This window comes from Eulemur rufifrons, chromosome 7 (genome assembly GCF_041146395.1).
Source record: "Eulemur rufifrons isolate Redbay chromosome 7, OSU_ERuf_1, whole genome shotgun sequence".
NCBI classification, from domain to species: Eukaryota; Metazoa; Chordata; class Mammalia; order Primates; family Lemuridae; genus Eulemur; species Eulemur rufifrons.
In genome coordinates this window covers 167,623,373-168,200,088 of record NC_090989.1, presented here as the reverse complement: position 1 = coordinate 168,200,088, position 576,716 = coordinate 167,623,373, and the positions used below count along the sequence as shown (strand labels likewise).

General features: G+C 40.4%; 1 protein-coding gene and 1 pseudogene across 9 annotated transcripts; one reads left to right on the top strand and one right to left on the bottom strand.

Annotated features, from left to right (window-relative positions):
- The first annotated feature begins 120,182 nt into the window (after positions 1–120,182).
- CADPS (calcium dependent secretion activator) lies at positions 120,183–574,948 on the top strand. Of its 9 annotated transcripts, XM_069473768.1 has the most exons (32): positions 120,573–120,712; positions 120,818–121,013; positions 226,370–226,483; positions 237,625–237,957; positions 328,773–328,853; positions 340,202–340,435; positions 345,312–345,433; positions 393,530–393,641; positions 400,140–400,279; positions 410,921–410,987; positions 421,280–421,388; positions 428,034–428,246; positions 441,600–441,736; positions 445,099–445,286; positions 459,614–459,715; positions 461,267–461,330; positions 461,764–461,887; positions 462,142–462,153; positions 465,612–465,626; positions 478,508–478,605; positions 479,632–479,640; positions 485,118–485,274; positions 486,107–486,248; positions 494,348–494,482; positions 497,819–497,974; positions 501,881–502,028; positions 509,985–510,059; positions 510,951–511,034; positions 531,390–531,422; positions 537,387–537,494; positions 570,419–570,523; positions 573,715–574,121. In XM_069473768.1, exons 1-32 carry the CDS (start codon positions 120,573–120,575, stop codon positions 573,892–573,894), a joined length of 3,933 nt encoding a protein of 1,310 aa, XP_069329869.1. In that variant the 3' UTR covers positions 573,895–574,121. The 9 variants fall into 9 exon arrangements, with proteins under 9 accessions (XP_069329865.1, XP_069329866.1, XP_069329868.1 ...); XM_069473764.1 differs by lacking the exons at positions 462,142–462,153; positions 465,612–465,626; positions 479,632–479,640 and adding exons at positions 465,181–465,198; positions 483,897–483,917 and having other exon boundaries at positions 120,183–121,013; positions 478,499–478,605; positions 494,336–494,482; positions 573,715–574,948; XM_069473771.1 differs by lacking the exons at positions 479,632–479,640; positions 494,348–494,482.
- Positions 180,192–180,284, bottom strand: LOC138388886 (U6 spliceosomal RNA; annotated as a pseudogene).
- Positions 574,949–576,716: the final 1,768 nt, after the last annotated feature.

The following is a 576,716-nucleotide window of genomic DNA, read 5'->3' as shown; positions in this document are numbered from 1 at the left end:
TCCCAAGAATGGAAAAATAAGCACCACGTGTACTCACCATCAAACTGATTTTAACTGATCAACACTGAAGTGCACATATAGGAATAACATTCATCGGGTGTCAGGCAGATGGGTGGGGGAGGAGAGGATGGGTATATACATACATAATGAATGCAATGTGCACCATCTGGGGGATGGACACACTTGAAGCTCTGACTCGGGGAGGTGGGGCAAGGGCAATATATGTAACCTAAACATTTGTACCTCCATAATATGCTGAAATAAAAAAAATAAATAAATACAATTTATATTACCATAAAAAAAAAAAAGAAAATGAAAGAGTGATCACAGGGGGTTGGCATCTTCAGATAAGTAATTGTAAGCCCAGAAACCAACTCTGGTTATCTTGAGCACAAAACAGATTTTGTTGGAAGTACAAGCATACCTCATTTTATTGCACTTGGCTTTATTATACTTTATAGGTATTGCATTTTTTACAAATTGAAGGTTTCTGGTAACCCTGCAGCAAGTAAGTCTGTCAGCACCATTTTTCCAACAGTATGTGCTCACTTCATGTCTCTGTATCCCTTTCTGGTAGTTCTCGCAATATTTCAAACTTTTTTATTATAATTATATCTATTGTGGTGATCTGTGATTGGTAATCTTGGATATTACTATTATAATGGTTTGGGGGTACCACAAACTGCGCTTGTGTAAGATGTCAAACTTAGTGGATAAATGTTGTGTGTGTTCTGACTGCTCCACTGACCAGCTGCTCCTCCATCCCTCTCCCTCTCCTGGGGCCTCCCTATTCCCTAAGACAAAGCAATATTAAAATTAGGCTAATTGATAACCCTACAATGGCCTCTAAGTGTTTAAGTGAAAGGAAATGTCACAGGTCTTTCGCTTTACATCAAAAGCCAGAAACGATGAAGTTTAGTAAGGAAGACGTGTTGAAAGCTGAGATAGGTTGAAAGCTTGGCCTCTTACGTCAAACAGTTAGCTGAGTTTTGAAAAGTTCTTGAAGAAAATTGAAAGTGCTACTCCAAGGAACCCACAAATGATGAGAAAGTGAAACAGCCTTAATCCTGATATGGAGAAAGTTTTAGTGGTCTAGATAGAAGATCGAACCAGCCACAATACTCCCTTAAGCCAAAATCTAGTCCAGAGTGATACCCTAACTCTCTTTAAGTCTATGAAAGCTGACAGAGGTGAGGAAGCTGCAGAAGAACAGTTTAAAGCTAACAGAGTTTGATTCATGAGGTTGAAGTGAAGAAGCCATCTCCATAACACAAAAGTGCATGGGGAAGCAGCAAATGCTGGCAGAGAAGCTGCAGCAAGTTATCAAGATCTAGCTAAGATCATTGATGAAAGTGGCTACACTAAACAACAGATTTTCAATGGACACAAGAAAGCCAAAGCAGTAGGAAGAAGATGTCATGTACGACTTTCAAGGCTGGAGAGAAGTCAATGCCTGGCTTCAGATCTTCAAATGACAGGCTGACTCTCTTATTAGGAGCTAATGCAGCTGGTGACTTTAAGTTGAAGCCAATGCTCGTGTACATTTTAAAAGTCCTAGGGCCCTTAAGCACTATGCTAAATCTACTCTGCTTGTGCCCTGTAAATGGAACAACAAAACCTGGATGACAGCACATCTGTTTAAAGCATGGTTTCAGGAATACTTTAAGCCCACTGTTGAGAACCTATTGCTCAGAAAAAAAGATTCCTTTCAAAATATTACTGGTCATTGTCAGTGCCCCTCAATACCCAGGAACTGTGCTGGAGAAGGACAAGGAGATGAATGTTGTTTTCATACCTGCTAACACAGCATCCATTCTGCAAACCACAGATCAAGGAATAATTTAGACTTTCAAGTCTTAGTATTTAAGGAATACATTCCATAAGGATATAGCTGCTGTGGGTAGTGATTCCTCCGACGGATCTAGGCAAAGTAAATTGAAAACTTTCCAGATAATATTCACCATTGTAGGTGCCATTAAGTGCATTTGTGACTCATGGCTAGGGTCGAAATATCAACATGAACAGGAATTTGGAAGAAGTTGATTCCAACCCTCATGGATGACTTTGAGAAGTTCAAAACTTTAGTGGAGGAAAGAACTATAGCTGTGGTGGAAATAGTAAGAAAACTAGAATCAGAAATAGAGTCTTGCCTTTGACCATACCGCCCTGAACACGCCCCATCTCGTCTGATCTCAGAAGTGGAGTCTGAAGATGTGACTGAATTGCTGCGACCTCATGATAAAACTTGAACAGATGAGGAGTTGCTTGTTGTGGATAAGAAAAGAAAGTGGTGTCGTAAGATGGAATCTATGCCTCGTGAAGATGCTGTGAACATTGTGGAAATGACAACAGAGGATTTAGAATATTATATAAACTTAGTTGATAAAGCAGCAGCAGGTTTGGAGAGGATTGACTCCAATTTGAAAGGACATACCGTGGATAAAATGCTGCCAAACAGCATCGCATGACACAGAGAAATCTTTTGTGAAAGGAAGAGTCCACCGATGCAGCAAATTTCACTGTTGTCTTATTTTAAGAAATTGCCACAGCCCCCAGCTTTCAGCAACCACCACTCTGACCAGTCAGCAGTGGTGACTGGTCCACTTCCATCAACATGGAAGCAAGATCCTCTACCAGCAAGAAGATTGTGACTAGCTAAAAGATCAGATGATTGTTGGTACTTTTATTTTTAGCGATAAAGTATTTTTATTTTATTTTATTTTATTTTATTTTATTTTACTTAGAGAGAGGTTCTCGCTCTGTCACCTAGGCTGGAGTGCAGTGGCCTGATCATAGCCCACTGCAACCTCCCACCTGAGCCTCCCAACTAATTGGAACTATAAGCACACACCACTGTGCATAGCTAATTTATTTTATTTTATTTTATTTTTAAAGAAAGAATCTTGCTATGTTGCCACAAGCTGGTCTTAAACTCCCAGCCTCAAGCGATCCCCCCGACCCTGCCTCAGCCTCCTCAAGTGCTGGGATTATAGGCATGAGCTACCACCTGCCATAAAGCAATGTAGGTGGCTGAAATAAAGTATTTTTTAATTAAGCTATGAAAATTGTTATTTTAGACATAATAGACTACAGTATATTGTAAACATAACTTTTATATGCACTGAGAAACCAAAAAAAATTAGTGTGATTCACTTTATTGTGGTGTTAGTTTTATCGCAGTGGTCTGGAAACAAACTCACAGTATCTCCAAGGTATGCATGCACACATGAAGGCTGAAGAAACAAGCTGTGAATATGAGCAGAGATGAAAGATCATAGGCAGCAGGAACCAGCCACGATCGTGCTTAAAAATGGTACAGGTGCCAGCAACATAGGTTGAAGTTGCATTCTCCATGTTCCCACCTCCCCAAGAATATGTGCCCACTGTCCTTGGGTGTCCACATCTTTCCCTTAAGATCTGGAGCCCTTGACAGGTTCATCTGAATGGCTAGCCTAGTCACAGGCTTATACCCGTACCTTGGCTGCCAGGAAACAGGGAGAGGGATTCTGTGCTTCCCTTGGGTTTTGCAGCAGGAGGCTGGGGGTTCTGCTTTCCAACATGATCCAGACTGAGAAACATTCACCGGAAGGAGAAGTCATGTTCAAACTGAGTATTTCAAAAAATGGTCAATAACCCCTCCATGGATGTTTGCTCTTCAGGATCAGGAAAGTGACCAAAACATTATCACTCTTGGGACTGTCTATAATTTACTAACAAACAAAGATCAGAACAATTAAATAGATATTCTTAATAAAGATAAACTTCACCACTAATATCCAAAAATTCCACCTGTTTCCATAAAGAAAGAAGAAGATAAGACTTGTAGGTCCATGTATTAAAAAGGCGGGGGAATTTTAGTGGCCAGCAAGCATAATCTGAGTCAATAGTAAACTGTGGCTGACAAAACAGCATAGATCCCCATGGAAACACAACCAAAGGGGATTAGGAAGACTGAGAAGGGAAAACACACCTGAGGCTCTCTGCCTGGCTCACGGTAAACCCAGGTATTTTTCCAGAGTTTATTTTTACGGATGACATATATGATTATAATGTTCTGACCGTCACTGAGCCCCCACCCTTTCTAAGATTATAAAGCTGTCTTGTTGCCATGAGGCTAAAGAGCGAAGTTGCAACCTTTTCAAGGAAGTTGAAGTCTCTATAGTCAGACACACCTGGATTGAGCAAGTGATTCCACCTAAGTCTCAGGTTGAAGTAAAATGATAATAGAACCAAATGGATAGAATTAGTGTAAGAATTAAATGAGATAATACATGGAAATTGATACCTACTGCCTAGCATGTGGGAAATGTTCAATAAATGTCAGCTATTGCTTTGCAAAGAATGTTTCACAGCTTCTAAGAGTAGGAAGTTGTATCTCAGAATTGGACACAAATTGGCCAATTAATAGATACTCATTGGGTTGAAATATCTGCTTAGAATTTCCTACAAAAAGACTTTGTAAAACAAACACAAACAGGAAATAACCTGAATGACCCAATGTAATTCATTTCTTATCTCAATATAGAAGAATCTCTTTGAATTAACAGGGTACTACTCAAAAGCTGTTTCCATGATTCTACTGAAATTGAATGAAGCTCCATAAACATTCAAACTGGATGTTAGCCACAATCCATGTGGATGTTGGCCAGCTGCATTGACCATGGCTCTGGTCACACCCCATCTATTTCCACCCAGTCACCTCATGACAATAGAAATCTAGCTCCAAATAATCACATATAAAATCCCCAATCTTCCCTTGTGTGTTCTGCTGAAACCTCATTTTATGAGAATATTAGAAAAACTGGAAAGGTGGTTGTTAAAATTTTATGCAACAAGAAATACTTTATAGAGGAGAAATGCACCCCTGTTACATCCAAACCAGAATATTGATGGCATAATTTATCATATTTATTTACTGTCATGTGTATGGTTTATATATTCTGCTTGATACTTTATAAAAATGTGTCACACAAATTCTCAACTTTGTAAGAGTTGGGCAACACTTATCTTATTCATCTTACATTTTAATTTTTCATAAAAGAGAAAAATTAATCAGTAAACCAACTGGAGACGAAGGCAGTAGACAAGCTTTTTGAGCTTGTGAACAGCAGGCATTCATGGAGGAGATAAAAACAACATGCATTAAATTCTAGGCCATAGCTCCAGAAAGTATATATATTTTCCTGGGGAAAAAAAAAAGATTTTTAATAAGCCACAAGTGAGGGCATGCTTGACTTTGCTATATTTTCTGTGGACTATCAAGTAAACCATCTTTAATATCAAGCTTATTTTTATCTCCTACATTCAGCCAGGGCTTATACTCTTCTCGGCAGGGCACTTTGATGGAGCCAATAAATTGAATTTTCAGCCTTAGGAGGGGGAATCAGAAATCATATCCAAGACAGACTCTATTCCTATTCAGCTCTAAGTCAGAGATCCAGCAGGAGGTGGGTTAGTTTTGCTCTGGCTGGTTGTCTTAATGTGGTTTCTAGTGGATAGTAAGGCAGTTTACCTGAGTTCAGCTTATTTTTCCCTCAACTACAACTTTCCTCCATGTTATTTTGGCCACTGGTCTTTTAATGATGACCTTTTTGTCCAAAATAGAATGATTTATTTCTTCACTCAGGCATTTACTCATTCATTCATTCAATACATATTTGAGGATAAGATTATGATAGAAGCTATGGGGTATACTGGATAGGTACAGACCCTGCCCTCCAGGAGTTCCTAAAAAGTGAATTTTCAAAAAATTAAAAACTGTGGCCATGATTTTATCTTCATGACCTGACCTACTGAAAATTATTCTCATTGCTTTATCCTGGAGTTAAATTCTAGGGGCATAGAGGGAGCACTTAGAATGGAACCAAGTGGGAATGTGGAGTAGGAATCTAAGCCGTGTTTTGAGTGCCAGCTCTGATACCACCTTCCTCTAGACCTTAGACGAATAAGTGAGTCTATCTTGGCTTCGACATATTTATCCATAAAATAAGTAGGTGGGATGAGGTATTCTCTAAATTCTCTTATACCCTCAAATTTCAAATCAGTTTGTGTCTCTGACGCAAGTCACTTCTCTTACAGATGAGGACTTGTCCAAGTTCTCCCCAGCTAGTAAGTGGAAAGTAGATTGAAATCTAAGCCTCCTGCCATTCTTTGCCAAGCTAGGAGCAATATCCTGATAGGGAACTGATTAAGTACAGCCCACAGACATGAGTTTTTGGTGAGGAAGTTGTTTTGTTTGTTTGTTTGTTCATATTGTTGAATTAGTTAGCAGTATGTAAACATTGGGAGATTTCATAAAGTCGTGTGCACTCATGACTCCCCTTATAAAATAAGAGGATCTAACAATACTGTGTTATGCTCCCCTGTGTCAACAATTGGCTGGAAATAATTAGAGGCTACCCTTTCCAGTGACCTACTTACTCATGTTTGCTGCAGTCCTCACTACTCCCTATTGTTTTATACAGAGCTTTCTTTCCTTCTTTGTATTACTTGCCTTGTCCTTTAAGGCAATGAGTTTGCGAACCATACACTAAAACATAAATTCATATATGAGTTTGTGTGTGTGCATGAGTGTGTGGGAGTGGAGAGGAAGAGAATACATTTTCATGTAAAATTTACAACTATATCTAACATAAGAAAAGAACCAGGCAAAAATCACTGATATGTTTTAGTCCCAATTAATAAGTAATTAAAGTTTTGGACTTAATCTTTACTTACTTCATTGAATGGGCAAAAAGAAATGGAAATGCCATTCAGGACTTAGTTATTTAAATTACTCATCAACATTAGCTTTGCAGATATCTTTCCTTTGTCCTGTGCAATCTAATAACCACAATATATATAAAGACTTTCAGATAAAACACACACTGCAAGGGAAGAAAGCTTGATCATGAGAAATGATAGATTGTTTTCTTTAAAGCCTGCTTGTGTAAAAAGGATCACACAGCTAAACTGGATCATTTTCAATCTTCTTAAAAACTTTGAATTCAGCTTATCTGCTACCAACTCAGATTAGTTAATTAAAGAAGAACAAAAAGAAAATGTTTTCATCTTGTTTTCATTCTATAATTCTTTTTTTTTTTTTTAAGTGCAAGCCATTTTCTCTATAGTTTTATTCAGTATTTTATTCCTGGATGATTTCACCATGATTTAGTATTTATTTTCCCTCATTTTTCTGTTTTTCCTTTGTTTAGTGGAAGATAAAATGGTTAATTACATGTTTACATTAGAGATTTAGAATGTGTTTAATAGAACACATTTTCTTCTTGCTTCAATTCAGTCCACTCTACACATTTTTCTTCATTTTTCAAATGAAAAATTGCCTTCATAATTATACCTTATAATTCCTTACATATATATTTTTTGCCTGTTCCAAGGAAAACCAATTTCACCACTCCAAGTTTCCCAATAGTGATCAGTCTTTCCTGTCCTTGAGTTGACTAGAGCAGTTAAGACTTTTAAAAAATTAGAATATTATCAGTTTATCAGACTTTTTTTTAACAAGCTGTCTGAAGAAAAGAGCCTAGAAAAGGCATAATATGAGTGCAGTTACTTTCTATCCAAGAAAGTTTTTCCTTTAAGGCAAAGATACTCCTCTCTCTTTGTGAAGGTCAGTCATTTGAATTCAGTGAAACCTTTCTCAGATTGTGATTTCTACTCTGGTGCTGAGAATTTCTACGAATGTTATGCAAGGTCTTAAAATGTCCCTTGTCTTTCCTCTGACAGCTTGTTGTTCTGCATCATTTACTGCTTTCAAACAATGTTTTTAAAAGAGGTGGCAGTTTTGCTGAGAAAAAGTGACAGTACATATGAGACTTTTTCCCCCCTCATCTATAGATAGGAAAGGTGTAATTTTGAGATTCAGTTTATTTCCTCTAGCATCTGGAGGATGAGTTGCCCACAATATGCAATTATGTGGCTCAAGACAAATAATTTCACAGATATAGCAGTTACAAGCTCACTGGAGAAGAGACATGGGTGACATTTCATGCAAAGGTGCATGATGCATAATTCAAGAAATATAAAGACACTGGGAAGAATTTTAGAAAGTATGACTATTTCTATTCAACCTTAGTCAAACAATCTTTCTGTCCCTATATATCTGTTTGTTTGCTCTTCCCTTCATCATCATAAAGACTTTCTGGAGCAGATCAAGATCCACTGGTAATGGGGAAAAAATATCCTTTCAAGTTTCTGGGCAGTATCCATTACTGTTCATTCTGGTATTTTCATTCAGGGAATATTTCTTTTCAAGGTAGAAGTAAAAAGAAAAGGAAATCTATTACCAAGAAAAAGAGTTTCATCAAGATAATAATAGTTACAAGTACAATGCTTAGCAAAAATAAACAAATAAATAAACAAAATCAATGTGATTTTCAGGATACGAGGACTCTAGAGTATTATTTGCTCTACAGAACCTATGTTCATTCCTTTTGTAAACATAATTTTAATTTTTAAAAATAATTTTAATATGGTGTTACTTCTAATTATTTAATGGTGTTAGCTTTTTCCTGTATTACTCAAACAAGTTAGATTAGATGTGTGAATATTTATTAAAACTATGGTTTTATCCCTATTAACTCTTTTTTTTTCTTTTGAGACAAGGTCTTACTTTGTCACCCAGGCTAGAGTGCAGTGGCATCATCATAGCTCAAACTTCCAGGCTCGAACAATCCTCCTGCCTCAGCCTCCCGAGTAACTGGGACTACAGGTGTGAGCCACCATGCCTCATGGCTAATTTTTGTCCCTTCCTTTCTTTCTTTTCTTTCTTTCTTTCTTTCTTTCTTTCTTTCTTTCTTTTTTTGTACAGAAAGGGTCTTACTGTGTTGCTCAGGCTGGTCTCAAACTCCTGGCCCTAAGTAATCCTCCTGCCTCTGCCTCCCAAACATCCCTATTGATTCTGTTTTTAAAGCCATCAAATGTTTATGATTGTAATGAGTATATATTTTATTTAGATTTTTGTTGTCCAGAAATGAGCCCTTGGAAACAATCTTTGAATTTTGATTAATGAAGACATCAATCCATATAACTGAGAACCTGCTTTGGTCTGGCTGGCTGTATGGATCAGATATGCTGACTAAGAGGCACACCTTCAGCTCACATGGTACCAATTTTCCTGATTTTATGGTTCCTTTGAGTCATACTATCTCCATCTGCCTTCTTTCCTTCCTTCCTTTTTTTTTTTTTTTTAAACAGAGTCTTGCTGTGTTGCCCTGGGTAGAGTGCAGTGGCATCTTAGTAGCTCACCACAACCTTGAACTTCTGGGCTCAAGTGATTCTCCCAACTCAGCCTCCCAAGTGACTGAGACTACAGGCGCAGGGCACCATGCTCAGCTGATTTTTCTATTTTTAGTAGAGATTGGGTCTCGTTCTTGCTCAGGCTGGTCTTCAACTCCTGCTCTCAAGCAATCCTCCTACCTCAGCCTCCCAGACTGCTAGGATTACAGGCGTGAGCCACTGCACCCGGCCCCTTCCTTCCTTTTAGCCAATATTTATTGAGTACCTACTATGGGCCAGGATGTGAATAAAACAAAATCATCATATCCAAGGAGCTTACAGTCTAAGAGAAGGAGATATCAAAAAATAAATACTTATGTGATGCTATGTGAAAAGTGTGACTTTAATAAAAAGCTGAGTTTGGTAATAAAAAATGATGAGACAATAAGTCAAATCACTTAAGAAAGATGTCAGGTTGTCCATGAAAAAAAGAAAAGAAAAACAAGCATTGATGTCAGGAAATTAAAAAAAAAAAAAAAAGATAAAGGGAAAAAACTTTTTGTTAATTATTTTTTTTATTTCAGCCTATTATGGGGGTACAAAAGTTTAGGCTACGTATATTGCCCTTGCCTCCCCCTCCCCGCCCCCGAGGCAGAGTTTCAAGCGTGTTAATTATTTTTAAAGGTCAAGATGAATGAGGATATCATATTGTAAACAGTATAAAAAAGCACCTCAAAGCATCTTTTTCATAATTATAGATCCAGGCAAAATTATGAGTAGTATGTGCTCAGCAATTCACCCAACAAGCATTATTGAGAGCCTGCTTTGTGTCAGACACAGATCAAGGCCTTGGAAGCACAGCAGTAAACAAAGCCAAGCCCTTGGCTTGAGCGCAGGGTTACTGCATATGGCTGCCAGGCTGTGCTCGGCACAGTAATTCTCAGGAGCACGTTCACAGAGACTACAACGCGCACCCCCTGGGGTCGTGCAACACAGCAACACAGCGGCTCTGCTCTAAATGCAGCACACATTCTAGCAAGGGGAAACCAGATCATAAACAAACAAATAAGGCTATCTAATGGAAGTGCTTTGGGAAAAAACATAAAACAGGGTAAGTGAGGGAAGAGTTAGGAGAGCTATTTCGGATTTTGTAGTCAGAGCAAGTGTTCCTGATAGAGTGATATTGTGTGATCTGACTCATCTTCTATCAGAACCATTGTAGCTTCTGTTTTAACAATAGACTGCAGAAAGCCGAGGCAGAAACAAGGAGACCATGACAATAGGAGACAGTTGTAATAATTCCAGTGAGAGATGACCCTGGCTTGGGCCAGGTGACAGCAAAAGAGATGGTAATATATTTAGAAGGCACAGTGGGATTTGCTAATGGATTAGAGACAGAACATGAAGAAAGGGAGGTGTCAAGAATGACTCTAAGGTTTTTGTCCTGAGCAACTGAGAGAATGGAACACTATTTACTGGGACGGGGGAGGAGCAGTTCTGATTTAGACGTGTACAGTTTGAGATGCCAATTAAAAATCCAAGTGGAGATGTCAAATAAGCAGATGGAGAGGTGAATATGGAATTCGGGGGAGATATGGGAACTGGAGATATAATTTGGGAGTTGTTGCTATATAGTTAATAAAAAGCCTTGAGAACAGACAAAAATCACCTAGAGTAATAGTTCTCAACCCTGCCTCTGCATTGTAATCCCCTGGGGAGCTTTCAGAAAGGACTGAGTCTTACACCAGACTAATTAAATCAAAACCTCTGGGGGTGACACCAAGGCAGCAGTATTTTTCAAAAGTTTCCCAAGCGATTCCTAAGAGCGGCTGGGGTTGAGAACTATCGACTTAAGGAGTCAATGAACTAAGGCCTGGAAGACGCTGGGGTTCATAAATCAGGAAGATGAGGCAGAGTCGGCAAAGGAGAGAGTGACTGAGGTAAGTGGGACGTAGAGCAGTAGTCAGAAACCTTTACTTATAAACAGACAGATAGTAAACATTTTGGCTTTGTGGGCCATGTGGACTCTGTCGCCACAACTGAACTATGCTGTTGTGGCATGAAGGCAGCCATTGCCGGTACATAACGGAATGCAGCTATGTTTCAATAAAACTTTATTTACAAAAACAGGTGGTGGGCCAGATTTGACCCATGGACTGTAGTTTGCATCCAGTAGAGCATCACAGGAATGGTCTTGGTGGCCTCCAAGCCATATTAGATGGTGAGCCACTGAAGTAGGAATGAACAAGGAGCCCATGAGCAGTGTGGGTTCTCTCTTCGGTGACAGTCATGAAGATATCATGGAGGATCACTAGAGCACGTGAGCAGTCCTTACTCATTTAAATGTCTCAGAACTTTCTGATTATCGTGCCTCATATAATGTGTGCAGACGGGGATTCAACAACAATGAGGGATTTTTATAATTTAAAAAAAGCCTTGCACCCTATGGGTCCGCAGCGGCTAGGCTGTGGTATATGTATACCATGGAGTATTACTCAGCTATAAGAAATAATGGTGGGTGATATGGCATCTCTTTTGTTCTCTTGGAAAGAGTTGGAACCCATTCTATTAAGTGAAGTATCCCAAGAATGGAAAAACAGCACCACATGTACTCACCAGCAAATTGGTTTCCCTGATCATCACCTAAATGCACATTTGGGAATGACGCCAATTGGGTATCAGACTGAGGTGGGGGGTGGGGGGAGGGGATGGGTGTATGCCTACATGATGAGTGCATTGCACACCATCTGGGGAATGGTCACTTTTGAATGTTCTGACTCAGGGGGATGGGGGCTGGGGGGAGGGGATGGGGGTATAACCACATGATGAGTGCAATGCGCACTGTCTGGGGAATGGACACGCTTGAAGCTCTGACTCAGGGGGATGAGTGGTACATGGGAAATATATATAACCTGAACTTTTGTACCCCCATAATAAGCTGAAATAAAAAAAAGTAAAAAAAAATATTGCTGCTAAACACACACACACACACACACACACACACAAACAAAGCCTTTTTCAAATAGCATGCAACAAAGTGAGATGCAATTAATGCAATTTAAAATGAATCCATGAACAAATCTGTTAATGTTTTCCCTTTAATGTTGAATATACTGATGCTTTCAGCAGGGGGTCACAGGGGTACACTAGTCTCTCGAGATGTCCTATTTGGGGTTTCCCTGAAGAATTTCATTATTTTTTTCACTACACTTGTAAAAATGAGGCAGAATATATTTTATCTTATATTATCCCAGTCACATAGGGGAAAAAGGATATTACTAATGTTGAAACAAGAAGTTTCTGGAAAATTGTGAGGGACCCATTAAAAATGCAACTTCTCATGCAAGGAAAAAAAAAATCACAAAAAAGCACAATTTTTTGGAGACCCAAACTATTGCCTTCACTTGGTTAGCAGCTCAATCATAATGATAATCATGGCAATTTACAATGTCATAGGACTTCTAACTCAAACACCTCAAAGATGTTTTTGAAAATCCAAACAGATCATATTATTCCTTGGTAGATACGAAGCATGCAGATGACAAAGATTTGAAGGAAACAACAGCAGATTAAAAGAAGTGATTGTTTTAAGTGATTGAGAAAGGTAAAAGCAAATTCTGGGAGTAGAATTACAGAAACCTGGCCAACCCCAGACACAACTGAGGTGCTATGCCTATTTGGGGGCTAGAATTCAATAAGTAGCCTAGAGAATTCTGCTCAAGGTTATGAGAAGAATCATTATATTGCAGGGCTTCAATAGGAATTGGCAAATTGAAAGTATGGAAAGCAGATGTCTCAATCCATTTTGCATTGCTATGAAGGAATACCTGAGCCTGGGAAATGTATAAAGAAAATAGGTTTATCTGGCTCACAATTTTTCAGACTGTACAGGAAGCATGGTGCCAGCACCTGCTTCTGGCAAGGAACTCAGGAAGTTTCCACTCATGACAGAAGGGGAAGAGAAGCAGTCATCACACGGCAAGAAGAAAAATGTGAGAGAGAGAAGGAAAGTGCCAGACTCCTTTTTTGTTTTGTTTTGTTTTTTGAGATGGGGGCTTGCTATATTGCTAGGCTGATCTTGAACTCGTGGACACAAGCAATACTCTCACCTCACCTCTCGAGTAGCTGGAACTACAGGCATGTGCCACCATGCTTGGCTAGTATTTTTTTTTTTTTAAGAGTCAGGTTCTCACTATGTTGCCCACAATGGTCACAAACTCCTGACCTCAAGTGATTCTCCTGCCTCAGCCTCACCAGGCTCTTTTTAGTAAACAGTTCTCATAAGAACTAACAGAGTAAGAACTCATTTCCACAAGATCAGCACCAAGCCATCCAAGAGCAATCTTCCTCCATGACCCAAACACCTCCTACAAAGTCCTGCTTCCAACATTGGGGATCAAATTTCAACTTGAGATTTGCAAGGGACAAATATACAAACTATATCAGCAAATAACCAAGTCACAACTCTTCAACACTGTGCAGGAGAATCTCATCAAGCAAGACTTACAGCCCAGATCAACAAGCATTTATTGAGCACCTGTTATGTGCCCACCCTCAGTTGTGTTATACTAAATATTAAATGCTGGTATGAAAATAGAATGGAGCACAAGACTTCTGGTTCTGGAGAAGATGGAATAGTCCCACTCTAACCAGGTCCTCCCTTTTACAATTAAAAATCCCTAGATGTACCATAATAAATAGCATAGCAATATTCTGAAAAGTAGGAAACAGAAGAAAGACAGCCGAGGAACACTGGGAATTGAGGAATGACATGGCAGTGAGTTCTCTGGACTCCCTTATTGTCTTCAGTATTTCCAGGACGGAGTGCCAAAGAAGCCTTCGGTTCTGAACCACCAACCAGTATAGACAAGAAACCCAAGAGAAGCCTGCTTTCCCCAAAAAAAGGACCAGAAAAAGGGTGAACTAATAACAGAAAACCTTTTTGATAATGCCCACCCTATACCAGCCAAACACCAGCAGAGCAACTGCCCCCCTCCCCAGGCTAACCCCACCCCATCCCCAGGGTCTAGTGGGATCAAGCGGGGAGCTGATCTTGCACTCCAAGCAAACAAGCCATGCTTTCATTCCCCCACCCAGTGGTGTCAGTGGAGCTACGTGGGAAGTTGGTTTTTTATCCCTCAACAGGCCTGATGGAAGCAGGCAATGCTCAAATGTCCTTCCACTGTATTGTATTGTATTACAGTTCTTGTAGAATCTTTGTATGGACATAACTGATTTTGATTTGATCATGTAGGCAATATTCCAGCTATATACCCATCTCTTGGGTATATCCATCTTCTCTGGCCATCTCCTCTAATTAAATTAACCAGATAATTGTTACATTTTATCTCACTTCAGGCTGTTGAAAATCAGCCTCAATAACAAGAAAAAGAATGGGAGAATTGTGTGGTATGAACCCAGTGTGTTACAAGATATTTCAGTTCAAACTAATAGTATAAAATAGAGATTTATATTTCATTTATTCAACCCACTTATTGAATCTAACTAAGTAGCAACACTTAAGATGAATGGAGTGTCATCTTTGCTACTGATGTACTCTCTAGCCAAATTGCTAGATAGTACAAAAATTAAACCATTTAATTTGGGGGCATTTTGGGAAGAGGGGGCATCTTATAGAATTTTCAGTCTCTGAGTATTATCTTTGTGTGACCCTTTTCCGAAGTTGGAAGTGATGAAATTTCATGTTGAGCAAGGCAATTGATAAGCTTTAAGATCAACAAACCAAAGGAAATGATAAGAATTTAAGTGGTCTCCATTCCTGGGAAAGGACAAGGTGATGGTATGTAATGTACAGAATGCCAATTCATCTTCAATTATGGAAGATACCTCTGCCTCATCCCTAAGGATCCACGAAGCTTCCAGTGTCACTAATGTACTAGGTTCAGAGTTTACCTGGCATTTCTCTGAAAGGCTCAGCAAACATCCCATCTGTGGTAGTGAGCAAGCTCTTGCAAAAGAGATGAAGGGCCTCCTGTCAGACGCTGCTAAGTACTCATCAGTTTTATTGAGAGAGACATGGTTCAGAGTCCCACATAAAGAAGCCTGAAAACAATGGGAAGCATTTCTAAAGCCTTTAGACTGATTAGCCTGATTCTCAAGAGAATGCTAACAGAAGAACTTAAATTATCTTGTTTCTGAGAAACTCTGGGGACTCAAGTCCTCATTTGCTTTATTCCAGCCTTCACAATATGCTTTTCTATTGATATTATGAATCTCTGTGTTGTAAGTTCACTTGAGCTACAATAAAGCCTTGATCAACTAAATTAAAAATCGAGGTTGCTTCCCTCTCATGCATTCTGCAAATGGCCTTTTGTCCATTATCTTTCCCTTTCAATTTGTATGACTCTGCAGTTTTCAGGATCTCTTGGAGTCCTCTCTGCATCCTCTTTCTATATTCTAGTTTTGGTCTATCACCTTCACCTTGTTTTTTGTTTATTTGTTTGATATGAAAGATAACTCTGCAATTGTCACAGTGAAAAGATTATCCCATGTCCAACAAGAATATGTATGTCATTTACCTCCTGTGTGCAACCATTAAGTACCACTCGGCCACAACATCTTGGAACCATACAATTCTTTTTAATCATTTAACTTGATGATTGAAGAATGGGCTCCTGTGTTGGTCACAGATGCTATAACTGATTCTCCCTTTGAATCCTCATATTACAATGTTTCCAACTACTAAAGGAAGGACATCCCTTAAGCTTCTTTTCTAAGCCAAACAGAGTTTAAAGTTCACTAACTTGACCTTTATCTCCAAATGCCAAAGCCAGTTGCAATCATTCCAGCTTGGAAGAATCTCCCACTTACCTGTAACATCTAACAATCCTGAATAGGCTGGTACAAACTTTAAACTAAATTTGGAATTCAGAGGTCCCCACAAGATTGCTGTCTTACTTTGCCTAAAGCTTAGCTTGAGCCCAGAACCTGCATGGCTATAGAAGCCTACCCTACCTCATCACAAAGTGCTTGGCTCCAGGGAGCAGGCCTGAATAGGTAACTAGTTTTGCTGTACCCACTGTTTCCCCAGATAGAAATTCATTCTTTCATTTTAGTTCTACCATGTAATTAACAAAATAAACAGGATGCTTACCCAAACAGAGCTTCCATTCTGGTGGAAGAAGACTATAATCAGATAAAAAAAATCAATAATATACTTCTGGATTATGATAAGTGCTATAAGGAAAATAAACAGGATGACATAATAGAAGATAATGGCAGGGTCCCTACCATAGATACAGTAGTCAGAGAAGATCATGAGTTGTTTCAAGGGGAAAAAATGAGGTCCGAAGATGACAAATAGGAGATGTTTTATTGTTATTTTATTGTCATGGCTGGATCCTGGGGCATATATGAAACAGAGTTACTAGGAAACAGATGACACACTTAGGTGAGGGTATCAGGGAGGGTTTAACAAGGGACTACAAAGTTGTGGGTAGGATTAAAGGGGACCAAAAAGGGTTAGTGATGATTCCTCTCCCACATATAGGCATGAAGGCACAAGAAAGGGAGAAGTTTCTGGAACATGGACAGGGTCACTATAGGTGTAAGAGGTATGCTCAACAGGAGCTGTGGCTTTTAAAAGAAACCATACATAGATCATGTTCTAGCAAGGTGAGAGCCAGGAGAATGAAGACCTCAAACTCACCCTCCTCCTGCAAAGGGTAGAGATGTGTATAGAGGGCTAATGGAGAATAATCACCATCAAATAGAGTAAGCCAGGTTCTGACAATGCTAGATTGTGACCACCATTGCTGAAACATCAATTAATACAAATATTCTGGTTTTTTTTTTTTCAAGATGGCTGACGAGAAGCATTTCAAGCATACCTCTTCCACTTAGTGGAACCAAAATAGTGTATAGACAATCACACTTTGAATACATTATCCAAGAGGGAACAGGGGAGTTCAACAAAAAAGCAATAGGAAATGCCAAAAAACTAGGAAGGAGAAGGAAAACAGGCAGACTGCTTGGCCGGGACCAACAGAGAACCAGGAATGACTCCCCGATATGGGAGAGGGTGAGTGAATGTCTTTCTGTGGTCTATTGTCCCATAGAGAACTGTTCAGTCCAGGCCATGGGAGAGCACCTTAACCCTCCCAAGCCCTGGATCTGACTCCGGGAGACTGTGGGAAGGTAGTGCTCCAGAGAGAGGGAACTCACCCTATATCACACCATTTCTGAAACCTAAGAAGTTATAGCAAGATGCCATTTTTAATCCTAGTTTTAACAGACTGTGTGCTGTGTTGAGACCCAGCAGAGCCAGTCCTAGGTGTTAGGGAATTCTGGTTATTGCTTGCAGAACTAGGGTGTGACTGGGGTGTGGGCTTCCCCAACCAGGACTGAGAAATGAGTGTGGTATTGAATACAGCCACTGGCACTGGGAAGGGGAAGACACCACTGGGATTGGAGCAGGATGAGAGTTGCTGCGGATGCTTGGTTTTGAGCTGGGTGGGAGCTCCTAGGGTCCAGAGCTGAGTTGTGGACTAATGTGAACTGTTGACTCTGACAGGTCAGCTGGGTTGGCTGCAACAGCTGGGACTGAGGAGCAAGCCCCACCAGAACTGGGGGGCTGAGAGAGACATGTGTCCCCACCTGCTGGCCAAGGCTGTAGCTGTTGGGATCACCTCTACCCTTCCCATGGCAGGACCTCAGTATGGCAGCTGCCACCCCTCACTCAAGCATTCCTCCAGGGGTTTGAAGATTACCCTGCCCTTGCCCATCATAGCTGTTGCATTCATTCACCTTTGGGGGCCCTGAGAACAAGCCCACTCAGTCTGGCTCCACCCAACTTCACCCCCTGCCCTGAGAGAGTATTAATATCAGAGTCCTGGGGATTGCAGACCCAATCCAACACCTGGGACACCCAAGAACTCCTCCCAGGGGACAGAGGTTGGGCACAAACACCCTACCACTACCACCTTGGCTGGCTCCTACCTGCAAGTGCCACCTGATGGCCTAGAGGCCAGCCCACACAGCCCATTGCAACTACTGCCAATACAAGTGCACAGTGCTTGGCACCAGAAGAGGAGGTCTCATTACTGCTACCATCATCACCCAGGCCACACTGGCTACCCAGGAGCTTGAGAGTGTGCTCACCTATCTAGTATACCATTACTATAACCAGCATCTAAGAAGCCACTCAGAAGCCCAAGAATTGGCCCACCTGGAACCTCCAACACAGATGCAAGTATATACCACCTTGGAGCACAAAGACATATTTATCTCACCAATGCTACCACTGAAACCTGAAGACAGGCCCATCTGGCATTCCAATCCTCAACACAACTTCACCAAAGCTTCTGCTAATAACTATACCCTAACACACCAAAAACCCTCACAGTCACTGCGTATAGCCAAAGAAATACAGAGACTTCAATACTGCACATGCTCAGAAGCAAAGCCAAAGGGCCCTGCCCAAATAACATCATAGACACATCTTCAGGAAAAAGTTCCCTGCCCCCACAAACAAAAGTAAGTTCAAAAATATGAAGTGATTGTTTTACCAGATGCACAAAAATCAATGTAAAAACACAGGGAACATGAAAAGGCAAGGTAATATTATACCTCCAAAGGAACACAATAATTCTGCAGCAATAGATCTTAACGAAAAACATATTTTTGGGATACCAAATAAATAATTCAAAATATTGATTTTAAATAAGCTCAGTGAGATGCAAGAGAAATCTGAAAACCAGTCAAAGAATTCAGAAAAATAATTCAGGATGTGAATGAGAAATTTTCCAAGAATATAGATATTTTTTTAAAAAAAATAAACAAAAATTCTGGCACTGAAGAATTCTTCAAAGGAAATAGAAAATATATTTGAAAGCTTCAAAAATAATCTAGACAAAGCAGAAGAAAGAATTTCACAACTTGAAGACAGGTCTTTTGAAATAATCTACTCAGATAAAAATAAAGAAAAAAGAATAAACAAAGTTTTCAGGATGTCTAGGATACCATAAATTGACCAAATTTATGAATTATTGGTATCCTCAAGGGTGAAGAGAGATCAAAAGGTTTAGAAAACCTATTTAGCGAAATAATAAATAAAAACTTCCTAAGTCTAGCAAAAGATTTAGAGCAGATACGGGAGGCTCAAAGATCCACAAACAAATACAATGCAAAGAGGACTTTGGCACAGCACATTTTAATAAGACTATCCAAAATCAAAGTGAAAGAACAAATTCTAAAAACAAGAGAAAATCATATAGTCACCTATAAAGGAAACCCTACCAGACTAACAGTAGATTTCTCAGCAGGACCCTTACAGGCCAGAAGAGAATGGAATAATATATTCAAAGTACTGAAAGAAAAAACTACCACCCAAGAATTCTATATGCAGAAAGATTAATCTTCTTAAATGAAAGAGAAATAAAGTCTTTCCCAGACAAGCAAATACTGAGAAAATTCATCACCACCAGATAGGCCCTACAAGAAATGCTCAAGCAATTCCTAAACTTGGTAGTGAAAGGTCAACATTTACAATCATGAAAACACAAGACAGTATAAAATTCACTGGTAAAACAATCACACAGAGGAGGAAAAGAAAGCAATTAGATGGGACCACTACAGAATTCCACCAAACCACAATGGCAAACAGAGGGAAAAAAAGAAACAAAGAATTTATAAAATGAGAAAACAATTAAAAATGTGAGAGGAATAATACCTCACATATCAATAATAAACTTGAAAGTAAAGGATTAAATGCTCCACTCAGAAAATATAGATTGGATGAATGGATTAAAGAAACATGATCCAACTATATGCTGCTTACAAGAAACTCAACTTATCTGTAAAGACACATACAGACAGAAAGTAAAGGAATAAAGGAAGATATTCCATGCAAGTGTAAACCAAAAGCAAGCAAGAGTAACCATACTTACATAAAACAGATCTTAAGTGAAAAACAGTAAAAAAAAAAAAAAAAAGACAAATAAGGTCATTATATAATGGAAAGCGATCAATTCATCAGGAAGACATAATAATTCTAAATATATATGTACCCAACACTAGAGACCTCAGGTTCATAAAACAAATGTTACTAGATCTAAAGAGAGAGGTAGACAGCAATACAATAATAGTGGGGGACTTCAATGCCCTACTCACAGCATTGGACAGATCATCTAGACAGAAAACCAACAAAGAAAGTTGGACTTACATTAAACTTTAGATTAAATGGACTTAACAGACATTTAGAGATTCCACTTAACAACCATAGAATATACATTCCTTTCATCAGCACATGAAACATTCTCCAAGATAGACCATATACTAGGCCATAAAACAAGTCTCAAGAAATGTCAAAATATCTAAATCATATAAAGTATCTTCTCAGACCACCGTGGAATAAAACTAGAAATCAATACCAAGGGAAACGTTCAAAACTATGCAAATACATGGAAAGCAAACAACAGGCTCCTTAGTAACCATTAGGTCAATGAAGAAATTAAGACAGAGAGAAAAATATTTGAAACAAATGAAAACAGAAACACAGCATATCAAAACCTGTGAGACACTGCTAAAGCAGTGCTAAGAGGGAAGTTTATTGCATTAAATGCCTACACCATAAAAGTAGAAAGATCACAAATTAACAATCTAAAGACACATTTCAAGAAACTAGAAAAGCATGAATGAATCAAAGCCAAAATTAGCAGAAGAAAAGAAGTAGCAAACATCAGAGCAGAAATAAATGAGACCAAAAGGAACAATACAAAGGATCAATGAAACAAAAATTTGTTCTTCAAAAAGATAACAAAATTGATAAACTACTAGCTAGATTAACCAAAAAAAAAAAAGAAGAAGAAGAGAGAAAACCTAAATAAACAAAATCAGAAATGAAAAGGAGACATTACAACTGACATCAGAGAAATATAAAAGATCATCAGAGACTATTTTGAATGACTATACTCTCACAAACTGAAAAACTTAGAGCAAATGGATGAATTTCTGGAAATATACAACTCCCAAGACTGAACTAGGAAGAAACAAAAAACCTGAACAGGCCAATAATGAGTAATGAGATTGAATCAGTAATAAAAAAAAATCTCTCAACAACAACAAGCCTAGGATGAGACACAGCCACATTCTTACAAACTTACAAAAAAGAACTAATAACAATCCTTCTGAAACCATTCCAAAAAATCAAGGAGGAGAGAATTCTCTCCAACTCATTCTACAAGGTCATTATTACCCTTATACCAAAATCAGAAAAAGACATGACAAAAAAGGAAAACTACAGGCCAATATCTCTGATGAACATAGACACAAAAATCCACAACAAATTACTAGCAAACCGAATCCAACAGCACATCAAAACATAATACACCATAATCAAATGGGTTTTATACCAGGGATGCAAGAATGGGTCAACACATACAAATCAATATATGTGATAAAACACATAAACAGAATCAAGCACAAAACCACATGACCATCTCAAATGGCACAGAAAAAGCATAAATTTAGCCTCCCTTCATGATAAAAACCTTCAACAAACTTGGTATAGAAGGAATGTACTTCAAAATAATAAAGACCATATATGACAAACTCACAGCCAACATCGTATTGAATGGGGAAAAGTTGAAAGCATTTCCTCTAGGAACTGGAACAAGACAAGGATGCTCACTTTCACCACTCTTATTCAACATAGGATTGGAAGTCCTAGCCAGAGCAATCAGGCAAGAGTAACAAATAAAAGGCATCCAAATTGGAAAAGAAGTCAAATTATCCCTGCTTGTTGATGGTATAATCTTATATCTAGAAAAACCTAAAAACTCCACCAAAAAACTCTTACATTTGATGAATGAATTCAGTAAATTGCAGAATATAAAATCAACACACAAGAATCAAAAGTGTTTCTATACACCAGTATCTATCTAGCTGAGAAAGAAATCAAGAAGGCAATCTCATTTATGACAGCTACAAAAAAATACCTGGGAATAAATTTAACTAAAGAGGTAAAATATCTCTGTAAGGAAAACTACAAACACTGAGAAAAGAAATTATAGATGACACAAAAAATGGAAAAACATCCCATGTTCATGAATTGGAATAACTAATATTGTTAAAATGACCATACCACCCAAAGCAATCTGCAGATTCAATATAATCCCTATCAAAATACCAATGTCATTTTTCATAGAATTAGAAAAATTCTAATTGGTTCCCTAAAATTCATATGGAGAAAAAAAAAAGCCCAAATTTTCAAACCAAATCTGAGCAAAAAAAAAAAAGTCAGAGGCATCCACATTACCTGACTTCAAAATATATTACAAGACTATATATACAATATATTACTATATTATACTGTAGTATGTTCCTGGTATAAAAATAGACACATAGACCAATGGAACAGAACAGAGAACCCAGAAATAAAGCCACATATTTATAGCCAACTGATTTTTGACAAAGCCCACAAGAACATATATTGGGGAAAGGACACCCTCTTTAGAAAATGGTGCTGGAAAACTGGGATTGCCATGAAACTGGATGCCTATCTCTCACCGTATATAAAAATCAACTCAAGATGAATTAAAAACTTAAACATAAGACCCCAAACTATAAAAATACTTGGAAAAAAGCTAGGAAAAACTCTTCTGCACATTGGTCTAGCTGAAAAACTTATGACTAGGACCTCAAAAGCACAGGCAACAATAACAAAAATAAACAAATGAGATTTAACCTAAAAAGCTCTGCACAGCAAAAGAAATAATCAACAGAATGAACAAACAATTTGTTGAATAGAAATTACTTGCAGACTATTCATCTGACAGGAGACTAATATTCAGAATATAAAAAGAACTCAACAATAACAACAACAAAAAATAATCCCATTAAACAGTGGCAAGAGACATGAATAGACATTTTTCAAAATAAGACATACAAATGGCCAACAGGTACATGAAAAAATGCTCAGCATCACTAATCATCAGAGAATTGCAGATCAAAAACACAATGAGATATCATCTTACTCGAGTCAAAATGGCCATTATTAAAAGGCAAAAAATAATAGATATTGGTGAGGATACAGAGAAAAGGGAACTCATACGCTGTTGGTAGGAATCTATATTAGTATACCCTCTATGGAAATCAGTATGGAGATTTCTCAAAGAACTAAAAATAAAACTACCATTCAGTCCAGCAATCCCACCACTGGATATCTACCCAAAGGACAAGAAATCAATATATCAAAAAGATACCTGCAGCCATATGCTTATCACAGAAGTAGTCACAATAGCAAAGATAAGGAATCGACCTAAGTGTCCATCAAGGGATTAATGGATAAAGAAACTGTGGTATATACACACAATGGGATACTATTTAGCTATAAAAAAGAATGAAACCATGTCATTTGTAGCAACATGGATGTAACTGGAGGTTATTAGCTTAAGTGAATCAAGCCAGACACAGAAAAAAAATATTGCACGTTCTCACTTATAAGTAGATGCTAAAAATGTGTATTCATGGATGTAGAGAGCAGAAAGATAGACAATGGAGACTCAGCAGGGTGAGGGGTTGGAGGAGAGGATGATGAGAAATGAGAAGTGATGAGAAATGAGTTAATGGGTAAACTGTACATTATTCAGGTGTTAGATAACCTAAAAGCCCCAACCTGGCCACTATGCAATCTATGCATGTAACAAAATTGCACATGTACCCCATAAATTTGTGCAAAAAAACACAAATATTCAACTGAATCATGAAGGAAATCAATACACAACTAATGCCTCACCATCAAGCTGTCTTGGGCAGGCTGGCAGTTCACGGGGTAGGACCACCAAAACTATATGCCTTACAAGAAGATACAGTCATCTTTGTAACTAAGTAACCAAAGTCTTTCACATGAAGTGTCATTCTACAGCAAACCCTGTAATAATGAGATTGTACTGTGCAATATTTTAGAAAATTCAAGACAGCCCAACAATTGTAACAAACATGCTAAACAAGAGTGTACCAACCATTTGAGTGACTGCTTAAGACATTCAAGATGACAGGCTTTGGTGGCTTAAGCTCTGGTTTATCCTGGATAAAACGAAAATTGCCTTCTGGCTGGTCTTGCATAAATTTGAATTGCAGGTAATAAGTGACAAGCTGGATTTTCCTTTCCAATCAAGTCGCTTGTCACCCTTCAGTCCACCTTCAATTACTTGTGCTATCTTTAGCATTCAGGATACATTTCTATATATATACCAAATTATAGGAAACTATTTAAGGGACAGAAAGAATTTTCTGTTTCTGATTTTTTTTGTATCTCCTCAATTTCAAAGTCATACATCCATGGTTTATTTTAATTCAAATCAACTTTGCAACTTAGAAAACATGAACTACTCCTAACTTACCCAATGTGTACCTTTCTATGCATGTGACTTTTGTGTTTATAGCCCGGTATCAGTTTATCTATTTCTTTCCTAATCAGTATTACTCTATGATTCACAATTAATATTAGAATGTCTTTCCTTGAGGATATTGATATGGCGTCACCACCTATTTACCTGGCCACTTGATCAATGTGAAACACCTTAGAGTCTTCCCCACATTCTATCCATAAGTTTATGCCAAATGCACTGACTGTCACAGTAGTCTTACTTGCATCCACTGACCATTCAAGGTAGAGAATGTAACAGTAGCATTGCAAGCTACACGACTGAGATTCTGGAAGTTAGATTTGCCTAGGTTATGACTGCACTGTGCTGTGTCATGCACCATGAAGGCACAAAGATGAGGCATGTACAGTTTCTGCACTCAAGGAGATCTCAATCATATGTGGGAGGGAGATGGTAGGGAATTACCAATGCACAGGGAGGAAGATAGTGAGTGTCCTAAGCATAGCAGAGGAAGGTCTTAAATCTGATGACCATCAGAAGGGCTAAGAAAGGAAGAGGCATTTGAACAAGACTTGAAAAGATAGGTAGCATTTCAAGGGACATAAATGGAGAGAAATGAGAGCCCAAATAGAGTGAACATAAGCAAACTCAGAGTCATGGAAGAGCAGAGGTATCCATGGAATGAGGAAATGCTCAAAGTCACAGCTGCTAGGGTGATGAGATGAGGGATGTTACAGTGGCAAGAGTAACGCGAATAGGACAACACAAATCTAGATGTGAATGCCAACCCTCCTCCTGTGTGACCTTGGACATGTCATTCAACATTGCTGTGACCCAATAACTTCATCTCTGGAATAGAGAAACAGCCTTATCTCATAGGATAGTTGTGAGGATTAAGTGAGCTAAGGTATTTATTAAATGTAAATACCCTTCTCCCACATCTTATTTGTACCTGAAATCATTGTACCTCCAAAGGAATCAAAAGGAGGATTTGAATACTGATGTTTTAAAATGTGTAATAACAGTTAATGTCTATTGAATGTTCAATACATACCAGGCACACTGGGATAAGTATTCCATATGCATCCTCTCTACAAATCATGTTCTATTATAATACCCATTTTGCAGATGAGGAAACTGGGGCTTACAAAGGTGAAGTAAATGTCCCAGAATGATTAAATGGTAGAGCAGGATTTTGAGACAGGCAGTCTGGCTCCATGGCCTAGGTTTTTAAACACTATGCTAAATTATGCCCTCGATAAATGGATAAAATTCACACATTTATTCAACACAAATCCATGGAACACACTGTATGTGTCAGGCACTGTGAGTAAACCAAAGAGACAGAGATCTTTGGCCCCATGAACCTTACATTCTGTATAGGAAGAAGGCCAATAAACAAACAAACAAGTTGTATAATATTTTGAAAGGTGACGAGTAGAGAGTATAGGAGGGGGTTATGATGTTTAACCATGGTGGTCAGGGAAGGTTGCATAGCAGAGGTTACATGAGCGAAGACTTAGAGGAAGTGAAGGAGAGACCCTAAGGATGTTTTCAAGGAGAGCTTTCTAGAGGGAGGGGCTGCAAATGAGGGGACCCCGAAGTGGGAGCAAGTTGGGTCTGTTGTAAAAGCAACAGGGGGGTCAGTGTACCTGGAGCAGAGTGGCTGAGGAGGTGAGGGGCAGGGGATGAGGCCAGGGGAGTAACGAATGGCTACACCTTGCACCTGGTAGGCCCTGGAAGCAATTTGGCTTTTTAAAGAGTGAGCTGGGAGCCGTAGGTGGACTTCGAGGAAAGGAATGACATGACCGTATAACATCATCACTCTGCCTGTGCTTTTGAGGAAGGCAGACCAGTTTGCAGGCTACGGCAGCACCCAAGTCATGGTGAAGGTAGCTTAGATGGCAGTCACACTCTGGATATATGTTGAAGTGGAGCCAGTAGGGTTTGCTGAAAGGGGTATGAGAGAAAAGTAGAGCTGATGATGAAACCAATGGTTTTTTTGTAACCTTCATAACAAGATTGCTCCGTGGCACTGGATTCCTTATGTTTTCTCCCCCACTCACCAGCTTACTACACAGAGAAAGGGAAACCTGTTCTCCAGGGACTCTCACATTTGGTGTAACAACCTAGGGACACTGAAAACACGGAGCAGAGGAGCACAGCCGCGCCAGTGTAGAGTGCCAACAGTGACAGGAGGGAATTTCTGCTGCTGTATTGGCCCAAATAGAACAATAGGCTTTTTTCAGGCTCCCAGACACATGCAAAGCTGCTCAGTCTGAGAGGGAAGTGGGAGCCGCTGACAGAATGCGGAATATCTATCTTGGGAGTTTCTCTACCAGTTTGGCTTTAATTACTCTGCATTTTTTAAGCCGCAGAAAATATAAAGGCTTACCCACTCAGCCCAGTTTTTCCTCCGTGTCTGGGAAAAAGCCATCTCCTCCCTCCTAATCTCCCCCCTCCCTCTCTCCCAAAAATGCATGCATTTTCTCCTTGAGGAGAATCTTGGGTTTCTGTGTACATGAGCAAGTGGCCACATATCCAAGTGGATCCTCAGTACCCACCACAAATCAAGGGAAAAGTGATCTATTTTAGACCAGGTGCTTTCTCATTGATCATTAAATGAGGGTGTATATATGCAAACTAGCTCTCCCAAGTACCTACTGTGTGACCTAGGCCAACTTACTGAACCTCAAAAATCTCCTTTCCTTATCTGTATCACGGGGGACATTGATCACACCAATCTCTTAGGGTTTTATGAAAAGTGAAATAAAGCAAGTAAATCCTTTGGCTCAGGGCCTGGCACACAGCAAGTGCTCAATAAATACTGTTTGCCAATTTATTATGATTGTGGTTAGCTTTGCAATTAACCTTATTAGTAAACTTAATTACGCACATGGAATAAAGTAGAAACCCAATAAATGTTAATCTGTTGCCCTCCTTGCTCAGCAAAATTGGGTTCAGAATCTTTCACAACTGGAGAAAATTATAATTGCGTTTGGGAGGGAAGTGCGTGGTGGAATCAGAGAGCATGAGAAGTTTCAAGTGATGAAGATGACTGGGCTGAGTGGCAGTGATGATGAGGAGAAGGGGATGAATTAGAGAGATTTCCAGGATGAGTAAGACCTGGTGATTGATTAGAAATGAAAAATGAGCACACACGTTTCCTACTCTTCCTGCCAAGCAAAGCTTTTCTGCACATTGCATCAGTTATCTATTGCTATTAATATAATAATGCAGCATAACAAACAGCCATAAAACCTCAGTGGCATATGATAAACATTAATTTTTGCTCGTGATTGTACTGGTCAAGAAGCTAGTATTTCTGATCTGGCCAGGCTCAGCTAACCTCAGCTGGGCTCACGTAGGCATCTCCAGTCAGTTGGCAGTTCTTCTGGGACCCCACCTGGTGGATGATGACTGCATGCTGCTTGGACCAATGCAGTGACTGGACCCCCATCTCTCTCATCACTCAGCAGAGTCACTGGGCGTGTTTACACAGAGTCAGCAAAGTTCCAAGGGACAAAGAAGCAGCAGATGGGCCACTGGGATCTTAGACTTAGAGCTGGCACACGTTCCCTTCTACCACATTCTAGTGGCCAAAGCAAGTCATTGATTGACAACTACTGGTCATGTGATGGGCGTGGCTATGAGGGAGAGGGGAAGGGAGGAATGGGGACACTTTTGCAATCAATCAGCACACATCGACTCAAGTCTCGCTTACATGGGGAGGAGAGTGCAATCTCCTCTTGCACTCAGTTGAGTCGCTCTGCTACATTTACTACAGACTGACTGTCCATCATAAGAGTCATTTGTATCCTCTCTAATGGCCCAAAAATTGAATTTTGAGCTTCCTGAATGCAGGGTCCCTGTCTAACTTTCACGGCCATATCAGAGAGCTGTACTTTGCAGAGGCAGTCTGGAAAAATTGTGTATGCAAATCACATTGTTGTGAACTGATCCTATTTCCCCAGAGAACCGTTATTTTTGTTCTCATCATTTCTGATTGATCTTGGCAGGCTCTGTGGGTCCAATATCCTCTAACCCTTACCTCTCAAATTTCTCTGATCCCAGCCTCTCTGATAAGCTAATTTGTAATGATTTGTAAACAAATACTTCTATTTATTGGAGGTGTTTATTTATAAGGCAATTATGTGACAAATCCTTGCTTAAGTCTCCTGTCTACCTTGGAAAATAAGATTTTTCTTTAAAAATATAGGCACCCTTGGACATATTTACTGGTGGACATGGAAATAATGATAACAGCCTGAGCAGTGTTCCCACTGAGGTTTTTAGCTAGAATAATCAAAAATGTCATCCTTAAACCAACAAACTGCTGCTCAGTGATTAAGCAACTGATTGAATGGTTCCTTAAGTAAGTGTGCAGGAACCATCCTCCAAGCAGACTAACTAGGCAGTCTCCTTACAAGCTGTAATTTGAAGGCTGTGGAAAATACATCCATCCATCTGCTCAGTGATAGCTGAAATTGATGGCATACAAAGTCTCTTATTACACAATTAAAATTAAGGCTTGAATGGCAAATATTTCTGTTGGCTCTAACACAGGGACTTGTATTCATATGAACAATATAATATGATTAGATAGGAAGATAACAGATAGGAAGATAGATATATAAATAACCTAATATTTGATCATTTATTTATTTCTCTTTTTGCCAAGTATATTCTGAGCACCTACTATATCCTCGGTTCCTTTCTTTCCTCTACTTTTTTTTCCCTTTCCAAAATTTTCCTTTCTTTCTTATTCCTTTTCTTCCTTTCTTCTTTGGTCTTTACTTTTAATCTGGAGTAACATTATGATGTTAGCTCCAAATCTCAATGCAGAACTCTTATCACTTGGAAAGGACCAAACAAAGGTGTCATCCCCTGAGCTAGTTTGGCCTAATGTATTCAGTAATTTTTTTTATTCTGATGCCTTGACATCTTGGGACATTTCTGATACTGGAAGGGACTAGCTAATTCCTAGAGGTAGCAGACCACTGGCCCCCGGTAGTATACCTTTCATATGCAAACCAATCAGTCCAAAGCTCACACTTCCCAACCACTTTCTTTATGGAGCTCTTACATTCTGGACCAATATCCACCAGCCCTAATCACCGCAGGGCCAGGTACCAGACAACTAGGGACAGCTCCTATACCCCAGAACCCACTGAAAATATTCAAACTAGCCAAAGGTAAGCCTGTTTACCCTGGCTGGTACATTTCTTCCTGAAGAAACAGCCATAATGGCGCCTGCCACGTTTCCTTCCCCTTCCTCTGCCTCCTTGCTGACCCTGAGTCTCCCACGTGCCCCTGCATGGGCCACTGTGCTTCCTGTCTCTGGGTGTCTGTGACTACATAAGCACATGAGCTTCTTCCTTCACGACAGTTCTTTGTCTGCATGTCTTACCACACTTGATCGAAACAAATCCCAGCTATATTTTACAAATATTTACCTAAATACCTGGAATCGAACAGGAGGTGAGAAGTGTCAGTTTGTCCAGATCCCTTTTCCACATTGAGTCAAATCTGACCACTACGATATGAAGAAAACTGAATCCAAGGGATCCCTGCCAGTGGCAAGGAAAACAGCCAATGAGATGGGTCAAAAGGTTCCCAGTGGCCAACCCCTGAGCTGCCCAAGCCACCTGCCCTGAGAGAGGAGGGAGAGCCTGCACCTCCGTGCAAGGCAGCAGGAAGCGGGACGTGCTAAGCGTCAGATCACATTCTGTCTTCAGTAAAAGGTTTGGAGATAGAAAGTTGAACAAAACGTGTCCCCGCCCTGAAGGGGATTACTGAGGGCAAGAGGGAGAGACAGCACATGCGATAACCCCTGTGAACCTCTCCGCTGTGTCTCGGGGAAGTCTCCGGGTGCAGGTGGCATTGGCATGGGATCTTGAAGGATGAGCGGAAGTATATAAAGAAGGTCAGGTTGGAGATTGTCAGTAGAGGTACATTATTCCTTTGCATGAATAAAAGGTGTGTGAAAGGGTACGTAGAGCGTGTTTTTTGGAAACCTGATAGTGTTTCCGTGGTTTTGAATTTTTCCTGAGTTTGTATTTTGTCCACCAGCCACTCTACCTAGTCAGCAAATTCCAAGAGTAGAGCAAAATTGCAGAGTTGCACTCTGTCAGTCTCAGGAGATAAATCATCCCTGGGGATTGCTAGGTTGCAGACAGCGGGGCAGATCCCCCCTTTTCTTCAGAACTCAGACTGTGTCTCAAGGGTCTGGGGGCAGACAAGAAAGAGAAAGCACTGCAATTTGCGTGGGTTTGGCCCTTTAAGAGCCATTCGAAATAATACCAGGGAGAAAAAAAAAATGAGCTGATGAGTTGAATTTTTAGTAGCAGATTTATATACTACAATCACTGCACTTCATTCCTCAGCAAACTGTTATGTGCCCAACTCAAAACATGGAAAATAAGGGTGGGAGTGCAGGGGGTACCATTCTCAAGATGCCAGCTATTAAGCTTGACAATCTTATTTTTACATTAGCCCACATCTTTGACAGTCGATGCTCATCAGTTCTCAAACTCCAAAGGTTTGCAAAATGTAGTTCTTTTAAAAAAACTTAAGGCACTCCATTAATTTCAAATTGCTCCACGCTGCCCAGACCCAAACTGTACTCATTTCCAAAGGAAACGACTCTTGAGAATCTGAAGAGCCTCAATTATTCTAAATCACTCTGCAAGGCAAGCACAAAATTAATCGGGGCTCCAGTGTGTGCATGTTTGGCATCAGGCGGGAATGTGGCAGAGAATGCCATAAATAAAAACACCACGTCGGGCTGTTGGCCAAAACCTCTGAGAAGTCTGTTTTCAATTGGATAAAATAAAACTGCACCAACCTGTTTAATGCATTCTATTGTGTGGGAAGGAAACACTGGAAAATGTCTCAAATAAATAAATAAAGCCATGATTAGCAAGGAGGTGCTTCTTCAACATTAATCCATTAGCAGAGACATTTGCTAATTTTCTTAAAATGTTAAAATAATTGTCCTTACTGCTTGGTAATGGGTCAGTAGTGTTTCCAGCTAGACAACATTCAGGATTTAGGACCTTTTCATACACATGACCACTGTAGGAGCTAAAAGGCCTATAATCCTTTCCTAATTTGCTTATGCTTGTTTGATATTCTAGAATCCAAGGATGATATAAATGGAAGAGATCTTAGAGGTCTCCTTTGCAGAGGAGATAAATGTAAAACAAAACATTCTGAAGGTAAATCATCATCATCATCATCCTAGCATTTACCAAGCATTCAGTATGTGTGAGACATTATGATCAAAGTTTCATACGGGCAGGCGGGGTGCAGTGGATTACAACTGCAATCACAGAATAAGACCTCATCTTTCCAAAAAAAAAAATAAAATTTAAAAAGTTAGCTGTGTGTGGTGGCGTGTGCCTGTGGTCCCAGCTACTCAGGAGGCTGAGGCAGGAGAATCCCTTGAGCCCAGGAGTTTGAGGTTGCAGTGAGCTATGATGACGCCACTGCACTCTAGCCTGGGTGACAGAGTGAGACCCCATATCAAACTTGAAAAAAGAATTTAAAAGTTTCCTATTACATCTTTCGAATTCTCACAACAACTCTTTGAGAGAAGGCCCTTTTTTAGCCCCATTTTATATATGGGTACCCTAGAGAGGCTAAATAAGTTGTCCAGGATGACACTGCTGAGAAGAAGAGGAGCAGGGATTCAAGCCAAGTTCTACTGGACTGCAGACCCTGCCCTCCAGCAGTGGGGCTAGACCACAGTGGGTGGTGAGGCCAGAATGCGGACCCAGTCCTTTAAATTCCCTGTAGTTACCCTCATACACGTGTCAGCTGAAAAAGTCATGGAGAAAGAATATAAATACCTTTTGGCTCACTCCAGGATTATGAGCTTCTTGGGGAAGACACTGTTTCTTCCAACTGTATACCCAGCACCAACTACAGTCAGGCCTTTGGTTATTTATCAATTAATGTTCACTGGATAAGGGAGTAAATGAATTTACCTAGAGGTCATGTTCCCTTTGACAGTTTTCAAGTTTCAAGTAAACAACACAATGCTACCAATCTCTAGAGATATCAAAAGTCTCGGATACAATTTGGGTTCCAAAAATATCCATGCACTCACTTAAAAGGAAGAGTCATTCCCAGTTATTCATGTTCCACCCACCCCAACAAGTACATCAGGCAGCAAATGGACAAAAGGAGCTCAGGGTAATTATAGGGTTGTCCTGGACATGATACTTGAACTTAACTGAGATTCAAGTCCCCTAATGACAGATTCCTGGCCTTTGTTTTAGACATAATTCAGTTGAGGGATAAAGGGGTGAGCATCAGCTGAAAATACTTGCTAAAATAACAGAGAATGTATTCAAAGAAATTTCTTATTTCCTGAGAAAAACAACACGTGAAAAATACTTAATATGTAACATTGATTATTCAATATATAGCTTTCAAAAATAATTCCATATGTGTTGCCGCCCAACTGGGTCTTATTGCCCACTGCACAGAAAAGAGCCAATGCACTGAGACAGTCAGGGTTGCAATGGAGAAAGGGTTTATTCCACAGAGCGCTAAGTAGGGAGACGGGAAAAATTTCTGAAATCTGCCTCCTTGAGAATTTGGGAGACAGGGTTTTTAAGGATAGTTTGGCAGCAAAGGATTAGGCAATTAGATTTGCTAATTGGCTAGGTTCGGGGCAAAATTATAGGGGTATAGAAATCATCTTGTGTTGCTTCAGTTCCTGGACTCACAATTCCAGTTGAGTCGGTTTCTTTGTATGGGCCACTGGTCTGAGTGGGTCAGCCAATCCACTGGAATGCGGACCCGGAAGATATCTCAGAAACTACCTTTAGGTTTCAAAAAGGTGATGTTATCTACGGATAAAGTTAAGAATCTTTATGACCACCAGCTATGTGGCTCTGGAGTGGCAATTGTAGAGAAGCAAAGAAACAGACAGTGACTAATGATCATTATTTTTAGCTAGGCCCTTACCATAGTTTTGGCCTTGTACCCCATTATTGATTTGTGTAAAGGGTGGTTTCATATGTAAGCATTCTCACTCATTTCATCTATTCAGTCCATTCTGTTTATTTTCAAAATCATAGCCCCTCAGTTCTCAAATACACATTATATCAGAATAATTAGGTATCATTTCTCTTACCACCAAGATTTGTGGATACATATAGTCGTGTGTAGCATAAAGACATTTTGGACAATGATGGACCACCTATACAACGGTGGTCTTATAAGATTACAATGGAACTGAAAAATTCCTATCACCTGCTGAAGTCATGACCTTCACAACATCATAGCACAACTCACTTGCGGTGATGTTGGTGTAAACAAATCTGCTACACTGCCAGTCATATAAAAATGTACAGTAACGTCCTAGGCCTTCACAGTCACTCACTAACCCACTCAGAGCAACTTTCAGTACCACAAATTCTATTGATGGTAAGTGCCTTATACAGGTGTACCATTTTTTTACCTTTTATATCATATTTTTATTGTACCTTTCTGTTTAGACATGTTTAGATGCACAAATACTTACCATTGTGCTACAGTTGCCTACAGAATTCGGGATAGTCACATGCTGTTCAGGTGTGTAGCCCAGGAGCAGTAGGCTGGGCGAGGAACCTGCCGCCTTGGGGCCACACGTGCCCTTCTGGACACTTGAGTGCAGCCTTCTGACTGCATCCAAATTTTACAGAACAAATCCTTTTTATAAGGGGATTTGTTCTGTGAAGTTTGGACTTGGTCAAGGGTTCACACTTGGGGATCTGAAGGGCCACATGTGGCCTTGAGGCCGCTACCCTACAGCCTCAATGGTATGCTATACCATCTAGGTTTGTGTAAGTACACTACGGTGTTTGCATCATGATGAAACTGGCTAACGACACATTTCTCAGAATATGTCCCCATCGTTCAACAACACATGACTGTACTACATTTTGTTTATCTGCCAGCTATTGATGGACACCTGGGTTGCTTGGACCTTTTGGCTACTGTGAGTAAATACTGCTGTGAACACAGATATTATAAGTACCTGTTTGCTTGGAATCCTTGCTTTGAATTCTTTCGGGTATTTACCTAAGAGTAGAACTGCTGGATCATATGGTAATTCTATGTTTAATGTTTTGAGCAAACAGCATACTGTTTTCCATAATAGATTGCCTAGGTGTATAGTAGCCTATACCATCCAGGATGTTCACACAATAAAATTACCTGATGACACACTTCCCAGAATGCATCCCTGCCATTGACTGTATTTATGTAGGGCTATTTTCTGGAAGAAAGTGGTGGAGGTGGGGGCATTGAGAACACGGCATCTGAAATCAGACTGCCTGAGTCTACATCTTTGCCTTGCCAGTCACCAACTGTGGGACTTGGGCAAATTATTTAATACCTTTGTGCCTCGTTTTCCTTAATTATAAAATGGGAATGAATATAAGAAGGCCAAAGTGCCCAATATCGTAGGGACACGCTAGGATTGGATGAAACAGGACATATAGAGCTTATGTTATAAAACAGTGCCAGGCTCATGGTAAATACTTAGGACAGGTTAAATATCATCATTAATTTTCATTGCCAACTTATCTGTCTTTAGATCTCATTTGGAATAATGTGCGTTTGGAGGGTTTACCATTCAAAGCATAGTTTTGGTAATAGAGCTGTCACCTTGTTCACCAATTTGATCTCTTAAAGATGCAAGTTCCATTTCCATAGCCTAGATAAGATGCTATCACTATACTCTCAATATAAATATACCCAAATCGTTTGGGACAAAATGGAAAAAAACCCAATAAAATTACCTAAATATAGAAATAATCTAAAGCGATCAGTTATGATTGACCTACTACTTACTGGAACGCTATATAATTTCTAATTTTCACCATCTTAAAAGGTAGACATTATTATCCTAGTTCATAAATGTGAACCAAAGGCTCTGGAGATTAAGTAATCTGCACCAGGTCACACCGGCAGAAAGTGATTGACCAAAGCTCACATTATATTATATATTACTCCTTCCTTCAGCAGTGGTTGTCAGCCCTGACAGAACATGAGAATCACATGGGATGCCTTTAAAAATATTAATACTCGGGACCCATCTAAAACAACTGAATCAGAACCTCGGGGGGTGGAGGGAAATTCAGGCCGCTATAATTTGAAGAGCATTCCAGCCAGGGCTGAGAACCACTCATCTAGACCCTGCTCTCTCTCTGAAATGTGTAAAATAAAGATTAACTTAAAGGCTCATTTATCTTTCACATTATCTATTCCATTAATTAGTTTAAAGTAACTTAAATGAAGACTCATTTGCATCATTTACTCAATAAACTGATTCTCCCTTCTTCGGATGCCATCCATTCAAATTCTAAAGCAGGATCTCATATTTCTTAGTTTGTTTCTAGATTATGATCTATAAAACTTTTTCTAGTGATTTCTTTCTCATGCAAAAAGTATTTTTGAGAGCCTCTCTTTGTGTTCTTCTTGTTAGTTATGAAAGACATAAAGAAAATGAACCCTGTTCTTCTCAAGAAGCTTGTACTTCTTATTGCGACACATAGCTATTGAGCATTTTATTAATGTTGGGCATTGTATAAGCCATTGGGTGTATAGTGGCAGACAATGAACATGTAACTCTTGTCCTCCTGGAACTTAGAATCAAATAAGGAGACAGGTGATCCACATGTAAATCAATAAATTAATATATAATTACAAATTATAGTAAATGTTATGAAAAAAATTAATAGAAAGGGTTTCCTTTAGATTGGGGTGGTCAAGGGCAGTTTTCATGAAACAGCTTCAAAATCATGAGACTATTTGATAGTTGTCTGATTTAGTCCTAAAAACTAATTTCATAACAATGAATATACTCAGTATATACTTTTTTGTGTCTGGCTTTTCTCTAAGCATAACATTCTTGGGCTACATCTATGTTGTCTATATTAATAGTTCATTCCGTATTATTGCTAAGTAGAATTTCATTGTATGAATATACCTTTAGCAATTTTTATGCACGTGAAGGTTTAAGAATCAGTGAATTAGATTGTTGGTTTCTTAAGAGCACAGACAATACCCAATACATTTATTGTACTTTCCAAAACTCAGTCCAAGTTTTAAGTTATATTGCATATAGTAGGTATTCAATACCAGTCACCTTTACCTGATTGGATGAATTCTGATGTTCACAGATGATACCTATTCTCTCTCTAATGTCCCTACCCACAATATTCATGTGATTTTTTGAAAATTTAAAGTAGGCATTAATTTAAGCCAACAGAAGATAGGAGTGAGTGAGTGAGTGATTGAGTATTTACACATAAAGCAAATAATTCATTTGGGGTGCAGTCCTGGAATCACATCAACAGCATTGAACCTGTTTATTCTCAGGACCCTTTAAGACCAAATGTGTCTAATGTATGCAGATACTTCCCTATTTGTAAACACGTCCACAGTTGGATCTTACTCTTTAGCAATGATGTTAATTAACTACCCAAAACTCAGATGCATGAAGAGGTGAGGATTCTACTACTATTAATAGAACTTCCTAGGAAAAGCTGGCTTAGCTTTATTTATCTCTGTCTCTACTACAGCCGAGGTCACAGCACTTAGAAGCTAGTAGGTGCTCAATAAATGTTTCTGGAACTGAACTAAATGTAGACAAATTGCCTTAATACCAAATACGAATGTTTACATGTGCTTATCCATAATAATTAGGTTGGGAACTGTTAAGAGAAACCCTTATCCCGCCTGCATTTTTATGCAGGGCACATTTCCGAGCTGAGATTGATGTTCTCCTTAATGTCTCCCGTGAAACCAGACCAACATTTAAAACAGTTAGTATGCCAGAAGCAGTCTGAGAAATGTCAGTGTGGTTCGTGATTATGAGCCGGTCTAAGTTGAAAAAAACAAGCTCCCCTTAATAAACGGAGCTTTGTACAGGCAGCAAAAACCTATTAAAAAAATGAAGGGAGACTGACTTGACTAAAAGGCTTAGGCATATTATTGCCTATTAAAATGTATTCATTAATTATGGGATAAAGCCATCAAGAGTGATTTCATTTTGATGGGAGGCAGCTAGAAGATACGGAGCTTTCAGGCTCTGGAGTCGGATAAAATTAGGTCTGCCATTTCCTACCTGAGACCTTTGGCAAACCACCTGGCCTCTCTGAGCCTTAGCTTCCTAGCTGTAAATAGATGATAATACCAATGACCTCATGTATGCACTCTGACTAAATTATATATTAGCTACTGTCTTGCCAGGCAAACTGTGGATCGGAAGTCCTGCACATCAGCACCATTTGAGGCTTGTTAGAAATACAGCATTTTAAGCCCTACACCAGACCTACTGAACCATGAACTCCATTTGGGCAAGATCCCCAGGTGCCTTGCATGCATCTTACAGTTTGAGAAATGCAGATCTCAGGCATGTTATACATGTGAGACATATGATAAATACTTGATAACTATTAGCTATTATTATTCCATGAAAAAAATATTAAAAATATAATTACAGTACTTTCATTCTCTCCCAAGGGAGAGTTAGATGCATTTCTTAACCATATTATATACATCTTTCATCTTCTTAGAATTCCTTCCCCATTGCAAAGATCAATGTTCCTTTAATATACAGCACAATATGAACACTGGCTTTCTTAGTTTTGATGATCATTTACAAAACTGGAGTACAATAGCAGACATTCATCACTTAAAATGCAGGCTAGATTTCTCTGTGAACTACAAACTTACAGCTTTATCGAAATTGGCCGATTGGTGTTAAAATGAAATTATTAATTGACATTTCTCTCTCCCCACAGCCATGAACAGTGTATATTGGCTTTAAATGGATTGTTCACACTCTGCCAGCTTGGTCACTGTTTTCCACACCCAAAATTGACAGCTAAAAATGAAACATAAAAGAATAAAGGGTAAAAATTTAAAAAGCTATCATTTCTAGTTCCCTTGAGCCTATTTTAACAAAGTTTGGAGACAGAGTGTGTTAGGTGGAGGAAGACAATGCTTTCCTCATGAATTTTCCTCCCTTTGCATCAAACAGTTGTGTGTGTTGTCTGAAAACCTCTAAGAGAAATAAGTAGTTCAGCATTTGGCTTTGAGATTCTCCATCTCCCTTGAGTGGGAAGCTGGGAGAAGGGCAAAGGCAATGCATTCCTTATGAGCTTCAAATGGAAAGTTCAAACCATCAAAATTTTTCAGAGCAGCATGCTGGCCCCAGAACAAACAGACTGAAGATGGGTGTCAGGTTGTAAAAAGTTAATTTACTGGAGTCTCCTCTAAGAACAGTCGAGTCATTTTAAATTCTAATGCAATGCTTCTGTCCTTCCAAGACCATAGCTGAACTGAACAGAAGAAATCAGAGGCATTTACAACGGCAGGTTTAAAAAGGCAGAATCAGAAATTGGTCCTTCTGTTTGTGTACTGACCTGAGTCGTTATTTCTCTCCACCTTCATTGATAATGCTAAGTTTCCTAAGAATTGCACCAACCTGCTGCATGGAGATCAATTCTTCCTGCCCTTTAGTGCATCATTTGCATGATGTTATCTGACATACGATTAAAAAAGTACAACTTATCTTCAGTGACCCCTCCACACCTACACGCACAGACACACACACACTTCCTTCTTGGGTCCTTTAGCCCCATGTTTAACAAATTTACCTTCATGGGGCCCTCAAGGTGCCCTGAGCCCCTTTGATCATAGATCATCAATCCAATAAACCAATGCACATTTCAATATCAGCATCTGATAGCACTTCTCTAGTTTTTTCACTTATGATGAAAGGTTGAAGGCATATACAAAAGGCACAGAGAATAAAACTTTCCTACACAATACCCTCAAAAGACTTCCTATCTCACAGAGAATAAAACCCCACTTCCTGCCAGTGGTCTTGCAGCCCCATGTGTGTCACCTCCCCTACCTCCCAGCCACTCTCCGCTCTCACTCCACCAGCCACTCCGGTCCCCTGCAGACCCCCTGCAGCACTGGCACCCATTGTTCCCTTCGCCCTCGATACTCTGCTCCTAAATATCTGTTTGGCTCCGTTCTCCCCATTTCTTTGGGTCTCTCTGATATGTCTTCTTATCGGAAAGGCCTTTCCTGACCACCCTACGGGAATAGCTCTCTCCTCCCCACTCGGTCTCGGCATGTCACGTGCCCTTACCCGGCTTTGTTTACCTCCACGGCACTGATCACAATTTTTAGAGTGTATATTTAGTTCTGCATTCATTTATTAGCTGGCTGCCCTGGCTAAAATGCTAGTTACGTGGAGTCAGGGATTTTCCTCTGTTTGTTCCCTCCTAGAGCCCCAGAAACTAGAAGAGACCTTAGACGTGGTAAGAGCTCAACAAATAACTACCATGAATGGATGATTTCAACTTTATCTGTGCTCACCATCCAGTTTAAGAAAAGTATAAAAATACATTTAATAAATAAAATTGTGTGTGTGTGTTGAAGTCACCCATGTGTCCTTCCTGGATTCTGCCTCCTCCCTCTCTCCCAGAAGTAATCACCATCCTGAACCTGGTGCTCTTCATTGCATATATTTCTTCTCTTACATCCATATGTATTCTCAAGCAATAGGTAACGCTGGGATGGCTGTACACTGTATTGTAGCATAGCATAGCATAAAAGAGCACAGCATAGGATAGCATAGCATTATAGTATAGTAAAGTATCATACAATGCAATATAATCATATAGTAAAGGACAGCAGTTCTCAAACCGTGATGCGTATCAGGATCATCAGAGCAGCTTTAAAAAGTCCCAATGTCCGGGCCCCACATGAATTTCATTTGAAAGTCTCCAGGGGTCGAACTGCAACATTGTTTCTTTAAAGCTCCCAAGTGCTTCCAATGGGCAACCAGGTTTGAGGACCAGTGATGTAGCCCATAATAGGGGGAAGTTAGTGGTGGGGAGTCAGGCTCAGGCGCCAGCCTACCGGGGTCTGAATCCTCTAGGATCTCCAGTGTTCCCCAGATACCACGCGCAGCCACCCCAGATGAGCAGCGCACAGACCCTCTTCTCAGAGATACTAGTCAGAACCCAACGCTACCCCTTCAACTAACCTATCCTGAGCACTTTTTCTGAAATGTCCAACTCTCAGTCATTTTAATACTGCCTTCCCTCTAAGTCTTTGATGATCTTTAAAAAAAATGATCAATTCCTTGCTTCATTAATTTTTCTAAATTTGTAAACCGTTTTTGAAGTGCAACATGTATTCACAAGGATGCACAAATCATAATTGTACAGCTGGATGAATTTTCAGAAACTGAACATACCCACGTAACAAGCACCTAGATCAAGAAACAGAACATCACCAGCCCCCAGGACGCTCTCTCAGTCTCCTACAGTCTCTCCTGTAGGGAAACTACTCACTCGACATCTAGTCGAATAGATCAATGATGCCTGTTTTTGAACTTCACATAAAAACTAACATTATAGAATGTATGCTCTTTCATCTGGTTGTTTCATTTGGCACAATATAGAGCACGTTACTTTTATTATATTTTAAATTTTTTAAAAAGTATAACAATGCAGAAAAGAAACGAAAAGGCACTAATTATAAATAATGTATTTGATTCACTAGATGGGCAAATCAGAGAATGTAAAGGGTTCTATAATTTATTTTTTAAAAGACAGTCACCCATTTTTCTTCAAAGAATAGAGAAACTTTTAGATTGCCTATTTTTCTAACTCATTTATAGACCTGTCAGTGTGCTTTTACATAATGTATATTACTTAGAAAACAATGTGAATATAGATTATGTGGAAAGACATTGCTGGAAAAGCAGGTGAGGCCAGTTCTGTGTGTCTTATTAGTGGATTACAATCGTCCATAATCTAAAATTCATTTTTATTTCATCTGGGGGTGTATGGTTTAGGGCTAAGTGTGAACTCACAGTTATAATTTTAAGCTAATAATAATATTATAACAATATTAATAACATTAATAAAAATATTAATAATGATATTAATGAAAAACAATATCATTAAATTAAGTTAATCAAATACAATATTAAGTAATAACAATATCAATAACAATATTAATAATAATAAATATCACTTATGCAACAAATTTTCAGAGTCGGGAATATAATGTTGAGCAAAACCAAACTTAGTCTCTGCTCTAATAGAGCTGACGGTCTGGTGAGAGATAGACATTAATCAAAGAATCACGCAAATAAATTTAAGCATAATGCTAAGGGCTGACTGGAGTCACAACAGCCCCATTGAGAGCCTATCAACGGTGAGGGGACTGACTTGATTGGGAGAGTCAGAGAGAGTCTCCTCTAAAAAGTGATGAGGGGGCCCATGATTAAAAGCAGAATAACAAATGAATGCTGGTGAGATTTAAACAAAAAAAAGCCTGAAACATTACAAACTACATACACAGAAACTGAGTGCAACACTGCAGTGTTCCATTTGTCTAGACTATTCTCCACCGTCTCCACTATTATTCACCACACACACACACACACACACACTGCTGTGCGGTTGTTATGCAAGCTTCAGGTGTCAGCTGACTGTCTCTCACTTAGGGAAGACGTCCCTGATTTGCTCCATGCATCCAAAGTAGGTCAAGGCCCCCAGTTTTATACCATTGTATTATTCCTCACATCTTCTTCATTGCATTTGTAGATGTTTCCCCTTTTTGTAAAGAATAACATGAGATTATAGATACCACGGGCTTCACACAATGCCCTGTACATTCTAAGTTTGTAATAACCATTAGCTCTTCATGCATGGAATATGTATAATTATTTTCACTTGTTTTATATTAGCCTTTACAAAAACACTCTTTGCTCTATTAAAGCAGAAACCACACGTCACGTTTTCCCAGTAACCCTGCAATTGACAGGGTGCTCAGTCCTGGTAGACCAACCCAGCACACTGTTAAGTGGGAAGGCGCTGGAGTTGGACTGTCTGGGTTTGGAGCCAGCACTACTGGTATGACTTTGGGCAAGTCATTTAAGCTCTCTTGTCTACCTGTCTCATCAGAGAGTATACATGGCGACAAAACTTACCTCAGCGTCGTGCCAAATGAGTTAATGCTTTCAAACTAAAAAGAACAGCACTTAGCTCTTAGTAAGGGATTTATACATTACTGTTATTATTATTAGGGATTCAGGAACTACTACTATTCTACTCTGCCTCCTTTAATAATACACTGACATCTTAGTGCTGTGAGGCCTTTTATATAAAATGCAGGAAAATCAGAACTGAATTCTACAACATGGTTCACCCAGGGCCACTTCACGCATCTTGGGCCCTTCTCAACTGAGCTAACTGAGGCTTGGCATAGGCCCATGAACTTCAGCAGGACTCATTTGGAAATGGTCTAAATTGAGAGACCAGTGAAGTCAGGGAAGAACACAGTCTCAGTAGAAACAAAAAGATGTGCTATCGAAGTGAATTATTTTACAAAAATACTAATATCCTGGACTTCCGAAGCAGAGAGCAAAATTTATTAGATTAAAGAGAAGCCACAATTTCCTCTGGGGTTAAGGAAAATGATGGGTCACCTCTCACCTTTTGAATCAAAAGCATGTTTAATTAATTAGAAATTTTATGTTCTGATCATTCCAGTGTAAAACATGGGACAGGGATGGGTGTCTGGAAACATAGATATTACTCATAGAGCATTTAACTTACCACACAGCCATCCAAAAACTTAGAGCATTCCTTCTCTAATGAATTTATTCAGTCACTCTTTTTTCACATTCAGTAAACATTTACTAAGAAGCTATCATGTGTTAAATACTTTACACATTTTATATCATGGAAGTTGTTACAATAATCCTATGAGGGATATGCTGTTATTATTTCCAATTTACAGATGAGGAAACTGAGGCTGTCTTTCTCTAGATCTGAGGCTGCACTATGCAGATATATACAAAGCACTTAGGTAAGAAAAAAGCACAGCACAGTGCATTGGAGGAATCCAAAGAAATCAGATATTCCCAGAGGGAAGGTATATATGGACATGTGGCAGACACTGAAAACAAAAAGTAGAAAGGTCACGTCTTAAGCCAAGTAAAAAGTTTAAATTTATCCCAAGAAAAATGTTAAGTCACTTAGAGGACTTTTAAGCAGGAGACTGACATGATGTTATTGCTGTTTTTATAGTATATCAATTAAGATCACTTAAAAAAAATACAGAAAACCAAATTCAAATGGAAAGAGGAAAGAATATGTATTGGCTTATATAATCAAAAGCCCCAGCAGGCTGCAGGTAAGCCTTGATATAGGTTACCAGGGCTCAGTTTTTCTTTCTATTTCTTAAATTTAATTCCTCGTTGCTGTATCTGTTTTCAGCAGGCTCTTTCCTCATACTTCAAGATAAATGTCAACTGTTTTGAAAATACATGTTTCTCTTTGTTTATGTCCAATGGAAATGAGAGAGCCTGCTTTGCTGGGAGCTTATAAGAAATACCTTTAGTTGAACCTGTGATCTGATTTGGTAATATATTCACTTTTGAACTTATCCTATAAGCAAGGGACATAGAATCTTTAGATTGGCTTAGGCCTGAGTCACAAGATCGACACCTGAAGTCAACCATATCCAGAAGCACTCAGCTGAGATTGGAGGAGGAGGCCCAAAGAAAATTCAGGATCCTGGCTGAATGAGCCATTTTTGCTCTTAAGAAATTCTAAAGAGGTTGGCCACTCTATACACCCTGACCACACCAGGTAAGGGCGTATCTTTGCCTCCAGATGCCTGATGCCATGGTCAAAGCTTTAAGTTAAAATGTGACTTTAAAAGGACACTTTTCAGAAGCAGTGGATGTCCTGCATGACACTGTGGTTTGTGAGTAGAGGGTTGAATAAAAGGCAGAGAGAGAGTGCAAGTGGTAGAAAATAAAGGGAGAATTAGGCTGAATGCAATTGGTCATTTATACCAGTCAGAAGAAGAAATCCATTAATCTCCTCTCAAAATTGTAGCCATGGCCAAAGGAGACATTCTATCATTTTCCATCACCATAATTGGTTGGCCCTTTTCTATAGTGACAGTAAAAATCTCTGTGCTAGGAACTTGGAACAAAATGAACTGCCATCCTCAGCCCTTATAAGAAGCAATAAATTTTAACAAGAAAAAAAAGATTATTTCTATAAAACAAAATCAGTAAACCTACCCAATTAGGGAAGTTCACTCTAAAAAAAAAGCACAGAAATTAAAGTTTGAGTTTCAGGCCAGGAGTTACATGTTTTATTTTCTATGATTGATTTTTGCTAATTAGAATGAGTCCATAAGAAATCAAACACTTCTCCCGAGGGATACTGTAAGTTTTTACTGTATTTTTTTTATCTTAACAAATAAATTATATTTCCTGGTGATATGGTTTTTACTTTTGCTTCCTAACATTTTTGAGAGCATATGCTTATAGAAACCAGTAGTTAATAAAACAGATTGAAATGAAATAATGAAAGAGCAGTTTCTACCATGATCTGAGTTTCATTGACATGAGAGGTTTAAAAGAAAAAAAAAAAAGAAAAGAAAAGAAAATGAAGCTTAAAAATGCACCTTTTCCTATATAGGAAAACTATAAAGTTTTGACTTCATAGTTCAGTCTCTGCCCTCATGCAAAGTAAAATGGAGGAATCCAGACATAAGGATAAAATATACACACTACACAACACTTTATTGCACTTTGATGTTAAGAATATCTGCTTGATTAGGCTATATAATTCATACTTAAATCTCACTAGACTAGAACATTAGCTTGACAAGGGCAGGGATGATTCTGCTTATTTCCACTGTATCCATGTCTTGCTCATAGCAAGAGCTCAAGACATTTGTTGAAGCAATAAATTCAGGATGAGAAAAACTGATATTCTAAGGGTCAATTGAGAATTCTAGTCTTAGAACTATAAGGGGATCAAAATTACAGCATAGGTCTGACTTACCTTAACCCAATGTTCTATTATTTAATTAAAATGAGAGTAATAAAAGATAACATCCCTAGACATATTGCTTCCATTCCCAGCATCATTTCCCCTCTGCCATCTCATTAGCTCTAAGGTTTCATTGGAGATCCATCGAATCTTAAAAAATTTGACACCATTTCCAACTGCAGGAGCATATGAGCTGTTATGCCAATAAGCGCATTGAACATTCTGGCTGCAATGATTGGCTCAGGGTAGGCACGTGACCTAAGCCAACACTGCTGAATTAACTCTCAAAACCTCCTCAAGAACTGTTCTGGTATACACTTCTTTGTCTGAATAGAATGGAGTATGGGTGAGAGGCTGAACACCTGCAGGATGTGCAGATAAGGCCTGGGGAAGATGCAGCCCTTTTTGTCATCATGTGGGAAGCCAGTCAGATGAAAATGCAGATTCACCTGGGAGGACACAACTGAGAGAATAAGGGAACTAGAGCCAGAGTCTACCGTAAACCTCTAAATCAAACTACCCCTAAGAGTTTGACTTACCTTAAAATGTTCTGCCAACTGAAACACCATATTCCTTTTATTGTCTAAGTGGATTTTTTTGGTGAAAAAGAGTTATGACCAAGCCAGTGACATGTGTAGAGTTCCTACTATGTGCAACTGTGGTGATAAGCACCATCACACACAATATTTATTTGACCTTTACCACACCCACATGAGGCAGGAATTATATTGTCCCATCTACAGGTGGAGAAAGCAAGGCTCTGAAAGGTTAGATGATGTGCCCAAGGACACAGAACTATAAAGTGATAGATTCTGCCACGAGAGCCCACTCAACTAACCATTTACTATGATCTCTAAGAACACATTGTCATCTTTCAGACCCTCTAACACAACAGGTGATTTCCCACTCAAAGCTTTTTGATTTGTATTTTCCTCTGCCTGAAAAAGTTCTTTGTGTCATTCATGTCTCAGGTCAGTTAGCACCTATTAAGTGGCCTCCTCCGGCCACCATATTTAAAGTAGGACACTAACAGGAACTCTTTATCCCATCACCCTGTTTGTTTCATACATGATATTCTTCTCATTCTGCAGAATGCAAACTGCGTGAGAACAGAAACCTTGAACTTTGTTTACTCCTATATTCTCAGTACCTAACCTAAGCTTGACATGGGGAGGCACTCAATAAACATTTGATATTTTTTGAATGAATGAATCCCTCAATTAGTTAGAAATTATTTTGATTATTCAAATTGTAATCTCACTCTCACTCATGTGCATTAATGAAAGAAAGTAGGGATGAAGAGAAACAGAGAAAAAGAGATACTCTAGAGCTCTCAGAGGCCATGATCACTAGTAAGCTTGTTTTGCTGTGGCACCTAAGCAATCTGATGAGTCAGTAGGCCTGCATTCCTCTGTGAATAGCCCAGTTATCATTTCAAATGTCCTCTGTATCCAGTCACATGCATGGCTACCCAGACAGCTATTTAAGGGAACAGGGAAAGAAGTTGACTCCAGGTTCCGTGTGATTCATGGGCACGAGGAGACCAAGTAGAGAGGAAATGGAATGAAAATAAGTGCTAAATAAGATCAGCCCTTGGCCAGGACTGTATCTACACAGGGAGCCTCCACAGGATGCGCCTTCACCAAGCGCACTTCAGGTGGAGCACTCTTGGCAGAACTGGGCTGTGCCCTGCCACACATCCCCTGAGCCTGCCTAATTTCAGAACCACAGAGATGGATAGTTCTACGTATGTTGCCAAGGAGCAAGCCTGGGGAAGTCTACCCACTTTTCTGCCTCAGAAGGCAACTTGGCCCTAAAATGTGGGCTAAGTGGTGTCCCCGGGCCAACCTCAACCAGTGGAGGATAGACAGTCATTGCCGCTGTCTCCCATTCTTTGATTGACAATTTCTCCAAATTTTCCTCAGAGGATCCCCAGTGGGATGAAGCTCTAGTTGCCTACAGTGGGAATCAGCCTAACAATGCAACCTTGATTAGCTCTGTTCCCCTCCATGTCTCACTCTCTTCTTCACTGTGCTTTTGGATGTCTCCTCCCAAATAAACAACCTGTACCCGGGTCCCTGTCTCAAGATTTGCTTTCAGGGGAGCCTTTGAGCAAATCACCAAAAGATTCTCCCAGATATATGAATGCAAAGAAAGCCCTCTCTGGTAAGAACGTTACAAAAAGGAAAAAGGTACCTCTTCCTTCGGGCTGCCATAGGCCCCCATCAACAAACATAACTTGTAGTTCAACTCACCTCTCCTGCCCCCGGGGCCCGATGATTTTGTGTACCCAAAAAGTGTACAACTCGACATAGTCTTCCTGCCTTAGCCTTTTTCTGCATCTCCTCAGATACAATAAAAACATTTCTAAGGCTTATCAATCACATCAAATTACAAAGTAACCTATCCCCCAAAACTCCATTTCCTTCTCAAAGTAGCAGGAGTATCTATGTAAATGCGTATATGTAAACCTCTTCTTATACCCAACCACAACCATACATTACCTCAAAAGTTCCTCACGTGTGGATACTATTCCCATCGTACACATGAGGAAATTTAGACTAGGAGAGGATGACTAACTTGCCCAAAGCAAAACTAGCTATTAAGCTAGAATATGATTAACCCAATATTTAAATGTAGGTCTTGTGATTCCAAACCTTAAAACCTTTTCACCAGCCCAAACAGCCTCAGTAAGCAGCCCTTGAAACAGACATTTTTTGGAACCTGAATATCCTTTCTCTTACTCTATTGAGTTCTATAAATTTCCTGCTGATTTGCAAAGTAATTTAGAGGAACAAGTGCATGGCATATATTTTCACTGAATGGGTGAATAACTGAAAGGTTGAGTAAGGAAGAAATGGAATTACTTCTCTATAGATTCCCTAATATTGCTAATTAAAACCCAAATGACCAACTTAGGACAACAAATGCCGTTATACCAAAGAGACTCAAATATGTAAAAAAATGATGGGTTTGAAGTCAGACCAGGGCTGTAATCTTGCCACTTTCTAACTTTGAGACTTTGAGCAACCCACCTCACAGGGTTGTTTAGAAGATCAAATGAAATAACATTTTTCCAGTGCCTTTCATAATTTCAGGAATATAGGTTTTCAATACAGACTTGTTTTGTTAATAATTTAACTAACATATACAGATGTTCCTCAGCTTACAATGGGACTACATCCCAAGAGACCCATTGTAAACTGAAAATATCAATCATAAGTGGAAAAGGCATTTCCTACCAAACATCGTAGCTTAGCCTACGTAGCTTAGCCTCCTTAGATGTGCTCATAACACCTACATTATCCTACAGGTGGGCAAAATCCTCTAACACAAAACCTATTTTAATATAAAGCGTTGAATATCTGATGTAATTTATTGAATACTGTACTGAAAGTGAAAAATAGAACAGTTGCATGGGTACTCAAAGTACAATTTCTACTGAATGAGTATTGCTTTTGTACCATCCTAAAGTCAAAAAATTGTAAGTTGAGCCACCGTAAGTTGGGACCATCTATATTAAGTACGTGCTCTATGTCAGTCACTGTACCAGCCACAGGGGATCCACTAAAACATAACACCTGCCCTCAAAGAGCCCACAGCCTATGGGGAGACAGGTTTATAAATCAGAAAGTAGATGTGAAATGCTCTTGATTCTGACGTCCGCTGTCCATGCTTTACAGTAAATGTGCGCCTCATTGCCTCATTGCCTGCGAGTTCTGGGAAAATCACTCAGCCACAGCCTTGTTTAGGGTTATGTGTGAATCATGATCTGTGCTGGGTTTCTCTGTCCCTTTCTCATTTTGGATTGGTCTGCATTTATCAAAGCCAAGTGACTCAGGAAAGTGCCGGAACAGAGAATCAAATGGGCAGAAAATTCCCCACACTTCTAAGCTGTGGACTCTCCGAAGAGAAGTGTGGGCTAAGTGGACAGAGCCAGAAATCTCGAGTTTTAACTAGTTCCTGTCCTGTGGCGAAGGCAGCAAGTATGACTCTCAGTTCATGAGCTTAGGTGGCAAAAGAAAAAAAACAAACAAACAAAAAAAAAACACCATATTTCCTTATCTTCTTTAAAGCCACTTGGTTCCAACTCAGAGTCTACACTTCCTGGCTGACTTGTGAGGGGCTGGGCTATTTGGAATTCTTCTTGTCTGAGATGACCAACACCCTGGAGGCTGTGGAGCAGCACGGCCTCAGGGAAGCGTCTCTGATCATTGACTTTAACCTGCCCTGGTTGCCACCAAGAGTCCACAGTGCCCCCAGTCCACAGAGACCACCCAGTTTTCTGGTGGCACTGCTGCTTCAGGGCCATGCTTGGGGCCTGGGACCTTTGGAAAGGCTGAGTCCTCTCGTGTCTCCCGGGACCCCAAGCACTTGTTCCCCTTGGAGGTCTGGACCTCTCCCCAGTGCACTTTCAGGAAGGACAGAATGAATCTCTGCTGCTTAGGGCCCATACAGACACACACGCACGCATGCACACACCTCTATCTTGCCTCAGTTTTCAAAAATCCCTTTTAAGTTTAAAATAATTTTTTTCTCTCTTTCTACTCTTGTTTATCTTAGAGCCCCCACATTCTCTTCTCTCCCAGCCAAAAGTGATGATCTACTCAATGGAGTTAAATCTTGTAAATCAAAAGCCCAAAAGGGAACTCTCCCCTCTGCTTTGTAGTTTGCTGCTAACCTTCTCTGAGGCAAGAGAGAAAGCCTTGCTACCTGCTTGAGTGAGGGAAGGGAAAAGAAAAATACATGGGAAAAATATGCAAATTTGTGTGTCTGGGAGTGATTCTGCCACAGTTTCAATGCAGCAAGCTGGATAGTCAAGTAGGGCTTTGACTAGCTAAATGTCTGCTATTATATATCAAAAGATGAAAACCATTTCATAAATGAGTGTGTTTATAGATAATTAGAAGTTAGACATACAGGGAAATTGCTGTTGCAATGTTTGTATTTGAGCAGAATTGATTATGATGAGGTGTGAGAAAGACAAGGCTCTGAGAGAGTGTCACAAGCCATCCAAGCCTTTCCCCAGAGAGTCTGAACTGGCAACAAACAGCACAGGAGAGCTAAAGAAATTGAATAGCTACCTTTCATCTGGCATTGACTATATGCCAGTAACTATCATGTTATCATATTTAAATTTCACAAAAAGGAGACGTGTGAACTCCACAAGAGAAGAGATTTTGTTTCTTCCACTGCTGCATTTCAACACCATGAACAGCACCTGCCACATTGTCGATGCTCTAAACATATTTGTTAAAAGAAGGAACAGAGGTGGGGAAGCTGGAGGAAATCATAGTGGCAAAGGAACATGGGAAATGTAGTTTTTAGCTTCCTTAATATGCTAATGTGTGCTATCAATCTCCAAGAATTGAGTATAGCCATCCCTGGTATCAGTGGGAGATTGGTTTCCAGACCCACGCCTACCTTCCAAAGATACCAAAATCAGAAGATGCTCAAATCCCTGATATAAAATGGGGCAGTATTTGCATATAACCTTTGTCCATCCTCCCCTTTGCTTTAAATCATCTCTAGACTGTGTATCTTATCCAATACAATGTAAATGCTATATAAATAATTGGTATCAATGTAACTAACAAAACAATATTTTTTATTTGTATTAGTTTTTACTGTTGGGTTATTTTTTATTTTTTTTATTTTTCAAATATTTTCAATCCATATTTGGTGGAATACACCAATGCAAACCCCACAGATATAGACAGCCAATGGTATAGGGCACAGCAGCTTCTGAACTTAATTGATCATTGGCTCCTGTTTTCAGGGAGCATCTTAAAGAACTAGAACTAGAGCTCTGGTTCCCAATTTCTAGCTCAGTAGCCCACGCTTTATCTCTGCAGAAGAAAATAATGTTGTTTTATAATCAGGCTTTTACCATAGCTATCCTACTAGAATATTGTCATTCTCATGAATGATATTTGATACTGAGTTGCATTAAAAGATAACTTTTGCTTTTAAGTTAACTTATGGTTTAAAGATGAATGATGATGTGTGCATTTTTAAATGAAGGGATAAAAAAAGTTGTCAGAATAAAATGTCTTTGGAAATACAAAAAGAAATGATTCAATTAAATTATCTCATTTTCCAGACTAAAAACTAAGGTTTGGGAAGGCAATTACCTAGTAAAAGAGACAGGATTTGGACCAAAATTAGTTTCGTGACAAAGGTTCTACTTTTTTGAACATAAATCCTGGGAACTGGCAAAAAAAATTTTCAAAAGAGAGAAGACTTAAATTATGAAAATCAGGACTGAAAGAGGAGGCATCTCTACTCATCTTACAGAAATAACAAAGAGTGTAAAAGAAAGCTATAAAAAACTTTCCACCAACAAATTATATAACTTAGATGAAATTGACAAATTTCTAGAAAGCCACAAACTAGTAGAACTGACTCAGTTAAAAAGAAATGAAAAATGTGCACAGATCTATAACAAAGAGATTGAGTTAGTAATTTTAAAACTTCCCACAAAAAGAAGCCCAGCCCAAGATGGCTTCACTGGAGAATTCTAAATATTTAAAGAGAAATTAATAATAATTCTTCACAAACTCTCCCAAAGAATAGAAGATGAGGGAACATTTTCCAAATCATTCTATGAGGTCAGTACTACACTCAGACTAAATCCAGACAAAGACATCAAAAGAAAAAAATTATAAGCCAATATTCTTATGAATATAGACACAAAAATTCTCAACAAAATACTAGCAAGTTGAATGTAGTCACATTTAAAAAAAAAAAAAGATGATTCACCATGATCAAGTAAGATTTATCCCAAAAATGCAAGGTTAACTTAATATCCAAATATCAATGTAATATTGTATATCAACAGAATAAAAAACAAAAACCACATGATTATCTCAATAAATACAGAAAAATTAGTTTATAAAATCCAACACCTCTTTATAATAAAAATACACAACAAACTAGGAATGGAAAGAAACTTCCCCAACCTGGTAAAGTATCTCTATGAAAAATCAATAGTGAACATTATAATTAACAATGGAAGCTGAATGCTTCCCCCTACAATCAGGAATGAGACAAAGATATCCATTCTCAACACTTTTATTCAACATTATATTGGAAGTTCTAGCCAAGCCAATTAATAAAAAAAAAAAAAGAAAGAAAGAAAAAGATGAAATAAAATGTATACAGGTTGGAAAGGAATAGTTAGAACTATCTCTGTTTGCAGATGGTTTGCAAATGGCATGATCTTGTAGATAGATAATCCTAAGAAATCCACTAAAAAACTATAAGAAAAAGTAAATTTATGAGGTTGCAGTATACAAAAATCAATTGTATTTCTATTCACTAGTGTTATGGACTAAATATTTGTGTCCCCCTCAAAATTCACATATGGAAGCCCTAACCTCCAATGTGATAGTGGTTGGAGGTGGAACTTTTGAGAGAGAATCAGGTTCAGATGAGATCCTGAGGGCAGCATACTCATGAAGCAATTAGTGCTCTTACAAAAGGCCAGAGAGCATTCTCTCTCTCTCTCTCTCTCTCTCTCTCGGCTACAGCAAGAAGGCAGCCATCTGCAAGCCAGGAAGGTGGGCCCTCACTGGAATCCCACCATGTTCACACCCTGATCTCAGACTTCCCAGCCTCTGGAACTGTGGGAAATAAATGTTTTGTTGTTTAAGCCTACAGTCTGCAGTATTTTGTAATACTAAGCTAAGAGAACAATGAATAATCAAAAATGAAATTAAGAAAACAACTTATTTTAAAATAGCATCCAAATGCATCAAATACTTAGCAATAAATTTAACAGAAGCAGGGCAAAACATATGCTCTGAAAATTACAAAACATTGTTGAAAAAAATTAAAGCAGATCCAAATAAATGGACAGACATCACATCGTCATGAATCAAGAGACACTACTGTTAAGATGGCAATATTCCCCAAATTGATTTACAAATTCCACACAATCCCAATTAAAATATCAACTGTCCTTTTTGAAGAATTGATGAGCTGATTCTAGAATTTATATGAAAATTTAAGGAATCCAAAATAGCCAAAGCAGTCTTTAAAAAGAACAAAGTTAGAAGACTCATGCTTCCCAGTTTTAAACTCAGTGCAAATCTACAGTAATAAAATTGTATGGTACTAGCATAGGATAGATATACAGATGGAATAGAATTGAAAGTCCACAAATAAACCCTTACATTTATAGTTAATTGATTTTTGATACGAATGTTGAGACAGTTCAATAGCAAAAAAGAATTGTCTTGTCAACAAATAATGCTGGAGAACTGGGTACGCACATACAGAAGAATAAAGTTGAATCTCTTTCTCATGCCATCTGCAATACTTAAATATGTGGGTAAACTATAAGACTCTTAAAAGAAAACATAGGAGTAAATCTTTGTGACACTGGAGACAAAGCTTTCTTGGATAGGATGCTAAATACTGGGAACTCTCCATGATTGCATGTGGTAAATTGAGACTATGCAAGCATTTCCCTTATGCAAGCATGGTCTGTGTTGATGTGTTTCAGCCTCCATTTCATATGGTGCTGCTCAAGGTTTAGCCCCACATCTTCTTGGGACCCTTGCTTTTCTTCTGAGAGGCTAAGTGCCCTACACCAAACACACACACACACACACACACACACACACACACACACGATGGCCATTCCTGTATGCTGTATGCCTCATACCATAAAATCGAAACTAGTCATTCACATAGCCTCCATGCTGGTTTAAGCTCCAGAAAAATGGAAACTGAGGTGAGATTTTTATAATCTGGATTACAGAAGATGTGGTGTCTAAACACAAACCACTCACTCAGACACCTCATGGTGTTCCCAGAGGGTGTAACTAAGACCGTGGAAATCTTGAGTGTCAGGACTTGGATGACGAGTGTGGAGGGTTTTAGGTGTCTGTCTGCCCCATTTCTATCACAGGTGGTGCTAAGAGATGATATATAATAAATTGAGTCTCCAACAGAGCCACAGTGGAATTCTACAACACCAAATATTGGTGAAGGCAGAGCAGGTTCCAGAAGAACGAAAATGCCATGAAAATAAAAGGCTGTGAAATGTGAGAATCACATCCAAATTTAGATCATGCAACCCTGGTGATCCAGGGCAGAGAATCTTAGCAGGCTATGATAGGGGCAAAGTACTGGGTGAGGAGGGAAAACTGAGACCATTCACCGTGGTGGTGTACTTCCTGGATCTCCCTTTATTGAAGGACTCATTGCCCAAGGGGTTAGGAGTGCTGTCAGCAGCAAGCCTCCAGCTGCAGTCTGTTGGAGGATGGCCTCAGCTAGAGGGATCACCCTACCTTCCTGGGCAACCTATATCCAATGGCCAAAAGTATAAAGACCTGGCCATCTAAGCCCTACTTGGGACAGCTAAGTAGGGCATTTCTAGCTTCAGAGCTCTTTGTAGAGTTGGCTAAACCTGTCGTTGGGTCTGCATTGCAGCTCAATTTCTCTATCTTCTCAATCTTGCTTCATTTCTCTCCCTTCCACAAGTGTTGATCCCAGGCATACTCCTTAGATAACCCTTGCATGATACACTCTATCTTAGCAACTACATCTCAGAGAACTCAACACGTGACACTCAGACATTCAAATTCTTGTTTTTGAAACACAAACCCTGGTCACTTTTGCATCATTTCTTACAACATTATCTCTAATGACTAATATAACCTCCAGTATGGCATTTTATTAATACCTAGGGAAAAATATATACTTGACTTGGAGAAGTGTGAGGAATTAAAACTTCAATTTATTTGTTTCATTAGCTTGTCAGCTTCTTCCTCTTCTATCTAGAGCATCAGTGTAATTTATTCTTTCTCTTCAAAATCTCTATATAATGAAGCATTCTCTGCCATTCATTTTCCCACAAATGATTGAATTTACTTAAGCAGTTTCAGCTGTGACATACACTCTCTCTCACACACACACACACACACACACACCCCTCTCAATTTGCTTGACATGTTTAGATGCATCCCGAATAGGACAATCAACACTTAGTAAGCACCTAGTGTATACAGACTTCAGGCACGGGAAGTAGAAACAGCTACGCCATCCAGAGGTTCTCAGTGCCTGTGTGTTCCCCTCGGGCATCACCTCTGCAGTGCCCTCTGGCTTCTTCTAAAGGGCAGTCGCTGTTTCTCCTTAGTCAGAAATGCCAGAAAATTAACACGCACCCCAGCAGGGGCCATTAACCAAAGAATGAGCGATGGGAATTGGTATATAAAACCTCTTGTACCCTCAGCCCACAGTGAGATAATTCCAAGGTATGTTTTCTACACCATTCCCCGGAGTTCCACAGCAGGATTAAACTCCAGGGGCACTCTAGGGCTAGCTAGATGCTACCTACCTAGGGATAACACACCTGAAATTCGCTGCCTCCCCTTCCCTGTCTTGTTTTTCTACTGCCCTACTGATTACCTCACCTCCCAGATAAACTACTTGTACTTGAACCTTTGCTTCAAGAGCTGCTTCTTAGGAATCAAAGTTAATGGCTATGTTATTCCTGCTGATGAAGAATTTATAAATAAATGATTAAAATCAATACAGACACAAAAGACATAAAATGTGTGCAGACTTCCAGTGACCCAAAGAGAATTTTCTATTTTTTTCAGTCTTTCTTTGAAATTGAGTAAATAATGAATTTGGAATTCTCCTCAGCTTTTTCAGCATAACGGCTATGCGTGGTTCCCCTAGGGAGCTGTTAGTTAATCCCATCAAAAGCTGTGTCCCTCCCTGAGAGAGTAAGGCACTCCCCTGTCCCCTGCACACTTCCTCACCAGGGGCCATGTCGCCATTAGCACCTTCCTGATGGCAGATTAACAAACCAAAAAACACAGAAAGCCACGTTGTGGGAACCAAGAACACTGTTCTGCTTTGGTCTCAGAATCAAAGAGAGGTTTCCATGTCACAAATAAATAAATATTTATTTCCAATGATTAAATGAATAAGTCTTTAATGTAAAGGTGAAGGAAAAGTCACTTTCAGCTCTAGTTCTTTCTGAATAACCAGGAAGGAAATGCACACACGCGCTCACACACACACAGAATGAACAAGCGTAAGAAAGTTGTTTGTTGTCCAAAAATCTGGAGAGTAAGAAAAATAATACAATAACATATAACCTTTCTTGAGTATTTACCAGGTACCTAGTCCTCTGCTCACAATAACCTGTTAAATTAAGCTTAGCCTAAAGCTGTCTCCTTACATATCTGAAGTTCAGCCTAAAGGTTTCTCCACACATAGTAAACTGTAACCTAACTGGATGTTTAAACAGACTACATCCTACTCTTATAACAAGTAGCCAAGTCTCAGCCAGTCACAGTAGCCATAACTCAACCACTCACAGGTGGGTAGCTGTTCAAACCGAGTTCATATAAGGTAAATGCTGAGTTGTAACCGATCCAGCTATTTCTGCACCTCACTTCCATTGTCTTCACCCCATTTTCCTTTTTCTGTCCATCAATATCTAAACCTATTTTGATTCTGGAGGTGGTCCAATTTGCAAACCGTTCTTTGCTCAATTAAACTCTGTTAAATTTAATTTAAGTTTTTTTCCTAATAAACTCTAAGCATTAGGTATTTTATCCCTGTTTTAGAGATGAGTAAACTGAGGCTTAGAGAATGTCATAATTTCCTCAATTATTGAGTGAGAGAAGAAGCATAAGCTCCATGAGAGCAGGGATTGTATCTCGTTCACAATTGTATCCTCTTAGCACAATGTTCAGTGCACAGTAAGTGTTAAATATATGTTTATTGAGTGTTGCACGAATGTTGAAAATCTGTCTTGAGTAGCAAGTATTCAACATCAAAGGAATCATCTAGGGCAATGGGAGCAAATGTTTTCTGTAAAGGGCCAGATAGAAAATGTTTTAGGTTTTGCAGGAAAAAGGTCTCTGTCACAACTATGGCTCTGCCATTGCAGTAGAAAGCAGCCATAGGCAATATACAAGTGAATGGACATGGCTCTTGTTCCAATAAAACTTTATTTACAAAACTGGCAAAGAATAGGTTTTAGCCTACTGGCCAGAGTTTGTAGACCTGCAATCTAGGACCTTGCTACTCAGATTGGAATCTGTGGGCCAGCAGCATCAATACCACCTGGGACAGAAATGCAGCATGTCAGCCTCCTCCCTGGCCTATTAAATTAGAATCTGCATTTTAATTAGGGCCCCAAGGATTTATAAGCCCAATAATATTTGAGAAACACTGCTCTAGGAGACTTGAATAATGTTGGCTGTCAGTTAGGATCATTATATGGGTTTTATGTATTTATTTATTCATTCATTCATTCCTTTATTTTGGAGACAAGGTCTCACTCTATTGCCTGGACTAGAGTGCAATGGTGTCATCATAGCTCACTGTAACCTCACACTCCTGGGTTGTAGTGATCCTCCTGCCTCAGCCACCCAAATGGCTGGGACTATAGGCGTGCACCACCACACCCGGTTAATTTTTCTATTTTTTGTAGAGACAGGGTCTCCCTGTTGCTCAGGCTAGGCTCAAACTCCTGACCTCAAGTGATCCTCCCACCTCGGCCTCCCAAAGTGCTAGGATTACAGGTGTGAGCCACCACGCCAAACCATATGGGTTTTATGTATTTCCATTGAACATTTCATGAGTATGATGATATCCAAATATGCTGGATTTTATGTGATTATTTAGGTCCACACTGGTCACTCTTCCTTGCTGGTAAAGAGAGGAATGGGATAAGCTGAGGAGGATCAGTTTAAAGCCTACAAAACTAGGAACAGACCACCAAATTCAGTCAGTCCAATTTGGTACAACCCACAAGTAATCACACCCTGCCAGAGAACCAAGATGCCCCTGTGCCTGCCATTCCTCTCTTCCCACAAAGTAGAAATAGCTTCTACTGAACCGAACCGTCAGTCCTGAATCTGATTGCTCAGATGTGTGTACGAATAATTTAGGTGTCTTTGCCATCACAGGTCATTAAATGCCCACAAAGTACACAGTTATTTCCATAAAGGCCAAGCTCAGAGCCTTGAAAAAAATGAATGCCTCTCTCCAAGGGCTGAAATGTCCGATGGTTAAACTCACCAATTGTTTGTGTTTCATCAAAGATGAGTCCACAGAGAAAAGGACCAAGAAGGGAGAGTATGGATGGGGTTGAGAGTGCTGCTGCAGAATGAGAAAACAATTGCCAACCTGCTCTGCCTCCTATTAACCACAGCAGTACCTATAAAAATTTTACTGGCTTATAATCTTTGACCCTTGGTTATACTTCTAGGAATATGTTTTCTAAAATTTTCACATACTTATGCAAAGTATATTCATCCAGTGTTATTTTAATAGTAAATTTGGAAGCAACCTAAATGTTCAACAATATGAGAATGGTTAAATACATTGTGGGACAGCTATGTTATAATATGCAGCAGTTTAAAAAGAGGTGGAACTATTTACACTGAAGTGAAAATATATCTGTGTTGTGCTGTTAAATGGAAAAAAGATGCAAACAATGCCATATGTCATTGATTTCAAGATGTTTTTCACATTGTTACATTATTATGAGTCTTATAATAGATAGTGTCTTATAATGGCTATTGGCCAGACAATAGTCTTGATGCTGTACATAAAATAATGGCATATTGTACCATCAGTGGAATCTCAGATTTAATACTTTATGCAATAAGAACCACAAACATATGTGAATAGATGTGTTCATATATGTTTCTTTTACACTGTGGATATCTATACCTACAAACACACACATATATGTGTACATAGGAGAGCATTAAAAAATATCTAGAAATATGCATCCCAAATAAACAGTAATCAGTTCAAAGGAGAAGAATTAAATAAATAGGGCTGGGGAATGAGATGGGAGGAGTAGTTTTGCTTTGTAGGGTTTGTACTTTTTATGCTTTTTGCATAGTACTGACAGCAAATATGTTTTACTTTTAAATTAAAAAAGGAATTAATGGTATCTTCATTCTTGTCTCTCGAGATTGAGGTGAAAAAATGTTATCACACACACGTAAGTGCTGCAGAGCTGGATGGCGATTCTTCCTTTTCTCGGCTATGGAGACTATGCAGAAAAGACAGAAATTGGAGACATTTAGGGCTGCCACCTTTTTTATTTTGCCTCGAGTGCAACAATTATTCTGGGAGAAAATGAGACAGGATGGCCCATGGCAACAAGAGAAGCCAGTCTTTGGCTCATTGGGATATTACTTCCGACCACGGAAGTGTCATGAGGCGTTCATTCATGAGGCAAATCAGCAAGGAAATGTCAAAACATCGGCAAATTGTGAGTAAATAGACTCAGATGCTTTGGTGCAAACTTGCTGAGAACAGAGGCTGTGGTTTCCATATGCCCCAACAAACTCCACTGGGTAGAAGCCCTCATGAATATTAACTAATCATCCAGTTCAGGGTGGATGACGGTGGCACAACCAAGCATACCAGCCTCCCTCCTGGAGAAGAGCCTGGCCCTGGGGCTGGTGAGGGGAGGACTGAAGGGAGGAGAGCCCTGTTGGTCACCTCAAAGGCTTTCTCTGGGAGCCAGAAAAACAATGCCCTGAGCAAAACAGTTTTCTCAGACAGTGGCATTCCATCGTATCTGATGAAACGTATGACTGGGGCTTGCAGACTATATAGCACCTCATTCGTTCTTATTTATTTTGTGGGTGTGCCTGTACATTTCATGGCAATGTCTACATTTTTAGCTCCTGGAACTCAGTTTCCTCGATTAACTTTGCACTTTACTGTAAACAGGGCTCAACCCACTATCATAGGCACCAGGCGCGTGCTTCTCAGACCAAATTAACACAGCATCCCAGCCTCCTTGGAAGTACTGGAACATTCCATGTTTACCCCTGAGAATCTGCAGGGTGACTTGGGTTTATAGACAGGGAGGTCCACATGGAAAATTGGAGCAAGCAGACGTGAGCAAAAAGTGGATGGGGTTAGTAAAGAAACAGGGTTGACATATGATGATAATTGTTAAAGCTGAGTGATAGGTAAATAGAGGTTTGTAATGACTTTCACTCTACTTGTGCACAAGTTTGAATTTTCCATAATAAGAAGTTAACTAAGGGAAAAATAACTGGGAGACTTTTGAAGAGGAGTGCTGAATTTCTATATAAGCAGGGAGGGGCTAATATGCTGGCAAAATTGCTGTTATTACATTCTTAGTTTTCTTACTTTAAAAAAATGTGGATAATACCAAATCACTGATTGTAACAATTGAAGGAGGAAATGAATGCGAAATTCCCAGCACTGTGCCCAAAAGTATGCTACTATTACTAAAATAAGATAAAAATACTTTTTAAAATGCCAACATATTAATAATGATTGTATTTTAATGGTAGAACTATTTGTACTTATTTTCTTTTCCCTCTGTTTCTTATTTTCTACATTGAACATTTGTATCATTTATATTTAGGAATAAATAAAATAATCTTTATTTGAAATTAATGTTGGCTCATTTTTATCCATAGATGGAGGAGTCTAAAAAACTTGGACTATAAAAAGATTCAAAAACATTCCTAATATTATAACTTCAATTCCTTCCTATCTGAAGTTTAATGGCTTTTGGAACAATAGGTTTGGTTTGATGTTCCCTTCAAGAGCAATTTAAAAAAAAAAAAAAAAACAACAAATTACAACATACCAATCTCTTCTACCTGTTGGTTCCAATAGTGTTTAAATTAGCTGCTGGCTATTCCTGTGTAAAATTAGTTTGTGATTTTACTTGACAAGTGATGGGTTACAGTAATTCACCCTGCAGTTCCCCCAGGGATAAGCATGAAATATTCTACTACTGTCAAACAAGCTAGATTGTTACTGGGTTTTGTTTTGTGTGTTTTTTTTTTTTTTTTTTACCTAAAAAGCGTGTATCATGTGCTTGTTGCCTTTGCTTTTATTAGGAACATAAAATAAACAGAAGCCATGGCTCCCAAGAGTTTTGGATGCTGATGCTGCTATGAAATGGTCGTATCTACTGTATCAGTGATTAGCTGCCACAAGGATGCAATGTAAAGTAACTAAGCAAAATTGACACAGCAACATAGCTTCCTTGAGAACGGAGAATATTTCATGTTTTTCCCTGGGGTAACTACAAGGTCAGTTACTATAACCCTCAAACTACCCGTAGGTGGAGGAAATCCTCATGGAAAGCTCAGCAGCCTACAATAATAAGCATTGATTTCACTCACGAGTCTGCAGGGTGCAGCCGATGAGGCTGGGCTTGGATGGTTGGACTCGCTTTTGCTCACAAGTCAGGGGTGATGCTGGCTAGACTGGAGGGGCCAGGGGCCCTGCTTGGCTCTGCTTTACATGTTTTCATCCTCCCGCAGACTATCCTAGACATATTTTCCTGATGGCAGAAGAGCAACCGCAAGCAAAAACGCCCAAGTGCTTTTTTGATTCCTCATCATTTTGTTCAAAATGTGTCTTAAATTTTCCTCTTACTTCTTTTCCAAGTGCCTTTTTAAGTTTTTGTGTCTTATCTGCCAACATCTCACTGACCAAAGCAAGTAACTAAGGCAGCCCAGATTCAGGGTGAGGAAGGAGACTCTGCCTCTTCAGTGAAAGGATTTGCAAAGTCGCAAAGCAAAAAGTGGAGATACAGGACAGAACAAAGAAGAGAGGTCATTAATGCAAACAGTAGGCCATATACACTTAAATAATAAGCACTAATATTCCTCTGTGATGTTGTGTAGTTTGCAAAGCATTGTAATATATCTTCATATATCTAAATACATCCCTCAGGATGGAAAAGATTTAATTCTTTCACTAGGGCAGCTATAAGTTGTTATGTCAGTGTTAAAATTCATTCTCACTTCTAGCATCTTGTCCTCTAATTTGGACATATATACTCTCATAGCTTGAAGTTAAATTTCAGAGATCAGTGAATAAAATCGAATAAAATCCATCTTTCAAACGCCATCTCTCATGTCACCTTTTCCAGGAAGCCTCTTTGGTCTCTCCAGATAAAAACAATCGTGCGCTCCTCTGGTCTACCTCTGTGCCTTGTACATTATTCTGCTGTCATCCTTCTCTGTTTGTTTAAGCTAAGATCTGCCTCTTTAGAGTCTGAACCCACTGAGAGGAGTAAAGAGCACAGGTTCTGAGATCAGGCCCGGGGTTCAAATCCCAGGTCTGCTGTTTCCTACATATGGGACTTGCAACAAGTTATTCGTCTTAGACTCTACGTGTTTCTGTTTTCTCATTTGTGTAAAGGGAATAATAATAATTGTGATTTCTTAAAAGGCATATTAAGAGCATTAAATGAGCATAAGACATTTCTAAAATACTTGACATCGGGTACTCAAAATTAGCTATTCTTAATTATTGTCTTCTTATCCTTAATATTATTAATTGACTTTATACCACCTTGAAGTAAATTTATAACACAGGGTCTAGACTGCGAGAAAACACACAGATCCTTACATCCTAACAAGGTCCTTTCAAGTCCATTGCTTAGATCCCAGTTATTAATGATTTTGCAACCAGGACTTGAAGGAGCAAAAAATGCAAAGCAGGCAGTGCAACAAGTCTCCAAAGACCACCTCATTCTGACCTTGATACATAATTACAGGAGGATAAAGAAAATACAGGAGGATCAAAATGTACTCAATTAATACCCATCTTTATAGACCTCATTTCTAGGTATTATACTGCTGCTCCTCTGAGCAGAAGGCTCACTTAAATCATTTCAATAAGTTCTGTCCACCAAAAACCAAATAATAAGATGATGTGGGGATGAAGGGAAATAAAATGAAAAGGCACAGCCGTCCCTGAGGCAAGAGGCAATGAAATAGAATTACATAAGCCACCTCTAAGTCCTCAATTTGAATGATGCATTTACTTTGAGACTTCTCATCTTCAAAATGGGTGAGCTGAGGATTAGAGGCATTGAACAGATGGCACCTTGATAAATTGCATTAATACTCTGAAAGTGAGGGAGGAGACACATTGTGTATGCAATTCAGAAAGTAGATCAAGTAGAATAAAGCATATGCTGTATTTTGGAGCATCTGAAAATTAACGTAAATGTTTGTGTCATCATTATTTCAGCACCTTTTGGGGGAAAAGAATCTTAGCAAATGGAAAGATATCCTTTAGCATTTGTGTGCTACCAAATATTAAACTCAAAAGATGAACTTGCTGTGTGAATAACATGTTATTCCTTGTTAAAGAAGTTGTTTTTTTGTATTAATACAAACATACAATTGGTTTTTTAATAAATAGATAAAATATATACTTAATAAAAATTAATACTCAAATAGTACAAACGGATAGATAGTAAAAACTGAACCTCCCTCCCAATTCTACATCCTCATTCCTGAAGGCAAACACTATTACCAGCTTCTTATATATCCTTGCTTTTCTCACATATGCTTATATATTCTAATAATTGTTTTACAGCTTGAGAGAACTAAAAATATTTTTTAGATTTATACCCTTATTCTGCATATATCTTTTGAAAAACTAAAACACTGCAGTGTAGAGAGTTTACATGATTTGGGCCAAGTTGTTCAGTGAATCAATTAGGGTTAATTTAATGTTACATATATGTATCGGCTCATGGGAAAATATCCAGGGAATAGATCTGACAGCTCCAAATGCAGCTTGGGGTCACAGAATGACAAAACAGTGGTCAGCAGTTCCAGCCCCCCATTCCTCCTAGCTTCAAATCCAGTGAAATGAAAAAGAGCTCTTTTCTTCTCCAACTGTTCAACAAAAGTCTGAAGCTGAATTCTTACTGTTCCAAATTATCTCATACTCATCCCCAAACCAATCGCTGTGCCAAGAGCACCCACCCCCAAAGCACTTGGTCTAGTAGTGAGGGAAGTTTTATCCCCCAGAGGAAAATTGGGGCACCATCATCAGAAGAAGGATGAATTGGTAGGCAGATGGAAATCACAGAAGTTCACTGTACTCATCCAATTAGGAGAAAGATGGGAGTCATTATGTCTTGCTGTGCAGTAGAAACTAGTCATACCTAAGACTGGGGAAACTATATCCTCCTCTTACAACACATAGTTGTTTGTTTTCGAATCTTATTTCTTATTACGAGATAAACCTCAATCAGACAAGGTGTTTAAGTTATCTGTCTAAAAGCCAGTTCGATGTTCCTGTTTTCTACAATACTGACTTGAATTCAATAGTACAATAATTTAGATTTTGGTCTCTTTCCAATTGCTTTTCAAAGTCATTCCCAGCAAACACATGGTGATAGCTTTATAGTTTTCACTTTTTCAGGAAACTCATTACTAGAATGCTATTAGCCACTAAAACTAGCAGTGAAATTTTCCCATCACCCAAATAATATGAACATATACAGTAGAGAGTATCTTAAGTAGAAATGTTAAAATAATATTCAGATGACTTCTATCAAATTAGGGAAATAACAGGAAAGGCTCAAATAGAAGAAGTAAACCAATAGGTATTATAAGACAAAATATCTCTTTGTTAGGATGCACATTTCCAGTGGCATTATATATTCACCACCATTATATATTCATTTATTCACTAACTATATTGACTACCATTGAAATATATATATTCTATTTATATGTATGTACAAGATATATATATATATATATATATATATATATAAAATATATAAATTTCACTTTTTAGAGACACGATCTAGCTCTGTCACCCAGGCTGGAGTACAGTGGCTATTCACATGTGCGATCATAGCTCACTGAAGCCTCTAACTCCTGGTCTCAAGCAATCCTCCCACCTCAGCCTCCTGAGTCATTGAGATTACAGGCCCAAGCCACCACGCCTGCCTTTAATGTCAAGATTGTAGTAGATTCAGTCTGGAATAGAGATCGCCTCGTCTAGTGATGTGAATGTGTGATGGACCAGACTGTTGGGAAGAGAATCAAATTAGGTGCCGGTTTAACATGAAAATTGTTGGCATGACCTTCATCTCATGAGCTAATCACCTGCAGGTGGGATCTGAGAACCTGTATATGAATTAGCTCGGTTGGTAATGCTTTTGCAGCGTAAACTTGATAAATATGAATGGCTCAACCCTTTTACTTTATAAACAGGGCTATTGCAGCACACAAAGAGGAAATGATTTGCTAATAAATGGCAGAGTTGGGGCTAAATCACGTTTAAAACCATACTGATTGCTAGACTCTTACCTTTTCTCTTGCTTTCAACCTTTCTTCATGCTCATTTCTGTAGGGTCACTGAGAAAGAATCTGACTGACCAGATAGTCAAAGCTAGTGTGAAATTCTGTTAGAAAGATGTCTGCTCAGCAAATTATCATATCAATGGGCTTTAAGCATTCCTTAGAGCAGGGGTCCCCAACCAATGGTGAGTTGTATAATTATTTCATTATATATTACAATGTAATAATAGTGGAAATAAAATACACAATAAATGTAATGCGCTTGATTCATCCTGAATCCATCCCCCCTGCCCCGCCCCCAGTCCATGGAAAAATTGTCTTCCAGGAAAGCGGTCCTTGATGCCAAAAAGATTGGGGACCACTGCCTTACAGAATTCATTTTTCGGGCCATACAAAGCACCTGTCTGGTTTAATGCTTAGTTGGTTCTTAAACAAAAGTGTTCCAGATAAGGAATAGTGTTTACCTTAGTGAAAGAGCCATATTCAGAAGATCAAAATCAACCCATGAGAAGTTCAGGATACACCGTACCTGAAATAGGTCGACCTCATTGCACATTTGATTCCTATAGCATTCTCTACAATAAACGTGACAAGAGACGGGGGAGATTGTTATACAGAAACCTTCTAGATTCTATTTTTCTGGGTACCTTAGGTCTTATTTCACCATGCATAAAATCGTACCTGGATAATTTATTTGAAATGATGTTTTAAATTGCAATTATGCAGCCTCTACAACCTTCCACTTTCCAGTGGGTAAGATTTCCTCCTCCTTATTTCTACTATGACTGATTCAACTTTGTATCTTCTGCATATACCATGGAAGTTAAGACAAAAGGGCACTGGTATACTCGTAAGTGTTTAACAACTGACTCTTCAGGGGAAAAAATGTCCTGATTGTACTATGCGCCAAGTTCCATGGTGAAATAGTCAACAAGGCAAATTTCAAATTACCAACGTGATGTCACTGAACGCAGAGTTGTAAAGAGCTATGCCGTGGCATTATATAGCAATTCTGCCATTGAGATTCAGTAGACAGAAATAACTTCAAGATACGCACAAAGTAGAATGTAGTAAAATAACTAGTGATGCTTTTAAGCATTTGTTACAAATGTGATTTGTTTAATCAAAATTTTATATAGTTTAATTTTAATAATGGCTGTACCTAACAACCAGCACTCAAAATTCCTGAACATCTAACAATTAATTCTTGTGAGAGCCAGTATGATCTGACTTCAGTTCCCACTAGGAAGGGCTACAGGGTCAAAAAAATTTGGTTTTGAGTCACATCTCTTCCATCTACTAGCTCTGAGACTGAGCAAATCTACTTTACAACCTTGTGCCCCACTTTCCTTGTCTATATAAGAAATAATAGTAAGAAATGTCTCACAGGTTAAGTAAAGAATAAATGAGAGAGTACATGTAAGATGGGTGAAACTTTTTTAGAGCTCAACAAATGTTAGCTTTTAGTGATAATAATACTCAATAAATGTCAACTTAGTAATAGATGGAGAGTGAATAGATATAGGAGACATGGATGGATGAACAAACAGATGGATATTTGCAAGTAGGAGGGAAAAAAAGCCTTTTTGATTACAAAAAAAAAAGGCAAATTAAAATGGGCAGTGTTAATCCACAAAAATGTCTGAGGAAGACAAGAAATCCTCCACTCTAAAATGCTGGGTGGATTTAACCAAACCCTCTGCTTTCTGTGGAGTTACAGGCTTGGCATTATATACTGAAAGACACAGCATGACTTGCTATTAGTGCCGTCAGCAGACACTGAAAAAGCAGGGCAAGACGTGCCTGTTACTCACTCCTAAATACGCTAGCCTTCCCCTGGGAGCACGAGTGTTAAATCTTCTCTCTCAGACGTTATTTTTGTGTGTTCATGGCCTCTTCTCTTTGGAAAAGAGCTGAGTCTGTCTTTTGCAGAATCACACCTCAGCTAATGTCAAGTGTCATTGTGTTCCTTCCAGCCGCTGCCTTTTCTCCTAAGATCCCTGAAAAAAAAAAAAAATCCTCTCTTTCCTGCTCACAATAGATTGTTCTCTGTGTTGTCTCCTCACCCAGACAGAAAGTCTGATGTATTGGGAACTTGGCTTCCTCCCAGACGGAGTGGAGCCCTCTCCTCTGGAATTACCTCTTTTTCCTGATTCCAGCTAAGGCATTGTTAGCTCATTTTCATATGCCAGGAGAGAGGAGGGAAAAAAGTCTCCTGACAACTGTGGGTGCTGGATCTTCCTGTGCACTGATGTCTTTGAGAAAAACCAGCTTTCTGAATCATTCCAAGAAGTCCCCAAATGGTGATGCAGTGGAAATAAAAAGAGGTGACTTGCAAAGAGGCCTTTGACAAGAGTCTGCCTCAGTGAGTCAGGATGAGAATATTGGTCTCCATTATTCAATTCAATATTCAGAGTAAGTCTAGACTTTTTTTCCATTAAATCCTGCTGCCCTCCCCGGCCAGGGGATAGGGAAGTTCTTAATATATAAACAATGTACCTGTTTTTGTTTCGCTCAAAAGCTGAACACTCAGAGTATCTATGTGTTTGAGGGCACAAATCTACCTATTTCTTCCATCCTAAATACTTTAAAATGAAGACATGGTATCTTTAAAATATCTCTAACAGCACTGGTGAACAAAGAAACAGTTCCATCAAAGGACAATAATAGAAAATGAACAGAGACTTGGAATAGAAGGAACATCTTTAACGCGGTAAGGGTTTTGTTACCTACCAAAAGCCTAGAGAAAGCCCCAAACTTAACGGTGAAGCATTCCTCTTAAAATAAAATAAAAAAAAACCACTAAGTTATCCACCCTCGTTTCTTCTGTTATCCTGGAGGTATCAGTGATTGCAGTAAGACGAGAAAAGGAAATCAAAAGTATAAAAATTGGACAGGAAGGAATGAAACTGTCACTCACCAATGATAAAAACACAGGAGAGACCAGAGTGTTCTCTCTCTCTCTCTCTCTCTGGGCCACTTGAGAACACAGCAAGAAGCAGCCATCTGCAAACCAGGAAGAGAGCCCTCACTACCAGAACCCAACCATGCTGGCACCTTGATCTCAGACTCCATCCAGATTCCAGAACTATGAGAAAATCCATTTCTGTTGTTTAAGCTGCACAGTCTACGTAGTATTTTATTACAGCAGCCCAAGTTGACTTAAGATACTAGTTGAGTAATTTTAAAATAATAATAACAAATATAGAGGTTATCACACCCTTGCTTAAAATCCTCCAGTGACTTTTGATTGGATTTAGAATAACATCTAAGCTTCTTAATATATCCTACAAAGCCCCACGTGGCCTGGTCCTCAGCTGCCTCTCTGGCTTCTCCTGCTATCCCCCGAGGCCACACAGAACTACCCCAGACTCTCCACATCACAGTTCTACATGCATCCGAGACTAATGTCACATCTCCATTTGTGCTCTCATCTTCATGTTACCCAAAACTCGGCACTTGTCCACGAGGCTGGAGAAGAATGAAGACAAGCGGTTTGAGGAAGGAAAAAGTTTACTTTGCCTGAAAAGAAGGAAAAATGGTAGACCTTATCATCTCAAAATCCAAGATTTTCCTGCACATTCACAGAAATAGAGGGCTTTTAAACGATGGGTTCTCAGCTTCAGGCAATTACTGTTCAACTACAGTTGTTAATTCTGATCATCCCGTCTCTGCTGAAGACAACCTTGTGACCTCCGCCCAGGATCTCTCTTTCCCAGGTCAGGCTGGGCCATCTCCTGTTGCACAAATAAACAAAAGACTTACCCCGCCCCTCCCGGCCTGCAAGGATGCAGGCGTTAGAGACAGAAAATATTTTTGCCACTTTTTTCCAGGCCATTCCCTCTATTACATTTGCACTAAACATCAAAGTTTTGGCAGAAGTATCTCATAGGACAAAGTTATATACCTTTAATCTGGTAATTGTTTTTTTAAGATTTATTTATTACTTTATATATTATCCAAGTGACACATGGATTCTTATTTTTAAAAATCAAGCAATATGTAAATATACAGAATAGAACTTGAAAGTCTCTTTTCATATCCCTTTTTAATCTAACTTCCCTCCTAGGCAGTAGCAACTGTAACATAAATAGATCTTCATCCCTTCACCTACATACTTATATAAACACATACACAGGGTTTTAAAAAACTAGTAGAATGATATTATTCCCATTACCCATTACCATGTAACTTAATTTTCCCCTTCTCTGATGTTTTTAGGACTTACCATGTTGGTATAAATGGATGTATCTTATTTTTTAATATTTTGTGGTATGAATATACCAGCTTTTGTGCTATATACCAAAATGTATTTATTGTTTCAAATATTGGTGGAATTCAATTAATTACTATTTTTACAATAGCAAATAATGCTTTAATGAACATCTGTGTGCACACAACTATGCATGCACAAGAGCATCTGCTATGGAAATAGTGTTACATATACAGCAATACTTAAGTCAAGTCCAGTCAGAGAAGTTAAATTGGCAGAATCCTGCAATATGGTCCAGAAGATTCATGATGTGAGACTTGATCACAAGATTTCTTCTGAAGATCCTCTAAACACTCGGAGCAAATATTTGTCAAATAATCACATTTTTGTGATAATTTTGCCCTTTTGTTTTCACCTTTTATTAAAATCATTTGCTTTTTAAAAAAAAGGTCTATATCAGGAAGCAGAACAGAAAATAGCAAGAGGGCAGTAAAGTGGTAAGGAGAATGAGCTTTGGAGTCAAAAGAAACCTGCTGTGTGTCCTGGGGCCAGTTACTTGAACTCTCTGAGTCTCTGTTTCCTTGTTTGTAAGCTGGGGAAAACAGTAACTACTTATAGCTTTGAGTGGAGTGGGGGAGGGGATTAAATCATAAATGTAGAGTATTAATACTGGTCTAGTGCCTAGTCTCTAGTGAGCACTTATAAATAATTGATATACTATTCATAATATTTTATGTATTACCAATAATATAATTATCATGAATTGACTCTCGTTTAGCACCAATCATTCCATGCATATAGTTTTATTTAATTCATCCAAAGGCCATGCAAGGGCTTGTCATGTAACAGGCAAAGAAGCTTTCATTATGTGCATGCAGGAAAGAGAGGGCACATTCAAATTTGAGGAAAGATTAATAGAGATACCACTTACGAAGGTGAGGGTAAGCCCAAAGCAGCAGCAAGAGGAAGGGATCCATCAGCAGAACCTGGAGAGAACTGCACAGAGAGAGCCAACCGAGAGCAGCTCTGGCCTTCCTCAGAGGCAACCAGAAGGCAGGGGGCTACAGAAGTACATACTCTGACCTCATGCTCCTCTGGCCCTCGGGTCTGCTGGAGCTCCCGTTGGCAAAGCAGAATTCAGAGGCCGAGGGAACCCGTTGAGGTTATCCACATTGGGCAGCCTTCCAGGCACAGAACAGGTAGAAAAGGGTGAAGGGAGGATCTGAGAAGCGGCTGTGTCTTGCACACCTTGACTAATGACATAATCTTTGCCTCAGTCCTGAGGGATGTGCACTACTATTATCCCATTTTCAGGGAAGGAAACTGAAGCCTCGAGAGTTTAGGCTGCTTGCAGACAGCTGGCATGAGGAGGAAATGGGGTTTCAGTGCAGACAGTCTCAGACACGAGCCGTGGAGTTCTCTACTAATGTGGAGATCACGGCTGCCTCGCAAGTAAAGAGGCTGGGTCTTAGGTCAGGTGCAAAGCTGAACCAACGTCTAGCGTTTCCCAGTTCTGCCATGTGGGCGCCCATGGCACAGTGCCTCCCAAGAGGCAAACACTTGGGATTTTTTCTTATCATAACAAAGTGTAGAAGTGAAAACATCAATAGAAGTCCTCATGGTTGTCACCTGAGGTAGGGGAACAGACATCTTTAGAAATTATTGACAGTTGTCATAGTGACATGACAAATAGCAAGGAGTAGACCAATATTTGCCAACCTGCATTTTGTAAACCCCCAGGGGTGTCTACAGATATTCTGAGGGTTTAAGTTGTTAGAGATGTGGAGATTGTGCTTTCATCTGGATTTTTTAAGAGTATAAGGTAAAATAATTAGGTAAAGTTGTTTTCTATTAAAAAGAAATAAAAGAACCGTTTGAAGCCTTGCATGCACCTCTTATCATGGGTAACATTAAGGTATGTACTTATTTCACTCAGCTAATTGTTGTTGGCCAATACAGGGGCTTTACAGTTACACAATTTTGTTTGCTTTAATTTATTGTTTATTTACATTTTGCTTTGCTTAATTTATGCTTTTGCTAAATAGGATAGCAATAGGGAGCATGAGAAAAGCAAGAAATTAATGACCATGAAAATGATAATAAGTCTATAATTTCCCCTCAAATTGATATCTTCTAGATGCATACATTGATCTATTGGACCAGAATTTTTAAAACACACATTGGGTTGTCTGTATTACTTCAACTTCCATTGCTCAGGAAAGGAAATTCAGTGACAATTTAGTTAATTTGGCCTTTGATTTATTGGAAATAATAAGAACTATCGATATGATGGCTTATTTGCAGAGAAATGTTGCAAATAGAAGCCCTGAAATTTTTCATTGACTTGTCATTTGGAAACAAAACACAAAACATTAAAAATAAACCCGTTGGCTTTATTTAAAGCGAAAAATCTAAGCGTTCCAAACAATGGAGTCATGGAGTCATTTTTAAAGATCTATTTTTGATGCTGTAACACCTGTTAAATCCCAATCTCTATTTTAATAACCATTCAAACCTCAAAGTAAATAAGATCCAATGTCCTTTTAGTGTATTTTGTTACAGAATTAGTTCAAAGTAACTAGTGTCTGGCTTTTTTAAAGGAGAAAAATAATTTCTTTTTACACATAAAGTGGTTACTATTGATGATTATTTTGAGATTTATTTTATTATACAATATAGATCTAAATATTTTTTAAAATAAAATCACCTTTTATGATATCCCAAGAAAGAAATAATGACGTTATGTATTAACCTGACAAGAGATTCACGAAGCATTGCTGTGTATAGTAGACATTTGTTACCTTTGTCCATTCAGTATTATTTCCTTTCCTTCTGGCAACACTGGCTGGAGTCTCCATTGGATGCTCCCCTCTCCCAATCACAGCCCCATGTGGTTTAAGTGAAGCTGGCCTGACTCCCTGCCTTGTTAAAGGGCACCTTGACCGAGACCAAGAAAATCAGAATGGGGAGCACCCATGGCCCCAGTACTTGGTTCAAAACTAGACCATGACCCAAACTAGGCTAATAACTTTTACTGGAACCAGTAGAATCAAGAAGCTCACTTTCGGCTGGAGCCACCAAGATGGAAAGATGTAAGACTGGAATTAGCTTAGCACTACATCACAACAGCCTGCCTGAAAACAAAGCCACACGGAGAACGCCAGAGGCAAGTGACAGACAGGTAGAGATTGCTGATGACGTGTCTGAGCACCGGGATCAGCCGTTACCGAACTCTTCGGGATTTCACTGCTAGACTTTTCAGTTACATCAAACAATAACTTGATGGATGACTTTGAGTAAATTATTTTCTCTGGATTTCCATGCCCTTGTCAACCTAAATAACAAATGGAGAGAGGCTCTCTAAAAGAAAAAGATGTTGATTTGGGAATAGAGCATTGCAATGGAATACTCCTGCCACAGTAAACAGCATATTCAGGAGAAGACAAAGGTTTTTAAAGGAAAAGATGAGGGGGATTACATAATTGTTTTGAAATGATTATCCTTAGCTACAAAGATCAATAACAAGGATGACACCAGTCTGAAGTCGGACGGGCAGTTGTTGGGCGATGTCCTTGCAGCAATATTTTTTGCACAAGATTGCAATGGCCTTTGTGCAAGGTTATGGTTTTTGTAGAGTCTTTTTTGTTATCAGGCATACAAGCATGAGAACCCTCTCTTTATGGCCTTCTGGCTCTATTTGTCAGAGTATTTCTTAACATCAGCAACTCAGTCTTGATTCTGACAACGTTCACACCCTCATCTATAAAATAGAGGCATGAAACAAGATGACTGCCTAAGACCTCTTTCAAATTTCACATTTTTTGATATTGAGATTGATCATTCATTAGAGGCTCCTTAGATAGAATTCTTAAAGGGATCTGATTTCAGTTGACAAAATAAATGGCTCTGATCATCTGTGCTCTCTTTATAGATAAAAGGTGAATCCTACTGTAGTCATAATTTGTAATTGATATTTAATGTTGATATTGATAATTAATCCTCCTCCTGAGTCCCTCACCCTAAATGAAAAATATACAAAGATTCTTTTATACATGGCATCATCATTTTGTTGGAGCTCAAGGGCAAATGTCCATGTTAACTTAATCAAAGATGTCATTGGCAACCTATATCACGATCCTAAGTATTCTTGCCCTTATTTAATAAACCCTGGCTGTTATCTACTTTAGTTTCACATGTATTTGACAAAATTATACTTGTACAATTTAGCAAATTCAGTGAACAGGTTCTTTTATGTAATACTTCCCAGTTTAATAATTCTTTGATAGACAGCATCCGTATCCCCAGCTAATTATTTTCCCCATAAGGCACGGTATTATATTTCCCACAAGATGTTTTACAGGTAGGAAAGCTTTCAAAAATATATAATATTTTGACCTTTAAAAAATAAATGATCTGTTGTGAAACTAGTCCTTTTTATTACTAGGGTGTCATTCAAAATAAAATAATACGTTTAGACACGTTACAGCAATTTACTTGCTATTACTCAAATCTTACCCTCTAATTATAAGGAGAAATATGAAGCCTCATCAGTGCATAATTTAACAAACTCAATGTCAGGAAATTACCATATTTTATTCTTGCCTAGCACCAAAATTTGTGGGCATGGAGGGAAAATATTCACTTCTAATATGCAAGATATGACTTATAACAAAAGAGTACTTGAGAGGTGAGAGTATAGGTTCAGGCTAATCAAAGCTTTTGGACAAGTTCCAAAAAGCAGATTTCAAAATGTAACTCAAATTCCAAATCCCATCTGCTTTGGGATGCAGTGGAAAAAGAAATGAAGTCATTTGGGGAGAGAGAAAACTGTGAAAAGCAGGACTTTTTAAAATGCTGACGAAAATTATTATGGAGCAGTAGGAATTTCAGGAAGAATTTTCAAGAGAAAAAGAATTTCAGCTCCAGGTTGAGAAACACATACCCATGAAAGTGGCAGTGATCTCCTTAAATTGGAATCTAAGTTTACTTTGCTCTGTCATCTCTCTATCCACCATTGACTTTTGTAGCTTATTAGTTTTGGTTAGAGGCATTAACAGGTAACCCTAAAATTATAGTGGTGTAAAAAAAATCAAGGTTATTTCTCATTCCCATCACAGTCTGAGGAGGGTGTTTCTGGTCAGGCAGCTTATTCTACCTGGTCATTCTGTCTTTTGGATCCAGCTTGGGGTGGGGAACCTGTAGCCTTGGGGCCACATGTGGCCTTCAGGATCATTGAGTGCAGCCTTTTGACTGACTCCAAATTTTACAGAACAAATCCTTTCATTAAAAGGGGCGCAACAGAGAAAGAGGAAGCTTTTCTTGCCTCCTTTGATGCTTAAAAAAGAACAATCTTGAAATCAGAAGGCCGCAGGTTCCCCACCCCTGGGGGTATCCTCTCTAATCAGCTGGGCAGTTGGAAGCCTAAGACTTAAAGGCACACCCACAACTTAACTACTTTGTCCTAGAAATGACACAAATCCACTTCTCCTCACATTCCACTGGGCAGAACTCAATCATATGCCTACATCCAGGTGCAAAGGAGGCAGGGAAATGTAGTCTGTGTTCCAGGGGGTATTTGTGGGTATAGTGTTAGGGTATTAGTGAACGCAGCATAGACCCTGCCACACTGCCTCTCTCTCTGTTTCTCTCCCTCTATCATCCTTGCAGAAGCAATATCGCAGAATAGTTAAGATGCTCTGCAGTCAGACTGCCAGGATTGAAATGCAGGATCTGCTCTTAGTAACTATGGGATCCCAGGTAATTATGTGAGCTTTCTGTGTTTACCCCGTAAAATGGGAATAATGAAAGTCCCTTCTCATAGCATTGTCGTGAACAGTCAACAAATTAATGCTCACAAAAAAACTTAGAATATGTCTGGAACCTAGTTACTTCTCAGTATCTGTATCAGTCAGACCTCCGGGTTGCAGCAGAAACAGTCTTGTTGACTTAAGCAAAAGAGAATTTATGAGTGGGACCCGAAGGGCTGCAGAAACAGGCTTAAAAACAAGCAAAAAGCAAGCAGCTTCAGAGGGGCAAGCATCAGGAACCAGAGCAGTTCCCCCAGCAGACCAGATCCCTCTCTGGAGCCATGAGTCACTTCTGCTGCTGCATTCCTCCAAATGCCACCACACCCTCAACACTTATTCAAATTCCAAGTACCACAAGAGACCGTCTCTTTAGCTAAGCTGAGGTAAATTGCCTGCCCCTGAACTTGCCAGAGTGGAGAGAAAGAATTTGGCTTCCCAGTTCTCAAGGACACACATAATGCCACATTTCTAAGAGGAGAAAAAGTTTTAATAATCATGGTACCTCGCCAAAATTGGATGATGGATAACCAAAAAAAAAAAAAAAAGAAAAGAAAGAAAGAAAAGAAAAGAAAAGAAAAGAAAAAAAAAAAAAAAAACTGTCCATTATATGATCCATCTCCCCAGCCAGCCACCCCACCCATCCATCCATTCATCCATTCACACAGACACAGATACACACATATTTGCCAATAAACACACATCACCAGATTTCAATCATGTTCTTTATATTCAAGTGCCCATAAAAAATGAATCTTTCAGAGGCAGCTTTTATGGACCTAATTCTCCCCAAGGCTTATGTCTCCGTGAGCAGTAGATAAAAAATATTGCAGCCTGGAAAGAATTGACTTGAAAGAATTAGGGCCCCTGCCTAAATGCCTAACATAGTACAAAAGAGTGACTCTAGCCCCAGGGTGAATTGAACCTTATGTTTCATAAGGCAAGATATTTGTTATGGTGGCAGGACAAAATGGCCTTGGTAAAACATCTTAAATCCAGGATGCATCCAAAGCAAGAATGTGACTTGCAAATCCAAATAAAAATTTTACGTTAAAGGCAAAGAGTGTGTACAAATTCTGTTTAAAATTCTCTTCATAGAACCAGATTAGAGTTGCCATTGATATCAAGCTTCTGTTCTACCTGAGATATATTTAACACTTTGAGCAAAGTTTAAATCTTTCTTCTGGAACTAATAGCCTCATTTAATTTACAATTTCTATGTTAGAATTGACATGCTCAAACTTAAAAAAAATTATATTATTCTTCAGTAAGATTCTAAATTAGCCATTGGGATCTCCAACTATGATATGCCCCACAAAAGAGTCTTTGTTTTAAGGGAGTTAATAGTTTTGGCATTTTAATGCCATGGTTTTTAGCAATTAAAATTCAGTCACCACAATGTGCTATAATGCAGTTGTAATAGACACCTTTTTGTGTCTGCCTCCCACCCTTTAATGGTTGTGTGCAAGACACCATATTAGGATATTTATAAAAGTCAGTTCATTTAGTCTTCATAACAACCAATGACATAGGCTTTATTTTTTCCATTTTATATATGGGGAAATTGAGATTTGTAACATCAAGTTGCTTACCTAACTTCACATGGATACAAATGATGAAACTGGAAATCAGACTCAGTAGTCCTATTCTAGAACTTGTGCTCAATAGCTATATAGCCTTGCGGCTCCATTTTCTGTCTCTGTCTTTGACAGGGTTGGCTCCCTGGCAGCTATGCTTGGTATATGTTCTTCACCCTACTATCTTGATTGATATTATCAGTGTTGGATGCCTCATCCAAGAAGGACCAACTGGGGTAGTTCTTCTGGAAATCTGGAATTAAAATTAACAGGTTGGCATTTAGTCTGTGTTTGCTTCAAAAAATGGAAGAGAGAAACTCTGGGTAGTATTTGGGTGGACATATTCTCTACATGATATGAGGTTGAGGAGCAGGAAAATCTGGATGGCAGAGAGAAAGAGAATTAACAGGATTAACAGGACATAACAACAGAAGCTTTGCATATTTCTGAAACCATTTTTGAATTTGTTTAATTAGCATTTGATGAAACAAGGATTTAATGGAACCCTCAATAGTAATAGCAATATTGGAGACATCCCTTCCCAGATTTTTATAAATATAATTATTTCAGTACTCAAGAAAATCTGTAGAATCTAGTAAGTTAGACAATACTACAGGAACATGTACCTGTTATTTGCTTCACTATTATGCTTGTAATTGACATTTTTGCTGCCTTACTCAACTCACATCAGCAGCCCACAAGGTATCCTATTTATAAGTTATTATTCTGAATAAAGTACTTGTAATTAATTTATTACTTTCTTTTAAGGTCATCTTTTAAAGTAAGGTACCTTTTTCGATATTATAAAACTTTATAAATGGCTTCCAAATTTTTATAAATTATGGTTAAATATTATAAACATTAAGTCAACTAAATACCACCCATGTTCTTGTTGACTTTTCAGCAGTTCAAATCCCTCATAAGTCCCATTGCATCCTTTCCTTTGACTTCTGACATTTGTTTCAATTGTCTATACAATGTATTTCTCAATGTGTTTAAGATAACTGGAATTGCTTTCTATTGTTTGCAACTCAAAATGTTCTAATCCTATAAGAAAGTGAGGAGGGACCCACATGCTAACTACCTGCCAGGAGATGTATATAATAAGTTTAATAATTTAATTCTCAGGACAGTCCTCTCTGGGAGTATCAAGTTCAAAGTATTTAAGTGATTTGGAGAAGTCAGGATTTCAGCTCTGGCCTGCTATTTCTCCCACCTCAGAATCAAGAGAAAGAAAGAAAAAACTAAGAAGCTCAGAAATATTTCCCAAAAGCTAAACTCTGACATCTGTAAATTATGAGGGTACAAATAAAATATGATGATGGTTTCTTGCTTCTAAATATGTCACTTCCCCCTCTAAACTGTTGAATAATAAGTGCCTATTTCTTTATGATCCTGTGTACCCAGAGATTATAAAAGCCTACACAGTTAGTCATAATTTGCACAAAGCAGAACAAAGAACAAGGCCCATCCTTTTCAAAAATGTAGGCAATGAACAAGAATGAACAAAGAACAAGAATGAAGAAAAGAAGACAGTACATGCAAAACTACAGTTATATTTGGTGTTTGCTTTACTTTAGCTCTTCAGCCACAAGGAAGAAGCTCAGACTAAGTTAAGAAAGGAAAGTTTATGGTCATTCAGGGAAACAGGGATCTCAGAACAGAAAGAAACCCAAGTATGAATGGGCCTGGAGGAGGCAAGAGTAGAAGCCAAAACAACTCAAGAGACCTTGGCAGTGGACTTGGTAGATCTTCCCACCAATGCTCCACCCAAAAGGTGACCTGGATGCTCTTTGTCCCCTTCCTTGTATATTTTCTCTTCTCCTCTCCCAGCCAACTTACCTTTTGTGCCCTCTACTGTGTGTTTTCCTTTATTTCAGAGCTTGTTACTCATGGCTGCTGCTTCCGCACAACCTCTGCACAGAGTACTCATAGCTTCTCCTTGTGACCCCAGCTTCTCCTAATAGCACTTTTCATCTCCACCTGGGAGCACTGGCAAACCGGTTGTCTTCATGCTTCCCAATTCAAAGTCCTGGAGCTAGAATCTGACTGCCTGAGCTCATCTTCACCTGGGCAGAAGCTTGATTTTTCATTTATTTATGGGTTTATTTGCCAGGCATTCTCATCCAGAGCTGCCCACACCATGGATTGGCTGCCCCTGGTCAGTTGCTCCTCCCTGATCCAAACAACTCTGCGTACTGTGTGTGTGTGTGTTTGGGGAAGAAGAAAGGGCAGGAAAGGCAGAGCCAGGACACACAGTATGGAGCTCACCATGGCCTCGGGTGCTTCCCTCAGCAGGGGCAGTGTGGGGACGGCTTGCCTTAGGAAAAGCCGTGGCAGCCACCAGGATGCACATGCTTAGTTCACGCTTTGCTTGAAGTCTCTGCATATTAATCTAACAATAGCTATTATGTATCAGCACCCTATAATGTGCATGATACTCTTCTAAATGCTTTCTGCACATGATCCTGTATGCTGCCCATAATAACTTTACCAAATAGACCTCCATTTTGAAGTATTATTCCCATTTTAGAGATGAAGAAACTGAGGCACAGAGAACCTGCACTCTTAACCACTACATACATTAGAAGTTATTAGGAGTTACCAGTCTGAACAATATAGTGAGATCTTGTCTCTAAAAAAAAAAAAAAATTAGCTGGGCATCGTGGCATACCTGTGGTCCTAAATACTGGGGAGGCTGAGGCAGGAGGATCGCTTGAGCCCAAGAGTTTGAGGTTGCAGTGAGTTATGATGAGTTGTGATGACACTCTCCAAAGATGCAGGGTGTTCCCCAGTGAAACTGAAGTGGCTGCACGATATTCAAGATTCAAATAAAGTTCCTGGCCGTGGGGATATTCCAGAGAAGGATCTTCTTTCCAAATTGGAGGTTGGGAAAATAGACTCTCTCAGCAAAGCAATGAAGCAGTAGATTGACAAAGACAATTGGGTCTCTCTCTTCCAACTGGATCCTTGATTGTCAAAGAGGAACAGTGAAGGCCAGTACAGATTCCACCTGACCTTAAGCTGTGAGAAGTTTCTCTCCTCCAAGATTTCCCTGATTATTCCAGGATCTCTCCCACCTTGGAATTCTCATTGTGTTTATTTTTTTATTTTTGCTCTGTCACCCAGGCTGGAGTGCAGTGGCACAATCTATTTCACTACAGCCTCCAACTCCTGGGCTCAAGCAATCCTCCTGCCTCAGCCTCTGGAGTAGCTGGAACCACAGGTGTACTCCACTATGCTCAGCTATTTTATTTTTTTTTTCTTGCTATATTGCTCAAGCTGATCTCAACCTCCTGTGCTCAAGAGGTTCTCCCACCTCAGGCTCCCAAAGTGATGGGATTACAGGCAGGAGCCACTGTGCCCAGCCTCGTTGTGTTTATTTCGTAACTAAAACCAGAATACTGTCCAGGAAAAAAAAAAAAAAAGGAAAAAGAAAAGAAAAGAACAAAAGAAAAGAAAAAGAATAATTAATTGTGGTCCACTTTTTTGCAGCTTCAATTGTGCAAGCAGCAGAAGCAACAGCAGCTGCCAAAATATTAGCATTAGCAATTCGGGCAGATGCTAAAATCCAAAGGCAGACATGCATCTAGGGCTTTTTAAAATCCTTGCTGCGGCGGCTGCTGTGCTCTCTTCCTTCTGGTGCTCCAATCTCTTTTGTCTTTGGAGGGCCTGGTCCGAGGTTCTGAGGAGGCCGAGTATCATTATGTCTGGGTGAGTCCACTGAGCAATCAGAGGGAAGGGAGGGCAAACACAGCCAGGAAACAGGCTGCCAAATGAACTCAAACAAAAGAGAATGGCATAAAGAGACCTCTGTGGTCACTGTGCATTTGGGTATTGGCACCTAATACAAACTGAAGAGTTGAAGGGGACTGTCTCCCTCTCACGCATGAGCAAAGGCCTCCTGTGGCGAATGGTGCGGTCTCCCACTCTCTGCCTTGATAAGAAGAAATGTGCAATTATGTTCCAAATCCATCCCCCATCCTCCTGTCTCTCCCTGCCAGCAAATAGTCACCACGCTATTTCTATCGACTGCAATTCTTCTATAAGGGAAATGCGTAAGAGGCTTTTTTCCCTTTCTCTCTCAGACTCCAGAGCATATATTTTTTATATTTGTGTGCATGCGTTTTCAAGGAACAAATTCCCTGCAGAAGCAGGGGTCACACACCTTATCACATCCACACTGAGTACTCCTCTATCAGTGGTAGAATCAGAAAATGTAGACATAAATGTTGAGCCACTGTGTGTGTGTGTTTTATTAAAACTACACATTCTTTCTTAGCCAGAGTATGTCTGCCTTTTAGAAAAGAATGACTAAAATCCAGTAAGTTTTGAGGGATTTTTTTGTTTGTTTGTTTGTTTGTTTGTTTGTTTAATAGCATAGTGGTTATCTCTTTGGGGAAAAATTGTTTTTTTGTGGCTTCAAAAAAATACACACATACATATATCTTTTCTTCACGTAGCCCAGGGTTTCTCTGCCTTGGCACTATTGACATTTTCAGTTGGATAATTCTTTGTTGTGAGCGACCATCTTGTGCATTGCAGGATATTTAACAGCATTTGGGACTCTACCCACCAAATGTCAATTCCTCCCCTACCCTGACTTGTAACAACCAGAAAGTATCTCCAAATATTGCCAGATGTCCCCAAGGGGGCTAAAGCACCCCCAGTTTAGAGGTAGAGAAAAGGCACAAGGCTGTCACAGTGGGCACGCAGTATGTGGGTTTACGTGAACACACAAAAATGTTTCCCACTGCTCTTGAGGAGATGGCCCTGCAGCTAAACTTGGCATTTACAGCCAGTATGGCCTGGACATAGCTTACAGTCAGTTTGGATCTCAATCCATGCGTCCCCCACTCTCTTCACTCCCGCCACACTGGTGGCAGCCACGGGGTTTAGCGGAAGCTGGTGCCTCTCCTTGGAGTGACCCTCTTGTACCCTCATTGCAGACTGGCTCCTGCTTATCTGACACAGCTCACTCAAGTGACACTCCCTCAGGTTAATGACAGTGAGGTCTTCTCTTAGTGGGTTTCACCCCATTACAGCCACTCTCCATACCTTGTATCTCTCCTTAGCCCTGGTTTTGGTTGAAAGTTTCCATTTGCCTGTGGATTTTTGATAAATGTCCCTGCTTCCTACTGGGCTGGACGTACCATGAGGGCAGAAACCAGAACCAGGTTGGTTTTGCTCTTTGATGGTCATTTTTTCACCATTGTTGCCCAGCGTCCAGCACAGTTCCTGGGTCATCTTGAATACAAGTACTTGAATAAATGAATATATGAATAAATAACTCAAAGGACTGTTTCCTAACAGACTATTTCAAATAGCCTACTCCCTTGTTCCAGCAGGTAAAGAGATTTGAATTCAAATAGCTGCTACAACCAAAAAGATGGCTTTTATTTTAAAAACTTTATTTAGCTTTGTGCATTCAATTGACCCCTCAAAGATGTGGAAATAGTAGTCATTTAGATGTGATAATTTGGGTTAGAATCAGCTACATCAGAACACCCCAGAGCAGTGGTTCTCAAACTTTAATGCACTGGAATCACCTTGAGGGCCTGCAGAAGCACAGGTCGAATTGCTGAGGCCACCTCCAGAGTTTCTATAAGTAGGCCTGGGGTGAGACTGGAGAATTTGCATTTCTATTAAGTTTCCAGGTGATGCTGATAATTCTGGTTGGGGTACCCCACATCTTGAGAACCTCTGTCCTAGAATGTGCAGAACCATGGAAAGCCTGTGGGAGCCTGAGCATCTCTTAGTAGTGGCTCTTTTGGCAAAAAAAAAAAAAAAAAAAAAAAAAAAAAGCTATTTTAATAACAATTTTACTGAAATTGAGGTTCAGAGGGCGAACCAGAATGGAGGAGTCATGACCATACAGCTAGCTAGTAAGCTGTAGGGTCAAGAAACAGATCTAGCCTTTTGTGCAAGGCCTGTGCTCTTTAGCCACTCTGCCCACAGCTCTCTAACTTGCCAAATGGCAAGAATTGCTGAAGGCATTTGTTAAACGTCCAGGTGAGTCACCTGATGAAGCAGGTTTGAAAAGCACCTCACCGGCCTTGCTGCCTGCCTCCCACTCAGAGACGCGGATTGGGACTGGGACTGGCTCTGGCCCCAGCTGCTTCCTGAGCCACCTCTGTGCTGTTTCATCACTGAACTATGACACACACCAACCCACTTGGCACTTCTTCAGTTGGGGTCTCTCTAGAGGTAAGCAAGAGTGCGTTGGAATTCCGCAAAGCTGCAGAGTAAAAGGGCCCTCTTTAAATTCTTTTTGAGCATCAGGTTTTATTCCTTGGTGAGCAATTTAAGACTTTTTAATTAAAAACAAAGCTATTATACACTGTAAGAGTAAGTGTGATGTGTGTGTGTGCGTGCGTGTGTGTGTCTAAGGAAAAATAGAGACGTCAGGTGAGCCTCATGTTTGAAATGAGCAAACCATTCCCCACCTTCATTATCTTCTTTTCTGCTGTTAGGATAATTTGATGACAAGTTTAAATACTTTCTGGCTCAGTACATGAAAGGATTCTGTTATCAGCCAGGGAAATAGTGAGGATATCCAAGGAGAATCTACTCTCTATCCTCTATTGGGGGTTTGAAGGGCACTTTTATTCCTGAAAGGCAGATAAAAACGAAAGTCAGACATAATACCTAACTTCATGAATTACAATTCATTGGCGCCAGGCTGCCAGATAAACTACAGAATGCCCAGTTCAATCTGAATGTCAGATAGGAATATCCCAGGCACTACTTGGGATCATGCTTATACTAAAAAAGTTATTTATGTTTATCCTGACATGCAAAGTAACTAGATGTCCTGCTCCCCCACCCCACCCCCCAAATCTAGCAGTCCTGAATGGGACAAGTAAGCAAGTATCTGTGTACGCCCAATGCAATTCCAGCGCTGGCTGGGCAATGTGAATTACTTCAAAGGAACAACAAAGGAAGTGATTTCAGAGAAGGCAGAAGTCACATCTGGTTGGGAAACTAAAGGAAGATGATGCAGGAGGTGGAATTGGAGTTGAGTCTTGAAGGATGAGCAAAATTTGGAAGAAGCAAGATATGGGAGAGTGTTCCAAGCAGAAGGCAAAGGTAGGGAGACAGAAAGATATAGAGAAGATTCAGTTCACCAGAGTATAGATTTTATGTCAAGGACATAAAGTTGGAAAAGGGGCCAGCTCCGGTGGCTTATGCTTGTAATCCCAGTACTTCGGGAGGCTGAGGAGCATTACTTGAGGTCAGGAGTTTGAGAGAAGCCTGGGAAACATAGCAAGACCCCATTTCTACAAAAAAATTTTAAAAATTAGCCGGGCATGGTGGCGCATGCCTGTAGTCCCAGCTACTCGGGAGGCTGAGGCAGGAGGATCGCTTGAGCCCAGGAGTTGGAGGTTTGCAGTACTAGTCTTGCACCACTACACTCCAGTCTAGGCAACAAAGCAAGACTCTGTCTCTAAAAAAATAAATTTTTAAAAAATGCTGGAAAGGGGTGATGAAGCCAGGCTGCAGAGGCCACAGTGAGCTGAGGCACTGAGGCATTTAGGACTAATCAGTTCCATAGGTACTGGGGAAATGCTGTTGATGTCATGGGGACTGGGCTTCAAGGTAAATCAATCTGGCAGAAGTTTATAGAATGGACTAGAAGGAGAAGATCAATTAGAATCCTATTCCAATGGTCTATATCTGTCTTTTTCCAGTTACGGGTCACAGCTTATTTAGGAGGCTGTGAAGTCAATGTGATAGGTCATGACCAGCACTTTTTAAAAACAAGACAGAATAAAACATTAAGAAATATCATTCTATATCAGCAACCATCACATTTAAGTGTTGCTTTAATAAACACTTATTTGTTTCATGTGTAGGGGGTAAGTGATAGACCATGATATAAAATACGCTTTTTACAGAGTCACAGTTCAAAATATTTGGAGGCCATTGGTCTATGCCGTGGACGGGTCAGTTGGTTTCTTTGCCTTGTCCACCCCACCTTCTCAAAGGATCAGTTCTCTCCCACTGACTCTGACAGTGGCAGCTCAAGGTACCATGTGATCCCCAGCTCAGCCATAGCCACCTAGTCTAGGGTGAACATCTGACCCAAGAGAAAGCAATATAGAGACTGGAAATGAGCCAATCATCCCCTCCTGAGGAGAGGTCCCAGTGACATCACCTATAGTTATACAGAATTGTGGGTTGCAGCTATGAGGACAGGAGAGGGACCACCTAGTCCCCAAGAGATGGGGAAAGGCAAGACCCAGTAAAGGCATTTATGAGCAAAGAGAGTAATTTTGCATTTCAGTTTTCCAGTTCCTGGTCTTATGTGGCCTGGCTTGGATATGTGTGAGATTGCTTATTGCATCTGTGTGTTTTTATCTGCAATAAATGCCCCCTTAAGCGAGCTGGAGCAGATCCAGTTCCTTGTTACCACCTGCTCTCTCACTAAAGCAGACTATGTGGGCAGTGATTATGTCAACAAGTAAATATTCGTTGTGGAAATATATAATGCTAACTATTTGTTTGGTGCCTCTGTGTGCCCAGAAACAGTAGGGTAGACAATCCACCGGTCATGGCCACTGTAGATGTAGGTCCTTACCAACACCCTTACAGATTCTATATTTTACAAATGCAAACACTAAGTCTCTGAGAGATTGAGAAATAAGCCTGGGTCACCTCGCTATTAATTGACAACACAGACTTGCCCAGGCTCATCATCTTCCACTTTCAGTGCATTTTTCACCACATTGCTTGATGTGGCCAGTGAAGAACAAAGATAAGGCCAAGGTGACAAGATCCCCAGCCCTGGCGACTATGAACCTCGTCTAAACTCAAGCTCTTTTCCTTTTAACTTCTCTCTTCAACTTACATTCAAGCAGCCAATCGATCTTGCAGCATGAGACTGTTTCTGTACAGCCCCAAATGAAGTGGAAATGACCATTACGTAGTTAATTTGATCAACAGTCAAGCCACACGAATCAGGTTTACAAAAAAAGTCTTCTTTAGAAATGATTTGTCTTCCCTGATTGCTGGTTTCAGTCCTGCGCTGGCTCCACGTGTAAGATCAACACGGCCCTGGCGAGGCCGTGAATGGGCGCATGGCCGCCCAGCCCTTGAGCCCACACCTGGTCCCTCGGTCCAGTTAGAGCTGCACCCACCCCTTGAACACCCTCTAATGTCAAACGAAGAGGACTCAGGGCTGCCGCGTACTGTCTTCCTGCTCCAAACTTTTATGGTTCTATTTCCTTCACGATATAATCCACATTCTTATGTTGATATTCAGTTCCTTCCAGAGCCTGGAACTGACCTGAAATGTAAAATCTCCCAACTTACATTGTCCAGCTCATTCTTACATTCCTGCTTGCATGCATTCATGATGTGTTTGTGCCAAGAGTATTTACGGTCCTACCATGTGCCAAACCTGTTCTAGCTAGTGGGCATTCAAAAATTAGTAACAACAACAATAACTAACATTTATCAAGTGCCTAACACAGGCCAGATTCTAAGCAATTTTATGTTCATCATAAGTGTGGAGATGGGTGCCACTCTCATCCATTTTACAGGTGAGGAAACCAAGGCACAAAGAGGGTGTTTTCCTTCCTTGAGGCCACACAGCTAATACATGATAGAGCCAAGATTCAGCCGCACTTTCCGACCCGGAATCTAAATGCTGAGCTGTTGTTTCCACTGCATGTCTAGAACGAGACCTACACAGTTCCTGTCTACAAGCAGCTCACTGTCTAGAAGGATAAATAGGATGTGTCAGTACAATGACACGCAAATACAGGGTCTTACAAGGAAAGTATGGAACAGCTGTCAATCTCACGGAATCTGTTCACTTGTTATCCCCAGTGCTCCAGCAGCAAATTTCTCCTCTCTGCCTTTGCTCACTGCATTTCCCTTTATAGGGTCCCTCTCAGCTTCTCTCAGTTTGTCCCTCCACACTGCTGCTTCAAGGCATAAGTGCCTCTGCAGGTCCCCTCCCTGCCACGGCAGATGGAGCTCATCAAACACGATGCTCTTTCCTGCCTGGCCCGGCCTCACCTCAGCATCCTTCTCCACACTGCCTCCAAGGCAGCTGCTTTCCTCAGTCTCAGCTACCCATGGTCACCCAGGGTCAGAAAATATTACACGGAAAATTCCAGAAGTAAACAATGCATAAGTTTTAAATTTTGCGTCTTTCTGAGTAGCATGATACAATCTCGCGCCATTCTGCCCTGTCTTGCCCAGAACATGAATCACCCCTTTGTCCAGCATCCCCACGCTGTCCACGCTACGTGCCCATAAGTCACCCGATAGTTAACAGCTATCAGATAGACTGTCACGGTATCAAAGTAGGTGTGCTCAAGGAATCCTTATTTTACTTTTATCACGGTATATCATTATTCTATTTTATTACTAGTTATTACTAATTATTGCTGTTAATATCTTACTGTGCCTATTTTATAAATTAAACTTTATCATAAGTGTGTATGTATAGGAAAAAACATAGCACACACAGGGTTCGGCACTATCTGCGGTTTCAGGTATTCACTGGGGATCTTGGAATACATCGCCCAAGTATAAGGGGGAACGACTGTAATCAGAATTGGCACATAAGATGATTTTGTCTCTCAGAGCTCATGTACCTTGAATCATTTTGTAAACGAGGAAGTGGAGGCTTTGCAATCTTGAATAACCAGCCTGAGGTCACAGAGTGAATCAGAGACAGACCTAGGTCTAGAAACCCGGCCTCCTCCCTCCCGTTCCAGGGCTGTGTCTCCGGCCCCACACTCTCCCCATTCTCAGCCTGCCCATATCATCTCTTCCCAATCATGAGAAATGACGATAAGTGAAATCCAAGTAAGCAGAGACGGAGAAGGGAAGTAAAATGCCAATTACCAGTCCCGACAGACCGGGTGCCCGCTTGCAAGCTGCAGAGGGGTACACCTACAGAAATGTCTTTAATTAGAGATAGAGTCTCATGAAAGGTTGGCAGTGTCTCTGAAATCCTTGTTTGCATTTAAGTGCATGGAACACTATGCATTTATATCATTTCCATGCCATATTTGAGTCGAGGAATATTAAATATTTATTCTTCATCAGTTACCGAGTAACTCGCTGCTCAGCTTTCCTATTTACTAACACCACTGATTTATTTAGTCTGTGGCTGCATTTCCAGCTGGATATTTGAAATATTACTTTAAGTAGATTCTTAGGTGTTTAAAGAAAATTGAAATTTACAAACAAAGGCTTAGGAAGTACACACCTACAAGATAAAGTACTGGGCTTCTCGTGGTCATTACATCTCACGGTGTAGTGGACAGGACCTTTAGAACCAAGAAGGTTGGGGTTTGCATCAAAATTCTGTTCTTGCTGTGTGGGCTTGGCCAAGTTAATCAACCTCTCTGAGCCTGGTTTCTCCACTCTCTCAGAGATACAAGATTGGTATGAGACAAGAGGAACTGTATTGTGTCTGATTCTGAAAATGGCATCTGTTGTTATTCTTTATCCCACCCTGCACACCTTTGTTTATGCTGTGCTGTGCTTGGAAAGCCATGCTGGGTGCTTAAATTCTCCACATGCAACAGACGCACGACAAATCCCTCCTGTAAAGCTTGCCCTGACCAGTCCCACCCGCAGCGATCATTCTCTCCTCTGAATTCCCAGATTGCTTATAATTCCCCAGATTGCTTGTACTTGGTGTACGCTGCCTAAGATTATTACTTAACCTTTGATGTTTATTTCCGTTTTCTTGCTAAAAATATTTCTGTCTACTTTATGCTGAGGTAATAACAGCCAATAGTTAGTAAGCACTTACCACACACACTCCAGGCCTCCTCTTGTGGTCACTGTGCGTGTGTTAGCTTGGGTTCCTCACTGCATGGTGGTGGGGTCCCACAGGTGAGCACCAGGCACTGTGGCCTCACCTGGAAGTCCCACGGCATCACCTCCACGACTTGCTATTGGTTGTAGCAGTCACAAGCCCAACCAGGTACAAGAGGAGGACAAATAGACTCCACTCTGGACGAGGGAGTGACAAGGTTCTGGAAGAACACATGTGTCCAGAAATATTATTATAACTATTTGAGGGAAACACAGAATATAAGTGCTATGAGGGCAAGAAATTACGTCTGTTTTGTTCAGTTCTCTTGTCTAGGATAGACCTGATCTCCCCTGCCCCCGTACTACACGGTCCACTGGGGGGGTGGTATTGTCTTTTTTTTTTTAATAGTTTATTTTAACTGACAAATAATAATTTTATGTGTTTATGGAGTAGAGAGTGAGATTTTGATACATGTATACAATATGTAATGATCAAATCAGGGTAATTAGCATATCCATCACCTCAAACATTTATCATTTCTTTGTGTTGGGAACATTCAAAATCTTCTCTTTTAGCTATTTGAAAATATACAATGAATTATTGTTACACAGTTCATTTTTGTTAGATGAATAAAAGAATGCCAGTTTGTGAGACCTGTGACTTGTCAAATGCCTTGCTCTGTGGAAGGGGAACCTGAGACCCACGGAAGACAATAGATCCGTCCAAAGGCAGAGCTGAGGCTAACGTGGGACTCTGCTTCCAGTCTCATGTTCCTTCCACGCTCAGAATTTTGAGTCTCTTGGATGAAGTTAACGGGGAAAATCCAAGAGTAAAAACCACGTTTTGATTCAAAGTCTGGTGATAATGACCAATTTCGGAGCTCTCAGAGAGCTTCTAGAAGTAACAACTTTTCTCACAACAAAGTATCAGTACTATAAATTGCTGTTTGTTAAGAAACTTGTAGGACTGCACCATATTCATAGGAATAGTAGAAACCTAGAGAACGATTATTGCAGAATTGATCACCTGTGACTCAACCCAATGAGATTTGGATTGTCTTACGTTATGAGGTGGCAATGAACCAAATGCTGTGATATTTTGGAAGGACCGTTGATTGCCTTCTGAGCAAGAAATCCTGCATGGGACTCCTGATGGAATTTTATGTAGGTCCCATGCAATATATGTTTAGAAAATAACTGCTAGGCTAGTTGCAATGTTGTAGCGTTCTGGTTTCAGAAGACTACACAGTGTTTATGTCACCCAATTAAACCAACTTATTAGCAGGTTAGTATTAGATGATACTGTTAAATTTAATTTCGAGCTGAAAGAGAATAAATCAAAGGTCAGAGCAAAGCCTGCAACATTTCCCAGTTAGAATACTGAGAAGTCGAGAAATGAGACAAAGACTTGGGAGCAACCACAGAGCAGACCTGCAGACACATCAGTTTTGCTGCCAGCTTCCCTGGACTCAAACAGCCCCTCCATCACCTCTGAGCTTGGCAGGAAGCATGGGCCATTCTGCCTGTCTCTGAGAGAGGAGAAGGCTCATTACTCCTGCTCCCATTCCTTGTCGTGTCTGGGTTGATGATCTCCTCTGTGTTTGCCCCATAATCTTCATCTAGACAGACAGGGGCTCACTTTCCCTGCCTTCTTTGCCAAATCCTCCTTTCTATAATATCAGGTAGCTGTAGAGAGTGCAAATCTCTTGTCTCTTCCCTCGGGATCATTTCCAAAGTGAGGAGAGAGTGACATCAAGCCTTGGCATTGTCTGAGCAGAAACCTGAGTCGACAGATTCATGTTACTTTACAGAAACTGTTATTGAGCTCTCTGACCTGCTAAGTGCTCCACCAAATCCTCATAGCAACCCTATGAAGTAGGCACTATTACTGCACCCATTTCACAGATGAGAAAACAGTGGCTCAGAGAAGTTAAGTAACTTGCCCAGAGTAACGTAGGAAAAACAGAGCTGAGCTTCAGGCTAAGATCTGCCTGGCTGCAAAGCCCCTGCTATCAAGATCTGCACAAAACTGTGTCTAGAATCTGGAATCCTTAAGCAGCCTACAGGGCCCTGAGTGCTCTGGCCTCAGTTTCCTCTCTGACCCTTTCTCTCTCCCTCCCTCATGCCATTTCAACTAATGTTCCTGGAAGGTGCCAGGCATGGCCTTACCTTAGGCCATTTCTCTAGATGTTCCCCCAACTTGGAACATTTTTGCCTCAAATATCCCTTGATTCACTTTCTGACTTCAAGTCTTTGTGTCTTCTTTTTTCAACGAGACTCATTCTGACCTGTTCAGTTCTTCAAACTGCCTCTACCCTCCACTCACCCTAATCCTTTTAACCGGCTTGACTTTCTTCTTTTTTCCATAACACTTAGAACTTTTTTGCACACTATATAATTTACTTATTTTCAGGTTTATTATTTAGCTGTCTCTCCCACTGAAATGTATGCCCAATGAGAGAAGGGTAATTGGTTTAGTTCACTGATATGTCCCAAGCACCTATAGCAGGACCGGAAAAGTGCCAGCTGCTCAATAAATAGTTGTCAAGTGGGATGACCCACCCATCCCTAGAGGTACATTTGCTGTTCTTCAACCTTTCTTTCTTCCCTCTTCTTACGCTTAGAGATTTTCACAAGCCTGAGTCATGTTTCACAAAAATCTTTCTAATACCTCTGAGTATTTATTTGGAATTTGGGTATGTTCTATTTACATTTATATACAGCATCTTTCTTCACAATCTTTCTGATTTCCTTCCTTCCTTCTAAGATTTGACAAGCCACCTACCATATGCCTGGCACTCTCCCAGTTTCTGGGGATGAAATGATGAAAAATTCACCATCTTCAACCTCTCAGAAATCACTTACTGTCTTAAATTAGACTCGCCAGAAGCTGATCCCCAGACCAGAATTCACTTGCTGGTGATGTATTCAGTGCTCCTAGGAGAAACCAGTGAAGAATTAGGGGACGTGCGTGGGACAGGGGCTGGGGTTAAAGCCAATTAAAGGTGTTATTTCAGGCAAAATTTCAGCCTGATCTTGCAAGGGAGGTCTGGAGTCTAAATTACCCCTCAGGGTTTGTCCACCTAATGGCCAGGGAGCTGGGCTTTCAAGCCACCACCCCAATCAGTCTTGGACTAAGCACTGCCCCAGGGGTGAAATAACCACCCCAGGCACTCCCCTCTCTCTACCTGAAATAGCTCCAGGCCAAAGGAGCTGCAGGGGCTGCTGTGAGAGGCAACAGCACACAGAAGACAGGGGAGGGGGCCCAGGTACAGGGAATTCTAGGGGACCTGTATGGAGCATAGACAGTGTCCCCTCCACTTATTTGTCTTTAACATTCAGTCTGGAACTTGATTGCTTTCTATTTTTTGCTATCTTTCTCCCACCTCCACCCCTGTGCTTTGCAGATTTCTTCCTTCCTCCCTATGGCTGCATATGTTGAGCATCTATAATGGACCAAACACTACACTAGGGGCTGAACATCAGGCCCATGTTCTCCTGGAGTCCACGGCCTGCTGCTGCTTCCTGAAACACGCCACGTGTCTTTACCATGTGGACAGCTGTATCCTGAATCACCCCCATTCAGCATTTTCTTCTATTGAATACTTTAACCAACTGGAGGACTTTCCATGACCTTCCTTGAACATGGATTTGATTTCCTCTTCTCAGGGACTCAGCATCTATGAGGGTGTCTAGAATCCCTCCCCAGTTTTGTGTAACCGAGGAATTTAGTCGGTAACAAATCATTGACAGAATCATACTAAAGACATATGTCTATACATGAGTTTCTAGATTGGCACAGGTACAACTAACCAGTACTTCTGGAAATATGTGCTTAATCAGCCCTCACTGGCTTTACTATTGTCTTGTCTGGCCTATTTTTTTGTTTGTTTGTTTTTGGTATTTCATGGCAGATTTTGTCACATTCAATTAATACAATCTGGTCATGCTGTATCTGTGGTATTCTCCTGAATTTCATAGAGCTTCATGGAAGGAAAGCCTTTGAGTCAGAAAAGCTTGGTTCAAATCCTGAATCTATCACATCTCACATGTTACCTGGGGCAAAACACTCTGAATCTCAGGTTCTTTGCTTATAAAATAAGGAAAATAAGACTATCCTATAAGGATATTATGAGTACCTGTTAGGGACCCAAGAAAAAGTGATCAATAAATGATAACCATTTCTTAGATTTATCTCATTTTTAAAAAAGGGGAAAAATTATAGTTTTGCATCTTTGTCCATAAAGAACAATACTCTCTATCCGTTATCTGTTACCATAATAATGCCGAATACCTAGTAACCCCCAAAATTTTATTGGCACACAACAATTAACATTTATTTGTGCTCATAAGTCTATGGGTCAACTGGGTGATTCTGTTGATCTGGACTGGGCTCAGCTGATCTAATGTGGGTTGCCCGGTATGTCTGAGGTCAGCTGGTGAGTTAGCTGGGAGCTGGCTGGTCTAGGATGGCCTCCACTGAGCCAGCTGCTCTCTCCTCTATGTGATCTCTCATCATTCAGCAGGCTACCCTGAGCTTGTTCTCATGGCATGTCAGGAGTCCAAGAGAGACAACAGAAGCATGTAAACTGTCTTGAGAAGCCCAGACTCAGCAATGGCATACCATCACCTCTGCCATTTACTATTGGTCAGAGCAAGCTACAGGACTGCCCATATTCAAGGGGACAGGCAGACTTGACTCCGTATCTTGATAGGAGACGCTAGATAGTCACATTGCAAAGGCAGTGGGTATATGGAGGCCATTAATGGGGGTCAATATGCAACTACCTGACCACAAATACATTCATTTTTCCTTCCTTGTACATGTCCTCTTCCTGGCAGGCAAGGCCTTTCCCTCCCCAACATGAGCCTCTGCCCTGGCTAGCTCAGGCTTTGGCCTTTGCCTTTGTGGCCTCCCCATCTCAGCTCCCAGGAGCAGTGCAGTCTTCCTCCCTCTCACCCATTCAAGCCCTAGTCATCCTTACCTCCTCCCTGTAGCGATCCCAGACTTCTCTTGAGTCCTTCTTTCCTGAGCACTTACTAACACTGGTTAACAAATGCAAGATATTCAGGTCAAGTATGTTTCTAAATCTAGGGATTAAGTAAAAGTTAGAAGATATTGGGAATTTCTTAAACTCCACTGGCCAAGCCTAGGAGAAGGAAGACCGCAGAGGGAAGTAGTATAGAATACTTAGGCAAAGTCCCAGTAGTCAGACCAGCCCAGGTTTGAATCCCCGCTCACCCACTCACAAGCTGTGTGGCTTTGGACATGTTACTAAAATTCGCTGAATCTAAAATTTAGCATCTGTTAAATAAAATACTATCTGCTACAGTTTTCTTGAGGATTAAATACGATAACATACATAAAGTACTCAATACAGTGTCTGGCACATAGTACTCAGTAAATGTTAGCTACAGCCACTATAAATTGAATTCCCTGATGATAGTAATTTATCCTTTTTTCTATCCTCTCCCCAGTGCCTTTGGCTGAATAAGGCAAGTTAAATTCACAAACCCATTCTTTGGCCTTCTTATTTTGACTGTCCTGGTGAATTACACTAGAGAGAACTCTTTGCTTATATGATTAAAATGTTATTCAAAATTTCAAGATATACAAGTTGGAAATGGAGAAATCAAATGTGTTTTTGTGATGGGTATTATATTTAGTCATCTTGGTTTACTTACTAACATTTAATTGGGCTCTATCTACCAATCTAACCCTAGCTATTTGGCGATTTTAGCCATGATGATTGATTGGTTCTTGAGACTTGAGTCATCCACTTAGCTCCTAACTTGAGCAGCATTTTCCTGAGATAATCTGTTTCTCTCCAAAATATTGCCACCTTCAGATGATTAGATGTACAACAGTGTTCTGAACCAAAGATGTCTGTTAAAAACGTTACAATGCATGTTGGGATTAGCTTAAACCCAGAAAATTACAAAATGGTACACAAAATTTCTCATCCACTAGAACTGAAAGAACTGGATTGGATTGTACGCTCCAAAGGGGCAAGAGCCATGATCATGTTATTAGCAAATATATACGTGACAGTAACAGTGTCTGGCACACGGTGGACCATCGATAAATATGTGTAGAATGAATGAATGGATGAATGAACTCAGTCACAATAAATTTCAGATTTTCTAATGAGACAATATTTCAGGTCTTAAGCCACTCTGAATTCTTGAAGGATCAAGGCAGGATATTAATTAATTTACTCAAATCCCCAGTTTACCAGTCTAGTGGCTCTCTCAAGAAAAGGAAATCAGATTAGATTACAAATAATTACCTTAACAATCTTCCTCTGGGGATTTTTTCCCCCTCTAATCTATACTGCAAATTGCCTCCAAATAAATCTTCTTGGAATTTAATCTTACGTTAATTTATTCCTAACATCACCTATCATATCTTTCTCTGTCCTACTTCTTTTATCAAATATTTCAATTAGACAATTATAACATTCTTTTAGAGTATAATATTTTCATTTCAATGGAAGTAGGTAACTTGTGCTTTCTATGCCCAAGGTAGAAATGTTTTTAAAATGTGCGGTTTGACCAGAAAGACAAACTGCCCTTTCAAACTATATATCTTTCACTCTCTTTTTATTACAAGCTATTTAAACAATCAGGAGGAGAATGGGGATCCCGGGAGCAAATAGCACCATGCAGCGTGTCGAGGTCCTTCTGTGGCACGTGGCAGGGAAACGGAGGTATGTGCCGCTATTTTGAAAATAGAACATTTAAACGAAGGTAACTATCACAGAGAGAGAAACTTACCATGGAGAGCTAAACTTTTACACAACCCTCTTAGAGTAGCTTGTTCTACTCTTAAGACCTCATAAAATTAGTAACTATTTCCCAGAACATGTTTATAATAATGATAATACGCCTGATATTTATATATTACTTATTTGCATGTCAGCCAATATGCTTAAAGGTCTACATCGATTGGTTTATTTAATCTCACCTCTCTGTGAAGTAGTTACCATTATAATCTCAATTTCATACGTGAGGAACCCGAAACTCAGAAATGTTGAATAACTTGCCCAAGGTCACCCACATAGCAAGAACCAGAATGAGATTCCAAAAGAGTTGTCTGGCTTTACTGCCTGCTCTTTTAACCCCTGGTTATATTGACCCCGTATACTTTCTCTAAATGGCAAAGTGATAGAAAGAGAAATGTTTTTTTCTATTTGCTTAACATGAGTATTTCAACATTTCTTCTCTGATTCATTCTATAAATATTGCAAGCCTCCACACTGGACACTGTTAAATTAACTACTCTGATTGCTAGATCAATGCGTGTTGGCAAAAAGGAGGAGAATGAATGCAACATTTTTTTAAAGCATTGAACATGTATCAAGCACTGTAGCAGGTGGTTATAATTATTGTTTCTTTGAATCAACGCACCAGCACTGCCCCTAACACAGTGCTTGCCACAGAGTAAATATCCACTAAATAAATATTTGTTGAACCAAACAGTTAAATTAATACTTCAAAGTAGGGAGCATCAGGTGATAGATTTGGGGGGTACTCAAAGAGCTCACTCTTTGTTACTTTCCACAAAATCTGTGATGACTCAACTTCCCGATCAGGAGAGCTATGAAAATGGATTCATGAACATGCATTGTTAGACAGAAAGACCATAATGTAAAAATATGAATATATTTTTCAGACTGTATACATAGCTTAAGGTTACTTCTATAAACCATGAGAAATAATGGCTAAAAACATGTTAGTTAAAAAATTAAGTATGAGTGGGATCTGAGACAAGGTCCAGAGTTAAATTTTAGGGATTATTTATCAAGTCAGGGGTCCCAGGGTACAGAGAAGATGGCTGCAGTGGTCCCAGGACACGAAGAGATGGAAAGGAGAGAATCTAAACACAGAGACCAGACTTCTCACCATCAGTACCCAATGGCAATGGACACAAACTCGGAGTAGGTCTGCTGACCATTTTCTGGATTAACTGCAGAATGCCACCGCATCTATTGACCAGCACAGCGGCCCTAACGCCTTTCCAGATATCCACAGGAAGCCATCCTTTGCAAACACTTGGCTAACAGTCATGCATCCCTCTTACCCCTGGCATTTTTGAGGGTAGTGGGAGGAGAAAGAGAACTAAAAGCAGCTATCTCTATTTTTAGATTGCTTCATCCCTGGCTAGCCCTGGGGTAATAACAAATAGCTACAAAGAGAAAAACTCAGAAAATATTAAGGGCTTTGAAAATCAAATCCAAGAGAGAAGCTGTCTCTTCCATTTCACATCTGAGGAGATGGAGGCTGGGAGAAGATAAGTGACTTGCCCGAGGTGGTTCACATGGTGGGTGGCAGAGCTGGAGCTGGAGCTCAGATCTCTCTGCCTCCAAAGTGTGTGCGCGTACTCAGTGTGAAGACGATAACATGGAAAGCTTTCCAAAATAAATATTCAATTTAGAATTCACAACCAATCGTATGCAGACGTGGTAACAAAAATCAAGCAGCAAGATTGACTATGGACATTCTGCTTCAGCAAGGGCTTGGGTACTTAAACAGCAGGGAACAAAAACAACAGATTGGGGTATGGAGCTGGTGGCCGGGCCCTGAACAGATTGTTTAAAGAACTGTGTGAAAGGAAACTACTATCTATTTGTAGAGCACTGAAGGTGGAGAAGGGGATAAAACTAGTTTACACGATATGAATACTTTGGAAATTGGAGCTTTAAATTATTCGTAAAAATAACTCAACAAGAACTGAGATGATACATCTGGCAGAAGGAAAATGTTACTGGCCAGAAATATTCCTTTCTTAGTGATCGTGACCTCTTGGAATCAAAGAATTAATATAAAGAGGACAAAAAACAGAAACATTATTTGTCAAGTTGTGAGTCCTAAGAAATATCTTGTCCCCTTAAGAGCCACCAAAAAATACAAAAGAAGGCCATCATGCAACAACTTAAGCCCTGTTCAGAGGAGTAAACCTTGATAAAATTCTGTGTAGATGAAAAAAAAACTCTTTCTAAAACAAAGGAAGAATGAGAAACTGCCATGGGGTCCAGAAGACTTGGGAACATAACTAGAGACTCATGAGGCATAATAATTAAATACAACATAGTTCCCTAAATTGGAGCCTAGAAAAGAAAGAGGACATTAATGGAAAAACTGGTAAAATCCCAATAAAGTCTGGAACTTCATTATTAGTAGTGTACTAATGTCAGTTTCTTAGTTTTGACAAATGTACCACTGTAACGTATAATGGGAGAAACTGGGTGAGGGGTATACAGGAACTCTCTGCACTATCTTTGCAACTTTTCTGTAAATCTAAAATGATTACAAAAAATAAAAAGTTAATTTAAAATATCCTTTATGGCCCACTACAATATTTTTGCAATGTTCATCCAATTCAGTATTCTTTTCCTCATCACCATAGTAACCTGCATACTGTGACAAGTGGTGGGGTTACAAGAAAAGAAGAAGAGGCAAATGTGACTTTGGTTCCCAAGCAAAGGACTTTGTCCATAAAAAGCTCTCCTAATAAATTTGTCTGTGCATTGTCAGCACTTGTTATGCCCGGATATACAACACATGGGAAATATTCAATGAGTGTTTCTCATTGTCTTGGCATTTAAGGATGTTGCTTAGTCCCTAAGTGTTGTGTCTGGTTTCATGAATCTCAAATCATAAAAATATTCATAATACATGATTATACACACCCCATAGGGAGAAAGAAGGCCAAACTTTCTAAGAAAATGACAATATGGAAAATCCCTTAATGATAGATGTGGAGATCTCAGAAGTTAGAAAACTATCATGGCACTTAACTTAGAGATCAAAGAGAAAAAAAATTACTGGCCAAATTCTAATTCTCTTCAAGAAAGAGGAGGAAAGACACTAAAGCTCTCACAACATTGGATATTGACTTCTAAGAATTCTATTATTTAGCAACAACTAGTTACTTCTTAAATCCCCACTATGAGCTAATCAGATTCGTGTGTATACATGATTCCTTTCACTTAAAGAATGATTAACACTTTTTTGAAAAAGTACCTATAATGAACTGCCCAACAGAGGCAGTTCGGGGAATCATACATACAGAAATGTATGGGATTCCCCAAATTGTGAAATGAAACCAAAAAAACTGTGATGCAAGCTGAATTCAGCATAAACTAAGGGAAGTATGTGATCTCTAGCATATAATAGACATCCAAATGGACTTTTTATTTTAAAGGTAGTGGGATACAGAATATTCTGTGGCTGCTATTATAATAAATCCGGGATAGAGAGGGTGCATACTCTCCATCATTATGTATACACACACGTATACATATATGCATATATCACTACAAATCAATTAAGAAAATAATTTAAAAGACTAAATTGCCCAATTCTCCACCTGCAAGCAAGAGAGTTAAGTCAATTGATTTAATATTGTCTAATCAGGAATATTAAGTAAAGAAAATAATTTTCTTTAAAAGAAAGAATGAAGGAAAACAAGAAGCAGAGAGACAGAAACAGAAAGAAGGAGAGAAGGAGGAAAGTGGCAAGGGAGGAAGAGAGGAAGGGAGGGACAGAAGGAGAGAGGGAAGAACAGATCTGTTAAAAACAGATATTATCACAGTCTTGATTTAATGCACTCCAGCATTTCTTCTCCCACTCAAAATGCTTAAAACAGTGCTCCTTTTCCAGAAATACTGAGTTTGGGAAACACTCCCACGGTTGTGTGATGCTTTCTAAGACAAAAGGAAAATAATGGATTTGTTTATTTGTTTCTTGTTAGATAGTAACCATTCTACTGGTAACTTATTGGAAATGTTATCCTAACAGAGAACTTTAGCAGGCAACATCTCATCCCCTCCCTTTTCTTGGGGTTATTATTTTAAGTCATAAGATGTTGATTCTTAAGATCAGCAGAGTCTCCGCAGGGCCGTGATAGCCTAGCACATTATTCTAGCTGGGAGCAACACAGAGGCACAGGCTTTGCCTTAAAGCCCTCACTCCACCCCCACCTTTATCACTGACTTTATTTTGAAGGGATTTTTTCTTAAGTATAAATATAATATGTACTTACCACAATGAGTCAAACAAAAGTTAATAGCATTGCCTTCCCTCCAAGCATCCCTGCCTGCGTCCTGCAGGTAGTCGATCCGATGTTGTGGATAATGTTCCACATGGTTACCTGCGCTCACTCAAGCATATACAAACATAAATTCTCATAAATAGCTTTTGACACAGTGTTTTACAAAAATGGGATCATATCCATCACTCTACTCTGAAACTTGTTTTTTCATTTGACAATTATATCATAAAGATCTCTCCAGGCCAATACATACAGATCTAACTTATTCATTTTTTTGCTCACAACTCTGCAATTTATCATGATATAAATGTGTCACAATGTAATCAACCATATCCTCTATTGGTGGGCTTTGTTTCAACTTTTGTTTTCCACTATAACAATGTTACAGTAAATATTTATATCCATCTATACATATTTATATACTAGAAGTCTACATTTTTATATGACTAGATATGCACAGATGCTTTATTTCTAGGACAGATACCCCGAAATGAGATTATTGGCTCAAGGAAGCAACCCACTTTGCAATCCAGATGTAGAGGCAATTACAGCTATGAACATCCATCTTTTCTTCTTTTAATATTTGGGACGCCTTGAGACTCATATAGTAACATAAAAAGAAAATGATCGTATCTGAAGTGAATTTATTGGCACAAAACACCCTTCACATCACAGGACCAAAGTCCCCAGCTAAACTTGATGGAAAGAGCTTTTCACAGGATTTCAAAACCAAAGTGTGATGGTAACTTCACTAGGCGCTTCCCATCCTGGCCCACCTTCATCACCATGACAACTTCTTAGTAAAAGGGGAGTAGGAAAAAAGGTTTCTAATAGTCTCTTAACCAGGGTGCATGTCTCCTCCTTTGAAATGCTAAGATTTACCCATCACTGATCCTTCTCATCTGGAAGAATCAAGGTACCTAAATGTTTAAAAAAAAGAAAGTGAAGCTTGTCCTTTGCTTTTTGGGGGGTGGGGACAGCTCTTAGGAGGCAATACAAATAATAGAAGGAAAGCCATCATTTGTCTGTACAACTGTGTAGCACTCTGACCTCAAGAAGCCTTGCTAGGGAAAGGGGAGGAGGTCATTCTCTTAAACTGGAACCCGACTGAGAGATTCCTGTTGATTCCTGTATGATTATATACGTCGACAGAAGCCATGGCACAGAGATGGCTATGAAAACAAATCAGCCTCCTGAGGGCTTTCCACGTGCCCAGCACAGAGGATAATTTTTATTATGACAGCCCTAGTTGGAATCCCAGTTCAGCCACTTGCTGCTCAATGTCATGGAAGCCACTTTGGACTAGAACTCAGGAGACCTAGGTAACATTGAGCAAGTGCTATAAACCCTCTGAGCTCTTATTTCCTTGTCTGCAAAATAGGGCAAATACTGACCCCTGCTACTTTTGCCTCTTGATAGCCAATGAAATAACATGCTCTGAAGAATTGAAGCCAACCTAAGGGTAGAGGCTGAGATAATAGACTCTGAGTTGAATCAGCCTCAGACTGTGTGTTTACTGGTTACTACCTGGAAAACCTGGATAATGTTGATCACATTACTTACGCTCTGAACTTCAGCTTCCAAAAATGAGATAATATACAGTAGTGCCTCCCACCCCCAATCTCGGTTTTGCTTTCTGCATTTTCAGTTATCCATGGTCAACCAAGATCCAAAAATATTAAATAAAAAAATTCCAGAAATAAACAATTCATAAATTTTAAATTGCATGCTGTTCTGAATGGTGGGATAAAATCTCTTACCATCCTTCTCAATCCCACCCAGGACATGCGTTGTCCCTTTGTCCAGTGGATCCATGCTGTGTCCCCTACCCACAGACGAGTCACTTAGGAGCCAGTGCAGTCATCAGATAGACTGATGGGATTGCAGTACCTTCAATACCCCTTATTTTGCTTAACAATGGTCCCAACGCATAAGGGTAGTGATGCTGGCATATTGTTATGATTGTTCCATTTTATTATTAGTTATTGTTAATATCTTACTGTGCCTAATTTATCAATTAAATTTATCATATATATGTATGTATAAGAAAAAAACACAACATATGTAGGATTTGGTACTGTCTAAGGTTTCAGGCACCGACTGAAGGCCTTGGAATGTATCTCCTCCAAATAAACAGGGACTACTGTACCTACTTTTGCGACTGATTTAAGAATGAGATGGGATCATGCCTTCAAATGTGCTAGCACAATGCCTGGCACATAGTGAGACCTCAATAAATAAGAGCTATTATTTGTAAAGTACCACTTGAATGTGATAATTCCTGCAGGAAGCTCAAGTTGTTTCTCACTAAAAGGTCACTTAAGCTTTTTCTTCCGTTCAGTAGCTGCATTTTGTCCTCTCCTGAGCCTTCTGTTCTTGCTAAGGCCCATTTGTTCTGTCTCTGAGAGACAAATGGGGGCCTCTGCGCTAGGATCAGGCTGTGAAAAAGGGTTGAGAACATGAGATCCCACTCACAGTTTGATTGGAAGCCAAGTTCTGAGAAGCCCAGGGCCACAGTGTGAATAATACATTAACTCCCGATCGCTGTGCATCCCAGGACAAACCAAGAGATCAAAGAGAAGCAAATAGGGCTGGATACAGGTAGAGAAATTTCCTTCAGTCCACCTTGAGACAAAGTATGTGGGTTTGGGGAGGTTAAGGAATCAGTAGACTATATTCCCTTGCCTTGGTTTTCCATCAGCTGCCACGTCATCTTACTTTCTACCTAAGGCCAGGAAGTAGGTATTATTTGTCCAAATCAGTCATCCCAACACAAGAATGGGGCCAGATTGTATTTGGATGAATTGGGGAAGGATTATTCTACACTAGCTAGGGGGTAAGGGACAGCTCTGGCCTTAGACCATGCCTAAGGAGATCATGGTCACCATCGTTCTTATATAAGGGAGGCCAGATGGCCCACGTAATGTGGTGATAGGCCAGAGGGCTGGGAGACCCCTCCAGGGATACACCACGTACGGATTCTACAAATAGTAATAGTTATTATCCAATATTAAATTTTCCTTTTCTGCTTTGTAATCCCTTTCTCTAAACTCCAAGCCTCCAGTTAAGCCTGTTACATACCACAACCTTGTTGCCATTGTGTTTTGAAAGGCCAAGAGAAGGGTTTGTGGTCATGCTTGAAGTGAAAAAAACATTACACGTGAATAGATATTACAAGATGACAAAATTGACCCATGTTGCTCTGAATATGTAGTTCAGAGCAAAGTGAGATTTTGGGGGTTCCATGAAGTCTCCAAAAGAGATCTTAGTGTGTCCCAGAAATCACCTAGGGAGGAGACCACGGTCTGCCGAGAGTTGGCTCAGGATATCATCTAGAGGGTTTTAAACAGAAGGGTGGCCCCCAAAGGCTAGAGAACTACAGGCCATCCAGGTTATGTAATAATTGTCATAATAGAGACCTGAGCTGCTCACCTGAGGTCCTATCATTAGTACGTGGTTATCTGGGATTCAGACCCTGGGTCTGTAGGATATCAAACCCAGAGTTCTGTATCCAGCCCCTCTGTTGCCAGGGTTTCCTGTCAATCAAGCATCCAGATTTCCTGCCTTAAAACTTCAAGTAAGACTTGGAGAGGGGGGGTGGCAGTTATGAGCTCTTGATTACTTCCTGGTGTGACTGCAGAGGTGCCCGGAGCAGACAGTGTGTAAAGGCAAGGGTGGTGAGAGGGCACAGGCTGCTCATCGTCCTGATAGCATAGAGTGCATGTGGCAAGGGAAGCCAGGGCAAGGGGAGTTTGGCTGGGGATGCTCCATAGAAAACAGTAATTCCCACTCCCCATATCAAGATTGGAAATGACATTTAGAATTCATCTACCACTGCCATCCAATGGAAATTTTCTCCAAGAAGGGACTTGTTCTATATCTGCATAGCCACATGTGGCTATTGAGCACTTGAAATACGAGTTTAAATAACCACATGTGGCCAATAACACATCGGCCAGTCCAGGTAGAGGCCATCCTTCTGCTGCCCAGTATGGCTTTGCCAAAACTGTGAGTCAGGGAGCTAGATCCCTACTCCCATGACTGCATTCATGAGAATTAGCATACTCTCTAGGACAGACTCCAAAGTCATACTGCCTGGGCTTGAATCCTCCTCTTCTACTTATTATCCATGTAAACTCTCTGTGCCTCAGTTTCCTCATCTGTAAAATGGAGATTAAAAACTGTAAAAACTACTTCCTTGGGTTGTTGTGAGGGTGAAATGAATTAGGGACTGAAAAGTACTTTACAGAGTGTCCAGAGTATAGTAAAAACTGAATAGATGTTAGGCATGCATTAATTCAGTCAACATTTAAGTCTCTACTACTGGGCAGACCCTGTGCTTAGTTAAATGATAAGGAACAGAAATGAACAAGACTTATTTCATTCCCTTAAGAAGCTTTTTAATCACTGCTTCACCTTTAGGATTTTTATTTATTCCACTTCCTCTGGTCCCACTCAGTCTAAATAGTAGGCATCGACCAGCAATATCTGGCAGTGGGGAAGAGGCAACACCTGGCACATTCTAGGCACTCACTACGTAGTTGAAATTTTTCTCTTGTTGAACAAGATTACATGATTTGCAAAGCTAGAATGGACCAAACTTTTGCTGCATTCTTGGGCTCCTGCATGCTGGGTGCTTGGAGGACGAGCAGATGCTACCATGATAGAGTTTGCTGTTCTGCTTCTCTTCCTCTGGCCATATTTCAGAAGCTGCATGAGATTTGAGGATGTGAGGGCACTAGGGGTAGTGGCTACTCCCCCAATTCAGAAGTCCAACAAGGCACTCACAATCATCATTTGTCTTACCTGACCACATAATACACTATAGTTTTTTGTCTTTCCCTAACATCCATTGATCTTTCTTGGGAAGACCAAACCCATATTTTCCTTGAGGAACCATTTCTTCCTCATCCCAGTTCATGTTCTTGAGATGAGTGATTGTGACTCTAAGATTCGCATGTGATTTTGCATCAACTAATCAGAGCATTGCACGCCCTTGGCCAAAGTGAATGAGCAAAAGTGACATTTGGCCCAAATAAGTCCAAAAATGCTTGAACGAAAACTTTAGGGGGACTCTTGGGAAGAAATAATATTTCTTTCCAAAGGATTTAAACTGAAAGACTGTTGTCTGGAGTTGCCCGGGGATGTTACGAGAAAAGTCCTGCCCTGGAGTAAGAACAACAAACACAAAGCAAAGCAGAACTGAAAAAGGATGACTGGAGGACTTGGTTTGATCCCTGGGCCTGCCTGTGCCCAAAGCACTATTGCTGTACTTGTTATATGAACCAAAATATTGCCTTACTTGTTTCAGCCAGTTTGAGTTGTGGTTCTGTTTCTTGTAACCAATGCAGGACATTCCCTCGTCCATTTCCTCAATGCTACCAGGGCTGCACCCAGCCACTCTCTGTAAGGAGCAGAGGGACCAGATGACCTGCACTCTCCTTCTCACAGTAGCAGCCTCTGGAGCCCTAATCGCAAAAGACCAAATGGCAAAGCTGATCACATGCTCATGGCAGCAATTTTAAGGATGTCCTGTGTGGGACTGACCCTAAGAAGGGATTCTAAAAAGAGCCTTGCTTATGTAATTTAAATGCTTAAAATAACTACAGATTGAGTCTGAGAATCCCACTGGAGCTCATGACTGCCTAACCTGGGATGGAGAGGTCAGAGATTCTCAGTGAATGAAAAATAGGCTAAGAACAAAATCATCTCTTATCCTCCGGCAGAGGATAAGAGCGGGTCACGACTCCAAACAGCAAATTAGGGACTGCATTTATTTAACGACTTCTCAAAAATACCTTTAGCAGCACAGGAGGAGAGCTGACCCATTTTTTAAGTATGGAATCAATAGACTAATAAAAGTAATTCTTAAAAATAGCTTTCTCTTCTTAAAATACATTTCCTATTGAACAGCAACCAGAAGGAAGTTTTTATTCAGGCCCTGACTCATTTTTCTATGGATGGAAACGGTAAGACTGAAGGCTTGGTTGTTCGCAGGGATGCTGTGCCCAGGGGGTCCTGTTCCTGGGCGAATACTCCAGCCCAGGTTTCCCAGCTCCCCTTGGCAAACTGCTCCTCCTCCCGCAGGTGGGGAAAGGGGGCAAGGCCGGAGAGCCTCCCAGACCATCACTTTGCCCACAGAGATGCAGCTAGTGCTCACATCCTGTTTCCATCAAACTGAAACTGGAAACTGAGAGCAAAAAGCAGGGTCAGGAGTGCTGAGAATGACAACTTAGAACAGGGATGGGAAGTCCCCTGGGAGGAGTAGCTGCATAGATTATTCTGGAGATGAGCAGAGGAGAGAGAGAGAGAGAGAGAGAGAGAGAGAGAGAGGAAACTGATCTTCAAAAAAAGACAAACCTTTCAGGATTGGATGTGATTGAACCTGCGTGGACAGTCATTTTCTTGGGTTTGGATGTTTCCTCATTCTAACTCTTTAAGAATGACACTGTCATTAAGATCCCATTTTGGTCCCCCACCCTCTACCCCTAGGATTTTTTCCCCCTACGTGTGTACAAGAAAATATCCTTCTTTCTTCTAGGTTCTGTCCAGCACTTTCTACACCAGTAATAATTTGGGGTTGATGTCCCATACCCTCCATCCAGTGACATGGGAATAAAACTTCCCTAAGGAACATCTCTTACAGTGGGGACACAGGTCATAGGCACCAATTTCCCCTAAAGCACCAGATAAAAATGCACATTCCACAAACCTATTACATCAAAATCTCAGGGCATGGAGCCCAGAAATTTCCATGTTTAAAATTGCTCTCAAGCATCTCTTACGCACATTAAAATTTGAAAACCATAATCCAATGGTTACAGATAATGTTTTGAGTTGCCATGGGCAGATGACAAAGTAGAGAGTCCTATCACCGTGTGTCTCTGATGTCCAGAGGAAGGCCCCATATGAAGGTGTGCTGTTCAAACTTGATTCCATGGAGAAATGAAGAAGAAAGGACAGAAACATGGAATCCTGCATTTTCCCTCCCATTTCATTGTCCAAGCAACAGGTACTGTTTTCCCCTAGTTCATGAACAGAGACTCACCTTGAAAGTCTCAGAAACTCCAAGCTCTTTTGTAAATTCAACTCAGTCATTTTTATGAAACTTGTGATTGATGGTGTTTTATGGGCTTAGGAGTTTGGGCTGTCCTTCATGTCACCAGAGATGGTAGCGCATTGGGAAAATTATTTTCTCATGGACACAAATCTGCATTTTTGGTACTGGGACAGTGCAGCCATGCCTTTTAAGCTCTGAGATTAAGTAATGCTCATAGGAGAAACAACATGAAAATGAAAAACTTGTTTCAATATTTCTTTAATTGGAATTTGGAAAGATGGAAAATGAAGAGTGGAAGTTGTCAATGGGATATTGAGTCAGATATGATTAACGATGCAAATTGAACCAAAGGGGCTTCTGGGGGGCAGACAAGTGAAAGTGAAAGTTATCCATGATGATTTTTGGATGGTACTGGAAGCAAAGATAGTAATAACGATGATAAAACCCATGAGATCAAACGACTTTCCTCAAGAGCCCTCCCTCCAAGTGAGAAAATTGAAAAACAAAACTAAAGAGGGAGTCCTGGCGATGCCCTTATTGGTAGTAGCTGTGTGTATTAGGAGTATTAAGAAAACTGGGTGATGATTATGATGATGAACTGTAGCATTTATATTCCCTGAGCTTACTACTGAATGTTTCGAATGATTCTATGAAGTTAAGTACTGTAGCAAAGGAAACTCAGGTTCTGAAACATTAAGTAACTTGTCCAAGATACATGTATTGAACAGGTAGTATGGCCAGAATCTGAAACCAGCTTCCTGTGGCAAAGAATTTGACTCTCAAGTTTTTAAAAATGACCTTTATAATGGCCAGAATTCAAACTATAAGCTAGAAGAAATCTTAAAATCTAATTTGTCTTGTCCTATAGTATACTGAAGTGTCTAAGCGCACAAGTCCAAATCAAGATTATAAGCTGAGCCAGGCACATTGGTGAGTGCCTGTAGTCCCAGCTATTCAGGAGGCTGAGGTGGGAGGATCACTGGAGCCCAGGAGTTTGAGGCCAGCCTGGGCAACATAGCAGGACCTTGTCTCTCATAAAATCAAGACCATGAGAAATATGAGAGAAAACATAAAGCACTGTATTAGAGTCTCCAGAGAAACAGAACCAATAGGAGATTATAGCTATAACTATCTATATCTATTTACATCTATACAGAAAGAAAGAGAGAGAGAGAGAGATTCATTATAAGGAGTTATGGAGACTGAGAAGTCCCAAGACCTGCAGTCAGCAAGCTGGAGCCCTGGTAGAACCAATGGTATGACTTCCAGTCCCAGGGCAGTAGAAGACCAATGTCTCAGCTTAAGCAGTCAGGCAGGAGAAGTTCCCTCCTACCCAACCTTTTTGTTCTGTTTAGGTCTTCAATTGATCGAATGGAGTCTATGCGCGTTAGAGAGGGCAATCTGCTTTCCTCAGTCTATCAATTCAAATGTTAATCTCATCCAAAAACACTCTCATAGACACACCCAGAATAATGTTTGATCAAGTATCTGGGCACCTTGTGGCCTAGTCAAGTTCAAACATAAAATTAACCACCGCAAGCACTTAGGGTCTATGTAGATTAAGCCAACGCTCCATAAATGAACACTGTGCATATCATAGTCTTTTTAATTATCATCAACAACATTGACCATTATTACATTACCCATATTCTCCAAATAATGGCAAACCTTAAAGGTTACTTAGAGTTTGCTAAAGCTAACAATAAAAATCCAAATTAAAAATGGAATGATAGCAAAGCAGGTTGTGAGTAGATCCACCAGCTCTGGGAAATTTCTACATGATTAATGTTGGCCAGAGTGGTTGGGATTTGAACTCAGGCATATGGGACTCAGCATCTGGGCATAGCCTTGAGCCTCTGCTCCCATAGATCTTCATGTCTAGGAAACCCCTTCTCTTCTTCTCTTTAGGAAAGATATTACCTTAAAATGTTTCTGGCACTATTATAGAGACATATTTCAACATGGACAGAGATTCTTCCCGGATCACCCTCTTTGGTACAGTTTCCGTCTTTCAGACGTTAGACTATAGCTAGCCCACGTTCAACTCCCCTTCCCTATTTCCTCGTGCTGCTTCACATAGCAACTCTCACTAGTCCTAGGTGATCCCTAACCCCCAGGCATAGCTCTGTCCTTGGACATTCCAGAAGTTATTGTCATTTTTCCTTTAATTGCCTCTATTCCCAACTAGACTGTGAGCTCCTTGGAAGCAGAAAACTTGGCCCATTTCACTTTGTATTCTCAGGATCTCACACAGAAGCTGGTACATAAGAGGGGCTAAATGTGTGTATTAAACCAATGGGAAAAAATAATAGAATTCTAAAGTCAAGAGTCACTTAACAAGTCTCCATATACTTGCCATGAATGATAAGGCTTATCAGAGCTCCTGCTCACAAAATCTAACTGGAAGGACAAGTGACGCTACTTCCCATTGTTAAAAACACATCCATGTTTCAATTAGTTGAATCAAGATGTCTTTGGGGTCCTGGAATGCACTTTCAGGGTGCATACACCAGAACGCTTGGCTCACTGTACGGTTTCACATATAATTCTCGTCACTTAGCATACTCAGGCTTAAAAATTGGCACATGCTGAAAGGAATCTCTGGGGTAGGAGAAAATCCTGATTCCCTGATATGTTCCAACAGGGACAGAAGGATTGCAGCTTCATTTCCTGCCAATTTTTAAATTATGAATATTTTGGTATGATTATAAGTAAGCAAGGCAAGCCTACCAGGGAATCAAATAATCCCAGAACATGAAAACATAGATTATTGTTTTCCTTCCCTCTTCCTCTCAAGTTGATTTGTTTTGCCTTTGCGAAAGAAAATAAGGTCAGGTGGCAGGAAAATTACATTGAGAAATTTAAATCTACAAAATCATAGCAAGAGGAAACTTGTTCTCTTTTACGCAATCAAATCATTCAAATGTATAACTCTCCTCTTTTTTTTTTTTTTTTTTTGAATTATGAACACATTGTTTGACTAATTGAAGCCCTCCTTCATGTTAAAAAAAAAAAAAAATCACCCTGCTTGACCTTCCAAATACCTCTCCAGGTTGGGTAATCTCTTTAGGAACTACCTCTTTGAAATATTCCTGGTAAACTACAGACAGTTTAAAAAGAATTCTTAATTGGGAACAATAATAGAGGTGAGCCCAGACTTCCTTTCAAGTTTCTGGAGTGAAATAAAAAAGCTTAGATTTTATGGCATATTTCGTAGGAATCAGAAGCACGGTTTTTGTTATGTTAATGAAACACACACTACTATTTGAGGACTCACTATATTTTCGTTTCATAATAAAGCACTTTCAGAATCCAGACAGATTAGGTTAGGGTAAGACTACCTTTCCCATCACCATTTTATAAGCAAATCTTCCAGCATCCAGCATATGTTAGTTAGTGAATTAATGAGAGCAATAAACAAAGAAACCAAGATTAGGGATGAACATACTCAATGGAAAACTTCATCTTACTCCAAAATTGTCTCTCTTTTTTTGTCATTTGAATGTCATTGCTAAATATAAGATGAGAGTGCTTTCTTGTATACTTCCCTTTATGTTTCAGTCTCGTTCGCAGACTTTCTGACTCACCCCTATTCATGATCAAACACAAATTTCACAAAAGGTTTAATTGCATCTAGGCTTTAATAAATATTCTACTTGGGATCTGCAAATAAGACTATAGGAAGGTGGGGGAATCTTTTTGTTATGCAAATACAAGCGAGGGGAAGCTCTTTCTGAAAGCTATTTAGCTGAGCCCTCAAAAAGCGATGTTTGAATGGCCTTTTCTTTCTTTTTTTCTTCCAGGAATGTCAACCTCATTACAAGTCTGGTTATAACATCTTATTTTGTGGTCATTTGGCAAATAAATTCTTCCTGAGATGAATTTTGATAAAATATATAATGACAACTTCAGGTATTTTTATAAGCTATCTCAAATGAAGCTCTTTGTTCAAGGATGGAAGGTTAAGTTCTTGATAACAAAGTAGAATTTTTCCAGAAGCTTTTCCAACAGGAACTGACCTCTCTGCAGAAAGCAAAGCTGGACATATCTTTTCTTATAGTTCTCCCACTGATGGAACACAAGTTCATGCATAATGTTGATAAGAGCCTCCATTTCCTGAACATGTGCCAGATTTTGTGCTAAGCATTTATTTATTTTTTCTTTTTTTCTAGTGTGCAAAGAACTTAAATGTGCTAAGAATTTTAGATGCATTAACATGACTTATCTTCACAAAAACCCTATATATTGTTGGTATTTTATTGCCAATTTCAAGGTTGAAGTACTGAGGATCAGAGATTCAACCATATTTTCCCAAGATCACACAGCTGGTAAAGCCAGGATTTGAACCCAAGTCTGCCTGATTCCCAAGGGACAATTTATACCCTTTATGCAATGTTGGTTGTTTTAGATTCTTCATTCAAGTGTCCTTTTTCTTTCTAGAAATGACTAACTGAATAAAACAAGAGGTACCTGGACATGGTTTACTCTGCGAACTTTGTCTATAAAAATTAAAAATCAGTATACAAAGCATGGCAATAACGAGGGTGATTATGGTTTCTTGAAAAGACCAGTATTTGATCTTGGGACCATATTGATAATTGTGGAATATAATGATGATCATGGGAATGTCAGAAGTTTGCTTTAATCACCTAGATGCCATTCAACCTGGGCAAATTTGGGGGGAAAAAAACAGACCCTTAATAGGCTACAATTTCTTTTATATTTTTGAACTAGTTATTCCTATGGGAGAGTAATTTTAAAGTCACATATTTTGTATTGTGAATTTGGATACAATTTGAACATTCATGACTTTTCATCTCCCAACTAGTAAAACATCAACAAGGAACTGAAGACTTAGTAGCCTTCAATAACACTGAATATATAATTGAGCCACAGAATGCAGTTACTCCATGATGAAGTCATTTCCACTGCCCCTGCAGTCACCAGAGGGTATGCATCTGTATGGGTGGAAAAAAACAATTGCTCCCTTTTGTGGTTACTCAACCTATTGCCTGAAGGCATCATCACACCCACAAGGTTTTCCCATTTCCACACATTTTCCGAATTAATCAAATGAGTTGTGGCTACTGCATGGTAAATGTGCTGCTTCAATACCTGGCAATACAAATGACTTGGTGACTCATAAGGCTCTCATGTTCTTGGGCAGTACAAATAGTAGTGAAAGGAAATATAAGGCTTTATGGTTTAGGTCTAACTGTCTGTAGCCTCTCCACTATGAGTTGACTTTGAGTGCAGAATATTCTTTAAATATTTATTGCTTTTCCTATGAGTTGGTTGAAATGGAGACTGATTTTCACTAGTCCAAGGAAAGCGTGTATATTGCTCTTTTTATGGCATGAAGTAATGCCCTGCAAGGAAAAGGTGGGAACGTATCCCCATGGCAGTTACTGTGCCCACTCAAACACGCCATGTGTTTCCTTTAGAGTCCTGTTCGATTCTTCCAACCTAAATACCTGTCACTGTTCTTCACTTAACTCTCTTCCTTATGCTGGTAATTTCTAAAAATACAAAAGTAGATTAGGGTATCAGAGAGGGCGAAGAAGGAGAGGTGTTAAATCTATACTGAAAGAACACAACACCTACACCCTCCAAGACCTGTGTTGTTGCCTTGTACCTTACCTTACTGTAGGTCGCAGGTCTAAGTGGCCTTTCTCTGAAGGGACAAAAGATTTCTCACTGGCTTTAGTAAACTATGTCCCTCCCCCTTCTGAGAAAATAGGGCTAAGTCTTGTTATCTGGAATAAAAGATAGTTATCAACAGTATCACAGTATCACCATCTCCACTGGCATTTATCAGAAGTTTACTATGGACTATACTTTGTTCTAAACACACGTATGTACTAGCTTATTATCTTTTTCAAAGATATTGTGGAAAATAGTGCCAAAATTCCAAATAAATACAACTGACAGAGAGAAACCTGCCCTTGAGGAACAAGTACAGGGGGTTGTCCAGGTTCTTGGTTACAGAACAATCAGGAGTTCAAGAGGCTGAGCCAGTTGGTGAAAAGTGGTAGCTTAGGTCATGATCATGCAGGGAGAATGATAGAGTTTGGATGTTTGCCCCCTCCAAATCTCATGTTGAAATTTGATCCCCAGTGTTGGAGGGGGACCCTAGTGGGAGATGTTTGTGTCATAGGGGCAGATCCCTCATGAATGGCTTGGTGCCATTCTGTTGAAAAGCGCTTTGCACCTTCCTCTCCTCTCTCTCTTGCTCCATTCCTCTCACTACCTGATGCCTACTCCCCCTTTGCCTGCCACCATGAATAAAAGCTTCCTGAGGCTTTCACCAGGAGCAGATGCTGGTACCATGCTTCTCATACAGTCTGCAGAACCATGAGCCAAGTATACCTCTTTTCTCTATAAATTGCCCAGTCTCAGATATTCCTTTATAAGAAAGCAAATGGACTAAGACAGAGAATGGTGATAAAGTTCAGAACACATTATCCCAAAATATAGTACCTTGGCATCTGAGAAAACAATGGAAGCAGGAAGGTCACTGTCACCTTCCCATACCCTTCTTCTCTAAAGCAAGCCATAAAACCTAGAAGGAATTCTCTGAACTTCCTCTAAAGCAAGTCACAAAGACCCTCATGTGAGGGGTCCTCCTATACCAGAGGAAAGGAATGTCTTTATCTTTGAAGACATGGGGACACAGAGAAGAATCTGAACAAGCTTTCCTAAGTTCTTCCCAGTTTACTACCATTAGATCATACCCACTTTGTCCAATTATACTTTCCATGACTGTTCACTCTTGACCAAACCTAAGAATAAAAATTCACAAGTTTCCCTTTTTCTTTGTGTCTTAATTTCTGGGGGCTCCCATATCATGTAAAATTTATATTAAAGAAATATGTATGCTTTTCTCTTGTTAATCTGTCTTTGATTATAGGGCTTCAGCCATAAACTTAGTGATAGAAAAGGGAAAAAGAAATCTTTTCCTCCCCAGTGAAGATAAACTCCTGGCTTTCTGCCAACCAAGTTTTAACCTTCTTCAGTCCCCTCCCCAAGAAGAGGGAATATTTGCCTGTTGTGGCGGCATGCACATCTAGTGCCAGCTACTTGGGAGGCTGACGCAGGAGGATTACTTGACCCCAGGAGTTTGAGTCCACCCTAGGCAACATAATAAGACCCCTATCTCTAATAAATATATAAGAAGGAATATTAACCAGATTTATCAGGTAAAGTATGCCCGTTGAGATATGTTTACTAGTGGGTAGGACTCTGTGCATTAAGGAAGTATATCACCCATGTATATCTCTCTTCTGTTGTCTTCTTCCGTGTGACAGGTGAATTGATTCAAGACTTATAAGGGGCAGGCTCTTCTATCTTTTTGCAGGCATGCCTAATTGTACTAATTGTTGTTTCAGTTTCCTGTACCTTGTAACTGACCAGAGGGTGGTAACATATCAAGATGTGAATTCTGGCCTATGGGGATAGATAATCTGTTTAGATATAAAGCCAAAAATACATGGCTCACTCTAGCATCATCAGAGTTCTGTGTTGGGGGACTATTGAGTCCTGTCCCAGCTATCATCATAATGGCATTATGATTTGTATATTCAATTATTCTTTATATATCTCTCTCTCAAGACTCACATGTGATAAAGAACAATGAAAGAATAGAATTTGTACATCCACAAGGGCCTGGTTGGAATATACCAAGCTCCATCTTAATGCAACACCAGGTTCTTATAGAAGTTCCTTGTTTCTCATGGTAAATCATTAGGTACATGTTATGAGTAAAAAATAACAGCATGTCAGCATCTCCTTAAATATTATTTTGGAATCAGACTGGGGCAGAAAGTTCTTATTGATGAAAGAAACAAGAGAAGAGTGATGCAGTTCTTATGGATAATGGGCTGGAATAGTGGACTCTAATATAGAAGAAGAGTCAGTGTCAACCTAAGAAGAAGAGGAAGAAGAAAAACTCTCCTATGAGCAGAGCCCAGGCCTTGATCTACAAACTTCCCTTTTATTAGTTTGATTGGGCATGGAGGGGACCAGAGTTGGTTTAGAGCATTTCCCCAAAATGTGTTTACCCCTATTAACCCCTAACCCAGATGACGGTATCTATTCTTTGATCAGAACCCATCCTTACATTTTTGCTTACTTTCTTTTATTCATTAAGTCTCTCTCAATCTCCTTTTCCTACTCACTTTCTTCCTCTGAAAGACTGGGTGAGACTCATATGTTTTAGGGCAGCCTAAATTAAGGAACCCTCCACATTCAGTTATTTAACACTGAAAACACCTTAGTTAATATGAAAATACCCTGATTTCAGACATTTCTATTTACAATTTGCAGAAAGCCTTCCAGTTGAAAGCCACTAGAGTTTGTGAAAATAATTAACTCTAACCCAGACAATCAACTCAGAGAATTCTTTTGAGAAGGTGAAGATGTAATGTTAGCAGCATTTATCAAGGAAAATCTAATTGGAGAATTGGGCTAATTAGATAAATCATCTACCTAATATCTTATCATGTGAAAATAGCTATTTGGGTACTTTTTCCCCTTCTATTTGCTGGCATGTAAATTTATTCTAGAGTCAATGCAAAACGACAAAACCCTCCATCTCGTCCATGTACCAACATAAAGTGTATTTCAATCCATACCACACCTAGCTCCCACTTCTGTTAAAAGAAATTGTGCATGCAAGAAACATGATTACCCTTGTGAATAGTTGGTTTTCAGCATTCAAGTTAAACATTTATTGTGAAATGCGTTGTTCCATTTTTCTTTTTCATCTTCTTAAGTAATGAGGGTGGCTTTCCAAGACCAATTCTTGCAAGTAATATTCTTTATCGTTCCAAAACATGTTTTGTTGCCTGGAGTGAAAGAAGATGTTTTTGCATGGCTTGATTTTTATTATTTTTAGATTTATGACTATCTTTTAATTTCATCCTAACCCACTTCATTTTGCTTTAGCAAGAATCATTAAGTGATGAAGAGCAATGATGAAAAGTAGTTTTCTCAAACAAAAAAGACCATTTTCTAAGACCCTGACAATACTGTGCAAAACAAAACAGGGATCAATTACATAAAAAAGCAAATCTTCTATTATTCAAGTCTATTTCTGATTTTTTAAATGTTTTCCTTTCAATTATTTGTGTCCAATTTCTAGTCCTATATTACAAGTCCCTCTCTTCACTTGAAAAAAATTAAAAATTACTTTTAATATATCATCTAAATTTTTTCTCATTCTAAGGGAAATGAGTATCACTATCCCCGATTTTACAGATGGGGACAGTGAGTCATTAAATAATTTGCTCAGGATAGCTCTGCTATTAAGTGACAGAGGCAGAACTGGCTGGGTTGAGAGCCCAGGCATTTAACTTGACCTAAGGCACACCATAAGTTTCAAATTAATCCATTTTTGGAGCTTGTGAGCTATTCTTATAATTTAAAAAAATTAATTATTGATTGGATAAGAAGATTACAACTAGATATACAACTAATATAAAATATATTGAGATTTTATAAAATATTTAAGTTGGCTAAACTATCTTCTAGTAATGTACCCACAAAAACATCAACATGGGCGTTAAATTCAGTTATATTTGAATGAAATGTTTTATGAGTGACATAAAAAAGTGATTGTTTTTCACTAGTGTGTCTATTAACTGCTAATGAGTCAGATATTTCCTGATGCTTGTGGCCTTTGACACAATCACAGAAAACACTTCAGAGGAGAATAGAGACCATCTAGGTTAAGATTAGAAAACCCCGGTTTGGTGTCTCAGTCATTTCTGGTTTTCTCTAGACTTTGCTTTTTGTGGGTGGGTTTACAAAACTCAATGTTATAGCTTCTACTTTCATGGTACAGTCTCCAGATGGCTGACTAAAATTTATTCTGTCACCTTGAGGTTATCCAAGTTCCCTACAACGCAAAAGTAGATGTGGCACAAACATGCAAACACCAAAAACAGCTTGTTTGAGCATATAAATCCTTAGTTATATTGTAATGTATGGTGGAATTGTATTTTTTTAAAATAAAAACACAGATATCAAGAGGTAGAGAAAAGTTAATAGCTTCTGGATGTATTCTGTGGTTTTTTTCCTTTACTGTTCATCAAAATGTACATTTAGGGAAGCCACAACTCCTAGTTCAAATGCCTAAAGTTCTCATTGGCCTATTTTATCTTCAACACTACAAATAGTTGTAATATCTCCAAGGGCATTGAATTGACTTTCAGCTCAGGTAGGCAATGTCTTTGAAAGGGTCAGTTATAGAATGAACTCTTTGTTCTACTGCTTTCCCCTCTTCTCACTACTGTATTTGACTAGTCAAAAAAAAAAAAAAAAAAAAAAGGTGTATATTTAAAAAGACAGCAATAAACACCATTTGAAAAAAATTATAGAAGTATTTTCGATAAAATCTGTTTAAGCCTTTTTGACTGAATATTCTTGAGGGGGAATTGAGAAGATTGTTAGATTTTTCTAAGCAATGTTATATTTAATATCCAAATCATAGGTTTATATGATGAACAAAAGGTAGATATTTTCTATATTAATGACTATGATTGTACAAAAAAAAAAACCCTAAATGAATTTGTAAAAATTAAAAACCAAACAAAACTTTATTATAGTAATTGAGAAATTCCAAATGGTTCTGCAGAGGGAATTCATGGTCATTCTGCCACCAACATCTGATGTGATGATATTTAAATGCCTAAAGTTGCATAAGAGGCTGGGCACAGTGGCTCATGCCTGTAATCCTAGCAGTCTGGGAGTCCGAGGGAGGAGGATGGCTTGAGTTCAGGAGTTCGAGCCAGCCTGAGTAAGAACGAGACCCCATCTCTACTAAAAAATAGAAAAAAATTAGCAGGGCATGGTGGCACACACCTGTAGTCCCAGCTACTTGGGAGGCTGAGGCAGGAGTATCGCTTGAGCCCAGGAGATTGAGGTTGCTGTGAGCTAGGCTGACCCCATGACACTCTAGCCCCGGCAACAGAGCAAGACTCTGTTTCACTCACTCATTCATTCATTTATAAATAAATAACTTAAGGGAGAAATATTTAATTAGTAAGTGTCCTTTGTCTGGCCTTCAACACCACCACCTTCCCAAATCGCCACATATTTCCTAGCTAACTTAATTCATTTCTTTGTGTCCTAAACAGAGTCCCTTCATTTAGCCAAATGGATTATAATTCCAGCTTGCTCTTTTCTCCTCCCCTCACCCTTACCTACCCAAACCCTATCTCCATAACAGTCTTTAACTTTACTTGACCCCTTGCCCTATCACTATGGCTTTGCAAACCACTTTTTCCACTTTCAGTAGCTTCCCTTTTCACCACCCATTTATATGGTTTCTTTCTTTAAAATTTAACTCTCTTCTTTGGGAAGTATATGATTCTCTTCACTCCAAGTTGCTTCATTCACGCAAGCTTTTTGCACTTTACTAACCTGGATTTGTTGATATATTGCCTTAAATAAGTACTGTCAATCTTTTTCACATGTTTATGTTCTATCTCCCAAAGGAGATTATAGACTCTTTAAAAGAATGCCTCCTAAAAATTCCTTCTACGTGAAGAACCTAGAACAGCGTTCACTTCATAAAAAGGTGCTGGATAAAGGCTGTTGATTGATTGGACCATGGCATTTTCTGTTCCATGAAAACTAGCACAACATGATTTGCACATCTTTTACTTCTTTAGAAAAATTAAAAAGTGAGGATTTCCAACTTGTAGCAATTCTCATATCATTCAGTTTTTTACTTTAAATTTATACAGAATGTGTGATAGCCACACAAGTAGTGTTTTTGAGACGAGTATGGTGGCAAAGTCAAATATAAGCCATCCAAGTACTTAACTCAAAAAATCAAGCAGAATTGTTGGAGTTAATGTGAAACTAGATGTTGTTCTGAGTTCATCTGCAAGTCTCAAACAGGCTATCCAGAAAGCTTCAATTTACTATTCAAGCCTACTGTAAAACTCACGGCAAACTGAAAAATACATAAAGGCAAACGTGATGTAAACTTTAAACTCACGCTACACTATTAGAATCACTCCCACAAGTATCTACGGATAATTAGAGAATTAGAAAATACATAAATATAGGAGATGGGGTGGGGAGCGGGGGGAGGTAGAGAAGTCTCTAGATAGTCTGAGGACCGAAGGTGGCCTGTGCCGGTTTGTTTTCAATCCATCTGCGGGTCGCTGATTAGATTCAGCACGCTGGCCAGCTCCCCTGTCCGTCGGGTTTATTGGCCTAAGGAGCAGGGGGAAGCAAGGCACCATCTGCTGCTTTGTATTAATAGTTTACCCGAGAGGCAGGGGTGAAGACAGTGCGACAGGGTCTATGCATTAGATGTCGACGCCGCTGAGTTCTTGGGGTGTCTTTGTCTGATCTCGGGGTTCTCACTCCTCCACCCAGATCCTTCAGCGAGTCACAATGGAGCGGGAGCGGAGCAACCAGAAACCCTTCCATTGCTCTAGGCTCGCCACAGCAGAAAGTAATCCCAGTTCTTGGGAACTGAAGGAGATTCATCATAGCTTTTGGGGGGTAGGCAAGGGAGGGGCTTCAACTTAAATGGTTGAGCCGCATGGTCGAGACACCAATTCACTCAAAGTCTGATTCACATTTATTTTAATTAGAGTAGGAGCAGGTGGAGTAAGTTGCAGGAATCAGAGTTTACACAGGTGGGACGAACACGCTGCCCAGCCCCCACCGCCCCCACGTCCCAGGTGTAAAGAAGCCTGAGGATCCGATATGGACCCTTTCTTTTCCGTATGGGATCTCGCGGACTTCCTCTTAAGTGAGACTGTTTGATTTAGCGTTTCCAAACAGACAGCCCGCTCTTGGCTGGCAGGAAGTCATCGCTGGTTTACTTCTCCCTCCCCCAAGAACTTTTTGTCCGCGAGAGGGGAAGAGGAGAATAGACAACGAGAGCTGGGGCTCCAGGAGGAAATTATCCACAAAGGGGAGGGGGCGAGAAGGGTAGCAAGGCAGTAGGGTCAGAAGTACTGAGGCTCTGAGGCTTTGCGGACGCTTGGCGCTCTCCCCCCTCCAGCCCTCTGCAGCAGCCCTTTACGCCGCGGACACGGGAGAGTTAAGCCAATAAACACGTAAGCGCCGCTCCCTCCCCAATCGGCAAGATGCCTCTTCGGCTCTTGGCTGCATCGACAGCTTGCAACACTCGGCATCTTTTCTGGAGGCGCCTCCTTCAGCGGCTGCAGATGGCATCCGGCTGCGGGCTCGGGGCTCGCAATTGATTCTCCCCCTTGCCCACCTCGGGTCCACGGACGCACCTCTCCCTTCCCCTCCTCCCCTTGCGCTCCTGGGTCTGAGCCCAGCTCGCTACCGCCGGGCAGAGGAAGCAGTCGCAGCGGCCGAGGCTGAGCAGCAGCGCGCTCGCTCCCTGACTCGGAGAGAAGCGCCCACCCGGGAGAACTGACCCTCGGCTGCCTCCAGCGCCCCCCACCTTTTGCACCCAAGCCGGGGGCTCCAGAGACCCCCACCCACCCCAGGCTCCACCATGCTGGACCCTTCGTCCAGCGAAGAAGAATCGGATGAGATCGTGGAAGAGGAGAGCGGCAAGGAGGTGCTCGGCTCGGCCGCGTCCGGCGCGCGCCTGTCTCCCAGCCGCACCAGCGAGGGCTCGGCCGGCGGCGCCGGGCTGGGGGGCGGCGGCGCCGGCGCCGGGGCCGGGGTGGGCGCCGGCATCGGCGGCGGCAGCGGCGCGAGCAGCGGCGTTGGGGCCGGGGGTCTGCAGCCCAGCAGCCGCGCCGGCGGCGGCAGGCCCTCCAGCCCCAGCCCGTCGGTGGTGAGCGAGAAGGAGAAGGAAGAGTTGGAGCGGCTGCAGAAAGAGGAGGAGGAGAGGAAGAAGAGGCTGCAGCTCTATGTGTTCGTGATGCGCTGCATCGCCTACCCCTTCAACGCCAAGCAGCCCACCGACATGGCTCGCCGGCAGCAGAAGGTAGGTGCGCCTGGGAGGCCCAGGGAGCAGCGCCGGGATGTCGCCAGGCGGGCGGGGCGAACAATGGGAGCTGGCGGCGCAGCTGGAGAGGAGGAGCAGAAGAAGGTGGAGACCGCGCCCTGGGGAAAGGGCTACGAGGCGCCCTCCCAGCGGCCGGGCTCGGCCCGGCCCGGCCCGGCCCAGCCCAGCCCAACCCAGTCCGGAGCGCACCAGGAGCTCTGTGCGAGCGCCGAGGGGCCTGGAGCGCAGCGCAGCGCAGCGTACCCGAGACTCCCAGTCCCGGAGCGAGGCAGGCAGGTCCTGCTTTGTCGCCTGGGAGGCTGGGGAGTGACTTGCAGCCCGCAGCGCCCAGAGAGGCCTTGCTCGCTCTCTGGGCTCCCAGCGCTCTCCAGCGGCGGGCGGCTGCGCTCAGCTCCGGGCCCGCCCTCCTGGGCGTGCGCTCGGCGGGCGGGGGCACCCGGCAGGTGGGGGCGCCGATGTGGAGGGAGAAGAGCGTCTTGGAGCAGCGCTCCGCTAGCTGGGGCAGAGAGCAACCGCAGGGGCAGGCGGGAGAGAACAAGCCCGGAAAGCAAAGCTTCCCGTGACTCTGCGAAGGGCACACTCCTCTCCCTCCCCGGGCCAGCTGATCACCCACTAGGGTCACCTAAGGGCCCCAGGCACAGCTTCCCTCCGGCTGGGGTTCTCTCCACGGCCCCTGACCCTTCCTCACTAACCCCAGAGCAGGAGAACGCCCCCTGGTCCTTCCACCCGGGTCAGCCTCTCCACCTTCCTCTCTTTGACCCTCTTCTCCTCTTCCCAAGGTGACTTCGCCGCCACCTTCTGGCTCGCCTAGGCCCTCCAAGCCCTACCGCTCCCGACTTGATAAAGTACAGCTGCAAAAAGCCTCGCAATTATAGGCATCAAAAGCTTTTTGTGTCTGAGGCTAGGGAGAGGCTGGGGCGGCTCTGGGCTGCCTTTGATGTTAAAGAAAAAAAAAAAGTGCCCATTTCTATCAGCTGTTCTCTAGCTAGAGAAACAGGGGTGGGGGTTACTGCTGGACGAGGGGCAGTGTAGTGGCGGGGGTGGGGGGACAAGAAAAGAAGTCAGGAACCCAGTTGAAGTGAGTTAGTGAAGAACATTCCATTCTGTCTCTTAAATGAAATCTGCCGCACTTGAGCTAACAGAAAAGCCAGTCAAGCCCCCAGAGGGGCGATGTGAGAAGCCAGCCCCAACCCCATCAAGACTGTGAGACTAGTTTCTTAAAATAGTGAATTTCTCCGTTGCTGCCGTTTAAGACTGAATTATATGTTGCTGTAGTAGAGTGTTAGGTTTTCCGTATTTATCCACTCTTATCTTGAGTTAGCACAGATTTCTGTTTGTTTTGCTGATATATGTACACACACCACCCAGCACTGATGATTTATTTCAGCTATCACAAGCTGGGATATTAGTTTTATTTAAAGATAAAACTCATTTCCTGGGCAAGAGACAGCAGGTGGGCTACACCCCCGGCCCCCCTCCCCATCCCTATCTGTTTCCCCTTGCTTTTTCAGTCTGTATTTTGGACTACAGTAGAGCAGAAGTATCCTTGGGGCAGTAAAAGTTTTTTGGATAATGTTTTAAGGTTGGGTATTAGGTCCCTGGGACCTGATATTTCACATTTCAGCTTGGAATTATTGTAGTAATTGTCTCTTTATAGCTTGGGAAATTCCACCTCCAAAGTCTACTCTGTTAATAGCACCAACCAAAGATGTCCTATTCCTTTGGCAATGAAAACTGTTGTGACTTAAAGAGAAAAGAAAAAAAAAAAAAAAAGCTTCCACTTATCAGCCAAAGGCTCTAGAGCTCTGTCCTTTAGGCTTCAGTCCAGCACTAGTATAGAGAAAGAAATCCCACAGAGACCCAGTTCTTCTAAAGAGAACATTCAGCCACCTGAGAGAGATGATCATGAAACCAAGTTGTTCTGATCTGATTCTATGTTTTACCTGAATCCATTCAAAGCTGAGGTTTTGAGGGGCAAGCTGGTTCTGTTTTTACACATGACCTTAACATCAGAGAGACTCTGAGCCAGATTGATAACACTGGCATTTGGCCAAACTATTTTTAGTTATTGCAGCAAACTATTGCTAAATACATATCCCAACAAAGCTACCCCAGGGCTGTTTGCTATACTGGGAAGCTGAATATATAGCTCCTTATTACAAAAAATAATAATAGCTTTTCCATTGTCATATCTTTAAGTTTTTCATGCCTTTCTAGAAAAGAGTGTTTTGCTCTTCTCCAAGTAGAAACCTTGGAACTCTGATTTTTTAATGAGCAATCATTGAAAGTAATTAAGAAGTTTAATGCGTAATCATTGTGGCAAAATGTAAAGCCAACACAAAGGGTTGATGAAACTAAGATTAGCCTAGGAGAAAGATAAATCAGTTGTAAACAAAACATGAGTTTGTAGTAGAATAGAAATAGATGAAGTAGAAAAAAAAGGAAGAATGATGTAGAGAAAGGGATAGGGTGACATGGAGGAGAGGGGACTGTCTGTGAAAAGGAATTGCTGGGTTGGGGAAAAGAAGAGATCATATTATAAAGAGTGTAATATACTTTGTGAAACCAAATAGTCTATATCATAATACTGGCTACCATTTCTCAAGTGCCTACTATGTGCAAGGCACTTAGTTATTTTTTTAAAAAAAAAGGTTTGATTTTTTAAAAAATAGTTTTGATTTTTTTAGAACAGTTTTAGAATCACTGAAAAATTGAGTAAATAGCACAGACAGTTCCCATATACCCCACACTCAGTCTCCCCTATTATTATCTCGCAGTGTTATGATGCATTTGTTACAATTAAAGAACCAGTATTGATATGTTATTATTAACTGAAGTCTGTAGTTTATTCAGCTCTCCTTAGTTTTTACTGAAATTCCTTTTTCTGTTCTTAGGTCCTTTTTAATTCTCCTTATAACTCTGATAATGTGCAAATTGCCATCCTCATTTTTGGAAGAGAAAACTGAGGCTCAGAGAGGTTTTGTAATTTGCCTAAAGCACTATGTAGATACGTAAAAGAGTGGGAATTGGGGCGTGGAACATTCTGATTCCAAACCCTATCTTTTTAATATGCGATACTGGCCAGAAATATTCCAGTATGAAAAAGGAACCATAATATCCTGGCAACACTTTACCCAAGTGTTGTGTTCTGGGTGCTTCTTTATCCACAATTATTACTATTTGAGTTGAGAGAGGCCCCCCACTCTTGCTCTGGACACCTGTCAAATATAGCCACCAGGGGCACCTAGGTAGTAACCTGCTAAATAAGATGAAGGAGAGGGATGGGCTGGGAGCAGGGAATCTGAACACCAGACTGAGTCAGCCTTTCTCTGTGTTCGGACTGAAAGAAAAAAATATGTATATTTTAGCTCAGAAGAACAATTGGGAAGGAGCATGGGGAGAAGGCACCATTGCTCGAATAATTTTGATAGTTAATTACTGAGGTTTCACTTTTACTGATAAAAAGAGTACATTTCAATACCTTTCCAATTAAAAGAGGAGACTTTAAACAGACTACTTGAAAAGAAAACGTTTTATCATTTAGAAGCATATTTTGCTTGCATTACTGTGAATCTAAATATAACATGGTGGTAATGATAATTTATGACCAAAACAGAAATCTCCCCACCAGACTGTAACAATGTATGTTTCAGCAGCTCATAAGTGACAATTTGGAAAACAGTTCTTTGCTTTTTTTTCTTTTGTCAGAATGGTACAGTGAATACCTAGAAGTTGGCATGACAAAGCTACACCATATGTTTCTAAATTATGTAGTAACGGTGCTGGGTGGCTACCTCATGTGAACTAGCTACTTATAGAGCTAGTTCACTTAGGGGATGTAAAAGCAGGCACTGTAAACAATTCTGTGTAATATTTAGATTGACATGACCAATTCATTTTAGTTGGATAGGAATTATTCATAGTGTCTGGATTACAAATAGTCTAAAATGAGTATTATATGTACATATATAGGTGTGTATACATGTGTGTCTGTATGTATATGATGAAGGAAAGGGGCAATCCTAAAACTGTGTCTGCTCTGTGGCAACTCCTATTTCATTCAAGAGGACTTTATGACCGCATCAAATGTGTTATAAATTCAAGCTACTCACTTCCGTGTGATTCAGCTTGTATCTTTCCATGAAATTATGGCTAATGTTGAGTCACTGTTATCCATGGAAATTCCATCTTTATTCATTTACTTCTTTGCTCTTGTTTAGGAAAGACTCAAAAACCATACCATTCATAAAATTTAAGACGCAGTGCTCATTGACTACACACCCGTGTCTGTGTGTGTGTGCATGTGTGTGAGAGAATTTGAAATCAATAATAGTGATTCATCTATTCAGATATGCTTGGAGGCAATTGGTTTGCTCCACTATGCAAAATTCTTAAGGCTTGCTTTGTTAATGCAACATACGATTTGTATTCTAAAAAAAATAAAATATTCTAACCTTTTGAGAGAATTAAGTGACTGTTTAAACTAGGTTTTCTTTAAACAGAATTATATGTTTCTCTCTCCATCAAGGGAAGAACTGAATTATTTAAATATCCCTTTTGGCATTTCTCCCCCAATTTCCTTGGTGCAATGAGAAGGAACTGTTATGCACTGATACTAGCAGAGATTTTCAGAAGATGTAGCATACCAACACAGTAATGAGAGGTTCTTGCCTCATTACACACTTGGAATAACCTTATGCTTCCCTAAGACTGGACTGAAGGACAAAGGAAATCTTCCATTCCTGAAGAATTATACTGTGTAAGATGATAAAAGTCAAATGAGTTAGAGACCTTTCCCCTGCAAAAGCAAATTTAATACACAGGCCATTGAAGTATTACCAGTATTTGTGATTTGGGACCAGGTGTCTATAAAACTTAAGCTGAAATGATGAGGACACTTCTAACTTAGAACTAGGTTCTAAATAAGTGAACTGTTACTCATTGCACCAAGCTGTCTCCTAGCCTTTGTAGGAGAATCAAAAGGTACCTGTGAGATATGGTTACTGAATTGGAGAAGCTTATATTCTAGTTTGGAAGATAACATACAAATAAGTTCAATAAGAAAGTTTTAATTATAAGATGCAGATTACAGGTACTACAGTAGGGAAGGGACAGAGAAAGTACACATGCCATACGGGATTGGATTTAATAGTAGAGAAAATCTTCATAGAAATTTGGGGGGGATGGAGGTGGGGGGAGGGGATGGATGCACACCTACATGATGAGTGCGATGTGCACTGTCTGGGGAATGGATACGCTTGAAGCTCAGACTCAGGGGGATGGGGGCATGGGCAATATATATAACCTGAACTTTTGTACCCCCATAATGAGCTGAAATAAAAAAAAATCAAAATATTCATATGCAAAAAAAATAGACTAGAGTTAGATCTTTAAAATTAGTATGATTTGGGTAAATATAGGAAAAATAGGTATTCCAGTCTGGAGAAGAGCATGAGGTAGCTAAAATATGGAAAAGAGTCCTTGTTTGACGCAATCAGTCAGACTCTTTTGGTTGCCAGTAACAGAAACCCTACTGGAGGGCTAAATCAAAAAAGAGAGTGTGAGACTTATTGGTATATGTAATTGAAAATTCTTGTGCAGATGTGACTGCAGGCATGGCTGGATCTAGGAGCTCAAATAACTTCCACAACAAAATGATAAAAGCTAACTGATAAGGAAAAGAACAGACAGGTTGAGTATCCCTAATATGAAAATCCAAAATCTGAAATGCTCTAAAATCTGAAACTTTTTAATTATGACATGATACTCAAAGGAAATGCTCATTGAAGCATTTTGGATTTTTGCATTAGAGATGCTCAACAGGTAAGTGTAATGCAGATATTCTGAAATCCAAAAAACCCAAAATTCAAAAAACTCCTAGTCCCAAGCATTTTGAATAACAGAAACTTAACCTGTGTTTTTGAGCTCTAACACTATCACTAATGAACTACTGATTGTAGGCAAGTCATTCTCTATCTCTGGGGTAATTTCTGAATCTGTCATGTGGAGAGGAGGATGAAGAAGCTTCAGATAATTTCTAATGTCCCCTCCAGATATAATAGTTGATAGCTCTTTCTAGGCAATTAAGTTATTCATTAGGAAGACTTATAAGTTCATTCAAACTTGTATTCAGTATGTTTTTACATTACAAAATAAGGCAGTGTCTTCAGAGAATCTAAGATGGTTAGAGATGAAGTTAGGGTTCATTAGTCTAACTACCTAAATTTTCAGATGAGGAGGTGAAATCTCAAAAGGTTATAAGACTACAGACTACCTGGGATATTGTAAACTCTGGCCTAAGGGCTGAAACTGATCCACAAATGTATTTTGTCTACAAAGCATTTTTTAAATTGTGAATTAGTTCTCAACATTTAAAACTATCAAAATATTTCACCTAAAAATCTGGATTTCTGGCTTCTCTTACAATTGAAGATGTGGAAACATTGGGCCTGAGTTTTCATGAATTTGCAAAAAGTAATAGAAATAAGACTACCAGCCATCACGTAAATTATGGGATGTTAATCACTTTGAACTAAATTATACTTGTTCCAAGAGGGGCACTATATACATCTGCATGGTAGGACACCAGCTATCTGGCTCTTGACAACACCATCTCCTCTTACCATTGCTTGACAACTATCAATTATCTAACCCTGGTCCCTGAAATTTGGAACTCTATGTTCCCTGTCTCTGGCAACTGTAATAGTTTCCTTCTGAGGATTAGATTTATGGTTTCTGCAGAATTGGAGAGCTGATGATCAAAATTATTATTTTTTCATTTTTCAGTCTAATAATGTGAAATAATTACTTTTCTGTTCTCAACAGGTAAATAAAAGGCGATGAATTCAGCCAATGGTTTGAGTCTGGTTGTTGCTATTGATATCTTGAAGGACACTGAAGGACAGTGGTTAAGAGTATAGACTGTGAAATTAGAATGCCTGTGTTTTCTTCCTGGCTTTACCCCTAACTGGCTCTGTGATCTGGGCCAATTTGCTTAACTTCTCTGAGGCTCACCTTACTCACCAGTGAAATGGGAATAATAGTGGTACCTCAATCATTGGATTCTTGTGAAAATTAATTGAGATAAAACAGTAAAGATCTTGGAACAATGTATGGCATGTGGTACATGCAATAGAAATGTTAGCTTTTGTTATTGCTAAGTTGGTATGTGCAGTGTTGTGTCATTTTTATCTGTGAAAGGATTGAGAAAGTTAATAAGCATGAAGTACTGGCTATTGCAAGCCTTATATTCATGATTACTGTTACCATCATCATCAACATCAAAAGCAGACCTAGAAGGCAGGTGGTTATGCTTAGAGTATTATCTATAAACTAGATGGAGTTGAGGGTACACTACATCCCTCATCCTTGTTCTCCTCTTTTGTTGAGACATTTCACTAGTATTTCTTTAGGCAAGGAACAGGGGCCCTTTTCCCTGGCTTCAAAGGCCCACTGTGAACAAAAGCAGCATAGATGAGTTTCCCAGGAGATTTTAAAAATGGCTAATGTCAAGCACACATATGTGGGAAGATTTGTGACAAACTTATCAGAAGATTCCAATAAAGGGTGTTAGGCCACTCAACTAGTAAATTCTGAGGCCCTCAGAGTCCCTTGTTTTACACATACCCATTCTTTCCTCCGTGATGCTTGCTGTCATTGAATAGGTCACCCACCTTTTTCAAGTCTTCATGTTTTAGTCTTGATCCATATAGCTCTTTTAAAAATATTGATTGACATTAATGATATTGACTACTATCATTACACATGAACTCACAAAATATGTTTTTGTGTTTGTGTAAAGAGCAAATTCTAAACATATATATGTCCAAAACTTCATATATGTAGTAAAAAGACTCACATAAGTAGATAATATGCAATAACACATAGCTACTAAAACTTCCAACTGCGTAGGCTATTGGTCCCTGGTTCAAATCTCTGGTCAGCTTTGTGACCTGTTGGCTGTGAGACCTTAGGCACATTATCCTTCTCTTCACTTCTTTGTTTCCTCATCTGTAAAATTGGGAAAAAAACAATATAAAGGATTACAAGAGAAAAAGCATGTTAATTACATATTATATCCTTAATATGGGGTAAATGTTGAGCAAATGTTACCAGTAACAAGTATTCTTGCATTTTTATTCACCAAACGCCTCCCTACTTTCATGCTACAATATCTTTGCTTATGCTGTTCCTTATTCCAAATCATGTTTGTCACTTTTCTTCAACCAATACATTCTTATTCATCCTTTCATTAACTCAACAGTTATCTCCTTCAGAAAACCTTATCCAAACCTTCATGTTGGGCTAAGTGCTGCCGTAACTTCCTAGTCAATCTCCTTTTTACCTCATATATATTATTCTTAATTACCGTTTGTCCTGTGCCTCTCTCTCAATGGACTATAAGAACCCCAAAGACATCATTTTATTCCTCTTTGATTCCCCATCCTCCAAAACAGTGCCTGGCTCACAGTATGTTTTCTGTAAGTATTCAACTGTTGACACATCACAGTGATGCTTTGTTTTCTAGGGAGTTTTCTAAAGAGAGGAAGTGAAAGAGTCTTAAATACAGTCTGCTTCTCTTATAGAGACACAATGTTTTTACTTTTATAAAAGCTTCTCAGTGGAAAATGTGAAGGGAGAACCAATTACCAAATGGCTTCAAAATAATTTATGCTGCAAGAACATATTATCGATTATCTCCCAACATGGCTTGTTTATAATTGACAAATTTATAGATCCATTATAGAGAAAAGTCATCTTTTAAAGGCCATAAACAATTTTGAATTTCTTGTAATGGCTGAATCCCAGTTGAACTTGAATCAGCATAGTATGTGTTTAAGTGGCCAAGCAATAAAATCAGAGCCAAAGTAAGCACTAATTTTTCATATTATGGGTATATGTTCTTTAGTAAGTTTCATTTGATTTAGCTTTTTGTTGGGGGGAAAAAAATGGAAGTGACAGTCAACAGCTAATTGTACCAAAAATTAACCTGTTTAAAAAATTATCAGTCACAATGTTGCGAATGTTATGTCATGGAATCTTTAAGTTGTATGTATATTAGACGTAAATATGCTTATCTTCTCTACTTTTATTCTCTTACGATATTTTGGCATTATTTTCCCTATTCTTTTACTGTAAGCTGCCTGAAGTCCTTTCTGGGTGTAGTTAAGATAGAAATAAATAATAACTATAGAGCTATTGCATATTGGATGTGGTAATAGAATATGATAGGTATGAAATATTGATTAAAAAACCATGGCTCTTAGGTATGGACTTTTCTGATAGCATTCACAAGTCAAAGGGAAAATTACCTTTGCTGTGTTACTCCTTTTATTTTAACAAGTGGGGAAAAGGTTTAAAAATAAATTGAATTATCAAGCCCTCAAGTATTCCAGTCTGTCGGCTACTATTCTAAAATTGAGAGAGATGGAGTAAATTGATAATGTATTCATGTCCTTTCAGCAGCCTATAGGAGGAAAATATCAATTTACCATGTAGCATTTCTAAGAACCACTTCTATGCAGTAGGAAAATTCTGAGATATTTTGAAGTTAACTTTTTTTTTTAACCCTTAAGTGTTCCAGGAGTGCATGCTAAGTTTTGAACCTTCCAGAGGCTATAGTGCTTTCAAAAAGACAATAGGATTTTGGCAGACACAGAGTGGTCCAGAGAATCTGCTGTGCCGCTTAGGAAAGCAAAGGGAAAACATTGAAAATTCTTGCAAATAATTATGCCTTCTGTTGCCCATGTAGAAAAACAGCTTTTTGGTGTGGATGGTAGGCATAGAGTTGTTTAAGCAAATGAGTTGAAATATATCTTGAACATCTACATTGGCGATTTTTCTGACAAGTATAGCAACTGTTGTCTATAAGGCAGTGTGTCATAACATACTGTGTTCAAAACATTTCTTGGGGGTTCTTCCATATTCAATTTTTGTTTGTTATACATCATCAGACAACATTGTTTTGAGCCACTTCTACATACAAGAAACTCACTAACTCCTGTAGGAAAAATATGCAAAGACATTTTAAACAGCCTTCTTGACCTCTAGGAACCTAGCAGCCTGGTTGAGAAGTTGAGATGCACCTTCTTAGAATAGTGTGAGGCAGGATATAGTGACCATCAGAATCTTAAATATTGGTGTTTTCTAGGTTTCCATCCTTGGCCCTTGTATGAATTGTTATGTCCCCCCTCAAATTTACATGTTGAAGTACTAACCCCCCGTACCTCAGAATGTGACCTTATTTTGAGGTAGGGTCTTTGCAGATAAAGATGAGGTCATTAGGGTGGGGCCCAATCCATTGTGACTGGTGTCCTTATAAAAGGGGAAAATTTGAATACCAGATGTACACAGGTGAATACTACCTGAAGAGGAACACAGAGGTTGGGGTGATGCTTCTATAAGCAAGGAACACCAGAGATTGCTAACAAATTGCCAGAAGCTAGGGGAGAGGCATGGAACAGAATCTTACAGCCCTCAGAAGGAACCAGCTCTGCTGACACCTAGGTCACCTTCTAGCCTCTGATAATAAATTTCTGTTGTGTAAGCCGCTCAGTTTGTGGCAGCCCTAGCAAAGTAATACAGCCCTCTTCTCACGTCTATACCACCTCTCTTGGCAACTTCATCACTACCAATGGCTGTAGCTACTAACATCTCTACACTTGAAATTCTCAAATCTTTGTCTCCAGCACAGGCCTCTTGCCAGACTGCCAAACCCATAGTCTGCTAAAGGTGTGGCTGCAGACAGGTACAGGGTAGTGAACGTTTTGGAAGGAACTTGGACTAGAATACAAGTCATCTTGCTACTTTCTTCTGAAAAAAAGTCTTGCTATAATAAAAATAAAACAGCTGAATTGAACAGTATGCATAGTGATGAAGTTGATGTCATTTCTGGTACATGCACTTTATCTCGGTGAGGGCCAGTAATAGACAGCTCATGGACAGCACAGGTCTACAGCCCACACTTGGAAGAGCATTGACCTCCTTGGCATCTCCCCTAGATGTCCTCAGAACACTCAACAATAAAATGTATCTGCTCACCCATCTATTTTCTAACTCAGTGAGTGGCCCAACTGTGCCACTTAGTTACATAGTAATGTAACTAAGCTGTCCAAGGCAGAAAATGTGCAACTCAATTTTAAGTCTTTACTGTTGCTCATGCTCATTACTAAACGATGCATACAACCTGTCAATGCTCATCCTGAGAAAGGTTCATCTCTTTCCCTTCCTCTTCATCTCCATCACCAATGTCCTGCTTTGGGACCTCATGATTGCTTACAAAGCCTTTTGCAATAACCCAACTGTTCTCTGTGCCCCCTCTCTTGCCCATATTCCACCTACTACCAGAGTGATCTTTTTGAGACACAAATCCAATTCATGGCTCAGACTCTTCTATAGCTTTCTGTTGCCTACACAGGATAGAATCTGTGTGCCTTCCCTGCCTATCCAGCCTCAACTCCTGTAGTTTTTCTGCACTTACCCTTGGCTTCAGCCCATTAAACCACTTAACATCCCTGTGCTGTTCTACACTGTTTCATGCCTCAGTGTCATTGCACTCCTGCTTGAATGGTCCTCCCCAGTTTATCTCCCATTGCTCTCTTAGGTAGAAGATGGCACGAGTTATTACAGAGAACAAGAATAAACAGTGAGCATTATTGGATCTTTACTCTGAAGTCGCAATTCTAGACATTTACAAGCCTTATCTCATGTAATCTTTACAGTAACCCTGTAAGATAGGTACTAATCATCGCAACCCTACAGATGAGGAAACCAAGAGGCAAAGCAGCTAAGAAACTTGTCTTAGGTCAAACATCCAGTAAGCAGTAGAGCTGAATTGGAGCCCAGGTGGTTTGACTGTAGCCTGCATGATTACCCATGTACTGTATAAACTACATTGGAGCACTCAGCACACCTCCCTTCCATGTACACCTGTTTCTTCCTCTTGATTCTGCAGAGATCATTCATTTAGTCTCCTCCGGTGTCTAATAGATTGTGTGTGCAAGTAGGTGCTCAATAAATAGGTAATGGATAATTCGTGATTCATGTTGGTTCATGATTATTCAGAGAATAGCATATACATTATAGCATATCCACTAAGGTGATCTCATGACTTCTTATAAAACAACCTTTTAAGTAGGTTTGGGACATGTTTTATAAGTCCCTGTTTCGTAACGAGCAAAGTGAGGTCCAGAGAAGTCCTACTGGTTGAGCTACAGAGCACCAACCTGGGCCTCTTAACTGCACCTAGGACACCCCTCATTGCACCGTCCATCTCAGATTGGCTGTAAGAATGACCTGGGCCATTGCAGACTTTTTAAAAAAATTTGTATTTTCTTTATATATTTATTTGTTTATTTTAATTTTTATTTATTCCATTGCAGTTTTTTTTTTTTATTTCAGCTTATTATGGGAGGTACACAAGTTCAGGTTACATACATTGCCCATGTACCACCTATCCCCCCAAGTCAGAGCTCCAGGCGTGTCCATTCCCCAGACAGTGCACATTGCACTCATCATGTAGGTATATACCCATCCCCTCCTCGCACTCCCCCCTCCCTGAGTCAGCACCTTCAAGCGTGACCATTCCCCAGACGGTGCGCAATGCACTCATCATGTAGGCATACACCCATCCCCTCCCCCCACCCCCCACCTCAGTCTGATATCCGATTGGTATCTCAGATGTGAATTTAGGTGATGATCAGGGAAACCAATTTTTTGGTGAGTACATGTGATGCTTGTTTTTCTATTCTTAGGATACTTCACTTAATATAATGAGTTCCAACTCTGTCCAGGAGAACCAAAGAGATGTCGTATCACTGTTATTTCTTATAGCTGAGCAATACTCCATGGTATACATATACCATAATTTACTAATCCAATCATGAATTGATGGGCATTTGGGTTGTTTCCACATCTTTGCGATTGTGAATTGTGCTGCTATAAACATTTGGGTACAGGTGTCTTTGTCATAGAATGACTTATGTTCTTTTGGGTAGATGCCCAATAATGGGATTGCTGGATTGAATGGTAGGTCTATTTGAATCCCATCGCAGTTTTTTGAAGGCCATAGTAATTCACACTTTTTGAGTGTCCACCCCACTTCACAGCAAATATAATGTACTTCACATTAATTTAACTTTTTTTCCCAGCTATTTTTTATTTGTATACATTCATGGAGCAAAGGTGCAATTTTGCTACACTGATATATTGCATTGTGGTGAAGTCAGGCCCTTTGGTGTGTACATCATTGAAGCAACACACATTGTACCCACCAAGCAACCTTTTCCCTCTATTTGAAAACCTTCAACCCAACTGGAACTCACACGGTTCTTCTTGAGTATATACTGGTACTGCCACTTTGGAAGAGGAAAGCTAAACATATGATATCCTATGATCCAAAAAGTCTACTCTCTTATAAATATTTACCAAAAGGCATGTTCTGGAATATTTATAGTAATCCTCTTAGTTCCAAACTAGAAGATACCAAAATGTCCATTAATATTAAAATTGATAAATACATCATCCAAGGTGTTGGTGATATTCTATTTGTTTTATTTCAAAATATTAAGAGAGTACAAATGTTTTTGTTACATGAATAGCTTTTATATGCTTTATTCAGGGCTATAAGTATGCCCATCTCCTGAATAGTGTTCATTGAACTTGTTAGGTAAATTTTTACCCCTCCCATTCAACTCCTGCTCCCTTCTTGATTCCCAATGATTTTCACTTCTCTCTGTGCCCATCAATTAGTTCCAAATTATTAGGGAGTACATGTGGTGTTTGTTTTTCTATTCTTGAGATACTTCACTTAGGATAATGATCTCTAGTTCCATCCAAATTGCTGCAAAAGACATTAATTCATTTCTTTTTATGGTAGAGTAGTACTCTATGATATGTATATACCATATTTAGAAAGGAACACTTGTATACTCTTGGTGGAACTGAAAATTAGTACACCCTCTGTGGAAAACAGTATGGAGACTTCTCAAAGAACTAAGAGTAGACTTAACATTCGATCCAGCAATCTGACTACTGGATATCTATTCAAAGGAAATGAAGTTAGTTTATCAAAAATACCTGCACTTGAATGTTTATTATAGCATAGTTCACAATGACAAAGATGTGGAATCAACCCATCAATTCATGAGTGGATTAACAATGAGTGTATACACACACACACACACCATAGAGTGCTATTCAGCCATAACTTTTTATTGTTAAAGAAACTGGAGTACATGTTTTTCAATCTTGCTTTTAAAACTATTTGTCCATATAATTCAGTTAATAAATGACTGACTTCTCATGAATCATGGTGCATTCACAGGAATCCTTGCAAATTGAAAAAACATCCTCACCTATTGTTTCAATGGTAGCAATATTCTAAGCAGACTGAATTTAACAATTAATGGAGTTGATGTGTTTGGAAGTCATTTAATGAAACATATTAATTTAGATTTTTCATTTCTATTTGTACATTTTAAGGACACTACACTTTATTTAGGAACTCAGACTTTTTTAAGGCCCCTGGAAAGTTCCAAGTCACCCTGCTTCTGTTGCCTAATAGATGAAATAGCTTTTGGGCGGGCTTGGTGGAAGAAGTGGCATTTGAATTAAGCCTCAAACGGACTGAGAAGATCAACTGATAGCAGAGTGATCTATTTTGGGGGAAAGGAAAGATACTTTCAACTCTTCAGAGAAGAGATAATGCAAATCGGGTTTGAGGACCTATGAACAGACAAATGCTATTGTGTAAGATTCCAATATTGAAGAGAAGAGAAATAAGAACAAAGGTTGATTCATTCTTGTAGATGCACTTCAACAGCAGGGTAAAGGGATTGAAGGGGAGGGGCCTTTATTCTGCAGGCAAGTGAAGAATTCTGAGCCAGGTAGTAACATGACCAATGTAGTGTTTTAAGAAGATGAATCTAATCTTCTTTAAATGTGTGGAAGTTATGGAGAAGGGAAAGTAGGAATATAAATGTCTTTACATTGTGAAAAAAGGTCATGAATTAGGCTGGAATGTTTTATCCAGCACAGATCATCTTTATAGTTTTGTGGGGAAATTTGTAGAAAATCTTAGAAAATTAATACCTGTATGTAGAAATATCTTGAATCAATAGTTCAAAGGCATTTCCTTAAAGCAGTTGTTGATCCTTGTCTTTATTTTATTAGAAAAACTTTTATGTATTTTTCATAATGTGTGGAGTATGAATGTTCATTTTTCTTACAAATCTTAAAAATATGAAGCCAAGTGCCTGCCCTATAGGTTATATTTAATTTCAGTGGCCAAAATTCTGATACTTCCTGTGTAAGTGCAAAAACACTCCTGCATAGCATTGTGGAGAACATGACATTTGGACAAAGCTATAGAGTCGTACCTGGCCAATTTCAGAAAATGTACCTGTGATTTCATTTGGCATCCAGCTGACCTAAGAGGATTCAGATGGAGCTTAATCCAGCCCAAAGAGGGCATGAGCCTCACAATAAGCTCAGGTTTATATCAAGCCCATAGAAGTGTAAAGGAAGAGGCCTGACTTCTGGTGTAGGTATAAGATCTGGAGAGAGAACTTCTAAGTGTGCCCAACCATGCTAAAAGAGAATCTTGGATTTGTCCCCTGCCACCACGTAATTTTATTCCCCAAACTGACCGCAGTTTGCATAGGAACCTGAACCATAGGGTATATTCCATCTCCCTGTCCTTTCTCACTCCTCTGCAGGTGGAAAAATTCTTATATTAGTGGTAAGATACCAGAAAAGTTATTAGATCACAGATATTAGTGGTCAGTCACTTGCATTAAAAGAATCTGCTTATATACTTTTTGCCCCCCAACCAAGCACATATTGAAAACGGTAATCTCAGGATGTGAAACCTGTGTGTACAGAAGACCAATTTTTCATATACACAGTTTCCACAGGACTGACTGTGGGACTTGAGTATACGTGGATTTTGATATACGTGGGGGTCTTGGAATCAGTCCCCCCAGATACCAAAGGACAACTGTATTTTCCGTTCTTCATTGTTATCTGTGTGTATAGCTCTCCTAAGAGGATAGGAGGTTTTGGTTTAAGGTAAGATTCAGAAATTCCTGGGTCACCAGGTCATTACACCATCTTAAAGGCTTCAAGACACCACATTGTTTACAAAGGGTCACAGCTGGCTTCCTGAAGGAGGTTTCATTTGCAGCTGAGGAACAGGTAAGATTTGAACATGCGGAGGCAGGAGAAATAGGTATTCTAGGGACAGCATGAGTAAAACCACAGAAGCCAAGCAAAACTAGAGTAAGGAGCACATAAAATTCACATGATCTGAAAGTAGGGTGGGACCAGACAGTGGTAAACACTGGATGCTACTAGACTTTGTCAGTTGTCCTTTATTTGGTAGGCAGTAGGGAACCTTGAAAATGATCTGTACCCCTGAGTGGCTCCAATGGAAATAACACTGAACCAAGGCAGTGGGCCTATCAAAGATAATGCAGACATCTGGATGATGGCCAGACAGAGTGATTGGCCTTGACCTTGGCTTGAAGTGATGCATTTTCCCATAAGGCACTTTGAGCCTTTACCTTTCCTAAAGAATATTGTCTACACAAACGTAATGTCTTATTGGCAAAGGACATGATTTGCTCCGGCATTTTTGCATGGCCGGATTAGAAACAACTTTCTATGAGTTTTGACAAAAGTCCCCACTTAATTTACCAGCCTTCCTGTTCACCAGGCAACGGAGGAAAAAAAAGGATTTCTTTCTACTATGTACTTTCCACAGGCAGCCTGTGTACTGCTATATGTTATGATTCAGCATTATAGACCTTCGACGTGAGCACACACTGGTTAAGATTTGTACTGGTTTTAATTAATCAGAAGCATGTCTCCCCCCCACCCCCCCGAAGCAGCAGTTCTGAACAATTGCAGCTCTGCCATTTAGTCCAAAGAGCTTTTCGTGGTTTTCCCTCTACTTTTGTGTGGAGAGCCCAAAGCTATCTTTCAGTCAATATTCAATTAGGCTTTGAGTCGGAAGGTCGTGTTGAGCTCTCACAGAGGAGCATAAGATAGTCACTTGCTCCTGCCTCCATTTGTTTGTGTGTGGAAAACAATTCATTCCTTTGCACTAAAGAAAAATACAGATTTGCTGCAGCATAATTTAAATATTATGCCAAATTATTAATAATAGTGTCTATTTACCTCCTTGTGACCTGGTAATAAATAAATGCCAGTGTTGGAATTGTTGGAAACGAAAACCAAATTCAATACTATGCATACTTTATATGCCCAGATTTAGGGAGATTTATGATCCAGAACATTTCTCTCTTCTCCACTCCCAGCAAGGACTCTGTGAATTTCTATTTTGTGTACTCATCCAAATGCTTTTATAGAAGGCTTTCTCCCATCACTATCCTTTGGCATAGTCTTTTGTTTCCAGCACAATCTATTACTCAATATCTTTGTCATTGAACTATGGTTTCAGAACAATAACAATTCTCTCCTAGGATTCTTTTAAAAATTCTAACAAAGATTTCCTATAAATATAGCAACAAAGGTACCTAGAAATACAGCAATGTCTTTTGATTTTATTTACACCACATTAACCTCCCTACCATAAGCCAGATCTTTGAGAAGAATAGAAATACGAGACATTTATGTTAAGTTGGATGAGAACTTACACTTGTTCCATCACCTCAAACTTATATAAGCAACACATATCATTAAATTGATGTGAATAATCTGCAGATGTACTCAGTGAATTTAGTCAATATGAACAGCCAATTGAGATTCAAATGAAACTTTTGGTTGTACTTTGTAAATATAATAACATCTATCTATCCTATTTTAGTGGACACAATTGGTTACCCACTTGTTATTCATTCCCCAGTTCCAAACAATTATAATTTTTTCAGGTATCTATCAATCTCCAACTTCAGAAATGGATGCAGATTAGTTCAAAACCATCAGCACATAGCACTATACTGGAAATAAAATTGGTTCATGGGTGACCAGGTGACCTAAGTTGGCCCGATCAGACTGAAGGGGAGGATTTGTATTCCACGCTTAGGAGGGAGGTTTTGCTCTCCTCTCCTGAGGGACACATGGCATGTGCTGCCATAATTGCCACCAACAGCCATCTGAGAACCATGAGGACACTCAGTTTAGGCTGAAGACAGGGAAGTTGTTGAGATGTGGAAATAACTTGAATTCCTGATGACAATAATGGGCCACAACTTCAAGCCAGGTCTGGAACCCACCTTTCATCTGGACTTCCAATAACGTAGTAAGTTCCCGTGTTGTATAAGTCAGAGTTGCATTTTCCTAATTTACAGCTTAAAGTAGTCTAACTCACGCTCTATTTCTCCTTAAAACAGGAATTTTGCGATTTGAATTATCAGGCCTTAAGTCTCTATTTTGAGTATTTAGATTCAGACAAAGGTAGAAATATAATCCTACTACTGTGCAGGAAGCAAATTAGAATTATTTCTTTCTAACTCTACATATAATTTGAAAAAAAAAACTTCATTGATTAGATGTAAATCATGTTTTGGCACAAAATTAACTTTTATTATAACTAAAAAGATAAATAAAATCATTGAAATATTCCTTGCTGTGACTAAATTTTATTTTTCTGTAAACAAAAATAGAACATGTTTATTACACAAAAATAACGAAAATATATAAAATAGAAATTTAAAATAATCACCTAATCCTGTATCACCCCAAGACATCCACTATACACATAAAATATATTTATATATCTACATGAATGTATAGAGAAATCAATATTATATATACTCATATAAAAGTAATCTATACATATTGTTTTACAATGTCCTTTGCTTTTCTTTTTTCCTTTGAGACATAGCCTCACTCTATTGCCCTGGGTAGAGTGCAGTGGTGTCATCGTAGCTCACTGCAACCTCCAACTCCTCGGCTCAAGTGATCCTCTTGCCTCAACCTCCCAAGTAGCTGTGATAACAGGTGTGTACCACCACAATATCTGGCTAATTTTTCTATTTTTAGTAGAGATGTGGTCTTGCTCTTGCTCAGGCTGGTCTCAAACTCCTGAGCTCAAGCAATCCTCCCACCTTGGCCTCCCAGAGTGCTAGGATTACAGGTCTGAGCCACCTCGCCCAGCCACAATGTGCTTTTTCGCACTTTATATATAGGAAATCTTTCCATGTCCATAAATATAAAACTATGTCATCCTTCTAAATGACTTCGTAGCAATCCATTTTATGGATGTACTATAATTTATTTAAACTTTTGGATTGATTTCTGTTTTTTACTATTAATAGTATGTACATTCTGCAGTGAGCATCTTTGTGTACTTATCTTTCTACACTTCTCCAAATATATATGTTCTTAATATAAAGAGTACATACATTTAAAATTTGGTTACAAATTTCCAAAGCATCTGTAGAAATTTACATTCCCACTAATGGGGCATGAGTGAGTCTCATTTCCCATGGTAAAACTAGATATTATTTTCAGTTTTGCCAACTTCATGGGTTATTTTAAAATTCTGTATTTGCATTTCCTTTTTACATATTTATTGCCTCTTTATATTTCTTCTTTCACAAATTGCCTGTTACATCCATTTTTATATTTATTATGTTTAAGAGCTATTTCTGTTTTAGTGGTATTAACTCTGTCATGTGCAATTTAAGTTTTGTCATTTGTTTGTTGGACCTTTTTAATGTTATGTTGTTGGACCTACTTGTGTCTAGTTGCCCAGGATTTTTTAATGTAGTAAGATCTATCCACATTTCCTCTTTGTGGTTTCTGGGTTTCATGAAATGAAAAAACCTTCTCTGTCCAGAGATTATAAAATTGCTCATACATATTTTCTTTTACTGTTTTTTATTTGTACAAATCTACAGGGTACATGTGAAATTTTGTTACATGTATATAATGTGTAGTGATCAAGTGAGGGTATTTAGAGTGTCTATCACCTGAGTACGATACATTTTTGTTAAGTATAGTCACCTGTCTCTGTTATGAAACATTGAACTTATTTCTTCTATCATACTGTATGTATATACACTTTAACCCACTTCTCTTCATCCTCCCCCCTCACCTTTCACTCTCCCTTCCCAGTCTCTGCTATCTATCTTTCCATGCTCTACCTCCATGTGATCCAATTTTTTAGCTCCTATATGTGAGAACATGCAATATTTGTCTTTTTGTGTCAAGCTTATTTCACTTAAGATACTGACCTCCAATTCCATCCATATTGCTGCAAATGACATGATTTCATTCTTTTTGATGGCTGAATAGTAGGCCGTTGTGTATATGTACCACATTTTCTTTAACCATGCAGCTATTGATGGACACTTAGGTTGACTGCATATCTTTACTATTGTGACTAGTGCTGCAATAAGCATGTGAGTGCAGATATTCCTTTGATAGATTGATTTATATTCCTTTGAGTAGATACTCAGGAGTAGGATTACTGGATTGAATGGTATTTCTATTTTCAGTTCTTTGAGAAATCTCTGTACCGTTTTCCATAGTGGCTGTACTAGTTTACATTCCCACCAACAGTGTATAAGAGTTTCCTTTCCTTCACATCCTTGCCAGCATCCATTATTTTTAGTCTTTTTTAATGGTAGCCATTCAGACTGGGGTAAGATGATATCTCCATGTGGTTTTGATTTGCATTTCTGTGATGATTAGTGATGTTGAGCATCTTTTTCATATACCTGTCGAGCATTTGTTTGTCATCTTTTGAGAAATGTCTATTTATGTCCTTTGCCAACTTTTATTTTTTTTGAGACAGGCTTTCACTCTGTTGCCTGGGTTATAGAGTGCAGTGAGTGGCGTGATCATAGCTCACTACAAACTCAAACTCCTGGGCTCAAGCTATCCTCCTGCTTCAGCCTCCCAAGTAGATGGGACTACAAGCCCATGCCATGGCCCAGATAATTTTTCGATTTTTAGTAGAGACAGAGTCTCACTCTGTTGTTTAGGCTGGTCTCAAACTCCTAGCCTCAAGTAACCCTCCTGCCTGGGCCTCACAGAGTGCTAGGACTACAGGTGGGAGCAACCACACCTGGGCTTTGCCCACTTTTTGGTGTTTGGGTTCCTTGAATATTCAAGATATTAGTTTCCTGTTGAGTGAATAGTTTGCAAATATTTTCTCCCATTCAACAGGTTAGCTCTTCACTCTGTTGATTATTTCTTTTTCTGTGCAGAAGCTTTTTAGTTTAATTAAGTCCCATTTGTCTATTTTTGTTTTTGTTTCCTGTGCTTTTGAGGTCTTAGATCACAAATTATTTGCCTAGACAATGTCCAGAAGAGTTTTCTGCTAGGTTTTCTTTTAGTACTTTTGTAGTTTTGGGTCTTAAATGTAAGTCTTTAATCCATTTTGAGTTGATTTTTGTATAGGTGAGAGACAGACGTCCAGTTTCATTGTTCTGTACATGGCTATCTAATTTTCTCTGCACCATTTACTGAAGAGGGTGTCCTTTCCCCAATGTAAGTTTCTCTCAGCTTTGTCAAAGATCTGTTGGCTGTAAATAGGTGGCTTTATTTCTGGATTTTCTATTCTATTCTATTGGTCTATGTGTCTGTTTTTATACTAATGTCATGCTGCTTTGGTTACTATAGCCTTGTAATATATTTTGAAGTCAGGCAAAGTGATCCCTCCAGCTTTGTTCTTTTTTCTCAGGATTGCTTTAGCTTTTCAGGCTCTCTCTTGGTTCCATATGAATTTTAAGATTGTTTTTTCTAATTATGTGACGAATAATGTTAGTTATTTTGATAGGGATTGTATTGAATCTGTAGATAGCTTTGAATGATATGGCAATTTTAACAATATTCTTTCCATTCATGAGCATGGGACATTTTTTGATTTGTTTGTGTCATCTTCAATTTCTTTCATCAGTGTTTTGTAGTTTTGCCTATAGAGATCTTTCACCTCTTTCATCCAATTTATTCCTAGGTATTTTATTTTATATTTTTGTGGCTATTGTAAATGGGATTTCCTTCTTTTTTTTTTTTTTTTTTTTGATATGGAGCCTCACTCTGTTGCCCAGGGTGAGTGCCGTGGCATCAGCCTAGCTCACAGCAACCTCAAAGTCCTGGGCTCAAGTAGTCCTCCTGCCTCAGCCTCCCGAGTAGCTGGGACTACAGGTGTGGGCCACCATGCCTGGCTAATTTTTTGTTTCTATTTTTAGTTGTCCAGCTAATTTTTTTCTATTTTTAGTAGAGATGGGGTCTCGCTCTTGCTCAGGCTGGTCTCAAACTCCTGAGCTCAAGCAATCCACCTGCCTTGGTCTCCCAGAGTGCTAGGATTATAGGCTTGAGCTACCATGCCCAGTTTAGGGTTACCTTCTGTATTTCTTTTTCGGCTAGATCATTTTTTATGTATATAAATGCTACTGATTTTTGTACATTGATTAGGTATCCTGCAACTTTATTGAACTTGTTTATCAAATCTAAGAGTTTTTTAGGTTTTCTAGATTCAAGATCATATTATCAGCAAAAAGGGACAATTTGACATCCCACTTTCCAATTTGGATGCCTGTTATTTCTTTCTCTTGCCTGATTTCTCTGGATAGGACTTGCAGTACTGTGTTGAATAGGAATGGTGAAAGTGGGCATTCTTGTTTTATTCTAGTTCTTAGAGGAAAGGCTTCCAACTTTTCCCCATTCAGTATGGTATTAGCTGTGTGTACTTCTATTGTTTCATTTTTCACTCATTTGAAATTTATATTGGTGTAATAAATGATGTATGAAACCAACTTAGCTTTCTTTTCAAGTGACTAGCCAATTATCTCAACATCATAGACTAAATAACCTATTTTTCCCCAGTTATGTTAAATACTTCTTTTATTAAATACACTAAATTCTCATTAGTATTCAAGCTTATTTTTGAGCTCTGGGGAGAAAGCCATTGATTTAACTTTCCCTTTCTGTACCACAACCATGATGATTTCATTATTGTACCTTTATGGATAGGTTTTAGGATATATTAATAGAGAAGTTCCTTTTATTACATTTCTCCAGAATATCCCTGGCTCTTCTTGCACTTTTTATTCTTTGGGAAAATGATTTTTAAGTATCTGTCAGTTTTAAAATAAAGATCATTTGGATTTTGATCCAAATTCCATTGCTTCTATAGGTTAATATAAAGAAAGCTGACATCTTTATGACATGAGTGCTCCTATCCAAGAACTAGAAATATCTCTACATTAATTAAAAAATTTTTTACATACTGTGATTTATTTTTGTAGTTTTCAACATGTATGGCCTAAATATTTACTGTTAAATTCCTAAGTAAACCATAACATTTATTAGTTGGTCTTCCTTCGCTGACTCTCTGCATTAACCAAAACTCTCTAGTCACTCTGCAAAATACAGGTGCTCAGTGCTAATGGGCTTCTCTCTAATATACCTGAGCACTCTGCCCCTATCAGGTAAGCTACGTGCTCATCAAGAGTAATTGTGTGCTTAAACCTGTTTAAGCTAGTTTCAGTTGTTATTATAATTCCCTAATTCAATTAATTATTGTATAACTTAATGACATACAATTGTGAAAACAAGGAATAGTCTTTGTGTATATTAAGCAAGTTGATTGCTTTGGGAACATTCAATTACATCTAATAAATGTCATTAAATTGCAGTTGGGTGAAAGTACAGTAAAATTTTGTGGGAAAAGTCATTAAAATATAAAGGATTCTTTGAACGCATTGCCTCACAATTTCTGTAATTTTTTTTCTTTTTTTAAAAGAGAAAAAACTGGAAATCGTGGATCATATATTACGGGTGTTAAGGAGGATGTGGAACTTGAATCAGTGAACCCATCCACAAAGGCAAAGTTGGAATCCTATCTCAAAAAATTGGCAAATAAATAATTATAATTTTTAAGCAAAATTAGATATTTGTTACCTTATATTTTGTGATTCTCTACATCAACTAAAATTTTTTTAAGTTCATAAATACCATCCTGATTGCATTGGTTAAGAAGAATCCTATAGTATTTTATGTTTTTGCTGGCACATACAAAAGCATAAATTCTTAAAATATTTATTACTTGTCCTTCCAAATAGCTTAAGCTATATTTGGTGTTTCCTGATAATAATGTATCACAAATGAGAACAATAATTTTGCTTCTTTTCCAATAGGTTTACCTTTTCTTCTAATTCTATTGGCTAACAGTGAGTTCTCTTACGTCAAGATGACATGGTGCATAAAGTTTGAGAAATTTAAAATCAGGACAATTGATTTTATTATAATTATAAGTCTTTTTAGTAACTGGAACTTATATAGAAAATTAAGGATTCCCAAGGGAGAGGAGTCCAGTTTTCATGCTGAGGTCTATGTTTTGTTTTAAGTAAGGCTCATTCTAAAGACCTCATTCTAGACTAAAAGATTTAAAATGTATTCAATAAATATTTCCATGTTTGAAGATTTGAAATAAAAATATATGAAATATAAGTGACAGCCAACTTTTTTAGAGAATTTTAAAAAACTAGTATTTTGTCTCCATTTTAATTTTACCATTTGCCCTTGAAATAAAGAATTTATCATGCATAGAGGGCAAACCTTTTTTAGGCTCAGTATAGGGGCTTTATATTGGGAGGAAGCTCAGGAAAATGGAACTTCATATTACTTATGACTGCCCAATCCCATGCAATCAAAAGATAGATGCAATCTTTTGCAACCTGGACTTTTCTCAACCTGGTGATACTTCTCGCCCATCCCACATAGGAAAGCAATGTGTCAAGCCCCCTAAAATAGCCACTAATACTCTTACTATTGGTCTCCATATCCCTTGACAGCAGAAAATATCCACTCCTCGAGGCATTTCCCAGCATCACCTTTGTCTTATATTAGAAGAGTGTCCTCCTTCAGAGAGGTGTGATTTGAAGCTTAAACTTATATTCTTTTTATTAGAAACTCGAGAGTAAAATTCACTGCACCAAAAAAGATGAATGTTCCTGCCACCGGACACACTGATTGCTTGCTATGACCTTCACAGGGCAAAACTGTGAAAGGAACGTATGGAGGGAAACTTATCATTTTAATAGGGAGATTTGTAATTTTATTCTATCCGTTCCAACCATACAGATTCTCTCTCTCAATTTATATAATTTAGGAAGGGGTGAACTTGTGGGTTGGCGTTGTTGATAAGCAAATCACTTTTTAAACTTTCTGAGGTGACGTTTCTGCATTTTAGTTCATTCCAAACAAACATTTTCTTTTAAATGACCTTGAAAATGCTCAGATGCATGGCAGTAGAGCTGCAGTAGGTTGAGCATGAAATGACACCAAAAGTACTCAGTCTTTCTTTTTACTTATTTTGTTATGTGTATTTTAGATGCTTTCTCACAACATATCATTATATTTTTGACTATAGGCTATAAATACTGGGGGAAAAATGTGAATGAGTATAATAGAATCCAGTCTGACTTGACCTGGTAGAATTATGTTCTATTTTCTGGAGGTTCTTTCTTTTTCTTTTATTCTGCCGCCACAAAGATGTGATAAAAGTGTTTGTGATCACAGTGATGTTTTCCCGTTTGTCCTGCTGTTCATTTAGGAATTCAGTGCATTTCCTTTGTGCAAAATTAATATGTCAAGTGCAAGATAAAGCATTTGAACCACTGCTGAGGCTTCCTCGGGCTTGCAGCTCATTTACATCTCACTGGAGAACTGGGAAAGGGGAGCCAGAAGATGTTATCAGTCTGGTATCTTTTAAACATTTTTTTAAATAAAAGAATAATTGAATACTGGAAATATCAGTAACATAGCTCTGGTCTGAGTTATTTTAAGTTTTTGGTTATGTATTCATTCAATGCTATGCAGACATGAATAAATAACTCAGGTATGAAGTGAGTGAAAAATGCCAGAAGGAAAAGGCAAGCAGAGGTGATGCATGGCTTGTGGAAACTCCTAGAAGGAGAGGTAGCTTTTGAACTAGGCCCTGAAATCTTACTGGAATTTCAGAAAGCAGAAATTATGGATCAGCTTCACCAAAGTCATGGAGGTGGAGAGGTAACTTAGGAAATTCAAAGTAAAATGGGAGCCAACTGGGGCCAGATTCCAGCGAACCCCAAAATCACATTTGTGAATTGGGAATTACTTTTTATATAGGGAGACGTGAGTTAGTAATGATTTTTCAATCAGAGAAAACTATGCTTACATGAGTTTGTTTGGGAAAGTCTCTCTAGTGTGGGTGAGGAGAAAAGATTTTAAAAAGGAGATCAAGTGAAGGAAGAAATGTGAAGAAATCTTAATCTCATGATGGGACCATTATGAATTGAACTTGACTCCTGGTAAAGGAAGAAGAAGGATGAGGTGGATAGATGGATGCAAAAGTCATCTCAGAGGAAAGGCTAATGGGATTTTTGTAACTGGAGGTGATGGGGCAGGAACTTTTTGTCACATGGAAAAGCAGGCCAGGCACGGTGGCTTATGCCTGTAATCCTAGCGCTTTGGGGTCCTGAAACAGGAGAATCACTTGAGCCCAGGAGTTCAAGGCTACAGAGAGGTATGATTGCACCACTGCACTCCAGCATGGGCGACAGAGACTCTGTCTCTTAAAAAAAAAAAAAAAAAAAAGGCAAAGATGTTGTCAACAAAGTTACCAAAAGACTACTAGGATCATGTCAAAAGGACTCAGGAGCCTATTAGAATAGGCTCTGACTGGCCAAAGAGGGGATAGTTTGAGCATTAGTAAGGTAGTAGAGATAATAACTGAAATAGTTTAAAACCCATCAAATTTATTCAAATCCATAAGTTTATAATAGTACTAAGAAAAAAGGGTCTATCTCATTGGTCACTTTTGGAGAATGCTAGAAAACCAACATATTTTGGAAATTAATAAATCAAGAGAAAGAATCAAACATTTGTCCTATCTTTCCTCATGACTGTTCCTCATGACTGTGCTTCAGGCAAATCAGATAAGAAGTTCTTCCTTAGGGAGCACTTCAAGTAATATATAAGGGTGCAATGACAGAATTGGAATATCACCATTTTGCAACCCCTAATGAATTAATTGGTCCGGGCAATGATCATGAGCACTGACGTCATAAAAAGAGAAATAAGCAGACATGCTACATCTCCTGATGGGAGCACAACACGTCGCCTACGGAGCAGTTTTCCCAGAAAATTGCATTGGAATCTGATCCCTCATCTAGATATAACTGTCAAAGCACAGGAGATATGGGGAGAGAGGAGCATGCCACGTGCCAAATGGGGATGAAATCAGGAAAATTCGGGTTATCAGAAACTCTTCAAAAATAAAACACCAGGTCTTCTCAACAACAACAACAGCAACAATGTAATTACAAGAAGAGGTGAGAGTGAGAGAGGGAGGCAGGAGGGAAAGAGGAAGAGAAATGGATAGATTAGAGATATTTGAGGGACACACAGACTAGTCACATGGCAAATACTTTGGGGCAATAGGGAATAAATGGAGTTTAGAATTTAATCCAAATTCTCAAAATCCTCTTTATAATTATGATAATGATAACAGTGACGCTAAGCATCACATCCGTGTTGATGGAATCAAGCACTTATCCTGTCTTGCCTCACAATTATGCTTTAGACCAATATATTGAACGCTTGCTCTGGACCTCGTAACTTACATTTACTTGTATAATCTCATTTCATCCCAAAATGACCCCATGAGGTATGTATTAATTATCCCCTTTGTGGAGGTAATGGAACGGAGACACAGTAAAAGTAACTTGCTCAGGATCACACATCTGGTAAGTTTAGATTCTCTGTGAAGGGCTCCATTTTGAGCTGCTCGACATCTGGGTACTTCTATTTGGGAGAATCGTAATGGTGTGAGTCTTGGGATATGTAGCTCAGTGTTCTGTTCCAGAAGCTTAAGAGGCCAAGTACTTGTTCTCTCAGATCCTGAAAATCTGACCTAACGTTGGCCAACCTGATGGATGTTTCCTTCGGAGATGAAAAGTGGGAAACAGTTGAAACAAAGGAACAGGAATCATTTAGCATTTATTTCACACACAGGGATAGCACCCTGCGTCCAATGGGGCTAAAGGCAGCAGAGCTAAAAGCACCACTCTGTGATGGCGAGTGTCCGTGACTGCTTCTGATGATAATATGGCTCTTTTCTCAGCAACCTCGCTTTGGTTCCTGCCTGTTTTCCAAAACTTTCTGCCTTCCTGAAGACCCTGGGGCTGAACCAATATTTTTTCAATAAGTTTCCGTTCCTGTTAAGTTAACCAGAATTAGTTTCTCTTATTTGCAACTAAGAACCCTGATTAGCTTGGCCAGAATTTGACCACAAGTTTGTCTGAAACTGAGCCTGTCACTTTGCCACATCATTAAGTCAGACTAACAGAGTAATCACTGCTTTCTCTGGTTTATAAATTATAGTAAGAATCTGTTTTCTCATTTGCATTAGTATGTTGAATAATCTACCCCATTGAGATCTTCAGTCTCTAGATTTAGTCTTCAAATAGTTCAGAGATCATGATAACTATGGAACCTCATGACCTCCTTAAATTTATATTCATGCTTAGATTATATGTTGTTCCTCACCACACGTGGATGCTGTGTGTCCTTGGCTTTGACAGGCATTTATGGGGAGTGGGGGAAGCTTGTTCCTCAGCAAAGGAAAGGAAGAAAGAACAGGGGAATCTACACATGAACATGAAAAAATTCTGAACTTACCCACAGGAACAGGAAATGACCTCAAACAGATCTTCCTTTGGTTGCACATTCCAGCCTCAATTCTTATTCTCAACCAGATAGTTTTACAGTTTTGTTTTCCTGTTCTTTACAGTTTAGTCTAAGACTTCCTTTGTTGGCCCAGTGTTTTAAACCTGAGAAACCAAAGCGTGTGCTAATGGATGGCACTCACGCTTGTGAATGTTACCAGAGAGGTCTAACCTGGATACTGTGGTTTGGAGCTGTGCCTTCCTCCTCCTTTCCTAGACAATGGTGGTAAACACTCGGTGAAAGACCATTTTGAAAGAGCATAACAATAATGTTCACTCTTATTTACAAAGTGGCTATCTTTAGCTTCAGATTATGCAGTTTGAATTAAGATTTTAGATTTTATATAGTTGCCAAGGACATAGATTTTGGAGTAAGGACACCTGCAAAGCCTTAGGGTAATGTCTTATTTAAAGGAAAAGATTATTGATCTTTTTATATTCTTAAGCCCTGGTAAAGACTTTTCATTGCCTTCTAATAATCCATTTTCTTCTTTTTTCTAATAATAGGGTCTGATTTTTTTTTTCTTTTAGCTGGAAACAAAGATAAAACTCCCCAGCCCCTGTCCTGTAGTTAGATGTTGCATTGGGCTAAGTTCTCATCAATAAGAGGAAAGCACAAGTGTCCAAGTGACTTCCAGGAAGTGTCCCGTTGCTTTTTCCTCGTTCCAGCTGGCTAGAAAGCAGACTTGATTGGCTGGAGCTTGAGCAGCTATCTTGGACCCTACGGCAGAAGTTTAGTTCTGAAAATGATGGAGCAAAAAAATGGAAATAACTTAGGGCCTGGATGAGGTTGAGTCCAGCTCTGTACTGCTTTTGTTTGCATGCGTGTACACACACCCTGCTGTCTTGATCACATGACTATTATTTTGGGGTATTTTATAATTCAGTTCTATTTCTGTTAGAAATACAAATATGAGATACTGCCTTTAACATAGAAATCTCAGCTATTTCTGCTTTATGGCCAAGTGTCTTCACTATTTAGTAACTTCACTAATAATGTAGAAATACCTGTGGTTTTAGTTACAAACAAAGAATGAGGAAATAGTGCGGAATATTGTTTTCAGTTTAATAGTGATTATTAACAATCACTGAAAGGGTTGAGTATTTGCTTATATTATTTGGAAGATTAATGAAAGATTAATTCACTTTAACTTTAAACTGCACCATTTGTCTCATGGGGAAGATCGTTCTTGATATAATCACCTGTTAATGTTTTCGCAGTTCAGGAAAAATATTGGAAATTAATTATCCAGTGAAACATAGATGAAAAAACATTTCATTATACCAGAGCTTGATAGTGTCACTAAACTTGGTGATGATTCATTATTTTTATTTTAAACACATTTGTCACATGCTTTACAAAATAACCATACTTCCCAGAGACTAGGAGGAAAGTGAACTCTCAATCATTTTCATTCAGGTTTAGGTCTAGGAACCTTCAAAGCAAACCTTGGTTAAACAGCACAGATGTGTTTGCATAGATATGGTTATGTGAATCACGAAAGTAAGTATAAAACTTTTAAATTATCATAATTCTAAGCATAATTCTATATGTCTCTAGAGTGAGATAGAGGCAATGTATCCTAATCAGATGGCAGGGGCCATGGCTCTCCATCTCCTTGTATGTGACTTTAGGAAAGTCTTCTTCTAAAACCTTCTCCTAAAACCTTCTCTGAGCCTCAGTTTTCTCACCTATAAAACAAAGCAACTTCTACCTTGATAGCATTTTTTTAAGGATTCAATTAAGTGAAATGATCTAGGCAATGTGCCTATTATAGTGCAAGGCACATCATTAACATACAATAAAAAAACACTTATGATTATTGTTAATATCATGATTAACACATTGGCTGCCACACTAGAAAAAAACTTTTTTTCCTTAGGGCCATGGTGTTTTATTAGGAAAATAGAGTAAAAACTTCAAAAACAAAACAATCCTTTCTAATTTAATGAAAAATTTAATGAAAAATGAAATTTATTTGTCTTCATTTAATCCACGTTTTTAGAATTTGTCAATGTTAATTGCAACACTAAGAATATCAACAAGTAAGATTTTCAGGAACCGACTGCAGGGTTTTGCCCAGGTTTTGCTTCATGAAGCCCTGGGCTCAAGATTAGCATTAGTTAAAAACAGCTCACATGGCAGGTAATGTGTTAAATGGATAACTGAGGTGACATGCAGAAAATTAAACACATAGTCTTGCTGTGAAATTAAAAACAGGATTATCTTAGTTGGCTATACATTGGTCAGATTTACTGAAAAAAAAAATCCTTATTCCATAGTGGTCAGGAATACAGACTCTAGAATTTGACTAACTGGGTTCCAATCCCATCCCTACCACCTACCAGCTGGGTGACTTTTGGAGAGTTATTAACCTCTCTATACCTCAGTTTCCTTATCTGAAAAACAAAGATGATAGTAACTACCCCATTGGGTACTTATAAAAATTAGGTGAGATAATACATGTAAAGCTCTTAGAACAATGCATTCCTCGGCACTGGTCATTGCTGTATTAGTGTTCTTGTTATTGCTATGTGGATATGTGGCCACTATACCCTTTTGACCCGTGATGAATGAGGTCCATGTAGATTTTGTCTTCTGTATAAACTGTTCCAAATATCTTAGTTTATTTCAAAGAGAGTTACTGGTTTCTCAGATGTGGCTTAATAATATCTTCATCTTTAATTTAATCTGAGGTTGTACATTGTCTAAATCTACACTTGTGCCTGAAGTATGAATAGGAGAACTGTCATGGAAACATTTTCAGTATGTGAATAATAGCTTTCACTTAATCATGTTTTTCTCAACCCTCATTTGTAAAGGAAGAGGATTGTAAAGCAGACGGAAATAATATATTGACATATTTGGGAAAGAAAATTATAGTTGGCAGACATAGTTTCAAAGTGCTTTCTTAGGGAAGTACTAGCATCATTAATACAAGGGGATGCCATGTGACCACTGGATTTCCTATCTTATTCCCTTTTGATATGAATTATCAAATGGACATCTAAGAGATAAGGATTTCTCCCTCTCCAAGAGGATAGTAGTGAGAAATGGCCATACAGTGTGTGAAGGTGCCACATGTCTTCTGCACATGTCACTGTGAGCAACATACAATGTGAATCTGGGTTAGTAGACTTCCTTTTGTTTGGGACTAAACAGTTTTCTTCTCTTACTCACTTAATAGTCAATAGTTTTCCTCCCAACATTTCTAGTGCTGGTTGGTGCCTAACAAGGGATTTAGATGAGACTCAGAGGAGATATTTGTCGGCAATAAGGACTGTTAAAGAATAGAATGTGTTACGGGGAGAAATCTAGGAATCTCTGCCTGGAGTTGGGGAATGGAATAAACGAGGTCCCATTTGCTCTAAAATGAATGGACTTCTCGATGAATGAATACAGAGGCTGTCTGATTCGTGGAGGCACCAAGATTATTAGTACTGTAAAACAGGATTTCAGCTAACCGATTCTATTGTGATTTCCTGACTTGATCAATATAGCACAAGGGATTGGCAGTAATTCAGAAAATCCGATATGCAAACAAGAGTCTGCATCATTTGGGACCCAAATGGGCTTCTTCAAATACCTTGAATTGTTGTCAGTCCTTAACTTTGACTTTTGATTTTTTTTTCCTATGAGCCAGCTCTGCTGGCCAGGATATCAAATTTGACAACACAACAAAGTGACTGTAATCAACAATAAGTTAGGCTATACTAGAGAGTTGGAACCCATTCTATTAAATGAAGTATCCCAAGAATGGAAAAATAAGCACCACATGTACTCACCAGCAAACTGGTTTCCCTGAGTGCACATTTGGGAATAACACCAATTGGATATCGGACAGAGGTCGGGGCTGGGTGGAAGGGAGGGGTGTATACCTACATGATGAGTGCGATGTGCACTGCCTGGGGAATGGTCACGCTTGAAGTTCTGACTGGGGGGGATGGGGTGGGTAGAGAGGATGGGTGCACACCTACATGATGAGTGCGATGTGCACTGTCTAGGGAATGGACACAATTGAAGCTCAGACTTGGGGGGATGGGGGGGCATGGGCAATGTATATAGCCTGAACTTTTGTATCCCCATAATGAGCTGAAAAACAAAAAAATAAAATAAAATATATCAAAAAAAAAAAAAAAGATAACTAAAAGGGTAGAAATTGGAATGTTCCTAACACGAAGAAATGATAAATGACTGAGGTGATGGATACCCCAATTACCCTGATTTGATTAATACACATTATATACCTGTGTCAGAATATCACATGTACACTATAAAGATATACAAATATTATGTATCCATAATCATTAAACATTTTTAAAAATGTAAAGTAAAAACAAAATGTGAAAAAGTGTGAAAACTTTCTACATAGAAAGTATTACTACCTTAGCTTTGGTTTACCAACCAGCTCCAGGGACTCAGGCTTTTAACTATATCGCTTATTTCCCATCCGTACATGTAAAGGGGTACATATTTCTAGGCACAAACATAACCTTTATATGCACATATAAAAGCATACACAATATTTTGTCTTCTGGGAAAGAGTCCTCAAAAATAGGCATATGACAGCTAGAAAAACTAAGTTTTCATTTATATGATTAAAAATATCATGGTGATCTGGTTCTCATGTTAAGCCATGCATTTCTGAGCTATAATTGTCATTTTGTCATTAAGCATTGTGGAAATCTTTGTTGTAAACTGTCTCATCTGTTTGAATTTAATGCCATTTAATAATATTATGTTGGATTTATGTGTCTTTCCAACAAAGAACTTGATGTTTCATAGACAACTTAATTTTACACCCAAACATCCTTATGAATTAGAGATGGGGGGGTGGTTATTATCTCCATTGAAGTGGATGGAAAATTTAAGGCTGAGCGAGGTTAAATAAGAACTTGTAAGGCCCATACTGTAAGCTAATGGCAATAATAATGAGGATTAGATTTTTGTAGTTTATGAAGCAGTCCATGTGCCTTATCTGATTTAATCTTTTTTAGAGACCTATTCTGGATTCACTCAATATGTCCTACTCAATTCAGTCCAACTCAGTACATCCCATACTGAGATCCTCATCCCCCAAACATGTGCTTCAGCTGCTCCTGCCACTCCTAATTTCAGGTTGGTAGAGTCACCATGCACCTAGTCACCCAAGCTAGAAACGTCAGCAGTTACATTTGAGTCTGTCTCCCTCTCATCTCATGTGTAATCAATCACCAGGCCATTCCATGTTTATCTCCTCAATGTTCCACACATCTGTCTTCCTTGTCTTCCCCTGAGCCGTGAATCCAGTTCATGCTTTGGCCTTAGTTCCGGCCATCTTCCTTTCTCTCTTTGTCTACTTCAAAGATCTCATTGAATTAGTCTCCTTCCCTCTACCCCTGGTCTTCTCCCACCTGTTCTTCACATGCACTGATAGATTCACCCCTCTGTGGAAACCCTGCAGATGAGTCTTAGCTCCTCCCCAAGGCATCCAGGCTCTTCCTGTTCTAACCACACCCTGCTGCTTGCTTCCCACCTCTCCTCGTCTCATATTCTGGACTCCAGTAACACGGACCCGCCATGGCCCTTCACACTTGCAGAAGTGCTTCTCATCTCTTGGTTTTTGCATGTACTTTCTGCCTCAAAGATCCTAACCAGTCGCTCCCCTGAAAATACCACCTCTTTAAGCAAAGATGTCCTGGACAAATGCTGAAGGTCATCTGTCCCTATCACTGAATAAGCATCTCTCATCTGTGACCCCATAAGTCCTCTGAATATATTTGTGTCATCAGACTTACCAGTTAATTATAATTATTTATGTTTATTTTATACTTACTGCCTATCCCACACCATGAGTTTCAATAAGGAAAGGGGCATTCTTTTATTCACCTGTATACTTAAAGGGCCTGCTCAGTTCCTGGAGCATAGCAGGTGTTCAAATGTATTTGAGCCAGGAGGTATTCGTTTTATATGTTGGATATCTGATGCCCAGATCCCTCAACAGTCTTGCTTGTTAGTTTTAGGGCAAAGTTTGTCCAGGACCCAGATATAGAGGGTCCAAGAAGTTTCTTCTATATCCAAAGTTGGTATTATTAATGAACAATGACTATGTCACAGGTACTTTTCTAAATGCCTTATAAATATTAACTCATGTACTTATTATAACCATGGTATGGGATACATTTTATTATTCTTGCAAGAGAGATCACACAACTTTCCTAACAATCACACAGTTAGAAATTAGCACAGCCAGGATTTGAATCTAGAGGCTGTCTCTTAACCCTTTCAAGAACCTGAAGAATTTAGACTTTCTGCTCCCAGGACACAAATACCCACACACTCTTTTGCACACAGTGTTAGGGGTTTCACAGATTCCTGAAAAAACATATAAGAATCCCTTGTTCAAGAACTTCAGCTGAACAACCCCAATGCTGGATTTTCTTTTCTCTATCTCAAAGTTCTATTTCCTTCAGAGTGTTATATGGCTTAGACTCATTCCCTCCTGACTTTGACTTTTTAAGTTACTATAAACCAAGTGTTGTCTCTCCAGAACATTTTGTGTTGCCCACCTCTGTCAAATCAGAAGACCCCCACACATTTCTGAGACAACTACAAGCCTCATGATTTCATTACCCATTTGTTAGTGGGGTCAGTAATACACATACCAAATAAACCAGCCCCTGGGCTGATCTCGGGGGTGCCCCACGAGTAGCCACACCTTCCTGCTATGACAGGTGCAGGGATCTAGAAGCTGCTCCTCCTGACATACTTACAGAGCATGTGGATTTCTTGCCCATACCAGCGAGTGACAGCATCTGTTTTCCTAAAAGCAAGCCCATTCATGTAACGCCCATCCTCTCTGTCAGCATGTGCATCTTGGAGGCTGTTTCACTAATGCTTAATTAATCCATCTTTAATCTAATGAAGGAAATTCTACATTTGTTGAGGGCTCACTGGGGGGCGGGACTTGGACTTTCATGCCTTATGTCTAATAGTCACAATTTTCCTGTACTTTACAGATGAAGAAACTTAGAAAGGGTAAATCTTTTACCCCAAATCAACTTAGCTAATAAGTAGTGAAACAGAGGCTTAAATCTGTATTTGACTGAAAGTTCATACTCTTTGCTCTATGATGGTTTGCTCTGTGACCTTCTCATGTTAATAAATATCTATTACTTGGCAATATCCTCCTACCCTGGCACAGAGTCACCAGATAATTCATTGTGAAACATGATAGAGGGCCTCTCACAAGATAGAAGGAAACAACTGTATAAAGAGGGAGGAACATTGAGTAGCCCAAGCCATGAATCGGGGGCCATTCTCCATGGCTTCTGGAGGATGTGCTCAGCACATAAAGCTACCTTGAAAATAAGCTCTGGTTGGTACATGTGCCTAGACCCTAATTAGCATTCATGAGGCTCTGTCAGTGTAGCTGGAAGAAACTGGCTGTGCTTCCTCGTCTTTCTTCTTGGACTGACTTTCACAGGGCTATTATAGCGCCCGGCACGTTGTTGACACTGTAGTTCTCTGAGTTTACCCTCTGCTGTGAGGCCCGGGGAGCAAAGGTGCTCTCAAGGCAAGCTGGGGACCTGAGCAGCGTAAGGTGAAAGGACCCTAATTCTGCGGTCAGATATGAGCTTTCATCCCAGCTCTGTCGCATACAAGCTGTGTGATCTTGGACAAGTTATATCACTTCAGTTTCCTCGTGTGTAAAATGGGGAAAAAATACCACCCTGACAAAGGTGAGGATAAGGATTAAATGTATGTCCATTCCCTGGCACATAGCATGTAATAGAAGTTATCAATGTTAATATAATTATCACTGTATTACCTGGAAGAGGAACTTTAGTGTCTTCTAGATACTAAGAAGTAGTGTGAGGTTTCTCCCTTCGTTGTGAGGAATTACCTAGAAGAATGTTTAATAAATTCAGGGTGAGCACCAGGGCATCCACAGTGACTTAAAGACAGCTGAGGGAGGGAGCTTCCAGGAAAATCGGTTACTATAGACATCCTGGGATGAAGAAATGTGTCCCTGATTCTTTCTTTTATCCAAAGAAGGTTCCAGTCACATTTCATGATGACAATGGGGGAAAAAAAGGAGAGAGTTCCCAAATGGTCTCAAAACCTAAAACTTGTTTAAAATTCTCCAGAAGCTTCTCCATAGCCTTCAGGATGAAGCTCCAACTCCTAGGCATGGTACAGGATACTTTTCTTATGACCTAAATCTAGTTTCTCCGGCTGAGCTCCCAAAGGCACCCTCCACACCAGCCCCATTGATTAACGCCTGGCTCCAAAGATGCACATTGTCCCACCTTTAGGCTTTTGCACGTGCTGTTCCCTCTGACTAGAATGCCCTTGATATTACATATACACACATACGTGTACACATACACAGAGATATGTATGCTCCACATGCACACATACATAAACATGGGCCAACTCCTACTCAATCTTGAAAATTCTGGTCACACATTTTCAAGGAGACTTTTAACTTGCATCCTGGCTGGCCAAGGGGCCTTCCTTTTGGGATCCCTTTAAATCCAGTGCTTTTACCTTTCCCTTCATCTCATGTTTATTGCCTGTGCCTCCCACAGATCACGTACTCTTGGAAGGCAGAGACACTGTCTTTGTTGCCTCAGTTCCTGGACTGTAATAGAATGAAATAAAAGGAGAAAGAAATGGTTCCAGGAACATTTTATCTTAGCTTTTTGTTATTCTGATTTGCATTAGCTTGTTAATTTAGTACATTCCTTGAGAACAGGGGAAATGCCTGATTTATCTTTGAATTTCCTGTGTTTGGACCAGTGATCCTCCACCTTGGCTGCACATTGGATTCTCCCAGGAGCACTAAAAGATCCTCAAGGCCAGGCATCAGTACAGTTTAAGATCTTCCCAGCTGATTCCAATGTGCATCTAATGTTGGGAAATGCTGGATTAATCAGGAGGTGCTCAACAAATGTGTAGTGACTGAATCATTCACTCAATAAATCTCACCTGGGCAAGGGCCTACATCCATGCAGCTGTGGATAAATAAGGGCAGGAGAAGAGCAAAGTGGGGGAGAAAGGCGGGAGAGAGACAAGGGCTGCATTCGTTTTTAATGAAGTCACCTAATGAGTTTGACCCCCCCCCCAATAATGCAAAGTGTTTTTCAAAAATAATTTAATAGAAACAGTTTCAGTTTCTGCTTTCTCTTTCATTTTTAAGTCTGTTGGGCATTGCCTAGTCCAGGTTCAGTACAGGGAAGCTGTGTTTCCCTGAAATGTTGTGAGTGTATCTCCAGAAACATCACAATAAACGGGAAAGTCGACACTTCCTCCTGGCAATACTACACAGCTCAGTGTCCCTCCTGTGACTTGCTGTGTACCCTTTATGAGGTTCACACAGCTGCTCTCTCTCACAATAGGACAGCCAGGACTGGCCTGCATAATTCATGATTACAAGGTGTAAACACATGATGAAAAAGGGAACTGATGTTTAATTTACGTGGTCTCATATTTTCTCATAAAGAGCCAAGCACACCAAATCACAGACTCAATTATGAAAAATAACAAGGAGCTTGTGTCTGGGTGTCATTTTATAGACATGATGCAAGAGAATTGAATTTGACGGTTATATGAATACCTGGATGAAAATAGGTTTTTCAAAAATTCATCTGAACTGTGGCATTTTACATGGATCTTTCTAGATTTGACCCACCAATCTCCATACTATCTCCTGATTATTTTAATTTGCTGTAGGGTAGCCTGCAATATCAGTTCTTTCTATTTTTATTTCAAGATAGTACTCAATGGGGAAAGATAATTTACCCTCTTATATATCTTCATTTATTTGCATGAAACCAAAAAAAGAAGTGCTCTAATTTACATTTCTCCAATTCAAATGCTCCCACTAGGGCATTGTTTCTTTATAAAACAGATTTATGTTTTGCAAAGATTTAGAGAACTTTTGATTTAAATTGTATCTTAAAGTCTCTGTTTTATTATACTTTATATTCCAAACAATGAACCTTGCTTCCATATCTGAACTCTGATAACAGGACAGATTATAATACTACTCACTGTTACCACTGTGTATTTGTGTAGGAGAATTGTGATTGGGTGAACAGTATAGCCTCTTGCCTTAGTTTTCCCAAATGCCAAGTAAGCCCCTTACCTACACCATTAGATAACCCTCTATTACTTGACCTAGAATTAAATACAATTTTGATGCTTCCAGGAAAAGAAGACATAGGAGAAGCAAAGGAAATTTGATCATAATACTAGTGAATACTTGGTGAGCCCAGATAAGGCCCAGCTTCATGTTAGCTGACGTACATACGATTATTGGATCTAAGCCTTATTATTGGCTTATTAGATCTAGTAATCTCATATATGTCAGATGTAACACTGTACAATAATATTTGACCCTGATGCTTCAGATAAGGAAGGTGAGGCATAGACAGAGTAGGTGACTTGTCCATGGTTATAGCTGATTAGGGGTATAGCAAAGGCTCTGACAAATGTCTGACCCCAAAGTTGGTGTTCTTGCCTCGGTTTATCATCAAAAAAGGGCTAGCACCTACTTGATTTAGAAGAACTGAGACCAAGGATCTAGTTCTAATTTCCCATAACCAGTGTGTGGTAGGCCTCAGCAATGACTTCCTCTCTCTGCCTCCTTGTCTACAAAACAAGAGCATCTGCTCAAGTGTGTTAGACCATCCTTTAAGTCTGAACTGCCTATTGCTGGATATCCCATCATCTCCATCCAGTGGGAAATGATTCTTGATCATTCTAGGGATGGTGAGTGGGGCCAATTGAAAGCCAAGAGCTTGTCCCATTTATGGATGGATAAGCTTTGAGATGCCCCAAAGCAGGTGTTTCCAGACCAGAAGTAGGGTATTATTCCCAACCGACACGTCTAGAAGAGCACCTCCTCCTGTTGTATGGGGGCCAACAGCACCACACCTTCACCTTGCCTACAAGTCCTCACAGGTCCAAATCTGTTGAAAACATGCCTTTTTCTTTTACCTACACTTGTGATATTTTTTCTTCCTATAAAAACCTATGACAGAGAACTGAGAAAATACAAATAAGCAAAACAGAAAAAATATAAATCATTACCAAGCACATCAGTAAGAGATAATTTGGTGCATGTGTTTCTAATACCCTTTTTTCTGTGTATTGTAAATGCATATATGTACCTATTTTGAAAAATGAGAGTATACTATATCCATAGTTCATGATGTGATTTTCCCCCAATTAGTATTTTTTAGTAATGGAAATAGTTTTCTCAAAAAGCGATCTCATATAGAACTCCAATAAGTAAAGAGATAAAAAGGGAGATGCTCTCTTTGGGGGGAAAGGGTGTGGAGGGAGAGCGGTGAGCTCAGGCTCAGCAACTTCTCTTTGTCTCTCTTGTGCCCCCTATGGGGGATTCTGAAGCACTACAATGCGCTGCATGGCCCAGTTTGAAAACACTTATTCTTTAATATCAATTAAGATTCCATTTTATCACCAGAAAATTGGTTTCCCTGAACATCACCTAAATACAAATCTGGGAACGACACCAATTGGACATCAGACTGAGGTGGGGGGTGGGGGAGGGGATGGGGGTATGCCTACACAATGAGTGCATTGCGCACCGTTTGGGGAGTGCTAACACTTGAAGGTGCTGACTCGGGAAGGGGGGGGTGGGGAAAAAAATATGAAACTGTTGTTTTTAACTTGCACTGTTCACTTAATAATTTATCATGAATATTTCCCATATTATTTCATATCATTGTACAAGAAATAATGTATACATTATAAGGACATACTGTATCTAACAAGATATACTGTTAGACTCTTTGATCCTGTAAAATTAAATTGTTATTAATGATAAAAAAATAATAAAAAAAGAGAAAAAAAAAGAAAAATATATTGCAAATAAAAAAAAAAAAAAAAGATTCCATTTTATATTATACTAGTGCAAAGCCCAGAACTTTGATAATGAATATCTTCTCCAGGATAGAAATAGTATTAAAAGGTACCAGTGGCTATAATAGTTGAAACTGTCATTTGTTAAAAATGTACGAATAGTTGAAAATTCTGTGCTATGTCTTCTCCTAGTCAAGAAAAGTGGCCCGGACTCTCCCTAAACCTAGACGTTAAAAAAGAATTGGAGCCAAAAAGAAGGCACCTTATGGCTTTCTAACTCTTTCCTACTTTTAGACATACAAGTATGTTTAAAACACTCTGTACCTAGATGAAGCAATCCCTCCAAAAATGAACAAGAAGAAGTTGTTGGTTGTTGTTGTTTTCCTAAGGAAGTGGAGGGCTTCTTCATTGCATCCAAGAAGAGATGAATCCGTAGCCAGCACGAAGCAGATGGCCCCCTTCTTCTCTGCCTTTTAGTTTTATGACTGCGAGACTGGGAGATTTTTCAGCAGTTGCAATAGTTGGCTTCATCCATCACACGAGGCAATGCCTCAGCGGCAGCAGCTTGTCTTCCTACATTTGGGATCTATAGATATGGACTGAGCAGAGCCTCGTGTTTTCACATCTGAGGCTGATGATGAGCGATGTGAGGAGAGGCACAGTTAAATAGATTCTTCCTCACGCTCCGTTTCTTAGTCCTACTGGTAACAAGTACGCATCGAGCTGAAATTTATGATGCTAGGCGCAAACTCTGCTCCAAAGGTGAAATTTATTTCTCTACAACATCCTCTGGTGGCATCAAACTACCTTCCTGGTCACATTTTACACTGTCTATTGTAGTGGCAGTGTCTTTATCTCACAAACGTTCCCTACGATCTAGGCACAGGGTTTCTGGATTCTGTTCTCACTTTGACGTTATTATCCTCTGTGGTCTTGGGCAAGTCCTTTAAGTTTTCTGCTCCTCTGAGATCATGATGCCACTTCACTTATGCCTTAAAGCTTAACATAAACACTTCTTGAAGAAGTTGGCATGGATTGGTGACTCTCAACCTTAGCTGCACAATAGGATTACCTGGGGTTATTTTTTAAACTAATAGAACCAAGCCTCAGTGATTCTAAAATGTAGCCAGGATTTAGAAACACTAGCACTGGAAAACCTATGCAGAATGATTCTTACCCTCATGTGTTGGTTCTGTTTTTGTTTTATAACTCTGAATCAATTTGTTACTTCTGTACACACTTACCTATCAACAATGAGACAATGAAACGTAAGCTTCTTTACTAAAGAGGCGGATGCTTTGTCTTCTTGCCATCTAGAGGGTAAACTGGGTTCAAAAATTAGCTTTGATACTTATTGGCCATGAGATATTGGGCAGGACAACTAACTCTTCCATAGCTCTGTTTTCTCACCTGTTCCAAATGAATGAGAATAAAAATACCTACACTGCAGGGTGGTACTAAGGTTTAATGAAATTATTTAAGTTAGGCTTATAGCACCCAGTAAGCAGTAAACTCAGATTAGCTATGTAATAAAGGTTTGCTGGATTTAATGCATTTCATGTAGTGATTTTTCCTTTGGTGGATCAATCATTTACCTGACAAATATTTTTTAGCACTTCCAAGTTCAGTTCTTGGTCTTTAGGATACTGTAGAGAATATACTTATGGAGTTTGCACTCTAAAAGGTCATATTTGTGGCCTTGGTTTTTACAAACACCTGTGTTTCCTTATGTGTGACTCAACTGAGATTGTGAAGGTTAAAAGAGATTAAGTGATTTACTTAAGACCTCACAGTAATTCGGTAATTGAGCCATGCCTGCAATCCAGGTTTCAATGCTCATTCCAAAGAACCAAACCAACATCTTGATTCTCTATTCAGTGACTATGATAATGGAGCTATTGTCACAGAAGCAGCCTCATGTAGGGGATAAGAGTGTGGTTTCTGAAGTTGGACTGCCTAGGTGTGACAGTGCCTCTGCCACTTGTTAGCTGTGTGACTTTGGAAAAGTTACTTCACCTCTCTGTGCTTTATGTTCCTCTTCTGGAAAATGAAGATAACATTTACTTCAAAGAGTTTTCATGAGAGTTAAGTATATGTAAAGTGCTGCACAGCATCTAGCACATAACACACAATAGATGTTAGCTATTATGCTTATTATTATATCTATGGTTAAAAGTGAGTAGTCTTTATTTTAAAACTGCCCAGGAATTTAGGGAGGTCCATGCACTGCTGTCCTTAAAATAGTGGGCCTTGTTATGAAGCAAATTTGCTGGGCATAATCTTTGAAATGTACACACTTGCCTATAATGCCACGTCTAGGAAATGCAATAATTTTGACATTTGTGCATATGAAAAAATAAACTGGAAAACTGGAATTGTTCCATGGCTGACAGTTGGTAAAGTCCACAATTTGCATGAGGATATGTGAGGATGTTGTACATACATTTATAAAAAGACTGACTGGATAATAGAAATATTCTATGGCATGTGTAGCCTGGACTTGGACAGAATATCTCGTGAGAGAGAGTGTGTGTGTGTGGTGTGTGTGTGCGCGCGCGGGCACGGAAGCGCGCACACTTTCCTAAGGTAGGAATAACCTAATCAGGCTTCTGCAAACCATGTGGAATCTTAGGAGAGAAATAGCTTGGTCCAGCACACCCCATCAGTCAGTGTGATAACTTTAACATCACTGAAAAGACCACGTATTGAAAGATTTCTTAAATCACGTCTGGGCACCTATGTAGCACCGATTTCCCATAAGAAGACTTTGTTTATAACTGAGCGGGGTTGTGGAGTTCCTAATTCATTTAGCTTTTTGCACTCTTAGCCAATTTCCCTTCACCTTGCTTTTACTGTATTTACTCTCCTAGGGAAGGATGGGAGCGGAGATCAAAGACAACAGCACGTGGTACACCAATTTGGCTGATACGCATATCCAAGGGGGTGGAAAAGATTGTTAGCAGATAATTGCTATTAAAGTGGACTAGGGAAAAGCTTTTAACTCAGTTGGGGGTAAATGTTCTCTCTTACATGAAAGAAAATCCTGATTTGTAAAAATGTCAAAACCTAGAAAAGCAACTTGGACAACTTGCTTTGCTGTGGGCTAGAGGACAGAGAGAATTATTTCAAAGATGAGCACTATTTGGATCAACAGATCTCAAAGATGAGGACCTACTAGGTGCCAGACTTCCATCTGCATCATGATATTGTGTGAATATGCCTGTGGTCTCCTGTCATGGAACAATTTCAATATAATGTGATAGGTGCCTTACTAGAGCTAAGCACAGGGTGATATAGGAGCAGAGAGAGGGGAAACCTACCCACCTGGTGGTGGTGGACAGAAGAGAGGGAAGAAATCTCGGCAGAGAAGATGCTCCTATTTATTGACAATGGGTTGGCTGTTGGGCAGCAATGTTACAGTCAAGTGGGAGGTTGAAACTCAGCATCTCCTCTGACTTCTCTTGTCTCCACATTGCATTCTTCTCAATATGAGCTATTTTTTTGGTCCTGCATCAAAGAGATGCCTGTCAGAAATGAGTAAAGTATTCGTTAGCTTTGAATATAAAGCTAGAGAGCTGATAATAGTTCCATGAAGGCTTGACTTGTTGATGATTCTTGCCCCAGAACCCAGAAGGGTGTCTGGTAAATGGTAGGCGCTTGATGGGTAGGGTGGATCCTGCACTCAGGTGCTGTACCCAGAAGGCTGTGCAGTGAATGGTATGGTCCACGAGTGGGTAGATGCTGCATGTTCAGCTTCATCAAGGTGTCTTCACATTTATCTCTTCACTCAGTCTTCAATGAGTGAAATGATAATGTAATCATCTCTAGGTATTCATAGGAAATTGGTTCCAGAAGCTCTCACAGATACCAAAATTCACAGATACTCATCCCTTAAATAAATGGCATAGTATTTGCATAAAACATACATGCATCCTCCCATATACAGTAAATCAAGTCTAGATTACTTATACCTAATACAATATAAATCCTATGTAAATAGTTGTTATGCTGTATTTTTAAAATTTGTGGTTTTTATTGTATTGCTATCTTTAATTGTTTTTTAAAAAATATTTTTGGTCCACAGTTAGTTGAATCTGCAGATTTAGAACCCACCAATGTGAAGGGCCAACTATCCTAGCCTCATTTTTTTTGCTGGGAAACCAAGGTCTCAGTTAAGGGAAAAGCTGGCACACTTTTAAACCATTAGCCCAAAGGGCCCCTAAAATCTTGATATGTCAGCATTTTCATTAATCCTCAAGACTTTTTTTTCTCGAATAATCAGCCCTAGAATAAGCATCTCTGTATGGCCATCCAATTCAATACAGGAAGAGAGAAAAGATTAAGGTAGACTGAACGTAAAACCGTTGGAAGTGGTGGAGGCTGTGAGGAAATGAAATATGCTTATGTCAACTGAAGGAAATCAAAATCACATCCGTTAAAAAGAAAACATAGGCCAAAGCAAGCATTCCTGTTTATTGATAGGACTGGGTCCAAAAGCAGCCAATTTGCAATTTCAACAAAAAAAATGGAAATGTAAGTCCTAAGCAGAATAAGTAGAAGGGAATTTTTAAAAATCGGTTGGTATGTATTTATGTGTTATTAAAAGCATACTTCAATAGAAATCTAATTTGGTTCCACAAGTGTAAACATATAATTAGAATATTGAAAGGTTACTGGTATGCAAGATAAACCTAGGCCTCACCCTTGGGATATATAAGGCTTTTCTGTATCTGTTTGCCCTTTGGTGCAGACTCTGGTAACTTGTGTTTGTTTTGTTTTGTTTTATAGAAAAAACTGTTATGGCAAAAGCTATGATCTCAATGACCAATGGGTCATTTGTTCAGTTCCTTGTGAATAATCTCACCTGTTTGCCTGGTTACTTTAAGATATTCTCGCTGATGACTGACACAATGGGAACAGTTTTATAGAGACCACCCAACCCTGTTTGTCTACTGCATGCATTTATGGCTTAAAATAGTGCTGTGGTAGAAAGAGTGCTGGAATTCCATCTGGAGGCCTGGCTCCATGAATTACAAGAAGTGTGACACCTAACCCTTCCCTGCACAGGATACCAATGGATCTCCATGGGGAGTGGGGAGTTCAGCTCCCCTAGGGCACATTTGAAAATGTTGAATGAGCTGGTGGTTGTGACAATGACTAGGCAGAGCTCTTGGCCCTTAGCAGGGGAGCATAGGATTGCTATAGGTTCTGCAACACACAAGACAGCGCCACGCCGGGAAGCAGTGTCCTAGCCAAAGCGCAGGAGTTCTCTCTTTGAAAAACAGTGCTCTAGGCAATTTATTTACCCTCTGTGAACCTCATTTTCCTTATTTGTGAAATGTTCTACTGACTTTATGGGATTACTATGAAGATCAAACGAGATAATATATGTGAAAGTGCTTTGTAAGCCCTAAAGCACTGTATGCATGGGAGGTATTATAATGATGACTCTAAGTGGCAGAGGCAAAGCTCTTTACAATGAATTCTGAACTGTACAGATCTATAATCGCTCTCTCTCTTTTTTTTTTTTTTTTAAACATGGCTTAATCTGGGCCATCTGGGCCAAGATAGTTGTTTTGATCTATAAGGACTGTTGGTTCTCTCAACTCATAGGAACCCCCTCAGTGTATCTGATTTGATTTCAAAGCTCGTCAAAAGAACGGTTTTCTGATTATTCATAGGTCTTATGAAAATCTAGGCTTGAAAGAGTCTACAGGACATACACAGCACAATTGCTAGGAGTATGAGTTTAGAGACCGAAGGCATTTAGTTTGGGGCCTGACTCCATCACTTCCTCACTGGCTGTGGGGCCTTGGGAAAATTATTTCACTTTTCTAATCCTCAATTATCTATAAAATAGGCATTAAAGCACTTACCTCATGAGTGTGTGAGGGTTGAAAGATAGTCTTTAGCACAGTGAGTGTTCCCAATAAGCCTATTCTTTCATTTTGTCCAGCCTCTAACATTTGCTTAAAAAGTAGCCACCGTGACTTGTTCTTCACACCTCACAACCACCAGAAGCATTCATCCCATTTTCAGCCTTCTGGGAAGGATGTGGCTAGGGACTATATTGTATTTCCAGTTACAAGATAGATTTCTTTACATGACTGGGGGCAGGGATCAAGAAATAGCCCCCACCCCTCTGCAGTGTATTGTCTGATATTGTCGGCAATCGAATTATCTACTGGGATGTGATATGTCACATCAAGCCTCCCATCAAAACCGTTAACAGGCAGTCTGTTGATGTGAAAGTCTTGCCTCCCAGCAGAAGCTTAGGTGTATTTTTAAATATTCTGTCTGGCAGCTCAGGGAGGAAAAAAAAAAAAAAGGAACTGAATAGACAGCAACCAGCACATTTCGTTCCAACAAAGATCCCTTCCCCACAACCTGTCCACCCCTTTCAAGGAAGGAATAGGTTGAGAGATGCTGTACTGAAATAGAAGAGGGGCCATGTTACCTAGCAACCCAAGGATGGGTGCTAGACGTGCCCACTAATTAATTACCAGAGCAAGGAGAACCCTCCATCAGAACGTCACTTAAACTGTGAGCATCTATGTTCTGTAGATGTCTGCAGAAGGTTAAGAGCGAAGTGACAGCCCCCCTCTGTTCTGAGTTCCCTTTCATCTACTCAGGAGCTATGGAGACTTGAAGGCCCAGCAAGGGATGACATGTAAAGATATGAACTAGCATGACTCCAGGTTACTTTTCCCAGACCATTTTCTGACTTTCTTGCCATGGTGCCAACTTTTTTAATCTTCCTATTTTGAAATAATTATAAAATCTAAACATAGTCATAAGAAATATGACAGAGAGATCCCATGTTCCTTTTACCCATTTTCCCCCAATGGTAACATCTTGCATAGTTATTATGCAATATCATAACCAGGAAACTGACATTGATACAATCCCTCAATCTAATTCAAATTGCACCAGTTTTACATGCACCATGATATCAATTTTCATGAAAACATAAACCTGCTCTCCTAGTGAAACAAGCCCTTCTCCTAACTTCCAAGAGCATCTCCTCTTTCTTAATAATTCTGATCAATGGAATACATGGCCAGAGCAAAAGTCCTTATGTCTCAGCAGTTTCTCAATAGTTCCATCAGAATCTGTCTGACTCTCTCTTCTACCTCCACTATCTCTTCTATCATCTGACTCAGAATTCTTGGGATAAGGCAAAGAGCTATTTCCCAAGGAGACATGAGAATTTAGGATTAGGCACGGTACCCCATTTTTCAATAAGTCCATGGCCTGTGTGTAGTCAGACTGCTAAAGTCTAAATTGTTTGAGGTCGAGATCTTGTTGTCACCCTGGTCTACTACTCTGATGTCTTCACTGCTGCTAAAACCTCCCAGCTCAAGTGTACAGTTCTGTATGTCTGTCAGAATGAGGGCCTTGGGTAGGGAAGGTTTGACTTGCAAGTGTAGGCATACAAAGGACCATTGCACCTCTATGCATGGGAAGATGCTTCACTTCTGGGCAAGGACAAGCAGAGCTGTTTCCAAAGTTTAAAGCCAACAGTGACTGTTAAAGACTGAATGGAAAAGGTTTAAGGTTAGAAGCCTGAACAACTAGGGTTTAAATCCCAGCCTCATTATTGCGCATCTATGTGACAAATGGCCTTACCATTCTGAGCCTCACTTTCCTCATCTGTAAAAGGTTGGTGATGGAGATGACAATTCACACTTTGTAAGGCATCCATGAGGTTTAAATGATAAAAGGCCGTGGTTCTCAAACTTGAGCATGCATCAGAACCACCTGGAGGGCTTGCTGGACCACCTGCAGCCCCTCACCCCATCCCCAGAGTTTTGGATTCAGTAGGCCTGGAGTGAGGCTGGATAATTTGCATTTCTAACATGGTCCCAGGTGCTGCTGCTGCCACCAGTTTGGGGTGTCACCCTTTGGAAGCCCCTAATATAAGGACATTAATTGCCTAATAATATACCTGACTTTGGGTATTCACCCAAGGGAAACGGGTTTCCCTCCAAGCTAGTAAGAAATGAGGAGTTCCTCTATCCAAAAAATAAACTGAGTTCTCTGACCTTCCGGAAACTGACCTCCTGGTTGACAGAAAACCATGTCCAAACAAGCAATGTAAAACAAAAGGCTGTGAAATTATCAAGCATATTTGACAAGTGTACACAGCCCATTTTGTTATTTCCCAGTGTAAAAGTGAGTTTCTTTTACAAAAGAAAGCAAATTTAGAGTTAGGGGCTTCATGCTGGATATACAAGTATGCGTGTGTGTGCACGCACACAAAGCCAGCTACACCTCCAACGCATATTTTAACCAGGCAGGCCTACCTTACACACTGTTTTTACCATGTGTACGTGGGAGAGAATGTGGGGGAAGGAAGCTTGCGAAAACAAGTGTTCTTAGAAGAACTGCAAAGAACCTCTCATTAGAGAGGGGAATTAAAATATTTCAGTCCCTGGGCTATTCTCTTTAAATACACCAAATTACATCAGTTCTTGATAGAAGAATCAACTATAGGCTTTATAGGATTATCTTTTTTTAAAAAAATAGTACTGATGTATTTCACTTGTGCTGTGAGCAATAGAAAGAAAATCACTTGAAGTGTTTTATTTGCCACTGTGGATGTTTTTTTGTAAGACAGGGAACCCCAGGTGTAAACCTGTGGGATTATTTTAATGATCTTTGGTGCCCTGGACTTCCTGATGTGGCATGCAACCTTGGGTTTCTTTTTATTAGCTCACCGTCCAGTCTTCTTATATTCTCTGACTTCCAACATTGGAGAGAACAGTCTTGGAGCATGTGATAAAACTCAGATTTATTGCCAGAGCCTCAAACTTGGCTTCCAGATTCAAGGTGCTATTGAATCTGTTGCTGCCGCAAACTGTATAATTGACTCCATTTTTAGCAGATAATAACTGTTGAATATTCATGCATTATACAAACATCAGTAGCTTTACTTTTCTATCAAATATCTGGCTGGGCTTTGAAATGTATCTATGAAGGTACATTCTTTTTTTTTTTTTTTTGTTATAGCAGCAGGTACCAAAACCCAAGGTGAAAAGTATTTCAAAATCAGTTGAATGACAATGCCAGTCTCAGCCTTGGGTATCAGTTTGGATTTGGTTCTTTGTCCGAATCCTCCTAATCTGAGATTATGTCAGACCATTTTTCCCCCTTGTACATTATATAATATCTGCAAAGAGGAGGAGTGAGATGGAGAATCAGAGAAGAGCCTTGGCAGGAAAACATAGGCAGTATTACCTTAGGCTGTCTTGCAGCTTGTAAACCTGCAGCCCCCTAAGGTCCAGCAAGATGCAACTCCCAGGGCTCCCAATCCCCCAATCAGTTCATTCCTAGGAAGGGCAACCAGCAGGAATTGAAATAGTAATTGCTTTCCTTTACTCAAAGAAATCATGGATGAGACGATTAAACAGATTAAGGCTTACCTCCTTCAGTGCATCAGAATAAATGTATTCTGCTTTTCCGATAGGGCTATAACTGTCAATCAAAGGATTAGGCCCTTTGGGGGAAATGGGGAGAGGAGGAGGCCTTAAAACGTATTTGACTGTGTAAACTACAGCTGTCTATTTTAATCCTGGAGAACACATTGATCTTGCCCCCTATTTGAAGTCTGTTTTATTAGCTACCGGCTCTCTGGCCCTAACCACTTTTCCTACATTTTTCTAAAAAGGTTATTTTAAAAATTCATTTAAAAATCATATTTCATTGAGTCACCCAAAGGGGAAATATAATTAAAGGTAACTGTTTGTATTACCCTCAATGAGGAAAAACTGTGGAAGTGTTTGGAATATACAAGTCTGATTATTTCATCAGAAATGCAGTATTATAAAAATGTTTCTTTCCAACAGGTTCAGGGTTTTTTACTGACAAGGAGGCTGTTTATCCATTTAGCAATACAGTTGAGGGCTGAGTGGAGAGGCGTTTTTGTTTTTGTTTTTGTTTTTGTTTGAGATAGGGTCTCACTCTATTGCCCCAGCTGAAGTACAGTGGTGTCATCGTAGCTCACTGCAACCTTGAACTCCTGGGCTCGAGTTTTCCTCCTGCCTCACCCTCTGGAGTAGCTGGGTCTTCAGACACATACCACTGTGTACAGCTAATTTTTCTATTTTTCTTTTTTTTTTTTTTTTTTTAGTTAGAGATGGGGCCTCGCTCTTGCTCAGGCTGGTCTCAAATGCTTGACCTCAAGCGATCCTCCCGCCTTGCCCCCCCCCCCCCCAGAATGCTAAGATTACAGGTGTGAGCCACCGAGCCCAGCCTAAATGGAGGTTTTTAATTCCAGCAGCACACGTATGCCTGTTCATGTCTTATCAGCTGAGTCAGTGCAGCCACAAAACACACATTCTGTTTTCTCATTAGCTGTCACACAATTGTCTGTACATATTAACTTTTTGGAAAGATAATAGATATCCCTAGAAAAACCATGACAAACTGGCAGAATAAATGGCAAGCCATTTCTCATGTGATGACAGAACTTAAGCATCTGCAAGTTTCTGACTGTCGTCAGTCAAGATTTGGGTTCATTACCTCAATCTTGACATCTGGGTTTCTAATCTGCAAACTCAATTTCTTTCCACCATTTTCCTGCCCGAAAACAAAAGTCCAATCAGCCAAGACCATGACTCTTAATGTTTCTGTATCTAATGAGCAAGCTAATGGGTCAGTTGCAATATTAAACTAGGAGAAATCCATCCATTTTTCCATCCATCCATCCTCTGATTCATTCACTTGGGTGCCTACTCTGTCTCATGGTTGGTGCTCAAGGTACCAGCTGTGAATATCAAGTATTTATTCCCTACCTTTGTGGAGCTTACAATCTAGCACAGAAGACAGTGTTGAGTAAGTAATTAGATGTTTGAAGAAAGCTGCAAAAGAGACCAGCAAGGATGATGTGATGGACAGAACTACAAGAATGACCCCAGTGACCTTTGTGCTTATATAATCTGCTCTGCTTTGTGTGTGGGTAGAACCCACGAATATTGTAAGACCTCACTCCCTTGATTATGTTAAGTTATATGGCAAAAGAGCAATTATTTCAGTGATCCTAACCTAATGAGTCCTTTAGAAGCTGAGAATTTTCCCCAGCTGATAGCCACCAGAGGCAAAGTCAGAGAGAGTCTAAGCATGAGAAGGATTTGATGCACCATCACTGGCTTGAGGATGGAGGGGCCATGTGATAGAGAACATTGGTGGCCTCTAGAAGCTGAGCGTAGCACCCTGCTGACAGCCAGCAAGGAGACAGAGACTTCCATTTCTAGAACCACAAAGAAGTAAACTCTGCGAGCAAATTGAATGAACTTGGAAGTGAGTTCTTCACCACAGCTTCCAGAAAGAGTCCATCCCGAAGACACCGTAAGTTCAGCTTTGTGAAACTGTTATGGATTGAATCATATCATCAAAAAAAGATATGTTGAAGTCCTAATGCCTCGTACCTATGCAAGTGTCATTGTTTGGAGACAGGGCCTTTGCAGATGTAATCGAGTTAAGATGAGGTCATAATGGTAGTTCTTAATCTAGCATGACAGAGGGAAGGCAGCCTCGTGAAGGTGGAGGCGGAGATCGGAGTCAGGCTGTCACAAGCCCAGGAATTCTTGGGGCGACCATAAGCTGAGAGAGGGCAGGGAAGTTTTTCCCTAGAGTCTTCAGAGGAAGCTTGGCCCTGCCAACACCTTGGGTTTGGACTTCTAGCCTCCATAATGTAAAAGAATAAATTTTTCTTAAATCACCCAGTTTGTGGTACTTTGGTATAGCAGCCTAGAAAACTAATACAGACTGTCTGAAGCAGACAACCCAGTTGATCCTGCCCAGACCTTTGGCCTCCAGAACTAGAATATATATATATATATAGGTATGGTTTTCAGCAATTACTAAAGTTTGAAGTAATTTATGTAGCAATAGAGAACTAATACAAAAGAGCAAGAAAAGAGTGCCAAAGTCTACCTAATCTGATGGTGGTTGTCTGAGGGGAACGTTTAGGGTGACAAAAAAAGAACAAGTAGAAATTATCAAGCGAAGGGGAGGAAGGGAAGATTGTTCCAAACAGAGGTAATGGCATTTGTAAAGGTCCTGAGACAGAAAAGAGCCGGCTGCATTCGAGGAACTCAACTATTCCGGCTTTCACCCTTCCAATGTTGTTGCTGTCAATACCAGATCTGAACTAGGTGCTGGAGATAAAATAAGGACGTGCAGACATCTTCCTTGTCCTTGCAGAGCTCATATTTTAGTAAGAGAGAGGAAAAACACATAATCAAACTAAGAAATGATAACCATATTTTATTAGGTGGACTCTGAAGGAAAAGACATGGGATTGAGATAGCAAAACTACAGGATATTGATAGAATATTGAAAATGAGAAGGAGAGTGATACTTCGTGAATCTGGAGAGGTAGACAAGGTCAGATCAAGGAAGATGCTGAGATTGTCTGTTTCTGTACTTGTGGAATATCTCAGGAAAGTGCTGGTCTCCCTTATCAAAATGCACAGTAACTCCACTGCTATAACAATCTTAGCAGCCTGTATGGTAGCCACCTGTACCTTTTCAGACTGAGGCCAGCATAGAAAATTCCATTCCCCTAACCTAACACAGGATTATACTCCTGGGGCTATAATTATAGCCTGGCCAGGAGCATTGGGCTTTTATTTGGCTATCACCAAAACTCTTTTCTCCCATTTGCACTATTGACCTTTATTGTTACTCCCACCCCTGCTGCCCCATTGGTAATTTATTAGAAAAACACAGATTAAAAATACAGGTTCATACCAACATACACTTGTACAAATGGTAATTAATATATTTTGAATGAGATAGAAAACAACTATTTTTTTTCAGCATGAAAAAGGAATTTCAGGGTCACGTTGTACATTGCATCTTTATTCACCATCAGTTGATCAGTTGAGTTGGTCTGTGAACTCTGCCTGTGGCTAACTCAGTGATACTCAGTAACACAGTGATAAGTGTCACTATATATGCAGACTTGGGGCCTGTTGGAGGGGGAAGATTGTTTCTTTCATTCCAGCTTATTTGTATCCTGGTGGGTGTGTATGCGTCTGTGTGAGATCCCCAAGACCACCTTCAGTTCAATGATCCCCTAGAAGGACTCACAGAAATGAGAAAAGCTGTTGTAGTCATGGTGACAGTTTATTACAGAAAAGATACACATTAAAATCAGCCAAGGAAAATGTGCATAGGGCAGAGTCCAAGGGACACCAGGTGCACTTTCAGTTGTCTCTCCCAGTGGAGTGACAGTGCTTACTTCTCCTAGCAACAATGTTTGACAACATGTAGGGAATATTGCCAACCAGGGAAGTTTGCTCAAGCTTTTTTGTCATCCGGGGTTTTATTGGGAATTGGTTACACAGGGATGGAGTGCTCATTTGAATGACCTTAGTCACCCAGTCTCCAGCCCAAGGACCCCACAGTTAATCATGCAGTTAGCATAAACTATCTGGCATGGCCCAAGGCCCGCCCCCCGTAAACAAAGACACCCTTATCAGGCAGGATATTTCAAGAGTTTAGAGGGTGACTCCCAGGAGCTGATGAAGGGGGCCTGTGCCTTTCTTTGGAGTATGCAGAGTTTAAACTCACAGACCTGCTGAACCAACCCTTTACCGTACCACACACACACACACACACACACACGCACACACACACATTGTCGTGTGTGTCAGCTCCAAACCTTGCTTCTCCAACATGTGGAGAGCATATCATCATCATCAAAATCTTGGGATTGTAGCAAAAAAAATAAAATAAAAATCATTTTGCAATGCTTTTCTTATATATTCTTTGATGTAGTGGTTTTCAAATATAGATTCACATTTTAAACATGTAAGTATGCTTGGGAACTTTTTTCAATTTAATTTTATTGAGGGATAATTTACATCCATTCAGATGAACAGATAATCAGTGTATGGCTCACTGAGTTTTGACAAATGCACATGTGCACATAACCCCTGCTTCTTTCAAAACATAGACCATTCCCATCACTCTAGAAAGTTCCCTCATGCCTCTTCACAATTAATCCCTGCCCGCCCACTCCTGCAGCCAATCACTGTTCTTATCTCTTCCACTAAAGATTAGTTTTGCCTGTTCTAAAACTTCATATAAATGGAAACATACATCGTGGGGGTTTTTTTGTGTTTGGGTTTTTTCCCCCACTCATAATAATGCTCTTGAGGTTCAACTATGTTGTGTGTATGAGTAGTTTGTTCTTTGTAATGTCTGAATACTTTTCCATTGTATGGCTGCAACACAATCCGTCTCTCTATTATCCTTTGATGGACATTTGGATTGTTTCCAGTTTTTAGCTTTTAGATGTAAAATTGCTGTGCGCATTCCAATATAAGCTTTTCTGTGGACACATGTTTTCCTGTCTCTTGGGTAAATGGCTGCGAGTGGAGCTCCTATCTTGCAGGGTAGGTATGTTTTTTTTCATCTGCCAAACTATTATGCAAAGTGAGGTGGTTGTACCATTTTCCTATCCACCAGAAACGTGTGACAGTTATGGTTGCTCCATATCCTTTCCAAAACTGTTTGTCTGTCTTTGTAATTTTGGCTATTTAAATAGGTATGTAGTGGCATCTCATGGTAGTTTCACGTGGAATACTTTTTTTTATGTTCTTATTAGCCATTCATGAATCTTCCTTTGTGAAGTGTCTGTTCAAGATTTTTGCTTATTTCATAAATCGGACTGTTTGGCTTTTTATTATTGAGTTTGGGGAATGCTGTCCCTGGCTTAGTATCCCTTGAGATTTTGATACAATAGGTTTAGTAGGGTCCCTCCAGGACTCTGATGTACAGACAAGTTTAAGGACCACTGTCTTAATGGGTCTGATGGCAGTTTGCTAAGACTTCAGCTGTACTTGGCAGTCATAACTTGAAATTTTCCCATCCAAAGTCTTGCCTGGTGATTAAATTGTCAAGGAAAACATTGGAAAAGCTATTCCCAGTGGGAGGATTCCTTCTCACTCTGGACTTGGCACTGAATTTTAATGTCAAGCTTCAACTAGAAAATTCCTAGGGTTGGACTCAGTCACTTAAACCAAGTGTGTGTGGGTTGCACACAAGGTATTGCTATAGTTATTAATGGGCCCTTGAGTTGATTTGTAGCAGTATCCTAAACCACATCCCATTTCTCCTCCCTCAGAGGGAAATGTGGTAATGGAACATTTGAACTTGGAAGCTCACATGCAATTTGCATTCTTTTTCTAAGTAAAATTCATTTGGAAACTACTTGAACCTTGTGTTGATGTTCACGTTATACCAATTTATCTAGCAGACAACCTTCCTGACCCAAAATGTTGGCTTCCACTAGATAATTCCTTGAACTTTTGTACTGATTTACAGAGTATACTGAATAAGCTACCTACTTTAGGATCTCTATCTATCCTATTTATCCTTGAAAGAAGAGATGAAACAAAGAATTCCATTGAATGATTTAATAAACTCTGGATATTTTCTCTTGTTGTTTTGACCCATGGTTCGTGGTTCTAGGGGGTTAAAGGGCTAAAAAATCAGCATATTCAAAGAACCAAAAAGTTTCTATAAACTTAGACAACCAAAAATGTGCAGAAAGATTATTTCTCTTTCCCAGGGAGCCCTGCTGCCTTAATAAGGCAATTCAAAGATGGCATGTCGATTGCATGTCATATGAAAATGCAGTTTGGTGTGGCTTCCTGAAGGGTCATGCAGAGACCCTTCCCTGTTCCTTAGGAGAATGTGCTGCGGTTGATTTATGATGGCCAGCATCCCCCAGCAAGAATGTACCTTTCTTAATACTGTGTATTTGACCTTTCAAGATATTAGGTTCGGAAGTTAGCCAGAGAGCAAACTCAAACAAATGGTGCAGTGCCTATCAAATATTCTATTATCCCAATGTTTAGAAAGGAAAGGTTCATCAGTCAACATTTGATTCTCCACGTAACGGAGAGGAGTTGTTTTAAAATCTAGGGAAGGAAGGTGTTCAAATCCTTAGAGACTCCACATGACATTTGATCTAGGGACATTACTTGACTTTGCTTGTACTTCCTGGCCTTGGACCATTTTATGTTATTACCTCTAGGCTGAGGTTGAGAAAAGTTAAGAAAAGTTCCAACGAGATTCTTCACTTCATTCGCAACTCTGGGTGGAACATTTTGATAAGGTGGAGGAATACCTGGGTTTCCACTCGGCTTCTGGGTCACTAGTAGATTTCTGTTACCTTTGACACTTCGGACCGTGGAGATTTGAGAACTGGGGGATTAGCACAAGATGCTGAAATGTGAAAAGAGTGATGACTATGTGTCAGCTCTGTTTGGTTTACTCCAGGAGAAACTGCATTTTTAAAACTCTCCTGTGAAAAATGTGAGGCTTTCTAAATCCATAACATATAATTCTGCATTAAGGTAGGTTTCTGCAAAGGCCATGAGGTCATCTTTAGCTGTGCTGGGAAGGTTTCAAGTAGCCATGCTGGTTTTTACATTTTAATTTTTTTTTTAAGTCATCATCAAAGGGAAATTTCTTCCATTTTCTCACCCTGGAGTAATATGTTTGCTCTAAATGGTTGTCCCAAGCTGCAAAAGGATTTTTTTTAAGTCCTCTCCTATAATTGCCGTATGATGCTTTGAAATGAAATCATTTTAACACAAGTTACCTTACTGAAAGGCAGAGACTAATAACATACTCACCTTTGTAAACAAATGTATTTGAGGATCAGTAGCAGTGGAAAGCGGGAGATAAGTTCTAAGCCCAGAAAGTCATCTGTTCCTTGGGGACAGCATCCAAAGCCTGCAGTTAGCTTAACCTTTTCCTAAAGAGGCACTGGTCCAGGGATATTTAAATGGAAAAGGATTTTTTTTCCCCATCACATATAGGCTTTGGTATACATAACACATTTTCTTCCTTTTGGGCACACCTATATTTCTTATAAATATGCTAAGTATTCATAGCAAGAGAAGGTCAGAGAATCTATCATGCAATTGTTAGTTTAAAGCTTTATAAAAATATATCCATCCCCCACAGTCACTCCCCAAGGGAGAAAAATCGATCTCTCTTCCAGCTCAAACTGAGAAATGAAATGAGCAATTGACAATAAATATTTTAACTATTCAACTTCCTCATATCATCATGAAAAGAAAAGATTAATTTGAAGGTTTCAGAGATACTCCATAGCTGTTCTAATTCAATCAGAAAAATTTAATTATGGCTAGTCTTTACCTTTTTGGTGTTTTTTGTTTTGTTTTGTTTTGGTGAATTTGCTCATTTGAAGAAGAGAGGGCTTGGACCTGGGGGTGGAGGGAGAAGGGAGGTGGGAGGAGGGAGGTGGGAGAAGAGAAGGAGAAAGAAAGAAAGACACAGACTTAGAGAAAAACATGCCTTTTACTTTAAAGCCCTATTCGTTGTTTTATCTCAGTTTAGTTAGAAATTCAAAAAGAAACAGGAAGCAGCATAACGTGACCAATCTTTAAAAGAAACACATAAGGCAAGAGTGTTTGATACCAAGCTTCAAAATTTCTCATGTATTCAGTTATTTTTATGTAAATGGTATTGTAGTACTAAGGACATACATGTAGAAACTGTACGAATTCTATGTGTGCACGCCTGTGTAATCTACACCCAGATCAAGGAACAGGATGTTACCTGCACACCAGGAGATCCCTCCTGTCCCCTCAGTCACTTCCCCTCATCAAGGGTCACCATGCTGCCTTAACACCATAGATTAGTTCTGCCTGTTTTGAACGTTACATAAATGACATAGTGTGATGTCTCTGTGTCTGGCCTCTTCTCTCACTAATTTGTGAGTTTCATCCATTTTGTTGTATGTAGCAGTAGTTGATTTTCCTTCTGTGTAAAATGTCATTGACTGTAACAGAATTTTTCACCTTTCTTTTTGCTGATGGACCTTTCAGTTGTTTCCGGCACAAGGCTATTACAATTTGCGTAGCAGCCATGATCAATCATGTTCATATCTGCTTGTGAATATCTACCTACATATTTTATCTCCACTTAAGAACTGTAGTCTCACAAAATAAACAGAAATTTGTTTTTTAAAAAAGATTTATCCGTTTAAAGAGAAGGATAGAGTAATTTCAAAAGGGTTGACCAACTCTGCTAAGAGAGGAGACAAAAAGAAGACAGAAGTCAAGCAAAACTCTTGTGAAGTTTGTGTCTCTGCAGAACCCTCAAAGTTGAGTTAACTTTTAAAACATTAAGATTTGCTTAGTGATTCACATCACTGACTAATTGCTTTGATCTTTAAAGTAATGAAAACAGTCAAAAAAGGAAGAGAGTGGGTATGCCCTGTGCTCAACAATTAAGTTTCATGGAGATAATTTCTAATGATGGCACAGCACAGACGGTGTAGCCCAGCTGCATTTGAAATATGCTCTTGCAGTTACAAGTTCATGTTGCATTTTCAGAACAGGGCTTGCCAGTTTTAAAGGACTTGGTTTAAGTACCACAATAATTCAGGTTCTCTCACAGTGTAATGTCTTCCTGAGATTTGATTAGACATTTGGAAAGTTATAAACGCATGCTGAGATGTGCTATGCAAGTGATGCACACAGATTTAGAAGAATGGTATACAGAAAAGTTAAAATATCACATGAATAACTTTTGAACATCTTTTAAAATATGGAGTGTTTCACAAATTTGTGTGTCATTCTTGCACAGGGACCATGCTAATTCCAATTTTAGTATCTGTGCTGCTGAAATGAACACTTACATGATTATATTTTGCTGAAATGAGCACTTACATGATTATATTTTTAAATGGTAATATTGTGGATCTTTTGGGTTAAATATATTATTAAAATTAATTTCATTTATTTCTTTTTACTTTATTAAGGCAGCTATAAAAAATGTGAAATTATATATTATGTTTTTAGATCTTCACATCACCTTTCAGAGACTGGTGGTTTGGCCCAGAAAACGATGAGTTTGACAGGACGGGGGAAATAAGTTTTTCCGATGACATACTATAAGTGCTTACTTTCCAAATCTACCCACAGATTTGAGGGCATAGGTAGGTTTAGTGCTGTTGCAACTCTGTTTTGCTTTGTTTCAAAGCTTTGATCATAAGATTAACACCTTGACTGCCACACTAGGAAAAAAAAAAACTTTTTCCTTGGGGCCACAGTGTTTTATTATAAAAATAGAATAAAAACTTCAAAAACAAAATGATCCTTTCCAATTTAACGAAAAATTTGTTATTGTTTTCTGTGAATGACTTACATGGAACTTGAAAAATAGTTCTTGTGGCTCCCAAGGTGAAGAGACGTGTGAGTTGCATATGCTTCATGTGCCTCCGGGCTCAAAACTAGCGTGAGTTAAATACAACTCACATGGCAGTTAATGTGTTAATAGAGCAAGTACCAATTGTGTGCAGAGATAAAAGACATGTTATGTGGTCATTGAAGAGAAAGGCCCCACATGTTTCATTCATTTGTTCATTAATTCAATAAAAATTTATTAAGCTTCTACGATGTGCTTGTGTGCTTCAATAAGGCAAGCATGCAAGATTTGGTGGTAAACAAAGCACAGCCTCTGCTAGAAAGGAGCTTAGAGTCAAATGGTAGAAAGAGAAAGGAAAAGAAAGTGGGTATGTGGCAAGTGGGGACCCTGGGGGGAAGCAGGTGGCATCATGGAGTGTGACCAACTTCAGGCACTTTTCACAAGCACCCTTCGATGCCTGTGCTTCCCCTCACTCCCAGAAATGAGCCCATTGAGTTTCTACTGGGAATCAGAGGATGAAGAGGGTCACTAACTAGAAGCGACTTACACACACATACGTGAATCAGTTCCCTGCAGAGCCACGCCCCTGGTCTAATGCTCTCTGAAATGGAGCCATGGAGGATCCACTCACCCTCCTGCAGTTTAGAAAGGGGGCCGACATCTTCCTAAAAGAGCTTGTGTATGGTCTTTCAGATGATGGAGAAGGTGCATTCTGAGCCACTGAATTGCTCCTGTGAGTGACTTGCACAACACCTATGGCGCCATCTAGACAGCACGTGTGGCCTGAAACACCACATGCCAGTTTTCTCTGCTGCCTCTAAAATGAGATTGCACGCACATGTAAAGAAAGCTACATGACTCTAAGACGGCTTTTTTGTTAACTCATTTTCTAGCAGGAAGGATTAGTTTCTAAACAGTGACAGTTTCTAGGTTCAAACTTCAGCTCTGGTTCTCACTAGCTGATTAACCTTGGGCATGCTAGCCAGACAATTTGAACAACATCCTCTCACAGTTGAAGGCCAACTTATGTATAAAGGCAAAAGGGCTTTTAAAAAGTGACATTTGCCTGATTACACAGTAAAATTATGCTCATTGTATAAAATGTATGTATGCAGAAAAGCATATAAAAAGAAGTTTAAAATCATTTCTATTTCCACCACCCAAAATAAATACTATATGTTAATATTGTTTATATTTCCTTCCAATTGTTTTTGGATATTTTTCATGGTTGAGGTCATACCATATATGATTATGTATCTTGCCTTTTTCACTTGACATTACTATGTAAATATTTTGCCTACGAATGAAAATCTTTTTAACATAAATTTGATTTTACATATACTATTGTGATTTTATATATACTATTACACAGGATGAACATATATTTAATCTTTAGAAGGAAGTATAGGTAGATATGTATTTAAGATACTTAAGCCATTGGAGAACATTTAGGTAGATGAAAAGTTTTAAAACTTTGAAGAAAAATAAATGTTAGCATATGTAAAGTTTAATTCAAATTCCAACATAATGTCCTTTTAGATTTTTTAAGGTTATAAATTAATTTGCTTAAATTACAACATTCAGAGATAATTCATGTCCTCATTTTGGGAAGAAAGATACTTCCAACAAAAATCAACTGAAGAGCATTTAGTAAACACCAGCCTTTGGCATGTTTGAAAGAATCATGAATTGCCAATTACAATATTGATGCTATTGTTCACTTGCCAGGGCAAAACATTAGGTGGCAGCCTGTCAGAGAAGGAAGAGACGTGGCCACTGGAGAATGCTGTAGGAAGAGTTGGGTGGGCCTTAAGCTGGGCTTTGAAGGATGGGGTAGGATTGACATAAGCCTTTGTAATTCAGGGCTTTTGACAGTCACGTGCCACATCCCTTAATCTACAAATGTTGGTTTTTGTGATTATTTTAAAACAACAGATGTAAATCCATAGCGCCAAATGCACTCATTTTCTCTCTAGTGTGGACGGTGTGTACTTCTGAGAGATGGAAATGCCAAGCAGATTACCCTAGCGGTGATTATGCAATGCTCAGCGAGGACGGAGTGCAGGAGAGTGTTGGTTTACAGATTTTTTATGAGATTGACTGGTGGGAGGAATGGGTGGGATGTGCAGAAGAGGAGAGAGCAATAATTAGGTAAGACTGTTAGGCCGCTCGAACTGATCGAACTAATATTGAATATGAGTTAAATATTAACAAGATTGCGGGGCATTTGGTTTGATTTATTCAAATGCGCTCTACATCCAACCCTTTATGCAATTTACATCACTGACTCAGCTTTTGTTGGTGCATCAACCTCCATGAAAATTTGATGACAGCTGAAACCTGCTCCCTGTCTCTCCCCACCCACCCAAAAGAAGTTGCATGTATTTGTATCTAAACCATTTTACTACAATTTCATGGGTCCCAGGTTAGGAAGGGCTGATTTATAAACAGAGTCTGGTTACATAAAGTACTATTCCCCAATTTGGGGTTTGTTCCCCCACGGTCACCAGCAATTTCTTTGATTTGGATGGGAAGGGGAGAAGGAAGCTCGGCTGCACTAAGCCCCTCTCTGCACAGTTCCGTGCTAGGCACCAACACACAAAGGAGCCCTGAGTCCCCACGGCCGCCCCACTGAGCAGCATTTCCACTTAAGAACGGGGAGTAGAGAATCTAAGAACTGGCAGTGCAACATTCAGAACAGGAAGCTCACAGGGAACAAAGACCCTCAGGAGTGAGGCTGTGGTTTCAGGGTACAGTTATTCAACTTTCTGTCACTTAGTATACACAGACTATTTCTGCTCCAGATCTGTAATTTAACTGAATAATGGCAGTCATCATTTTGTTCTCTCCTTGATTATCAGAAAGTCAAGCTCTGGGAAAGAACAAGCAACAGACCATTGGTAAGAACCAATTATAGTAATAAAGAAGTTAATCAGATACTGATCAGAAATTTCCCCAAAGATTTAATATATAGTAGACATGTATTTGAGAAGCTGCTTCCTAGTAACTGAATCTCATGAATGATGATGATGGTATTAATGATATCAGTAGTAATAATAATAATATGACCACTACCACTAACTGGTAGTTAGTTATATTGGGTGCTTATGTGTGAATAAAAGCACTCAGTTATTTGACTGTAGATAGTATTTTCATCCTCATTTTTTAGAGGAGAAACTGATGCCCAGAGAGGTCAAGAAACTTGTCCGTGGTCTCCTAGACAGAAAATGGTATAAGTTCAGACCCATCTGGCCCCCAAACGCACGCTTTTGACTACAACTCTTCACTGTCTGTTTAAAACTGGAAGGGATCTTAGAGGAGATCATTTCACAGATTAGAAAACAGAAGCCCCTGGAGGTTAGTGGCCTGGCCAGTATCACACAGCTCCTTAGCAACAGAGTTAGAAATTGCACTCAGGTGTGTGGTTGCAATTAGATTCATAAAATACACAAGCCAATAAGGACCACCTGAAAATAATTCTAGCGTTCAAAGATTATTTGTGGCTGATATGGCTATAGTGTGGCAACTGTAGCAAAATTATAAAGTAATGTTTCATGCTAAGGTATAATTAATTGTGTGTGTTCAGAAAGATGGGGGTGAAGGTCTATTAAAGAAACACCCATAATGTCTTTATATTCTGATGTGTGTGTGGCATTATCACCCACTCACTCATTTCATGGATACTATGCGTCATCTCCTAGATGGCAGACACTGTGCCAGGTGATGGGAATACAGCAGTAGGCAAGACAGGCCTTATCTCTCCTCTCATGACCTGATGATGTTCAAGTGGGATAAGACAGAAGACAGTTCAAGTAATTAACAAGAAAGATATGAGAGAGTGGTAAGTTCTCTGCACAATATTAAAGCTGGGTGATGGGATAGACAGTTCCTGGGGGCTTCTTTAGATGGGACAGTTGAGGGTGGTGACATTAAAGCTGAAACCTGAACGATAAAAGGAGACAGTTGCATGGAGCTAAGAGGAATTGAGTATTCCAGGCATAAGAAATGGTTAGTGCAGTGAAAAACTCTCAGATAGGACAAACTCTGCGATAGGCTTGTTTGAAGAAAAGAAAGAAGGTTTGTGTTGCTGAAACATGAAAGAGGGCAAGAGTAATAACATCACTGAGACAGTCAGGGGGTTGATCTCGTGGGTATTTTTGAGCCAGAGGGAGCAGTTTGAATGTTGTTCTAAGTGATGGGAAGTGATGGGAAATTTTAGATAGGAGGAGCAACATGATTTGATTTTTCTTTTTTTTTAAAGATCACTGACATGTGGGAAGTATGAGAAGCAAGTGTGGGAGCTGGGATATCAACAGGGGAACAAGGCAGTAGATTTGCAAGAGGAGAAGGGGGCAAGGACTCACGTGGCAGTGGGACAGATGGGAAGACGTAGATGCATCCAATCTGTATTTGCTGATAGACTCAACAGAGTTTGACAATGGATTAAATGAGGGAGAAAGAAAAGAAAAGAGAAATCAACATTTTTTTGGTTTGTGCAATCGAGCACATAGTGGTATGGTTATCAAGATGGGGGGAGGAAGAGGTTTGGGATGGGAAAGTCCAGAATGTTGTTCGGGCTGTGTTAGGTTTGAGATGCATGTTGCACACCACCATCCAGGTAGAGGTGTGCATTGGCATTGGATCTTTGAGTCTAGAGCTTAGTGGAAGGTTGAGGGTAGAGACAAAGTTTTGTCATTTGCATAGGAGGTGGCACTGAAAGGCACTGGATTGGATGCTAACACCTATGGAGAGAAAGGAGATTGACAAAAGGAGAACCAGGACACAGCCCTGGCCCTCTACCCCCAGCATTTGACATTAAACAGAAGAGGAGGAATAAACAATGGATGCTGGGAAGGAAGACCAGGAGTTAGGAGAAAACCAGGAGAGTGTGGTGCTTTGGAATCTAAGAGAAGTTATACCAAATAAGGCATGACTGTGTGCTGCTAAGTAAAATGAAGAATGATGTTGCCAATAGCAGTCATCCCAGGCCTGAAGCAGGACTTTTTGACCCCACTTCTGACCCTGCAGACTTTGAGAATTGGTAACCAGGAGCTCTTCAGGCTCTCTCTCCCTTTCTCTGCTTTTACTCTTTCTCTTCTGTCTTTGCCTCTTCACTTCTACAACTCTCACTTATTTTGACAATCTGACTCTCAAAAAACTTTCCCCCCAATGTTTTCATGCGGCTCTCAATATTTTATCTCATGTATGATTTTTATTCTACTTAGAAATATATTCAGATATATTCAGCATGGAATGAAAGTGAGGATACCTAAAACTGCACATGGTAAAAGTTGATATTGCCTAAAAATTGATGGGAAATAACATTTCTTGACCAAGTTTAGATATGCAACAGTTGACCCAGGAAAATGAGCCTTAGTGGAAATAATGGCCAATGAGAAAATTTACCATGGCAAAAAGTCTTTGACATCATCATGAATAAAAACTGATAGATGAAGCAAATATTTATTAAAGTTTTTCAAAAGAAATGAGCTCCCCCCATGAAAATAATTTTGATAAAATAGAAATGAAAATGGAAAAGTTGGAAGTGATTCAATTGTGCTGGATAGAAATTTGATTAAATAATTAAATTGGCTTAATGACATTTGCCCTAGAAACAACTGCCTTGATGAAGATTCTTCAGTGTTGATTTAAGTCTGAGCAATGTTTGTAATCAAAACATTTGTTGCATCGAGAGGGCAGGGTCCAACCCTAGAGTCAAAAGGTCTTATTGCCTGGTCAACCCATTTTATGCAATAATATTACATGAACATGAACTGTCTCTAAAATGAAAGAATTAATTGCTATTCCAGAAATAAAGGCCTATTGAAGAAATCCTTACTTTCAAAGCCCTTGGTATTTGAAAAAGTGATCGCTTTTGGACTGCAGCCTTCACTGTCTCAATCAAGGCTGTAAATGTTAGAGAAGAAATAATTACTTCAGCATCTTATTCAGGAAAAGTTGCAGATTCCTTGCCTGAGCAAGGACAATTTCTGAATTAATGTCATCTGAATTAGTGCCTTTTCAACTGGAAACAATTCTCTCTAAAATACTTGTTTGTTCTTATGCTTTTCTTTTTTTAAATCACATTTGGTTGCAATTGAAGTCAACTCCACTTTGATCACTAAATTCAGTAACAGGCTCTGACAGTTACTAGCTATATGTCTTTAAACAAGTTACCTAATCTATTTCGTCAACCATAAATGAGACCATTAACACACACCTCAGAGGGTTATTGTCAGGATTAAGTGAGAGGAAAACTTAAAATGCACTGGTGTAAAGTAGATGCTCAAGGATTACTATCAAGGAATAATAAAGATTGTAGTCTTTACTATTGCTACTATTAATACTATTCGTATAGTGTACATTTTCTGTACACACAATGTAATTGGCTAGCTGTTTGGTCTTTAATGATTCGTTCCACCAATTAGGTTGAAAATTTTCCAAGGCAAGAGTTAGGCTCTAATCCTTTATTAATTTCATTCTTCTTATTAATCATAGCAGAAAACAGCTGGCAGAAAACAGCTGGCTCACCCAGACCGGGTAATTGAGGGGTGTGTGATGAAGGAATTATTTAAAGAATTCTGGGCAGAGTAAGAGAAACCCATAAGAGACAGAGAAGCACCTTGGGCTGGCAACACAAGGGAGCCCATAGTGCTCTTAGCATGCAGAGGCCGGGAAGGAGGTTACTAGTGAGAGCCTGGAGCCCAAAGAGAAGCCACCCAATGAGGGCTGTGGATTTAGAGAAAATGCTTAACTGCTATCTGGCAGGAAGGGAGCCAGTAGAATAAATACTCCAACCTGTCTCTCTTCGCACCCTCTGATCTCCTGCTGGTGCCTCTCCTTGGCTGAGCTCAAAAGAAAAGCAGCTGGCAAGGAAGCTGGTTAAGAGATTGTATGGAAATCGACATTCCTGAACACAGAGCAGGGAGGAGAAGAGTGGATCTGGGGAAGTAAACAGAGTGTAGACAGCAGAGCTTCTCCAGCCCAGTCAATTAATACAGCTGCTTTGCATGTATAATTGGTGCTGGTAAATGTTTGCAAAAGGAAAAGAAAACTGATTGAGGGCAGTTCATAAGCTATAGAAGACTCATCATTAAATGTCAATTTAGAAAAATTCTACCTAACAGCATAGTAGTTTAGACGTAAGGTTTGAAATCAGACCAACCCCAGAGTGAACCATGCCTTTACCTCTGCCTAATGGGGTGATCGAAGGCAGTTACTAAATGACTCAGCCTCAGTCTCTTCCTCAGAGAAAGGGAGATAAAGACCTACTTCATAGCTTGCTTTTGAGGAGCAACTGAGAGGACGTATATAGTACACCTGGCACAAAAGGAAATGCTAAAGAAATGTTAGCAAATGTATCGTCAATACCAGTGATTCTCAACGAGGGGCAATGTTGACCCTCATCCCTGCCCCACTCCAGGGAACATTCTGCAGTATCAGGAGGTATTTCTGGTTGTAACAGAGTTCTACTGGCATTTAGTGGGTAGAAGCCACGATTCCTACTAAACAGCCTAAAATGCTAGGATAGCTCCCCACAACAAAAAATCATCTGATCCAAAATGTCAATGGTGCCAAGGCTGAGAAACCCTCCTCGGTACTGACTTCATCTCTGTATTTCCATCCTGGGGCCTCTGCGTTTCTTGATACTAGTTCTTAAGACCCATGATTACTTGTCCTTTGTTCACTCTCAGTGAATTTGAGATTTTTGTCCTTCTCCTCCCATAAAAAGGGGAGGACATATCATGTATATAGCACATCAACACTGTGTGACTTTGCCCTTTCACTATTTAAAGGAAATATGTAAATAAATAAGGAAAAAATAGAAATCACTCTGACATGTTGTGATCTGAGCTATAGCTACCCAATATTAAAGCACTTCTGTGAAATACATGTTATAATTTGCAAGGCAACAATACGGAGCTGTTTCTAGGGGCATTTCAAATCACCAGCAGAGCAATGTATGGGAACACATTGTTATTTCTGCTGCTGTAATCTCTGGTGAGACTCTTTCCAAGAGAAACAAAAGCCACAAACAAACTTGTAAATCTAGTGAGGCTAACGTAGGTCAGTGGAATTAAACATTAATTTCAATGAAGGCTGCTCTTCAACATAGTTTGAATGTGTTTTTCCTTTCGTAGTCACTCTTCTCTATGCCCAACTTAGTCCCATTCTACCCTAGAGTTGTTGCGCCTTGAGAGCTGTTTTCCTTAAGAAAGTTGAAGTTATTAAAGCAGAATGCCCTTGACCTCAGGACGGCTCTGGGTCCTCACCATCTGTTCCGTTTTCTCCTACCACAAAAGAAGAGTGGCTTTCCCAGCTCTCCAGTTCATTCATTCATTTGTCAAGTAGTTATTGCTGTCCTAGGCTTAGGTAGTACAGACATAATGGTGACTGTCCTCGTGGAGCATACAATCAACTGGGGAATGGGGACATTCATCAAGTAAGCAAACAAATCACTAAGTCCTGATTGTGACCAGGGTGGTACAAGAACCAGAGAGCCATGACAGAACATAAAATCAGAGTCCTACTTAGGCAATGTGGTCAGGCAAAGTCTCTTGGAGGCAGTGACATTTCTGGTGAGGCTAGAATAAAGAGAAGGGGCTTTCCAAGTGAAAGGTGGGGGACAGGCCCTCTGGGGAGAAGGACCAGCATGTGCAAAGTCCCCAAGGCAGGACAGAATTGGTTATGTTCAGGGACTAGAAATTGGTGAATGAGGTGAGAGAGTATAGGACCAGATTATCAGGAGAAGAGCTTGAAGTTTATTTTGAAAGCAGTGGGGAAATGGGAGGATTTTTAAGCTAGACTGTGACTTAATAATATTTGTTAACATTTAGTTGCCTTTTCTATGGGGTAAGAGCCCTTGACATATAGTAACTCATCAAACACTCACATCTACCTTGTGAGATAAGAACTGTTATTATACTCACTTTTGCAGATGAGAAAAGGGAGGCACGTGGAGGTTAAGAGACCCAAGGTCACAGAGCTATATATCAGGGTTTTTCAATCTTACCACTATTTACATGTGGAACTTCCGCTGTTGTGTTCATTGTGAATTGTTTAGCAGCAACACGGCCCTCTACCCACTAGATGCCAGGAGCAGCCTCCCCCCAGCTGTGACAACTAAAAAAATGTCCAGACTTTGCCAAATAGCCCTTGGGGACAGGCGAGCAAAATCATCCCTGGTTGAGAACCTCTGCTATATATAGAAATTAAAAAAAAAAGAAAGCAAGCATCTCAAATCCCATCATCTAGTAATGCCCGGACATTGATGCCTTATCGGCCCTTGTCTAAGCCTTCTCTGTGTTCACAAGGGTCAGCCACCTCAGAGCAATGGTTCCCTCCATCCCCAGCTAGTGGATACTGGACCCTGTGGGCCTGGCCACTCAGTAAATCACCCAGCAACAGTAGTGATGTGGAGTTGTGCGGCTCAGCATTCCTAAGCATTAAAACAGATCTTGAAGGCTGAAGAAGGGAGGTGTGCTAAGAGGAGACAAAACGTAGATGAGGCCAGTGCTCCATACCTCATAGCCCCTCCATTCCTGAGCATCCTTCTTGCTCATCTCAGAAGCTCACTCAGCATTACCAGGCGACCCTCAGGCAGTGCTACCTCTGAGTCTGAGAATCAGTGCCTCTGAGCAGTGCAGGGGTATTGCTGGTGATGACGTAGTTTGGAGACACAGAGGAGTGCCTGCTTTCCTTGGGTCAGCACTCTGGACCAGACCAGAGAATGCAGGAGCAAGAAGGGTGGCTGTGACTTGCTTAGAGACCCTTGGAAAAGATGATGCACCATAGGGAACTAGCTTCAGATTCTTGGTTTGAAAAAGTGTGAAGGTGTCTAGCATTATGGCGTCCACTTAATAAGTGTCCCGTCAGTGTGTGTTTATACACTCAGTTCATTCAACACCTGGGATGCCATTCCTTTCCATTTCAAAACAACTTCCTTCACCCAGGGTCTCTGAATCCACCCCCATCAAAGTCCATCAGCCAAAGATTCACTGACGCATTCAATGAAAATGTATTGAGTGTCTGTCACTTTGAAGAGGAAGACTCGTCAGGGTCTGACCTAGTCTTGGAGTGGGGTGAACGTGAAGGCTGGTCAGACATTTAAAGAATGAGTAGAAGTGAATTAGGTAAAGAAAATGGGGACAAGGAAAGCATTCCAGGCAGGAAGTACAGCGTGTGCAAACGGCCAGCAGACAAGCTGGCTTTGTAAATACAGAGTTTTCAAACAATATCTCAAGCCCAAGAGAACGTGTTTTACAGATACATAGGTTTGTGTGTGTATGTACATGTGGCATGTGTGTTTTCATTTGGCATCCCTGGGTGCTGTCCACACTGCATACTATTAGGTTATAGTCAAAATTTGGCTTGAGCTTATGTGTCCTGTGGTTTAATCATGTTTGATTTCCACTAATACGTATTACTTGCTTACACAGAACAGACTTTTGCTGTGTAGGTCAGCTTTGGAAGGCAAATTTGCTAATCTGAATCTTTGACTTCACAACGACCTCACGGGATAGAATCCATAAAACAATGTTTTAACTGGAGAAAAGTGAGATGGAAGAGTGATGTCTGCAGGATTGTGTCCAATATAATAAATAATTATAAAGAGGAAAAACCAGAATTCTGGGAAATCTAAACAGACTCAATGATTAAAACTTTGGAAGTCTGGGGCATGGACATGCTTGAAGCTCTGACTTGGGTGGGGCAACGGCAATATATATAACCTAAACATTTGTACACCCGTAATATGCTGAAATTTAAAAAATTAAAATTAAAAAATTACAAAAATTAAGGGGGAAAAAAAAAAAAATCTTTGGAAGTGACCTGTGGAAAGAACAAAAATTTTCAGGTCAGGACTACCCAGAGTCAAATCTCAGCTTTGCCTCATGTGTTACGCTGAATAAATATGCTTCATTTTTCTAAGCCTGTTTTCTTATCTGTAAAATGGTGTGATGACAGCAACTTCATAGGATCAAGGTGAAGAGTAGAGATGATTTATGAACAATACATGGCACATTATTGGTGATAAATAATTGGTAGCTACCATTATTATGATTAACATTATGAAATTGGAACTGCTAGATTTTAAACATTGAGTCACAGATTATATTTAGAGCTTCCTGGTGGCCAGAGCAAAACAGGAAAGTTATATGATTGATATTGCTCATGTACAAAAGCACAGAAATGCCTCAAGGCAAGATAAGATCATCTGGGAACTTAGGCATGAAAGAAGTATTTTGTTCAGGTCTTCATTGAGGTCTCACTGAGAAATAAAGGAGACAATATCTTTAACATTATCCCTGTGGCAAATACATATAAATTCTATGTGCTTATTTCTTTTTTAATCTTTCAGAGTAAGCCAAAGTCACAAAGCCAAAGGGCAGTTGTGGGGCAGGAACTTTTTCTCTAATTCAGCCTTGCATCTGCCAAAAATTCATGCATCAATAGCATTTACTGAGTAGATCATTTGTTCTTTCTTATTTTATAGACACACATTTAACTACTGTCTTTTAATTAAACCTCAGTAACCCTTTGAAGTTTGTGATATAATTCCCATTTTACAGAGGAGGAAATTGAGGCTCAAGTTAGTCACAGAGCTAGTAGGTGATGAAACCAGGACTTAAACCAAGATCCATTTAACTCTCTTGACTCCACCCTTACTGCCTACCCTAGCCTGCCACCTTAACAAATGTAGCTGGGCTGTGTATTCCCTGAAGGAAAAAAAAGGGGGCTTTGCATAAAAATAAAAAAGAAAGTAAAGTAAATTGGGGGCTCTAGGTGTAAAATCATTTTATTACTAACACATCAAGGAAGAATGTTTTGTAAATGAGTTTTCTCGGAGAGATGTTTTAATCTTTTTGTTGTCATTTTGGTTTATTCCAAACCATTTAACTAAAATGACATAGATAAAAAGCCTATTAAGAAACACATTTAACAAAATCATGACAGTACAGTATATATATATACTAAATTGCACGGGTGGCTCTAATTTTGAATTCTGTGCATTCAAAACCAGCGGAAATGAACGTGTTTATATTAAGAAGAACAATTCAAATCTGTAATTTATAACAAATGTAATTCTATATTTAATCAATTACATTAATTCATATCCAGTAAACATATCCAAAGTTAACTGACATTTAAAATACCTTCCCAGTCAATTTAATTTTCATTTTTCCTGCATGATTCTAAGAGTACAATAGATTAGTCATACTCCATGTATTAAAGTCAAATAATTAGTATCTTCAAAGGGAATGGTACCTCTGAATTATACAAGAAGTTTCACTTACAATAAAGACCTTAATATTTGCTTTCAACATTTTCTTCACCCAAAAGAATGATGATGATGATGATGATGACTATCAAAAACTATGAAGGGTCCAAGATTTTACTGTACTTGCAAGCTAACAAGTTAGTTTTCCAGAGCTTCCTAGATGCTGGTAGAAAACACAAAACTCCTATGAAAGTGACAAAGGACTCACAGCACAGCTGAGGGCACAAATTTCCTATTTGCAACCATTTCCCATGCTCCCCAAGTCCCATGGGGGTGCCATGCTACATGTGCAGTGGGTCTGTGTCACACCGTAGGAGCCCTGAGCCCAGGAATGCCCACTCTTATGACATGCTGCTAGCAAAGCTGCCCAATCTTTGTCCTGGAAGGAGCTATTATCTTTGTTATCCTGATCAGGAAACAAATCTTCCCTCTGCCTTGCAGAGAAACCCTACTTGTATCTTCCAAGACTGCTTGACATATAAACATCTTTGAAAGGATAGTCAAGAATAAAAGCTGTCACAGGAAATGTAGAAACATCATGGAGAATCACTTTCCAACAATGGTGGTGGTGGTGGCGGTGGCTAACATTTCTTAAGCTCCTATTTTGCAGAAATTGGCCAAGCCCTTTACATAATTATCTCATTCAACCCCATTACAACCCCAGAAGTATACAGTATTACATATATTTATACATAAACATAGTTGAGACTTGGTAAGCAACTTCCCCAGGGTCACATACACAGAAAGTGGAAAACACTTGAGTGTGGGTCTATTTGACTCTAGACTCTGTAACCTTCATCCTAATGTTACCTTGCTACTTTACAAAATATATTTAGACCTGAATGTGTTCCATAGAGGAAATAAGTTGTTATTTAAAAATAGAAATTTAGAATGGATCACTGAAGGTTTAATTTGTCTTACCAAGATATCAACGGAGAATGTTTCATAAGTGAATTTGTTGGGAGAGCCAGATGACAGATCCCAGATTTGAATCCAGGAAATCTGCCTCCAGAGCTAGAACACTGCACCACCAGGCTGTGTGGCCAGCTCTGGGGAAATGACCCCTCAGTTACAAAAGCCAGATTCTAGAGTCAGCTCTGGACAACTAGCCCCCTTATTTGGTTCTTTCCCCTCTGTTTAAGAAATGCACAGCTCCTCGGAACACCCACATCTGCAAGTGCTGCTCTTCTCCTGGAGAACATGGGCAGCTTAGACACACTGACCCACATATTCTGTCCAGAGGAGGCCCATCACGACGGGGTGCTGGAAAATGACCATCAGTTCAAGCTCGGATAAGCAGTTCTATAGGGTAACACCAGGAGTGGCTGATGAAATTAATGCCAAAATATCTGCTGATGTCTAGAGAGAGACTCATGGCAGTGGGTTCTCCATCAGCACCTGCAGGTTTCTGATATTTTATGAGCCAGTGCAGGTTATTCATTCATTCATTCAACAAATTCCCAATGACTGTCTACTGTGTATGATATCCTTGTGCATAATCTGGTGTAAATACTGACAAGCAGGCCTGTTTGTTACTAGGATACAAAGTGGTACATCCTGTAAGGAAGCTACATAGAAAGATTAATAAGAGGAGGCAGGAAAAAATACCTAACACATCCTAGGGACATAGGGGGAAGCTTCCCATAGATAACACTTGGGCCAAACTTTAAAGATGAGTATAAATTTGGTCTCACTATTTATGTATGTTGCTGCATTTATCTCAATCTGCAATGTTTAATTTATTTAAATGCTTGCTTGTATATTGTCTATTTCCCATGTCTTTCATACCCATTTTTATATTCACAGTCCCAGGTATAGTGCCTAGAACACAGTAGATGGTATTCATTGAATGACTGAATGTTAAATGTTAAGTTTTGCTTTTATTCTTCATGATGATCATTTTAAAATATATGTGCTACATTTTTCAATTCAAATAGTTTACTTTCAAGGAAACCTTTTAAATTTGCCTTTATGGCAATATCTATCTTCTATACGAACAGGAGACAAAGTAAACTGAGAGTTGATGGGCTAATTTATTCGTTATTCGTTAGCTATTTTCTAAGCATCCACTACATACAAAGTGCTAGATGTTGAGCAGTCCCACACAAGCCAAGGACTTGATCCCCACCTGTGAAGAAATCAAACATAGTCATGAGACACCATTTGTGGGCCCACTGTATAAGAAAGAGCAAAACAAAGAGACATCACTGCCACCATGCAACAAAAAAAGGATGGAGTTAAAGGGATATTTTCTGGACATTTCCTGGGAAAACTTACACAGTAATGCAAACTGTGATTTTCTGGGAGGAAAACTTTGCAGTTGAATAATACAGATTAACTCTGTGCACTGATTAATTTCCCCAGACTGTCTCCAGACCATCTCACTTCTCTTTTGCTCTTAAAAGAAAAATTATGCAGTTAGTGAAATTGTATAATATAGTCATGCTTACAGTTTTAAGAAAAATGATGAATTAAGCTTAGAAATATCCTAGGATTTATTTAATTAGGTGATTACCAAATATTAAATTAATGGGAACTAGTGTTTTCATAGCAATGGTTTGTTTACCCAAGGAATTTCTGTCACACATTTTTTGATTCCAACATTCCCTATATTTATTCAAATTTTATATTTTTCTCTGCGGCACTAAAACACACAAGTTTATTAAGTAGTCTAGCTTATCTGCAAATATGCTGATCCCGAATGGTTCTGAAGTATTTATGCAGGTCATTTAAGTTGAATCAGAAATGGTTTCCAGTCAGAGTGAAATCATCTCTTAGTTTAAGTAAATGATGCCAGTATTTTAAAAAGCCATAATTATGCCCATGCCTAGACTCTCTCTGCTATAAGCCTTCTCCAGAAAGTTTTTTGTCTTTTTAATACATCATTTGTCGTCTTATGTAACTCCTTCATTATCCCTTTTTTTTTTTTTTTAACTTGACCAAGTGCAAATTGCTGCCCTTCAGGAGCTTGAGAAAAGGAAGCTATAAGTGTGCTTCTTAAAAATTCAAATAAGCCAGGAACAGTAGCACATGACTGTAGTCCCAGCTACTCAGAAGGCCGAGGTAGGAAGATTACTTGAACCCAGGAGTTTGAGGCTGCAGTGAGCTCTGATTGCACATGTGAGTAGCCACTGTACTCCAGCCTGGCCCATGCAGTGAGACCCTATCTCCAAAAAAAAAAAAAAAAAATCCAAATAACTTAATACCTTCCCTGAAGATGTCATTCTCTTGAATAACATCTTCAATAGCTCTCCTTGCTGATAGAATCAAGTTTAGGCTTTTCAATACATGATTCAAGACTATCCATGATCTGGCCCATGCTGTCTCTTCCTCACACTTAACCACCTGATATTTACCCACTTAGAGTTTCCCCACCATCATGATTTCTGTACGCCTGCTGGTGTCATTCCCACCACCTGGAATACCTGTCCCAACTTCCTTCACTTGGTTATCTCCTGTTCATCCTTCAGAAATCAGTTCCTCCTTCAGGTCCTGCAGGAAGCTTTCTCCTACTACCCAGGTTTGGCTAAGGTCCCTCTGTGTTCCGCAACACCGGTGGCAGACAGAACACTGCACCATCCATAGTTGAAGTCATCTACCCCTATCTGCCTTGTCCATTAGACTAAAAGTACCACAAGGACCAGAATGTGTTTAATTCCCCTTTGTGTGCCAATGTCTGGCACTTTGTGGGCACTCAGTAAATATCTGTTGAATGGATGAACGCATGAATGAATGAGGGCCTATGAGGAAGAACCTGAAACAGAAAGTCAATGAAGTAGGACACACCTTAAAAATACAAGTCTAGGGAAACAGGAAGAAAAGTTGAGGAATACAGCTAATGTAAGGAGGAGCACATTTAAATATGTGTTGATTTAATGTTTACTGAACATCATATGGTAAGATGGGGGTACAGTGCTGAACAAGACAAACAAGGGCCCTACCTCATGCCCTGTGCACCTAGGGCATATGCTAACAAGATTAAAAAAAAAAAAAAAAGTTGACCAGGTGCAGTGGCTCACACCTGTAATCCTAGCACCTTGGGAGGCTAAGGCGGGAGGATCACTTGAGCTCAGTAGTTTGAGAGCAGCCTGAGCAAGAGCAAGACCCTGTCTCTACAAAAAATAAAAAAAATTAGCCAGGCGTGGTGGTGCCTGGAGTCCCAGCTACTCAGGAGGCTGAGGCAGGAGGATCACTTAAAGCCCAGGAGTTTGAGGCTGCAGTGAGCTATGATGACACCACTGCACTCTACCCAGGGCTGCAGAATGAGACGCTGTCTCAAAAAAAAAACCAAACAAACAAACAAAAAAAAAAACCTAAGAGCTATGAGGAAGTAGACAAGGTGAAGATGATAAAAGGGTTATAGGGAAAGAGATTTTTAACTCATGGATGGTCAGAGCAGGACTCTTGGAGAAGGTGATTTTGAAGATGATACCAGAAGGGTGACAGGGAGCTAGCCTTGCCAAGAGCTGGTGGGAGAGCACTCTAGTATGTGCAAAGGCCCTGAGGCAGGACAAAGTTCAAGATTTTGAGAAAGAGGTCTATTAGTTTATAGAAATCTTCAATTATATGGCCATCTTCTCTCAAGAAAGATGGAAAACACGAGTTCAGAGGGAAGATAATCGGTAAGCACCAGGTGGCTTGTAGGTGGCTCTAAGAAGGACTGAAGTGCAGAGAAAGACCCCTGAGAACCCATGAGGCTCCAGCAAAGAGACACTGAGCCCAAGGAGAGTCTCCCAGAGGATAATCACTGGCTTCTACATTCTGTAAACTGATGTGCAAGAGAAGGGAGAAATTAGGTTTTGGAAAATCCTTTACTTAAAATACTGAGGCCAGAATATTCATCAGGGAAGCCTCTGGCATTCTTTACTACTTTGCTCCTGTCTTGTAAACATGAACCAACACAGATTTTCTAGCCCACAAAATGCATCAGGAGGGCTCTCCCTTCCCTAGAGAAGGACAGGAGATGGAATGAGGGACATTAGCAATGGTTTTTGCTGTATTTTCCATTAATGTTCACCATAAGCACAATAACAATAATAATTAACATCAATGGTCACTCACTAAATGCCAGTGACTGCACCAACCATCTCATGGCAGAAGGGTTAAGACATGGGCTCTGGAGTCAGGCCTCCTGAGTTTCAATACTACCTCCTACACTTACCCGCTCTGTGGTTCTCCTACAAGTCACTAGACATGAGTGCCTTTACTCCCTCATCTGTATGACGCAGGTGAAGGGGAAATAACAGTATCCTGGGACCATTATGAGAAGTGATTAGGTAATGTACAAAAGTGCTTAAAATAGCACTTCATACCTACTGATGCGAATGCAAGCTTCTGTCACTGACTTATTTAATTATCACAACAGCCATATCTGGTTGGTACAACTGTCATCCCTATTCTACATATGAGAAAACTATGGAAGGTTTGTGTAGCTTGCCAAGGTCTCATGGTCAGTGGGGCATCGAGGAACTGAAGCTAGACTGATTGCAGAGCTCAAGGTGTTAATCATCGCTCTAGCATACTTTTTATTTAAATTAGAATTATCACCTGAGTTGGAAACTAGCCCATTTATTCACGTGTTTATCTTGGCAGATTTTGATTGTGTATTTCTCTTGTTTGCTTGCTTGTTGGAGAGGGTCTAAGAGAAAAGGGGCACAACTGAGATGAAAGCCAAGGGTCTGCAGTGTTGCCAGGCGTCTGGTCTCTAGCACAGCCCGGCGAGTTCCACAGGCCCAACAAATTGGATGGTATTTGGAGCTCTTGCTCTTCAAGGGTTTTTCCACAGTGTTATCTGCAATTTATAATAACAATTTCGAGGAACGAAGTCATCAAACACACATGTACCCACACATCCCACGCTCAGGGTGGTTTCAGTTTTTTAAAAATTTTCTCTGAAAATTGAAAGTCCATAGACATAGCTATTGAAATTCTCTAAAAACCAGATGAATTATGCCCTGAAAATAACCCCATCCCTAATCAATGTGAGGGAACTAAGTTTTCTATAGCTGGGGTCAGAGTGAGTAGGGGGAAAGGACCCCTGGTTTTTGGTGCCATCATGTTCCAGCAATGGTTTATGTCAAAATGTTCATGTTCTGGGTGAACAGTGATGCTTAAAAATGAGAAAGGATGTTTAATGGAATGGTCTGCACATATTAGCCCAAGTGCTGAATTTATTCCTCCAACCTCTTCCACAATTTTTAAGTCAATTCATGGGTAAATTTGGTCAACAGCAACACTGAGACTGATTCTGTGTAATTCAGGTCTGTGCTGGATTCCTTCCAAGAAGACTCAGTTACAGAGAATATGAAAGGGACCCTGCTTCAAATAAATGGTGTTGGCATATTCTACACATTATTAAATTGTGTGCATTATGTTTCACAAGCATGATAAATGCTTGTTGTCACTTGGCATTTACAAGTTCTTGCAACATTTGGTCTGAAAGCTGAGCAAAGTTGGGGCAGAACTAATTTGTGAAGAAAAGTATTATACTTTTAAACACTTCTTAGGCTGATAAGCTTTAGGCAGTTTTTTAATTCAATCAGCTACTGAGGGTTTTTTTTTTTTTTTTTTTGGTACATGTATGTTTTTATTTTATTTACCTGTGGTGTCTTTTTAGCTTATATTTATTGAACTGCCTGACACTCTACTGATTTTTCTTTTTTTCTCTTTCCTTCCTTCCTGCCTTTCTCCTTTCCTTCCTTCCTCCCTTCCTTTCCCTTCCCTCCCCTTCCCTTCCCTTCTCTTTTCTATTCTTTTCTTTTCTTTTCTTTCTTCAGCTTATGTAACTTTACACAGTCCTGTAGGTTGATGTTACTATTATTCCCATTTTACAGATGAAGAGACTAAGGTACAGGAAAATTAAAAAAAAATTGCTAGTAGGTGGTAGAGCTGGGCTTCCAATCCAGGTAGTCTAGCTCCAGAATCTGTGTTTAAACCTCCATACTATCCTGCCCCCCAAAACTATGTTATCAATAAATACTTGTTAAATAGATGAATTATCATGTGAGCTTTAATTAGAAGAACATACACAGCTCCTATGTTAGGGGACTTGACATTTAAAAATTAAACAAATATACTCATGAGTCACATGAATTGATGACCTTATGATATTTAATGAAGAATGTATCCATGTACTGAGGATCTTTCTCTTTTGACGTGCAGACATTCCCTGGGAATGCAGCCATATGAGAGTCAGTGTCCTTTCAGCATGGGCTGTAGTTTATAATCTCACCTTCTACAAGAGTCCAGCTGCACACCTGGCTTAAGAGTGTGACTCTCCTGCAGCTTCACTGTAAGAGCTTTGATAGTGAAACGGCAGCAGCAATGACTGTTTATTGGGTGCTGCTGTATGCCAGGCACCCGCTAAGCAGTTAATGTGCATTATCTCATTTAATCTTCACAAATTGTTTCTATTTAGAAGATGGGGAAACAGAGAGGTAAATTAGCTTGCTTAAGGTAACACATTTAGGCAGAAGCATTGCCAGGACAGTTTGATCCTGAGCTCATTGTCTTATCCACCATGCTTTACCGCCCAGTGCCAATCTTCTATCTTTTCTGTGTTCCTGCTGTGCCTCATCCAGGGTCTGGTGCCATGGGCACATACTGGTCCCTGCTGACTTATGGGAAGATCAGTCGGTTGCTTGTTTGATCCAATGAAATGGAAAGTTGAACAGTTGTCCCTACAGTGGTACTTCTCGTACATTAGTTTTCATATGAATCACCTGGAGATCTTGTTAAAATTCAGATTCTGGTTCAGTAGGTTCCAATAGAGAATGAGATTCTGCATCACAAACAACTTTGCAATTCTAATAATTCCCAGACAGTGCTAATGACGCAGGTCCATGAGCCACACTTTGTATAGCAGGGCTGTCACCTGAGCTGTCCCACATGGTAGCCACTAGCCACATGTGGCTGTTTAGATTTAAATTAATTAAAATTAAATTAACATTCAGTTCTTATGCACTAGTCCCATTTCAAGTGCTAACTAGCCACATGTGGCTATTGTCTACCATGTTGGACAGTGCAGATATAGAGCACTTCTATCATCTCCAAAGTCCTGTTAGACTACACTGCTGTAGAATATTCAGTTAGTATAGAAAAATAATCTGCTTTAAAATTCCCCAATATATTTATGCCTCATTTCATTGACCTGGAATTTTGTCTGCCCTCTCGTGTTGTCCTATCCATACATAGGACTCCTGAATCTTTGATGGGAAATGCAATAATGCACAAAAAATATTAATAAATATATTTTTTTACTTAGGAGCTAACACATGTGCTTGAGGGAAAAAAAAAAGCCACTGTTTTAAAAATAACACACAACAGGATTGTCAGGACTGTGACAAAAGCATCAAAACTTTGTTGAAAATGTTCTAATTAGACTCAGAAAACATATGAAGGTGCATCTGCAAACCCAGCACTCTCTGGTCCCTTTGAATCAACAAGTGTGACTTATCTCCATACAGAGCTTTGTTAAGGACTGGGCTTCCATGAATGCCTAGGAGCCTAGAGGCCATAGTCATTGTCATCAGGGCAAGGAAAAATCATTTTTTTATTTCAAAATATTAAGGGTAAACAAATGTTTTTGTTACATGGATAGCTTTTATAATTGTTAAGTCAGGGCTATTAGTGTGCCCATCACCCCAATAGCGTTTATTGAACCTGTTAAGTTTTTACCCCTCCCCCTTTCCTATTCCCCCTCCCCATTCCCCCTTCCCCTCCCTACTTCTTGATTGCAATGACTTTTACTTCTCTCTGTGCCCATGTATGCCCACTGATTAGTTCCAAATTATTAGAGAGTACATGTGGTGTTTGTTTTTCCATTCTTGAGATACTTCACTTCAGATAATCGTCTCCAGTTCCATTCAAATTGCTGCAAAAGACATTAATTCAGGAAAATCATTTTTGCTCATCGACAATATCCTTAAAAATCATTTTTTCTAATACTCTCATTTTACAGAATGGTAAACTAAGGCTCAAAGAGGCGATGTAATTTGCAGTTCCTAGTCGTTAGGGCTGGTCTTAGGTACACAGTGATATTTGCTGAACTGATAAGAATCTAGTTCTTCGCTTCCCCACTGGACTTTCTACCTCTGAATGACACGGTGATCACTGAAATATAACACTTTTGACCTGCATTTCTTTGCACTGTTTTAAAGATATACATGGAGACATAAGATTCAGAACAAATTGTCTGGAATAGAAAACGAATAGAGCTACAACATTTATAAAGCAATTTCTTTTTGTATCAGTGGCACATATTTATTGTAGGAATTTAGAAAATACAAATAAAACATAAAATTTAAATCACTCACAATCGAGTTATTCAGAGATTCTACTATAAATTTGGTGATTATGTAGCCTTCTTAATTTTTTCTGTCTTTAATTTATAAAAATATATGTCACATACTGTTTTGCAATACCATGAACATTTTCCTGGATCATTTCACAAAATTCTGTATTATTTCTAGTGACTGAAGTAATATTCCATTGTATAATAATACCAAAAATTTATTTATTCAAATCACAATTGTTCAAGATTTAAATTATTACCTATTTTTATTTATTACAAGCAGCCCTATGGTGAGCTCTTTGTAGGAAAAATTGACATAACTTTGTTTTCTAGGATAATTTCCTAAAGTAGGACTGCTCAGTCAAATGCTTTAAAAGAGTTTAAGCCTTCTGGTGCAAATTTTCAAATTTTCCTCCAAAAAGCTTGTACCAAAAGATAATATACAAAAGTGAACTCTCTGATGACATAGATTATGACTATTTTATTCAAGATTCTATTCACAAAGATACCTAGAACAGTATCTAACACACAGGAAGCCCTCAATAAAAATTTATTGTAAAAAGGAGGGAGGGAAAGAGGGAAGAAGGGACTATGTTAAGTACTTAGTCCAGAGCCTGGCACGTAATGAGGCTTGCTAAATGTTAATCACAATTATTACTTTCTTTGAAGTTATCATTCACGTTCTTACTGCACTGTAGCATTTTGATAGGTTTGTTTGGAATTATGTGTAAGAATAAACATAGATCTTCTGAAAGACTCCAGCCTACTGCCCTTCGCATTCTCACACGGGTCACTTCTGTGTTGAATATCTCTGGAACATGTTCAGTGTGGAGCTGGTTTCTCCACCACCCCTTTTTTTTGCCAGCAGATTTGTAAAACTTCTTCCTTGCTGTCAATTGATGTCCGCTCAGTCTTAAAGAATAGATCCCACTGGGGCAAATTAGCTTGAGCAAAATACTATTAAATTTATGGCAAACAAGGAAAATGATAACAAGCCTGCCATCTCCAATATAAGTGCTTTTAAGTTGGACTCACACACTCCTACTCCCTTTTTGGGGTGAATATAATAGGATTATTGAAAGCATTGGCCTCAGGTTGGAACTTGGAGTCTGCCATTTTGGCTGTATGACTTTGGACACATTACTCAGTCTCCCTAACTCTTGGTTTCCTCACTTTTGATAGCAGAGCCTGTTCTTCAGATGGTCAAAAGCACCCCTAAGACAGTGCACAAAAGCTCTCGGCACCAAGTCTAGCTCAGATAATGACCATGGCTGCTAGAATTTCATTAACACCAGTGATTGAGAACTGAATATATGCACAGTTCTATATTCTCATGTTTATATTAATATTTTACAGACTTGACATTTGCTTCCAAATTCTAAGAGATTATTGTATTTGGTTTTGCTGGGCTCACCACTTGGGGAAATCTTTCAGCAGGTTTTACTGAGCCCATTTTCTACTTGGAGAAAAATGGGACCCAATGCTGTGCAGCAAATGTTTCTGGTGTGCTAGAGATCCAGAAAAATATCACAACTGGAACTTTAACCAAGGCATCTCCACTTCAAAGTGTCTGACTACTTCGTGATAATCATGCAAATGGTGCTGGTGATAATGTCATGATGCTGACAGAAGTTTGCATAAAATGAATGCTTTCCTTTGGCCAGGCAGTATGCCTTAATACACATTATCTCATTTAATTCTCAAAACTATCAAGTACATAGGTGCTATTATTCTCAAAAGTTGAGTTTATTTGTCCAGGATCACATAACTGCAGAGATGTGACCAGAAATTAGTTCCATCTGTGGCCAAAAACTGTACTTTTAACCACTACAATCTGCCCAATAAAAATCAGTTGTTCAGAAACTAGTCCCTGCTCTCAGCAGAAATCAGGGAGAATATTTTTTTGTGATAAATAAACGAATGTGAAATCACCAGCATAGTATATGTAGCCAGATCAATACTGGAACCTCAACTCTGTTTCCTACTTGCAGTCCTATTTAAGTTCGGTGAGACATTCCCTGCATCCCTAGCCTTTCAAATTTGAAGTTCAGTGTTTATTTTTAAGGTCCTCTTAGAAAAATATCTGGGTGAAATCCCCTTTTCCTTTGTAAGGAGAGATTTATTTTGACTGTATTCATGAGCTCTCTGGTTGAGTACACAAAAAGGAACAAGCCAGCAGATTATTCAAATAAACGAGTCATCTAATTGAAAGTACACTAATAACCCAGTTATTTAGGAAAGACCCTGTCTGCAGGAAATCTCTAGCAACAAGTAATATCATTAAATCAGAAGCTAAAACAGGAACTAAAGTACATAGGCAATGGCTTTGCAAAGTTTAAAAATACAGCTGTGTGATCTCCCAGGTCATTCTGGTAGGTCTTTAAAACACACGGATTGAAGGCATGGATCTTATTTAAGTGGACACTGTGAAGTAAGTAACTTTCCGTGAGTCATTGACTTCCTAAGTTTCCCCACAGTAAAGTGCATGCTTATTTCAACCTCTTAACTCACTTTGTTCTCATTTAAGGAAACCTAGGGATTTAGCCACACAAGGAGAACCTAAAGGAAAGGATACTTCTGGTGAAAAGTACTTGATACTCTGCCCTGTCTGATTTCTTCCAAGAGCCTCTTATTTTTTTATTTGTGCACTTAAAACAATTAAGGGAGGTAACTAATAAGAAAAGGTGTTGCACTCTCTGGCCTTCAGTTCTTTCAGACCTGACTGTGTGTGGTAGGTACATACCATGTCATTCAAGTGAACCTTGAGGGACATCCAACCTAGCCGAGCTACATCCAACCTAGCCTATAATAAAACTGCCAAAATAGCTTGGTATTTCTTACACAACTATGAGTGTCTCTTCAAGACACATTGAAGATTACTTGAATTTTATTATTTAGAGCATAAATGGATGGTGGCGACCAGACAGCTTGATTGATCATGATGATGATGATGATGATGATGACAATGACAATGATGATAATTATGATGACAGTACCTAACATTTCACTATACTTACCATGTGCCAAGGACGGAGCTACAACTTCACACATTGTCTCATTTAGTGTTTAGAATAATCATAATGAAGATACTATTAATATATCTATTTTACAGACAGACTGAGTCTTAGAGAAGCCAACCCATGGGCCCAAGGCCACCATAGATCCAGAATTCAAACTCAAGCAGTCTGAGTCCTAAATGAAGGCCTTTAATCACTATATCCATAGTCTCCAAACTTTTTTGAACACATACACATGAGTAAAATATTTTGAAGACATTTCTTTTTTATACTTATTAATAACTAGTACTATACTAATATAGTTAGTATGTAAAAATATATAAAAGTATAAATTTAAAAGGATGAGCCAAGGTTGAAATGTTTTGAATTTTGTTAATCAATGATATGAAAGTGTTTTTACTCTCATTAAAAGAAAATGATAATTAATATTTTAATTTAAGAATATGCTGTAGTATTTTTGGAAATTGTTGTTTAATGCTTTGTGGATTAGTAACTTGAAGGCCCAGTTCTCAGTTTTTAAAATGCTTGATCGTAACTGGGAAGGATGCTTCTGAAGTATCCTTAGATCCAAATGGAAGATGGGCATCCCTGACTGTGCTTTTGAAATCAAGATATTCATGTTTCAATTCAACCCACCAATTATGCAAAGATTTTTTTTAAATCTGCTAGTAAATTGCTGTCTCTTCCAGTGTCAATCTGTTGTTGTTGTTCAACAAATGTTCCATCTTTATATTTTTAAAAAGTCTTCAAAACTTACTAAAACTCTTATTTCAAAACCTCTGAAAACTAATTAGGTTTATAAGATCACTTACAATATTTTAAGGAGATTTTTATAGGCACATCAAATATATAGGCACACCCTTATATCACACAATGAAAGAATCATTTCCAAAAGCAGTTTCTACTTTCAAATTGCTCTGCATAACATCAGTTTTTTTGAAGGGAGTTTGTCTTTGTGTCCTAGATGCTTGATTTTTTATGTCTTTCTAATTATGATGGCTTCAAGCCATCATTAGCTAATGTCTCAAGACATAGTATGCACAGGGCGTGGTTCACTGTTAATGATGATGATTCATATATCAAATATTTTTTCTCATAATTTTGCATTGGGAAGATATGGCTTCTTGAGAGATTTGAAGAACTCATCTTTGTTTTTAACCTGATAATATGACTGATGAGGATTAAGAGAAGTATTGATTCTGCCCCTTTGCTACTCGTGCTTATTTTCTTATCTTCTTATCATGAACTTAACTACCTTGGACAGGGATGGGAGGAGGGAAGCTGATGGCTCCTTAATGACATCACATTGCATTCTTTCCATGAGTCTTTCCAGTTTGGAAGATAAACAGAGATTTCACCATTATGAACTGGGGGAATACTGCAGTTCTATAAGAAGGCCACTTTGGTATTAGCCAAAAAAATATAAAATAAAATTGCTGGATGGCAAAAGAAAGGCTCAAGTTGTGTGACATTCAAAAAGCAATTATTTCAGAATGTTTAAAGTACAATACAAGCAAATGAAACTCCTGGTGTTAGGAGGTTGAGACTGAGCATGATCATGGGGGGGTAGTTGAGTTGCTATACGTAGACCTGATCACTGGCATTCCCTGCCTCTGACCCAACCACTACTACCACCAGAGTTAGATCACTCACTAACTTAAAAAAAAAAAAAAAACAGTTTCTAAATTATGGAAATATCAAATGTCTGTACAAAAGTAGAGAGGTTAATGTAACCCTCATGTACCCATTATTCTGCTTCCTAATGATCATGTTATGGTCAGTCTATTCCCTTTATTGTTCCCCATGCTCTTACATTGAATTATTTTAAAGCAAATCCCAGACATAACATCATCATACTCATAAATATTTTAATATGAATCTCCAAAATATAAGGACTTGTTTTTCAAATGTAACCCATAATACCATTATTACACCTGAAATGTTAACAGTAACTTTTTACTATCATCAAAGGTCCAGTCACTTTCCAACTGCACTGAACATCTCACACATATTTTCTAGTTTGTTCATTCAAATCAGATTCCAAATAAGGTGCATACATTGTTGTTGATTGGTATGGCTCTTATGTATATTTTAATCTATAGATTTCCTCTCTCTCTATTTTTTTACTTGCAATTTTTTCTTGAAGATATCGGGTCATTTTTCTTGGAGAGCATTCCACAGTCTGGATTTTGCTGGTTACATGCCTTGGTATTATTTAACATAGTCCTCTCCATTCCTCATAAATTGGTAATAGGATCCAGTGACTATCACATTAAGATTTAATTCTTCCACAAGAATACCTCAGAGGCAGTATATGTACTTCCATCAGTAGTCACATAATGACTGGTTCTCTCTCTTTGGGGAATGTTAACAGCCATCAATGACAATTGCTAGATCCATTATTTTGTAGGCGGTTGCATCAGGGTGATAGTGTATCATTCTTTTTTCATGTATTAGCTGGAAGAAGTCTATAAAGAGGAAGTTTGTTTCATCAATTATTTACTTACTCTGAGATGCAGTTCATACAAGAAAAGCACACACATACAAAAGCTTGAGACTTTATTTATGTTTTCAAAATAATGGATTGGTTCCTTAACATCCTTGGAGGGTGATCAATTACGTTTTTTGTTCTGTTTTGGTTTGGTTTTTGAGTAATGTTATAATTTAAATGTATTTGACATCGTATCTTATGTAATCATTATTTTTATTGATTCTCAAACTATCTATGGCCGGTGGGAGCCTCCTGTAATTGGTTCCTGAGTCCTTTTAACAAGATCCCAGCAGTCTGTGATAGCTTCCTTTATTTCTGCTAAGATAAGGGTCATCACGTCCATTCTGTGCCTCATACAGGATATGGGCAATTGATTCAAGGAGCTCTGGTCAATTTTTATGTGAAATGGTATTCAGAGATCACACTATAGAAATCATGTTCATTTTAAGCTTTGGTTTGTCTTCCATTTTTAAAATATAAACAAGTGTGTATGCATGTGTGTGTGCATGCATATGTATTTCTCCTCCTCTCTTAGATAAATGGTACCGTGCTATACGTATATTTCTTCATTAGAGCCTGTCTTGTGCAAAAACTACCAAGAAGGTGAAATGTCTTTTTTACCCTCTTGCATTTCTTTTCTGCCTTCCACCTTTGGATATCCTCTTGCTCCAGCCCTTTTCAACCAGTGTTCCAGGATGACATCTTTCTCCTTCCCATCCTCAATGAAAGTCCAGATCTCTCAGCAGAACATGTATCAACAGAGTATGGGGTGGGGGGACACTAGGGAATAAGTGGCTATAAATTGATATTTAGCTTTTAAAAATGCTTCTTGGAACTAAGAAGGCTCAATCAACTTGTGAGGCATCTGCAAACCAAATACAAATGAAGAATTTCAGTGCAGTAAAGGATGTAAGGGCTGCTCTGGTCTCTTATTATGTTTTAAAAATCAAGGAGGCAATCTTCCAAAAAGTGGTCTCTGAGATGCAAAGACTTGGAACGTGCAGCCCCTGTATCACCCCTGCCAGCTTGTGGTCTGCTTGGCTTCTATGGGGCATCTCAGATCGCTCCAGCTGCCATCTACCCCACACACAATCACTGGCATGTCCTGGATCCCAGGACTGGTTTTCTCTCCAGCCCTCTGTGCCCTCCCAGCAGAAGTGAACTTGCTCTTTTCAGAAGATTTGTCCCACATTGCTCTCCTTTCTATGTCTGCTCCAGGATTCTTGGCTGTCCATGATAGATGTCAGCTATGTCCTTGTCCTTCTCTGCGGATATGTGAGAAGCCCAGGAGGCTGACTCAGTATATCTACTCTTCTCTGGGGCTCCACATCCAACTCCTTTGAAATGATTGTAGAAGTGGCTTCCGTATTTCTAAATGGGAATGTGTCAATAGAGTACACGTCCTGACATGGCCTCAATTTTCTCCTACCAGCAAATTCCCTGCTCTTAGGTTTGGCAGGAGCCAACCCAGCTACAACAAGGCTGGTGGCTTTGTCTACTGTGAGCCCTCAGGGCAACAGACACTCCTGAGAGAGATTGTGGAGTCTGCCCTGGGATAAGCCTCCTGGTTCGTTTTATGTGAATGCGGTAGTGTGTGTCCTCTCACCCCAGAAAAACAAATCTCCTGCAACACAAGATTGGTTGCTTATCTCAGTAGGTCTCGTTCATATTAGCAGCCAGAGTCAAAGATCATGAAGCAGATTGTGCCCTAATAAGCACCCATCCAATCTTTGTCTATAAAAGTAGAAACTGAGTCCTGAGAGATAGATAAGGACTAGCACTTACTGAATAGCAGGTAACTGCCAAACCCTATGGTAAGTTCTTTATATATTGTCAAAGCACATTTTTTCACAAAGTTGAAAACATGACTCTCATATAAATATATGATGAGCAGTTATCAAAGATTTATTTAACTCATTAATAAAGAAACCAGCAGTAAGAAAAAGCTGGTGCAAAGATCATTGGATGATAAGAGATTTATATAGTCAGCCAGCAAAGCAATGCTAAATAAGTTTGCTAAGCTACATTCAAAATTGGTAAAGATTTGTTTTGTAGGTAGACAGAGCTGTAACTTTTTGGGTTATCTGTTTACTACCAGATGGACATCATTTGCAACTTATCAATATTCTGCAAGTTAACTTCTAGCTTCAGAGTCTAGGCCCTAATCAATAGAAAGAAGTAAGTCATACAAGCTTAGAATTTTTCTGGAGAATGACATGACCTCTAGGCAGGCTTGTTGGACAATGCCTTTCATAACAAAAGGTGACACAGTCATCTTTTATCTTTATTTTCAAGTTTAACATAATTTTTCTATTTGGAAATTAACCCTGTACAATACAGTACCATAAATTCTGTGTGCAAGGGACTATGATAGCCACATACTCTAGTCCTCAGTTCAATGATTAATCCCTTCTAAACAAGGAAATATTCTCAATGACAAGAAACTGCATCAAATGGCAATCTAATCCATTTTTAAAGAGTTCCAAATTATAGAAAGGTCATCCTATGTTACCCCTAAATCTGGCCTATACCATCTACTTTGTCCTAGGTTAGTCTTCTGAAACTGCATTGAAAAATCCAGTCTCTGTTTCACACAAAGAAGTTGCGGAATATTGAATCCATGCTAAAGAGAATAGAATACTTCTAATCCTTTATGAAAACATACCATAGTTTAGTTCAGCAAGCATTTCTTGTAGTGACTCTCAACTTTGGCTGTGTATCAGAAATGCTGGTGAAGTTTCTGAACTTGTACATACCTGGGTATCTATCCCCAGACATTCTGAGTGAGTGGGTCTCTGGTGGGGTCACAGACTTCAATATTTTCTGCAAGCTTCGTGGAGAATGCTGATGCAAGACAGGCATTAAGATTCATGCTTTACCTCAATGTTATAGTAAATGCAAAAAGTCGGGGAATGAGGGGGTTCACACAGAGGGTATCATTCAGGGGCTGGGAGGAGCCATCAGAGAGAAGTGACCTGAAATAACATCTTGATAGACAAGTAAGGTTTCGCCGAGTGAAGAAGGCGAAGGGAGAAGACAGAAAGAAAGGCTTTTAAGTGGCTTCAATAGCCAAAAAGAACAATGCATCAGTGGAATTGTGTGGAGTTGCTGAAAAATTAAATTTGAACTATCATTAACCAACCATAGGGACAGTGTTCTAGACACAGCATAAGAAGATTATTGTTTCCCAATTGCAGACAGATATTATAAGGGGTGGGGGAAGAGCTTTCCGCAAAATGATTTCTGTAATATTCCATGAAGTACCCCTGTGTGCTTACCGATACACAAAATAAACACTGCTTGTCCGTAGACAGGACAAGTGGTGCTGCTCAACGTAGAAGGAAGTTCACCCTCTCCACTGCTTCCAAGAGGAACCAAAACCATTTCTCTGTCAGATGGAGCAAGAGCCATTAAATCACTGATGCCTTTAAATTATCAATAATACAAAATCACAGAGGGAGAATTGAGCCAAGGATAAATATCATTTTAATAAGCCAGAACACATTTGTGGGTACAAAAAGGTCTCTGAAATCTCTGCACAATCTAGCTGGCTCATATTGCCATAAGACTTTTTCCTGCTTGCGTGGCAGAATACTTTGTTCTTCCCTGGGCAGGCTTAGGCCTGTATTGTGTGTGCTGCTATATTTGGGTCCCTTCCAGAAGATCTCAGTTTGCACATTTGTGTGTATGTGTGTGTATGTTTAATAATACATTTTTAGAGGAGTTTTAGCTTTATAGAAAAATTGAGCAGAAAGTACAGAGAGTTCCCACGTATTCTCTGTCTCACCTTCCTCAAACACAGTTTCCCCTAATACTAACATCTTGCATCAATGTGATATATTTGTTACAATCGATGAGCCAATACCGATAATTGATTATTAACTAAAGTCCCTAGTTTGCATTGGGGTGTGCACTTGTGTTTTTCGTATTTCCCGGTGTCAGATCACCTTCAGACTTGGTCCCATTTCTTCTCCCTGCCATTCTGGATCCTAAATGGAAATTGTTAGAACAACCAGCTAAGGTCTCCACATTCCTCCAAATCCCCCGCAGCCTGAAGAGTGACTGCCAATCACTTGTACTTTCTCTCCCTGTTCGTGACTGACAGGACAAGGTTCTTACCTAAATTAAGTTCAGTGAAGCTCATGGTCGCAGTTTATGAGGCGTTACGTTAAAGAGCCATATATAACCTATACATAGATTGCATTCAGATGTTTTTCATCTTTTTCTCTGGAAATAATTGCTACGGAGAATTTACTATTACATTTCATAAGACCCAAGATGGTATTTAGTGATTAATGATCTCATATGTTGCTGTGCTAATCTTTTTAATCTGGGCTGCAGCCAAATAGAACTCTCTGCCATTCCATTTTCAATAGCTGTGACTTCATTTTTGAGCTGCCTGTTGTGCATGCTCATACGGAGCGTCGCCTCTAATCCTTGTCTTTTGAGTCAGCATGGTCTAGATTATAAACTGACATGAGAAATTCTTGCTGTGTCCTTTAAAGAGGCCCCACATTTTCTCAGCTCTCTTTGCTTGCTCCTTTTGTCCCCTCACCCTGGAATGCCCTCTTCATCTCTCTCTCCCTTCCCTTCCCTTCCCTTCCCTTCCCCTCCCTTCCCTTCCCTTCCCTCTCCCAGCTATTCCTGTCTCTGCAAACTGAGATTCTAGACACTGTCCAAGTCCCTCCCACCCTCAGATATCACAGCTTATGTGAAACATTCTCCTGATGCTATGCTTACCCTCAGAACTCATTTTTATTCCCAGATTGTGCACACTGTCATGTCAGTGTCCTGTACAAAACACTCCAATGGTTTCCCATCATACTTTGAATGAAATCCCAGTTTCTTCACCTCAGCATCAAGGGCCTGCTCCATGCTCTGTTCTCTGCCTACTTTATTCTCCTGCTCTGTTCTCCAAGATCCTACCCTACCTTCTCCTCCTGAATGACCACTGTGTGGCATTAATAGCGGCTCAGGTCTGTTGATTCCCTAGATCAGTGGTTCTCACTGTGCATTGCACATACCTGTGAGGGTCTGCAAGGTGAGTCTCCTAATAAAACTAACACATTATTTGCTTTTTTCCTCACCGTGTTGACATTTGCAATGATGGTGCAATAGCAGTGGTGAGTAAAACTGCTGGTATCTAAGCACAAACCAAGGCAGTGTTGCCAGACCGTGGGAGTAGTCATTGTATTCCTCATGGCCATGTATTTGCTGCTCAAAAACTGCCAATTTCATTGAATACTTTCCTTGATGAAGCAGTAGAAATTACGAATTTTGTTAGATTTTGATTCTTGAGCACACACCAATTTAATATTTACGTAATGAAATGGTAAGTACACAGAAAGCACTTAGGCTGAATAAGGAAGGATACCGGGTGCCTCATGGGAAGGGACTTGTGTGATTGAGTTGCCAGCTGAACTAGCCCTTTTTTTTTTTTTCTCAGTAGGACAGACCATTTTTACTTAAAAGAACAACTGATAGACAAATTTAGGTATTTCACAGATGTGTTCTAGAAAATGAATGGGGGAGCCTCTTCCTTTATGAAAAACAACTGACAGTCTTTTTTTGCCAATAACAAAATTGGAGATTTCAATTCACCACCATAAGCTGGATGGTTTCTTGATGATGAAAGACTTTCTCAGTGATATGAGTGGTGGTGTTAAGTGTTATGACTTTTTGTATATTGTGTAATAAAATGTGCAAACATTTGAAATATTTACATACATCAATGAACTAACATTTTTATATGACCAATATAAGATTTTTTTCAAAAAATGCAAGAGTAGAAGATTCATTCAAAGAGTAAGATAGACCAATGGATTTTAATGTAATAGAGTATAAAAAGCTCATTGATATGGTATCCAGTTTTACATTGCAGATAACTTTAAGAAAATGTTAATACCACCACTGGAGCTTTAGTATAGTATCAGAGATACACTATCCACATTTGTCTGAAAAGGCTATTAAAAATATTCCTCCCTTTTCCAAGAACACATCTGTAGGAGGCCAAATTGCCTTCATGTACTTATATACATCAACCAGAACAGCATTTCCTAACAGACTGAATGCAGAAACAGGAATGAGAATCCAACTATCCTCCACTAATTACTAAAAGAGATCTGCAATACTATAAAATGTTGCCATCATTTTTTTTTTTACTTTTGTTTCAGAAATATTATTTTCATAAAAGTGTGTTAACATATGAGTTTATTATTATTTTTAGTGAATTAACATTATAAACTTCCCAGTTTTACTATCTACTATAGTATATATCAATGTCTATAACTTAACTTGTATAAACAAAATCTCTTTAGAGTCCTCAATAATTCTGAAGAGTGTAAAGAGACTTCACACCAAACAGTCTGAGCACTGTGGCAACTAGCCAACTCTTACTGAGGGCTTCAGGTCTGAACTTCCATATTTGACCACCTGCCAGAAGAATCTAAATGAATGATGCCCCAGTGCCTCTAATTTGGAAAAATATATTCTTATTTTTTTTAAACCGTAATTGCTGGATTCAAGGGTAGAAAACACTTGTCCTACCGAAGAACAGCTTCTAAGATGTTTTGTGCATGGAAGGGTGAAAGGCGACCCCCTCCTTCTCTTCCTTCTCCTCTTCCATCCTTTTCTTCCTCTCCTCCCATCTTCAATCCAACTATCTGCCTCAGCTCCCTCCTAGATGCACTTCTCCTATTTTTTTCCTCTTCTACTAGATAACTCTTTTCTGAGAGAATCCCATCTTTATAAAGGTTAAATTCTGTCTCCACGTTCACTTTCCTGTAGGTTCTAGAACTCTTTGTTGCAGTATCATGTGGTCATCTTAGATTGCTTTATTCTTTCTCTCCCGACCACATATGTCTTTAGGAATAACGTGGCTGATTGGTCTTTCTATTATTTAATAATTTAAAAGTTGAAAGTTAATTTTTAAAAGGAATAATGAGCTTAAAGATCTTCAGCTGCTACCCTAAATGTTTTTAAATGAGCAAGAACTTTTATATATATAGTAGATTTTAAATTTTTTTCTAAACAAGCACTTCTTAAAATGTGGTAGATGTCTGCAAGATGATGGAACATATCTATTTTAACTATAGCTAGCACAGAAAGCCTCTGATTTCACAAATATTGCTTAGAACAAGTTTCAGTAAAAAAAAAAAAAAAAGGGCAATTTGAAATATATTTAAAGCAAAAATAAAAAGTAACTAGTAGTATAGTTGGTGCCTGGGGAGGGCATACTCATGAAGATATTCCTTGAGTAATTGAATTATTACTTGAATAACTGGATTATGAGAAACCATGTTCCAAAGGGAAGTCCATGGGTACAGCCTCATTGTAACTCTTCCCACCTTCAGTACGTTTTTGTTCCTTCACTTTTCATTTCAGAACTACCTGTTCATAGTTTTCATGATGAAGTCTCTCAAATTGGTTTTTTTCTTCAAGCCCAATGAATAAAACTCACTTAAAACACCTTTTTCAGAATGTTATGTAAATATATATAATCTAGAAGGTGAGAAGAATTTTATGTAAATAAGTAAATATTTGGTTAAGACGATATGATTTCTAAATTTCCTAAGAGCAAGACTCCATTTTGGGTAGAAAATATTTTAATATGGTTGTAGGAAGAGAATATTTTCTTTGTTGATAAAATTCATGGCCCAATATAAATTTTTGATACATTGGAGGAAAGGCAAGTAAGTAAACATTGCCCTAATCTCTCTAGATTAACAGATAATTTTTAAAGCGCTTGTTGATTTGATATTCTTGTCAGTGTTCTATAATAGTTTTTAAAACGCTTCTTTTTTTGCCAATAATTTCTTTTTTAAAAATAAAAAGCAAAGCTCATATTATCAGATTGCAATATACAATACTGACATTATTCTTTGAGAAGGACCTCACCTATGAGTGTAATTGGAACATCTCTGTGCACTCAAAGACAATGTTCTGCTCCCTGTTGCCTACACTTAGAATGCTACCGTTGCAGATTAATTCTTTTAGGGTAAGCATTGCTTCTCCTTCTTTTCTGACACAGCTGCTGCTCTTGACAGGAGGCATATTAACCAACAAGTACCAACAAGTATGACTTCTCTCATGACTAGAGAAAGCCACGTGTATCCATTAGGAAGGCACTTGGCTGCAAGGAAGAGAAAAGACACAGTAACTTGAGCAGTATGGATTCATTTTTTTGTCACATAATGAAAAGACCAGAGATGGGTGTTTACAAACATTTGTTCAGCTACCCAAAAATATAAGGACCAACATCTCTATGACAGCTCTAGACAATATCTGTGTATTCTCAGCAGAAGGGGCATCAGGAAAGGAAAGGGCTATACCACCAAGTGGGCCCTTTTTATGAGGTTTTCAATCATTTCCCTGGAAGACACCCAGTAGTTTTCTGCCCCTGTCATATGGTCATCCATACTTGCAAGGGAAACTGGGAAGGTACATTTGATTTTCTAGCCTCTAAAATGGGAGGGCCACGGAAGAAGGGGGTAAAGATTACCACATCAATGTATCTTCAAAAGACTGAGTAAACAAAAAAGGAACATTGAAAGAATATAAAACATTAGGCCTGGCACAGTGACTCACACCTGTAATCCTGGCACTTTGGGAGGCCAAGGCAGGATGATTGCTTGAGGCCAGGATTTTGAGATCAGCCTGGGCAACATAGTGAGACCCCATCTCTACAAAAAATAGAAAAATTAGCTGGGCGTGGTGGTGTGCACCTATAGTCCCAGCTACTCAGCAGGCTGAGGCAGGAGGATCCCTGGAGCCCAGGAGTTTGAGGTTCCAGTGAGCTACGGTGATGGGCCACTGCACACTAGCCCTGACAACAGGGCAAGAGCAAGACCCTGTCTCAAAAAAAAAAAAAAAAAAAAATTAATGAAAAGCAAAAAGAAAAAGCTGCCAATATTACTTCTTATATTGTTTTTATTACTGAGTCCTTACTCTATGCCAGATCCTACACTGTGTACCTCACATGCATTTTCTCATTTAGTCTTCACACAAAATCTAAGCACACTCCCCTCTTTACAGAGGAGAAACCCTGAGTTAACTACTCGCCCAGGGTCTCACAGCAAAGCTAGGGTTTGACATGAGCTTGCTCTGATGTCAACATTTCCTTTCCTGACACCAGCTCATAGAACATGCCATTTTCCCCTCACTGTAGATCCCATGTCATGCTTCTTCAGAATGATGCAGTAAATTACAAACTACCTGAAATGCAGTGGGAATTTTTAGGACTTGGTTAATGAGGTAGATTGAACCAAGAATGCTTGAATAGTTCTAGCAAATGCTGCTGCAGCACTTTCTTCTGTGATAATCACCTTTCATTTTTTCAGGTTTTCTGCTCTTGGAATTCATTACTGGAATTCTGAATTCTGACCTTGATGCACAAGTGGTTTCTATACATATTAAATCCTTTTAGATGGACTTCTATTTTAGGAGGGTTTTCTCTGTAAGTGGCTCATCGAAGCCCATTTGTTTATTTAGAGTTTTACTGTCTGCTACTCCGCGACAATTATTTCAGTTTGTTCATGCAAGGTCACCTTCTGGGTTCAATCCAATCTAGGTCAGTTCACTTTTACCCAGGGATAAGCTCTGTCCCACAGACTGATTCTTAGACTGGCTGTTTTTGTGAGCTTCTAAGGAAGGTTTTCATTCACTCATGCAGTTGGCAAAGGGTGCTAAGGAGTCAAATCTAAATACGTTATCTCTGACTAAACTGTGAGAAATGTGAGAGCTAAGATTGTGCCTTGGTCAGTTTATATCACCAGAGCTAATACTGTGGCTGGTGCACATTAAGCCCTCAAGAAGTTCATGTAGTCATTCAACAAATATTTGTTTGGAGCCCCTTATGTGCCAGGCACTAGAAGCATAGCAGCAAACAAGACAATGTGGTCCTTGTACTTGTGAAAGGTATGTTTTTTGTTTTGTTTTGTTTTCTTTATCTTTTTTTATTTTATTACTATTATATCAGCATATTGTGGGGTTACAAAAGTTTAGGTTATGTATGTTGCCCTTGCCCCGCCCCACCCCAGTCCGAGCTTCAAACGTGTCCATCCCCTAGACAGTGCACATCGCACTCATTATGTATGTGTACACCCATCCCCTCCCCACCCACATCTGCCCGACACCCGATTAATGTTATTCCTGAATGTGCTCTTAGGTGATGATCAGTGAAACCAACTTGATGGTGAGTACACATGGTGCTTCTTTTTCCATTCTTGGGATACTTCACTTAGTAGAATGGGTTCCAGCTCTATCCAGGAAAATACAAGAGGTGCTATGTCACCATTGTTTCTTATAGCTGAGTAATACTCCATGGTATACATATACCACATTTTATTAATCCACTCATGTATTGATGGGCACTTGGATTGTTTCCACATCTTTGCAATTGTGAATTGTGCTGCTATAAACATTCGGGTGCAGATGTCTTTTTTATAGAACGTCTTTTGTTCTTTTGGGTAGATGCCCAATAATGGGATTGCTGGATCAAATGGTAGGTCTACTTGTATCTGTTTAAGGTATCTCCATATTGCTTTCCACAGAGGTTGCACTAGTTTGCAGTCCCACCAGCAGTGTATGAGTGTTCCTGTCTCTCCGCATCCACTCCAACATTTATTGTTATGGGACTTTTTGATAAAGGCCATTCTCACTGGAGTTAAGTGATATCTCATTGTGGTTTTGATTTGCATTGCCCTGATGATTAGAGATGTTGAGCATTTTTTCATAAGTTTCTTGGCCATTCTTCTATCTTCTTTTGAAAAATTTCTGTTCATGTCCTTTGCCCACTTTTTGATAGGGTTGTTTGATTTTTTTCTTGCTGATTTTCCTGAGTTCTAAATAGATTCTAGTTATCAGAGGGTGGAAAGGAGCAAGGCCTGCTCTAGACTGTAGGTCTCAGACAGCCCCACCCACCACACAGCAGACTTTTCTGCTGAGAGGGGCCGTTCCAGCCCCTCCCTAGCAGCTTTGCCCAGAGGCAAAGAACAGACCCTTGACCCCTGCTAACAGCATTTGTGGAGCTTGAGGGCAGGCAGGAAATGTATGTTCTTGTGAAGAGATAGATAGTAAAAATAAGCACAATTTCAAAATAAAGAAAGAAGGCCCAAATATCCATCAATAGGAAAATGATAAATTGTGGTAGAGTCACACAAGGGAACCCTGCTCAGCATTGGGAATGAACAAGCTATTGCCACACCCAACCACGAGTATGAATCTCATAATATATGACTGCATTGCTATCAAAACTCCAAAAACAGCAAAACTAATCTACGATGGTGAAAGTCAGGCTGATGATCACCTTTGGAGTGGGGCAATGACCTCAGGGACATGCAGGAGCTTCTGGGGCCTGGGGTATGTTCTTCATCTTGATATGAGTGTTGGTTACAGGGGAAAGTTTGCTTTGTGACAATTCTCCACACCTGGTGCTTATGATGTATATTTTTCTGTGTGCATGGTATAGGTAAGTCAATTTATCTTCGAGAAGATAGGTGCTGACTGTCATAAGGGCTGTGAAGGAAATACCAGGGTCCAGGTCAGCATGGCTGAGATGTAGACTGAGGAGTCAGGGAAGGCCTTCCTAGGAGGTGCTGGCTCGGCTGAAGCCTGCAGTGGCCGCCTTGGGGAAAGGCAGGAGAAGAGGGTCCCCAGAGCTGGGGAGCAGCACGGGTGAAGGCTCTCAGGCAGGAAAGGTTGGGGCACACTTGGAGGCAGAAAAGAGGCCTGTGTGCTGGAGGGCAGAGTGAGCAGACAGCGAGTGAGACAAGACGAAATTAGAAGTGGACAGGGGCTGCATCTTGCAGGGCCTTGGGACCATTTCGTTTATGGTCTGCCCCTTATCATTCGACTCTTCTTTGGTGCCAGGCAGACCTTGAGGTATGTCACCACGTTTCCCTTTAATCCTTCCAGCAAACCTGGGAAGTAGGTCTTATAATCCCAATTTTTTATGTGAGGAAGCAAGGCTCAGGGAAAGTAGCTTGCCCAAGGCGATCCAGCTTGGAAGTGAATGCCACCAACCAGGATTTGGGACTGTGTCTCTCAGCTCCCAAGCCTGCATTCTCAACTCCCGCCTCTGTGCAGCAGTGTTTACATAAATTACTTCACAGTGTAATACATGCACCCTTATGATTGCGAACAAAGTGCTGAGGAAATAGCAGACTCCACCTGGGGCAGGCTGGAAAAGAGCACGTGGACTAAGATGAAAGATACGTGCGTATGAAATTTCCCCGTAGGCTGGCATTCTCAAGGGAGCAGTATGCGCAAGAACTCACAGATGAGAATTGATCGTCACAGTAGCTAACGTTTATCAAGCACTCATCCTGTGCTAGCTTCTGCACTGGGCATTTTACTTATCCTAGTTAATCCTGACAACAATCCTATAAGGTCAATATTGGCCCCATTTTACAGATGGAAAAACTGATGTATAGAGCAGTTAGTCATTTGCCCAGTGAGACACAGCTAGTGAGTTGACTAAATAAACACATGCTTGTTTAATTAGTGATGAGAAAAGTGGTGAACGTGAACTTGCAGGTGGCAAAACCCAGACTTAAACATAGTTCTGCCGCTGAAATCTCTGCCCCAACTCTCCTGCTGAGAGCTGGATGTGACGAGGGAAGTGTGGGATGTTTTGTGTGGCTTCATGATGCCTGTTCTCAGAACTTGACGGAAGGAACTTAGTGTTCCTGAAAGGCCTTTCTCTTTTGAGAGTGTTATATTCTATAATGTCTCTCTTCTGAAATCCTAAAACATAATTTTCTGTGCTCTTTTGTGTGATTTTTCCTCTCCATCTGGACTACAAGGTCCCTGAGGACAAGCCTTTATTTCTTTTGATTCCTTAGTGCCTAGGCCTGGCCTGTGAGATCATGGATTGAGTGTGTTTTGTTGACCACCGAACCCGCAGGGCCTGGTGCAGGCCTGGGCAGAGGGTGGGTGCTCCGTAAATATTTCTTGAATAAATGAGCGCTGTGCTTATTTAACAAAAGGTTAGAAAGATAATGGATTTGGCTTGAGTCAGCAATCGATCTTGATCATTCAGATGGTGTACACATAATTCTATTTCAATTATTTAAGCATTTAAGACAAAATCAAGGTTTATTATTAGTCTCCCATTCCTTTCCCACCCCATCACCCCACCCCACCCCCCAAATTTACACAAAGCCAGAATGACCCTGTCTTGGATGGAATTCTGAGCAAGAAATTCTGTGAAATGCCTTGGTTGGTCCTGTACTATAAGGATTTGCAACCTAGGCCGGTTAAGGCTGGCACGCTTAAAAGAAATTTATGTTATAGTGTCATTTTTATGAGCAAATAAACTGCCGCCCAATATTTCAGTTCAAATGGTTTCAAGCACATACAAAATAACTATTATTTTCTCTTCAACTCCACTTAAACCAATATCCCTGGGTCAGAGCAGGAACACTTAAGTGACTTAGAAGTGAGTTTGTTCCAAGCTTTAGGCCTGCGCCAGTCTAGTACCAAAGCCACCAGCCACATGTGGCCATTGAACACTTGCAATGTGGTTACTCCAGGTTGAGATATGTTGTAAGAGTAAAATACACCAAATTTCAAAGACATAGCATTAAAAAAGTAAATTATCTCATTTATAATTTGTCATTTATATACTAGTTACATGTTGAAATGATAATATTTTAGACATACTGGTGTAAATAATGTTAAAGCTCATTTCACCTGCTTTTTACTTTTTTAAATGTGGCTGCTAGAAAATTTAAAATTACACGTGTGGCTAATGTTGAACAGTAGTGCTCTAGAACATTACAAATGTGAGTCTGATAAATACCTAACCCCTTTTTATCTGCTCCCAACTCTGCTATTCCTCCATTTCTCCCAAAGTTACAAAAATTAATTAAAGCACCCAGCTGCCATCTATGTCCATTTGCAAAACTCTGGGGGTTTTTTTCTTTTTTTCAATTTCAGAATATTAAGGGGGTACAGATGTTTTTGGTTACATGGGTTGCTTTTGTAATGCTTGAGTCATGGCTATAAGTATGCTCATCACCAAAACAGTGTTCATTGTACCCATTAGGTAGGTTTTCACCCATCCCTCCTCCTCCTCCACCCTGCTTGATCTCCACTGAGTTTTACGTTCCTCTGTGCACAGGTGTGCTCATTGGTTAGCTCCAATTTCATAGCCTGTACATGTGGTGTTTGTATTTCCATTCTTTAGATATGTCACTTAGGGTAATGGTCTCCAGTTCCATCCAAATTGTTGCAAGAGGCATTAATTCATCCTTTTTTATGGCTGAGTAGTACTCCATGCTATACATATACCACATTTTGTTAATCCATTCATGAATTGATGGACACTTGGGTTGATTCACATCTTTGCATTTGTGAATTGTGCTGCAATAAACATTCAAGTGCAGGTGTCTCTTTGATAAAATGACTTCTATGACAGACCCACAGCCAACATCATACTAAATGGAGAAAAGTTGAAAACATACCACCTAAGAACTGGAACAGGACAAGGGTGCCCACCGTCACCAGTTCTGTTCCATATAGTGCTGGAAGTCCTAGCCAAAGCAGTCAGGCAAGACAAAGACATAAATGGTATCCAACTTGGGAAAGAGGAGGTCAAACTACCGCTTTTCACTGACAATATGATCTTGTATCTAGAAAACTCCAAAGACTCCAAGAGATTCCTGGAATTGATAAACAAATTCAGCAAAGTCTCTGGTTACAAAATCAGTGTGCACAAATCAGTAGCATTTCTATACACCCATAATAATTAAGCTGAGAGTCCAGTCAAAGACTCAATACCACTCACAATAGCACAAAGAAGATAAAATGCCTAGGAATATACTTAACAAAGGAGGTAAAAGATCTCTACAAGGAAAACTACGAAACACTGAAGAAAGAAATCGCAGCTGATACAAACAAATGGAAAAACATATCATGCTGATGGATTGGCAGAATCAACATTGTTAAAATGTCCACACTACCCAAAGTGATTTACAGATTCAGTGCAATCCCCGTCAAAATACCAATGTCATATTTCACAGATCTAGAAAAAATAATTCTGTGCTTTGTTTAGAACCAGAAAAGAGCCTGAATAAACAAAGCAAGCTTAAGCAAAAAGAACACATCTAGAGGCATCATATTACCAGACTTCAAACTATACTACAAGGTTATAGTAACCAAAACAGCATGGTATTGGCACAAAAATAGAGACATAGACCAATGGAAAAGAACAGAGAACCCAGATATAAAACCATCCACATACAACCAACAGATCTTTGACAAAGTAGACAACAATATCCCCTGGGTAAGAGAACCCCTATTCAATAAATGGTGCTGAGAGACCTGGATAGCCACATGCAGAAGAATGAAACAGGACTCTTATCTCTCACCATATACAAAAATTAATTCAAGATAGATAAAGGGGCCGGGCGCGGTGGCTCACGCCTGTAATCCTAGCACTCTGGGAGGCCGAGGCGGGTGGATTGCTCAAGGTCAGGAGTTCGAGACCAGCCTGAGCGAGACCCCGTCTCTACTAAAAATAGAAAGACATTATATGGACAACTAAAAATCTATATAGAAAAAATTAGCCGGGCATAGTGGCGCATGCCTGTAGTCCCAGCTACTCGGGAGGCTGAGGCAGTAGGATCGCTTAAGCCGAGGAGTCTGAGGTTGCTGTGAGCTAAGCTGACGCCACGGCACTCACTCTAGCCTGGGCAACAAAGTGAGACTCTGTCTCAACAAAAAAAAAAAAAAAAAAAAAAGATAGATAAAGGACTTAAATGTAAGGCATAAAACCATAAGAATTCTAAAAGAAAATCTAGGAAAAACTCTTCTAGATATCAGCCTAGGCAAAGAATTTATGAAGAAGACCCCAGTGGCAATTACAGCAACAACAAAAATAAATAAATCGGGCTGGATTAAATTAAAAAGTTTCTACACAGCTAAGGAAATAATCAACAGAGCAAATAGACAACATACTGTAGGGGAGAAAATATTTGCAAACTATATGTCTGTTAAAGGGCTAATATCCAGACTCTATAAAGAACTTAATAACTCAAATCAGCAAGAAAAAAAATAACTTTATTAAAAAAGTGGGCAAAAGACATGAACAAAAGCTTTTCAAAAGAAGATAGACAAATGGCCAACAAACATTTAAAAAAATGTTCAGTCACTAATCATCAGGGAAATGCAAATTAAAACCACTATGAGATGTCACCTTACCCCTGTTAGAATGGCTCTTATTAAATAGTCAAAAAACAGTAGATGCTGACGTGAATGCAGAAAGGAACACCTATACAGTGTTGGTGGAACTGCAATTTAGTACAACCTCTATGGAAAATAATATGGAGATTCCTCAAAGAACTAAAAGTAGACCTACCATTTGATCCACAGTCCCACTACGGGGTATCTACCCAAAGCAAAACTCTATTTTGTTTTTTTTTTTCCTGATTGAGACAAAACTTAGGCTGGGTTTGAGTCTCCTATAGCTTTGTTTTCTACTTATATTGACTGTAATGGGAAAATCACTTTAAGTGTATATAGAATCTCATCATTTTAAAAAAAGAGCTCATATTATGTCATTAAATAAATATAACTATCCTTAGACATTGGGTAATTAGAATTATTACCATTTCCCAACTGAGACAACTAAGGATGAGATAAAGTTTACTTATTTAAACCCAGCCCTGATGGCAAAAGGCTCTTATCAGGTCAAGTCAGAATATGAGTGGCTTTTCCAAGATGACACAGGCCGGGCATGGTGGCTCACGCCTGTAATCCTAACACTCTGGGCTGCAGACAAAGGAGGATTGCTAGAAGTCAGGAGTTAAAGACCAGCCTGAACAAGAGCGAGACCCTATTTCTACTCAAGATAGAAAAATTAGCTGGGTATGGTGCACGCATCCATAGTCCCAGCTACTTGGGTGGCTAAGGCAGGAAGATCACTTGAGCCCAAGAGTTTGACATTGCAGTGAGCTATGATGACACCACTGCACTCTACTCTGGGCAATCAAGTGAGACTCTGTCTCAAAAAAAAAAAAAAAGGGAACCAGGATGACAGGGGCCAACAGAACTAGTATTGGAATGGTGATCTTCTTACTTTTTCTACTGGAACAGTGGTTCTTAGACACAGTTTCCTGTTATCAATTAGGAAGTGTAACTTTTTACAAAAAGTTTAACTTTTAAAAATTAAACCTTTTTAATATTTATAAGTGTGAAGTTTTAGCTGTTTATGTAAATTTTAATAGAAATTAGAAGTGATTAAAGGATACGCAAAAATAATATATCTTTTATGCACTTCATTCATTCATTTAACCAGTACTTTAAGTGCCTGGCACGTGTAAGGCACTAAGCTAGGCTCCAGGGAAACATCATTGAACAAGATGGCAGGAGAAGACAGATCATCTGACACATTTTATCAGAACTCACCAGTAGTTAAATGGTGTCCTGTGGAATCACACAGCAGGAAGACCTACCCTGGGCTAGGGGTTAGGAAGGGCTTTATAAGTTGGTGCTGCTCATATTGATACTGAATAACAGGCAGATAAGAGGTGAAGGAGGGAGAAGAGTCAGGAATATTTTAGGAATGTTTTCCTAAGAGGGAAAGAAAGGTAGGATTGATAAGGCATAGAATTGCACATCCTGAAAGTGTATACTCAAACTGAACATCATCTATCATGGGGTCATAGATGTAACAACAACAAAAAAGTTTGAGAACCCCTGCGTATTGCTATACTGCACTTAGCAAGCTATTTCAGACCATGGGAGGGGCCTGTGCCGGGGTATGTTTGCTACTAAATGTTTAACAAGCATCTCTTAGGAAAAAAAACTGCGTTATAGCATTTGCCAATTTCCATGGTGTAAATATTCCTACCCTGGGACTAAGTGAAGCTGCCAAGGAGATATCACTGAATATGGAGTTGAGAGGAGATGTGTAGCACTAGAGTTTGTTCCATAGTGATCCTAATATTTTCCTCTACAGTGGCTAGTTTATTTGGAAGAGCTTCTTTTTAGCTTGATGAGAATACAGGCATTAAGAAATTATTGAATGTTTAATGTTAGCATTTGAGTAACAAAAAGAATGTGGGGTATTAACAGTCTAACTTCTGTCTTCATTAGTAATGCTTTAGAGAGTCTTAGATTCACTTTTCCAGGGAAGTCTAATCCTCTATATCATTTCCATCATGCAAATATCACAGATGTAAGTAACATCAAAGCACAGATGAAAGCAAAATGTGGTAAAATAATCAGGAGGCAATGAATTTTGAGTATTACAAATGTATCACCTTTGTTTCCATATAATTTGTTTAACTGTGATGTATATTATTTTTGAATTATGGATGCATTTAACACTAGCTCACAACAGTTTCTATAAATTCAACGATCAGCTCTCACACACCCGTTGCAAGCCAGCTCCACCATACTAATAGACCTGACATCTTCAGCATAAGGTAACCGTGATCCTTGTCGGGAACAAGTTCTCATGCTCCTCTCTTTCTCTGTTCCTTACAGATCAGCAAACAGCAGCTGCAGACAGTCAAGGACCGGTTTCAGGCTTTCCTCAATGGGGAAACCCAGATTGTGGCTGACGAAGCCTTCATGAATGCTGTCCAGAGTTACTACGAGGTAAGAATCACCACGCAGACGTTGTTCTGAGCTACTGGCCAATGGGAACAGCAGCTTTGGTATTGCACGGGATTATCCCTCCTGAGGCAGAGGGCTTGGTGGTTGGTTACACTGTTAAGGAGTAACAGCATTTTGTTTTGGGGAAAACCGTAAATATACGCTACTGTTGACCAACTGATTTTTGTAGCAGGCAATGTACTGAGTGTTTGCTGTATGATTTGTAACAGTCTTATGAGTTAGGTCCTGATGATAGTACCATTTTAGTGATGAAGAGATTGAGGGTCAGAAAGATTAAGTCAGTTAATTCAGGGTCACACAGCTATTAAAATGTCACAACCTAAGACTTTAGGGAGTCGGGAGCATTTTCCCGTCACTTACACCATTTCTGAGGCATGTTAGCACTTCCCAAGGGCAGTGGTTGCATGAACTTCCTTATTTTTTCCCTTAAAATGACACATTGGGTTTTTTTTCTGGAAGTTAGAACTCTGTCCAAAATGCAGTACTCTTCGCTAGAGAAAACTGACAAAAGAGTGAATATGTCCTGAGCATATGTCACAGATAAATTGCCACCACTAGACCTCAGAGGTTTATTTATCAGTAAAGCAGATTTGCAATTCCACAAATATTTTTAAATTGTGCAAGTATTCTTTCTGAGTGTGTACATTGGCTATTGTCTGTACATCATTAATGAAATGGATGTGCCGTACCTTCCTGTTGGCAATGCTTTCCCAACATGCATATTTTCAAAAATGATTATTGAAGGACAAAAATATCATTGAAAGACATTTTATTATACTTTTTAAATTTTTTATTTATTTACTTTTTATTTGTATAAAATGAAAAAATTTTAATGTATCAGTAATATTCATATTCAATGAAATCATAACTTTCATTTCAAATATACTTTAAAGTAACTTTGGGAACATATTTTTATGTGTACATTCAATGGTCTAAGTACAAAAATTCCTAATCTATACCTTGAAAGAAAAATGTAAATTCCCACACATACTTTTGTTCAGACTTAAGCAACTATGTTAAAATTAAAGAGGTGATAAATTCATATAAATGACTAAAAGAAAGGTAGATGCCATCATTACAATTAACTATAACAGATTCTTTTGTTCTCTTTAAACAAGTCAATAATGATTGGCCAAAATTTGTTAGAGGAAGTGGATCTAGTAGTTTTGTATTAAGAACACATAGAAAATAATTTAATAAACAATATGTGTGGTTGTTAAGGAACAAAGAAGATGAAATTACCTGAGTCTTGAGTAGGTTAGATTACATCAATATCACAGATTATTTATTAATAACTCAACATATTAATTAGAAATACAGAATGTTAAATGTATCATAGTTGGATACTTTTTTTTTGATGGATTAGTTCCAATTAATGGTGAGTACATGTGGTGTTTGTTTATCCATTCTTGTGATACTTCACTTAGAAGAATGTATTAATCTATTTTAATGTGAACCAGATAAATATTCTCTGTATTTGGAATCCTATGCCCCAAATGTCTTATCTATCCATTTTCAAGTCTAGTTTAATTAGAAACCAACTCCTAAGCACTGAAAGCTTATGGTATCCTGCCATATGCAATTCAAATAATAATCATAAACTGTAAAATAAGTATAAGAAAATCTAACAGAATCTAATTTTTCTCCATGGGATTGCTTTCCTGATTTTTTTCCTTCCTTCCTTCCTTTAATTATTATATAGAAAATTTTTCACAACAAAAATGTTGGTGCTCCTGCTTCGCTAGTGCTCTAAGCATATCCAGCCCATTGGATGATCCAGTCCACGATAGATGCTTTCACTGTGTTAATTGATTGAAGCCTTAGTAGAGAAATCCTGATTTAATAAAACTCTCCTTCCCACTTGCTAAAGTACTTTACTCCTTCCTTCATGGAAAGAATAGAACAATATTGCAATTAGATCTTGTGAAAATATTATTGACTGGTTTGCTAATTAGCATTTAATAGTAAACAGGCTTTGTGATGTTTGTTAGGTCCAACCACAGACTGATTTTACGCACCATTTCCTTAAGGAAATTTCTATTTGGATCTATCTTAGAAGTCCAGTTTATTTTTATATTTGTCTGAATGTAAATCTTTTTTGATGTTACAATTAGCATCCATTATTACCAATGAGTGTCAAACTTGGCTGCTTTATCTGATGTGGTGCAATTTCTCGGTTGAATTTTATGGGGAATAGAAATGAGATTTGGAATCACAATGATGTATGGCAGTGAATAATTTGAATACATTTAACAAAGATTTTGTTTAGAAACTGCCCAGGAATTAAATTAATTTTTTCCCTGTTTTTAAAGTTCTAAAAGCCAGTGGGAGAGTAATGGGAGACCCCTTATCAGACCAAACACTTACCAATAGTTCTCCATGTTTAAGGTCATACACCAGAGAGTAAAAATCTGTAGACTGCAAATCTTAATTAGAAAGCTCATTTGACTAATGGCATAAATTAAAAGAAAATGTCATTTCTATCTATTAATTAAATTTGAAAACTAATAGTCATCGGTGCACTAATGAGTTTCAGGAAATTACCATCATATCTATAGTGATCCTTATATTTTCCTCCATAGTGGCTAGTTTATTTGGAAGAACCTTTTTTTTTTAGCCTGATGAGAATACGGACATTGAGAAATTACTGAATATTTAATGTTAGCATTTGAGTAACATGGGAAAGAATGTGGGGTATTAACGATTTAACTGCTGTCTTCGTTAGTAATGCTTTAGAAAGTCTTAGATTCACTTTTTCAGGGAAGTCGAATCTTCTAAAGCAAAGATTCTCAGTCAAAGAATCAGAATTAGCACTTTACTTGGGTAAGCTCCAAGTTGATTTGGTCTCCCTTTCTCCCTTTGCCTTCATTCTTGGGCTGTGGAGAAACTATTATCTCTTCCTCCACCTTATTATGGGATCCAATTGCTTCTCTGTTCATGTCTATCTTAGGACTCTTTGGAGTACAAATGACAGACCCCTAGTTCAAACTGGCTTAAGCCTAAAAAGAGATTTATTTTTTCAAGTATGTTAAAAGTCTATGATAGACTTGGCTTTGGCCATGGCTGGATTCTGAGACTCCAAAGATGCCAGCAGGATGGATATCTCTCCGCTATATCTCATCTGTGCTCTTCCCTGTATTGCCTTCATTCTTGGGCAGGTTCTTTCCATGTGGAGGATCCTCCTGGTCCCAGGGCACTTCCTACCCATTTAGCAACCCCAGGAACAGAGAGAACACCTTGGTGCTGAGAGTTCCAGCAAAGGCTCAGGGTGACTTAGTTGGACAGACACGGATTCCCCCTTCTTGAGCCAAGCACAGTGGATGGGGTGAAATAGACAGGGGGATGAGGCTTAGGAAGATACCACCTCTGGAGCCTGAGTGTAGGCTGAGCCCCATTGGAACCATTTGCAATGAAAGTGCAACAGTTTCCCAATAAGAAATTAGGATGCTTTTTACCAGAAAGAAAGTATGCTCGGCAAACAAAACCAACAGATATGCTCTTCCAAATTCTCCCTCTCTCTCTCTCTCTCTTTCTCACACAACCATATCACACCTTCACATTCCAATTGACTAGCAATGACATTAAAAAATAAGTAGTGTAACTTTTTTTAAAAAAATTCTGAGAGTACTAGAAAATGTCAATTTTAGGCATTGGCTTCGTTTTGCTAAGGCAATACTGTCATCCCTTGCTATCCACGGGGCATTGGTTCCAGTACACCACCCCCTTGCCCCTCCCCCAAGATACCAAAACCCTGGAATCCTCATCTCTGATATAAAATGGTGTAGCATTTTCATATAACCCACTCGCATCCTCCTGTTTACTTAAAATCATCTCTAGATTACTTATAATACCTAATACCATGTAAATTCTAAATAAATGGTTGTTATACTGCAGTGTATTTTATTTGTATTATTTTTTATTGTTGCATTTTAATGTTTTGTGAGTATTTCAAAAATATTTTTGATCCATGGTTGGTTGTTTCACAGTTGGTTGAATACAGAACCCACGCATACAGAGGGGCAACTGTAATGATCTGTTAGCCCACTAGAGTAGCAAAGAGCAGGTTTTTAGAAGCAAAAGGAGTGAGGAGGTGATGTCCCTTTTCCATCTGTGCCCATCCTGCCCAGTCTGAACCAAGCCGACCACCGTTAATGGCAAGCTGGTGAGGACAGGACCCTGAGTGGGGCTGGGATAAAGGAGACTGGGGTTCCCCAGGGCTCTCAAGAGTGTACAGGTTTAGTTTGTTCTTTCCAGGCGGCCCCGTTTGTCAGGAATCAAGCCAGGCAGCAGATTAATCCTATAATGTCTTCAATTATGGCTTTGAGGGCTGGGGGCTGGGGTGGATGCTCTGAGATCTGCCCTGGCAACCGCATTCTGTTCTCACATCCCTGGCCCCAAGGCATGACATCAGAGAGGCCACCCGTTTCTCCACGTTTCCCACACCTTTTCTAACACTCCAGTCTTTCAAGACAAATGTCTAAAATACAAGCTTTCTCTCCTTCCATCTTCCCGCTCACCTCCTCACCTCCCTGCTTGCTTTTAGTTCCTTCACACACTGGTCCTGGCATTAGAGAAAAGAGGTGGATGAAAAAGTTTTACAAAACTCAAATCCTGCCTGGAAGGAAACATGAGGGGATTTGGAGGGAAGTGAGAGTATCAAGCGTGGTGGGAGACACGTGGAAAGTCAAGCTAGAACACTACAGCTGATGTCTGGGCTTCAGCCAGTGACGCTGCTATGATCAAGTTCTGTTTTGGGGGAGATTTTAAAGCTGATCTACTCTAACAAAGGCCTGGTTGATTTTTGTCAAAGTAGCTTTGAAGGTTGTTTGGGACAGAGCTCTTCAGTTGCTAGCAATAGAAACTGACTGTGGTCAAATTAAGCCCTAATAATGATAGTAGTCCTAACAGCAATGACAGCAGTGGCAGCAACAACAATGGTTTGCTGTTATTGCTGTTGTTGTTATAGGAAATAACTAAGCTTCAGAAAAGAACAGACCAGAGCACTTTAACCTCAGGAGTCCAGGTAGCAAGATAGAATGGAGACCCCATCATTGGCCTATTCCAACCCCGATCCATTCTTGCGCCACTCCGAATCTAAAGTCTTATTGGTCAAGCTCAGGTCACAACCCTCCACTTGGCTAAAGAAGGACAAGGTCCTGTGATTGACAGTCGCACTGTGTGCAGTGGGAAAAGGGTTCATGGAAGGAAGACTGAGATACTGTTATCAGAAAGGGAAGCACAGTTGACAAGTCAAAACTGTAGGTGTCCTTGACATAAGGTGATATATCTTATTTAGTTTTTATGGTTGAACTTTTCTGTTTAATCTAAGAAAAGTGTAAGTCGGTCATACCAGCTATTTGTCTAAAATGAAGCAATATATTTTCTAATAAGCAAAACTACCATAACTACTCCCCAGCCTTAAAACATATACATCCGAGGAGGAAGAGTAACTGCCCTTTCTAAAGGCATTTGTTCTTGTGGGGAAAGCCCAGCAAGGAGGAGGCAGAGGGCAGAGTGATTAAGAGGATGAGTTTAGTGTCCAAAAGAAATGGGGTTGAATTCTAGTCTTGGTAACCACTAGCCATGGGACCTCAGCCAAGTCTGAGCCTCAGTTTCTTCATCTGTAAGAGGACTTTCCTTGCATAATTGTTCTCAAGATTAAATGAGACTACATATACCTGGAAAATTCCATTATTAGTGTATTAAGCTTAGAGGGGGAGAATGGTGGTGTTGTGCCCATATGCTGCAGAGAAATAATAGAAGAGAGTTAAAAAGTTGATAATTGAAATCAATTCAATCCCTAGTTGAGGGGCCTGGGTGTGGGGTAAGGGAGGTACAAGGTGGAGAGGGGAAAAGGGTATAGAAAAGAGAAAGGAAACTGCTTTTGCTTCAAACCTACCAGCACCAACAACAAGGTCATGGCCCTGGATCTGCTTTTGAAATTTGCCCCAAGATCCTTTACTTTTTGTTGAAGAATATTTTTTAAGATCCAAAAACACATTTCATTTTAGATATTTTACATTTACCCTGACTCAAGGGAGGTAAAATTTGTATTTTCCCAGGTAGAAAGAGGTGCTTCAAATGATTTGAAAATAAAACATGTTAATAATGAAAATAAGCCAGCCAACGTTAGAAAAATCTCTAAATTTGAATGGTTAAAAATAAACTTGCAATCCTATCGTCCTCGATAACTGTGATTAAACCTTGGCACATATATTTCCAGGTATTTTTAATGTGTTTATACATATCGAGATAGCTATTTGACTTCCATATCAAGATGGGAAATTACTACGAAATTAATATTACTACAAAATATTAATAACCCACTTCTCTTATGTAGCACAGTTGATTTCAATCTCCTTGCACAGGAACTGTCTTGTTCCCTAAGGTGTCCTCCATCCAAGGTCACATGCCTGTCCCCAGCCCCACCTCACCCCTGCCATGGGAAGGCTCTGGTTTACCAGTAGATCATGGACATCTTTGGATGCCAATGAAAAAAATATATATCTTCTTTCAAGGCTGCATGATATTCTATTAAAAAATAACAGCTAACTTTTATTACATTCTTACCCTGTGATAGGCAACAGGCTAACCAATTGGCATGCACGATCTCATTGAATCCTTACCAAAATCCCACAAGGGAAGGTTGTTATAATCCCCATTTTAAAGGTGAGGAAACTAAAGCCAGGACGATGAAGTAACTTGCTCATGTGGCAAGGCTAGCAAGCAATGGAGCCAGGATTCGAACCCAGGAGTTCTGACTCTAGGGTGCATGCTTCTAAACACAACATCTACTCTGTCCATTACTTACATGCCATTTATTCATAGCAACCAGGTTTGTTTGTAGGTTTTGAAAACCTTATAAATTCTGACATCTAGGGTGGTTTCTTGTCTATCTTAGAATGACATGCTTTTGCAGAGCAGGAAGGGAGCTATCCGGGCTTCGCAGCCTATCAGCAAAAAAAACAGGGAGCTGGACCAACCTCCCACACAATGTGTACAGCCACTGAGTACCGGTGTGTTTGCGTGTGTCTAAAACAACCTTGAGCTTGCTTGGCTCTGGGGGTGGAGGGAAGGATTGATGGATGAGGGTGAGCTGCTGAACTGACTGCCCTCCACGATTCCATATTTATTTGTTCATCTTCCATCTCTCATTATGACTTGTCTGGAAGTTGGCAGAAAAGTAGGGAGGATTTATGGATGTGCTCAAATAGAATGGCGCCTGGGATTGAAGTCCCTTGGGACAGCCACTAAAATTTAGAAACAGAAACACAAACATACACACACACACACACACACACAATACAGACAAAGCTCCCAGCACAGATGAGTTCCGACCGTTGTTTTATAGACCCACAAGCACATTGGTACTTAGTGCCTGTGTTCATTATAGGGTGAGGCTGGCCCAGGCCCCACGTCCTTTCTGACATACTGAGAAGCCAAGACAGATGACGTGCCTGGAAAGTCAGTTTCCTACCGCCCCTGTCTCCCCACGGCTGTCTCGTCTCCCTGGGGCACTTCACCTCTCCTGCCTCCTCAATCTCCAGCCTCCTTCCTGCCCACGCTCTTGACATCCCACCCATCTCCCCTCTTTCCAGGGCCTGACAGTCATACCTTAGCATGGGACAGACACATTTCAAAGTCCTCTCAGTTTGATCCTTGTCAAAGAAGGGAGGCTGGATTAACTTCCTGGGACAGCAAAGGAGAGTGAGGTTGATGGAGTGACTTTTCCAAGGTCATCCACTAGTGGCTTAGCAAATATTTATTGAGTGGCTACTGTGTAGAAAGGAAGGGATGATGTGAAGCACATGGCATGTCCAGGATTCAGGGGTCACCCAGCCAGTGTTGGAGGCCAGCTGGAAGCAGAGTGCCAACATCCTTATTTCTTACCCCTTGTTATCAGAGTTCATGGAAAATCATGTTTGAAAGACCAACAATGTATTGTGTCTGCTCATTTTACCTTTGCCTTCTTGCCCCCACCCAGACATCGTCTTAGTAAGGTCTCTGCCAGAGAAGTCTGCTTTATTCTTGTTGTCCATTCACTCCTTCAGTAAATGTTTACTGAGCACCAGCTATCTGCCAGGCACTATCTCAGGCACTCAGAAGTAACAGGAAAAAACAGCTACAGCCCTGCCTTCCTGGAACTTAGAGTTTAGCTGGAGATTCAGATATTTACCAGTCACAAAAACAGTGACAGATGGCAGCTATGGAAGGGCTTTGGGGGAAGAGAATAGAGGGCTGGGAGCTTTTAACTGGAGTCCGCTCCACATTTGTGGGACATGCGGATGGTCAGTTGGGGAGGAGAGTATGGCTCTGTTGTCCATCAAATGTTTCCAAGTCCCCTCTGATGTTTATTAGAACTGCCAGCGAAGAATTAACTCCCTTGTGTCCCCACCGCCATCATCCCTCACCTGTACTCCTACAAGCACCTCTCGGCTGGCCTCCCTGACTATTGTCTCAGCTCCCTTCAGTCTGTTTTCTGCATTAAAGCCAGAGAGTCTGGGCGTGGTGGCTCACGCCTGTAATCCTAGCAATTTGGAAAACTGAAGCAGGAAGATCGCTTGAGGCCAGGAGTTTAAGACCAGCCTGAGCAGCATAGCAAGACTCTGTCTCTATAAAAATTAGCAAGGCATGGTGCACACACCTGTAGTCCCAGCTACTCGGGAGGCTGGGGCAGGAGGACCGCTTGAGCCCAGGAGTTTGAGGTTGCTGTGAGCTATGATGACACCACTGCACTCTAGCCCAGGAAACAGAGTGAGACTCTATATCCAAAGAAAAAAAGCCAGAGAATGTGAACTGGATTGTGCCACATCCCAGCTTAAAACCTTCAAGGGCTTCCCAGTGCCCTTAAAGTGCAGACCAACAACCTAATGCCTCCTCCCATGGCCTTGGCTGCCTGGTGCCTTCTGGCCCACCTTGCATCAGTCTCCCTGCACCCCACCAATGCCACAGCCACGCTGGCTCCTCTTTATGTCCTCGGACCCTCAGGGCCTTTACACATACTGTTCCTTCTCTCTGAAATACCTTGTAGCTCACCAGTCCGTCTTTCATGTGTCATCTCCAAGGTGTTTTCTTACAGGAAGGCTTTCTTGACCGTGTGTTGGAATAGCTTCCCGGCTACAGACACCCAGGGACCCTTGTACTTTCCCTTAATAGAGCTTGTTGCAGATTGTAATTATATTTGTATGGAATTACTAGGATCATGTCTATTGTACTTTTTGAGAGCTGAACCTGTGTTTTCCTCACTATTGTATCCCTGGCACCTGCTACAGTGTCTTCCATCTAGTGAGTACCCAAAGAAAGGATAGATGGGTACACGAGGAAGATTATAATGATTATAGCGGGAAGGATAACCCCAAAATCTTATAGTTCAGCTCCTTCAGTGTATGGATAAGAAAGTGGAGAATCAGAGAAGGGAGGTGACTTACCCAAAGTCACACAGCAAGTTAGTGGCACAGCTGGCCCGGGATCATAGTTACAGCTCCTGTCACATGCTACGTGGCCTCTCCAGAGACTTCCTCTGTTTGCCTCAAAACTGTGGTGTTCTTTGAGATCTGTACCCATAGCTGAGACTCGTGATGTTTAGGTTAGATGGAGAAACTGTCTGCATTAAGCATTTCAGGTTTTCAGGTGAACTCTTTGACTCATAAGCCCTAAGGATTCATTTGAAACTTTTCCTCTATAATTGATTTTCAAATGAACTCTAAGGTCTCAGCTGAGCATCAGTTCCCAGACACAGGAGAGCAGGCCAAAATCTTGACCATGAGGAGCAAATCTCAGCCCTCCTTTCCAGATTAGCTCATTAAAGTCAGCAGTAAATGGAGGCCACCTTGTTAACATCTCCCCACCTCCAGGAAGCTCGGTGCTGAAGTGTGAAGCATAAGTGGCCGCCCCAAGCATTGCTGTCTCTCGGACAACAAGGGCATCCCTGAAATCTGACAGGGGATGAACGTTTGCTCTGCCTCTTGAAGGATGTTTATACACCTTCTCAAGTGTGACCAGGACACAGCTCAAAAGTGTCAGATGTTTCCTCTCTGTGAATACGAAACCGCAGCTTTGCTGCCTTGTATTATACCCCAGACCATGTAGCAGGCGTAGGCTTCCGAATGGTGGGCAGTGGAGCGAAAGTAAAATGTTCTTAATGAATGGCTTGGTCCCAGGATGCAGGCGACACCAGCAAAATGACCAGGGGTTCTCCACCAGACAAGAGAGCCCCAGAGGGAAGGGAGGAACCAGGGTGAAGTATAGAGACCACATGTTTGTAGTCAGACAATTTGAGGTACCAAGAGCAAGTCCCTCCCCTCTCCGGAGTCTTGGGTTTTCATCTACAAAATAAACAGAATATAACACCAACGTTCATTGTTAATTCACTTTCAAAGTGTCAGGTGCTATACCAGGGATTGAAGATATTGTGGGGAATAAAGAGGACAGTCTTTGCCCACGTGGAGTTTCTATTTCAGGAAGAGAAGCTGATAATTACATGCATATTTACCCAATACTAGATTAATTCCAATTAATTATAAGAGTCATGAAGGGGATAAAATGAGAGACAAATAGTGGTGAATGTTTAGTACTATGTGCAGATATCCTGCCAGGTACTTTATATATGATAATAATAATAGTAACAACGACAGCAACAACTCACTTGGCATTCACATGGGCCAGGAACTATTTTCAGTGCTTTTCACACATTAGCTCATTGACTCCTCATTTTAAAATACCTATGACATAGGGACTACTGTCATCCCCATTTTGTAAATGAGAATCCTGAGGTTAATGTGCCCAAAGTCACATAGCCAAAAAGCGGCAGAGAAAGAACCGGCGCAGTCTGAGTGTAGAATCTGTACGCTATATGCTGCGTCTCATATTAGTGTCTCATTTAGTCCTTGCAGCAATCTGGTGAGTACAATTGTTAGTCTCATTTAGTAGATGTAGACACAGAAACAAAACGTGTAAGTTACTTGTCTGCATTGGCCGGGCTAGGAGGTTGTAGGGCAGGATGGGACCCCCGGTAGCGCCTCCTCTGACACACGTGTAGGGGGTTGGCCTGGTGCCCAGCCCCAGGGGACGGTCCCTCCGTGGCCAGCTCTCTCACCGTCTGTCCTGGCCCTGGTCTCGCACAGGTGTTCCTCAAGAGCGACCGTGTGGCCCGCATGGTGCAGAGCGGGGGCTGCTCCGCCAACGACTCTCGGGAGGTCTTCAAGAAGCACATCGAGAAGAGGGTGCGCAGCCTGCCTGAGATCGACGGCCTCAGCAAGGAGACGGTGCTGAGCTCCTGGATGGCCAAGTTCGATGCCATCTACCGCGGGGAAGAGGACCCCAGGAAGCAGCAGGCCCGGATGACGGCCAGCGCAGCCTCCGAGCTGATTCTGAGCAAGGAGCAACTCTACGAGATGTTCCAGAACATTCTTGGGATCAAGAAGTTTGAACATCAGCTCCTCTACAATGCCTGCCAGGTAAGGTGCCTCTCACCTGGGCCCAGAACTGTGGGTAAGCAGTGCCACATTGTAACTTCTGAGGACCACTTCTTGATTAAAAAAAAAAAAATTATATTTTATGACTGTACTGGTCAAAGGCTGAATATGATCCAGGCTAGATTATAGTCATGCTTTTATTCTGATTTTAGAAGAAATTGAAACATTTTTGTGAGCCCCTAAAAGTCTCAGGGGCCCTGGGCACTGAGCTTATTGTGTCTAATGTACGTTGGCCCTAGGAGTAAGGCCTGGTGTCCATGCATCAAAAGTGCTAAAAATCAAAATAAGGATTTTTTTTTTAAAAAGATGCCATTAAAGTAATTGGTGTTTACCAGTTGAAGGACTTGCACTTCGTCAGCTTGGAAAACAACTGGATTTAGCACCTGGACGTTGAGAGTATTCATTTAAAATGGAAAGCTTATGTGAGGCCTGAGTTTAATCAGACCCACATATTAGTCACATCACGAGTTTCCAAGCGGATCTGAGAAGGCGAGCTGAGGTTCTGCTTGGGCCCACCTCAAAAGGGGCCTCTATTTTCTCTGTGTGGAGGGCTGGGGAGTGAGGTATCCTAGATCATGATTTCCTATCTGACATTACTGTTATGTCCGTTCACTTCACAAATATTTACAATCTTTGAAAATTTTAGTGCGCGTTACTTGGGAGCATTTTTAAAATACACATTTCCAGGCCCCAGCCCCTAGAGACTTCCATTCTGCAGCCTCAGAGTAGGACTTAGGAATCTGCATTTTAAACAAGGGCCCCCCCCCCCTTTCTGGTAGTTTTGTTGCTCTTCCCCTTCTAAGAACATTAGATTCATCTTTGCTTTGTTCACTAATATTCCCCGGTGCATGAAATAATTCTTGGCAGGTAGTGAGCACTCAGTAAATGCTTATTGAGTTAATAAATGAATAATGGCAAATTATTTTAATTAGTAGGTAGGGTTCTTATCAACTGTTACATTTCACCCAGAATTTTCTGGATGTTTTAGGAAGTAGTCTATTTAGCATTTCCTAATGTAAGACATGCATATCATTCAAAGATATTCCTGATATCTGCTTTCCTCTTGGACAGCTTCAATTTAAAACACTGGTTGCCAACTTGAAGGTTAAGGGTTTCTGTGAGGGGTCCAGAATTATTTTGAAATTCTCAAATAAATCTCAACATAAAATTAAATTCAATTGTTCTTTCTATTTAAAATATTACTGCATCTCATGTGGCACTACTTTAATTTAATTAGTTAATTTATTTTTTAGAGACAGGGTCTCGCTCTGTCGCCCAGGCTTGAGTGCAGTGGTGCAATTATAGCTCACTGCAACCTCCAACTCCTGGGCTCAAGCCATCCCCCCTACCTCAGCCTCCTGAATAGCTGGGACTACAGGTGTGCACCACCACGCCTGGATAATTTTTCTTGTTGTTTTTAGAGACAGAGTGTCGCTATGTTGCCCAGGCTGGTCTCAAACTCCTGGCCTCAAGCGATTATCCCATATTGGCCTTCTGAGTCATGTATTACAGGCGTGAATCACTGCGCCTGGTTTCATGTGGCAGTTTTAGAATGGGCTAGGCAGGTGGCTCTACCACCACCACTGCCACCTCCACCAGCTTCTCCATCGCAAGAAAGGTGTCATAGCTTCAAAAAGATTGAAAAATCACCCACTTGAATTATAAGTAAGATTCAAAATTACAGAGATAGATAGTCAACTGTTTCTGAACCTGCTAGGTACAAAATTATTCTAGGGATTAATTTTTCTTCTTGTTGCAATAGCTTATCGTGCATGTTTTCTGTTCTTGCTCAAACGTCAGCATCATTGGAATGAATGCATCGCTATTGCCATTTCCTGTCTGATCTCAGTGTTTTTCAGCTTGTTGAATAGAGTTAAGTGGCAGGACCATATTTTACGCTTTTCTCCTAAAAAATGAATTCGTTCAACTCATTTTACCTTTAACATTTTCTCGATGAGTTAGGAAAAATCATCATAATATTCAAAAATAATGTCTCCCTGGAATAATGATCATTCCCTTAGCCAAAAGAGAAGTAGAAGAAAGGTAAAGGAAAGTATTTCTTGAGACAGGCATACTTAAATCATTTAGTATTATACTCTACACTCATACTTAAGTCTGATTACTGTTTCAGGGTTTTTGTATGAGTAGAAATTAGGGAAAAGAATATTACAGGTAATTCACACAGAAAAATATACTATGAATGAATCCTAAATTTATGATTTTTTGACTTGTATTTCTTTAGTAATCTAAGTTATATGAGTATACTGGCAAACAAAAGTCTTTTAAATGAAAGATAACATTTGTAATGATAATATATCACAAATGTTATAGAAATGAGTATTCTTATAACTTACTTTTGGGATAAATTATTCATGTGATATTTCTGTAATCTGTTAATTTGCAGCACAACATTTTTAGAATTGGCAAAGCTTTTGACCCAGGAGCTCCACCTTTAGGAATTTATTACAAGTAAATACTCAGAAATGTGTGCAAGAGTGTTAAGCCCAAGTATGTTCATTGCAGCCTTTTGTATGGCAGTGAAAAAGTGGAAGCAGGCTTAATTCCCAACAGTAGGGGATTCATTAATTAGATTTTTATTTGTCCATATAAGGGTATACTTTTTATCCAATAAAACACTAGTAAAAGAGTTGTTAAAGAAGAAAGCTTACCACATGGGAAAATGTTCATTAGATATTGCTAGGTGGAAAATCCAGCCATGAAACAGGATAGGCAAGCACAGACCCATTTTTATGGGGAATAAACGGACAGAAAAAGTACTGGATAGGCAAAAAGCAAAATGTTAACTATGCTTATCTTTTTTTTCTTTTCCTTTTTTTTTTTTTTTTTTTTTTGAAGAGTCAGAGTCTTGATCTGTTGCCCATGCTAGAGTGGCTAGAGTTAGTGCCATCATCATAGCTCACTGCAACCCCAAACTCCTGGGCTCAGGTGATCCTCCTGCCTCAGCCTCCTAAGTAGCTGGGATGATAGCCATGTGCCACCATGCCTGGCTAATTTTTAAAAAAATTTTTGTAGAGACAGAGTCTCTCTAAGTTACCCAGGTTGCTCTTGAACTCCTGACCTCAAGTGATCCTCCCACCTTGGCCTCCAAAAATGGTAAGATTACAGATGTGAGCCACCATGCCCAGCCTAACTATCCTTAAGTGGTATCATTATGATTGATTTTCATGATTTCATTTGTGCTTGTCTATATCTTCAAATTCTCTGCCTTAAGCATATAGTTATTTTGTAAATGAAAACAAATACCAAAAGTCTCAACAAAGAGATCATGAACACAGTGACATAAGAAGAAAATCATCTTCTGAATTGTTCTCTAGACCTCAGCCACTGACACACCGCCTTTGTGACTTTTGCCGTTTCCAACTACCACCGGGATGATTATTTCTTTCATATTTCTTATTAAACCAACTCCCAACTCACTTTTTTAAACCCATCTCTATCTTAAGAAGTGATGTATGTGCAATCACACCTTTGATGTTCTAGGTTTATTTTTTTTAAATAATATACATTAAAGTGAAAGCTAACCATTCACATAGAAACTCCTCGTTGGCTGGCCCTCTTAGGTCATCTTACACCACGAGTGATGTGTAAGGCACAGGCAGGACAGCCAGGGCCCTCATGCAGTGAGGCTGTTGGGACAGAGCTCTCTGACGCCATCCCTGAACAAGCCCCAGACTGACCACAGCCGCTCTCACACATGCAGTCTGCACAGCCAGGCGGCAAAGCAGAGATCTCATTTACCTCCCTCCTCTGCCCTTGCTGGCAGGCTGCATATGGACAGGCAGGGGAAAATACTGCACCTCTCAGGCCCTGCAATGAGGTGTCAGAAATTATAGATTCACTAATTCACCTTCTAATAGACTACATCAGCTCTGCAAAACTCAACAGCTCACAGGAGCAAGGATACGGAAATGAAATCAGATCACTTTCATGCTTGCCCTTGTTTTGTTTTGCATCTTCTAGACCTTCTTCTCCTTAGGAGACAAAGCAATTCCTAGGTGCTTCCAAAACCAGAAACGTGCATAATGTTTTCCTCTTACGCATATTCATCCTAGGGGAAGCTGTAGTAATCTGATTTCGGGCTGCTGCTTTCTGAAAATGCCTGTGCTCTCTCTTTATGAGGTTCTGCCAGTAACTGCCAGTTTTATCTCAAATGAGAGATAACATTTATCAAAGAGCGATTATATCAGTTACATATCAGTTGTCTGTTGTAACATGAACCATGTCTATCAAAACATAAAAAACAAGAAGTCTTAACCATTGTCTCTGTATTTGCACATCAATTATTTTTAAGTCTGTTTTGTTTATTTGAAAATTAATGATTCAGTCTCATAAAAGAGGTTGCTCATACTCAACATAGTAACCAATGTAAAATAATTGGCAACTCTTATTACAAAATCAGTGTTGTTTTTGTTTTTCATAGACCTTTGGGAGGAAGCAGTCAACTATGTAGCTAATTTGCGCATTGGAGTTGAGCTCTAAAGCTAACTCAAAAAAAAGTAAGGTGATCTCTTTGAGAATGGGTTGGATCATCTGAGAAATGAGACTAAGACCCACTATGAACATCTTCATGAAATGCAAAGCTGATGATGATGGTGGTGGTGGTGATGATGTGGTATTTAAAACCGGTTTTAAAATGCACCATCTCACCCCTTTCCCTTTAGTGGCCTCTAAATTTGGTGTCAATTTGATGCCCAGTTGTACCAGGTGTCTGCTACTTCCTACTCCTCTGCTTAACTTTAATGAAGTTATCCTTAATTATCTCATTCTAAAATGTGTGGACATTTCCCCTTGAAAAACACCTCAGATTTGCATTTTAGAAGGAGTCCAGCCTACATCTTCCTGTATTTTTAAATGCAAATAAACTCTTTGTAGTGAACCAACCCAGCTAATTTTGAAGGGATGTGGCTAAGTATGAGCTCAGGAAGCCACTGTTTCCTCGTATTTTGATTTTGCTCTTTGAAAATGCCATTTCTGGTTGTGCAATTACAGATCATACTTTTAGCTCCTAGAACCATCAGCAACAGGACTCTGGCCTTCACCTTAGCCATCATGTGTGCTTAAGTGGCAACAGGGATAACATGCACACTCCAGCTAATAGAAGATGACCACGTTGTTTTCACTTATCCTCTCTGAATTTCCAGAGATTTTTTTCAGATAAGTCTGGCAGACTTAAGACACATGAAATATGACTCCCCAATCTATAAACACCTTTGCATTTTCAGTATTGAATTCTCCATCGTTATTGACCTGCTAATTTTCTTAACACTTCATTTCCTTTCTTCCAATCCATTATCAACATGGCCTTTGATGATGTGGTTATCTTATTATAGTGCTATCTTCCTTAGACTTGATTAGCACTTGGCAGCTTTTCAAATAGTTTATTAGACTCTGAAGAGAAACCTCAAATTATCAGGCTTTCAGCTGTGACCCAGATTGCTGGGTTGTATCCATACCTCATTACAGAGTTTTTAATCTCCATATAACTACATAGCTTTTTCCTGGTCCAGAAGTTTCCGGTAGTTGTTTTGGCTAAAAATTTGCTTCTTGGGCCAGACTCTTTTTCTAAATCACTTTTTCTGACCCTGTAATAACACTACAGGTTTTTGCATATAATGGTCTTTCAATAAATATCTACTGAAGAAATGTTTTGTAATCTGGGACAGAGAGAGGCGATGGCAGTTTAGTATTAAACACTTTTATTTAGAAACATACTTTCATTATTCATTCATTCATTCAACAGATTTAAGCACCTACTATGCACCACGTATCACATGTTATATGCTGAGGATAAAGCCTAAACTTTCTTTGTCCTAGAACAGCACACAATGTGTCTCCAACTCTCTTCCTCCCTGCTCTCTACACACCTCTCAATGACTTTATATTTGTCCTGCTTAGAGCATTGTATTTGTTTTTGTTATATTGCTGTATAACAGATTACCACGAATTTAGCAGCTTAAAGGGATACTCCTTTATTATTGAACAATTATTTTTCTAGGTCAGAAGTCCAGGCATGACCTAGCCAAGTCCCCTGCGTAGGGTCTCACAAGGCTGCAATTAAGGTGCCAGCCAGGCTATGTTCTCATCTAGAGTCTCAGCAGGGAAGGATCCGCTTCATGTTGTTGGCATAACTCCTTTCCTTGCAACTACAGAATTTTTCAGATCTAGCAACAGAGAGTTTCTCTGGTGCTTCAACTCTCTGATTTCTAGATGTACATTTAAAAGGACTGCCTGATTAAGTCAGGCCCCTGAGAATAATCTCCCTTTTAGAGTAATTTAAAGTCAACTGATTAAGAACTTTACATCTGCAAAATCTCTTCATCCTTATCATATGCTGTTGATTAAAAGCAAGTCATAGGTCCTGCCTGTGCTCAAGGGTGGGACCACAGTAGGGCATGTCTCGCTGGGGTCATCCTGTGGTTGTCAATCACACTGTTCTTCCCCATCCCACAGTGTTTCATGTGGCTGGCTCTGTCAGGTGTCAGTTTAAAGGTAACCTTTTTAGAGAAGCTCTCCTTTACCATTCTGCCTTAAATGGGCTTCTCATCGTTTGTTTTTCCCCCTGAAACAATGCCCTGTTTATTACCATGATAACACTTAACACAACCTGAAATTACCTTGTATACTTACTTTGTTATTGTCTATCTCCTCCTTTAGATTTCTTTAAGAGAAAGAATCATGTGCATTGCATGCACCACTATATGGCCAGTACCTAACACAATGCCTGGTACAAAGTAGATGCTCAATTAAATATTGACTCAGTAAATGCAGAGGCTGAGGCATTTATGGCTTCATGGGGCTTAAATGCCCACTTTACACAAAGGTGCATTTTTTCTGGTTAGACAAAGTGCAGCCACGAAACAGGCCTATCAGTCTATGACCTGGATCCACTTGCCAGTACTCCTATTTTATAATGTAGATATCACCTGAGGGTCACAGGAATCTTCCAGGCATAAACTTTCCCTCTGGCCACACTCAACCTTGTCTCTCCCATCCCATGGTTGACTAAAAAGGGACCAAAATTAAATCTTATCTTTCCAAAGTCATGCAATGCCTCTAACAGTCATTAAATATTTGGTGGACTGCCAGTTTTAAATGACTTTGCTTTCCAGATGTACTTTAATTCCAGCATTCTTTGAATGTGAAAAGAGGTCAAGATGCACATACCCCATGAACATGTTCTACTCAGTTAGTAGGGACAAAATTAGAGGCATTAAGGATATGGGGGGTACAGGGCCAGAGAGCAATATTTAATTTCCCAGAGCAATAATTATCTGAAGATCTCATCATGATTTTTCTTATGTCTCTGTCAGTTGCTTCTAGAACACATGGCCAGAGATTTCTATGTGATTGCACCTGCTGTTACTGAGAGACTACCGCAATGGAAAGTTGAAATTGAGAGACAGTGGGTATGCCGCATCTAAAGAGCAGGGAATTGGCCATTTTCTAGGCAGCCTTCAAAACTGCTGTAGACGTTTCAGCAATCTCTGTCCTTTGTTACCAAAACTGAATCACAAATATGCTCATTTATTCAAAGTCCTTTCTTAAGCATTGAGCCAAAAAATTGTAATCACAGGTGTTAAAGAAGGGGTCCTTTTAGAAAAAGGCACACAGAAATAGTATTTTCTACTTTTTCTACCTTTTGCCAAATGATAAAACCTGTTACAAACCATCGAGCACAGCCTTGCAAATGGAGATATGTTACCAGCCTTCTGACCCATTTCAGCAGCCCAGACGCCCCGTGGTCATGGTCTGACTTGACCTTCTGCTACCATCATGGAGCCTCCTCAGAGATTCAGACCCCGAATCAGCAGAAGCTTGGGTAACGGCGTGCAGTGCACTGATTAAACTTTACTGTTAACCCTTTTTGTTTCAATCCTTTTTTGAACATATGAATCCAATACATTAGTTTGTTTTCCTTCCTGGCTAGTGAATAATTCTACATCAATCTTTTAGGGTGAACTCTTCATCAGCAGAGGACTCGTGCTCTGTGTTCTGACCTCCAGTTTGAACAGCAATGATACCTACCAAATACTAAGCATTTACTATGTGCCAGACACAAAGCCTAGTACAATATATACATATATATAATCATATTTAATCCTCAGAACAAACCTGTAGACATTTTTATCCACCTTTTAATAAGGAAGCTAAAAGGGAGAGGGAGAGGAAAGCTAAACAATTTTTCCAAAGTCAAAATCAAACAGCCAGTCAGCAGTAGAGCTGGGATTTGAACTCACGATTGCATGACCCCAAAGCAAGCTCTCAAGGAGTAAATCTTTTTTATACAGAAGATTTTTGAGATTACATAGAAATTTTATTGATATGTCTATATTCTAACAAGATAGGTATGTGTGTGTTTTACTAAATCTTTTATGAATCTCTTCTATATAGCCTGCTCCCTTTTTATCCTAAAATTTGTTGGAGGAAAAGAAAATTCAGCTGAGGACTCAATTCTGTATATTGGCTAATTATGATTTTAATGGATATGTCTGTTCAATGGAGACTGCTTAGATTTATGTTTGCTTCATTCGTTTACGTTCTACCATAGCAATACAAGTGTTTCCTGGTTGAATTTTGCAAAACATATTTACCAAAGCCCTACAGGGTTCACAGGATGGTTGAATGACAGGAAATGTTCACTGTTCTTGTCATTGCTCATGTGTAATCTGGCCAATTGGATGACCTGGAAGAGTGGCTACTTTGTAGTTTTACAACATGAGCACCTTCCCAGCTGGGCCCAGTGACCCCAGGATTAAAATAAGTTGCTCTTTGGAGGAAGAACAGCCACAAAAGCATGCATGAAAATTTAAATTACAAAGATTTTAAGTTAAAAATTAAACCAGGAGTTGCTAAATATCTTAGGCTTTTTGGGCCCTATCTATGGTCTTTACCAACTGCTTAATTCTGTCATTGTGGCAAAAGCATCCAAAGACAATAAATAAAGATATGGGCATAGCTGTGTTCTGGTAAAACTTTATTTACAAAAACAGTCAGCTGGCACATTTGACCCAAGGGCTGCAGTTTGTCAACCCCTGAATTAAATAATTATCACATCATAACACCAAGAATTATTTACTTTCCAAAAAATTACCCTATGGATATAGGATCTTACCTTTTTAATTAAAAAGTTTTTAACATAAAATTTAGCCCATCCGTTCTGTGAACAATGGAAGTTATGGGTGTTTATGATATTGGAACTGAAGACAGAGTCATTGTATAACACATGAGCTAAGAATGTGACATCAGAGGCTTAATATCCTAGACTCATTATAGGTTATACTCCTCACCACCGTAAGTCTTGAATAAGTCACTTCTCTAAGCATCAGTATCTATAAAATGGGAATAATTACAGAATGTGCCTTACTGCATTTTTTGTGAGGCTGTGATAAGGTAATAAATCACTTAGTGCCATGCTTGGTATACATGTATTTTAAAAAAAATTTTAACTGTCATTGTCAGTTATTATTGTCTCTTGAGCCAAGACTTGGTATATGATTAGGGGTTTACCATGGGTTGATCTTTATAGAATTTTACAGATAAAACCTTTAGAATAGTTATAATTTAGTCCTATATTGTACAGAAATTAAATATAGAATATCAGTAGTTAAAACATAGGAATCTACAGAGATTTAGATTTGCATTCTGGCTCTGCTACTTATCTGATCATGATTCAGTCAGTTGACCCCTCTGAGCCTCACTTTCTGCATATATAAAATGGGAATACTGATAATACACATCTAATAAGGTGGTGGTGCTAGTTAATATTAGCTACTATTAATTAACTGAATTCTCATGTCTTGAGAAAGTTCCATTCTGATGAATAATGATATGTAGGGTTCAACTGGTTCTTTGGAATCAGTTCTTGAAATGAAACAATTAATCACATTGTGCCTAGGAACAATCTGAAGAAGCACCTTCAAGAAGTATACAATGCAGTTTGAAGGAACAAACTAATATGCAAGCAAAATTTATCCACAGTATAAAGTCAATATGTGAAACAGTAGATAATTGTAATATATGGTGGTAGTGTGAATCCAAGCTCAGCTACTTATTATCTATGTAACTTTTAGCAAGTTAATTAACTTCTCTATAAAGCAGAGATATTAATAACTACCAGATAGAAATAAGGTTTATAAAGAGGCTGCCTACGAAAGCAACTCAGTAAATGATAGCCTGGATTGGTCATGGTAGTTAGTGGCATTGGGGATGGGAGAAGCGGCACGGTGGTATAACAAGTTTCAATAGCTGGAGGACTTTGGAGATCTCAGATAACAATGGGGTTTGATTGGTCAGTGGCCACTCCACAGAGAAGGTACTGGTTGAGTTGTTTGAATGAGACTGTTTAGGCTGAATGAAGAGAGAGTATCAGAGATGTCTGCTATCCTCTTTTACCCAATGATGGACCAGAGTAGAGAAGAAATTGTATCATAAATATAATGTGGTTGATTGAATAATTATTCTCAACTCTTCACTCCCCTGCATTAAAATTAAACACCCTACTGTGGCTTGTGGGGCTTTAAGTGAACTTCTCCACCTCTTGGCCTTGGGCCTAGCTATCATGCTTGCTTTGTCAACCGGAATTAAAGAGCAGAGGGCTTGAGACATGCTTGTGCACATGGTTTTGCTGCCATCACACTTTGGTGAGCTTCCAGGAGAAGAACATGCCCCAGGTAGTTATCCCCCAGCTAGCCTATGCCTCAGTATAATACACATGAAAGTAACCTAACTCAACCCACAGCCTGGAACCAAGCCCAGCCAACCTCACATTCTAAAGTAACTCATAGTCTAAAACCTACAGCCATGCCCAGTCTAGATAAGCGAACACCAACCAACTCACAGACCCATGAACATGACAATAAAATATATGTGGGTGTAAGTCACTGAGTTCAAGTGTGGTTTGTTATCCAGCATTATTGTGGCAATAGCTAACACAAACAACATTTAAAATAAGCATCATTATGAGTAGCAGCCACTAGTAAGATACAGGTATAACTGTAATAAGGTTCTAGTGTTAACTACCAACCTCTCTTTATTATGACAACTGTCCTAATTCAGAATCTCTTCCTTTGTCTCTCTCATTCTCGGTTTTCAACCTGAATTGTCCACTTTTCTGAACTATACTGGCATAATTGCTTCCTGAAATCAATACTAATATGGTAACTGTAAAAGATTTCTTCTGTGAAACTAGAAGGAAAGAAAAGAAAGATTGGCTGAGTTAAAGATTTGAGAACTCAAGCTAGATGGTTCTCCTCACTACTCAAGAGTAATAATGGAATCTGAATAGATTTGGGGACTGAACAAGAGATCAGAAGTCTGAAATCTCTATTTATAGGGAGGCCAAGGAAACTTAACAGGGATCATTTAAAAGCTGGAAAGCCCTTGCCTTTATAAGGGGTACGTTTATTTTATTGTTCTGATGCCTGTATTAGTTAGCTATTACTGTGTAACAAACTATCCTCAAACTCAATTGCTTAAAACAAGAAACATTTAGTAGTGTTCACAAGCCTAAAAATGAGCTGGGTGGTTCTTATGGTCTTAGCTGGGTTCACTTATGTATTTGTTAGCAGCTGAGGGTTTGGTAGGAAGCTTTGTTCTATTTGAGAGTCAGATGACTATAAATCTAGGATAGCATCAGCTGGGATGATTCCACATTGTACACTTCTTCACGTGGCCACTGGACAGGGTTCTAAGAGAGTGGAAAAGTGCAAGGCCTCTGGCAGTCTTAGTTCAGAACTGTCACACTGTCACTTCCACTGTAATCTATTGGCAAAGGAAGCCACAAGGCTAGCCAAGGTTCAGGAAGAGGAGAAACAGACTCCATCTCTTGGTGGGAGCAGCTGTGAATTCACATTGCAAGTGGTGTGGCTACAATCAGAGTGATGGTTTAGGCCACGTTCCAATCTACCACAGTTCCTAAGGCCATGATTATTGTTGACATCCACTAGTATTATACATAATTGTCTAGAGCCAATAGGTGCCCAACTTATTTTATCAATTTCTTTTAGTAAACAGGCAGTGTTTTATTAGAAAATAATATTTTTATTGCTAGAGTTAAAAAAAAAAAAAAACACTACATATAACATGGAATCAGGCCCTGAAGGTCATTGACCTCTCTCAATGAAAAGGGAATCAAAATTTTTTAATGTTCTTAGGAAACTATTAGCAAATGTAGAAAGATAAATTCAATAATGTTTTTAATTGGCAGTTTGGAGAGTCATCAGCTTGTTATCATTATTTCAAATGCCTTTCAGAGAAAAGAACACATTTTCTGTCTGATCCTTTTGTCATTGAGAAGCATTAACTACTTCACTGTGTCACCCTGAGATGGGCAGGCATTGCTTTTCCATCTTAAAATCCTGTCTTGATTACAATAAACCTAGCAAAGCCACATAGAAAAGTGAAGTAAGAGTGAAATTGGGTGTGTGAGACTGGATGCACCATTGATGATAAACAACATTTGATCATGCATTTATTCACAATTTATGAATTGAATGACTATCATATGCCAGACACTGTTCTAGGAACTGAGACTATAGCAGCGAATATGACAGGAAAGTTTCCTGCTCTCATGAAGCTGATGTTTAATGGGTGAGACAAGCAAAAAAAGGTAAACAAATACACCGTGTCTCATCAAGAGATAAGGGGAATAAAGAAAAACACAGCAGATTGAGGGGGCAGAGTATAATAGTGATATTTTAGATTATGCAGGACCAAGAAGTCTCTTTGGGGATAGTGACCCTTAAGCTGAGGTCTGACTGAAGTGAGGGAGTCAGCTATGAAGACCTGGGAAAGAACATACCTGGAAAAGGAAGTGGCTTTTGATGAAAGAAAATGATGAGTTTGGTTCAAGGAACAGCAAGACATAAGATCAGTATGAATAGAGCACAGATACCAACCAGAAACTGAGAGGAAGTACATTCAGAAGAATGGGCCAGGGACAGATCACACAGGACATTTGAGGCCATAGTTAGAAGGTTGAATTTATTCCAAGGATGATGAGAAGCTCTTAGGGGTTTATGAGTGAGGGACTGACAAGATTCAATTTACACTGGTAGAAGGAAAGAGGAAACCATCAGTATCTATGGAGTCTTTATATGACTGACTTTTTCACTTAGGGTTTGAAAAGTTTGATGAAACTGTAGTTCGAAGGTTGAATTGCTTGCCCTGGTTCTTAGATTTCTGCAAGTTGTCCAGGTATGCAGTGTGTAATATGAAATCTACTAGAAAGAAATAAGGAGTTCTTTTCTTACTCCAGCATTGTTTTCCCACTCTTTCTATCTAACTTAGTGTAACTTCTTATAAAAGAAAAAAAAGGGTGGCAGTTTAATTTTTCATATGAAATGATTCTCAATACTTTCCTTAGGGTTATTCTTAGTATTCGTTTCTTTCATGTGATGAGATGGAAAGTTGTAGCATTAAATGATCAGGAATGTTTATGCAGGAAATGATAAAGATGCTTATTCCATAAATTTGTCTCCAAGGAGAATTGCCTACAAACTATCCCAGATGATTAATGCAGTGTCTAAGATTTGCTCTGTGGATATTTCACCTATTAAATAGTCTTTTTTTTTTCAGTATTTTTTAAATTTCAAAAAAAGAGGTACAAATGTTTTTTTACATGGCTACCTCTTATAATGCTTAAGTTGGGGCTTTTAGTGTGCCCATCACCCGAATAGTGTTCATTTTACCCAATGGGGGTAGGTTTTTACCCCTCTGCTCCTCCTCCTCTCCACTTCCTGATTTTCAATGACCTTTGTGCCTGTGTATGCCCAATTAGCTCCTAATTATTAGAGAGTACATGTAGTGTTTGTTTTTCCATTCCTGAGACACTTCACTTAGGATAATGATCTCCAATTCCATCCAAGTTGCTGTGAAAGACATTATTTCCTTCCTTTTTAGGGCTGGATAGTACTCTATGGTATATATACCACATTTTATTAATCCACTCATGAATTGATGGGCACTTAGGTTGATTCCATGTTTTTGCAATTGTGAATTGTGCTGCTATAAACATTCAAGTTCAGGTGTCTTTTTGATAAAAAGACTTCTTTTCCCTTGGGTAAATTGCTGGGTTGAATGGTAGTTCTACAGTTATTTCTTTGAGAAATCTCCGTACTATTTTCCATACAGCTTGTGCTAATTTGAAGTCCCACCATCAATGTATTAGCATTCCTTTCTCTTTGCATCCACAACAGCATCTATTGTTTTTTGACTTTTTACTAGTAGCCCTTCTGACAGGGGTAAGGTGATATCTAGTTTAGTTTGCATTTCCCTGATGATTCCTGATGATTAGTGATGTTGAGCATTTCCTCACATGTTTGTTGGCCATTTGTCTATCTTCTTTTAAAAAGCTTCTGTTCATGTCTTTTGCCCGCTTTTCAATAGAGTTGTTTAGTTTTTTTCTTGCTGATTTGTTTGAGTTCTTTGTAGATTTTGGATATTAGCCCTTTATCAGATATATAGTTTATGAATATTGTCTTCCATTCTGTAAGTTGTCTGTTTACTCTGTTGATTTTTTCCTTTGCTGTGCAGAAGCTTTTTAATTTAATCAAGTCCCATTGATTTTCGTTGTTGCTATATTTGCCTCTGGGGTCTTAGTCATAAATTCCTTGCCTATGCCAATGTCTAGAAGAGTTTTTCCTACATTTTCTTCTGTAATTTTTATGGTTTCATACCTTACATTTAAGTCTTTTATCCATCTTGAATTAATTTTTGTATACGGTGACACATAGGGGTCCTGTTTCATTCTTCTGCATGTGTCTATCCAGTTCTGCCAACACCATTTATTGCTTTAGGGCTTCCTTTCCCCAGTTTGTTGTTATCTGCTTTGTCGAAGATTAGTTGGTTGTATAATAGGTTGATGGTTTTATATCCGGGTTCTCTATTCTGTTCCATTGGTCTATGTCTCTACTTTTATACCAGAACCATGCTATTTTAGTTACTATAACCTTGTAGTATAATTTGAAGTCTGGTAATGTGATGCCTCCAGATTTGTTCTTTTGCTTGAGCTTTCTTTGTTTATTCAGGCTTTTTTAGTTTCCAGTGAAGTGTAGAATCATTTTTTCTAGATCTGTGAAATATGACATTGATTTTTTGATAGCGATCACATGTAATCTATAAATTACTTTGGGCAGTATGGACATTTTAACAGTGTTGATTCTACCAATCCTTGAACATGAAATGTTTCTCCATTTGTTTGTGTCATCTGCAATTTCTTTCTTCAATGTTTTGTTTTCTCCTGGTAGAGATCTTTTACCTCCTTGGTTAAGTATATTTCCAACTATTTTCTTTTCTTTGTAGCTATTGTGAATGGTAGTAAGTATTTGATTGCACTCTCAGCTTGACTATTATTAATATATAGAAATGCTACTGATTTGTGTACATTGATTTTGTAACCTGAAACTTTGCTGAATGTATTTATCAATTCTAGGAGTGTCTTGGTGGAGTCTTTGGGGTTTTCGAGGTAGAAGATCATATTGTCAGTGAAAAGCAATAGTTTGACCTTCTCTTTTCCAGTTTGGATACTCTATTTCTTTCTTTTGCCTGATGGCTCTGGCTAGGACTTCCAGTACTATGTTGAATGAAAGTGGTGACTGTGGGCATCCTGTCTTGTTCAGTTTTTAGGGGGAATGCTTTAAACTTTTCCCCATTCATTATGATACTGGCTGTGTGTCTGTCATATATTTCTTTTATAATTTTGAAGTATGTTCCTTCTAGACTTCATTTGTTGAGAGATTTTGTCATAAAACAGTGCTGGATTTTATTAAATGTTTTTTATGCATCTATTGATATCATATTATCCTTGTTTTTGCTTCTGTTTATGTAGTGGATCACATTTATTGATTTGCATATGTTAAACCATCCTTGTGTCCCTGGGATGAAACCCACTTGATCATGGTGAATTATTTTTTTGATATGTTATTGAATTTGATTGGCTAGTATTTTGTTGAGGATTTTTGCATCTCTATTTATAAGGGATATTGGTCTGTAGTTTTCTTTTTGTATTGTTGTCATTGTTGTGTCCTTTCCTGGCTTTGGTATCAAGGTGCTATTGGCTTCATAGAATGAGTTAGGGAGAATTCTCTCCTTCTCACTGCTATGGAATAATTTCTGTAAGATAAGTACCAGTTCTTCTTTGTAGGTCTGGTGGAATTTGGCTGTAAATCTCTCTAGTCCTGGGTTTTTTATTTTTTGTTGTTGAGAGATTTTTTATTACTGCTTCAATATGGCTGCTCATTAGTGGTCTGTTCAGAATTTCTATTTCTTCCTGATCGAGTCTTGGGAGATTGTGTGTTTCCAGGAATTTATCCATTTCTTCTATGTCTTCTAGTTTATATGCATAGAGATTTTCGTAGTATTCACAGATTATATTTTGTATTTCTGTCTCAGTTGTAATATCTCTTTTTTCATTTCTTATTGAGCTTATTTGAGTCCTTTCTCTTCTATTTCTGGCTAATCTAGCTAGAGGTCCATTGATTTTATTTATATTTTGAAACAATCAACTTTTTGTTTTGTTGATCCTTTGTATTTTTTTGTTGTTGTTTTTGTTTCATTTAGTTCTGCTCTGAGTTTTATTATGTCTTTTCTTCTGCTGACTTTGGGTTTGGTTTGCTCTTCTTTTTCTAGTTCCTTGAGATGTGATATCAGGTTGTTAATTTGTGATTTTTCTGCCTTTTTGATGTAGGCATTTAGGGCTATGAATTTTCCCCTTAGGCCTGCTTTTTCTATATCCCATAGATTTTGATAGCTTGTGTCCCCATTGTCATTCAATTCAAGGAAACTTACAATTTCCATCGTAATTTCATTATTGACCCAGTAATTGTTCAGCAGCAGGTTAATTTCCATGACTTTTTAATAATATGTTCACACTATTAATTCTTTATGAACCTATTATGGTGAACTATTTTTTTAATTTGTTGAGAAAAAAGGTTTTGTGGAAGGGATATCATGTCATATACTGTCTTTCTCTCTCTTCATGTTACTACTCTGCTTTTATGCTTACATGGGCAGTTGGTGTCATTTTATTTGATCTTCATAGCTCCCCAATGAGGCAAGAAGGACATCTTCCTATTTCCCCTGAAAGCTGAGAGAAATGATACCTGGACAGGTGAAGGGCTGGCTCAAGGTCACACAGGTGGCAGAGTTGGAACTTGAACCTAACATGTCAGCCTCCACATTTGAATTTTTGCTGTCTTACAGTGCTTCCCATGCCACATCTCTGAAGCTGAGTCCATTTCACAATAATCAGAGAGGTTAGTTATATCAGTTAGATCCCACTAGTCTAACTGTTAGGTTAGGCATAGGCTAAGCTGCTATAACTTAAGACACCAAAAGCATTTCATTTTTCTGTGATGTAAAAGTCTAAGCTAGCAGTTACTCAATTTTGTTGCACCATCATCTCCTAAGTTATTATCTTTTATGATTATATGATTGAAGCTGTCTCGCCACCAACACATTCATATTCAGCCCACAAGAAGAGAAGGAGGAAGTGATAGGCAAGCTGCTGCTTTTTAAGGAAATAACCTAGAAGTTGTATTCACCTCTGCTCAGCTCCCATGGGCAAGAACTCAGTCATATGACCACATCTCTTTACAAAGAGGCCTGAAAAATGTAGTCTCTAGCTGGGCAGGTATGTGCTTGGCTAAAACTTTGTGGGGGTCGATGGATTGAAGCACTGAAAAAAAGAAAGTGAAAATGGATACTAGTGCATGCTTAGCAGTCTCCACTACCTTCATAGACTCTTTCTTTATTATTATGTAATATTTAAAATATGCAAAATAATACAAAGTATAATAGCACCAACACCTAAGTACCCATTACCCAGGTTAATAACTAAATGTAGCAGTGTAGTTGAACTCTTGTTCATTCACTCTGCTTCAAGCATAGAGTAGCCATTTACTACTCTTTTCTGTTTATCCCTTCTGTGCATTTCTTAATACATTCATTACTATTACAGGTACCTTTAACAGATCTATAGTACTATTGTGACTAGTTTAAATCTTCATATACGTCATATTGAAATGTAATTTTCCACCACTGCTTTTTTGACTCATCATTTTGTTAGGGAGATTCATTCACATTGATATATGTAGCTCCATTTGTTCATTTTCTGGATGAGATCTCATTTTGGATATACTATTACTTACTCAATAAAGAAATTCTAATTTTTTGCTATTATAAAAAAAATGCTCTTATAAATATTCCTATGCATATCTCCTTAAGCACATGTATAAGAATTTCTCTGGGGAATATACCTAGAAGTATAATTACTGGGACATGAGGTAATTGCATCTTAAAGTTACTAAATATTACACAAAATGCTTCGATTAGTTGTACATTTCCTTGAATAGAATTTAAGTAACTATGTACTCTTTACAAATAGCCATGGACAAAAGTAAAATTTTATTTTAATGTAGCAACTGAACCTCTTCTATATTGCTGTGGGAGGATAAGGCTCAGAAATTCCACCCATTAATACATACCCAAGAGAAATTAGTATATTTGTCCACCAAAAGATATGCACAAGAATGCTTATAGCAGTTACATTCCTAAAATTGGGAAAACCCAAATATGCATAAAGAGTAGAATGGATGAACTATGGCATATTTATACAATAGAATGCGGTTAAAAAAAAAAAAAAAAAACTACTGACATGTTCAGCCAAAAGGATGACTCTCACAGACATTATATTGAAAGGAAATATCTGAACCCAAAGAGCATATATAATAGGATTTCATTATACAAAACTCAAGATCAGGAAAAACTAATTGATGGTGATCTAAATCAGAATAGTGGGTACTTCAGCAGGGGAAGGAGGAAGGTAAAGGTACTGGGTAGATATTGATTTAAAGGAGCACCAGGGAGCTTCTGAGATGATAGAAATGTTATAAATCTGTAATGCCCAAAATAGTAGCAACCTCATTAAATAAAATTTAAAATTCAATTTTTCAATTGCACGAGCCAATTTCTAGTACTCAATAGCCACATGTGGCTTATGGCTGCCAAAATGGATAACACACAGATAGAACATTTCCATCATCACAGAAAACTCTTTGCGGCAGCATTGTTCTATATCTTGAGTTGGTTGGGGTGGGTACATATGTAAAAATTCATCAAACTGTGCCCTTTAAATTTGCACTTTACTATTGATATATGTACGCCTCATAAATAAAATATGTTTCAAAATAAATATGTTATGCCCCATAAAATAGAAGCGGAGAGCAAGAACGGAAAGAAAAAAGAGATAAAACCCAAATCTTTCAGGGTCTTTTTTAATTTAAATTTTGAATGTACTATATGACATAACCTCAGGAGAAAAATGCACAAGAGCTCTGTACAAAAGTAAAAAATTAATAAGACTTTTTAAATGGAGATTATTTCTCATTAACTGTAATTAGGCTCCTTCTAGGTTTGCAGGTTTGGCAAATTATGAAACCAAAAATAAAGACCTTAGGCTCCTCTCTCAGACAAGTTTCTTCCAATTCTCCTGTGCCCATGGATACTCTCCTGGCATCACTGCTCTTGTTACATTTCTACATCACTAATTTCTGTTGCTAACTTCATCGTGAAGCATGGTCTCAGTGATTTTCTGTTCAACACCAGCATCTTGTTTGTGTGGAGATGCATGCCCTCAAACCTGAGTGAACACGTGCAGAGTGACAAGTTAGATCAGCGTGGTCTGATTTCTGATTTATGAAAGTTAATTGGAAGTATAGCTTTAATCTTTGTCACAGAACCCTGATTAACCTATTGCCTATCTTATATTTGCAATAAAGCATGCATTTCAGCACATAGTTTTTAGATCATCAGGGAGCGTAAGAGAGAAGCAGTCGAGTCTTATAGATCAAAACAGACAGTCTTACACTGGAGATAAACACATGCCCTCCCCTGCGGGCAAGCAGAGCAGAATGAATCAGAAGAGCTGTGTGACCTTGGGCAGCTTCTTACCCTCCCAGAGCCCAGTCTCCTTACTTCCTGCCTTCCCCAATTCTGCCAGGCAGAGTTGTTATCTCCCTTTGATTTGTTTCCACCACAAGACATTGCAACCACTGGAAAAGTACACAATACAGTTGTCCTATGATTTAGTCTCATGCACGTCATCTCCCTCTACGAACATCAGGAGGCCATGAAGTACATGTTCCTTTCCTTAGGCCATTCCCTGGCCTGCAGGAAATCTCAAAAGAGATCATTAAATGAATCAATCAGTGAGCAAATGAATGAATGCTATATTATCTATTGCTGTGTAACACATTCCCTCAAAACTTAGCAGCTTGAAACAACAGATATTTTTTATCTCACAGTTTCTGAGGGTCAGGAATCTGGGCAAAGCTTAGCTGAGTCTTCTGCTTTGGGGTCATTCATAGGCCGCAAGGAAGGTGTTGGCTGGAGTCACAGCCCTCCCAGAAAGGGCTGGATCTTTATCCAAGCTCACTCAGTGGTCGTTGGAAGGATGCAGTTCCTTGTAGGCTGTTGGATTGAGGTGTTCATTTCCTTGCCATGCGGGACTTTCCAACATGACAGCTTGTACCAGCAAGAGAGAGAGTCTGCTAGTGAGGTAGAAGTCACAGAAGAAACACTCCATGGCTTTTGTTGTATTAGATTTGTTAGAAGCAGTCACTAGGTCCAGACCTCACTCAAGGGGAAGAGATTACACAAAGGCATGAATGCCAAGACAGAGGTCATTATAGGCTGTGTCAGAAGCTGCCTACCGCAAACGCCTGCTTCACAAGACTATGAGGAAGTTCAAAATGAGACAATGTCTATGCCAGGTACAATATGCTTGCTGTGTGCTCTTTCTAAATTGTTCTTGTTCCTTGAATACACTGCCCCTCCATCCTTTTCATTTTTCATGTTTCAGCTTAAATGCCACTGCCTCCAAGGGGCCTTCTCTGAATATTAGAGCATGATCCCTGAGCCATTCTTTTATCTCAGCACAATATTTCCTTTTGAGCACAAGTTATCAACCATAATTTGATTATTGCTTATGGTCAGTCTCTTGCTTTAGGAAGTAAGCTCCATGGGAGTGGGAACCAACCTGATTTGTTCCTCTCTCACCAGTGCACACATGGTAGGCCTCAAGAAATATGTGTTGAAAAATTGCACTCTTGCATTATATTGCAATTTATTTGCTTTGTAAAATGAGTGCCAGTTGAAGAGAGAGTACTCGTAATGGTTTTTCAGAGGTTTAAAATCAGAACAGAGCTGTCCTAGGGTAGGGGACTCTTTCTTGCCCTGAGATTTGAGAGTATACATCCCAGCAAAGCAAACCAACTTGGGGTACAAGTCATTAATGAACTGCAGTGACAAATTGAATTACCTAAGTTTGGAAGGTAAGATGATATTGAGGCACCATCACACAAACGATGTTGGCATTTGTGTTAGTTTTTGTTATCTCTCTTACCTGTCTTCTCTTCATACCTCTAAAGTAGCCACCAGGACCCCCAGAATCAGAAGGCCAAGCCAATTTCACCATGCTTTAGATTTACCACCCACTCACCAAACTCTCTCCCCTAGCCAACATATATTTTAAAAGACTAAAAATTTGGGAGTGAGCAGGTCTGGGTTCTGGTCATGGGTATACCACTAATCATGTTACCTTGGACACATCGTGTGTAAACCTCTACCAGGTACACTGATCACACTCTTTGAAGGAGGTCTATTAGAAATCCAATCCAGACCTTGCCCACAGATATTGGATATCAGAAATCTGGGCCATCTCATATCTGTGTCAAATTCCCCTACCCTTCCAAGCCTTTAAACTAAAATGTTTAATCATCTAGGATATGGCTTTTGTGCAATTTTGCCATAAGACATCAGGAAAGACTATAACTCAATGGCAAAAGTAGCAGCTCACAGTGGAAGAACAGAAAGAGACCCCTACAGGGGAAGGATGATTTGTTTCTCCTGCAGTGTCTGGTCTTCAGGTCTGGTGCAACCCCCAGGGTACCTTTTGCACGGGTGGCCAACAGAATACTCATGGGGGAATGCTTATTGTCCCCAACTTAGCTCTCCGTGTCCCAGGTAACCAAGCATAGTGAGAAGTGGGCATGGTCGCTGTGGTGCACCTGGCACTTTGGATATGTTCTCTGATCACAGGAAGTGGGATATGGGGAGAGTTTCAGTGGGTGAGGAGTTCGAGGGCCTGAGAGTTGTTCAGTATTGGACTAGATCACTGTTGACATTTTCAGCTGGATAATTTAGTGTTGTAGGGGCTGTCCTGTGCATTGTAGGATGTTCAGCAGCATCCCTGACCTCTACTCAGTAGATACCAGTAGCACACCCCGCTACTGTGAGTACCAAAATGCCCTCAGACATTGCCAGATGTCCCTAGGAGATGTTGAGAGGGGGAGCTGTAAATCTCCACAGTTGAGAACCACTGGACCAGGGGTAGGGATGTGATGTCACTCAGTACAGGCTAGATATATTATAGTGGCAACCCTACCATCTCAGTGGCTAAGAGCAAAAGTTTGTTTTTTGCTTGTGCTACATGAACACTGCAAGGTGACAGGAGGACTCTGCACTTCATAGTCACTGAGAGACTCAGGCTGATGGAGCAGCTAGCGTATCCGGCATTGTGAGTTGCCATGCCAGAGGGAATAGAGTGCTCTGGTGGGTCTCAAACCAGCAATTACATGCTTCCTCCCAGGAGTTGCACATCATTTGCTCTAATGCCTCACTGGCCAGAACTACACTCCCCCAACCACAAGGAGACCAGGAAGTGTAGCCTTACTGCATGCCCAGCTAAGAAGAGAACTAGAAATATTGACGAGCAGCACTAATGACCCCCACTGGGGCAAAGAAGTTCTCTCTTCCCTGTCGATGTAGAATGAGAAAGTGTTAAAGTCAGGAGATAGAAGGTTACCCAGCACTTCCAGAAAACCACAACAATAGTAACATCGAAGTGATAATGACTGCAATTTGGATTATGCTTATTATGTGTCAGATAACTTAATTCTCACACCACCACCCAATAAAGTAAATGCTTTTATCCTTTTCATTTTAAAGATTGTGAAATTGAGACACAAAATGCTTCAGTAACTTGCTTGAAATCACACGGCTAGTAAGCTGCAGACCTGAGATTTGATCCAAGGTCTCTCTGACATTAAAGACTGAGCTCTTAAACCCCACTTTATAAATCAATTTGGCTGGTGTGCAGACCACTTTCTCTCATGATGGGGCTGAATGAGCACGTTGCCTCCCTTGAAACCTGCCTGCACCTGTCTTTGTGGTTTCTGTTAGAGGCATGATTGATATGTGTTTGCAAATGCCTTCCATCCTTCTATTCCCTGACAATTTTTCTTGATGGATTCTGCCAGTCCTAGAGCATTTGGAAGAGTGCCTTTAGCCACTCCCTCATGGGGTGGTCATGCTCAGAGAAACAAATAAAATCTGTTTCCAGACATTCAGAGACAGCACTGAGCTGTCTGACATCAATCTGTGTACTAGGAAAACAGAAACTTACACTAAAACCAGGTAGTGGACTCAGCAACATGAATACTTGAGGGTGCTGTGACCACCCCACTTGAAACAGGCCCAGAGGCTAAGGCCAGGGGGTTAAATACAAAAGTATGCTATAATAAAAACGATTAACATTATGCTAGGTGTTGGTATAAACGTGTATTATCTCATGCAGATAGTATTGATACCACTATTTCAGAGATGAGAAAACTGAAACTGCAAAAAGTTAGCTAGCTGAGGCCCCACAGCAGGTTTTTGGAGGGAATTCCAGATTTCACTCCAAATTGAAAGCATTTACCCACCTTAGTGGACACAAGAAGTTGTTTAAAGTTTTAAATGTACACACACATCACTTTCTAGTTTCGCCTCTGCCCCCAAGTCAAGCTTACGATATTTATTTTTAAAAGAGAAAATAAAATACAGAGAGATTTATTTCACTTTCTTCTGCCCTTGGTCAGAGGGGTTATCTGAGAAGTGTTAAATGAATCATGTCTAAATACAAGCAGTCTCGCCTTCCCGAGCAACCTTCAGAATGAGATAACTCGGCCACTTTCAAGTTATTATCACTGAGAGAACATTTGGAAATGAAATAACGATGAGTCCAAAGTCTCCTCCAGGCTCCAACTTCAGTTTTCAGTGCTGTATGTGAAGGGGTTGCTGAAGATCTTTGGTAAGGACTATTTTTAAAGGAAAAGGTTAAAGGAATGAAGACACAGTCAGAAAAGAGAAATCTGAGATGGAGGTCGGTATCTTCTAAAATTTTTTAATGAATTTATTTAAGGAAAAAGTGTTAGATTTAAGAAAGACTTCCCTAATTAAGTTGTCAACAGATTGTTAAAGGCAATAAGTAGCATATAACATCTCCCTCCCTGCAGATGTCTGAGAAAAGTCCAATCCTTGCCAGAGGGAAACAGCCTGTCATTTATGAGCTATGTGACCTTGGGCAGTAACTTCACCTTAATAAGTTTCAATTTCTCCACCTGCAAAATAACGGTAATATGTGCTCTATTGGCCTTCTAGAGTTATTTACATAATCAAAGGATGTAATATACGTACAGCCATTTCTAATTTGATAAGAGCTATGCAAACACAAACTGAACCAAAATTGAGTTTGTGTCATTTCTTTAAAACCTGCCCTTACTCTCAAACTTAGAGAAAAAGAGCAAGACCATCATCCAGAATGTTTTCATGTTAGTTTCACTCTAGGTATAAGTGAGCTAAGTATTTGGGAGGAAACTTCATCAGGATTTCCATTTCCTGTATCCAGTTTCCACCAGATGAATCACAGACTCCCAGAATGGAAAGTTAGCTTCTGAATGACCGTTAGTCCTGTCTCTCAAGACAATGGTTAGAAGAGGCCTCCATGGTGTTTTTGTTCAATGTTGTGTTGGTATCATTGGTTGCAAAATCTTCCTCTAATGGAAAAAGTATAGGTGCAGGTGCCTCTTTAACAGGGCATTGCCCACTTTCGCAGGCAGCTGTTGAGAATGACGATGTTTCTTCGGTTGAAGAGGCTACCCATTTTAGAGTCTGTGACTATTGCTATGGAGACAACTATGAAATCAGAGAAAACCTGGGTATGGGGACTTTAAAATCAACCATGCTCCATAGATTTCTTACCAACTGAAACTGCTCTTATATGTTAGTTTAGCCTGTTTTGAACTTCATATAAATGAAATTGTAAAGTATCTACCCTCTTGTGTCTTCCTTTTTTGTTCAACTTCACATCTGAGATTTATTAATATTTATATTGTTGCAGGTAACAATAGTTCATTCTCATTCATTGCTATGCAGTATTCCAGGGTGTGAATATACCCAGAAATATTTATCCATTCTACTGTTGATGAGCATTTGTCTTGTTTCCAATGTGAAGCTACTATGAGTAAAGTGGTTCTGAACACTCCTATACATGCTATTTGATGGATGTTAGCACTCATTTCTTGTTTCTTTTGGGTGGATACATAGGAGTGGAATTCTGGAGAGAGCTATCTAGATATCTAGATATTGGTATCTGGATATTCGGCTTTAGTAGACAGTGCAAGCAGTTTTCTAAGGTAGTTTTACTAATAAACGCTGCTACTGCAATATAAGAGAGTTTGGGTGCTTTACATTTTCACCTACAAAATAGGCCTTACCTATGCTATCTTAAAGCAATGACTTTTTTTAGCTTTAACTGCTTGCAAAATAAAAAAATAAAAAAGAAAAAGAAAAAAAAATAAAAAGAAAAAAAAAAAAGAAAAGCAATGATTTTTTTTAAAGAATTGCCTGAAAAAAATCTGTGTAAGTCCACATAACTCCTAAATGCCTACCAGTGCCAGACAGACCCATGAATAGAGCAAGAACTTGACTCTCTTGTGGAAGGTTTTACTGTGCTCTTGAGAAACAAGGAGAATTTCTGTTTGAGGATTTGTTTGTTGTTTGGTAGGTAGCAGAACGGTTAATTACTTTGCAGAAGTATTGTTTTTGCTTGCTTTTGCCAGAATCCTATATTATTTATCATTAGCCGTTGATCAATACACTTAATGGGCCACTCAAAGATATTGTGCATCCTCTGCATAACTAGAAGCTGAGCAATCTTGGATTCCTATAATTAAGGGAAAGGCAAATTAGCTTTCTCAGTAGAATATATCTCATGTCCAAAGGTGATTCCATGTCTCCTCTCGTGAGGGCTGGGTCTGTGGTTCCCAACAGAAGGAGGCAAATAGTCAGTCCCCTGGTATTGGTGGCTAAGAGTCCCCTGGTATTGGTGGTCTACTGAGAAATTCAGGGTTGTTTTTGTTTAGTCCAAAGGGTATGACTGTCTTTGAGCCTGGAACCAAAGTTTATTTCAGATTTGAATATAGGAAAGTCAAGAGTTTCAGTCTGGGGAAGGAGGTACAACTGCATCACTTATTCCATGAGGAGCAATGAAGGAAATTCTTCCAACCAATTGAATTCAAAATTCCTTCCATGGAGTCAAAGTGACCATCTCTGTCACTGCCCCTGCCCAGGGTGGATCTCTACCAGGCCAGAGTCACCAACAGCAGCTGCAGACAGTGACAGCCCAGCAGATCCTCATGGCTCCATCCTGCAGTTATTCAAGGACGGAGCCTTAAAAATATCCACTCTGCTCCTCTGTCGGCCTGTGGACCTGCCCTGTCTGTTCCTCCTTCTGTGCTTTGGTCAGGGTGGCATTCGACATCACAGGGCATCAGACTCCCTTCTCAGTGGCCAGGGAGCAGGCGGTTTGGCACCATGTTAAGAGCCATCTGTTTGAATCCAGATCCTGGCAGGTTCTAACAATGTGACCTTGGGCAAACTGCTTATGCCTCTAGGCCTCAGTGACCCTGTCTGTGAAATGGGAGTGGTGTAATGCCTGCTAGTAGGGCAGTGAGTGTGAAGTGGGATCCTGTAGAATGCCTTGCTAAACGTTTGCTTCTGCCACTGCTGCTGTGACTTGGATGGTCGGTCTTTGTGAGGGTGACTCCTCTTCAGCATTGATTTAGGAGCAGGGGCTGGTGTATTTTCTTTAGCAGTTAGTCCAGGCTTAACCATGGGGCTTCCCACAAAGTACAAACTAAGTAAATAACAGTAATAGCAAACATGCCAGTGATTCCTATATACCAGGCAGCATCTAAGCATATATATTAACTCATTTAATCATCATATAACCCTACGAGGTGGGTACTATTATCATCTTTGTTTTAATGGTTGAGGAAACTGAGGCACAGAGTTAAGAAAACTGTTCAAGATCACAGAGCTAATTAGTACAAGAGTTGGGGTTCACACGCAGAGGCTCTGGGTCTGCCATACTGTACTTTCCCTTTGAACATTTATGGGATAATTTATCTGGGCTGCAGATTATTGTTAAGAATGAAACTCATAGGCCTGGCGAGGTGGCTCATGCCTATAATCCTAGCACTCTGGGAGGCCGAGACAGGTGTATCGCTCGAGGTCAGGAGTTCAAGACCAGCCTGAGCAAGAGTGAGACCCCATCTCTACTAAAAAAATAGAAAGAAATTATCTGGACAACTAAAAGTATATATAGAAAAAATTAGCCGGGCATGGTGGTGCATGCCTATAGTCCCAGCTACTCGGGAGGCTGAGGCAGGAGGATCGCTTAAGCCCAGGAGTTTGAGGTTGCTGTGAGCTAGGCTGACGCCACGGCACTCACTCTAGCCCAGGCAACAAAAGGAGACTCTGTCTCAAAAAAAAAAAAAAAGAATGAAACTCATAGAGAAAAGCCTCAACCTGCACTAATACCAGTGTAGCCACTGGTCACATATCACCCTTTAATCTAACTTTAATTAAAATTTACTAAAAATAAAAGTTCCTTGATTACACTATCCACATTTCAGGTACTCACCAGCCACCTGGGCCTGTTAACCACCGTCTTGGACAGCACAGGTGGGGACTATTTCCATCACTGCAGACAGTTCTATTAGACCTTAGATTTTGAATAAAGGAAGCAAGAGAGAGAAGTCCAGGTTAGGGTTTGAGGAGAAGATTGGGAATTCTGAGGCTGGCAGTCCACGAAGGTGGGAAGGGAGCAAAGACAGACAAACGGAAGTCTTCGGGAGGCAGAGAGGTGGGCCAGGCCACCTTGGGAGCACGGAGCCCACTGGCTAGCAGCAGTGTCTCTGCAGTCAGACATGCTGGGGTTCAAACCCAGGCTCTGTCAAGAATTAGCCGTGCAACCCAGCAAGCTATTTAGCATCTCTCTTCTTCCCCAGGTGTGTCTCACTGTATCCTGAGGGTAGAGGCTGTTGGAGGGTGTTCAGCAGTGGAGAGGTATGATCAGATTTGACTTTTAGGGAGATATCTTTTGGAGGTTTCCTAGAGAGGAAGAAATTAATTCAAGTCAGGGAAGTAAGTGAGGTTGCTGGTTCCCACATGTGGGCCCTTGGACGGGTGACAGATCTTGGCAGAGTTTTCACTGATCCATCATAAAATGAAGAAGATAAAGGCTGTGTGTGTGTGTTATGCATATCACCATGTATATAACAATTGCACCAGTTCCAATTATACCTTCTTGAGAATGCCTTAATATTTAGAGACTCCTGCTTTTCTACATTTTTTGGCATTGAAATTTCTTTTGTTTATGAAATAATGTTCATGGTATCATAGTAAATAGTAGGATTTTTTTGTCCTTCACAGACAAATTAATATCTGTGCTTCGATTTATTTTTAAGTTATTTCTTAGTCCATGAAATCCTCAAATCTGGGAGCTTTTGAGCTATACAGCATGGCAAGGGAGCCCAGGTGAAAGCTGCTGAGTTCTTAGGGGAAAAGGGAAGTAGGTTTGAGAGTGACTGAGATAAGTCCTTAGACGTGTGGATGGGGAAAAACCAAGGAGGAGGGAATAAACGGCCGTGGGTGAATGGAAGCACAGCAGGGGCAGTGTGCGTGGCCGTCCAGCCCTGCGGCAGTGTCTCCGTGTTTCTATTTCACCCCTGTTCCGTCGGGGCTCCCGAGCACCCATGCTGAGCACACGTACATCAAGGTTAAGTGCATACAGGGAGGCAGTTGGCTCCCATCTCCCAGCACCAGCAAGCCACAGGCACTGCTCCCTGGGACACTGCAGTACCCACATGAGGCCACCTGCACAGTGACACCCTCCACCCAGTGCCCTTCCTCTGCCCTGTCTTGCACACGTGGCCTCGATGCAAAGGCTCTCTGTGAATTCTGCACCTGTCTGAGACAACAGCCACCTCAGTGCCTCTCAGACAGAACCTGCAGAGGCAGGAGAGGAAGCAGCAAGGTGCCAGCATGCAGGGAGCTGCCAGGCGGAGAGAGCTGCCAGGCTGAGAGCAGCAGGCTTCCTGCATTTTAAGCAGCATATGCAAATTAAATTAGGAAGGGTTCCACTTCATCTCCTGAGCGGCTCAGCCACACTCCCTAATAATTCCCAGGCCAAACTGACCCAGTTTGAAATTAAAATCAGGTTTATTTTTAGAGGGATATATTTCCCCTTGCCTCCGTCTCGGTGGATGTTTTTTTCTGTTTGGCCTGATAAACATCCGAGTACATTATTCCCAGAGCCGCGGAGTCCTCCTGACAGCCACTTGATAGATCAAAGGCATAGCAGAGTTGAGCTCATGTATATTCAGGTGGTGCAGGGAAGCCCCCCACCCCCTCTTGCGCCAAAGGAGGGATGTTTCCTCCACCTGTCTGCCAACCTTAAGGCCAGCATCAGGGTCCCTTGAACTGGAAAACCTTCAGGTTTAAGGTGACACTCTGTTTTAGCAGAATCTACTGGCATTCTTCAGAGACCTATGACATCTTCTCTTGATAAAATTCTAGTCAATATGAATTGCATGCTTTTCATCCCAGCTGAAGGCACTGCACTTTTCCTTTGTAACACTTTCCACAAGGAATTATTCACAGAATTGTGTGCTTAACATCTGTCTCTTTTTTCTCAAAACTGTGAGGTTTCAGGTGGCCCCGGCCACCTCTGGCTTGCACCCATTACCATCCCCAAAGCCTAGCACTATAGTAAGTCCTCAACAAATGAATCAAATTAACTGCTAGATCAGTGATTCTCAGCTGGGGACGATTTTGACACCACTACATTCCTCCCCCAGACATTTGTCATTTTTTTGGTTCCACTGTGGGTAGAGGGTTTTGCTACTCGAATCTTGTAGAGGCTAAAGGCCAGGATGCTGCAAAACATCCCGCAGGGCATGGGGCAGTCCCCCACCACAAAGTATTACCCAGCCTCAAATGTCAGCAGTGCTGGGGTTGAGAACCCCTGTGCTGGGTAAATCTGCTCTTGTGTGCTATGCCTGAGCCGGGCGCTCTCGGCTATGGAAACTGCTGGGTGCTAATTGTTGGGCCAGAGTTGTTCACACCATCACCCTGACCAGAAAAGAAGCTGTTTCTCTTAGATTGTCCTCAATGTGGTGAGGGTAGGCGTTGACTTACTCAAAGGCAAATGGGCCTGTGGAAGCACAGCAACAACTCACTTTTTCTGGATCCAGCCCTCACTTACGTGAAGTGGGATCTCAGGCAGCCCCTGGATCTCCCCTAGTCACTTCTGAGGCGTTCAGCTGGACTCCTGTCCTTGTTCATGAAGCCATGTGGGGTGGTTCTTCACCCCATCACTGCTGCCACTGTTCTCCACAATGGTGCTGCCTCCCTTCCAGAACTCTCTGCAGGGACTTCCAAAGCTGCAGAAAACTCGAGGTGCCCTGCAGCTCTTGTCCCGCCCCCCAGAGATAGCCGTGCTGCCTTCCACAGAGAGGCAGGAAGATGCTCTCTCCCCAGCTCTGCGTGGAATCTTTGTTCAGCACAGGCCAGAGTGGGCATTCTAGAGCCCACGTTTAAATCCAGGTGCTGCCACTTACTAGTTCTGGGACTTCGGACAAGACATTGAACCTCTCCATGCCTCAGTTTCCTCAACCATGGAATGATAGTACCAACCCTATCGCGTGATTATGAGCAGTAAATGAGATGATCATGCATCTTTAGTAGAGTTTCTAGCACCTTCCAGCTAATACTTGTTGAGAGCTTTTTATTACTGTGTTGTTGTTGTTATTGTGTTTTGAAGCCAGACTGGGATTCACAACCCAGATCTGACAATTAGTGGCCATGTGACCTTGAGTGGTTACTTAACCTCCCCCTACCTCAGGCTCCTCATTTGCAAAATGGGGATTAAAAATAGTACCTATTTCACAAGGTTGGTATGAACATTAAATAAATAATGTGCATAAAGCCCTTAGAATAGTGCCTGGTAGATAGTAAGCACTAATAAGTATTATTGTCCTATAAAATTATTATTTAAATTATAATTAAGTAAAAATAAGTCATGTTTTGTTTGCCTTCTCTGTTGACTCTAAGTTGGAAAGTTATCTCTGTCAAACTAGATACTGACAATGTTGTAAGTCAGCAGAACAGTCTGGAAGTAAAGTGTGTTTCTGGAAGCTTCATAGCAGACCTGGAAGAGTATTTGCTGAGTCCCTTAGGATGGAGTGATGTGGTGGCCTCTGAATCTATGTGCTCACCCACCCAAAGCTTGGAGCCTACGCAACTTCAGTTTTCCAAGTTTCCTACTGTTGTTTGGGCACAAAGACAAGTTCTCCTCCAAGGCAAAGTAAATGCCTCCATAAAATCTGTTCCTGATTGAATTCTGGCTATAATATCCCAGGGTGAGCAGTGTAACAATTAGGGGTCCAAGCGGCTTTCTCACCAACAAAAACTCCTGCCGGAGAGCTGTCCCGCTATCCCAGGATCCCAGCCACTCTGACGAGCAGAAGCATTTATGCCCTCTCCCCCTACACAGAGATCTGAGTGTCTATTTTTACTGACTTTTTTAAAAAAAATCTAACACATATGATAGACAATATGGATAGCAGAGTGATTAACAACATGCAGGCTGCGAAGTAAGGCAGAATCAGGCTCCATCTCTTACAAACTGACTTTGCAGAATTAGCTTAACCTCCCCGAGCCTGATTTCTCCATCTGTAAACTGAAATTAAAAATACTGCCCCTTATGCCGTTCTTGAGAGGTTGAAATGAGATCATTCCTATCAAGCCTAGAAAACTACACCTGACACATGGTCACTTTTCAACAAATGTTTGGTATTATTATTGTCCCTTCTTGCTGTTGTTGCTTTTTGAGCAAGAAAGTTTGGATTCAGCTCTTACATCAGTCGGGATAAGCTACATTGTGCTGTGGTAATGATCCAAAATCTCAGTGGCTTAAAAGAGAAGGGTTCATTTCTTTTTTTGTGTAACGTGACCACCATAGGTTGACCAAAAAGGCTCTGTGACTTCATGATCCAGACTGATGGCACAGCCCCTATTTCAAATGATGCTCCCACTGTGCCAGAGCAAAAGAAAGCTCTCGAGAGTCTTGCACCAGAAAATAAAGGTTCTAGCTTAGAAGGGACACAGAGCACTTTTGCTCGCAACTCACTGGCCAGAAGTGGTCACATAACCTCCCCCAATCCCAAGGTTATAGGAAGTCAAATTCTACCACATTTGCAGACGGTGGATGGCTGGAAATGTCTTGCTAACAACCAAATGATGAATGACCACCACAGCCATTTAGCATAACAGTAGGATGAACTTTTTCTTTTGGCAATGGCTGCATTTTTCAGGATGTGTATTTTCCAAGAATGCATTACCCTTATTTGCAGATTACTCGGTTGCTTTTGTATAACAAAGTCTCTCTGAGGGTGGCTACTGTGCTTAGCACTAAGGATGCAATCATAACCAAACACAGGTAAATTCCTTGCACCGCCTACCACACAGACCATTGAGGGAGACCAAAGTTAATGTGATAATCACTCCAGTGAGTTTTAGTTATAAACTGAGATTAAAACCCTGAGGGAAAGAAACAGATCTCTGTGAGAGAATCTGATATAGGGTGGGGGGCCAGGGGTGGTTTCTCTGAACTGATGCTTGAGTTTGGTATGTAAAGTGTAAGTAGGAGCTGGGCACGGTGGCTTGCACCTGTAGTTGCAGCTACTCAGGAGGCTGAGGCAGGAGGATCACTTGAGCTTAGAAATTCGAGGCTGCAATGAGCTATGATTGTGTGCCACTGCACTCCAGCCTGGGTGACAGAGCGAGAGCTCATCTCAGAAAACAAGCAGACAAAAAAAGGATGAGTAGGCATTCAACATGTGAAGTAGAGAGGGAGCAAGGGACCTTTGGGACAGAGAGAACAGCCTCTGTGAAGGCTCTGGGCCCAGAGAGGGTCTAAAATTGCAAGAGGTTGAAAGAAGTTCTATGTGGCTAGAGCAGGGCCCAGGAGGGGCGTGACAGAAGATGTTGCTGGAAAGGCAGGCAGGGCCCAGGCCGGGCAGATCCCAGGTGATGTTTGGTCAGGATCTGAGTCTTCATCTCTACGATGAACTGATGCCTTTGAAGGACTCAGTGTGAGGATTGGCACATCCCACGAACCGATGGCATCCCCATGAACCGTGAACTTACGAAAGAGTCCTTGTGTTGGGAAGGCCTCCTAATTCCTATCCCTCATCAGAAATGCTCTGCAATCACAGGTCCATACCTTTACCTGCATCATTTTAAAGCAAATTCTCTGAGCCCCTCTCCAAACCTGAAGCCCAGAGGCAGCTTCTGTACGACAAATGTGTCCCTTTCTGTTTGCACTTCTCACATTCAAGGAAGCCTCCCACAGACTCCGGGAAGGAAATGTGATATCCACTCTCAGCGGTGCAACTGCCTGCAGAGAGCAAAACGCTCCTAATGCGACTGACAATATGTTGTTCCCTCCTGGGAATGTGGGTTGCACTCTGTCTTTCAGAAATGTGGGGTTAGAATGTGTCATCTCCTTAACCTCGGAGGATTGGAGTTTCTAGATCTGCTGCCAAAACAGACTTGATTCACCGAGCCCACCCCAGTCTCATGTCTACATCTTCACATGCATGAGAATAATTGAGCAACCATTTACTCAACTGAGAAACATCTAGGATTCTCCAGCTGGTATTCTAGGCATTCCACCTGGCTGTGCCAGGGGAGAGAAGGAGCCTGGATTTTGCCCTTTGGACTTGTACAGAAAAAAACAGCAAGTTCTCTGGTCATTTCTCTTTGAGTTGAAAGATAACAGTCTGGAAACCCTGTAAAGGTTATTGTCTAACCTTTGTACTCTCGGAGGAAAGCTTCTGGTTCATAGTGGGCTCTGAAACATTTAAATGGGTGGATTTTTAAGAATTGCATTCATTTGTTCATTCACCAAGCTATATTTATTAGACAGCTATAATGATTCAGGCACCATGCTGGGTGCTGGGAGTGTGAAGATGTGAACAAGATAGATGTGTTCTCAGTTCTATGGTGCTTTCATTCTGGTGAGAGAGGAAAATAAACATGTCACTAATGAAATAAGATCATTGCGGATGGTAGTAAGTGCTATGGAAAAAGTAAAGGAAGACAATGGGATAGTATGTCACAAATGGGGTGAACCAATTTCTTTAGCTAGAGTGGTCGGGAGAAAAAAAAAATCACTCTAGGATGTAACATTTGGCTCAAGAACTAAACATGGAGAAGGAGGAAGCCATGAGCTAAATGGAAGACAGGGAACAGCAGGAGTGTTCAGGCAGAGGGAACAGCAAGGAGAAAATGTGATGTGTTGTAGGAACACGTGGGACACAGAGGAAAGTGGTAAGGAATGAAATCAGAAGGTGGGCAGGATCCAGATCTTATGGGCTGTAGGAGTCCATGATGATGGGTTTGAACTTGATCCTACCTGCAACAGGAAACCATTGGTGAATTTTAAGCAGGGTAGTGATAAGATTTCACGTATGCCTTTGGAAGATCACCCTGGCTATTTTGTGGAAACTGGGCTGAAATGTCAGCAAGTGAGGATGCAGGGAGACTAGGTAGGAATCTGATGCAGTGGTCAAGTGAGAGGTGATGGTGGTTTGGAGATACTGAGAAACTGTGTGATTCAACAGATAATATGGATAGGCTATCCTATTCCGAAATTTAAAAATATAAGAATTAAAAAAAATAAAAAAAGAAATATTGATAGGGCCAATAGGAATGACTGCTGAACTGTATATGGAATGTGAGGGAAAAGAGGAAAAAAAGAATGATTCCCAGGTTTTTAAATGCCAGCAAATGGGATGGATGTAGGTATTATTTTCAAAGATGAGAAAGGAGCAGGTTTGGGGGTGGGTGGGGCCAAGATTTCTCTTTCGTGCAAGTCATCTTTGATATTTCTATTAATAGTATATACCTAAGTGGAGGGGTCTGGGAGGCCTACAAATATATATGGCACTCAGGGCCGGAGATGAGATTGGGATATTTGGTTGTATAATAAATGCCAAATACCCCAAGACTTATTTGCATGGTTTCCAGGACATTTGGCATTTCTCTCCTTTATTTCAACATATATGTGTTTAATACAACAGCATGTGGGGTTCTATCCTGAACCCTCATTGGTCTGATCTCATCTTGTGGTGATAAGTGAGTAAGGCAACTCTTCACTGGCTGCTTTATCTGTCTAGTTTTCCACGTAGTGGGTGTATTGTGTGAGAGGTGAATAAAATGGAGGTATTTGCATACAGAAGAAAAACATAAAATCAACCCATTCTAGTATGCAAATTTTCTACAGCTGTTGCTGTAAGAGAAAATTGCCCTGCTACCTAGAAATTCTGAAATAACCTAAAATTAAACGACTGACTTGGATGGTCTCATCTTTTAATTATCTCTGCCTGCCTAGAGTTGGTCTTATGAACCATTAACATTTCTAGAACCTGCGTGTGTACCCCCAGGAGATTAGAAAAATAATATCATTTGGGGTATGAGCACTAGATTTTCAAGACTTTGTAATGCTTTGACTCTCTCCAAAATATCCACTAATTCAACCAAAAAAAGTCAATCAAACTGTGTGATAGATGTTAGAGAGTCAAAGTGAGCAGATGATAGGGGAACAGTATACTCTTCAGCTAATTGGTCTGATATTCCATAAGTCTGATGTAAAAGATAAAGATCAAGTCATTGTTCTGTCCCAATTCTGTCATTTTTTTAAAGGTTTTATTTTGATACAGACAAGTGGCATAAAATCACAGTAAAGTCTTCCTGTTTGGGTGACAGTATCTAATGTAATGCCACCTTCAGAAAAGAGCGAAGTGCTTTGATCTGTCAGACCACGTAGCAACCAAATGATATGGAATGTTCTGAGTTTGCATAAAAGTCTAGCTTCACATTTTAAAACAAAACAAAAAAATATCATGTAGGTACCTGAAACCTTTCTAGATTTTTCCAGAAATTCTCCTACCATTCTCTACTGGATCTAGATTTACAATCACGTAAATTGAAATGTCATACCAAGTATTAGAATCTATTGTTTTCTTGTCTACAAATAAGAGGTAAATGTGAATTTGCATAGTCTGATAGTATTCCAAATGCTACACCTGTATTCTAGACAACTAAGTGGAATGTGTTAACATTTCACTTGAAAAAGACCTTATATATCTTCAAGTAGCATTTATGATATTGAATGTGCACACTGTGATAATGATTCCTAAAGTTCATGTAAACCGTCTTTTACTGAAATACAGTGTGGATATGGTATCTTTTGTGACTCAAACAAATATAATATAATACTCAATTCTCCAGCAAATATTTTTTAAATTCCTTCTGCCTGCCAGGCAGCATTCAATGAATGTTGAATGAATAAATAACTGAAAATGTTTGATATCCATTATTAATAATTATAATAGTAGTTAATTAGTAGTAATTACAACTTGCTGGGTTTTTATAATATCTTAAACACTGCTACATACTTTATAGGGATTATTACTTTAATATTCACAAAAGTTCTGTAAGATGTGCTTTACCACTTTCTCAATGATGAGAAAACTGAGATACAAAGAGTTAAAATAACTCATCTAACATTCGAGGTAAGGTTTCAGGTGTCAGAAATGAGACTCATAAAAGGACATTCAAAGCCTAATAAATATTGCTGACTTTGGCTAAATTGAAAAATATTAACTTAATGACATGAGTCTGTTATATATACAAAATAGTGCATATAATATAGAGAGAAAATGTAAAGACTAAATAATAAAATGAACACGTGCAACTAGCTTCAGAAACATGTTTTGCTCTTTTTATTTAACTTTTTATTGTGTAAAATCTCTCACATGTGCTAAAGAGAATAGTATTAATACCACGAGCCCCCATGTAGCTATCATTCAGCTTTTATCACATATCACCTAACGAGTCCTGGTCATTCTTGTTTCATCTTTGTCACCGCCCATTCTCCTACATCCTAGATGATTTTGAAGCAGATTTCAAGCATCATGTCATCTGTACTGATTTCAGCATGTATCTTGAACAGATAAGGACACTTAACAACACACAGTCATAGCCGCAAAACCATTATCATGCCTAAAACAAATCTGCAGACATGCCTTATTGTTTGCTATCAAATATGGTCACAGTGTTGTGTATGTGTGGAAATGTGCACACTAACTATATCTCTTGTCTCTGTTAGTCCGTAGGTAGAAACTTAATTTTTTTTAAATAGAAGTTTTACTGACCCCAGAAAAATTCAGCATCATACATGGCAGGAGATCATCAGCAAAAACTTAAAATGACAAGAATATTTTGCTCGTGCACATCTTTTCTTTAGGACTCTAGCCCACTTGTGTCTTGTTCATATCTGTGAATTTTGACAAATACTATTATTTTTTTCTATGTATTTTTTCTGCCCTTCTGAGTGGACACCTGATGTTTTGAACCACCTGGTGCTTTGCAGGCAGGTTTCTCCTTTTTCTCTTAGAAGTCTCTTGCTTTGCCCAAGATGACCTTTCTTCACCCCATTCCTCCCTTTGGCCATTGGAATCACAGCAAAACAAGGTTGAGACAAGGCAGAAATCCAGGTGGCCACAGGGATTTCAGTAGCAAGAATTAATGAAATGTCCCCTCAGGGCACAGCCCCTGAGAACCATCAGCTCTAGCAGGACTGTTTTAAGTCCCTGGCCAGTGACACTAGCCAGGGCTGGGTTCCAGTATCACTCCTTGACAAGACTCCGTAATTGACAGGTCCTACCAAGACTAAATGCAGTGAGGACGAGGCCATCTCCCTAAAGGAAAGGGAGAAAGAGGAACGGTCTGGGCAACAAAACAAATGCCCATCACATTATCTCACAGAGTTTTAATCCTTAATAAGGATTAACGAAGATAACACATAAAATTCACAGTATCTTGTATTTGGTAAAACTCAGCAAGTGGTGACCAGTATTATTTGTAATAGCATCAAGGAGAAAATGAGGAGCAACTCAGCTGTGATGCAGAGCTAACCAATCATTAGCAATTCCTTCACTGTGACAGAGTCCGGATGTTCTAACTCTAAAATTCTCAGAATTGGCCAGGTTTGATGTTGGCTCATTTGCATCCATTAACGTTATGACCTTGAGTCTTAACCTTTCTGGCCTGTGTGTCCTTGCACAAATTGGTGCCAGTAATACTGAGTTATGTCAGAGGACTGCTGCAGAGCAGGATTTATGGCCAATTGTCAAGGGCTCAGGGAAAGAGAGGGATTTTAGTGCTAAACATCCCTAGTGGAATCAAAGGGAAGAATGAAGCACGTTGCATACAACCATATTTTATGTACTTTAAAAACTGTATTTTATTTATAACTCTGCCTCATCTTCAAAAGGATTTTGGCTGCTCACATTTTGTAGAAGTAGTGATGATTCAACTCTTAACTAATCAAATTAAGGATGCAAGCTGGAGACGTGGAATTCAGAGGTGAACAACAAGGCTTCATTTTTAATTCATCATTTAAGAAACATGTCTATAACCCAAATAGGAAAATGAGCAGAGAGTATAAACATTGAATAAATAAAAATATGCAATAAGCATATGGAAAAAGTTTCAACATTGCTAATAATCAAAGAAATGCATACTTGACAACAGTGTCAGATTTTTCACCTTATTGGCAAGGATTTAAAATAAATACTACCATTACCTAGTGTTAGCCAAGGGTACAGGGGCCTTGCCCCCTCACACCTGGCTGGGGGGAATATAAATTGGCACAATCTTTCTGGAGGACAAATAATATAATATCTGTCAAAATTAAATCATGAAATACCATTGGACCCCACACTTCCACTTCTAGTAATCTGCCTCACAGAAGAATTCATGTATGTGAACAAAGAAATATATATGTGAATATGCATTATTTTTTAATAGCAAAAAAATTAGAAACAATTGACATTCTAACAACTGAGGAATTGCTTAAAATTTTGATATAATCATACAATTGAAATTCTGTGTAGTCATTAAAGAAAGAAGTGTATTTATCTTCTAAAAGAGAAAGATGCCAAAAATACATTTTAAAGTACAAATACTAAGTTGCAGAAAATTGGTAGTATGATCCCATTTTATAAATATGTATTTATAGATGTTTTAGAAGGACTGAAAAGCTATTACTCAGGAATGTGTTGGCTTTGTAAGTTGCTATTGCGTGGCCACAAGCGGTTAGTGAGGTAACAAAAGAAGACTGAATTCCTAGATCATGCATGAAGCTATTAGAATATTAGCAACACTATCAATAATGATAAACTAACTAACTGTACAAACTTGGTACAAACCAAGAGCACAATCAGGACACACCCAGCTGCTAAGAGTGTTGATGTGGGGGGAGGCCTGGGATTCGCTTTCACCTACCATCTGTGTGACCCTGGACAGTCACTTCAGCTTCCTGTCTCAGCTTCCTCATTGGGAAAATGACTGAGCTGGCCAAGCTAAGCACCCGCAATAGTTAAAGGTTTATAATCCAGAAAGTCACAATAGGAGAAGAACTTGAACCTGTCATACACAAAGGATTCAGGGAGACTTTCAGGGAGTCCATAAATTACTTTTTGGGAGGTGCATGAACTCAGTTGAAAAACAAATTGCATTTTTATCTTTACTAACCTTTACCTGAAACTTAGCATTTCATTCACCTCCGAATGTAGGCAATAAACTCTAATAATGCTAACAGATACTTTCATATCATGTTAGCAGTTCTTGCTGATACCTTGAAATACTGTTTACACTCTTCACTAGATCACATTATCATAGCTGTTAGGTTTATTGCTAGATCTTGTTATTTAATGAGTTAATAAATGAGCACCCATTATGAAAAATAGTGTTTAAAATTGTTTTGATATCTGTATGTCAATAGGATTGGTTATCTTTGTAATACTATATATCTTATTTTATGCATTTAAAAGCATTCTCCTGAGAAGAGGTCTATATACTTCACAAGACTGTGCCAAAAAGTTCTTGGCACAAAAGAAGTTAAAAACTTTGATGTTTTTTCTTATTTGCTTTCTTACTGCAGAAGAAACCAGTGACTGGCTTCTAGGGGAGGGGCACAAACCTGGGAAAGGTAGTGATCCACTGGGGATGAGGAAGGAATAGGCACAGAGGAAATCAGGAGTCAGGAATTAAAAGAAGCAATGAGCATGGGTAGGCAGCGGTGATAAGCTTAGGTTAGTCTGAGAGTTTAATTCTCTCATTGACCTGGTAATTAGCTTAATTAAGATTCATCCCACTATTTCCTACTCTCCATCATCTCATGAAGAAATTGCCCAAAGAGAAGTCACAAATGTGGTGGGAGGTGGCGGAGGTGCTAAGTCCAATGTTCTAGGATCTAAATCAGGGATTCTCCACCCTAGATGTACATTAGAATCACCCAGGGAGATTCTAAAAACATGTCAACAGGTGGGCATAGGGCTGATGTGTGTTACTGACAGGGTGAGGCCTTCTAGAGAGCTGAAAATATTTCATGTCTTGATCTGGTTTTTGGTTAAACACGTGTATCCGTAAATAATTTATTGAGCTGTATATTTAAGATTTGTGTGTTTATTCCTCACTTTAAAAAAGAAAAGCAATTCCCAGGCCCCACCCATAACGAGTCTAATTTAATTGATCTGGAGTAGGGCCCAGGAATCAGTGTTTCTTAAAAGCTCCTGCCCTCCACCCCTACCCTAGTTGATTCTAATATATATCCCGGGTTGAGAACCACCTAGAAGCTTCAGGGGAGGGAATCATTCACTCAGTCAAAAAGTCCACACATATTTGAGTGCTAAATAGTGAGGTGGGGAGAAAGATCCATCTCTGTTCTCAAGACTTTTTATTAGATGAAATAAAGCAACGATTCCCACTCCTGAGATATTAGCATATAAATCAAGGGTCCCCCAGCAACTTCAGTTCCCTTCCTTAGCATCACCTGGGGAGTATGTCTGAAAATGTGGTTCCCAGGCTCCACCCCAGGGATTCTGGTTCAATAGGTCTGGACTCAGGCCTAAGGAATCTGCTTAAGGAATAAATAATAAATAGAATAGGTCTGGCACATGCCGAGCACATAGTAGGAGAGCAGCAAATAGCTATTGAATGTGTGAGCTACTGGGCCAAGCGCTCCATATGCACTATCTAATTTAATAGTAACAAACAATCCTATGAGGGTATGTACTTAAGAAAGTTCAGTTCTACCTAGAAGGAAACTGCACGTGAAAAACATTAAACAACTTGTTCAAAGTCCAACAGCTAATAAATCAGGGAGTGGGGATTTAAGCACATATATCTCTCTAATTCCCAGTAAGCAAAGCTCTGCACTGGCACACATATTTTCTACAATTCTAAAAGTCTACATGAACTTTTTCAAAGTCTGATATGCGTGAAGAAATGTAGTTTTGTTGTGTTCCCCCCATCCCCCACACCGGCCCCCAGAAGTTCATGTTAGGGGAAGAGAAGAGGAGGGAGTGACCCAATTCGTCCACTTATCGCTTGACACGCCCCTTTCTTCAAGCGGGCGGCTGGTGATACCCTAATTGAAGCCAGTGTTAACTGTGAGATGCTGGGAAAAGGAATCTGGAAGCTCTTGTTTAGCTCTTGCAAGTACCTTCAAATGCCTTTGCAGTGAAAGAGAAGGTGTTCTGGTCTGGGAGCTCATTTTCTCACTGCGCACACAGCCTTCTCCTGGGCGGAGCCCTTGCAAAGAGAGGCTGCGGTAGCTAATTGCCCTGGGTCTGCCTGCACTTGCTTTCTGCCTGACTTCCAGTCCTGCAGGCTTCCCTGAAGTGGAGATGCGCTTACTCTGCCTCTGCCCCTTTCTTTATCCCGTTCAGCTACTGCAGATGCCACAGCTGGTCAGCTTTGTGTGTCCTCATTGATCCGGCAGTGGAGGCAATTATAGCAGAGTCACAAGTGACTTGACTGGGCTTCTCCGCTATAGCTGATTAGGCTCCAACCTAATAAAGACTGGGAAGGAGATAGAATTCTCCTCCAGGGTTCTACATTCCCCAACCCAGCCATTAGCTCCTCTCTATGCATTTACACTCTCCAAATAGACAGCTCTTGCATGGAAAGGAAGCAGCGTGTAGAGGAAACGGTTCTGGGGCTAGGACACCTGAGTTTGCATCACCATGTGTGGTAACCTTGAGCAAGTTATCTGACTTCTTGGTGCTTCACTTTCCTCATCTTTGAAATGAGGACAATAACACACATCAGATCAAAAAAGTTAAATAAGAGTTTGCATGTACAGTATGTAGCACAATGCCGGATGCATAATAAAATATACACACACACATATAATACATACATCAACAATACTATATACACACATGCCAATATACACACAGACACATAATGCACACACAAATATAATTTTTGTTATTTTCGGGCTACATTTCCCTTTCTCTCCCCACTTCAACACACTCTCTCTGCTCCAAACTCTCCTCACACCTGTACTGTCCAATACCAATATAATACAAGCCATACATGTCACTTTAAATTTCCTAGTAGCTACATTTTAAAAAGTAAAAATAACCAGGTAAGATTAATATTAATCTTATGCTTTATTTCACCCAGTATCCAAAATATCACTTCAATATATAGTCAATATAAAAATCATTAAGAAATTTTACATTGTGGGTTATTTTTTAAAGTCTGCAGTCTGGTATGTATTTTGCAGCTACACACAACTCCACTCGGACTGGCCATGCTCAGTAGGCACTTACTTCCGAGCCAGTGGTTACAAAACAGACAACTCAGCCTTCTCTCCTCACCCCCTTTGTGAAAACTTAGCAATTCAGTATTTCCCCTCTGGCCTCACTATCAGCTTTTGATTCTTCTGGAAGCATTTATTAAGTGCCTACTGTGTGTCAGGCTTTGTGTTAAGTGTTATGTATGTAATGGTGACATACTGCTTATTATGGGGTAGACTGTGTCCCTGAAAAACTCATATGCTGAAGTCCTAACCCCCAGTGAATGTAATGTTACTTGGAGGTAGAGTCGTTACAAAGGTCATCAAGTTAAAATGAGGCCATTAGGGTAGGCCCTCGTCTGTTATGACAGTGTCCTTATAAAAAGCGGAAATGGGGACACAGAGACACAGGAAAACACCATGTGAAGACCAAGGCAAAGATCAGAGAGATGCTTCTACAAGCCCAGGCACATCAAAGATTGCTGCCGGCACATCAGCAGCTAGGGAAGAGGCAGGGAATGTACTCTCCCTCAGGGCCCTCAGAAGAACCCACCCTGCCCACACTTGATCTCAGACTTCTGGCCTCCAGAAACGAGAGATGATATATTTCTGTTATTTAAGCCACTCAGTTTGCGTGAGCCTCAGCAGATTCATACAGTTCTGTTCTCCCCTGTTTCAAGGGAGGGAGGCCTCCCCTTTCACCAAGGATAAAGGATCCTACTGCAAGTCTGTAATCAAATTAAGGAGGAAAACAAAGGTAATTACAAGGTAATAGGGAAAAAAGACAATACATGTGTAAAGAAACAAATGCACTATTACAAATCAGGTTAATCAGGAGCAGTGACTGTGAATATTAGGGGAGGCAGAAAACTTACTGTGATAAGGAGGTCGTGGTAGCCTTGGTTGGGAAGTTCCATTCAAGTCTTTATCTGAGGAAGCAACAATTCGGAGAATTCCAAGCAAAAGGAATGCCTATGAAAGCCTCGCAGGTGGAAGAGTATCTGGCACAATCTAGAAACCGTCAGAAGGCCAGTGTGCTGGGGGGTGGCAGCCTGGGTGGGACAACATAAAATGAGGGGGGGTGAGAAGACACAAGCCACGCAGCAGGGCCACCAAGACCTGTGCTGACAGTGTGGGTTTTATGCCAAGTGCAGCAGGACAGCGGTTAAGCAGGTAAATGGCACAGGGCAATACATGTTTTTAAAAGACCACTCCGGCTGCTGAGAGTAGAATGGAATGGGGGACCTCCAAGGAGGCCCCTGTCATGTTTTTCTGCTGGGAAATGAGCAGCTGAGGAAAGAAGTGAGTGGAAGAGGTGATGTCTGTGGGCAAAGGAGAAGGATTCCCCAGTTTGCCTCCTGTGAAGGCTGCCTTTAGGATAACGATGTTCACTGCCTAGGAGGGGAGCGGAGAACCCCAAATGACCTCATGCCTGACACTGATAGGTTTCCTGGATTAGACCACCAGGGGACCCAAATGGTGAAGGAGTCATGCAAAGCATCTTACCAAGCAAAGGAGAAGGACGTAGTAAAGAAAACCAGTTCTACCGATTTTCTCCCAGAGCACCTCCTCCATCTTATATGCAGGAATATATTACTGTTATCACAGATTACTTTTAGTGCCAAGTTGGAATCCCACACATCATCAAAGTCCAGGTCTGGTGGGCTTGACTGACTGATGTGGGGTTTCTCTGAGATCTTGGTCCCTCCACTGTGTTGACTCCATCGGGACATTCCCCCATATTGGATAGAAGTGGTGCAACAAGTGGCAAGGGGAGCTTTCCATGCTGTGATTTGTTAATTGATTGGAATGTTGTCAGATGGTCTCCAGAACACCTAAAGATTCTATAAAAGCAGAAATTATCAAGTGCAATAGCACTTGGATCCACCTATACCTGCAAAACATAGATGGTACCTTTTTATACATTCAGGAGTGCTATGTCTGGCTGATGTTATTCACCTCGTACAAGAGAAAGAAGCCGTCCTAAATAATCTCTAGCACTTGTCAATGATGATAACTTTAATTACAGTATAGCAAATCCATCATCGTTAGCAGTAAGTCTAATGCAGAGTGGTCAGAAGAAAGGAAGCCTGACAAGTAAAAAGGAGGACCAAATAAGGGATTCTAGATAGGGGCAAAAAAATGAACAAATAAAATGATAGTAGAAATAAGTAGAATCCCAGAGAATATCAGTCATTTCCTCAGATAGCCTTAAATCATATGTGAGCAATAGGATGAATCAAACAAAAGCCAAATTTATACTCATGAGTACAGCCCAGACGAGCATCTCAATTTACCAGGAGTGATTGGTGAAAACAGATCCAGAGAGCAGGGAAGGAATATTCTCTGAAAGTAAAGAATGAAGTTACCTTTCTTCACTCAGGCCAGGAGAAATGCCCCTATACAACTAAACCACTGTATCATAGCATCCTACTTTATTTACAGCAGCACAGATGTAGTCATCTAAAATTGTCTTCTTGGTTTAATTCTCTTGTTTATTGCCTTTTCCTCCCACTAGAATGAAAGCTCCAAGTAAACAGAGGCCTGGCTTGACTCATTCATTGCCATGTCCCTAGTAGCTAAAATCTTGCTGACATGGAGTACCCAGTGCCCAAAACATGGGTGGATGTCATAGTTAAGTCCTGCAACATGATGACCTGCTGTTGCTTAGCTATAAATTTCCTGTGTTCCCAGGGATTCATTCATCACACCCTATTCCAGATGAGGGAACTTGCAGAGGAATGTGCTCTGCTATGAAGATGGGTCAACTGGATTGAACATTGTGTGTTATACACCAGCTGTCTCATTGGGAGTCTTTACTCATCTTTCAAAATTGCACCTTTTGCAACTAAGGGAGAACACAACCAGACTTTCCATCTCAGCATGATTTGCCTGCTTGTCGTCTTGAAGTAACACATTATATGACTTTTGCTGGTCTCCCGTGGCTATGTCACATGACCCTCGGAGGCGCTGGTTCCAATCTATTTTAGAGGCCCCCGTAATTCATTCTAACTTTCTCCCTAGGGTATGCCACTTTTAAGATTTCTCTCTTCAAATTGCCACTAATCCCACTGAAGAAAAAATTGGCATTAGAATTCAATTTTAGCTTCCTGATGGGACAGGCCAAATGTCAACCACATTGAAGACTAGAAAGATGTTCCCAGAAGCTTTCTCAAATCTACACAACAGAGTCCCCAGCTGTGAGCTCTAGTGCCAGTTCCTTATACTGAAAGTGAAAAAAATGCCCCGTGATTTTCCTTAGGTTAACTATAGGACCATTCTCCATTTGTATCAAGAGTTCCCTCCTTGCATTAAGTGACTTTGGTAGAAAAAGGTTTGGCGTTCCTTAAGCAGTTTAATACTTTCCCAGAACTCATTAGGTAGGGTCATTCAGTTGGTGGTGTGAACTGTCCCAAGTAGATACCTATAGATTTACCAAAGAGTTGCATCAGGATGTTCACAGGTGAATTCATTTAAAGAGCAAGCTGCCTTAATACCTTGAAATAATTCTGTCCAAATCTCACAAGCTTTTAATAGTATGTTTGTTATATAATGGTGCTTATCTCGGTAAGAAGATGTGTGTGAACAGAATTATGACATAATAATGAAGCAGTAGAGAACATGGGCTCTGGGGCCAGGACGTCTCAGCTCAGATCCCACTTACTGTCTGTGTCATGCTGGGCAAGTGACTTCACCTCTCTGTGCCTCAACTTCCTCATCCAAGAAATGGGGCCAATGGTGATACCTACTGCATAGGATCATTATGAGGATTAAATGAGATATTTCATATAAAGTACTTAACTATAGAACTCTGGTGTCCAGAATGGTAGCCCCTAGCCATAGGTAGTTGATTTAAACCTAAATTAATTAAAATTATGTCCAAGTTTAATTCTTCATTTGCACTAGTGTTCCATAGTCATGTGTGACCAGCAGCTGCCATACTGAACAATGTAGGTAAAGTATTTCCATTGCTGCAGAGAGTTCTATTGGACAGAGATCACCGAACAGACGTTAAAATTGTCCACATAACCCTAGCATTTCCTTTGCTTCCATACAGTCAGTGACCAGGTACTCTAAAGTCCATAAGTTTTATGTTTGTTCCCTTCTCTCTGTCCCCATCATCACCCATCCATTGATTCCTTGATAATACCGCTCGACTGATCTTCCCGCTCCCTCCTCTCTCCACCCTCTGGAGGTCCCCCAGGCTAAGCACTGTCATTCTTCTTCTGGCAGACTCAGCCCACAGCACTGTGCCTGGCCACTGTGGTCTCCATGCTCCTTGAAGACAGAGACCGTATTTTATTTATTTTTGTGTCTTCCATAGCCTTTGGCTTTATAATAGACAGTCAAATGTTTTCATGAATGAATGAATCTCTGGATAAATAAACAAATTATCCTCTGCCAGGGAACATGAGGCTATATCTAGTTCTTGATCATTTTGCAAGGCATGTCTCTTTGAACTGCATCTGTGTCCTGAAGCACTGCCCACAGGTGTGAGCCTGCAGGTGCCTGCTGTGAAATCAGATGGTGAGCAGGGCATCTTTTCCAAGTGTCACTTTGCCCTCAGGCTTTTTGAAGAGACTCCAGTGGTCACAAGAATCCCTGTCATAGTCCAAGAACAGTGTTTCTATCCACACTCTATCCATACCTGCACCTTTAAGTGTGCTGGCCCCAGGTCCCCGTAATGGGATCTTCTCATCCTGCGTCCCACTCCCCACAACCGCCGACACTAGCAATGATGACTATTTCCCGAAATAGCTGCTCTCTCTTGTCTTAGAAGAGTAATGTGGGAGATGGGCAGTACATGGGCAATATATGTAACCTGAACTTTTGTACCCCCACAATAAGCTGAAATAAAAAAAAAAAAAAAGAAAGAAAGAAGAGTAATGTGGGTGAGACTGCCCTTTCTGGGATCCAGCTAAGGGTTTTTTTGGAGTGGGCTGAATGTTTGTATCCCCTACCTCTAAATTCATACATTGAAATCCTTCCCCCTAAAGTGATGATATTAGGAGGTGGAGCTTTCGGGAGATAATTAGGTCATGAAGGTGGAGCCATCATAAGTGTAATTGGTGCCCTTATAAAAGAAACCCTAGAGAGCAGTGAGCGTTCTCACTCTCTTTCCACCACATGAGGATACAAGTAGACATTGGCGGTCTGAAACCCAGAAGAGTGCCCTCACCAGAACCCAACTCTGCTGGCACCCTGATCTCAGACTGCCTACTCTCTAATAATTGGGAGCTAATCAGTGGGCACACATGGGCACAAAGAGATGTAGAGATCATAGGAAATCAAGAAGGGGGAGAGGAGAGTACTATGAACAACGGGTGATGGGCACACTAAAAGCCCTGACTTAAGCATTATAAAAGGTATCCATATAATAAAAACACTTGTACCCCTTTTTTGAAATCAAAAAAATAATAAAAGCAAAAAATATGTCTACAAAGCCTCTGATAGTCTTCCCTTCAAGAGCTGGAGCCAAATTCTTCTTTCCTTGAGTAGGGGCTAGACTCGGTAATATGCTTCTAAGTGATGGTTTATGACATAGTGGTGTTTTTTTTTTTCATTTCTGAGATACTTCTCTTAGGACAATGGTCTCCAGTTCCATCCAAGTTATTGGAAAAGACATTATCTCATTCCTTTTTATGGCTGAGTAGTGTTCCATGGTGTGTGTGTGTGTGTGTGTGTGTGTGCATATATGCACACACCACATTTCCTTAATCCACTCATGAATTGATGAGCACTTAGTTTGATTCCACATCTTTGCGATTGTGAATTGTGCTGAAATAAACATTCAAGTGCAGGCATCTTTTTGATAAAATTACTTCTTTTTCTTTGGGTAGGTACCCAGTAGTGGGATTGCTGGGTTGAATGGTAAGTCTACATTTACTTCTTTGAAGAATCTCCATGCTGGTTTCCATACAGGTTGTACTAATTTGCAGTCCTACCAGCAGTGTATAAGCGTTCCTTTCTTTCTTCATCCACACCAGCATCTATTGTTTTCTAACTTTTTAATAGTAGCCATTCTGACAAGTGTAAGGTGATGTCTCATTGTGGTTTTAATTTGCATTTCTCTGATGATTAGTGATGTTGAACGTTTCTTCATATGTCTGTTGGCCATTTTGTAGACTTATTTTCAAAACCACCGCAGATGTAAGATGTATTCCTTACTATAGGTTGTGGTCGATAAAGTTTGAAAGCCACTTCTCTAGGTTGTATATATTATTCAATTTATCAGGTAGGAATTATAGATTGATTCTATGGTAGACATCAAAGACCCACAGAGTTCATATATACTTGTAGAACATGAATTGGCAAACTTTTTCTATTAATATAAAGGGTCAGTTAGTAAATATGTTGGGCTTTGCAGGCCATATGGTCTATGTCCCAACTACTCAACTCTGCTGTTATAGCACAGAAGCAGCCATAGAAAATATGTCAACAAACAGATGTGTCTATGTTCCAATAAAACTTCATTTACAAAAACAGGCCATCAGTCACATTTGACCCATGGGCTACAGTTTGTCAACCCCTGACCTGGAACAGTGTTTCTCAACTCTGGCTTTATAGTAGACTCAAAAGGATTTTTTCTTGATAACCAATGTCTAAGTCACACATCAGTTCAATTAAATTAGAATCTCTGGGGTGAAAAGCCAGATATCAGTATTTAAAAAAAAAAAAAAGAAAAGAAAAAAGAAAAAGACTCCCCAGGTGATGCCAAAGTACAGCTAGGATGTTAGAATTAAGAAGAACCGCTGATGTGGGAGGTGATGACTCTACTCAAGAAAACTGAGGCCTCATAGGGTAAAAAAAGAAGTCCTGAATCACACCACCTTGGGTGGCAGTGCCTGGGCCAGCTAATATGTACCAGGAGGAGGGGTCCCAGGAAGACACGTTTGAGCAGGTATTCACACAGCACAAACTGAGTGTGAGATGCTGCCTGTACAGGCTGTAGCTGGACAGGCCAGGGTCCTTGACCTCATAGTGGGGCTTCCAGAAGAATTGTGCCACTGATGAAAAGTGTGAAGAAACCTGAGGGAAAAGACAAGTGCAGGGCCTGGATTCGTCACTTAGTGACTTTGGGCAAGTGAATCCACCTCTCCAGGTCCCTCTTTTCTCATTCATGAAATAACAAATATTTCTGAACATTTATTGTATGAGGTGCTTTCTCTCTCTGAACCATACTTCCTGTCTCTCACCCAGGACAACAGACCTGTAAAGTGGGTGATGCCAGAGTGTCCATTTTGAAAAAGAGGAAAGTAAGGACCAAAGTATTTAAGTAACTTACTCAAGATCACATAGCTAGGAAGTGATTGAGCCAAGATATGAACGCAAGTCTTGGTGTCCCCAAAGCCTGTACACTGACTGCCTTGCTCTGTCTCTTGAGGTTCTTGTAAGGATTGAGTCAGACGATTTGTGAGTATGTGTTATAAACTCTAAAGCCCTGTACCTATGTCAGGCGCTATCATAGAAGGTCAATTTTCACATTCCAGGATGTCAGTGAGGGGTGCTCTAGGAATGTTATTGGTCAGAACATCCTCCCGTGCAAATAGTCCTATTCTGCTCAGCCAGCTCTGTGTCCCCTGATTGGTGGGAGTTCCTCTCTGGACCACTAGAAGGCCAGAGATGCAAGGTGCAGCCCCTAGTTTGAAGTGCGTTACTGATGATACAGGCCATTCTGCCTTACCGGGTCTCTGTTTTCCTTCTCTTGCCACAAAACATCTTCACTGTCATGAATAGAGATTTCACGCCCATCCCCATATTGTTTTGCATTGCCTGTCAGTTAAGTGATTTGGCTTTGTTTGTCAACACACCATCCTCTTGCTGTGTCACCTCCCCTGTGAACAGCTCTTTGAGGCTACAACAGCACCCACTGCTGTTGGCCTGTCTGCCTGGATCAGTGAGGGCCAGTTGGGAGACAGAAGCCAATCCAGCTATTTGAACAGAGAAGGTCTAACATAGCAGATTGTTAAGTATTTATATAAGGTTGTTAACTAGGTGATTACAAAGGTAAAAATAGAACTTTAGAGATCATATATGCTGCAACTATAGGAAGCAGCCACTATCCCCTAGAATTGAGGGAACAAAGGGGAATGGGTTAGAATTATTCAAACGTAGAAGCTGAAGGGAGAGTGGGGCACACAGAATGAAAACTCAGACCTCTGAGGAGGGACTCTGGGCATTGATGCTGGTGCCTCTGAGCTCAGACGCAGGGCCCTGTGACGCTGACACCCAGACCTCTGCGGAGGGGATGCTGAGGGAGGTGTGATGAGCTTGGTTCTGCAAGTGTTGAAAATGTTGCAAACTGGAGTCAGCTGCTGCTGAGGGAAGACACTGCTCTGCAGGAGGAAGATCTTGTGCTGGGGTGCAGAGGAAGCAAACAAGAAGGAACAAGTACCTTCTCCCTCTTCCACCCTACAGCTTCCCTGGAGCACCCCTTTGTGGCAGAGCCCAGCAGAAGCGTGGCTTGCAGAGCCTAGCCCCAGCATCACACAGCCAGATATAGAAGGATGGGCTTGTAACTGAGAGACAGTAACTTAATGACTGGCCCAGTTCACCTCTTTGGCTGTTAAGCAGCCAAACTTCTATGCATATTTGAATTTTGATGCAACTGTTTCCACCTCATAAGATGCAACTGTCCTTTGTATAAATGAAAACATTCTCTCCCTCACCCTAAAATGAGAGGATGCAAAATTCCAGCAATCATCATATCCATCTTGGGGTTCTGTTAATTCCTTAAAACTCATCATAGTTGCATCTGAGTTTTCTATTATCTGAAGACTAAACTGTAAGTTTAATAACCTTCAATGAAACTTGCATAAAATAATGAGGGGAAGGAAAAACTAAAGAACCAGAGGCTAGCAGAGCTCAAAATTACAGGACAGGAAGACAGCATTCTGAGTGGCTTATAGGAATAACAGTGAGAGGAGACATCCCCACTTTCACCCTTGATCCCTGGAGCCTTGAGTTCTGGTGCCAGTGAAGACAGTACCATATTATTCTCTGACTGAAAGCATCTACTCCATCCTGTAAGAGCCGCATTTTTTTAGAGTGCTATCTCCTAACCAGCAGTACAACTGAGTCTCCAGTAAACCATCCTGCATCTAGGCCAGGCCAGTTCCTTCCAGATGATGGGGTAAGACCTGTTAATTTTATAGACAGACACGCCCATCGCTGTATTCCTTTGCTGTGAAGTCAGTTTCTTGATCAGACACAATTCTGTGCAGAATGCTCTGTCAGCAGGTCGGGCATCCAATGAGTCCACAGAAGGCAGTGCTGGCAGAATCACTATAGGCCAGGAAGGCAAATCCATATCCAGACTATTACAATGAGAACTAATTTCTGTCCCCTCCTTAATGGAAGGGGTCTAGTAATCAACCAGCCACCAGGTGACCGGCTGCTGGCCCAGGACCTGGTGCTGTATTAAGGACTCAGTGTTGGTCTCTGCAGTTGCCAGATTAGGCGCTCAGCGGTGGTATTGGGCGGGCCAGCCTTGGTGAGGGGAAGTCTATGTTAAGCCCATATGTAGCTCCTCTCCCTGCCACCGTGGCCACTCTATACAAGTGCTACAGTGGCCGGGGGCGGGGAACTGACTGGCACTAACAGAACATGTCATCCATCCCCCTGATTTATGATGGCCTCTGTTACCGTGGTTTCCCTTTGGTGGGCCTTCACGTGAAACACAAGTGAAATGTGTTAGAACTGGTGAACGTAAACTTAGCAGGCATGGTGATAAATGGCAAATGAAGAAACTCAAAAATTCTATTGTTAGCTCATCCTAGTGGTAGAAATGGAAGAAAATGAAATTTAAGATGTTTCCCGTTCATTTAACCATCAAATATGTATTGGGAATCTGTTCTGTGCCCAGCACGATGCCAGGTCCTGGGGATATGATTGGTAAGTATGACAGATACTTCCCTGTCTTTGTTGTGTCTCACTGACAACCCAGGGTGAGGAACAGACAATTAAAAAGTGAACACATAGATACAAAAAATAAACGTGGCTGTCAGAAGGACCGTGAAGGAAAGGAACAGAGCACTGTGGCAGGGAGTAGTGGGTGGGAGCAATGAGCACCGCTTTAGAGAAAATGGTGAAGGGACTCCTTGCAGGAAGGGGCTTGAAGCTGAGGCCTGAAGGAGAGGCAGGAGCTAGGACAGAAGTAGGGAGGGGCTGAGCGTTCCTGGCAAGAGGGAGGAAAAAATGTAGAGGCTGTGGGATGGGGAAAAATTTGATGCCCAAGAAATAGGAAAAAGGTTTAAGGAAAAAAAACGGTCAGGGAGAGAGTGACTCAAAATGAGAGATGTTACTAGAGAGGTTAGTAAAAACCAAATCACCTACTGAGAGGCCGTGATTATTCTAGAAACAAATGACAAGAGATCTGGATGGCTTTTTTAAGTGTGGGCATGATGTGATCTTCTCTACATAATAAAGATGTCAACTCTCCCTAAATTAATCTATAAATTCAATATAATCCTAATTTAATACTTACTAGGTCAGATGAGATGAAGCTGTTCCATCATATAAGGTTTGGGGAGAGAACAGATATAAAGATAAATAAAAACTAAATAAACATCATAATAGATGATCTGGATTATCATTAGTAAGTATTAGTTTTCTCATTTGTTTGCTCTTCCCTTTGGCTTTTGATACTTTCTATATCTCTCCCCTGTATGAACAGCTGGGAGTTACTTTGCTTTCAGTATATAGTACCTGGCTTTCTTGACCCATCCCAGTAACCAATCATTTGCTGCCTTCTTTGAATCTTTTGTTTAAACATTTTTTTCTTATTAGTGTAAGCTTATTTAAGTCATTTTATGATATCATTACTTAAGTAGCTAAATAATCTTACTATTACTATTAGTATTCAGCAAACAGAATGAAAATCTCACTTCATGTATGACACCAAGTCTTTATATTTTTTAATGTGTTTCCTCCCATACAACTCCTTTATTTCTTATATATAATTTTCTTGTTCAACTTTGTGTTTGCATGATGCCCTCATAATGAATTCAAACATGTAACTACCTAAGTTAAGGTTTAATTTTAATGAAAAAAATTTTTGACAAAAATAATGCAGGGAATTAATTTATAAATCACATTGTTTTTTACCACTTCAGCACACTACGTTTTCCCTGCTAGTACTAGCGCAACATAGCGTTTTATGCTGTAATGTATAAAAAAAAAATAAATAAACTTTTTTGAAATAAAAAAAAATCCTAATTTAAAAAAAACAGATTTTATTTTATTAAAAAAAACTTATTCAGGCTATGTATGTGTATTACAAAGGACAAATATCATCAGAGCAGGGAGACTGGGTAGAATGCTATTGCAACCATCCTGGTGGGCAGCAATGATGGGTTGGACTAGAATGATGATACAGTTTAAAGGAATGGCATCCTTCTAAAATATGGCTGCCGGCTCAGATTTAGGTATGCAATAGACCAACAGGATGTGTGCTTATGGGTTCCAACCCATTTCCAAAAGGTTAGAACAATAAGTATGCCAAATATTTGCCTTCTCTGGACCAGAAGGTTCCTTTCACATCAGCAATTCTTTTCCTTTGTTGAATGTAAGAATTACCTTGGAAGTGGAGTAAAAATGTAGGGACTGGCACCCTATCCCCCTGAAATTCTAATACAAAGCTTCGGAGTGAGTTCTGAGTGGCGCTATATGTGTGTGTGTGTGTGTGTGTGTGTGTGTGTATGTATATATATATATATATATAAATAAAAATATTTTTTTTTTTAAACTCTGAGGCAATTCTGTTGTAGACCAGAGTTTGAGGAGTTAGTCTAAAATACCATCATCTATATTTTCAAAGGTTTTGTAAAGACCATGGTATTAAAAATTTCAGATGATGGATGCTAAGTGACAGACAGTGTTTACACAAGAAAATCACATGCATCTAGAGTTATAAATGCATTTCATAAGAGAAGACCACCTTACCAAATGGATCACATACTGTCTATTTATTCATTTCCTATCTTAACCCAGGGACCTCCAGGAGAGGCAGTATATTACTGACTCCTTTTGGAAGAACCTTTTTTTTAATAGACCTTGTTTTTAGAGCAATTTTAGATTCACAACAAAATTGAGCAGAAAGTACAGATATTTCCTCTATTCTCCCTTGCCCAACACATGCACAGCCTCCCCCACTGTCAATATCCCCTACCAGAGTGGTGCATTTGTTACAATTGATGAACCTACATTGACACGTCACTATCCCCCAAAGTCCATAGTTTACATTGGGGTTCACTCTTGGTGTTGTACATTCTATGGGTTTGGACAAATGTGTAATGACATGTATCATACAGGGTAGTACCCTAAAAAATTCTCTGTGCTCCACGTCTTAATCCTTCCCTCCTCGGAACCTCTGGCAACCACTGACTTTTTTATAGTCTCCATAATTTTGTCCTTTCCAGAGTATCATATAGTTGGAGTCATACAGAATGTAGCCTTTTCAGATTGGCTTTTTTCCACTCAGTCATATGCATTTAAGGTTTCTACTTGTCTTTTCAAGGCTTGATAGCTCATTTCTTTTTCATGATGCATAATATTCCATTGTGTGGATGTACCACAATTTATCCATTCACCTACTGAGGGATGTCTTGTTTGCTTCCAAATTTTGGCAATTAAAAATGAAGCTGCTATAAACATCTATGTGCAGCTTTTTGTATGGACATAAGTTTTGAATCCTTTGGGTAAATGCCACAGAGTGGAAAGTATCTGTTGAGGTGTGTTTTCCTCTGTGTGCAGGCGAAGGTAACTTTATGAGACTGTGTGACTAGGCAAGGGGCATTCTCCTCCTCACCCATCTCTCAGACTCTCATAATAATCCAGCCTAACTGTTAATTTAGGTTTCTGAGATCCAGGACTGAGCAAGGCTGGTAGGTACCAAACAGAGTTTGGTGGGCGGAAGTCTGCTTTCCACTGTGCTGCAGTGAACAGAGGGATAGCCCAGGTGCTTCTTTTTAATTTATACAGAGATAAGAATGGAACTGCTGCATTTTATTGCCAAATCAGGCATTGACTTCCCCCATGGCCTTGGAAAGTTACGTGGTGACTCACTTGCAGTCTCCCGTTCCTAAAGAAAGGAGCCTGCTGTTCACCTTGGAGGATTTTTATGAGGAAGAAAATGTAAAGTTCTACAGGACTTCCATGATGGCAGTGAGGCCATCATGGAATATACTCCTGAACCTAGTCACTCGTCCATTTAATGAGCACCTACTGGCCGGGCATAGTGGCCCATGCTTGTAATCCTAGCACTCTGGGAGGCCTAGGCAGGCGGATCGTTTGAGCTCAGGAGTTCAAGACCAGCCTGAGCAAGAGCGAGACCCTGTCTCTACTGAGAAATTAGATGGACAACTAAAAATATATATAGAAAAAATTAGCCGGGCATGGTGGCGCATGCCTGTAGTCCCAGCTGCTTGTGAGGCTGAGGGAGTAGGATTGCTTGAGCTCAGGAGTGTGAGGTTGCTGTGAGCTAGGCTGACACCACAGCACTCTAGCCTGGGCAATAGAGTGAGACTCTGTCTCAAAAAAAAAAAAAAGAAAGAAAAAAAGGAGCACCTACTGTGTGCCAGGCTCTGTTCTGAGCACTAGGACTAGAGCCACGAAGAGCAGACACTGGTCCAGCTCCCACAGAGACAATAGGAGCGTATCTCAAGGAACATTTGCACTGGGAGTTCGTGTTAATGGTGATGTTTCCAAATAACGTTCATAGTTAAATTAAGCAAATCTCCAAGTCAGTCATTCTGAACTCCAGTGTCATATCACCAGTAAAATTGATCAGTGACATCTCCCTAAATAGATACAGGCAGCACGAATACTTGGATAGCAAATAAATTGATTCCAACTAACTTAAACAGCATTTTTTAAAGAAATAGTTAAGCAATCAGACCTTGGGAAAGACAAGAACAGGGCAGCTCCAAGGGCAACAGCAACAGATAGATTCAGGCAGCATCTGCCCTCTGAATGACTCAGGTCCAGCTTAATTCTGTCCTTGCATTCCTCTACTTGGGATCGTGGTTCTCAAGAGAATGTCTGATCGGCTTCATTGGGTCTTATGCCCAGGTTTGGCCTAGGTAGAAGGGCAGGGACAGTGGGCAGAAGGTCGTGCCCTGCTTGAGATTGCCATTCCATCAGAACAAGATGGAGTTAGGGAGTGGTAGTTCATGGAAAGAAAAGCAGTGAAGCAGTGACCGTTGCCAGAAGAAAAGAACACTGCTGTACAATGTGCAAGAAAAAGCCGGTTTCCACCATAGAGGTAGGTTATACTCTGCTGAGCAGAGGTGTGAGAGTGGTTTGAGACGTTCAAATGATTGATGACAAAATGGCAGGGTGGATTTCTACAACAAAAAGCCACACACCCGTACACAGCCCCAGACAGGTTTTCTCATTTTAAAAATGTCAAGTGGGTAATGCCTGACTTGGAATGACACTGAAGACAATGAGGACTGATTCTTCTCTGCAAGCACATTCTCATAGATGACTTGGATCATTTAAAATGACTCTGATCATTTTCTTTCTATACTCACTTTTCACTTCCTATCCTCCCATAGTCAGAAACCCTGGTGATTAAGCTTTTATGTAACTTACTGAATAGATTCATTAATGTAGATTGTTTCTCAACTCTTTTCTTTTCCCCCTGAAATCTGGCATTGCCCCCGCGGAGTCCTCTAAATTCAATGGTGCACCCTCATTCCACAGCATTGGCTCTGCTGGCCACATCCTTTGGTCTCCAGCTTCCCTCCTTCCTGGCTCCCTTATGCTTTGCTATTTTGGGTTTCCTCCTTCTCTCTGCTTGTTCCTTCTCTGACTCCTTCCTGGCCTCCTCGTGGCTCCTGAATGTAGCCCATGGTTCTCACATGGACCTCCACCCTCTCTCTCTGCAGTCTCTCAGCCTCAGCAACCTTATTCTAGTATCAACTGCCTTTTCAATTCGGATGGTTCACATTGCCCTGCCCCTTGCCTCTGTCTCTCTATTATGCCCTAATCTCACATTTCCAACTAATGTGCCCAACATCCTCCGTTCAACATATCCAAAATGAACACATAACTTGCCTCAACATACTGGTTCCTTCTTCCAGTTTTCCAGTTTCTGAAGTCCTACACTCAGGAGGCCAGAATAAATCCTCAGAATCCCATCCCTCTCACTCCTACATCTGAGTCTCTCTGTCCTAATCCATTGCTACTGCTACTCGCCTGGTTCAGACCCTAGCCTGCTAATTCCAGTCTCTGTTTGAGCACCCTTCGTTCTTCATATGCTGTGGTTGCTCATGCCCAAACTGGGATGTAACTGTGATGATGTCACTCACTGTCCCAAAACTCTCTCAAAGTCTTCCCCTCTCTACAGTAAGGCTCATGATCACAAATGCTGACAGAGTTAAGAGAAATGAATGAAGCAAGCTTGATGTAAGCAAAGTCAACTTTATTTTGTAGAACCTACAGTCCAAGAACAAAAAACACAGTGCAACCATGCATCTTCCTGGAGAGTAGGATTCTCTACCATAAGAAAACCTCAACAATAAATCACATCTTCCTTTTATTCTCTTTTTGTTGGGAAGATACCAGGGAATGGTGGAGACTGTGATCAACTGGAGAGTGAATACTCCACTGAACAGGGGCAGCAAACCAGCCCCAACACCGGCACTGTGGACAGATCTTCCACAGTGTCAAGAAAAACGAAAAATCTCAATTAAAAAATACATATATTGCACAGGACAATCTAAACACGTCTTCCCTCCAAACATGGTACACGTGGTACCTGTTTGGGACTCTGGTCTAGACAAGAATCAGCACTCTTTCCAGCTAAAGTGCACACTGCTCCTTTGCGGTTTTGCCCTGTGTCCAAACCAGACTAGTCACCATCCTTCTAAACATGCTGTGGGCTCTCCTCTACCATTTTTCACTTGTGCTATTTCCTCCAGCTGGAATGCACCTCACCTCGTCTCTCATGGCCACCTTTGGAAATCTTATCCATCCTCCCATCTCAGGAGCAACTTCTTTTTAGAAACTTTTCCAGTGATTAAAAGGGAAATGTATCACCTGGGAAAGATAACTCGGGAAGCTATTAGCACATTGCAGATGAATTGATTTATCAACCAGAAGCAAAACCTAAGGCTTAGAAAGATGAGGACTGGATCTGATAAATTTTGGGTACTTGGCAGAAAGAAATTCTGTAGTATCAAGTATGCTCATGTCCAGAGTGTTTTGCAAACATGTCATCCAAATACAAATTAATTTTTTTATGCCCTACAACACTCCCCTACCCCACGGAGAATGCTGGAGAATTGACTGCATTTTATAAAGTAGTGATTCAGTTATCACTCAGGGAGCTCCAGGGCACTGGCATTCAAGGGAAGGTCTTGGCTAACACCCAGCCTGTATTTCTGGACATTGGTTTGCTTCTCGTTCCGCACTTTTACAGTAGTTGAAGGTCATTATCTCAAGATGACATTCTCTCCTCTTGGCATTCTCTCTTGATTATGTTTGCATTATGATGGTAAAGTTCATCATGTACAGTCTCTTTAGACTCACATTTCCTTTTATAGGGAAAGTGTTTATAAGCCACCTAAGGTCATAACAGAAAAAAATGTAATGGAGGAATGCATTTTTTCCAGCTCAGGTGCAACATGGAAAAATTAATTGTACTGTTTCGCCCAGAGAAAACACTTTCCTGCTTGGAGGAAATAAAACGTCAGCCATTCCTTATTCAACATGTACTCATTGTTGGAATGAAGAAAATTTTTTTCAAATAAGTATCACTAAAACTCTTGAAAGCTGTCAAATCATAGCCTAGTAACAAAGGAAGTCAAAAGAAGCATCATTGTCACGCTATTATTCTTATTCACACTCTGGAAAGATTTCTTTTTTTCTCGGACACGTCTGGAGAAAATTGCTGACAATGTCAACCCAGTTTGTCCTCTTCCTCTCTTCCAACGTCATTTCTCACTGCTACCACAGACACCCCGGGGACAGTGGGTTACTGTCTCCTGAATCCATTCTGCCACTCAGGCATTCTGAAGGCTTTGTGAGCCATCATGTGGATTGTTAGTGAGAACAGGGAGCAAGGTTACATGGACCCTCTGAGTCTGGTAATTTCTAAGAGGTCGGCCTGAGAAAAGCCTTTTCAAAACCTGAAAGCTTCCTTACAATTTGGGTGACAAGAGATGACCACAGACTAGGACAGGAAGGTGTTTACAGATGGTAAGAGCAAGAACAAAATGAGGCTCTTGGATAGCGGGTGTCAGGCTGGTGGCGGGCACCCCTCCCCTCCCTAATGAAAAACAGAAAAAGCCCAGGAGACCTGCCGAGAACAATGCCTGCAAGGCCCAGCTGAGTTAAAAGAATAACCACACCTGATGGTTACCCTGACAAGGGTCTCGGCTCCGGGAGTCCGTCAGGGTTCCTGTAGTCCACCCATACCACCACCCCCTCCTATTTTTCCACACCTGCCCTAAAACTGCAACAGAAAGTTCCTTGCTCTCCCCGCCATAAATCTTTCTGCCAAAGAAACCCCTACCCCCCAGCCCTAAAAAACATATATAAACCCACTCAGACTCTGGGTGGGGCGACTTCTCAGGTCTCTCTCTCTCTCTCTCTCTCTCTCTCCCGGGACCTGGGAACCTCGCCTGGGCCCCTCTCTCTTGGGACCCATTACCCCCACCCAGGAGTGCTCCAATAAAGCCTCTTTACTTATCCCTTTCAACTCTGCTCCTCTTTCTTTCTTTGGCACCGGCCAATCCATAAAACCTTACAGCAGGGTGGCTGTAAGAGTTGGTAGCTGGCAGAGCAGATGGAGACCTCTATGTGAGATTGAGACCCAAGTTTGAGGCCTGAGTGTGCCTCCACCTTCCTGTTTGCAATGGCACATAGTAGGTAGGCACTTTGTAAATATCGGATACCCTGAGTAAGAATGGTAATGTAATACAACAAGAGCATCTCCCACTTAACACTTCCAATCAATTCAAAAGCTATAGCAGTGCTATTAGGCAGAGACTATTATACCCATTTTAGAGATGAAAAACTGAAGCTCAAAAAATTCACTTAGCTCAGTGATTCTCAAGTGAAGCAATTTCCTTCCCCCACCCCCTAGACATTTCCCAATGTCTAGAGATATTTTTGGTTATCACAACAGGGGAAAAAGTGCTACTGGGTTGAGGCCAGGTGTGCTGCTAAACATCCTACAATGAATAGTACAGGTCCTACAACAAAGAACTGAACTGTCCATTCCAAAATGTTAGCAGTACTGAAATTGAGAAAGCTTCATGAACTGATAGAAAATTTTGATTAAATCCTGATCTCCCCACAATCTAGCATATTCTTCTAACCACACTGCTTTACCACCTGACCAATGTAATGTGATTAGGCACCTAGCAGAGCGCATGCTCAATAAATACTTGTTGAATGAATGAATGAAGTGATTAAATGAATGATTTACTATCGGAATTTTTTTTAACCTTTCTGGGACTCAATTTCCTCAGCTGTAAAATGGGTATGATTTATTTCAGTTATGCCTACTTCATAGTGTTATTGTACAGTTCAGGTGGAATAATATCTTTGAAAGTTCTTTGTAAATTGTAAAAAAAAAAAAAAAAGAAAAGAAAAGAAAGAATCTGAAAAGTAACCTAGGGAGTGGCAATAAAAACTCAATACATAATGTTGAAGTTTAAGGACAAAATTTTAAAGTACACAATTGATAATGTGAACAGAAAGATTAAAGTAGTCATGATAATCAGCCCTAGAAACTGGCAATGTTCATGCGCATTCATCCTGGCCCTGCATCCCTGGTTCCCTGAGGTCTCACAGGCCTCCCTTTCTGATGACACACGGTCTCGTCATTTAATTAAGAAAAAGAAGAAATTCTTTTAGTTGGCAGCAGTTAAGTGCTTTTTCTTAGAATTTAGTAACTGTCACCCAAGAAAATGCCCCTGGCTGTTGATAGAAGTCATTTCTACTTGAATCAAATGGCATTTTGCAGTATTTCCTGCCCCATTTGGGACCTTTTCACAAATTCCCTGAGGAGGTCAGTGTGAACTTCCAAACCTGTAAACTGATGTCATGTCGAGGACCAGAATTCTTTCCTTGTTTCGAGTGGTGAATTTTAGCCATTTTAGACTGCTCACTGACATCAGCCCTTTAGAAAAACAAGAACAGATGGAAAGGATTTGCCACCCTCCTCTCGGTCCCCCTCAACCCTAATCTAAGCAAACAAGCCGTTGATCTCTCTTCTCTGCCATAACAAATCTCCTTGTGCTGTTTTGCCTTTGGCCATAAAGGAAGCAACCCATTTTTGATGGCTGTCCCCAGGCTGTTGTGACAGATGCTGCAGCTGTTCTACTTGGTGGCAACCCACAGCTCCCACCATCATCACAATTATGTCATTAGGAACTAGCGTGAGACCAGCATCTTTTGGGCATTACTCTGTGGGGAGGAGCAAAGGGTATACGTAATTATGACAACTTCTCTAGTCCCGATGGTTTAAACTATATTCCTGCCTGACTACCCATTGCATTCTGGGAAGCTCCCTAAGGGAAAGATGCTATCAAAATGCATAATGTTAAATAAATGGTCTTTTAGAAATACTAAAATACAAATGAGTTGGGCTTTATATATTATGAGCCTCCAATACAAGATAGCCACCAATACTAGATAGGCAAGGTACGTCATGGAATATAGTCCATAAATAGGACATTCAAAAAGGCAAAACCAGAACAGAAATGATACATCTTCCAGTACATCCCCTTATGAAATCTGGGAGTTTTATTTGCCTCTGTTTATTTGTAGATTGGCCTTGTTTATTTTTTCTTGTGTCATGACTTATAATGTACATTAGCTCCAATTGCTACCCCCAGCCCCCCCAAAAAAGAGGGAAAGAAACTTAATAAAATCAAGGGAAATAACTCTCAAGTTCACAATTAAAATATAATTTTTTTTTATTTCAGCTTATCATCATGGGGGTATAAAAGTTCAGGCCACATACACTGCCCATGTCCCGCCCATCCCCCCGAGTCAGAACTTCAAATGCGACCATTCCCCAGATGGTGCGTAACACACTCATCATGTAGTTATACACCTATCTTCTCTCCCTACCCCCCACCTAAGTCCGATACCCAGTTGGTGTTATTCCCAAATGTGCACTTAGGTGATGATCAGGGAAACCAATTTGCTGGTGAGTACATGTGGTGCTTGTTTTTCCATTCTTGGGATACTTCACTTAATAGAATGGGTTCCACCTCTATCCAGGAGAACAAAAGGGACTCCATATTACCGTTATTTCTTATAGCTGAGTAATATTCCATGGTATACATATACCACAATTTACTAATCCACTCATGAATTGATGGGCATTTGGGTTGTTTCCACGCCTTTGCAATTGTGAATTGTGCTGCTATAAACATTCGAGTACAGGTGTATTTTTTATAGAATGACTTTTGTTCCTCTGGGTAGATGCCCAATAATGGGATGGGCTAAAGACACTTTCGTACCTAGTGATGTCTGCTGATCCATTAACTTCCTCCCCTACCTGACTTTCTGAAATAACTTGAATAGATGGGGTGTTTTTATTGTTTTCCCTATGTGGGTAGACATAGATATTTTATGCTTCTGAAACATTAAGTTGAGAAAATGAAAATGCTCTTCTCTCTACCAAAACATGTAGGGTTTTTTTGTTTGTTTACTGGAATACAATTAACTTATTTTCTTAGCATCATTGTTCTTCATTTGTAGTTTTCTCTTTTCTTAATTTTTTAATTGACACATAATAATTGTATGTATTTCTGTAGTGCACAGTGATGTTTCAATATATACAGTGTATAGTGATCAGATCACTATACACTGTATATATTGTATACAATATATACAGTGGTACAGATGGTAATTAGCATATCCATCATCACAAACATTTATCATTTCTTTGTGTTGGGAACATTCAATAGCCTTCTCCTAGCTATTTGAAACTATATAATATATTGTTAACTGTAGTCATCCTACAGTACTGTAGAACACTGGAACTTAATCCTCCTATTTAGCTATAATTTTATATCCTTTTCTCTTGACTGCCACTTCCTAGCTATGTGGATAAATCACTTCATAGTCTTGACTGCAATTTACTAACCTCAAAACTGAAACATTGGGAGTAGACTACTTTTAAGCTCCCCTTGTCTTCTAAACATTAATATCATTGTCACCACTTCTTCAGTTTACGTGGTATGTTTATACATCACCAAACACTTCCATATAAACTCTGTTAATTGTCTCTTTGATTATACATCACTTTAATCTTGATCACTTATGTCAGGAATGTCTATTTGTGTGTGTGTGTGTGTGTGTGTGTGTATGTGTGTTAGGCCAATTTAGGAACTCAAAATCCTCTCTTTGCTCATTTTCAGTAAGTCTCCTTGGTCTAGGTTTTTGAGTGAAATTACCGCTCCAGTTTTCAACTGCTTCTTGTCCGTTTTAGCTTTGTTTGCAGAGATTTGTTGCACTATGCCATGTTTGCTTTTCTGGAAGGAAAGTGCATATATTATAAATATTATAAAGTAAGTACATTATAAACTATATGATCTCATGTCCTGCTTTGACTATGAACTATCAAGTTCAGGGAAAGAGTCTCTGCCTTTGTTTTCCTTGCAATGTGATGCAGTCTTCTTACACTTCCGTTCACATCTAGCAGAAAGATAGAACAGCATCTCTCTCAGAAGAGTGAGAAAGCCTCCTTCCCAGAAGCTGCCTAGTAAATGTCATCTTGCATCTGATTGGTGCATGTACTTTGTACCAAAATATCATGTCCCTAATGCAATAACTGTGGCCAAGTTCCTGGAATCTGCTGAATGACTTAAGCCTGGGAAGACCCTCACCTGGAACTGAGGATGGGATCAGCTTTCCCCAAAGTCCACAGGCCCCTTGGGTAAAGAGTGGGTATGGAATGAAATTTATGGCATTCTTACAAAGGAAAATGGAGGAAAGGGTGTTTAGTTAAATCTTGGGTCTGCCCTTTACTTGGGCAAATCACTCAAACTGTCTAAGCACCAGTGTTCTCATCTGAATTGAGGATAATAATCTTTTTTCTCTAGTAACAGCACATCCAGTGCCCATATCTTGGTTTCTTACTAGAAAAGAACCAGGGCTCCTTGAACAAATGGCTGATTCTAGGGCTGTGATAGACAATATACAAGATTAGCCAGGAGCATCATCGAAAGCCAAATAATTAAAAAGTGCTCAAAAAAAATCCGTAATGATAGGCACACATCAAAGGGACATGGTAGCCAACAGAAAGAACTCCATACTAAGTTCATACTGTAATAAATAATTGATTAAATAAGTAAATTTGAGAGAAAGTAACTTTACAGCAGAGAAACCTGGAAAACATTACACTGATCAAGGTTGATATCAGTGATGAGTCATACTGATAGTATATACCCCTGGTATGATGTATTGAGATTGGCTCCTCACTTCTGTGGCCTTCACCCCCCAAGCCCATAAACCTAGTCTGTACAGGAGAAAAACATTAGAAAAACCAAAGGTGAGGGACATTCTACAAAATACCTGACCAGTACTCCTCAAAACTGTCAAAGTCATAAAAAAAAAAAAAAAAGGAGAGTCTGAGAAACATTCACAGCCCAAGGAGTCTGAGACATAATGGCATGAAATGTGGTATCCTTGGGGGACCTTGGAACAAAGAAGGGACACTGGGGAAAAACTAATGAGGTCCAAATAAATTATGCCATTTAGTGAATAAGGATGTATCAGTATTGGTTCATTAGTTTTGACAAATGTACCATGGTAATGTGAGATGTTAACAATAGGGGAAGCTGGGCATAAGATATACAGGAACGCTGTATTATCTTGGCGACTTTTCTGCAAATCTAAAACTATTCTAAAATTTTAAAAAGTTTATTTAAATATCAAAAAGTCCCTCTTTACAGAATTGTAGTCACAAACAAGTGTATGTACACTATAAAGCTCCTAGCCCATAGTAGGCACTTGATATATTTAGTTGGCTCAGCCACCATCAGCAATCGCTGAATTCACCCTTAACCTTTCCATTCCATTCTCTACATAAGGCAGAATGATGTTCATGTAATCCTCATCGGAACTTCTCATCCCTTCTCCCCACACTTGTCACCGTAACCTCTAGCTTTAAACCTTCCAGTGACTTCTTGTTGCTTCTAGGATCAAGATATAAAATAGGTGTCCCATGACTTATAAGACCCCAGGCAGTCTTTCCATGACCTCCAAGACATCACACATGGCTTGACCCTGCCTACCTCCCCATCCTTATCCCCTATGGCTCTCCTTTTTGCCTGTACTCCAACCACACTGACCTGCTTCCACATTCCGTCCTGCCACAAGCTCTTAACACATACTATTCCTGCCTGAAATACCCTTCCCCACTCTGCCTGGTTAACCTTTATGGATTGATTGATTTAGATTAATGGACTTCAAGTGGTTTTTTGTTACATGGCTGAATTGCAGAGTGGAAAAGTGTAGCCTTTTAATATACTCATCTCCTAAATAGTGTACAATGTACCAAATAGGTAATTTTTCATTCCACACCCCCTCCCACCTTCCCCCTACTGATTTTCTAATGTCTATTAAGTAACTCTGTGTGACCATGCATACCCATTGCTTAGCTCCCACTTAAAATTGACAACATGCAGTATTTGGTTTTTTTGTTCCTGGATTACTTCAATTAGAATAATGGCCTCCAGTTCCATCCAAGATGCTGCAGAAAACATCATTTCATTCTTTCTGATGGCTGAGTAGTACTCCACAGTGTGTGTGTGTATGTGTGTGTGTGTGTATGTGTGTACACCACATTTTCTCTATCCACTCCTCAGTTGATGGTCACTTAGATTTGTCTCGTATCTCTGCAATTGTGACTTTTGCTGCGATAAACATATAAGTGCAGGTGTCTTTCTTATAAAATGACTTATTTTCCTCTGGGTAGATCCCCAGTAGTGGGATTACTGGATGGAATGGTAAGTCTACTTTTATTTCTTTAAGAAATCTCCATACTATTTCCATAGAGGTCATACTAATTTACATTCCCACGAACAGTGTATAAGCATTCCCTTTTCACCACATCCACGCCTGCCTCTTTTGTTTTTTGACTTTTTGATAATGGCATTCTGACAGGGGTAATGTGGTATCTCATTGTGGTTTTAATTGGCATTTCCCTGATTATTAGTGATGTTGGGCAGTTTTTCATATGCTTATTGGCCATTTGTTTCTCTTCATTAGGACTTTGTCAGATGTATAGCTTGTGAATATTTTCTCCCATTCCATAGGTTGTCTGTTTACTCTGTTGATTATATCTTTTGCTGTGCAGAAATTTTTAGTTTAAGTCCCATTTATTTATTTTTGTTTTTGTTGTATTTTCTTTTGGGGTCTTGGTCATAAATTCTTTACGAGTCCAATGTCTAGGATAGCTTTTCCTGGGTTTTCTTCTAATATTTTTATGGTTTCAGGTCTCACATTTAAGTCTTTAATCCATCTTGAGTGATTTTTGTATACAGTGAGAGAAAGGCATCTAGTTTCATTTTTCTGTATGAGGCTATCCAGTATTACCAGTGTCATTACTGAATAGGGTGTCCTTTCCCCAGTGTATGCTTTTGTCCACTTTATCCAAGATCAGTTGGTTGTAGGTATTTGGCTTTTGGGGGAAGTTCTCTATTCTGTTTCATTGGTCTATGTGTCTACTTTTATACCAATACCATACTGTTTTGATTACTACTGCCTTGTAGTATAATTTCAAGTGGGGTAATGTAATGCTGTGGCCCCTAACTCCCAGGCTGCGGACCAGTACCGGTTGGTAGCCTGTTAGAGACTAGGCCACAGGGCTCTGACCCCGCTCCCCAAGGCTCTCCTCCACCCCCACCACCCACGTGAAAAAATTGTCTTCCATGAAACTTAGGAACAGGGTGAGGGAGATTGGTGGAGCGGGGCACACAGCAGGAGGTGAGCGGTGGGCAAGCAAGGGAAGCTTCGTCTGTATTTACAGCTGCTCCCCATGGCTTGCATCACCACCTGAGCTCCACCTCCCACCCCTCCCCCACTATGTTCCATGGAAAAATTGTCTTCCATAAAACTTGTCCCTGGTGCCAAAAAGATTGGGAACCACTGATATAATGCCTCCAGATTTGTTCTTTTTGCTTAGGATTGCTTTTGCTATTTGTGTCCTTTCTTTAAATTTCAGAATATTATGGGGTTATGCATATTTTGGTTACATGGATTGCTTTTATACTGCTTGAGACAAAGTTATAAGTGTGCCCATCACCCAGATACTGTACATTGTACCCGTTAGGTATGATTTCACCCATCCCCCCCTCCACCCTCCCACCTGCTTGATTGCAGTTGAGCTTTACTTCTATCTATGCATGAGTGCTGTTCATTTAGTTTCAATTTAATAGTGAGTACATGTGTTTGTTTTTCCATTATTGTGATACTTCACTTAGGAGAATGGTCTCCAGTTCCATCCAGACTGTTACAAAAGATATTAATTCATTTTTAATGGCTGAGTAGTACTCCATGATATACATATACCAGGTTTTATTAATCCACTTATGAATTGATGGGCCCTTGAGTTGATTCCACATCTTTGCGATTGTGAATTGTGCTGCAATAAACATTCATGTTCAGGTGTCTTCCTAACAAAATGAATTATTTTCCTTTGGGTAAATACCCAGCAGTGGGATTGCTGGATCAAATCATAGGTCTACTTTTAGTTCTTTGAGGAACCTCGATACTATTTTCCATAGAGGTTATACTAGTTGCAGTACCACCAAGAGTGTATAAGTGTTTCTCTCTGCATTCACACCATCATCTATTGTTTTTGGACATTTTAGTAAAAACCATTCTAGCTGGGATAAGGTGTTATCTCATTGTGGTTTTAATCTGCATTTCTCTGATGATTAGTGACATCGAGCATTTTTTCATATGTTTATTGGCCATTTGTCTATCTTCTTTTGAAAAGCTTCTGTTCATGTCTTTTGCCCACTTTTTAATGGGGTTGTTTGATTTTTTTTTTCTTGCTGATTTGCTTGAGTTCTTTGTATATTCTAGTTATTAGCCCTTTATCAGATGTATAACATGTGAATATTTTCTCCCATTCTATAGGTTGTCTATTTGCTCTTTTGATTGTTACTTTGGCTGTGTAGAAGCTTTTTAATTTAGTCAAGTCCCATTTATTTATTTTTGTTGTTGCTGTAATTGCCATTGGGGTCTTCTTCATAAATTCTTTGCCTAAACCAACATCTAGAAGAGTTTTTCCAACATTTTCTTCTAGAATTCTTATGGTTTCATGTCTCAGGTTTAGGTCTGTTATCCATCTTGAATTAATTTTAGTGAGTGGTGAGAGAGAGAGATCCTGTTTCAATCTTATACATGTAGCTATCCAGTTGTCCCAGCACCATTTATTGAATAGGGATTCTTTTCCCCAGTGTATATTGTTGCCCTTTTTTAGTTCCATATGAATTTTAGGGTTGTTTTTTTCTAATTCTGTGAAAAATGACATTGGTATTTTGATAGGAATTGCATTGAATCTGTAGATTACTTTGGGCAGTATGGATATTCTTCCAATCCATGAGCATGTGATGCTTTTCCATTTGCTTATGCATCTATGATCTCTTTCATCAGTATTTTGTAGTTCTCCTTGTAAGAGGTCTTTCACCTCCTTGGTTAAGTATATTCCAAAGTATTTTATTTTTTTATTTTTTGCAGCTATTGTAAATGGGATTGAGTTCTTGATTTGATTTTCAGCTTGGCTGTTACTAGTATATAGAAATGCTACTGTAGACTTATGTACATTGATTTTGTAACATGAAACTTTAGTGAATTCATTTATCAATTCTAGGAGTCTTTTGGAAGAGTTGCATTTTCTAGGTATAAGATCATATCATCAGTAAACAGGAATAGTTTGACTTCTTCTCCAATTTTAATGCTCTTTATTTCATTCTCTTGCCTGATTGCTCTGGCTAGGACTTCCAGTACTATGTTAAATAGAAGTGGTGAAAGTAGGCATCCTTGTCTTTTTCAGTCCTTAGGGGGAATGCTTTCAACTTTACTCCATTCAGTGTGATATTGACTGTAGGTTTATCATATATAGCTTTTATTACTTTGAGGTATCTTCCTTCTATGCCTAGTTTGTTAAGGGTTTTTATCCTGAAGGGGTGCTGAATTCTATCAAATGCTTTTTCTGCATCTATTGAGATGATCATAAGGTTTTTGTTTTTAATTCTGTTTATGTGTTGAATCACTTTTATTGATTTGCATACGTTGAACCATCTTTGCATCCGTGGGATGAAACCCATTTTATCATAGCAAATTTTTTTTAGATGTGCTGTTGGATCTGGTTTGCTAGTACTTTGTTGAAGATTTTTGCATCTATGTTCATAAGGAATATTGGTCTGTAGTTTTCCTTTATGTGTGTGTGTGTGTCCTTTCCTGGCTTTGGTACCAGGGTGATACTGGCTTCACAGAATGTTAGGGAGGATTCGCTCCTTCTTGATGTTATGGAACAGTTTCAGTAGGATGCAAACCAATTCTTCTTTGTAAGTGTGGTAGAATTCAGCTGTAAATCTGTCTGGTCCTGGGCTTTTTTGTGGTGGGAGATTTTTTTATTACTGATTCAATCTCACTACTCATTATGGGTCTGTTCAGGATTTCTATTTCCTCCTGATTCAAGCTTGGGAGGTCATGTGTTTCCAAAATTTTATCCATTTCCTCTAGATTTTTTAGTTTGTGTGCAGAGAGGTGTTCATAGCAATCTCGAATGATCTTTTGTATTTCTGTGGTATCAGTTGTAATATTTCCTTTTTCATTTCTGATTGAGCTTATTTGAATCTTATCTTGTCTTGGTTAATCCAGCTAGTGGTCTGTCGATTTTGGTTATCTTTTCAAGGAAACAACTTTTCGTTTCATTGATCCTTTGTATTTTTTTATTTGAATTTAACTTAGTTCTAATACAATCTTTGTTATTTCCTATCTTCTGCTAGCTTTGACTTTGGTTTGTTCTTGCCTTGTTAACCTTTACTTATCTTTAGTTCTCAGTTCAAGAGCTGCTAAATCCAGACTTCTTTCACAGAATCTTGTTCTCATTCTTTGGAGCATTTATGTCTTGGTAAGTTTACATTAATGTGCATTATTTGATTAATGTTTGTATTCTTCACTAATTATCAATTTTATGAGGAAAGACCAGTTCATTTATGCTTGTATATGCCCAGTGCCTAGTATGTTACCTGGCACAGTCTATGCTTAATAAATATTTGTGGAAGGAAGGGATATAAGAAGGAAGGAGAGAATAAACTCTCTCTGGTATAGTCCCTTTTAGAAACTGTTTTTTCCAGAGATCCAAATCTCTTAAATATAATAAGAATTTTGAAAAGTCAAACTGGTTTCCTGACCTCTCAGCTGCCAACTTTGTTGAATAGCAAAGCAAGGGAAAGTATTAAAATAGACTAGTTTGAAAATCCTGTCACTCTCTGGACACTAACAGTTTTCAGAGATGATTTTTGAAGCACTAACATTTAAAGTGGGAAGATACTGCTTCCAGAGGATATACACGAGGCAGTCATAAATAGTTAGCATCTCTAGCACTTTGGGCTTTCTTGCAAGAATTTAAGCTCCAGTCCATTCTGGCATTTTCTGGTCATTTAGTGATTCACTGGCTTCCTAGGGGGTGTGGATTTCCTATGCTAAAGTAGAATAAACAGTAGAAAAAAATAGCTCCTGCACTTATCTTTAATGTCCAAATAAAAGTAGAGTTTTCTCATTTATTCCAGAAATACTTTTATTGTGGTATCAAGACACAGCCACAAAATCTGTGGACTGTGAAATAGGATTTCAATTATTAAAGAAGGAAGCCACCACCTTTCCAAATTGTCCTCTGTCCCTTGTGCTACCAAAAATAGCTCGCTATCGTTCCTTCCGATTATTTTCTGACTGCCTTTGAATTCGTTAGTTAATAAGACAGCTTGGCCATAAATACCTTGTAATTCACCTCCAGGTGCAAACTCAGTGTGTCTCTTGATATAATTTTCCCCAAATGAGGTCCTCTGGAGAACAAAAGGCCTAAAGTATCATCCTTGCCTCTATTGTCATCCATACGCAGCACCCCTCAGGCCCCCTTACCTATTACAGAAGTCAGTCTGGAACAAAATTTAGAATAAAGCAGAGGAATCTTGGAGATGATGTAGGCACATCATAGTCATTAAGTCAATGACTAAAGAACCCAAGCTCTTCAAAACAAGCTTCTGGAGCAAGAACTCTGAGGGTACACTTTGAATAGCAATCCATGTGGATCTGTCAAACAACAAAAATTTTACTCACCATTTATTTTTGTCTTCAAGGCTCTGTTGGAGATTAAGAGACAAACTAGATATAGTTCCTGCCCTCAGAAGTTTCTAGTCTTGTAGGAGCAAGCATTAGATATGTGTGCAAATAACGATGGCACCAGAGTAGGAGAAAAGGCGCGGAGAGCTATGGGAAGGGGACATGAGGAGGATAACGGAAGGAAGATTCATTTTCTTATTTCTTTCTGCAGATATTTATTAAACCCCTAGCACAGGCCAGGGTCCGTGCCAGTCTCTAAGGTTATCATGTTGAACAAAAACCATGGAACTCATACCCTCATGGAGAAACAGATATTAATCAAGCAACCACGCCAAGGGATGTGTAATTACGAACTAACCTAGGTTCTGTGATGGAGAGGGCATGGTTTTCTGAAAGCCTTTGAGAGAAGACAGGCTGTGGTGGAAAGCCTGCCCTGGGGCAGAAGGATGGCAGAGGTTGGCTTGGAAGAGTGGGGAAGGAGCCTTCTAGGCAGGGCAACAGCACATCTGAGATGGGCCCTGGAGCTGGGAGTTCCTAGTTACACAGAGATGTGTTCTTGGCCAAGGGAATGGTGTCAGCAAAGACCAAGAAGGGAAATACACAGGGCAGGGTGGGGGAATCGCCAAAAGTTCAATTCAGCAGGATCACAGGAAGCATGGTAGGTGGGAGAGGAGGCTGAAAGGTGGGAGGAACACTGACCATGAAGAACGAGGCTGTATCCTCACTGTTTTCAAAGATTGGTTCATGATAAGCACATGTTTTTCCCAAACCCATCAGGGCTATAGCATAGGAATGGGCCTCTGGACTCTCACCACCGCCATCGACACTACTTCAAACAGAAGAACTCTTGTTTTCTTATCTTAGTATTATGGCTGTCCAGATAGTATTTCCATTTTTTAAAGTGCTGCACTGCTTTTTAAAAAATTGGAAACTATCCCTACAGGCAATGGGAAGTCGCTGAATGTTCTTCAAGAAGAGAGCAACGTGACCAGATGTGTTTTAGGTCAGTGTTGTGGCAGTGGAAGATCGAGGTGGGAGGCAAGCTGAGCAGCTGTCACAGCAGTCCAGGTGGGACGTGTCAAGGGCTGGACTAGGGAAGAAATGGAATGAGGAGAAAGACACAAATGTACGAAGAGCAGCCATACAGGGGAGGACAGGAGAGCGTTTGACAAGTGATTAGATGTGAGTGGTAATAAGAGAGGAAAGCTGGGGGGATGCTGAGGTTTCAGACATCAACACCTGGGAGAATCAAAGAGCCTTTTATAGAGACAGGTAATTCTGAGTGTGGGCCAGCTTAGGGAAGGGTGGGCCGCTGAGTCCCTTACCTGTGCAGTTTCACTGGATCCTCATGCCAGCCCAAAAATGGGCGATCCCCATTTTTCAGGAAAGGCAATGGAGGCTCATAGCAATGAAGCCACTTTTCTAAGCACAGAGTGTCTGAATGGCTGACCCAATGTGGCTCTCAACCACCATGCATTGTATCTCACCTGGACAATTTCTGCAGCTGCTCAGCTGTTTTCCCCACCCCCTCTCCATCTTCTGCTGCCTCTGGAGTGATGCAGAACACAAACCCGATTATGGTGCTCCCTTCCTCAGTAGCCTTTAGGGGTTCCCCACTGCCTACAAAGGTAGTTTCCCATTTCTTAAGGTACATAACACTTTTTAAAATGGGAATATTTGTTGAAAGACCTTGCTATGATCCATAACTAATTTATTGATGATTCTGTACCAGGTGGAGGAAAAACATGAGACAGCTTTATTTTTTCTCCAGTTTTTACCTTCAGCCTCACTGTGTTAGAACTCCCCCTGCCATCTCTTAATGACTCCTCATGCAGACCTCTTAGCTTTTCCAGTCACTCTCAAAAGCCCAGTCTGGTTTAAAATATCAACTTCATATCTAATTTAAGCTCATCGCCTCCCTGCCTCTCCTGTGACTAGTTTCTCTGGGGCCGATGCAGGGGGTCGAAAGTGTTGGGCAGTGCTGTGGGGGAAGGCAAAGGTCTTTTTTCTTAATTGGGCTGGTGACTGCAGTCTCCTCTTTGGTTATTTCACTGCCTCTCCATTGGTCCCACTGTGTGGTGGCAGCTAAATGCTGATGCTCTCATGCAAGGCATGCATGAGTTCTTTGTAGGGGGCAGTCAGTAGGGGTCTCTCTCATGGGGGAGATCTTCTTCACCTTCTTCCTGTCTTCCAACCCATCTCTGGGGCTCCATTCCAGAGCTTCTTGGTGCTGGGGTTCCCGGAACCAGCATCCACCTCTAGGATGAGGCTCCAGCAAGATGACTCTAGCTCAGCTGCCTCACTCAGTGTGCATTTGGCCCAGGACCAACCCATGCACCTTGCCACAGCAAATAGCCCTAGCAGATATAGTGCCACAGGTGCTCCACTACACCTTACTGTCCCCCTCCATCTCTCTTTGTGTTTTAGATCTGCTTAACTAGACACAGAGGGCAGGTCAACCAGTTGGCTGCAATGCAGACATCCAACAGAACAGTGAAAATGAAATGCCCACTTTCTCTCGGGAATCCCAATCTCTACAAGTTATTTTCTTCAAGGGGAAGCAGCAGGAGGTACCACAGGGAAGATAAAGAGAAGCCGCAGCAATCTCCTTTAGACTAACATCTCTGGAATGTGGACAAATTTCTTTTTCTTTCTAATCAACCCCTCTTCTCTCTTTCCCCAGTTTTCTGCTCAAAAATCCCTGGTGGGGAGGGTCATTGGAATGATGATTGGAGAGGGGAGGACCGGGAAGGACATCTCTTAGTAAGGTCTGGGGGGTGTGAATGTCCCACTAAAATTTGTGTCTCCAATTTTTGAACAGTAGGAAGAATCCCATGCAACACCCTGTTCCAGAAGTTTTCTCGGGTCAACCAGTATTTCTCCTTTGTGGTCTGTTCATGTAAAAATTATATGTTTTATGCTTAAAACATTTTTAACAAGGAAAGAATAATATAAACCTGGGGCCCAGAAATCTCAACATCCCCCTCACTGCGAGGCGTAACAGAGAAACTGGCTTAAGATGTTTTTCTGTAAAATGAATTCATCACGAGTTCTTTCTTCTATACAAGATTGGTGTGGTTTCTCATTCCAGTAAAAAAAATCTCGAGAAACACAGATGTTAGAATCAAGCATTCATTTGTTTCTTCCTTATAGAAATAGTGACATTGGCAAACCTAAAAAGTTACTAAAAATGGCATTTAGTGAGGAAAGAGGGCAGTATATTTTGCCTTGTTGGAAAAGGAGTGGGGCTTTTCTACTTTTGTCTTAAAGTGCAGTAAATGAAGGGGCAGCATGATCGCCTCCTAGATGTCCTTCTCTTTGCCCCTACTTCAACCCCCGCACCCCACCCCAACCCCAGGTTTTCTGCTCTTCTTGTTCTGATTCTGGTCTGGGCAGCATCTCAGACGTTTAAGTCCAGGAGAGGGGGTTGTGCGTTTGCATCACCCTTCCCCTGCAAGCAGCAGGTTGTGGGCCTGGTCTGTGAGTGTGTGGGGAGTAGCAAACGTCTGACAGAATGCAGAAGAGAAGGAGTGTGTCCAGTCCCTCGGCTGCAGCGTTCTCCTGGAACAATGGAGCCTGCAGCATGAACATACACGCAGCACTCTGGGACTGATACACCCAGAACTCTGCCAGCAAAGTCCGGTAGTTGAACCCCTATGCCTTACACACCTCAGTGAAATCAACTCTGAAGCAGAATTCCAAAAATACCTGTGTGAAGTATGCTTGCAAACATAGCACCTTCTTGTAAAAATTCCTTAACCACGGTAGGAACTGTCAAATGCTTATCTCTTCCCTTCCTCAAATTATTATGGATCGCAGCCTGGCTGGTAATATTGGGAAGGGTTTAACAGCAAGAGGATTAACATCATGAAGTTAAGCCTCCATGTCAGTTGAGCAACTTTCTCTTTGCCCCCATAATCAAATGTTGTCAGGGCAAACATCTTACTTCCCCGAGGTCAGCCTGTACAGCACGGTGTCTCAACCTCAGCACAGCTGACATTTCAGGCTGGATAATTCCTTGTTGTCGGGGCTGTCCTGTGCATTATGGGATGTTGAGCAGCATCCCCTGGCTTCTACCCACTAGATGCCAGCAGCACCTCTCTCCCCCGACTGTGACAGGCAAAAATGTCTCCGGACTTTGCCAAATGTCTTCTGAGGGGCAAAATTGTACCCCCCTCCTCACCTGGGTAACACCCACTGGCTTATAGAGATCATAGAATTTTGTCAGAAAAATCCCAATCTGGATGAGTGTCAAATCTAAATCTTTTTTTTTTTTAGGAGGGAGGGGAGGCAGTAGGATGGAGAGACTGCAGTTTGGGAGAGATTTGATGCTTTCATCTTATAAATTATGATGGCTAATGTCACAGCTTATGTTGAAGACTGTCTCCTGAATTTCTGCAGCCCTGCTTTTCTGATAAGAAACTGAAGGTTGCGATGAAATTAATCACTCCAGAGGGGTTTGCAGAGGGAGACATATCTTCAGTCCTTAGCTGTTCTCCAGTGTTGGCCAGTATAAATTGCCAATGTGTGTTGATTTAAAGATTAATTATTAATGATAAGGAAGCTTATGAATTTTTCAGAATTTTCTCCTCTTTGAGTGCATGTCTGACTTCCTCTCAGGAGTGTAAGATCCTTTGCAACCATCCTACATCAAAGCCAGAGGCTGTCACCCAGGGTGTTATCTTGTTCTGTGCAGCTGGCTGCGTATGTTGACTCTAAATTTTTTAATCAGCCATTTTCCAACTCAACTGCACATGTCAGGCTGTAGAGACAGAATCCATTAAGCACCATCTGACACTAGCCAGGGCCTTGTGGCGTTATGACTTGATATCTCTATCGCAGAATTTCACAATAAGAAATTACAGGAGTGTGCGTTTTGCTGAAATGTCAGCAAAATGTCTGCAGTACTTAAAAGGAGGTGAAACACCACCACCAACAATAATAATCTCTGGACAGTCCTTTCAACTTTTGGAAGAATTTTCATATCTATTTAGGTATCTCATTTTCTCCAAACCCTATACTTTTGGATCATTCATTTCTACCAAATAAAATAAACAGGTAGCAGATCCAACCACCCCTTAATCAATAGAGTTGATAATGATGACCATTATAGGTTGAATGATAAAAGCATAGAGAATAATTTTTCAACTAAAAAATCACATAGGCTGGGTGTGGTAGCTCCTAGTACTCTGGGAGGCCAAGGCAGGAGGATCATTTGAGCTCAGGAGTTTGAGACCAGCCTGAGCAAGAGTGAGACCTTGTCTCTACAACAAATAGAAAAGTTAGCTGGGCATGGTGGTGTGTGCCTGTAGTCCCAGCTACTTGGGAGGCCAAGGAAGGAGGACTGCTTAAGCCCAGGAGTTTGATGTTGCTCTGAGCTATGATGACACCACTGTACTCTGGCCAGGGAAACAGAGTGAGACTCTGTCTCAATTAAAAAAAAAAAATCGCATAGATCATCTTAGAATACTGAAGCTTCCCCATTACATGGAGGATAAAATATTTATAGGCAATCTTTCAACAAATACATATTGAGCTCCCATTTTGTGTCAGGTACTTGCTGAGCTATTAATCTGAAAATCATTTGGGTTTCACTTCATGTTAAAACCATTTTTGAAAAATGTATTTTTCCACTCTCCTACCTTAGAATACAACAAGCATCTTGTGGAAAGGCATCATTTTGCAAATCAATTCTGTATCTAGGAATGTTAGCATAAAAGGGCAGGGTAGTGACCTGATGCATACATTTGGTGTTGCTTTTTAAAAACACAATTACCATTGTGACTTGACTTTCCTTGTAAAAGTAAGTTCCTTTTTAAAGATGACTAATTGAGGTTCCTGGATAAGTTTTTCTTTCCTCTGAGATTGTACAGTAATTTGGGAGCAAGGGATTTGCTATAATCACTACAAAGTTTTTCCTCTGAAGGCCCTAAAAAGCATTTTCTTAGTTTTTGTAAATATGAAAGGCCAGCATCAGCAAATGAACTTTCTAACCTTAAAACCAGTTTCACAGAGGGTTAGCCTAGTGTCTAGATTACAAATAAAATTTTAAGTGATAAGAAGTCGTCTTTCTTGATGGTGATTTACCACTCAAAGTGTCTCTCAGTCTGGGAAATTGTAGGTACATTAGGAAGTGATTATATTAGGAGACCCTTGGGCCATCTTGATTTGAACTTCGTTGGTGCTGGTTATGTGTGTTTCAGTCAATATTATTTTAATTTATACTGGTTAAAATACTTCTTATTTGTAGGTTTCATTCTCAGAGGACAGTACTACTTTCTTCCATTTCCCTCCTCTAAGCCAAGGTCATATTTGCCTTTCACAATGCAAATTTAATTATGTTACATCATGTTCACTCGAATTAATTTGAATTGATGTAGAAGTGTCCACATAGGCCAGGTAAAATAGAGAATCAAGCATTTCCCAGATAGTCAAGATAGCATTTATATTTTAGGCACTTTAGAACCCATAGTATTTTTTGAGTCAGACAGAGTAACACTTATGAAATATTTTATGTGTCTTCCTACATTTTCTAACTTCCTTTGCAATTAGGTCAGGGCCATGTGGTTAGTTCCAGCGAACAGGCTATGAATTCTCCATGCTCTATGTTCCCCTGTTGCACTGAGCCTGGAAGCCCCATATCAAGGTGGCAGAGTCACAAAATGGTGGTGCGCTCATCTGCCTGGATCCCTGAGTGATGCTATGGAAGAAAGCCCCCATAACTGGCACTGAACAGGCAGAGTAAGCAAGAAAGAAATGGAGATTTCAGGGTTAATTTTTTACCATGCATTAAATTAGCCTATTCTAATTAATTTATTTCCCCTTTTTAATTTGCTTTTTCAATATTTACTTTTGTTTTCAGCACAACACATGATTATCCTTACTTATAATTGACATGAGATTATTGACCTCAACTTCATCAAAAATATAAAATCTTCTACATCCAACTTGTTGAATATGGCAACAGGGGACATCAATATAGTCCAAAAGCTAAGTTAAGAACTGTCATATGTGTTAGAATAGATGATATTCTGATGCCTTTACTCACCTATAGTATAAAATACAGTATATTTTATGCAGGAAGCATTTAATAAATGCTGATATATAATTTGGGATTTGTTTAATCATTCTTTTTCTCCCATCTTTTGGAGAATTTGGGACCTCTCTGTTTTTAATATTACCTCCTTCTCTTGCCTACAGATACTTTTAAAATAACTAACAGAAAAAAAAAAAAAATATATATATATATATATATATATATATATACTTGGTTATGGATTTGATACCAGGAACTAACTGTTCCTTTGACACGTCTTAATCAAGGTGAAACCCACCCTCTATAAATATTTTTGACTTTGAACAATGGTAACACCACAGAAGACACACTTTTCAGGGCAGGCAAAACTAGATAATGATATATGTGGGTAGACTTATGAATAGACCCAATTTCCACCAGGTACTTGCATAATAATCAGCCCAGGACTGGAAATTAAGCACGTCTTGTATTTGTGACATGCCACTCAAAGGAAATAGCAGTGCATGTGACAGTTCTCATGTACCCTGGAAATTATACTTCCTCACCTCAATTTTAATTGGCATGGGCAGCTCCGTGATTTATAGATGTGCATGTTCGCTACTGCTTGAAAACTCTCTAACACACAAGCACACACACACACACACACACACACGCGCGTGCATGCACGTACACATTTACTAAAGCCATAATTGCAGAAGCTGGAAAACTCAATTTCATTTTGACCTTGTGAGCAACTTTTATATACTGTGTTATCAATATTTGAAAATGAAGTTCTCTTTCCTTTCAAATAAAGTGCAAGCATATTTAGCAAAAGCATTCAATTTTATTAGAGGTATTTTAAACATCACTGGATGTTTTCTGGATTTCCTGTTAAGTGCGTTATTTTTGCCATTTATAAATTGCTTTTTACCATGACTTGATGCTGCTTAAAGAGCAAAATTATTCAACAGCACGAAAAGGCATTTTATTTCCTATAGTATTCATGTAAAAATCTCCAGAGAATAGAATCACCTCTGGCTCATTTTGAACAAATGACCATTTCCCATCAGATCAGCTGCCTGAACAGAATTTCAGAAATTAGCAAAAACTACATTCAAAAACTAATGACAATGAAAATAATTATTTACATTTGTGTAATACTTTACTAATTTTGAAAAAAAAATTCTGCTTTTGAAAGAATCCTGAAAAGTTAGCAAGTTGTGTTTATCCTGCTTTTCACAGCTCATAACACAATTCTTGGAACAAAGCAGATATTTAACGAATACTTTTAAAACAATGAGTTGAGCATTAATATTCCCTATTTCCAGATGAGGAAACTGAGACTCACAGAGTTTAATTGATTCACACCTCTGTTATTCACACCACTTTAGTCAGTTATTCTCTGTCCCTTCTTCACTTGAATGCTTTATTCATTCAACAAGAATTAATAAGTTTAAACCATTTACATTCAGATTTCCATTTAGGTCATGATTTAAGCACCTACTAAGTGTCAGAAGACACCACACTAAGTGATTGGTAAACATTTCACTAATTCGTCAAAATATCCCTGCCAAGTAGATATTATTATCTCCATCTCAAATTTATGCAAATATTTCTTTCTTGTTTACCATGCATCAGTCACTGGAGATTTTTATAATGAACAAGACAGACAAGGTCTTTGCCCCTGAGGCATTCACAGTCTTGCAGAGAACATGACAAAAAGCGAATCATGCAAATGTAATGGGGGTGATAAAAGAGGAGGTTCAGGATGCCAGGGGATGCTCAAGGAAGTGACCTTGGCTGAGACCAAGAAGTCCCCTAAGGAAGTGACTTCAAGGCTGGACCCTGGATTAATGATTTAGTGTTAACCAGACAGAGATGACAGAGGAAGGAAGAGTATGCACATCATCCAGGGGCCAAGCAAGAATATGTCATGTTTGAGAACCTAGAAAAAGAAGTACAGAATAGCTCGAGCCTAGAAGACAAGACAGAGTAGTATGAAATAAAGCTGGAAAGCTGTGTAGGAGCCAGATGGCTACAGCTCCTGAAGCTTTGATGAGGATCTTGGGCTCTTACTGCCAAGGAAAATGGATCGTCTCAAGCAGGAGAGTAACATGAGCAAATGCATGTTCCAAAAAGATGAGCAGGCTGCTTTGCAGAGCATGAGTTAGATCCTTGCTCCTCAAGGTGGTTTGCAGCATCAGCATCACCCAGGAGCTGCTTAGAAAGGCAAATTCTTTGCTCTCACTCCAGACCTACTGAATCAAAACTCTCCAGGGTGGGGGGAGGCCCAGGATTTTGTGTTTTAACAGGTTCTTTGATTGATTCTTATGGGCACCAAACTTTGGGAGCCACTGGATTTTGGTAGAGGTTCTCAATCTTTGCTGCACATTGGAATCATGGGGTGGGGGGAGAAAATACTACTGCTTGGGCCCCAACTTGAAATGTATGATTTAGTTGATCTGGGTGCAGCCTTAACCTCAGGGTTGCCTTTTTCCTCTCTCTGAAAATTCTAATGTCCAGCCAGGATGGAGAACTGCTGCATCCGAGGGAAGCAAGAGAGGATGCAGGTGGAATCAGTGGTCCAGGGTGGAGATGATGGCAGCCTAGCCTAGGGAAGTGAACAAGCAGAACAGATGGATTCAAGAGATATTTAGGAGGTGACTGCACAGCTATGAAGGGATAGACCAAGCCTAGACCCTGCATCTTCTCTTGATAAAACCACCTGCTTCCTCTTTACCCTGGGCTTTGGCATTGGCAGCTACACTCCCACCCAGTAAGACGATGCCTGCTGTCTTCTTTGAATGGCTTCAGTTCCCTGTGTCTTCAGGACAGTGCAGGTGACTTGGACTATCTCCCAGACCCAGCTGTAAAGATCATTAAGATGATCTATTAAAAAAATAACACAGCTGTGTCCTCTACGCTGGATAAAAACTGTAGTCACTGGCCTCAATATTACTAAATTATAGCCTTAACCTTGCAAAGCCCTCATATTTGAGGCATCATGCTAAGTGCTTCATGAGTACCATCTCCTTTCACTCTTATAACAAGTCTTTGCTGTTGGCATTGTTACTGTTAGGACTCCCACTTTGCAAAGGAGGCCGCACACGTAAAGGGCTCAGTATGTGGTCCAGTGTCACAGAGCTGGCAATTGGCAGAGCAGGGATTTGAGGCCAGATCTGACTGTTTCCAGCTCCTGGGTCCCTGACCACTGTGCCCCACGGGTGACCTGGTGAGGAAGGGAAATCTAAGACACAGAACACAGAGAAGGCTTAGATGCTAGACTGGCCAGCAATGCCTAGAAAAGTGAGTTGATGCCTGGCTAAAGTAACCAAACAGGGCTTCTTGAAGAAAGAAGATCTGAAGCCAGACCCTGAATATGTCAGATCTGAAATAATAAGAAGAGGGCAGGTCATTTCAGGACTACAGTGGGAATGAAGAAAGACTGGCTGAGCGCTACAGGATCATAAAGAAGTAGATTGGTTTTCTGTTTGGGTTTTTTTATGTATTTATTTGCTGCCTGCTCAGAGAATTGCTGCATTTGGAGCTCTTGTGTTATATTTACTGCATCGCCAGAAGCCAGCAAAGACATAAAACTGGTGACTCAAATGCAGGCAGTGTTCTCATTGGCTGGGATCTAAACCCTGCATTTTGCAATCAAGGAGAAGTGCATCTTTCGGAATGGAAACTTTGACCTACTCAAGGTCTTCTCTTGGAAAGGAAATAGGAATGGTATAGAAAGACACAAACGGTCTTATTTTAACTCTTCCACAAATTAGGTAGTATCTCCTTGGGTGATTTTTATAAAAACGGAATGTAACTGAGTGTCCATGGGCCACCAAACTTCATGTTCTTTCTACAAATGATCTGGGAACAGACTCAGCAAAGACTCAGATGGACAATGAGGCTGCAGATTTCAGCAGATTCTCCTCCAGTAACAATAATAGGAATATATACCTGCACCGTGCTGTACCTCTGCCGTGTGAAAATGTTTATTATCATCGTGACAGTAGTCCTCTGAGGTTATTATTTTTGAGCTACAGATACAGATGCTCAGAGAGGCTGGGCACCTGGCCCTGATCCCCCAGTGAGTTTGTGGCACAAGCAGCACTAAATCTCAAGGTTTTCTGATTCTGACAGCCACGCTTTTTTCCCCCTAAGGATTACCCGCTCTATGCAGGGCCAATTATCTCTGGAACTACAGGCAAACTACTTAACCTTTTAAAGCTTGGTTTCTTACCCAAAAGGAATCTGTTCTGCCCTATGAAGTGCTGCAGAGTCCGAATTTGTGTAAGGGAGAATGTATACAGGCTGTGCAATGCCAAAGACTAATGGCTGCTGAGATTTAATAAATGCATCTACATGGCAAGCACCCTGCTAATTGTCCTACACACACCATCTTATTTAATCTCTTATAAACCTTGTGAAGTAGGTATTATCATTATTATTCCCTTTTCAGAGTTAAAGGAGTTGAAATAAATTAAAAGCTAAGGCTCAAAGAGGTCCAGTCACTTGCCCAAGATCGTTCAGCTTTAAAGTGGAATGGCAAGGATTTGACCCAGGACAGTGGGTGCTGTCTGTGTTTCACAGTTCAACAGTAAAGGTGGACAAACAGGAGACAGGCTATAGGAGATGGGAAGAAAGGAACGTGGAGGCAGCAGCCAGGCATCCAATGCTGTAACGTGGCCACAGTTCAAACTGGCAGAGACTCAGGCACCCCAATCTCCTGGTTGGGAACTGACACCATCCCAGCTGTAACTTTCCAGACTGCAGTGCACCAAGAAGGCAGCATTCGCTGGAGCAGTTTGTCTCTGAAGAAGGATTAAAAAAACATGGTGCTGTGGATAAAAGGAGGGCCGCGCCAGCTGATGGGAGTGCTTTATGGGGAGGCGCCTCCACCCTCCTCCGCAGTGACTGTTGGCAGCCTCTGTCTCAGACACTAATCCCTGGAAACCCAGGGCCCAGGCTAAGAAGTAGAGAGGAAACAAAGCGAAGAGATTGAGCTAATCCAAGGTCAGCAGGTTAGCTTTCACTGGAGCTGCTTAGAGGGCTCTCTGCCTCCGTCTCCCAAAGCCCAGAATTGAAGATGCTTTATCAGGAATATGACTGGTTATAGGCCAGCAAAGTTTACGTTACCTATTTCTGCAAAGAATGGCACTTTCTGGGACACAGCCACTGAGCAGCAAGATATAGCAAACTAGAAGTTGGCAGACTGGGAATTTGGTCCCAGCTCTCTCGCTGATTGTTGTGTGACTGTGGGCAGGTCACTCTCCCTCTGTGGGTCACAGTTAATTAACACAGTCCTGTAGTTGGTCCTGCTGCCGTTTTATTCTTTCATCAGGTATTTACTGAGAGCTCACCCTGTGCTTGCTACCATGCTGTACAATTAGCACCTGTATACGTAGGCGCCCGGGACACAGAGCTGAGCAAAATCACACCCATCCCTGCCCTCATGGAGCTTACAGGCTAGTAGGCAAACATCAAAAAAATCACACAAGTACAATCACAATGTAAAATTACATTGTGATGAGTGATAATAAAAGAGAGGTACATAATATGGCAGGAGAGATTCACCGAGTCTGGAGGGGTCAGGGAAGAGTTTGCTGCAAAGCTGAAGGCTTTATCAGTCAAGCAAGAGATAAGGAAGAGTCCTCCAGGCATGAGGAACAGCCTGTGCAAAAACCTGGCAGCAGGAGGAAGGTTTAGCCCTTCCAAAGGTCTCAGCAAAGGACGTCACGGAGCACACTGAGGGAGGATGCGGGGGGACCGGGAGAGGTCGCAGAGCTCAGCGGGGGTCAGACCCACAGCCTGGAGTTACTACATCATCTCTAAAGCTCCTTCCAGCCAGTCTGGATCATTTTCATTTCAGTCCTGAGGCTAAAGTTGGTTCATTTACTCTGAGGCTGAGTATCATAGATTTTTTTCCAGAAAGCAGAACAGTTATTCAAATAATACATAACGTAATCTGCCTGTTTCTATTTACATTTTCTGTGTATTTGAATCACATCCTCTCTTCGCTTGACTGAAAGCTGCCCCTTGGCAGTGATAATGATGACTTTGAAAAAGTCTAGAGAATTCTTCCATCACGTGAGCACAGAGAAGTCAGTCATCCCCCAGGGAAGCTGATCCCCAAGGACGTCTCCCAGGCACACTGTCAAGGCCAATCCTCCAGGGGCTCTGAGGCTAACGAGGAGGCTCCAAACCCAGGCCCCATGGCAATGTCTTCATCACCCTAGAGGTCAGACGGGGCATCCTCAGGTGGGTCCCTCTTTTCTGAGATACAGATCTGTTTGCACAGTGGGAGCACTTCCCCCCACAAAAATTCTGTCCAGAGACATGAGAAAAGTGAAGCACGCAGGAGAATCGCCTAGGTGAGCATATCCCAAAATGTGTTCCTGAGTGTTCAGATGTGTTTCCCACATGGGCAGATAAGTTAGGGAAACGTGGGCTGCATGAGGTTGCCTTGGTGCAGGTTTCTTACTAGTGTGTCTTGTGGGTCTCCAGAAAGGGGATAGGGATGTAACCACAGAACGCTTTCTCACTGAGCACGCAGAGGCCCTGCAGGACCAACGTCCCCTAGTATATAACTTTGAGACATGCTTACCTCGGCTTTTCAGAGAATCCTAGAACAGAACAGTGTAGAGCTTATCACTTCTCAGATGAAGGGACTGTGGGCAGAGAGGTCATGACTTTGGCCCAAGATGCCACAGCTAAGGGCAAATCAAGGACCAGAACACAGTCTCCCAACATCCATGCCAGGATTCCAGGGCACCCCGCCACCCTCCAGTTTCCTTCATACATCACAAAGGCAGAGAGGAGAATGAACATCTGGTGAGTGCCTATTCTAAAATAGGGATAGCTCCAGAAAATATTAGCTAAACTATAGGACCTACTATGTGCCAGCACCACACTGGGTGCTTTGGATGCATATCATCGGACATAATCCTCAGAACACACTGGAGTAAGTATCTTATCCCAGTTTTACAGTCAAGAAAACTGAGGCTTAGAAAGATTGAATTGCGTGTTCAATCCCTTTCAGGAAGGAAATTGCAAAGCCAAGATTTGGACTCAAATTGTGTGACTTCCCTTGCACAATGCAATTCATTGTCTCATTGTGTCCTTTCAATACCCATGCAAGATAAAAGTTACCTCCACTTTGTAGATGAAGAAGCTGAGGTTCAGCAAGGTTAAGACACTTGACAAGGTTGCACAGCTAAGGAGCAGGGTAGATAGGTGCAGCTCCACTCTGCTGGATCTCAGGGCTGTGTTCAAATGGGCCCTACAGCAGCACTGCTCTGAGTTCTCATCTCTGCATTGACTGAAAGAGTTCCTGCCACCCATGAGCTAGAGAGAGTCACCTCTGGTAGGCTTGAACTGATGGCTTGGGAGATACCTGTCTGCACTTATGCAGTGCTGGGCTCAGTTCTCCATTACTGTAAAGGAAAAGCCCAAGGAAATGTTTCCTTTTGCTTGACTGACAAGTCAAAACAACAGCCCTGCCTCTCCTTGACCTCTGCTAGTAGGAAGATTATTTGTCTAATTAGGTAAAGAGCCTTTATGCACATGTACATTTTTGAACCCTAATGAGCTGTCAGTGTGAAAGGCTTGCCCTTGCCTTGGTTCTCCATCTGATCTTTCCTTTCCTCGGTGGAAAAGACCAGTGCAATAAACAGAACCTCGTTTCCATGGAAGCTCCTTCTCTGGCTTTTTCTTTCCAGCACTTGAAAAGGTAATTACTTGATTTCTCTTTATATTTTTGGATTTCATACAGTGGGGCTGTCAAGTTCCCCCGTTGAGGATGGCCTTCTCTATCATGCCAGGCTATTTTAGGGAGCTTCGGTGGCATCTCCCTTTTCACCCTCTCTTCAGATCATTAGCTGTCAGGCAGTAGTGTCCGCCTTCTGGTCACTCCTGCTAATTAAAGTCTAACAGAGCAAAGGGACTCGACCCCGCAGGACGTGGGAGACACAGAAAAAACAGGGAAATTTGTCAAGAGATGGGAGCCTCTGATCACATCACCTCCACCACCTAGACTGTCAGACCAAGACCCCACGTCCACACCGCGGAGGGACGTTGTCCCATCTGGCACCTCCTATTCTGAACCTTTGACGCCCCGTGGTGGCCCATGTCAGAAATGCAGCCAGCATGGACTGCTTTAATAACAACACAAGTAACAGCAGCCACCATTTCTGGAGCGTTTCCTGGATGCCAAGTGCTGGGCTGAGCATTTTATATCCATTGTCTCAGTTAATTCTTATGACAACCTTAGGTAGAGTTCTCCTGATTGTTCAGATGAGACCTGAAGCACAGAGAGGTTAAGTAATTTGCTCCAGGTCACACAGCTATTAAGTGGCAGAGCCAGGATAAGGACACTCTCATTGCTATCATGTCGTAGGGAAGAATCTGGCACTGCTACAGCCTCCCCAAGCGAAATCAATCAGTCGTGACAAGTGACAGAGGGTCAACATTTCTCCACCCCCCAGTGGTGGCACTATGTATCAAATTGGCCCATGTCTACAAGGAACAAAGTGAGAGTGCTAAGTTAGTTAATTGTCAGGATTGATTAGAACAAGGCACTTAAGGAGGAAGCCAATGTAATGCAGGGCTAAAGAGTTGTGACTTGAGGCAGAGCAGACTCAGTTTCAAATGGCTCATACCGCTTTGCCAGCTATGTGAACCGTGGCGTTTTCCTCAACTTACCAAGACTCAATTTCCTCATCTGTTAACATGGGAACAATAATGGTACCTACCTCATAAAGTTGTTTCACATGTGGAATTTCCCGAACTGCTCTGTGGAATATTTGTTTTTGGTGGAACAGTTGTGTAAAAGACAAAGCGAAATGCATTTAAACAGACTTCTTTGCTCTAGAATTTCTCAGTCTTGATTATGCTAATATCTATTATAAATTCTCAAGAGGGAACAGCATTTCCTGACCCCAGAATCCTTTTTCTTCCGAGAAAGCATATCAGCATCTGTTTCTTGGGATCCTTTAGAAAAGGCTGTAAAACAGATCATAGGGTATTTGGTGTTTAGTACAGGTGTCAATGAATGCTAGCCCCCTCTCCTTTATGCCCAAATCGTACCTGTTCTTACTAGATTTAATCTCCATGGAATTAGGGACTGGGTCTGTCTTGTTCCTTTCTGTGTTCCAGCGTCTTGACATTTCAAGGCAGTCCATAAAAAACTGATGAGCGAATGGGCAAATGGGTGAACTAATGAATGAAAGGATACGTAAAGCTTAAGGTCGACCTTGCCTGCTCATCATCATCCCCAGCATTCTCTGCCATTTCGAGTCGCGTTCTGTGAGGCCACTGAGAGAACTCAAATGCCTCTGGGAAATTTAGTCACGGGGCTGGTTCTGTTGGGCTGTGTTTTCCCCTTTTAATTTTAACCTGTATGAGCCTCATGCCTTTTGATAGAATTCCCAACTTCAGCCCCTGACCCAGTCGTTCTGCTGCTTCTCCAAGAAGCAGTGGAGTGTTTCATTTGCATGTGTACTTTGAACAAGACATCCGAGTGTTCCTAGTGGGCTTACACCTGGATCTGAAGAACTCATGGGCTTTCCAAGGGAATAAAAGAAAAGCAGCTCATTGGAGCTTAAAAACAACACTGAAGACACTGTGTTTCCCACCTGGGCCTATCGGAAAGTGGTGATCAGGGTGGACCCCTGGTCAGCGGTGTGACTGCTTGCAGGTGCTTCACTCTACATTTGTTTAGAACATGATCTCCAACTGGTGTTCTATGAGCATTATGCAAAAAATAAAAATTTAAAGTTTCAGTTAAACAACAGTTGAGTTGGTCCAAGGCTAACAGATTTCGTTACTGCAAAACTTCTCAGACACTTTGTGCCTTTCAACACGGCTTTTCCCAAACTTATCTGTCGATTCTTCTGGAGCCCTTCTGAAAACCTTTCTTCAGAAGTATCTAGAATTATTGTTCAGCAGAACATCCTTTGGAAAATTCTGCCTTAGAATATATAGCCAAATGTTGCAATCCAGTTTTCATGATCTAGGAAACAGACCTTCTCTCTAAAACTGTGGAAAGAAGAAGATAAAGCCATGCTAATTCCTGAACTAAACAGGGTGATAAAAATCACAGCATAAGGCCAGATGGATTTTTTATGTGTTTTGTAAAATAAACCAAGGAAGATTAATTATGATGCTTTAGAAGTATGATTATAAATTTTCTAGTGTTATTTATATCACATTCATCATATTAGAAATAACTTATTTATTATCATTGCATAGTATAGGTGACAATCTTTTTTTTATAAGCTTGGAGCTTAAAATTTCTGAATAAAAATAAATTTTAGAGAAAGGGACTTAGAAAACTCACATATTTCTTATGTGAGTTTCTCTGTTGCAATGAATCAACTCCTCCACTGTAGTGTGAAAATAGCCGTAGACAATATGTGAGTGAATGAGAACCACTGTGTTCCAGTAAGAAAACTCACATATTTCTTATGCTGCTTTTTGTTGTGAGTTAATATATACCAAAAAGAGGAATTTTATTTAAATGCTGCTGTACCTTATTAAACTTTTCTGTGAATAAATTATAACTTGCTAGAAAAAGCAGACCCAGTAACACTTTGAAGGATAATGCTAGGGTTGCTTGGAAATAAAGAGATAACTTCAATTCATAAAACAGGCATGACCAGCTACGGGCTGCCACTGTTGTAAATAAAACTTTATTGGAACACAGTGACTCTCATTCACTCACATGTCATCTATGGCCGTTTTCACACTACAGTGGAGGAGGTGATTCATCGCAATGGAGGCCTTATGGCCTCAAAGCTTAATGCTGTGAATATAGGGCCCTTTACAGAAATGTTTGGTAATCTCTTTCATAGATTCATAGAAAGATGGGGAAAGGATGAAGATGTCATAACCAACCCCTTATACTTTAGATGGAAAGCTGAAACCAGAGAAGTTAGGGACTTGTCCAGATTTATTTATTCTTGAGTGTTCTGATGTTTATATCCTAATATCAGAGAAGATAAGAATAGGTTTCAACTTAGACACCAACACCAGCTGATTGGAAGTAGCCATGTGGAGGGCTGGTTGGGAAGGTCTCAGGGCTCAATGAGGAGTCTATGAGGTCTCAGGGCTCACTGACTGACTAATCTCCCACGGTCTGTGTGCACTGTGGATATGCACTGTGTCTGCTCCTGACGTTTCTGATAGTTACAGTGCCATCTCCTTCCTTGTCCATCTGCCATGTAAGCACTTTCTTCACTGGGCCAAGTCAGAGGTGCTGGCTTGGGCCCTCATTAGAAACGCTGCTGCCCAGTGTTCCAGAAATGATTGATCATTCCCGTGCAAGGTCATTCAAACATCTCTCTTCCCAACTGCCTGCCATATCATGCTCTGCCTAGAATTAACTTGGGATTTCATTCACACTGGGCCTTAGAGTGACAAGAATCTGTTTTTTAGTGAACTATGTCCATGGAGCATGGAGTCAGGGAGGGGAGTGTAGAATGGAAAGTCGTGAGTTTATTGACTTTTGCGACCCAAACTGAAAGTCTCAATGTTTGTGCTTTTGTGCAGCTGGACAATCCAGATGAGCAGGCAGCCCAGATCAGACGAGAGCTGGATGGACGTCTCCAGATGGCAGACCAAATAGCCAGGGTAAGGAAACTTCGGGGATGTTTTCTGCGGACCAGGCCAAAGTTCCACTCAGAAAGCACACCGACAGTTAAGGGCCCCCAAAAGATAAGGTGGAACAGCAGAGAGGAGGGAAGATGGGGACAATCACCCTGACTGGGCCCTCCGCCCTTGTCTCTCACAGCAAGCTCTCCCAGAGGTGCCACATGCATTTTCTCCACTCCAGTGAAAACCCAAACTCAGGCTTCACCTTTCTTTTGACTTCCAGACTCATATTTGCAACTGTCGATTGAACATTTCCGCTTAGACATTCCATGGGCATTTCAGGTTCAAAATCTGGCTCCTTATCTTCTTCCTCCCACCCCACACATACCTACAGTTCCTCCTCCGCATGCATTCTATATCTAGTTACTTCGGATGAAGCCTCCTAGTCACTGACAGTTTCTCCTTCCTCTCCACAACACCCCACACTCGCTCAGCCACCCAGCCTCCCTGGGCTGCCTCCTCAGTGTGGGGCCCAGACCGCTTCCCTGCTTTCCAGCACCCCTGCCCACGCCGTGGCCCAGGCCCTCACTGTCAGCACCTGCGTGTTGCCGTGGCCTCCTAGTAGGCATCCCTGGCTCCAGTCTCACCCCCTTCCTGTCCATCCTGCACGCAGCTGCCATCATAAAACTCATACACGAACATCTCAAAACATAGCCTCAGAATCCTTCAATAGATTCCCTCATTGTCCCCAGAACACTATGACGTTCAAGGCTCTTAATCAACAGACTATCTCATTCCTTATTAATCTCATGTCTGACAACTTTCCTACCAGAACCTCCCAATCCAGCTCCAGAGAATGTCTCCCTGTGGATATACCCAGCCCTAGCCAGGCTCAGTGTCTTTGTGCCCACTGGTGTTTCAAACTGGAATGACATTTCTTCTCCCCTCCACTTAGCAAATTCACCTATTCAGACTTCAGTACCTGCCTTAAAACTGCTTCTCTAGGAGCTGAGCAGCCATTCAGTCTTCCCCACCTTGTGCTCTCGCCATACATGTGGACCTTTATTATAGCAGTTCACTGAATAGGGACCATTTGTTTACATGTCTGAGTCTCCCAGTAGATAGGACTCCTTTAGGGTTGGGATCATTTCTTATTGTCAGATAACAGCTAAATGTTATCTACTATTATAGCCATCCCTGCCATATGTGTTATTATTAATAGCAGTAACACTAATAGTATTTATTGAGCGCTGACTCCATGTTAAGCGTGCTAAATGCTTTCCATGCACCATTTCAGTCAATCGTACAAACAGCCCTCTAAGGATGTGTCAGTTTCATTCTCAATACAGAGAAGGGGAAATCCAGGCTGAACATGATAGACATTGGCAAAGAGGCCGCACTGGACCCTGAACACAATTCTATCTAGATATCAGGCTTGGCGCTCACTCCAGGTGCAAAATTTAAGGGGGCTCCCAGAAACTCAGCAATCAAAACAGATGATTTTTAATAAAATACTTTTAAATTATACCTAATACCCCCAAATCCACCAAGAACAAAATACCAACATTTTAAATAACAACCAGCACCTACTTGTTCCTACTCTAGCCACAGGCCCTGAGTGCACGTGAGGGAAGTGGCTGTCAGAGATGGCAGGGAGGGTGGGCATGAGGTGGAGCTTAACATTCAGCCTTTTCTCTTTATGGAGAGAGGCATCTCACGACTTGGACATATAGGAAGGAATCCTACTGGACGAAAAAAAAGAGACAGATTCCAAGAAGCATGAAAATCCCTCTGTTTATGCTCAAGCACTCTTACTGAAATGTTTTACATCTTGTTTTTTTGGACACCTTTAAAGTTTATAGTCAAATCAGTCTGGTGGCTAAAAATAGTATGCAGTTAGGGATTTGGCTAAAGGTAGTGTAAAAGGTTCTTATGTTTTTAAACCCTGCTTAATGTGGAAGTAAACATTAATAAGCCTTTAGAGTTTACTTCTCCTGTAAACTCAGTGTTTCCTATTAGAGGATTATCCATAAAAGGAAGGTCATGTGGTCTATTCTTCTGCCTGTTAGGCAACAATTACATTTGTAACTAGTAAGTATTCATCCAATCTGAATAAAATCTCACACACACACACACACACACACACACGCTTCAAAAACAAGCTCATGGCACCTTTATTTTAGTTGCTTTTTTACTTTGAGGCTCAACATGATAATTTAAAACTAGTGTTAGGCTAATTTTAATTTTTAAAAGACCCTAGACGAACAACTGGTATAAATGAGCCAAGATCCTCATCTCTGAACAGTAGATCAAAGAACACTTTCCCCCAGCCCACACCACTAAATATTCTGAAGCTAAGTAGGATATTATCAAGTTACAACTAAGCCTTCTTGGATAATAAAGTAGGCAGTTAAAGTGAATCTTGGTTATTATTTACAGAGAATGGAGAATAATTATAAAATATATGGAGAGTCCCCCAAACATTTGCGGTATTGAGAATTTCTATGAGTTGGACTGCCCACTGCTATCTCCTGTTCTCTTAGAAGTTGACCCTCTTCTTATGAAATATTCATTCATGCCGTGGCCCGCTTGCCACAGCTAGTTGATCCTAGAGTGAGCTCTTCACCCAAGGGGAACCAATCACAGTTCCCAGCCTACCCTGGCCACAAGTGATTGGTCTGGAAATGGGCGCTTGATACAAACTAAACCAATGAATCCCTTCCCTGGGGCGTGTGGACCCCAACAGGGCTGTATCTCCCAGAAAGATGCCTGCAGCCATGTTCAATTTTTCCACATAGGGAAAAGATGAAAGAATGAAGCCAACAAACTCCTTTTCATAGGAGACAAACAGAGATGGGGAAACTACACTGAGATATCAAGGAGTCCTCAGGATGTCTAAGTCCCTAATTCCAGTTATTCCTGAGCTTTAGCTATGTATCTGCTTTTCCCTCAGTTTAGTCAGATTCCAAGAAAAATAAATTTTCCCCTTGCCTAAACCAGCCTGGCTAATGCTGAGGAAAATGGCAAAATATCTCATCAACTAAAAATTAAATAAAATATCAAGATCTCAAATATTGGCTAGTTCGTGAAGAGATATTGAAACAAAGCACCTCTGCTTATCTTCTTTTAGCATGCCCTGATTTTTCTATTTCTGGCGTCACAGTGAATTTTAGTGAAGATGTGCAATTCAACCCATATGGCTGAGAGTTAGCTCCTGTAAATATCATAACCAGAAATTCCTGGATAAGATGTCACCCGTCATACATAATTCACTCTGTTCTCTGAATTGAAAGGTGGGTAGAGCACTTTTGATTGTAAATAAGAGGCACCAACTCAAGGAAGCTCATGTAAAAGATGGGATTGGGATCGAGAAGGATCTCACAGTCTGGCTCCTGGGCAAATTGCAGCCAGAACCCAGGAAAGAACCAGGGACCTCACAGTGGTCAGGACTTTCCCTCCACCTCTCATCTCTGTGTGTCACATTCATCATCCTTTTTTTCTCTGCAAACCAGCTTTCTTTGCTTCTCAAGGGAAAAGCATGCCTATCCCACAGTTCCACATGTTTCTGGTGTGGCCAAATAGAGAATCATTCAGCCAGTCATCCTCGTTCTCAAATTTTTCTCCCTCTCTCCCTTTGCCCCTCTTCTCACTACCCCCACAAATTCACAGTCCGAAGAATTGGACCTTTGATTGGTTCAAGAGCTAACCCCTGGTACAATCAACCAATCCACAGTGGACAGTGGAAAAGGTGTGAGGGTCTCAATGAACACATGAATGCTGGAGATAAATCACTTAGGGTGAGGGTGGAAAGCAGGAAGGCTGTGAGTGGAGTGGTTATTATGAATTGGGAGACACTGTAGATGTACCCAGTAGTAATAACTATCACTTACCATTTACATAGTGTTCTCCTGTGTGCCAGACTCTCTGCTAAGCATTTTACATTTGAGAGTCTAACTATCCAACAACCTTATGAGAAAGGTGCTATCATTATCCCCATTTCGTACAGGAGGAAGCTAAAGCAGAGACATTAGAGGACTTGGCCATAGTCACTCAATGACCAGAATCTGAACTCTCCACCAGTATGCATACTACTCTTGCAGAATACCTTCCCAAACATAGGTCCTCATTTTCCTCCTCATCCCAACCCAAGGATCCAGTATGCCCTTCACCCAGGCTTTCACCTCCCCTCATGCTGACCACTCTCTCTGTTGATCAGTTCTTTATTAAATGTGTCAGGAACTGGCTGTGCGATTTCACATAAACTCTCTCTGTGATGGACAATCCTTGGAGTTACATTAATTCTCCCAGTTTAGGCAAATCAAAGAGTCTCAGTGATATGCCCAAGTTTACTCAGCTAGTGAGTGGAAAGCTGAGTCCTCTAATTCCAAGTTTCATGCTATTTCTTTTGAGCAATCAGATGAGAGGCAGGAAGTTACTCTAAGACAGGATTGTCCTCCGCCCCATTCCTCTCTTCCTGGTGGTTGCCCCTCCTGGAAACTGCTTTCTTTCCTCCACTAAAAGTTGCTGTGTATTCTCTTCAGTTTATCTGGAAGCAACAGAGTTCAGCAGAACTGGCTCCTGGAATTCAGAATCCTCTCTACCTTGGTTTTCCTGGAACCTGGAACCTGGTCATTCTGCCGGTAGCATTTATCATACATTTCCACAAAAGTATTTTGTGTGTCCTCTCTTATTAGGAGAAAACAGGGGTGAAAAAAAGTCAGCTTTCCCTTACCCACAACTTTGTACCATAATCTATCAATTCAATCACACCGACATCCCACAAATCATCAGAGACAGCTGCACAAGAACATCAGACAGAGATGGTCTCACTGTGAACATCAGTCATGCTGCCTTAAAAGTTCCAGGAAGAGATCTGAATGCACTTTTTTTTTAAGCTGGTAGAAAAGACTTCGTAATCCCTGTTCAAACATTTTCCCAAATCCTCTCATGTTGATATTAAAGTGTTCCCAAATTTCACCCAGGAATTAAGTCTAAGTCATTTAAATTGCGTGATCAAAAGTTGACATTAAAGCTTAACCAGGCAGATTGTGGCATTAGTGCTGCTGTGATATTTGCCAGTTCTTTTGGCCACATTTTCAGATAAAATTCCAAAATTCTTGAGCTAATTATTTAAGACAAATAATATGGGCTTTGCAGTAGTAGTGGCAGAGGTCTAGGAGTGAAAACACCATTGGTTTTTCAGGCTGTCGTTTGAAATGTGGAACTGCCATTTAGACTCCTCTTCTATGCAGAGCAAAATTAGCATCTCATACCCTGACCTGATTGCAAACATCAGTGAGAAATAATATCCAAATATTTCTCTGAGGGAAAAGTTCTGTTCTACACACTACCAAAAATCAGATAGAAATGGAATCCTCTCCTACCAGAGAATGATACGAACTCCCAGCTTGCAAACTGATGTTGTCGGACCTGGCATTCGCGCCGTGTCATGAAGTAGCACAAGTAGCCAGCACACAATAGGAGTTTATTTTAATTCGTTACCTGAAAAAAATGTGTGTGGGGAAGGAACATATCCCTGACTCTGGCCTTGTCAGATAGCTAAGAACTCAGGAAAATCTGAGTTCAAGGAAAAATCTAAGTGCCAGGCAGGTCCTCTGAAGCTTGTTGAAGTGGAGGGAAGTCCATCCAATTCATTAAAGCTGAGCAAGTAAGACCAGTTGGGTGAAGAATCCAATCCAAAAAATTTTCATGCCTGAGCCCAAAATGCCTTCTAATGTCTGTGATACTGATTTTGACAGATTATTCCTAAGACCTTCTTTCTCTCATTTAACATGCTCACCCCTTCCTCATCTCTCCCTACGCTACCCTACACTGTGCACGTTGACTGGGCAATGGTGGAATGGCCATTGCTGCGGAGGGCTCTGCTGTCACCAGCCCTCTACTGAATACTACAAAACAAAGTGATGCGTGCAGGGGGCACCATGATGAGAGGTCCCAAAGGATTGCCTCAGCTCTGTTGACATTTTCAGCCAGATAGTTGTGCCCTGTGATATCATAGCTGAGAACATGGGCTCCAGAGCCAGTCTACTGGGTTTCAAACTCAGCTCTACTAATTACTACTTTAACCTGTCTGCCTCATTTTCTTCCAGAAAATGAGGATAAATAGCAGCACTTGCCTGAGTGGGTTGTTGGAAGCTTTAGGTGAGATAAAGCATATAAAGTGCTTAAACTAGTGCCCAAGACATAGTTAGCACTCAGTAAATGCCAACTAGCCTCATTATCTGTACCAGTGACTATAATTACTAGTAGTATTGTTGTTGGTAGTGACGGTGGTAGTAGCATAGCACCTGTGTTTGTGTGTGTGTGTGTAGAGAAAGAGACAGACAGACAGACAGTAGTCAAAATGTACTCATGTTTGTTATTATCTCTTACCCTTCATAATGATTCTATGAGGTTTTTAATCCTCATTTCAAATGTGGAAACCAAAATTCAAATAGGTAAAGAAATCTATCCAAAGTCCCAAAGTTACTAAGTGGCAGACCTAGGATCCCTAGTCAAGTCTGTTTCACAAACGTGGACTGGATAAGTTTCCTTGGTGCTCACCTTATCCTCTCTGCCTACCTCTGTGGCTTCATGTGTCACACGGTGCCCAGTTGGTCACTTTCTGGCACGTCCCCCCCTTACCATCGGCCCCCCTGCTGACCCTTTCAACCCTAATGACAACCGTAGCACCTGACACTTGGTAGGAGCCCTGGAAGTGTTTGAGAGATTGGATTAAAGAGTTGCAACACTGTTGGGGAGCACCTGTGTCTAGAAATGTCTGTCGGTCACATCTCTCCTTCTGATCACTTGCCAGCATATGTCATCTGAGCCTTTGGGGCCTAGGGAACCTCTCTCTAAGTGAGAGTAGTCTTGTAAGCGTTTACACATACCCCATTCATCCTCTATGAGTAAAAATCCAAAAACAGAAAAGAAAAGCCAAAGGCTAAGGAAGCTAATGGCTGTCAGAACTTTCAAATGCTGTTTTTCAAGATGCTTCAAAAATCCCTCCGAGCATAAATAACCCTGGTGGAAATTGTCCTTGGGAGGCCATCCTCGTTGAGGAATGTTATCAGCCCAAAACAAAAATAAATGTCCAGCCGAGATTTTCTTTGGAGGACTTTGTCTACCTATATTCTATGTCTCTCATAAAGCAATATGAATAAACAATTCTTTTGTCAAGGCTAATTTGTTTTTATGCTTGGAAAAGTAGTAATAGAAATGGATGACTACATTTTCCTTATTTTGGCACAACTTCAGCTTTGAAATGTGTTTGTAATGGGTCTGCCACTGAAAACTCCACTCTGGAACCTCAGCCTAGATTGAAGGAATGCTATTTCTTCTCAAGGCTTAAGTACTCAGAGCAGAAAAATGGCCTTGTTTTCCTTGCATATTTCAGTTTTATGAGCCTCCTTTTATGATATCATTAGGAAATGTCCAAGTTCTGGAAGGAGTGATCATTCTTTGGATTTTTCCAATATTCTGCTAGATAAATTTTGGTGGGAGCTAACTCTGGGCTACAATGGTGTTGTCTGTGACCAGTGGGTCTTGTTTGAAGATGTCAAGACTGTGGAGTTAAATGGCATTGAGCGAGTCCCAAAGATGGGTGTGATAAGAGGAACTGCATTTGACAATACCATCTCTCAAAGCTTCAGGAAAGAATCCACTTCACAAGCACGAGTTTTTCTCTCCATCCCCTGGCAACTGCAAAGCCAGCAACTGGCAGTAAAAATCACACATAGCATATACTGAGTACCCCCTCCCCAATACCATGTCGTTCATTAAAGTTTGGGGTCCCATAGGAGGAGGAAAGCTATAGGTTAGTATAATGGCCTTCATGCTCTTGGGATGCAATATTTGCTCCTTAGAAACCTTTAATGTGGCCTAAGGACTACTCTCAGACCATGAGTTAGCCTATCTCAGTCTTCCTTTTACTCTCCAAAAGGGCCATGTTCCAAAGGAGATGAGGAAACATCATGTGACTACATACATAGAAGTTATGTAGACCTTCTTGGATTCATGGTTGCCTATAATATTTTCCATGGGAAGGAGAAAAGAGCAGTAGCCCTATCTTAGCCAACCAAATCTGTTGGCAAACTCTTCTCCATCCATCAGATCCTCAGCCTAAAGTTCACCTCCTCTGGGAAGCCACCCCTGATTCTCTCAGGAAGAATTCACATCTCATATATACTTCCATTATAGCATGTACTTTGATGTTCCCTTATAGATCTTTCTCCCCACTTGCTGTAAGCTCAAAGAAAACAGTTTATATCCTCTCATCATAAGCCTCCTAGTGTCTGGCACTGTGCCAAGAACAGTGTTTATGGGAGTGTTTTCTAAGTGTTGGTGGCCCAGAAGCCAAGTCATCACATCTTCACAGACTTTTGCATGAAGGATACCCAAGTTCTGTGGCTCAAAGTTGTCCCTGATCAAGTCCAAGAATGAGAAAAATCAAGTCCACTATGCAGAAGTTTTCAAGAAATAAGACTTTCAGGGTTCTTTTGTGTTGAATCATTACTAACGCCTGTCGAGACCATCAGCCTATCATCTTATTTCAGAAGGATTGATTCATCCTGCTTCTCCTCTCACATTCACCCACAGTGTGTCTAGAAAGCACCACACGGTAGTGGGCTGAGCCCAATTTTAAAGCAGGAAGTGACTGTGCTAAGAGGTTCCAGAAGGAACCGGTACTCTAATGTTGCTGAGTAGATTTCAGACCCCCATACTCATTTACATGGAAAAGCAGAATCTCAATGTTCTTCCAGAACTTAATTTATCATCTCTCCACCTCCTCCTCACAGCTGAGTTTTAGCTACAATGATATTTAATATGAACAATTTTGACAAGCTGTCAATCATTCACTCAACTCATATGTGTTGAATATTTATTATGTGCTAGATACCAAGAATTCATCAGGGATGTCAAGATAGGTGTGGTCCTGATTCATGGCCCAGCAGGAAAGACAAACATTAAACAAATAAATTTTACACTTGATTCATTAATTATAAACTAGTATCTTAGTCCATTTGGGCTGCTATAACAGAATACCACTGATGGCTTATAAACAACAGAAATTTGTTTCTCTTGGTTGCGGAGGCTGGGAAGTCCAAGATCAAGGCACCAGCAGATTCAGTGTCTGATGAGGGCCCACTTCCTGATTCATAGATAGCTGTCTTTCACTATGTCTTCACATGGTGGAAAGAGCAAATGAGCTATGTGGGGCCTCTTTCATAAGGGCACTAATTCCATTCGTAAGGGTTCTGCCCTCATGATCTAATCACCTCCCCAAGGCAAATTACCCAATACCATCACACTGAGGATTAGGTTTCAACATACGAATTTTGTGGGGACACAAACATTCAATCCATTGCAATAAATGTTATCAAGAAGCTGAGTTAGCAAGTACAGTAAGAGGACCCAACCTAGGGAAGTAAAGTTTTGAAGCTGAAATATGGAAAATGGCAAGAAGGCTGTGAGTTACCCAGAGAGGTAGGGAAAAGGGTAATAATACTCATGAAAGCCTCCAGGTAGGAAAAAGACTGGCACAGCACAGAGGTATCTCCAAGCTCTATATAGAGAAACCACTATGTGTATTTGACTGAAGCTTCAAAGTGGCAAGGAAAAAACACCCTTCTAGCTAACTAGTAGGTAGGGGGATTATTGAAAGGAAAATAATAGCTTCTTAAGGAACTGAAATATAAGAGCAATAACTAGGCCTGTCATAATTAGAAAACCAATGAAAGTCACAGAGTTTTTCTGTAACTCTAGAAGCCTCTTCTCTCTCTTCTCTTCTTTTCTCTCCTTCCCTCTTTCTGTCTCTACCTATTTCTTCTTTGGCAAGTGCTTTATTCTGCTTTGATCTCATCCAGCATAGCAGTCAACTCTGAGCCTACGTGATATTACCATTTCAACTTCACCAACCAGTTGTAATCTCAATGCCTCTCAATAGCTTGAGAGAGTAAATCTGAGTGATTACTGGCCACTTAATAGAATTAGTTGTTTGACTTTGAGTCAGGTGCCATTGTACTAGTCATCTTAATTTTTGCCACATAGAACTGGCAAACCAATTCACGTTCCTTGTGATCTAGGTGGAGTTCTAATCCCCAGCCACAGGGATGCAGGACGTAACGCATGCCCAAGCAAATAAGCATAGCACATTACTGGCCATAGAAATTGATTCAGGTTATGTACATAAGTTAGACTTTGGGTGAGAATCCTGGGATGAGAGACTTCCCATCTTCCATGGACATTACGAGAGGAAATATTTCACTCTTCCTCTAGATAGCATGATGTGATGTTATGAGGTGCAGATCTTTACAACATTTCTGTGACATTAAGGGAGCTAGATTGAGCATGGAGCCACCCCAGAAGAACCAAACCTAGGATGTTGAGGAAAATCTCAGTTGTAGTGACTTCATCTGAGCCCTGATTCCAGCCTCTTTGAAACTGGATCTACTCCAGGATATTTTCAAGCCAATAAATTTTGTTGTTGTTGTTTAAGCCAGTTTGAGTGGCAGGTTTTTTGTCATTTTCAAAAAAAAAAAATGTCGAACTGATTTGGCTTGCTCCACATCCCATCAGTTACAGAGCAGGGCCGAGGAGGGCAAGTTCATGTTCTATGTGGGAAATGATTCCTTGAGATGGTGATTCAGTCCAAAGCATACTCAAGCCACCTGGACAACTTGGAGGTGTAGAGAAACAAACAGCGTGGCTAGAGCGTGTTGCCATTACAAATGAATTCATAAGGAAGTCAGGAGAAAAAAACAGAGGTCCGTTCTGATACTAAATTACTCTATCTTCTTTTCTAAAGAATTTTAATCACATTGTTCATTGCTTCATTAATTTTTTTAAATTCTTCTTGAAAACACTAACTATTCTTCTTGGAAATAGCCACAGACTATGTTTGAAACATCTCAAATGAGCTCCTTTTGAATTATTCATGTGAGAAAATCTCTATAGATATCCAGAAATAGGGTGTCTTTCTGTTTCCATAACTTAAAAACAACTGACTGCATTTTGCTAAAAAGAAAAACTGAACTGAAACCAGTTTTGAAAAATATCACCCCATTTTTCTTCCCACAAATTGAATTTGCTGGAGAAAGCTGGGGACAGGATAGATCATAATAGATAGAGCATTTATTTGACTCTTTCTTGCTATATGTTTATGCATGTGTCTCTTACCTGTTAGGTTTTTTACAGTCACTAGAAGGCAGGCAGCTGTGTCCTCGACTGGGCTGAATATTTTTCTGGCACAAGGCCATGAAATCTAGATGAATTTCACTAGTGGTGTGTGCGTGATTCTAACTCTGGGCTGTGAGACAAAAACCTTCTGCATAAATGCGGTCTCTATTTACTCCTCTGCTTACACTTTTCTTTTTCTTCACAAGGAACGCAAATTTCCCAAGTTTGTATCCAAAGAAATGGAAAACACATACATTGAGGAGCTGAAGTCCTCTGTCAACTTGCTCATGGCCAACTTGGAGAGCATGCCCGTGTCCAAAGGTGGGGAATTCAAGCTCCAGAAACTCAAACGCAGCCACAACGCTTCCATCATCGACATGGGCGAGGAGAGTGAGAACCAGCTCTCCAAGTCAGACGTCGTGCTGTCTTTCTCCTTGGAGGTAAAAAGCCCTAAGCCCTTGAAAGTTTCCTGGCACAGCAAGCAGCACATGGGTGATTGGATGCATCACAATCAGCTTATTTTCCCCCTTACACCCCAGGAACGGTTATTACAACAACGGCTTGCTAAGCGTAGGTCAGCTAATCAGCAAGTGATTCCTCATCTCCACCAGCCCACATTTTTCTTAAGGAAATACAATCTTAAGAACCACCTACTAAATTTAATCTTGCATTACTTTCCCTGTCTTAAAGCAGTGCTTAAGGATTTTGTGAAGGCCTTATGCAATGTAGAGAGTTTAAAATTTTGGCAACCTGTGTTACAGTTAGGAGAGACGCAATCTGGCATTATTTCTTGGTGAGTCGTAAATTTCCTTTCCCATTATCTTTCCTGTTGGCTACATGGTAGAGAGTCACTTGTTGTGGTGTAACTTTTTTAGTTTATCTCAACACCCAAAATATTATAAGCACCCATTCAGGCCAGTATTGTGACAGAACGCTTAACATTCTGATCTACCTACATCAGACTTACCTGGGAAGCTGGTTCAGTATGCAAATTCCTGAGCACCATCCAGACCTACTGAACCAGAATCTCTAGGGGGTGGGAATATAAAATTGTGCAGCCACTTTGGAAAATAGGTTAGCATTTTCTCAAAAAGTTAAACATAAAACTACCATATGACCCAATAACTCCACTCTTTTTTTTTTTTTTTTTTTTTTTTTTTTGAGACAGAGTCTCACTCTGTTGCCCGGGCTAGAGTGAGTGCCGTGGCGTCAGTCTAGCTCACAGCAACCTCAAACTCCTGGGCTTAAGTGATCCTACTGCCTCAGCCTCCCGAGTAGCTAGGACTACAGGCATGCGCCACCATGCCCGGCTAATTTTTTGTATATATATATTTTAGTTGTCCATATAATTTCTTTCTATTTTTAGTAGAGACGGGGTCTCACTCTTGTTCAGGCTGGTCTTGAACTCCTGACCTCGAGCGATCCATCCGCCTCGGCCTCCCAGAGTGCTAGGATTACAGGCGTGAGCCACCGCACCCAGCCTATAACTCCACTCTTAGATATCTACCCAAGAGAAATGAAAACACATGTCCCCAAAAGACTTGATTGCAAATATTGATAGCAGCATTATTCATAAGAGCCAAAAATGGAAACAACCTAAATGTCCATCAACTGGTGAAGGGGTAGACAATGTGTGGTATAGCCAGACAATGGAATACAATTCTGCAATTAAAAGGAACAAAGTACTGATACATGCTATGACATGAATGAACCACAAAAATATTATGCTTAGGGAAAGAAGCCAGACACAAGAAACCACATACTGTTTCATTTCATTGATATGAAATGTCCTGAAGGCAAATCAACAGATTAATGTGGCCTGGGGCAGGGGGTAGGAATGGGCATAAGGGATATTATTGGGGAAGATAAACATGTTCTAAAACTAATTTATGATGATGGCCACACAACTTGGTAAATTTACTAAAAATCACTGAATTGACAACTGAAATGGGTTAATTATATGATATGTAAAACATACCTCAATAAAGTTGTCAGACAAAAATAGAAAGCATAGGCAAGGTGCAGCCCTGGAATGAGTACTTTAACAAGTTCTGCAGGTATAATACTTCTTACGCACTCCAAAATTTGAGAACCACTTATAATTTATTAAAGCTCAAAACCTCACAAGGACTTTATGAAGACCCTAGATTTGGGGAGACCAAGAGAAGAGATCAAATTTCTGTACATTTAATTAGAATGTGTAAAGACTGCATTAATTTTATACACCATCATTAAGGCTTGCTGTGAATTCACTGCAGGTAATTTGTTTTTCTATGCTCAGTTCGGATCAAGATACAGTGTTTTCAACATGTACCGTGCAGTTGGAAGAGGTAGTATTCAATTAAATATAGGGCATTTGGTGTGTGAAAAAATCATCAGTGTAATTTCACAGAAACTTTCCTTTTTTTTTAATACTGCCACCTGAGGTACTGAACACATTTTCTTAGGTGTCTTTGAATTTGATGATTGCCAATTAGAGGTGGCAATTTATTCCCTACTGCCTCTTGTCTTCCTACAGAAAGGGGGAAAAAGAGGCTTATTGATATTCATGAAGCTTTTAAATCTGTAATTTTCTAATTGTTTATTAGTACTCAATATTATAGTTGATTATCCGAAATATAGATGTGGGCAAGGCCCCGACCGTATTCCCATGTATACATGATTCAAACGACTTTAAGTTGTAAATACAAGTATAGGATTCCCAAACACTTTTAAATTAGAACAGTAAATTGCAGCTCATAGCAAAACTGCCAGCAAAAACCATTGCGCATCTATTTGTGAATGTGTTTTGGGGGGTACGGCAGGGGGAGGCAAGAAAAGGGGGAGAGAGGATTTGATTTGCAAGTTAGCACAAGACATATTTTATGTTCAGTATAGAATTGCGTGGCTGGAAGGGACACCAGAGAGTAGTTAACTTTGCAACACAGGAGCTAAGGTCAAGGATGTCCAAAGGCATGGCCTTGGGCGGGAAGAGTACTGCTGAGGAAAGGCAGCAGGTAATTCTAGAATGCCACTATGGGCTGCATGCTTTATCATCATTAACCCAGTGAATCCCCACAACCATCTTCAAAGGTATTTGCAGATGTGGAAACGAGCCTCAGAAAGATTAAGAAAGCTGCAAATGATTACACGGCTAGTGAAGATGCATACTCAGGATTTGAAGTCAGATAGTTTAAATTCCAAAAACTTTGCTCTTTCCACTGTGCTTTCCCTTTCTTTCCATTGGTATGGTTCTCCCCAGTGTAAAAATTTTCAGTTACATCTGTCCTCTCTTTGATCTTCACAAAACAGCCACAGGACACATATTATTACCTCCACTTTATAGATAAGAAAACTGAGGCCCTGGACATTTTTTCAAAAATAAAGGGATTTCAACATCCAGTCATTTGCCCAACAACATCACATGAGCAGTATAGTGGTTCTCAAAGCTGTAGCAGCAGCAGCAGCAGCTGGGAAATGGTTAGAAATGGAAAGTCCCAGGCTCCAGCCTAGACCTACTGATCAGAGACTCTGGGGGTGGAGCCCAGCAAGCTCTGGCTTAACGAGCCCTGCAGGTGATCCTGGTTCACACTGGGTTTCAGAACCAGGAGGCTGTTAAGCAGCCAATCCATGACTTGCTGAGTCCTGGCTCAATGCTAGCCGTATTGTGCTTCCTTGAATCAAGCCCATTAAAAACATATACATGTTTTGCCTACCCATGTTCTCCTCCTTGTGTAATGCCATTACCTCTTTTGGAGTACGATTGAGTCATTTTGTTCATTACTCATTGTAGATCTCTGATGTAGGTCATTTGTTTCCAATTTTTTAATCAGTTTCTTATCTTTTCTCCTTCCTCTCACCTCTCTCTTTTCTCTTTCTCTTTCTCTCATGACAAGGCATACCACTAAAGATCAGAATAGCAGGTGATTGAATGGAGTTTGGGGTAGTGGTGGGAAAGGACAGAAATTGTAAATGATATATCTTGGTGCATGGTGACACCAGCCTTTTCCCTCCATCTAGACCAGAGACTGTGCAGCTGCAGACATGTTTTTGTTTTGACTCAACAGCGTTGGCCTGTGCAGAATTTGTGTATTGTAATTCCACCCCATTTGGATTATTGTCAGCATTTTAAAATTAGGTTTCTGACTGTGATTCTGATTCAGGTTTCCATTTTCTGGTAGGAAAAAAATGAGGTATGTGGTAACTCCAAACCGGGGAAAGGCAAGGCTACAATGGGTTTCAACTGGCAGCTGTTCCCTTTAGGTGGAGCATGCGCTTTCCAGTTTGCCACAGTCCCCACCACTCTCTATCGCATCTCTGGCTCTAATGCTGAATGGCACTTGCCTTTTGTCTTAGGACTTGTACTGCTGCTTATCTGATTGTAAAGAGAAAAGTGAATTCATGAGCCCATGTCTCTGTTAAGTGCTGAATCAAAAGCTAGACTACTTTTATGTTGTTTTTTTCTTAATTTTTTGAAGAGAAGGAAAGAGAAGTTTATTAAATTGTTGGCAAATCAGGAAGTTGGCAGATTCCTATCTCAAAGTACCGACGTCCTGCTTCTGAGCAGAAGTACAGAGCTTTTAAAGGTCCTGATTAATCCCATCCTCAGCCAAGACAGTCTCATGACCTCAGGCAATTCCCCTGAGCCATCTCCTATGGCACAAAGAACAAAGGACACTCTCCTGCCCCTTCCGACCACTGGCCTGAGGCAGGGATGTAGGTTTTCTCAAAAAGGGATGAGGGGTTTTGAAGAGACAGAAAACATCTTTACCCTTTTTCAGGCCATTCTCTGTTCCATATTCCCCACTGTCAATGTTACCCTTCCAAATCTATGGGAGGAGGGGCAATATAGTGATTGAGCTACTTCCTGCTGTATTGGGGCAGGGTTTTAGACGGAAGGTGCAGCTCATCAGGTGAAAAAGGGCATAAGCAGTAACTACAACCATGAGGATCGACAAGGTGAAATGGACTGTCACCTTGCACACAATTAGACTACTTTTAAAGAAAATAGGAGAGAGTCTATTTTTGGGGGGAAATGACAAAATGAGCTTATTTATTTAACACGAAAAGAGTAGCCCATTTATACTATCTGTCTGGCCGCTGTGAGCATCTGAATTAGTGAGCCTTGTCTTTCCACCTGGGAGGCAATAAGCTACACCACGAGGAATCACATCTTCATGCTAGACTGATCCCAGCATGGCTGGTAGATACCTGACAGAAGCCATCAGATACACAGTGGCTTTCTTTGTAACTTCTTCCCATCTGTGTATTTTCCTCTGGGTGATGCTGCCCATGGGCACTGCCAGTAACCTCTATTATGTGTGATTCTGTTTTCAGGTGGTGATCATGGAAGTCCAGGGCCTCAAATCCTTGGCTCCGAATCGCATCGTGTATTGCACAATGGAGGTAGAAGGAGGAGAGAAACTGCAGACTGACCAGGCTGAGGCATCCAAACCAACGTAAGTTATGTTTCTCCACGATTCATTTTACAGAGGTTGCTGCCATTGGTTCTCTTTTGGCCAACTCCAGAGTAAATGTCTGGCTTCCCCAGGAGATCCTAAAAGACCTATACCTTGTTTATTTTTCAAAACAGATGACTTGCCTACATTTTTTTTTTTTTTTTTTTTTTTTGGCAGCCATAACAAGAATTCTCAGCCATAACAAGCAGAGGAGTGAAGAAAATTAAAGAAACAGTCTTTTTTCTGGAGGCTTTAGGTATTCACCTTTGAGGGTTTAGTCACAACTTCCATTCTTCAATATGATGTGCAGGAGAGTTTGATATAAATTTGCTTTATTACATTTTTAAAATAATATTTGGTTTAAGGTATATATTTTTCAAAATTTTTCTCTATGTGCCTTATTTGTGAACATAGTAGGAACACAGTAGGTTACATTGAATAGAATACATTAACTCACTAGGTCAACACAGTTTTGTCAATGCTTACTGTGTGTGTAAACAAGGTATCCTTGCACAGTCGAGAGGAAAACAGTCGCTGCTGTCGCCCTGCAGAGCTCACAGTTTAGTGGGGGCATCAGAAAAGAAATGATGCAAATATATAATTATAAAGTTATAAATGGTGACAAAGAAAGAGTGCTTTGAGAGGAGCTAGGTAGGAAGGAGGAAGTGAACCAGTTTGGGGGACAGATGCAGAACAGGCCTTCCTTAGGACATACGAGATATTCGAGCTAAAACTATGAAAGTTGAGGAATAGAGGTGGGCTTGGAGGGCATTCTAGGCACGGTGAATAGCTTGTGCAAAGGCCCTCGGTCAGCAAAGGCCCTGTGAGAAGCAGGAATTCAAAGAAGGCCAATGGGGCTGGAGTTTAGAGATCAAGGGGTGCCATACACTGCCAGAGAGGCAGGCAGGGGTGCTACCGTGAGGTCCTTGTTAGGCCATGGGGGGGAAAGCATGAGAAGACAGGGTTAGAGATGTGTTTTGAAAAGATCGCTCTGGCTGCAGTGAAGGGGGCCAGAGGTCATGCAGGAGCTCAGCGAGGATCCTGTCGCAATGGTCCACAGGAACAACGACGGTTCATTCATTTATGTCAACAGACTGTCAGGCCTCAAAGATTCTTGAGAGATCACTGCTCCCTTCCCTCCCTACCCACTACCTCGCTCCCTTCCTTGTCTGTCTCAGTTAAGCCAGCCTAGGCTAATGAGCATCTTTTTGTGTTGGTGTTGATTCATACAAGAGTCATCAAAAGGGTAACCTCGAGTAGCAGCTCACTGCCCCTCCTCGCCCAGAGCATTATGAGCTGTTTGGCAGAACATGAATAACTTACCAGGATGTTCAAACAAAATAGTTCAAAGAAAGCACTGAATGTTTCCTGGACTAGAGAAAATCTGAGGGCATTGTATGCCTTCAAGTGGTTCTTTGCATGAATAGGCAAAAGCCTCAGATGCTCAGAAGCTGGGTGAAATTAATGAGTGAGTGCGGCGGAAATGGAAACCAATGCACTTTGTCACATGCCACCCTCCTCCCCTGTTTTTTACAACTTAGTTTCAAACTGACAATAAATGCAGTTTCTTTTTTACTGCCATTGATGAAATCCCAATTTTTCCTCAAATAGTCTGATCATTTTCAATGCTATTATGCTATGCTGCACTATTTATATGTGCTTTTTAAAAATGTGTGATATATGGGGGAAGAAAAACCTATTTGGTGTTTCTGCCAACCTTTTAAGATGGTGGGCCCAATATGGTGTTATAAGAAGAGAAGGAAGGAGAAAGCTCTGATTATTCCAACAGCCTGTTGTTTCATAGGAGCTATTTTAACTCCAAATGTATTTTCTATCATTTTATTTGGTGTAAAGGTTTCAGTTGCCAGGGAAAATGATGAGTTGATTTTCATGAGCTTATGAATGATTAAAACAAAATTACAGATTATAAATAATTATACGCTGTTTGGGTCTACCTACTTGAAATACTCATTTCTCATATATATATTTACTTATAGCTGTACATGTGGATTATGATGTTCATACACATAAACATCTCACACTGAAACATTTTGGTTTTCTAGCGAGAAATGTATTCTTTGATTCCCCTTCAATCAGTTGAGTAAATATTACCAAAGCCCTACAGAGGGTTTGTTAATTTGTTTGTTCTTCAATATCTTAAGAATACAGGTTTCGTGGCCATGATCAAGTCAAATCTGTCAGTAGTGACTACCTAGAGTGCTGTATTTATTGAAAAGGGTTCTGAGGCCAAATCTGTATTCAGAGGACAATAGTGCCAAGATCAACTTGTCATGTCTGCCATGGGAGGGGAAGGGGTCTGAGCACTGTCTTGGCCATTTCTATGGTATGCCAAGGGGATATACCCAGAGTTTGAAATCTGACAGCGCTCATGTTTCTTCCTGCCTCTTCCTTTATCCTTTGCGTATAGATTCTCCTTATACCCTTTACTGATCTTCCTTCTAAATCCACAATTCTTTTCCCAATGCTCGTCTTTGTCATAGTTCAGTCCTGGTAGTTTTCCTCTGCCACCAGTTTTATCTGGTAGGATGAATGAGCCTGTCTGTGCAGGTCCATTTTCTCCCTGCCTCTCTAGTTTGGAATGACTCAGAATGCTTTCCACCATTTCTTTGAAGCTTTTATTCCTTCCGCTTTTTCTCCACCTCCACTCCACCCCCCATTCTACTTACCATTTATCCCATTGCTAATCTCCACCTGTCATCTCTGCTACTTGCTTTTGATTATCCTGAAAAGTATCCTTTTAGGGGTTATCTTTAATTGGTCCTAATAACTCCACTTCATCATCTGACAGGTTTAGCCCTTTGCCTGCCCTATTCATCTTCTGAATCTTGTCTTCCACTATTCTTACAGCTAACTGATGCCCATGCTTTATTTATATATTCTAAAACTAAAATTCCATTCAAGCTTGTTTTATGTATTACTCACAAATCACCCAGTAACTGGAACCATAACATCTTGCCCTGTCACATGTCTTCAAGGAATTTGGCTGTTGTCATTTTTTTTTTTTCTTTTCAATATAGTGCCAAATCTAGCAGTACAGTACATAACCCAATTTGTCTAAGAGCATGTTCTTTAGAATGCTAATGTGTGGAATTAGACACTGGACATCCCTCATCTCCTTTATCAATGCCATCTCTTCACTTATACCAAGGGCCCTGCCCAGCATGGTCATATTGGATCACTTGCATAATTTAAGCAGGCTGTGTTCTTGAGTTAAATATACTTTGTGGTTGGGAAAAATGGTGTATGTGGTAGGTAGGGGCCACCTCTTATGCTCTCAGCTAAATTGTGGCCCCAACAATTATCTTTCATTTTATCCGTCCGTTTGCTATATGTGAATCATTTTCAAGCAGACTATGTATTCTTTCAATTCTGTTGTCTTTCTCTCCTAGGTTTTTAACATAGAAAACCAGGAGAACACATGATCAAAGTTACTATGCGATATATTTCTTTAAAAATATTGTCTCCATTTGCAACACATTGTTTCTGCTTCTGATGGGAAGCCAGTGGGTGCCCAGGCAGAAGTAATTGAAATCCTGTGGTTAGGCCAGCGCTCTCAGGAAGGCATGGAGATGAGGAAGTGAAATTCTTTGTGGATTCAAGAACCCAGGCACATCTGCCCACCTCCTTTGAAATAGAGCAGAGGGCTCTTCTTGCCCTAAGGCAATGTTTTTCAAAGGGTGGCACTCTTACCGGTGCTGATAACAGAGATTGTGTTAAGAATTACCAAGACATGGAATTGAATGACATCAAATCATGTGAAAAGGAAGATGCCCCTTTTCCATTCATTCTTCAGTTCTTCTTACCACGTCAAAGAGAACATTTAAATTTGGTACTAGTAGGTCTTTAACCCCTCCACCGGCCTGGGCTGAGAGCCTACTGCAGGCAACAGCACCAGGTAGGATTTCAGAGTATTGTTTAGATCTCACTGCAGCTCCCTTCCCTTCCATTCACGCTGGTGGTGCTGCTTTGTCTTTTACAGCAGTGACGTAAGTTTTGCTTTTAAAGAAATATATTAACATTTAAAAAAGCGAATTAATTTAAATCAAATATATTAAGTGAATAATAGCACAGGTGGTACCTGGGTATGATAAAAAGTAATCATGACAGTAACTTGTGTTGGTGTGTGGAAATGGCAGAGATTAAAGAAGGTGTGCAAATTACTTTAATTTGGAAAAATTGATATAAAGAAATCTGACATGTTCCCTGACTAGATGACATACTCCAAAATTACTATCTTTGTTAGTAGTGTTGTGTAGTATAACTTATCCTCTAAAAAAAGCATCCCCAGAGGATTACATACCAGAAGATTTAAATAAGATTGCTGAAAAGAAAGGAAGCTTGAATTAGCAACCCAGTATTGTGCTAACTTTTCTGAAATTATATTCTTCTGAATTGAAACTAAAGATGCCACTTGGCATTTGATTATTTAACAAGTTCATTACTCCTTGATAAGCCACGGGCTTCATGCCATATGGATTTCATTATTGCCAGGAATTAGAAAATACAATCAAACTTGGGAACCTTATATATTCCAAGGGAATAAGAAAATAAAATGCCCTGACTGGAAAATCTTGCCGTAGCCCCAGTGCTTTTCAGTGACACCTGATCTGATGAGACCATATTAAAACAAAAGACAAAAACAAAACATAACGACTGTCTATAACATATTTCTAGGCTGGGCGCGGTGGCTCACGCCTGTAATCCTAGCACTCTGGGAGGCCGAGGTGGGCGGATCCTTTGAGCTCAGGAGTTCGAGACCAGCCTGAGCAAGAGCGAGACCCCATCTCTACTAAAAATAGAAAGAAATTATATGGACAGCTAAAAATATATAGAAAAAATTAGCCGGGCATGGTGGCGCATGCCTGTAGTCCCAGCTACTCGGGAGGCTGAGACAGGAGGATCACTTGAGCTCAGGAGTTTGAGGTTGCTGTGAGCTAGGCTGACGCCACGGCACTCACTCTAGCCTGGGCAACAGAGTGAGACTCTGTCTCAAAAAAAAAAAAAAAACATATTTCTTCTGTGAAATGTATTATTTGTCTCCATGGCGCAATGCAAAATGGGCTAGACTTATTATGCCCAAATTATTCATAGAAATAGACTTCTATTAAATTGCTACCATATTGAGTCAGTTACAAAGTCAGAAAAGGAAGTTGTTCCCTTCAGTTGCTTGCATCATTTATCATCTTCTTAATGGTACCTCTTTTTCCAATTTAACCAAAAATGTTTTCTGTGTACTGGTCCTTGGAATGGTTTAAACAGAAGCAGAATATCTTTCCTGGATGGTTCCTTTGACATTTAGATGGGAATGGGTGATACGCAAGAGCTGGCACTTGTATTCCATCAACAAGTGTAGATGGAATGCTTTCCAACTAGTGCTGGGGCTACAGCTACGAATATCATATATCAAACCTTGGCCTTGTGAAACGAACATTCTATTAAGGGACATAGGCAATAAACAAATGAATGAATAAATACATAAGTTAATAACAGATTATAGTTTGCATTCTGAAAGAAATGAGCAGGCTGCTGTGGTAAAATGTAATGGGGGTGCAGGCTACTCTTGTGGCCAAGGAAGCCCCCTTGGAGTAGGTAGAGCTTGAGCTGACAACTTAGGGGTGAGGAAGAGCCCACCATTAGAAAACCAGGGAAAGAGCATTCCAGGCACAGGGAACAGCCGGTGCAAAGGCTTTGAGGTAGGAAGGGGTTTGATGTGTTTCTTGACCAGAAAGGAGAACAATATGACCAGAGATTAGTCAATGAGGGGGAGCGTTTACAGGAAGAATGTGAAGAGTGGGAAAGGGCCAGACAGCTCAGGGCCTTACAGACCACGTGGAGGGTTTAAACATCATTCCAAGACCCTGGAGAAGCCACTTGGGGAGTTTAAGCCAGGGTGAGTATGATTGGATTCCCATCTTGAAACCTGAAGCATCTTAAAGGACCAGAAAAAAACTTGGAATCACAGATACATGGGTCAACAAATATTTACTGAGCACATACTGTTTGCCAGGCATTAGTGTGAGAGTGAGGCATAATACAGACTTGACCTTTGAAGTCATAGAGCCGTGGAGAAAAGCTGCTTGCAAAAATCCGAGTTCCTGGGCAGAGAGTGACAAATTGTCCAGGAGCCACTATAGCTATTGAGAACTTCAAAGCTATCGCATGGAAAAGAGAATGAGACCTCTGGAGAATCAGCTCCTTTGCTGTTTACCTTTCTCAACACTCCATGCCCAAGTTCACAGTCCAGGAGACACAGATACAGAGACATCATGTAGTGGAAACTTGGATACCATTTCTTTTGTTTTTCCTTCCTGAGAAAAGCTTAGTTTCTTTCAGATTTAATTAAAGCGTAAATGGTAAAAACCAACACTGACCCAGAATTTTGATTTTGCTAGGCTCCCAGAAGATATGTGGGTTGGGAGGAAGTAAAATTATAATCACAGTTTGGGATGCTCACTCTCCTGCCTCTCAGACCAGAAAGCTTGGTCCAGAAGCCCCAGTGCTTACGTAAGACCAGTTTGTGTTTGCTTGTGAGCTGGAGGATGAAGGTAGGCAGGATAGCAGAACAACAGACAGTAGGGTAGGTGGTGGGGAGGAATTGGGTGCTAGAGAACAAGCTTTGGAGAAGGAGCTCCAAGTTCTGCCCCTGACGCCATCATAAATTTGCCAGTCTGTCTAATGTAAGCCACCAAGTTTTCCGACTTCACCAAGTCTGGAGAAGTGATATCGAAAACCCCTTCCATCTCAATCATTCTATAATTCTTTCATCCAGCTGGTCCAGAGAAAAGTCATAGTGACAGAGCTTAAGGCAGAGTTTTCAGGAATTGCAACTAACTCTGAGTTGGTGAAATTTCTAGAGTTGGTAGTTCCAGAATAGGATGATCAAGTGGTGGCTGGAATTTGCCGGTTAGACACTGATACTCCACCTAAATGTGAAAAATCCATGGAAGTTCTGATTTCATGAGTAGTCCAATCCTGGGAAGATATGAAACAAGAATGTACTTTTTATTAACAGCCCTTGAAGGACTAAGTGACTGTAGACCATTTCCTTTCTGATTCAGCTTCTCTAATGCCTTGCCTGAGAAGATTGCCTGCCACTGACATCTGGAGTAATCTAAGAACTGGACTGATTTTCCATCACTATTCAGTAGAAATCCAACTTAATACATTTCTTCCATGTGTAGAAAACTACCATATTTGTTGTTTAGTGATCAGAGAAAACATAGGAGGGAATGAATGCCAGATAGTTATTTACCTGTAAAGACGGGATGCAGTGTAGAAATCCTCACGAATAAAACGAGATGGTTGATTTAGACCCATCGATGCACAGCAGCCATATGGCGTCACAGACAAGTGAGCAAAATCAGGAGAGCTGGGTCCATATCTCAGCTGTGTGACCTTGGGCAGATTATGTAACTCTTTGTGCTTTAGTTTCCACATTCTTATGAAAATTTAATTAACGTACCTAAAAGGCTTAGAACAGTGCCTGTCACATAGTAATCCTGTTGGTTATTGTAATCCTGGCTTTATTCTTGTTTGGAGGGAGGAAGAGGAGATGGGGAAAAAAGGTAGCCTGGGTCTAAGATAGTAATCATTAACAATAACAATCATTAACACTGATTCCACACTTTCTGTGTGCCAGGTGCTAAGTATTTCATAGGTATCATCTTATGTAATGCCCTACCAAAACCTATGACATAGGTGCTATTGCTCTTCCCATTTTACTGATGGAAAGACTGAAATGTGGAGAGGTTGTGACTTGGTCAAAGTTGTACAGATAATAAATACCTGAGCCAGAAGCCAACCCCAAGCATGTGCTACCCTACCTTTCTAAGAGAAATCAGACCACGAAAAGAAGGTAATTTAGGGCAGGTGTGGTGGCCCATGTCTATAATTCCAGCACTTTGGGAGGCTGAGGCAGGTGGATCGCTTAAGGCCAGCAGGTCAAGATCAGCCTGGGCAATATGGCGAGACCAAGTCTCTTAAAAAGAAAAAAAAAATAAATGAAGAAGACAGTAATTTATTTAGCACTGAATATTCATCAAAACTATCTAAAAGGGCTCATTTCCTTTCCATAAATTCAGTTGTTTTGTGGGATCAAACACTGCCACTACCCAAATGGTGCAGTCACTCACACCCGTGCAGGTGTTCCACCTCAGCACAGACACTCAGCAGGCATAATTCGACCCATCTGCATCAGCACTGTTAGGTGCTACGTGTGTGGGTCTACAGATGAGCCCCAGGTGGCCCCTGCCCTTGAGGCACTTACACAATCCCAGGAGCATCACTAATGGTAACGATCACCCTCCTTGTGGGAGTCATGATCAATAACAATTGCCCCTCCCATTTATTGAAATCTACCAGATGCCAGGCACTGAACTAACCGGTACCATATGGTTAAGAGTCAGACAGGCCTGGGTTTGAATCCCAGCTTCAACGCTCACCAGCTGGATAACCTGGGACAAGTAGATTCTCTTCACTGAGCCTCAGTTTCCCCATATTTGAAAGGGAGACAAAAACAGCCTGCCCAATGGGGTTGTTGTTGAAAAATGATATCATCTATGTTAAGAGCTGAGTTCAATGACCAGCATATTGTCACCTCTCAGGAAACAGTATTAACAGCCAAAAACCCACTATAATCTCGCTGAATCCCACATGGTACTGTAATGAAATAGGTACCCACTGTCTCCTCATTCCATAGAAGGAAAAAGAAGCCCAGAGAAGTTAGGAAGCCTGCCCCCAAATCCTACAACTCTGCAAACCCGGGCTCCAAACACTGGGAAAGCAGATGGCCAAGTCTGCCAAAGAAGAAACGAGCACTGTTGCCAGAATGCTTTTTCCAGAGCCAGAGGACAGACTCTTAGGGTGGGCTGTGGTCAATGGGATGATACAAGAGCTGGTTCTCAAAGGCAAGAGGAATCAAATGGCGTGGCATCCTCCTTGAGTCACAGCCAGGGTCAGAGCCCTCTGCAGCCTGGGTCTCCAGGCACCTGTTCTTTCTGCTCTGTCTGATCAATGCCCTTGCTCAGGAGAGGTTAGAGTACAGCTAAGATAATACTTTCTATGCATGCATAAGTTACTTGTCTTATAACAACCCCCCCCACCCGCACTGTGCCATAAAACTCCCCTCACTACAAGGATGCAGATGAATGTGGGTTCTCCAGGGAAGACAGCGTCTTGGCATGATGCCAGTCATCAAGGTGTTTGGAAACTTCTGGGGCTCTGGTGTTCAAACTCTGGAGTCCTTCAAAGTTACCTGGGTTCCTTGGTAAGGATTTAAAAGTTCTCACCCCACCCCGTAGCTTCCAGTTTAGAGGGTTTGGGGTGGGGCAGCTATTTCAGGCAGCCTTGGATAGCTGGAATCAGGTTGGAAACATTTTCGTGATTGTATGGAAAATAAAGGTGAGCATAGGCATAAAAGCAAAAAGCTTTGGGGCGAGAGAGCCCCTAGTTTGGATCTCGTTTGTGCTGCTAACATTGTTACATTGGGTGAGCTACTGAATCCTTCTGAACCTCAATTTCTTCACTTATGAGACTAATGACAGGCTGGTTGATAAGGTTTCAAATTTAATAACATATGCAAAGCACTTGGCACAAATGTAAGGGATGTTATTCTCATCTTTATCATGATTGTTGTCAGTGGACCCAGGGTGAAAAAAGAAATCAGCACGAGCCATCAAAGTCAGCTGGTGTGAACTAAAGACGTTAAAGACACTTTATCTCTCAGTTAGGTCCCCTTTGTCAGTTTCCCTTGGGATGTGTGCATGTATCTGTAGATTGCTTACTTGTTCTTGGAAGATTCTGCATGTCAAGCTAGTTTTCTTACAGTGCCTTCCATGAAGGGATGGTCAATAATCTTGGTTGGTTCAGAGCTAAGCCTCAGTGGCAAGAGGTGAAGGGCTGTGGGAAAAGCTGAGAAGGGGCCCCAGGCGATGGGCTGGAAACCTCTTTAGAGTACTGATGGCCATAAAGATATTTATGGTGGAGACTTCACCACTCCAATGAGTGCTCCGTGTCTGAAAGAACAGGAAATGGCTGCAAAACATCCAAAAGAATAGAAAAATCCAGAAAAACAAACTGAACCTTTGATACCAAACTACTGTCAGTTTTCAAGTAATGAGCAAAATACACCCTCCCCCACCAAGGAATTGCTAAATGCAACACAAGTTAACCTAAATCTAGGTAAATCAGAGGGTATCTTGACCTTTAGCAAATAGGCTGCCGTGCAATCTTATTAAGGCAGAGTTTTGTTGTTTTGGATGCTCTTCTGTAAACTTACTAGAGAGATAGAAGGAATAAAAAGAGAGCTCCCGTCTACCATGACTTTACACACAGAGTCATAAAATGCAGTTGCAGTATCAATATTTGAGCACTATTAGGAAAGAAGAATTAGAGGCAGGAGGCTCTGGGTGTAATGTCCCAGTTCTGCCCTGCCGTGTGATGTCACCTTGTATTTCTCCCTGCTGCATCAAATCACTCAACCTATTTCTACCCCAAGAGCAAAATTAGGTGATTTTCTGCTGAGCCAAATGTAGCTTGGGACCTAGAAAATGCTTCTCTTTCTCCTGATTTAAAGAGATCCTAAACAAAATGAATCTGAAACCCAGCCTGGTGTCTAGAAATGGCAGCCTCTAGAAAAACTCACTGTGCTCTTTTGGTTGTGATCAGAACTCCTCCCAGGGGCCTGGTGATCCCACAAATACTTGTAAACCAGGAAGAGAATCAGATCACACAGAGAGGAGCACAAGATCCCACTGGCCAGACTCCTCCTTTCATTCCATCAGCCCTTCCTTCATTTATCTCACTTCTCTGTGAGACTATGCACTACACACATTGTGCCTTCAAGATGTTCACGGCAGTGAACAAAAGCAGAACTACCCTTACAACACTTACAATCTAATGAGACAAACACAGACAAGGCAAGTTTAAATCATTTGGTAAAGATGCATCCAAGTTAGCCCTTGGCCTTATGGTTCACTCAAAATCTATTATATACCTTTAGCTTCAACTTGCCTTTAGGAGACCGAATAGACAAGTGTTATTTCAAAGTCATTTCTAGAATCTCTGAAATGTACATACTCAGTGATCATGTAAACACATAGAAAACCATCATAGCCAATCAATGCGATAACATCTATAATACAAGTAAGGTATGTCATTAGGATTTGTTGTTAATATCCAAATACTCATTTTCAAATATACATGAGCATTCCAAATGCATGTTGGAGTTAAAATCTTCTATTAGTCTAGTCTATTCTTGAACTCTATTAGTGAAACTATAAAAAATGTATACATGTATGTGTTATCAAAATGTTAACATGTAATATTTATAATTAGAAACTATTTTATATGAAAAACAATGAGGAGATAAATATTAGAAGAATGTCTCCTGATATCTTTAGGAAGAACATTACATCCCTTTTGAGCCAAGAAATCTTTATGAAATTTAAATAATAATACAAGGCAGAAAAGTAAAGATTAGGCTATATAATACTTCTAATCTCTGTAGACCTGTTTGGTGGACTAATATTCATCATATGAAAGAAAATAAGATGAGGTTTACCTTAATCCGTTTCCATCTGGAAGGAAGGAAAGCTTAACAAGCCACTGTTAGTATCACTGTCAGCAATTTGCCATATGGGAAGAGCTGACCCCAAAATATTTCACTCTCCCACCAACCTCAAATCACATAAATGTCTCTTTGGTCCCCTCTAAGTGTGTCACATAGAGGCATCAGGGGGAAGTTTTTAGCTGATAATGCTAAGAAATTATTGTTCCTACACCACAATAACAAAAGTTTTAATTTTGACTCATTATTGTTCAATAATAAAACTGTAATAACTAAATTGTTAACAATTTCAGTTTATTCTTGTATACCTAGAAGTTTATTTGGTGATGTCAATACCCAGGTTGGCCAAATATCGATTTTGAGTCCTGGGCCCACTTAGCATCCAGCTAGAACGCAGGTTCGGGCCCCTCCAGCACTGCCGTGAGGCAGACCGACAGGGTGACTCCGTGGGGATTGGCCAAGTTGGGGAGAAGAAGCTGTTTTAATTAGGCAGGTCAGACAGTGTCCTTGAGAGCTGACATTTGAACTTAAACCTAAACAAGAGGGAGCCAGTCATGTAAAAGGCATGGTGGGCAGAGAGAAATCGAAAATTCTGAGACCCCATGTAAAAAGGTGCCTGGTATATTTGTTCAAGGAACAGAAAAAACACCAAAGTGAGGGGAGAGGAGGGAGAAGGTCCATCAGCAAGGCTGGCCGGAGTCGGATCCCGTGGGGTCTGGAAGCCAAGGCAAGAGGTTTGGATTTTATGTCCAAAAGCAACCTGGGTGGCTTTACGTATTTAAAAGATTGGTCTGGCTGCTGTATGGAGAGTGACTCCCTGGGACACGAGCAGTGATGGGAGCAAGACACCAGCTGGGACCCTGTGGCCATCACCATGGGAGGGATGATGGTGGCTGATGGTGGCAGAGGAAAGGGAGTCAAAGGGACAGCTTCAGGATACTTTGGGACATAGAGCCAGGACTCTTCCTTTTAATTTCCACTTTCTACTCTCTTCTGAGGGTAGCGCTACATCCTCCGGAGGTTGCATGCTAGCAGTGGACACCAGTTGGCTCTTCTCTCATGAGTTGGCAGTTGTTTACCACCAGCAAACCTTGCTCTACACACACTGCTCTCCAGTTTGTAAGTTGCAGTGTCTTGGTGAATGGCCTTGAGCGAGTGCGAAGTCAGCCTGGCATTCTCACAGCCGTGTCGGACTGTAGGTTATGGATGCACACGTGGGAACTGGGGTTTCAGTTCTCTAGCTGGCTCTTTTATGCCCTGCAAGGATTACTGTGCCAAATTTGTTCTTTCTCCACGTTAGCAGGGATGTGTCTTTTACAGAATGTTACATGCTGACATTAGGGTGACATTGACACCAAACCAAAAAAGAAAATTAACACATTCCCTTCCCTTTCTTGGTTTCATTTCCTGCTTGCTTTGTAAGTCAGATTGCACTGAACTTGTGGTAATGCTTGCCACTGGTAGGGAGGTATTAATGGGAAAAGATTTCAAGAAATAACCTACAACGGGTCCAATCCCACTGAGCAAGTGAGCCATTCTCTGTAGATAACGTCAGTGTAGGGTACTCGAAGTCTTTCATGAGGATAATGTTTAATTACATGTAAATAAATCAGGCGTGGCTCCAACTCTACAGTGGAATCTTGGACCCAGGACTCTCCTAACAGATGCAACCGCTGAAATATCTGGGGGTAAATGCATATTTTGTGCATACACTTTAAATAATATTTATTTAGAAACTGTTCTGTGTAAGGCACTGTGCTTGGTCTTATTATTGGCTTAGTTTTTAAAATAAGACTTGATGTTTTTCTGACCAGAAAATTACTATGGTGGTTGCAGAAAACTGAGGGAAAGTATAAGGCAAAATTAAATATTACACATGATCCGAATACCCTGGAATAATCACTGTGTATATTTCAGTGTTGTTTTCCAGTTTGTTTTTCTGCATCTAGGGGGGTATCCAGGCCAATCACAGATACATGCATGGGATAGATAACCTTATATGAAAATCTTTATACTCATCTGTGATTGTTTCCTTTGGATAAATTCCTGAAAGTGGAATTATTAGTTCCCAGCTAGTTATTTCCTATGTGTTGGTGAGTAGGGTGTCCAATGCATCCTGGTTTATCCAGAACTTTCCAGTCTTGGCACAGAAAGTCTTGCATCACATCTACCCCACCTCCATCATCCTATATACCAGGAGAAATGGCTGAAAGTTACTTATTGTATTTGTTTTTTGGGAGACCTCTGTCACTTCAGCTTCTGCTATCAGGAAGCTATCTTTGTCTCTGGCAGCCTCAGAGAATTCACTGTAGCTTTTAAATTTGAGCCTGGAATTAAGATGCGGTTCAGCTGTTTGTATACAAACAGCAAGCAAATCATTGTGCTCAAGTGAAGGTCACTGCCCGGCCTCACTGGGCAATCTCAATTTGCTCCATTTGTCTGGATACATAAAAAGCTGCGCAATTAGAATTATTACATAAACAGCAGAGTGATACTTCATGTAACTGAGCAAGCAGATTACATTGTGGTGTTTGTACATGGAGGTGAGGGCAATTAATGTCTTAGTTATATTTGTGCAGGATCTTGAGCATATCAGGAGAAAACAAAGTCATGGATTAAAATAGAGGCAATGCATGTGAAACAGACACAACTCACTGTAGGAATTTTCTAGGTCTTTTCTAATGACTAGTAATAGTAGAAGTCCTTTTTTAAACAGAGTACTTTTGTTTCTGCACAATTTTTTTAACCTGTCAGTGTTACTGTACATGTTAGGGTTCAAGTGAATGAAAATGGGTCTGCCACGCAAGTCCTAAGACCAAGGTTAATGCAATTAGTTTTGATTACAGTAAACTAAGATTAGCAACCAACTTCACTACCTACCACCTAAACTTTTCTAGGGTCTAGGAAAAAGTGTTACATAGAGAAAAAAGTGTGTGTGAGTGTATTATATGTAGGGAAAGAAAAATATATATATACACACATGTAATTTGAGGAAAGAAATATCCTTTCATTTTGGTTTTCATTATCCCTTTTTAAAAAGTAAACTAAGAAAAAGGTTTGACACATATTTCAAATGGAAACTATTCAGGCACTTGGGAAATAAGAGCAGAAACCTAAATAACCTTCAGGACACTCTAAATAGAAGCAGTTAATAGGGCTTAATTCTAGACCTAGGTTGCCAGGGTGACTAAAACCACAAGTCTCTTGAAATTTGCATCAAACACCTTGTTAAAAGTGGGGGTAAATCGCACAATACTCCACACCAGCAGTATAATATGTTATTTTCACTTATTTTTTAGGCCCGAAGTACTAGATCACAAGTGCATACTTTCTCTGCATGAGGTTAAACCAATCAAGAGACAAGTGATTACATTTTCTTCATAGGAATACTTATTTTAATAAGAAAATGGGAATGTACAGATTCAAAAATATTATCAATTCAACCAAAATAAAGACTATGGTTCGGTGTGGATCTAATGTCTGTGTGTTTCACCTCTCCACGTCCAAATTGCATCCTGATTTAACCTGTTTCCTTGTTTATTCAACAGATATCTATATAAAAATAGATATTAGACACTGCTCTAAGCACAAGGAATACAATGAACAAGATAGACACAGTCCCTGCTCTTAGTATCCCTATATTCTAGTGAGTGGAGACATAAGTATGTAAACAAAATAATTTAATACAACAATGAATATTATGAAAAAAATTAGACAGGGTGATATACTAAGGAATGATTGAGTGAGGTAAAACTCCCTGGAGATTGATTGGATTAATGGAACAGAATAGAAAATGCAGAAATAAAACCATCTGCCTACAATCAACTGATCTTTGACAAAGCAGACAGCAACAATAAATGGTGCTGGGAAAATTGGATAGTCACATGCAGAAGAATGAAATAGGATCCCTATCTCTTGCCATATACAAAAATTAATTCAAGATGGATTAAAGGCCTAAATGTAAGGCATGAAATCATAAAAATTCTAGAGGAAAATGTAGGAAAAACTCTTCTAAACATCGGCCTAGGCAAAGAATTTATGACTAAGACCCCAAAGGTAAACATAGCAACAACAAAAATAAATAAATGGGACTTTAGGCTGGACACAGTGGCTCATGCCTGTAATCCTAGCACTCTGGGAGGCCAAGGCAGGAGGATTGCTTAAGGTCAGGAGTTTGAAACTAGCCTGAGCAAGAAGAGCAAGACCCCATCTTTACTAAAAATAGAAAAAAATTAGTTGGGCAACTAAAAATAAGAAAAAATTATCCAGGCATGATGGTGCATGCCTGTAGTCCCAACTACTTAGGAGGCTGAGGCAGGAGGATCACTTGAGCCCAAGAGTTTGAGGTTGCTGTGAGCTAGGCTGATGCCATGGCACTCTAGCCCAGGCAACAAGGAGACTCTGTCTCAAAAAAGAAAATGATAAAAAATAAAATAAAATAAATAAATAAATGGGATATAATTAAATTAAAAAGCTGCTGCGCAGCAGAGGAAATATCAACAGAGTGCATAGACAACCTACAGAATGGGAGAAAATATTTGCAAACTATGCACCCAATAAAAGACTGATATCCAGAATCTACAAAGAACTCAAGCAAGCAAGAAAAAAACAACCCCATCAAAAAGTGGGCAAAAGACATGAACAGAAGCTTTTCAAAAGAAGATAGACAAATGTCAACAAACATATGAGGAAATGTTCAACATCACTAATCATTGGGGAAATGCAAATTAAAACTGCAATGAGATACCACCTTAGCTCTATCAGAATGGCCATTATTAAAAAGTCTAAAAACAATGGACACTGGCATGGATACAGAGAGAAAGAAATGCTTACTACTATTAGTGGAACTGCAAATTAGTACAACCTCTGAGGAAAACAGTATGGATATTCCTCAAAGAAATAAATGTAGACCTATCATTCAATCCTGCAATCCTACTGCTGGGTATTTCCCCAAAGGAAATGAAGTTGTTTTATCAAAAAAACAAACAAACAAACAAAAAACCTGCATTTGAATGTTTATTGTAACATAATTCACAATTGCAAAGATGTGGAATCAACCTAAGTGCCCCTCAACTCATGAGTGGATAAAGAAATATATATATATATATACACACACACACACACACACACACACACTGTGGAGTACAACTCAGCCATAAAAAGGAATGAAATAATGTCATTTGCAGCAATGTGGAGGGAACTAGAGACCATTATTCTAAGTGAAATATCTCAGGAATAGAAAAATAAACAACCATATGTACTCCTTAATAACTGGGAGCAAATTGATGGGCACACATAGACACAAAGAGATGTAAAGTTCATTAGAAATCAAGAGGAGGGGGGAGAAAGAGAAGGGAGGGGTAAAAACCTACCTATCAGGTACAAGGAATACTATTCTGGTGATGGGCACACCAAAAGCCCTGACTTAAACATTATACAAGATATCCTTGTAACAAAAATATTATACTGGCACACCCTTAATTAATATCTTGAAATTTAAAAAATTAAAATTAAAAAAAAGTGATTGGTCTCCAAGTACATTCCTAAGGAGGTGCTATTTGAGTCGAGACTTCAATGTCAAGGATCCAGTCACCTGAAGATGAAGTGGAAGAGCAGTCAAAGAAGAGGAAAGAACAAGTTTAAAGTCCCCAACATAGGAATAAGCTTGTGATGTTCAAAGGACAGAAGAAAAAACATTTTATCTGGAGTCTGTGGGCAATAAGGAAAGTGATAAGAGAGACAGGCAAGGACCACATCACAGAGAGCCTTTCAGGCCATGAAAGGACTTTGATTTCTGTTTTGTCTGTACCAGGAAGCCCTCAGAGAGTCGTACGCAAAGGATGGCCATGATGCTGGTTACCTTGCGGGAGATGGATTGCAGAGAGAAGCTGAGTACTAAATAGCTTTGTAATATTCGAGTTTGAAGTTGAGTGATGGCCTCCCAGGTGTTTGTTTTTAACTATTATGCTTCGGAAATTACAGATAGGGTATACTATTTAGCAATAAAAAAGATTGAAGTTCTGATACGTGCTACAATACTGTTAAGCCTCAAAAAATTATGCTAAGTAAAAGAAGCCAGATGCAAAGGACCGCATATTATATGATTCCATTTATATGAAATGTCAAGAAAATGCAAATCTATAGAGACAGAAAGTAGATTAGTGGTTGCCTAGGATTGCGGGTGGGAGTGTGATTGACTGCAAACAGACACAAAGGATCTTTCAGGGGTGATGTTTATATTCTAAAATTAGAGTATAGTGATGGTTGCACAATGCTATAAATTTACAAAGTCATTGAGTTGTACACTTAAAACAGATGTATTTTATGGTATATAAATTACACCTCAATAAAGCTGTTATTTTAAAAAATCATCAGGAGGAAAAAATTCATACATGCTACATATGTTCTTTTTTAAGAGAGTAGACATAGGGAGACAAGTTGGGAGCCTATTGCAGTCTTCTAAGCAAGATATAATGGTGGCTTAGATTGGATTGACAGGGAAGGAAAATCGATATGTTTTGCAGAATGATATAAAAAGGCTCATGGTGGAAATGTGTGTGTGTGTGTGTGTGTGTGTGTGTATGTGTATAAGTGATTGCAAGAGAAGAATAAAAGATAGCATCTTCTGGGTTTGGGTTTGAGCATCCAGATAGTTGTGGTGCCATTTCCTGAGTTGCAGAAGAGCAAGTTATTAACTTGTTACCCTGCTTGGTGAAGTCACCGTCAGTACAAAGCATATTGCTAATAATTAATTACTAGATTTTGCACACATAAAAATTTAATTAAATGTAGAAGATTCAAAGTCATCTCTATATTAACACCTCTCTAATTCTGTTGTACTTTTGTATGCTTTTCTGAGTTTGGAAGAAAACAATTGCATGATGGCTAATATGTACAAAGAATTGCATCTAATCTGCATTCTACCTTATCTGTGTTATGGCCCACGGCCAGTGACTATAGCTAAGGCAGCGTGTGCTGTTGGAGCAGTATGAGCTGGTATAGGGCTTTACTCGCTGCATATGTCAGGAAGTGTTTCTTTTCAATCTGGTTGTGCCCATGGGAGAAAGTTGCACAGCAGAACACCTTCCTAATTTGTTTCTTCCTAATTCATGAATCTGAACAGAGAAAGAGGAACACTCTATTTCACCTACAGTAGAGAAGACCTAAATATTTAGACATTATTCCCATGAAAAATTTTACCTGCAAAAACTTCCTTAGGGCAAGGCATGGATCAACTGATTTATGAACATACTGCTTACCCTGAGGTTTCTCAATTAGAATTTCATATGACAGTTTGAGGCTGAATATATTTGAGACCTCAAATAGCATGGCTTTTTGAGAAAAAGGGAATCCTATTTCTGCCCACTGGTTTTTAAAGCATCCATAGTGACACAATCTGGATGACAGAGAGAGGGGAAGAAAGACATGCTCAAGTCATCTTGGGGATCAAGACTAAATTACCAAAAAAAACCTCATAGCTTAGAGTCTTCTGACTCTATAGATTGCTTAAACAAGAGCTTAGGTGGTGAGTGTAAGTAATGTGTATATATACATTTTTTAAATTCTATAACATCATATACTTTAAAAGAAAAACATCAAATAATGGTTTGTTTTAAAGATTCTTATGCTATCCTGAGAGCAGTACTCTGCTTAGTAATTTCTATACTTATAGCATCAATATAGTTGATGTGTTTTAAATCCCGTTTGAAATTTTCAGTTTAGTAAACAGGCCATAAAGTAGGTCTTATTTGCTTTCTAACAAATAAGGCAGAACAGCTTGCCCATGGGGATTTAAATCATAATTTACATTATGTTTATTTTTATAGACAGGCCATAAGTACAATTTGCAAAGCTGGATAAAACTAAGACACTAGAAAATTAAAAAGAGAGATTTATTTTTTTCCCCATAAAATTGAGCCCAGTTGTAATTTCAAACTAACTGCTTTAATTATACAGAATAATTGGATTAGGTGGAGGTTTGCATAATTTCTCAGAATCAGAATATGACAATTAATATTTACTCTTCTGTTGAAAGCAGGATACACATACACACAACTGGCAAGAAAGTAAAATGTAACATGGAAATGATTCAGAGGAATTAAGAACTTAACATTATGTAAGATTAAATACTAATATATACATATTAATGATGTTTCATAGAAAATCCATTTGAAACATGGCTTTGAGAAGAATTAGGACATATGTCTATTTGTAAGACACCCTCCCGTTTTCAAACCCAACATATCTTTAACATTTACTGCCAGGCCAGGCACAGTGGCTCATGCCTGTAATCTTAGCACTTTGGAAGGCTGAGATGGGAGGATCACTTGAGACCAGGAGTTAGAGACCAGCCTGGGCAATAACAAGATCCTGTCCTACAAAAAATTTTTTAAATTAGTTGATCATGGTGGTGCATGCCTGTGGTCCCAGCTACTCGAGAGGCTGAGGCAGGAGGATTGCTTGAGCCCAGGAGTTGGAGGTTGCAGTGAACTGTGATAATACCACTGCACTCTAGCCAGGGCAACAGAGTAAGACCCTGTCTTGGGGGAAAAAAAGTTTACTGCGGCTAACTATACAATGTCAAGCACTAGTGACCTTTTTCTAAAACTTCAGTCATTCCTGACCACCTTCACAACATGCCTGCACAGCACTGCTACTGTTATTTGTTTTATATTTTTATTTAAATCTATTCTTATTGTTTAACCCTGATTATAAAGGGAATCATGTTCTGTCTGATTGTAAATAGAGAGTAGCCCTAAAAATAACTTCAGTGAACACAAAACTGTCTTAGTAAATTCTAGATATTCTGTTCCCTGCAGAAGGAGGCTCCAAATGTCAACAACATTGCCCTCTTTAAAAAATGAAAAAACTTAGCAAATTTAAGACATTCTTCTGCCACACTGAGAATTTCTTCCTGCAGCAATCAGAGGCGACAGAAGAGAATGACTGTTTCGTAAGACCATTTGATGCCCCATATTTGTGCCACCTAAAATCATTTCCCGGGGTACGAGATCTGCAGTGTGACAGTCACAGTACTCTATCTCTGTTGAATAGCTTAATTATACTCCGTGAATTTCCCTGGCTTACGCTCATCCTTTTGGGTGGTTTTTCTAGAGCATTCCATGGTTTATTTTCCGCTTAGTACATCTTTCTATGCCAGCTTTCAAAGTGAAGTGAATGAGAAAAACGTAATTAGTGACTTTGTTGAACGTGGATAGTCAAGACAACAGAAAGAAAACATTTTCCTCTGTAGCCAGCTTTGTCTTCTGAATTATCTGAATGAAATGTCAAAGGAAAGTGTTAATTCTTGATGGGAATACCAAAGAAAGCTTTATAGGGAAGAAAATATTTCACAGAGACTCTTACTTTTCTCTGATTTTTGTTTTAATATATGTTAGCATTTTATTGTAGCCTTGAAAAAGATGGCATAACAGTAATTGAAGTAGTTCCCAAGCCACAAATAAATAAAATGAATAATTTGTTTATTTGATACATTTCAATTGAGTATCTACAACCTGCAAGATACTATAGAGGCCAATGATTAAAAGAAAAAAAGAAAAGAAAAGACCTCCTTAGGATGCATGCTCACTCACAGGGAGATAAGCCATTACGTTAATAACGAATATAAGATAGTAAGGATTGTGTTATGGGATGAACTACAGATGGGAAAAAGGATATAGCCTTTGAATTGGCCTTGAATTTGGCTAGGAAGCAACTTGCAGGTGCAGAGTGGGTGGGATGGGCATTCCAGCAAAAGGAAGTAGTGTCCACCAACACCTACAGTCTCAGAAGTGCTGGACTGTGTAGGGAACGTAGGTTCTAAAAAGGTGTAAAAGAAGGAAGAGGAGAGAAAGAAATCTATAAATATAGGCTGAGTCAATGCAAAAAGAAAAAAAAAGAGCCTTGAAAATTAAGGGGAGAGAACTTGAAAGAAACCAGTACATTTCAAAGGGACAACGTGAACACTAGAGAAAGAAAGCTCATGAACGGCCATGGGTGTGACCCAGCTGGTTACCTGTTTCTGTGCCCCCCCCGCCCCCCCAATTCTAGTTTCAGATTCCACAGTGAGGGAACCTGATTGGCTCAGCTTGGGTCAGGTGCCCATCCCGGGATCAGGCAGCTGTGGCCAGGAGGACAAGATCATACACTGCAGAGGTGGCTACTTTGAGGCCCAAACCAGTGCGTGGAGGTAGGGCCACAGAGGAAGGATTGTCCTGAGCTGGACTCTAGCGTACACCCCACCTCAGAACAGTTCTGTGAAGAAGGTATTATCACCCCCATTTTATACACAGCAGAAACTGAGACTCAGTATCATTAGGAACGGGAAGAAACCTGAGAGTACAAAGAAAAGAAGATAAACAAATCTGTGTCTGAAAATTTCTAAATTCTCAATAAAGCAGGAAGCAAATTCATCTGAAAAGAGATGAGCAACTTAATCTCTTAACTAGAGATATTTTTAAGTGACACTTTAAGAGGCAAGAGAAGTCTTGGAATAGGTCCCTTTTTAAAATATATATATATATATATATATATATATATTACCAGTTCTAGTTTAAATGGTTCTTTGCAAAGCTGTGTACTTAGCAGAGGACAAGTCATTTGCATTTTTGGATTCTTTCTTCCTGGAGACAGATGGCTGGTCTGATGCAATTCACCAACAGCTGGAGCAGGGAAGGGTGTGCAAATGCACTGAGGTGGGAGTGAGGAGAAAGGAATTGGGAGGACGGAGATTCAGGGCCCAAACACTGTATTCCACCCAAGCAGAGACAAACAGCCCCATCATTCCTTTCACAGACTTGTATAACTCCTAGAACTACCTAAGATTTCCCTACCACTAGATGAAGGTGAAAGATTTGGCCAAGGTTTCTCAATGTCAGCACTCTTGACATTTTGTGTCAATTAATTCTTGGTTACAGGGGACAGTCCTGTGCATGATACTGAGGTTTAGCAGCAGCCTTGGACCCTAAAAAGTTCTAAAGGCTCTTAAGAATTATAAAAAGAATAGAGAAGACAGAAATCTATAAATATAGGCTGAGTAGATGCTGAGAGCACCCCTCTGACCCCCGTGGTGACAACCAAAACAACTCAATAGATATTGCCAAATGTCCGCAGGGAGAGAAAGGGGAAAATCACTCCCAGTTGAGAATCATGGATTTAGCCAGTAACTCTTTTTGTTTGTGATATCAAACCATTTTAATTTATTTTTATTGACTGAAACAGTGGTTTAAGAAAATGATCTTTCAGCTGTGGGAAGTTACAGTTGATGTTCATTGTCCTCGTTGGAAACATCTTCAGTGAAAGACTGTACTGAAGAGTTTGCTTGCCTGGTGGTTAACTCAGAAAAATCGTCAGTCCAGGGTCTACCATTCTTTATATTGTTGACAAATAGTGACGGAGACATAGCTAGCGCACAAGAAGGCTAGGAATTGATTGTAAATCAATTTAGGGCTGGATTCTTGGGTCATATTATCTTCTTAACATGCCCCAAATAAATAGAAATCCATTCCGGTCTAGTCCATTTCCTGATGGTATCCAGGGATAGAAACTGATTAAAATGACTCAATCAGAGGAAATGGAGGGATTGTGTTTCAGTATTAATTAAATCCGAGGGAGTTATCAGCCACTAATAAAGAATAATCCGGTGGTGCTTTCCATTCCAAAAACTCGACTCCCCGCCTCTCTGTCTCCCTGATCTAAGTTTCAGATTCTCTGAAGACCGAGACCAGCAATGGCTCTGCATGACCTTGTGTCTGTCTCTGCTGCCACAGCTCTGGACAAGGGGTAGAGCCACGTGGCACAAACACCATACACAGCCCACCTTCTCCCCACACATGGGGTCCTACTTCCAGAGAAGGGAGGTGGAATTTTCTTGATGTTCACTTACCTTTCATATCACTATTATGCTTTTATATGAAGCAGAATCAAGGTTCATTTTTTAAAAAAATAACTGAGGTGCATTTTTTTAAATTATGTGTGAATATTAACCTAACTACAATTGCTCTTTAATAGTCAGTTAACTCTACTTGGTTGAATTTAAAAGGTAGTTAAGAATGCGAAGGACTTAGTGTGTTCTTGAACATTTCCAAATCAGCTGTAGCAAATGGAAGTGTACTTGGGAGCTCGACGTTAAAAATGCACTCTGGATGAATCTTAGAGAAGCTCTCTTTGAGGTTGACTGGTGGCAAAATTGGGCGAGCATTTACGGCCCGGGATTGCCATCTAGTGGCTATATCCTGTCATGACGCCCTTTTTTCCTGGACTTCATCAATCATTTACATGTGTCTCAGTGTCTTATCAAGAAACAAATCATTAAATGGGCTGGGGTATCCATGCAACCCAGCTCAGGGGTAAACAATAAAGAATTATGAGAGAATAAAAAACAGGATCCCTAAAAATACCAGTACCTAATGTTTGGCCCTTTCCATTTATAAGGCATGTTTTATATTTCTTGTTTAATCACAGCTGGCACCCTACCTTTAAAATCCTAGCTAAAGTAGGAAAGCCTACAATTACCACGTTCTAGAAAATAAATCAGATGTGCATATGCAGGCCTGATTGTTCAACTTTCAGAAGATATTTTAGTGGCAAAACAAAACAAAACAACCTAAAACAAAGGCCTGGTACACAGTAACAATCCTGTGCTGATCTTGTTCCCTGTGTAATCCCCAGCACCAGATACTGTATGTATAGGAGAAATTTGATGAACATTTGTGGTTGAGAGTGGGAGGTGTCCAGAAGTCAGAGACATTAACTGCATCCCATCTCCCGTCCCCACCCCAGGCCCTCTGAGATGTGGGGAGGGCCTGCTCGGCTCGCAGCCCTGGGCCACAGACCCTGGGGACACGGAGCAGCTGCAGGCCCAGTCAACACAGGGGACCAATTAAAGGCAACTGAGAAATAAGCTCTGCAGTGGTAAGGATGACTGCAAGGGGAGAGAGGTGAGCAAGGCTAGAATTATCCGGAAAGGTACAGGGAGGAGGTGAGACTTGTCGGAGGGGGTTGGGGGATGAGTGGGATTTACATGAGGATTGTAGGAAAGAGGTCACTATTAGGAGTGAGGAAAGGGCAGTTTGGGTCACTGGGATTCTGCCAACCCAGTAAGCATTTGCACCCCTTGTAGTTGGCCTTCTGATCTGCCTCAGGGCATGCACAGCACGACTTCCTGCAAGCAGCTTGGAACACCAGCACCCTCTTTTTGCGTCTCTCCCACCCTTCCATGCAGGCAACAGTTCCTGGACACAGAAATGGCCCACGGAGGTCTCCAGAATGCAACACTCAAAGCCCACTTCCCAGAGCAATCTGTGGTGCCCACCCCCATCCAGAGATTTATCTATATTTCCAATGCATACAGGATTCATAGGGAAATCCGTGACACCCTGGACAGAGATTAAATGACAGAAACAAAGATGCTGGACCCAGAAGGGAGTGTTGGGTTCATTCGTTCCCAGCCTCTCACTTTACAGATGAAATGACTAGCCAGAGATAGGATGGTGCCTTCTCAGTGTCGAACGGGACTGGAGAGGTGCTAGAACCTGGGCCTCCCAGCTCTCAGTCTGGTGCTGCTTCTAATCCACCACCTGCATGCTGAGAGAGGCCGGGGGAAGCTGAGTTCCTCTCCCACTCAGGAGTCCCTGCCGGGTCCTCAGCCATAGGTACCAGACCTAAAGTGGGCTCAGCAGGCAGTGGAGGCCAGCTCTAACGGGACAGCAGTGGTGTATGGTTTCACAGGGTGCTGTACGGGTTGAAGGCCAGTTCCATTCCTAACAACAAGGGGCATCTATTAATAAATTAGCACAGGTTTTTAAAAAATGATCTGAAGTCAAACTCTCTGGGTCTGGGCTTGAATCTCAGCTTCACTCCTTACCAGTCTGGTGACCTAGAGCAGGTTCTCTGACTTCTTTGGACCTTAGTTTCTAGCTCTATAACATGGAAACAATAGGAGTACCTGCTCCATAAGGTTGTGACAATTAACAAGATACTGTGTTTAAAGCATTTAGCATAGTACCTAGCATATCAAGTGTTCAGTAAATGGTCAATAATAATTATTATTGTTTTAGTTGTTACTTAGTTGAATGACCTTGCTCAAATTATTTAAAGACTCTAAATTTCAATGTCTTCATTTGTAAGGTGGGAGTAACAGCTCCACCTTGAAGTGACTGCAGTGCCCATTCGATGGGACCCTGCCGAGAAAGCACTTAGCACAGCACCAAACACGTAATAGGCCCTCAGTTGATGTCTTTAATGAGTAAACTCTGAGATAGTCCTAAATGGTAATTGTCCCTTAGCTGTGTCTGCCATTCCTGTCCAGACAAGAGGAGGAGCTGGGTCTGTCTGATTAAGTGATTCTCTTTCCAATGGGGTTAAATTAAACCTAATGATATGGACAGATCCCAGTTTCCCAGGAGTTAAAAAGAAATCAATAGCGCCCAATAAATAATACATGCCCTTTTGTACATCAATAACAAATGCAATGTTCCAACCACACAAAACAATCTGTCTACCACCAACATGCCAAACAAATAAATAAAGGCAACAAAATAATCCATAATCATAACCTCAGAACAAGAGATGCATCCTGAAGAAGCCTCTGTCCACAAACAATGTATTGATGGGCTTCAACAAAGCACCTCAACAAGAGGTCGCTAGGGGGGAAGGGAATAAAACACAGTGCTCTGAATAATATCAAAATGTCTCTTCTCGTTAGGAAAACGCTAACACTTCAAAAAACCTTAACAAATAATACATCAAAAACGCTTCTCCGGCCATTGTAAATTCCAAGTATTCCAAAGAAGCCAGAAGGGGCCCCAAATTACCTAGAAACAGTGGTCTTTCCCAACTGCTGTTATCTCTCTGATGGGAAGCAGAGGGGTTACAGGAAATAGAGAAAGCCTCCTCCCCTCTAAGCCACAGCATGAAACATCCCACACTATAGACGTGTTACTTCTAATGCTGGCCATGCTTTGCTTTTCTTTTCTTTCTCTCTTTCTTTTTTTTTTTTTTTTTTTTAGACACAGTCTCACTCTTTTGCCAGGGCTAGAGTGCTGTGGTGTCAGCCTAGCTCACAGCAACCTCAAACTCCTGGGCTTAAGCGATCCTCCTGCCTCAGCCTCCCGAGTAGCTGGGACTACAGGCATGCGCCACCATGCCCGGCTAATTTTTTCTATATGTATTTTTAGTTGTCCAGCTAATTTCTTTCTATTTTAGTAGAGACGGGGTCTTGCTCTTGCTCAGGCTGGTCTTGAACTCCTGAGCTCAAACGATCTACCTGCCTCCGCCTCCCAGAGTGCTAGGATTACAGGCATGAGCCACCACGCCCCACCACGCCCGGCCTGGCCATGCTTTTCAATCGGGAACATTCGTGGAACCTAAAGTCACAGAGTTCAACAGGGAGCACCTTCCTGTCCTATGAACATATTGGTAAAACATGAAACATGTTTATATCAAAACAGGCAACCATGTTATGAGGTGGAATGTAAGACATATAGGGTTTTGAAAATCAGAATACTTTGGATAAATGTGCTGGATGCGTGGGATTTCAGATGGCACCACCAAGCTCCTGAGGGTTCAAGCTTCCCCTTTATTCACCTCTGCCATTGAGAAGAACTGAGCTATACGCTGGATCTCTTGGGAACCCTTTTATGCTGTGGATAACTTTGTAAGAAAACACAGGTTAGACTAGTGGGTCAGCAAACTTTTCTGTAAAGGGAAAGATAAACAATACTTCACCTTTTCAAGCCACACAGTCTTTGTCGAAACTATTAATACTTAACTCTGCCATTGCAGTGTTAAATTAACCACAGAAGATATGTAAATGACTGGGCATGGATGTGCTCCAATAAACTTTATTTACAAAACCAGGCAGTGGGCCAGATTTGGCCCAAGGACCTCAGTTTGCCAATCTCTGGGTTAAACCGTCCCTGATCATCAACGCCTAAGTAAGATTAGATTATTGCACCACAACCTAGAATGTTAGCTCCATGAGAGCAGGAATCTTTCCTAGCTAATACTGGAAGTGTCTAGTACAGTGCCTGGACCTACTAGGTGCCAATAAATCAGTCAAATGAATGTATAAAGGAAATTTTAGGTTCTCAAACTAGTCTGTGTTCTATTAAGAGCCTGAAGGAATAGAACTCAGGACAGGTGAGGTTTGATTAATAGTTTTTAAAAAATGTCCAAATAATGGAGTAGCGCCAGCCCGGTTGGAAGGGCAAAGTGTCAGGCTCTAAGCATGAGACGTCGGGTGCCTGCGAGGAAGGAATGCACAGGAACGGGGAAGATGCGGAGGAGTCAATGGAAAAGGAGGAGTCAGGTGAAGAAATATAGATGGAGGGGCTCCGCTTTACTAAAGTTTTCCTCTCTTGCAATTAACAGAACCCCAGTTCTAATTGGCTTAAACCGAGAAAGGATTTCATCGTTCCATGTAACTGAAGAATCTAGGGCTGCAGGCATGGCTGGGTCCGGATGCTCAGATGACATCGTTAAGAGTTTCTCTCTCTCTCCTCTAAGCTGTTTCCTCTGGGCTGTCTTCATTCTCAGGCAGCCTCTCTCCTCATGGAGGCTTAGCTGGGTGCTGCCAGTAGCTCATGGGTTACATTCTGCAGTGTAGTAACCCCAACACAAATAGCTTCTTCTTCCCTGTGGTTTTGGCCAAAATTCTGTGGCTCTTTTTGAATCATCTGAGTCAGGTGTCTGCCCCTAACCCTGTCACCGTGGCCTAGGAAATGATTGCCTCTCAATTCAGGGGTGAGGTCAGCTTCACCTGAACCCTATGAACCAAGGTCAGGGAGAGGTGGTTCCCCAGGGAGAATTGGAATGCTGTAATCAAAAGCAGAAGCAAGGATGTTGAGCAGACAAAAGCAACAGTTGTCCATGAACTTTACTTAGTTCACCAATTTTCCCTGGGCCAACTCTGCCTGCTGTCTCATCCGTCATACCTAACCTACAGATTTCTACCCCTTACCCAGCAGCCTAAGTCAGCCACTCTCCATGACCACCAACACTTCCCTGGAAAAGAACGAACTGACGCCTTGTGTGTTACACGTCATTACAGTGATACCAGACAGCCTTCCCCTCTCTAATCCCCATATTAAGTAAGCTCCCATGTCATATGATCCTTAGCCCCTCAACTTTCCCCTTCTCAGATCTCATCACACATGCCTCTTATCATTTTGGGGCTTCTCCACCATCCTGTGAGCCCCATGAAAGCAGGGACCATGTCTTCAATAACTCCAAGCACGGTAGGTGCTTGATAAATGTTTACTGATAGAAGAAATGAACACAGAATTTGAAATATATCCTGAGAGTGAAAGGAAAATTCTCAAGGATGTTCAGTAACAATTGCTTTCAGCTTCCCCTCTCCAATATGCTTTCTTTGCCCATCCAAATTTTGTCCATTCTTAAGCCCATTGTAGTTGTCTCTCTCCCCCAATGATGTGTTCCCAAACACTCTCACTCTCCTCCGAACCAGGGTCTTTGTTGCCTCTGTTATTCATGTATAAGCTCATTGTGTTCTGCCTCGGGACATTTCTTAAACTATATTAAACCGTTTAGTTCCGCTGTGTAGCTCTTTAATTGTTCAGGTAATTAGTTCTTCAAATGAACTAAGACAGAAACCAGGAGGTAGAAATTTTTGTAGCCCTCCAAAAGTTAACATTGTGCAAAGAGTAGATTATCAATTAATGTTTATCGAGAGATTGATCGTACATCTTTTCCCAAGGTGCCAGGGTATCATCAAATCTAGGATGTCTATTTTTTTTATGCATGATATTTTTATGGGGTTAAAGGGATATTTGAGTAAAACAAATTATTTCTAATAAAGTGTCTACATTTACTCAAATTTTTAAAAATTGGACATCATAATAATATACAGGTAGACCACATCTTACAATAAATATCTGTGGTATTGGACACTCAGCCTTAGTCTCTGTTACCGCTCATGTAAAATAGCAGTAATAACAACATCACAGAGTTGTTGCAAGGATTCAAGCGTGTGATAGATATACAGTGCTGAGCACTGTGTTTAGGACATAGTAGGCATTTAATATATGTTATTGTTAATAATATACAAAAATGTAGAATTATAAACAAGATATGCTGTAACATGATCCATTACTACAGGTAAAACACTGACCAAGCCAATATTTCGTACATGATCATCAAATTGCAACCTAATTCTTAGGGTGAGGTATGACTATAAGTTAAACATTCAGCTCTCAATACCACCGCTGTAACAAGGGCTAACACAATATATAAGTCACTCATTTGTGTCACTTATCTGATTTTTTGGCCTTTTCTCTCACTTTCCCCAGAGCATAGCTTTGTTTTTTGTCACCCTCTATGGAGGAGAAAAGTTTCAACACCCTAAACGTCACCAGTAGTTCTGCCTGACACAAGACAGACGGAGGGAAAAAGTCTGTGTCTGATCTAAACAGCTCTGAATTTCCATGTTAGGCCCATGTTGAATTTTTAGTGATGCAAATAATTCATAAAAAATTTACAAGCAATCATAATGGATAATGAAATTATCATTCCCAGCTTAAAGTGATGAAATTAATGACTACAATTCTATGAATTTTCTCAGATGATTGATGGAGGGAATAAACATGATTTTATTGTGCTTGTAATGAACTTCCAGAGCCCAAGCTACTGACAGTCAGCTTGGAGAGAGGGAGGGCATTTGTAGGCAAAGAAAAAAATAGGACACACAGACTTCTTTAGGAGCGTGGAGACTGGAGGGTAGCTGGAAAGTGGTGCAGGATCGAGTCTGCTCTTCTCGACTGTGGGAAGGGAGGTAAAGCTAAGTGACAGCTCTCGGACGGTCGTGGCGTTGTCTTATTACTTCTCTAAATCTGAAAGCTGTAAGAGGAGGATTCAAAACATGAACGGCCACAAAATTCTGATTTCCAACAAATTTATTTATCCCAATGTTTTACTCTGAGACAAATGCTTTTTCTTTCACTTCCTCATTCTCGCTGAGTGCGCTCATGTGCGTGCATGTGCTCTCTTTCTCTCTCTCTCTTCTCTCTCTCTTTCTCTGTCTGTGTCTCGTTGGCTTCATATCCGTTGGGTCCTTCATATTCCCACAGTATTGTGGGATAGTCACAGTAAGCCAGAGGATTCTCTCCTTATCCAGCTCTGTTTTCCAGAAATTGAGTATAAATCGGGTCTCAGGCATGCTTCATGAATCAAGCCTTGACTTTGACCTTGTCCAGCTGCGACATGTAATCGTCAACATTCATCCAACTCAGGTTCAATTCTGACTTTACTGAATGAGATGATCAATGTAAGAGAACTTAACACCATTGCTGGCTCGTAGCAGGCGCTCAGTCAATGCCTTATATTACCGTCATTTGCTGGGAAGTGAGATTGTCACTTGTAAAACTTCAACTAACTAACAGTCACTCTGGTAGGAACTCTTCCAAAGTCACCATTCCAGTAGCCACAGTTCCAATGTGCCCATTAACCATTTACAGACTAGAGAAGACAGTTTGCCTGTGGTCAGCATTTCAAGAGACTAAGGAATTACTCTTTTCTTCCTTTATGATTGGGAGACCAAGACTTGTCTTATGGAGCTGTCACTTTTACCTGATTTCACCAGGATGCCGGTATTTGTCTAGGAGGCAGACACCCCTGGTCCCAACATCCCTTAGGGTTGACCTTGGTTATCCAGAATTGATTATTAGCTAATAAGAAATCTGCTGATGTATTGGTCAACAGTTTGCCACAAGTGTCCTCCACCAAATGCTAGCCATTCGTGGTGCTCTTTGGAAAAAGGGTTCTGTAGTCACATAAATTTAGGAAATATCATGTCCCCTCTTGAAAATCCAGAATGCACATTAGCATAATAAGGCTCTAAGAAATCCTGCCTAAAGGAACTGATCTTTGCTTAAACCAGCATTTCCTGAACTCATTTCCTCATGAGACCCTTCTTTCCCATAAACACCTGTAATGCCTCACCTGCTAACTAAACTGCCTGTGCTCAAGTACTTCCACCTAGGAGCTCTGGAGCTGAGCTACAGAAAAAGAGACAGAAAGAAAGAGAATATTAACCAAATGTATTTATTCACTCAATAAATATTTTCAGGATGTCGGGTGCCAGAGACAAAGTGGAGACCAGGAGTTTAGGTAGGTCCCTTCCTTCTGTCGGGTTTGAAGCTGTGCTCTCCCACTCCATTCTCCCTTTTATCCACTAAAGGAGGGAACAGAGAAGGAGGTGAGCAGCTTGATGGGGACCCCTCCTCTCTCTGGTCTCAGCTCAAGCACCATGTCCTCAGACAGGATGCCCCCTGACCACTCCACCTGCTGTGGCCCTGCCCCAGCCACTCTCTGTGTCATGACCCTGTTCCACTATCTCCCTAGCTATCATTCTCAGAAATCATCTCGTCTAGTTATTTGGTTATTGTCTGTCTTGCCCAAACAGTATGAACTCCTTCCCGAGGGTAGGGACTTTCTCTGTCTTATTCATTATCTTGCCTGAGCCCACAACAGCGCCCTGGGTGTATGAGTGGATGAACAAATGAACCACAACAAATGAGGACTATGAAAGTTAAATCAGTAAGCCTGCCCCCCTTCACTGGAAAACTTAGAGACAGTGGCAAGGGCAGCTGTCCAATCAGTTCCTTACTGTCTCCAGTTCTCTGTTATTGCTCCAGCCTCTCGTTTACAATGCTCACAAGTCCAGAGCAGAAGTCTTCGCTCGGCACCTGTGACTCATCTCCATTATAGACATAACTGTTCCCTTCAGCAACTAGTCCCTTATCTAATTAATTTATCTGGATTAAAATAAGTGGAATCAGAGGACTCAAAAGCCTGGGGGACTGTGGAACTAGCCTGGAAAGTCCATCAAGGCCTGAATAGGGGAGAAGCAAGTGGGAACGCTGGTAGAGTCTTTTGAAGTTGGGTGGCTCGAGAGGAAATTCTTAATGGGCTTCTGAACAGGCTAGAGAATGTCCCCACACATAGTGCCATTATTATCACTGCTCCAGTTACCACTTACTCAGTGCTTTGTATGTTACAGGCACAATGCCAAATGTTTTCTGTGTTTTATTTCATTGAACCTCATAAGCACTCTGATAAGTTTTCAGATGAGGAAATGGAAGCCAAAAAGATTTAAGTAGCTTCCTCCATGGCTACACAGCATTTAAGTGGCAAAGAAGGGATTCCCAGTTGGCCCAGATCATTTGGTGTGTTCTATTTATAACAAATGGAAAACATTATGACATCATAACTTCTCAGTAGCACTATTTCAAAATTGAAAAAAAAAATTGTTAAGTGTCTAAAATGTGTCACACATGGGTCTGGACACTGACCCAACAGAGAACAAAGCAAACAAGAGCCCCTGCCCTCCACCGAGCTTGGCTTCTGGTGTGGGGAGACAGGTAATAAGCAAACAAAAACAAAAATAAAATGTATGTTGGATGTCAATAAGTGCTATGGAGGAAAATAGAGTGGGGAAGGAGAGTAAGGCGTGTTGGGGAAGGCTTTGCTTCCCTCTTGCCTATGATAACACCTCTGCACTCCTGGGAAAAGCCGAGAGAGCAAGTCATGCAGAGAACAGGGGGACAGCAGTCCAGGCACAGGGGACAGCATGTGCAAAGACCCCAGATGGGGAACATGTTCAGCATTTTTGAGGAACAGTAAAGAGACCAGTGTAGCTGGAGCAGAGTCAACAAGAAGGAGACTGGTAAGAGACAAACCATGCCATGTGTTCACGTCCTAGTGCTTTGCCTGAATTACCTAATTTAATCTTTACAACAGCCCCATGAGGTATATATTTAGCTTATCCCTATTGTACAGATGAGGAAACTGAGGCTCAAAGAGGTTACATCTCTTGCTCACAATCACCCAGCTCCTAGGAAGTGAAGCCAAGATTCACACGAGCCTGTGTAACTACAGAGCCCGCATTTCTAACCGCAGCATCTCTAGATTTCCCCACGGGCTGCACCTGGCTTTGCTTTCTGCCACTTAATTTTCCAAAGCATTGAGCCTCAATGTGGCGGAAACCTTAAAAAGTAAAACTGAACATCTGACAAGCAGAGTGGTGGGAATGCAGAGGTACCCAGAAGCTGACAGACTCCAAATGGATTTAATTGTACACCTTTTGTCCACCTCTAAACAAGAAAGAGGAGGATGCAAGAAGGAAGGAAGCAGGCAGGCTGGATGTGTCCAAAAACAGTCTCCCCTGAAAAAGAGATTAACTAACATTTGTAAAGGCCTTAGAAGCATTAAAATGTTTTTATAACCATTATCTACCCAGGGATTAAAGAAAGCAAGTTTTTATGTTTGTTTGTTTTTTGAGACAGGGTCTCACTCTGTTTCCCAGGCTAGAGTGCAGTGGCATCATCATAGCTCACTACAACCTCAAACTCCTGGGCTCAAGTGATCCTCCTGTCTCAGCCTCCCAAGTAGCTGGGACTACAGGTGTGCACCACTATACTATGCCTGGCTAATTTTTCTATTTTTTGTAGAAATAGTGTCTCACTCTTGCTCAGGCTGGTCTTGAACTCCTGAGCTCAAGCAATCCTCCTTCCTCGACCTCCCAGAGTGGTAGGATTATAGGCTTGAGCCACTGAGTCCAGTAGAAGGCAAGTTTTGTTATTGTCAAATCCATAGCAAGTGAGAAAATTTCCAAAGGTGAGGGATTGGCCTTTGTGTTGGGCATTTCAGGCATGCTGGGTTGAGCCCACCCTCCCTTAAGTTTATGCCTCCTCAGTACTGAGACAAAGAAGAGTGCAAATACCTCTCAGCAAGAAATGCCTGGCAGAAATATCTGCTCACTTACTTTACCTGCACAAAGGCTATGAAGATGTTTTTTGTTGGGAGGAGGCATACAAGTCAACTTTATAAGAAATTAATGTTAATCTGGCTCTTACCAGTTAGTAAGCCTTCAAATTTATTATTTCTGAGTAACGACTGAGTACCAGTCATGAAGTTTTAGTAATGTCTTAGCTTAAGGACATGTGGCCAGCAAGGCTCAAATGTTTTTTAAGAGCCTAGGAAACTATCTGAACCTTAAAAGGAACTGTTTTAACTTTCAAATATATAAAGATAACTACAAAATAAAAAATACTATTTAATTCAATGTCTTTTAAATTTAACCTATGTCAACTAGTCAATCGCAACTCAATTCGATTTTCATTCAGCTTTCATGCATTTCTTTCAAAGATGGCCTTTTAGTATGTTTAATATTTTGTGGGTGGGGGTCCCAAAGTACGAGTAGCTAGACCTTGTGGAGAAGTTAACACGGCCCCAGTGGTCAGTTCAGGGGGACCCAGATGCAACTGGAACACAGGTAGTGTTATGGAAAGCTTGGTACTGATCCCCAAGGCCAAATCAATGAGAATGAAGAATGAGGACAAGTGGTTTGAGGAAAAGGGAAAGAGAAGTTTATTAATTTGCCAGCAAATGAGGAGGGTGGCAGACTAGCATCCCAAAGACCACCATCCTGCCTTTAAGCAGAAATAGCAGGGCTTTCTAAAGGGGGATTTTTAGCAGTTGGGCTTGGGACTATGTGACGGGTGTCACATGTTGCAGCAGCTTCGGGCTATTGTTGCTTAACTGTAATTGGTGGTTTCAGTCTTGGGCTATTGTGACAAACTGTCTTGTGACCCTTGTCCGGGTAATTCTGTTGAGCCATCTCCTATAGTTTATGATAATAGAAAACAAAGAGCAAAGAACATTTTTCTGCCTCTTTGATCACTGATCCTTGGTAAGGAATGCAAGTTTTCATTCCCAAAACGGGAGAGCTTTTAAAGAGACAACTCGTGAAACATTTCATGGCCCTTTTTCAGACCTTTGCCTCTGTTACAGTAGTATTTTTACTCTGCGGGGATGCTGTCAGCATACCCGGGTCTGGTTAAGTGTGGTAATGTTGTTACTGTAAAACTGTGTCCTTTCCCTACTTTGTATCAGCTGCAAAGAAAGAATATCCAATTGGTGAAGCATTCAGGTTTTTCATTCTTTGGCCAAAGAATGGAGGAGGGGAGCTTACGCTCTAAATAAAGGCACTTTCTCCTCAAGCAAAGAGAGATGTGGGAATTTTAAAGAGTTAGATACAGAGTGGAGGAGGTGTGTGAGCATACACAGGGCGAACTTCCACATGCTCAGATGCAATTCACGTATGTGCTTCTTCATGTATCACGTGTACAGAAAATGGCAGCAATTCTCACTAGGAGTGATTTGTAGAGTTATAATGATAATGATATGTTAATGAGTTAAAGGTAACACTGGACGTTGCCTGCTCTGGTCTGCACCAGCTGTGCGCAGGTCTGGACTTCTGGCATCCGGCAAGGGGTCATGTGGCTATTTCTAGCATTTGGGCCACCTGATGTCCTTGAGCAGCTGTGCTTCTCAATAATGACACTAAAGAAAAATTGTTAAAGAAAGAAAAGAGATGGAAAAAGACTGTTAAAGTTTTTTCATCTGCTTTGTTGGGGCCCTCCTGGTGACAAAATTCTCTACAACTGAGATTCATCACTTTTCAAGAACAATTTGCTGGCTCCAGGTTGGGCCTATGCCACGCACTTGGCCTCCAGAGCAATTTCCTCAATGCTTTGAGACAACACCTCTGTCCTCGCTGAAGGGCGTTTGGCCAGCTGGCCTCATCCATCATTTCCCTTTGAGACTCCTGGCATTCACGGCCACTCCTAGTGGTTTCTCATAAATGTTGAACAGAGAAAATAAAGATCCAACCCACAGCCAGTGCCTGGGGAAAGGGACAAGCATGGCTCACAACAGTGTCCTCAGGGATCCCCCTCTGTGGGATGATGGGAACCCAGCCCATGAAAGCAGTCAACCCTCTCCCAATGCAAACCAACAACAGGCCTCCATAATCCCCTCTGTCAAAGGCACCTGGGAGGTCTCACAGGAGGGGGCTGGCTGCTTGGAGAGCAGCCAAAGCCCTGAATGGCCATCCCTGAATTCCCCCAGAGCTATCTCTGTGTGCCCACCACACTTGGGTCCCCACTCAGACAGAGCCACAGATGTTGGGGGCACTGAGGTTGGCTTTGTGGTTATTGTTTCCATGTGGGAGGCTGGGTTGGGAGAGCCTTTGATGTGGTTAGGGCTTCCCCTGGAAACACTTGACCACTAGCGGTTTGAGAGACATTGGCTGCCTGCCTTAGCCCTGGGAGGTGTTGACACGCTTGCTCATTAGGGAACCTAGAAAGGGCCTGTGGCAGCCTTAGCCAGCACAAGCAGGCATCAGTCCAGTTCTCACACTGTGGGTAGACTCTGCCTCATTTGACACTGGCAAAGCAGGGAAGTCATTTCCCAGCCAGCAAAGTCATTAGGCAGGTGTTTATCGAGTGACTGCCATAGACTTTATATGGTATGCAAGAACAATAAAAGGTGTCTGGGCTCTGCATGATCTGATATTATAACTCCAGACTGATCTATAGGATATAGAGTGGAAAAAGAATGATATGGCTAAGTACCAGATAAAGGGGCTGTATCAGTTAGCTACTGCTATGTAACAAAACACCCCAAAACTCAATGGCTTAAAACCATGGTCATTTATTCTTGTTCACCCATCTGCACATTGGTTGGAGGTTGGCTGATCCATGCTTGGGCAGCTCTGCTTCAAGGTGTGGATCTGGCTGGCCTTGGCTCCTCTCCAGGTTGGGCCCAGGGCTGCTCCACATGGTTCATTCTGAGATCCAGGCTGAAGGGACAGCAGCTACCTGGAGGAAGCTTCGCTATAGTGGTGAGAGAAGCACAGGAGAGCTAGCCCAACCACTCAAGCACATTTCAAACCTATGCTTGCATAACATTTGCTAAAGCCTCATTGACCAAAAAAAGTCACATGGATAATTCTAAAGTCAAGCTGCAGGGATGTGTTACTCTGTCCAGGAGATTTAATCCATTTTGTGTTGCTTAAAATAGAATGCCTGAAACTAGATAATTTATAAAGAAGAGGAATTTATTTCTTCCAGTGATGGAGGCTGAGAAATCCAAGGTCAAAGGGTAAGGGCCTTCTTGCTGGTGGGAACTCTCTGCAGAGTCCCAATGTGGAACAGGGCATTATATGGCAAGAGGTCTGAGCACACTAGCTCAGGTCTCTCTTCCCCTTCTTAGAAAGCCACAAGTGATATCACTCCTGTTAATAACCCATCAACCCTATTAATCCATAAATTAATTGCCTCTTAATAGACCGACCTCTCAATACTACCACATTGGGGATTAAATTTCAACATGAGTTTTGGAAGGGACAAATATTCAAACTATAGCTGATGCCAAAGGAAGTCATCACATGGACAAACCCCAGCATCAATGGGGCAGGAAGAAAAATCCTCTCTTGGAGAAGACCAGAGAGGGTGAATCCCATGGAACAATGATCTGATCTATTTTCTACAATCAGGGAAGGCTGGTGCAGGAAGATACGTGGATTGTGTGGGAGAGGAGTTGCTCCAGGCACTCAGAGAAGGAAGTCAGAAAAATGAGAATAAGTCCTTTGGCCATAGCTGCCAACAAAACCCCAAATTCAAGCCCCAATTTTAGTTTTCCAAGAATGAGAAAACACAAAAGCCATTGCTCAGATAGTGTGACGAATATTTGCAAGGTCAGCTTATATCTTATTGTTTGATTCTAGGGCTGGCACTTGGACTAGCTTATGTGCATCTTTGAGATGTCACTGAATAATTATCACTTCACTCTTTATAGATAACATTTATGGAGGGCTTATTGAGAATCAGTCTGGGAAGTATTTTGTCATCTAATTCTAACAAAAGAAAGTAAAGACAGAAGCATTATAAACCTCCCCATTTTACAAGTAAGATAAGAGAGGCTGCAAGAGATTGAGTCAGCTGCTCTGTGTCACTCAGGTAGAAAGTGCCAAAGCTGTGTATGGGATCGGGCTGCCAGATTCCAGAGTCTGTACTCCTAATCCTGTGCTGCCTGGATGATGCTAACCGCTCCTTATTAAGAACTCACGTCGCACTAAGTGCTTTTCATTTAATTGGGGGAGCCAGGCAGATAGGAAACCCTATAAGGTAGATGCTGTCAACGTGCCCATTTTGTAGACATGAAGACTGAGACTGAGAGGCTGATAAATTTGTCTGAGTACAGAAAGCTGTTAGATGATAGAAAACAGTGTTACTCCACCACAGCAGCTTCCTCATTTGTAAATGAGGGGTATAGCTGATTATCTTCAGGACTTCTTTCACCTCAGAGGCTGTTGTTGCTCTGTCTCTCATTTTCTGTTTTTCCTCATTCGGCTTATGTGCTCCGTGAAACTGATTGGAATGCAAAGGGCTTTGCAATACACTTGTAATTCCTCTGGCCTCGCTGACTATAGTGTGGGTTTTGTATACCCTTGAGCCTTCTGGAGGCTACAAAGTGTCCTAAGGCAGATTCAAGTTCTAAAGACACAGTTAAGACATAGAGTCTCCCAGTTATTTAGGGGAATCGCAGGTTGCAACTATAATAACCAGCTCAAGTTACAAAAGTAATCGTAGGAAAATACCCAGTGTTGGAAATTAAATAGGAGCTGTTTGGCTGAGTCACAGGGAGGAGAAAATGAAGGAATGCTTTCCCTGCAACCTCGTAAGAGCTCCTTTTTGTGTCTGCCATGCAATGAACAATTTATTTTCTCTGAAGATCTCAGGAACTCGAAATGAACAGATGATTAGAGGAAGGCAGATAAGTGGTGGGAATGCAGACAGAGCCATCATCACTAGTGACAAACACCTCACCTCCTGTCACAACAGAGGAGGTCTTTGGCCATACCGTATACTCCATTTTAGAGCAGGCAACACTGACACTGAGATCAGGTGACGTGCTGTCATCTCCGTGATTTAGCCCCTGACAGTTGCTCCCCATACCACCCTGTTACTTAGCACCAACCTTGGAAAATCTAGATTTTCCTGTTGACCACCTCTATACTTCCTTATGAGTCAACCTTCAGTGAATAATGCAGTCTAAGCTCTCACAGCTGGATGGGATCTCAAAATATCCAGGCTCTCTTGGACTTTCGGTTTCCAGTCCTGCGTGCGAGGAGCTTGGAAGTTGTCGTTTCTGTCCTCACCGCAAGGAAAAAGCCAATCACGCTGAAAATCAGCATCTCTTCTTAGATCCATCAGAGAATTGAGGTGGCAAGGCAAACCGCTGCCTCCTAAACTAGAAAGAGAGACAGGAAGATACAGAGAATTACAGTCTACGGGGGCCGGAGATTATGAGCAGAAGTTGCTGCAGAAGCCAGTGCTGGGTTCCTTTTATCCAGTGTATCAACAAAAAATTTGCTTTCAACAGAAATTAGAAGGCATACTAAAAAACAAAATAAACACAGTGTAAAGAGACAGAGCAATCATCAGCACGAGACTCAAATATGGCAGAGATGTGGGAATTATCAGACCAGGAATTTATAAAAAGTATGATTAGTATGTTAAACATGCTAATGGAAAAAGGTGGACAGCATTCAAGAAGCAGCAGAGAGAAGGGAACTCTAAGAAAAATGAAAAGGAAATGCTAGAAATCAAAAACCCAGGCTCTTATCTTTAGGATGAAAAAATATTAGCCACTTCCCGCATTATACAGGTAAGCAGACAGACTCCACCAATGACTTGGCCAAGGTTGCACGGCTAGTGAGAAGATAGGGATTGATATGCAGACCTCCTGTATTTACATGAAGTGTCGTATATATTAGTCCCTCCAGCCTTGATTCAGTAGGTGTTTATTGAACGTATCCTCTGCACCAAGCTCTGAGCTAAACACTGAAATACACCAGTGAGCAAGATGCACTTGCCCTTGTGAACTTTTCCTCACTTTCTCTTTACCTAAGCCAAAGACTGTCCGTGGATAATCAAACATTGTTAACTTTCACTGTCAACTTGAATCTCATCTCTGCATATTTATATGTATGGAGGAATTCACGATTCCATGAATTCATTTTTTCAGCAAATGCCTGTTGAGTGTGGCTGTGTGCTGGGCGCTGTGCTACAGGCCAGGGACACAGCAATGAGGGAAACACGTAGATCCCTGCCCTTGTAGAGTTGACTTTCTAGCCAAACCAGTAAGTAAAGGAGTAAATTGTACGGGTAATACTTGCTTCCTGGTGAAGTTTTCACGGACCACCCTATTTACATATCCCCCCACCTCACCCTTTCCTGGTATTTCCAACCTCCTTTTTCTGCCTTTTTTCGTCCCTAGCCATATTCAGATTTGTGACACGTGTAGGAGGCACGAAGGCTCTGGTGACGAGGTGGACGGCGGGCAAAGAGGAGGAAACAAAAGTGATGTCCGGGTGGCTGGCAGTTCCTTAGACTAAGCCAGGGGAGCCTTAGAGGAACAGATGTGAGGGAGAAAAGTTCAAACTGAGATCTGGACACATTTGATTTCAGACTCCCGGAGAGGAGACATTGCACTGGAAATGTCCAGGAGGCAAACCAAAGCCTTCATCTCTTCGCCCCCCAGACGGCCCAATTTCTGCAAAGCAAATGCCTCACTCGTGTAGACAAGAGGTAGCTTAGCTTTTCTAGTACACTAAAGGCCCCCGATCCCAGCCTATCAATCAGTTTGTGCAAGACACACTGCGATGGCACAATTGATTCGCTTGGAGTGGAATATCATGCAGTCTGCCTGAAAGGCAGGCCAGAGGATTTTAATACAGTTGTCTCCAGGCAATTATTAACTTTCCCTCTTAGCAACAGGACCATGGCACTTTTCTTTCCTTGAAATGACACTTCTCTCTCGTTAAAGCCTACAGTTAATTTTATAAACTGCACCAATTTAACACCCAGCTCACATGAGCCATATACCTTGAATAAATGCAAATCCAGTCTCTGCGACGTGAATTATGGCCTTATGTTGAGCATCACCATGGCAACTAATGACATCACCCCCCACCCCAGCACCAACCTGCACAAAATCCAATTCTCCGAGGGTCCTTATCTGCCTGATGTGGATGTGTTCTTGGCTTACTCACATACGCATTTCGTAAATACCACTCTGTTGTCAAAGGTTTGCAGTGGATGTTTACTGTCGTTTTTGGGAGGTATATTCCCTATGTGGCAAATGTTGTTTTTTTTTTGTTCATGGGGGGAAATTTCTAATGAAAATTACTGTGTGTATTTGATTAGCAACATTTGTTGATAACATATGGTCTGAAGAGGCTTCGCAAATAAGAAGCTTTAAATAGTAAACAGAGATGCGACTGCAATCCGCAGATGCTCCCCAAACACTCAGTACAAGGCTGCCTTGCCTGTAGATTTCCCTCCGCCCACCCCACCCCCAAACATGCCCCTCCCCCTCATTTGCTCCCCAAGATCAAAGTGTTCACTTTCAAAGCAGTAGCACTGTGCAACAGATTTTGAGAAATAATGTGCTGTGACTTTAAAAAGTCAGCTCCACTCCCCCCCAAAATATGAATTATCTGCTACTCATGTTTATTATTTGATATTAGTAATGATGTAGTGTGACCAAATGAGTCAGCCAGCTCAAGTGGATTTGGAAGCAGCATTTGGGCACCATGTGTCTGAAATACTATGATACACAAGCCCCAATTTTCTGATAAACCCAGGAGTGCTAGAAAGAGCTCCATGAAGAATTTAGAGCAGCAAATTGGATCACCATGGGCTGAGCTGTCCTTGTGAGTGCATGTGTATGGTTTACCTTTGTGAACGCACCCAGGTGAGCATACGTCTAATGTGCTAATGAATATAAAGGTATTTCCATTGGATGGAGTTAGCAATTTCAGCCAGGCCTGGCCCATGGGCCATAGTTTACCAACCCTTAGTCTATAATCCTAAAATGAAGACTTACATTTTTTCATGTGTTCTGTGTGCCAGATGTTGAGTTAAACACTGTATATGCAATAGCTTATCTCCTACATATCCTTCCATCAAGGACCTTTTCCTCTCGAGTTGGTACTATTTTTTTTTTTTTCTAGAGATGGAGAATCTCACTATGTTACCCAAGCTGGACTTGAACTCCTGGGTTCTAGTGTTCCTCCCAACTCAGCCTCTCAAGTAGCTGGGACTACAGGTGCATGCCACCGTACCTGGCTGGGTTCAATACTATTCTTATCCCCATTTTACAGATGTGAAAGTTAAGGCTCACTCTCATACCTTGTAAGTGTTACCATGTCTGCACATGGCATCTCTCCAAGTAGAATATGATATCCACAAGGGTAGAATTTATATCTCACTCACCTTTGGATCCACAGCACCACCAAACACATGATTTGCACATGGTAGACATTCAAGAAGTGTTTCCTAAATGAAGCAGCAAAAGTTAGAGCTTTTGCTCTAACTCATTCCCCAGAGAGCTGTTGTATGCTGATGTCCCCGCACGCTGCCAGCTGCTGCATGCACTTCAGAGAGTTGCCCCTAAGAAACACTGAATCCCCCAGGGAACACAGCCCTCAGTTAAAGGAGGCAGTGACACACTCTTGGTTATTTTATGTGTCTCATCTTTCCACAGTCCCCTGAATGTGGTGACATGGTTATTCTGAATTTTTCACTCCTTCCTAGTCACTAAACAAACATATATCGTGTTCCAGGCCCTGTACTGGATACAAAGAGATTAAAAAAAAAAAAAAGTAAAGACCCATGATTTGATGCATGGGCTTTGGGGTCAGAAACTCTTAAGTTTGAAGCCCAGCTCTATAATAGTCTTGAGATCCTAGCCCAGTCACTTAACCTCCCCAAACCCTAGTTTCTCCATTTATAAAGTGGGGATAATGACATAATATACCTCACAGAGCTGTCAGAAAGATTAAATGAGATAATCCATGAAACACACTAAGCCCAGGGCCAGGGAAACCAGAAGCACTGGTTTTAAATAGTGGCTATTTTAACCTTTTTGTGAGCTAACCACATGGTGTGAGAACAATGGTAGCAATGATGGGATCACAAAAGAAGGACACCCAACCCATTTTACTTTATCTACCTTGTGTTCAGAGAGAAGTTAGTCAGTTAACCTGTCCAACCTCTGCTTGCAATAAGTATTACCAACCTCTGGTCTTTTCCAATCAAAGTGCAATTGTATTTCAGTTCCGGGAAACTTGTAAGAAGAGGTATTCATCTTAATAGCTACAGTCAATTGCACAGCAAGGGAAAAGAAATGGGCAGAGGAAATGCAACAATGAGAAATAGATTCATTTATGGATGTGTGGCCTCACCAAAAGGCCAAGCATTTTCGATACTTCCTCCACTGGCTAATTTGTCTGTGTGGGCTGTAGCACTCTGTGAAATATATTGAACATGTGAAATAAATCCAAAGTTAGAAGCCAGAGTGAGCCAAAGTTCAAGCAGTCTTGAAACAGGACTTTCCCTTTGAGTTATAGAGGTAACTGGATCAAGACACAAAGGAGTGAGTTGGTGGAATGAGTGAAGGAGGCAATTTGGTGGCATGGTTAAGAGTTTGGATTGTGGAGTCACCCTGCCATTTACTCCCTTTGTGTGACCCTGGGCAAATTACTTAGCCTCTCCAAGCCTCAGTTTCCTCATCTGTGACTCTGGGAGTGATACTTGCAGGCATTTCACAGGATGGCCAAGAGGCTTTATAAAGATAAATGCATGCACGACTGTGTAACACTTTTGAGATAGGAATTTGTGCCTAGCACATAGTGATCTGAATAAATAGTAGCTGTTTTTATTATAGAGATAGCCAGGTCTCTGCATGGCTAGAAAAAGACAAAGAGTGGACATTTTCATGGCTTTTCTTTTTTTCTAAAAGGGAAACGGGGGTAGAAAAGGGTGCTGATAATTAAACCTTGCATCTCCTTAGAATAGGAAACATTGACAAAAAGAAGCCAGGAGGAGTTTTCACAGACTCCAATGACTGTAGCTAGGTATAAAAGTCTCATGGCAACCAACACTCCCTGCATGGCCCCTCTGCAGCCTAGGCTAATTGGACTGGGGTGGCACTAGATCAGAGCCGGCTTGGCAGTACATGACCTGTGCTCAGGAGGGACCCATGTTTGGTTTAACGCTCTGCTGTTGCCATCTTGAAATTCTTAATAATTTTACCTTGGAACTTGTGTTTGTAAGTGAAGTCCCAAGGAACAATGGAGCATGCATTTGAGCAGAGGAAACAGGAAAAAGAAAACACATTATATTTTAGTACTTTTAATGGCATTTTTTGTGTGTGTGCTTTTTGAACAGGGAGTTCTGCATTTTTACTTTGCACTGGGCCCTGAAAATTAGATAGCCAGTCCTGATCAAACTAGAGAACTTTTCTTTTTGCCTGCTCTAGTAGGCTAGGTTACCAATTTGGACTCTGATGGTTAAATTGGGATTCAGAGTGATCTAACAACTTGAGGTGAGCCAGGGGTCGTGGTAGGAAGCCAAAAGCACAGCTGCAGGCCTGGTGGAGAGGAAAAGCAACTCAGTGTCCAACTGGATGGGGGTGGTCAAGGCAGCCTCCAGTGTCTTGAATTCCATCCAGATGACGTGGTTTCAGAAGCACCAACGGCCCCGCAGTCTGAGTCATGTTACACGCCTTGTGAGCTGAGCATCTCTGGGTAGCAACAGAGGTTCAGGCAAACTAGGTTGGTGCCCACTGAGCAGGCCAGGAAATCCCTCCAAACCAGCCCAAGGATCACATCATGGGGACACAGAGTGGGGTACCCCCAGGGCACTGAGCTCAAGTTCTCTTTGTGGCTTAGTATTAAAGCTTCTCATTCCAGAACTCCAGCAGGACTCTCTCTCATCCCCAAGACCGAGTATGATGAATGCCCAAAGAGATTAATAGCACAGTTAATCACAAATAATAAATTGATGGCAATGTTCTTTGCCAATGGTGCTAATCACTAATAATGCTTGTTACTGACCATTATGACAATCATAGCAGGGAGCTGAAATAGTCCAGCTTGTTCACAATTCACTGGAATAAAATAGGCAAGATCTTGATAGGAGGAATGTTCTGGTGCTCTATAGTGCTGTGGGGTCCCTATGGTTAAAAATAGTTTATTGCATATTTTCAAATAGCTAGAAGAGAGGATTTTTAATGTTTCCAACACAAAGGAATGATAAATATTTGAGGTGAAGGATATGCTATTTACCTTGACTTGATCATTACACATTGTGTATATGTATCAAAATAGCACTCTGTACCCCATAAATATGTACAATTATTGCATATCATTGAAACAAAAAATAAATAGAAATAGATAAATGATTATCACTATTACTAGAATATATGTCCTTACTTTGGGAAGGGAAGGGAACCAAAATTTGTTGGGTTCTCATCCTGTTCAAGCCTGCAGCTATTCGCTCTTTACAACTAACTAGTCTGTGAAATGAGCTTATTTTATAGCTGAGGAAATTGAGACACAGGGATGTTAATTAACTTGCCCCAAATCCCATAGTTCATAAGTGACTAAGCCAGGATTTGAACTAAAGATGTCTGGTGCAAAACCCTTGCCTTTGCTAGGACCAAAATACCCTTATCTTAGGGGCTTGCTGCAGCTGGTGGTGCCCAGTTAGGAGTTTCTGCCTGTACCTCAAACACTTGGCCGCTGCTGTGTTTGAAACCTGTTACTTTTTATCCTATCTCATGGCCTCTCCCTGTCTCTGTTATGACTGTTGTGCTTTCTCAATGGTTTTCACGCATTAGACCCCCATGGATCTGGGTCTCCTTCATCTCAATCGTTCTGGTGCTCTCTTGTCAACTCTCACCAGATTCCCTGTGTCTTTGAGTTTGGTTAACGGTTTTTATTTGATTGAATGCCACAGTAAGACTAGAAGGCAGGTTTTCATAATTTATAAAAGAAGAATACAACCAACCAGCAAACACGGGGTAAAACATTCAAGCCCACTAGTAGTCAAAGACATACCCAAGAAAACAACAATGACAAAATAGCTGAGAAGAAAAAGTGAATCATGATACCCAGTGCCAGCAGGGAAGCCCTGTGATTTGCATCTGATTCCCAGATGGCAGAAGGATAGTCACTGCCTTTGTGGAAAGCATTTTGGGAATCAGTATCTCAAGCCTTGAAAGCGCTCACTGATGAGCACAGTTCCTTCAACCTTGTAAGAGCTCTAAATGTTTGCTGATGAATGAAGAAATGATCTCCCATCTAGGTCTCTATCCCAAGGAAATAATCAGAGATGAAATAAAAAATTGATGACCAATCCAACTTCAATAATAGAACAATGGTTAAATTATGATGCATATATGAGATGTAATATTATGGAGTCATTAAAAATCATATTTTAATGAGTATTTGACATATGGAAATTGGTCATCCTATAAAGCAAATTGAAAAATTCTCTATACAAATTTGTATCTATGTTGTTTCCTAGTTCTGTAACAGAGCATGTATTTGGCACCATTTGCTTATTCAACAAATATTTATTAAATGTCTTCTATGTGTCAAGCACTGTGCTAAGTTCTGGGTATACAACATAGACAAAACATAGTCCCTGTGCTCAGGCAACTTACAGAATATTAGGCGATTCTGCATTAATAATCACACAAATCAATAATTACAAATCCAGTGATTGCTAGGATGCAAAATTAAGTAGTATGCTAAAGAGAGTTTAATATTAGAACCCAATTTAGGCTGGGAGATCAAGGGATACGTTCTCTGGAAAAGTGGCTTTTAAGGTGAGCCCTGAAGAGGTTGCCCAGTGAAGGGCAGGGTGGGGAGAAACATCGCCAACAGCGGGAACCAGGGATGAAGTAGGCCCCAGGTGGCAGAGTCAGGAGGCCCATGAGGCTGGAGCAGATGAGTGGGATTTCACAGTGAGGGGTCCAGATCACCCCGAGTGCAATGGAACAGGTGCCATGGAAGGGTTTGGGGCAGGGGCCAAATGCGATCCAGTTAACACTTCCGGAAGATCACTCTGATAGCAAGTACAGAATGGCTAGAGGTGAATTCTCTGTAAAATAATGAGTGAATGAATGAAGAGGCCACATTTGCGGGGTGCATGAGGGGTTCACATGAGCACACCTGCCACTCTACCCAGATGCTGAACTAAGACACCCGCAGATCATGAGCAGGGCATGGCATTTCCCACATCCTTCTGCCTCCTAATCTTTCATTGACTTTGACAGGGTGCAGCTCCACTCATCCCCTAACTCAACTCATCTTTGAATACCAGAGGAAACGGGGCTCCTGCCTCCCCACCACTATGCTAAAGTCGCATTTTAAACTCAGGTGTTGGTTTGAACCAAATGAAGCCCTGTTCCAAAATCTAGAACTGTAGTTTCCAAGAACTAGGGATTCAAAGGATGCAGTGAAATATTAGTGGTTGCCCTGGAATAGTTGGTAGGTATAGCAAATACATGGGAAAAGTTCTCACCAACTTGATTTCATGCTAATTCCAAGTGATTCCTTACAGTGCTCTGTGAAGACCCGTGGCAACTTTCTGAGCATCTGTCTTGCATTTGCCTAACAAGTTAATTAACACTTTTTGTCACTCTGGCAGCTTTGGAGGGGAGGGAGGAGGATGTGACAGCCAATGCTGTCTTGGCTTAACCCTACATTCACCCGACCTGGGAAGAAGGGAATAGTTTAGCATTTGTCAAGACAGACATGTCCACGCTGACCTCTCTGATTCTGTCTGCAGCTGGGGCACCCAGGGTGACTTCTCCACGACCCACGCCCTGCCGGCTGTGAAGGTGAAGCTGTTCACAGAGAGCACAGGTGTCCTGGCCTTGGAGGACAAGGAGCTTGGGCGGGTAAGCACTCCATGTCACATGTGGTATCCAACAGAACTCCAGAGAGTGGGTGTTCCCAGCTGGGTCCCCAGTGCATGGGTCACCAAGAGGCAACGTTGCCAAGTGCTGAAAAGCCTGGCTTTGGGGTTTAAATCCTGGGCCCTACTCTACATTAGCTGTGTGACCTTGAGCAAATCCCTCAACCTCTCTGAGCCTCAGGTTCTCTTCTATAATCCTGGGATAACAAGACTTTGCACTGCAGAAGATAGAGCAGGGGTTCTCAGCACCATCAGATCCAAACATCCTTTACATTTGTTATGTCCTTTACTATCTTAGAGTGAAATTCTTAGATGATTTAACTGCCTACCCAACTAACAATGTTAAAGTCAACACCATGACATAAAAGAGAAACAAAAGGAAATGAAATAATAGTAAAAACCTTCAACATATAAATGCTTAAAGACCTAAAGAAATAGGGCTTTGCTTGCTCCCCTATGGAGAGTCACTGTGAAGGTGTCAACCAAAACATCTCTTGTGGAGTGTGGAGGTGTGCGGGGTTGGGGACTCCTAAGCCTGAGGGTCAGTAAACTGATTTACTGAAATGGTAAGCAACTCTTGGTAAAGTTCCCTTGACTTCCCTGGAAACATGCCAAAAATACTTTGATTTTAAATGTAAGACAGAGTTACGATCTAGACTCAGTGCATCATAAACAGGTTTTTCTGCCTCCGTTAACATCCAGTGGGAGTACTGGAAAGTCAGGTGGGCTGCAGGGAGATTCCTCACTGGGGAGGATTATCCTCAAAGCAGGTTTAGCATCCCTGGCCCCCGCCCATTCAATGCCAACAGAGACCAGCACCGATTATCTTGTCCGTCAAAATGTCCTCAAAATTTCTGAAACACCCCTGAGGGTTGTGGTAACAACCCCCTTGAGAATCACTGAGATAACAGAGGAATTTCTCCTTGTGTCTCAGCCATTGACTCTGCACCAAATCGCCACTGGTATTTTCAGAAGTTGAATTTGTCACTCGCTTGCTTAATTTGCTTCTGTGCCCCCATGCCGCTTACGATAAAGTCTGAACTCTTCAGCAGGGCCTACTGACACGGGTGGGGTCCGGCTTCTGCTCACCTCTTCGCCTCCAGCCTCTGCACACTTTTCCTCATCCACCATGTCCCAGCATCGATGGCCAAACTGCAGTCCCTCAAATAAACCAACGTCTTTCCCCCCTCAGGGTCTTTCTGTCTGCCTGGAGTCCTCTCCTCTCCTCCCAACCATTCAAAAGGCCTTCTCTGCATAAATGCCACCTCCTTGGAGAGCCCTTGCCTGAGGGCCCATCCTCCTTCCCTCGATATCTCGCCCCCACCCCCACCTCAGTTCACATTCTCCACTGAGCTTGTCACCAATGAGACAAAGAGAAGGAGAACTGATGGAAATGTTGGCTTGTCTCCCCCACTGGATTGTAAAAGCTCCATGGGGATAGAAACCTATCTTTTTTCACTACCTTGTACCCAGAACCCAGCACATAGACTTTCAATAAATTTTAGTTTATAGTGGTTGAATGCATAATCCTTCCTGAAAGCTATGTGGCCCTAGCCATGACATTTAACCTCTCTGAGCCTCTGATGTATCACCTAAGAATAATAAGAGGCCACCCCCAGACAAGCACACAGGCACACACACCTCACAGTGCCAGCCAGAATTCACATCCTGTGCTTTCTTTTTTCCTTTTCTTTTTCTCCTCCATTTTCCCAGTGTGGCTTTCATCTATAGAATTGATGTGGAATCATATTACTAGGACATAGGCCCCAGATGGAGGTAAAACAAAAAGTAAATAAGGTTAATAGCAAAAACAAAAACAGTACCCCTCCCAGAAAGGGGAGGAGGAGGATGAAAGAAAAGGTTTAGCTGTTTTCTTTACGAAATGATAGGTATTCATTTCTGTCCCTAGGGAAAGAGCAACACACACACACACACACACACACACACACACACAGAGTGGGGAAAGTAGCCTGCCTTTAATTTCTTCTCAAATTTTTCTTTTTGCAAGAAGGTGGGTGTCAAGAATCATGAGAGTCTCAGAGACCCACCCACATATTAATGTTAGAAGAGACGAGTGTGACTGACCAGTCCAGGGATGCTCAACCGGGATCTACGAATGGGCTTCCCAGGATGCAGGACGTCCTGGAAAAACTGTTCCCATTCAGAAAACTTAACACCCCCCCCCACCCCCCGTTCAAATCCTTTGTTTGATAGAGGAGAAAACTCTTTCCCCAGAGCCACCCTGCCAGTTAGGGACCTGTGCATCACACACTCACCACGGGCCAGGCCACTGTCCCCAAGATATCATGGGCAGCCCCTCCGTGCTCCTTCACCACAGCCCCACTGAGGCAGGCACGGTCATTACGTCTCTTGTGCAGATGAACTGCAGCCCAGAGCGTTCCGCCACTTGCCGGGAATGATACCGACTCATCTATGGAGCTATTTTCACTACACTAAATTGTCCTAGGCAAAAATAAAACCGGGGCTCTGCTGTGCTGGTGAAAGCCAGGATCTTGCCACAGCCCCACACAGGCACTCATTTCGTAATGATTCATTCTTTCCTCCAGCCCCATCACACATTCCCCCAGATACTAGTTGATTCTTCCTTTGCACCAAACCAACTTTCCACCAACTGCAGCAGAGCCGGCCTGCCCGGCCCTCGTGCTGGCCGGGCGCCCTCTGCCGGCAGCGTCTTCACTGGCAGCAGCTGGGTGCCCAACAGTGCAGTCTTTTTTTTTCATGTTAGGCTGTTCCTTGGACCCCACGAGAGAGTGTTTCTATGCTCCCATTCTTCCCAAGCTTAACAGACCCACACTCAAAATTCAGAATCTTGGTGTTACATTCATTCATTTGACCATTTTTTAGTTTGCTTCATTTGTCTTATGTTTCATTTTTAACCTTTTTATTTGAAAAAAATTCCATGCACATTGTAAAAAAATAAATAAAATGGGTAAATAGTTAAAACTAATGATCTCTTCCACCTTGCCCTGGGATTCCTTCCCAAAGAAAAATCTTGTTTTCAATTTATGGGGTATCCTTCCCAAAATACATTGTGCATGTTCAAGCATAGCACGTATAAGCATATACGTATACATCCCTCTTTTTTAAAAAGCACAATTGGAAGTTACTGTATACATACTTCTCTACATGTTGCTTGAAATATCAGTATGTTTAGAAATTAATCCATATCAGCCCATGCTGGCCTGTCTGCTTATTACATAGCTACATAGTATTCTATTATGTAGGCATATTATATTTTATTTAACAAGTCCTCTGTTGGTGAATTCTTAGATTATTTCATCTTTGGCTGTATAAACTGCTTCAGTGAATGGCCTGGAATTTATTTCTTTGTATATGCATGTATGCCTATAAGATAAATTTTCAAACAAAAGTGTTTTGCTGACTGAAATTTGACAGACACTGCCAAACTGTCCCCTAAGGAGCATGCCCAACTGGTATTTCCACAAAAGGCATAAAAGAATGTGTTTCCCCACACCCTTGCCAATGCTACAATATTATCAAACTTTTTTTTTCAGCAATTAGATTGTGGGCCCGGGCTGTGTCCGGTCATTTGTGCTGTGCACAGCGCAAACAGGAATGAGGACAGGCACAAATCCTTACCCTCACAAAGCTCATGGGCACAGACATAAAACCAGAAATTAGAGTGCGGCGTGGGAAGTGCTCTAAAGGACACCTGGAAAGGAAGCACATAGCCGAAGGCAGAACCCAGTCTGAGGGGCAGGGATGCCTTCCCCTGGGGATGCAAGAGGCAGGGAGAGAGGTACAGGCCAAGTTGTGGAGGGGATGGGCCAGGTCAAGGCCTGGGGTGAAGCATGCCCCCCCAGGCCCCGCCTGTGTGCCCAGGCAACTAGGAGAAGCTGTGGCTGGCTGGAGGGTGGCCTACTGCAGGGGATGGGTCGTGATGGCCACGTCAGTGTCCCAACATCAAAGCACAGCACACATGGGCCTCGGATGAGACGACGAAGTGCTTGATTAGCAGCCTGGAATGTCCAGATGAGGTGTCTGGTCTCCTTGGGGCTCCTGTGTACCCAGAAGGACCCTTGTAATTCAGTAGAGCTGACACGTACAAAGGAATCGTCAGCCCATCAGGGGCATGGCAGGGTGGGGACAAAGAGGAAGACAACTGCAGTCATTTCATCTCTCCATCCACCCTGGAGAGACAGTCTCCCCAGCAAGCGACCTCGAGGGGGAAGAAGTCTTTGTGGAGCGGCCAGTAATGAGCTGCGGCCATTTGCAACATGAATGGACACCATATTGCCAGTGGGAAGCATGCCCAGAATCCATATGGCGGAAGGCCTGTTAACGAGCTCCGGGTGCCCAGAGTGCTGCTCCTGCTTTGATTTTGCCAAATGGGCAGGAGCAGAAGGAAGCCAGGGGCCTTTCCTGCTGCTGTTCTGGCCCTGGCGGGCATTTGTCTTACAGCCCCTCCCCTTCCTGGCTCCAGCACATCACACCCCTGCCTCTCTTAGGCCACACTAGCTCGGGACCCTCGGTCCCCTCACTGGGATCGGCAGCTCCCTCCTCTCCATCTCCCAGAGGGTTGGGACTCAGCGTGCGGCATGAGATTCAGGTGACATGTAAGAACAGGCAGTTCCTTGAGGGAAGGGAGAGGTCTCCATGACCCAGCGACACCCTGACTCACTCATTTATGGCCAGTGTCCATCCTCTGCATTTTGCAGTTTGCTGGTGCCAGTTAAGTGAATTTATGCATCTTATGGCATATTTTTAACTAAATGGACCCTCACAATGTAAACAAATGGCCTAAGAAGATTACTGTCAAAGAGCTCTGATTGGAAGGTAATACTAGTAAGACGAGGCTGGTGAACTACAAGAAAGTGGTGCAGTTGACACCTGACCTGCTAGCAGGAGCTCGGTCACCCATATCATGAGATGAAAACAATGCCAACGTCATCAGACAGGACAAGACGTCAGTCAAGATGTTTTGAAATTATTTAGAGTATTTGAACTGCAGATTTACAGCCAATATTATTAACAATGCAACTTGCCCTAAATATATGTGGTACCTTCAAATATAGCTAATAATAGTACAGAACCACCACACTTAGCAAGGCATTTGAAAATATATAGCATTTTTTAAATCTTTAGCCCACCTTTTATTTGTGAATATTTTATGATATGTACAATAAGGTAATACAGTAATACAAAGTAAATATACATAATATAAAATGTCAAAGGATCAGGCCCAGAATCTAAAGGGATGGGAAATCAGCATAAATGAGGCATGTCAAAGCAAACTGATTTTTTTTTTTTTTTCTGGCCACAGCCTCCTACCTTTCTCAGAGGTGTTTTTCCATAGGTGCACAAAAAACCATGTGTGTCCACCCTCCAAGCATGGGCTATGCTTGCATGACTGGTAAAGCTGATATAGCATCTAGAAGGCCAGAGTGTCCACCCCGAGATTCTGAGCCCCTCCCAGCTGCCCCCAGAGAAGAAAGAAGCTCAGGCGAGGATCCCACCTTCCCTGCACCTGGAGAAAATAAATGCTTAGAAAACAGCCAAAGCAACATGCAACAAACCGGGGCATGCTGCCATCACAGAAGCAAATCCTAGCAAGCCCAGCTTTTGTTGTGCCTATATTTAGTTCATGTTCCCTTAGTTTAGGGGATTTTCCAAATATTTAATTCCTTCCTGAGTGCATGTTCCCCGGATCCCATGTGGCTCCTGAGAACTCCATCATCACAAAATGAAAAAGGGATTTACTGAGCTACCTACTTCTCGCTTCACACCCAGCATCCGAGACAATGAGAACTAAGGCAGAAGACCCAAATGAAAGTGCCATCTCTGAAACACGCCAGTGAAAGGCATTTTCTAAGAGCTGATCCTTCTCCAAGCTGTGTACACCCTCTTCCATGCCGGGGCGAGGTTGGGTGTTATGTGATAGGATTTCCAGTCCAGGTGACACTGGGCTGAAATGTGTGACTCTAAGCAAGCCCCTCCCCTTCTCCAAGTCTCACATTTCTCATCCATTTAATAAGGTCCCTTCCATTTTCCCCTGTGGCCTTTAAGGAATTTCTCCTCTTGAAATAGTGAAAGAAATCGTAGAGGATGGAAAAAGTGGACTGGAAGGGCTCTCTAATGTGTAAGGATGTGTCTTCCTTTCATACTTTCCTCAGGTGAAGATGAAGAGGATGACGTGTGGACAGCATTCTCGGTTCTGCGTTTCTTTAGTACTTCTAACTTTAGAAAAGTCAAAGCAGAATCACAGAAATTACAACCTTTACTTTTACTAAATTAGCCAGAAAGGGAGAGAAGGAGGAAGAGAACGTTTTTCTGTCCTCAGGCGTGGCTACTTGCCTCGAGCCAGCTACAGAGCGTAGACGGAGCCGTGGCTGGGGGACTGTTCAAATCACTCCACTCCTTAGCATCAAAGCTTCTAACCTGTGAAAACATAACGGTGCTTCTGTTTTCTGGCTAAGATGGTTGTCCTTTTCCCCTGCAGGTTATTCTCCATCCCACCCCAAACAGCCCCAAGCAGTCAGAGTGGCACAAAATGACAGTCTCCAAAAACTGCCCCGATCAAGATCTCAAAATCAAACTTGCCGTCCGAATGGACAAGCCTCAAAACATGAAGCATTCTGGGTAAGTGTTTCTTCACCGAGTGTGATTTTGGACACACCTCCATTCATGTCTCAAAACAAACATAAAAACCAAAACAAGATCTTCAGAGAACGATGTGGAAAGAAATATAAAGGATTCATGAGGAGGCGTTAAAATATGTGACTGTGATATTTACTACAATCTTCCTCAATTCTTATGATTACTGTATTTGCATTTTTGCTGTCAAGGTAGAATTATTTCCTTCTGTTTCTGTGGTAGGATTTCCAGTACAATTCAAAACCTATTAGAAGCATGCTAGGTGACTCCGGTCTTGGGAGGTGTTATAGGCTCAGCGTACCTTGTCCTTCAGACTCACGAATCACTCCTTTGCACCTTAATCCACAAGCACAACCCTCAGATGTGAGCAGTGGTCATCGGCCACCTTCAAACAATCAATTCCCAGCATTTAAGTGAATGGACAAATAAATGGAAAATTTGTGATCACCTTTATTTTTTTAAGATTTGAGAAAAATGACCAATTAAGTAATTTCAAGTAGAGAAAAAAGAATAGGTTAAAAAATGCGGTTTTATTTTACAGATCAAGCAATGATTTATATATCAAATGTTTATTGGTAACTGAGTATTTGCTAGCCATGGCCTGTTAAACTAAATCACTTGGGCCCTGTTATCTCAGAGCATGACGACTGAGAGAGGAGTTGAGCCATATAACTCTGACTAGCGGAATGTTTAACCAGCTAAAGGGAATGGATTGTCCTTCAGGTATTCTGCAGGAACCCTTTGCCAACCAGCTATCATTCTGCTTGGCTGCTCTGGTCACTAGAAAGGTCTCATTAATTCTCTCTTGGATCTATATATGTTTATGATAGGGCTTTAAATGCTAAAATTGCCATTAAAAGTGAGAATTCATCGTATGTACTAGAGGTTTGGGGAATTCACGAACCCGCTATCAGGGCCACTCATTAAGACAGACGTAAACAGAGGCATGTGAGACGTCCATAAGCATGTGACCAAGTCAGGAAGTGGCTGTCCCAATGGGGTGCAGACCACAGCAGCACACGGAGAGTGAAAACCAGTACCCTAGCAATGGTGCCTCAGAGTTCTAGGAAGCAAAGAAAGCCCAAGGTTCCAGGGAAAGATAGGTACCTACTAGTCAGGGCACCAAAGAGGTTCAGGTATGAAGGGCTCCAGAGAAAGCAAAGGCCACCCATGAGCTGGAGATCGGTTACTGAATTTGCATTTTTGCTGTCAAGGTAGAATTATCCAAGCTCTGGCTTGGATTTGGGGAATTTGCATTGCATTGTCTTGAGGCTAAGTTATTCCAAACTTGAGATAGGATTATGGCAAAACTTTTCCATCTGGGGGCATGAAAAGGCCTTGGAGAAGTGAGCCAAGCCTTAAATAGACATTCAGTCTTTTGTCAAGTGCCCATGATAAAGTACAAACAGCTCTTCCTCAATTAAATTAGCATCTTATGAAATGTTTGAGATCAACTTCTCCTCATCCTTATCACATTCCCGGCATATATTTCAAAAATATTAATGGAATTTCTCTCTAACAGCTCTTCTCCTCAATGGTAAACATCCTAGTTTTAAGACAAAGGAGTTGAGAATTCTGTTAGGTTCCTGTGGTACACAGGAAAAGATCCTGTATCTTTAGCAAAATACTGCCTTGTAAATACTCAGTAAATATTTGCTAAAGGAAGCAGCACATGGGTGAGCAGCATGGAGGCAGGAAGAGAAAGGGAAAGGAGGAGGACAGGGCAGAGAGAAAATAGAAAGAGAACAAGAATAGGAATGAATGTATCTGTCCTCTAAACTGCTTTTCTTTTTTTCAACTTCCTTAAAAGGATCAGTACCTCAACCCACGTTGCAGGACTATTCTAGGAGTTTTACAAACACCCTCCCATTTATTCCCCACAGCAAGCACTTGACATAGGTATTGTTTTGTCCTCACTGGACAAATTCCCACTTCCCACATTCTCTTCATTCATGCTGTTGGAAACTGAACTAACTGATTGGGATTGAGGAGTTCTTCTGATGATGCATGTGGAAGGTTATCAACATATTTCAGGCTACCTCGACCCTACAGATGACAGAAGATGTATGTAGCTCACTTTGACAGGTTCCATAGCTATTTCATATCATTAGACTGCCATTTAAAAATTACTCCTGCCAAGAAATATACTAGGAAAGCTTAAAATAGCTCTGAAAGTGAACAGTGGATGCCCTGATGACACCATCAGACCCAGTGTGACCTACATCAGAGGTGAACAACCTTAGTTGCACAAGGGACTATTCCAAAAAAATAAAAATATCTGTGGACTACATTTTTCTTTCCTTAGATTTAAAATAGCTGTATTGAGCCCCCTTGTGTGGAGAATGAGGAAAGAGCTGTCAGAGCAATGTCACAGCTTAGAGAATGGGAGAGAGAAAGGAATTTTTAAGAAGCACAGTTGAAGTTATAAATTGTTTTAATGTTTTTTGAAATAGAAAAGAAACATCAGAATCACTGGGAATTACTCCTGTTGGTGTGTACTGTGATTCCTTGAATGAGCCACCCGGCCATTCAGAGTTTCTTTAGGGAATACAAAAATGTCAGGGAGAAAAGTCAACACTGCTTTTTGACCTTAAAACATTAATATCTGGACATATTTGTTTGAGGATTAGCAACTGAGTAGGTGGGTTATTTTCATCTTTTACGTCCATATGGTGTTTTCAAGTTCAGGAAGCGCCTTCACATCCGTTCTCCCATTCAATCCCTGACACGGCCTCCTAAGCATCAGGTATTGTCATTCTCCCGTCTTAATAAATGACCCCTCCCTTCGCCCAGATGCCCAGACCAAGAACCTTGGAGTAGTCTTTGACATTTCTCTTTCATTATGGCCCCTCATCTCAGCCACCATCAAACTCTTCCACTCCACCTTCGAGATATATCCAGACTACTGATGTCCCCCCATCTCTGCCTCACCACTGGCCTCCAAGCCTCTGTCATTGCTCCTTGTCACGTGTTGCTCCCACCTTGTAGGCCATCCCCTGCTTCTGCCCTTGACTCCCTGCAGTCTGTCTGTCTCCTACCCTGAAGCCAGGGGAATTTAAAAAAAAAAAAAAAGAAAGAAAAAACATGAGTCAGATCCTGCCACTTGAATGCTGGAAAACCTCCAGTGACTCCCCATTTCCTTCAGGGTAAAAGCCAATGTTGCTCCTGTGACTGTGAGGCCCTACCTGTCTCACCTTGATCACTGCTCCAGCCACACTGGCCTCCTTGTTCTTCCTCAAAGGCACTAAGTACACCCCCACCCCAGGGCCCTTGTCCCTGCCATTTCTTCTGCCTTGGGTGTTCCCTACCTCTCACCCTGATGCCCAGGGGCTCACCTTCATCTCTGCAAGTCTCCACTCCTATCAGAAAGCCTTACCTGGCCCACCTGTGTCCTCCCTCTCTCTTATTCTGCTTTGTTTTTGCCAGAGTACTTACTGTTACCACACATATCATAATACTTCTTTGTTTATTAGTTTGTTGTCTGTCTTCACCAGTAGACGGTGAGTTCCCTGTCAGAAGAGACATTTGTCTCCTTGGTTCATGGTTCCTTAGTAGAGGGCCTGGCATGTAGCAGAAATCCAGTAAGTTATTTGTTGCATGGATGAAAAAGTAATTAAGTGAATCCCCACTTTACAGATAGAGAAACCGAGGCTCCAAGTGGTGAAAAGACAGTAAGCATCATATCTGGGTTTAGAATTATTCCTTTCAGTTCAACCATAACTGAGGACCTGCAGCTTGACTAAAAATACAGAGCTCTGCATGGTTTCACTTTGGATTCATTCAATGAACCACAGTCTACCAACCAGAAGTTATTCACAGAAATTCCAATTTTCCTTTTATATTTTAACAAACCTCAAAGGGGATACAGTTTATAACCCTCAGCCATCTTCTTAAAATCCCCTTTTCTTTTTTATTTTCTTAGCTCTGCCACTGCTCTAGACTTCTTGTTCTTCAAAACCATCTCACTCCTCTCTCCTCCTTGTAGATCTCCAAGACAACATCTTATCCTCACAGACTCTGAAACCAGACTACTGGCCTGGACTAATTGAATATTTTTAGGATTGCATTTTATCTCTCTTGTTGACTTATTATCTATAAATGTCAATTAGATCAAGTCAGTTGAGTGTTATTCAGATATTCTGTACCTTTATTTCCTATGAATGACTAAGAGAAAAGTATCAAATCTCTGACGGTAATTTTGGATTTGTTTCTCCTTGCAGTTCTGTCCATTTTTGCTTCATATATTTTGAAGCTCTGTTATTAGATGCATAAACAATTAAGGTTATTATGTCTTTTTGATGAATTTACCCCTTTATCATTATGAAAAGATATTCTTTATCCCTGGTAACATTCTTTTCCCTGAAATTTACTTTGTATGACAGTAATATAACCACTCCAGCTTTTAAAAAAAACTGTTAGCATGGTAAATCCTTTTATTTTTAACCTATTTGCATCTTTATAAAGTGCACTTCTTATAGACAGCAGAGAGTTGGGTCTAACTTTTTAACTCATATCTGAAAAACTCTGACTTTTAATTGGGATATTTAGCCTATTTATATTTAATGTGACTAATGATATGGATAGGTTTAAATTTATCATTTTGCTATTTGTCATCTTGCTATTTGTTTTCTGTTTGTCCCATTTGATCTTTATTCCCTTTTTCTCTTTTTCTGCCTCCTTTTGGATTAACCAAATTTTTTTATGATTCTATTTTATCTTCTTTCCTGTATTATTATTTCTAAATTCCAATTAGATCAAATTGCCTAGAATGGAATCCTTGGCACAACCACTTACTAGCTGTAGGCAGGTCACTCAACCTCTCTGAACTTCATTATTTGTCAATTAAAAATAGATTACAAGGATAAAAAATGATAAAAATCATTTTTAAAATACTTTTTAACCAATTTTTAACCTGCTTCATGATCACTTATGATGTACCAGGCCCCATGATAGCACAGGGACAAAGAGGAGAACAGGGCAGCACCCTCCCCCCCAGGGCTGAATCTTACTCTCCCCCTAGGCCAGAGCAGTATCAACTCCAGTGACTTTTGGCCTCACATCCCCTCAAGACAAAACTTTGTCCTGTCCCTGGTTTCCATGTTCCTCTCAGCCATCCTTATCCCTCTGCGAGGTACTCAGGGGCAAGTGATTCTGGAAAATATCCTTTCCCTGCACTAGATGCTCATCCCCCGGCATCCTGGAAGAAGACACACAATAAAAATTTTCCCCCATGAATAGTTATTGAGCACCCACCATGTTCAAGCCTAGTGCTAAGCACAGTAGATACTTAATAAACAGAGCTACATTACCAATTCATATTAAATTCACAAACGCCACATGAGGAAAGACTGTCCACTTTTTTTACACAAATGAAAAGTTACAAGCATTGCTATGGTGCTGCCTTGCCAAAGCAGTCCCAGGGCAGAGGGACACCGAGCCCAGGGGTCTTCCATGCCTCAGCAATTTGGGGGTGTTCAACCCAAATGCATCTTCCTCTCTTAGTCCTTTGTAGCTCTCTGGCTTCTCCTATAACTAAAATGCCCCCAGCAAATGACAGAAATGCCAGTGACCTACTGGCGTGGGTTTTTTACAAAAATGCCACAAGAAAAGATACATTAGAATCATGATGTTAAATATGGTCTGGAGTTCCAAAACCAGACATGTGTGCCTCACTTTATTTCCCAGTAGAAATGCACCCCAACATTGAATTTGAATAAAGAAATCAAAGAAAAACCCTTTGCAATGTTGGAAATTATATGCTTTTTCTATTGGAACTACTATTTCTACTATGGCTAATAGTAACAAGCATAACCATAACAATGCCTAACACTTATCCAGCCTTTGCCATGTGCCAGTTACCGTGCTGAACACCTGACATGCATCATCTCCATGAAGCCTCACAACCACCCTACCATCCTTATTTTACAGCTGAGGAAACTGAGGCACTGGGCAGCTAAGTCAAAGGAGAGTTAACGACAGGAGCCAGAATTCCCACCTAGGTGTTTTCCCCGTAGTCTGAGATAGAACCACTAAGCTAAACGGCTGCTCACTGCACTAGAGCGCTGATTTATCTATTGGCAAGTCCAGATTTCCACATATCCAGACAGCCTGAAGAGGAGACTTGAGGGCCAGTGATGCCCGGACGGAGAGATCTGTCTGTAGGGTGAGGAGCTAGAATGGAAGCCACCTGTACGTCTGCGGTAGCAGAGCCTCCATCTGCTCCAGGTGCTGTGCATCTTGTTCAATGAGCATGTTTCAACCCGAGAAAATAAATAGCAATAGCCGGAGCTGACTAGACAGAAACAGTACATTGCAGCCCTCAGTGCCTCTTGGTTTTGACACCTTCTGGTAGGTGCCAAATTAGCAATAAATTCTGCGGAAAACCTCAGAGGGAAAGCCCCTTCCTCACGCAAACCAACTGATACTTTCCAAAGGAGAATTGTTAATTTTGCTCTGATCCCACCAGCTTTCCCATTCAGATGCCTTTAACCAGAAATTAGGATAGCAATTCATGTTCTTCGAAAAAGAGACCAGAGTTTGTCATCTAGAATGGGAGGAAGAAGGATGCCCTAAAGAGGAGGCTTTACAATTGGCCTGTTAGGAGTTTAAATTCTGGCTCATTCAGTTGTGGAAATCCCAGCTGTGGGACCCTGGGAAAGTTGCTTTCACTTTCTCAACCTCAACTTCCTCAACTGTAAAACAGGAATAATAATATAGCCTAGTGATCTAGCTAATAGTGTTTGCTTTGAGCCTGGTATTGTTCTAAGCACTTTATATTTCTACTTTAATCCTCACAACCCTTAAGGTAGGTACCATTACTATTATCCCCACTGTACAGATGAGAAAATCGAGGTAGAGATAAGTCTAATAATTGGTCCAAGGTTGCACACAAACCCAGGAAATACCTCTCCCAATTCAAGCTCTTAACCCCTCCAGGTGGGTATAATAAATTCACTTAAAGTGACTGGCACAGCAAAGAAAACTACAATAGTAAAACTACACTAGAGGTAGCTATTACTTTTATTGTGAAGGAAAAGTTAATGATTCAATATGAATTATTAATACATTCTGTGGCTTCTAGTGAATTCCTTTTCCTACTTCCATTGTCATCTATTAAAATTATATACATGTTAGATTTTGTAGCTGTATTCATTGTTTCAAATCTCTTTATGTGGATGGGAGGTAAGGGGAAATGGGTAGCAGCTGCCAGAAATAATTCCAGAAAAGTGTGAGACAGCTACGACCTTGCCAGGCATTACTAAAAACACAAAATTTTTTGCCCACTTTCTTCATTTGATCTTTTAAGTCATCTCCTTTCCTGTGTACATAGCCTAAGGAGATTTTCTTTCTTATTTCATTATTATTTAGTGCTACTAATGATATATTTTCCTCTGTACACAGATTTTATAATGAGACTGACATTTATTGTGCATCTGCTTCCTGCCATGGCTCATGCTTATACTTCACAAGTGTTATCTCACTTAATGCTCATGACGATTCTGTAAGTGAGGAACTATCTCTGCCCTGTTTTACAGGATACCAAGAGGTTAAGTATCTTGCTCAGCATCTCACAGTAAATGGTAGAACCAGACTTGGAAGACTATACCCTTAAATGTTAAAGGCCAATAACTCTCTCTCTCTCTCTGTCTCTCTTTAGCCCTGGCTGAGCCTCCCTTTTATGTCCATTTCTGCCATGAATATATTAATATATTAGTTCAAGCACTGACCAGGCCAGCTAAGTGATCCATTTAACAACACAGCAGACCGTGTTGGCCTCAGGGCAGCACAGGGCTAATAAACTTACCAGCCGTCCAAGCACACTCGCTGCCTCAGCTGCAGTCCAGCCACCATCTCTCTCGCCTGCAGCCGTGTGTCCATGCCTTCTCTCATCTCTCTGCTTTCTCTCTTGCCCTTCCACGTACAGGGCATTCTCCACCCCGCAGCCAGTGGTATCATCTTAAATACTAATAGAAATATAATCATGTCAGCCCCCTGCTTAAAACCCTTCCATAGTTTCTGATAATTATTTAGACCAGTATGGGTGATCTGATTTGCCCATCTGAGAGACGGCTCTAGCTGCTGGGGAGTGAATGTAGCTCAGAGGCGAGATTGAAAGCTGGCAGACGAGTTAAGAGGCTCCTGTGTGGTGCATGGGCAGATGATGGTGGCTTGACTAGAGAGTAGCAGTGGGGATGGAAAGAGATGGATGGAAAGCTAGACGAACTTGGCAATGGATTGCATGTTTTTATGCAAGTTTTAAATCTCATGAGAAATCTTTATAAAGATTGCTCTGGTTTCTCAAGAGCATGGCACTCCAACCCAATTAAAATATAACAAAGATCTATTGACTACTTACCATATATGAGGAACTGATAGGAATTCAGAAAGAAGAGCAAGTTTCTGTAACAGGAATTTAGAAAGAAAGACCAGGGTTCCTTCCCTCGAGGAGCTCACAGTCCCAATAGGAGCAGTAAATATGAAAACATATAAATTACAGATGTGGGGTAATTATAACTGCAGAATTATCTACAAGGGAAATGGTGACATCAAGGTAGGAATTTAGACTGAAGAAGAATATGAGTTCTACCATAAGGAGAAGGGAAAAGGCATTCCACACAGCATAGGTTACACAGAGTTATAGAGGTCTGGAGCTTTCTGGTGTGGTCAGGAATTACAGATAATACAATGTGCAGAAGCTGAGTCTAGCAAACTAGGCAGGAAATGAACAGTTGTTATGCCAGGTCAAGATGCTGGACTTTGTCCCTATAGGCTAAGTTTCTGCAACTATATTCATACCAGTGATGGCACACAAGATAGTTTTAGTGACATATAGATAAGCATGGATTAAATACAGTCGGCCTCCCATATCTGCAGGTTCCACAACGGCAGATCCAACCAACCTTGGATCAAAAATATTTTTGAAACAACAATAAAAATAACAATACAACAATAAAAAATACAAATTTTAAAATACAATATTACAACTATTTCTATAGCATTTGCATTTTATTCAATATTATAAGTAATCTAGAGATGATTTAAAGTATAGGGGAGGATGAGAGTATGTTACATGCAAAAATGGCACCATTTATATCAGGGACTTGAACATCTATGGATTTCGGTATCCATCGGGGTCCTAGAATCAATGCCCTGAGGATACCAAGGGACAACTGTACTTATTATGTATTTTAATTTGTTCTACATAATATATAGTGAGTATATCAAGCCTCTAATATAAAGTTTCCTTTTAAAATACATTTGTTCCTGTTAAGTAAGTCAATTTAAAGAATATCAAGAAAATCATAGAATAGGTGGACAGATGTGGGGCAAATCATGAAAGTGGGATGTGACAAGGCCAAGGTTTGGGGCATGTTTCACGTAAACAGGGGACCCACTGAAAGAGTTTCTGCAGGGAAAAGGCATGATAGGATTTGCAGCTGGCAGGCTCTGTCTCATAGCCAGGAATAGGACGAAAATCATTCTTGTGTCCCTGAGGCCAATGAAGAGGTTCCTCTATAGTTGTCCATGGAGGCAGAAATGTGGACAGGGACTGAAATTCTGGAAGTAGGAAATGGGAAGATGGAGCAGGGTGAGAAACCTCCTGGAGGTGAAAACTCAACTGCACTTCACAAGGAATAAGGATGAGGAAGCAGAAGGACCTAGGATGACTCCTGGGTTTCTGGCTTGAAGAGCTGAGTAGATTTTGGCTGCCAGCCACTCCTAGGAGCCCCTGGAATCTGTCAAACAGTGAAAAATTTAATTAGATGCATTCTTCATTATGTTCCAAAGCAGAAATTCTGTCTGATTCTAGGTGAAGTGAGGATTTGGAAGTTATCCAGAGGTTGTTGATAGCAGGTAAAGCCAGTTTTAGAACTCAAGTATTTGAATGTATCTGAGTATTACCAGATCTCTTCTTCCTTCCTGAAAACCACCAGCTTCAGCTCCTAGATCAATGCCAGCTCGACATGTAACAGTCTACAAGGCCAACAGGATAACTCATGAATGAATTAGTAACATTGTTCTTAAAACCTCCAAACAGCTTTGAGCTATGCCTCTGTAGTTCTTAACTTTCCTTTTTGTTTCATTTTACTGTGTAAAGATTAATTTCCATCAACAGAAGAGCATTTGGAGAAGGAAGAAGGGAGCAGGGAGGACTTCCTATGTTGACTTGGAACTTCCTCCCTGTAATACACCCGTGTTTGTCAGAATTACAGCAAAAGAAAACAAGGGAAGCTTTTCCTGAATGAAACTTGACAGGAGGCAAAAGAGTTAGAGCTGTGAGATTTAGCACTTTTTTTTTTCTCTGTCTTGTGCAACATCTTTTAGGAATTTCCCTACCTTTTAGCACATATACAAATTAAGTTGCGGTGTAACATTTTCCAAGGTGCTTTCTGGAATCAGTCAAGAAATCTAAGTCAAGTTTGATGGTGGATCACAATTCTTCCTGCAAGTGGAAGTGAACCGTGTCTGCTGTTCCTTGTGCTCAACCACAGAGCTCCAAAATCTGTGCTGTTCTGAGCCGTGTGCATTGCCCTGTTTATGAGAACCAGGCTTTGTGGTAAAATGTGTTGAATGGTCCACTCGCTCAAGCATTAATACAGATCTGGTCTTTCTCCTTTTCCTTAGGTATTTATGGGCCATCGGTAAGAATGTCTGGAAGAGATGGAAGAAAAGGTTTTTTGTCTTGGTGCAGGTAACTCTTCAACTCTAATGTCAGTCTTAAGAAACGTCAGTATTAAAGATTTGATAGGATGAATGAATGCTTTTTTAACTGAGATATAACTTTAAAAAGTACACAAAGCTCAAGCATTTAGCTCCGTGAACTTTTACATATCTCCTCGTAACCACCATTCAGAGAAAGAAACAGAACATTTCCAGCACCCAGAGAGCTCCCTCATGCTCTATTTCCTACTTTTATATCACTTTAAAATTTTAACAATGCATACTCATCATTTTTTAATTCTAACAATAAAAAAGTATATAAAATAGGCCAGGGAGAGTAGATTCCCACCCCTCCCCAGTCCCCTGCCAGGGGTGGAGGACCCTGGGGTAGGGGTCTTTGAGGGGGTGCGGGGAGCAAGCATGTGTCTAATTAGGGCAGTAAGGACATTAACATTGGCTTAAAAGAACTTAGTCTTTCTAAAAGCACTGAGAAAGGCATTATGAGAAAAGTCAGGATTTAGTTGGACTTTTTGCTTCTATTTTATTATTTAGTCTGTTTGATTTTGAATTACCTGCAGAGGAGCACTCCACTCTTCTTGGTGCCTGGGCTTCTGAAAGTCTTAACCAACCTCCTGTAACTATGTTTAATAGTCTGGAATATATCTTTCCAGATAGGCTTTTATTTTAACCAAAGCTAACTACATTATTTATGTTGTTCTACAACTTTCTTTTTTCATACACATTATTATAGATATTTTTCCATGTTTGTACATATATCTCTGGCTCTTATACCTGTAGACTTTTCCCTTTTTGATGGACTTGTGGGCTTCCCTGATTTGAGCTATTATTAACAGTGATGCCAGGAACATCTGTGTATAGATAGATATAGACGCAGATGTTGACATTGCTACATTAATAATACATAAATAATACATTTACTCTCTTGAGTGTTTCTTAAAAATGCTTCCAGAAATAGTAATACACATCCTTGAAAACTCCTCCCCCCCTCTTTTTTTTTTTTTTGGTTATTTGGGTTTTACATCAGGATTTTCCAGTTTGCAAAGGAGTTTGCCATTGCCTGTTTTTAGTTTGCAGTTTCCGTTAGAGCATTTAAACTATAATTCAGTTTCCAAAGTTTAATTTATAATATACTCTGAAAGATGTCACAAAATGAGTCAATTTGTAATGTAATGACTAAAGGTGCTTACTGGTTTATCGACGAGTGTTTACAGTGCTACTGATTCTGAGACCTCACTATAAAACTTAGACTTAGGTCCAAATGACCTTGCAGGTTCCAACAACTCTAAACTTCTAAGACTGCACCTTCTACAGATCTGCTCAAGTCTTTGCTGTGCCACTAAGGCAAAATGCAGCTCTCTGGCTATAAGCAAGAGGTAATCTTTGCTTTCATTATTGCTGTAGGGTATAACAAAAACTTAAAAGTAAACTAGCCAGAAGAAAAATTTTGTAATGATGCCCATTCCTCAAAATAACCCATGCCAAAGCAACAGAAGACATTTCCTCAGACTATCAACTGACTAATATTTATTGAGCACCTACTTTGTGCGGGGCACATTAAGAGGACATAGAGAAGAACTGTGAGGTCTGGTCTGTCACTTCCAGAAAGGTATCTGTTAGAGTCCTGTTTATGTGAGCAGCAGAATAGAGTCAAGCTAATTAAGGTTTTAATTAAAAATGAATGTATGAAAGCCTCTGGAGGTAGCTCATAGGATTGTTGAAAAGGCTGAATGGCCCATCCTCACTAAGGACAGGGCCCAGGGTAGTTCTGGAAATCCAGGTGGTGGGAACCATGTCACTGGTGTGGTCACAGGACAAATTGGCTCTGACCATTTTCTATCCTGGCATCACTCCACTCAAGGGTCAAATTTCAGAGAGAGAGAGAATTGGGTTAGTCCAGCAGGGGACACACACGCAACTTTTAGCGGGGCAGGAGGTAGCACTGTAACTGATAGTCCCGCTGGGCTGTGCAAACCCAGAATGCCATTATCAGAAAGGGAAATGGATGCTGGGCAGGTAAAAACAACACTGCAGTGTCCTCTCTAAAGAAAGCACAATAGAAACGGGGAGCCAAGATGCATCAAAAGAGGCAGTGCTGAGCCATGAGTGGTCCTCACCCATTGGTGCTGCTCATTGTGCTTGGCGGCTTCTCCTAGAATTACTTGGGAGCACCCCGGCCTCCCCTAATACACTGTGTGCCATTTCAAGGCCAGTTTGGTTACTGATTCTTTTTGTGTCCTTCCCTCTTTCCCCCACCACACCCACATACATTCTCTAGCCCAGTGTCTGGCGTTGGCATTTGGGAAATGTTTGTTGGAAGAGAAAAAAAAAAAAAAAAAAGGAAGAGAGAGAAGAAAAGCACAGGCACGCGTCAGGTAGTTCTGAAAAACGAGTGATCTCGTGTGCTCTAGAGAGTGGCTGGTGACAACTTCCCAGAGGAAGTGGACAAGTGGTCCTCTCACCTTCACGTGGAGTCTCCCCTCCCGCTTTGAGGTAGCCAGTGAATGTTCCACTGGCCACATGTTTTTTCTCTGAGATACTCTGAAATAATGAACTGCTTAGGAAAACCAGTTGGCAGGGTGGGATACTCTTCAGGAAAGCAACAAGAGGAAATACGCTGAAAATATCAGTGAAGCCATGTCTGGTCAATAAGTACAGAACTGAAAGAGAGAAAATGATTTTTTTTCAGGCAGTGCAACTGGCACACAGCTGTCTTAGGGTGTTCACACTGAGCCTTCTACAAGAGAAGATGAGAATCACATAGTAGCTGAAAAGCAAGCTCTTTGCTCACTTCTGAAAATCATAAAAGGGCACAGCCCACGTAAAACTCAACATCTTAGCCAGAAGGGCAGAAGAGGAGAAGTTCAGGATTTTGTGAGTTGTTTTTATGGATATGTGATTCTCATTAACTTTAAAGAGCCACTGAGGGACACTGGGTACATCAGTGCCCGCAAATTAAACCTCCTGTTTCAACCTGAATCAGATTCCTCCCTTAACAATCTCTGTTACCTGCAGAGGTGACATGACAGCTCCACCATCACAAAGGTAATGGGGGAGCCGGGATGAGAACTCAGGTCTTCTGTTTCAATGCTTGTCCTATGCACCACAACAATGTCGGAAAGCAATTTTGGTGCCCTACCTAGAAAATACTGCATTATGTTTGGATTCTTCCCATTTTTTTATTTTCCTCTATTTAAGTGATCACATTTAGAAGCCCTTTATCAACATGATAAAGAAAAAACCCACTCTCTTTGAAACAACTCCAATGCTGGCAGAGCTGCAGGAGCAAAGTTCAAGGCCACCAGTCCTGGCCCAATTCAGAGGAAGAAAAAATATCCCAGGTTGTTTGAAGAAAAGCATGGCGATCCAAGCAGTGACGATCAGTGCCCAATAGCTGATGCGATGTTGAATTCAGTCATACGTTCAAACAGTTTTCAGTTTCTTTTTAGCCACCAAACCCTAACATGGAAATTCCAAATGCAAATGTGAAACCAGGAGAACTACTCTGGTTGAATTTGAGGGAGAGTGAGGGAGCTGGGGAAGGGAGCAGGCTCCCCTCGAATTCCTGCCCTACCTCTGCTCCCAGGCAGCTTCAGAGGGAGTGCTATGGAAGACAACACTAAACCACTAAACAGAAAGTGAATCCATTCAAGTGACTTACTGAATCTTTGTTGCTTTCAATTCAGATGTTAGGTCTTGTGGAGCATATTTTACAGCAAGCTGGCAGCACAATTAATTTCCAGTGCAGTTATGATTTAATACATTAGATTTAATCCAAGGAAAATTGTTAGAAAAACCTAAGTAGAAGAGAAGGCATCCAAAATCATTCTCCCCAAAATTCATCCCCTGCCCTACACATGCACACAGAATCTACTACTTTTTTATTTGTAACACAGAAGTATTAAAAATTCTCCTTAGGTGAAATTTCCTTTTAATGCTTGTACTTTGGGGAACAAAATGGTAGATGGTAAAGGGACTTCCAAGTAGCCAGGAACAAAGGACATCATCCTCAGAGGGTGTTGAACAAAGCAGCAATGCCCATTTTTTAAGGATCAGGGCTAAAATTATTACAGGCATGGCTGGAGTCTGCCCCACCAACTGCGAAGGGATTGAAGCAGTTGCAGGGTGTTTTTGTGCCAAAGACTTAAGTATTCCTGTACTATGAGCCGGTGTTCTCCAAGTGTGGGCCTGGGCCTTCTGCATGGGATGTTGTTTAAAATGCAGATCCCAAGGTGCCCTTCAGAAGACTCTGATACAGTAGGTCTGGGATGGAGCCCAGCAATCCGAATGTTTAACAAGCAGCCCAGGAGACACTGATGCAGGTAGTCCAAATACCACCCTTAGAGAAACAATGCATGGGAGGGCATTGTCCCATTTAAAGTGAAGGATCCCATTCCCTTCAGACTCCCCAAGTTTATGTGCTCCATGGAACTGAGCATCAGAGTAGCTAAACAGGTGATCATATATAAATGGCATAACAAAGCCTCTTCAGCCATGTGCCTTGAAATTCCAATATATGTCCTATGAACTTGGCTGCAGACCCTAGCACTGAGTCCTCAGCACCTTGAGTCAAGAAATTACTGGGTACTCATTCTAAACCCCAGGGATCAAGGCAAGGACCAAGCACGTTGATTACCACTGTTAGTAACTCTAATGTGACCAAATCAGTGCTAATGATAAAGGTGCCAATTCTACAGAGCTCCATGCAATAGCGGGAATTCCCCACCCTGTGTGTGTAAGGAGCAGAGTGAAAGCAGGCCAACTTATCAGCCATCCCAGCTTAGAAACTCTCAACTCAATCATCTTTTTATTTTAAAAATATTTTTCTTCTATGCTCAAAAAATTTCTGGCTAAAATCGGCTTTTGATTGGTCTTCAAAGTTTTTCTTAGACATTTCCCCCCATTTTAGCACTATGTAAACTATAATATTCTGTGGTTCGTCTAATAATAGACACTTATATTTATATGGTCTCTCAATGTTTCCGAAGAGTTCATCAAGCTGATCTTCACAACCTTTCTGTACTACAGTAAGGACAAGCCTTTTACCAATTTCACATTGGAGGAAACTAAGGGTCAGAGTGGTTGAATGGCCTGCCCAAGGTCAATGGCTGGTAGGCAGCCAAATGTGAAACCTAACACAGGTCTCGACTGCAAGTGCCTTCCATGACTCCAAACACTTAGATGGGGCTGGGGCCCAAAGAGGTTTATGCATACAGAATGTCTTAGAACTGAATTACTTTGCATCAGATAGAACCAATGTGGTTCCTAAATCCATAACTTCTGTCTCTGATTCTCTACAGAAAATATTACTAAAAACTATGTTCCAGCTTTCAGAATATTGCTAAATCTGAATGAGATAAAATATTGTTGAACAATGGAAAATGCCTTAGAATACAGCAGTAGTCCCCTTGGAATCCAATATTAAAATAAGTTAGTCATGAAAATGAATTGTAATATATGTAAGTGGTTGAGTGATTTGTGACTCTGAATGAATGTTTGTTTTTCCTGCTCAGCTCCACAATTGTCCTAAAGAGCATTTGTATTTATATTCTAGCTGCAAATGACAAAAATCAACCCAGAGAAGCTTAAGTTTTAAAAGAAGAAGAATTGTATTGGTTAGTTAATTACACTGGTAATTAACTGAAGAGTCTTCTGGCATGGCTAGGTCCAGGGCTCAAACAATGTCATCAAGACTCAATCTCTCCATCTACATAATCTCTTGGCTCTGCTTTCCTCTGAGCTGACTTTCCTCAAGCAAGATCTCTCCATGTGTTGGACTCTGGCAACTCAAGCCTTATAACAGCTTAGCAGACCGAGAAAAAAGCAAGCTTTTTCCCCCCAATAGTTCTAACGTAGGCCCCAAGTGAACTCTCATTGGCCCAATGTAGTCATGTGCTTATCTGTGCACCAATCACAGCAGCCAGGGAGATACTATGCTAATTGTCCAGTTGTGGGCCATGTGTCCCACCCACCCTACTTCCCCCTAGAGGTGCAGTTAACTCCACACAAACCACTTGGACTGAAAGTGGAAAAAAGGGTGGTTCCCTAAGGAAAATTAGGATTCAGCTGCAGAAGGGATATGAATGTCCCAAGTGCACTCATAAGAAACGTCCCACAGATATTATCATCCCCGTTTAAAAATCATGAAACTCTATCACATCAAAGTTAACTGCCCCAGGGTCACAAAGCCAGAAAATAATAGATCTGAAAATCAAATCTAGGTCTATACAGCTCTGAATCCTGCTCTCTCTCTACTCCACCAAATGGCCTTTGTTTCAGTGTCAATCAGGAGTCTGGGATTTAGATGCTGTGATCCTTCTTTTACAACCACATCACATTAAAAATGGCCCTCAGTCACCAGGCATTGTGTGCTTCCCACAGTAAAAATTTTTTCCATCCTCAGATCTTAGCTCAGTCAGTGCTTCCTCATGAATACCTTGCCCAGTCACCCAACTAGACCAAACCCCCAAGCTCTAACAGCATCATATACCTCTCTTGTTAATACTTATCGCTATTACAATAGCATGTTTCTGAAATAATGTAATTAATGTCTGCTCTTGCACTAGACATGAGGGCAGGAATCATGTCTGGTTTTGTGCATCTTTATATTTCCAGCACCAACCATACTACCTAAGTATTTATTGAATGAATGAATTTACCATAAAACAACTCTTTTCTAAAATGTATGTATGTGAACTTTGGACAAGGGTTAGTGATCAGGGCTTAGTAAAAATAATGGCTGATTAATTCTCAAAAAATGATGCCAAAGGCAAGAAAAAAAGAACTTAGACAAAATGCATTCTGCTGTTAGTTGTATGTCCAAATATTTTAGTCTTCCACAGGTGATGGGAGAAGGGGAGGGGAGAGTCAGGGACAAGAAAGTCCTGACTTTCTTATCTTGTAACTAGACTCTACTTGCTAAATATAATTGAAACTCAGGAGCAACCTTAAAGATTCTGAACAGTTTCTATATATTAAAATAGTAGTTCTCAAACTTCAGTGTACATTAAGAAACATCTGAGACAATTATGAAAAATGTTGTTTCCTGAGTCCCATCTTGATCTGAGATTCTGATTAAATTGGTCTGACTTAAAGAATCTGTATATTTCTAACCTACCCTCCAACCCCCTCAACACACACTCTCTCTCTCTCTCTCTCTCTGTCTCATGAAGGTGGCTGCCGTCCAGTCTTTAAGAAACATTATTTCGTGGGTACAACGAACACTATTTGAGTGATGGGCACATTTACAGCCCTGACTCAAGCCATGTATCAAAAACATTTGTATCTCCTTAATATTTATAAATAAATAAATAAAGTAGATAAAGCCCGAAAGAAAGAAAGATTGATTATTTCAAAGCATTTTCTAGTTTAAACAAGTGGCTGGCAATGAGCTAAGGAGTTCCTTGTGTATCTGAGGTCCAGCCACCTTTAAAATAAAACCATGATGACTGTACCTTCAAAAGTCCCAACAGCCTATCCCATTATTCCCTGAGAAGGTATATACCCTTTGAAACTATCAAATAAGCGTCGTCCTTTAAGCCCTTCTCTCCAAAGTGCACTTTCGGATATCTGCTGGTCATTTGCGATCACTAGATCTCTCTGTTTTCTGTTGTTCCACTCCAGGCATTCTGACTTTCACGGCCAACTTTCTGACTTTCTGACTTCTGACATGTATTCCAGGCTCTGACATGCCTTTATTACAACAATCCTCACAACCTCATTGATTTTTTTTGTCAAAATACAGTTTAAAAAGACTTCTACTGTCTTAGAGAAACATGTTTCATTGGGAATAGTTTTCTCTTAGTATGGTCTAGCGGAAGATTAAAAAAAAAATTTTAAATTCTCAAAATTTTGCTGTCCCCCCACCCTGTAAGCACTCTATAAAAACTGAGGTTCTCCCCAAAACTTGAAATAATTAGATTCATTCAAAGAGAAATAATTCCTTCTCCCCATCCTTTATTTCCTAAAGTAAGTTGCCAAATCCTAAATCGAAACATTCCTGAGAAACCAACTCAAGTTTATTTACCAACTGAAACCCGTCAGGAGTGACTTCAGCAATATAACCAGAAGAGGGCATCAGCATACAGCACTCCGAGCAGCAAGTCACTAAAATAGAAAAGGAAAAAAAATCAAAAAGCCCAAACCACGTAGTAATAGTAAATGCATGCATCTTGAAATAACACCCTTCTGTTGTGATATTTTTCTGATCTCAAGTGAGTATCGGCAACTCTCTGTTTGGCTAATCACATTAACAAACTATGTCATGTCTCATTGTTGCCAGATGAGAAATGCCAGGTAAAAAAATCACCATAGGGCCGTTTCAGCAATATCTATGATCACTGTCCTGCAGCAGGGTCAAGGGAATCTGTCATCCATACGACCAGTAACAGGTTGAATAACGCCTGCTCCTGTGCTGAGAGTAACATAGTAAATTTGGGGGGTGAAAACCTCTTTATTGGATTTTCTGTACTCGACTTTCTAGAACCAAACAGATTCCATTAGTGAATGCCCATTATATGGTAGATGTTGCTTACGGGGGTATAAGAACAACCAAGATGTATGACTCCCTAGACCTGTCTTCAAAGGATTTGTAATCCAGTGGGCAAATACACCTACTGAGCTACACTGTATTATGATAGAATGTTAGTGTCAAATGCAAGGAAGCTGTTTAATATAAATGCATATACTGAGTGTTTGCTCTGTGGATATCACACGTGGTGTGTAAAGCTCAGTTAATCCTCCAACAACAACAAGATGTAGATAAAATACAGATGAGGACTCTGAGGCTTAGAGAGGGGACAGCTTATCAGAGCTGGGATGGGACCCCAGGCCTATGGGACCCCTCGCTTGCACTCTTGACCTTCCATTTTAGAAGAAGAGTATGTTATTGGTTGTTCTGCTTATTACAGAAAGTTAATACGTATTCCCCATGTGAAAATACTCCTAGTGACCTTGTCGTGTATTATTTCTCTTGGCCTCTGAATGGAAGGAGCAGGTTCTGCAAACCCTGTGCACCATAAAGAATCCCAAGGGGGTGGTAAAGTTTTCATCAGGAGCCAACAGAGGGCAGCAACACATAAACCAACCATCAAAACCTTCTCTGTGGGCAGCCTTCATCTCACCACTGGGACCTCCAAGCCTCATACCACCGCGCTGGAGATGGGTATAGGTCTCAAGAGTGCCAATTTCTTATTACCATTAAAAAAAAAAAAAAGGCAAATCTTACCATAGAGGAGACTAAAAATGTCTTCAGCTGGGATCAAAGTTCACTTAGAAAATGTCTCTTTTGATAAAGGGAATTAAGGGATGAGGAATGTGGCACTCCTTCGCGGAGACATTCGACATCCGTGGATGGTAAATTATGCCCGAGAACTTTTAGCTCAAAGCTGGGAGGATGTTGCTTTCCTGCAGGCTCCTTGCAGATGCAGAAATGCGAAGTCCACACGCTGGGTCTGGATGCACGGTGGCGACGGGGTCCTGAAGGCCGGCCTGCAGCTTCGAGCACCCTCCCTGCACTGCCATGGATCACGTCAATAGAGTGAGGGCTGCCACTTAGGGCACCAGTGACAACAGCCGTGCCATTGGGGGCTGGGGATTGCTCTACTGTGACTGACACCTAGCGATCGAGTGCTCATTGCTTGTGACAGCGTGTCATTCCTGCCCTTGTCTGAGACGAAGAGAAGACTTTTCAAAGCAACCAAAAGCACCCCTTCAGTGGGAGGAAGGCAAGGGGAGGGGAATGGAATGTGTAGCTTGGTGCCAAGCAAAAGGCTGCAAAAATAAAATGCTAGAATAAAAAGGCATCAATAAATGAATGTCTAGTAGTCTCTAACTTCGGACCCAAGGGCCCATGTTGTATCTGCAAGCATGGCAGTCTCAGCCAGGGCCACAGTCATGTTACATAGAACCTATAAAATAGCCACCAACCTGCAAAAATGGCACCTGCATGTCGCTTAACCTGGTTATGGTAACAACAGCAATGATGATAATAGCTGATACTTATTAAGCACTTCTAAGTGCCGGGAACAGATTCTAAGTGTATTCCATGTGTATACTCATACAATCCTTACAATAAGCCAGTAAGGTAGGATCTAAGATTATATCCACTCTAGAGGTGAGGTACAGAGGACCAGTGAGGTTAAGTAACTTCTCAAAGTCACACAGCCAGGAGAGAGCAAAACTCAGTTCGAACCCAGCCACTGAGTCCAGAGCCTCAGGGGAGAGGACATGGTTAAATGGGGAAGGGTCTCTTTGGGGAAAACAGGCTCTGGGGGACCAACCTCACCGTCTGCTTTTCCTTACCAGGTCAGCCAGTACACGTTTGCCATGTGCAGTTATCGGGAGAAGAAAGCAGAACCCCAGGAACTTCTACAACTGGATGGCTACACTGTGGATTACACCGACCCCCAGCCAGGTACCTGCCTACCCTCCAGGCCATGAGCCCACAGAACTCTCAACCTTCCCCAATCAACGTCAGCTCATATTTGCTGGGCACTTGCTCCATGCTGGGCACTAAGTCCATTCATTTACTAAGGGTTTCACCAGTGACCACGACAGCCACAGTCCTTGATCTCATGGAGTTTCCATCCTGGCTGATTAAATGCTATCCCAACCTAGGGCTTTGGTTTTACTCAGGGGGTTCTCTGGTTTAAAACCAAAAAAGAAATAATAAAGCATTTTTATTTTACATTCCTATAACCACATTAAATATGAACTCCACCATACAATGCTTAAAAAAAAAAAATTCTGAAAAAGAAGAAGGTTTTACATGTTCACCAAGGAATACATTTGTATGTGTGTTGTTTTTTACAAGTGATGTGTGGGCTTGGCAGATTTTGTTTCCATGACCAAGCGAGCCTGCCCTTATGCCTCCGTGTTCCCTAGGCATAATTAAGAGCTCACAAGGTTAGCTGATGCCACTTAAATGTCTTTTTTCCTAGGAAGACACCAAGCCACAAGCATAGGCACTGAAGCTCCTAAGCCTTATGTAACTAAGAGAACCACAGAAATGGGAGTATTGCTTATAACTTCTACATTGCATAAGTTCTACATCCTGCCCCCTCACACCTCTCCCCCTACCCACTTTATCTTTTTCCCAGAAAAATGAATAGAAATCAGCCTCAAAGAACCTTCAAAATGAAGGGGGGGTGCGAAATCATTTCAGCATATTAATGAACAACAAGCACCAACAGCCCTCTCCCGGAGAAGTTTATTTTTATGCCAAATCTGCACAAGGAAAGCATTTCCAACCATACTGCATTATTTGGCCCAAAACCTTTTTTTCTACTCCCATATTGCTCTTCCACATGCAACAAAATACACATAAAAGAAAAACAGAGTTTGAGAGAAGATGGGGTGTTAACCTGAAAAGGTGTGATAGGGAAGGCCTCGGGTCCAGCCCGTTTAGGAAAATTAGCACCCTCAGCATCTCAACCCTCAGTGACTTGGACCAGCCCCACCTCTTCAGACTTTCATGTGTAATTTGCACCCTGCTAGAGCATGATACAGAACTGACCACATAAGGCGTGAAAGAAAGCTCTGCCTGGAAATTCTTCCTAATGAGTAGAACCTACTTGTTTGAAAGAAACAATTTCAGGCAATATCTCATTGAAAGCCTGGGGCCCTGCGTTAGGAGACCAGCCTTTAGGACATTCTGCGATGGTTTGCGTTCTTCTCAAGTCTTTGGGTTCCCTTCAAAGAAATAGATTCAGTCATTCCTAAGCTCTGCATTTTAAAGTGGGAGGCTGAAGGGCCACTATGAGAAGGAAAACCAACACCATCTTACAACAGTAATTCCTTTGAGCCAGTTCCTTCTTCCTCTCCTTCTCCATGATTGCATTTAGCCCTCACCACAGTCCCGCGGTGTGGATAGGACCAGGATCATCAGCCCATTCTGTAAATGAAGAAACAGATTCTGCAAGATCACAGGCTACTTCCCAAGGCTGCCTAGTGGCTGAGCTGGGACTCAGGGTCTAACCCTTTGGCACTTGCAGTAAAACATAGTTCTATGAGCAGCTACAGCAAAGCTATGGTTGTTATTGTATCAGATAAAAGCAGAATTCTCTTCTGACGGTGGGGAGGGCAGAAGTGGGGAGAGAGCTATTCTATCTGTGTGCGTAAGAAGTAACTGCATGCATATTTTTTAAGCTGCTTTTATTTCTTTTTACATCGATCCCGTGGGATAGAATTTATAAATTCCTTTACGAAAGATGTAAAATGTAAATTGATTATGTTCTTGAGAGTAGTAAGCAGCTTCTTCTCTCTGACTTCCCATGTGCTAAGTCCTATTTATTTCCTGAGTAATAGTTGATTGAAAATGGAGACTTAAATATTCCCAGTTGCCATAGGAAAAATCTAACTCGGAATTTCTTAAAGAGTGTTTGTTAGACATAAAAGTTCCTGGGCCCCACTCCTAACCTCTAAACCAGAGGGAGGGAGGGCAGAATCCTCCTATTTCACTGGGCACTGCAGGGCATTCGTGCGCGCAGTAACATTTGCCAGCTGGAACACCAAGTGACGCACGTACATTTAAGCTAATGTCCTTGGAGCTCTGAGTCTCCTCAGCTGCTCCCTGATAGGTGAGTGTGCCAATGAGAGGACATATCAGACGACACCTTTTCCTCTCCTACCCTTGGTTTTATCCAGGTTGTCCATGGACCCAAATGGCGGATGTGTTTATAGGCTGAGTACCCTTGTAGCCTGGTCCTCTCCACCACAGGAGGGAGGGACGTAACTGGACGCCCTTGCGTTAGTATCAGCCTCGGATCTAGATAGTTCCTTAGACACAAGCATTTATGCTAAATACTCTCTACTGTTTGAGTCTTTGAAATATTAATTTGGGCAATTGGTAAATTGCTGCATGTACGTTTCACTTACAAACTACTCCTTTTAAACTAAAAATGAAAATGTTTCACTTTACCTTTCCCAGGTATGGTTTGGAGAGTATACAATAATCTCTCAATTCCTATTATTAATAGATTAGGTCATTAAGTCTTCAAATAAAAGGATATTTGCCTAGAATAACTCAGTGGCACAATTTGTCAAATTAATTAATCTTAGACTAACTCATAGAGACCCCTTTTACCTCTGTAAATAGACCACGGCCAAGCAAGTGGTTAGAACAGCAATCCCTCCCCGCAGGGAGCTGGCCAGCACCCCTGGCCTGGTCAGGGACCGTCTCTCTGTGTTCCCAGACGAGTCCTCCCGCTCTTGACAGGGCAGTGCCTGCGGGACTGTGCTCCTCCTCCTTCATGGAGAGCCCACACAATGTCATGCGTCACACTCGGCAGGTTCATCCCCGGGAATTTCTGCTTTTTCTGAGACTGCGCTGCCCTTGCAGCACACGTGAATGTTCACTTCGCTTTCTTTTGTCTTGCTTCTCTTTCAACTCTGTAGCTCTTCTCTCTCCTTCTTGCTCGTATTGGTGTGTCCTCAGCCTCTCCAGCTTTCTGGAAAAGTTCTGCTGCTCTCTGCTGCTGTCCTTGCCATTGCTGCTGTTGCTTTAGGTGTTACCATTTCCCTCACTCGCTCCACGATTAAGCTTCATCCCGTTGTCAGTAATGACACTTCCCAGCGCTGTTAGTGCTCGCCTGTCCCTGGTGTTGAGGCTCTACAGCCTGGAGCCGAACAGTCAAGGTTAGAAGCCCAGCTGTGCCACAGACAGACGAGCTTTGTATCCATGGGCCAGTTATCACCTTCTCTGTGGCTCAGTTTACTTATCTGTGAAATGGGAACAATGACACTTACATCATAGGGCTGTTGGAAGGATTAAAAACATGAAAAGTTCTTAGCATCTGTCTCTACCTCTGAATAATTGCAGAGGAGAGGTCTCTCTGCTTCCCAAGGTAACCCCATGAACGGCCGTTGCTCCAGGAACAGTCTCCCCACTTTCAGCAGTGGGCCCTGGGGGAGGTGGAAGCAGGGGGGCTGGTAAAAGTGCCCTTCCGGTGGTGTCCATCCTGGAATTCCCTGACTGTAGCAAAGTAGCTTGTCTCTAAGGTTACCAGGAAACTAGACTGCAGAAAGGCCTGTTGACTCCTCCTTCTTCCTTTTAACTCCTTAGTGCTCACTTTTCAGGCTTAAAGCATCTCTCAAATCTCTTGTTCTCTTTCCCTCCCCTTCCAGAATTTTCCTTTTTATTGTGCCATCCATTAAGTTCATCAGGTTTTCCCAGCTCGCTGACTGTACATCATCCTACTAAAATTACACATTTTAAAACCTTCCCTAAGAAATTAGGCAAAATATTCCCTCATAATCATAACAACCAAAAAGCATTTATTAAAGCTTTATTGATGTGGTATAAGAAATCTCCATATAAAGAAAAAGCTAGTCATTGTCCCCAATCCCTGGCCATTCTAAGTGCTAAACTACCAACCCACACCCACTCTTGCAGAGTAGACACCTCAATTAATATGGCCAACACAGTGAAGAAGTCTTAATGTCACCAGAAATATTTTCCAGTGACAGATGTCAAATAGGACTGGAATTCATTGGGTATCTGAAGATGCTAATCATTCATTCATTCTTCTCTCAGTTTCTAACCAATAATTGAGGAGATGATAAGAAAACCAATGAAGATATAAAATAGTATGTCTGGTTAGAGAGAACTCAGTAACCTAAAAGGCAGTTTCTAGAATACGTTGATGAACCCGATACAGCTTTGCCCTGAGCCCAAAGAGAGTTTCCACCTACCTCTCTCTAAATTTTTAACCCTGAGAACCGCCTAAGAAAAAATAGGTCTGTGGTATATTCATTTATTCAACAAATATTTATTGAGCACCTACTATGTGCCATGCACTTACTAAGCACCAGGCATACAACACTGCACAAAATGGACAAAAGTTCCCTGTCCTTATGAAGCAAAGTGAATTGTATAGTTTGCTAGAAGGTAGTAAGAGCAATGGAGAAAAATTAAGCAAGATAAGAGAGATGGGTAATAATAAGGGGGCAGAGATCAGGGAAGGCCTCCATAGGGATGTGACATTTAAGCAAAGACATGAAGGGAATAAGGGGGTGAATCATGTAGATATCTGGAAGAAGAGTGTTCTAGGCACAGAGAACAGCAAGTGCAAAGGTCCTGAGGTGAGAACATGCCTGGGGTGTTCAAGGAATAGCAAGAGGCCAATGTGGCTAGAATGAAGTGAGTATGTGTGTGCAGAGGGAGAGAGAGAACTAGGAGAGGAGGTGAGAGGTGGTGAAGGCCAGTGCATATGGGACCCTGCAGACCTTGTCAGAACCTAGGCTTTTCTTCTGAGTGGAATGTGGAGCCACTGGCAGGTTTTGAGCAGAAGAGTGACATGACCTGACTCGGGCTAAATTGAGGCTGCTGGCTGCCATGTGAGAATCGACTATGGAGAGTACAGGGAGGAAGACAGATCAGATAGGAGCCCATTAAAATAATCCAAGTGAGAGATGATCATGGCTGGATTCAAGGTGGCATCACTGGAGGTGGAAGAAGTAGTCAAATTCTGGTAATGTCCTAAGATAGAACCATCAGAATTTCATGACCCATTGGAAGTGGGTAGTATGAGAAAGTGAAGAGTCCAAAATTGACCCCAAGACTGTGGGCTTGAGCACCTAGGGAGATGGTCTCAGCTTTACTGAGATGGAGAGGAGGTTGGGGAGAAAGACCAGGAGTTCAGTGTTGGACATGACAAGCTTGGGATGTGTATCGGATATTCCCGTGGAGAAGTCAGGAAATACGTTAGATATGCAGAGTCCAGGGAGGAGGTCCATGGTGGAGGTAGACATGTGAGGACCATCAGCATACTTGTGGTATTTAAAGGCTGGAGGGCATCACCAGGGGAGAGAGGGTAGATAAAGAAGAGAAGAAGTGCAAGGACAGAATGTCAGAATGTCAGGATGCTCCAACATTTAAAGGTCAGGAGGAGGAGGAAGAACCAGCGAACAAGACTGAGAAGCAGCAGCAGCCAGAGAGGTAGGAGGAAAATCAGGTTTCCAGGGAGCCAAGTGAAGAAAGTATTTTAGGCCGGGCATGGTGGCTCATGCCTATAATCCTAGCACTTTGGGAGGTTGAGGCCAAAGTGGGAGAATAGCTTGAGACCAGGAGGTCAGGAGTTCGAGACCAGCCTGAGCAAGAGCAAGACCCTGTCTCTACAAAAAAAAAAAAAAAAAGAAAAGAAAAATTAGCCGGGCATGGTGGTGTGCTCCTGTAGTCCCAGCTACTTGGGAGGCTCAGACAGGAGGATTGCTTGAGCCCAGGAGTTGGAGGCTGCAATGAGCTATGATGATGCCGCTGCTCTGTAGCCTGGGTGATAAAGTGAGACCCTGTCTCAAAAGAAAGAAGAAAACAAGTATTTTGAAGAGAAGAGAGTGTCAAATGTTGCCGATAGGTCAATGGATCACATAAACTGAGAACTTTGAATTGATCACTGGATTCAGTAATGTGAAGGTCATTGGTGACCTGGACAAGTTTCAGTAGGGCAGCAGCCTGATTGGAGGGGCTAGGAGGCAGAACAGAAGAGGAGAGGCCCTTGCCACTCAAAGCGCAGTGCTCAGGTGGGCACCATCTGCATCGCTGGGGAGCTTGTTAGAAATGCTGACTCTCAGGCTCCCACCCAAACCTACTGAATCAGAAGCTGTATTTTAACAAGATTTCCAGGGGATTCACATGGGTACTAACATTTGAGAAGCCCTGGTAGACAGCTCCCTTTCTTTGGAGAGAGAACAACAGGACAGTAGCTGAAGGGTGAGGTGGGGTAAACAGAGGTTTTTGTTGTTGCTGTTTGCTTGTTTGTTTCTAAAGATGAGAAAACAAAGAGCACATTGATGGGCAGATGTTTGCCTAGCCAACAGGCAGCCTGCTTGACAGTTCTGTCTCCAGCAGGAAAAAGAGAGACAAAAGCCAGGCTCAAAAATGCCTCTTTAACATCATGGTCCCTCTCTGTGGTCAAGTGGGTCTTAGACTTCCCATCCTAGATGAATCACTCCTCTCCTCCAGCCCAAGAAAAAGCAGCAGAAGTGGCTTTTCTAAGGGCTGAGTCCTGCTGACAACATTGCAAATTGGCTTCATGGAAGTTGTGACTCCCTTTTCTCACAGGTTTGGAGGGTGGCCGAGCCTTCTTCAATGCAGTCAAGGAAGGGGACACCGTGATATTTGCGAGTGACGATGAGCAAGATCGCATCCTGTGGGTCCAAGCCATGTACCGGGCCACTGGGCAGTCACACAAGCCCGTGCCCCCGACCCAAGTCCAGAAGCTCAACGCCAAGGGAGGGAACGTGCCTCAGCTGGATGCTCCCATCTCTCAATTTTGTAAGTAAACATGCCGTTTTTAAAAATTATAGCCCTGTAGGGTAAAGTAAATTCTTCCAAAGTTGAATTAGAAAATCTAATTGATTTTATGCGTAAGATTTATAAAATCATATTTGCTCAAAACACGTAGTGAATTCAGGGGGAGAGTTGGGACACAATGTTAGCTGAAAGTAATTTTAAAGTGCAATACTTGACATTCTCCCCCAAGGATTGAACAAAGGAAAAAGTGTATTTTAGGTGGATTTTTATCCCTTTATTTTGGTGAGAGTTTGGAATTCACAGCCAAACATGTATTTGTCCTTCAGAGATAGTAGATTATGTATGTCCTTGCTTCATTTCTTCCTATTAAAAGTAATTTAAAAATAGGGTTGATTGGAAGGAAACTTAAATCTGCAAGTTAGAACCATTTAAAAATAAATGATGACATTATCACATGCAGTGAAAAAAAAAAAAAAAGAAAAAACAAAACATAGTACCTAAGATCCCATTCTGAGCTAAAATATCAGAGACCCAAAAATGAAACCGTCTCCTTAAACAGCCCTAGTTCATTTTCTAGTTTTTTTCTCCTCTTACCTCTGCATCCATTTAATTTCTTGCTACCTAAAATGACTTTTGTCTCCCAACACTTCTGATACACAGGGTAAGGTGAAAGCCAGTGTATGCTTGGAAATGTTTATTAAAACAAAGAAAATGGAGACATAAAGCATCAAATAAGGTAATTCATTTTAGTTCCAAACATTCACCCTAAATAGAGACTTTTGCCTTACTCTGAATATCAAGTCAATTAGAAATAGCTCAGGTACAAGTCGTTTTTAGTAATAAACACGGGGATTCCTTACTTTAGTTTGGAACCCACTCTTTCAGTCTAGTTCATTGAGCAACTGTCCAGAGATAAAACACACTAATGAGGAAGACAGATAAGGCACCTGCTCTCCTAATACCTGCATTTCAGTGAAAGAGTCTGGACAGCAAACAAGTCAACAAGTAAATAAGATAGATTCAGACACTGGTAAATACCATGAGGAATGTCACGTAGTGGTGACTGAGAGAGAAGTCCAGGGCATTAGACAGATGATCAAAGAAGCCTTCCCTGAGTTTACACCCAAATGATGGGGAGTCAGTCCTGCAAATATTTCAGGAAAGGGAATTGCAGCAGAAGGAAAAGCAAGTGCAAAGGCCCCAAAGTAGAGCCTCCACCTCTAACGTGGGGCCTACACAGTCTCTCCTTTGTAGCTCTAAGCAAAATATGGATGTGGATGAAATGATTTTGCAGCTACAGCAACTAAATAGAGGTGAATTCTCTTTTCAGTGAATTCCACTGCCATGTTCCACTTCCGTCCAACAAAACTGTGTTCTTAAACCTTGCAACACCCTTGCTGACCAGGAAATACAACATTTTGGGGGGATGACAAATTCTAACCATCAGGTGCTCCCAGGAATTCCTATCCAGTATTAATGGTTTCTTAAAGGAAGACACATGCCCTTGTGGAACATTGTAAATAATAATCACTGTGGACTTTCATGCAGAAAATCGTGACAGAATAAGAAAGAAATTGGGGTGGGACTTAAAGGAGAAGGGCCAGCCCTCCTGCCCAGAGCCACCACCAAGTTCCCCGTTCTGTCCTTTTCTCTAACATCTTCTGGCACCTGGGTTGATTTGAGAGCAACAGTCATTAGTGGAAATAAAGCGTACCCAATATTTGTTTAATTTTTCTAAAACAACTATGTGATGAGATCCCTCCCTTCCCCTTGCCTGAAACACTCATTTTTAATACATTTGGAAACAACACATCCCATCGTATTCACCCAAAGTGGAATTATCTGCATATCCGAAAAAAAAATTCTAATTATAATCACCATCAAAATCAACCTCATAAAACATATATATCAGGTGATATTTGGAAAATACTACTCTTCTTTCCAAATAGTCTCCATTCTTCTAAAGTCATTTCACCTTACATTCAGCGTCTCTGTCCTGTCATCTCCCCAGATTAAGAAATCACTACATGGTTTGTGATTGGTCCCACTTTTTCCTCACTTGTGTAGGGAAGAGGAAGAACATTCAAGGGTAAAATTAAACGGAGATCAGACATTGATTTAAAAAGAAAACTAGTGATGGAAGCTGCTGAGGAAGGGGTGTCTCTCCATGGAAATGCACAGGGGCTCCTGATTTAGATTTTCCTCAGTGGATAGGATTCATGTAGTTATGAAATGAAAATGCTAGTCATTAGGCATCAGCAGAAAGATTCAATTGCATACTCACAGCTTGGCATATGACACTACCCTGGATGAAATCGGGAACTTTTATTAAAGGGGGCATCCAAAGCAAAATCCTAAGGGTTAGAATTTGGAGGGTAAACAATGTAATCCTTAGAGAGTGTGTGAAGTAGGCTGAGAGATGAGTGAGAAGGTCAGATATTGCATGTTTCCGGGATTTCTCAATACCTGGTGGTAGATCTATTGTATCCTTAATCACTGCCCAGGAATGGGGGGTCTCCAGAGAGTATGAGGCCCTACCACATCTACCAGTTTCTATAAAAACGAGGCCACCGTAATCAGCCATGTACAGATTGTATACTACAGCAGACACCTTTCACATAGACAAAAATATGAATGGTATCGATTGAGTTGTGCAGTGCCCAGTCTGCACAACTGTACCCAGTGGCCCTGTAATAAATGGCAATCCTTACCCAGAGCTTCAGTCCAACAATGTTGATCCCAGTAGTCCCATGGTTACTTTTTTATCCCTGAAACAGGGCCTCAACACTGCTCCAAATTTATCTATTGCTAGTGTAGGCACTTAATAAAAACTCAGGCCAAAGTACCAACAAGAGTGGCTTCTGTTCCCATAATTTAGAAACCAGCAGAGAAAATCAGTCAGGATTTAACCAGCCCAGGCTTCTGCACCTGAGCATGTGCAGTTAGAGGTATATAAAACCCATGAGAAAAATCAAAAAAGGAACCAGGAAGTTTACATTCTATGGTGTCATTGGGTAGTTAGGTACCAGAGGCAATCAATCAATCAATTAATAAAGTGGTTGGGGTGACAGAGTTCAGTCCTCCCTGGGTATCCATGGGCATTGGTTCCAGGACCTCCTGTAGATACCAAAATCCACAGAGGCTCAAGTCCCTGATATAAAATGGAGTAGTATTTTTATATAACCTGCACACATCCTCCCACATACTTTAAGTCATCTGTGGATTACTTATAATACAGAATACAATGTGAGTGCTATGTAAATAGTTGTTGTACTATGTTATTTAGGGAATAATGACCAAAAAAGTCCGTACGTGTTCAGCACAGATATAATGTTTTTTAAATATTTTCAATCCGCCATTGGTTGAATCCACAGATGCAGAGGGCTGACTGTATATCATAATTTTTAGTGGTGTGTGCCCCAGCATGGTGGTTAGTTCACAGCTGTTTTAATTTGTTAAGTTCAAACCATTGCTATTAAACACATCAAGTCGTACATATGGGTAACTCAACCAAACCCACAGTGTCGATTCATACTTAGGGTGACCAACTCCTCCTGGTTTGCCCAGCACTTCGCTGCTTCTAGTACTGAAAGTCCTATGTCCCAGGAAGCCCCTCAGCCCTGGGCAAACTGGGACGGGGTGGTCATCCAGTACTGCAAAGCAAGAGAAATGAAAAACCGTCATAACATAGTTATAAATAGCAAACTTTGGTCCATCACTTACATTTGGTTGCCAATCTATACACAGATTTAATTAAGTCACATCACAAAAATTAAGTCAATCACAGATTCTCTAGCTAAAAAAAAAAAAAAAAAGGTAAAAAAAAAAATCAAGTATTGCATTTTAAAAAGGTTTCCTTGACTTCCAAAAGGTAAGGGTCACTGTTAAATATGTAACTCTGCACACATCTCATTAAATCCTGTTTTTGAATATTTGTTCAAAGGATTTGCCGTTCTTGCTAGTGAACAATTTTTTGGAACAATTTTTCAATGCCTTAACATCGTAATAGCTTGATTAGTATTTACATGGCAGAGGGAAGCTACGTAGAAAAGGGAAGCCACATAGAAATATTTTTGGGGTAGAAAAAAATAAACACTCCAGTCTTGTCATGTCGCTGTCTATTCAAGGGAAACTTAAGAATGGAACATTTTTATAGTTTGGAAAAACTTGGGAGTAATTGTGAGTTTATTTGGGTCTTTCTAAATTCAGTTTAACAGTCTCCTTGGTGCAGTTTTTATTTTTTGCAATTTCAAAAGCTCGATTTCAAAATGAAAAGACACGTCTAAGAAAGAGTGGAGTGGAGTTATTTATACGGACTTGCAAAACCTGAAAAAATAGATCCTGCTATTCATTAGTTTGTGTGCGACTCTACAAAGATTTGGGGAGGGTTCCATCAACCTTTAAAACTTTTTTTTGTTCTTTTGTAGTTTTTTTGTGTGTGTCATTGTTGATTTAATTTTTTCCTTTTTTTGTTAAAGTTTTTAAAAATTAAGTCATTACCTAGCTACACAACTTTTTTTTTAAACCAATACTTGCAATTCTCCAATTTTTAAGGCCAGTGTTGTTTACCTTGAAAACGATGTCCGAATCTGTAGTTGAGTGTTGCCACAATTTATTATGCCAAGTGGCCTCTCTCGAGACACTTTTTCCCTGTCCGTGATATTAGTAGAACAGTAAAAATCAGCATCTCAATTCTCACTGGAGTGGGGTGGGAGAAGGGGATATTTTAAATTTTGACATTTGGTCAATGATTATTTAATATATCACTTGCAAAGAGTCATTTTAATGTCTGTTTTTCAACTACTAACTGTTAATCACATCATAGATGCCCAAAGTTGAATGTTTTTGAGAATTGTTCTATTTTTGTTAGCACCTGAACAGTCTTCAACAGTTAGGGGGATTTTGGTTACTGTTGGTTTGGGGGAGGTTGATTTTGATTTTGTTTTGTTTTGTTTTGTTTAAGTTTTCTTGTTCAATCTTTGCTCGAACCCAAGAACTTTAGCTGCTAGGTTAGAACTCCTGTCTGCTTTCCTGAGCCTTGTTGCTAGTCTTTATGTTATTCTGGTTTGTTCCTTCTTACCCTGCTAACTTCTAGCTGGACTGAAGGGTAAGTGCTCCCCTATAGCTAGCACAGCTCAGATAATCAGACTAGATTATCTGACACCTGCAATGTGCTTCCCCCTCTCCTCTTAAATCTTCCTCATGTCTAGACTTTGTAGTAAAACTTTTCATGTTATTTTCCTGACCTTAGGTTTGAAATGTAAGCTTCCATACTGAAACTAGGATGCATGTGATGTGTGCATAATTGCCTCCTCTCCTTGGCTTTCATATTGGCATCAAATGATCCTTGAGTAAAGCCAACCATTAACATCTCCTAATTTTTTTCATTCCAAGAATATTGATTAACATCTCAACGAAATGGCAAAGAATGCCTTTGTTTCACGGAATTCACAGCTACCTGACTGCTTAATGCCTGAAAACAGATCATTTTGCACTCTGAAAATGTGTTGTTATTGTTGTTTTTCCTCTCCCATTCCAAAGATTAGCATGGTCAGTGTACCAATGGTGTGGTAACCATGAGTACCTTAACAAACAGAAAGGCAGAGTAGGGAACCCAAAGATGTTAACTGAGCAAGACTTGAAGAAATTGCAAAATACAATTGATAAAGCAAATGCATGATTTGAACACTAAAGAATTCATTCTACCTGGCTTAAGGGTGTGCTGTAATGTAAGACCCAATGGAGGATTAATTTTAAAAGGAGAGCTACAATATATGAGACTACCACACACAACAGGAAATTGAGGACATGACTGAGTACATGCACTGATTTCCAAATGCTTTGTATCCACAATCTCATGATGCCAAGGAAGGTTTTGACCTCTGGGCTTAAATGTTGTTCTGCTACTCCCCCTAGAACAATGACAACAATAACTTTTTTGACATCACTTGTACTTGTATTAATTTTCTAAAAATACTCATGTAAGAGAAAAAAGAAATTGAAAAGTCTTTCTCATCACTATTTGAGTTATTAACAAGAAAAGAATACACAATTCCTTTATTCATGTAGGAAAAAGCTATCCACCAAAAATATGTTGCAGGAAAACCTGACATCAATCATTAGAGGGAGCTAGAAAAATCGGTCAAGAGAGCAGGCAAATATGTATTTGAGTATTCTGGATGCTAATTTAGAAGAAGTAGGTCATATCATTTCTCCTGACCATTTAATAATAGTCCTTCCTTCAAATTCTTTTTGTTTCTTTCTTTAATTTGCTTTTTTTCTCCCTTTCTTTTTTTTTTTTCCTTTTATTTTGCATAAATGTATCCCTGGCTAGCAGACAGACTTTTTCGCCACTCCAAGCAGATACTTAATTTAACTTTACTTTCCTTTGAATGTCTGATGAGGCATTTTAAAAATCTTACCATAGAATGTAAACTTAGTGGGAATTTAGGATTTTGCTAATTTTTTTTTTAAAGAATGAAAGAAAGGATGGATGAGTAGATGACTGAATGAATTCTGTTCTGAGTGAATTTATATGTATTTGCACAACAATGCATTGCTATCCTAGTAGATTTTAAAATAGTTGTTTGCCTTAATTCCTTTCTATAGTGTTATGTCATAAGATTTTTACTGTATCTTCTTATATTGTCAACTTGCAGTTGCTATGTTGCAGGATGCAATATCAAAGAATCAATTCAATATCAACTTAATTTGCACAACCCAAAACCATACCGTAAATTATATTCCTTTTCATTGCAAAAGTAAATTACTTTTTAAAAGAATAGACTACCACGATCAGGTCCAAAGTTTTCCAAACACCATGATATGAGCTAAATAGACCATATTAAATGAAGGCTCATTTCCTTGTTAACTACTTTAGCTATGTTTAACATATTATCCACTAGTCAGTTGAGTATTTTCATGTCATATAGTATTTTACGGTGAAATACTTTGTTAATCAGGTGTAGAAAATTTATTTTTTATGTTGGAGTTTATGAACATAAAAACATCAAATACTCTGTAAAATTAATTGAGGATGCAATAACTTCAGCAAAGATAATTATAAATCATTTATTTATTTGGTTTGAGATCATTGACAAAATCTCTACCATGATTTTTACTCAAAGCAACTGTCTCACAAAGAATTATAGATATTAACATTGAAATAAACATTACATGCTTATCCTCTTGGGGGTATTGCCATAGTAGTTTTAAATTCAAGATTTCTGGAAAATGCAATGTGGCTCTTGATGGCTTTCGAAGAAGCTCTCTTCTCTGGGCCATTCACAGTATCTTGGTTTAGTCAAAAAGACCATGAAGGAATTAAGTTGTTTCTCAATTAAGTGGTCCACTGTGTGCCTCTGGGCAGTAGGCATGGGAGGACCATTCTTTTGCGTGTTGTGTAGAGCTCAGGCAGGGCACAATATCCCCTGGTTACTTGACTATGCCAAGAAAAACTCTTCTAGAAAAATCCACAAACAGCCAGCTGCCATCAATCATTGTCATTTCTTTATTTCATATCTTCTGATGAGGCTGACTACTGTCATTGTTCGTTATTGTCCAAACCATACATTCACTCTTGTACTGTCAAGCAGATATGACAAGCACACATTTTCCATATAAGAAAGATACAAAGTCACCTTTTAATTTGCAGTTTGGGTTCACAGATGACTTTAGAGTTACATTAGCTATTCTCTTGCCTCTAGCATCCATCAGGAGTAGCAACAGCCAGAACTGTGCTCTAAATTTCAATGATAAAAACAGCTACCTCTAGCTTATTATAAGAAGAATTCATGAAAGAGAAGAGCCCCTTTCAGACAATTCGTTAACAATACAATCATGATTATTTTTAACAGCAGAATTTTCTTTTCTACTAGCCCATAAAAATCTCCAAAATATAATATTACAAAATAAGAAAGAGATATTTGACCTTTTGTCTTCAATCCTTTGGCTGTTGGAAAAATAAGAAAATCTCAATAACGCTAAAATTTGAAAACTATATTATTCCTCCAAGAAAATTACATTTATTTGGTAGACATTATTGCAAACCTATCTAAAAATATGTATGTCGGAAACAAGATTGCATAAGTGTGCTTGCTATTGAGATGAGAGATCATGAAGAATAGTATATTTTTCTCCATTTCTGAGGAAAGGAAAAAGGAAAAGAATATCAAACATGAAATGAACCCAAATATCATGCTCAACTAAAGAACAACAGAAATGGCAGAGCAGTCAATTAGGGACCATATCACTTGAATTTTAATGAAGGAGATTAAATGAGAGTATAAAACCCACATAATGGTATCACTTTAAGAACCAGTGTTTTCCCAACATTCCTTGAATGCCAAACCAAAACTGTTTCCAAGCAAATTTGGAGTCAAGGTGGAGACTAGTTTCCACCAGAAAGTAGACCTGGCTCTCCATAAGTCTGTGTGTTCTTCAGCCTGCTTCTGTTCATACCATTGATGGTGCTTTCAGTTTCTCAGTGTGGTTTAGGTACCAATATCAGCTTTATTCATCTAAGTTTGGTGTGAACTTAGTCTCCTATCCCCGTGCCACAAAGGACTACAAAAATCCTTATGCGATTAAACCCCAGAAGTGAAACAGGTAGCATTGTTTGGAAGGTGTGTTGACTTATGCCCTGGCAGCAGAGCCCATGAAATCGCATCGCCTACTTTCAGTACCTCAGTACATTTGCTGCCCTTGCAGACCAAGCGGGACTTAGGAACTGCTTTCGAAGGCCAGGTCTGGCAAAGGTCATGGTTGAAGTTGGTTCTTAAAATGTAGTCGATCTTTGATTTCTAAATAAAAGAAAAAGAAAAAATACAGTTAATGAAAAAGAGCATTAGTATGCATCTCCCAAAGCAAGAGATAAGCCAGACATCCCTGGTGTTTTAAGCAGCGACTCTACCCTCCTAATTCTATTTTGCTGAACCTAATGTTCAAATTCATTTTCATTCTCTTGGCACATGCCAAATATTGGCAAAGGAAGTGATTCCCAAAGTGTCCTGAATTTAGGAATTGACTCTCTCATACTTTGCTCTGGGCTGTTTTCCCTCTGCAAATGTCAACATTTAAGTTGTTTTTTTTTTTTTTTTTTTTCTCTCTTTAATCAACCAATTCCAATTGTTTGTACAGGGGGGAAATGGAGTTGCAAAGAACATTTATTTTTTAATGTTCGGCACTGTAGAAGAACAGACCAGGGCAGTGCAAGAATGACTATATGGTGTTGCTTGGGAAGCGCCCACAAGTTCTTTGAAACAGAATTTGGAACAGCTGGACCACTGCAGTGTTTTATTTTAAAATAGACAACATATGTAATGCATATGGTCCTAGACATGTATGGAGACACAGGCAGACAATCTGAATGGTATCCAAAGACACCTGCACCTAGAATTCTGTTTCCTTCTATAAGATTTTTTTCCCCTAAGAGCACATGTTCCCACTTTTGCAAGATACCATCTGAATCCCCATGTGTGTGACTCCTTAATAAAGTCAATGGGAAGTTTCCTGGGATGGAGGTGTCAGAGTAAGCCGATTAATAACCACCTCCTGAGGACCTGGCTCCTCTAGGAGCTGGCAGAGGAAGTAACAGACCAGAAACTTGCCCTCAAGGAACATATTATCTCCCAAGGGATTCAATTGGCTGACTGTGTCCTGACCACAGAGAAACTGGAACATATAACTTAGCAAAAACACAGAGACAGGACATAGGAACTGATTATGCAGGGCAGAAAAGAAGCATAAAGCATAGAGACTAGGAAGGACTGCCAGCTAGAAACGATATGGTTTAAGAAGCAAGGAAGGGCTAGAACATTAGCTGTAAATGCAGAGACTTCCTTGGCTCGCTAACAACTTAAAACAAACTGGCTTTGCAAACACTAAGGATCCTGACTGTTTACTCCTAGCTAACATCTACTGAGCCCTAAGTATGTGCCAGGCACCCAGGTGCTTCCCAGGCACTTCTCCTTAGATCCTTGCAACAGCCCTCTGAGGTAGACCCGAATACTATCTTCAACTTACCAGTGAGGACAAGGAGGCTCAGAAACGTTAAGCAGCCTGTCTCACATCACATACCTAGTAATGGCAGAGCTAACCTCCAGTCCAGTCTCTGTCACTCCGCTAAGCCCACTGGCTTAAACCTACTTATTCTAACTCTCATCAGATGCACTGTCCCCAGTGAATTTAGGATATCAATATTCCATAACATCAAGAAATAAAAATATTTGTTGATAGAGTGAATTTATTTATTTTGATGCAATAAATTCATTATTTTAACAAATATGTTTTGAGTACCTACTCACATGCCAGGTACTATTCTAGGTGCTGGGAATATAGCAGAAACAAAAAATACCAAAATTCCTGCTTGGATGGAGCTTAAAAATCAGATCTGTTTCATTGACACGTTGAAATAGCACTCCCGGCCTATCTCTCCTATTTTTTTTTCTTTTCGAATATAATAAGCTCAATGAAATGCTTAAAGATTTCATGGGAGCCAGCCACTCTTTTAAGCACTCTTGAGTTGTTAGAACCATTAAAATAATGAGCCTAATTCTGAGTAAATGATAATTTTGGGCACACAAAATCCAGGAGCTGTTCACTTGACTTGCTGGAAATTCCCACTGCTTTCAAAGCTCCATCCCACACATATAGGTGTGCAAGCGATCTTAAGAATCATTAAATTACAGTCCATGACAGCAGAAAGGGAACCAAAAAGCCAGCTCCTCTTACAAACAAGGAAACTGAAGCTAGGAGAGATAACTCAGCCAGCATCCTACAGCTATTTAAAAACGGAGCTCAAACTACAATCCAGACCTCTTAAATCCTGTCCCAGGCTCATGCTACATGTGGATGGGGAGAAAGAGGAAAGAAAGGAAGAAGGGAAAGGAAGTTTTATTTTTATAGGATTACTTTTTGAAAAAGAAAACAGGCTGATTTTAAGCATAATTCCTGTAAGCCTACTTTAAAAATTTTAGTAAAAATGAAATTGTTCTTTAGACTTACTCTTAGCCCAGAATTAGCACCGTGGAGCTGGATTCACTGAGCCATTGTGATGGAGCGGGGGGCGGGGAGTGGGTCTGCATCCAGGTCCCCTTAGAGGAGCCAAGTCGCCTTTTCAGATCCATTTCCTGAGTGGCCCCAAAGCAAAATAGGTCATCAGCAAAGTTTTCAAGAGGTTCAACAAATAAACAAAGAATAAGAGACTTGCAACGTGTGCCATATTTTTAACAGCTACAAAAGAGCCCCCTTCTCTCTAAGTTAAATGACCGGTTGCACCATCATAACTGAAGAGCAATGAAATAGCCGAGCCAAACTGGCAAAGGAAGGCCCCGGACGATTTGTCAGCTTGCAGCCTCTTCGGAGAAATCCGGGAGCAAGAAGCTGATGCTAGCCAAAATGCCTGATGTGTCTGTTAAAATCGAGAGGCAAGGGGTGGATGAGGATTTTGATGAGGAGGAAGCAGGATGAGCCATTTGTGTATACCCCACGCTTAGTTTTTTCTGACCTGGGACTGACAGGAGGGAGGTGCAGAGGGCAGAATCTGTCGGAGGAGATGGAAAGGTGCGATCTGTGTTGCTCGAGTGTCATTATGCCAGGGGAGACTAAAGTTGAAGCAGGTTTAAGACACTTGCCTTGGGCCAGAGGAGTCACACACATGCCCTAGGAGCAGCTAGCTTTTCTCTCAGCACCAGCTTCTAGCAATCATGCATCAAAGGGGAAAGGTAGGTTGGAGACCAAACAACCAAACCGAAAGAATCCTCCTAGGTGAAGCACCTAACCTCAAGTTGAAAGTATTTTCTGGAAAACAAATTTAAAGCAGTTAATACAGTAAAGGAGATTCTCTCAGATTCGCTAATATAATTCCCACGCATGTGATATCCTTTCCAGAACCTTGTGTTTTATTTTCCTAATGGAGCGATTTAGCTGTTAAAATAGACATTCTTCAACTTGCCTTCTGGAAACCGTTGCTTCTGCGTGTCTTGGGCATAAACAACACATCTTGTTCAAACACTGACCACTTGCTGCTTCTATGAGAAAATGACAAAAGAATTTGTTTTTTTAATCTAACAATGAGAAGGCATAAATCTGACATACCACGTATTTAGGTTTGAATGCTACACAAAATCAATAATAATAGGAGAAATTATCCTCTTAAAGTCACACTGCTACCATAACCCAAGCTTACAACCATACCCCAAGCAGGGGAGAGAAAAAAAAATCTTCCTGGGCCCGAGGCCGCATATGGAAATATTATCCAAACTACTCCCAAGTCAGAAATTGATTTTCCCCATGTCCTGACAGCATCTCTGGTTCCTGGCAGGTCCCTGTATTCCAATAGAATACTGCATGCGAGAGGATGAATACAATCTTGCTTGATTTGATAGAAGATTATTTTTCTTCATAGTCTGCATATCAGAAGAGTCAGTAAAGAAGAGGTGAAGTGAGCTGATTCCTTTAATGTAAAGCACCTTCACTCCTACCTCTTCAGGATCTGCTTGGTCACACTTGAGTTGAATTCTCTGAATTATTTTGCCAGTTGAATATAGTGTATTTTAGTTACACATGTTGAGACTAATTAGTTAGCCCTTAGGAGGTTTTGCCTACAGCCTTCACCCTGGAAGGAAAAGTGTGAATACGTTGAGACTATTAATTCACAATAAATAGCAGATCATAGCCCTTGCTGAGTAAATTTCTGTTTGTCTCTTTCATAAGCTTTGCCTGAGTAAGCACCCTGTAAGGCAACGTCCTTGATTATCACAGACTAAATTCCCATTGAACTCAATCGGCAGGTTTCAATGAAAATCTTTTTTTTATTATTATTTTTAATTTTGCAGGGCGGGGACTCAAATCTTTTGTGAAACTAAATTGGCAATGGGGATTTGGAAGAAGAGGATCCAAATATTGTCACTTTGCTGAAAATCAGCATAACCCTTTTTCCAGATAATCCCGATAATTACAGAGAAATTGCTCTAGACATAACCACTGGAATGGCAGAATCTATTAAAAACCTACCAAGCTAAATAGGCTATTATAAGCAAAGATCCGATCTGCTTTCAGTGTTTGGTGAAATGCAGGCGAAGTTCCGGTCTTGTGCTTAGTTTTTAAAGAACAACATAAATGCACTGGAAATGTGATCATTTGATAAACAATGTTGATGCCAATATATTTTTGCCTAAATGCAATAAACTCACCAGTAAGTGATGCAAGTTGACAATGGGAGGTAAAAAGAATATCTTGGGGATGTTGGTGGGTCGCAACGGGGAAACAGCTAACGTTCATGATGCCTAGTGAATTCCTGTGTATTTGAAATGTCAAAGAAAATGTGATTTGTTTCTCTAAATTGTGTCTCTCTCTACATGTATAAATGAACAGACGCAGATAGAGCTCAAAAACATGGCATGGATGAATTTATCTCTTCCAACCCCTGTAACTTTGACCACGCTTCCCTCTTTGAGATGGTACAACGCCTTACTTTGGATCACAGACTTAATGATTCCTATTCTTGCCTGGCAAGTATATTCTTTGGTCTACAGCAATTTAAACATAACATTTTTTTTTTTAATTTCAATATTTCTCTACCTTTATGTCAGAAGCTCTTTTCTCCATTACAGAATCCCTTTAACAATTATAAATGTGTTCTTGATTTCCTGGGTTGAGATAGTTTTACTTACCAAAGAAACAAGACTGAACGGGAGGAAGCTATCAGTAGAAACAGATCCAATTCCCCAGCCTCCCTATCTTAGCTTCCCCCTTTTCAGCTGCTACATGAGAAATATTCCCAAGAGGGTAATCGAGTTTGGCACCTGCTTGTGGAGAACTTGTAAAAATTGCCTTGGTAGCTTAGAGTTTAAGATTCCCCTCCCTTCCCTTCCCAGGCCTGGTGATCCTATCTCAGAAATGAATGTATTCTTTTTGTATAATTTTTAAAGATTGAAATGATTTGTAAATAAACTTCACTTTTCATGAGCTAAGTTGATTTGGGTTTGTTTGTTTGGATGGCTTTTTTTTTTTTTTCTTCACAATATTCAGAGCATTTTTTGTTTTTACCCTTTGAGGGAATTTTTTATAGTGCTTTAGATATCTGGAAATCCAACAGGAGTATCAACATTTCCTGAAATCCTATTTTAAACCTCGATATAAATTATTTAAATTCAAGGGACTGCTATTATGTCTTTATTGGATTTCTGAAGATACATTTTTGGCTTTAAACTACCAAATTCAAAAGCCTAAAAAAGACTCACTTTATTTCCTTCTGCAAACCATAAATTGTTACTTCATTTCTTAAAGGTAAATGTTATGATATTGATCCCATTTTATGGATGACAATGGTGAGAGGAAGTGATAAAATGACTTTCCACAGAGGAAAATGCTCATTCCTGACTCCAAACACTAAAGTTAATTTATCTGTATAGTGTTTGTATTATGTAATTAAATAAGGTTAACATGTTATTGATATTAATATATATCATGAAAGCCTCTTTCTTTTCTAAATGACATGGCTGTATCCTAACTCTATTCTGACTAATTTTTATTTCAAATTTCTTTTTTTTTTTAGTGCCAAAAGCCAATATATAAAAAATAGTAGATAAAATAGTCTCAAAAACAGAAACTGGATTATGTGCAATAATTTATTAATCTGTGTCTCATGAAAGATTCATTGATTATCTCAGGTTTAGAATCCCTTCATCAGAAAAATCTGAACTTTGCCAAATTGGAAGGGAACATATCACTTTGACTTTAAAAAAAAAAAAAAAAAAAAAGCTTACCTTGCATTGCAAGGCAATTTTCCTCAAATGTGTTTCCTACAATTATGTGATTATTCACATAAATTGCATTTATGAAACTCGTAAGAATACGCCTCTGAACTTAAATCGTTCCCTTTTATGTGTAATTCCTATTCTCTTCAGCAATTTTCTTTGAAGTGTATTATTTCTAAGACTTTTCACATCATCCTTTTTTAACGCAGTTTTCTTTGTTTTGAAATTTACCATGAAGGAGAGTTAGTAAATGTCCTCTAAAATTTAAACCAGAAGTGAAATATTGGAGCTTGCTTCCCGTTAGTCACTTCTAGGCTTAAAATTGTGGTCTAAAATCCAAAATTAATTATGAATAGAATAAAATAGCTTCCTTCCCCACTTGTATACCTGTATCTATTAATCATCATCCCAAAATTTCAGAAAATAACAGAAATTAAAAAGACCTTATCTCCTGCCTCTATATATTCCATTTTCTCATTATTACAATCTTTTTTTCAGTTGGTTTTGGAGACCGACCAGCAGGGATACATAAATTTTTCTGTGTCTTCGACTGAGTTCCTAATTGATATTTCTTCAACTCTTTTCAAAGCAGCTATTTTGGCATCTACAAAAGACTTGGTGTCATCTGAGTCGTAGAAAATATATTTTAATCTTTCACAGCAGTGTTGTTTCTAAGATTTAGCATTTGGGGTAGCAGATGGAGTGGCAAAGAAGTTGCCTATAGGGGCAGCCCACTGCCTCGACTACTCTCCCGCCCTCTGCAGTAACTTATAATTTGAAATAGGAAAGATGCCGTCTTTCGTTGGATGCATTGCTGAGCTGCAAGTTGTCAATTGAAGATTCCCCAGATCCCTAATACAAGATTAGAGTGTTGCAAAGTCCTCCCTTGCTGTACTTCTGTGGCCTCTACCTGTCCCCAGTCACTTAATCTTTTTGCCTTTTCTCTCCCAAGATGGAGCAATATTCAAAAGATGACTCAAAGAAGACCCTCAAAGTAAAAATAAGTTTATATTTAAAACCGTCAGTTGGTTTATGTCTTGCTTCAAGCAGCAGGAACTGAAACCCCAAAACATGCTCGATTTCAGGTTCTGTCCAGGGGTGACCTTGAGTGGCAAGTCACTTGGCCTTTTCGAGCACCTGTTTTCTTAAGAGCATAACGGGGGTAGCAACTTCTATCCCATCATGCCACAGAACCTACTCTGAATTGGAGACTCCAACCAGGGTCTCTTTTATAGCAGAGTTTGGGCTGGTCCCATAGCAAGAAAATAAATAATAAGAAAACAAATACTTATCAGAAGAAAAATAAAACAAAACTCTAAACCAGCGCATAGGAAGTTCCTCTCATTTTACTTGAATAATCATATCTGATTCACAACTTGAAAACTTAGTCATGCTGTTCTCTTTGGAGAGTTATATTATTACCTTCATTTAAAAAAAAATTTTTTTTTAAATGCCTTCCAAAGTAAAAGGATTTATGAAGTCCTGGCATGTATGTAGACCAACCCTAAAATTTCTTCATGCTCCAGAGTAAACAGAAGACTTAGAATGAAACAGAGCTGGATTTGAGTCCTGCCTCTGTTTTGTATTATCTGTGTGAGTCATTTAACAACCAGGATTTCCATTTCCTTGTCTATAAAATAAAGATAAACCTTCTCTGTCTACCTTACAGGCTCAACTCAAAGTTCCTTGTCAAGCGTAAAGCACTGTGCTAATTTATGGCATTAATGTTATGATTTCTTCTTGTCGGTAATCAAGATGTTACCCCACCCTACCCCACCCTAACACTCCTTTAAGGTGTGTGGGGCAGTGTCCAAGCAGTGGGGGAGACTCGGTCCCTGCATCCATGCAGGCTGCTAATCCAGCTCCAGCACCTACTGGGAAATTCCATGTCCTCCCTGAACTCAGTTTTCCCATTCATGTAACAGGGATAACAGAATGCACCTCGTAGGTCTGTTGGGAGGAATGCGTTTAGCACAGTGGCTGGCACTTAAGCAATCAGGAAGTGTTGGCGCTGACTGTGTTTCAGTCCCCACCGCCAACCGCTCCCACCTCTAGCAGCTCTCCAGAAAACAACCTGTATTTAAAAGGAAGTCTCTCCTTTATTCTTCATACAGGGCTGGTTCAGTCCTGGCCAGGTGTTTGTACTAGACGAGTATTGCGCCCGCAACGGAGTCCGAGGGTGTCACCGACATCTCTGCTACCTCAGAGACTTGCTGGAACGGGCAGAAAATGGCGCCATGATTGACCCCACCCTTCTCCACTACAGCTTTGCCTTCTGTGCATCCCACGTCCACGGGAACAGGTGAGCGTGCGTCTGTGCGCCTAGAAGTATTCCTAAAAAACAACAACAACAACAAAATTGCATTGGCAATGGTTTATGGCTGTTCTTGCTTTTAGAAGCATCCCTGACTCTCTGTCCATCCCCATTCCCTCAGTAGTACACAAACACTAGACACACACACACACACACACACACACACACAAAGAAAATGAAGGTCTAATTTGGCTGCTTCTCCTTTCAAGAGACTTGAAACAGCATACGGGACTTCTAGGGCAGTCTCTGAAATTAGACCAATCTAAGTTAAAATCACAGCTCCTCCATTTACAAGCAGTGACGCTGGTTGGTAATTAAATTACCCTCTGGGCCACAGTTTTCTCATCTGTACAATGGGGTTGATTGTAATCTCATGGGATTGTTGAGAGGACGTAGTAGATAGAAAGGGCTCAGCCCAACGCCTGAAACATGGGAAGAACATAATAGACACTCGCCTTTGTTTGTTATCATTTATTCCATGTTCTTCAGTGACTACCTTCTTAGTGCCAGGCACTCTGGTACCCATTTAGTACACATGGTGAGTAAAAACCAGACACCAAAGCAAGGGCAGAATTCCATTTCCCATTAGTGCTCCGAAGAAAAGGAATAAAATTCCATGGCAGAATTTAATAAAGAAACATGACTCAGATGGAGTGGCAGGATGGCAAGGAGGACCTCCCTGAGGAAGTGCTGCTGGGGCTGAGAACTGAAGCATGTGTAGGAGTTGAGTGGTTCCAGGCAAAAGGAACAGCATGTACAAATGTCCTGAGGAAGGAGGAAGCCAAGTACATTTCAAGAGCTGAGGAAAGCTGGGTGAAGCTGGAAGGCAAAGATGATGATAACACTTATAATTTAACCACAGAACCTGGAAGAACTTTAGCGATCACAGTCTAATCAACCCCCTCATTTTATAGGTTTTATAAACAAGACTAGAATGTCAAGTCTCCTGACTCTCTACTAAGTAGTCTCTTTCTTTAGACCTTGCCCAGCTTCTGGGGGAAAAGATCCATGTTCTGAATAATGCAAAGCAGCAAATAATTTAAGAACATTGCCATTTGGCTCTGGAAACATGGAATAAATTTCCACACTGCCACAGCCAGCTTACTATCCCAATGTATGTAGCCGTGCATTAGTATAAAGACAAGCCTATATTACCCCACAGCTCCCCAACCAACAACCGGGGGTGGGGGGCACACCCAGGGAAAACTAGGTGGCATCAGAAACCCAGCCTCAGATGAAGAAATTGTTGCTCTGGGGAAATCCACATGTGAGAGAATCCAGAATTGACTATTTTAAATCAGAACTGTGTCAGTCATCTTCATCTTAGCAAGCTGTAAAACTCTGAAATATCTGTAGGATTTGTTCTATGCTCTTCCTCTCTCTAGTGCTGGTAGATTTTTATGAAATGCAACTTTAACATTTAAAGCTGGATAACAATAACATTGTAGGTTTGAATATTTAACAGGCAACAAGGTTATCATCACCTCCCATTGTTGCAAGGTTCGCTAGCCCAGCACGTGACCTTTTATTTGCATAAAAGATACTCATGAAAACTCGGATACCTGGGGGGTATCTGTGCATAATTCTGCTTTTTATAAATGTGTACACTTTGATGACTATCTGTTACAGCCTCTTGGACTGAATTTTTTAAAGAGAGAGGGAGAGAGAGAAGTTGCATTATATTCTCTGGGTTGTCACACTGTATTCTACATATGTTACTGAATAAGAAAGTGTTATAAAATAATGAAGTGTTTTTGTAAACTCCCTGGTAAACATCATCATGAATTATGATACACATTGTCTGGATTTCATATTGTAAGACTGCCACTTGATTCACAGTTAGGTTTATACATCTTGTCATGGAAACAGTTTTGGATTTCTTATTTTCTTTTCAGTTCTGATTTTCCTTATGCAAGTTTGCATCTTTTTTTTTTTCCTTATTATTTTAGTTTGAATGCATTTTCTCTTGCTTTTTGATGCATCCTTCTTTTTCTTTCTTTTGTTTGTGCATGTGTGTGCGCTCTTGAATGTCCTATGGCTGGCCACACTCTCTGCATGCCTCGTGTGACCACCCCCTCTCCAAAGTCAACAAATGCATGTGTACCTTAGTGGGCTGCTACCAAATACAGACCCTGAAGGGAGCAAAATTCCCTCCCCACCTGAACCAGAAGCTAAAAAAGATACCAAAAAGGAATCCAAAAAAAGAAAAGATTTCAAAACCCAGGCAAATCAAGAGCCCAAAAGGTAAGAAGTTGTGTGTGTATTGGCTTATGTTTTGCAGTATCTTTGCCCTTCCCCTCTCCATCCACGCCATCGCATCCACCTTTGCAGACAGCAAGCTTTGTGTATTCCTGAAGTCTCTGTTCCTTTAAGGGTGTTTTCAAAAATGTAATTAAAAAAAAAAATCCTAGCAATGGGCAAAAATACCATGTATTGGGACTAAATTTGAGTCAGGTGTTTAGTGACTTTAAAAACATGTTCATATTGAAAAGACTAATTGAGCGATATGTAAACAGAATTGTGAGTCAGATTGCTTTTTTTGTGGCATCTAGTTAGGGGCCTGGTACCTTACCAAGTCATTCATAATAAGCAACCTATGCTTTATAATTTTGAAATTATGTTTTAGGAGCAAATAAAATGGGTTGGCATAAGATGGGACTATACATTTTTAGTAACTCCGTCATTTTCAACAACCCTCCTCCTCCATATTCATCTTCTAAAAAGAAATCCATCTCAAATAATGATTTATAATAATGGCACAAAATAAATTTTAATTTAATTTATAAATATTAATTTATAATTGTCCTTAGTAGAATCACTTACATAATGAGGTCACCTTTAAGACACTTTTTAAGTTCTAGAATTTTGTTTATCCTGTCCTGCTTCCTATTTCCTTTAGGGATGCTCTTTTGGATTGATAAGTTGGCAAACTGGTGACTTTTTTTCCCTTTTAAAATAGGTTTACTAATTATTTCCAGTGTTAACCTTATATATCTTTCTTCTTCAACTTCTGTACCCTCACCCCAAATTAACATTGACACTTTAAAGCTTTGTTGTTGTGGTTTTGGAACTGATGATTCAGATCCTGGCATTGCCAAATTACCCAAAATTTTCAAGCATGTATGCTTTATGCATCATTATAAATTTATTCACATAATGAATATTATAAGAATACTATATAAGTATTTCTAAGTCTTGAAATGTATACAGACCAAATGAAAATGCAAACTTTCACTTTCAGGCACATGAAGGCAGGCTGTGTGCAGGTCCAATAGTGAATGAAGGTCAAAGAAAACCCATCTCCTTAACTGCAGCATGTAAGGATAGAAGTGAAGTGGAGTTTCTATTTGTGTTTCGCCATAAGGATTAGACTGCAAGGCAACAGAAACTTGCATTCGGTTTAAAAAAAAAAAAAAAAAAAGTGCATACAAGATGCTGTAGGTGCCTGAAGGTCAGGTCTGACAGACTGACAAGGCTTCAGAGAGGAAGCCTCCCTGGCTGCTGTCCATGGTGCTGGTTTTGGAAGGCTCAACATTCATGCAGAGCAGAGAACAAATGACCGGTGTTGAAAGACAGCACTTGCTCCTGCCTGATCTATTTCCTATGCCATAAAAAACTACCCATAAGGATCCTGACTGGTACTTTGAGAGGTTTATGTATGTTTCAGGATCTATGTTTACATTGCATTTTTAATGGAAAAAAAATCATAAGTATCAATTGTGTAGCATTCTACAGTTTACAAAGTGCTTTCAAACTTTTTAAACATTTGCTATAAAATTTTCAGTTTAGCTATTTTTACATCCTTTTTGCAGATGATAAAATAGAAAATCTGTAAATTTAAGTGGCAAATCCAGATATTCTAAGTCCAAAGCTCTTCCTTTTTGTGCTATATCAGCACTGTATGTGCTGAAGACCTGAGTGTTAGAGCCTGTTCTGCACAAATCTAGGAGAATCAGATCCCAATTCTGTGCCTCAGTTTTCTCACCTGTAAAATGAGCAGACTGAATCATAGTATCGGTAATTTCCCTTTAACCTCTAAAATTCTCTTCTATGGATTACAATAACAAATGATATAGCTCATTATCAGGTTTTCATAAATAAGGTTCAATTAAAATAAGGATAATCACTGCCATTTAATAAGTACTGCTATATGCCAGGCACTATGTACAGTGCTGTCAGCGTATGTTATTTCATTTCGTCCTTATTACATCCCTATGAGACGAGTGCCATTTTTACCCTTATCCAAAAGGTGAGGAGCTTGAGGTTCACATAAATTCAGTCACTTAACAAATAACTAACTGTGAGCCTGATTCAAACATGGATATTCTAACTAGAGAGCTTGCATTTGTAGCCACTCTACCTTGCTGCCTGTCCAGGATTAGCACTTATATATGGTGTTAAATGCCAAATTCATAGTTATTTGATATTTATTTCAACATTTCCAGGTGAGATGCTACAGCAGTCATCTGAATTAAAAAGTGGCCTAAAAGTGCCCAAAATCAATGTCGCCCACCTGGTAATTTTAGCCTTGTAGAGAAAGCTAAATTCTATCTGGAGTTTTAGACCGCATAACAGGAGTCTCCTTTGGATGCTAATTAACAGCCTTTGGTATTGGGAAAACCATGTTCCAAACCTCTGTCACCAGCATGACTGGCATTTACATGTGAAGATGTTATGTATTCTTTGCCCCAAATTTTTAAAAAATTCATGACATGTAAACAAATTGCCCTTTAGCTACATTTAACTGAATAATAGAGCCATTGCCATTGTGATCTCACAACCAGCTTCAGATTTGGTAAAAAGGTATGTTTTGCCCATTATTAACTCAGCAGCCCCACAGATAGATACAGAGCCCTGCCCTGCTGTGGCTGGAACTCACTAGTGACCACTCAGGTGCCAATGACTAAGTTCTTCCCACCTGCTTTGGAAGCCTGTGCACATCTCTATGAAAAACTGTACCTATGTGAATCAAAAACATTCTCATCAAATGTAGACACATCTGGTCAATCAGGGAGATGTTTGCTGTTCACAATTCCAAGCGCTGGGAGACATGGAACCATCCACATGTTTGGTATCTTTTAAAATAGTACTTCTCAACTAGGGATAATTTTTCCCCCCAGAAGACATTTAGCAATGTCTGGGAGACATTTTTGATTGCCACAGCTGGGGAAGGGTGGTGCTATTGTCATTTAATAGGTAGAAGCTAAAGATAGTGTTAAGCATCCTGTAATGCAAAGGAGAACTTCCTGCAAACAAAGCCCCAAATTTCAATAGTGCAAAGGTGGAGAAGCTCTGTTTTACACCAAATTCCCAGGTGATGGGCTGAATTTTTCCTTTTTACATGAATTTGTTGTTTCTTTTACATAGACTTACTCCATGTCTAAAGGCATAACAGGCGCCACCACTGATTTTCAAATTGTGTAGTGGTTCTTACACTCCAGTGTACACATAAATCACATGGGGAGTCTGTTAAAATGCAGAGTACCAGGTCCCATCCTCAATTTGATTCAGCAAGTTTTAAATGGAGCTGGGAATCTGTACTTTTAAGAAAGCACCCCCTCCCAACCATCAATCTAAAGCATTTGGTCTCCAGCTCACACTTGATTGCCAAACTTGGCTGCACATTCAAATCATTTGGAGAGGCTAAAAATGCTAATGCCTGGGCCACACCTGCAGAGATTCTGGTTTAATTAATATGGGATGTGGCCTAAATATCATGAATTAAAAATCTCAAGTGATTGTAATAACATTAGTTTGGGCCAAGTCTTTAAAACTGAACCCATTTTCTGAAAAGAAAGAGGGGAGAGAAAGGAAAATGTGAGCACGTTCAGCTGGTTGTGTTTGGCGATCATAAAATCCACAGATGTAAATTGCTATGTCTTCTAATTTTTAAATCAGCTCCTAAGGTTGCAGTACTTAATTTTCACCATAATATTTTTAGTATTCTTTCTAGATGACATTTAGATTAGCATCGCTTTGGTCACTGTCCCACAGTGACAAGGCAATCAAACAGCTCTGATGATTACAAGTTGCGTCAATGTTCCTTGGATCCCTTTATTATTGGGATTGGAAATTTTTCTCATTTACATTATTATTTAACATTTCTTGAATGCCAGTGCTGCTCTTCACATATGGCCTGTGTGGAAAGTACATTGTATCAGCAATTAACAAATCCATAATGCCAACCGCCCCAATCCAAAGTAAGCTGCATAGATTGAGTCTGCAAGCAGATGTAAGAGGGCATGAATAAAATTCTCTGACATGTATCCAAAGAGTCTTTTAGGAGATGTGTTTGGAGCCAAGGTACTGCCCATGTTCAGAGACCATATGATTCCTGTGGGTTAGGATTTGAGGAACTGAGCAATCAAATGGGACTCACTTTTCTCCTCTGCTACTCCTCCAGGGTCCCTGAGTCAGTACATGGTTCCAAATGCCCCATTGCCCAAGATGGAACCTCAGGAGCCATCCTCGATTCCTCCTTCTCCCCCAGCACATCACAACAATTCAATTACTGTGCCCTGGGCTGGAGCTGGGAAGGGAGAACTTCCCCAGACTCTGCTTGCTCGGCTCTTAAAAAAAAAGAAAAGAAAAGAAACAATTACTATGCCCTGTCAGTGCCTTTAAATATCTCTCGTTAATCAATTTCTCCCTCTCTTCAATGCCACTACCATAGTTCAGGTCTCTATCTTCTCTCCCTTGGACCACAGCAATTGCCTTCTTAACTGTGTCCTTGCCTGCAATGTTGGGCTCTCACTCCAAATCTGTCACACAATGGCTCCTTTTATTTCTTTTTATGAATGCCTACCTAGTAGTATATGAGTAACATATATTTTTTCTTTTACTCTAACCCCTTCTTCTCTCTCTCTCTCTCTCTCTCTCATGCACACATACACATACACAATGACATCATGTCTGGTGCATTTTAACTCTTTTTCCCCCAAAGAGAAACAGCAAAAGCTGTGTAGTAGGAATAGCTCTGTTTTACTGACCTCTGAATACAGCACTATATATAGCAGAAAGGCATGGATGGGGGTGACAGTGACCTTCACACTCTTGGTCTCACGTTTCACAATGGCACAAGGCATTATTGCACTTTTGAACGTGAGCACATCATTGGTTGGCCTTCCAACTCTGAGCAGTTGCTGGCCTTGCACATGGCTGAGTCATGCTCTCTAAATTCTAAAGAACCAGGTTTACTTTAATAGGAAGTACTTGCAAGTGAAAGTGGGGAGAAATTTTCAAGTAAATTTCAAGTACAAGTCAGCATCCCAGATGTCCAAGGAGAAGTTCTCTGTGGAGCTCGTCTCCTTTTAACTCACGTGATATAGTTAGGATACTTGGCCAAATCTCATGTTGAAATTGCATCCTCAGTGTTGGAGGTGGGGCGTGGTGGGAGGTGTTTGGGTCATGGGGGCTGATCCTTCATGAGTGGCTTCATGCCCTCCTGCCAATAACGTGAGTTCTTGCTCTGTTAGTTTTCATGGGAGAGCTGGTTGTCTAAGAGTACGGGCTCTCTCTTGCTCCCTCTCTCCCATGTGACATGCCTGTTCCCCCTTTGCCTTCCACCTTGATTGGAAGCTCCCCGCAGCCCTCACCAAGAATAGATGCTGGCACCATGCTTCTCATACAGTCTGCAGAACCATGACCCAAATAAACCTCTTTTTTTAAATAAATTACTCAACCTCACATATTTCCTTTATAGGAACACAAAACAGACTAACACACCATGTGACTCTCTTCCTGAAGGAAACCTGCCCCATGAGAACAGCAGATTTTCCAACCCAGACACAAAATCTTGTGCAATATGCTCGATTATCTATCCCATGGTGGAATCTTTCTGGCCCATAACAAACCATCAATTAATGTATATTTTCATTCTAAAATTTCAACCATATGTCCTCATCCTGTGGTCATTGAATTAACTGGCACAAAAACATATGTTCAGATAACACACACCTTTCCGGGTGGGTGTGATACTAAAAAGGTGCTGGTCTGACCACTCAGAAGTCTATATATAGAGTCTTCAGAGTGGAATCTAAAGCTTATCTGTGTTTGTTTAGAAATAAAGAAATCCATCTCTTCTCTTATTCCTCAAAAGGAAAAATCTGTGTTGTACCAATTTTGGAATTGGTTCTGTTGGAAAACCATGCAGGCTTTCCTGTGTTTTATATCATTTTTCTAATCATCTGTTGGGTCCTTGCTTCATTCAGTACCTGGATCAAGCCTGTGCCACTTTGATGAATGTCCTTATGCCAACAGCATCCATATTTTTAGTGATTGTTCAGTAGAGAGAGACTTCTCAACCACTCCCATCCTTACAGTAGGGTAGATGACACCTTCTGATATTATTGGGATATAATTGCATGTTTAGAAAAACTATAAACAAGTCAGAAAAGACTCACTGGTATACTTTTACCCCTCCCCCCCTTTTGAAATTAACTAATAGCCAACCCCAAGAAGCTACAATGTGCACTTGTAATGTAGAAACCGCTTGTTGTTGCTTCCTGTCTTACTCTTTGTGATACAAACACTTTGATATATTTGTTTTAGCAGCGTGTCTGAGCCCCAGGGCGTCGGGGCATAATTAGAAAAGGGCACGGGCTGGAAGGGAAGGAGAGGAAGGGGTGAGACTGGCTTTCATAATGAAGCAGTGACTATGGGATGTGAGAGCCCTGATTATAATTTATAATTAGCCTAGGATTATACAAACCATCCAGATGAGCAAGTAGGGATGTCTCCTTTTGAGAAGATAATGCTTTGGTGCTACCTTGAATTTGTAGTTATTAACCACTTGAAAGAGACAAAGGAAAATATTCCACACTAGAATTAAATTCAAAGGTATAGTTCTAAAACGTGTAAGGATAAAGAGTTGCTGGGAGAAATCAATTTGAAAAAAAAAAAAAATGAGGTTGAAAGGGGATGTTTGGTCTAAATGTCCTACTTAGGGAGCATGGCAAAGAACATCTACTAAGATATTCTGTCCCACTCTGGTCCTTTAAGCTCTCATGTTTCTGGGCTGGAACAATTTAGTAGCAAGTAGGATTCAGTTATCATGCTTGTTTAAGGACATTTTCATGGATCCGTAATGCGGTCTGCAGGCATGCATCCATTTGGAGAGAGAGAATATATCATGTTTACGGTGCCTGCTCCAGCATATGTGGACATTTGCATTTGGAGATGAAAGTATATTCCCTCTTCAGCTGGAGTTTTACCCCTTGTTGGTAGTGATCGGGGAGGCTTAAAGCTGGTTGTATGCAGAGCGGTGGACCAGACGCTCTTTCCTCTTCTGTTGAATTGATACATTTCTTTTTACACATGGATTCTGCACTTAATCACAAAACAGGTGCAATATCGGAATACATCAGTCTTTGTAAGCTTTGAATTAATTTAGTGTCCTGACCTTGAAAAGACATCTTACCTTTCAAAAGAAGGGTTTGTGCCCGGCTTTCAATATAATGTGGAGAACCATGCTAGGAATCCACGTGCTCACCTGGGTGTGGAGCGACAGTGTAACAACCCTATAGAGGTAAATTCATTTCATAAAACACATCGCAGCTTGAATTCTTTGACTACGTTGTTCACACATAATTTCAAATATCAAAATAGAATGTTTCATATTAAAAGCTCAGTACTTAATCATATTGGATTAATTTGACAATAGACATCGATTAATGCACTCTAGCTCAGAAGCATTTGGGGAAAGGAGAACAATTTGCATAACTAGTTACTCAAAGGATGGGCAGCTGGGTTATGGTAGTTTCAATTTGACAAAAAAAAAAAAAAAGAGAAAAACGAAGCTCTAGATATATTATTATTTGTGACATGGCTCAAGATGGGAGACTGTGAGGAGAGTGAAGATGACAGAACTGGTGCTAACCACTGTGACAAGAACTTGAAGAGCAGCCGACATGACATCTTTCCTATCATGCTGCCGAACATGTCAACTTTGTGAAGGACAGTGAGAAAATGGTTTGCCGAAAACTTGAAAGGTGGATTCGGGAGATGCCCGCCGTGTCAGATGCGATATAGTCTGCCGTGGCCGGAGAGACCCACTTCTGGCTCCCGCAATGGCCTGCAGGTGGGAGAGCATCCAGTCTTCAGCCCGGCTCCAAAAATGACTGCACTTGACCTGCATATTGTCTCAAGTTTGCGAGATCATGATATACAAGAAGTGAGTTGTTAGCCAGTGTGCAGTTAGGTGGAACCGGAGACCAAGGGCTGCATTTCCGTGTGTGTGGGGGGGAAGGGGTGACTAAAGCTAAGTTCAAAGGCATCTGCTAGTAAAATTGAGGAGTGTGGGGAAAGAGGAGCTATGGGCTTTATGAACTTACATCAAGTTTAATAGAAGTAACAAAAACTAACTCTGGATAATCCAAGCAGAGGGGACTTTATTAGGAGGATGCTGGGAGCTTCAAAGAAAGGAAGGGGAAAACTGGAATCAAGGCAGCGACAGTAGAGTATGAAGTTGGACCAGAGCAGTGGTTCTTAACTGTAATTAGAGTGACTCGGGGAGCTTTAAAAACGCCAGCGTGTAGGCTCCACTACAGACAGAGTGAATCCGAGCTTTGAGGGTGGGACCTTTCACAGTTCTAAGGTGCAGCCAAAGATCAAGAACTATTGACCTGTAAGGATGATCTGGTCAAGGCCTAGATGCTGGGACAAGCTTATTCCATTCTAGCTTTGCATCATTTATTCAAGGTAAAGATTTAAGAAGAGAGTGTCCAGGTGGCTGAGTTGAAGTCATAATCCAGTTTGGAGGTAGAGTGGCATGCAAGGGAGAAGCTGGCCTCTAGGAAGCCCTCCAGCATTAACGGTGAGGGAATAAGCCCCTCAGTTTACCCTCAGGAGTACCCAGAGTGTGGTCAAGGCCATCCCTCCAAATCTAGGGGCTGTTGGGAAGGGGCAATGGATGCTAAAAAGCCAAAAAAGCAAGAGGAGTAGAATGTGCACAGTCAGGACATGAGGGGGCGAGAGATTCGGGCTCCTCGACATGTGTTCTGCGTAAAGCCGGGCTTTTCTAGCTCCAAGTTTAAAATCCAGCGTTATCCTCCTCTTCTCTCATTCTTTGTGTCTCCTCAAGTGTTAAAAGTACTGAGAAAGGAACAAGATACCGAGCCAGTTTTATGACAATTATAGAATTACCCCCAAATGTTTCCAGAAAGACAAAGCAAAATGAAACAAAAGCATGGCTTCTGAAAGACGCTAATGCAGTTCTATTTGTCTTGCCACCAGCACTGCTTGGAACAGCACATGGAAACAGTATGAATGCCACTTTAGAGGGGATGGGTAGCTCAGTAAGTGGACTGTGTACCTGTTGTAGAAGATCTCTGCTTCCAAAGCACCCCCAATCTAAGGGAAATTGGGAACCCTGAATCAAACTTACCCTTTCAGCCACTGAAAGCACCACTCACCACATTTTTTTTTTTTTTTTTTTTTTTGCTCTAGAACAGAGGTTCTCAGAGCATGGCCCCAGCAGCAGCAGCAGCAGCAAGCTTCTTAGAAATGTAAATTCTCAGACCCCACCCTAGACCTGCTGAATCAGAAACCCTGGAGTGGGGTGGGGGACATGCAGGTTGTCACAGCCTTCCAGGTGATTCGGAGGCACGCTCCAGTTTGAGAACCACTGCTTTAGAAAAAGTATTTCATTGCTTCTGTGGGAAAGAGCACTCTCCAAAATAGCTAACCAGAGGTTTTCAGCGAGTAGCTCTATGGAGAGCTGTACAATTAACCTGGACAATTAACACTGACAAATTATAAGGGTCGATGAAAAAGAAATTGATGTTTGACAAAATTTTCAAAAATAATTCTGTTAAATTAAAAAAGAATACTTTTGCTTTTTAACTGTCCTAGTCTTTCCTAGTTACAACCTGTGATCCTTGACAAATTATATTATTCCTGCATGTCTTTTCTTTGGTTTGTAAAATAGCATCCCCTGTTACCAATACTATTTCAGAGCAATTCTGGTAATTACAAACATTGACTTGTTTTATCACCTGTTTTTGTTGGTGAACTCTGTACTATGACATGCTTTACACACTTCGTAAGGTTAGTTTGTTTTATTTATATGAAACTAAAAGTATTCACACTGACATAGATTATCAAGAAGCGAATTTAAGTGACTACAATAATTTTTATGTATTTTTTGTGTGTTTTTAATAAAGTCTTGAGAATACAATAATTTTTAATTGGTTTACTTTTTTTGGCATAGTGAGATTAAGGGTGTTCAGAAAGTAGTCCAAGGAGAGGTTATCAGGGAAGCAGAAGCTGCTGTCTGATACCTTTAATAACGACAAATGGGAATCATCAGGACAAAAGGAAAAAAAAACATAATCCAATGTTTTGTTTGTATTAATAATAACACCCCTTGTAGTGAGAATTAACTGAGAAGGCCAGGCATACACTAAATGTTCAGTTTTTATCATCTCAAACACAAAGCAAAAAGCTGCCTTCTGGTTGCCTAATTGCCTTAGAAGACTTGTCAGGTAAGGAATGAATGGTTTTATTCACAGAGAGGTTTCTCTCCTAATAATGACCACAGAGATCTCTGGGCTATCCGTGTTAAATGGTTTCCATGCTTTTTGCCGTGATCTGTAAACCCATCCCTGAACTGTAAATTATATTTAATAGCAATTTTTCTGGGTTGATTCTCTACCAAGACAAACGATATGCTTTGAATGGCTCCCTTTGCCCCAGTCGAGTGTGTGCACGCACATGCCAATCACATAAACAAACGTGTGTTCAGGGCATTTAGTAACCTGAATTCTCTATAAAAATTCAAAAGCCACAGCTAAAGGAAGTTGTATATTTTAACAAAAACATGAAAAGTTAATAAAAAGACAGTCACATGTATTTTGTGGGGCACAATGAATTCATCTTGAGATTTAACTACAGATTTGAGGACAGTTCATGTAAAAAAATGTTAATAAACTTTGTAAATTAACATTTAAGATTTTTCCAGAAAATTTGAAAACAAGGGCACATTCCTACATTGCACAGCCTGCTTGTTATTTACCATTTTGCCTTCTTTCTTCCTTCAAGTTTGGGGGAATATGAAGAAATAGACTGAACAGGATTTTACTGTTTGGGGGTGTTTTTCACAAAGTAAGGGAGGGGAAATTTTCTTATTTTTCAAATAGGACATTTTTATTACTTAAAAAGGAGGAAAGCTGACCAATTAACCCCTAACAGGAGGTACAATGCTATCATTTGCCAAGTCTTTTGTGCAGTCAGACTGGTCTAGTATAAAGGATTTTCCCAACTTATGCTGGATCCTTGAGAAGGCCTATAAATAAGACCATTTGTTTGGTCTCAAAATGACTTGCATTTGCAAACTGAAGAATGTTCCAATAGAAGTTTCATGGTGACACACCAATCTGCAAACTGGCTCAGCCAGTAGTCAAAACAAGTCACTACGAGATCTGGGAAGCTGAAGTCTTTGAATGGGTCAGATTATCCTGCGTATAGTTTGGCACAGATAAATTTGGGCTATAAATATGCAGCCTCCCTTTATATTTTCAACTTGAATGGTCTGTAACCAATAGGGGAAATATGTGTGCACCTAATGGTGACACAGAACCATGAAAATGCTATGATCAAACCGAAATCACTTGTTTATGCTAGAGTCCTTTGTATTACAATGAGCAGTGGTTTGCTCAAATTGGAAAGCATATGTGGTTTGTTCTTCACTTAATGCTTGAGCACTGAAATTAATCTGAACGTCTATAATGATAAGCTGGAAATTGAGCCATTAAGACATTTAACACTGGGTAAGACAGACACTTACAAGGCACCTGATTTTCATAGGAATTTGTGTGCCTAATTCAGGGGTCCCAAACCCAAGTGCCTACACAGGTATACAAATTAGAGATGTGGACCAGGTGAATGCCTGCCCCAGGTAAGGAAGAAGCTATTAGCAGCCCATTAATAATACCAGCTGTTCTCAATTTTCAGGAGACCCCCCCCACCCCCACCCCATCAATCAGAATTGTGTTATAAAACTATCCTAATTTTAAAAATATTGTCAACTAGTTCAAATTTTTTAAGAAGCAATGAGCCAGACGGAACACGTCTATGAGCTGGACTTAACGTGCAAGCCACCAGTTTGTACATTTTACCATTTCGCAAGAAATGAGCCACGGTTCTGCAAACGCCTCCAAAGCGATAACCTAGAAAAACAACCCATCCCTTTTAGAAGCCAACCCTGAAATAGCAGGACCTCGTTTCTTCTAAAATGGACAGTTTCCTCCTGCTAGAGATTTGATTTGATGGTGTCAGCATATGAGGTTCCCGTCACTTCATGACATGTCTTCTTTCAGGCCCGATGGAATAGGAACTGTGACTGTTGAAGAGAAGGAACGTTTTGAAGAAATCAAAGAGAGACTCCGAGTTCTGTTGGAAAATCAGATTACACATTTTAGGTAAGGCTCTGGTGTTTAGGGGCTTATTAGGAGGGTGAGACTGGGGAGGAACAATTAAAGGGCTTGATTTTCCAAAGCTGTAAATCTACCAGAGGTACCTTGGCTATTAGAAATAGCTTTGTAGAAAAACCAAACCAATCAGACACGGTTCCTCAATAGGCAAGAAAATAGAAATTCTTTCTTCTTCTTCTTTTTTTTTTTTTTTTGTATTTTATTTTTTTCTTTTGCTCAAGAATTGCTTAAGAACTTGACATTCTTAAGTTCATTTTATTTCCACTGAAAGAACAAAGCCTTCCTGTGTGAGCTGACCACCAGCTGATGATAAAAAGTTGAATTTGAAGTTTCTTCAAAGTTCCTAAATAAAACAGTAAAAAAACGATCCTGTGGGTCAGATCATAGTGAACAGGAAGGTAGGCAGTGGTGCCCATAGGACAGTCTCCATTTTCTCCACCCCCTCGGAAACAGGACAGGCTGGCTACATGGGGAAAGAAGGAAACCTGGACCAGCCTGGTAGCTTGAATCTTCCCTGTGTGCAAGAGACAGCCAGCGTGACACCCCACAGCCCACCTCCCCCTTGGAGCAAATTAGGCGTTTCTAATGCTGTACTGGTGGTTCTGGACCAGAGATCCTAAAATAGTAACTCAAAAATAGGAATCGCATTTATAATAGTTCCTATTTGTTAAATACTTCCTATCTGCCAGATACAGGACTGGAGGCTGGAGAAGTATTAACTCATGTTTTTGTATTCTCAGAATGACTCTGTAAGGTTGTTATTATAATCCTCGTTTAAACAAGGAATAAAATGTGACTGCACTTGCCCAAGGCCACGCAGCCAGCACGTGGAAGAATGGGATGCATACGTAGGATAGTCTGAGTCTGAGTGGCCACGTTGGTCTCTGTGTGCCAGGAGCAGTGTTCTAAAGGCCTCTGACAGCCTGAAACAGTCAACGGAAGTCCTAGTGGCACCTGACACAGTTCTTTCTGTGCCATGAAAATCCTCCCAGATAAACTTTTATTGATTATATGCCATATGTAAAATGCATTACCAATAGCAAAAGGTCTGTAACAATGGAAAACCACAAGCAAGGAAGGACAGTTAGCAGAATCATGAATTTATTCTAAATAGACTCCTCTATTCCACATATCAATCCCTTTGGGGGAGAGTTCAGTAAGTATGTTTGCATTTCAGCCTGTTTCAACTAATATTTTTTTTACTGCTGGTCTCAGTAGTAATGTATAAGGTCACATTTGAGCTAACAAATAGTTCTCCTTCACAATAGAAATCCAAACAGAGCCTTGTGTCATCACTTTCAATATTCTTTTCTGCTGCAGACATTTGCAGAGTCCCTCTTTAGTCATTATTCACACGTACACATATATACATTATATACACACATATATGGTGTGAATTCAGATTAACATAACACAACGTGACAAAATAAAAAGCATTTTCCGCTCCTCAGAGAGAGTTGCTATAGGAATCAAATTGCAGCATATTTCATGCTAAATGTAATAATTTGGGCAACCTTAAGAATTTTATGTCTTTTTTAGGTATTGCTTTCCATTTGGTCGACCTGAAGGTGCTTTAAAAGCTACTCTCTCACTCTTGGAAAGGGTAAGAATGAAAGTAAAAGACAAATCACATCTATAATGAAACATAAACATGATTGCAATTAAAATATTGTGGTTGAATGACCTAGTTTGTCATTTTTAAAGGATTTATTTACCATTCATCAAAATATCAGAATAAAAGTGAGGAAACTGCCAAAATTCTTGATATTTTATCTCCAGACTCCCAAAAAATAGGATATATAGAAGATATGTTCCAAGCCCTTCCCTAATTCATGGCCGGGCTTTGCCATTCTAACTGTGCATTGCAATTCTAGTGCTTTTTTTTTTTTTTTTTAAGTGATGGCTCTCAATCTGTATTTAGTCACAAGGAAACATTCACAACTAATTTTAAACTTGAACTCTTTAAGACGTGTGAATGAGTAACACATTGGCTTGAACCTTCTTAATAATAATCCCTTTTTTTTTTCTACCTAAAGGTTTTGATGAAAGATATTGTTACCCCAGTGCCACAAGAGGAGGTAAAAACAGTCATCCGTAAATGTCTGGAGCAGGCTGCTTTAGTGAACTATTCTCGGCTCTCAGAGTATGCCAAAATCGAAGGTAAGGCTCCCTTCTGCCCCTGGTTTTGAATTTAAATTTTGGTATGCCTCCCTAGGGAAGTCTCTCTCTTTTCTGAAGGGCACCAGAAAACAGTGGTCCGCCCGAGTTTGTTAAGCTGAAACCTGAAAGCACTTGAAATATGGAAGCTTCCTTGGCTGTGGCCAAGTAAATGAATAAAAAGACAGAACAAGGGCTCAGGAAACGGCCTTTGTAGGGAAACAATATTGAATATAGGTTGATATCAGACAACTAAGGTCCTTCTGAGAGTGTGTGTTGGCCCTAGGTATCTTCTCTGAGGCTGATGTTTTCCTACGAGAGAGTTCCGTAGGATTGCTACCTTCTTTAAATAGAGGGAAACGAAACAGTCTGTTGTCCACTGCTAACATGGGAAGTAAAGCAAGAATTGGATAAAGCAACGTCAAGGTTTCACTTAACTCTTTCTTCCCCCCTGAGAGTACCTTGTGTTTTGGTAGTGTATCAAACTTGATGTCAGGTTAGTGTTGAGCCACACCTGATGGCTCCAGGCTGGCTGTAGAGCTCACTCGTTCTTGTTACTCCAGAGCTTGGATGCTTGTTGCCACTGCCCTCACAAGTTTTAGGGAAGTGGTCACTGATGACCAAGTAATCACCAAAGGGACTTTGAGTAAACTCTACTTGAGAAGATATGGTTCTTTGGGACCTATTCATTCACAAAGGTATTAATCACTTTTCATTGTTACCCTGTTGGCTGCTATAGGGTGATTTGAAAACCACATCCAACTTGACCAGTGGTGTAAGTGTATAAATGTGGAAGTTCTGTGTGCAAAACTCGATGTGTCCGCATTCTGAAATCTGATGTTCTCTCACACGGGAAACACGACACCTGACTAAAACCAGCAAATGCGTATTGTCTGCCTCAGGACGACTGGGGGGAAAAAATAAAAACTAACCAACCACCCAGACCCCATCACTTACTCTGCCAAAGTCCTTGTTTCCTTAGAGAATTAGGTTAAGATCATGTCAAATTCGCAGTGTTCTGTATATTACATGTCCTCCCTCTCTCGATTTTTGTCTGTCTGACGATGCAAATTGTGTACCAGTGGTAATGAATTCATTGTTATGCATCCAGGGAGAAACACTTAAGAATTGGGCACTAAAAGGATGTTTGTCAACTCTTGACTTGGTAATGAGTGACAAAAATAGAGGAACAAGAAGATCATTAAAGGGTTATATTAGCAAATAATTGTTCCAGCATTTACCGTCCCAGGACATAACGATTGGTTGTATTTGGTCAAGTCAGCCGGGTACCTAATAATACTAGGCAAGGCCAGAGATGGGATGGGATCAAGAAACGTTCCGTTGCCATGGCTGCTGCCTCATAGGTCTTGGTCTAGCTATTAGTAGTCTTTTGGTAAGATCTGCTCTCTTCTTTCAGATAAATATATCCAAAAACAAACTTTAAGATCTGTAAGTAAAAATGCATTCATTTCCAAAGTAGATCAGCTGGTCTGTAATTTCCTTTTGTGCCTCAATTCTTCTTGGTTGTGTTAATTATCTTTTGCACTGTGACTTTTAGGTCTGGGGATTCTTTGAAGAAACCAATCCTTTTTTTCCAACTCTCTTTTCAGAGAAGTACCTCATTCCACACTACCTGCTCTCTTCTGCTTCTCTCCTTCCTTGTCCGTGATTGGCTCAGCCACTTTTTGACGTGCCCTCTGCAAAAGTGGCTGAGACACCAATTTCAAAGCATGCTGGGATTGTCAATTCAGACAACCCAACATTCTCTGGCTGCATGTATCAGGTTTTCTTTCATGAACATAGTCCACCGTAGGCTGAGACATTGCAGCTTTAGAGTTATTACTACCAGACAACTTTCTTTTACAAGGCTCTGATCCTACCCTCAGAAAAGCAATCTTCCATTTTTACTTTGGAGCCCTCTGTGAGCATTTACAGCTTAGTTATCTGAGAATTTTGGAAAGAAGTTGTAGTAATATTGCCGGAGACTATGTTTATGAAGAAATACCTCAAGAGCCTTAGATACTAAAGTCTGAAATCCTTAGTATCTTGGAGCCTTAAATCAATGAAATTTTGTTTCCCTCTACTCATGATGTTTTTGGTCATTGTATTCTTGCAAACAACTCTAAAGAGACGTGTAAAATCATGGTCACAATCTCTCTCGTGACTCATGGCATGCTGAATGGTTAATCCAGTAGATCTCCAATTTGGAAACTCCTTTTTTCTTTTATCCTGTGTTTATCCCAAAATACTCTGTGGCTATTTTCCTTTGAGCTAATGTAACGTTTTCCTCTAACCTATGACCTTTAACCTCTTTACCTCTGACCTAAGCCTCTTGCATGCCCAAATCCTCTTTTATAGGGAAAAAGAGAGAAATGTATGAGCATCCTGTCTTCTGCTTGGCCTCCCAAGTGATGGATTTAACCATTCGTGAGTACCTACCACCTCCTCACCATGCTGTCTTCACTCTTTCTGTTTTCATTATTTCAAGAAAATCCAGATCCAAACCAACTCACTCTCCTTGCTTCAAGTTTTTTAGCATTGGCTTGTCTGTTGGTTCTGTCTGTGAAACCCAGTGTGAGAAGTCCAGTCACTTTTTATCAGCCCAAAACAGGTTAGACAATTAAGCCATTTGTTTGTGATAAACTCAGATTTGTCTGTAAGTTTTTCAGTTATTCTCTGTCTGTGACCTGAATGCATTTTTACTTTGCTTGTGTGTAACCCCAATTTGTAAAGTGCTTGTCACTGGTACACAATCAAAAGGTAGCAGCTAGGCCGGGGAGCAATGTGTTAGGTGTCAGATAAAGGACATTTGGGGCAAAGTCATGCCTTCTTTTCCATGTTTAAGATGTCAAACTATTATGGGTATGAGATCACGCCAGGTGGTCCATTCTCTGTAAAATTCGATCTTATATGCCTCCTGTCTATTCTCTCTCAAGCTGGGAAGCTATTCCTTGTTCTCTCTGGAGATTTTGACTTGTCCTTGTCCTCTAACCTCTGGCTAGAACATATGACTTAATTGTCACTTGGAGAGTTCATGTATGTTTCATAGCTTGATTTCACATTAAACTTAATTTTACTAATTTTCTATTTGTGCAGCATTTTCCACCTCTGTGAAGGAGCCTTTTTTTGCTGGCCCCCACACTTCGGGGCGGTGGGAACCCAAGGGCAACCTTTTCTTTCCAATATCATGTATCACACATAAGTGGGGGGCATTTTGGTCCACTTGCTCATTAATCCTGCATATGTGTTCTTGTTTCTCTCTCTTCTCTCCTTGTTGTGCTCTCTCTTTCAAATAGAGAATCAAAAGGACGCAGGTGAACCAATTGTATATGCATTATAAATTATCAGGACTGTTGAGTTATATTCCGTTTTTGTTTTTGTTTTTTAATAGCTCCTTAAGGTATGTACTCCCAGAGAGCGATGTGGAGTTGCAATAATACTTAAGGAGTTAATTTGTGCTGTCTAAATACATCTCATGCCCATTCGATGTTGACCTTTTGAGAGCAGAATTTCCGAAAAGGCATAATCTCTGAAGGAACAGAATTCTGGTTTGCTGCAGAGCTTCATTTCATCTTTGGTTTCAGGATTGCAGTGATTTGGCCTCATGTGTGTTTAAAAAAAAAAAAAATGTTATTGAACCAAATGAACCTTCCTTTTTGTTTTTCATTTCTTTTTTCTGTTTTCTGCCCTACTGAGAAGTTTGTGTTCTTTGATGAGTGTTTATCAGCCGAGACAGAGGGAAGTTGTGTCCGTGTTGTTCTTGTTTGTATCACGTGATGAAGCGGGGCTCGTGGGCAGGATGACAGAACAGGGGCTGTTGCTGGAAGTTTCACGGGAGGAAACTCTTAGAAAGTTCTCTGGCTTTGGAAATTTTCTTCTTGTTTGGTCCCAAAACTTCTGAGCCTATTTTGAGGAGAGCTCTGACTTAAAACTTTAAGAAATATATAATATTGATCATTGTTTTTAAAGTATAAAGGATTCTCAAAAATAATTACCATTTCATCAAAGTCAACAGTTCAGTATATTTCAGAACAATCAAGAAAGCATTTTTGAGCACATGCCACTCACAAACCTATGTTCAAGACACCATGAGCCTTTCTCTCCCTGCTAGGGAAGGTATTTATTTATCCAATCGTTCATTCACTCATTCATTCATTCGTTAGACAACTGCTTAGTGGGAGCCTTCCCTGTAGTAGGTACAGCGTTAAAAGCTAGAGACTAGGTAAACAAGAAGGAAACAGGTGTTAGCCTCAGGAACACATGTACAAATGGGTGCATATGTGTAAATCAGGACACTGATCATGACTTATGTGTAAGGGGGATGAGGCATTGTCAGAAAACCATGGAAGTCTTCACAAGATGTTAGGGCTTGAACTGCATCTTGAGAGAGAAATTAGAATCAGTTAGGTGGAGCTAGGATTGGGGAGTGGAAAGCATCCTGGATAGAGAGAGTAGTATGTGCAAATACATAAAACCGAATAGCTAATAAAAATAATGAGCACTTATTCAATGTGTATCATGTGCCAGGTGTGATTCTAAGTGCCTTATCTGTATTAACTCATTCATTCTCCGTACTCCTTATGAGAGAGATACTATTATGATTCCCACTGTAGAAATGAGCAAACTGAGGCACAAAGAGCTTAAAAAACACTTCTAGAAGCATAAGTGGTAGAGCCAGAATCTGAGCCCAGACAGAGGCTATGCTCTTAACTATGCCGCAGTTAAAGTAACGTGGCTGCAAAACAGGCTGAGATGGTGGCAGTGATGGGCACTGATGATGGCGAGACAGGCGAGGGACAAGATCTCAAAGGCATTTCTGTGCCATAATAATGCAGATTTCAGACTGTATCTCATGGTTCAAAGGTTCTTCACCTGAAATCTATGCCAACTTTTGCATGCATATGGATTTTTCCAAGGAAAGATTCCAAAGGTCTCACCCCCAAAAGTGACAGAGACCCATTGAGAGCTCCTTAAGCAAGGGGACAGCCTGGTGATTTACACTTCAGGAAAATCACACGAGCAGCAATCAAGAGAAAGGACTAAAGAAAGGGAACAAAGTAAAACTGGATTTAAAAATTAAGGTCAAAGCAGAGATGGGTTTGAAGTTTGGTATATTCAAGGCCTCTTCTAAGCACATTAAGTCTCAATCACAATCATAATCATCGTCATAATTATTTCTTTCCTGACCTTTAAATGTTTCTTCTAACCCTGCCCCTGCCTTTTCAATTTCCTTAGAGGAAATAGAGCACAAATATATAGATGGGTCTGCACAACCAACTGCATGGAGGTGGCACAGCCAACAAATTGGGGTGAGGTAGATTAGTGGGGACTGGCACACAGACAGCTACTGACTCCCCTAGTTAGGCTGTGCTTTAAGAGTCTACACGACTCTGCAGATGGCGTTTTGGTGGACTTATGCTTTCTGTCTGGTGGCATTATTAGAAATTAAATGTTCGGTTTAATTACAGTATCTCAAAAAAAAAAAAGATGCAAAAGGCTGCTAGTCTATGAAAGAAAAGCTGTGACTTCTGCAAATGAATTCTATTATTTTAAATACATTTCCATTTAAATCGTCACACAATCTGAACCCAGCAAGCTCTGAGAAAGTCTACGCTACTATTGCTGCTTTGCCTCAGTTCTTGGCTAAATACTTGCATAATTTTCTGAGCATCATAACGATTCCACTGGAATTTGAAATAAAACAACTTTTTCGTTCAAATATGCCAAGGATTTGCAAAATCAGACAGATGATGATTTATAGATAGATAGATGAAAGCTAGAGATAGACAGAAATAAGTACATAAGGAGGTAGGTAGGTAGATACAAATAGGTAGAAATAGGTAGCTAGATAGGTAACTAAGTAGATCTATGGAAGGAAGGAAAGAAGAAGGAAGATGGATGGGTGGAGGGATGGATAGGGAGTGGATGGATGGATGGATGGATACATAGATGATAGCTCACAGTCCCAGGTACTGTACTAAGGACTTCACATGGAAGATCTGATTTCAAGTTAACCTTAGACCCATACAGAAGGCTTTATTTTTGCCCCTTTTACAGATGAGGGAGCTAAGATTCAGTGATAATAAGTGACTTTCCCAAGCAGGACTTGAACTCAGTCTAAGTTCAAACAGCGTGCTTTTACGTCTCTCTGTACCATGCAGCCTTTCCAGCTGATATGGTGAAGCACTTGGACGATGTCCATTCATTCAGTAGACAAGGTCAAAAGGACCTACAACTTTTAATATAGGAGGACTACCAAATAACAGAGCAGTCTTTTACAACTGAGGCCCCCGACCCCCGGGCCATGGACCAGTACCAGTCTGTGGCCTGCCGGGGTGCAGACCTCCATCGCCCTCCGACCCCGTCTGTAGAAAAATTATCTTCCATGAAACCAGTCCTTGTGTCAAAAAGGTTGGGAACTGCTGCTTTATGGGAGCAAATCATTTCCAAAATCTTTACATTGTAAAGTCTTTCCGAGGGCAGTTGAGATTCCCCGAAATTGACAAAGAACTGGCTGGGCGCGGTGGCTCACGCCTGTAATCCTAGCACTCTGGGAGGCCGAGGTGGGCGGATCGTTTGAGCTCAGGAGTTCGAGACCAGCCTGAGCAAGAGCGAGACCCCACCTCTACTAAAAATAGAAAGAAATTATATGGACAGCTAAAAATATATATAGAAAAAATTAGCCGGGCATGGTGGCGCATGCCTGTAGTCCCAGCTACTCGGGAGGCTGAGACAGGAGGATCGCTTGAGCTCAGGAGTTTGAGGTTGCTGTGAGCTAGGCTGACGCCATGGCACTCACTCTAGCCTGGGCAACAGAGTGAGACTCTGTCTCAAAAAAAAAAAAAAAAAAAAAAAAAAAAGAAAAGAAAAAGAAATTGACAAAGAACTGAGGATTTTTTTTTCTCCCCAGTTGAGAGAAACCTAGAGCAGGTCAAATCATCCAAAGGACTTCCAAGCAGATTCTGCAGTGTTGAGGTTCTGTGTCTTTCCCTTTCTCTAGACAAATTTCCTACAGGTCTAAAGCCTGTTGAAAGAGAAATAGACAAGCAAGCTGGCGGGACCCACCAGCACGGTGCAAACTCAGCATCTGCTGTCTTCCGCCAGGGACCAGTGAGTGTGAATCCCATCCCTACAAGATCCAGGTCGTCCCGAGATGACGGCCATCTCATGCTTCGTGTCTTATACACGAGGGGCTAAATGTTTCTCTTTTTATCCTTTTTGTTTCACTGATGCATAAATCAGGGTTTCCAAGCCCAAATCATTCTGTGGACTAGCACCTCATCATACTTTATAAAAAGTGAACAGGGTAGCAAGGAGAGACATGTTTCAAACACTGTCACCAAGAAAGATTTTAGAGGAAGAGAAGATGTATTAAAAATACCCTGTGAACCAACCAATACGAAACCAGCATCTGTCTCTTCTACCAGAAAAAAGATATTATGCTGTAGATTCTCAATAACTGTTGTTTATTGACAATTTAGTATGCGCTAAGTAGTTGTATGCATTTCTCATTTAATTCTCATAATAACCCTATGAGAAAAGTGTTTTATTACCATATTTCATTGAATTTAAAAGGCCATAAATTATAAGATGCACCATTCATATACTCCTAAGAATGAAATAATGCTGCCAACTAAATTGTGTCATGCCATCAAATGTAGGATGCATCTAGATTTCAGAAATGTTAAAATGTGCCTCTTACACTCAATGAAATAAGAAAGTATTCTTTTGGGCATGGAAATCATGAAGTAGAAAGATGTTAAGTAACTTGGCCAAGGTTAAACAGCTGGTTAGTTGCAGAGTCAGAATTGGAACGTGAGCCTATTTAATTTGAAAGCCCACACTTTCAACTTCAGTATTATGAAACATTTGTGATTTGTTAGCAAGAAAATTGCAAGACCAAAAAGGGGTTTTTTAGTTATCTAATCCCAAACCTTCATTTGACAGGTGGGAAAACCAAGGCCTGGAGAAAAGAAGCCAGTTTCAAAATGAAATGTGTAGTTAGTGACTCTCTAGTTTGTTCCGTGCACTAGTCAGGCACTATCAACACCCCACAAGACTGCCTGACCTTTGAGCCAAGAGATAATAGTCCCATCCAAAATCTGTTGACTGGCCTGAGCTTCCAATATGACAGCTGATGGCATCCAACATCCATAAGTATGGCTCCAAAAAAACACTGCCTCAGGACCAGCCTGAGCACCCAGGGATTTGTTATACTCAAAATTCAAATCCCTACCTTTGCTCTTTGGGTTCATTGTTTTTTGTTGATTGGTTGTTGTGGGGGTTTTGGTTTTGGTTTTGTTGTTCTTTGCTCAGGCTAGAGTGCAGTGGCTATTCATAGGTACCATCACAGCACACTGCAGCCTCGAACTCCTGGGCTCAAGTGATCCTCCTGCCTCAGCCTCCTGAGTAGCCAGAACTATAGGTGTGTGCCATCATACTCAGCTTCCACGCGGTTTTTTAACCTCTGTAACCTCACTTTTATTTTCTGTAAAAGGTGCTATTAATGGTTCCACCACCACAGAGTTGTTGCAAAGATTAAAATACATATTCTGAATAAAGCTCTTAGCACAGTGCCTGGCACATAGTAAGTAGTCATTATATATATTAGCTGTGATTATTTGTTCTTTATTATTTAAGAGGATACCCTTCCAAATCCAAATATATAGTATAGACATATCATTTGAGTTCAGAAATGAAACATCAAACAGTACTTCTCAAACTTTAATGTCTGTCTGAATTCCCAAGGATCTTGTTGAAATGTAGGTTCTGACTCAGGAGGTCGAGGTGGGGCCTGGGAATCTGCATTTCTAACAAGCTCCCAGGTGATGCTAAAGCTTCTGATCCAGAGCTTGCACTGTGGGTGTCAAGGGTATATAAAAGGCAATCAAATTATCTTTTTATTATAAGTTTCAAATAAGACATTGCAATCTTGTTAAGTACCCACTAAGCTCCAGGAGCTGTGCCAGACCCTAGAGGAGTACACAGTGAGCTAAAGCAGTCGTGGTCCCTACCCTCATCAAGCTTCCAAAAGAGTAGAAAGCACAAGCATAAAACAAGCAATTATAATCTGGTGATGACAGTAAAGGGGTCACACAAGGTGTCACAGGAGTACAGTAGGAAGGGACTTCACCCGGGCCAGGGTCTCTGATGCATCACGGAGTGGGAGATAGTGCCAGAGAAGGGCAGGGTAGAGGCCAAGGGCTGGGCCCCCAAGAACAACTGACTGGGGTGCTCCGCAGTCTTGTTTCAGTGTTCACCTCTATTCATCTCCCCTCCAGGTGCTCCAAGATCCTGCCCAAGAGAGCTTGTGGCCCTGTACGTAAAAGTTTGTTTGGTCACTGGGTGGACACATAATAGTACTATTGAATCAGTACTCTTGTCATAGCAAGTGGCTGTAAGGAAAAAAACTTGACTAGCTTAAACAAGAAAAGGGAATTTTTGGCCTATGCAGCTTTGAAATTCATGGAGGAGTTGGCCTCAGGGATAAAGAATTTGGTGTTTTCCTATCTCCAACTGCTGACAGGCTTCTTTAATGTGACTGGAGGAAATGATAGAGGTTTGGGGAGCAATATGGCCACAGAGAGCACCCGTCTTTTATCCTAGTTAATGGCTCCAGAAGAAAAGGAGCTTTTCTTTCCAAGCAACTGTATAAAATTTTAGAGAAGGGTCTCATTGGCCCAGCCTCGGTCACATGCTAATCTCTGAGCCAATCACAACACCCATGATGGTGTGGGGTGCTATGGCTGACCAGGCGTGGCTCACATGACTGCCCCTGTAGGATATATCCTGTGACATTCTCACCAGAACACCATGGATGGAGGAGAGGCAGTGTCCTCTAAGGAAGGTTATTGCACAGACAAAGGCAACAGATTCCACTGCAATGTCCATCCAGAAATAAGCTCACATTTCTTAGGTGCAACAGCTCAGCCCTAGGGAAAAAACCTGATTTGGAATACAAAGATACCAACTTGGAGAAGAAAAATATCACAAGAGCATTATTTCTTCCCTTAAATTAAATTAATTTTTATTAATTTGATAAAAGGTATTTTTAATTATCTTAAATCATTTTTAATTACATTAAGACACTTGAAGTTATTCTCTGGCTTGGAAGTTTAAGCTATGATGTTTACTATTCAGCAATTCAGCTTAGCACATTTGTTAAGTAACCAGGAGCTTTGGGCAAGAGATAAACATTTCTATGTAGTTTATAGAGTGCAAAAGAGAGTGTTTTCTTTTCCATAAAATCACTGCATTTACTCACTGACGATTCCCTTCCACCAATATTTGAGGACCTGCCCCAGCCCAGGCACTGCTCTAGGCTCTAGAAATACAGAATTCTCTAGGCAGAGGGGGAGATAGACATGTATATAATTTGCTCTTATTAAGGGTCCTAAAATGCTCAAGTAGAGGTACTGACAGAGGAGTTGGGCCTTTGCTATGAAAGGACTCTCTTGTTATTGCATATGAAGGCATAGCCATTGCTATGAAAAGGATCTCTCAACGGTTTTTGAGCAGGAACGTGACAAGCTCAGACGTGTGGTTTACAGAGATCGCTCTGACTGCTCCATGGAGAACAAACTGCAGAAGAGGAAAGGGACTGAAGGCTGGCTTGGAGGCTTTAGCAACAGTTGAGGTGGAAGTGATGAGACCTGAGTCACATGTCCACCCCTGGGCAAGAGTGTGGGCATGTGATCTAGTGCTGTGGGACGTAAAGTCAAGAGACATTTTGAAGGTACAATGAGCAGGCTCTGCCACCTGGCTCCTTATAGAGAGGAGACAAAGATGGCTTCAATGAAAAGAGTAGAAAAAGTGATCCATGATTCATCTAACAGCCTTTATTAACATACACTTCATATTGTCCTAGAGATGGAATTTTCTGAAAGGGAGTGGGTCATGGACATTCAAAGAGATTGAGCATAGATAATGGAAAGTCCTTCTAAAGAAATTGCATTGAATTTCAACCCTGTGTGTCTTTGGCCCATGTAGCCATCATTTTAGGGAGGGTAGGGTGCTCTGAACAGCATGCTGCAGCTATCTGCTTAGCTTTCTGTTCCTACTCTAGCTTTTATCTACCCCCACCCCCAAATCATAGCAAATCGCTACAGGCTAGTTATTTTCTGTAATAGCATAATACAAACACTGGTATCTTCAGCGACACATCAGTAGGCTGGAACTTGGTAATAAGTGGGTTTTCCATCAATCATATTCATCCTCTCATATGATATTTCAGGGACTGGCAATTCGCTTGCTGGAATCAGGGATGGTCAGGTTATTTAAGGGCTAATTGGAGTGTCTCCGACTCCTGGATGCGTCTCTTCCTTGGCTTAGCTGAGCATGCAGAGGAATTCTCTTTTTGTTTTTCTGCAGTCACATTTAACTCTCTCTCTGGAAGCCAAGCAGATTTAATTGTGTAAACATGAGCAATGGTAATTGGATAAATGAAGTTGGAAACCAAGGTATGATGTTTTTGTTTTGCTCTGTGAGGAAAAAAAAATAGGGAGCTTGTTTTTCTGTGGTGGCAAACCTCACTGTCAGAATTCTGGACAGACAGTTGGCAGGAGGAAATCCCTTTATGAATTTCTCATCAAGACCCATTTAGCTGAAATATGTGTCTGCTGCCTCATGGGTTATGGATCAACCCAGGGGCGCTTCATTGTTTTATTAAAGTGTTTCTCTGCACAGGTTCAGTTATCCAGGTGAGAATAAGTAAGGAGTTTCCATGAGAATTACACACTCAGGTAACATATATTCATTGAAAGAGCCATGAGGATGTGTTACAAGAGATGTACCTAACTTTAGGCAGTGCTGTAGGTGGAAAACCAGCTTTTAACAAAATATAAAATATGGAATGCTTTCTTTTTATAATGAAAGGGTCACTAATTGCCTTCTTTTAAATAGCTATCATTTAAAACTGACTTTTCCAAATTCTATTTACATACAGTTTTTCCCAAACAATTTAAATAAGACAAAACTGGTAAAAAATATATATATTATTTTTGTCCTATATTCTAAACATTCAGATGGTCCAGCAAGAAAAGGATCTCATCAACTCTTGCTTTTAATAGATAGTTTTGCCAGAATATTATATTTATCCATATTTCTCAATCTTTTTTTATTAATGTCACTAGAATTCCATTTCCTATATGCCTGCAGTAAAATTCATTTTCTCCGTTGAAAATTCAGGCAAACCAAGAAGCAAACTTGGCATGGAGCATGTCCCTCTTACCATACGGATCGCATGATAAACCAGAACTATCAGAAAGGAGCAGGTCCAAGGTTAATGAGACACTCATTAAAGAGAGAGAATTGTAGAAGCTGATAGTGCTCTGTGCCTGCATTGAAGGAGAGGCTATTGTTATAGGATGTTTGCTGTGCTGATATTGTAAACCACATGACAGATGGGTCAAGTGCTGATTACAGTATTCTAACATTTGGAATAGCAAGTAACATATTTGATAAGCTGGCAAGTTTTTATATATGATTCAATCCACAATATAAAAGCCACGAGAATTCCAAATTGAAAATAATTAAATGAGCTGGAAACAATCAGATACCACACATTTTTCCCCAAAATGACAGATTTTGACATGTTGAAATTCCACAAAGGGAGCAAGAATATTTCCTAGCTCACTTGAACTAATAACGGCCTTTCATCTGGTTTTGCAAAGCAATTAGTTCCAGCATTCTTGCAATGTGGAGGTAACAACAAACATTAGTAGGCACCTTAAGCTTTGCAGGGATCTGTCCCATACATTGTTGTATTTGCTCTTATCAGCAATCCTGCAAGATACACAGAAAAGATATTAATATTCTCAATTTATAGATGAGGAAACCAAAGCACAGAGAGGTTTATGTAGTAAGGGCAAGGTTACATGGAAAGTAAGCAGTATATGGAGGACAGAAAGCCGGATCTTCCAACTAGTAGTACATCCAGTCCTGTTTCTGGTCATCTGAAAGAAGCATCAGCTATTAACATATAGGTGTTCTTCATTGTGCAAAGTGTATCTTCTTTCGGTCAGTGCCGCTGCCACCATTATTCATGTATATCCATCTGGATAAAGCATCCAGTATTTGCAGTCAGCCTCTGAGTGTCTCTGTAGGGCTGGTGCTGGTGACACTGGTAAGAGTCCTTGTCAAACAATGTCATACCTCCATAATGTTGAAGTAACGTCGAAAAAGCAGCAGCCCTCCATTTGTGTTTTATCATTTTTGCTTGTTTGGTTGTTCTTTTCAGAGTCTGTCATCTTGTCACCCTTTGTTGAAGTCACTTTTGTCTCTTTACTTTTTTACTGTCTCTCTTCACCTACCTGAGCAGCTTCCCTGCCACCTCCTGGGCCTCCTCCTCCACCCACCCAAACGCAGACCAGCATGTTATATCAGAGGCTCAAAGGCATGCCTAGGCCAAAATCAAGTACCGTAAACTTCTATCATTCCTTTACTCAGCAGTTTTCTAGCTTAGTTGGCTTTTCTGTTCACTTTTCTTCTTGAAATTTTGTTTCAGTTTGGAATACTAACCTGAGGCTCAGGCTCTCGAGTTGAATGCTGTAGGTTTTGAGATATTCAAAAGAGAGCATTTATTTCCAAATGTCCACATTTTTTTTTGTCTAGCTATGTCTGACATATGCAACATTTTCAAATCTCAATGTCAGCACAAAATAACATTGTTGTTGCATAACATTTTGCATGACAATTTTTTATATGTTATGAGCCTCAAATCTGTTGTAATGAAATGTTTCCTAAGTAGAGTATATTTTTAGTTCCCTTTCATCAGTGCTCCAGCTAGTGCAAGGTTGGGGGATAGGAATATTGCCATACATTTCAAGACAGCAGAAGTGACAAAAAAATTATTTATAAGCACAAATTTCTCCTTGACCTCGGTTGGGGGGAGGGAGGAAGTGCTGAAGGATTTTGCACAATATTTTCTTTAAAGACAACATCTTAGACAAGTCAATTTTAGTATCTTTTTTTTATCATTTAGATAGTAAATCGGCTACGCAAATGAACAGGAAAGTAGTGCTGTGTCTCACTAAAGTGGCTTGATCTACAGATGATGGAATCACAGCTACTTAATAGTAAATGAAAGTCTGGCTACATGGGTTAATTGGCAGATCAAGTGTTCTAGATTCAAGGATCCTTAACCTGCTTACTTTAATGGTTGTGTGTTAAAGTAAAATTGCAAAAGGTTTTATTAAACATACTGTCTGTATATATACATCAGGCATACACATATCTGCGTACATGTGCACACACTCATAGAATGGCTGCGTGCACATGTACACTTTATGTGTATCTATTGATATCTATTGTAGTCAATCTAAGAGTGCTGCATATTAAAACAAATCTTCAGGTGGTCCTTGCTTAAGCATCTTGGATTTCTCCAAACATAAATAATAATTCATACTTTTTAAATAAATGCATATAAAAATATTGGTGGGAATTATTTTATTTCTGTATCATATATCATGTACAGCCAGAATTCCCCTAGATTTGGTGAGTGTTCTACCCAAAAAGACAATGCTCTCTATTTTTAAAGCAAGAGATTTCAAAGATGTGCCCCAAGTGGGATTTCCTGCAGATTTGTATTAATGTGCAGGCTTGTCTGCTTACTAGAAAATGTATGTAAGTGTGTGATGTGTGTATGTGGGTGTATGTGTCAAATGGGTAATAAGCATAGGATGAGGAATTTGCAAATTGATGTGTAAATGTGAATATCAACTAATAAAAAATAGTAGCCTATGCATATTTACTATCAAAATGCAAATACCTCACTCTACACATATTACCCAAACATATATACACAGTATGTTTGTAGAAATGCCTGAAAGTCTACTGATGAAATTATGATAGTCTATTTATGAAATTCCAAACAGGTCAGGTGGCCCAAAAGCACAGAAGTCAATCTTGTCACTCATTCTTTCTACAATATGTGTTGCTCTGGACCAGGCAATGAGCTACCAGCATCTAAACTCCCACACCTCCTGCTCCGAATGTTGGCTATTCTCTGCCTGATCTGCAAACTTAGGTTCCCCACAGTCCCACCTTCATGCTCTAACCAGATCAGCCACACTTTCACTTGGGCATGGCAGAGATAACGGAGCTTTCCATTGACCTGAACCGAGAATGCCCATTTTCACACCAGCCAGCAGGCCTTATTGAACTGATAGCTTTCAACACTCAGCTCATCTTACCTAGTCTCATTCATCACCCTTAGCTCTCATTGGCTAGAGCACTTTTTTTGCATAAGTGTTTCAAAACTGAATTTAGTTTTCATTATTAAATCCTAAATTACTGATGATCTGATATGTTCATCACCTATCTAAGAAAATGTGCAAAGAAAAATAGGAGGCCTTTTTAAAAAAAAAAAAAAAGCAATCTCCTACAATATTGTTTAAATCCACCCCTCCCCACACCTGCAAAAAAAAAAAAACCAAAAAACTTCCTATGAAGTATTAGGTCATTCTCTCTAGCAAGAAACATCCTGAAGCTAAAACATATCTGTTTCAGATGAAGAGACGGAAATAAGTTTTGGCAGTCCTTTTGCAAACATATATACCTACTTATAGAGTCCCGCTAAATAATCTCTATTTCATTATACTCCATGTGCTCTATTGACTCTGAGACTTGAAGTTTGAAGGGGGCTGAGCATGAAATACGGTTCCCCTGTGTGTTCAGAGTGGTTGAATTTAGGCAATTTCATTGGCTAAAAAAACCTTTGTTTTAAATGTTATTCCTTTCACCAAGGAAAAAAGTTTGTAATTTTTGGCAACATAATGACATTGCCAAACATTCATGAAGTCAGCTCTAGAAAGGGTGCAATATAAGCCAGGGTTCAGTTTCTCCTTGAGCTGCATAGAAGAAACACAACCCTTTCAACTTAAGAGAAACTAAAAATAAAGAAAAAAATGGAATACATTGTTGTTGCAACTTAACTGTTGAAATTTCAGTTGTAGCATCAGTGGCACAGACTATCGTCACCTATTGAGTAATCTACTCCCAACACCCTTTTAATAATTCTATCCTGCCTTCTATATAATGGCCCAGGAATGTCCAGTTTTTCTTTTGCATCTCCTCCCTGGACAACTTGAAACAGATAGACCTTTGAATCTGCTTTTTCAAAATGAACATTCCACTACCTGTTAAACATGCAGACCTCCATTGAAAAACAATGTTGTGGTATTGAATGGTTAGTAACCAATCTAAAAAAACAAACATAGCAGCAGTCAAGATTAAACTTCCATCGTATCTTCCCACTCAGGTAGCATGAACACAGTCTAGAGAGTGATATAAGATAGTACTTTTATGCTGTCTTTAAAGAACATGTGTACAAAATGTCACTAAATTTGAAATGGGCTGTCATAGACTTAATATAGCTTCGTATGCAAATTTGAAGCTGGAGCACTGCTTTTTCCTAATATGTCTTATAATGATGGTGATAATAATAATAAAATGGCTTTATGGTTTGCTCACTACTAATTACATGGCACTTAACATTTGCATGAAACTTTTTAAAAAATTCGATAACTATTCAAAATTTCTTATCCACTAGTTCTAATGGCCACGAAACTAGCCTGCCGCTTTCGCTGAATTTTAACACGAATTCTTGTACTACAGAAAATGTAGGCCGGTTAATCACTCCTGCCAAAAAACTTGAAGACACAATACGTCTTGCTGAACTAGTCATTGAAGTTCTTCAACAAAATGAGGAGCACCATGCAGAGGTGAGCAGGCTTGGTGGGAATTTCTCTTGGTGCCTTTTAGCTGAGGTTGCAGAGCCAGGTTGTGAATAAGATGCCTTAACACCCATTTTCTTTTAACTGGGCTTGCAAAGAGAATGAAAGTGGAAGTTTTGCAAGGAGAAGTCTTTGGAAGGTTGTTTAAAACAACCAAAAAGTGGTTGCGTGTTGTACATTTCAGCCTAAGTTTTCAGATGTTTCTAGCAACGAGCAAATGAGGTGAGTGCTTCTTAATTATTCAAGCAGCATCTGGTTGCCATTGTCCAGAACACACACACACACACACACACACACACACAAACACAATATTTTTTGGTTTTTCTGTGGTCGTTTTTGTTGCCACCACTGTTGTTTTTATTAGTTCTTTGGTACGTGAATCACAGGTCATCTTTATGAATTTATCTCTGTAACTTACTCTGCTTGTACTACAGTCTTCATTTTTTTTTAACCTCAGATTGCCTGGGTTGCTAAACGCAGCAATAGAAGCAAATTATTCTGTGTTGTTCAACTTGTCGATTCTCCAACATACACCTAAATAAATATAGCTTATTGTTTTCTTACAAACTACTATCAAAGCGATCCTTTTGATAATTTGAAGCCAAGGGATTTCAAAGCTAACTAAATCCCAAACCTATAAGGACTTAAACAACCCAACCCTTTCAAGAAAAGATTCTAGGATTTCATGATGGTTAAACTGTTGTAACAATGCTTGTTTTAAAATTGAGTTTTAAAATCATCTCTCTTAAAATAACCTTTTTGAAAATTACACTAATTCTCCCTCTTCCTCTACATTCAGATCTATAGCAAAAGGGGAAAAAAGACATTTCATAAAAGTAATTCTCAAGCATCTAAAATGATCATTCCCATGACTAAACGAAAATTGACAGTATAGTTAAATAATATATAATACACCATAAATCCAACCGTCCCGACTAATGCCTGATTGATTGCATATTTAAATTTCCTCCCTGTTTCTCTACTGTTCCATTCAATCTTGGCTGACCGTGGCAGGGGAAAGAGGTATGTGACCGAACCGAATGAACCAGCCACCTGCTGTCATACTCTGTGCATGCCCTTCCGGTACCATGTCTTCTAATGGGACTTTTCCTGGTGCTCCTGCTTTCTAACACTGACCCAAGGAATATAACAGCAACTTCTAGTGGACTGCTTGTGAGATGAGTGCCCCCCCCCCCACAGCAGGGTTAATGTGGGGTGATTCTCTTGTGCGTGCATGAAGCAATTGATATACTTAACGACGACTGCAGTTACATCCTGACACACGCCTCTTACCTGCCTTGATTCTGTCCTTAGCCTGGTGTAGTTCCCCGTGTCTGTCTGTACTTACCTTTATTACAGCAGATGAGTCCCGAACTTAGTAACCAGTAGCTTGCCGGAGTGATACTAATCTTCCTCTACAACTGTCTGTATGTGAATCATATATACAGTATTTATATATAGAGAGAGTGCTGAAGAATCGCAATCTCCCTGAAAACCCTCTAAGAATGGAGTGAAGACCCCGTGAGGCAGGTCTTACTAACTTATATAGCACCTAGCAACAGTGCCCAGCCGTGAGAGAGAAGGGGTGCCAGGTTGGCAACCTCCAAACATATAAATCTAGGACTAACTTCCAGGCACATAAAATTCATTTGGGTTCGATTTTTTTTTCCTACACTATCCTATATGATATTCTTTACAGATTGGGGGCATTTAGGGTTCAAGTGATGGTAAGTGTGTTCTTTCCAGGTGTCTTAAAAGTCATCTCCAGAGGCCAGCAGGGGCCCTGGCCTGCCCTCCTCTGATTTGAGTGGTGGAAGTTTTACCCATGGTGCTTGACCAAATCTACACATTTTTGAAGACAGAGCTATGAAGAGGATGGTTTTTCTCAGTTACAGTTGTGCTTTTATGTGAATCGTAGAAAAAGAAAAATGACAGATACACTTGATTTATAATCAAGTTATTTTCTGAGGCTGCTACAGGCTAAGAAAGGATGTATATTTCCCTAAAGTACTCCAAAGAGGCACCACAGGAAAGTTTATATCCCAAAGGAGGCATTTTTCACTTTTCCAAAAAGCACTTTTTCACTAAATGCTAATCATCATCCTAAAGTGCTGTAGTAACCATCGTCATGAAATATTTTAAATCTTACATATTCAAAAGCCATTCAGAGTAAATAAATGAGGTGGACATAAACTCAATTCTGTTCCTATTACTAGCTTTAGAAATTCCTAATGAAATCTTCAGCATACTTTGGAGTTCTGGAGACCAAATTTTCTTTTAGATAAATGTAGAGGATTATTTCCCAAATTAGTAATTTCACCCAATCACAAAATCTTATCACTCAGTCAGTCAAAAGCTGCCTATTGAGCATCTTCTATCTGCTGAGCACGGAGGCAGCTACCTTGGTGCTTTTTGAAGGACAAGAAGACCTAAGGCAGCCTGGGCCTTCAAGCAATAGAACGCAGAGTGGCCGGCAGCTTAGGCTGTGTGCCAGAGAAGCGTGGCTTTGAATTCTAGCTTTGCCTCTTCCTTACATTGTGATCTCAACCTGGTTACTTAACCTCTCTTATCCTGTAAATAGAAGATAATAAAAGGATGATCACTGTTAGGATGGAAGGTCACATTAAGCATCACTTCTGGTATATTGCCTGGCACATATAAGCACTCCACAAAGCTTGGCTGTTATGTTGTTAGGAACAAATTGCTAAGGAAACAAAATATAGAATATCTAATCATTCTAAGGAAAAACCTATGCGGAAAATACCAAAGGAATGGAACAGATAGAATGTGTTGAAAGGAGGAGAGTGGATTCATTGTAAGGTAGAGTGGTCCAGAAAGGCACCATCTCCTGTTCTCAGCTTCCACTTACAGGTTGTAATCACCTGGAAAGCTCTTAAAAATTCTGATCCCCAGGGCTCACCCAAGCTCAATTCACTAGAATCTCCTGAGGAGCTACTAAGCATTGGTCATTTTTAAAAGCTGCCAGGCGGTTCCAGTGTACAGCCAGGGTTGAGAGTGGCTGGAAACAGCAGAAGAGGTAGCATTAGCCCTGGCATGCTAAGCATAGGGTTTTCCTTCCCAAAAGGATGACATAAGAAAAATATTTCTACTGACCAGTGCTCATTACCATATTCTCTGGGTACTCAGTAAATTCTAAAAAAAAAAAAAAAAAAAAAAATCACTAAATCCTAAGCATGGATCTTGGCTATGTGGCCATGCTGTTTGGGGATACCACTCAAATGAAAGTGACAAGTAGACTTGCCTCCCCTCTCCCCCACCAAGAAAAATAATAATATGTAAAGCTATTTTTAATTCCAAGATAAAGTAATTAAATGTCCCAAGAGAAAAAATTTCCACCAGCTAAGAATACATCATATAGATACACGTGCAGTACATGGTAACAGTTATAACATTTATCTCTTAATTGCAGCTTAATTCTGTTCCCAGAGTCTAATGCACTCACACACACACAAACACACACACAGATTATGCCTTCATTTATTGTTGCTACACTTTCCCAATCTCTCTCTATGTATACGTATGTATATGTATATATGTATTGTGGTATACAGCGGGGTACATATATACATGTTAGTTTGTGTGCAGAATATACAGTGTGTTTGGTGTGGTGGACTGTGCCCTGAAAGCACACATCTTTGTCTTTGAATAACTAAAGGCACGGGTAAGTATGTAGAAGCCAAAGTATATCTCCTCATTGTCTTTGGAAAAGGTTTATGGAGACTTTAGACACCCACAAACATTGCCTGTTAGCTCAAGTACAGAAATAGCATTCACCTACATGAGCAAGCATAAAACAAATACATTTTTTTAAAGTTTGCCTTGCCCAACCCAGTCACACAGACTCCATTCATTTAACTGGAATTACACTTTGACTTTTTGGTTGTTACTGCCCTTTCTAGAATCTTTTTCTGCTTCTCAGAGAGTCGGGTTTGGTTATAAGGTTCCAAAAAGAATTACCTCGAATGTATAAAGGTAGCTCTAGTCGTTATGTTTTCTATAATCCCCAAATTTAAATTCTCTGGGTTCACTGGAGCCCTAAATTGCTGCACCAGACTTCAATAGTACTAATTCATACCACAGCAGTCATTCTTCTTTGTAGGGCTACCCATCTAAATGATTATTAATGCAAGGACTGTAGATACTTGCTCAATAGTATATTAAATTACAATGAGGAACTAAATTCCCTATAGATGGTAGAAGTGGTACTTCTTATGGCCTCTAGTTTCCAACTTTTAACTTAAAAAGCTGGTCAGACCTAGGTATGCGGTTAGGTTAAGAAATTTTTAATTTCAGGCATTTAGGGCCGTTTTTTATTTTGCTGTGTTTTTTTCCTGTCATCCTGGAGCAAAATTGTATCTAGGAAGGCAACTCAGTCTTCCCAGTAACTGCTTTCTTAGACTCACTTTGAAGATGTAAAGTGAATCAAATAACTAAAGAATAAGTACTAGCCAACAGTTGATGTGCTTTTGTGAATTTTTCAAATCTCCTGCATCAGGATTGATGAGTCAGCCCTACATATAGGGTTGGGGGTGGGATGGGATTTCATCCAGCAAGTTCAAGTATTTAGATGGTCTCTGCCTAAAAGGCGGGTGGCTGGGAAAGCTCTGGGTGTGGGATGGATTTTCCCCTGCTGGATCTAGCCAGGTAGTCAGTGGAGCAAGCCCTAAACCCCAGGGCTCTTATCCTCAGGTGGTAAAACTACAATAAAACCTCATCGGTTCAGACCTAAATACATAGAATCTGCGATAATTCAACTGCAGATGTGACTCTTTTAAGTTTTCTTAAGTAGAATCTTTGTCATGATCTCAACTTTCTCTGGAAATTCTAAAGGCTCTTCTTGCAAGTTGGAGGAATCCCATACTTTTTTTCTATCCCAGGACCTATGAAATAAATCTTCTATCTCTTTTTTCAATTTGTAAGTCAACTTATTTACAGTTATTAGAAGTTTAAAAAAAAAAAACCTCATACCTTTATGATACATTCATATGGTAACCAATGTAGACTTCATGAATACCTTTTTCTTTAGGGCCCTATTACAGACTGCATTCAGAGGCAATAAAATAATGTCTCTTTTTAGAAAGAAAGCCCAATAATTTAGCCTTTTCTGCTGACAGACCAGCATCTCCCCTCTCCCATTACTCTGAATCAGTGAGGTTTTACTGTAAATTAAAATGGAAACAGCAGGTGTCTATTTCCAGCCAAGCCGACCTTGCGGAATGGTCCATGACTTGATTTTTTCCATTTAATTTGCAAACCAGCCACATGTTGATAAAGGAGAAGTAAGTAAAGTGGTATCTCATGAAAGAAGAGAGGTAGACTCCTATTCTGCCTCCTAGTGGCTGTTAGAATATCCCTCAAATAAGTAATAGATCACAGAAGAGCCTGGCCATTGAACAAACCCTTTCATTTATGGAATTATTTCCATAATCATCTTTCATGTTCCCAAACGCCTTCCCATCTTTTTTTGGTGAATGCTCTGGAAAGTGTTTCCAATGTAAATACTTTATGGCATTGAGTGGGGAGGTGGGGGACAAGAAGGGGCTGGCGATTTGTTTTTGTTTTTCTGCTCTCTTTGAAATCAGCAAAACAGGGCCTGTTGACACCGCCACTCATTCTGCATGCTCCCTGCCAGAAATGATTAGTCAACATGCATGCATGCCTTTGAATTGCATTCACATCTGGCCCAGTCTGATGTGAATGTCGCCCCTGAGACCCTGCACAATGATTTCCAAAGGCCCACGTGCATGAAAATGAGTTACTTCACTGATATTTTTTGGTTTTCAATGTGCATATGTGTCCAACCCCTAGAAAAATAAGTCCTAATCTTACTCAGTGTTTCCTACCCTAAGCCTGATCTTTCCACCAGACCGGATATAAAACCAAAGGCTCCTTGCTTAAAGAGATTTCAACTCAAAAGTTTTGTGACAATTGCAACAATGGTTTCCTTTGACTGAGTATGAAATAGGAATAACATTTGCAATGTGTAGGGAAACATGAGTCCCTTAGTTTGTGTGAGACCGTAGATGATTCAGCCCCAGATAAGTAGATGTAAGTGAACAATAATTATAAATTTTCAAGCTAGACCCGCAGAAAACCCATAAACACAGTGAAGAAACTCCCAAATTTTAATACCTTAGAGCAAAAACTAGCCAATGACAATGATAAAGAGCATGACTCAAAACATACTGAGTTATTGTAAATTGAACAGAAGTTCCACGTCTGTTATTTCTACAGCTGCATCCTCTGACCCACAGGTCAGAATAAAGGCTCTCTACGGCAGGCCTGGAATCAGGAAAAGCACTGCCTTAGACACTCAGAGACCCAATTGTATCCAAAATGCTGTTCTCTTTACAATAAAATTACCCAACCCTGCTGGATGCACAATTAATCTTGAACAGTGAGGGCTGGAGTTCACGTCTTGTGTCTGAGAGAGAAGTTCATCACCTCTTTGTCTATTGTTTTTCTGCCAAATTTCAAAGGCCTTTGCATGGTGGTCAGACTTAATGGTGGAACACGCAGAGACGTTCTTGTCACTCTTCGCGGTGGACATGGATGCAGCATTAGAGGTGCAACCTCCGGACACATGGGACAGTTTTCCACTGTTTCAGCTGCTGAATGATTTTCTACGTACTGACTGTATGTATTATCTCTGTTTGACTTTCCTAAGTAGCGTGCAGATAAACAGATCGCTAAGGTATCTTTATCCCAGGCAGACTGTAGGCTGGACATAGCTCTTCATAGTTTTATTATTACAAAAAAAAGAAAGAAAGAAAGAAAGAGAGAAAGAGAGAGAGAAAATAGAAAAACAAAAGATAAGACCTTTACAGCTGATGGGTATTTCCTTTCTTCCCTAAAGTATTCTGTTGCAGGGAAACCCTCTCTTAACTAGACAGAAGAACCTGAGAACAATGTGAGAAGAGGTGTCTGTTTTTTGTGTGTTATTTGCTCTCAAACAAACTAATTAACTTAACCTCTTTGCATTTTGTAATTTTTATCAAAAGATGCTTTCTAGATGAAAAACGATTTCTAGCTAAATAACACATCAAGTATTTCAGAGTATCTTAAGGCAACAACAGCCATGAAATAGAGCTTCCTCCCCAGGGAGGGTGCTGAAAAGAGAGGGTGGAAAGAATTCTCTCTTCTTGGGAGGAAGGGGAGTGGGTGCAAGGAAAATATTTAAAAATGGTGTGGATTGTTGTTTTTGTGGGATTTTAAAGGAGAATGATTGTTTTTCCTTCTATTATAGACGTTCGATACAAATGGGTGAAGTGTTTTTAAATTCCATTTCCCTTCCAGACAGATTTAAGCATGAGCTTCGATGCTGTTCATGTACCATTTTTCTTCTCTTCTCCTTTTGGCTTCCTTAGAAGCAGTATATTTAATGTAGAAGACAATCATGTCTGTGTGTGCATTGTTTGTGGATAAAGCAGCTGTGGGTTCTTACCAAGCTTTTGCTTATCTGTTCTAGATAATTTGTGCAATGGAAAATTTCACAAACACCTGCAAGACCTCTTTGCCCCACTTGTGGTTAGATATGTGGATCTGATGGAGTCCTCAATTGCACAATCCATTCACAGGGGCTTTGAGCGGGAGTCATGGGAACCAGTCAAGTAAGGAAACCTCTTTTGATACCATCGGAGTTGGGGTACAAATGGCTGGAGAGTCATACAGAAATGGATTAATGGTGTCAGATGGCTTTGATTGTTAGTATGAACGGAGAGAAAACACTGTACATATTTTCTACTACGGTGCTCATAGGTGCCTTGCCAAAATGGGGGTGGGGGAGAGGTTGAGAAATGTTTTATGAAATGAAATCTTTATTTTATTGCACAAGATAAATAAGGAGGAAGGAATATAAACTTGGTTGTGATATTTGTACTGTGTATCTCACTCAAATGGAGTTATCCCTAGCAATTAGTGTTTCCCAAAGTGTGTTCCATAAGGTTCTAGGCAGCGGATCAGCAAACTTTTTCTACCGAAGTCCAAATAGTAAATATTTAGGCTTTTGGAGCCACACATAGTCTCTGTCACAACTACTCAACTCTGCCATTGTCGCAAAAAACAGTCATAGACTGTGTAAAAGAACAAGGGTAGCTGTGTTCCAATAAAACTTGATTTATAAAATGGCCCTAGTGGCCATTCCCTGGTCTAGGCCTTAGAGATGCACCTCACAAAAAGGACTCTATGGCCAAATGTGTTTAAGAAACACTTAAGAAACATACCCCACCTGTTCACCTATACCCTGTCTCTTGGAGAACCGCAAAGCACACTGGCATGTTCTAAAACTCTGAGAATATAGTAACACAGAATTTTAACTCTGCTTTACTCAGAGCTTCCTAAATGTATTTGACCACAGCATGCTTTTTTGGGTGGGATATCCATCCTACGTGACAAGTTACAGGCAATCCTGTGGGTTGTGAGTTTGTCGATTTCCACAACTGCTTGAAAATGTTTGGCAGATTCAGTGCCACCTACATTCCCCAGCACAGAAGAGGGCTGTGGCTCAAGGCTGCCAAAGGGTCAGTCTCAGACGCCCCTTTCTGCGAAAATAGAGACTCCTATATGGAGAGTTTTGGGCTATGGTTTGAAAAGCTCCAGTAAAGCCTGGTATTGGCTTTGCCCTGTTAGATTCTTTTTTTTTTTTTATTCTTTAAGAAAATCATTTTGTTCTCTCTAATCTTCTACATCTTTGGGATATAGCCAACAGTATGGAGCAAAGTGGGGTATGTACAAGCACATTCTGGAACTCCAGAACAAGTATTCAAGAGGCCTTTCCTCGATTTGGAAGCCTTGACTTGGGCCCTATTCTTAAGCAGTTTTCTGGACTGAGACCCGCCCTTTAATATTACGCTGTATAAGACTCTCACTGATAAATTAATGCAAAATAACTTTCTCCCTCTCCCTTTGACATCTGAGCCATGAGAGAAGTTTCTTGACCTACCCTACTGAGAGCAGGTTAATAGGCAATCGCTCTTCCTTTGCAAAGACGAATAAATTTAAATTTTAGCTTGTTATTCTCAGGTTTATAACAGTCTCTTAATATGGCCCTGCTGATGAGGATAAAACTGGGTCCCTTTATGACAAGACATTAATGAGGGACTCTTTATTTTTTTTTTTTAAATGCTTACTATAATCAAGACAGTTGCACTTTGGAGAACAGCTGTGAAAAGGAAAAGGTGAAAATGAGTAACATTTACATTTTGAAAATAGCAGTGGTCTTGAAATAACAGCAACATACTTGTGTTTAAATGTGGAGGCTACTACTACCAACACTCATGGGAAGGAATGATTGGTATCCTTCATTATTCCTTAGAGAGCCTTAGATTTAGGGCCTCATCCTCTGTGGCCTAGCCAGAAGGCAAGGGTTTGAACCTCTGTGAACTTGTTTGCTCCTCCATGAAACTGATTTTTTTAAAATGTCCCTACCAGGTGTCTGAGAATTGTCCTGAAGCTTCATGATAATGTCACTAAAGTCATTTTATAATCTGTTAAATTCTTCAGAAGCCAAACATGTGACTGCTGTTTCTTTTGAAGCATTAAAAGTTCTTAATACTCTGAGAAGTAAAGATAAAAATCAAAATCATTTTCACAATTAGATGTCGGTCTGGGAATGTTTGGTTTGAGAATTTTTTTTACTGATTCAAAAAAATTTGAACTCTTGGATGGGCAATTTAAGGATCTGCAAATGTATAAAGGAGGAATAGTTGTGAATAATAACCTGAGAATTACGTAGACGTGAGTGTGTTTTTTAAGTAGCTTTTTGCTGTCCAAAACTGTGCCATTGGTTAGTGAATATGATTGTGGTTTGTTCAGTTCATGCTAAATAGTATGTGCCTTTAAGAGTAAGTGGAGATATTTGAAAGTGCCAACTAAAACATAAGCTAAATTAAAATTTCTTTAAAATCACACACATTTTATTAGCTGATTTGTAAGCAGACTCTGGATGCCATGGGACAGCTTTACAGAATAGCATACAATGGAGGGTAACAAAGGGCTTGGGGACATGCGTGTGTGCTAAGAGGAATGAGTCTCTCTGTACTTCCTACCGTGCAAAAAGAAACAAAGAACTTTCATCTGACCACTTACTGAAGGGTTGTTAAGAATCAGAGATTCATTTTTCTTCTTGGATTTTTTTTTTCCAAGTAAAAGAATGATCGTTTTGGAAGACTTTTCATCAAGCTCACTTCAAAACAGGAAACTAGTTTAGGTAAATGGATTTAGTTTGCTCAATCTTTTCAGATTTTGCCACACGATCCTCCAATACACACACACACACATACACACACACACACAGCTTTTCTCTCAAACAATTGCTATCCTCAAGCAGTTCTGCTTTTCGAAAGTCATGATTATAGGCACCTGATTATAGGTAAAATGAGAAATGCATTGTTTACTTCAAAATAACTAGCATGCAAAATGTTAAGGAAAAGCAGCACTCTGAAAAGAAAATGGTACTAATGTATTGAGTTTGCTAAAAACAGAATAAAAGTAATTCTTTATTATTCAGATTTTCTTATTTCAACATATGACCCTGTAAAAGAAAATAAAGGTATAATCATTTAGGCTTGATACAGTTGAGATTATTTGATGGAAAGGGTAAAATGGCTAAGTCCTGTTGCTGCCCTTCCCTGCAAAGATGTCCTTCCATCTCTGCAAGGAAAGAAAAGAGAGGCTGCATCTATTTCCATGAATCCAGACACAGTCAGAGTTAGACTCTCTATGAATTGGTGGAAAAATGTCATCTCATAGCTTCTACCCGCAGCTGAAGACAGTGAGCTTCTCAAAGACAGGCCCAGGTAAAATAAAATCTGGACACCATCACCCTCTCACGGGTTTCCATTAGGACATATCATGGGGCTACCACCCACAGTTGGGCAGATGGTTTACAACCCTCTTGATAACTGGGAATATGAGCTTTTGGTACTGATAAGTAATGGACAACATTTCCACCAGCTCTTTAGCACTGGCTCATTGTTAATAAGCCATCATGGCCTTCAGTATGGAAGGAAACCTAGAAAGCACTGAATCCAAAGTCTTACCAAGTCTACTACCCACCACCCCCACCCCTGCCCACTACCCTTTCCCTGATGGATGGTCACTCAGTCTCTACTTAAACACCTCCAGGTGTAGGGAACCCTTGGTTGCACGGTTTCCCATTTCAGATTAGAATGGCTCTGAGTGGTTCTTGATACTGTAAGATCTGGATTCTCATTTCTCAAAATGTACTTTCTCTCTTTCTGCCTAAGACACGCTTATGAAAAGTGTTTTTAAAATGCCCTTTTCAAAATTGTCAAAGACATTAATATCTCTTTTAAAAAAATAAATTGTATTGTGTATATTTTAGGTATACAGCATGATATGATACATATATGTGGTAAAATGGTGACTAGAGTAGAACATGTTAACATAACCATCATCTTAGTGATAATAAACCATCAGACCAAAGACACCTTAGCAATATGTAGGTGGCCTGGTCTCAAATTGACAAGCTTTGGACTTGGAGTCAGAACTCCTGGCTCTGCTGGTAGCTTGCTGGGTGAGCCTGGGCCACCAAGTTTTCTGAACTTAACTATTTTATATAATTTTTAGAGATGGGGCCTCACTATGTTGCCCAGGCTAGAGTGCAGTGTCTATTCACAGGTTCAATCATAGTGCACTGCAGCCTCCAGCTCCTGGGCTTAAGTGATCCTCCCAGCTCAGCCTTCCAAATAGCTACAGACATGCACCATCAAGCTAGGCTTAAGTTTCCTGAATGGAAGACTCTCGATCACCCTGCCCGAGACTCAGTATCTTCCTTTGTAAAACGAAGACTTTGAATAACCAAAGCTTTTCCAAAACTAGCATTCCTGAAAATGTGTCTCTTCATACTCAAACACGTATGCACGTTTGATCATCACCGCCTCCCTAGCACCTAGAACAGGGCCTGGGACATTACAAATACTCAATAAATATTTGCTGATTGATTGACATATTTATTAAGGAACACACACAGGCTGAATTATAAGGATACCATAGGAAAACTGTGGGATTGGGAAAGAGAAAAAGATATATTCCCCCAATTGAGTATTTCAATCTTGTTGGGTGTGAGCAACATACATGCAAGAAGAATGACTTTAAATATTTACCAATGTACAAACATACAAATAACATAAGGAGGAGTTGTGAGAGCATAGAGCAGAGGGGAATGAACTTCTGCTGAGGGGCCATGAAGGAGATAGCTTGGGGAGTGAGATTTCAAAGGGCCTGGGGTGCTGGGAAAGATCACGCACAAAGGCAGAAATATGGGGGAAGGAAAATATGCAATAGAAACAGTGAACATTGGGTCTGGGCCAGCATGAACTGTAAAGGAGGGAAGCCATAGGCTGGAGAGCTGTTTGGGAGGTTCTGAAATCCCATAGAGTTTGGAATTTGTTTCTGTATGTGAGGCCCTCTCGATGGCGACTTTGTAGCACTTAGGCTGGTGAAAATTGGCTCTTGAAGGAGGGTGGTGTAAAAACACTTTACTCTTTTTATATATAAAGCACAGGTCTACATACGATATATAGACCGATATATATATGTGGTATTAAATTTTCATGGAGAAGGAAGTTGATACGGGGAGATGATAATGAATAAAAGGTTGAGAAATACCACCCTAGACTCTAGGAAGATATAAAAGAGTGCCCAGGCCCCAAAGCAGGGAGTAGAACTAAGAACAAACACTGAGAGTGGCTATAGGGTCCAGAGCACTAAGAGAAGACAAGATGTACTACATATATTCATGCAAGAAATGACTCATGAAAGTAGAAAGTATTTTGTGTCTTACATCTAACTCTATCCAGGAATTTAAAACCAAAATCTTTGAGAGAAGACACAGCCATCTCCACACTATGTGGAGACAGTGTCTTATTCTAGAAAGGAAGAAATGACTTCACTTCCGGTCATTTCCATCAGTAGAAATGATAAGACACACAAGTCTGTAAACTTCATCTACGTAACAGTGAGTAGATGAGAATTTTTTAAAACCATCCAGGATGGGTCCTTTAACCTAAATGGGAGCTACCTTATTCCAACTGAGTCCCCAAAATGAGTGAAAGAGTCTAAATTTTAACATGTATCAGTTGCTAGGTTTGCATTGTATACTTCTTACACTATCCAGAGATATCCGATTATGATTCTCACAGAGTAGCATGACTGACTTGTGTTTTTAGGTCATTGCTAAAGGGCCCTCTTTAAAATAAGAATTCATTACAGCCATCAGCACCTCCAGGGGCCTGATTGGAACTAAGTGCTACTTGAAAATTCTCCCTTTTCATATGTATATTAGTGAAATATTATGTTTGGAATTGCCTCCTTAATGATTACATTATTAATATCCAAATGAAATATTGGTAACATTAGTAATATATTCAATATATTATTTTGCTAAAAAGCAGAAATATCAAGCATGTTTCAACCTTCTAAAAGGAGAGCATTATAAAATGTCACATGAAGGAAATGTTTCTGAGTCCAGAGCACTAGTCCAGTCAAAATGTCATATTCTACAAATACAATATGTTTTGATTAATATAAGGGACTTTTTTTTATTTTTTTGTGTGCAAAATGAAGCGTGCTTCTAATTTGTGTACCCACCATCCGCTAATATGTTTAAATTAAGTTGCTTTTGCATACATTTGTATGTTATTCATTCCTAGCTACTTTTAATTTGCTCAGAATTGACATTTTAACTTTCCAGGATGCCATCTCTAAGATCTCCTAATTCCTTGATCATTATTCAGTGTGTGTATCATTTAATGATCACATTTGCTTATATAGGCTTACACATGTCTCAGTGGAAATCGCCAACGGTTTTGTTACATGGCAGTGTTTAAGATTGAGAACCACCAGGGACTGAATTCAAAGGCAAATTCCCTAGTTAAACAGAGACACATGGAAGGAAAAGTTCCATTTTTCCCCTCTACTTAATAGTCATATTTACTGATCTTCTCTTGACCATTCTCACAGGGATACCCATTAGTCCCAGGTAGAGAGATATAATTGGCTTTCCCAAACTGTGAGGTGTAAAGGACAAATCTGGGGGACACCTGTTTCCCTTAAAGAAGAGAATGCCAGGTAGGCAATTTTGCATTCTTGGTTTTTCTGTAAGCCAAGGCTATATTGCCATCCTAAAAGAGGAATTTGTTTCTAGAGGGAGACAGGCATCCAGGCTATCTCCAGAGTCCAGAATTTCTGACTTAGCAGGAGGCACGTCCCCCCCACTCCCAAGCATGCCCAGAGGCAGCACCAGCCCTTGCAGGAGTCCTGCTAGTCAAACACAGCTTGCCCAGGGCAGAGCTGCTTTGGCAAAATGTGCTCTTCTCCTGCAAGATCCAAAAAGAGAACCTCAACTCCTTTGCCAAAGTGCTGTCAGCTCCACTTAAACAGGAAGGCTCCTCTCAGATGCAGAGAGGCTGGGCTCTACCGTGCCAGTGACTTTGGCTGGATGGAACACCCTTAAAATGCCACTACAGAAGCACGCGATGCCAGCTCATGGCGCGGTATAGGACACAGTCCCTCCGAAGAAATACAGTTGATTCAAGTTGAGGGTTTTGTTTTGTTTTATTTTCTCTCTTTACTCATAAAATCATCCATCTCTCTTCCATCACATCAGTTGATCTGTCTTTGTTCAAAAACAAAAAACTGACACGAGGTAACATTTTTTAACTTTTCAGTCATTTTTAACTTCTGTTAACTTTTTACAGAAAAATACACAGCTTGATTCATTTTCACGAACTGAACACACCCCTGTCACTATGTAACATCATTCAGATGAAGAAATAGAACATCCCCAGGACCCTAGAAGCCCCTGCCATGCTTTCTTCCTGTCTCTGTCCCACTTTTAAGGGTAGCTACTATGATAGGAAGCCACATTTTAAATCCACTTTTGGTCAAAGAGTTGAAGATAAGAGCTGAATTTGGAATTGTTTTCTTTTCCTAAGTGTCTGTCTCTACGTGTAAACATTTCTGCATTTTAAGTGGACTTAGTTTGGGAGAGGAAGTTTCCGTTTTCTTCAAATGGTCTATAAAAGTATTCAAATCTGATCCTTCTTCTTGGTACAATTTTTTAATCTTCACCATCAACCCATTGCACATACACCTGTCTTCAGAAGTAGCATTTGGAAGGAATTGCATTTCTGTACGTCACCATTCTGTGTGTGTTTAAGTGGGTGAACTTCTTATTCCATCTTGTATCTCAAATGCACCTCCATCAACAACAATTTATAAAAATAAGAAAAGTGAAGCATTCCACCATTTCTATGAATCCCAGTCACTTCACAGCAGCCCTGGCCCCAGCCGTGCCCCGAATTTCAGGAACTTCAGGTTTAGTGTAAGACAGGTTCTGGAATCTTCATAGCAATGGATCTGGAAAGCAAAGGCCCCTCTCAGAGGCGTTTAAACAACGTAATCATTGTGTATGGGTGCTCCATTAGTGTCCATGCTTTGAAGTCACTCTGCGGTTAATTTTTTTTTTCCATTAACTTTTGTCATTTCTCTCTGAATATGAAGCCACGCCATGGTGCCCCATCCGTAAGCTGCTTTTTTGAACTGTGTCACTTGAGTTTTTGCTGTTGTCTTGCTGTGTGGACTTAGCCGATTTATTTATAACTGTCCTGTGCTGCTGCCACATCTGCATTGTCACTGTGATGGTATTTTTTCTTTCTGTCTGTTTCTTCCACAGGAGTTTAACCAGTAACCTACCCAATGTGAACCTACCTAATGTGAACCTTCCCAAAGTACCAAATCTACCAGTTAACATCCCTCTAGGCATCCCACAAATGCCTACTTTTTCGGCACCGTCATGGATGGCTGCTATATATGATGCTGAGTGTGTATTCAGTTCACATCAGATCTCATTTAAATCTCAGTGATCTTGGCATGGATATGTATTGTTTATTTCTATACATCCTATATAACAGAGATGGAGATGGATAATTAGACATATTTTGCTGATCATACAGAGACAATATTGTTTATTTCTGGCATGCATCATATTTGTAAGATGTTTGCTATATATACAGCACTAACAATTTGTCTTACGCCCACTGAAGGCTTGAGGACTATGTTTCACTCCCTGAAGTCTTTTGCAAAAGGATCCTACCTTTTTTTTTGCTTTTTGATAGAGGTGACATGACACTAAGTGTCAGTCATCCAGAAATAGTCCAGGAAACCTCTTTGATGGGCCGGCCAGTCATCTCTGGCCTGATCCACATCAAATTAGGAAACACACTTACCTAAAAGCTCAGTTTAAAAAAAAAATAAAAATAAAAAATTCCTAGAGACTGCTTAAACCATAAAGCATATTTCTGGTGTCAGCAAATGGCAGGATATCGTAACAGTATGTTCAGGGCTAAATGAAAATTTCTGAATGGATCAAGCTTTAGTCATGTAAATGTTATGTAAAGATACTTTCCAAGGTGGTAATACGAAATGGTGCTTTGAAATCTAGGTAGCAAGAAGGTTGCTAAATTTGGGAATGCAAGATTCAAACAACAAAGAATTGAATATTTGGGAGCCATGTCATCTGTGGTCTGAGCATAGGGTCATTCTTTACATTTGACCACACAACTGTCAGGGTTGCACGGGCCACTTCTTTAAAGCTAGCAGTTTGGGGAAGTGGGGATTGAAAAGCCATTTCTTATAGCTTCGGAAATGAGTCCTCTCTCCTTTTGTTCTTAGCAAGGAGAAGATCCAGCACCCATAAATTCTACCTCAGGGAAATTAAATTAGAACCACGTGTATGATTTAATAAGTGAAATAAAGTTTAGCGATTCTATATCCTTCTTTGATCCTTTTCTTAGGCCACAGCTAATTATAGGCCAGATAAGCTTTTTCTTGAAAGAATAAATTGGCACATTTTCAAAGGGAAGTGTTATTATCAAAGGAATAAAAAATGATCTGAAACTGGCAGTGATGTTTTGAAATCTTGAAACCGTGTTCATCAAGATGGCCCTAAGCATTTTTATTTTCTCAGTAATCCAGGTAGAAGACAGGCATTAGCATGACTGCTCTACCTGACTCCCCCAAAGCTGCCTAATAGTTTTTTAAAACCTATAATTGCTCACAAGGTCACAGTGAAATATATGGTCAATGTGTCTGATTCTCTTTCAAAGACAAATTAAAACCTCCAAAAATTTGTATCTAAAAAAAAAAAATCACTTCTAAAAATGAACACAAATCATATTCATGCTAAGATGACTATATTAAAAGTTAGATTAGGTAGTATCTGTTAGAAATTTTAAAATAAATCTCTGAAAGCTTCTCTTACCTCCTTCTGTGCATGCTCTGTGACATTGTTTTTGAAAAGATATGAATCAAGACATTGTAATAAAGCAGATAATGGTCTTCGTTCAATTAATTAAGTCATGAGTGGGAACACATTTTGGTAACTGCTCAGCAATCAAAATAATCTTGGTGCTATTGCCTTAACATTAACAGTTTATCTTAAAAATAAAAAGAAAATATTCTTTTCCTCATGTCAAAACTTAATAATAAGCTCTTCAAAGAAAAAAAAACCCTACAAGAATTTTTTTAAAACTCTGAAACCAGATGGGTGTCAAAATGTTGTTGTAATAAATACCAATTATTGCATTCATATGTACTTAATGATTTAAAACATACAACCATGCAGTTCCAAAACGGGGCCTAGACTAGACAAAGTTGGGGTTTCTTTTTCCCAAGCATGGGACGGGGTTAGGGGGAAGGCTGAACCTTTCACAGAGAGACAATACATTCCCCCACTTTTGAACAAGGCTTACGACAGTATCTGAAAAGAAGGCGTGGACTCTCAGTCTCCCACCAGGAAATGCCTGATTCTATATCTTTTCATAATTCCGGTTTCCTCCTTTGCCACCTTTCATTTTAAGGACGTGTTTCTATGTTACCTGCTCCTTCGTGTCAGATACATCTACGTACTGACCTCAGACTGGTCTGTCCTTGAGAACATTACCCTGTTGGTCCAGGCCGTAGGCTCCCTCTCGGCATGTTGGGAGTTTTCCCCCTCCCCACCCTGCGGTAGCTGTGTATGCATTTATGCACTAGCTATATTTCTCTCCGAAGCATTAATTCAATGCAGCTGGCATCTGTCACAATAGAAACACCCACTCTCATCTGTTTCTATAGACGATGTCAGAACAAGTGGTAATGCATGGTGTGTTGGACATTTTATAAATTACCGTGTTAGCATTAGTGGTATGCGAGGAAGGGGGTGGGGGGGCGGCCACCTCTCAGAGCTCCAAATGGGATTGTTACAAAAGAGAAAGCAGCCAGAGAAGGGCAAGAGGGTGAGAGATGGAGCATTTCTCGTACACAGGCTTTTCGTGGATGCCCCAGGTAAAAGTTTCTTAGATGTCATTGTACAGAAAGGCATCAATACCAATTTCCCCATCTGCACAGAGGACTGGGTAAGATGGTGCAACGGTAAAAGAGCTCAGGTTTTGAGCCCTAAAGCATTGAAAATATCCCTTGTCCACTAACCTCCCCTGCCTCAACTCACCTTATCCTGGTGAGGACCCTGCCTATGCAATGGGCCGGTCTAGGAAAATTGGAGTAATGACCAAACCGAATAAGAATTTTGGATTCAAGGTATCCAGGTGTATCCATCTCGATCTGAGTCACCCCAGTTTCTTTCCAGCACTTCAAGAGAGAAAGCAGGTCCTCGCTCACCACTTTGTTAGCACTGTCCTTTTAAAACTACAAGTCTTGTGCAATCTCCAAGAGGCCTCCAGTCTGGAGGGGAGCTGGGGAAATGCATGAAACCCTGAATTTTAATAACTGCATGTTGCCATGTAGTTATTATCCGTTGAGACTTATTTCTCCCTCTGGTTCGTGGCCTTCATCTGAATCATCACATGTGCTAATGTGGTTATTAAAAGAAGGCTGATTTTTACCATACACCATTCTCCTGGTTGTGACGGGGCAACACCTTCTTCAGACGTCTCACTGGTCTGGAGTAATTGGCCGAGCAAAGCAGACTATTTCATGTATGGTAAAACTCAAAATCTGCCGGTGGAGCTTGCCCCCACCTCCACCGCCAACACACGTCGTTTTGTATGCTGAAGCTACTGTTTGCCTTAAGCCTCTGACCCCCAGTTGTCTCTGTGTTAGTCTTTCTAGAGCCCGAGGGCCCTGGGTGACTCTTGTTTTCTAATTTTTATCCCACCAGTAATGGATCAGGTACCTCGGAAGATCTGTTCTGGAAACTCGATGCCCTGCAGACCTTTATCCGGGACTTGCACTGGCCCGAAGAAGAGTTTGGAAAGCACCTAGAACAACGGCTGAAGTTGATGGCAAGTGACATGATTGAGTCTTGCGTCAAAAGGTAAGCACAGATGGCTGGACAGGTCCTGCACGGGAAGGCTAGATGGCTGCTCTTTCAGATGACCGTCATTTGCAGTATCTTGGAGGAGGCGATTGCTTGTGGAAGTCAGCTGGATTGGGGGCTGCCAAAGTCTAGCTTCCGTTCACCTGCCCTCCATCTGTCCAAAACCCAAAATAATCTGGCTGCCAATTTTTTCATGGTTGTTGGCTCTATGGGCAAAAGATCCCTGTCCATTCTTGTATTCCTCTTTGTATCCCCAATATCTAGCCATATCTGGCACAAAATGCTTAACTAATAAGTATTTGTTAAGTGTATGAGCATGTGCGGGGATGACAGCTGGATGAAAAAAAAAACAGAAGAATATACCATTCTAGAGCCAGCATATCCAGGACAGGTGGTGGGAATCTACTGATTTTTCAGCTGTGTGAGCAGGGCCTCAGCATTGCAATTACTTCTGTATATAAGAAATGAGCACCTGCTGTGTGCCATTAGTTTTCCTGCCCAAAATCTAGTTGGATATCAGCAAGGGAGCATGAAATATCAAACTTACGTTTTGCCTGTCCACATATTGCCTGTTTTGTCACTGTAGCTTATAGGACTGGGGTAGGGATGCTGCACTTGAAGTTCCCAGGCAGACTGTTCTGAGAAGGTGAGGGAAAGAAAATGAGGACAACATTCATCCATTCAACAAGCATTGTTTGAGCTCCTCCCATAGACCAGGCACAGGGCTAAGTTCTTGGCATGCAATGAAGAATGAGTGTCTCTATCTGGATATCAGGTACAGAAGTGGAATTCCACTGATGTGACCTCATCATCGACCCCCTGTCTACCCTCACATACACATCCAAGTTCCTTTTCCAGTTCATAACTGTTCCATGATTTTTCCTCATTCAAAAAAATAGACTGTAAGCAGCACAGGCTACTCTAAATCTCCAGATGTTGTGTAATTTAGTTGATGGATCAGTTGTGGGTGATGGGAGCTGGGTTTGCCTGGAAGTGCGCTGAATTCATCATTTTGTATCTCAGAAGAAGAAAAGGGAAGTAATAGCATCAAAGCTGGAAACCAAAAGGGCACAAGAACAACACAATTCCAGGTAGGTGGACAGCATCTCAGCAGGAACTGGGGAAGGAACTACCTGGAATGGAGAATCTGGGCAGGTGTTTGATGCTATTTCTGGAAGCTTAAAGTCCTAGTGATCCAGATTTGGAGTTTTGCTCTTTTCTTCTCACTCTTAGAACCAAACGCAAGCCTATTTCTCAAACCCAAGGTCAAAATATTTCCTTAGGGTTTTGAATTCTATCTCCTACGTAGCCTACATCAATTTTAGGAAAAGCTTTTCCAATGGCCAAAGCATTTCACCAAAAAACTTCTTGCACAATCTGTCCTGGGGATGAAATGCATTATATAAAAATTACAACTTCCCAGCTCCTGACCTGTGCACCCAATCCTACAGAAGGCCATGTATGTCCTTCACTGAGAGAAAGAAACCAGTCTTCTGGGTAGAGAGTAAGAAATAAGGAGATGCTTGGAGAAAAAGGCAAGACACGAGGATGTCAAAGGTGGATAGGGACTCTGTTTTCCCTTCCCACCTTGTAATCATATGTGGCTCAGACACCTAAGGAGGGTGAGCTACGCAGAGGCAGGGAGTAGATCTTGTTCATTTGGTTCTCTTCATCCTCCCCCGGTCTCAGCATCATGCTTGGTGCAGAGTAGCTATTAAGTAAACTTTTATTGACAAAAATTGGTCCACTGCACAGATATGGCTGGCCTAGGCCCTTAAATTTCCTGATGTCCCTTTTAACTAAGGCCCTAGACACACAGAACAGACATGAGCAAAAGTAGGTGGAAATATTATCCTCAGACTTCCAGATTCCGAGGATAGAACATGGAGGAGTTCTTGGATGTTTTAAGACACAAAATCTACATTGGAAGAGCCTCGAAACATTGTTTTCCTCTTTGGGACAGAATAAATAACTCTTTTTCTAGGCCCACGTAGTAAGGACAAGGTTTCCTAAACATAAATATTCAATGCCAAAAAGTCAGTAAGGCACTCCTGTCTCAGTTTCCAAGAGATTTAATAAATTAATTTGACAGACATTTACAGAGCCTCCAGTCTAGTCTGTATCAGGTCTGTGCTGAGCACAAAACAAAGTACCCTGCCTCTGCCCTCAAGGAGAGTCAGTTGGATTAAGTGACCTCTCCAAGCCTGGTTTTTTGTTCCGTAGAACCCTTTCCGTCACATTAATTTTGCATTCAGTTTCCTCTTTTCACAACCCTGCACTCCAAAGGCTATGAACAGTTCTCCTGTGAAAACAGAAGATGATTACTTCCTTGGAAGGGAGCAATTTAGCATTTCCATTTCTCAAATTGGGCCGGAACTGGCACACAAGGCTCAGAAGATCAGCACAGGGACCTGTCCAACTCGGTCCCCATCAGGCCTCCTTTTCACAAAACCAGCAAATTATGTATTTTCAGCATAGCTTAAAATGATCATCATGATTAGAAAGCTACTTTGGTGCACTGAGTCTTTAGAAGCCAAGATACATTTATCTTTAACATGATCATATAATATATAGGGGTGTTTTAAGGGTTTGGGTTTTTTAGGGTTTTTTTTTTTTTTTTTTTTCTTAAGAACTCGGCTCCCAACCTTAGAAATTATACTTGGCTTCCCTGCATGCACCCAGGGTGTGTTAGCAAGCTGGCATCCTTTCCTGAGCTAACTAGCTGTGTGGTCCTCCTATGCACTGTTACAAAACTGCTACAAATTCCTCTTAAAGTAGTGCCTTCCTGGGGGCTGCGTGATCTCCAGAAACTGACAGCGAACAATGCTAGAAAGATGCATCCGATGAAAGGGGCTTTAATAAAGCCGCTTACTCACCAGGTGCTTCTCTTTAAAGATATGTGATGATGTGACCCACTTCCCTGAAACCTTTTCAGATATAACCAGGCCCCTTTACAATGCTGATGTCGAGGATCAGATCTCACACCTGTATTACCAGCTGGCCATGCTGGGCTACGTTTCTGCTACGAGTGGTTAACGCATTGCTGGAGTCATAATTTGACCTATGTCAGATTTAGATTACATTCGGATTCCACAGTGACACAAGTCTTGAATTGTATATTATGTATATAAAATGTGTGTGTGTGTGTGTGTGTGTGTGTATAAAAGATAGTTTTATGTTAAGTATATTATGACATTTTTAATTATAAAAATACATTTTTATGGCAAAATAATATGTTGACATTGAAAATAAATACATTGGCATTTCTCTAATACCATGCCTCCTAATTTCACTCCCCTCCCCAAAGGTAGCCATCTTTAGTAGCTTGATATATTTCCTTTTTTTTTTTACCTTTAACAAGCAAAAATTATTTTTTAGTCTTTAAGGCAATATAATAAACTTGCTGGATTTTTAAAATTTCAGTCTCTTTCAAACCAGAAAGAAAAAAATAATAAATGTCATTTAAGATTTTTCTCCACCATGAGGTTTTAAAGATTAGAAATTGCTTTTTTGTTTTTTTGTTTTCTTAATGAAGTAATTCAAGGTAGGCAGTTGCCAATGTGCAAGAACTTACATATGCTGTACTGCTATAATCGGGTTTTTGTGAATTCATTCATTCTCCTGCAATTAGGGTTCTCCATAGCATGTAAACTATAGACAGAAATACGCCAAGCTACAGGTGTTCTGTGTACTGCCAAGAAAGGAAGGGTGTGAGTGGCTGTCTCCGTGAATAGGCCTTCCTTAGTTGGGAAAGTCATTTAAAAGAGAACACATGTGAAGTCATTGTCGCTTGAAACTGATTACAGCCTTCAATTTTCTTTTTCACTGACCTCTCAGAAAATATCTCCTCCACCTGCTGCCATCTGAACGCTGAATTGGTCTTTTCCTACTTTGTTTTAATAGAACCAGGATTGCATTTGAAGTTAAGCTGCAAAAAACCAGTCGATCAACAGATTTTCGAGTCCCACAGTCAATATGCACCATGTTTAATGTTATGGTTGATGCCAAAGCTCAATCAACAAAACTTTGCAGCATGGAAATGGGCCAAGAGGTAAAAAAAAAAAAAAAAAAAAAAATACAGTTTTTTTTTTCCCCCTCTCCATTGATCATGTAGAAGAAACCTTCACAAATTCCTTCCATCTACCCTAGTCTGCTAGTTTCAGAAATATTCTCTAACATTTGTGGATTAAGCCATAGATGAGTGTTCGGTATCTGTTTGTCAAGTAAATTTCTAAGGCATGTGCTGATAAGAATGCCAGTCTCTTGGAAGTGATTCTTGGCTGGAGTTGGGGTGGCCATAACGTTCCTTTAAGCTAAATGATGTTTGACGACCTTATTTATTAGGCTGGTATCTCCAGCAGATCTGTGTTTGCCAGAATGCAAGTCATTTTCAAATTTGAAGTGCATATTTAATCACTTTGAACATCTGGACATCAGGAGAGCTCTTTCTTGCATTGAGCACCTGCCAGGATATATGATGTTAGATCACCCTGCTACCCGATCCCCAGCAAGCAGATTCTGGATTTCCAAAAAATTGCAGACTTTCAATTTTCCTTACATGGAGTTGATTGTGAATCTTCCCTGACCAAAAGTTTAGTCCTTCGTAAGTTTGCAATTCCAAAGCGGTATTTAAAATGTAAAGGAGAAGGAAACAGCAACTTGGGCTTGATTAAAGACTATCATGATCATTTTTCTCTGATGGCCTTAAGCCAGCTAGATATTCATATACCAATTTAGAATTAATTCAGAAACATTTCTGGCAACTCTATGTTGTTGCCAATTGGCATAAATTGCTCCTAAATCAGATCTTTCGATACCAGCTTACATGTTCAGAATTTTTACTAAATTATATTTGCTCCTTATTCGTTATTTATTTTCTGTTTCGGCACCTTCCATTTTTAAATGTGGGTTGGTGGTATTCTCTTCCTGGCAAGATCATCTCCAACCTTGTTTCCCCCACAAGTCAGCTTCCTCAGCCCCCGCCCCCACCCCCACCCTGGTCGACTTCTGCTCCTGAGTTTTCTCCTCGAGGACCTTTCCCTGGGGGTTATATTCTAGGCACTGGAGTCCTGTACAGGGGCCCTCAGTTCTCTTTCCCGGCACCTTTTGCTCAGGTAAAGGATCTGGAAGAGTGGTTCTCAAATTTCAGTGTGCATTAAACTCATTAGAGAGCACCTTAATACCCAGCTCATTGGGTCTCACCCCAGGAGTTTCAGATAGGTCTGAGGAGTGGTCTAAGAATTTGCGTTTCTGGCAAGTTTCCTGGTGATACTGATGCTGCTGGCTGCTCTAGAGACCCACACCCCACGTGAGAACCACTGATCTGGAGGCTCACTACCGAAAAATGAGTTAAGGAGAGGGTTCACGCAGGAAGGATCATCCCCTAGGGAAAGACCTAGGTTTGAGTGTTCAGACACCAGTTTTCTTCCCCTGGCTGTGCTACAAACTGGAGTTTGAGAGTCATTCAGCCTCCTTGAGCCTCAGTTTCCTTATCTGTAAAATGGTAGCACTATTCCACTTGTATGCAGGCTGTTTTTAGCAACAGAATCAGCTCTTTAAACCATACCAAGAAGGCCAGCATGTGAAACAAATAAAAATAGAGCTGCTCTGGGAGGGGGGAGGGCCTGTAGAGGGGTAGGAGGTTGAGGGAAAGGAGTCCAGAGCCCAGGCTGCCAAGTTGCTCTGCAGCTCTGAACCTCTTCACTGCCCACCACCCACCGGAGCTTCTCAATCTGAACAGTCTTTTAGGCTTCACAGAGCCCACTTTAAAAGCCCTATTTTTGGTGATCTTGAAAATTCATTAAGATCCCTTTGAGTTCATACTTTCTAGAATCTTGTCCCTGCTTAGTTTTTCTTCCCTTGGAACTTCTTCTTTTTTTTTTTTTTTAATTGAGACATAATTTACACACCCACAAAATTCACCCCTTTTAAAGTGTATGATTTAATAGTTTTAGTATATTCAGAAAGTAATGCAACCATCACCAGAGTCAATTTTAGGACATTTTCATCACCCCAAAGAGAAACCGAATACCCATTAATAGTCATTCCCTTCTCTTCCTCCCTCCCTTTCCGGCCCTAGGAAATGACCATCCACTTTCTGTCTCTAAGAATTTATTCTTAACATTCCATATAAATAAAATCATGCAGTATATGCCCTCTTGTGTCTGGCGTCTTTCACTTAGCATAATGTTTTTAAGATTCATCCATGCTGTAGCACGTATTGATCTTCCCTTCTTATAGATAAATAATACACTCTATGGCATGGATATAGCACATTTTGTTTATCCATTCATCAGTTGATGGACATTTGAATTGTTTACTCTTTTTAGCTATTATGAGTAATGCTGCCACAAACATTTATGTACAAGTTTTCATGTGGACCTATGTTTTCAAATCTCTTGGGTATATACCTAAAAAGCTGGAGTTTCTGGGTCATATAGTAACCCTATGCTTAGCTGTTAGCAGAACTGCCAGTCTGTTTTCCAAAGTGGCTGCACCGCTTTACATTCCCACCAGCCATGTGATTTCTCCACATCTTAGCGAATACTTATTATCTGTCTTTTTATTATAGCCATCCTAGTGTATGTGAAGTGGTATCTCTTCTGGTTTTTGATTTATAGTGATTTAAAACATTTTTTCGTGTTTATTGGCCATTGCATATTTTTTGAAGAAATATCCATTTAAATTCTCTGCCCATTTTTTTAATTGGGCTGTTTGTCTTTTTGTTGTTGAGTTTTATGAATTCTTTGTATGTTCCGAATACTAGACCTTTATCATATATATGATTTTCAACTATTTTCTCCCATTCTGTGGGTTTTCTTTTCCACTTTCTTGATGGTATCCTTTAAAGCACAAGGTGTTTTCTTAAGTTTGTTGAAGTTCAAGTTATTTATTTCCTCTTAGAGCTTCTTGAGATGTACATTTTAACTGAGTTTCCCAAGGACGGCACCAGTCCAGGGCAGGGAAGTGTTGATACGGTAGGACTGGATTCCCTTTCTCTGCAGCAGTTTTCACGGGCTCTCTCTAGGTTAATTAAATTATAGCCATGTTTAAAAAGCTCCCACAGACCTGGTCAGATGGCTAAACGATTCTTCCAAACAAGCCAAGTCACTCTGATCTTAACTTTTTGCTTTTTGAGCTGGGGATTTAGGGAGAGTAGTAGGAGTGAGGGAGTTGTTGTCACAGACTCTACTGAGCACATGACGAAAGTTATGGAGCCATTTCCCAGGAAAAAGAAATACTTTCACACAATATTACTACACAATTTCAGACCTGTGGACCTCTCTAGCCCAAATCAGAGACCCCAGCTGAAGGTACATTATGGGAAATAAATTGACATTTATCACAGTGGTGGACCCTGTCTTTCATCTTTGCCACTAATCCCTTCTGTGCTAAGGTAGAATGACCTTAGCTTAACCTTGGAGTATGGTTTTCTAGAAGAATAAATTGTCTAGTGGTTTAATCTACAACATCCTGTAGACCCCACACTTAAACTACTAAACTGTGTAACCCTGAGCAAGTCACTTTCTCTTGTAACTATACTGTGGTCATTTGTTGGATGAAAAATGTAGCATGCAACACACAACCTTTAGGAAGTATGTAGCTTGTCAAAATTGAGAATAAGGTCCCCTAACTTCTGGATGTAAGATTAAAAAGTTTTCTTTGACTTGTTCAAATAGTAACATTTTTGATGCTAAAGAGCAGTGTCTATTTCTTTCTAGGCATTGTTCTATCTGATAAAGTAGGAAAGACTACATGTATTCTCCCCATATGGCTCAACATTCTTATTATTTTTTTTTTTTTAGTGAAAATAATAACTGAGGCTTTTAAACATTTCTTGGATTTCCCTAAATAGTGCATACACCCCTAGACTAAATGTCTTTATTAAGGGCTCATCCAATACTATGTTCTTGTCTGTGATTCTTATCCTAACACTGTCAGTTTTCCCAAGCCATGCTGGGGAGATCTACCTTGGCATTATGACATTTCTCCTTAGGATAACTGAATCACAGACACCTAAGTGGCCAACTTGTGGGAAGTGAGGTCTCTTATTAGAGTGCCAGGTAGCTGAGAACAGTGAGAATAAAGTCAGACATGATGGTCCGTAAATACGTACTTCCTTTGAGTGCCTGGCACAGTGGCTGTGATGGTAAGGAGAACTTCAGTGGGAAGTCACATGGAAATGTTCCCTCCTTGACTTTTCTCACCTTGTAGAATGGGGATATTCATCTCCAAAGTAAAACTGAGTTAAAATGAGATTGACCAAGAATGACTGAAAACATCCTGAAATTGGAATAACAATAGATGGAAGTCCAATGTTTTTACATAGTTTGCACTTTGTGAGTATTGGATATGAAGCCCATATTATAGATCGAGTTACCAATATGGGCTTCCCCTGGATTTCAACTCCCTCAACCTGTTTTAGACTAGATACTGGCCAGGTGATGCAATCTCCAATTTTAAAATCACTTCCTGAATTTCATCATTGAGTAATGTCACATCTAAGGGCAGCTGTTGAAACATTTGTTAACCATACTTTTCTATCTTAAATATTTATTTTTTCATTAAAATTTGTGAAGTACCAATAGAGAGGAAATTGTGTATTAAATAGTTTCTCACTTGGTCTAGTGTGTTTTCATCTCATTTCCAAGGTCAGATGGTCTTAACAGAAAGACAACATACACACAATCTGTTCTATGACAAGGCAAAACATGCAGCACAGAAAGTCAAATGGAATGATTTTCACGTAGTGATTGTGAATTTGCAATTTAGCTCATAGGAAGCAAAAGTGAACTCACCAAACTTTCCATGCTGTTGAAGATTAGTTCTCTGTGCAGCTATCACCATGATCTTGGGCCCCAGGATATAATTTAGGGGTGTAGGGCAATATAATCCAAGAAGGCTATCAGGAAGGACAAGAAAATGGGAAAGATCCCTCTTTGTACCCATATTAGGATGCAGGTAGAATTAGATAGTCAATCAGACTGCAAGAGATTTTATAACAAAACAATCTGGTAGGGAGATGATAATTAAAAGATGCTTCAGTGGTATATATACCCATTCATGGAGCTTCCCATCTGCATAGAACAATATATCTCCCAAGAAAGCAAAGAGTGAAGGAAGAGTATTCATTATTGTTCCAAAAAGCAAGTTAATCCAATAAATTTCATGTATCAGGAAAAACTGGCAAAAGGGATTCATATATTTTGTAATTATTTGAATAAAAATGGGGGCTGCTTTGATATTTTTCCCTTTGCTGCATGATAAGTAGAGTAATTATTACCCTGTTCTACTATCTTCCCCAAAGTAGGTTTTATATAAATCAAGGCAAAATTTATATACAATAAAATACATGGATTTTAGATGAGTTTAAAGAAATGTATACAAACATGGTAGTAGTAGTAATAATACATCTCCATAGTACTTTTAAGTTTCTAAACCATGTTTCCGTGCATTATTTTATTACTTGGTTAGGTGAATTGGGTGAATTCATAACAGTGACAATTCTAGGCCCATTGCAAAAATGAGGAAATAGAACAACAGAGATTGACATGCTCAAGTTTCCCCTGGAAGTAGGAGTCAGAATAGCCACATCAAAACACTTTGTTTTATATGCAGAAAAAAAAGAAATGTTCATTATAACAGAAGAAGAGTGGAAATGAGAATATTTGTACTATGTGAAAGGGAGAGATAGTGAGACTACCTGGAGAGAAGTTAGGACCAAGTTTGACATGGAAAGTGGAAGGTAGGAAGAGGTTCCCATAAACCACCATGTGTCCTTAAGCCTTGATGTCTCCACTGTTGTCTCCCTATGAAAGGGTTAGAAGTTCCCCAGCACCTAGAGAGGAAGCTTGTTTCTCTCTTGGGAAGAAGAATGACATCATTAACTCTTTAAACCAAGACTATTAACTCTTTAAATCTTGGTGTGTGGAGAACAATTGCTCATCTCTCTTTACCATTTGAGCCAAATTTTTCAAGGCAATGTTTCTGTTCTCAGTGATGTTCTTCTTTGCTTGATTACGAGCCCCTTATTTAATATTCTATACTTTATTATTTTGCACACAGCTAGCTTTTCTGATTTAATTAAATCCCATAATTAACTTAATGGATGTGAATCATTTATAGCAACCCAGAGAAAACCTAGTGGGGTGTGAGGCAAGTCACATGAAAAGAAAAAGTAAGCATGTGATTCTAGATCTTATCTCAAGACCTAAAAATGAATTTGGAGCCCTGTCAATATTCCTGAATTCTTTTGCTCTGAAATTTTCCTTTGTGTTTCCAGCAGAGAATTCTGCAGATGATTTTTTTTTCAGTTAGCTTGCGGTTTATGCACTTAAGAGTAAATCCTTTTTCAGATCTAGCAGTATAGCCAACATGGGTTCTGACTCATCAGGGTGGTACAATATGGACCATTTGCTTTATTGTTTTTTCTCTAATCAACTAAAATGAAACTGGATGAGATGACTAAGTAATAAGACTGTCTCTCCCTACCCATATCTTCTCCCTGATGAACTTGAACAAATAATAATATTTGAATTACAACTGTAGTTGACAAAATGTTTTCATGTCTGGACCCTCACTTGATCTTCAAAGCAGAGACCTATGAGTCTAAGAGCACAACTGCCAGGAAAGGGCTTGAGCACTGGTTTTTAAAATAATTATAATAGAACAAACACACTAAAAATTTTTATACAGGATTGGCCTCATTCCCTTCCCAAAATCAGCAATTGGTACTGGCTTCCCCCTTCTCGTTAGTTCTGGGTAATAATATTATTATCTGTTTTGTTTTTTACAGATAAGGAAAGTGAGCTAAATTTTTATAGGCAACGTGACTTTCCAACTTTGCACTGGGGCTCCATCCAGGTTTTCCAATAACAAACCAACCTTCCCCATGACTCTAAATAAATGAACCTAATTCACATCCTTTGCTCACTCACAATAATTCAGATTGTCAGTTATCAGAATATGAAACCACATTACTATGGCTTATTTCAGTATGTTTACATAGTTTTTTGGATGTTTTATTTGATTTTTATTTTCTCATGTGTCCTTTTGTCCTAATTTTTATTTGTACTGTTCCTTCTTTTTTTTTTTTTCTGTTTCTAATTAATCATCCTTCTGCAAGTTTGCTAAAGAGTGGGTAAGTGCATTTTCCTTTTCAAATAACAATGTTTTGCATTGTTATTTTTTGTTAAGGAAATGTGGAATAGTTCAAATGGATACTAAAATAATCTAATAAATGTCAAGGAGCTGGCATCTAATATTTTGTGTTGAAATCACTTTTCCTTCTTCCCTGGCATTTACAGCAGATTTTTGTTTGTTTTCACATTACTATTTAAATTTAATCGACAGCCGCAGTTAGAGAAATTGAAAAACTTAGCAGCGATCTCAGTATAGGCTGTCAGCCTGGGTCTGCTTCTCAATGAATAGAGAAAATGAGTGGCTTGCCTCAAGGATTCAGAAAGAGGCACTTTGCCTCGACACTAAGACAATACCTGTAGATAAAACTGGGGAGTTCTGAGGCATTAACCCAAAGTACCTGAAGGTTTCAGAACAGCTTTTGCAAAATCAGTCACAGTGTCTTGGTCAAATTCCCTTTGGAACGATTCCTCTACCTAAGCCACGTGCCCCAGCAGTTTTCCAAAGATAATTTTCATTTCCTGTACTAAATCATTATGGCACCTTGCTTTGTAAGATCCAGATGAACACACTGCCAGGCTGTTAAGGTGTGCTCTCTGTAAAGGTGTGTATGTATCTACACACATGCAGGGCATCGGAAAGCCTTGGATGAAGAAAAATGAGCCTGGTAATTTTTTTTAAAGAGCTTCTGATCTCTCTTCATCAAAGACCTGGAGTCAGGATCTTACAGATACTCCTGGGACTAAGGAAATAAACTGGGTCTGCAGGCCAAGCTTTATTTATAAACTGCATTGTCTAAAAATTACTGATGAGTGCAATGCCATCACCTCCCAAACATGCTAATATTTTGTCTTTCTGTGTTCTTTAGCATCAATATCATTCAAAAATAGATGAACTAATTGAAGAAACTGTTAAGGAAATGATAACACTCTTGGTTGCAAAGGTAACCTTCAGCTTCAGGTGAAATGTTTCATTGTGAACGTTGCTTTGTGATGTCTGCATTTCCATTAAAATGTAACACGTTAAAAAGTTGAGCTGGATACTTGCGTCTCTCAGGAAACAAGACTGTACATCACCCAGCCTCAGCTCTAAATGATTTTCCGATGATCTCAAGCCGTGTGAAGATAAATTGATGAAACGGCATATGTTAACTTAATAGGAATTTGTCCCCAAACGTTGCACTAGGTTATGCGGGAAATGTTTGTTTTGTTTTTCAGCACTGACAAAGTTAAATTTTTAAATACAGAAAGTTAAACGGTAATAAGGAATTCTGCCATCATGAAAACCCCTTTTCCTCTAGTTTCACATGCAGTGAGAGTCATAATAAAACATAAAAGTCAGATAAAGCTATTTCAGTCACCCTCATGAATTATAGAATTTTAACTAAGTAATGCTGAATGGGAAGACATTTATATTTGCCAGTGCTAAACTTCTGTTTCCCCCAAATTACTGATAAAATACAAATAAAAATAGATTGGATTAAATGTAGTGCTAATATGTAACGTAAAAACTGCTTTGCGCAGTTTTGGATTTTAAAAAGTGCATTTAATATTATCGCATGCTATATGCAACTCAATAATATTTTGTCACTTTGCACTTCTGTAACACTCTATATTTGCAATCACATAATAATGAAGAGAAAGCCGGATAAGTCAAATATTTCCATGCAAAGGCAGTCTATTCCTTTCTCCGAAGACGGGAATCGAATAATAGAATGCAGAAATGAACAGAGGGCTCAATCCCGGCCTCTGTGTGGTTGGGAAATGTTATTCTTTATTGTGAACAATTATAGTTTGAAATAATAATTTTTTTTTCTTTTTTGCTGTTTTCCTAGTTCGTTACTATCTTGGAAGGAGTACTGGCAAAATTATCGAGATATGACGAAGGGACTTTGTTTTCTTCTTTTCTGTCATTTACCGTAAGTAAAGAGCTTCTTTCTCTGCTGATTTTGTTTTAATTTCGGTTTGGGTTTGGCTTGAGGGAGGGGTGCTATTGTGTCATTTTGTTTTGGGTACATGGGTATAAATTACAGCCAACTATTAATGTGTATGATATTAACACTAAGCAAACAAGCAGGACATTTCATGATAGCCGGTAATCCAACGTCATTTCTATTTCATTTGTGACTGTACAATATGTGTGTATGTATCTGTACACACACACATCTCTGTATGTATGTATCCAAAGAGTTGTCTGCCTGAACCTGCCTTAGCTATCTCAGGCAAATTACTTAACATGGGCCACCATTTCCTCGTCTGCAAATAAAGAAAATTGATTTTAGGGATTGCAGATGGAGACCTGCAGGTCAGATAGGGTTGCAAGCATGTTTTATATGATCCTCACTGTGTTGAGTACATTCTTCTTAACTGAATTAGTTACCCACATTTAAAAATCAGGAGAACCCACAGAGAAGTCTGTATCACAAGGGGAGAGACCTGCGTATGTGCATCACAACCGCCTGCTGGAGCTGGGTCTAGGCGGTCTCCGGTGGTCTCTGTAGACTGGACGTGTGTTTGCAAGCCCTTTTGCGGTTGTTTCGTTCATTTACATACCTATTTGGGAGCCATTTGAGTTCAGACCTCTGCAGTGGATGATCTAGTTCTTTACAAATTCTGAGAGGCTCTGATTCTGTGCCAGAATTGGACCAGGGCATAGAAGTGAGGTAGATGATGCAGGGCAGAAGCCAGTTGTATTTTCTGTAGACAAATGACCAGTGGAGGTGGTCACTGTAGGGGGGCTGTGCCAGGGGCCTGGTTCTCCCAGCCTTCCCTGTGCAAGGCAAGCACCACAGCTGCGTGCTTCCCTGCCATTTCTGACAGCGCGTTCCTGCTGGCTCTGAGACCAGCTGTTTCCCTCTGATGATGTCATAGGACAGGCAACCAATTTAGGACCCACTACCTATGGAGTCTTTAAAACAGCCTCATTATATGAAGAATCTCCCAGATGGATACTGAATGCCAAGACAAGGCCCCGCACATGGTAGTGGATAGCCTATCATTGTCTTTGGAATCCAAAAGAACCAGGCTCGAATCCTATTACCAATATTAATTAGTATTGGTAATTAATACCAGCTTTATGATCTCAAGCAGGTGGGTCATTCTCTCTGCGCCTCAGTTTTCTTATCTGTAAGAGAGTGGGCGATGGATAATGTCTTCCATAATAAGCTTCTGTAAGGATAACAGTGTAGGTTAAAGAGCTTACTATAGTCCTAGCTCATAGCAGACCTCAGTGAATGACAGCTATTATTAATAAAAGGTAACAAATATGATTATTGTAAGATGCAGACATACTTGCACATGACCTCTTTCCAAATATACCCTACTTTAATCTTTCCCCAACCCATCCATTAATCTTCTTGGGAATTAAGGGAAATATAGACAGAAAACACTTAAAATAGTTTCTAAAGAGCATCCACGTATCTATGCGTCCAGCTTATTTTCATATGCACCTCTGACCTTCCCAGATATAAGGATTGAACTCAATCCCAGAACTGTGATGGCCCCAATGCCTGCAGTTTTGTTGGCCAAGGTGGGGTGGGAAGGAGATGGTGACAATAAGAATTCTATCCAGTTTCACTCTGTAGAACCACCCGTAATGTATCACAGCTGAAAGGAAACCTATCCAAACCCACTCCTTTCACAAACAAAGAAACCAAGGCCCAGAGAGGGGGAGTCATTTGCCTAAGGTCACACAGCAATGGGCAGAGTGGGGACAGGAACCTAGGTGTCCTGCCAGCTCTCCCTACCACTGAACAGCTTCCTGGAGAGAGTGGGATTCAGCTGGCAATTGCCTGGCACTGGAAGGCAGATGGGCAAGTGAGTGGGGAAGATTCATAAAGAAGGATTCAGGGCACATGAATGGGAAATATTAGACAATGTTTCATTCCTCAGCAAAGTGGTGGAAATGGTGAAAAGAGACAGAATTAAATGCAACATTTCTGGAAACTGTTCCCCGACACCCACTTAAGACATTGCTTTCTTTGAGCTTTCATTTTGAGCAACTGTTTTTACTGCACTGGACTTGACCCCGTGAAATCCAGGAAAGCCCCTCTGCTCTTTGTTGAGCAGAATTCAATCCACCAAGGGCCCCACCCTAATTACTGACTCACCAAGAGGACTACAGGAGGTGGTCCAGTGGCAGCAGTATCAAGAACATGGTACCAGGGAATCCCACGGGAGGGTTAGAAACAAAGAAGACCCAGAGCATCCTATGCAGAGTTTTCAAGCTGAAATTCCCATCCTCTCATCTCTCTTTCCTGAGACATTTTGCAGCCTCACAGAATGCCTAGCAAAGGCACCGTAATGCAGAACACTTCAGTGCCTGTTGCTGGGCCTGTAACTTCCCTTCTTAGTGACACTTCTCCCACACACTTGGCCATCTCAAGGCCAAAAGCACCCACTTATCATTTGCAGCCTATGTTCTCATCTCCTGCCAGTATTCCAGTATTAGAGAAGGCGAGCTGTGCTTAGAGGTGGCAGGAATATCTCCACACATGGATTCTGAGCTCCTGCCCAAATTCCAAAGGGCCTTTGAAGGCTTCCTGCAGCCCAGTTGTGTTAATTTCCCAGGAGTAGAGTAGAAGTAAAAGGGTTGAACAGAGGCAGCAGGTATTGTGGAAAGAGCTTTAAAACCAGTGAAAGAACCAGCTGTGAGTCCTAGGACACCTTGCAAAGGCGCAGAGATAGTGCCGATGCTCTGGCATCGTTTCCTTAACTCTGCTCCCATTTCTGATTCAGTTCTTCAAGTATTACTGTGCACTTACCACGTCCCCACCTCAGCAGGGCTGCCAAGTATGAGCCATGTGCTCTGCCCCCCAGAAAGCTGACGAGTATCGACAAATATGCCACCCTTTCCCCCTCTTTCTCCCGCTGAGCGCCTCCTTTCCTGGGTGGGCTTGATTTCATGGTCCAAGCCAGACATTTTGGAAAACGTCTGCAGTGGCACGGAGCAGGCAGGAATATTTATTTCTCGTCTCCATCTGCATTGCTTCCTCTCTTGGAGAGGAGCTGGGGGGAGGAGGGAGGATGAGATGTGGCTTCTTCGTGCCAGCCCGAGAGGCGCCCAAGCGCACCCTCCTCCCTCACCAGCCTCAGCAGCAGTAGCAGCCTGGGATTTATGGAGGCAGGCGCCTTTCGAACTTTTGAAAGATCAGCCCAGTTGGAAGACACGATTAGCAACTATCCGCCCATTTCCCTTGACTGCAAGATGTGCTTTTGTGTGGGATGCTTGTTTGGAAGGGTCCCTGTCTTGTGGGTAGCCTTGCGCTGTTCTTTTAGGAGGCCAAGAAGGGGGACAAGCAAGCAGGTGCCCAGGTCCCTCCCCTAGAAAGCCAAAATGCTGCCCTCGGTCCTGTCCAGGTGTTAACAAGTACGCTGGTTTGGGAATTCATTCATTCACTGATTCACTCATTTACCCATCTTATATTTACTGAGCACCTATGTGTCATGTATCATGCTAGGTGCCGAGGACACAGCAATGATCAAGGAAGACATGTTCTCTGCCCTTTTGGAGCTTACATTTAGTAAAGGAGACAGGCAATAAAAAAGGAAAGAAGATTATCCGGTGGCAGAAGCTGTTGCCCAGGACATAAACCAGAGGGCAGGAGAAAGTGGGGAGGGTGGTGTGACTTCAGCTAGGATGGTCGGGCAGGATCTCTCTGCAGAGGAGATGTGAGCTCAAACTTGAAGGAGCCATCCAGAGATGAAGACAAGGGAGAATCTTCTGGACAGAACAGCAGCTGCACTAGCCACGAGGCAGGAAAGGAGGAGGCATTTCTTGCAGTCTATTTTGGAGGCAACATGAATAGGGTTTAGAGATTGAGTGGATGTTGGGGGTGGAGACTTGACTGGCGGGGGCAAAGGTGGGAGGCCCGAGAAGTGTGATGTATTAAAGAGCTGCACGGAGCCGAATGAGTCCTGAGAGTTCGCGCGGCGCAGTGAGACAGCTCAGAGTAGGGGCCTCTGGGATGGACACCCAGTTCTGCACCTTATCAAGGAGCTGTGTGACCTGGGACAAGGGACTACCTCTCGGCTTTTACTTTCCTTCGCTATAATATGACGATGGTTATATTAGATGAATTCAAAAGTCTAAAATAACTATAAGAGCTACAGCTCCTACTCCTTAAACACTTGCTAAGTGCCTGGCACAAACCTAAGTGCTTTAAATGTATTTTTCCTGTTGAATCCTTGAAATAATCCCTTTCCAGCAACGCTCTTCTGCAGATGTTGAAACTGAGGTTCAGAGAGGGTAAGCCTCCCAGCTCCACGTGAGTACTCCCTCCACTGAGCGCTCGAGCCCCAGGAGCCCAGCCCCCAGCCCAAAGCAGAAAGGAACAATTATATCAAGTCCTCTGAAGCCCCGTAGAACTCAGCCAAGATCCTCCCAGGAAACAAATCCCTTTGAGGTGCTCACAACATAACAAGGAAGCCACTCGGGATAGGGAGAAGAAAGCATATTTTAGAGCTGTCAGGCCCCAAAGCCTACTGTATGTCCATCCAATCTTCTTTGTCTCAAATTACCCTCATTCATCCTACTTTCCTTTTGCCAGCATTTTAATTGTTCTGCCACAGAGAAATGAAACAAAGCAGATATGCTTCTTCCCACTGGAATCTGTGACAAGGGTTGTCGTTAGCGTAAACCAGCAGCATCGACTGCTTTTGGGCAGAGCTCCTGCTATGATGCCTTAGAAAAAGAATGCCCCCTTGGTCAAAAGCCGGAACTGGATCGAGGGAATTCACTTCTGTTCACAGAACGTTTTGGTCAGGAAGCAGTTCGAATTTTAGAGTGCAGTGAGTGTTCCTAGGGGTTTCTTTGAAGGTGTTTCATTTTTGCTTTGGCTTTAGGGCTTTTTACAGTGTGGGCTGATGATGGGTGATACAGACAGACAGATTTTGGTCCTCCCTGCAGAGGGTAACATCATCGAATTATCAGCTGCCAAGTTCATCTGATTTAAGTCAATTGGCTTCTACGTTTCAGAGTGAAGGTGCCTGCCTTGGACAAAAGCACCGACCGTGGTAGTAATAGCTGATAGTTATTTATTGAACACATACTATGTGCCAAGCACTGCGATATGGGATTTACATGCATTTTCTCATTTGATCCTCACAATCAGTCTATGTGATAGATGTAATTATTATTCCCATTTTACAAATGAAGGGTGTTGAGTAATTTATCCAAAGTCACACAGCTACTAAAACTCCACCCTCATTCCTTCCCTTTATTATCAGCAAAATGTTATTCCACAGATGCACAGAAACCCATAAATGAAGTCAATTCATAACTCTTCCAGGGACTACCAACTAACTGATATCATTCCTAAGGGAAAGAGTCATCTATATTTCACATCTTACCAACAAAATCAGTTTATAAATAATTTACCCACTAGCTAGCCAGTTTTATAACAATACCAAAATAATTGACATTCAAAATTCCCCACTTCCTTTGCCCTTTCCAGATAATCATCAGTGTTACATTAGTCCTTCCTTTGACACATGTTTATTGAGTGCCTACTATGTGCTAGATAGACACTAGGGACTTAGCAATGAACAAGAGGATCAATGCCTTTTATTGTACATTCTCACGAGGGAGCTATATTCTCAACAAATGATTTACAACTGTGGTGATTATTCAGAGAGAGAGAAGTAGCCAATGCTACTTCTCAACTATAGACCAAAGAGACCCAACCTCATCTGGGAGGCCATTGAAGGAAATGACATTTGAGCTGAGACCTCAATAGTAAGTAGAATTTTACCTGGCAAAGAAAAGAACAAAGAAGATATGAAGACCTGGAGGGAAAAGGGAAGGTCTAGGACATTCTAGGAACTGGAAGTTCCTTGTGGCTCAGGGAAAGGCCAGAGCAGGAGAAAAATGACAGGGATGGGATCAAAGAGCTAGGCAGGAGCCTGATCATGTAGGAGTTGCCCATGGTATGGAATTTAAGGGTGTTAAGCAGGGAATTTACCAAAATTGATTAATCTGGAGAAGTTGAGGGGTCACAGAGAGACCTGCTCCCCGTTACAAGCCAGTGCCAGGTTCGTGGTCTTCTGATGGTGAAGTTGTGCGCCACCATCGGAAGGTGGCTCAATAAGCCACCATTTATTTCTTCTAATGTATTATGTTCACATGGACCAAAAAAAAACATTGTACCCTAAAAAGTTACAGAATTATAAAACACTGATCTGCCATGTCTTCCACCAACTTCTTTCATCAGCCACCCCCTAGTGTTTCAGAATTTGACATCCACTTTGGGGTCCATGACAGATCATTTTATCGCCTAGTAGGACATCCTTCTTTCCAGCTGATGCCTTGAAAATTCGGTTGACAATTAACACACCTGCTGTCCAAAGCAACCCCTCAGTGGCTTTACAGAAGAAAAAAGATAAGCATCCAACGTTAACCATCTCCCTTAATATTTTGTAGTGGGCAGCTGAGTATCATTCAAAGCAAACATAAGACAGACACCATATTTTCTTTAGACTGTGAGGTGCTAAGCAACCAGATCACAGAAATGCCACCTACGAAAGAAATACCTAATGAATATGTACGTAGCTTCAAACAGGAAATAATTGTTGTGAAATTAAAAGTTATAGATTCTGCCCTGACCTCCAGACCACATGCAGTGGGAAGTTTATCACCAGAAAGTTAAAGAGTGATCAAGATAAAAATAGAGATGTGATCATGAAGCCCGGACTAAGAGAAATATGGGCAGGTTACTGACCATTTCTGAGCCTCAGTTTCTTCATCTGTAGAGTGGGAGTGCTGACAGCTACTTCAGAGAGCCATTGGGATAATTAGAAGTAAAGTGAGCAGTAGGCATAACACCTGGCATGTGGTAGGCACTCCAGAAATAGCCATTCTTAGCCTTAGACTTACCATCAAATTATCCAAAACTGTAAAAGGTTCATATGTCCCTGGTGCTCTTAACTGAACATTTTCCCACCTGTTCAGTCTTAGCATACCAGTCATTTCTCCTATAAGCAACCCAAACCATTATCTGTAACAAGATCAGATCGCTTATCTTTCAGCATATTCTTCTACTCAAAAAGTTGATACAGCAAAGATATTTTCCATTATGTTTAGTATATTTTCAGCATTTTGTGTTTGATTTTAATTCTCCAAGAATTTTTCATTCACACATGGTCTCTAGAATACCTCTTTATTAATCAAAATATTTGCTTAATCAGAATTTAATATCTCATTCTCCAAGTGTATTTTTGGTTTGAATCAGATTTATTTCAATATGCACTGAGGCTTCTTGTTTGTCTAGTTCTACCTCTTACTGCAGCATAATCTTAGACAGATCAATATCTGTAAAATGGGAATAATAAGACCTACATTATGTGGTGGGGTGATAATTAAGTGAGGAAATGGGGAATGGAATAAGCATTCAGGACTTGTTAGATATTGTTATTATTGTGATTGCCAGTGTAGTTATATCACTAAGTACTGAATGCTAGAATCAGTCACTCAATCAGCCATCAGTCATGTTTTAAATGACTGCTATATATAAATTACCAAACTAGGAGTTATAGAGATAGAAACATAAAAAAAAACCTTATCTCTGTTGTCTGGAAGTTACTATCTAGAGTGTCTACAATAAAAGGAATTTTCTAGATTTTCTGATCCAGTGTTTTCAGGGATGTGCTGGAATTTACTCAGCTCCTACCTGGTAGTGAGGGCAAATTTCTGCATCTCCTCCTATCTCCGAAGTTAGGGATGTCATATTGGTGGCCTGTAATTGACCACGGTGGGAGCCTTTGGCGAACACTACCAAACAGGTAGTGTTTTTTTTTGAGAGAGAGCCTTTCAGCAGCATACTACTGAGTATTTCCCAAGCATAGGATACGTGCCACGTGATACCTGAGATGACGTTCGTGTTAGAAGCTACAAAAACTGAGCATTAAGACCAAGCACAAAGTGAGAGGGTTGTATCCATTTCAATTCTATTTCCATCCTTAGCCTTATACCAAGGAGAAAGTTTCCATTTGGGGCTTGTCTATCTTTCACATTTCTCTAAAAATTTCCAATTTTCATATGTAACAGAGGGGGAGAGGGGACAAGGCCTCAGGCTCGGCACTCTGGGCAGGCCACAGTGTCTTACCTAGAATTTCATAACTTTATTTATATTGTATTTATTTTCACCCTTTTTCTTATTGAATGATACTGATTTTTCATTTATAGTAGCAATATAAGTTGCCTTTTATAATTACTTTTAAAGTGAGCCAATTTAAAGAGGAATATTAACTAAATATAGTACAGATGGCACATGGGCTTTAGCCCAAATCAGGAAGGTGGCATTGATGCCGAAAGTTGGAGAAGTATTGATACTGTCTAGGCACCTCATTTTGCAGTTGTAGAAACTGAGACCAGAGAAGGAAAATGACTTGCACAGCTAGGTTAGTAGAACCCAGATCACCTAACTCCATTTGTTTGTTTTCCCCACTCTTTACCTAAGAAAATGAAAATAAAGGGGCAAAAAATCTACCCACTGTGTAACAGACCAGGGCTGACTTTGGTAGGTAAGCTGTCATTGGCAATGGTGAATAAACAATTTATACCTTCAAGTGCAGCCTGGGGGAAAAGAGAAGGACATCGGGAGTTCCAGGTACACCTTTGTGCAGAAACATTACTGTTCAATAACAATAGTACAGCTCTCTCTTGCTCAGCACCAAGGCCACGTGGAAGCCAAGGCCATGGGTAAGACAAGGGCCTTGTCCTCTTAGAACTTGCATCCTATTGGCCTTCTGAGAGATGTTCAAAAGGCATAGCAAATCCCGAAAATGCCAGAGGCAGGCCGGAGCCTCCATTTACAATCAATAAAAATAAGCCTACAAGCCTGCTTGGAGATTTTACAAAATTAAAACTCTGCAATTTGCATTTCTGATTTTCTCCTAAAATGAGAGTATGTCACATAAATTGACAAAATGAAAAAGAATACAACGTGGCCATAGAGAGGGCAAACCCTAGAGTCCAAGGGACCCATGTCAAAATACCAGCTCTGTGATGCCACTAGCTGTGGGTCTTTTTTTTTTCCTTTTGTTTTTAATTTCAAAATATTTCTTGGATACAAACATTTGGGTTACATACAATGTCTTTGCCTTGCCCAAGCCAGAGCTACAAGCGTGCCCTTCCCCCATACATTGTGCTCCTCACCCATTAGTTATGGCAAAGGACGTGAACTGTAGTCCTGGGTCTTTCAGGAAGTCATTTAACCTCTCTGCGCCTCAGTTTCCTCATCTGTAAGTGATGATAATCATCACAGCACCATTGTGAGGGTTAATTACGTGTAAATTACTTAGCCTGAAGCCAGGCAAAGAGTAAGCATGAAACCATTGTTAAGTCTTGGCAGTATCAGGAGGGTGGGCTTGAAGGAGCCCTTGAGTCTTGCAGAAATCCTCTCTGGGAATGAAGGATTGGGACAGAAATGAAGGAAACTAGAAGGAAAAACAGGTCTACTTCAATCAGGCATCTGTTCAGAAGCCCCAGGGGATTGGGGGTGGGGGAGATGAGAACATACACTTCCTGGATCTAGTCTCAGAGCACAGTACCCTGAACAACAGGAGATGAGAACAATTCTCATCGTTAATGAGGCTGTGGCTCCTAATCAGTGCATGGAACAGAATGCTTTTGCTTAATAGAGATCATTTCCCTGCCTCTTGCCCAACTCTCCAGCAGTGCCAGCAGCCCTTTGTTTAATGAGAGGTAGGGACTTTGAGTAGTGTGGTGGGATGGGCTGTAGGAGGCATTATTACCCTCATTACTATGATAATAGTTTAATCACAATCAATATTTATGAACATGCACAGAAGCCATGCAATCAACGAGCAGCCCCGCAACTCAGTTTTCACGTTTTTGCCTAAGGAAGCTTTGCAGGAAAGCCTGGGCTCTCTCCCACCTTCCCCTGGCCCCCTGTGAAGCCCTGCAGTGGTTCTCAGAGGTCATTCCAGAATATCCATGCCAGTTACATAGTTAGATATGAGGTCTTATTTGCAGTAGGTGAATATTACAGCACTTTTTGCTTTTCAAAATACTTCCACAGTTATGAGACTTTTGCATTCACACATTGATACATTATCTTGTGGAAAGGTAGAGCAGTCTGGGGGCATCATGATACAGTAGAGAATGCTTTGAAGTCAGACCCACTAGGATTCAAATCCCAGCGCTACCACTTCTTAACTGTGTGCCCCGAGGAAAGCAACTTAACCTCTCTGAACCCAGTAGGGTTCTTCATCTGTAAAATGAGGGGACAAGTTCTTATAAGACTTGAATAAGATAGTGTAAACTAAGCATTCGATCACTAGTAAACACATCCATATTTTTACATATGACTACATATCAGCTATTACATATTTCTATATTATTTATGAGAAATCTGAGCAATTCACTGCTTTTCCCAAGGTCATCTAGCCAATAATGGAGAAAGCAGGAGTAAGAGTCATGACTTGGCCAATATTCTCTTTTCCATTATCTAAAATGTTTTTAACACTGTCTCCATTTATAGGCAACTTAGGGAAACCCTGTTTGTAAACATCTCAATGTTTAACTCTTTTCTTTCAATTGCAAATCACATCTTGAAAGCGAGTGATCATTTTTCTGAGCAGTGGACTTCTGTTGAGCTACTCATGAGAAATTTTCAGTGTCACAGTTCCCACATCTGTAAAAACAGCATTTATAAACTCTGGCCCTCCTAAAAAAGGGAACTGAGGACCAATGGCCTCATGATGCATGTCCATGTAGTGCTTAGCCCAGTGCTTACATACACAGCAATGGGCCCATCACACCATGGATCTTTGGCAAGCAACGAAGACATCTCAGCCCCTCTGTGACAGAGCTCTGGGGACCCATCATGCTGTCTATGATCCCAGATACACTTCAAGGGTTGTGTTTTTCTCCAGTCCTCAGAAAGTGTTGGAAGGGGCCTGCACTGTAATTGTCACTTGGCCCTAAGCAGGAGCCACTGAGGTTTGCTCAACTGCTCACCCGCACACGCAGTCCCAGTACATCCACCCACTCGCACATTCTGTCTCACCCAAGCAGTCGGTCCCTCAGTTGGCACTTACAATTTATTCATCTTCCCAAGATGCACTTGGAGCATCCAGATTATGTATTGAGGGGAGGTTCTGTTAGGTTTTGTTTTTGTCTTTGTAGAGGACATATCTCCAAACCATGATTTCATCCAACCAGAGACTTTGAGGAAGTTATCTTGGGAAAAATAGGTTCTTCGCACAAAATACCTTTCTCCACTAGAATGTTGAAAATTCTATCACTTTTGTGTTTTTTTTTCAATAATTTTTTATGAAAGTAATATAAGCACATGGTTAAAAAATGAAATAGTACAGAAACACTCAATTTTTTTAAAAAAAGGCAATAGTTCTCTGCCCTACCCCTTTCTACTTTCAATAATTGTTTAAATAATTGTTTTATCCCCAGAGCTCCAAGTACTATTCTTATATTGCTATTTCTTGATTGGCCTTAGAGATTATCTGACTCCCTGCTGTAATAGATACCATCTTCCACTTCTCCTCTGCCCTCCTCCTGTTACAATCATACCAGTATTGGTGTTTCTGTCTTGGTACCTTTATAACTTTAAATTGTCCCCATCCACTTTTTTTTTTTTTTTGGCGTCAGCCTAGCTCACAGCAACCTCAAACTCCTGAGCTCAAGCGATCCTCCTGCCTCAGCCTCCCGAGTAGCTGGGACTACAGGCATGCACCACCATGCCCGGCTAATATTTTATATACATATTTTTAGTTGTCCAGCTAATTTATTTCTATTTTTTTTAGTAGAGACGGGGTCTTGCTCTCACTCAGGCTGGTCTCGAACTCCTGAGCTCAAACGATCCACCCGCCTCACCTCCCAGAGTGCTAGGATTACAGGCATGAGCCACCACGCCCGGCCTCCATCCACTTTTATTTCTTGTTTCACCCGCAAGATGAGATTTGACACCTATGCCCCTTTTCTTCCCCTGCTTCCTTCTCCAATTAATTTCGTGTTCTAACATGGGAACTGAATGACACACCTCTTCATTCTTATCATTTAGGAATGTCATATCCTATATTTATGAATGTCCCTGGGGTCTGCACCAGCACTGTCCAATAGGACTTTCTGCAATGATGGAAATATTCTATATCTGGGCAGTCCAATAGAGTAGCCACTCGCCGCATTTGAGCTGTAGCTAGTGCAACTAAAAAGTTGAATTTTTAATTGCATTTTGTTTTAATTCGTTTAAATTTAAATAGCCACTTGTGGCTGTTGGGTTGTGCAGAGCCAGACCACTCTTAATGCACAAGTCCAATCAGCTAGAACAACCTGATTTTCCAGCAGAAATGATAATGATGGCTGACACATAGTTCTTACTATGCCTCAGGAACTGTTCTAAGAACTCAGTTAATAACTCAACAACCTTATGAAGAATACTATTATCCTCATTTTACAGGTGAGGAAAATGAGGCATAGAAAGGTTAAGTAATTTGTCTACTGAGTAGCTGAGCTAGAATTTGACCCATGCAATCCATCTCCAGAGTCTGTGCTGTTGAACACTTCCCTGTAAATAGACTGGGCCGGGGCTGGATGTCCTATAACTTAGTGTCTCTCCATGTGGCTTCTTTCTTCCAAGATGGGGTCTCATCCTGCCGGGCTTCTCCATGTGGCTTGGGTTTCCTGCAGCATGGTAGCCTCAGAGTAGTCACACTTACCTGACAGCTGGCTTTTAAGAGTGAGGAAGCAAAAGCTGCCAATCTTCTTCAAAACTGGACTCAGAACTGGCCTGGTGTCCCCTCTGTTGTATTCTATTTGTCAAAGCAGTCACAGGCCAGCCCAGATTTAAGGCAGATGGAGGAATAGACTCCATTTCTCAATGAGAGAGTAGCGCACACATACAAGGGAGCGACAGACCTGACGGCAAGCCTCCCTGGAAACAAGCTATCACAATGTGGACTAGACTTCAGGTCTACATTCCCATGCAGAGAACTCCACGGAGCCACACTGGTCTCCAGGGATCTCTTCCGAAGAGGTCAGGCCTGACGAGCCAGAGAAAAACAGAATCAGAGAGAGAGGGTCCAGTCCACAACTTGGAACATGGCCAGTAAAGAAGACAGGAAATAAGATGGCCAGGCCTCTTACTGCAGGGTAAGTCACACGCTGTCACCTGAAGCATTCTGATCATGAAACAGGGGCAGCATCCCAAGTGGCAGATATGTAAGGTTTAATGACTCCACTCACTGGGAAACGTAACCCAGCCAGTGCCCTGAAACCTGACCCATCGCATCAGCCCTTTGGGAGGTAGAGGGAAAAGAGTATAAAAATAATACCCAACACTAATTAAACACATACTATGTGCCAGGCCCTATGCAAAAGTTTTTACATACATTAGCTCTTTTAACCTTTTACATACATTAAGCGAAATGCTTAGAATACTGTCCCACATCTGATAAACACTTAAGAAAGCCATCATTTTTTTAAATCAATAACCCACACAACCACCCTATAAGGGGGAACTATTGTTATTATTATCATGATCTCTATTTTCAAAAGAGTAAACTTATGCTTAGAGAGGTTAATTACCTGGCCCCCAGCTGGTGGGTGATTGAAACACATGCCAGCCCAGGCATCTGACTCCTGACCTCAAGTTCTTTCTCCCTACACTATACTGCTCAGAGTGTACAGGAATAAGAGACCCTTTAAGCTCTTCCCATAGAGGCAACAAATACCACTTCCTTTTGGGTTTTTTTTTTTTTTTTTTTTTTGAGACAGAATCTCACTCTGTTGCCCGGGCTAGAGTGAGTGCCGTGGCATCAGCCTAGCTCACAGCAACCTCAGACTCCTGGGCTTAAGCAATCCTACTGCCTCACCCTCTCGAGTAGCTGGGACTACAGGCATGCGCCACCATGTCCGGCTAATTTTTTCTATATATATATTTTAGTTGTCCATATAATTTCTTTCTATTTTTAGTAAAGACGGGGTCTCACTCTTGCTCGAACTCGGTCTTGAACTCCTGACCTCGAGCGATCCACCCGCCTCGGCCTCCCAGAGTGCTAGGATTACAGGCGTGAGCCACCGCGCCCGGCCACCACTTCCTTTTGAATTGATATTGTCTGGTTGTACTTTTCTTAACTGTCCTATAAGAGTGCAGTAGCTCGAACACCAACCTTAAGAAAGTACTTGAAGCCTCTACTCTGGGTACTGAACAAAGAGTACCATACTCTAAAATTCATTCCTCCACACACATTTATTGAGCCACTACTATATACCAGGCAGTGTAGATACTGAGGGGGGAGAGAGAGCCTCATTCCTCATACAGCCTACATTCTAGACATGAGGATGGTGGTAGATGAAAAATTGAACTAACCAGAGATGAAATTATTTCAGGGATGGTGGTGGCACTGAGTAACATTTTCACATATTGAACTGCCTTGGCTCTCAAAAAAAGATCCACATCTCTGAAATCACCTGGGTTCCCAGAGTAGAAAAAGGAGCAAAATAGCATCATTAGCCCTGCGGCAGAAATTTCAAAGGCCAAACATTGAAGTAAATTTTGCTAGCCCTTTGAAATGGTGGTGTGGGCTGCAATTTCTAGGCGAAGGCAAAAAAAAAAAAAAATCAACTCAGAGCTTTTGTGAAGTCAAACAGGCAGGGGTGGAGTCCACTCGTGCAGAGAATAAATCATTTCCTTGATTTTTGTTTTAAGAGACCATGGGGAGAAAGGAAAGCTGGGGCAGTCACTAATGCAGTGGTATCTGTTCAGACTTATTTTTTCTTCCATCTTTGAGTCTTACCCACCAGATTTCTGTTTGCAAAAAGGGCCTAATCCACTTTTTTTTTTGTCTGTGCATTGATTTAATAGTATCAAACCCTGAGGTCCTCGTGGTCTGCACCTGGGTTGCTTTTTCCCCTAATGAAGCAAGAGAAGTGGTTTAAGCCCCCGCCGCGCTCCCTATCAAAGCTACACAATGATTAACTCAGGTCCCCTTATTAGGACCAGGCAGACGAAAATCCCTTAGTCATCAGCATTGTGAAAATCCCGGAATGGTGAGTGTTCAATGAAAAGATTACCTTGGGCACCTGAAAAATAATGGAAGAGCTCAATAGAGAAACCATTAAGCCTGTCTACACACACTAAGTGAGGTGGAGGGTCGAGGTAATTAGCTGGGACATACAGGCCAGAGAAACTGTTTTGGACCTTCTGCACTGACTCAAATGTATTCAAATCCCTCATACATTTTTCTTTGGAGAAGCCATTTTAGGTTGTATCTACACACACATGGACAAAACAAGACTTAAATATGACTGGTCAATAAAAGTGTTTTGATAGATTTAAAAAAAAAAACTGAATAATAGGCAGCTTAGGAGATGGGAGGTCCAAAGCTGTTTAACGTTTTAGTTGTGTGTCTTCAAGCCTAGTTGTTTCATCTCTCTTAGCCTCAGTTTCTTCAACTGTAAAATGGGAATATTAATAGGTCCCCTCCCCCAAAAAAAGGTTGTTGTGAGGATTAAATATAACAAATGCAATGTTGCTAACTCATTGCCTGGCAAGTAGTAAGCATTCAAGAAGAGTTACTTACTGTTATTCGTTGTTGGATGGACATGACTCATGAGTGTTTGTAGAGATTGTGCATTTAGACATCATCTAAGAGGGGAGACAGAAATCACAGAGCCAATGCCTTCGTCTGACAGCCCCTCCTGTGGTGCCTGTTCATCATAAACGTTCTTTATTTTAGGCACATGAATATATGAACAAGCCCTAGTGGGGCTCACTGACAGCTCGTCTTCCCAACTTCATCCTTAGCTTCCACAGCCTCTCTAGATTTCTGTCTCCTTTTTTAACCTTTTCCAGAACAGGCTCTATCTGGGGGCTTGAGGGCAAGAGGGCTCACGAACACGCTGAGGAAGGGGTATTCCTTGTCCTAATACAGGCGATGCTCAAAGCAGTGAGTGCCAGGAAATGAAGTTCTGCTCAAGTCCTAGTTCTTGCCTCTCCTTTGAGGGCAGCTGAGTCCATGCTCAGAAGGGATGCCAGACCAGGTGCCTGGGGCAAGCCCCTCATCCTTACCCTTGGCCCTTGTTCCCTGGGGCACACGGCTATGGCTTGGTCCCAGAGAGTGGTGGATTGTGTCACGGAACATAACCGAGGGCACTGGCCTGGGGAACAGCCCTCTCGCTCATGCCCACACTGAGCCAGCCTTAGGGAAGAGAACAGATCTTCGCTATCAGCCTCGGTGTTTGGAGGGTGAGGTCTCCAGTGCATAGGGTGTCACAGAATTGGCAGAAAGTATGCCAGACTGAGAATCAGCTCAGAGACTTGCTGACAACCTGGAGAGATTTCAACATCCTTTTCATAGCAAGAAATTGCCCGTGGGCCAGAGGTAGGGAGTGAAACTGACTGTGGCGGCCAGGATGAGGAGCGTGTGCTTTGCCTGCCCCAGTAAGCCAGTATTTCCAGTAATGATGATAAGAATAGCTACATTTAACATATCCCTTTCGGTAGCATTATTATTGTCCCATTTACAGAGGAGGCTCAGAGAAGTCAAGTCACTTGCTCAAAGTTACCAAGCTAGAAAATGGCAAAGCCAGATGTCTCACCTAGCTGATCCTGCACCCATCCTCTTAGCCACTTTACTAGAAAGATTTCTTTTAAAATTAGAAAAGAAAAGGAAATTACGTACACATACACACACACACAGACTTTTGACAACCATTAGTGGACAAAAAAATACATAAAGATAAAAAACAACCATAAAATAGGTAGTGCTTTTTAAGAAATTTGTGTTTTATTCATCAAAACAAAATCTCCATATAATGTAAAATAGTCTTATGTAGATTGTGAGGGCTGTTGTTTATTTGATCTAGACACAGTGCCTGGTGCATGCTTGGATTTTCTGGCAATAATTCCAAAGCCCTAGTGGGTTGGGAGGATCTGGTCATTCCTCTCTACTTAGAGCACAGCTGGTAGAAAGACATGTTCCTGTGGATAATTAAAGGAAAGGTCATGCTTAAAGGGAGCTCGGCTGGCAGCATGCAGGAAAGGGTTCTCATCTGGGTTCTGCCAATTTATTCACTCTGCTATACTCAACCTGTCTACTGCAAAAAATAGAACTGATGACAACTTCCTACCTCCTAAGGAGACTAGAATCAGGGAATGGGAAGCAGCCTTAAAGGTAACCTCTCACGTAGGTAAAGAAACACATGCAGAGCATCCTACCTGGCCTCTACTTGAGCCTCTCCAGGGAAGAGGAGGTCACTCTCACCAGACATGGCCAGTTCCTGGCTGGACTGTGATGACTGTTCAGACCTTCTTCTGGGGCCCTGTCATTTTACTCATTCGTCCTGATTCTGTGCTCTGGAACTACCATAAACAAGATCCATCCTTCTACATGAAGCTCCTTAATTAACTAGATGAGTACTATGGTTTTCTTTGCCATTAACCCATCCTTTTCCAGGCAAGATGCTTTCTTGTTCACTTGCCTTATAGAATATACTTCCAGACACTCTTTTATCCTCATCATCAACATTCTTCCTAAAGTTCAATGTCCAGAACCAAAAATAATATGCCAATTGTCTCTAATCATAGGATCACAATTTACCCTGAGCTAGTTTTTCCTGTTATTGTGGGGTAGGAGGGAGATCAATAAGACTAAGTGCAAGTCAGCAATTATCCAATAAAAGAACAAACTTAAAAAACTAAAGTCTGGTGCATGTGGGAGAGTGGAAGGTTTTCATTCATGACATAGCTTGCCTCTTCATCCTAAACTGCCTTGAAAGGAATAGAATTTGACTGGTGTCATTCTCCGGATTGGAACTGTGTGTTAGTGGTAAATGGAGAGTAGGCGTGTTTAAAGGTTGATCATTTCAGCTGTAGCAAAACTCCTACCAACTGCCAAGCACCAACTTTAGAGAGGAAAGGAAGCAATTTTTAGCTGAGAGTAATTATTTTGCCAGCACCTGCTCTGACCGCTGATGCTTGAATGCCTTGTACTTTTCTACCAGTGTTGAGGAGATCAGGAGTTTCCAAGGGAGAAATTTGGGCTCAGAAGGCCACAAGGGAGCCCTGGCTCCTCTGCCTTCTGGCTGAGATCGTGAGCAAATAAATTCCTTCAATTCTATAGGTTTTAGTTTTCTTGATGGTAAACTGATATGGTTAGTACTCCCCATTTTGCAGGGTGGCATAAAGAAGAAACCATTCATGAAAGTGTTTTGCTAAGTGAAAAATATCGTATAAATGTTAGATATTATTGAACATGGGGGAGACTTGAAAAAAGGGCAAGCCACCTTCTCGCCTGAGCCAAATCTGGACCAGGAATGGAGAGGAAAGATTTGGGGTTGAGAATCATTTAATAGAAATGGTAATTGTGCAAAATCTGAAAAGCCTTCTTCAAATTCCTTTAAGGGCCAAGAGTGGTTTCCTTTACCCACTAGCCTTTGCAGACAGTCAGCTTTCTATACAATTATGTTGGTTTTTCGACCAACCAATGCAGCAGTTTCTTGATTTGGTCTTTCTCTCATTCCTTCCCTCTACACATTTTCCCTGAATTCCCTTTCAAAGCCAGATACCAGTTTAGTCAATGAGGAGACAGCAGTGAGCAAGACCAAGAAAGCCTTTGCTCTCATGATATTCTGTGGAAAGTAGACATTACGCAAAAAGTTACTGAATTGCAATTGCAATCAGTACTGCAAAGAACAAATGTAGGGTTCTAAGGGAATCCATAACAGGGGAATCCAGGAATCATTTTGGGTCCAATGACTCAAGAAGATAGAATGTATCACCCTCTCAATAATTAACTAAACGATGTGTGTTCCCCACTTTAAATTTGGCAAAGAACTTTCTCATATGTCTTCTCACTTCATCAGGCTGTCAGCCCTGCAAAGTATACAATATTGTCACCCTGGTCTAGAAATCTGGAAACTAAGGCTAAGGAACTTGGCATGATTTCCCCAGGGTCAACTAGTTCTGGCACTTACAGAACTTTTGACTCTAAATCCTGAGCTCTTTCCACCCTACCCTATTGGTTCATTGACTGCTCTGTCTTGGGCACTGAAATTTTGAAAAATAGCTTTGAGAAAAGAGCAATGGAGGAAATCACTCCCCTGGGTACTTTTCTGGGAGACATTTGGGTGGAGGCTGTGATTCTTAATATTGGTCTCAGCCAAATTGCAGGAGGAAGCCTAGCTGAGATGTGAAAAGATGCAAAAATGCTTTGTGTGCATTACAGTTTTTGTAGTTCCCAGGAAACCCTCTCTGACACCAAATGTAGCCCCTTGGTCTAACCTGTGCCTAGAAGAACACATGTGACCTGAGTCAAAATGAAACACATAGAATGTCAAACATACTCCCATAGGTTTTATTCCTCAAACTCAGCCATTCATTGACTTCTCACGGCACCCAGAGCTCACCCAGATTTGCTTATGAGTTGATCATCTTAGCTACCATTTGTTCCATGCTACCTCCGGGACTTAGTAATGTGCATTCACCCTTACCAACCTGCTGAAACAGGCACTTAGTATCTCAAGGCAGATGAGGCAACTGAGGCTCAGAAAGATGAAGTAATTTGCCTAAGGTCACACAGCTTGTCAGTGAAAGAGTCAGGATTCAAACCCAAGTCTGACTCCAACCTCCATGCTCTCAATCACTGTGCTCTACCACACTCCCTCCACTCAAACCTGAAAATAAATTTTATAACCACTTCCTGCACTTCCCATCTGAGGTTTTTAGCATTTCAAACCAGAAGACATAACAGCAGCCCTCAGGCAGTTTTGAAAGGCTCTGGTACCCCCACCCACAGACACCCATCTCCCTCTGGGTTAAAGATGCCCACCTACCATACCACCCTCCTCTTGAAGATCTGAGTTAACGAAAACTGGAAACTGAGGGATTCAGTTAGGGCAACCTACAGCCAAATTGCACAAAGACCCAAGGTCCAAAACATGACAGCAGTCTTCGTTGCTTTTCTTGACTGGTGAGCCCTCCACTAATAAGTTGGGGTTTAGCTAGAGTCATTTTTCTCCTTTTTAAAGAGAACAAGGAAAATGCAAAGCTCCCACTCAAGCAACAGACTCTAAATCAGTGAAACTGCATGTGCTCCCTCTCTCTCTTTCTGCAAAGCAGTCGATATGGCTTGAAAAAAAATAACAAACAGATTTTATTTTTCAGTACCTTTTTGTTTTCCCTGGTCAGCTCCGTGTGCCAGCATATTGTTTTAACTCTGATGGGGATACAGCATTGAGCTGTGAACAATTAAACATAAACACCAGCCTCACTTCCATCCTCTTCTTTCCTCCTTAGGTGAAGGCAGCTTCCAAATATGTGGATGTACCTGTGAGTATTTCAAAATTGTTTCTCAGGGGTTTGGTTTTTGGGTTTGGTTTTGTTTTGTTTTTTATTTTTGGCTTTCATGAGAATTTTGATGGTGCTACTTTTATTAGTTGCTGCTAAACTGTATATTCCTGAATTGGATCATCAGAAATAGAGAAGCCAAGAATACTTCATAGTAGAATTTTTTCCAGACAAAAAGAGGATATGGCTTCTTTCATCAGGAAAGCAGGTCCCCGTTTGAGGGTAAACCCAGTTCATGTTCACTTTCACTTTCGTTTTCATTGGTTTCTCTGGTGTTTCATTCTGTCTTCATCCTGCTCACCAACCCTTTTGCATGCACACCTTGAGAGTAGAGCTATGACTTAGAAATTTGCACAAGGGTGCCAGTATTTTTAAAAAACAAATAAATTCGGAATTTGTTCATTTTGGGGTCAATGTTGCAATTGTTTTAAGGAAACCTTACAAAACTGCTTATAATTAGTGCAGGCCTCATTAATGAAGAGAGCTGTCAAAGTTCATAGATAAAACACTCCAGGTTGCCCAAAATTTACATTTAAATTGAGGTTAAGTAGGACACATGAATGCTAAAGTGAGGGATTACCTGTGATAAGTCAGGGTACATTTATAGGCAGACTTTGCCCTGCCTATTAGCAAAATAAAATTGGAGAGATTTAAATATCTTCCAATAAAGCGGAAAAGAAAATGATTCTGTGTCTCCATTTCTAACAAAAGAGATGTGAGACTATTATAAAATATTAAATTTAGGGAGCTTATCTCAACAGCCGCCAAGGGTCTTGTCCTGAGCCGTTTCTCATTCTGAACGTGGTTAAGTACTCTCCTTGTTCAAATACTTATTTGTTAAAATTTGTTTTTTTCGAAAAGGATTTATATTAACATTTAAATTCATTTCCCCAGGAAGCTAAGTGTATAATGGTTTATTGGCTTATTTCTCAAAGGAAGACAAAATAGAAAATTGGAGTGAATTTAGCATTAGCATATATTTTGTTTGTTTAATGAAAGGATGTACAATCAATAATTATGCTTTGAATTTATATAATGCTTCTCATCGAGGAACCTCAGACTCCTTCTTGTAGACAGTCCTTACAAGGGAGAATAGAAGAAGCTCACATAGCTGCAGCAAGGAGAGAAGTTAAGTAATTTACCTTCTCAAGCCTCAAAGTATAAACTGACTTCACAGAGGGCAAACTCCTCAAATTCTCTGGCCCTGTTTCTCCATCTTTAAAATGGAGAAAATAACACCTGCCTCATGGGTTCGCTGTGCAAACTAAATGACACCACATATGTGGAACACCCAGCACCATACCTGGTACTTACCAGAGATTTCAGCACAAGAGAAGGGCACAGGTGGTGAGGGTCGTGCGATGCCCACACTCTGTTGCACAAGGGGAGAGGGGGTATGAATTTGCCAACATCAGCCCTGACCTCCATTGTTCTTCAACAGTGGTGGAAATTGAAATGCTAGGCTCCCAACCCAAAGATCTGGTGGCTGCAGTCTGTTTTCTGTAGGCCTCAAAACAGAGGGGAGATCTCAACAGCCAGGTTTGCAGAGGTGACCCATAGACAAGGCCCAAATACCTGGAGAAATTCGGTCTAGCAATCAGGGTTAGCGTCAGGTTATGTTAGCTTGAACCACATGAAATTGGCATTTTGGAGAGGTCAAAAAGTCAAATATCAGCAATTTCATATGGTTCAACATAACAATTCCTGCAAGCCAAGTTCAAATGCAATATAAAGATAAGGGAAGAGAAGATGGACTCTGTATCAATATGAAAGGTACCCTGATCTGTAGTCAGGCAGTGTTTATGGATTAATTATGCCATATTAGAAGCCTTGTTAGGCTATGGGGGAACAAAAATGAATTAGCAAAATGTATACCCTCTAGGGAGGCAGAAGAAAATGATATAGCCTGTCCCCAAATGTGGTCATTTAGCACCGAGACCAGCATGAGCAAGAGCGAGACCCCGTTTCTACAAAAACTAGAAAAAGTAGCCCAGCATAGTAGTGCGCTCCTGTAGTCCCAGCTACCTGGGGGGCTGAGGCAGGAGGAGCACTCAAGCCCAGGAGTTTGAGGTTCCAGTGAGTTATGATAACATCACTGCATTCCAGCCTGGGCTACAGAGGAAGACCCTGTCTCAAAAAAAAATCATTTCTCAAGTTGTTTGTAACCCTGAGGATTCTGAGTTCATCTGTATTGTCCTGTGAGGTTTTTGGCAACACAGTTTATTGGTTTAGTTCCATGTGGGTACTAGTAATTAGTTACCTTAGTAATTTAAGGAAATTTAATAAATCTCAATTTTCCACAGTAATGGAGAGAAGTGCTGGTACCAGTCTTCAAAACATTGCATAATCCCCAAAGCATATCTCTTTGTCTTAGATGTAGTTTTGGACCCTTCAGTATATGCACAAGATTTGCATTCATAATTTGGGCTTGCTTAGGATGTGGACAATTTGAGCTTGTTTTCTTCAAGCTCAGAAGTATTCTTGTAGGGGCAGGCTAAGATTAAAGTGTCCTATTTTTCCTTAGCCACAGAGTGGCTTATTTACAAATTACATCTTCCACACATGGATGGAGTTAACAATACAGATATTTGTTTAAATGTTTTCTCAAATCTATGTCATATTCTATCAGTCTGTCCAAGCCACATTTAAAATAAACAATGTCATTGTGAGATAATAAAAATCAGCACCTAAAAGTTTATCCCACTGTGTGTAGGTAGCAATGTGGTATAAAGCCTGATTTATCTAACAGCATTAGTTATTTGGTCAAGTGTATTTTCCAGCTTTAACTACAGGTTAGCTTATTTGTCTGTCAGCAGTTCTATTTTTAACTGTTTTGATTGGAAATCTACTTACAATGCATTATCCATCCTTCCTGCCTTTTTTTCTCCTGCGTTTGTAAACAGGGTACTGACGGTAATTTAATCTTTTCTCGATGACCCAGGATCACCACTGTGACTGTGTCTTTCCCCAGTGGCTGCATAGTGACCCGCTCCCCCCAGGGCCTCCTGAGGTGTAGGGGCAGCTTGCCCCCGCCCTCGATAGTCCCAAACCCCAGCGGTTGGTGAGTCTACGTGTCTGGTGTTGCAGTCGGGCAGCCTTCTCCCTCACGCTCAGGGCACCAGGAAAGTGATAGCTCTCTCTCATCGGCATACTTGTTTCCAACAATTCCCCTCTTCCCTATTCCTGGTCCATCAAGGGATGGAAACCAAACTTGTTGGAATTGGATGTGAAGCTAGTTTGAAAGGAAGATGGTTGAAAGTAGGGGCCTGAGGACTCTATTATGAGAAAACGATACATTTTCATACAGAGACTATTATTTTTATTGTGATATTGGCTCCTCCAAGGTCCCTTTTTTCTCCTTGGTTCTAAAGTAGGTTATAAAGGTAGGTAAGGCTATGGTGTGATCTAATATTGTTGGGGGAAAACCATAGGGGTTCATGTTTGCATTGCAATGTATGGCTTTCAAAATATTTTCACATACATTATTGTAGCTGATGATCATAACAATTCTTGAAGGTAAGTAGGCAAGCTATTATTCATCCCATTTTACAGACAGTTTAACTGAGGCCCAGAGAAGTTTAAATGATTTACACAAGTTCGAATTTGTGGGGATCCAGTAAAAATCTATGCAGTGTGATTGAAGAGCTTGCAAAAGGAAGTAGAGAGAGAATTTGCAGCAGGGCACGGTTACACTTGCCTGCAATCCTAGGACTTTGAGACGCCAAGGAGGGAAGATCACTTCAGCTCAGGAGTTTGAGACCAGCCTGAGCAAGAGTGAGACTCTGTCTGTACAAAAAAATAGAAAAATTAGCCAAATATGGTGGTATGCACCTGTAGTCCCAGCTACCAGCTACTCCGGAGGCTGAGGCAGGAGGATCACTTGAGCCCAGGAGCTTGAAGTTGTGGTGAGCTATGATTATACCACTGCACTGTAGCCTAGGAGACAGAGCAAGACCCTATCTCAAAAGAAAAGAGAGAGAGAGGATTTGTTCATTCATTCATGGATTGGTTTGTTCAGTGAAGATTTACTGAGCACCTACTATATGCCAGCCACCATTCTGTGTGCTGGAGATACAACAGAAATAAGCCAAAGTTCCTATGTTCAATGGAGCTTATGTTCTAGTAGGAAAAGACAGACCAAAACAACCCCAGATAAATAAATGATGTCAGATATTGGTAAGCGCAATGAAAACAAACAAAACAGAGTCAAATGAAGAGAATCTCAGAGTTTCTTAAATACCTGGGTGAGATGAACCAAACTGATTTTTTTTTAAATATCAGAGTTTCTAAAACTTAAACAAGATGCCCCTTTGAGGACAGTAAACCTTAGTGAAAAGAGAAGGAATGGTGAAAATAACCATGATTGTAGATTACTTTTTCTAACATTGTGGTTACTAATAGGTCTGATAAATTTGGCTTTGGGTCTTAGCTCCAAGATGGCTGCATGTGCCCAGGAAAAGGCCATATCTGCCACAAACATCACCAGGAAAGAAATGGAAACAATAATAATAAGTTTCTCAAATCCAGGAAGGGGTCCCCATCCCTACTGAGAATGCCCTTTGATGTGCAGTTGCCAAAGGGACAGAAGGAGAGAGGTGCCAGTTTAGAACTGATAGCTATCACTTACATCTCATTGGAGAACCTCTATTGTTTCATATCATAAAATTGCAACAATTTATAGGACTATCATGGAACCTGCTCAATCCATTTGCTGAAAATTGCTTGAAAGTGTAACACTTGACTACTGTGGCTTTGGGTTGTCCTCATTGTTTTTCAAATTAATACCTTGTCATTGTTTCAGCAGGTGTTAAGAAATGTTACTAGCATCCCAGGGGCCAAGCATTGGCCCTTTGCTTGATAATTGTTTGCTTTGTATCAGCAAAAAAAAAAAAAAAAAATACAGTCCTACTGTTTCCAAACCTTCCTCATTTTCACCCTGGAAATTACACAGAAGTGTTAACTAACTTCAATTTGCAGTGCCTGACAGTCACGTCTTGTAGAGAAATGATACTTTGTGATCTAAGGTAAATCACAGTAATGAAAACTAATCTTTTGAGTTATTAGCAAACGTACATATCTACTGTGGAAATTTGAGGGGTTTGTGACCGCTCTCTTAATGACCCATATTACAGTGTTTTAATAGGTTTCTTTGGAGATAACTTTGATTGCGACATCTCAAGCAGTGTGCATTCTGCGTTTCTTTTTTTTTTACTTGCTTGCAATAAATCATTTCCTAACTGCTGGATAAACCACCTGCTTACCTGTCCAGAAAATCTAATTTAGTTAAAAATCAAATCCTCCCCTGCTCCCCCCCTTTTTTTAATCCTTGGACTCTAAGGCTGTACTAGAAGCAAAGACAAATGGTTGAATGTCTCTTCTGAGTAAACTAATTAGCAAATACTGTATACACTCAGGTTAAACTATCCCCAAAAATGGAACTTGATTCAGAGGGGGAATAGATTGAAATATGATTTTTTTTTTTTTTTTTTACTTAGGACTTTCTCAATTTTTTTTTTAAGGAGGAAAAAGGAATTGGGAAGTCTGTCACTTTTCTAATGATATATTAAGGACAGACAATAGAAGACAGAGTATGTTTGGGTATTCTTTAATGGGAGTTTCGATCCAAAGAAAAGCCAGAGAATGTTTCTGGGTTATCCAGTGAAGATTTATCCATTAGATATATTTTCCCGAAACAAATTAATAGTAGAAAAATATCTATAAAATCCTATCATTCTCCACTCCCTTCTTAGCCAGCTTAATTACTGGAAAGAGCGGGCAGTTCTAATATCAATTCCCACCAGTCCAGGCTGTGGATAGCTATACTGTGGCTACAAAGGTGACCCGACAAAAGCAACGCAGGGCAGGCAGAAGGTAAAGATGAATGGGTAATGAAGACAGAGTGGCTGTCTGAAAATTCCATTTTCATGTTTTCCTGTTTCTTTGCAGAAACCCGGGATGGACGTGGCCGACGCCTACGTGACTTTCGTCCGTCATTCTCAGGATGTCCTGCGTGATAAGGTCAATGAGGAGATGTATATAGAAAGGTTATTTGATGTAAGTAAATGCCTTCTCCTCCTTGAAGACCAAGGAGGAGACCCTCCAAAATGTGACAAAATAGGAGACAGGAGGATAAGTCACATTTTGAGAAAATGGATTGGTCCTGATTCAAACAAAATCTTTTCCTCTCCCTCCACCTTAGGCTCTTATCTGTCGTGTGTCTGTTCCGAACCCACTCTGGTGTGGCAGTGTCTCAGTCCCAATCTGTGTGATATGTAGGACGGCACACAGCCTCCCGGCAAGCAGGCTCATTCCTGCACGAAGCTTGCGAGGCAGCTTTCTCTAACTGGCAAAGACCTTTCTTGGTCATGGTTTTCCTCCTTGCAATCTGGCCTCGCTTTGGGGAGATGTTCTCGTCAGGGAGGCTGAGGCCAACTCCCCCTCCTGGGGGTGGTACCTCCCTGACACCAGCTGTGGCGTGCAGATGTGCAGTAAATGTCGCATTGTTGTCACTTCAAAGATGATTTCGTTTCTGGGAGACGAGAAATCCTCAGCTCTGGGTTTCGGCAAACACTTACGTTCGAGTCGCTCAGGCAGTTCCGGTTTTAAACTGTGGTGCCCCTGGCCACCCACCCGCCTGAAAATGTATGAGAAGAAGCAGGTGTACTAGGACAAGTATATCGGGCTGCAGACTGAGATCAAACTTCAGAAATTGCAGATTTCCAAGGGTTAACAGTTTTTGAGCAATCTTATTTCTACTGTGACTACATCTGCACTGCAAAGCAAGCCACTGAGGCAAAAAGGAAAAAAAAAAAAAAAACAGAAATCTGCTTTGGTCTCAAATTGCCTGCCTCTTTCAGGCCAAAGCAGATGGAGTTACCTAATTTAGCCAGATATTTTGCCTCAGGTTTCTACCATATTTGCCAGTGTAGACCCGGCCAGAGTGCATGGAAGCTGATGTTCTCGTCTCCGTGTGGCTCTAACTGTGCAGCCTACTTCTGTCTCGTGAAACGTGAGCTCCTGTTGTCCAGGTTTCTGTATTTTTAGTGCCAGCCCGAACATTAATGTTTTGGTCTACTATGGAATCCGTGTTTCCATATTTTTTTTTTTTTCTGTGATTGTGTTCAGCAATTTACACCGAGTTTTTGTGTGTGTGTGTGTTTTGTTCCATAGCTAAGTGAGCTCATTATTGGCACAGCTTTCGGATTCTGCGGCTTCTGACTTTTATATGCTTTGTCTTCCAGCTCATTTGCTTTCCTTGTGTGTTGAAAGGCTCCTTTCTTTTTTTTTTTTTCTTTTCCAATCATCCCCTTTCTGTGCTCGATACCCCTCTCTCCCCTGCATCACCTTTCTTCGACAAAACCCTTCTTACTTTTTAATTCCCACCCGTCCTCTCTCAGATTAAAATGGAACTTATCTCTCATGTCAAATGTTTTATCACATTATATCAAGTGGCATGAATTAGAATCAAATAATCTTCCTGTGTACATCTTCTAGCATGACCCACATCCACTGAGAATGCCTCATACATGCATAAAGCTCACCGGCGGGTCCTCCCCCTTCTCTGCATGCGTGCCTTATGAAAGTACTGAGCCTAGACTGTCCGGGGCACAATCACCCATCCATAGGCATTGAAAACAGAGACAGGCAGGACCCTCGGGTCTACAGTTAGGAGTGTGGACACTCTGCCCATCTCCACCGAATTAAATTCCAAACCACAAATTTTCAAGAAGCCTGTGGATTGTTCTTTTCAATGCCTAGGTTGCCTTTTTTTTTTTCCTTTGATCAGTATCTTCTGATTCTCAGTTTTATGTGGCCCGTGTGTGCGTGTGCGTGCGTGTTCCTGTGTGAGCGTGTGTGCGAATAACCCCGTGCTCTCTCCAAACTTAAAAACATCTAGTACTGAATTTGATGTTTAATCTGCAGTTTAGCCTGTCGCTTCATTGACAAACAATCCACCCTTTCCTCTCTCTTTTTTTTTAAATTAGAACTGCAAGCCTTGTCGAAGGCAGCAAGGCAAATTATCTCTTCTGTGGCTCTTTTTAAAGGAAAGTGCAACCAAATCTTCATTTAAAAAGTAAGAGTGCAGCCTGGGCTAGCACAGATGGTAAAACTGGACTTGCCCGGCTGTTGGAGAACACAGGCAAATTCAAGTCCTTCCGTCTTTAATGTGAATTAATACTGAAAAAAAATTACTAAGAATATGTTTTTCAGGAGGCTTTTTATGGTTAGGACCGTTCAAAAATTCACAAATTTTCCCAGTCCCTTGTTGAGTTCCACTGACCAGCATAAAATGATACCAGTAACATTGTGGGAACCACCACAATTTAGTCTCATGTTGTCCCAATTTCATTTTCCCAACGGAGTCTTAGTTATACCCTCCTGAGTATCTGATTTTGAAGGCTTAACCATTACAACCATGCTCTGCACATGACTCCCAACCCCACAGGGAAAAAAAAAAAATTTCAGGAGCTTATTTAGACATAACAAGTTTCTTTTCCATTTACTTTCTTACTTTCCAAATAACCTGATCTCTTAATTTACAGAATATTGGTGCTAGGCAACCTAACTGATTTAGTGCAAAAAAAGTTATTGAATCTGTCATGGATTTAAAACATTTGTCATTTTAAAAACCCAGAGCTTCTCGAAAAGCTTCATTACCATGCCGTCTCAGTAATTTAATTCAGTAATTACTGTTTTTCTATAATCTAGCGGCAAAACATCAGATTACCAACATGTTTAATTATTTTCGGCTTCTGTTTCCTTAAGCATGGTGTTTATTTCTTTGCATATATGCTCTGCAAGACTCTTGTGTCCACTGAGCTAAACAAGGGACTAGGAATACCAAGGCAAAAGGGTCTGTGAAAGCTGCCACCCTAAATTTCTTGCTGCAATGAACTTATTCTTTAAACTCCATTCCTTAATGATAGTGGTCCCGGGGCAAGCTTCTAAACAATTGGCAGAAATCTATTGAGAAAGACTTGTTGATCTGGGAGATTTTTCTTCCAAATTGTTGCATTTTGATAAATGGCAAAAATGAATAATAGCAAATTAACATTTTGAATGAAGGAAAAAAATATATATCTCCGAGATTGTTTGCTGTTTGGGGGTTGTTGATTCTGACTGTTGTGTTATTCTCTGGTTTTTAGTTCCTGCTGGCATCTGTCATTCAGAGGCATGTTCTAAGAGTTCCTGTTGTGTTTTTTAACTGTGTTTCAAGTCGCAGTTTTAGTTACCTGATAAGTCCTTTAAGTTCTGGCTACTGGTATTGTTCCTTTTTTTGCCCCTTTGAGCGTGCCCTTGTAGAAAAGGCTGCATGGTTTTTGTGTGTGTTTGTATCTGAGGATATTTGGATTACTAGCTGGTCATTTAATGGTGTGTTTTCACTAGGCCCCTACCCAGTGCTCTCTGAGCCAGTTTTCTCTCTGCCACGTCATTGTACTTTTGGCTGGAAGTGGGTGCTTGTGGGAGATTATCGGCAAAGCATTTGGGGCTCTATAGTTGATGTTCTGCATTTTTATCTATTTTATTACGTAACTTAAGAACAGGCTTTCCTAATTCATCTTCACCAATTTTTTTTAACCAAGCGTTCTCTAGGTTTATTGGAGAAATATATTTGAACATAATGTTGCCTAATTTGTAGTTGAAGTTTCCCTGTTTATTAATATAATTGGTTTGCCCAGTCTTTCTATAAAATACTAACAACTTTCCTGATAAAGCACCTAAGAAAAAACCTAGCTAGTCCAAAATAAAGTGCCGATTGGAAAAGAATCTTCAAACTGTTTCCCATATTTCAGATGTGCAGCTATACATTTTTATCTGCATTTTTATCTAAAAAAATGAAGTACAATTGTTTTAAGTTGCTGCAAAATAAAAATTTATAATGTTTTGAAGCAAACTATTCAGAGATTTAAAGCGAGAGAATATTCTATTATCTGCAATAACAATGAATTCAAATTAAAGATGCTGAATTTTTAAAAGGAAATCAGATTGCTGTAAGGCTCAAGTGGGAGTCTTGGCCTCCTTGAAAATTATTGCTGACTTTTAAAGAAAATATAAAGCATGGATATGAAATAATCTCCATATTCCTAAAGCAGCAGCTAAGGGGGAAAGCACAAGCTCAAGAAATAACTAGAAGACAGTGATTTAAAGTTGGAGTGTCCATAAATCATGCAGATGTTTTTTTCCCCCCTTGTCTAGCGATTAATTCAACATCTTCCCCAAAACAAAAACATGCTTTTTGAAATTAGAGATCAGAGCATCAAGAGAAGCACCTAAGATTTCGAGGTCTAAACAAAAATTAATTTTCTTTCCTCCTTGTACTTCTTGAAGACACAGACTGAGAAGAAAATCGGGATTAAAAGAGATGTGCTTAGGGTGAATTCATCTGCTTAAACCTCACAGGCTCGGAGATGAGTGATTAAAAAGCCATCTCGAACTTGGATGGAATCCACGTTGGTGGCAATGCTGCCTCCGCACTGGCTTTCTTCAGCCCCCATGTCATTGTGAACCAGGCCCCGGGAACATTTGACTGGAGATGATACATGGATTATATAGGTCAATTATACACTTAATCTGCCTTCTGGAGGATTAAGTATTTGCAGATTGACTCTGCATTTGGCTTCTCCGTGGCAGTTATCAGATCAGGAAAGGGCCTCTTACCAAACAGCCTCGTAAGAACTTAATCAGGCAGCGTGGTCAGATTGGGATGCGACTGCTGCTCAGTATTCTTTGCCTTGCACGGCTTTTAATTTGCTGTTCCATTATCAAATCGTGTATTTGTCCACTTCGTGTGGCAGAACAATAATTGAGTGTGAATATTTCCCTTGAAAGGGGTAATTTGAAAAATGAAACCTCTGCCTATGAAAACATATTTGCTGTAGTTATATATGAAAGCACAGATAACCTTATTTTAATAACCTTATTAAATTAAAAAAGCATCGTATATGTGAATGTACATCAATCCAAGTAGGAGCCATCCTGCTGCAGCAAGAAGTGCCAAAGAACAGGCTACAAGGAGAGCAGTATGGGATGTCTGTAAGGTGTATCACCTGCTGTCCAGATGAGGAAAACTTTCCAAAAATGCCAAGTAGGGAGGGGTACATAGGATTCACCAATACAATAGGTTGCAGTTCTAGGGGGCCGATTAATGAAAATCCAGGCATATGGCATTCTAGACACTGAGATAGTGAGTTATCTCCTCTATAAGCAATAAACAGTCTTGAGTGCTCTGAATGGGAATTACGGTGCAGTGATCTTGGGCCTTGCCCTAGAGCCTTCAGGCCGGATCCTTCCTAGCTAGGGACCTTGGACAAGGTATTTAATCTCTCAGAGCCTCAGCTGATCCATTTATATAACAGGGATGATAATAAACAGAACGTTCCTCATGGAGTTACTATGAGGGTGAAATGTCATATGCATCTGCAGCACCAGGCTCTGAGGAAGCATTTGGTAAGTGTTAGCCACCACCACCACCATCAACCCCATCATCATCATCATCATCATCATATCTGTTCAAAGGTGCTGTAAGAGTCTCTGTATCACTTTAACCCCAAGCTTGCTTAGAGTTGCTTGATGTATGGCAGCCTGGTACCTTCTTACTTTTGGTAAAATATAGTCCTGAAACAGCAGAATCATGAGGGTCATGAGTGGGGCTTTGAAGTAAGATAAGCGGGAGGGGAGCAGGAACCCTGGTTTTGCCACTTCCAAGCTGTCTAACCTTGGGTCAATTATTTGGCCTCTCCAAGCCTCAGTTTCCCCATCTGTAAGGAAACTGACTTCTTACAGTTATTGTGAGGACTAGAGAACATAATGAATGTAGACTGCCACAGTTAAAAATTCATCATCCTTATCATCTCATAGAACTAATTGTTCCTTCGAGTGATTTTGAAATGACCTAGCTCTACCCTACCCCCAACAAAACCACAGTGCATTGGCAAATAAATCAGTATTTATCTTCAGAACTTTAGGAGGTTTTTTTCCTGTTGTTGTTGTTGTTGTTGTTGTTTTGGGGCTTTTTTTAGTGGGAGATACAGAAAAGGGAGTGGTTAATGCCTTTTACTATTCAGATACAGTATATGTATATTGTAGATGTATAGAAAGTACAGCTAAGCAAAAATTAGAAAATTAAAATGTTGAGTTCCCAGCACCCAGAGATTATTACCTGAGTCTTTTAAGATCTTTTTTCTATGTGCTTAGATACACTGGGTACTTTATTCCAAAATGAGTAAGCAAAAAAATTCCTTTTTTAAGTTAATGATCAGTATTTCCCATGCCAATAAATGTTCATCTAATACACTGTATTCAAAATTTGCCACTTCTCCCCAAAATATTCTTTACAGCTGGCTTGTGCAAACCAGGATTCAATGCAGGGTCACACATACAGGGCAGCTTGTAATTCCCCTTAAATTTCTTTCCAACCAGCACTGGCCCTTTTTTCATGATCCTGACTTGTTAAAGGGACCACTGTGCCAATTGTTCTGCAGACTGGAGGAGTTTATTACTATCTAAACATAGAACTGATTTGCTGAGGGAAAAAAAAAATCAAGCTGAATTCAACCAAGTAGTTCTTTTAAACATAATTAGTAACTTAGCAGAATTCAACCAGGGTTTTTTTTAAGCTGTTCTCTGTATGTAAGGAGAATTTCTGAAGCTAGTTTAAGAGAAAAAGGGGGGGGGCTAGACTGCAAGAAACCCACAGAGGCCAGGGTACAAGTTGGCCACGTGAAGAGGTGCAGGGATTTTATTTCACGGAATAATGCACAGCTATCTGAGCTGCGTGGGTAAATTCTGAGGGTCATAGTCCAGCATTTCTTGTGTCACTGTAACTGCTTTGGTGGAGCCTTAGACTGGTGATTTTGACACACACATACCCGTACTATTATATTTAGGAAGGTTCCTTTGTTAATTCTACTAGGATTTTCCCTGAGGTCATCACTCTGAAATTAAGTCCTCCAAATCTGTCTGAAGCTGAGCTTTTCCATACTCTCTAGATCAAATTTTAATTGAACTGTGACCTCATCTCTATCATCCTCAATTATAAGGCTAAAGAGCGTGTCTGCCAGGCTGCTAGGACATCCTTTAGAATCTGTGCAGTTATATATATTGAGACTGGAAAGCTAATCCAAACATACTGGGAAAGGCAGTTAGGAAAGGAGAGACAGTGGATTCTTTCATCTAATTTTGAGCTCCAGAGTAATTCTGGCAGTTAAGTCATGTCCTAGGCCATGCATTACAGCTGTAGAGAAGTGTCATTTCCCAAGAAGAATTACAGAAGCTGCATGGGGGAAATGAAAAGTGGATAGCCCATCCCCTTCTCACCTGACTGGTAACATTACCTATTATACATAGTTATATAACAGGTATATATATGAGATACATATTTTAAAAAAGAGGATGTGTGTGTATGTGTGTGTATCTTCTCGGGGAGTTAAGCTAAGTTTCCTTAGCTGAGGAAAACCAGCCCCATTCTAAGCTCTGTTTGGATTCTTGGAAGTGAACCTCAAGATCTTTTGAATCATAAAATGAGTTCATCGTCATGATTCGTATCCTCCAGTGCCACTCAAATTCCCAAAGTCTTTATGCTTTCTCTACCTCCCACCATCCAAATCTGCTTTTAACAGATTTGATCATCCCTCTTTTATTAAGAAGACTAAAGTGCTGACCTTCTTGGGATATTTGCAATTTTAACAAAATATTTAGCCAAAGGAATAAAGCTCTAATAGTGGAAGTTGTATCTTTAGGATGTCAGAAGCAAGCTCCATTGGGATAGGAGAATATGAAAAGAGTGTTTTGATGCCTCTGATGTGATGAATCTCTTATTCAAATGTGAATCCTCTCTTACCCCCATGACCTTCACAATAACAAGTAAATGATAATAATTCATTCTTTTGCTGTCAGAGTCTTAGGGATGGAAACATATCTCCATTCCACATGAACTCTCTCTATGCCTGGGTAGTTTGAGGTTTCAGCAATCCTACATACAGAAAAGATAATGGGCATTAACAGATTTGGATTAATCATGTAAAATGGGTCATTATTATCCAAAAGAAATTGAGTTTGTTTTTTTGGTTGTTGGTATCATCCTCACAGATTTACATTTCAGTAGCATATCTTCAAATAGTTTTCTAATCTAGCTATTTCCTTCCAAAGCCATTCATAGAAATAGATCTCTTTTACTTTCGGGCAAACCTTACATAAAACCTGCCTTGAATTTTCTCTGGAGCTTATATGCAATGAAGAGTTTTGCTAAGTGTCTTTATCGGAACAGCTTTCTGTGTTCCAGGAGACATTTGGTGAAGACAGTTAATTTGTTTTCTTTTCCAGAGGAGAATGTTCCATTAATCATTCTAAGAAGCCAGGCTGATTGCTCTGTTACGTTAAGGTCACAGTATTCTTGTTAACATGACCCACACAATACTTTTGTGTCTTAAAAAGAGGTTTTTTTTTTCCTTATGGCAGACTTATGGCGTGGAAGCAGTAAGCGACAGACTCTTAAACAGACTACACATGTGTGAGGATGAGTGTGTGCACACGTGCACACACACGCACACACACACACACAAACACAGAGTAGCCAAGGCACATTTTGTGGAAAAAATGTTATCATATTACATTGCAGGAGACAAGATGTACTAAATCCTCAAATACTTCCCATTAATTAACCAAGTAACCGTTTCTGTCCCTGCCAGGCTCTAGGTAGGCTACCATCAAAAGATTTTACTGTCTATCAATACCTAGAGTCATAGTCACTGCTCTAATATTTTTTTTAATAAATGGATTTTTTTGTTGTTATTTTATTTTTGAGACAGGGTCTCGCTCTGTTGCCCCAGGGCTAGAGTGCAGTGGCGGCATCATAGCTCACTGCAACCTCAAACTCCTGGGCTCAAGCGATCCTCCTGCCTCAGCCTCCCAAGTAGCTGGGATTACAGGTGCATGCTACCATACCTGGTTAATTTTTCTACTTTTTTGTAGAGACAGGGTCTCAATATGTTCCTCAGGCTGGTCTTGAACTCCTGGGCTCATGCAATCCTCCTGCCTTAGCCTCCCAAAGTGCTAGGATTACAGGCATGAGCCACTGTGCCCAGCCTAATAAATGAATTTAAAACATCATTTATAGGTTCTTGTTATTCAAAAATGTGATCCATGGACCCTCAGCAGCAGCAGCACCTGGGAGTTTATAAGAAGTATACAATCTCATCCCTAACCCCAGCCCAAATGTATCAGAATCTTCATTTGAACAAGATCTTGTGGTGATTAAAATGCACATTAAAGTTGGAGAAGTATTAGGCAAGATCAATGACTTCAGACTTACATGGGCCAACTCACAGTAAGAAAAAAATTTTATTTTGCAACTCAGTGTATGCATACATGCACACACAGATAAACACACGTGAAACAAAAGTTCACGAAACAATATTTATCCTTACTACATGTGATGCAGTTTGATATTTTCTGTTCCATCTTTCCAAAATGGTGGTGATGAATAAAATGATTTCACTACATACAAACCCTCCATTCTAAACACATATCTACAGCAAAGTTTCTCACCGTCGGCGCCACTGACATTTTGAGCCGGATAGTTCTCTGTTGTGGGGTGCTAGTCTGTGTGTTAAAGGATGTCGATTGGCATCCTTGGTTTCTAGCCTACGTGCCAGTAGTCAACACCACCTCTCTGAATTGTGTCAATAAAAAATGTCTCCAGATATGGCCAGATTTCCCCCAGAGGGCAAAATCACCCCCATCTGAGAACCAGTGATCTGGAAGAGCCAGAAAAGAGGTCACTGCTAGATGTGTCCAGGTAACTGTCCCTCTCTGGGTATGACAGAGCCCTCTGCCACCTGCACCATCACACACAAATGTGATGAGTATGACGTAGCACCAACAATAAGGCGAGCTCAGGAACTGTTAAAATGATTGCTAAAGAAGTCCAGGAGTCAACCTGGGCGTTAGCTTGGGAGCCTCTGCCAGTCTTTGAAGCAGATGATGTTTGGGAGACTTAACGCAATGATGGGAAAAGCTTGTGCGACATCCAAGACTCCTCACCCCTCGCCCCATTTCTCCCCAGAATAGCCTCTCTCAAGCCAAGGGAAGGCACTGGAACAGTGAGTGAGATCAGCAATACGGACTCCCGCTTTGGCCTCCCTCGATAGCATCTCTTTCCTTTCCTTTTTATAATTCCACCCAGACCTTGATTAAAAAACAAAATGTCGTTGCTTCTACCAGGTGGCTGCAAGTTATTTTTGTGTGTCCAAAAACCTGAAAAGAAGGCTCAACTTAAATACTTCATTCATTCCATATTCCCAATTCAGAAGAGAACAGTTAACAGCCTCCTGTTTTTCTGTTAAACTCCTGCTGAGTTGACTAAAAATCCAGTTAATGGAGTCTAGTTATTTGCCTCCAGTGTGAATATTCCTGTATCAAAAGGCTTACAATGACAGTGTCACTTGCCATATTGGGTTGCCTTGACTGCCTTTGGCAGAAATTTTTGCTCCGACCATCTCTGGACTAAAGCCAATTATACCAACCAAGTTCCAGGTCTCGCCCAGGATGGGGGGCGGGGGAGTTATTAATTACCAGATCTGTATGCCAACCAAGGTGTAAAAGTCCTTCTCATTATTTATATAGAAAAAAAAAGAAAAGAACAAATAATATGTAAAGTAAGCAAAGTTAAATTTGTGAGTTGTTTTCTGGTGAAATTCTCTAAATCACCTTTTAAGGAAGAGGTAAATGACTCCCTTTTGTTCCGAATATTGATTCTTTGGCCTAGGAAATAAATCAACCATTCTATTAAAGAGAAAAGACCCAGTTGTTAGGTGTTTCACTAGTTTTGGGAGCTTAGGTCAGTGTTTCTATTGGGGGGTGATTTTGCCCCACAGGAGACATTTAGCCATGTCTAGAGACATTCTTGTTTGTCACAATTTGGGGGCCAGGGGCACTACCGGCATCTAATGAGTAGAGGCCAGGGATGCTGATCTGGCTCAAAATGTGAATAGAGGTTGAAAAACCACACTCTAGATGCCTCCACCTACACTAATCCTTTGTCTTTAATGAAAGGGTTGTTGAGGTTAGATTTTGGTATAAATCATGAGCATGATCTGTGGGTCATTTTATCACTAAGGGATTCCAGTGACTGTCTCTAAAGAATACTCTACCAGGCAGATATCTCAGGAGCTACTCTCAAAAACCCTTTTGACAAGCTTCATCCAAAAACATCTTTTTAGGGTCTAAAGAATAAAAACCAAGCGATCATTAACACCTAACTTTCTTGGCGTGAACTTAACACTCACCCCTGTGTAGTTTCCATGGAGCTTCAGTGCTTCAACAAAAACTCAGGTCTTGTCAGTTCAGTGAATCACTACACTTCCTCCTACTAGGAGGTGCCCCTTCCAGTTTTTAAGGAACTGGTCCCTTTCCATCAAGCAGATGTTAAGAGCATAGGCTTTGCAGTCAGACATTTCTAAGTTTAATTTCTGGGTCTGCCACTTACTAGCTGTGTGACTTTCGAGTAAGTTACTTTAACCTTGCCAAGCCTTAATTTCCTCTTCTGTAAAAACGTGGATAAAAACAGTACCTAGCTCTTTGGCTCAGGAGGACTGAATGAGGCAATGTCTATAAAGCACACACCACAGTGCACGGCACATAGAAATTACTGCATAAATATCTCTTCTTATTGTTATTGTTGTTGTCAGTAGTGGTAGTAGTATAAAAATCAAAACACACCCTTGCCTAATGCTAAGGTAGGCTTTGCAGCAGAGAGAAGAAAAGTAGTGATACGTTCTAGGGCAACAGGGATTTGAAACTCCAGAGATGAAATGATCAGAGAACATGATAGCAAGTAGCAAAGAGCCCAACTGTGCTGTGGGATCCCTAAGGAAAATTTGTCTTAAGGTAGAGATGGAAGCCTCTGAGAAAGTGCCCCAGAAGGCCGGCCTGGGCTTGATCTACAGGAGTCTAGGATTTGGGAAGGAGAAAGAGGTTGGAGTCTAGGCTTAGGCACCAAGCAAGGAGACATTATGGCTTCCTCTGGGAGCGTCCCTGACTCACCAACACCGTATTGTCATTAGCCTTAGCACAGCTTCACTTTGGAGACATTCGTTCAGAACTTAGGGGTTGGCTTCGCCCAGTTATGGTGATTCTAACCTAGACGTGTGGATGTTTTCTTCATCCCCATTAGCTGCTCCATAACCTTGAGGACGAAATTTTGTGTCATTTTGCCTTTTAATATGTGCTTCTTAACCAGGGGTGTGCATCAGAACTGTTTATGCATTTTTTTTAATTTTAAAAATGTACTCATCCCAGTTGTACATTAAAAATTTTGAGTCAGTAAATCTAAGGTAGGGCTCAGATGTCTGTTTTTAAAATAAGTTCCAAGGGTTTAATCTGGTCAAGAACTACTAATTTAGAGCGGTGGTTCCCCCTCATGGGTGTTTTTGTCCACCATGGTATATTTTTATCCCAGAGGATAAAAGATATGTTTGTTTGTATTAATACCCTTTCTGCTTTGTGTCCTATAAGACAATCTCATAACTTTTTTTTTTCTATAGTAACACTGTGAAGAGATAGGAGAAGACACTATTATTTTCATTTTAAGACAGGAAACCTGAGGCCCAAAGTGAGCTTGTCCAGACCCCAAGGCCTCATCTCCTAAAACTATGGTTTTGTCTTCTTGTCTTTTCTTATCTTGTTTTGTCCTTTTTTTTTTTTTTTTTTGAGACAGGGGCTTACACTGTCACCCCAGCTAGAATGCAGTGGCGTCATGATAGCTCACTGCAACCTGAAATTCCTACGTTCAAGTGATCCTCCTACCTTACCTTCCCAAGTAGCTGGGACTGCAGGTCCCCACCATGTCCCCATAATTTTTCTATTTTTTGTAGAGACGGGTCTCGCTCTTGCTCAGGCTGGTCTCCAACTCCTGAACTCAAGCAATCTTCCCACCTCAGCCTCCCAAAGTGCTGAGATTACAGGTGTGAGCCACCATACCTGGCCTAAAACTACGATTTTTTCATCCCCACCTCTGAGAACATTGATACTGCCTATCTTATTCGCCCCCAGTGTCTGGCATATGTAAGCCCTCAATAACTCTTTGTTAAATAGATACTGGTGAATCTCTAGGCCCTTCATCGTATCCTGTATACTCTGTCTGGTGTGTTTTTTTTCCAATTCTAACTCAAAAAATAGTAATTAAGTCCTTTAATAATCTCACTATGAATTTTTGCAATGGTCACTTGATTTTTGGGGAGCCTTGAAAATACAGTATTCTAGTTAATTTAATGGGGAATGAATTGTTTTGGCCCATTTGATTTTTTGGTTAATTTGAAGATTCATTGGAAAACCTTTTCCATTTCAACTACTTTTGAAACAATTTCTAAAATGTCTTAGTTCTGTTTTCCACCTTACTGAGCATTTGAAGCAGAATCTAATTCTCTGGGTCAAGATCTTTTAGGACTCTGGCTTCACCCTATTCAACCCCAAGTGTCACTGTCCAGTCACAAAGATGTAAAAAGAGTGAAGGATCCGAAATGGCAGTGCTAGTGAGTTCTGAATACAGTGCTCCTTCTGCCATGCTCTGTGCCCCAAGATGATGGGGCTAGCATGCGTATCGACCCAAAGCACATTCTGAAAGCCGCTCTTTTGATTCAATCCCAAAGAAGACTTTCAGGGGGAGGAGAAAGGGTGACTTTCTCCCAAAAGGCATGTGCAAACAGGGGGAAAGATTCCAATTAATCGAATTTTCTAATAAATGGCTATTTAATAATAACAACAATGATAACATTTACATTCTTTCATATATATTTTCCCGACTGTTCATTGGAGATAACAGCACCATCTTGTTAAAAGTATTATTTCTTTTAAGTCTTCTTAGCAGCTATAGGATGTAGGCACCTTCATAATCTCCATTTTATAGTTATTGAAACTGTTGAGAGCCAATATCTATTGGGCATTATCTGTGTATCAGGTACAGTTCTAGGCACTTAAATGTAATAATGTATATAATTTTCATGACCTCCTGGTGAGATAGGTTTTTACAGATAAAGAAGTTGGGTCACTCGTACATTGGTTTCATCAAATTGAGAAGCTTGGGAAGGGGTTGATCCTAGATCTGACCTCTTTCTTTCTGACCAAAAGAGTGGACATGTAACTATACTGTCTTAGGAAAAAAAACATCAACCCTGCACTATCCAACGATGTGCCCCCACCCTCAAAAGCCCTGACTCTACCAAGTGCTCTGTGCTCCAGTTCATCCACTGGGGTTCCTCCTGTAAGTCACTCTTTGCTACACAGCACCATGGCTGCATACAAGATGGAAATTGCGATTCTGTGACCCTCCGGGTAGAACATGGCTTGTTAGTCACAGCTTGTCCACTGACAGTCATGGGCATTGCATAGCTAATCGGAGAGACCCCTTAATGAAAATCCCGCCCCACTGGAACAGGCCTCCTCCTGGATGGAAGGACATTGTCACTGGGCTCAAGTTCCATGAACACCAGCAGACTCGAGGCCTAAAGATGGGCAATCCCAGAAAGCACTACCACGTCAGGGTAAAAGCCCATCCTCAGCTGAGAGAGACTACAGCACAGTAGGGAACCTTGCATACCATATGTGCTGCAAACACCCACTTCTACCTAGGCCCAACCAAGGGGTGGGTTTCAGCTTTCAGTCTATCTCTCCCCCTGTGTTCTGTCTAAGATCTTTTATCCCATAAGAATAAAGTTTTGTGGTTTATTTGGGGGTGGGGGGAATGATGGTAACACAATACCATTACATCCCAGACAGTTGATAAATGGTTTAGGGTAGCAGCTTAAGTTCTATAAGCAAAGCTTGACACAGTGGTATTATTAAACAACAATGCCCAAGATTTTCCTACGAGGCCCTGTTGACTCTTTTATCCTATCCGCATAGCTAAGTTTTCAATGGCATTATGAGGTTTCAGAGATCAGCAATACTTTACAGCGGGGTGGGGTTGGGGACTAATCCAAAATTACAGAATAACGTGGTTATACAATCTGCGCATAATACAAATGGAGTTGCAACTAAATCATTACATGGTCATTATCCAATAATGCCTAAGATGTCAGCAATGTGAAAATTTGCGATCAGGTATCCTTCCTTGATTTATTTCCAGCCAAAGCTGACAATAAACAATATGACAAGGTGATGAAGGAAGGAAGGAAGGAAGGAAGGAAGGAAGGGAGGGAGGGAGGGAAGAAGGAAGGAAAGGGGAGGGAGGGAGGGAGGGAAGGAGGGGAGAAAGAAAAGAAAAGGAAGGAAGAAAGGGAGTTGTTTTTTCTCTTGAAACTTTAAAGAGCTTACTAGATAGATCGTCAGCTGTTAGCCAACTCTTGAAAGTGGCAAATCCCTTGGCCATTGGAAAACTGTCTGTATGCATTGTTTCTTAAGAGTTTGTTTATTCAAAATATGTCTGGTTTTGGCATTCAGTTTTCTGAGTGAGTGGGGGCTCGGGGGCAGTGGCTGAGGTCAGCACTGTGCACTGTTTAATGAAGCTCGCTCCTGCCTGTGGTTTCTGAACGCCACCAAATAGTGGTGACCGAGGCACAGGGAGACGTGGATGTGGACGTGAGGGAATTCTTTCAAAGGCTCCCCACTTGGCTTGCACAGAGTTAGAGAGATGGAGGCCTGTTTGCATTTGTTGGTGCACATTAGAAATAAATTTGGGCACTCAGCTTAAAGAACTCACTAACGGCAAGATGCACAAAGAAATGCTATTATGTATTTAGCACAGTCTTTGTAAGCTTGGCCAGGCAAGGAGGCTTATCAAAAGAAATATGTAAATAACACAACCTGCTTTACAAAGGAAAAGAGAATAAAATTAATCCAAGACATTCATGGCATAATACTATTTTCTGCCCTCGGCTTTTCTTTTTATAACTTGAGACATGCAGCCTAACAGTCCAGCACAAACAATAGCACACTCCAAAAAAAACCCACACCCGGGGCATCCCTGCGTCCCTAGGAAAGAACTCCAAATGAGTCTCTTCAGCCTCACGCACAATATTATTATCAAATCTAACATTGTCATAGCCAAATCCTTGGGTGGGGCAAAGTCCCTCCATTCCCCCTCCTTTTTGGGGGGAAAAGGGGGGAAGTGTTGTGAGGGGTGGGGGAACCAAGCCAATCAAAGTTAAAATAAAGTCTCTTTCTAGCAAGACTACTGTCTATAACATGTTGTTCCTTATAGAAAGTGGGATATGGTGGCATTTGCTTGATTAACTTGCTCGACAAAAGTGACAGCTGCTGTGGGTGCATGCGGATAAGCTGCACGGCGCAGTTCCGCCTTTGTACATCTGTCAGCAAAAAGGGAAGAATAAAGAGTGAAAAGAGACAAATTGGTCCCAAAAGACACTCCATTCAACTTAGGAGGTTTGCCCCATTCAGGCGCTCACTGTGCGCCTCAAGTACTGAGAGCTTATTCAATTTCATTCACTCTTTCGAATGAACCCACAAGTGTTTAATTTCTTATTCTGTCGCCTCAAAAAAATCGGGGGGGGGGCGGGGGGGCGTGGAAAGGAAGGGGGAGGGAGGCTGGTGGACGGGAAGCGTTGACGGCAGAGAGCAGGGTGATCCAGGCCGCACATATTAACTCATGACTAATTCATGGTTTAACTCTCTGTGCTCAGGTCCTGGACCCACCTGAACGCTTCAGTGGGGACCTGACGCAGACTTCTTTCCTCCTGGCTGGTAGATGCAAAGCCATCTGTAGATATAGAGGGCACCCAGCAAGGTGGAATGTGTATCTTGTATAAGGACAATGGTCTGAGGTTTGTGCCTTTTACAGAAATGGGATGGCTAGCTCCCCAGGGTAAGGTTTGGGTAAGTGATCTGGCAAGTGTATGTGTGTGTGTGTGTGTGTGTGTGTGTGTTTCTGCCTCCCAGAAAAAGGGGAAAAAAAAAAAAAATAGAGTCATACGCAGTGAGAAGTAGCAAAAGGGGAATATGGTTTCCTGAGATTAAAAATAAAGCAAGAGGAAAGGGCGCCATTGGAGGCAGAGCCCAGCTGTACATGGTGAAAACACATGTTAACTTTTAAAAAGCAGCACTTTGTCTTTCTTTTTCTCAGCCCTGAGACCCAGGCATCAGAACTGGTTTTCTGGCCTCCTTTAAATGGCCAGTCGCTATGGACACCCAAAGGCTTCCTCCTGGGAGGTCGGGATGCCTTCTCAGTCCCCCTGTGCTGCCATGCTCTGCCCAGTCTGCCACCATCTTCCTTCCCCCAGCCTTCGTGCCACTCTGCCTTCTCCTGTGAAACCCAGCACTCCTCCCAGCCCCTGGACTGCCATCTGAGTATGGCCTCAGCACCCAATCCTTCTTGGTTGACTGCTTTTTGGAAACCACTCGATGCCGTCTCTGGCTCCTAAAAAGATCGTGCTCTTTCCTTATAAGAAATCGTACCCCAGAGAGCTGAGGTTCACTAAGTCGACATAGGTCTAGTGTTAAAACTGCTTAGAAGACTTTGCAAAGTGTTCTGGACCCAGTTATAGTTGTTGGGTTTTGTTGTCTTTGAATTCTGGGGTTCTGGTCAGCACCTTCTAGCTGGTATATTTGTGTCCTTTCATCATATGCTCGGAAACTAGCTGTGTGGTTTGACCTAAAGCATTCCATTTACCTATTTACCTGAACTCTTTTCCGTATAATAGCATAGAAATTATGTGACTATACAGGCCATCCTTCTTTATATTGATAGTAATGATTAAAACCACCTCAGCCCAGGAAACCAGCTCCCTGAAGTCAATGTGCATTTTTCTAAGTAAGAACTTCAACTTTGGCTCATGAAACTAATGATTCATGACTATAGAAAGTTTAATATGTGCAAATTATGAAATTAGCCCTAATGTGATTAACCAACCCTGTTTTAAAAAGACAAAGTTGGCACTCCACTTTATCTTTCTGTTCTGTACATGAGTTGCAATCCTTATTTTAGAGTATGATTTCTATAATCATTTCTATATGGTATGCAAATTTCTTATTCAGTTGCTTACGTCAATCTGCTTGCGAATTAATGCGGTTAACTCTAAATGCGGTTCCCATACCTAAGAAGCAATCAGGGGAGTGGGCAGATGCTGTTCATGAATAATCTGAATTCAGTTTATACCCTGAATCCTTCTCCTACCTCTTAAGTTCTTGTATGCATATAAGAGAATAGTTTTCGGATAAATTATTCACACTCCTCACATGGATAATGGGTGGTAGGATGTGCCACCAAAACTAGAATTTTGTTTTCAACATAATTGAGCTTTAAATGATTGAGATGAGTGAATTTGGATTGAACTATACATTTTCTCAAAACAGTAGGTTCCTTTGAGAGGACGGAGGCTAAAGGCATGGGGGTCCATTTTCTCAATGCACAGGGAGGCCTACGGCTAAATCCCCAACATATCCAGAGAAAAATAGGCCCCAGAAAAAGGTATTGTTAGCAGTGGTCAGTCTGTTAATGCCCGAACTGCACACCTGCCCTGGGAGACCCAGGTGGCAGACAAGGCCTGGCTAGAAGCTGATTGGGGCTTAATCACATTGGGCTCATTATTTATGTCTCTTAAAGAAAGAAATGGTCTGAACTGAGAAACTTCAGGTACCTAAGGGAGCTGTTCCTTTTCTCTTAAATATCCACGGTTCCCTGTTTTGCTTGTCGAAAGCAAGGTGTTGGCCTCTGATGTTTGCTACAAGAACTTGTCTATTTAACATAAGTCACAAACTCAAGTTTGTCCTAATTTTGCTGGGCTAGGTCCTGTTGATCAGCCAGAGGGTATTAGAACAGCTGCTGTCCGGCCCATGTTCCATCTTTCATTCAGGGTTTGACCACTGGTTACATTTTTATTCAATTTCTTAGACACTCGGCAGTTTCAGAAGTCATGTTGTGTACAGGCAAGCACAGATCTAATTTTGATATCTAAATTGGATTCTTTCTTTCAAAACAGCAGGGCTTTGGAGGCCAATCAAAAGAGATAGAGGGGGGGAAGGTATATTTCACTATTTGGGTCCCTTGAGTTCAAAGGTGGAAGGGCTTTGAAGGATTTTGCCTCGTTCCTCATTTAACTTGATATTAGCAGGGCATGCATTTTTATAGTAAAAATTATTTATTTAGGAGACTCACAGGCTTCAGGATCTCTGGAGGGTCAGAAGCAGGAAAAATACAATAAAAATGAAAAGCCAGTGTGGCTTATTACATTTCCTTTTCTTTGTTTTTCATAGAGAACAAGTTCATATAAATATTATATACTACAGAAATGTAAAATGGGATTCAAAAGGTCACTACTTCTTGAGGTTGTTAGGAGAAATAAATGAGCTTAAGTCCTATAAACTGCTCAGGATAGTGCCTGACACATAGTAAGTGCTCACTAAATGTTTGCTATCTTTTTTGTTTGTTTGTTTGTTTGTTTGTTTTGTTGAGAGGGAGGTCTCTCTATGTTGCCCAGGCTAGCCTCCAACTCTTGGGCTCGAGGGATGCTCCCACCTTAGCCCCCTAAGTAGCTGAGACTACAGGGGTGCACCACCATGCCTGGCCTATTTTTATTTTTGTTATTGCTAATTATTATTAATGTCACTATAGACGTTTTTTCCAAAGTGAGTTCAATGGAACATAAATACCCTGAGAGGTATTAAATGGGTGGCTCATGAAAAGTGGTTCTTTAGTCAAATACAGTTGGAAAAACACCAAGTTCAATGGATTTCTCTACTACAACTTCTCAGAGCATTGAATATGCTAATGTGATGCAACACATCAGAATCACCAATAGCATGTAGTGTACACAGTAGGCATATATGTACTCACATACACATTGCCAGGCCAGTGAAAAATGCAAAGCTAGAAAAGCATACACTAATGTTACTTTTATTTCGTTTTAAAACTTACAGTTTTAAATCCCTCTGAGTAGCCATTTTGTCCTATCTGCGTTTAGCCCCACTGATATGGTAAAATAGCAACGGTTCTGCAGGAACAGCCTCCAATTTTCCTTCTCTCCAACTTGGGAGGCCCTTAGCCTGGGGACCCAAGTGGGAAACACAACTTTTCCTGCAGCTGGGAGGCTGCCAGCCTTTGATGCACACATGTTCTTTTCTTTTTATTGGGCATTGTTCTGTGTCTTCATAATGTTTCTGAAGGCGTCCCACAGCCTCAAATCCATAAACTTCAGAACCACCTCAGATTCAAATGGTGAAAGGCTCTCACTCAAAATTTCAAAACAAGTTCTTAACCTAGACAAAGAGAGGAGTAGCCTCTATTTGGAGCTTTCTAGTCCAAGTATATGTCACCGTTTAAATAAATAAAAAGACACAAACTCTTTGGATTGGTTCAGCTGGGCTGGGAGCCCTGCGATAAGAGGTCACTGGTGTGAGTTACTATGGTAATTGAGTAGTATCAGCAATAGTTTTGCTCTCATGAGCATTAAAGCACATAATAATAGGCAAACAACAGTGGTTAAAGCAAGCAGGTAGGATTACTATGTTCTTTTGTCAGAAGTATATAATGTCTTGTAGTCAGTTTTAAAGACTTCTCAACCCCCAAATCCACCCCACCGTCACCTGCTGAGTAATTTTGTATGCTTAATCTCCTGCCCTCAACTCCAAGCTCTCTGCTAATTTGAGGCAAATGGGTATTTCTGACATTAAATAGGGCAGCAAGGAAGCTCTGACCTAGAAAACCCGCATTCTGAAGCACTGAGAAAAATATTCTTTCAACAATTTTGTTAAGACTCTTTTGAATGATGAGGGAAAAAAAAAAATAGCTTTCACTGAAATGGGAGGTTGCAGCCTCCCCAAGGAAGGGTATTTTGCAGCACAAGAAAAAAGGAAAGAAAAAGAAAGAAAGAGAAACTTGCAGAGCATCCCCACTCCCAACTTCCCCCATAAAACTTGTCACTTCGCATTGCCATCCGCTACCCCAACAATAATCACTCCGTGCCTATTGCTAATTGCAAGCACAGCTGAGGCCCAGCGGGGAGCCCTTGCACAGTCTCAGGCCTTTATACGAGGCTCAATCTGTTGTATGGCACTTGTTCACACAAAAAAACTACCAGCAAAGGCAGAAAGAGGCAGAGTCACAGGTTTCTTGTAATCCCTCTGCCTCCCCGCTGACAGCCCAGCCCTAGAAGCATTCCTGGTTTTGTCCTCCTCTTTACAAAATCTGAAGTGACCTTAAGCTACGAGCATGTCAGCTTTTGAATGTCGAGTTGCCGGCTTCTTCAGGTGCATTAAGGAGCGGGGGGCTACATCTGGCTTCTGCGTGTCTGTTTGCAGCACCCCTGGGGCGAGCTGTGGCTTCCTGTAACATGTAAAATATGAGTGTGAACTCAGGGTTCATGGCAAGGAACAGGAGGTCATGCCTCCATTCAGTTCTAAGTAAAGAAACTGGGAGTTTGCAGATGTTTTTCTGTATGTGTAATGACACCACCCCCCTCCCCAGCCACCGAGCAACCGAGCGCCGTTTTTTGATAAAATGTGCCACAATCAGTGTGCTACTTGCAGATTTATTCATATCAATTTTTGCAATTTATATATTCAGAGACAAGATTGCTATTTCGGCAACTTTATGTTGGATGTCGTGCGTTTGCGTCTAGAGAAAGAGGGAAAGAAGTATGGGGTGGGGAGGGTGGGCAGAGAAAAAAAAAGAAATTAAGTCTGTTCCTCGGGCCACCGGCTGGGGTGTTGTCAAGGAGACAAAGCATCAGACAGGAGGGTCTGTGTCCCCCTTTTGCCCAGCGGTCACTTCCTGCCCAGGCTTGGAGCTGGGACATCTATTGCTTCTGGCCAAGAAGAAGGCCCATTAATGGCTACTTTGAGGGTAAGAGTGGGTTTGTGGGGATGGAAGACAATCCGTCAGTAGACAAGTCCCAGGCCACTTGAAGAAAGGTCTTCCCGTCCTTCCTGGAGGTCAAGAACAGGTAGGCTCAAGAAGACCTTTGGCGTGGCCTCCATCTGGGCCTGGTGGGGGAGTGCCCGGCCCTTCCTTTCCACCTTGCCACCCTCTGAGATGAGAAGGGAATTAAGCCTGCTGCAAAATTCCTGCTTGCAGAAATTTCTGTTCCCTGCCCAAAGCCTCACACTGTATTTTCACCAAAAGAAGACATTGGTCGAGCGAACAGGGAGATTAAACCTCCTGTGCCTGGGAAATAAATGCTCCTCAGTGGGGCAGTGTTAATTGCTGAGCTTGGTGCAAAGATCATTTTGAGGCATTTAAGAAATACATGATTTTTATTAGTCTAACTGTTCCACGTAGGAGTTATTTCTCAGCAAAGGGCAAAAGCTTTGCCTGCCTCGCATTATTAGCCTAATTCTACTTAATTGTTTCCTAGAATAAGGGCTTCCTGAACACACATTCCAAACCTTAATCAGTCTGTTGTGGTGAGAGTGATTCTGGATGGGGAGCTGCTGCCCTTTTGGGCAAACGGGGTCTCAGGGTTGACTGAGTACTGCTTGATCAAATCTGTGCTTGGAAAGTTGGAAGAGGGGGGTCGCTAAGGGGATGGGGGAGTCTCTGTGAAAACATATGAGGTGATGTGGCACGCAGTATAAAAAATGCATCCTTTTTTGTTGTTTGGACCCAATCCTCTACGAGGATTCTCAGTTCTCATCTCTGGGCTTCATTTGATTCTATTTCACAGATTTAGAAATGTTGGCCCCGTGGCATGTTTTAAATAAACCAAATAAATGACTGAGCAAATGCTACCAGATTTGTTCTTTGTTCTTCACAGTCTCAAAACTCTGTGAAGCCTTGAGAGTTTGAGAGATTGTCTCAGTCTTGGTATTAAATGAAATGACCACATTCCTCTTTCAAAGAAATTTTTTTTTCTTTTCGTAAAGCTTGGTTGGGTGTTCCAGATTAAAATATGTACATTGCTACACATCCAAGCTTTCTTAGGCAAAGTTTCGTTTTCAGTATGGGAAGTGATTTTTATTTCCCATCTTTTTTTAAAATTATGGTAAGAGAACATGAAAAATTTACCATCGTAACCATTTCTAAGTGTATAGTTCAATAGTGTTACGTAGATTCAAAATGTGCAACCAGTCTCCAGAACTCGTTTCATCTTGCAAAACTGAAATTCTATACCCATTAAATAACTCCCCATTTCCCCCTCCCCTTAGCCCCTGGCAACACCGTTCTAACCATTCTACTTTCTGTTTCTATGAATTTAACTAGTCTAAATACCTCATATAAGTGGAATCATACAGGATTTTTCTTCTTCTGACTGATTTAACTCACTTAGCATTATGTCCTCAAGGGTCATCTATGTTGTAGCATGTGACAGGATTTCCTTAATTTTAAGGTCGAATAGTATGCCATCGTATGTATATATCTCGCATTGTTGGTCCGTTTATTCCCTGATGGACACTTGAGTTACTTCCGCCTTCTGGCTATTGTGAATAATGCCGCTATGAAGATAGGTGTGGGAATATGTCTTTGAGATCCTGCTTTCAATTTTTTTGCATCTATACCCAGACATGGAATTTCTGGATCACCCATCTTTCTATAAATGCATTTGCTCAGGTTGTGCAAATGATGGAAGAGTGGTATTTGCATTGGAGTTGAGGTAGTGTTCGTAATTGAAAATGCACATTAGTGACCTCTGCTTTCCCATCATATCCTATCCTGTCTTTAAGCTGATATCAATTAGTTGATCTTTGACTTATTTTTCTCATTGGTAAACTATTAGATGGTAAACATTTCCAGCAAAATATCATGATTATTAGGAAAGAAAGCCTTTGAGAGGCCATCCCACCTCCTTGTAGATGACCACCTGCCATATTGAGAGACATGGGATTGGATAGGATAAACGGGGATTTTGTGACTTATTGGGTTTCATACTATCTGATTGATTCAGAAGGAACAAAATCATTTCCAGTCTGACTTTGGCTAGCTTATATAGTTTACTGAGACTTCCAGGAAGTTAACCAAACCATTAAAAAGGCACAGAATGTATCTTCCAGAGAGAGACCCCTGTGTAGCCCATGTAAGCTAATCTTTGAATTAAACTCTCCTGCTTGATTTGCTCTCAGAAAGGATTCTTCAGGACTCTTCCCTCCCCTTGTAATTTCCCCCACGCAACTGTTGTTGATAGGACTGACTTGGGTTAGAAGGCTGCAGTGCATTAAGTCAGGAGCCCAAGTGTGGCTTCATCACTTGGATCATTCATTTGGAATGTTGATGCTACAGAATTACTTACTGTTGGATATTTTTCCACATTTCAGGATTAGGAGTTGCAATTTGATCATGAATAGATAACTGCTTATTTTAATAAAAGAATACTAAGGTATTATTTAGGCCCTTTCTAAGGGGTAGGGTGGGGGTGTTAAAATAATGTTTCCAAAGGCTAAATTCCATATACATGGTCCTAGAAAAGAAACAAAAATTTAAACAGTAAAAATTGAAATCTGTTTTTTAAAAAATATTATTTCTTTTGCACTGTCTCTTCCTTTTGAGAAGAGGCTAAAGGCAAAAGAGGAGCTGAATTCTCCCAGGTTGTAGATAACTATAGTCTGAAACCACAGTTGCCGCAAGGTGTCTCAGAGCCTCCATCAGTGAGTCAACAGGGAGATGCGCTCCCGACTTTAGGACCCAGCCACTTTGAAGAGCCACAGCACTAAGACAGCTTTGTAAAGACTTCAGTGAAATAGATTTTTAGGCATCCAAAGAATTACAGATGTTAAAAAAAAAAAAAATGTGCACCCTCAATTAAAAATGACATTCGGGGCAGGTCGGAAGGTCATTCTGATTACCTGTACTCTCTGATTTTGGTGTCTGGTTAAAGCTTTGTGCTTTTAGCTGAGCGTCCCGGAGCTGTGACCCATTTCTAAGAGCAGTTGTTCTGAGGAACAAATCCTGAATTACAGCAACACTCAAGTAAGGCAGAAGATTGCATCTTTCAGCGGTGTACTGGTTTTTGAAAGCATTTGGATGATATGCCCTTTTAGAAAGTATTTATTCAGCCGTTGGGGAGCTTTGACAAATCCTGAAACTTGCTATGAACTGCATGCAGTCATTTAGTGCTTTGCCCACTTGGCATAGATGGCTTGAACATACCAGGGTTTCTTTGTCGTACCCTCTCTGAATCTTTGCTTAGAACACTGCATATGACCAGATCCCTGGCGATCGTTAGACCTGAGAGACCCATTAGGGTGTGGAACTGTGGCTTAGCTTAACGAAGCTAAGCGTACTTTAGTAGAAGTGTAAAGAAACCCTGAATGATACTTTTCACATGTTCTTAAATTACCCAAATTGTAAGGAAGAAACATGCATTGAAAGCTTCAAATGTAAAATATTTCATTACAGTATTTCATTACAGCAATTTAAATATGTTGTGAGGGTTTTTCCCCCTCTAACGAATAATAACTCACTCTTGTCACCAAAAACAAAGTGAAGAACCTAGTCACATGGGTGTGGTCAAAGCATTATCTTCCTCTTTGACTCTTTGCCAACAAACAAAATGTCATTTCTTCATTATCCTCTCTAGGCAAGATGCTGAACCGGTTTCTCTGACATGTGGCTGTGTTGGGTTGGGGAAAGGGTACTTTGCAGAGAAAAGATGAAAAATCCTCCAGCATTGGCTGTGTCTCTTCAGTTCAAAAACACAGATTGGTTACCAAGTAGTTACCAAATTACTTGTTTGCTCAGGCATTTTTAGAAGAATGGAAGCTGCTCAGAAAGTTTTGCGCAACCCTGAATAGCCCAGAAGTAGGGAGATGTGATTTCTTATTTGTGAAGCAGCGTAGGCTAGCATGGCTCAGATAATAACAGCTAACACTTAGTATCTGCCTGGCACTGTGGCAAGCACCCCACACAAGTTAACTCATTTCATTCCCACAATGACTCTAAGTAGGTTTTTATTATTATCCCCACTTACTAGATGAGAAAACTGAGGCACAGATAGGTTAAGGGAATGTCAAAATTCAAACACAGGAGGTCTGGGTCAAGTGCATTTTCTTAGCTACTGGGTGCACTGGCTCTCAGACTTTCGAAGCCATGCTCCATCTCTTCTTAGCTGCTAGGTCACTTTATTTATGTTTCTCAGTTTCCTCATCTGTAAAGGAAAACTATGGGTGATAATAAAGATTCAACTACAGCAAAGTTTAGAGCTTAGACGTGAACTGCCCAGGCATTTAATGCTTTGCCTTCCTGGCATATATGGCTTGAACATGCCAGTTTCAAAGGAAATACGTATTAAGAAATGAATTAACAATTAGAACTCAATTCCTAGTGAATTTCAACTATCACTCAGGCTGGGAATATATTGGACTGAGTCTGAAGTTTTTAATCAAAGAACGTGTGTGGGGATGTGTTTGTGCATGGTATGGTAATTGATCCTTACGCCAAAAACCAAATTTTTTAAAGAGCTCATTTTTATGATATTGGGCTGACTATTACCCTCAGTTATAGGCTATGGGGCCACATGTCTTGTTGGGAGTGTGTGTGTGTGTGCGTGTGTGTGGGTATTTGCTAAAAGTGATATACTGCAGTATGCATGTTAGACTTTAACAAAAATTTTCTTTAAAGAAAAAAGCAACACAGGAAGAACTGAATTTTACACTAGACTATTTTCACTGGATTTGTGACTTTGCCTAAAATTTTTCTCTTATAGCACTTGCTGATGACATCTTTAATTTCACATGAGATGAATTTTTCCCCTGACATAAAAAGACTCTACTATTTTGCTCTCCCCTAGTCCCTGAAAAGTTTTTAATTTATGAAATATGATTTTTCAGAACTGAAATTTTGATCAGTGTTATATTTTTTCTAGCTGTAAAACTGGTAGGAAAATTCAATCCACTGTGATGAAGGCAACTTTTCTAGCTGTATTTTTCCTTGAAGACTAACTGCCCACAGTGAGAACTTTTTCCTACTAGCAATTGCTGAGTTACCAAACTAAAATAAAATAAGAAGAGATAGGACAATAGGGAAAAAGAAAAATATGTTAATTCTAGCTAAGAAATGGTATCCCTTCAGCCCCATTCAACTTTTTCTAATCATGTCTCTTAAGAGTCAGCAATGGTTGTTCTCTCATCCGTCAACTCTTAAGGCTACTGGGTGATTTTCCATGGGAATGCCCCTAAATCCCCACACTTTTCTGAGCAACTTTCTAAGCTCGTGAAACACACAATCTCTTCAACACCAAGCCAAGCTCAGGCTCTGAGGGAAACAGGTTCCACAGCATTGTCCTATACACACACTTCCTCCTTTGAGAACTTCAGAGCTAAATGACTTGCTGTGGAAACACCTAGAACTTAGAGCTGTTTCTGTATAACCAATCCATTACTTCTTTATAGTATCGAGTTGAGTACAAACAACTCATACAGATTTAGTGATAAAAAACCATCTTGAAACCTGTTCCACCACTTGCTAGTTGTGTGACTTAGGCTCTACTTATATAAACTGTGCCCTTTTTTCTCATCTACAGAGCGGGCTGTTCATAGTGTCCACCTCTTAAGAGTTTAATTCAATGAGTAAACTATATAATGCTCACGGTCTGTTTTGCACAGCACCTGCACATCTTAAGCGCTCAGTGTTCAACGAATAGGTAACTGTCTTTATTAATTGTATACACGCATGCATGCATGTGGGAGTATATTAGGAATCCTGTACACAATAGCACTTTGTTGAAAACAGTAGACTCTAAAGTCTTCAAGAAGGGTTTTGTCTGATGGGGTGGGTGCCTAAATTAAGGGGATAAATTACCCTTGCGATAAGTAATGTGGAAGTACAGCAAACAGTTCTGTTTCCTTTTCAGCCTGTATTCCTTGTTTCCACTGCCACCCATCTGTGATACACGGCTTGTTCTGAAAACAAATGTACCATCAACAGTAGTGTCTCCTCAGGACATCAAATTAACATCAAGATGTTGGGGTCGGGAATTAAGACTCATATAAGCGGTGGTGGTTATGATGGCAGAATACATAACCACAGCAGCAATCGTCGTAGCAACACGCTGTATAGCCAATTAGGGATTATCCAGAGCCAGACGAAGGCCCATTTTCTGTGAACCCTATATACTGTCCAGTGAGGTGTTAATTATTCCCCTTATCTCTACATGCTGCATCCCTTCCAGGGGACAAAGTTTCCAGGGGAACCGTGAACCCAAGGGTGGTGGACAAGGTAGACGTGAATGAGTATCTTCTCCATCAGAAAATTTAAGGGGGAGACAAAAAATAGAGTAATCAAGATGAGTAATATTTTAATACAACATTTTATAAAATCAAAATTAGTACAAAAAAAAATCCATGATAACTGAAATATCAAAATTTTAGTTAAAGACAAGATCGAGTCCTGCACTTGCACAACCCTGCCGCACCCTAATGCTAGCCTTAGTGAACCCGAATGTTACAGAAGGGATATTTTATCTTTCAGGAACGCTCTACACGAAGTAAATGCGTTTTCAGGGCAGAATGGGTGACCTGAGTGTAGGTGCATATTAATTATCTAAGCTTCTACTACAACGGGATCAAAAAAATTTCTTTGTGTTGCATATTGAAAGTATATTTGTTACGTTTCTGAGAGTAATAACAATAGTGGGTAAATTTTATTGAGTGCTTACTGTGGGATACTCACACTGCTGGGCATTTTCCATAAATTATTTCTTTTAGTGTTCACAGTAATCCCACGAAGTTAGTACTGGTATTAACCCGAAGAGGAGACTGAGGGTTGGAGAGTTAAGTAATTTGCTTGAGGTCAGTCAGCTAATAAGTAGCCAACCTAGGCTGAAGCTGTAACTTCAGTGCCACCGGCTTTGAGAAACCACTCGTCCTGGGTCTGAATCTTTTTAATCCAAGACTTAAATCTACGTCCATATAGTTTAAAATGTGCCTTAGGCATCCAAGATGGTTTTGTAGGTTTGGATGATGATCTACCACAAAACGACTTTACAACAGAATTGCATTGCTAAGAGCTACTCATGTGTCCTTTAAGACTTGTGCATACAAATCCAGAAATACACCAGTGAGAATCATTCCTTCACCACATGGCTTTCCCTGGTAACCTGCTCTGCGTTCTCCCTCATTTTTGGATCTTCTTGGTTGAGAGAGAGAGAGAGAGAGAGAAAAGAAGGGAGAAGAAATGATGATGATATGATGGCTGTAGTGGTGGAGGCGGTGGTAGTGGTGTCGATGGTGGTGGTGGCTAACATTTATTGCGCCCTTATTATGAACCAAGTATTGTGTGGAGTGCTTTGCTAGCATTATTTCATTTACTCATCAGAAAAATCCTATTAAAGACTGATGAATCCCATTTTCATCAGGAAACTGAGTCTCTGAGAAGGGAAGTAACTTGCCCAAGATCATAAACCCAGGTGTGTGTTAGGGTCTGTGCTCTTAACCACTACATTGTAGAAAGAAAGAAGAATTGAATGGCAAATTTTTAGATCAGCCTTCCCACTTCTTTTAAATAGAGCCTTCAGATCTGGTTGCAGCTACTGGAGAAGTTCCCAACTTTCCAAGGGCCCCGTTATCCTGCACTCCATAGCTGTGATAGGCATCCTTTTGCGTTCCAAGTTCAAAACCTCACAGAATGATCCCCAAAGGGCATAGTTTTAAAGGAGCCAGGGCTACCAAGGATTTTATTTCTTTAGTGCTTCTTTTAGGATTGAAATAACCTTATTGACAAAGTTTCAAATTTACATACCTAAATTAAGTAGAAGCTGCAAAGGAGTTGTGATTCTACTTAAATACTTAGTATATGTCATCAGCTCATAATTCTTATTTCTGCAGATTTAGAATACATTTCCCCCAAAATTTAGTGCCCAGGTGTTAGGATAGATCTGGAAAAGGCATATCTGAACGAAAGACAAAACAAAATGGGGAGAACTTAAAATGTTTTATTAATTTCCTCTTTTGAAGAATCATAACAAATCTGCTACATTAGCATGGATCTCAAATGAAGAAAACCTGATTAATAAGCACTGTGAGCCCATGAGGAAGAGCAGGAACAACCCAGACACCCAGTAATGTGCTGATAGATGTTTAATGACTAGCTTTCTGGGAGGAGGAAGCCCTGGTTGGTGGCATTTGCCAATTTCCGTGGTGTAAAAATCCCCACTAAGACCTATTTCTAGCTATCAATGTGATATCCCTGAATGTGGAGTTGGGAAGAAATGTACAAGATCAGCTGCCATGACCAGCACGCTGCTGTATCCCCTTGGGGAGGAGTAATGGTTAGAAAATCAGCTCTTTCCATCCAGTGGCTATCCTGCAGAACTGCCACTTCTGGCCTCACTAACTGTGTAACCTCAGGCAAGTCACTTCACCTCTCTGGGCCTTTGTTTCCTCCTCTACAAAGGATAGTTTAGAAGATCCTGTTCACCTCTAACATTTTAAAGTTCTAGAAGGCAGTGCCTCCTGCTTTTTCCGACATCCAAATGCCTTTAAGCGCCTTTCTGGAAAACCAAGTTAGCGCTGTGCTGCATCCAAAAGTGCCTCCAATTTCATCTACTGAGCATAAGGTTTGGAAAGGAGTGACTTACTCCCTTTTGCCTCTTTAAATGTGTAGCCAATGGGGCATCATACATTTTTTACACTTCTTTTGCTAGATGTGAGATCCAGGAAGGAAAGCATGGATGTTCCAGGGCTTTCTTGTTCTCCTGGGATGGGAGTCTGCGTGTGATGCACTGATCCATTGCTGTCTGCGATTTCTACCTCCCTACCCTTTCAGCAGCAGAGCAAGAGTGTTGATAGTATCCTACCTTTTTATTTTTATTTTTATTTTTCACTATCCAAAAGCTATTTACAAGAGTGGGAACTGCTTACATAAAATGGAGGGGGGTGGCGTTATTTTTTTTTTCCTGAAAGGTGGCACGTCTCTCAGCAAAGAGAAAAAGGCATGTTGCACAAGGCTTGCTGGCAGTGATATAAGCCAGCGCCGGTTTGCCTGTTGTCACAGCCAAAGCAAAATGCCACCTCTGCCTAGAAGCCAGAGTGCCACACTCCTCCTTTGTGTCCCTGAGATGTACCCATCATGAGGCCCCGAGCTTGTTGGTCTGGCCAGGAGGTCACTAGGGTTTCTTGAAGGTCATCTTCCAACCCCAGGAGGCTGGGGATAACAGGAGATTGATCATGGCTCTGGAAATGGATTTTTTGAGCCCCCAGATGACATGTCAGATACAGCCAGTGAATGTGGAGTTTGAGGCCTGGAGTGAGCACGAGAGTAAGGTAGGGCTGCAGAAACACCAGTGACCCGGTGATCTTCCTGTTCCAGGACCCCTTCCTAACAAACCCAGATGCAGTGACAGCAAAAGCTCCAGAATCCCAAGGCAGGAGGTGCCAAAAACACCCCCCAACAAATACTACCAAAAAAAAAAAAAAAGTTTCAGTAAAATGTTCTCATCCCTAGAGGGGAAAACCTGTCCATGCCTGAAGCAGCTTGACCCCAGCAAACACCCTCCTTCCATGGAGTGAACTGCAAATCTCAAGAAAAAAAAATCCCCCACCCCCCACCCCGCCTGCTCCCTGGGGAGGGACAGAAGGTTCCTAAAACTGACAGTTTCGCCTCCATGATCTTTAAAAGAGCAGAAGTTGGCTGTGAGGCTGCAGTGCTGCCTTGATTGGGGTAGTGTGGTCTCTGCTGCGGCTGGGCTCCAAGGAGAGCCACAATTGGCTCTGATGAGGAAGGAGCCTAGAAATGAAAGATTGCAAAGAGGGCTTCTGCACGCCATGGCTGAGACTGTGTCGTTTCTTGCAAGGTGAAACTTGGCAGTTCTACCTTGCAAGTAAAAAAACCTAAATTAATTTTTTTTAAAGAAATTAAGTCAGAAACAAGGCTTCGGAAAAACTGTGAGTGTTAGGCATAAACTGATTTTGGATGATCTTTAGGTGAGAAAGGGTGGAGTTACCATCGGAAACATGTTTTTATTTATGCTTTTCGAATCCCCACTGGTGTGCGATGTGTGTGTGCGCTTGGGTGCACGTGCGTGTGTGTATTGGTTAGCATGAGAGTGTGCCTCGTCTCAATTCTCTAACCACTCTTTCTTTTTTGCATCTTTTCTGTACACAGTTCATATAGATGCCCTATAAATAAATATATAGGTCCATCCACACCTTTTCATTTTATTTGTAAATTGTTTGGTATAAGCGGCAGAGCGTAATGAAACCTGGTGAAGTTTAAAAGATTAGATTTTTTTTTTCATACTGACACTTCATAACACTGTTCATATGTCTCCGAGTGAGATTTATGAATATATGAGCAGTACTGCAAAATTATACTGCACCAGAGACTTCCTGCACCACAGGGGTGGCAGTCTAAAGTGACACAGCTTCAAGCATTTTTCACAGACAAGAAGCAAAATTTAACCCCCTTAAGGGGAAGTATGATTTCAACAGCTTGAAATGAGCTCATTTGTAGATGGTTTTTTTTCTCTCATCTTCCATAATTTTTTGGTGTTAAGATTAAAACAGATTGCAGAGCCAATGTAAGGGCACGTAAGCTGCCCAGAGTACAGTTTGGCCCTTAAAGAGAAATCCTCATTCATTGTCTTTATCAGGAAACTCCCCAATCAGGTACATGAAGGTAAACTTTCCCCTAAATTCCTGAGGCTGTCTCAGCCTGACTCCCAGAACTGTACTTAGGAGATGGGGTTTGGAGTTTTCAAAAAGGTAAGTGGCAAGCAACATCAGTTAGTTCAGTGGAGAAGCCTTCATCTCTCTGGGCACCGGAGACAATGGCATTAGGAAATAAGCAACTGAGTGAAATTAACCAATAAAAACGAGAACTGGAAGAAGCAAAAGATGTTCTCTATGAATTGACTGTATATGAAATGTCTATAGTGGAAGTGTTCTATGTTAGATTCAAGTCCAGACCGATCTCTCTTAGATTGATCCAGTACCCTGTGATTTTGGGCAAATTCATGTTCATTATCTCTGTGCTCTCAAATTCTCTTTAACCATTTTGTTTCCTCCCGGGACAGAGTGAGGTACTCAAACGTGGCCTGATCCCCTCTCTGCCCTGTAAATGCTCCACGATGTGTTGGCTGGAGAACTTTTGTCTCTTTTTTCAGCAATGGTACAACAGCTCCATGAACGTGATCTGTACCTGGTTGACGGACCGGATGGACTTACAGCTTCACATTTATCAGTTGAAAACACTAATTAGGATGGTAAAGGTAAAAGAAAAAATAATTATTCTCCTTTGCAAATAGCTCACTGAATTACATTTCATCGGCAAGCTGCAGAGCTTCCTTAACACAAAGAATATTAGTTTACATATAAAGCAGGATGACTTCTAAAACAGTATCTCACGTAAGAAAAACCTATGAAATCACTTTGCAATGCATAATTTATTACTCAGACATCAAAGGAAAATTTAATAAAAAGAAATTTGATACCTTTATTCAGATAGGAAAAATACTTTCTGTATTTGCCATGCAAAAATACTGCAGAGGCCATCGTACCCTTTGCCTAGACTGTCAAAAGCTGGCTTTTGGTGCCATTATGCTAATCACATCAATTACCAATTTCATTTATGGTTTAATTAAATAAAATTTTGCCACAATTAATTTAATAGAAATATTTACCCCCAGCTATTTCTAAATATGTCCTGTGATCATTAACAGAATGCAAATCAATATTGTTCTCATAGTTAATTGAAGTAGTTTCTCTTATAATGCGTGTATACAATCAAATGTAAAGGATCACAAAGGTGAGATAACATACCCTGAAAGTAGCTTTTTTTCCCTGTTCTTGTGTGTGTGCCTTGGACTAATGATAATTATTTCAGCGTGAAATCTCAGTGGTTTACATGAAATAATAAGATCACAGAAGGGGGTAAATACGTTTTTGATCATTTCAGTTTCCATTTGATGCCTCACCATAGAGGGTTTTAAAACATTCGTATGCAAAAACCTCAAACTACAAAGTCTCCTTTAAAATATATAAACAATGAATGGAGCTGAATTTCTATTTCTTAACACTTTGCCAAAAGTCTCCCCCACACCCACCCCCTGGCAACATCACCCCCACCCCCCCACCCTATTTTTTAGTCTCTTTTGGATTAGCACCATTTCACTGAAGGTGCTCCTCTATCCCAGTGCTGACTTAAAACCAATTACTGCTCCATTGTGTGTAATTAAGGAGAATTATTATCATGTGCATTTGATCTCACAAAGCGTCCACCCAGGGAAGGTTATAGACAGCAGTGTATTGCAGCTCTTAAAAAAGAAATGTATGCACTTGGACTATGGACCCAGCCTAATTTTCCTATTTTTTACTTCAGTTCCTTAAGGCAAGCTCACTAGTCATTGCCTGACCCCTTGAATTCCATTTTCGGGTAAAAATATCCTTTGGAGAAATCTATTGTTTGACCCTTACTGGATAGATATGAAAAGAAGACATAATTTTAATATTTTAAAATTATCTTCCCATTACTGATATTTCCAGATCTATGTTGGGAATTAGCAATATTTTATTAAGAAAAAAATATAAGTCAGAGAGGAGGTTTAATTTTAGCCTTCTGCCAAAAATTAAATGACAACAAAAAACAAACAAACACAGACATGAACCACAGAGAAGGGAAGCGGAAATCTCAAAAGGAACTGCCAAAGGAATCCATTCATTTTCACCCAAAGTGGACCCAGCTTAACTAATGCCACAACTCAGAGGTAGGAAGCAGAATTCCCTACCGCTTTACCTAGCGCATAACCCAGAAGTCTCCTTCTCCGAGGCAAATTTCCTTCCCACATCAACAGCCACTCCATTTATTCATCCATTCATTCATTATTCAGCAAGCATTTATTCATTCATCCAACATTGGATAAATATTAGGTGAGCCTCTACTCGTCTAATACCAGATGGAGGATTCAAGAATGACTGGATGTGGTCCCTGCCCTGAGGCATTCAGAGTCTAGTTGGGGTACACCCTGCTCTGGAATTTGAATAAAGGAGAGACTACTCAAGCAGTTTTTATTTTCCTTCTCCCCATCACACTCTGGGAGCGATTATGTTATTCTAAGTGGCAACAGAACAACTGATTGAAAGTACAAAAATTCAAATTAGTCATCTGGATATCTGGTCTACGCTATGCCTGGCATTTATTCGGTCTCCTCCCCTTCCCTGTCTGGCAGAAGACAGTTCAGGTAGCTCCCTAGCTTCCTTCTCCTCCTCAGCAAGCCTTGCAGCTTAAGACATGATTTAGGATAATCTTATAATTTAGTGTCTCAATCAGGTTACTTTTCTGTTATTGAACTTCACTAAGCCAAACTGTATTCACATGTCATTACAACATGTGACCTTCAAGAGGGGATGACATTATGATTGTTAACACTGCGACTGCATTAGATGCGCTATTAGAAATAGAAATGATGATGGGAGTGGCTTTGAAGTCTGCTAACCTTCCTTCTCTTGCCCCTTTAGCAAGTTTTCCATATCAATAGGAGAAACAAACAGCAGAATCAGTGGCTGAAATGATATGCAGTGTGAGGAGGAGACTTGTAGTTAGAGAGAGACCTTTAAAAAAAAAATTACGAAGTAGACAACAGCCAGATGCTTCTGGTCATGTTCAATTAACACTAAGGGATTTCTAGAAAAACAGTCCTTGAGATACCTAAGGAAATCCGAGAGAAACTGCCTGAAGGAACAAAGAAAGAACTTGTGGTATGGTAATACCAAAACCATTGTTCTTGAAAAAGAGCCAAGTTTCTTCCCTGAGACCATGAAGTTGTGAACGGAATAGATCCAGTTCTTTCCCAAGGAGATAAGAAATGAGTCACATGCTTGCCACATATCGAAGAGGCATTAGCGCTCCATCTTTCCCGTAATTATTGCTGCCTGTAATAGGTTTCATATACTAACATACATATGTCTGTCTTGTGAAGGAGACAGAGGGATATCAGTACAGCTCATGCAGTTACAAGACTCGAAAATACTAAAGACCAGACTGCAACAGAAATCACAGCATACCATAATCATTCGATCCATTATTTATATGTTATAGCCCTTTCCACTATCTGTTATAGTATATCATGCTAACCCAAGAGAAAGAACCAGACCACAAAAAGGAACCAAAACAATTATGGAATATATCCTTTTATGGAACTGAATAAACACAAGCTTATGTTCTTTGCTTTGTCTCATCTAATATAGTTGATCCTGTCACAATTTCTTATTTTCTGCCATTCAGCGAAATCTCAGTTTTCAATAAGAGTGAGATCTGAGCACAGTGGCTTTTTCTTTGACGATGCATAAAATGTGACACTTAGCTACAGGTCAATGCTCTCACACCCACACCTGCTGTACATCCTCTCCCTCCCCACCATGGAGATGGGACCTCCCTTATCACTGCATTTTTTTCCCTCTTTAGAAAACCTATAGAGATTTCCGGTTGCAAGGGGTCCTGGACTCCACCTTAAACAGCAAGACCTACGAAACCATCCGGAACCGTCTCACTGTGGAGGAAGCCACAGCATCAGTGAGTGAAGGTGGGGGCCTGCAGGGGATCAGCATGAAGGACAGCGATGAGGAAGATGAAGAAGACGATTAGACTCTTTGGTCCTAGAGTCCACTGGGATGGAGTCCCATAATCAGTGCATGTCCTTAGTCTGTTAGTTAACCCCATTAGGGAATTTTCTGTCAACAACCATGCCCATGAGATGTTTACCAATACAATTGCCATTTTAGCTATGTGGTACTGAGATTAGCAAATGACCTTCAAATCCACTGATTTCCCGATTTCCATGTCTATATGTTTACAAGCAATATGGAGCACCATTCTTTAAATACTGTTCATGGAGAATACATAGTCCAACCGCTAGGTATGTCCCTGTTATCAGCAACGATAAATGATGCTTCATTCATGTACTGTGTATGCATTGATGGTAAACAAACGTGAGGACGAATACACCGAGTATTTTCACTTCTTTGTTTCACGTATGTGGATGCCAGTTATTTAAATGAGTACATAGATAATTTAATTAAAACACATAGATCTGCTTTGGTTTTTTGAAAAACAAAAGGCAAGTCTCCAACAACCAACTTTCAATTCTCTCTGTTCCCCTACAACTAAAAAATGACCCTTTTGTGTCCTTGTCAACCCATCCTTTCATTTATTCATATAGTTAGCCAAAAAAAGGATGGCTACATACCAATGGATTAATTAACTTAATTGCCACGGCAAGGGGGCAATCCTATCATGACTTAACATCAAGCACAGTTCAGAACAACTGTCTTCTGTCTAAGTTTATCCTAGTAAATGTTACATTTTGCTTTTATGTTTCAATAACTGTATGTAAAAAAAAAAATCCAAATATTTAAATTACCACCCTAGACTAAAAATGTGTTTATAATAAGATATGGATATTTCCTTCAGTAGATTGTAACCATAATTTAAATTATTTTGTTCCACACTGTTTTTTATATCTGTCATGTACATTGCATTTTGACCTGTAACTGCACGACCCTGGGGTTCGCTGCAGAGCTATTTCTTTCCGTGTAAGTAGTGGATCCATCTTGCTTTTGCCTTATATAAAGCCTACAGTTATGAAAGTGTGGAAAACTGTGGCTTCTCAATAAATAACTATTCAAATGTCCTAAGAATACATGTTTGAGTCTGTGTTCCTCTGTTTCCTTTGAAAGCCAGAACTGAAACACAAGCAGCAAGGAGAGGAAAGGGGAGGGAAGAGGCAATTTTCTTAGAGTGTTCTTGAAACTGTTGGAGTGGGTCGTTTTCAAATGCTTGTAGTTCTCCACAAGAGACTGCCTAAAATTCCGTTAATTCAGACTCCACTAACTCAGAATCTGTGGGCATTTGGACATGTTGGGCAGATTACGCTTGTATTATAGGATAAATAAGGGTTTGCTAAGCAAGTGAGTAGTGTAAACGAGAGAAATGTTTCTCCTGTATGAAGAGAAGGCCAACAAACTGTTTTTAAGCACCACTTTAACAGCAGTGTTTGCATTCAAACAAAGTGTGTGCCAATTATATATGATTCTTATATATTTGTTCAAGCATTCTACAAGATTCTGGTACTCTTCTCGCTCCTCAGGCCCTGTCAACAATATGATCACCTAAGTTTGAAGGAAATCTAATGTTTTGTAGCCTTGTTTGGATCTGTCATTAAACCAGGCTGATCTTTCCTTGGGGCTGACTGAGGTGTTAAGGAAACGGCTACTTTGCCAACAGGACCAGGTAGAATGATCACCAGTAGTTCTCTACAAAACAACACCTCTATACAAGACGTCCTCCTCTGTTTAGTCCTTGAGGTCTACAGGTACAAATCAACAGTACTTCCTGCCCTAACTGGGCTCCCATTTATTGAGCAACTATTCTAAGCCAGGCATTCTGCATATATTACCTCATTTAAATCTCATAACTACCATAAAGGAGAGGACTGTTGTTATCCTCATTTATAGATGAGGAAATTAAGCTCAAAAAAGTTAAGTGAGCTTGCCCAATGGTTATATAACTCCATGCAGAAGCATTAGCCCAGAAATAACAGCATAAAACTGGTACTATGAATGATGGGGATATATCCTTCAGATGTGAAAAAAAAAAACTTTGGCCAGTGACACATAGTTACAGTGGCAAAGTCAAGATTTTTTTAAAAATATGTTTTTATTATATTTTGAGTTTCAAAACTAAATCATATTTCTTGGGACAATTACAAACATTTTTTTTAAATGTGCAAAGAGGGAGCATCTGTCCAGTGTATAGGAGTTAGAAAAAGGAGGAAAATATTCAGGAGCCCTGGAGGAAAGCTAAGTGAATGAATTAGATAATTCACCAAATGGCGTGATTCAAAAGTCATAGAGAACCAAGCCAGAAAAGACTGTGCCTCCAAAACCAAACTTTTAAAAAAAAAATTCCTTCAAAAGGGGAATTCACCACCACCTAGCACTGAGGATCCTGTTAAATATCCCCCAGTGTGACAACCCTGGAAAAATGGCTAAGGGGAAGGAAATGACATCAGAAGAGGTCAGAGAGAAAGCACTGACCAAGTTTTCCCCGGTTGGAGCGTGCCTCACCACAAACTCAAAGCTGAGAAGACAGCTTTGGTATCTTGAACTTACTTTTTTTATTTCTTTGGGATAGTATCTTGAGCTTGCTTTTTTTCTCTGTTTAGTTATTTTATTATACACACAGAAGAGTGCACAAATTCTAAGCATACAACTCAGTGATTTACCACAAAGTGAATACACTCATGGAACAACTACTCGGTCAAGAAATGGAACGAACCAAAACATTTGTACCTCTGTAAAGTTCTGAAATTTAAAAAATTTTAAAAAATATTTTAAAAAGAAATAGAATGTACCGAAGATCCTCAACATACCCCACGTCCATGCCCAATTTCAATCTCTACCCACTCC

Excerpts from the sequence above, each read along its gene's own strand:
- CADPS (XM_069473763.1), top strand. The coding sequence starts at position 120,573 with ATGCTGGACCCTTCGTCCAGCGAAGAAGAATCGGATGAGATCGTGGAA. Across the intron at positions 237,958-328,772 it reads TCCTCTACAATGCCTGCCAG|CTGGACAATCCAGATGAGCA; the intron begins GTAAGGTGCCTC and ends GCTTTTGTGCAG. Across the intron at positions 486,249-494,335 it reads GAGTCATGGGAACCAGTCAA|GAGTTTAACCAGTAACCTAC; the intron begins GTAAGGAAACCT and ends TTTCTTCCACAG.